At 39.3% G+C, this 576,716-nt stretch overlaps 5 protein-coding genes and 1 long non-coding RNA gene across 9 annotated transcripts; all 6 read right to left on the bottom strand.

The window, feature by feature from the left end:
• Positions 1–86,839: 86,839 nt before the first annotated feature.
• TMSB4X (thymosin beta 4 X-linked) lies at positions 86,840–89,060 on the bottom strand. The gene is made up of 3 exons (XM_063305096.1): positions 88,923–89,060; positions 87,605–87,718; positions 86,840–87,303 (listed from the first exon to the last, which is right to left on the bottom strand). The coding sequence occupies exons 2-3, from the start codon at positions 87,702–87,704 to the stop codon at positions 87,269–87,271; spliced, it is 135 nt and encodes a 44-aa protein (XP_063161166.1). The 5' UTR covers positions 87,705–87,718; positions 88,923–89,060; the 3' UTR covers positions 86,840–87,268.
• Positions 89,061–115,175: 26,115 nt separating this feature from the next.
• Positions 115,176–119,501, bottom strand: TLR7 (toll like receptor 7). Its single transcript, XM_063304322.1, has 2 exons — positions 119,472–119,501; positions 115,176–118,556 (listed from the first exon to the last, which is right to left on the bottom strand). The coding sequence occupies exons 1-2, from the start codon at positions 119,499–119,501 to the stop codon at positions 115,404–115,406; spliced, it is 3,183 nt and encodes a 1,060-aa protein (XP_063160392.1). The 3' UTR covers positions 115,176–115,403.
• Positions 119,502–125,763: 6,262 nt separating this feature from the next.
• On the bottom strand, positions 125,764–128,847 carry LOC134498302 (uncharacterized). Its single transcript, XR_010068019.1, has 3 exons — positions 128,635–128,847; positions 127,414–127,522; positions 125,764–125,903 (listed from the first exon to the last, which is right to left on the bottom strand). It is a non-coding gene; the product is annotated as an uncharacterized LOC134498302 (long non-coding RNA).
• Positions 128,848–134,016: 5,169 nt separating this feature from the next.
• Positions 134,017–157,774, bottom strand: PRPS2 (phosphoribosyl pyrophosphate synthetase 2). 2 transcript variants are annotated; one of them, XM_063305091.1, is made up of 8 exons: positions 157,567–157,774; positions 148,281–148,464; positions 145,146–145,160; positions 142,720–142,818; positions 141,333–141,457; positions 138,870–139,043; positions 137,960–138,119; positions 134,017–136,142 (listed from the first exon to the last, which is right to left on the bottom strand). In XM_063305091.1, exons 1-8 carry the CDS (start codon positions 157,686–157,688, stop codon positions 136,050–136,052), a joined length of 972 nt encoding a protein of 323 aa, XP_063161161.1. In that variant the 5' UTR covers positions 157,689–157,774; the 3' UTR covers positions 134,017–136,049. The 2 variants fall into 2 exon arrangements, with proteins under 2 accessions (XP_063161161.1, XP_063161162.1); XM_063305092.1 differs by lacking the exon at positions 145,146–145,160 and having other exon boundaries at positions 157,567–157,772.
• A 13,504-nt stretch (positions 157,775–171,278) lies between these two features.
• On the bottom strand, positions 171,279–414,633 carry FRMPD4 (FERM and PDZ domain containing 4). The gene is made up of 18 exons (XM_063305095.1): positions 414,407–414,633; positions 282,213–282,329; positions 255,136–255,296; positions 254,334–254,436; positions 219,316–219,365; positions 218,230–218,231; positions 210,194–210,298; positions 208,684–208,791; positions 200,524–200,655; positions 188,810–188,929; positions 188,146–188,282; positions 184,872–184,998; positions 183,109–183,198; positions 182,569–182,751; positions 180,785–180,923; positions 178,937–179,992; positions 177,367–178,626; positions 171,279–172,765 (listed from the first exon to the last, which is right to left on the bottom strand). The coding sequence occupies exons 1-18, from the start codon at positions 414,445–414,447 to the stop codon at positions 171,450–171,452; spliced, it is 5,247 nt and encodes a 1,748-aa protein (XP_063161165.1). The 5' UTR covers positions 414,448–414,633; the 3' UTR covers positions 171,279–171,449.
• Positions 414,634–522,537: 107,904 nt separating this feature from the next.
• Positions 522,538–543,024, bottom strand: MSL3 (MSL complex subunit 3). Of its 3 annotated transcripts, none has more exons than XM_063305087.1 (13): positions 542,870–543,023; positions 540,168–540,250; positions 539,085–539,180; positions 538,708–538,805; positions 535,065–535,156; positions 533,559–533,681; positions 531,645–531,805; positions 530,294–530,452; positions 529,787–530,049; positions 528,330–528,439; positions 527,725–527,824; positions 527,168–527,252; positions 522,538–523,564 (listed from the first exon to the last, which is right to left on the bottom strand). In XM_063305087.1, the coding sequence occupies exons 1-13, from the start codon at positions 542,966–542,968 to the stop codon at positions 523,465–523,467; spliced, it is 1,569 nt and encodes a 522-aa protein (XP_063161157.1). In that variant the 5' UTR covers positions 542,969–543,023; the 3' UTR covers positions 522,538–523,464. The 3 variants fall into 3 exon arrangements, with proteins under 3 accessions (XP_063161157.1, XP_063161159.1, XP_063161158.1); XM_063305089.1 differs by lacking the exon at positions 542,870–543,023 and adding an exon at positions 542,573–542,640 and having other exon boundaries at positions 522,541–523,564; XM_063305088.1 differs by lacking the exon at positions 527,168–527,252 and having other exon boundaries at positions 523,467–523,564; positions 542,870–543,024.
• Positions 543,025–576,716: the final 33,692 nt, after the last annotated feature.

Genomic DNA, 576,716 nt, shown 5'->3' with positions numbered 1-576,716 from the left:
CTCTCTTTAATTTTCTAAGTATAATACATATATTTGACACCAATAATTGTTGGTTGACATAACTGACTTCTCTGCCCTGCAAATCTCTAGTATTCATCTTCTCTCTCAAAATAACATTCTATAAATAATCATTTGAGAATTCAGTATTGTTGATGGCTCAAGAACAAAAGGACACAGTTGAGACCTCTTTGTAAATTTAATACTTAAAAGTCTGAGTTTGTCTATAATCCCTGAGACATACAGTATTTTTAAAATTCAACCCTGCCATCAAGATTTATTTATTTATCCATTCATTCATTCAACTTACTAAAATGTCTTTGCTACTAAATTCCCATTGGTACTAAGCATCTTACAGAATGCCAGGATTTAAGGTTAAAAACATCCAACACATAAAAAATTGCTCACAAACTCTCACGGAGTTGCAACCAAAGTATGAGAAATCTTGCTTTGAGGCTATCAGTGATACCACCAATATTGTCCAAGTTCCTGCCTACTACTCCTTCTGCTCTTTCCCCTACTTATTGTCATAGTGGTCACATAAGATCGTCTCTTCCTTTCTCAGTATGTTCAGCCCAATGTGGGAATATATATATATGTTTCTTCTCATCAGGCCTGGGAATTCTGCCCATTGTAGAGAACCCCATGGTACATACAGAGCCTATGAGGATACATTTGTATGTGCGTTTATTCTGTGCTGATTTGGGGCTGAACATGTTGGAATTAGGACGGTGGGCAAAAGACATATTCTAGTCCACCCCAAGATATTTATCACCAACATTTCAGTAGCCAATGGCATCTCCTCCTACAGCATCTTGCTTAACTTGGCAGCAAGAATGTAAGGACAGAAAAGTATGGAGAGTTACACTGAATTCTGTTGATGTAAGTTTGGTGTAGTGGTTAAGGCACCAGCTAGAAAATGGGAAACTGTGAGTTCTAGTCCTGCCTTAGGCACAGAGCCATCTGGGTGACCTTGGGCCTGTCATTTTCTCTCAGCTCTAGGAAGAAGAAGGCAATAGCAAACCACTTCCAAGATCTTGCCAAGACAACTGCAGGGACTAATCCAGGCATTGCCAGGAGTCAACACTGACTTGAAGGCACCCAAAAATATTGAGAGCCAGTTTGGTGTAGTGGTTAAGGCACCAGGCTAGAAAATGGGAGACTGTGAGTTCTAGTCCTGCCTTAGGCATGAAGCCAGCTGGGTCACCTTGGGCCAGTCACTCACTCTGAGCATTACAAGGAAGGCAATGGCAAACCACTTCCAAAAAACCTTGCCAAGAAAACTTCAAGGACTGGTCCAGGTAGTTGCCAGGAGTCAAAAGTGACTTGAAGGCATAACAAACAAACAAATAAGGAAACAAACAACATCCCATCAACTAAATTTTAGTTGGATTTCCTTTATCTCCTACCTTTAATTTCTTTTGCTCACCATTTCTAAACCTTTTCCGCACTATGAACGTATAACATTGCTTAATCTGAAAGGGGATAGTGTGATGGGTGTGTAAGCATACATGTATGTATTCTTCACTCTCATGTACTTACAATGCTGCAGCCAAGGAACAGCTACCTTTCTGTTTCATATCTTTGGACTGTTAACAACATGCACTTAATATGATCTTAGCTGAATCATATCCTAGGAATATTTGATAATTATTAGACAACAAAGAAAAATAGAAATCATATAAATTATGATGTACCATTCATGCTGTTGTTTTCACTTCTGTATAGACTATTCTTTATTTTTATTATTTTACATTATTATAAAATTTATGACAAATTTTATTATTTTTAAAAATATTAAAATTATGAACATAGGAAAATAGAAATGAACTGTATAAGAAAAAAGAATGCCTTTCTATGTTCAAGGGATATAAAGAAGTCCTAAAAGTTAATATTGATTCTGCTCCTTCCCATCTATACTGTACGAGCCTGAATGTCTGTGTGTATGTGTGTCTAGGTGCATATGTTGGCCATGTGTAATAGTATAATACAGGTTAAGCAATTCTGAAGGTATTTTGGGATTATATAGATTAAGGAATGATCTAATGGTCTTACTCAAAATTTTGCAAATTATTTATGAACTTTCCATAGACCTAATAAGGATATTGCCTAAAAATAAATTTTGGATTGTTTCCCCTCATTGCTAGCAAGCCTGCTTTTTGCTTTTTTATCTTTCTGTCTCTAGAATGCAGAGGGATGCCTTCTCTATGGGAGGCTTTTATACTCCAGATGTGCAAACCTCTGTGTCCTGCTTTTCGTACTCTCCCCCACCTGGCACCTTTCAGCCAACTTTGCCTTACGTGAGTTTCTCTAATTACAGCCATGCTTTGTTGCATGTTATTATCTTCAAAATATATTACTGGGTTGCCAAGAGGCTTCAGTTTGATCAGATCCCTGATGAAGAGGCCTGGCTGCCCAGAAGCAGAGAGAAGTAATAGCTTTTATCTCAAACAGCAAATTAAAACAGGATGTAAGGAGTGGGTGTGATGAGAAATTGTGGCAAGGAGGACAAAGGTGGCACTGATAGCAGCTGAATAACTCTACAGGGAGAAAGCAGCCCAGCTGTATACACACTCTAGAAAGAGAGAGAGAGAGAAAGAGAGAGAGAGAGAGAAAGAACATGTACATGTACTGTATATGTCTGTGTATGTGTGTATGTTTTCGTCTCTGGACTACAGCATTGCATTGGACCCTACTTCCAATTTCTAAGCAACACCACTCTGCTGATATTTCTTTCCAATGCAGTTTCATTAGATGGATGCTATTTATGTATACAGTGCATTCAAGTGCTGTGTTTAAAAGACACCCAAGTATTATGCAGCAATACGTGACATTCTAGTTATGAAGGAAGCAGATGTGGTTGGAAATGTCATTTTAATTTCCCACATGGGATCATATGCTGCTAGCCACCGCAAGATGAAGTCACACAGTCTTTTCAGGGTGCTTTCTGGCAACTTTGAGCTCTGCTCTGTAGCCCTGCAGGAGAATAGGTTGTTTCAGACAGATAGTTAAGGCTCTGTTGAATCCAGCAAAGTCCTTGTACAGCTTCATTGGCTGTAGTTAGGTTTTTCTTCCGTAAGTCTGAGAACTACATATATAGCTGCTGAGGGATGAAATCTAAAATGGAAGACTGTGGGATTATTGACAACTGGTGCAGCGTGAAAAGTATCCTCCAAAAATACATCAGTAACAGCAGCCATGAATTTTCCACCTGCAAATCTGTTCCCCTTGTCTGAGGCAAAAGGAGAAGCTGTGAATATGCTGCAAAACAAGTTAAACAGCTTTAAAACTTTTCTTACTGCTGCTAGATTAGCACCCATATGACTCAATACTATGGGAAAACTGTCACAGTCCAGCCCTGAAAAGCTGGGCTGTTCTTCTGCGCTAAAAGTCCAAGGAAGGGTGTCCAAACAGCACACACATGTCCCTTTCTGTAGAAGGGGGCAAGGCCTCAAGAATGGTAACTCAAGTGGTGTGTTCAAACCCAGGTTGAAGCCACAATATTTCTTGACCAAAACCTACAAATGGCACCTTTATATCAACTGAACTCAAGGTGCATGGTACCGGTGGGCAGGATGCCCACAAGCAGTTCTTTCCATTCTCGGCAAGTAAATATGCAATACTACAGTTCAAATAGTTCCCAATCCTCTGACTTTCTGGGACCCTAAAAATCTCCTGCTTGTGTCACTCAGCTTAATAGTATGGCCAGCCGTCATGAATACCAATGTTATTTTAAATAGCTCCCCTCTACCTCTGCCCAACCTCTTCATGAGAGAAAATACCAAATGTATTTAAGAGGGATGTTTGCTAGAAAATAAGGATTGCCCTGAGCAGAGGAAGAACACTGAAACATAGATAGGCCGTTGTGTGTTAGGAAAAGGAGGTCAGGCCATTGATTGTTTCAGCAGACAGAGTAAAAGAAAAAAAAGACTTGAGTTTCATCTTTGAAGGGGAAGGGTTAAAAAAAGATCTCTTGTCTAGCCAGAAAGATAGTTGGACAGCTCAGGCATTAAGGTATTGGCCAAGAAAAGTCCAACACTGAAAGCCTGTTGTGAGGATAAGTACACGAAAGACCATACCTACTCAGCCTTCTTTATATCGCTTGTTCAGATAGGGATGTAGCATCACCACTTTTTTTGCACCCCATGTGGCCTGAAGACTTCCTTCTAGTATGTGGGCAGGACTGAAATAAAAACTAAATTTGATTTAATTAATGGGAAAATAATTGACAGTTAAGTGGAAGCGAGAAATTAGAGTATTTCCCATGTATTCAGGGGTGTGAGTAGAGCTCTTTGGGCCCCAATGGAGACCTCTCATATTGGGCCTCCTCTCCCAATATTAGTTATCAGCTAAACATCTAGGGTTGCCTTCAAGGGAACAGACCTGTTCTGGTGCCCTAGGCTCACATGTAGAAATTGCTCTTGGGAAGGAATAGCAGGCAGTCATACTGTATCAGTGCTTGCAGTGGTAGGATTATCAGATCTGGGCTGTAGAAGCCTAGACCACCATTAGGTGGCAGCAACAAGTTAGTTCTCTCTTTGCTGCTCTCTAGTGATCACCCTGATCAGCAAACATTGAGGCGGTCTGCTTTTCTTACTTGCCTGCTTCTCTGTTTCAACCTATAGGGCCCATCTTACACAACTACCTATGTTCCTCGGTGGGTCACACACCAGCCCTGCAACAGAAGACAGTCAGGTTTAGATTTTTTAAAGACAGGTTTCCTGTAACTCTGGGGCCCAGTGGGTGACCACTCTTGGCTTTATTTACACCACTGCATATATAAAAAATATATTATATAGCAGAACTTACTGGTATGGGGAAGTTTGTTCACATTACCTTGCATCTGCAAATAATGTGGCCCTATATTATCAATTGGCCAGGTTGTATTGGCAGCACTGAAATGAGTTCTAGTTTATATAAATGATGAGCAGTGCAACTAAAGGTACACTGTAATTGTTTTGTTTTTAATTTAAATTCTTTGAAAAAGTATGTCTCCTGTATTACAAATCAGCTAGTTAGAGTAAAATGTGACGACTGTATACAGTAGACTAAAAATAACTTAGATATTGATGTGGAGTATTTATCTTTAACACATGTAACAGGATATGTGAGCTTTGTGGTAACATCTAGACAATTATATTTGCTCATTAATAACTGAGATGATGCAGAAATTGAAAATAAATGCACCTGTCATTTGTGTGTACTATTTATCCAGAGAAGTTTCTTTTTTCTGTGGAGTGTCCCAGAAAGAGAATCTCTTGAAATTCTCTCTGCTGAGTTTCCAATTACTGGCTTGTTTTTTACTTGTCACAGAGTTGAATAAACCAGCATAACCTCTGAACTAAGGGACATATATTAAATGGGTCTGGACAAGAGCATTGCAGCAAGGAATTGTGTTGGCCTGTGTTATCATGTTTCGTCCAATAAGTAGGGCATGGGACGTAGCCTTTCAGATCAAACTGTTAACTATTAACTTAGTTCTCTTACTGCCAAATAAAAGCAAGTAGCATAACAAAATAGGTTTCATGGTACTTTACAGTAATAAACTTAGAGTAATAAGCATATAGGTAGTCCTCTGGGTTACGACGGTAAGCAGGACTGCCAGGATTGCTGTTGCTAAGTGATGCAGTCATGTGATGTTGTGGTGGGTAAGTGCCATGGGCTGGCGCTACTGAGCACAGGTGGGCTGGTGGTGGCTGCAGGTGGGTACTACTAAGCGTGGGTGGGCCAGCAGGTGCTGTGTGCAGGCTGGTAGTGGCCATGGGTGGGCTCTACAGAGTGCAGGCAGGCCGATGGGGGCTGCTACGGAGCATGGGCAGGCAGTAGGGTACTACAGAATATGATATCCCTTGGACCTCATACTCTGTAGTGAGGCTTCTTGGGAGAAAAAGAGGCAGGAGCAACTTACAGGAGTGACTTGCAACCTTCTCTGCCAACTTCCTCATTGACTTTGCTTGTGGGAAGCCAGCAGAGAAGGTCGCAAATGGTGACCATATGACCACAGTGTGCTGCAACGTTGTAATTGTGAGCTGGGAACCCAAGCACTTGGATCATGATCATGTGACTACAGGGATGCTGCAACAGCCACAACTTCATGGACTGGTCATAAGTCCCGCTCATTCCGTGCTGTTGTAACTTTGAATGGTTGCTAAACTAGTGGTCGTAACCTGAGGACTACCTATACTGTGAAAAGATGTTTGTCTGTACCTTGTATGCTTCTGAAACAGCCTTTTTTAAAAAAAATAAAGCAGAAATTATAAGTTGTCATTTGATAAGAAGGAGTTTCTTTTTTCACCTTTCCCATTTGTTTGAAATAAATGAAAAGGCCCAATCACCCATGCACTACCTAATATGGATTAGGATTATTCATAATGTCATTGGGGGATTTATATTTGCAATCATAGGCATACTTAACTGGAAGAGTTTCAGTCCTACATGTCTGCTCAGGTGTAAATCCCTGAGAGTTCAGTGGGACATTTTCTTAGCCTGTAATCCAGTACATATCTGCTAGGAACCACCATTCAACAAAGTGACATTCAATGAACAAGCATGCAGAGGAATGAACTGCTCTGTAGCTGAAGTTGGGGTAATGGAAATTCTGCTTTACTTTGATGTATGATAATAGCACAAAATATATTCATCTTCTTTTTTGCCGTTGACACTCAGTGCAAAGTGCCTCAAAGGATGCAGCAAAGAGAGTTAATGCTATAGGTGTTTTTAACATAATGCATTAAAACATTAGAGATGTCTAAAGCTATACAGGTAGTCCTTGTTCAGCAACCATTCAAAGTTACAACAGCACTGAACAAGGAGACGCACAAACAGTCCTCATAGTTGTGGCCATCCCAGCATCCCGTGGTCACATGATCGCCTTTTGCGACCTTCACTGCCAGCTTTCAACGAGCAAAGTCAATAGGAAAACTGGCAGGAAGTTGCAAATGGCAATCACATGACATTGTGTCTAACGACCGTGCTGTAAGGATTGCCTACTCTAATAGACTCAGACTCACAAGCAGGAACTTAATGATATCTGATTTATTAAAGAATAGTATGCAAATACAGAGAAAGCTGAGAATGAGCAAAAGCGCGCCAAATACAAACTAAAAACCCTCGGCTCAAACGTAATCCCTCCCCTCGCCTGCCATTGCAAATGCCCCCCCCCCCAGGTGCTGGTAACCATTTCTGCTGATGTCCTGGGAAAGGAACCTTGAACACACAAGATAACCCAAACACATTCCAATCCAGCTGCTAACATATAACAATCCCACGAGATGGAATCCTCCTCCCCTCCCAGACGAAACACGCATCAGCCAAATGACATGCGAAACGTTACGATGTACCGGCAACTTTGGAACGGTGAACATGACACGTGCAGGATTCACCTAACAATGGCTGCTGGAACTGCCGTCATAAGTCAATGCAGTCACGTGACATTGTGCTTTTAACAATTACTGTTGTTAACCAAGGACTACCTGCAGTTAAAGTGCCAGACAGTGAAAAAAGTGGGGGACATGAGCTAAGTCTGACAAATTCCCGCACTGGTGGTCCCATCTTGACAGAATGGTCAATTGGTTATATTAGAAAATATAGTACTTATGCAAAATTGAAGGCAGGGGCATTTGGAGGAGATTCTCTTTCATTCTCCAGAACAGCTTACGAGATTTAGCTCTTAACAGCTAGATTTTATCTTTTGAAAAATGGGGAACTGACCATAGTTTGCTGTTCTGTTTGTCCCCAGCAAGTCCTATGACTGCCTTTCATGCAATTTTCCAATCCTTCTGTCCCTACCAAAGCTAGGGTTGCCATATCTGGGTTACAAAACTCCAGGAAAAATAGTGTGGCAACAAAGAGCAGCTTAGATATAATAGCCATAAATGAGATTCCCTTTTGAATGTGTTCGGACATCTACAATATTCTATGAAGTCTGTAACTTGGTTCAGACCTAACTTATGTAAATGTTGGACACGTCTTATTAATATATTATCACTTGTTGAGATGGGTGGCTATAGAAATCAAATAATAAAAAATAAAAAATATTGTTTTAGTTACATTTATTGGCCACCAGTTCTTCCTACCCCCATCCTCAATTTTAAGCAGCTGACATGATGAAAATTATTAACACAACTTCTCAGTCTTTCCCCCACTTCCATGCACACTGGGAAGAAGCACACAACTAAACTCCATATTTAGTATCCTTCATAAAGGAAGAGAGCCACTGCTTTCTCTGAACTTTTATACAGTGAAAGTGGAAGAATCTTGGCAGTCTTGTAAATGTGGCTGGGAAAACAATAGCCAGAGAAGCTCAAGGCCAAAGATACAAAGCCACCCAAAGACTCCCTTTCCAAGTTGCTGTATTTTCCTCCCATTTCCTAAGCGGTGACGGATATGTTGACCACAATAAACCAGCATTCAAAGGAAATTTTCCAAATGCTGTATAAATTATGGCACAGAAAAATAAAATGTAATAATAATAATAATGCCAATAATAAAGGAGGGAGTGGACAGAATATAGAATTAACATTAAACTGCTTATTAATACAATAAAAGCCTTTTCAAACACAAGAAGTACACTAAAACAAACCCAAAAAAGAGGTCTAATAATAATTTAGCCGTCACTCAGCTGTACCTGAGGCTCATATTTAGACCATAGTAAACATCAGATGGTTGACATGAACTCACATGCGCAGATAAACCATGTATCTAAGTCATCTGTACAACCCCCCTAAACTAAGTTAACTGTAATGTGAGAGCCAACAGTTCTCAGGGCTGAAATGACTGTTTTGTCAACAATCAGCAGCTACTTGGCTTCAAGGCCGTGAAGCACAGGGTGATGAATTTGTTCAAACATGGGACTGCAGAAAGAAGAAGCAATAGAGTTAAATTGCAGTGGGTATAAGCATAGGCATCAGCAGGAAAAACAAAGGGCGATAAGTGATGAAATGTACATCATGAGGTCACAGAGCAAGTCCAGGACAGTAAGTACAATGTTGGAAGGCAAGTGCAAATGTATATGAAGTCACTGTGCACATATTTTCATTTCTTTGCATTGTGGCTACCTACTTATACACATAAGATGGCACTGCATTGTGGCTTCATTCTAGTGTGCAATAAAGATTCTTCTCCAGCTTGCTGTGCTGTGTGTCGGAGGGATTCAGTTGATTCTAAGTCTAGCAGCTAAATTAAGCCATGTGAGACTGGGGGACTAAGATGTATTGCTGAGTCCTGGGCCAGGAGGCCTGACAGTAACACCAAGTGTTCAGGAACAGAAAGGAGCCTGCATAAAACAATGGGCTCTTACTGCGTTCCCCCTACATAATTGGCAGAAAAATAATCCAGAATTCAGTTTTGCTTTAGAAGATGTCTAGTCTGCTGCTCTTCAGCAAAGGATCGTTACCTTGTCGTGGTGCTGGAGCTTGAGCACCTCAATGATGCCATGAGCTAAACCGTGAAGGGCCACCCAAGACGGGAAGGTCATGACAGAGAGGTCAGACTAAATGCGATCCCTGGGGAAGGTAATGGCAACCCACCCCAGTATTCTTGCCGTGAAAACTAAATGGATCAGTACAACCAGAGATATGTCGGTATACCATCGGAAGGTGAGACCCCCAGGTCGGAAGATGGTCAAAATGCTACTGGGGAGGAACAGAGGATGAGCTCAACTAGCCCCAGACGTGATGACGCAGCTAGCTCAAAGCCGAAAGGACGGCTAGCGGCCGACGGTGCTGGTGGTGAACGGCGAATCCGATGTTCTAAGGATCAACACACCATTGGAACTTGGAATGTAAGATCTATGAGCCAGGGCAAATTGGATGTGGTTATTGGTGAGATGTCAAGATTAAAGATAGACATTCTGGGCGTCAGTGAACTGAAATGGACTGGAATGGGCCACTTCACATCAAATGACCACCAGATCTACTACTGTGGACAAGAGGACCACAGAAGAAATGGAGTAGCCTTCATAATTAATAGTAAAGTGGCTAAAGCAGTGCTTGGATACAACCCAAAAAATGACAGAATGATCTCAATTCGAATTCAGGGCAAGCCATCTAACATCACAGTGATCCAAATATACGCCCCAACCACAAATGCTGAAGAAGCTGAAGTAGAGCAGTTCTATGAGGATCTGCAGCACCTACTGGACAACACGCCTAAAAGAGATGTTATTTTCATCACAGGAGACTGGAATGCTAAGGTGGGCAGTCAAATGACACCTCGAATTACAGGTAAGTATGGCCTGGGAGAACAAAATGAAGCAGGACATAGGCTGATAGAATTTTGCCAAGACAATTCACTCTGCATAATAAACACTCTCTTCCAACAACCTAAGAGACGGCTTTATACATGGACTTCACCAGATGGACAACACCGAAATCAGATTGATTACATCCTTTGCAGCCAAAGGTGGCGGACATCTGTACAGTCGGTAAAAACAAGGCCTGGAGCTGACTGTAGTTCAGATCATGAACTTCTTCTTGCACAATTTAGGATCAGACTAAAGAGATTAGGGAAGACCCACAGATCAGCTAGATATGAGCTCACTAATATTCCTAAGGAATATGCAGTGGAGGTGAAGAATAGATTTAAGGGACTGGACTTAGTAGATAGGGTCCCGGAAGAACTCTGGACAGAAGTTGGCAGCATTGTTCAGGAGGCGGCAACAAAATACATCCCAAAGAAAGAGAAAACCAAGAAGGCAAAATGGCTGTCTGCTGAGACACTAGAAGTAGCCCAAGAAAGAAGGAAAGGAAAAGGCAACAGTGATAGGGGGAGATATGCCCAATTAAATGCAAAATTCCAGAGGTTAGCCAGAAGAGATAAGGAATTATTTTTAAACAAGCAATGCGCGGAAGTGGAAGAAGACAATAGAATAGGAAGGACAAGAGACCTCTTCCAGAAAATTAGAAACATTGGAGGTAAATTCCAAGCAAAAATGGGTATGATCAAAAACAAAGATGGCAAGGACCTAACAGAAGAAGAAGAGATCAAGAAAAGGTGGCAAGAATATACAGAAGACCTGTATAGGAAGGATAACAATATCGGGGATAGCTTTGACGGTGTGGTCAGTGAGCTAGAGCCAGACATCCTGAAGAGTGAGGTTGAATGGGCCTTAAGAAGCATTGCTAATAACAAGGCAACAGGAGATGACGGCATCCCAGCTGAACTGTTCAAAATCTTGCAAGATGATGCTGTCAAGGTAATGCATGCTATATGCCAGCAAATTTGGAAAACACAAGAATGGCCATCAGACTGGAAAAAATAAACTTATATCCCCATGCCAAAAAAGGGAAACACTAAAGAATGTTCAAACTATCGAACAGTGGCACTCATTTCACATGCCAGTAAGGTAATGCTCAAGATCCTGCAAGGTAGACTTCAGCAGTTCATGGAGCAAGAATTGCCAGATGTACAAGCTGGGTTTAGAAAAGGCAGAGGAACTAGAGACCAAATTGCCAATATCCGCTGGATAATGGAAAAAGCCAGGGAGTTTCAGAAAAACATCTATTTCTGTTTTATTGACTATTCTAAAGCCTTCGACTGTGTGGACCATAACAAATTGTGGCAAGTTCTTAGTGGTATGGGGATACCAAGTCATCTTGTCTGCCTCCTGAAGAATCTGTATAACGACCAAGTAGCAACAGTAAGAACAGATCACGGAACAACAGACTGGTTTACGATTGGGAAAGGAGTACGGCAGGGCTGTATCCTCTCACCCTACCTATTCAACTTGTATGCAGAACACATCATGCGACAAGCTGGCCTTGAGGAATCCAAGGCTGGAGTTAAAATCTCTGGAAGAAACATTAACAATCTCAGATATGCAGATGATACCACTTTGATGGCTGAAAGCGAAGAGGAACTGAGGAGCCTTATGATGAAGGTGAAAGAAGAAAGTGCAAAAGCTGGTTTGCAGCTAAACCTCAAAAAAACCAAGATTATGGCAACCAGCTTGATTGATAACTGGCAAATAGAGGGAGAAAATGTAGAAGCAGTGAAAGACTTTGTATTCCTAGGTGCGAAGATTACTGCAGATGCTGACTGCAGTCAGGAAATCAGAAGACGCTTAATCCTTGGAAGAAGAGCAATGACAAATCTCGATAAAATAGTTAAGACCAGAGACATCACACTGACAACAAAGGCCCGCATAGTTAAAGCAATGGTGTTCCCCGTAGTAACATATGGCTGCGAGAGCTGGACCATAAGGAAGGCTGAGCGAAGGAAGATCGATGCTTTTGAACTGTGGTGTTGGAGGAAAATTCTGAGAGTGCCTTGGACTGCACGAAGATCAAACCAGTCCATCCTCCAGGAAATAAAGCCAGACTGCTCACTTGAGGGAATGATATTCAAGGCCAAACTGAAATACTTTGGCCACATAATGAGAAGACAGGACACCCTGGAGAAGATGCTGATGCTCGGGAGAGTGGAGGGCAAAAGGAAGAGGGGCCGACCAAGGGCAAGGTGGATGGATGATATTCTAGAGGTGACGGACCCGTCCCTGAGGGAGCTGGGGGTGTTGACGACCGACAGGAAGCTCTGGCGTGGGCTGGTCCATGAAGTCACGAAGAGTCGGAAGCGACTAAACGAATAAACAACAACAAGTCTGCTGCTTTGTGTCAGTCAGAAATTACAGTATAAAAACAAGTCTACACAATATAGTCCACGTTTTCTAGTTGCTTGTTTACCAACTGAGTAGACTTTATTTTAAACCACCATTCCTGGTTCATATATATAATAATGATAATCCAGGGATCTTCTATAGCCTGGCTAAATTTTGGCTTATCCTACATCATGGCCATATGAGAGAAGAGGGCTGTGGGCCTGACAATTTACTCATCCCTTCTGTTCATGTAAGTGTATGTGTGCCTTAGAGTCAGTGCTGATTCCTGGTGACTACCTGAACTAGTCTCTGCAGTTTTCTTGGCAAGATTTCAGAAGTGGTTTGCCCTTGCCTCCTTCCTAAGGCTGAGAGAGAGTGACTGGCCCAAGGTCACCCAGCTGGCTTTGTGCCTAAGGTGGGACTAGAATTTTCACATCTCCCAGTTTCTAGCCTGATGCCTTAACCACTAGACCAAACTGGCTCTCATGTATGTAGCATTCAACAAGGATTAATACGAATTAAGTATGCAAGATTTTAAGTATGAATAAAGTATGAATTAAGTATGCGAGCAACATAAAAGCATCAAATTCCCATTTGTTCCATTAGTGTTCATGATTTAGTTCAGGCTAGTAAGAACAAAAGGTAACTGTTTTAAAAGACACAATGTTTCATACTAGACTGTAATAATAATGTATAATTTGAGCATCTGCAAAGTGAACATATTACAGAACTTGACAACAATCTGCATGGGGGAACTATCCTAATCCAGATTCGCATTCAGATTTTCTACAGTTCAATTTGAATGTGGAAATTAATTCTTTTGGTAAGATTATTTGCTGCTTGTGTGTTAAGGAATCTTGTTCTCCTTTCATATTTGTTTATTTTTACGTGACAGCTGGTTTGCATTCTCAGTGCCTGAATATAGTTTTTTGTAATATATTTTGTCAGGCTATTTCGGGGGGTGGGCAAAATTTTTAGCAGAAAAATGACAACCACCACCACCATTATAGAATAACTGTATTTTTAAAGATATTTGAATGTATTTATAAGGTTATTTCTGTAATCTAGAGCATTGCAGCTCTAACAAGCCCCCCTAGCAGATTGAAAATCAAAAGCTGTTTATATCCCAATAAAAACAATATAAATACACAGACAAGATTACACGAATTAAACCCCTTGACCTCCAATTTCAAAAAAAACAAGAAATGTTAAATTTTGCAGCCTGTCCAAAAGTCAGCATGGGTTGGATTATACTAGACTAATACCTCTTGAGAAGGAATACTGTAACGGCGGCTCTGACATATACAGATCCCTGCCTCTTGTTCTCTGTTGATGGTGGGAAAATGATCTTACTTCACAGGCAATATTATATAGAAAGATGTGGTCTTTCAGATAATTCTGCAGCACTGCTGCAACTTTGCTAAGGTCAAATATCATGAATGGGGCCTGGGAACAGTGAAAGCCATTACAATTGATTTGCAATATGGTCTGGAAAATAGGCACCAAAAGGCAGGCCCATTTTGTACCACTTGTAATTTTCAAACAACAAGGGCTGTTTCAAACACAGAGCATGCAAAAATCTAGTTGCAATTCCAGACTATTTTGTTGCTCAGGTTATCTGATTTCTTAATGAAAAGCAGGGTTTGAGGTGGCTGCTGTGATTATTTATGTTAACCATAGTTCTACAGAAAAGGGAAGACAGGCAATCGCCGCATACCTTTCCTGGCAGCTGGCCTGTAAAGAGCAAAACACAACCCCCTTCTCCCTCTGAAAATAAGTAAAAATAGCTGTTGGGGCACTTACTGGTGTGGCAACTTGCAAAACTGTATCCTGGCTATTTTGTCCCCTTTGTCAGTCTTGATTTCCTGCTGCCAGGCTGGGACACTAGGAAAATTATAGAGATGGAAATAGAGACAGAGATGGAGGGAGAGATGCCATGAAACTGCTTTTTTCTATGTCATCAAAAATGTGGAAAGAGGATCAGTCCGAGTGATTTATCCTGAGTCCTTCTTTATGCATTGCCGTGGAAAGCTCAGAAAGGAGATCTATGAATTAGAGTACTGCCATTTCCCATCTGATTTTTTTTTCATAACTTGTATCAGCATTTTGAGATCATAGTAACACTGGCACATTATTATGGTATTTTAAAATAATGTGCAACAGTGACACATAGTTTATTGGATGTTCATACACGTATCGTTCACTACTGTTTTTGTTACACATTATTTAACAAATCCGAAGCCTACAGATTGTGAGAAACTGAAAGGTCAGGACTGTCTGTGGCAAATGGTTTCTATAGGCAAAATCTTGGTTTACATTGCCCAGTGAGATCTGTCCTATATTGATTGTTCAAAAATTACTCCTGAGAGGATTAAATTATGGCTGGAGAGTTGACAGACAAAGGGGTGGACTGAAGAAGGCTGGTCTGTGTGGTCTGCTGAGTACTACTACATAAAGAACTCACTGTTCCAACAGACTGAAAGTCGTTCAAACTACATGCTATTTAGCAGCTGTTTCTGCTGCCATTCCCTGAGTGCATTAGAGCTTTTAAAGCATTTTCACAAATATTCTCTGCATATGTTATGGTGGTTTTTGGTATGAGCAGGAGTTGCCAGGCACTTCCTAAGCAATTGCTAATCTTGGTCGATGGTCCTTTGCTCTACAGTTGGAAGCATCCTCACATTGTCCTGGAAATGAAATGTTTTTCAAAGGAAGGAGTAGATTAGAACAAGAAGGAAGACCTGAAAGAAATAAAATTGAGGAGAGAGTATAAAAAAGAAGACTGAGGAAGAAACAGAGATTTTAATAGGGTCTCAGAAAAGGAACAGGAAAACAATGGCAACCAAGCAATAAATGACTGAGGTAGCTGTTGGTCCATTATGTGGGCACTGTTGGGAAAGCCCAGGAGTAGCCAAGCTCTGAAATTTTGTAAAAGCAATACAGGTCAACAACAATACAAAATTAATGGTGGGGGAGATGGGAGAAGCACACCAAAGCTTTATTTGTCATAAGGCTTGCTGTCTCTACCTAGTGTTGGCCCAGCCTTGTCTCTACACAACCTTGTTATTAGAATGCCCCAAGACCAAGATTTCATTATATGATTCTCAATGCTCCTCTTGAAAGCATTTTACTATAAAAAGACTAATTTACTCTCACAATAATGGCATGTTCATTTGACAAAGAATTAGAAATTGTTATCCTTAAGTGGCTGTCTCTAACCAAGGGTATAATCAGTTCTCAAGTGCTTCCACTTTACTTTATTGTTGAATATTTTGAATAATTAACAACAATCTCAACATTATATAATTTCCAAAATAAAAGACAAATGAATCAAGAGTGTTGGGCATTGCCAGGGAATTAACTTAAATCTACTACTTATCCCCTTGACTTGGACACAAACCCAGAAGTTGATCTGGGTTGACAATCGAATGAAACTAGAATCTAGGAAGATTAAGGTTAACAATTAAAATGAAGACAATAAATGGGTAACAAAATATTTCCATGTTCACCAGGGTAGGATGGATGACATTCAACATAACTTCAATTTACTGGAAGATATGAGGGGACAAAATCTCATAAAAATACCCAGGTGTCAGTCTTTCAAGGGAGGCCAGGTTGGGAAACAGATTACTCAAGAATGACTGGAACTCTATTGAGATCAGCTGCAGGAACAGAATCTTGAAAGCCTGACCATGTTTTCCCTTCCCCTTACACCCCAGGGAGTCAAGGTGGAGCCAGTCTGAATTTCTTTCTAGTGTTTTCTTCATTTCTAATATTTTCTTCATTTCTGAGGCTTAAAACATGTTTTTGTAACTTCTTCTACATAGTTCTCTAAGATTATCTCAACCCAATGGCCTCCACATGTGCTAGGCTTTGATTTCTACCATTCCATGATGGAACAGCCATATTGTCTTATTGATTGGAAGGATTAGAGTTACAGTCTTCTGAAGAGTGCCAGGTTGACTAACCCTGTAAGCAAATACATATTTCCACAGTAATGGGTTTTAAGACGGACTCAGTTGAACTGCATATATTTTTCAATAATCCCAAATGGAGTTTTCAGCTGTTATTTATTTATTTTCTATCCCACCTTTATTATTTTTATAAATAATTCAAGGTGGTGAACATACATAATACTCCTTGCTCCTCCTATTTTCCCCACAACAACCACCCTGTGAGGTGAGTTGGGCTGAGAGAGACTGGCTGAGAGTCACCCAGCCGGCTTTCATGCCTAAGGCGGGACTAGAACTCTCAGTCTCCTGGTTTCTAGCCCAGCACCTTAACCACTAGACCAAACTGGCTCATCTTATTACCCATCTTATTGATCTGGGAAGAATAAAGAAAACATTTCCCCGTCTTTATCAAATGAAGGCATGTAATTTATGTGCTTTATACTTCGGAAAACAGCACAATAGTTTAATAACAAACTACTTAGCAAGTCCATTGTTGCTGCACACAGCTGCTTTAAGATATGAACAATACGGTTTGTGATGGATAAAGTCCTAAATCATATTTTGCTTTGTTCACTGCTTACAGGATAATCAGAAAACCATTTACATGGAAAATAAACTGTATTATATAATCTGACTATACATACATACATACACACACACATACATTCAGATTAAAGAATGGGAGGCTCATAAGCTCCTTTTTAAGTGTCCTCTATAAAATGCTCCCCAACTGGAAAAGGGAACATAAATATCTTTTAACCTAGTTTTACAGTGAGTTGTGAGTGGGTTCCCCCTTTCTTTCCAAGTGTACATCCAAGTCATTTGGAACAGACAGCAAATGCTTCTTCTACCATGACAAGAAGCTTGAAAACCATCTCGGGACAAATGGTGTTATACATCCTTGCCTTGTGAAGTGCTCCCATATTTTTAACTCACTAATCAGCCCAACACTTATGAATATGGGTAGTTGTTTTTTTTTTTAGTTTTTTCAGTTTGCTTTGCCTTCCTTAGTTTAGCAACTATAACCTATGAAGCATTTGTATAAAAGCAGTTGTACTTCAAAAATACTTAATTTCCCATTAAAACAAAGGTGGACGCATGACTTCACCCCCTGTCCTAGAAGAATCTGTATACAATTAAGCACAAATACCTGAATAATAAAGCCCTTTAATAAGAACACAGGGTTACAATCTATTTTTCTCAGGTCTTATAAATTCAGCACGTGCTGATGAGTGCTCACTAGTTCTGAGTCTGAAAAGAGCCCTGGCATTTTTTTAAACCAGCCTCTCACACTTAGGGATATGTATAGAGGGTTACAGTGTTCTTTGATGTCAGGATTGGGATCCCAAAAGGGCAAGCATGAAATGGATAAATTTATTGTTATTGTTTGGCTTCCCTGAAACAAGCAGGACTCACAACTGGCTTGATCTCATGCCACAGAAACTGACATGATTTCTTTCTTCATTTCTTAGAACTTCTATTGCTTTTTCTAGAACAAAGATTGCATAATATCCCAACCTAGAGGGTTTTGTTTTAATTTTGGTACTTCGATGAAGCTGGCAAAAGTAATATAATGAAACAGTTACTTTTCAAGTCTCTTTAATTCAGCATACATTTATTTGGGAAGCCAGCTGTATCATTAACCTCTCTATATGTCACATAGTTGTCATATATCTATTAAAATAAACATGGGATTTTTACATTCTTTATTTAATTCTTTATTTATTGTAGATGGCATTCCCATTACTACGGATTGGAGGCTTTGTATATATCACTTGTCATCCCAACTTTGTGATTGCTAAGGAACCCCTCCCATATTTGTAATATCAGGATCATTCTTGCTCTATTCTTCTTTTCTTCATTTAAATGACAAGCCTGTGTGTATTCTGTTTCTTCATCATATGTAAGAAGCTCATGGAGATTTTCTGGCTGAAGAATGGGGCAAAAATGCTTTAAATAAACGCATAAATGGAATAACAATAAAATTCCATATCAGCAAGTAATAATAATAATTATACAGTGTATAATTCCAGCACTGTGTTGACTGCTTTTCCCCAAATCAATATCCTCCACAAATGCTACTCGGTAACTCTCAGTGTGGGTGTTTTATTCTAATACATGAACTTGGAGATGATTGAGTTATGCTGTCTGGATGACAAGAAGAGAGGGACAGAGAGAGAGAGAATTAGAGATGTTGCATCAATGGAATTTCACAAACTTGTTGATTATATGTTGGTGAGGGTCGGTGTAACATACTGATGTATATAATGTAATATAATGGTGTTGCACCAGTACACTCATTCTACACCAGTGACATTTCAAATAGAAGAAGCAAAAATGTGTAGAATTCCTGCCATGGCAGAATAAAGTTGGGTTCACATTGGTTTAGAAGTCTGTACTAACTTTACAAATTGGGAAAAAAATGCTACAATAAAACTGGCACAAATTAAAACTTTCTTTCCAAGGCAATGAAATGTGCAGGATGATGTTCTCCACTCAACCAATGAGTTAACAGGATAGAAAAAAGGTAGGATAGCACTTAAATTTTGCAATCTCCTCCCACCCCCAAAATATTATTATGGCTGCCCAACTAATACATGGTGACTCCAGGTGACTTACAAAACTAAACTCCACAGCATAAAAAAATCCATCAACCCATTTTTATTTTAATATCATCATCATCATCATCATCATCATCATCATCATCATCATCATCATCATGTTTATTACAGCTCTAAGGCCAGACACAATAAAACTATACAATAGCAACAATCTTACATTAATACATACATACATACATACATATTTATAAACAAAAGCAATTAATATACTACAATCCAAAATAAATTAAGAATGAAAATACTAAAATGAATTGAAATAAAAGTTAATTATGTTGCCTATAGGTTTAGCGCCATTAATATTTAGAGATCACTTTAAGTCATCTTGGCTTAAAAAAAAAGCCCTAGGCAAAATTAAATTGTTGGGCTTCTCTATGGAAAGTCTGTGCTCATTAGGATTTGATAATGCTAGAACTGCCCTGAAATGACAAATCTGGGATATAGATCTCCAAACAAATTTAAGTAAGGTGCTACACCCCAATATCTGTCATTTCCTTCCGGAAGTGTTCGTTCCAGCTTCTTATCTATCATCTATCACAATTTTGAAATTTTGTGAAGCTTTCACTTTAGCCAGGCTGGAAGCTCTGCCCTCAGCAGTCCTTTTTGGACGTTCTAAGGGTACTCCTATGCACCTTCGACTACGTGCATGTGGTGACGGCTCAATAGAAATCCTAAGCCATATGTTGTTATATTGTTCCCTATATAAGGATTCTAGACAGATCCTTATATATCCATTATTGAAGAAATTTCCAGGCAGGAACAGTGACTTCTATCTAACGTTACTTCTTTCGGACAAGGACCCAAAAATATCCTCCCAGGTTGCCCAGTTTGGTGCTACCATCTGCACAATACGCCACACCATCACTTAGATTTCGAATTTCTTAACATAGTATTTTATTTCAATTCATTTTAGTATTTTCATTCTTAATTAATGATGAGTTTATTTTAATATAAAATAGATAGGAAAAGTTAATGCTCCAAAGCAAAGGGCCAGATTCAAGCATCATCCTTTGTTTTTTCCTCAGTCATGCCTTTAAGCTCCATAGGAATCCCACTTGGATGCTAGGTTGCCTTCTAAAAAAAATAGGTATTTTCTGCCTCACCATGTCTATGATGGCAACCATTTTCTGAATGAAGAAATTATCCATAGCAGCCGTTTTGTGTATCTTTATTATGTGTTTTCATAATTCCAAATATGCTTCTGACCCAAAAAAGAAACGCGGTGGCGCTGCGGGTTAAACCGCTGAGCTGTCGATCGGAAGGTCGGCGGTTCGAAACCGCGCGGCGGGGTGAGCTCCCGTTGCTCGTCCCAGCTCCTGCTCACCTAGCAGTTCGAAAACATGCAAATGTGAGTAGATCAATAGGTACTGCTTCGGCGGGAAGGTAACGGCGTTCCGAGTCGTCATGCTGGCCACATGACCCGGAAGTGTCTATGACAACGCCGGCTCCAAGGCTTAGAAACGGAGATGAGCACCGCCCCCTAGAGTCGGACACGACTGGACTTTACGTCAAGGGAAACCTTTACCTTTTATTATGTGTTTTCATAATTCCAAATATGCTTCTGACCCAAAAAAGGCAGCTTGCCATTGGAATTTAATTTTAAAAAGAATCCCTCTTGTGTGCTATATGGATGGAAGCATTCTCATGTAAGTGGCCAGGAATAAAGGACATGCCATGGCTCAGCTCTTGGCTTTACAACTTGGACTTCCATATATTGGCATGGGCATTTGACTGCTGCAATATTATTTGTCAGCCTTCTTGAATACTCAAAAACTAGGGTATAAATCAAGTAATCAGCTGCATACTGAAGTTCCCAATTGCCCAAGTGCATGGGAGCCTGTAGAAAGCCACTGTCAGAAGCATACGCAGAATCCAATGGTTTCATCAGTTGGCCCATGGAGCAGATTCTGGCTGCTTCCTCCTTGAAAATGTCAGCAACAGGACCAGGAGGCTCTGCTCACAGTCACTCATGCCCTCATGATCTCCTGTCTGGATTACTGCAATGTGCGCTACATGGGGCTGCCCTTGAAGAGCGTTCAGAAGCTTCAACTGGTGCAAAATGCAGCTGCACAGGTAGTAAGTGGTGTTGGATATTCAACACATGTAACACCACTACTTCATGAGCTGCATTGGTTGCCGATGTGTTTCTGGGTGCAATTCAAAGTGCTGGTTGTCACCTTGAAAGCCCTTCATGGCTTGGGACTGAGTTACCTTAGGGACCGTCTTCTCCCAGTTGTTTCTACCCATCCAATTCAGTCCAGCAAGATGGGCGTGCTCCGGGTCCTGTCAGCCAAGGAATGTCAGCTGGTGGGGACTAGGAGGCCCCTGCCCTCTGGAACATTCAGAGATTAGGATGGCCCCAACCCTGTTGGCCTTTCATAAGGCCTTGAAGACCTGGTTGTATGCCTGGGCCTGGGATCCCAAGTGTGTTAGGAGCCCTGTTTCTTGGTTCTTTTTTCCCCCTATTTTGATTACTTTAAGCTGTTAAGGAACCCATTGCATTCTCTAACTCCTGCCTCAAATTAGGTTGGCAAAAAATGGCCTTTTTAAAGTGTGGCCTTCGGTGGACTTGCGAGAAGGCTAAAAAGTTCTGGAATCAAATATGTATTACTATTCAAAAGATTCTTAAAGTAAATATACAAAAAAAAACAGAACTTTTTCTTCTGGGGTTGATGGAGAAGGATTTAGAGAAACAACATGGGTTTTGCTGTTATACTGTGTATGATTACGGCTGCAAGACTGTTATATGCACAACGATGGAAAGACCCACAAATACCTACGGTTGAAGATTGGATTGTTAAATTAATGGATTTGGCTCAAATGGCTCAATTAACAGTTTTAATAAGAGAACATTCTGTTTCTGGATTTATATCTACTTGGCAACCACTTTTAGAGTACTTGCTTGTAATAGAAAAAAATAATGTTTTGACTTTGGGTTTTAGTGATTAAATGGTTTGTTGTAATAGAAATAATGTTATGACAGGTTAATTAATTGTAAGAGATTAGATTTGTACATTTATCTATATCTGTACTGGAGAAAGTCGGAAGTCACTTTCCGTTTCTGTTTTCTCTCTATTGACATTTTTATAGTTTTTTCTTTTTCTTTTAGCTCTGCTTTCTATCTATTCTATTCTATTCTCTCTCTTTCTTTTTTGTATCTTAACTATACCCTGAAAATAATAAAGTCTTATTAAAAAAAATAAAGTGCGGCCTTCAATATACTACACAAAGCCTCGTGTGGCCTCAAACCACCTGTAGCTGCACACCTTCATTTGTACTGTACTGTAAGCAAACTTTTCATTTTGTAAATATTCTCAGATATTTCAGCACTCCACAGGACTTCAGTGATGTTCCTCTAGTACATCTTGTGTCTCAGAAAAATGGGCTGAGAATAATTATATTATGCGGTTTATGATGTAATGCATATAATGCCACTGTAAATGGCAAGACTCCCATAAATCAGAATGGGAATAGGTTGGGAATATTTTCAAACTGTATAAAGTAAATACACTATAAATCTTCCTTTTATACTTCTTTTCAGTTAACACAGGCCAGCCTCTTAGATTATTCCTGTTTATTAGTGGGCATCTGTGACAAATATAATTGAACATTTTTCTTGAGATAAAACAAAATGAGGACAATAACAAAAAGAGCTGTATATCTTTCAAGATCTGTACAACTTTTTTGTCTGATTGTCTCCCCTCTTGTCTCTCCAACACACATCTTTGACCAAAAAAATAAAAAGGAATTGATAGCAATTTCAGCAAAGAAAGGCAGTGGGGAAAGAGGAAAGAGTAAACAAAAAGATATTTCATGACCTTGGAAAAGCTGATGAATTCCTGGGAAAGGGTTGCTTAATTTTGTTTTTGCTGAAGAAGGATCACAAAAGCTCTTAAAACAGTGGAGCATGTTAATTCCTCTATATTCAGCCAGATCAAGAATAGATGATGGGCATTACTTTTTACTGGACTGTTTGGTTTCTATTGTAATATATCTTATGTGTACAGTCTATAGGCAGAATTCCATACTGTAGTTCTTTCAGCTACAGGCATTCAACTTCAGAAACTTCCAAGTCCTAGCAGTTCTTCTATTTATTTTGCATGAGCTGTCAACAGCCCTGAGCCCTGATCAGATCAGATTGCAGACTATGCAAATTCACTTGGGAGCAAGCTCTGAATGGAGCTTACATCTGTATTTTTTAGGTATAGGATGACATGGGCAAAGGAGCAATTTGGGATATGCAGTAATCAGATGGGAGCCTAGAAAAAAAAACATTTTCAAAATAGTTGAAAAAATGACTTTCCTGTGAATATTTAGGATTGATGTAAAATTCAAATACAGGAAAGTATAATTTAATAGAATCAAGATGAGGCAAAGAGGTCTGGTTTCTTAGCCCCTGAGCAGTAAATTACTCAACTATTTTATTGGTTTATATGGTATTTCTTTAAAACCATCATTTTATTAAAGGACCTGGCTGTTTCAAGAAATGCTTGCTTTATTTGTGATTGCAGTGACCCAAGGGTTTTGTAATCTTGAGTATAATGATTCATTCTCAGAAATACAGAGACTGCTTATGAAATCATTTGGCAGTTATGATGTAAAACTTAACAAAAATATATGATCAGTGACCATTGATGGCTTGATTAAGTAGAGAGATGGAAAACCTGCATCTTAGAGCCATATCTTGCCTTGACCTGGACGTGTCCCTAAGTCCTTTTTTCTGCAGCAATGGGATGCAACTTTCCAGAATTTGGGGTGAGTGCATTAAACCTCAGGTAGATTTAAAGCACTTAGAGAAACTAAGTATCTTCTTTCCAATACCTTAAGCTTTCATACCCAAAGATATGTCTGCTGCATATATGTGCATATGTAACCAATTGAATATGATAGTGGAGAAATACAGTTTTTGCTAGCATCACCACTATTCAAAACCAATGTGGTTTCATGATTAAATTGTGGGAAGAGAAGTGAGGTGACTCAGCCATGGAAGTTCACTGGGTGACTTTGGGCCAATCACTCTCTCCCACCCCAATCTACCTCAAAGGGTTGTTGGGGTGGAGGAGGGAATAGGAGGAGGGAGTTCTATATATGCCTTAAGCTCCTGAAAGAAAGGTAATATAATTAATAAATAAATAAACAAACAAACAAATAAATAAATAAATAAATAAATGTTGTGAGAGTCAGTTTGGTGTAGTGTTTAAGGCACAAGGCTAGAAATCGGGAGACCATGAGTTCTGGTCCCTCCTTAGGCACAAAGCCAGCTGGGTGACCTTGGGCCAGACTTTCTCACACTGCTAGGAAGAAGTCATTGGTGACCACTTCTGAAAACTGCAGGATTTATCCATGTGGTCACCAGGAGTCAAGACTGATCTGAAGCACCCAAAGAAAAAAGAAAAAGAAAAGAAGTTGCATTCTGTTTTGTTTGCTGTGGTTGTATTGTCATTTTTGTTTAGTTGTAAAAGCAACTTTTAATTAATTCAATTTCTGAAATGCTTATACCTAAGTTTAAATTCTCACTTTTGTATAATCAAGAAAAGTCTTGCAAATATTGCCTATTCAATGCACTATGTACAATACAGATATGATTAGTCAATAATTCTCACGTAATCATGCATTCTTCACAGTTCCTTCTCAGCTTTCAGGGAGAATTATTATCCACAACATATCCACAAATTATTATCCACAACATATTGAATAGTCAAGTGCTGGAAGTCATTAGAACTTAATTTATATATCTGATATAATAAATGCAAAATGTGCATTGTAAAATTTTGGAAAGGTGCCTATAAAAGTTTGGATGCTTATCAAAAGAGCTTGAATTACAGAAGTCTGTGATTACAGAAGTATCCTGCAGAGTTAACAAGGTATCATTACATCTGAGACATTACTAGCATAGTGTCAACAAATTAGTAGCAAAAAGTTTTCCTTCAAAAAATGGAAGTTTTTCCCAACTTCCATAAAAGAAATTAAGAAAGCACAAAGGAATGGGGGGGAAGGTGGATTGTGTCAACCATGCAATTTTTTTTTATGTCGGTAGCAAGAAACCAGCTAGGAAGGTGTTAGGTGATAATGGTGCTAGGGATACTAAAAGAAGGCAAGACTGTTGCAGGGAAGTTTGGTGTCAATTATTTGTATCTGTTTCCAGAGCTGAAGACACAGGACATATATCTGATGCTGAATTTTTATTTTCAGGACTAGAGTCACAGAGACATTTAATGTGGCAAAACAAAATTATATGCCTTATTGACAAGATAAAAGCACACAAGTCACCAGATTCAGACTTCATGCAATCAACAGTTTGTAGACAATTCAAATCCGAACAAAAATCTAAGAATAATATTTTCATCCAAGATAAGTATGGCCCAGCATGAATTTTTAGAACAGAATCCAGAGTTGAAATCACAGTTTGGTTAATAGGCAAATACAGTTAAACTGTTAATGAACTGGGGTTAAACTGGTTAATAGGCAAATACAGTTAAACTGTTAAACTGGTTAATAGGCAAATGCAGTTTGACTGTATTTGTAATTGGCAAATACAGTTAGGATGATACAGCGAATAGCAGCTGTTGAAGAAGAATCAACACAGCTACTGCAAGGTACAGGAACTAACTGCAATTCTACACAATCTCATCACTTCCAGTTCTAGTTCCAGTTCCTCAAAAGCCATTTGAAGCTGACCTGCAATTTGATGAGATCAACAACAACTAATCTAGACGAGGAGGAGGAAGAGGAGGAGCAGAAGTTAATCAGTGCCCTTTCCTCATTCACATCTTAATTTCAGAGTTTATGCATTTGTCCAGTGAATTCTAAACATAACTGGAGAAGTGGACAGGAGACAGAGAAGGACTATCGGTACAATCTCCCTTTGCTGCATTTGAAAGAGCTGTGGAACACTAATTTTTTGGCAAGATGCTTTGTCAGTTAATGCTTTGCTAGTTGATGCTATACAAGGAGAAGCTATGGTACCCCAGGAGTTGTGGGATAGGCTGAAGTGAGAGTTCCTGCCCATAGGAAACTGGCCTATCCACAAGATCTCCAGAGCTTCAGCATAAGAAAAGGGAAATTGTATCGTGTAATTTGTGATGCACCACAACTAAAGCAGTTTCTTAGCAGACAAAGATGACAAAGAACCCCAAAAAGATTTCTCCAACTTGGAGGAAATGGCAACTATCCACTTAGATCTAAATGCAGATTCATCTTGTATCACTTAGACTGCATTCACATCTTACAGTTTATATTGACATGGCTGGTCACATTGTGTTCTCAAATCTTCATGCATCTTATGGCGTAGTTGTAGTCTGAGATACAATTAACTCCCTTTGGATCTTAGGGCACTCACTATGGGTTGACATAGTTACCTAAAAAATAGTTATATGGTGATGTCCACGGTCACTTTAATACCAGAATGTGTGAAATTTGCAGCCTCCATAATTATCTAATATCCCCTCTGGCAAATTCATAAAATTTAGAGCAAGCAAAGGCAAGAGATAAGTAAATAAATGCATAATAAGCTGTACACTATACAGCTAAACTCTGGCCTACCAGACAGTTCAAAGACACTCTCCACCCATAATTATAACGTTCAAATGGAATCTAACTTCTGGGTAAACACACATTGCTGTCTTCTTTCTCCGTCTCGATACTTATTGCATGCTTTAGGCTATGTGGTTGCAGTTCCCTCTCTCTGTACCTGAAAGCCTAAAGATAGAAGCATCCTTGCCCATCCCTGCACCCTATCAGAAGAAATTATGTTCATGAACGTTAATGTAGCATAAATTGAGGTGCCCTCTCTTCTTCCTAATCAATATTGATTACCTAAGAAAAGTATATGAGGAAATATAATTGCAAATGCTAGATCATATATTAATCTCAAATGTAAGTGCAATAAATGGATAGATAGAATGAAAGTGACTAAAAAGAAGATTTTCAGACAAACAGGAACATATTTTGCATCCCAAAAGACTGGCAGGAAATTCAATATGTCCTTGAAAGAAAACATTGTACATCTGTTACATTCTCCATTCAGCCATCTAACAATGGGCTGGGATTGTGTGTGGGTGGGTGGGTGTGTTTTGGGAAGCCACTCTTAAACCCTGAGAGGAGAAGAGGACAAGGGTGAGGATGCAAAGTGGATGGGAGCCATATCATACCTCCTTCCTTTCTTTTCAGTGCTTGGTGCTAAGGGTTGAGTATGTATTTGAGTTTCTCTCAACCCTTTTTCTTATTTACCTCATTCACAGTATACCAGACAGTTTTTTAAATTTTACCAAGTCTTAAGGTTGGCATATGAAGAACAGCTCTGATCCTACTGAAAAGGGATTTCACCAGCTTAGTTCCTGCACCCAGAAAGTTGTTTTATATGACTTTGGGGTATCTGGCTAATAACAATGTGGGAGTTCATGAGGATGCAAGAGAAGGTAATTATTATAGCATGAAGCTATATTTGAAGTATACTTTTGGTGTTACTTTGTTCATGTGAGACACATATTACTTCAGAAGGGCAGTAAATTAAAGGAAGCAGAGGAGTTTCTGTGTGCAGACCACAACAAAAATGGCAAGTGCTACTTTTTGCTAAATAAGACTTTTGCTTCAATTAAATGGAGGCTGTTTTATTACACTCCATTTTCAGGGGTGTCCCCATGGAGGGGATAAAAAAAAGTCAAGATGGTAGCCACAACCATGTGATCAAGGCCCTGCCCCCTTTTAATGTGCATCACAACACTCCATTATTTGTTGATAAGCTGCTGTTCAGGCTGAACCAGGGACCAGTTTGAAGATCTGTAGGTACAGGGGAAGAGGCTGGTTGAACGAACCAGATCCTTCCACTACTAAAACTAGTTGGCCTTGGAAGGCAGTGCCCAGGGCCCAAGAGGAAGTGACCAATAGGTCCTCCTAGGCTCTCTAATTGAAAAAGGAACTGAATGGTCAATAACGTGCACCCATGGCAAAACTGTTAAAGCCTGTTATGCACCTAAAGGAAAAAAAAATTGTTTACCACTGCAACAGCTAAGGTATCTCTCAGATATGAAATGAAGGCAACAATGTGAATGCATGGCAGAAAAAAGAGGTTGCTGGAGCATGTTCATGCTATGATAAGGTGCTACAGGTGAGAAAGGCTCTAATCCTGCATGAATGAGAATCTCACAATATATTTATCATCAACTGAATAGTCCTCTCAGTTTTGTTTTAAAACAGCAACCTGCAGACTTCAAAATGCCCTTGGGAACAACATCCCCCTTGCTGTTCTTTAGCAAAGTCTCAAAGGTCTGGTTTTTGATGCTGATTTTGGTTGTGGCTCTCTGATGTCTTATAGATTATATGATTGCTATGCTATTCCCCAACATGGGCTTTTGTTATTCCTTGACTGGTTTTTTTTTTAACTGCTATGTGAAATTTACATTTACTACAGCGTTGTATGCTACCTACTTGCTATACCAAGAGGCAACTTGTAAAATTATGAACTAATTTTTTAAAAAATATTGTTGGACCTCAGTTTTGATCACACTCAGCCAGCAAGACCCATAGTTAGGTATGACAGAAATTGGACCACAGCAACTTCAGGAGAACTGTAGCTACCCATTTAGAAAATATAAGAATCTTGTTGGGACGATGTGCTATATCCATTACATTTTATCAACAAAGATTATACATGGATAATAGGAGTCTGTATGATAGAAGAAGAATAAAAACAGCTCAGGGATTTATCTAAACTTAACCTTTGATATAGCAAGTATGCACACACGAACACACAGAGAGAAACAGGTATCACCCTTAATTGTATGAAGGCCTTTAGGATAGCTCAGAAGGGGCAAGGTACAAGGAAAAATATTCCATCTTTAGATTATCTAATCAGGCAGGCAGTGACTCACCAAGTTACATCCTCATGGAGGTAAGAAATAGCCCAGAAAGGACATGATTAATACCAAGAAACAAGAATGGGAGAAGGAAGCATAATGTTGCTCTTATTACAAGAGGTTTTTTTTTTAATGAAACAGTCTAGTTTTTCAAGACAAGGACATGCATTTCTTAAACTGACCACCTTTATGGGTTCTTTCCCCACCATTATATACCCAAGTCTGTAACATGTGAATGCAACAAAGGAAACCATAATATAGGTCAAGCAGCTAAATTGCCTATAGTCCCTGATAAGTACGTATATAAATAGAAAGCATACAGACATTAAACGACACTTAAGAGACTTGTCAGCAGCTATGCTGTCTCAAGTGTCAGTAGAAATTCATATTCCTCAAATCCTACAATCACCAGCAATTCATTTTACATGAAATTACTTACAACTGCATTAGAATTATGGATTGCAGCTTTCCATGGATTAGACTATCAGGCTATACGTAGGAAATAACCTATCTGGACATTTTATTACCTCTCACCCCCATGTTTTACACAGAAAGCCAGCATATATCCCTACTGTTGTAATTTTCTGTATGAAGGAAATTTTGGTGGATAATATTTAGGCATGTGACCTCCTATCATAGCACCTCCCTATTGTCTCTCTAACTAATATAGTTCAAGAATATACATGACATATTTCTACCAAAAGGACAAAGCAATGTCACATGCAAACTATTCCTAACACCCCTATGTGAAAGGTGAAAGGTCCCCTGTTCAAGCACTGAGTCATGTCTGACCCTTTGGGGGAACGTCACTTTCGCGACGTTTTCTTGGCAGACTATAGTGGGGTGGTTTGCCATTGCCTTCCCCATTTGTCACCTTCCCCAGCAAGCTGGGTACTCATTTTACCGACCACAGAAGGATGGAAGGCTGAGTCGACCTGAGCCTGCTACCTGAGAATCCAGCTTCCACTGGGATCGAACTCAGATCATGGGGAGGGTTTCGGTTGCAATACTGCCGCCTACCACTCTGTGCCACACAAGGCTTATAACACCCCTATAGTAGACAAGAAATACTGGTTTCAGTTTCAAGAAACAATCGCCAATGAGTCTTGCAAGTTTAATACATCAGTCAGAAAATACCTGTTTGGGTGATACCCTAACAATGGAAGGCATTGTTTTATTCCTTGAAGAAGTTGCAATCAGATTGAAATGAAATCCTTCTTCCAAGCAGAAAGTTGGATAATGATGACTTTCTAGCAACTTCACCCTTACTTGTGGACCAGCCCATCATCAACTGAAGAACTTCTGCTTTATTTCAAGCCAAGATACAGAGTAAATGAAATGTATTTGTTTCCTTTTCCCTCTAAATATACTCTATGGAGTCTGTTGAAACAACTTTTGTCAATATAATTAACTTACCTCTGTGATAGTCTTGGAGTCTATTACAAGAGAATACAATGAACTTGTTTATATTTTGGTTTGGTTTGATTTCTTAACAAGAAGGGTGGAAGGTTGTTTCCCCTCAGAACATAATTGGCTGGATTGAAAACAGAAATGTGCTGAGAAGGATTTACAGGACGACTGCACAGGCTGCATTTATCCATCTAAGCATTGAATATGCTTCACACTCTTACTATACTGATATTTACTGGATTTCTTTTAGCAGTTTGGTTGTGGGGGAGTTACAAGTTGCACAAGTTTCACCAGGAATACATTTTGTGCCTTTTTATAAGGAAGTCCAGCCAATGTAAAATTGACTGAAAGTGGAACTACGTTGTTCCCTAATTCACAGTATCCTCTAACAAGAATCACACTGAGTCCCATGCATCGTATTATCACACAAGCATGCAGCCATCCCACCATCAGCACAATTAGGTGCCACACACAAAACCATTTCTCAGGGGAAGATGACTTTCAGCAAATAACTGGTATTTAACTTCTATCAGAAGATTTAATATGAGGAATTTGGTGGTAATTTTAGGCAACTACTCTTTTGAATGAGGGAATATTACAGAAAAGATGATGGTGAGAAGATAGCCAACTTCAAATATTTAAGGACTATAAAAAAAAAGAAGTAGCAGATGTTTTCAACTGTTTGAGAGGGCAGCATGTAAACCAGTGGATGCCAATTGCAAAAAACAATAAGTGTGGAAGCAGGTAAGTAAGAAAACAAGTTCCTTGAGGTCTGGACAGATAGCCTTGGTGTTTCCTCACATGCACGTAGTTGGCCTCATGCAGAGCCATTGTGGAATCCTCAGTAAAGGCAGGGGAATCATTTCACACACATGCAAGTAACTGGAAGCAGGTGTACACCTGCAACAAATTATCCTATGTGTCATAGGAAAATGAAGCCTACCATCATGCAAAATTACGGTTTGCCACAAGCAGAGAGCAAAGGCAAGAGACCAAGGTGCCCCAATACCAGATGTTGCCCCATAAGACAAATAGTCTTTTCATTATGGTTGAAGACACTAGTTACAGAAGGCTGTTAGATCTGGCCCTTGGTGTCTGAATATGCAAAGCAAGCTCAGGCTGCGGCTCAAGTTGTGTCAAGCACAAGTACAGGCCAACTGTAGGAATGAATCACAGTGAACACAAATACACTGAAAGTGAACTAATTTGATGTGAGAAGGTAGCATGCTTTATTTTTCAAAATGGAAATTTGAATCTGGTTATCAAATGATCCCTTCCCCTTCTACTAGTCTGGGAAGTCATTAGAGGAAGAGATTGGTCTGTACAGCCCATGTTTTGATTTTGAACTTTTCAGTCAACAGTTTCAATGATTTAAAACAGTATTTTGAGCAAATAAGTTTTGTTTTATTTTCAGGAAAATCTTGGGATATTTGTTTAGATACATTAGAGACCACCAAGATAGCCAAGGAAACAGCAGAAAGTAGAATTATGATACAAAGTCTTCAGTGGAGTGAGATTTTGATGCTTCAGCTGGAAGTATCATGTGAAATACCAAAGCTGGTGAAAAAAGATGGCAACAGCAAACAGATGTAAAATGGTCTAGTAAAACAGCTATCGGGCCTTGGTCAAAGTCACACACAAGTGACTATTGGGGGTCTAGCTTTAGCCCAAGCACACTGAGGTCCAAAAGATCAGAAGCGAATGATACAATCAAGGACAAGTTGAAAGTATTTCCAGATACAGGAGATAAAGACTAAAAGTAGATGTGCTCATTCATACTAGGCAGCGAAAGAAGGAAGATGCAGAAAAATCTGCATTACAACTCAGTAGAACAAATTGCTCACTAGGATGCTGAGCTCAGAGCATTTGTTCTGTAGATCTAATTGGTGCATCAAATCATCTGTCTGGTTGAGTTGATACCCTCAGCACCTTCCCTGAAATACGTGTGCCTAAAAGTGACTTCAAGGATTTGAAAACACTATATTTATTTATTAAATTTCTTACACTGCTGATCGTTAAAATGATCCATTGGTTCAATGCTACTCTATAGCCAAGAAAAAAGGATTTCTTTCTCCTTTAAATGCTCCTCTTCCCAACCACTGAAAAAATTCCCAACTCTTTTATTGCACTTACCTAGAGATAAGACCTGAACTTTCTCTTATGCTTATATGTTGCAAAACAGCTGGGATCCTTTTCTGGTGGTAACAGCCCTCTTTTAACAATTAGCCAGTTGTGAGGGTGCCTCTATCTGTTGTAATGTCTTGCAGATTGTATCATTAATAAGCCTTATGGAAGCATATGGAAATTAATACAAGGCCCTGGGTCTTTTAGGACAAATGAAATTACAGCTGCTATTTTGTATGGTTATTTCTTTGCTCTTTGGGATTAGAAACAATGTAAAATTGGGAGCAGCACAGTTCCTTTGAAGAGACCCAAAGCCTCTTCATCCTTTGAGACAAGAAATCTTTTTTGGGAAAGAAAGGAAATAGCAGCATTAGTAGATTTCCTTAAATTAACTAAAGCAATACTGAAGCCTAGACTGTTAGGGCACACTAGGGTAATTTCTCTTCCTTTACACTGATGCAAGCACAGAAAATGATCCAGAAAAATTTAGCAGTAATCACGTGGGGTGGGGGGAGGAAGAGGTTTTTAGAGACAGCTTGTGAACCGGCTCTTCAGGAGATGGTGAAGGGCCTTCTAAGGCAAAGTCTGCCTGAAAGAGCAGCTTTTTCTTTGGCAGCAGAAGTTATAAAAGTTACACAAGAACATATTGGTGATCAGTTAGAATGATGAATGTGGGCCATTTATTTATTCTGAGACAATGATACTATGCCAATAAATTGTTTTTTGGAGGAGAGAGACAAAATAAGGAGACTTTTGTGCCTCCCCATTTCAACGCTCCAGTCCCTCCAAATTGTTTTGAAGCTCATCAAGCTGTTTGTCTTCACTCCTGTCACCTTTGGAATGCTGAGAAGAAAGCCGTGGGCCAATCAGTGCTTCCTCCAGCTGATCAACAGGAAATGGCAAAAAATCGTAATTCAGTTCACTGCCAGCTGGACAATGGGAGTCCCTGGAAAGATCCCACTCAATCCAGAAGACAGGAGAAGAGAGAAAGAGAGAGAGGGAGAAATGCTCCCTATGGCTTTGCCATGTTTTCAATACCTTTGTCCAGCATTTTGCAAAAAACAAATGAAACCAACCAACCAAACAAAAAAAATGATTTGCATTTGTGGAAATTTGACTAACTGTCAAGGCATCATTGTTCCTATATATATATCCACACTGAAGGCTGTAATGATAGTGTGACATCATAATTTTGCTACCAGATACTTTTCCAGCTGCTGCAACTATGCTTATACAGGTAGTTCTCGTTTAGTACTGACTCATTTACTGACTGTTCACAGTTACAACAGTGATGAAAATGTGACTTGGCAACCAATCCTCACATTTATGGCCTTTGCAGGTCTGTAAAGCAAAGGAAAGTTGAAGATCATAAGCACAGTCAAAGTTTCATTTAGTGACCACTTTGTTTAACAACTGAGTTGCCGGTCCCAATTGTGGTCACTATATGAGGACTCCCTGTAGAATGCAGTATACAGCCCCTGGAGGTGAGGGAATGGCTTGCTTGAGCCAAGGAGCTACAGTGAGAGCTGAAACAAGAATATGGTACATGGGGAACTTCTGGTGGGGACAATGGCAGCTTGAGCTGGGTTTTTTTCTGCTGTCTTTGGACTGACCTGTCAGAGTGGCTTTTTTTCTTGGGCTCAAGCAGGCTTCCTTGGAGCCCAGAAGCATTCTCCGGAATAAGGAGAACCCCAGGAATCACTCCATCTGTTCTCCAGACGGCTGGTCACAGCCAGAAGACTGCAAAATGGCATTTTGCCATCGACTGGTAAGCAATAAGCTGAGAGGCAGGGGCGTCATCTTCTTCCCAAGCCACTCTGAAGCCATAATGGACCTTAAAGCTGCCCACCCCATTTCTACAGCACTAGGTTGTTTTTGTTTGAATTTCACCAAAGAGAGGCTTTCTACAACAAAGAATGGGGAATCCCTTAGTGACTCTCATTATTTTTGAAAATTATTAACTTGGTAATTTGGCTTTTTGTATATAATTTATTCTCCAGCAAGGGGTTGTTACCTTGTCGTGGTGCTGGAGCTTGAGCAACTCAATGATGCCATGAGCTAAACCATGAAGGGCCACCCAAGACGGGAAGGTCATGACAGAGAGGTCAGACTAAATGCGATCCCTGGGGAAGGTAATGGCAGCCCACCCCAGTATTCTTGCCGTGAAAACTAAATGGATCAGTACAACCAGAGTTATGTCGGTATACCATCGGAAGATGAGACCCCCAGGTCGGAAGATGGTCAAAATGCTACTGGGGAGGAACAGAGGATGAGTTCAACTAGCCCCAGACATGATGACGCAGCTAGCTCAAAGCCGAAAGGATGGCTAGCAGCCGACAGTGCTGATGGTGAACGGCAAATCTGATGTTCTAAGGATCAACACACCATTGGAACCTGGAATGTAAGATCTATGAGCCAGGCCAAATTGGATGTGGTTATTGGTGAGATGTCAAGATTAAAGATAGACATTCTGGGCGTCAGTGAACTGAAATGGACTGGTATGGGCCACTTCACATCAAATGACCACCAGATCTACTACTGTGGACAAGAGGACCACAGAAGAAATGGAGCAGCCTTCATAATTAATAGTAAAGTGGCTAAAGCAGTGCTTGGATACAATCCAAAAAACAATAGAATGATCTCAATTCGAATTCAGGGCAAGCCATCTAACATCACAGTGATCCAAATATACGCCCCAACCACAGATGCTGAAGAAGCTGAAGTAGAGCAGTTCTATCAGGAACTGCAGCACCTACTGGACAACACACCTAAAAGAGATGTCATTTTCATCACAGGAGACTGGAATGCTAAGGTGGTCAGTCAAATGACACCTGGAATTACAGGTAAGCATGTCCTGGGAGAACAAAACGAAGCAGGACATAGGCTGATAGAATTTTGCCAAGACAACTCACTCTGCATAACTAACACTCTCTTCCAACAACCTAAGAGACGGCTTTATACATGGACTTCACCAGATGGGCAACACCGAAATCAGATTGACTACATCCTTTGCAGCCAAAGGTGGCAGACATCTATACAGAGGGTAAAAACAAGACCTGGAGCTGACTGTAGTTCAGATCACGAACTTCTTATTGCACAATTTAGGATCAGACTAAAGAGATTAGGGAAGACCCACAGATCAGCTAGATATGAGCTCACTAATATTCCTAAGGAATATGCAGTGGAGGTGAAGAATAGATTTAAGGGACTGGACTTAGTAGATAGGGTCCCGGAAGAACTCTGGACAGAAGTTTGCAACATTGTTCAGGAGGCGGCAACAAAATACATCCCAAAGAAATAGAAAACCAAGAAGGCAACATGGCTGTCTGCTGAGACACTAGAAGTAGCCCAAGAAAGAAGGAAAGCAAAAGGCAGGAGTGATAGGGGGAGATATGCCCAATTAAATGCAAAATTCCAGAGGTTAGCCAGAAGAGATAAGGAATTATTTTTAAACAAGCGATGTGCGGAAGTGGAAGGAGACAATAGAATAGGAAGGACAAGAGACCTCTTCCAGAAAATTAGAAACATTGGAGGTAAATTCCAGGCCAAAATGGGTATGATCAAAAAGAAAGATTGCAAGGACCTAACAGAAGAAGAAGAGATCAAGAAAAGGTGGCAAGAATATACAGAAGACCTGTATAGGAAGGATAACAATATCGGGGATAGCTTTGATGATGTGGTCAGTGAGCTAGAGCCAGACATCCTGAAGAGTGAGGTTGAATGGGCCTTAAGAAGCATTGCTAATAACAAGGCAGCAGGAGACAACGGCATCCCAGCTGAACTGTTCAAAATCTTGCAAGATGATGCTGTCAAGGTAATGCATGCTATATGCCAGCAAATTTGGAAAACACAAGAATGGCCATCAGACTGGAAAAAATCAACTTATATCCCCATGCCAAAAAAGGGAAACACTAAAGAATGTTCAAACTATCGAACAGTGGCACTCATTTCACATGCCAGTAAGGTAATGCTCAAGATCCTGCAAGGTAGACTTCAGCAATTCATGGAGCGAGAATTGCCAGATGTACATGCTGGGTTTAGAAAAGGCAGAGGAACTAGGGACCAAATTGCCAATATCCGCTGGATAATGGAAAAAGCCAGGGAGGTTCAGAAAAACATCTATTTCTGTTTTATTGACTATTCTAAAGCCTTTGACTGTGTGGACCATAACAAATTGTGGCAAGTTCTTAGCGGTATGGGGATACCAAGTCATCTTGTCTGCCTCCTGAAGAATCTGTATAACGACCAAGTAGCAACAGTAAGTACAGACCACGGAACAACGGACTGGTTTAAGATTGGGAAAGGAGTACGGCAGGGCTGTATACTCTCACCCTACCTATTCAACTTGTACACAGAACACATTATGCGACATGCTGAGCTTGAGGAATCCAAGGCTGGAGTTAAAATCGCTGGAGGAAACATTAACAATCTCAGATATGCAGATGATAGCACTTTGATGGCTGAAAGCAAAGAGGAACTGAGGAGCCTTATGATGAAGATGAAAGAAGAAAGTGCAAAAGCTGCCTTGCAGCTGAACCTCAAAAAAACCAAGATTATGGCAACCAGGTTGATTGATAACTGGCAAATAGAGGGAGAAAACGTAGAGGCAGTGAAAGACTTTGTATTTCTAGGTGCGAAGATTACTGCAGATGCTGACTGCAGTCAGGAAATCAGAACACGCTTAATGCTTGGGAGAAGAGCAATGACAAATCTCGATAAAATAGTTAAGACCAGAGACATCACACTGACAACAAAGGTCCGCATAGTTAAAGCAATGGTGTTCCCCGTAGTAACATATGGCTGCGAGAGCTGGACCATAAGGAAGGCTGAGCAAAGGAAGATCGATGCTTTTGAACTGTGGTGTTGGAGGAAAATTCTGAGAGTGCCTTGGACTGCAAGAAGATCAAACCAGTCTATCCTCCAGGAAGTAAAGCCAGACTGCTCACTTGAGGGAATGATATTAAAGGCAAAACTGAAATACTTTGGCCACATAATGAGAAGACAGGACACCCTGGAGAAGATGCTGATGCTAGGGAGAGTGGAAGGCAAAAGGAAGAGGGGCCGACCAAGGGCAAGATGGATGGATGATATTCTAGAGGTGACGAACTCGTCCCTGGGGGAGCTGGGGGTGTTGACGACCGACAGGAAGCTCTGGCATGGGCTGGTCCATGAAGTCACGAAGAGTCAGAAGCGACTCAACGAATAAACAACAACAATGTATCATTGTTAAACTGAGATTTAAAGAATATTGTTTTTATTGCTTTTTTATTAAAGTGATTTTTGAGGAATATAAAACTTTCTCTTCTTCGCTGAATCTGCGGATTGGAGTTCTGATCTATTTGCTTCCACTTTCCCATGGGAATGCTGTTTGTTATTACTTTTTATTTTCCTGATTGGCCACACCAGAGATGAAAAGGCTGGAGAGAGAGCTCAGTTACAGCGTTAATGACTTTACCTTCCTGAGGCACTAGAGGGCCTCAGGAAGGTAAAGGCATAAACTATCTTACTCTTAAGAAATATGGAGGAAATGAGTTTGATATTTAAAGATCTCTACAATGCAATATTTAAAGATCTCTACAATTCAAGTCTTGGAGCCTTTCTCAGAATTTGTGGAGTCCAAATTGTCACAAGAATTGAGAGAAACAGATAAGGCTGAAAACTGCCTTAAGAGTAAAGTGGTTTGTCCAAAGAAGAAGGTGAGAATTGGTGACTTACATTTAAATAGTCAAAGGATGATTGAGTTGTCAAAAGTTGAAGATAAGAAGACAGTGTTGCCACCACACCATGAAAAAGAAAGAATTAAACTCTACAGGCTGGAAGATTTTGGACAAATATTTGGGCTTTTTAAATCAGGTTGTAGAATTTGAAATTGACAAGAAGGAAGCTTTGTACATAATACTGAGACATGTAAATGCCTTGGTTTGCTTTGAAGTGGGATAGTTGTCTAAATGTGTTTATCAGGATGGTTTCTTAAAGGTTATGCTGTTTTGAAAATTCTTACATTTTTGGTAAATGCTTAGGTTATTGTTTAAATGTGGTTATCTGGATGGTTTTTTAAGGATTTAGATAAATGTTTATGCTGTTTGGAGAATTTTTATATTTTTGGGTAATGTTAGTTTAGTTGGCAGATGTCATGAGTAAGGATGGCGAGCAGGGGGCTCCCATCCAGACTGTCAAGCGCATGCGTAGCACTGATGAATTGTTCAGCCATTCAAAGAGACACAGATCGGGACCGCCTTAACCCTTGGGGGTTATATGTCTGGGTTTTCCCACGCTTCTTCAGTTTGTTAGGATTCCTGTTAAGTACTAGCAATAAATATTAGAGACCAGTTCCATGTCTCAGTGTGTTTCCTGGTTGTTAGGACAGCAGATAGGAACAAATTATAGTGAAGAAAGGTAGTGTTTGTTACTATATTAGGTTCCAAATTATGTTTGAAGGGTTTTTATGTTTTTCTTTAGTTGGAAGGGTAATTTTGTTTTAGGAGGGAATGTAACAATGAAAATCTAAATGCTTTATAGAAATAATGTTTACTATAATATGAATTGGAGTAAGAGATTGATATTGATTTATGTATATCATTGTTGTAGAAGGTCAGAAGTCACTTCGTAGTAGTTTGTTTTGTGTTTTTTCACACCTTTTTAGTTCTGTTTCTTTTTCTTTGTAGGCTTCTTTGTTTCAGTCTTTTTAGTTTTTATGTACTGTATATTTTGAAAATGCTTTAATAAAGTTTTCCAAAAAAAAAAAAAGGAATATGGTACATGCTACTTTGATAGGCAGGAAAAGCATTTGTTTTTATAGAGATTGTGAAACTATTTACAAATTGACAAAAACTCCCATGAAAGGGAAAATGGTCCACCCATAACCCCATGAAGCTTCAGTGGAGCCTCAGCTATTATTAGGAACAGGGGTGGGGAGGTCTAGATGGCATCTTGTCCAGAGCAACATCAAATCTGGCAGCACAATTAGTAATGATTCTAATGCAGTTTGCAAGATAAATTACCTTGTGGTTTCAATACTTTTTTTAAAAAGTTGTAAGGGGCATTTTCAATTATAACTTAGCAGTTATAATGAAATAACTATATTTATTCCTTATTCTATCAAAAAGCAAGAATCAGAACTGCATTTGAAAAGAGGATGTGGAGGATGTGGTGCTAGTTAAGCAAAAGCAGGATTAGTTGCAATGTAAGTGTCAAGTTTTTTTTTTCAAAACACCAAACAATATAAATTTGGTTACTCTGATATGTTTATTATTACATTCCATCTTAAAGTCTATTCTTTCATTTCCCAGATATTACAGTTCTATATGGTATGTCGGTTCAGCAGATTAAAATTCCCACCAGGCAGAGATTGGGCTCCTGAACTTTCTTAACTGAACTGCTACATTTATCTAGACAGGAAAGAGACATTTAAATACAAAACTTACCTCTTTTGGTTAGAAGGTGGAGCCTGGCTAGAGCTGACTAATAATATTCATACTGTCAAACTGTAAGCCAAAAATATAACTAACCCTACCCTTAGCCATTGAAGCTCCCTAGGTGACTTTGGATCAGTCTCTCTCAGCTCAGCAGGCTCCTTGCTGCTGTGAGGATAAGGCGAAGAGAGATCCCCATATCAGCTGCCTTCAGCTTTTGGAGGAATGGCAGGATATAAATCCTCCAAATATATAACCACTTCCAACATCTTAGTTTTCTGTTGTAGAATCAGCTGGTCTAAAAAGTAGTTCTATTTATGACTGCTTGGATGCAAGAAAAAGCTTTTATATGATCAGTAATAATGTTTTCTCACTGCTGTAAATAGGTGGCCATATAAATTTCTTTAAAAAGCAAACATTTTTTCTGGGTTTATGATAACCTGCATTCAAGCAATAAGAAGATGACTCAACCTTTTCCATCAACAAACTTGTATAGGCACCTTAAACCATTGATACTTCCTCCGAACAAGCTGAATAATTGCTTAGTGTTAATGTAGTGGCTCTGTTCAGATTTGAGGCCCATGAAGGTTATAGTATCTATGTGGTCATGAAGAGTTAACACCAACTTGATGATATATAATCAATCAATCAATCAATCAATCAATCATACAGCATATCTCCTCTGCCCTGCTTGCCTATTTCCAATCTTAGTAACCATGCCTTGGTCGGTGAAGTATCTCTAGGGCCCAGTTCGTGGAGAATGGTTGTCATATTGGTCATAAAAATTAGCATTTATACCTTGATATTGGCTGCATCTGTTCATAACAATCATGTTCTCACTTCCTAAAATATGATGCTATGATCATCAAGAAGACAAAAACAGTTGTTTCATCAAGGCATTTTTGCAGAGAGAATGCTTTTAATTTGGATTGAGAAGATTTGGATTCAATCCTTGCTCAGCCTTGATTGTGGGCTATCATTTCACTCGTCATAAACTATTTAGCTGGGCAACTATGACACAGGAAATGCCATATGCTGAAATAAGTTGTGCGTAGGATTATTTTTCTGGTGAGATCCATTCAAGTCCTTTCTGCTCCGTACCACAAAAATAAATCATGTTTTGCAGCCTGCAAAACTGCTCCCATTTCAAGAAAGGGGAAAGGGGAACTCTTTTTCCCATGTGCTATAAGGATGTGCCTGATGAGGCATTTCTCAGTACAGAGACTAGCTCACCTCCTATGTAACCACATGCTGCAGATATGTAGCCATGTCTCCACCTGCCTGGGTGCAATGTAGTGTTACAATTTAGCCAAGAGGCATCTGAATTCTTCAGCTGCAGTCAGAATGGTTGCATGCAAGAAGAAAACTCCACAGAGTCCCCTGTTTCATACTATTTCCTCAACATAAATAAAAGTCTGCAACAAAATTACTTGAGTGAAGGAACTGCATGGAGTGAGAAGAAAAGAAGACGCTGTTTCCCACATGTGTTCATTAGGATATAATAAATGGGTTTGCATAAGAAAGGAAAGATGAGGTCACCGTCTTCTTTTTTTAGCATATCGGTGCAGCTGTTAAAACAATTGCATATATTGCCTAAAACTAGATCTCAAAACCTCTGGATAGTTGATTGCTCTCTGCATACAGTTGCTAAAGATATCCCCTGCAACCTAAGCCAGCTTTTTTTTCCCCTAGGAAAAGATTGAAGATTGCTTCTATCTCTGATAAGGTCCTATTCACACATATCCCTTTTGAGCATAATGGCATACAAGGGGAATTCAGCTCTATAGATCAAGAAGCACTTGATTTTTGAATGACCTACATAGGGTCATAATCCAAAAAGTGGACAGAGCAAGGATGAAAATCATTTTTGATTAATTTCATTTAAAGGTAATCATAATCAGATGAAATGCCATTAATATGACTAAAGTAAGCATAAAGATGAACACAGTCATGGAATGATTAGTATCTACATATGTAATAACTTTCCTCCTTGGCCACATGAGAGATTGCAATCTGACTGCAGTGTAGAGATTTGGGTTGCTTCATTCAAGTGTTTGAGATGAATACGCTTATACCCCTAGTATAGCAGTATTGATTCATTGATTTTGGGGGAGGTAGCCTTCCCCTCTTTTCCTTACTGTATAAGATAGTCTTTGATTGGACTTGGTGTGTGTGTGGTGTGCACAGGTATGTGCATGTGCACCTGTGGGTGTTTTGTGAAGATTTTTTCAGTGTAAGGGTTTTCCCAGCAGTGCTGCAGAACTGCCTGCCTGTGGAGATTTCTTTAAACAAGCAACTTTGACAGTCACTTATGATGCATTCAGCATAATCTTTCAGCCACGCAGGAGGTAAAAGTTCCCAGAAATATTGTGAATATCATAAAGATTAACTAATCAATAGTATATGTCACTGTATTCAACAGCTCATCTGTTTCAGCTGCAACTGTATTTGCACACTAAGGGCCAGACTCCTAAAATATGACATCCCAAATATAATTTCAAGAGAAAATAATCAAAAGCATGCATGAAGGTCAAAATAAAAATGCTTAGAGTATACATGCCTCAAATAATACAATCCTCTTGTTTACGAATTTCTATTATATAACCTTATCATGTTATGACCCAGGACTTCCTGATCCCGTTGCAACTTCATCTGTCATAAAAAGTAGGAAGCTGACTTGTAGGCCAAGTAGTAATGAACCTCTAGTATGACTGGCCGAGGTTTCCAAAGTGGTTCATAAATTTTGAATTATACAACTCTATTCTTTAATAGTGGATGTTTGAAAATAAGTGTTAAAGAGGAAGAAAGAATTAGAAACCCTTCATGAAGGTAAATTCAGTTAGAACTTGTGCCTTATGTGAAGGACCTCAAGTTATACAGAGGCTTGTTGAAACTGAAAGTTAAAAACTGAGAAGTTCTCCCAACCCCGGTATAAGGATAATAATGGGGGAATGGCCATGACTCGATGGTAGAACCAGAACACGTGCTTCATGCATCAAGGGTATCCTGTTCAATCCCTTTAATCATTAGGTAAGTCTGAAAAAGACTCTTGGCTGAAACCATGGAGAAAAACTCACCATGAAGACAATGCTGAGCTAGATCAAAATCAATGGTCTGACTCAATATAAAGCAGCTTCCTGTGTTCCAAAAGCTGTATCTGCTAAATGTCAAAGCATCAAGCAGCTGATGTGAAAGGTATGGAAGCAAACCAGGCCAGTAAATGCACTGGCAAAAGTACCTGTGGTAGAACTATATGGATAATCTCTCACACTTCCCGCCTCTGAATTAATGAGATCGTAGTGCTTAGTTTCTAGCAAATCATACATTTTGTATCTGTTGGGGAGGGGTCCTTTCTTCCCATGGAAAAGGAAGGAAGGAAGGAAGGAAGGAAGGAAGGAAGGAAGGAAGGAAGGAAGGAAGGAAGGAAGGAAGGAAGGAAGGAAGGAAGGAACTTTGTCCTGTATAATTTGGCGACTGCTTAATTGTGCTGAAGATTAGCTGTGGTGCAGAGTGTCTTCATTCAGAAGCTGGAAACCTTGATTTTCAAATAACTATTTCACTCTCACAATTTCACTTCCCCTCTATACTGGTCAGAAGAGATCAAAACGTTTAGTCAGGAGGGGGTAGAAGAGAGATTTCAAGCTTTGTTTTGGAAGGCAGCCAAAGTGTTCTCATTACTCAAGAATCTGAGATTGTAAAAAGGAAGCGGCAAATTGAAATGCAGATCATGGCAAAGTCAGAGAAATCCACTGCTTATAACTATGAATACTACCATAGCAGTATTCTGAAAAACCAGAGGGAAAAGGGAACTATATTTTCCTGCTTTGAAGATACCAATACTCCTGAGCAGCTGCTTCCCTTTGCTTTAATTCCACATATGACAGGCTCAGTCTGGGAAGAAAGCCACTAACGCATTGTCTTCTCATTTTGCAAAGCAAATGAATACCTACCATTGTCAAGCAAGAACACAGAGTACAGCTTACACTGTGACTGCAAAAGTGAAAGTTCTGATAAAATCATTTTTACATTGAGCATGCAAAAAATATTGTGAGGGGATAAAGTTCCTTGCCTTTAGGAAGTATCATGAGATGATACTGTGATCTTGCTTTTGGGAGTTTAAGATGTAGTACCACCTTTTCTGCAAGAAAATCAGGGCAAGGCCTGTGTTTTTCTTCCTTCCGGTTTATTCCTTACCACAGTCTGTAAGGAATACAGTCTCTATTAGACTGTAAAATACATGCATGAATGCACATATCCGAATACTTTGACAGCATGAGGTACAAAAAACCCCACACCAAATGATCAAGAAGTTCTGATGACATTATGAAAACAGGGGACAATCTTTGAAGACTTTTAGCCTATAGAACAGGGGAGAGGCATATAAAATAATATCTTGTGTGTAGCAGGAAAAGCAGGAAGGGAGAAGTTTTCATTCTCTTCTTGTAAGCATATGGATGATTCCAGGCAGATACAGGGAATTACCTTTTGACATAGCACATATTAAACCATGACTTGGTTATTTTACCCTGAAGTGATGGCCACTCACTTGGGCGGACTTTAAAGGTAATTAAGCCAATGATCTGAGGATAAGACAGTCAATGGCTCTTCATATAATAGCTATAATCATTAGTTGTGGAGGCAGCAAGCCTCTGAGTGCTGGGGACAGACACAGGAGTACAAATGCCGCTCTCTTGCTTTGCCTATAGGCCTTTCACAAGTATATGGTTGGCTGCTATGGAAACAAAAGGCTGAGCTATATGGGCCCTGTATCTCTTCTATTGCAGCCTTAAACATATAGAAGGGGTCTGTGAACGAATATACAGAGGGGAGGATGTATCCACTGGACCAGATATGCCAAAGCTGCCATTTTAAGTATACTTACAGAGATAGAGCACCACTGACCTCCAAAAAACTTACAGTAGCCTATGATTGTACGATGAACTGAATAGAATGCATCCTTGCTAGAATTAAGCACCATATTGTTTAGGGGGGATGACTAATGTTATTGTCCAGGTTCCTTACACCTGAAGTTCCATAGGGCAAAGCCTCTGCCAACGTAGCCCAACTGCTCAACATTTGGCAGTGTGATATTTTTCCCTTCACTTTTTTGTCATTGGCTTTCCCAAGCTTTCAGCATTCTTCTTCTACATGGAGGCATCATGAAGTGAATTGTCAGCAAGACCACGGTATATGTATCACTTGCAATCCCATCCCATTTTATTTTCTTAGCCACTAATCCTTCAAAGAGTGACATTAATGGAATGGCAGGCAAGTAAGTGGTTTCACAGTTGTTGTTTATTCATTTAGTCACTTCCGACTCTTCGTGACTTCATGGACCAGCCCACTCCAGAGCTTCCTGTCGGTCGTCAACACCCCCAGCTCCCCCAGGGATGAATCCATCACCTCTAGAATATCATTCACAGTTGTACTCATCCATTTTACTACTTCTGCATATAGACACAATAGCAGTTAACTTGCCCTTATAGGTAAGATTAAAGAACTGTGTGTGTGTGTGTGTAGGAAGGGGGGTGGGAATTCACAATTTCTCTTTTCTACCTCCCCATCAATCAACTGTATTAGCATTAGTCATTGCTTGTCCTTGAGCTGATCATTGTAGACTACAGCAGATTGGGAAAAAGGGGAAAGATGATATACACCTTTGATAGGAATGATTACACTTAATAAATGGTACATATAAACTATATTTATAAAGCAATAAATTAATCAGCAATGTGTGCATGTGTACAGTACAGACCCCGAAAAATAAGATCATACTCTAGCTTCATATTACTATTTTTAAATATATATATATACACACACACACACACTATATACACACACACACACACACTATATATATATATATATACACACACTATATACACACACACACACACACAATTTATGTATGTATGTATATTGTGAACACCCTCCACGGCAATTTGCAGTTGTCAAATATATACCAGTCTAAAATAAAATTCTTTCCATACTTTTTTTTCCCCCCAGAAATACTTTTGGAAATCTCCATTAGCAGAAAATGCAGCAGTTAAGCTACTAAATGGATTTGTTATACGAAATGCATCTTACCAGTAATTAATAGCCAGCCTCTGGTCCATTTCCAGACACTAAGAACTTAAAATGATAATCGTCTACCCGATGAAAATGCTCCAATACTGCCTATCATCACATCAGCTTTTTTCCAGATTGGTCCTTTCTGAACTAAATGAAATTAGGTAGGTGGTGACTGAAGAGATCCTTCCTGGTTGGGGAACACTGTTCCCACAGAAGATTGCCTGCTTCCAACTGTGATGCCAATTCTACGCAAAGATTTTCATGCCAGACAGTCTAGCACATGGCAAGAATTACAATTAAGGATAGTTTTTCACTACTGTGATTCATTTGAACACTTAATTTCCCTACCAGGCAAAGGTTCTGCATCTTGTTTCAACTACAATATTATAGTGATGTGTGTTTTTAATTTTTGTGTGTGTGTCTGTGCGTGCGCACACACTTTCCCAATGCTCTTACTAAAGAAAAGCTGAAATACCTTGTACAGCCCAAACCTCTGCCATTTTCAGAGATAAATTTGACTGATTAAATAGACCCACTCCTACATAAGTGAATATACTGTAAAGGTGCATCCTCAAATATATAATGTGTTCTTTTCTCAACCCCTTCTCTTCTCACTGCCCTATCTCTGATCCCAGTCAATAAGATACAGGGATAATATTTATTCTAATAAAACCTATATGTTTCCTTGCCATCTGAGAGAAGACTAGGTAAGTAGTAGGAAGGGATCAGCTGGACTTGCCTTTAGCAATACTGACTGCCTATATAACTCATCCATCTAATAATCCTGCCCAATCAACCCAGCAACAAAATGTTGCTATAGCTTTATTAAGAATTTTCGCAGACTATGGTAGTAAATAAAATCCAGTTTCAGATCAGGAATCTGCCAGAATGACATGTTTTATCCTTAGCTCTGTAGTGACATGTATAGATAAATGAATCACTAAAATGTGTTCAGTAAGGAGCTGTGAATTCTCTTCTTCCTATCATCACTCATGTGTCACACAGACAGGGGTCACAGGATCATCATGATTTTCTAGAATGACTCAAAATAAAAAGGAACTGAGCAGAATTTTGCATTCTGAAATAGCCTTACAATGACCTGTAGCTGAATGAGAAAAGAGGAATCAGGGAACAGTGAGAAGAACTTAGGTTATAATAGTGTATTTTCAAAACATATAAATGCCAATATACTTAATTACTTCTAATTACTTCTTGGGCTTGTTTTTTAGTGCAAATTCCTACATAGGTGGCTTTGTGAAACACAACTGCCTGTATAATGACTTACATGGAAAGAAAGGTGGATGGAGGTATATGAGTGATCATTCCGGCACGTACAGAAGTTGCTACATAAGTGATCCCAAAGAGAAATTACAATGGTTACCCCTCGCACAACATAAGCATGGGGGGAACAAGTCTCTAGTACCATTTCTCCTACTTCCTCTGCAAAAACTTCAGTGTACTTGAGACCAGAGGACAAAGACACTATTTTTAAATCTCTTACAGCATCTGTAATTCTAGTAAAAACCAACAAGTATGTTTATGTTGCTACAATAGGAATAAAAAATCACAAAGATTGAAAGAAGGTTCCTTAATACTGCGGCACTAATGTAAAACAACAACAACAGCCCTAAAATGTGCAATGCATCCTTGTAATCCCATCATGTATTTTATTTCAGCTCTTTTAGTTACAGAATAGTTTAAAAAAAAAATTTTTTTTCTGACATCATGTTTGCTATGTGGGGTGTGTCCCTGGCACTTCATCCACTTGGATTTTCACTGTTATTGAAACTTTCCATTTGAGTCTTGCTAATTATACCCAGGTCATGTTTAAGCATAGTTAAAAAGGAAAAAAAAGAGGAGGAGCGTTTTAATTGGGATTATAACCAAATATATGCATTTATTGCCCTATGTTTCTCTGCACATGGACTTCTTCTTCAGAGATTAATCATCTGTTTCATCCTGGCATTTGAGCCCCAGAAAGGATAATATTCATGGTTATGTGAATCAAAAGGAATGCTGCATTTCAGATGATCAAATTATACAGGAAATTAAACTTTTCATTGTTTTTTTATGGCATAGTTCATAACGGCTGTTCATTTCTAGCTTGAACATTTCCAAAATCTCATACACTCCAGTATTTCAGTGAGCTGGTCCTATCTGTAGAGAGTTCAGCATTTCAATAATTCCTTCTTTTGAATGGCAGTAGTGGATCCTCAGGAACGGTCTTGCCAGACGTACGTCTCATTCACTTCAGTGCTCTTCTTAGGCCAGAAGCTGGTAGCTGCAGCTGCAGCAGGCGCTGGCAACCAGCCCAAGGGAGGAGTTCTTCCCTGCAACGTGTGCGGTATCCTGTAACAGCCCCATTTACTCCTCCAAGAACACAGGCAACCACACCAAACTCTGCCGTTAGGCAAGAATATGTAAGATCTGATTGAGGGCTTTAGTCTGTGGAGAATTACAGTCATTTCCTTCAGTATACCAGAGTTTCACAAGTATTCAAAGCAACCAAAACCTAAACTGGCCTTTTCACAAAATGTCATTGACTGCGATTCTAACCATGACTTCAGAGCTTCCTAGCTGGCCATAGCCATTTACTGTTTCTGCCTTTGCCAACTTGCAGCCCTCCAGATGGCTAGAGCTACATCTATGACCAGTGTGGAACACAGGCTGTGGATGATGTAATGTATATTACATCACTTCTAGAAGTTGGACGGGTCAGGAAAGTTACTCTAGTCATTTGCTATAGCTGCCCTACCCCCAGAATGGACTAGGGTCAACTGATTGTAACCAAATGCTGTCAATAAATGATCAGGCCATTTAAGTGAAAGTGTCAGGGTATACTCAATGTACAAGGAATTTTACTGTGTGAATGAGATAATGCCAAGGCTGTTGTATGGCTGAGAGCACTAAGTAATTAGCGTGGAAAGATCACAAGATGTGATTGCCAGCACCTGTAAAGTGACTCAGCACCTAACATTGTATATGTAAGTAGTATGGATGAACAGTACTGTGCTGGGGACAGTGTCAAGTGGTGTTGAGTGTTATTGTGTGAAGGAACTTGCCGTGTATGAATTAGCTTGTATATTGCTGTATATAGTGAAGACTGTAAATAGTTACAGAACCAGTCTCAAGCTGATTTCTTCCAGCTCCACTCAAAGATTGCGGTGCAGGCACAGCTCTGGCAGAAAGGAAGTGGGTCACTGGATCATGCCATGTTCTGTTCCCCTTCTTCTCAAATAATTCAGAGCTGGCTCTCAGCATCCCAATAGTTAGACAATAACAGTTTTGGGGACTTTCCTCCCAAAAGTTTTTGAATGCTTTTCTAAATGTATTGTGTTTGTAATGTATTTTACAGCTTGGATGCACAATATGAATTCATGATTTTTCACCATGAAATAAGATAATGAATTTGCCTGCTTTTAATAATACCATATGAATTTTTTGTACAATATCTTTCAAGTATTTAATGGATTGCTGAATAAATAGTTCACAACAGACACTTCTCCCACAAGTCATAAATCTATCTCCAAAACCTATAAAAACACAGCTTACGCATAATGTTAATTCATAATGTGACTAATTTATTTTGAGTTCAGTGTGATTTGTGAACCACGCTTGCAAGAAAAATTATAGTTTGCAAGCTACAGCAGATTGGTCAGCACATCATACTAAGCACTCCTCAAAACAAATCCTATTATGGGATTAAAATAATAAGCATAATAATAAGCAGACCTTTATAAGGTAGATTTGCACCTTCAGTTTCAGATCTGCCTCATTAATCAGGGACCTTTCCTTTATGTTATTCTGCCTTAGTATCAACTTTTATCAGCATCTAATATTCTTGATGGTTTCCACCACAATGTTCCACTGCTTCCATGAATGCTAGAACAAAGGTTATATTAGAAAAGTAAGCAAAGATTGCATAAGTGTCCAGTTTAGAGTCTGAAGTAAACGCCCTGCCTAAGAGAAGAGATTTAGAGTCATAGAAAACCAAGGGAAAAAAATAATCAAGAGCCTTGTTGTAGCACCTTCAAGAAGAACAAATTTGTCACGCTCTAAACTTTTACAGACTACTCCAGGAAGCGGGTGACAACTTCACAGTGTCACCAATGTGTTTGCTACTTTGGCTACAACAGATAAACTTGGCTTAAGCTCTGGATACTAAACTGAGCTGAGAGGCTACTTAGAAACTGTCAAACTGCCAAAGAGCATTTAACCAATAGGGAAGAGAATCAGCTTTATTTTCAGCTTGCTGATTTTTAAGGCATCTTCACGTGTCTTTAAGTTCACACCACTTAAAAGACACTTGACAAGTTCGAATGATCCTTCTAGCAGCTTTTCCAGGTTTCTGGAGCTACAGTTAAATATGGTAGGAGATGAGATCCAGGAGATTTAATAATTCAAGCAGTCAAAACAGAAATATTACTAGCTAGTCTTAAGCGAGTAGTGGGTAGTAAGCAATCTTACTTTCCTCCTGATAGCTCAGGACTTTGCAGTCCTCAGAAGGTTTTGAAACACTGTAGCAAGGTCATAACAGGAAGTGCAATCAAGAGTGAGTAACCAGAGCTTTTCCTTCCGTTTCCACCGTTTTCAAAACTTCCTCCTTCTGTTTCAAATCATCTTAGAGTTACTGCTCTCCAAGGTATGGGAGAACAGAAAATTGGGAAAGGGCTTGCACATATGCGTTTCTTTAGCAGGACCTACCCATCATTAGTTTCTCCTTTCTTGCATCCTTCTTTATCATTTCTGCAAATAACAGTTTGTCTTTTTCTGCAAAGCATGCGTAGCTTCATAAAAGATACTCATTTGCACGTGCCTGCTTTTCGTTTGATTGTTTGCTTTAAAGCCAATTGGCTGGATGCCCTCTTTTTGAGATCTTACGGGAACTACCAGGATTTGGTTGCTGATAAGAAAAAGGGATGGGGAAGTGGGGGAAGGGAGGCATGACTTTCTTTTTAATGAATTGAAGAGAAACCGAGAGATGACTCTTTGCAACCTAATTGACTGCACAGTGCAATATGTTCTAGAGGCAAATGTGCTATAAAATCTCATCTACTTACTTATCCTATTTTTCATGAAAAACAAGCTGTCAGAGAAGAAATGTCATAAGTTAATTTGCCTGTGAAAACGGCCTCCAATTCATTGGCCAAAGGTCAAAAAACAAATCTATCTATATCTATCTATCTATCTATATCGCTATCATCTTGCACAGTGTGAACTCATGCTGAAACTCTTCAGTTCCTTATATGTAGCAACCAAAGTGGAAGCATGTCCCCTGTGAAATGTCTTTCTAGCTTTTTAAATGGAATGTATCAACTTGTAAAAGAGAATAAGCATGCATTGGTGTATTGCATATTTGCAATACCAGCACTGCTGTTCTGCCAGACTTAGATGATTTCCAAGCCATCTGTAGGAGCACATAGAACGTATTGAAGAACAGCAAATTTGGTGGCATCTTACCCCATAAGAAAAATCATAATATGTCTCTATAAGTTTTCAAAATAATGGAGCTAGTGTGTAAAGATTTGTAATTATAGCCCATTTTGGATTACTTGAATCAAGTCTTTACAGGCATACATGCATTCTAAATCACTCTCATGGTTTTATTTTCCCCAGAATTGTGGCATTGCAATAAAAGCACCAAATCTGATCCTATCGTCTCTCATTTTCTCACCAGAAGAAGCTCTCTTGGAAGACTTTGGAAGTGGGGCATTACCATATCTCTGACTAGATGGACAAGGGTCCTGGCATAATTCCCAGATAGTTGAAATCCGCATCCCTGGAGTGCTACCATCTTAGGGAAGAGAAGGATAGACTTTCAATCTGGTGAATTAATTTGGAATTACAGGCTGCCACCAGATGGGTGGACTTTGTCCATCAGCAAAACAGCTGCCATGACATGGGTGGCCAAATAAAAAAAAATTAAAAGGTTACACTCTTTTACCCTCTCTACCTCCCTGGGGTGCTTTATACTATTACAGATTAACTTTCTCTTTTATGTGCAGGTAGAAGGCAAATAACTGGGTTGAAAATACCTGTCAATTTTATTTTTTAAGAATTATTACATAGAATGCAGAAACTTTTTTGTAAGTATACAATATGTTACAGGTTGGCATTTTGCAGTATTCTAGCTTCCCATTCTTTTTAAATTAAAAGAAACATTAAGCATCTTTTTAAAGCCAATGGAATGAGGAATCTTCCTAAGACAGGTCTTAGAATCTACAGTTTTATTTCCCCCCAGCCTCACATGATCCATTTCACAAATGGGCCAAGCTGTTCTGACAGTAATAGATTATAGCAGACTGTATCTTTACCAAAATGCCTTGCTTTGACATTGAAAGATTAACACATAACATCGTAGGAGCTTTTTTTGGTCTAAGACTACTTCCAGATAAAGGTAGTCAGTCCAAATTTTGGTGCAGAATGAACTCCCATTAATCATATGATTTTGTGAATAGGGATTGCAATCTCTGATATATCCCCATTGTTTCTCTGGACAGGGAAATTGTCTTTCAAGGCATTGTTCTCTTCCAAGCTGATAAGCTGGGGGGTGGGGGGTGAGGAGGGGACCCAGATCATCTGGTGCAGCTAGTCTATTGCTTATTAACAAGGAAGGGAAGGCAGGGAATAGACTTGCAAACTATTCAGAGAACTAGGATGAACCTCAGTTTCATTTTATCTAGAATCAGAGATTTGGAAAGCAGAAGGGCTAGCTCTCTGGGAGTAATCTGAGTCCAGTTCCCAGAATGTCCTTTTCTTTCAAGCTTACCTCCATCAGTATTTTATTACCAGAATGAGAAGAAATTAGCCTTAGTTGGACTTTCCTCCTCATTTTCCCATTTCTTTGTAAATTCTCACTTTGCATGGTTGGGATTAAAATTAGGATAATTTACCAGTCTAATGGCATCCAGGTTTGAAGGCAAAGCCAATAATGGTTTCTTATTCCTCATTTTGATAAAATACATTCATTTGAAGCTGAAGCTTCTAATCTCATTCCTGACCCAAGGCAGGAAGCTCCTGGGAAAAACAGGAGAAGGAATTTATTTATTTATTTATGTTCCCAGATCAATAAAGAGAAAGAAGTATGTTACCTCAAGGGTCGTTTATACACATTCTTGTAACAGCGATTGGTCATTTTGTCTGCTCTAAGCCAATAAATCTTGATACGTTCTTTCGACTTGATGCAGTACACAACAATACAGCTAAAGGGCTGCAGATGGGAATCCCATGCAAGGAACACTGAAATGTTTAAACGCAATATGGGATAGAGCTATAAAAGTTCAGCAAAATATGTCAGTGATCTATAACATTTCTTTCAAACTTCCCCAAGTGTAAAAAGATACTTGACAATTCACATTATTTATTTGTTTGCATGTACTTTTGCATACCTTATTTTGTCTGTGAGATAATATGGGAGATTGTTAGTGTCTATGCCTGACATTGCTTCTTAAATTCTGAACAGTTTACAAAGCATGGGGAGGATAATAGTTAAATGAAGTATCAGATGAGATGGTTGCAGGTTAGCCATATGCCACTGTTAGGGAGCAATCTGTAGCAAATGGGTTATCTCTTCTCTTCAGAGCCTTTGTATAGCCTAGATTATTATCATTTCAGAAGCTGCCATCAAAATGGTCAGAATGGATCTATCACATTATAGCAAAACAGCTGTTGCATATTTATGATATTTGGTGGTTACCACCTGGTCATGACAGTCATGGCAGAAAGCTATTTATAAAAAAATAGTTATGTGGGAATGATATTAGGCCTCTGCGAGCTGGCTTTGATTTAATCAATGAAGCCCTTCAGTGTTATAAAGATGACACTTTGCAGCTTGTTGAGGGAGCAGATAGCATGACCTGCCTCAATAAAGCATTTCTCATCACTTGACAGACTCCCTTTAATATCCAGAGGAGGTTCTGGAGCATAGCAAAATGAAGCAATATGGCTGCTTTGCTCTATTTTTAGAAGGGAGGAGCAGGGTTGCTCCACAAGCCAAAACCTAGATCATAGACACTTCTAGGTCATATTGTTCACAATTTGAGTATGATTTTCAGTTTTATACTGTAGCTAATGTTTTTAGACTTCTAACTCCTACAGCTGGCTCCTTAATGGTGATTACACACAGAAATTTGATCATTATTACTCAACAAATTATACTCCTTTCTCTGTATCCTAGTCTGCATAGGTTTGGGTCTCTTCTCCTCAGCAAAGGGTAGAGCGACAGGAATTTTAACATGAAAAGCTGGCAAGTCTAGCTATAGTTTTACCCACAATTTCCATTGCAAACCATTTAGATCAGAGATAGCCTATCAGGTGTTTTGGAGTATAACTTCCACAATCTCATACTTGTAATGGCTGGGGCTAATGGGAATTGAAGTCTAAAAAATCATTAAGTTACCAAGTTTCCTACCCCTCTTCCAGATATTAGCTAATCTGTAAACACAGTATTTCCTGGATTGTTATCACCCAATATAAAATTCACAATGCATCCTGTAAAACAAGAGGTTAAATGGCATGGAAGAGGATTTGTTAGTAAACCAAATGGATCAGCTGTGGGCTTCCTGCTATTCACAGGGCCTCTTCTGGAGAGGTCAGGAGCTGTGAATTCATTCAGTACTGAGTTATACTCAAGATATGACCTTAAGTTCCAAAGAAAAAGAATAAATACACAAAATCAGACAAAACAACAAGGCCAGCACATGCTACCATCTGTTCATATAAACAGATGACAGAGATTACAGTTATGTACTATGTCTTACATTGTGTGGGTGGTTAAGGTCTTGGACTAAAAAAGGGGAGATATAGGTTCTAATCCACCTCATCCATAGGATCTCATTGGGTGACTTTGGGCCAGCCCTTTTCTCTTTGCCCAACCTATCTCATAAGGCTGCTGTTGTGGAGAGAAATGGGAGGAGGAAGTGTTGTGTATGTTGCCATGAGCACCAAGAGAAAGGGGTATAGAAATTTAATAATAATAATAATAATAATAATAATAATAATAATAATAGCTGAGCTGATGATTTTTGTGATTCTTCAAAGCAACTTCAGCACAGTCTCTGACAAAAAATACTTTTCTACACAGCCTGCTTGAGGGCCAACCACACATTTTATATGCAGTCATATGAGCCATGTTACCAACAACCTAAAATTAGCAGGTATTAGTAATCTTTCCTGTCATTAACATTTAAATGTTACATGGAATAAAACATCATTAGCAGGAATGTGATGTTAATTGGGAGCTTTTCATATAAAATATGGGAGATGTTATTGCTGGGAGGGCAAACAGGTAAAGACAGGATTGTCATTACCTAGACTCAACTTTTGTATTTTGGAAGATAGCAGCTACTGTACTTTTTTTGCACAACTGACCAATTTATGCTACATTTATTAGTTTTTAATCATCTGTTCTGATGTTGATACAATTGACTAAGGTCTTTGACTAAGGTCTCCAGCCCTTTGCGATTGACTTTTTGTATAATACTGGTGGCTCTTCCTCACAACCACATTAAAATGCTTTTCTCCAGGCCTTAAAGTGGCAGAAAAGAATGTCCACATATTCTGCACTGTTTTGATTGCTGAGCTCCATTTGGCCTCAGTGGGAAGTTCTGCTGCCCTGGCAGGTGCACTGTAGGACAAGTTAAGGTGAGCAGTTGGTGGGTATCCCTGGCTTTGCTTGTACTTCCACTAAACATCCTCAATCAAAAGGGAGAATATTCTTCAGTTAATCTCTTTAACAAGGGGTGGGGCTGGAGTTAGGAAGGAGGCAAGTGTTGACAAGTGTCTAGAATGGGGGCTTAACCATCTGTCATAATTTCAAAAGACAACAAGATTAGGAGGATGTCAGTGGCTCAAGAACTACAGGTTGGAGTCAGGGTTGATCATGGAGCTTCTGCATGTTCATCCATTGGTGTATTATGTGCAAAAACCCAAATATGAGAAGAGCATCAGTACTTTTCATTTTGCTGTCCCTAAGGGTTGAATGGGCACCATCAGCATCTAGAGCAAAATATCAATAGCAAAATATCCTTGGTCAGCAATATATTGAATTGGAACAAAGAAATGCAGCTTACCAGCCTTTTGCAAAATGATGATTCCAAGTAAAGTCTAAAAAAATCACTCACTGGTTTCCTTACCGATTCACATATACTTATTCTAAATTTAATGCAAGTAAACCCAGTACAAGTCATTTATTATTTTTATAAAAGTCCTCACCACCCTTTTTGATAAATTTTGACTTTTGCAGGTATTAGAGTATTGTGTTTGAACTCCTTTGTTATTCTGTTTCTTGAAGCAGCTTCACAAAGTGATGGGGTTCCCTTGTTTCTAAAAGCACAGTGCAGTGGTTCCATTGCTTCACTTCATTTGCTTTGTTTATCTTCTGACAGCCTCCTCTGGCATTTATAACACGAGGAAGAGGTTTTCTTCTCCCATCACTTCACAACTGTGCCCCCCACACTCATCCCTTGTTCTTGTCAGCTAATTTTCGGACTACTCAGAATCACAGGTTTAGCATTGTTCTGGAATAGTGCTAAATCCATTGAACTCATCTCCCCAAAATTGGGTAAAATCACTTAATGCCTGAATCCACTCTGAGTCCATCTTGCATTTTCTGATCCTTTCATCAAACTGGCCTTTGAAAACCAAGTGAGAAACTATTTAATAGTTATTTGAAATCTTTAGATGGTTTACTGAAAGAGCTTTCTTGCTGAAAAATGGAAAAAATAGTTAGAAAAAAATAACTGATAATATAAAACCCATTTTACAAATTACTGAATTTGTTGCTTCTTTGAATGTGCCAACATGAAAAGGTGATTTTTCTCTCCTCCTCCACAGTACATACACATGCCAACACACTTCAAATAGCAATGGGATATTAAGGGAAATAATGGTGTGGTTCCTTGGTAAGACAGTATGCCAAGAATGAAGCATTATGAAAAGAAGAGAAATAAGCAGGTAATTAAAAAGGCACAATGAAACAACTTGGGATTTGAAATGAACAGTTCTTCCTCCTTTCATATTTTTTCACAGCACTTGCTAATATCTCTAAATGGTATTGATGTTGGGGTTGCAAGTAACAATTAGCACACTGGATGTCTTCAACCAGGTGAGTCTAAAGCAGACCACTTATGTTCAGTTGCTATACCAGAAGGCACTGTGTAAACTCATATAACCTTTCAATGCTGTGGTAAAAATTTAATTTCTCTGGTGATTAATTTGACTTGCTAATCCCTTTGTGATTGCTCAACAAGGACAAACTTTTGCATTAAAATTTACCTTGTGGCAATGCAACCTCCCTGTCATGTCTGTGGTTGGCATTGTTTTTGGTCTAGCCCCATAGCCTTGAGGAAGACCCAGGATTACTCACCCCTGGCAATTGTGCTTAATAGAAACATCTTTCTGAATAGCACTGTGACTTCGGAATATGTATCAAGGTTGTACATACTATGCTGGGGGCCAAACCAGAGTTTCATGTCATTTTCTGTCTGAAGGTATAATGAACTGAAACTGAACCCTCTCAAGATAGAAAGGGAAAGCAAAAAAGGGTTCCAGCTGTTTCTTTTGTTACTGACTTTCTGAAGTTGGGCACCTAAACCAGAAAAACCTCTTTCTCTCCCTACTCTTCCATTTGCACACCAGTCAAACTTCTCCAACCTCTCCCAGGTTTTTTGATAATATAGAGAAAAACAGCTGTAGCACGTTCAGAGTGCACTAAATTTTGTGGGGACATATACAGACCTTATTCTGATTGCTTTATCTCCTTTATCATAAATCTCTTCGCTATCAGTTGTCTTTTTTATTATTTCAGATGTGTCCATAAATCTAACCACATTCAGAATGCAGTTCCCCGACAGGACATGCAGCCTCCTAAATTTGTCTTCAACAGTAGGAAAATGTTTATTGTTGGAAGATAATAATATGAGTCCAAATGATAAAAGTAAAAATTGTTAGTTAACAAACAGAAGGCCTATTCAGACATTCCAAATGACACGTGCATGAGAAAAGTGTAGGACTAAACCAGCTGCTTTCTGCCCACCCATCTTCCTGCATCGTGCAGCCTGTTGTACTTATACAAAGCTTCTTGCAAGATTCAGAACCTGATCATGCTGAATTGAAAAGGGCAAAGCACAGATTGCATTCAATATACAAGAGATAGCCAAGCTTGATTTTGGTTTGTTTGTTTTAATTAGAGGAACAGCATTTTTATGGTTGGGAGAGGGAGATATCTATCTGTCTGCCTCTCTATCTCTTGCTCTATCTATTGGCCATGGCAGAGGATGTGATGTTGCCAGACTGGGTGGGGCCAAATGTTTGGCCTGCTGAAGGAATCTTGGTGTATTTGGGAGAATTAAAGCAATAAAAGCTTTTGTGAGGCTGATGGTAACCATTTCAATACTTGGTTTTGAAAAAAACAAAGCCTGCTAGGGAAAGAATTGCAGGAGAGTGTGATGGAACAAAATGGGTGCCTGAAATATGACATAACAAAAAGTTGCATTGTATTTTTGCAACCCAATTACAGCAGCACGATTTTGGAATAATCTGGAGGCTGCAAATGGATGCTCTGACTGCCTGTGGTCCATGATCTGCCCACATCTGTAATTACAGGAGATTCCTGGGTATCTGATTTGAATCAGGATCAGCACACAGCTGTTTCAGTTCTGAATACGTCTCTCTCTCTCTGCACAAGAGTTAAGAAAGAAAAAGCAAAATGAAGCCCCTCACCAACCTATGTGCAATGTTCCAGCAAAGGGTTTCCAGCAGAAACCTTTATCACTGCCTCTCATTTTCATAAAAACAGAAAGGACTGTTGCGCCCTAAATGTTTGATATAATTGTGCTTGTCCCTAAATCTTGCAAGAGGATAATAAAAAGCTCACTGCATTAAATCTCTTTTCCCATTGCATCCGGCTGATGATAGGAATAGCTGACAATAGCTGAATAGGGTCAAAATGCAGGTTAAGCAGTGTGGTGGCCACAAGTTTACCTATAGCCAGGTGACCATGAGTTCTAGTCCAACCTTAGGTATGAAAGTGGCTGGGTGACTTTGGGCCAGTCAACCTCTCTCCACCAAACCCACCTCACAGAGTTGTTGTTGTGGGAAAAATAGGAGGTGGAAGTATTAGGTATGTATGCCACTTTGAGCTGACCAAAAATAAAGATAGGATAAAAATTGAATAAAAATAAAATAAAATAAAAACTATACAGCTTCCTTTGTATCAAACTCTTGCTACATCTTTTTGCATTTTTTATATTCTTGACAAAGTAAATCGACAAATAAGAAGTGGACATGCTGAATACAGAACTAGGCCTCTTACGTAATCTTTATCTACAAAAATGCTTGTGTCCTACGTAGGCCTCATTGACATGTTTTGAAAATCAAACGGATGGTGACTATAGAATGCCAACATGCCTGGAAAGGAAGGGAAAGGTCAGCTGCAACAGCAACAGACAGCTTCCCCACTTCCCGCCCCATGGAAGCCATTTTGAAAACACATCCTCAAGCAGGCATTCAAAATTCCAGATATGTCTGCTTGCTCCAAAATTTATCTAGTGCACCCAGGGAAAAGACATAGCCCATGGAGTTAGTTCCCCCACCCCTTTAAAAACAAGCTGAAACAACCCTTAGTCCTAGGAACACCGAGGTTTATTCTCTACTTGGTCTACTACTGTGGAAATCACAACATTTGGCTCTGAACTTGCCTGCTGAACTTTTTTGGAATTCAGAAAATGTAAGCAGGAAGCTTAATAAGTTCCTTAGGGCCAATTTGTTCCAGAATCGTGCAACGATTTCTTCCACTTTAGGAAAAAGCTGAAGGGGCTCTACAAGTAAAAAGCAATTTTTTTGTGCATTATGCAAAGGCTTTGCAATCATATGCATGTTAGATTTTATAGACTTTAAACCAGTACAGCTAAGGTTGACTTAATCCTGTCTCACTTTGGTCTGGGAATTAGATAAGAAGTAGTCATGGGCACATTGCAAGGTTTGTTTACACTATGATTAGGTGTCAGTGGAAGAAGACCCACTGTCAAAGCTATTGCCAATCCAGTACTGAATTCAGCTATACTGTATCTTAACCTTAATCATGCTGACTTGAAATTTCTTCAAGCAAACAAACTTGGAACAGTTTGCAAGTACAAAGCATTTCACACTTACATTAGCCTGCTATGGCAATAAATAACATGACACCAAAACAATGACCTACTGATTGTCCAACTGATTAATACAGGAGGAAAAAACACCTTGAAAATAGGATTATTATAAAGCAGCCTTGCCGTTTGCCAATCTGGAGCGAGAATGAAAGAGGCAGGAGCAAAAGAAAGCATTTGTAGTTACTCTGAGATAAAGTGGTAGGTGCTGTTTTTTCAGAAAGGAGTGGCAATGTCTACTGCTTTGGATTTTATCTCAGCTTGGAACTGTCTGGGTGGCTTTAGGCCACTCCTGCTTTTCCTTTGCCTTCTCTGCACTCAAATGAAGTGAAAAATAAAAATGCTTGCCTGTAGTGCAGTAGGACAAAGATTATTAATGTAGTAGGTGGGCAAAATGCTTTGAACACTCAAAAATACTATAGACATGGTAATGATTTAGCATCACTGCAAGTATACTGGCTTTGATGGCTATTGTACGTACAATTAACTGGCCTTAAAGTCCCCAGTCACCATTTTGGATTGGTGAGATTACTTGCAAACATACTGATCATTTGTTGGGGAAGAATGGTAAATGGGGTATTAAACCAAGTACCTCATTATCACCAATTAGTGGATCAAAACTAATCTTCTATAGCCCTGTTTCCTGAACAGAGCTTTGTTATGTCATGTATTCATTTACATGCAGTGCTTTTACTCTAACAAGAGATTCATACTGTTTTTATTGTATTTTAATCTTTTTTTTAGCTTTACTGTAAACCGCCCAGAATCCCTCTTTTGAGGGAGATGAGTGGTGATTAAATTTGATAGATAGATAAATAAATAAATAAACTATTCTGTATACTAGTCAGTTTGTTGGTCTGTCTTACATATAGTCTGACCACCCAAATGCCAAAGATAATAATGTGTTCTCATCTGGGTATTGTCATAGCTGGGAGTACTGTATAGTGACAAGTGATATTCTTGCTGATGGTGACTCATAACTATGAGCCCAGCACATGCGATCCATTCCCATCGGAATGCTTTTTTAAATCAAATTTATATAGCTGCCCATCTCACATGAAGTGACTCTGGGAAGCATACAACAATAAAATAAAACAATAAATATATAAAAACAATCATTGCTAAAAATATTAAACAGTCATTCTTAAAAATACAAACCCTCAGGTACAGGAGTGAGTAAATTAATAATAGAGCCACCTTAGAATATCCTCGGTCCCCTGGGACCCCCCAGGCCTGATTTCAAAGCCAGGTCTTAAGGGACTTATGCAATATTAACAGGGATGGAGCTAACCTCACTTTGGGGAGTGGGGGAGAATGTTCCATAAGGTGGGCGCCACGGCAGAAAAGGCCTCCTGGGACCCACCAAGTGTAAGTCTGTAGCTGATGGGACCAAAGCATGCCCTCTCTGCCAGGTTATATGTTTTCCAGATCGTATGTATCAGCCCAAAACTGGATTATATACTATATGCATATTGACCTTTAAGATGCAATACAGTAGTAATGGTCTATTCTGTTTAAGCGGAAGGGAAGAAATCTTGCTTATATATTAGGGGTTTTAAAAATCAGATATTTCAGTTATGAATTGCTTATTGAATCAAAGGTTTGAGTTGGTCAACCAACTCTAAGCTAGATAACTCTTGGCTATGACCAATATAACCACAAAAGCATTAAGAGGAGCAGTGGACTGATTTACTCTTTCCAGTGTTTGTTTTTTTAGCCAGTTATGTGAAAGTGCAGTCTTCTAGGAAAATAGCCATTTTCTGACTGGGTTTAGGAAGGAAAGCAGAAGCTACGAATGAAACCTATAATGAAGCTTTTTTCTCCTAACAAAACAAACTAGGTTTCATATTTTATATGTACAATTAAATGAAAATGTCATATCTGCATATATGATGGCATATGTGCATTTTACTGTGCAATGGATTCTGTTTTTATACATAAAGATTTTTTTTGTAAATTTAAGATATTTGTAGAAAAGTTCAATAATTAATGAGACATACAACACACTCTCCATCCTGTTCCTAGGCTGTTTTTTCCCCACACTGTCTTTACAATAGTCATTTGAGATGATGGCAATGTCCATGCTGTACTGAGAAAAAAAATGGTTTTTATCTTGTGATAGTGTAACTTTTCCTAGTAGAAATGCTTTCAGAGTCTGGTTGCACTGATGAGCAGAGGGGCAGAAACCATCAGCCTATCAATTTGGAGGTGGAGCTGAGAGAGTGAAAGAGCAGGAAGATGTTGAATGGCAAAGAAGCAAAGAAATCCCTTCACTCAGAAAAACTGGCACCAAAAAAGGGTTGATTTTTTTTTAGGTTGCTAGAAAGCTACCCTCTGTGCACCTAACTCTCCTTGAATGGTAGGGGGTGGAAAGCACTTTACTGATTTTTAAAAAGGGCTATTCCACTATGAACATATGATAAGGTGAAATTGTGCACAATTATGCCATTAAATATTACACTTCGTACCTGTGCAGATTAGCGATTACTGGACTTTAAAAATAAGCACAGCAGCAACTAGAGCCTACAGCTGTGATGCTATAGGTGGTAAAAGGTTTGAAGTGCCTCATTTTTCTTCCATAATTACAGTATGCATTGAGGTGTGCCTCATGCTTATATTTTCAATACAATGAATAATGCACTGTATTCATTGCAATGCGCCCTCTGAATAATAGTTATATTTGGAACAAACATTGCTTCAACGGTGCCTCAGCACAAAAATGGCTTTACTGTAGGCCCATCAGCAGTACCAAAAAAGGATTACTTTTTCCTTTGCCTTCTGTTTCTTATGTTTCTTAAAATTTTGCTTTACCAATCCTCTAGATCAGATTTTGAGGCTGTGCAACAGACTGCCAAAAGAAGCAAGAAAAAGAGGAAGTCTGCCCACATACCGTTGGGTTTCATTCTTTTGTTCTGTAGCCTTACAGCTCAGAATAACTATATATGTATGTTATGGCTACTTTTTACAAGGAGGAAGAAAGCAAGTATAAATGAACCTGATTATTGGAAAGTAAAATATAGTCATCATAAAGAATGTAATTCATGGAAGAAAAGCAGCTGGATGGATATAATATCATCTATGAAGGCACCTAAAAATCAAGACACTTACCTGATCTTGAGAAACTTGAATTTGTTCATTCATTCCTTCAAAGAGAACAAGACAGAGGAGTTTCATTTCTCTAGCCATAGTTACTTTGGTAGTAGCAAACCAAAAAAGGAACTTTGCTGTCTATAAAAGAACAGGAGATGTCTGCATTTTTAAGGTTAAGAAGCATAATTAAGATACTTAATTAGAATGTGCAAGTTTAAGCCATTTCCTCCCAGCAACCACTCTAGAACTTAACATTCCCATGATAGATTATACAAGACATCAAACTCATCATATTTTATCCAGAGAATAAGCACAAATGAATATGGATTGTTGAAATGTGAGGATGTTACGTGACATACCATTCTCTAATCATTTTATATTGTATCATGTGCTATGGTTACTGAACACATAGATAATTTTCCAGATTGCTAATCAGCTAAAGACCTCCAGGTTTTCCCTAAGATCAGCACACCAGGCTTATGTATATAATATGCAATTTCAGACCCCTTCCCTGAAATCTTGCCATCTAGTGGGACCTCAGAAGTGTGCCTTTTCTGTGGCTGCCCCTACCTTTTGAAACATCCTCCCCCTGGTAATTTGGCAGGCCCCTACCCTTTTAGCCTTTCAAAAGGTCATCAAGACCTGGCTTTTTGCCTAAGTGTTGGGATAGAGTGAGGATATCTGGAGCTGGTTGGGGGGTATCTCAAGGGGATGACTGAGGCTCCAGGTTTTTGTTTTATAGTTTATGATTTTATAGTTATTGGTTTTATTGTTGTGACCTGCCCAGAACTGTGTTTAAGATAGGCAGCCATACAAATCTTTTAAATAAATAAATAAATAAATAAATAAGAAAGATACCCTATGTTGTTAAGGTAAATAACACTCAATGCAACAAGAAATTACTACTTTTGAACTCATTGATATAAAAGCAGACAGTTTTAAATAATCCTCAGGAGTTGTAAGACATCAATTACTACAAGGTTGTCACAAAAAGTGTGAAATATAGATAGTATGAATAAGGAATGCATTACAGATCCAATAGCAATGTGATCTCTGAATACAGAAAGATGAAAACCCAATAGCTTCCATTTTGGGTTTTGTTTTTTGTTTTGTTCGTGCTGTTGAGTTAACACTGTTCCTTAGTTACTAGAAACTAAATGATAGAAAAGCACAGTTAAATTGTTTTAGTACATTACAAAATTAATAATAGCTGCAAAGTAATTCTTGGCTAAGAGGCAAGCAAATAGATGACTGAATGAATTTACAGTGCCAGGCATATTGGGAGCATCAATTATTTTTAATAACCACAATCTCTCAGCAGAAACATAATAAACATGGGGAAAGGGATTGTTAAAATATATTTAACAAAGAATTTAAGTATTATCAAAAAGACAGAAATACTTAATTTGAGAGAAGCCCAGTTTCAGTATTTATACACAGATTTCATTATAAGTCTTAGATGTTGAAAATGTATTCACCTGCTCCTGTAATCTGAGCAATATTCTTAATCTTGGGTGTCTGCTGAGATTATAATTTGTCAGTATCTTCACCCAGCCTTGTTTTGAAAGATTTTATACACTATCCTAAAATATTATCTTAAATGAGGTGGAATATTCAGCAGAATGCTTTACTGTAAAAGTGCAAAGGTACAAATTACCCCATGGTGAAATAAAGTATGTGGAAACAAACTCAGTAATTTTTATACAAGTCTTCCCAAATTTGGTGTGTCTTCCACAAAATACCCTAGACTAGGATTTTCATTATCTCCAGCCAGCACACCCAAAGATCTTGCAATTGGCAATTATTGGAGTTGTGGTCCAATATATCTTGAGGTTGGGGAAGAAATGGCCAGTAATAGCAATTTTGTTAGGGTAAAGGTAAAGGTTTCCCTTGACATTAAGTCCAGTCGTGTCCGACTCTAGGGGGTGGTGCTCATCTCCGTTTCAAGCCAAAGAGCTGGCGTTTGTCCGAAGACCCTTCCATGGTCATGTGGCCGGCATGACTAAACGGAACGCCGTTACCTGCCTGCCGAAGCGGTACCTATTAATCTACTCACATTTGCATGTTTTTGAACTGCTAGGTTGACAGCAATTTTGTTACAGGCCTATAATTACTCAATTGGGCCACTTCATTGGGCTAGTACTACCTTGACAAGTTTAATCAGCCAGGAAAGCAAGAGTTAAGTAAACAGGGAGTGATACAGGAGTTAGGAATGATAGTGTCAACTTCCTTAACCCAAGCTCTCTCTCTGCATTCCATATATTGTGCAAGCTTTCAACAGTATCATCGGCCAATGAGGCAGGAAAAAATATCTTAAGCACATTCAGGAAACTATTCAGATCCATTAATTGCTTAGGATGAACCATTTAAAACACTCTCCTGTCATACTAACAGATACTCTAATAGTTTAAGGCTAATTAGAGAATCTCTGACCATGACAATGTTCTGCTGCCTTAGTCCATGGTTGCTATGGCAGATATAAGACGCTGAGATACTCTCCAGTAATGTTGAAATACCTCTGAACAATAAACCTGGAATAAATTAGTATCAACTACAAAATTACCCAAGTTTCATCAAGAAAAGAAACCTATTGGCAGCAGGCTAGTGTAGCAACAAAAGCTTTATGTAGTCCTAGCCATTCAATTACAGCAAAGGTAGGCAATCTGCAATCCCCAGCACCTCATTTGTGCCTTCCCCCAGCCACAAATGAGATGCATGATGCTGAAATTTGGCAATGCAGAATGATTTTTTTTGCTTGTTTTTGTGTGTTTAAATGTCCTATACTTACTAAGTTTTGGGAGAAAGTAGTAGACTATATATATATGACTGTGAAATAAAAGCTAAAATTTTCAGGGGACAATATTCTCTTGAATTACATACCTATTACATGGAATTTGACAACTGGGCAACATAAATGGATTCTCCATGTCATTACTATGGCCAAAAGACTAATATTGCAGCATTGGAAAGATAAATGTATGGCCCCATTTACTTAATTGACTGAAAACCTGATTACACTTGCCATCTATGAGTGGATTGCCTATAGACGTAACCTTTGTATGCAAGTATAATGAAATATGGAACTCATTTATACCAAATACAGTAGATTAAAAAAGAATGATAGTTATATAAGTGTATTAGAAATAAGTGCATATACATTTATTTCTAATACACTTATATAACTATCATTCTTTTTTAATACTTACATTAGATAAGTATACATAGAATTGTAACTGTTAACTGTTATAATAATATATTACACGTCGTTTCTTTTTTTCCCTTTTTTTAAAGCACAATTATGCATTGTTTTTTTTCTTGAGAATATATGTATTTGCATCATAATTTTTTTGTGTTTTGTTCTTTTTCTTTTTCTGTTGCTATTCAATTTAAAATTTAAAAATTAATTTTAAAAAAGGAAGAATGACATCCTGACTGTGAGAGCTATTAAGTAGTGGAACAACTTGGCTCCTGGAGTTGTGAGTGCGCCATCACTGGAAGTTTTCAATCATAGGTTGGACAGCCATTTCTCTGAGAAGATATGATTCCTGTTCTGGGCAGGATGTTGCAATACAAAACCTCCGTATTCCCTTTCAATACTTCAATGGTTCTGTGATTCTATTCTATTGCAGATATGTGGCTGCCACCAAAAACAAGGTAGATTCAAAGGTGGGAGAGTGAACAGTTATCTTCAGGTAATTTCCAACTTGCCCATTCCTGGTGATTTCTTAAAGTTCTTGAACAAATTTTAAAAATGAAAAGAGGGTTCCTGCTTCTGGTAGGAATCTATATCTGATGAGTCATAAAACAGCCCTCCTTTTTACAGTTGCTATATGTCATTAATTTTTCTTTTGTTTTAGCTGCTCTGTACTGAAATTCAATTCACTCTTGTTTCATCTTAACATAGGTGCAGAAATGAAGAACGATGGGTGAGATAAGAATGTGCCAATGCAACAGAGTACACTGTATAGGCCTATGTTTTTTCAGTTGGACTCCAATAGCATTTAGCTATGAAGTAACTCTTCTGGTTTCCCTGGTTTAGGAAGTTTATTAAAAAGGAATTTTCTCCCTGCAGAGAAAAGCACACATGTTTTCTTAACAGGAAGAATTGTTCATGTCATTTCGCAACCATGGACCCAACAAATGCTGTTCTGAAAACATGTTATATCCTGTAGTTTGACTAATGTCTAAGACTGTATATTCTCTTTCTCCTCTCCCTAGCAAATCTTGTTTTATCAGAAAAAGAATCTCTGAAAGGCAGGATGTCTGGACAAAGATTTTCCCCATTCTTCACCAGTTTCCAGTCTAAACATATTTTTATGTCAGGCTTTTTATAATATATAGGTTATTTCAAATATTTAATTTTTTTTTAATGAGACCTTCATTTAAGAAAATACACGCCTGAATTTTAAAGTTTGCTAAAGTCCTTCTTTTTAATCTATAAATATAAAGCAATATTAATATAGCCTCAAAACAATGTAACCAAATTGGGCCATCTACAGTGGGGATGTAAAAAGTCAAGAGAGTGATTGTGGTCATGCAATCATAATCCTATATATATGCACAAATGCCATTGCAGCTGCCATCTTGACTTTTTTAACCCCCTCCCCCCCAGCCAAATCAAGATAAGTTTTGCCAAGATGTCATTGTTTTCAACTCTTATTGAAGCTGAATTTCTTTGCTCCAATAAATATTATTTTTTTCCTAGCTACCACTATTATTTTGAAAGATGTAATCTGCTTCACAGATTATGCTAAAACATGACTTATTGAAAGTACCATTGATTATTGAATGTACCAAATGTACTAAATTCATAAGAGTCATGTGCTAATCCTAAACCAAACTAATCATGATATGGATCAGCATGATATATGAACTAGTCTATCTACACTTTCATGAAAGTAGCCATCATTCATAACACACTTCTGTAATGTATAGCCAAGCAGTGCATTACAATTACATCTATTTTGTCTATCAAGATTGTGATATACATGTAATCATGATAAATATGTGATGCTTTTAGACAAGTATATCTAATCTAAGGTATGATTCTAAAACGGCAGAAAATCTTCTGAAAAAGATGGATGTGCATAAATAGCAACTATTATGGCACTAGATACATAAGGAAAGTGTATCTTGATGGTCAACTATACTTCTCAGCCAGAACTCAGAATCCTGAGCTGAACTGTGGCATCTACAGTGTGTCTGTGCTTCTGTACCACTGTGTAAATACTATCTCACATTAACATGCCTCAATTAATTTTGAGGAAAAGTATGAAGTAAATCTATGATAAGGAAACATAACATTAAAAAAGAGTGAATGAATGAATGTTTCATTGTCCCCAGACTTTTTAATCAGTCTTTAGAGTAGACATCCTCTTAAAATAATATTTTAATAGAAATTTAATAGTACGTAATTCAAGTGTGGATAAGCATAAATATTCCAGTGAGAAAAACTATATATGTTCTGTTAACCAAAATACACAATATTATATGCAGCCTAAGTTCTACTTTAGCATCTGTGAAGTCAACAGCATGCTCATTCAATAAAATTATTTAAGCTTTTAAAATGAAAATTTTTGTTTTCAAACTTTTTCTAAAGAAAATATAAAAGCTAACAAGGCTATCATCAAATAAATGGCTTATACAGTTACCAAGTACAGAAAGGTCCAAGAAATCCATACTAAGCCTGGGACAAAGGAAGAACACAATTAAGTACCCTATTAAATACTGAAAGCAGAAATGTATGTATAAATTCAGCAAATACTTTTTTCTCTTATCAAGATGCAAGGTGATGACGATATGATCTCGTATGCTTCTTCTAAACTGCCATTCATAGTTTTACTTGACTGACACCACCAGCCAAGTGGTCAGAAATGTTCCTTAAACCTCAGCAAATGTTCAGTATGTTCCTTATTAGAGCTAAGCCTTAGTTATCTATTTAGCCAGTTTCTTTCACATGTTAATTGAAGGGCACTTGGTAAATGTAGCAGACCTCTAGATAACAGATGATACATAGCTCCAGCAGCTCTCACCATTAGCTAATCTGGCTGGGAATGCTAGTAATTGTAGTTAGTAATATTTGGAGAACCAGAGGGTAAATATATAGCAATATTGGCAAATATAGCAAGTACTTTTCTTTTGTAAATTCATCAGCATGCCATTGGTCCTACATGAATGTCGTAGCTTAGAATTGTTTCCACACAGAAGTAAAAGAAGCAGTTCATGTCCAACTGAGGCCTACATGTACTTCAATCACACCATTTGGTTAAATCAATATCGCTATCATTGTAGTTTTCCCTCCAAAGAAGTTGGTTTGTTGCCTCTTGTGCCCTGCTGTTCTACCCATCTGAAAGACTCAGAACTGCTTATGATATATCAACAGCCCATGATGATACAAGTTAGCTTGTGTTTATTTCAGATATTTTTATGCTTTCAATTATAATGTTTTACAACATGTGGCAAAACCAGCAATTAAAGGCCTGGAAGAAGCCAAAGATCATGCAGAAGGAATGAGATGAGCAGTCTAGAATAAAAAATCGACTGCATGACTAAAAAGCAGCATGATAAAATTGAAGGCTCATTTGTTGCCATAAGTGCAATTATGTGCATATTTATTCAGCAGTAAGTTCTGTTGTATTAAGCATGGTCTACTCCCTATTAATTATGGGCCCTTCCACATAACCCTGAGCCTTCAAAAGCAGTTTTGGCCACCGCTCACCCCATGGCATCTTACCCCCTCTATGAAGCCCTGTGGTGGTATTGGACATCATTATGGGGTTCTGGATCCTCAGAAATGGGCTGCAGTGGGTAGGAACAGGCATGAAATCTTCATTCCACAAACAGAAATTAATTTGTGTTTTTCAAGCTTCAGCTCACAAGTTTTAAAAAACTTAGAAGATGGCAATAGGATAAATGAAATAGAATGAATATAAAATAGCTTGATGGATCAAACCAAATTCAGGTCTAGTCCATTTACATAAACCGATGTACCCTTAGGTCAGAAACAGGGCAGAAGGTGCAAACCCACTTTAATGGTTTTTCCTTACCAATTAGTATTTAATTGGCATGATGTCCTTAAAGCTGTCAGAAGTAGAATAATTCCTGTAACTAAGTTGGTCAGTCCTTTGCACATTTAATTAGTATCTGTGAATGCCTTTTATGAATGTAATTAGTATCTTTTTAAAACCATAAAAATTGAAAAGCACCACTGTATCTATGGCAGTAAATGCCATCATTTGATCATGTATCATATAAATAAGGACTTTTTAATCAAATCCAGAGCTTTTAGTTTCAATGGATCTCCATAAATTCTAAAGCTATGAAGGGTGGAGGGAATTTCTAACCTCATTTTTTATTCAATGCATCATATAATTCTATCTTATCTCTTTCCTCAGTCATTTATTTCTGAGTAAGTGGAAACACTACTCCCTTTCCCTACAGAACTCCTTTAGTCCTTAAATAATTTTGGTTATTCTGCACCTTTTCTACTTTTTACGCTGTCGTCCTAAAGCACTGTTCTTCTATTTGAGAGATTTTCAGAATCAGAGCTGCCTTGCTTATCTCAGTATTTATTTAAAGCATTTATGTATTACCTTTTAAGGAAAAAAAATCTTCCCAAAGCCTTTTAAATTGCTGTAAGGTAAGGATTGGCAGGACTGATGTTTATTTTTTTTTAAGAATAGATAGATTATGGGCCAGAAGTACAGTTGTAAGGGAGACTGTTTTGTTATCTTTATTAAAATATCATTATGGTACACATACTCTAGTTCTGGGGTTATTTTCAGTCTTTGCAAACAAAGAAACAATCTAGTTGATTAACAAACATGTCATTTTTTCCAAGTAGCTTTCAAAAGATAAAGTTGCTAAGACATCATATCATTAGTAGAAGTGAGTCATTATATTATTGGTCAAGCACAGATTGTTGAGTAAATATCATACCTATGTCAACCCCGCTCACACCTTATAAAACAAAAGCAATTATGTGATTGCACTTCTAGGACTACTGTTCAATCATACAATGTACATATGAGATACTTTCAACTCATATAGGGGTGTGTGAAATACACACAGGGTCAAGATTAGGCATTTCCAGGGTCTTAAAATAGCAGAGACCCACTGCTCCAACCATGCTTTCATTTCTATTTTATGCAAAGCATCCAAGAAAATCAGATGGAACTTAAACAAAATTTCACTTTGCATGTCCAGCACACCCTTGCCTTACAGGCCCCCAAATCCTAAATTAAACGCAGTGGCGTTCCCCAATTTTTGCTATATTATTAAAAAACTGACTATGTTGTGTTATTTGCATAAAAAAATACAGGAGTTCTAACCTGACTTCTCCGCACTTTGTTGCTAGCTTGTTAGGGAACTATAACCTACTCACCACTTCTAGTACAGTAATGGTCATCAGATAGTCTTGCTCTCCATCCTCTGTCGCAAAAGCTCTTTTTTTTTTGGTATGATCTGATATTGTCATGAGTAAGGATGGCGAGCAGGGGGCTCCCACCCAGACTGTCAAGCGCATGCGTAGCACTGAGGAACTGTTCAGCCATTCAAAGAGACACAGATCGGGACCGCCTTGACCCTTGGGGTTTATATGGCTGGGTTTTCCCTCGCTTTCTCAGTTTGTTAGGATTCTTGTTAAGTACTACTAATAAATATTAGAGACCAAGTCCTCGCCTCAGTGTGTTTCCTGGTAATCAGGACAGATATTCCCCAACAGCAAGTAGGACAGAGCACTTGAAGAGAGCACTTTATTTGAACTGTGAACAATCTCATGAGAAACTGTTAATGTAAACAGCCTGCAATAATCTAATTTCTGCATATCCAAATACGTTTTGTCTAACTTTACAACTGCATGAATTGCTGGTGCACATAAAGCCTAACAATAATATGCATATAAAGTGAGTTTTATTAGAATAAGATAGAATAAAACTCAGAAAGGAATATCCCTAACTTATCAGACTGTAAAAAGAGACAGTGGAAGATTTGTACTTTCAGACTTGCAAGATTCTGTTAATGTAGCCTTACAGTGAAGTAGAATTAGCTCATCTGGTCATGTTTCCTGTTTGGTTTACCTGGGAAGGCTGACAATTACCCTCAAAACTGTAAATTATATTACCGATCGAAGCGATAGAAAGACCTAGGAATTTGAATTTTCTTTTAATTCATACATAAAGTCATAGAACAGTTGTAGTGAAAGTCTGGTGTTGCTATGAGTACAGAAGAAGTTACTATGTAGTTACTATGAGTACAGAAGAAGAATTCCAATCTGATTAACCAGAGTGAAATAAAATATTCTTGCCCATATATGTACCTGTAGATAGAATTCTAATCCCCAACACAGTCTAGTCAGTTACTCAGAGGATTTTTTTTAGCATTTGCTGGGAGAATGGGGAGAATAGGGAAAGTGACCTTGATCAAAGAATGTTGTACGCCACCAATCTTTGCCAGAACAAATATTATTTATGCAAGAAGAACCAATGATTGTGTTATACTCTTGTCTGATAAAATATATGTTGAGTAGGCTAAATATGAAGAGAATCCTATTTTTCTTGTAAAATGGGATAAACACAGCATACTGCTAGAAATTAGTGTATTGCTAGGTAACAGATATCATACATGCCACCAAGGTGGTTCAAGAAATCTATAAGAAACAAAATTAATGTCATGTCGCTTGTGTGAGAATGTGATTAAATTTAATGATGGTTCCAGCATCAAAAATGCAAACCAGAGAGGTAGATGATAAATAATCCAGTTTTCTGGAGAACAAAGAAAAGATGCTCTAAAACAGAGAAGAAGCAAAGCTAAATTCATACGAGAAATGCTGCAAGCGTTCTCAGTAGCTGAAATCCTTTGACTATGTCTTCTGCACAAAACCTCCTGAAAGCAAATGGGGCTTGCAAAAGAGCCTAGATGCACTATTGTGACAATCCTATTTGGAGCAGATCCTGATTCACTGCACTCAATTTACTGGGTTTTTTCTCCCTAGTACTTCTCTGCTCAGCCTTTGGCAGGATGTGCCAGACAGCTTGCTTAGAAAGAAGCCCATCCCTGTAAAAAAAAAAAAAATCCATTGATGCCAGTACAAAAGCAGTGGACCCTAAAGAATAGGCCGAGTGCCACCCCCCACTGCCCAGAAAGCCAAGCCAGAGGATGGTGATCTCCCACTGTGGGAAATCTAAGTGCACTGGTCCTGCCAGCTGCACTTCTCATTTGGTGGCTTGGCGAGCCTCATTCTTCACCTGCTCAGGAGCCACATTGTTCAGATAACACCCTTTAACAAAAGGGTGCTTTTATAAAGCTACCACATTTCACCTATTAATCTGTCCTGTTCAATCATTTTGCTACCATATAAATGTCTTCACTAGTGGAATGTTTTACTGGCATATCTGGGAATTCAGTTTCCTTATCTGGTATGCCACCAGCTCAGTGTGTACTTTGCTGTTGACAAAGGAGAAGGAAGAAAATAATCATGCAGGTTTTTTTCCTTTTTCCAGCAGTTGAAAAGGCAACTGTGTTGGTCTAAAACTTCTGCTGTTATATTTGGTGGCATGGTTGGAGGGCAGGAGACATTTGAACCCAGAGGTTTCAAAGTATTCCCTGATTCTGCCATGCCATGCCATGCCATGCCATGCCCTCATCCTCTTCTTTTTCTGATGGGGAAGGAGCACTGAGAAGGAACTACAGTTCTGGAAAAGCTCCAAAAACATCCATGCCACAACACTCATTCAGTATGCATTTCCCTTCTAGTGTAAAAGAAGAAAAACTGAACTTCCTCAATATGAAGTCTTGATCTGAAGTCACATGATGACAGCATAAATCTAACCTAGAACATGTTTCCAGTGGGTACAGTCCAGACTGCTAAAAGTTTCAGTGCAGGGACTTTTCTCTCAGAAAATTTGAGGAGGCAAATTTTAATCTTAATCATATTATAAGAAATGAATTAAGAGTGTTTTCACACCATGCTGTGGCTGCTCTCCTTGCTTCCTCTAAGCTGTTCCTACAAGCAAGCATTGTAATAAAAGTGGAGCGTTATAGTGCAAAATCCTGTAGCTTTTTGCTCATGGGAAAGGCCCATGGAGTTCAGCTGAACTTACTCTCAAGACTGTAGGAATAAGACTGCAGGCAGCCTAAAAGAAAAAGGAGATGAAAATGGCACCCACTGTGGAGCTATTGTGATGAAATCGTTCTTCCTACTTTGTCAAAATTAATCTTGTAAAAAAGGGTTTAGTCATTCTTTTCATTACATACTGCTCTGCTTTCTTTTCTTGTGATTGAAAGTACAGCAGGAGAAGGAGGGGCTTTTTCAGTTGGATCAGCTTCCTTCCCTTGTTTTTCTGAAGAAAAAATGGTGTGGGAGGAATGAAGCTTTTAGCTGAAGGAACATCACATGCAATGCCACGTGATTAAGGAACTCCTTGCTAAAATGTTGCCCCTGCCTCACTGCTGAAGATAATTTTCAAACAGAGATCAACCCTAATATGTATCTGATTGCCTATGTACCTTGATTCCCATCATATGCTTAATATGGGGTTTTCTGACATTCCAGATTCTCCAAAATCTCTGCGGCATTTTGAACATTTCCCAGAATATTCACATTAGTCCAGCTCAGTATATCTCAAAGTAAACAGCAGTAGCAGCAGCAGCAGCAACAACATACTGCATTATTGAAATGAGTGGGCATCAGTATCCTGAATATTTGGAGTAGAATGTATAGTATGCTATTTATATATCTAATGGCACAGCTTGCCTTCTTTTTATTTATTAAGTTCATTTCCTCAATTTTCTTTTCCCATAGACCATGATATTTGTATCAGCTACTGGAAAACTCAGAAGAAGGAGAATAAGAACAACACCAACCTTTCCATTATTCTTTTTTTCTTCATTGCTTAGCCCTGGTTTATGAGATATCAACCTAAAGATGAAAGTTCTCCATTGGATTAAATCTTGCTGAATAAAAATTACTCACTGTTCAACTGAATCTTGGCAATGAATTTTGCAAAAACCCATCTTAAATACAGTAAACTGTAATGTGAAATGAATTTGTTGTTCTTTAGGTCACATTATGTCAGAACAAAACAAAGGTCCTTGGCCCTGAAAAGTTCAGGAGTCATTTGTAATTGCTATTAAAATTAATGAGATGTTAAATGTAAATTAATGAAATGTTCTTAAAATAAGCTAGACTGATTTTCACAGAACTTGTGCATCTCAGCAGTCATATTTTTTCCTGCAGACTGGAAGTCAAGCTGTGGTGGATACAGTTCTATGTACTAGGGCATGAGAAAGTTTCTTTTTATCTCTCCTAGCCTGCTAGCTGAAGGGGCCATCAAAAATGAGGACGCAAACACATTTGTACAATACGAATTTTTAAAAACCTTCCTGCGCTAATTCTATTACTAAGCTGTCTAAAAATGAAATAAAGGCAACCTTACCAACGCTTCTCTGAAATTCTCATCTCTTAAGAAACTGGAGGATAGGGTAGACCTATGTTCTCAAGAAGTTCCTCCTTTACTGCTGAAGACAAGTGACTTTCAGCACAGATCAAATAGAAAACATCTGAATAGAGTTAAAATTATTTTAATGAGTATTTATAAAGGAGCTGAGTTATGTTGTGGACATGTAAATAATTATTCTAATAGGTATGTGAATATTATCAGGGAACATACCAAGGAGCTGAAGTTTCATGTAGAGATTAACTACCAGCACAGCTGATTTCTTGCTAATCTAGAACAGGAAACTGTTGGCAATAGAAAAGAAAAGGAAAATAAAATCTTGCAAGGATGATGCTAGACAACCATAGATCAAATAACTATCACCCTTTCAGCCATTACTTATGAATATATAAATCAGCCTCTCTAGTTTGTTGCCCTTGTTATATGTTAACATTACAGTGGCTGTCCTACTTTTGATGAAAACATCCAGCTGGTACTGGTCTCGTATCATCACCATATTATGTTTTCTATTTTTTAAAAACAATAGTGTATTTCATTTTTTACTCATAATGTTTCCTTTGGATTTTAATTACTGTCACAGAGGAGTGGGTAACCTTTTTTTAGGTTCAGAGGATCTCAAAGAGAATGGGATTACATCAAACATATGTGTGGAGCTGGATTGAGGGTTGGGATTTTTTCTTTGCTTTTTTACTGCAATATGGTTATTTAGAGTTTACTCCACAGTTTCCATGTGTTTCTCACTTCAGAGTGATGGGAAACTGTTTTCAGTTTTGATAGCGAGAACAGTGTTGAGGTTCCCCTGCACTTATACACAAAAGGAATTGGGTACTACAGGCTTGTTTATCCCTGCTTTAATGAATTTGAGCTGTCCTAAGACATGTCTTAGGGTCAAACTAGGGATATTTGCCCCTTGTGATTTTTTTTTTAAGAAACCTGGTCTAGGGAAAGGAACCAAGTTAGATTAAGATATTAGTGTGACAGAAATGGAACTGAATTCTTTGTCACCACTGTGATCATGATTAAATTCTGCCACATTTGCTATTTTCAAAAGAGTGAAACCTGCCTTTACAACCAATAATACCTTAATTCGCACTGTGAATAGACTGTGTAAAAGGGACTATTTAATGACCTCCTCCTTTGATGCCATAGCTCCCACTGTCACAGCTACTTAAAGTAAAATAATGATAGACACCATTATTAATTTAATCCTTAAACTCTGTTGCAGAAGTTCCTGATTAATAAATATAAATGTCCTTTCCACTGAATAAATATAAATAAATTAGTTCTCCAAGAGTCACATTAGGACAGCATGCCAGATACTGCACTTGGTGATGCCAGATGAGCACTGCTGGGAGGATGTTAAGGGAGAACCTTAGGGCTGTACTTGGTGAGCACAAAGATACCCACATGCAGCACCCAGTGTAGATATTTACTAACTATGCCACTGATGGGCTGATCCATGAAGTCACGAAGAGTCGGAAGTGCTTGAACGAATAAACAACAAAATACCACTGATAACTATGACTTACTATAGTCCTCTACAATTTCAGAACTGATAATCATGATGTAATAATTGAACTCTATACAGTAGTCTGTTCATTTCCCTTCTTTTAAGACATTAATATAAAGGTGAACAGGAAAGGAAGACAAAGTCATTTTTGAAAGGATGTAAATGGACTGTTTTCTTACTGAAAGTCTATGCCTTGGTGATGACTATATAGGCAACTGAGGAAGAGAAGTTCAGTTACTATTTTGAAAACTGAAAGCAAAGCAGAGAAGCCAATCCAAGCATATCAGAACTAGCCCACTCCTTGAAAACTGATTTTGATTCTGTTTTGAATCTACACTTCCTACAAGCCTAGCCTGTATTCAGCAAAAGCAAACAAACTTGAAGTACACTCAGCTGTTTCTTAAAAACGCCACCCTTGTGTCAACAGGTTCAAATGTGGATGAAGGCTTTACCCAGGCTACTATCCGATGTTCAATACAACCACCTTAGGTCCTGTAGATTTCAAGAAAACATACAGGTCATGGTATCAGTGTCATAAGAATCAAATATAAACAATCTACACATTTATCTCTGCCTATTGTTACCTTGCAAACATATGAGAGAAGGAATGAGAAAGCCCAATTCCCATATCTACTCTGAGGGTCGTGGGATGCTCAAGGACAAACATGTAATATAGTGATTAAAACTACTACTGCTATTAACAATGTAGAAGAATAGTAAAATAAGTTAGTAATCTAGCTATATGATCTAAATTAACTGCATATCAGAGAGAAGCAAATATGCATAAACTGTCATGGAATTTAGAAGCCTGTGAGAGAATATTTGTGTTGAAGATCTAATGAAATGAAAGGATAGTTTAAGTTTCATATAAATCCTGCATAAATATTGGATGTAAATAAAAGAAGACTTTTTTAGAGATAGTTCATAGATGGATAATTATTCTCTACTATAATTATTTCCACTATTTTGCAACATGATATTTCTAACAATACACAGTTAAATATGCCAGGAATCAATCCCTAAATGTAATCAGAAAGGAACAGTGTGAAGGTTTGAAAATATACATTGAATATGCAATGAAAAAAAAGACTGAAATAAATACATGTCCCATTACAGGCCTGAGGGTTATAGCATTGAAGTGCAGTGATTAATGGCTTACCTTAAGTCTATTGAAGTATATTTGTGGCTGATACTGGAACCCAGGACTTTTTGACACACGCCTCCCATTAGCATTTCACAGACATTCCAATAAATTGTTCCTAGCCCCAGCTTAAGTATCACAGTCCTAACACATTTTAGGATGGAGGTTTCAGATTGGGGTAGGTTGTACTTGACCACCTCAAGCACAGTTTATAGTCAATTTAATTATCTTAGCTAAACCTCAAAATGCTACCTGAAAGTGTGTTGTGGTGCAGATCTTTCATCATGTGACAAAGTCATGATCATTATCAGTTATAAAGAGACTTTGATCAAGGAAAGAGAAGGCAATGATCCTGAAAACTGTTTGCAAGAGGTCTACATTTTTCTCCATTCTGTAAATTGTTCCAAACATATAAAACTTGTTTTGGTAGATTCATTTCATTAGATCTTCAACACAAATATTTCATTTCTGTCTATAGGTAGTCCTTGCTTAACAACCATTCATTTAGTGATGGTTTGGACTTACGACAGAGCTGAAAAAACTGATTTACAACCAGTCCTCACACTTACAACTGTCGCAGCATCCCCATGGTCATGTGATCACGATTTGGGTGCTTGGCAACTGGTTCCATTTATGACTGTCACGGTGTCCCATGGTCATGTGATCACCATTTTTGACCTTCCCAGCTGGCTTCTGTCAAGCAATATCAATGGGGAACTGCATGATTTGCTTAACAACCACATGGTTCACTTAATGACTGAGGCAAAAAAGACCATAAAATCAGGTTGGATTCACTTAATGACTGCTTTGCTTAGCAACTGAAATTCTGGTCCCAAGTGTGGTCATTAAATGAGGACTACTTGTATCATATTGCTGGTTACCCAAAATTGTATGTCCTGTAGAGAGAACTCTCTCTTGGAATCACATTCTCTAGCTTGAAATTTGGAGGGAAATGAAAGTTGACTCATGCCTTGGGGGATCTTTAACCCATTATCTTTAAGTAGATTTTTGTATTTCCAGATAGACTTTTTTGTTTGTGAATTCTCCTAAAAAACAATCCTGTATATCTCTCTGATGGTCACCTTATCCTTAACTAGATGCAGCAGAGCAATTTGAATGTTTATTCTTCATTTCCTGCCAAAATAATGTGGGAATATTTGGGTTTTGCTGATAAAATCTCAACTAAGGCATCTGTCTTGGTTCTGATGCAGCTATTAGGTATAAAATATTTCATTACATTTGGCTTTACTCATAATTGGTGCTTGTAGACTATCAAGGAGCCTTAATAAAGTCCTATGGAATTTCAGTGGGATTGATAAAAATCCATACTGATTTCAACAAGATGAAGCCTAATTTCTGTTGTAGTTTACATGATGTGTAATATGATGGGCTTTTGGATCTTCACAAATAGCAGCCAAGGTGTCAAGAGGATTTCCAACAATAGTTTGCACCCAATAGCTATTTGCATTGACCCTTTGTGGTGAAAATAGAATTTAGGGTATAAATTGTGTTGTTGGTATTGCTTCATCATAAACACAAGACAGTCTCCAAGCGTTTTCACTGAGGTTTGGCATTGTGGCATCTTAGTTGAATTGTGTGCCTGGGGAAATAAATAAAGAAAAATAAAGGAGAAGATGGCAACAGGCATGTTCACAATGCAAATTTAAGAAAAAAAATCCAATGTGAATGTAGAACTGGAAAGTTGCAAATACAGTAAAGGTAAAGGTAAAGATTCCCATTTAGTCGTGTCTAATGACACACAAGGGGGCAATGCTCATCTCCATTTCCATGGCTGAAGAACCAGTGTTGTCTAAGGACACTTCCACGTCATGTGGCCAGCACGACAATCATAGAAATGCTGTTACCTTCCCGCCAAAGTGGTATGTATTTATCTACTTGCATTTGCATGCTTTCAAATTGCTAGATTGGCAAGAGCTGGGGAGAGTGCTGAAGCTCACTCCACCGCGCAGCACTCAGATCTTGAACCACCGAACTTACAACCTTCCATTCAACAAGCCTAGCGTCTGAACCACTGAGCCACCATATCATCAATAAATTAATCTTTTTTTTAAAGTGTTTTTAGTCTTATGAAAAACAGTTATACACAGTTATACCCACTAAGTTCAGCAAAGAGACTCTTAAATTATCTCATTATTTAACATCTTCATGTTAAAAAATTCACTCACATAAAAAGTAACAGATACATTTATCCAGCAGGCCTATACAATATAGTTTAACAACAGGGTCCTATGATAGTATTTGAAATACTATCTGCATGTCAATTTCATGAGGATTTCTAATAATTATTATGTGATGGTAGTTATATGTTTATGTTGAAGAATCACTCTTCTGTCTATAAATCTGTAGGTAATTGGAAAACTCCAAATTTCTACCATTTTAATAATTATGCCAACATGTACCAATGCTACAGATAAGAAACCTACTGCATATGTTTTCAGACAGATGCTCCTAGGTCAGAAAAAATATAACTTTTTGAAAGAGAATAAGCATAATTGGTGCTTGGTCTATCATATTGTAACAGTCCTTATAAAAGCTTAGGCAACCTATCATCTGATTCCTTAAGAACCATTTATAATCTGACCTGTTCCCACAAAGAGCACCAAGAGCATGCTGCTTTTAATTAGAAAAATATTTACATTTATTTTTGTGTTATTTAGTCAGCTCTACAAGAATTTTGGGGACAGAAACAAAAGTAAACATTGTTCCTAAGACAACATAGACCCCATATGCTACAGGGCATTTCAATGCTAAGCAAGACACAGCTTTGATGGGTAAGGGAATTACATTTATTTGGGTTTAGTGTTGAGTAAACTGTTATTTATAGCATGCCTTTGACAAAAAATTCCTCTTTCCTTCACCCTCAAGAGAAAAGAGTCAGTTCTATTTCCTCATTGCATGTTGAAAGAGGTTAGTGCAGAGCTAGCAAATCTTACAGGCAATAAAGCAGTCTGATTCTGCAGTCACCTTCTGCATACAGGGGAGGCACAGCACACGAGCGGGTATATCATAACAGCATCTTATTGCATATAGGAAACTCAAGGGATCTCTTGTTCTGCCTTTTGTAGGTGGAAATTTGCATTTGTCCCCCGACTTCCCCCATGCAGGGATAATAAAACTTTTGTGAGATCTGCCTCAAGTATGATTTGAGGTATACCTCCTCAGAGACGTGTCCCAATGTATACATGTGTATCTCTTGCACAGTACCTACGGTAAGATGGTTTAATTTCAATTACTTCATTGCCCAGTATTTGTTTCTGTTTTTGCTTTTCAACTTCCCCATTTGCTTTGATAATTTTCCTTGCTGGAATTTCTTTGAATTTCTCACTATTAACACACTGATTTTCCTCTAGTACAACACCTAGTATAATAACAGATCCTCTAGAAAAGTTTGTTTCTGTTGTTGCAATATATGATAAATATATTTCTATATTCTATGTCCAAGTTATCTTTTATATCTATGTAGTCATTAAAACTAATTGCTTGAATTATCATGCCCTTTTTGCCTCTTCAAAACATTTATCTGGCACAGTTTCATATCAATTAAATAAGAGAGACAAAATCTCTTCTTTGCTGTTAAGTTCTACGGTGTCACTAAGGAAGTGAACGGTTTCCAAGGAAATCACATCGTAGCACAACATTCAGGTTTTCACAGAAGTAGAATTACGAAGTCAAAATGTATATGCATAATAGGAAATGCACTTGAATGGGTTTAGCCTGAACAAATGAACATTGTTTGAAACTGCAGCAATAAATAAATACATCGAATAAAGAGGGCATGCTAACTGTACATGGAAAGCTACTTGTGCCTTCAATATGCGGAAGCCACAGCTGAAGCTTTCATAACATCAGAAGGTTAACCCGAGAGCTACTTTTTGAGTAGAGATGTATAATACGGTTCATAAGAACTTCCAGTGCTGAGAATCATGAGGGGAAAAAAAGCTGTTTTATGATCTGCTTTTTTATAGTCACCCAAGCATCTGTTGCTTCTAATATGCTGTATCTGAAGCAGTGCTGTTGAATACTGTCCCTTCTACTGCTATACTGTAATAAATACCCATTATTGCAGGAAATAGCTTGGAGTAATGTAGATACTTACGCACATTCAAAACACACTGGAAAACATGTCCAAAACAATTTGGGGAAGAAATAGTGAAATAAAGTCGGGTCCACTAAAAGTGGAGCCAATGACTGCAGCAGAATGAAGAGCCGGCGAGTAGACCAGCTCTTTATAATTCCTCTCTAGACAAGGAGAGGACTTGAGATGGCCCACAAGTGCTTCAAACAGTTGCTCCTTGTGAGGAAACCTCAAGACAGTGGTCTCTGGTGGGTTTAGAGCTCTAGGAGATGAGGAAATAGCCATCTTGCTCAAACCACGGTTGGCGCCTTCAAAAGGACCCTGGGTTTGCAAACTTCCTTTTCTAACCACTTTTGGAAATTGCTTCTTAACTGCATTTCAGCTATTAGGAACCTTTGGATTAACAAGTCTGAAAACACAGGGTGAGTTTCCTTCAATCCTTAGCTGAAGAAATTTTAAATGCAAATTTAAGGACTTAAAAAAAAGTTGTTGGTTTTTTAAAAGGTGATTAGAACTTTGATTTTGGAAAGTTACAAATGGACTAAGGGTCTGGAGGATTTGAAATAAGATTTTGGAATTAGAAGAATCCTTCCCACGGGAAGATGCTTTTGTTTTGAATTCTTTAAAAAAAACATAATAGGATGGGACTTTGAAGGTTGGACACTAGAGGGAACTAGAAGGAACTAAAGATTACGATTAAAGGAGAAGAACCTTTAAATTTGACTTACTAATACAGAATGGAGCAAAATATTTTAAAACTGAACATACTGAAGGATATTTTTGAACAATGGACCCAGAAGTTAATTTTAAGAGTGCCTGCCTCTATAGATAGTGTTTAAAAGATGTGGAAGAGAAACAAGTTTTACCTGACAAGGCTGAGACTGATCTGAAAGTGGATTTAAAAATGACAGGCTACAAGAATGATATGGGAAAAGATGCTACACCGGACATACAAAAGAAACCGGCTGATGACTTAATAATTAAAAGGGATATATAAACAACAAACCAAGAGAATGACCTGGATAATCTTCCTATATTGGATTTTAAAAAGAGGCTTGTTAAAGCTTTGAAGAATTTTGTGAGAAAGGACAAAAGAAAAATGAAATCAAATTCTAGGACATAATTTGAAGAGACTAAAGATCAAGATTGTTAAAAGTTTTTAATTTTTATAGCCTCTTGGATTTTATATTTATTTATATTGTATTTTATATCTGTAATTTGCTTTATTTTTATAGGATTTTAATCATTTATTATTATAGTGTTACTTTTATTGTAAACCGCCCAGAGCCCCTCTTTTGGGGGAGATGGGCTATAGCAAAATTTGAAAAATAAATACGTACATACAAACATACATACATGTAAAAGGAAGGAACATAAAGTTGGGGTATTTTAGCAAGGTTAAAATAGATATGTTATCATCTCTGGTATCCCATAATGGACTTTTGCTGATCAGGACTCAAATGACGAGGCTTTAAGGATTTGTTTATAGATAAGAGATGGGATATGGGAAGAAGAGATCATTTGTTGTATTTTAAGAAGGTGGTAAGTTACTAAAATGGTTTATGCTTATGATGAAGGGGGAAGTCATTTCTTTATATATTCCTTTTTCTTTACAATATATATTTTCTTTTTCTTTTCTCTTTTCTGCACCTTCTACTTTTTCTTTTCATTCTTTAATTTTTTTTAGTTTGTATTAATTTTTTTTATCATTGTAATTGTAATTTTTAATAAAATTACTATAAAAAATAAAAAAGGAAAACATGTCCAAAACAGCTATTCTTTTTCCAAAAGGCAACCATAAATTTGCTTACCGTACTAAAGTTAGTAAATAGGGATCAAGTCCAAACTTTTAAAATAATGTTGCTTATGTTTGTTTATTTCATCATCTGAAGTTGACAATTGCAACACGATTTTTAAGCAACTTCAATAGCTAAAAAGGAAGCTTGTCTGGGAGGCAGTTAAAATATTCTCTGTCTGCACACAAAAACATGTTTTTTGGAAATATATGTGATGCTTACTGGGACAGTTCTTTTAAGCCCATAGGACACGTAATGAGTTACAATATGGTTTGACCCTTATGGATATACAGTATGCCATCTCTGAATGACAAAATAGCAATCAAAAGTTTTGAAGATGCCCTTCATTTCCTAAACTACATAACATTTGGTTCTTCAGATTCCAGGATATGCTAAAGACTATTATGGTACTTACCTGTGCACTGGGCTTGGATATAGGGCACTATGTTTTAACTGATTACAGTGGTATAATATTGATACTAGGATTGAGTTTCTTCAGAACACTGTTGGCAAGGTAGACAGACAGACATGTATCTTACACAGAGTAATAGTACTAGCACATATGAGTCAAGTTCATAAGTAAGGTTTAAAGTTACACAATAGTCTCATACCTTGTAAGTCAATAAACTATGTTGGCTGGCAATAATAGAGTTGTAGTCTCAAGCACCTGAGCAGCATCCAATTAGGGAAAGCTGTCTTAAATGCTGTGGCTGGGTGTGCTAAGCCATGTCTGGGGTTTAGTATAGTGGGCATTGTGATTTGTAACTACTGCTTATGGTTCAGCATATTATGTGAATCCAACTGCTGTAGTTTATTCAATGCGCAGTGGCTGAAAGGAACCATGGCTTAATGTTTGAAGCCAATCAATATAATGTCAACTCAGTAGACAAACAAAACTGAACAGCATAACCTTGCATTTGGTTATCTGCAGCCAAATATGGGCAATTCCCTTGCAAATGGTCCTCAGTGCCTAAGGGAAAAAAATGCTTGGCTGCTTTGTTCAAAAGATATAGCCATCTATTGTAATTACAGGTCACTGCAGTCTCCACTTCTCACACCCATTCTTATTGGTGAATTCACTGTAGATTTTATTTTTGAGTCATCGAGCCCTACTACATCCTGTGCTTTCTGATTAAGATCACTACTACGTAGGTGGCTCTTTTTTCTTAGCCTCAGCAAAATGGTTTCCTGTGCAACCCATAGGTAGAGCAAAAGCAAATACAACCTCCACTACAGCTAGATTTGTCAATTGCCTTTTAACTTTTTTTTTAATTTTAAAGCAAATTCTTCCTACTCTTTAGAGTTCTATTCTGGTTCTTGAAACACAAGTTCTGTTGCCTGAACACAAATGATATGTAGGCAGTGCAGAAATACATTTACCCAAAAAAGACGTCCATCCAAACAGGATTAAGTAGAATTTAAGTCTCCTAGAATTTATGTCTTGAACTGCTCACTCACCTTCTACATGTCACAAATGGTTTCCAAAATTCATTTATCACACATGCACTTAAGGGTTTGCTCTGTTTAATATGTAAACCTACAGTTGGTCTTCACATTGTTCATGGTTTAGGTCTCTAATGATTCTCAAGAGAATTAAATTAGATACAAAACTAGGCTAGTTGTGTGTTCAAAATAGGCATATTTATGCCCACTCAAGCCAATACGCTACTACATCCAACTGAGTCAACTGAAGTATCAGAAATGGTAAGGAATCTGTAGCTTATTGTATGTTGAACTTTCCTAATAATCCTACTGGCTATGTTGGGTGGGGCTGACAGAACTGCAGACATCAAAAAGATCACATGCTTTCCATACATGGACTAGATTCAATTGCTGAACAGAACCAATTTTGAGAGGTAAAATTACAATTCATAACCTACATCAAGCCATAACCATCAGGTAAGCAGGTGAACAGCTTAATAGCAGAATCAAGCAAAACAAATAGCTTCAATGTAATCATGTAGATTCGAGTAATGCCATTTGACTCAATTCTACTTTGAAAATGGGAAATCTGCCATTGAGATCTTACTGCAATGATAATATAGCCTTTGAATTAACATTAAAAAAAATATAAATCATGCTTTCGTTAAGATACACATCCAATGGAAACTTCAGCAGATCGCAAGTGCCATAGACAATACCCACCTCTGAATCCAATAACCCACTATCGGTGGAAGAAAATCCTGAAAGTTTTAACATACGTGCGCATCAGGGAAAATGCCATAGAATCCCATTGCTCTTAACATGGGCGGTTCCTTCCAGTGCTCCAATATATTCCTACCTGTGCTAAACTCCTAACAAATGTAGCATGCCCAAGAGTTGTACTGATAAAACAAGGACAGATTAGATTTGGAAACATCAGATCCACCAGCACTAAGGTGTGTTTTTCTAAAGAATAATAAAGCATTTTTTTTTCAAAAAAGAAAAAAAAACGAAGCTTGATTCTAGTCTCAAACTGATGTAAGAATTCCAGGATTCCTCCATGATAGCATTTAATTCCACATGAGCACAGGCATTTATGCTTCTTCGTTAGGTAATATTATCCAAAAGAACAGATAGCATAGCAAAGTAATCCAGGTTTTAAAACATTTTATTTGCATATTAAAAAAATTGTGCATTCCAATAATTAAAATTATTTGAACAAAAAAATGGCACTCGATTAAAATGCATTTTACAGCTCGCAGGACCCTGGTACAGCTTTGCGTATAATCATGTGTTATTAGATTACTGTAGTCCCTCCTAGAATCTTCTTTCAAGAAACATGCAAGCTTTCGTGCCACCGGACCAGAAGCTGGACAGGCAGATGGAAAGGAAAGCGCCTTCGTTCAGCATCAGTAGTTTGCTCTGTTCACTTTTTCTTTTGGATGTGAAAGGGGCAGTACAGTCATTTAAACTTTATCCAACTCTTTGCATCTTACAAAGTTAAAACAGCTAAAAGAAGTAAAATAAGAAGGCAATGCTTGTGGAATGTACAGTGCATAATTTGGAAGGGCCCATTTCATTACGATTCACCCGCTTGCTTCTCCTGTTCAATTGCTACAAAATAAAAAGGGAGGATGGGTGGGGAAGGGGAAAGAACAGAAAGAAAAAAAAATGTGAATTGTACAATAGGCATCCAAAATGCAAATTTTAAAATGCCAATCTGTTAAAATTTGGACTTTGCTACACAAAGTGTTTTTAATTTCATGCATATATAAAAATTTATGTACAGAAATGTATACTACTTATTAATGAAACCCCCAGCAACATTAAGAAGTTGGTAAGAAAGAGCATATGGAAGATGGTCTGACTTCTTTGTCTCTGTGGCCCACGCCCTCTTTTCTAAGATTTCACCTACTTTCTTTTGAAGGCAGTGGGTTTTTCTCTTGTGTTTCTGTCTTCTTCAACTTAGACTTGTCAAATTTCTCAATTTCAGCCATATCTGGTTTGTCAGACATAGTTGTTGCTTGATCTGTGCACAAAAGGATTAAAAAAAAAAATATTGTTATAGTACACCACCCTTCCTTCAGAGACAGTTCCTTGATTTCACACCAGACCTCTCAGCTTCTGCATATTGCTTTAATACCACATGAGACCGCTTATTTTTAAATCCTGTTTTATATCTTTGCCATGTATTCAGGGTTAACCATTCATCTATTTCTTTTTTTCAAGGAAAAAAAAAAATCTAACTGCCGCACACCCACGTGGCAGGATTTCTGACGAAGCCGTTGGGGGAGGGGGGAGTGATGCATTAGATTAAAAAAAAGCATTAGAAGTGAAAATCATGTTGGAAATGAAAATTAATCCGCTTTCTCCCCTTAAATAAACTAAACCTCATCGCGGGGGAGGGCGTGGCTGGATAGCAATCTCGCGCGCGCTCTCTGCAGCCAGCTTGTGCATGTGTGGCGTTTAGAGAAAATCAAATAAAGGCAAATTTGTTGCGAGGACGCGAAAGAAAGCCCAGATGAGGATCGCAGGCGATGCTAAGCACAGCCTCCATCTTGGGCGTCTGGCTCCGCAGTTCAGACGACGGGCGCCCTGCGTTCTCCACAAAGAGAAGCCCCAACCACCGCCCTTTTCCTCGTTGCCGCACTTCCTCCTCCTCAGCGCCCTCGGGTTCACAATGCCGCGCACAGTTAGACAAAGACGAGCCCTTCCCAACTAACCAGGCGGGCGACAGACGGGGCGCTAAGGCGCAACCACTGCCACCTTCCAATTAACCCATCGCGCCCGAAGCTCAAGCGCTCTGCCTTCTTCTTCCCGGAGGCTCAAGACGTCCGCGAACGCCCAGGGCACTGCACAGCCAAGGCGGAGAGCGCGAGGGGCACGTGCACCTCCCCCCCGCATTTCCCTTCCCGAGAAATCCCGGAGGAACAGCAACGAGGTTCGGCTACAGAATGTAATCCGACCAGGAACCTCCTCCCGCTATTGTACTGCGTCTCTCCACGTTCTCCCATTTGCAGCGCCACAAACCCCGAGCTGTTCCACGCAACTCCACCGCCGATGGAGGCGTCAGGGATCGGTTTCTCCGCGCCCCCGTTCAACATAGCGCCGTTCCATCCCCTCGGAAATCGGATCTAGCTCGGACGCCACCCCAAGATTTTGTCCCAGCAAAAAGGGGAGCTGAAAAACACAGAAACATGCAAAGCGCGCTCGAGTTTAAGCTGCACCCTCACCAGTGAGACCGTCCCAATAGATGCAGCCCGAAGCCTTCCTGCAGCCGCTCTGAACCGTAATATAAAAGGAGCGTCTTGCTGCGTGACCAGTTATAGCTCCACTTTTATGCAAATTGCAGTGATGTCATCCCGAATATGCTTAACTGTTTCACCGCCATTGCAAAACTCGACTTCCCCTTAAAAAAATCATTAAGACAATGTTCAGGCATGAAATGGAAAACCCCTCCAATTAACCCGCCCCTGAACAAGAAGGAACGATTTGTCCAGGTTTCGGTTCTCCCGAAGCAAGAAATGTTACATGGGCTGGGTTTTCAACAAGCGCATTTGCTAGCAAAAAGGGAAGGGCTGCCTTTCTTTAGACACGGCTTTTATTCCCGGTCCGAGAAATGATTTCACCATGAGGCTGCAGACCAATAACGCGCGCAGGAGGCCTACTTTGGTGCGAGGGTTTGAAATTACGACGCAGTTTTATGTGTTCACGTTATCCTGTATCCCTTCGGCCAGAATTGCGTGGTGGGGGAGGGGTATCCCCATGCAGCTTTGGAATTTAGTTGTACTGCTGGGGATTCCGAAAGCGCAAACAATGGCTGCTGACGGAGGAACCCGTAGTAGGCAACGCCTAAATTCAATTTTTTATAGAAAAACCATCGATGGCTATTTTTAAACTGGTTAGCTAGTTCCAAACCTGGGGGAGCGTTTTTATTGATGTACACTAAGTATTAGAGGTGAAAAAGCAAACATTCTTATTCCGGATACCTTTACAATGCCGTAATATTTTTCAGAGCTTAATTCAGATCTTCACTGAGGACAAAGAATCGCAGGATTATGAGCTAATTGAGAGTATAAATATGGCGTGAAGGTAACCAGAAGAAAGGATTATTTCTCAACAGGCATTCCTTCACATTTGCAGGAAGTTGTGTGTCAGAGTTGTGATAGGATACACACAACCAGAAACATCTTGTAAAGTTAAGTGTAAGGAGCGTAATCGCTGATTTCTCTATGCCTGTTTCCACGAGGGGTTTTGTGGCTCAGATTATTGCACAGCCTGATATTTTGGAGATCCGTCTCTGCTGTTATTAAGCAATATCTTCTGCTTAATCAGATCACGCGGATTTCCTCATTTGTAGCGTCCCCTCCTCCCCATTTCCTTCAGAGCGAGAAAGGGGGGATTCTGACTGGCCGCCAACTTTTCCAATTTCTTCTGCAGTCCCTGGAAAATCTCACGTGCCATGCTTTCTTCGAGGTTCAACAGACAATAGCTCTAGTGTAAGGAGCTTCCCATTCCCCTCACCCCACACCCCACCCCCGTTGTTATAAACCATGCGTTCTTGCATGCTTCTGTCTGAAGAAGCACAATTTAAGAATATATTGTAGAAGTAGAGAGGGAAGATTTTTGAAAGAGGCACCACTTAGGTGAGAAAGGGCTAGAAAAATTGCAGGTTTACTCAAGAATTCCAAGGTGACACATCTGAGAGATTAAACGTTTGTTATGAGAGTCATAAAGTCTGGACAATATTGAGACAGACCTCTTTAGAAACATGGAGGAGAAAGATAGGAAGAAAATACAATCAGAAAACATTGTAATGTTTACATTGGTTGGATTGTTAATCAGAAACATGAAAGGAAAGACATCTACAAGATATTATGAAATTAAGTTTTTATATTAATTTTCCTTGAGGTGATTGCTTCATCTTTCACATTTCCCAGATTATTTGTTTGCATTTGTTAGTTTATACAATCATGAAAACTTGCCGATTGATCATCAACTCAGATTATGACGAAATCCTGATTTATGGCAACAAAACCAACAAGCTAACCATAGAAGTGCCTTCTGCAGTTTTATAAGCATTTGAATAGGGAACTCAAACTTCTTCCTCTCCTAACAAACCGCAGGATGTTCGGTTCTGCTGCTAGACAAACCAAGTGTGGGTGTATGAGCTCATTCATTGTCATTATGTGGCCATTTGGGAATGGGGTTGGCGGGTGCCATATGTTACAAGAAGGTCTCTGTATGTAAATACCATAGGTACATAAATATATGGAACTGCTGTCTGGGAGAAGAACATAATGTGGTCAGTTGTAAACGATTGGCATGCAGGAACATCTGGATTCAATTCCTCATCCCATCATGTAGGGCTAGAAAAGACTCCTACTTGAAATCCAGAAGAAACACAGTCCTGCTAGGACAGATAACTTATAACCAGATGGACCAATTGGTCTGATTCAATATAAGGCAGCTTTCTGTGCTATTCAGAATGGAAATACCCTGTGAGATCCTGAGTGAGTCTTGACATCTCCTATTAATGTTCAAGAATTGTCAACCTCTAATTTTACAGAGACTTCAATGACAGAACCTTGCACTAGATCCATCTCCAGCCTGGTGAGCTTTGGAACAACCTCTGCTGTGGGGTTTGGTTTATATTTGTGCAAATGTGTACAGTAACTCAGTTCATGTAAGTTATGCTCATAATTCATGATGAGGGGAAAAGAATGCCTATCCTTCCTGATACTAACATTTTACAAGAGATGCTGTTTTTGAAAGGACACACCTAACTATTCCTACCTCAGTGGAAATAGCTACATTCCAGAATTAGCCAGACCAGATCTATCAACCATAGAATGGGAAAAAAGCTACATCCTACTGATAAATCTAACTTTGCAGGCTCCCATCAATAAAGTAGCTACAACCTAAAGCTCAAGAATTAGTGTAATCAAATTGATTATGCAGAGAACAGGTTTTTGGATTGTCCCACTTGAGTTTGCAGCAGAAGGCATGTCTGAATACTCTCTTGGGAAAATAAATCTCTGTGGGCCAAGAACACTGTGTATATTTGCAGAAGATACAGTCAGGCAATTTACCCCTTGAGCTTGATGTGGTATAGGTTAAGAACAATTTTATAGCAATTTGTAGTTTCTGCAAAGCAATTTTCTCCCTGTGCTTGATTACAATGTGCAGAATGCTCAGCTGGGAATTCAGGAAACTATAGTCCAATGCATGTATTTTATGTTATTTTATATTTCATTTTATTTTATTTTATATCCCGCCTTTATTATTTTTATAAATAACTCAAGGTGGCAAACATACCTAATACTCCTTCCTCCTCCTATTTTCCCCACAACAACCCTGTGAGGTGAGTTGGGCTGAGAGAGAGTGACTGGCCCAAGGTCACCCAGCCAGCTTTCATGCCTAAGGCAGGACTAGAACTCTCAGTCTCCTGGTTTCTAGCCCGTTGCCTTAACCACTGGGCCAAACTGGCAGTGTGCTAGGCTTGGGGGATGCTGCTGTAGATCGTTGTGTCACTGGAAAGATACCCAGAACAATCTGTGGATTCCAGTGTTGGTTCAAAGGTTCATTGAAAAGTAATGGTCTTAAGCACCTTCCAAAATATCAGAAGGATAGGACCTTGCCTACTTCCCAGAGCAACTGTTACACAATTATGGTGGTTACTGCAGAAAAGGACCACCTTCTGGTTGATACTTCTTAATTCCCCTTGAGGTAGAACCTTCAGCAAGACCTCTCTAGATGACTGGTCAGACATATGCAGAGCAAAGCAATCCCTAATATAACCCAAAGCTGCAGTGTATAGGGTTTTCTAGGTGGTGGTGAGTACTTCTGAACTGGGGTGCTTCTAAAATGGGTGTAACTCTACTTATGTACCAAAAAAGTAGCATGGTAGCTACTGATTGCATGACTGATGCATCTAGCTATAATTCTTAAATATATATTCGTATTAACAAGTACAGCTAAAACCAGGCAAGCCACAGAGGTGTTTTCTCACCAAAATTGCCAAAGAAAACAGCTCTGGTTGTTTATATATAACTAGAGCAAATATTCAATTAATCTGCACTATTGGACTGCATAGATGGCCCACAAAAATTAGTATTTCATGACTTGGCTTCCCACCTATAAAATGTTGCTGTAATTTTAATAAATGAAGAGTTTAAAGGTCAAGTTATAGTATTTGGTACAGAAGTAAAATATACTAATAATGACATGAAATAAAATTAGATATTTTATGATAGATGCTTAATTTAATAGTCTTGAATGTGGAATCTATACTGAAATTGGTGGAAGGAGAAAAAGCGAAACCCATCTGCTTTTGAAACTGTTATCTTTAAAAGGCACAGAGCCCACACTTTTTCAGTAAAATAGGGAGAGTTGGAGTACATTTAATAAATTTAATTAAGGGTCCTTATATGTCTCTAAATAATGTGTATGATATTTATTTATGTGAGGGTTTTCCCACCCTTTGCTATAGTCCTGGCTCAGCTTCATGTAGTCAGATTTGCTTATTCCACTTGTTTAGAAAAACCATTAAGCCAGTTTTCTAAACATCATGAGACTAATTTAAAAGTTGCCATTAGGATTGTTGGCTTATTGAATTTATAAATAGCTTTATAATAATGTTCTACAATTTTGTATACTCCACAGTATCTGTTGTAGTAAATAATACTTTTATCAGGGCCAATGAAAATGACACTGAGTGTTACTTTGTCCAGAATGCTAAGTGAAACCAATTCATGTGTCAGTAACAAAATGCATTTCGTATACAATCTTCATCTTGAAACTAACTTTGGGCTGCAGAATGCCTCCTGGTCATACCAGGTGCAGGGTTGTCCACAGGTGTGATAAAAGAGTGCACAATCACAAAACATGTGAAAAAGGGGTGGGACTTCTATTATACAGTATACCATTCTGCCTATTTTGAACCCCACCCCCAACACACACCTTGACCAGGAGATTTAATTTTTGAATTCTCTTGCTTCTTCCCCAACTCTTGATTTGTGCAAAATCTGCTCAGTGAAGAACACTGCAGAAGTAAGAAGCTTGCACACTCTTTGTCATTTTGATGTAAGCATATCCAGCAATGGGTTTTGGATTTTTGTCTGATGGACAAATGCAATATGATTGTTTTTTGTATTTTTTTCTATGCCTTCAAGTTCTCTTCCATTTAATTAAGATTTAAAAGATTACAAAATATAAGCTGTTTCTTTTTTTAATTGTGTCTTGCAAAAACCCTAAAACCACAAGGCTTGCACTTCTCACAAGAGGTGGGAGCTCAGCTAGCGAGCAGGTCTCTCTAATTTCTTTCTTTTGCTTTACTTCTCACTTGTAGCAGGCAGTTTGCATATTGGGAGAAGAATTATGAAAGGACAGTGTGTGGATCATGGCCAAGCCTGTCACCTTTTATGGATGGTGGGGTAGCATTAGAGATGGATGGATGGAAGGAAGGAAAAAGGGAAAGAGGGAAAGAAAAAAGCAAGTCCAGGGCATTACAACTCTACTTGATGTATAGCTTTGAATGCTGAATGATCCCCAGATGAAGATGTATTTCATTTGCTCTTATGTGTATTTTTATTCTCCTTTTCTAATTTTGTAATGGTGGTTTTATTAATTTTATTGCATGAAAACAAAAGGACAACATCCTTTTGAAACACTCTTCCTTTTTATTCTCTCAGGATGTTGACAAAGCAGACAAAACGTAGCAAGGTGACCATCACAGAAGTTAAAGCCTTGCCAAAGTTATAACAGAAGGAGACCACTCTTTTTTGAAAAGCAGTAGAAGTCTAGACAGGTCTGTCCTCTTTGGCAGGAGTCTTTGGGAGGTCAGATGGGCTTATTCTCAGCAAAGGGCTTCAGGATTGCAGCTGAGTGATCCAGGCATTCATATTTCAGATAGAACCATATTGTCATGAGCAATATTTCCTACATTTGCTGCATGACTCATCATGATCTCTACTTTTTTAATATTCTGCTTCCATATACCGCAAATGTAGCTTCATTAAAGCCAGGTTAGCATGGATTTCTTCAGTGCCTGGATGTGAAACCGTACAATCTCCTGGGAAATATTGGCAGCAGTAATAGGCAGGTTTTTATCTGGAGGAGTTTGCTGCTTCTGAGATTCTCCTTAAGGAACTCTTATTAAACTGCTGAGGGACACTATCTGGAAATAGCTAATCTTTAGAAAGAATACATACAAAATCTGCATCCCCATTTTCAATCTCCACTTCCCACTTTCAAAATACTCTCATGGTTGAAAACACATTTCTACTGAACCAGGAATGTCTGTTCCTATTTGATGATACCAACAAAAAGCTGCATACAGGTCACCATGCCACTTTACGATTGAATTCAATTGCTTCAGTTCAATATTGGCTTAAATTCAGCATAAAAATAGGTTGACCCAAGTAAGGGCAGATTTGGCAGGATATCAATATCCAGATTTACTTAATCCAATACTCAGTTTGCAATGTCTGTTAAGTACCATAATGACTGAAATTCAGCCTGAAAATGCACTACTGACCATTTTCAGGTTTGTTATGCAATGCTAGCATTGCTCAACAGGCAACTTCCTAACTGCCAAGAAAGCTGATCATTTCACCATTGCCTTTCTTGACTTAGTGCCCTGCAGAGTGCTGTATTTTGACTCCAAAAGTGCCAACCAGCCAGAGTCAGATTTTTTCTTTTTGAAATTAACAAGTGAAAAATATTAACACTGAATTAGCAAAGAAACCCTCAAACTGACTATCAGGACACACCCATGCAGTTTTCTTGGCAGTAGTACTGAGTGGTTTGCCCTTGCTTTCTTCTAAGATGCTTTTAAAATTCCCAGACTAGCCTATAGCCCTGGGATTGAATTTGCTGAGTGGCTCCCATCCAAGTACTGACCAGATTTGACTGTCCTCAGCCCAAGCAATATTAACCATATTCTACTGTCATCTGCAGGGACAAGGTAATGCTTCCTCAAGCCAAATGTAACTCCTGGAAATTTCATGGACTTGTCCATGCAGGGGTCTTGGCAACAGTATAAAAGTGGTTTGTCAACGTTGCTGTCTGGAAAAGAAGATGGATGGATGGATGGATGGATGGATGGATGGCCTATTGCCACAGAATTTCCTGGGTGGTCTCTCAACCTTCCCTAAATTGATGTCTTCCAGACATGAAAGTGAAATCTCTAGAGTGGTGTTTTTCAGCCTCAGCAACTTTAAGATGTGTATATTTCAACTCATGGCTGGGGAATTCTGGGAGTTGAAGTCCACACATCTTAAAGTTGTTGAGGTTGAGAAACACTGCTCTAGAGTGAAGTCTCATGAAGTAAAAGATTCTAAAATGTTTGATTGGTGGTTAAAGGAAGCCAAACAGAAGGGGGTTTTTACAGGTTGCCAGAAAAAAAAAGAAAAAGTGAATCATAGATAGACTTTGTAACTATCAGTTTATTTCATCTGCCTTTGGCATTATTTTACTTCTTTGGAGAAAGCAAAACCACACTACATCTTTCTTAAGGGCTAGCTGTCAAGATAGGTACAAAAGTTAGAGTTTTCCAGTGGTGAGAGTTTCATGCTGTAGTAAATTACAGTTTGCTTATTCACAAACATTCAGTTTGTCTAGATAAGGTGAGTCAAAATCAGGTGTGCGTTGCCTGTGAACATTTTGCCACCAGTAATCTCTCCAATATTTGGGGTATGGTCTTCCAAATCCTCTCCAAAAATAGCTGCTGAATTGTATATTTTTATGTGAAAGAAGGGGAAAATGATAAAATGGATGTGGAGTAATTATAGTCAGTGTATCTAATTGATTTAATTTAATCATATCTGGGTTTTGTCCTGACCCTATCGCTCTAGGTAAACCTACCAGCCTTACCAAGGCCAAATGTCAACCTCTGGAAAAACATGTGCAGACTTGTTCTAAATAATTCCTTGGAGTCAACTTTATTCCTTAAGTAGAATGGAACTCTATAAAGTCTATAATCCTTTTCGTACTTCTCTGAGCAGAAACAAAGCTGCTCTTGATGGCTTTTTAGAAGTGTTATGTTGTTGTATTCTTTGGATTTGATTTGTTGGGACTTTTAAGTTTTTGATTGTTTTTAATCCAGCCTGCGAATCTGTTTTCAAAATCAGTCTTTTAAATACAATAAATAATATATAATACCCTTGCAGTAGGATCTGGCTTCTCATTTCATTAGGGTTGCTTATCTGTGAACAGGGCCAGTGGATTTTCTGATTAGCCACTTCATATTTCTTAGAATAAAATTATTCAGGGAAATGCCTCATAGACTTGCAGTCTCTTTTTAAAATACACTCATGCCTGACCTATTTCTCTTCCCAGGTACTGTAATAACTGTTAAACGTGCTGGGTTTTCATACTTTAATGGAGAGCAGTATGATTTATTGTTGGCTCCCCTCTGTCCTCTTTTGCTGTGAATTGCAACGATCCTCTCTGTTATTTATGAGTTGGGAGGGTGATACCTCCAAAACCTCACTGGCAAGCTTCTTTTTCCAAGAGTCTGTAAGAATGGAACGTAAAAAACCTTGTGCCAATCTGAAATGCCGGTAGTCTAGCACATGGAGAAGAGTTCAGTGAGCAATTCCATTGTTAAACCAATAAGCCAAATCCCTCATTATAGAAAGGAACTTATTTGTTAGATTTTGCCAACCCTTCACTATGGGCCAGGTTAAGAAAGAGGTATGGCAGGGATTCCTGGAATGATCGTTATTTTAGAAGGTAGAGTAACAAACAGAATCTGGAGAACTGTCCATGTTTTCTCAAGAGAGAAACAAAATCAAAGTGGGGCTGTTTTGAGTTTCTTCCCTCTTTCTGAATAATCGCTTCTGAGACCCCTGAATGGTTTTCTCCTTCCTTCCCCATGGTCAGTTCTACATTCCTTTACAGATTATATCATTTGTCAGAAGCAGCGGTCAAAACAAATAAATTGATTGATTGATTGATTGATAGATATCCTGCCTTTCTTCTAAAAGCACAAGACAGTAGCATTCCCTCCCATTTTTCCACACAACAGTAAACCTGGGAAGTTGGTTAGACTGAGAGATCACAATGGACAAAGACATCCAGAGCTTCCAAGAAGTGGAGTTGAACCTATGTCTTTCTAACCCCTGCCCAATTCCATAAACATAACACCAGATTGGTTCTTCAGGAAGGTGGAACAGGAAAGGAAGGCAACAATCCCATACTTAAAAATTAACATAGCAAGCCTAGGCAGTTACTTATTACTACATCCCTGAATAAGCTCATGGATTTTTAGGACATGTTCAGAATTCATTGCAGAGAGGAGGGTTGGAGAGAGAAAGTCTGGACTTACAGCCTGGAAGTTGTTAGGTTCTTCTGTTCTGAGAATTCAATTTTATAGAATACTGATGATGAATGACAACCATTCTCCTTGGGAAGACTGACCTTGGTTTTGCCCAATCAAGCTTTTTTTTACTACTATGTCAGGGGTCTAACCAGCAAATCAGAAAATTATCTAGTGGTTGATCCCACCTTTCTAATGAATCTAGTTTAGATGATAAAGGTACAAATTGGTATTCGCCAACTGCACAACTGTATAAAAATAATTTATATGGAAGAGGCCTTTTTTTTAAAGGTTGTTTCTGTTTTTACCTTTCAACATAGAGTGAGCTTAACCAGATGTTTTAGATGGTACTGTTGTGTCATTCCAAAAACTAGGAATATGCCTTCCCTTCCAAAAGTGAACTTAATTTAGGAATAACACTGACTATATAGGGATGCACTTTATAAATACAAAGCACAATGTAAATATTACTGTTGTATTTTTAATAGAATAAAGTGCATTCTAGGTTCAGTTCATGGCATCTTCAAAGGCTTTACGTAGGTAATATGAAAGTTCTGTTTATGGGATCCTGGACAGCTGTTCCTAGTTACAGAATAGAGATTTTTTTTAGATCAGAGTGACGTACTTAATGTCCCTCCCAGCACACTGACCATGCTTGCTGAGGCTCCTGGAAGTTGTAGGATAGTGATACTGGAAGGGATACATGTTCCCACACTTAGACTAGATTAGTGTTTCTCAACCTTGGCAACTTTAAGATGTCTGGACTTCAACTCCCAGAATTCCCCAGCCAGCCATCTTAAAGTTACCAAGGTTGAGAAACACTGGGCTAGTAGATGAGTAATATAAAGCCATTTCTAGTGTTCCTGTGGCATAGTGTTACTGAATGACCTTTGAAAAGATTAATATAACTTGTGCTTACAAAAATTTCTGAGATCTCCATGTAAGATAGGAAAACCCTTTTTCAGCTTGGAGAGCCATTACACATGACATATTGAACAAAATGATCCATAGTTTAATGGGCTAAAATAATACAAGCAGTGAAATCTTTCTGTTGCCTTTCAACAGTCACAAAGTAACAAGTGCTTGTTAAATATATACAATGATGAACACTTTTACATATTTCCCATCTGAACAGGTTATATTTTAAGCAAACAGGCCATCATAAGTTTTGGTATAGCCAATGCACTTGTCACACTTCGTTCTCATAATGATAAATCATGCAAATGCAGTCAGTGTGAGATGTGTCTTTAGTTGTGGTACTCATGCTGGAAAATGCAGGCCAAGAAGCAACACTTTAAAATAATAGAGTTGATTTCCTTGAACATTGGAGCATTAGGGAGGACTTCTGAGCTGATGCTTAATATGAGATACTAGTCTGCAGGGACAGCACAAAACAGGCTATGTCTACTAGTCTCTATGTCTCTTCATGATTTTTATACTGTGAAAGGGGGCATGTGAATAGTCACCTGCTTTGTCCCAAGGAAAGAGGTAGTTCTCAAAAAAGTATCTGAGAAGCTGAGCTCCCAAATCTCCTTTCCTCTTTTGCTACAAATACAGAAACCACGTGGTCATGCATTTCTAGAGGCCTGATAGGGGCCTGACTCTCCATCTGCAGACTAAATAAGTATCTCCTCCTGTGCTCCTCCTTGAGTATAAACAGAACTCATTACTTTAAAGGGAAATCCACTATAAATACCCAATTTATATAAGGAGAAGAATAGCTCATTATTATTACTATATTTAGTTCAGTATCTTTAAAAAATAAAGTCAATGTTGTTTTAGTCTGAGTGGTCAGTTCACATACCAGACTTATGAAGAAGAGTTTCCAAAAGTGATCAGGAACAAAAGAAGAAGAAGAAGAGGATAAGAACGCTCTCTTTCAACAGCCCTCCTAAAATGGGAAAAAGAACCCCTGGGCAGCTCCAGATGTCATCTCCTCCTCTGAAGATCTTTCAGAGTCACTTTATTTTGTGATGGCTTCTCCATAACTTAGCAATGCTAAAGTAAACCCATGCATTTCATCATAAGGCTCTTCTTTGACCACACATCTACAGTAGGTGTTTTATATTTTTGATGAAGGCATCCCTCCAATTCCATTCTTCCCCATATAACTATTTTGGTAATGGCTTGGATATGTTTGCTTTCAAAGCACATGTTCCCCTGCTGTTCACGTTCTTTGAGATGAGGTTTTGTGATGACAAAAGGAAGATAAATGGCTTTTGGGGGGATTTTCAAATTTCTCAACTACTCCAAACTGGCCCTCTAGATAGCATTCAACTAATATTTAATACTGCAAAAGTTAAAGATGAGAGGTGACCTATGAGGAAACAAGATTCAGAATTATAGCACTGCTGCAAATTCATTAGAAGTTAAATTCACTAAAAATTACTATGTTTTCAGCCTTAGTTTCTCAGTTACAATAAAATAATTTTAACAGTAGTCTATCTTGCAGTGATGTTATAAGGCAATAATATTATTGAAAATTTATGAAACTGTAAAAAAAAAAGGAGGGGAAGAAATAGGTGCTTGTATACACTGTGGATTTCTTTTCCCTGTCAATTGGCCACGTCTACAGTTAGCCTAGTTATTTGAATTCATAGAATAAACTGAACCATAAATTACAGTCTAGGTTCACTGCTGATCATTTATGCTGTCCTTGGTTGCCTTTATGTATGTATGTATGTATGTATGTATGTATCCATGTAGGTGCGTCCGTGTGTGCGTGTGTGTATATTCTCATTGTTTAGTTGTATTTGAGTTTTTAACCCTATGTTAGCCACCCAGAGGTGCTGTTATGAGATGGGCAGCCATATACATTGATTACAATATATACACTAGACTAAAATGTTCACAAGTTTGTCACTGAATATATCATGTGAACCCAAGTGGGATATGGAATCTGATGAGGACCATTGGAGATTTCGTACCAAGGACCCCTGTGTTTTCAGTGCTAATAATATGCATGGATACAACCCATTATTGAGCAGGTCATTAACATATAAGGATGTTCAGAGTTCATGCCAGATATGTTTTGAAATTGAGTTTCACATCCAAGACAAGACAAGCCGCCAAAGCAGACTGAGACCCACTGCTGCCCGTGAGCCTATGGCAAGTAATGTTCAGCCACCTCCACCATGCTAGGCCTAAAATATCAGAGTATTACATGGTGCAGGTGTAGGCAACAAGGTGCTTATAAGAAGCAATGTACTAATGATCAGCTGCCTTGGTACCCACCAGTCTCCATACCCCATTTGACTTTAATTTTTTAAAAATTATTTTACTTAAATAAATCAGAAGCAAAGCACTTCCTTCTAGTACCACCTTTCTTTGCAATGGGGTGCCAGCAATGGTTGACTAGACAAAATGCATGCACAAGATTCCAACACATAGCCAACTCATCAAGGAGTGATGTAAGGCGAACCCAACATACTGTAAGCTCTTGTTTCCCTGCCCTGCTGATCTCAGCACTTAGGACATTAGATCTGACCCTTGAGGTATATATCCGATGACAGGAAGCTGTTTCTGTGCTTGATGGGGCAACAATGTCTGCTGTCCATTTTGAATTGAATGGCTACCAAGAAACAGGCTGTCTCAAGCTTTTGGGACACTATTGTGAGAGCACTACTTTTGAGTTAAAAATTTAAAATAGTTCCATGTCTTTTCCTGTCCTGAGGTTTTTAAGTTATCATCTTATACGAATAATCTGTTCCACCTTCAAATAATTTCTGCCTTTCTATGTTTCAAAAGGAATTCCTCCTCATGTAGCATACAAATTGTGATATTTGACCCTGGGCATAGCCGAAGTTTTAAAAACTGACTGTTTAATTAATTAATTCATCATATTTATATAGTCACCCATCTCACAAAACATGACTGAGTAGCATACAATTAAAAAAAACCCTATAAAACAGAGATACAAAAACAAGAAAAGAATATTAAAAGTATAATTAAAAGGCAAGGAGAGGGCAACAGAAATTGGCAGCAATGGAGCCATCTCAGTAACTCAGCATTCCGTTGGGGCCCCCAGGCCTGATGACATAACCAAATTTTGAAGTACTTATGGAAAATTAACAGGAGTAGAGCCAACCTCTTGGCTTTTTATTATCAAACTTTCAAACTGCAAAGTGTGATTCCCACTGCATCTTGGCAGCTGCATATTCTATTTCCTCCCTTTTAAATTACTTAATCATTTCTTTGATTGATGTTCTGTTTTTCCTCCAGAAACTGAAGAAGATGTACTTAACACTCTTTCCTCCAAAATTACCTGGCGAGCTTCTGTGATTCCCTAACCCAGCATCTTAATCATGTTTACAGGTGGTCCTCACTTAAGAACCACTCGTTCAGCGACCATTCGGACTTACAATGTGCTGAACGAATGGTACTTACAACTGGTCCTCAAAGTTCCAGCCATCGCAGCATCCTGCAGTCATTTGGTCACCTTCTTTGCCTGCTTCCTACAAGCCAAGTCAATGGGAAAGCTGGGAGGAAGTCACAAATGACGACCATGCGATGTCCTTGCTTACTGATGGTGTGAGATTCGCTTAATGATGGCAACTGGAAGTGCTGGAACTGCTGTTGCTAAGTGGCGCGGTCATGTGACATCGTAATTTATGATCACATCGCTTAGCAATGAAAATTCCAGTCCCAATTGCCATTTTTAACTGAGGACTACCTGTATATGTTTTTGTTTCAAAAATTAGGCCAATTTCAAAACCATTGCTGTCAATGAATGGATTGTATTTGCATGTCCCCTTCAATTCAACACCTCCTCACATGCCATTAAACCAATGTTTTCCATGATTTTTTGGTCTGGAGATATATGCTAATAATATGGTAATTAGGGTGCAATGAGTGTGGTTCCAGGGGCAGTAAACAACTGTAAGTAGAAAGGGCTATCTCCTGGACTCTTCTTATCACTCTATAAACATTAAGAGAATGTATCGTGTTTATGTTTAGGGAGAGTGAGCTAAGTAAGGTGCAATTTTCCTACATTTTGCTCTTAAAATTTAACCTCCAAAAGCCTTTCTTATTGACAATTTTCTGTTGTTGAACAAACACTTCCCAGTTGGATTACTGCAATGTGCTCTATGTGGAGCTGCCCTTGAAAAACATTCAGAAGCTTCAGTTGGTCCAGAATGCAGTGGTGGGCACACTGAGGTCTACCCATATGTCACCAGCGTTGTGTCTGTTGCATTGGCTCACAGTATGTTTCCAGATTCAGTTTAAGGCACTGGTCATCATCTTTAAAGCCCTGCATGGCCCAGGACCAGGTTATTTGTGGGATCTCCTGTTTCCAGTGGTCTATGCCTGTCACATAAATCTAACAGGGTGGCATGCTCTGGGACCCTTTTTTAAACAATGTCATCTAGTGGGGCCCAGGAGATGTCCCTTGTTTGTCATGGGATCTGCTGTATGGAATAGCCTCCCCACTGAGACCTTGGTCTTCTGTAAAACCACAAAAACTGGGCTTTCCCCCCAGGTGTTAGGGCCAGGATGCTTATGGGCCTAATATGTGTGTTCTTGTGCTGTGATTTAGTTGTTGTACCATGTATTTTTCATTTTAAAGGGTTTTAGCATATTGTTTATTCTTGTGTATTGGTTGTTAGCCTGTCAGAGTTACTTATTTAAGACAGGTGGCCATATACATTTTCTAAATACATAAATACATAATCCAAGCAAGCAGTTATACTACATTGCAAACGTAAAATCTTTATCACTTCAGATTTTGTCAAGCCAATTTCCTCTCACATCCAAATAGATTTTTATATTCTGGCCCTGATTAAAGGCACATAGACACTAAATTTAGAAAAAGAGAGACCAAATATATACACAATGCTTTATGTGTAATTTAAGAAATCCAATTTCAGGAACAACCATTTGCTGCCACCTACAGACTAGTATATGAATGACCATCTCTTTATTTAAATATACCTGCACATTTTAAAACTTTTCTTAATAAGAATTTTATTAAGTTTAAGCAAAGATAAAAGCTACAGAAAAAACAAAAACTACAAAGAAGAAAAAAATTAAAAAAATAAAAAAGTGTAGAAACGCAAGAGAAAATTTTTGAAAATTACAAAAAGAGGTGACTTCTGATTGTTAACAGCAAGGATATACAACAATATTCCATAATCAATCCCTTACTCTATATTAAACCAAAATCACATTATTTCTATAAATCATTCTATTGGCACATTATAAAAATCACTAAATACAGTTGCTCCATCCCCTTATATATGTACACCTCCTAATCAACTTGCCCCCCAAAGATAACATTTATTTATTTCCTTCCTACTACTATTCTGTACATTCCTGTCTACTATAATGAAGATCAAACTAAAAAACATATAACTTGTCTGCCATTGTACTTGATAATACAACAATTTTAATAATATTAATCATATTAAACCCAAAACCAGACATTTATTATTTTTTAATTATACCTTACTTAACTTATATGCTTATTTAACTTATATGCTTATTTAACTTATATGCAGAGTACATGATGAGAAATGCTGGGCTGGATGAATCACAAGCTGGAATTAAGATTGTCGGAAGAAATATCAACAACCTCAGATATGCAGACGATACCACCCTAATGGCAGAAAGTGAAGAGGAACTAAAGAGCCTCTTGATGAGGGTGAAAGAGGAGAGTGCAAAAGTTGGCTTGAAACTCAACATTAAAAAAACTAAGATCATGGCATCTGGCCCCATCACTTCCTGGCAAATAGAAGTGGAAGCAGTGATAGATTTTATTTTCTTGGGCTGCATGATCATCGCAGACAGTGACTGCAGCCATGAAATTAAAAGGTGCCTGCTCCTTGGGAGGAAAGCTATGGCAAACCTAGACAGCATATTAAAAAGCAAAGACATCACCTTGCTGACAAAGGTCGTATAATCAAAGCTATGGTTTTCCCAGTAGTGATGTATGGCAGTGAGAGTTGAATCATAAGGAAGGCTGAGTGCTGAAGAATTGATGGTTTTGAACTGTGGTGCTGGAGAAGACTCTTGAGAGTCCCTTGGACTGCAAGGAGATCAAATCAGGCAATCCTAAAGGAAATCAACCCTGACTGTTCATTGGAAAGACAGATACTGAAGCTGAAGCTCAAATACTTTGGCCACCTAATGCGAAAAGAGGACTCACTGGAAAAGACCCTGGGAAAGACTGAAGGCAAAAGGAGAAGGGGATGGCAGAGGATGAAATGGTTAGAGAGCATCACTGAATTTGAGTAAACTCTGGGAGACAGTGGAATACCGGAAGGCCTGGTGTGCTATGGTCCATGGGGTCACGAAGGGTCAGACACAACTCAACGACTGAACAACAGCAAAATTATACCTTAATAATCTTAATCCAAATCATTAAAGATAAATGAAATCAGCCAAACCCTAAAAGCAATCCAGATAAATATTCTTCAACCCTTATCCCATTTCAGAATAAACTGGAGCATTTACATATCTCCACAATGCGCAGAGCTTTTTTCTTAAAAAAGTCAAACAGCCCAACTGCCCCTCCTCAAAATCTCTGACTTCTCTTCAGGAAACCTCCCATACATAATAACCCCTTCTTTTCCATGGCGTTCCATCAGAAGATCAATTTCACTTATGGCTTGCAACTCAATCTCTCCCTTTAATTTCTTCAACTCAACTATCCAATCTTCATCCAGCATTTCAACAGAAGTCCCAATCTCACTCTTAGAAGAGACATTTCTGTCACTGTTAAATTCCTCAGTTTCATCCACGACATCCCCAACCAGATGACACATTTTATACCTCATATTTTCTACAATATCCTGAATGCCTTGCATAAAAACTTGGTAGAAATCAGAAAGAATCTATTTAAGAACTTGTTGGAAGTCAGAAAAAATCTGTTTGAAATCCTCCATGTCTCACACAGTAGATTATGGCGCCCCCTAGGAGCTTAACCAGTGAAAATCGAACATATGAAAGAATTCCAAAATGTGTTTACACAAGTGAAAGTGAGATATGCAGACAGTTCCCCAGGGAAAGTAGAAGCAGAAAACTAAAAGTTCAAAACAGCCAATTCAACATGTAAGAAAATGCTAATATCTTCAAATTTAGTACAAAAATAATAACAGGGAGACAATTATTTACTCTCAATCCTCCTTAATATTTGAATAGAAAACAAAGTCCAAAACTTTAAGTCCAGCAGTTTGGGATCAATTTAAAAGATTAATCCCAAAAATAACAATAAGCACCAAGAGAACCCACTTCTCCTTGCTGTAGAAAGCCTCTCTTAGGGTATGCGTACTTAAAAGAAATATAAATTGGGTGATTTAGAAATGGGGTGGGTGGTCTTAGTGTTCCTTTAAGGCTACAGTGTGGCCTGGAAATGGTGACGTCCCAGCCTCCCTGCTAGCTCTTACCAGTCGAGCACAAATGCTGTTTGTGATCTTCTGGCTGCAAGCAGCTGTCTGGAGGACAGATGGGGTGATTCCAGGTGTTTTCCTTTTTTAGGAAAAACACTCCTGGGCTTCAGGAAAAACCTGCCTGAGCCCCAAAAAACTGCCGTGTTAGTTCTGCCCACTGAACCCACGGGCACAGCTGTTCAGTCCACCATGTCCCCACTGGAAGTCCCTGCTCATTTTAAAACTTTGAGACGTAAGCTTCAACATTTTAAAATCCATAACTAATCATCCAGTGATGAGACCAGTTTTCTTGCTCTTCAAATTCCTATTGGTAAGCTTGTAGCTATTAAGCTGGCATCACCTCTCTCTTTTATTTTGGAATGGTGAAGTTGGCTTCTTCCTGTTTTGTTTTGTTTTTCACTCTTACTGTCTTCAAAGTGCCATGTGGAATTACACTGGTGAGAAGTATGAATAAAATGCTGATAGATCAGTCAAACCATACTGCTTCCTTTTGGGTAAACAATGGCAAGCAAAGTACAGAAAAAACAATATAAGTAGTAAGCAAAACAGAGGCAAGAGGTAAGAGAAAAGAAAAGGAAATCTTACCAAATCTAGTCTACACCAACACTATTCCCTAACCTCATCATACCTTTTTGTTCTTATAAATCCTCTTTCCTTCCACTACAATTATACTAGTTCATACATTGTTCTTTAAACTTGTCACCACAAGTACTCCTTACAAAGAACATTTATCCATAAATACATTAAACAGCTAAGAAGACATCATCTATCTCCAATAGAAGAGAACATATGTGGCTCGGGGTTGAAATGTGGGTCCTTGGTGCTCTCTGAGCTTGGTTGTTGGCTTGTAGACATTCTATTACCCTCCTAGGTAACATCATCAGTGGGAGCGAGTGTGGAGTTTGCCCCCTGTTTGTGTACAGTAGCATGCCCTGCCAGTGTTGCTGGGGGTGTGGCTTCCTCCTTGGTAGTTCCTTGATTAGGGTATTGTTTTCTGTTTGTTTGTTTGATCACTTGTTGTTTATTCGTTTAGTCGCTTCCGACCCTTCGTGACTTCATGGACCAGCCCACGCCAGAGCTTCCTGTCGGTTGTCAACACCCCCAGCTCGCCCAGGGATGAGTCCGTCACCTCTAGAATATCATCCATCCATCTTGCCCTTGGTCGGCCCCTCTTCCTTTTGCCTTCCACTCGTCCTAGCATCAGCATCTTCTCCAGGGTGTCCTGTCTTCTCATTATGTGGCCAAAGTATTTCAGTTTTGCCTTTAATATCATTCCCTCAAGTGAGCAGTCTGGCTTTATTTCCTGGAGGATGGACTGGTTGGATCTTCTTGCAGTCCAAGGCACTCTCAGAATTTTCCTCCAACACCACAGTTCCAAAGCATCGATCTTCCTTCGCTCAGCCTTCCTTATGGTCCAGCTCTCGCAGCCATATGTTACTACGGGAAACACCATTGCTTTAACTATGCGGACCTTTGTTGTCAGTGTAATGTCTCTGCTCTTAACTATTTTATCGAGATTTGTCATTGCTCTTCTCCCAAGGATTAAGTGTCTTCTGATTTCCTGACTGCAGTCAGCATCTGCAGTAATCTTCGCACCTAGAAATACAAAGTTTTTCACTGCCTCTACGTTTTCTCCCTCTATTTGCCAGTTATCAATCAAGCTGGTTGCCATAATCTTGGTTTTTTTGAGGTTTAGCTGCAAGCCAGCTTTTGCACTTTCTTCTTTCACCTTCCTCATAAGGCTCCTCAGTTCCTCTTCGCTTTCAGCCATCAAAGTAGTATCATCTGCATAACTGAGATTGTTAATGTTTCTTCCAGCGATTTTAACTCCAGCCTTGGATTCCTCAAGCCCAGCATGTCGCATGATGTGTTCTGCATACAAGTTGAATAGGTAGGGTGAGAGTATACAGCCCTGCCGTACTCCTTTCCCAATCTTAAACCAGTCCGTTGTTCCGTGGTCTGTTCTTACTGTTGCTACTAGGTCGTTATACAGATTCTTCAGGAGGCAGACAAGATGACTTGGTATCGCCATACCACTAAGAACTTGCCACAATTTGTTATGGTCCACACAGTCAAAGGCTTTAGAATAGTCAATAAAACAGAAATAGATGTTTTTCTGAAACTCCCTGGCTTCTTCCATTATCCAGTGGATATTGGCAATTTGGTCCCTAGTTCCTCTGCCTTTTCTAAACCCAGCTTGTACATCTGGCAATTCTCGCTCCATGAATTGCTGAAGTCTACCTTGCAGGATCTTGAGCATTACCTTACTGGCATGTGAAATGAGTGCCACTGTTCGATAGTTTGAACATTCTTTAGTGTTCCCCTTTTTTGGTATGGGGATATAAGTTGATTTTTTCCAAATTTGCTGGCATATAGCATGTATTACCTTTATAGCATCATCTCACAAGATTTTGAACAATTCAGCTGGGATACCATCGTCTCCTGCTGCCTTGTTATTAGCAATGCTTCTCCAGGCCCATTCAACCTCACTTTTCAGGATGTCTGGCTCTAACTCACTGACCACATCATCAAAGCTATCCCTGATATTGTTATCCTTCCTATACAGGCCTTCCATATATTCTTGCCACCTTTTCTTGATCTCTTCTTCTTCTGTTAGGTCCTTGCCATCTTTGTTTTTGATCATACCCATTTTTGCCAGGAATTTACCTCCGATGTTTCTAATGTTCTGGAAGAGGTCTCTTGTCCTTCCTATTTTATTGTCTTCTTCCACTTCTGCGCATTGCTAGTTTAAAAATAATTCCTTGTCTCTTCTGGCTAACCTCTGGAATTTTGCATTTAACTGGGCATATCTCCCCCTATCACTCCTGCCTTTTGCTTTCCTTCTTTCTTGGGCTACTTCTAGTGTCTCAGCAGACAGCCATTTTGCCTTCTTGGTTTTCTCTTTCTTTGGGATGTATTTTGTTGCCGCCTCCTGAACAATGTTGCGAACTTCTGTCCAGAGTTCTTCCAGTCCCTTAAATCTATTCTTCACCTCCACTGCATATTCCTTAGGAATATTAGTGAGCTCATATCTAGCTGATCTGTGGGTCTTCCCTAATCTCTTTAGTCTGATCCTAAATTGTGCAAGAAGAAGTTCGTGATCGGAACTACAGTCAGCTCCAGGTGTTGTTTTTACCAACTCTATAGATGTCCGCCACTTTTGGCTGCAAAGGATGTAGTCAATCTGATTTTGGTGTTGTCCATCTGGTGAAGTCCATGTATAAAGCCGTCTCTTAGGTTGTTGGAAGAGAGTGTTTGTTATGCAGAGTGAGTTGTCTTGGCAAAATTCTATCAGCCTATGTCCTGCTTCGTTTTGTTCTCCCAGGCCATACTTACCTGTCATTCGAGGTGTCATTTGACTGCCCACCTTAGCATTCCAGTCTCCTGTGATGAAAATAACATCTCTTTTAGGCGTGTTGTCCAGTAGGTGCTGCAGATCCTCATAGAACTGCTCTACTTCAGCTTCTTCAGCATCTGTGGTTGGGGCGTATATTTGGATCACTGTGATGTTAGATGGCTTGCCCTGAATTCGAATTGAGATCATTCTATTGTTTTTTGGATTGTATCCAAGCACTGCTTTAGCCACTTTACTATTAATTATGAAGGCTACTCCATTTCTTCTGTGGTCCTCTTGTCCACAGTAGTAGATCTGGTGGTCATTTGATGTGAAGTGACCCATTCCAGTCCATTTCAGTTCACTGACGCCCAAAATGTCTATCTTTAATCTTGACATCTCACCAATAACCACATCCAATTTGCCCTGGCTCATAGATCTTACATTCCAGGTTCCAATGGTGTGTTGATCCTTAGAACATCGGATTCGCCATTCACCACCAGCACCATCGGCTGCTAGCTGTCCTTTCGGCTTTGAGCTAGCTGCGTCATCACGTCTGGGGCTAGTTGAAGTCATCCTCTGTTCCTCCCCAGTAGCATTTTGACCATTTCCGACCTGGGGTCTCATCTTCCGATGGTATACCAACATATCTCTGGTTGTACTGATCCATTTAGTTTTCATGGCAATAATACTGGGGTGGGTTGCCATTACCTTCCCCAGGGATCGCATTTAGTCTGACCTCTCTGTCATGACCTTCCCATCTTGGGTGGCTCTTCACAGTTTAGCTCATGGCATTATTGAGGTGTTCAAGCTCCAGCACCACGACAAGGTAACAATCCTTTGCTGAAGGTTTGATCACTTGCCTGGTGTTAATCCCTGCTTATCTGGGTGTTGGCTGCTGGAGAACATGTGTTCTGATATTTTCATTTCTTTTTTAGTTTTTTATTCTCTCTTTTGAATAGTGTGTAAATGTGGTTTATCTGTGAGCATCCTAGACCAAGCTAAATCCAAAGAAATAGGGAATTCCTGGAAGCTTGGCATTCAGACAAATCAGCCAGCAATAGACACATAGAGATAATCCACATTTACTAGGACTTCCCTAGTGTTTCATAATTCAAGCCTATCTGTTTTATCACATGCTTTCTCTAAATAAACTAATTCATAGGAAGCTCCCCCGCACCCCAAATCCATACATTTCTCAGTAACTTACCAGAGTCCAAACATCTGTTCTGTACACCCCCTGGGTGACATAAAATTGTGCTGTATTTTTCAAAGTTTGTTCGCTGTCTCCATTCCTTCCAATCATCATCCTTCCAAGTAGATGTAGAGGGAGGAGGGAATGGCCTTAAGGGACAGGAGGAAGAGCCGCTACGAAGGCAATGGTCAGATAAAAGAGGGCTGAGTCCAGGGAAGAATGTAATGTAATGTTAAAAGGCTAAGATTATGGAAACTGCTGTGTAATATAGATAGTGCAGTGCAGCATAGATAGTGTGATATAAATGTTAACAAATAAAATTATGGAATAATAGTTAAAACTAAACACAGCTACTGTAACATGAGGAAGTAAATCAATATATATAATTAAAATCTGCCAGAAAATTTATAATATTAATGTTGCAACTATGAGAACTGTAAAACTGTGTAATATAAAATAATGTGGTACATAGAAATCAAATGCAGTAAAACTAAAGGGCTAAACAATTACAAATAAACCAGCAGAATACAAATTTATGGGCATGGTTTCATCTTTGTCAGTGTTACAGCTCTAATGGCTGTGAATGAGTGACTGAATTATTTTAGTGTGGTTGTAGACTATGACATAATAAAATAAGTACCTAAACTACATCACTGACTATTGTTGTTCATCTGTTAGAAGAGTTTACGTATGATATAACAGAATTTTGCTACATCTAGGGAAGTACAGTTATCATTGCTGACTAATAAGTAGCATAAATAAAACATATCAGAGTGCTTTGAAGATTTGGATAAGAGGATGTTCAGCTGAAGATGAAAAGGGGACATGGGCTGTGGTTTTTATGGCATCCATGCCAGAAGGAAGGCATTGTGCTGCAAAGGGCTTTTTTTTTTCCTTCTCCAAAATTGCTGTGGAAGAACATTAAAATGGGCCAGAGATAGAGTTCTTCTAAATTTAGGGATTAAAATGAAATATAAATAAGACTTGAAGAATCAGAATAGATACATAAATGAATGGGTATAATGTTTTTGACTCATTGTTTCATTGGATTCTCTTTATCTAGTTTTAGGATTTGAGTGGAGAGCAACAGTTCATGTTTTAGGTCACATTTATGCAAAAATATTGAAAATTCAAAAGGGGTCACCAACTTTTAAGCACCACTGTATTTCTTTTACCTTTCAGCTGTTTAACCATTGCTGCCATATTAGCACTGTTACTTGAGCTTGTCCATGTTATCTACTAATGCCTTTGTGACATCAATAACTAATACTCCAGTTTCAAAATCCAGATAATCACTGGCAGCAAGGAAATATAAACTCTAACTCAGTTCTGCATCTGGGGACCATCTGAATTTTCGCATCCCAGATCTAGTAACTCTCTATTTGCCTCTGCCTTTGGGCATGTTGCTAGGAAAACAAAGAGATTTGTTCTTGATGGTGGTGAAATAACAGCTTATGTCAGAAAAGTCCTGGCTCCTCTGAAGGTCCTCATGTGAGACAATGTATTGAAACATTTACTGAAAGTTAGTCTTTTAGAGGATGTATGGTGAGGGGTAGTTCTGTTCTCTTTCAGATTCCCATTCCAAAGAACACTACTGGAAACATTTCTCTCAATCCTAGGAAGAAAGTGGTATTGGCAAACCACTTCTGAAAATCTTGCTAAGCCAACTGAATCAACTTGTCCAGGAGTCAAGTTGATACCTATTTAGAAATGTTTAGTACTCCACTGTAATAACCATATTTTTAATATGAATATGTATGTAGAAGCACTTGACATAAATTATCTCAAAATCCCTTTAAGGTAGACTAGTATTAAAAATTCCAAATTACCTGTACAGACAAACAAACAAACTGTGGCTGTGATGGATTCTCTAAAGTCACCAACTAAGTCCATAAAACATACGGAAGTACACTATCATATATTAGTCTGGGAGCAGGCTTGCAAGGTCTGTCAGACCAGAGTTCGTTAGCATCTCTCTTTATAAATATTATAATCTGAAAAAGGACATAAGTAGCAGTTATATATGAAGAAATCATTTACCATGGGGAATATGCTGCTGGAAAATTTATATTAACAAAACGGATTAAATTACAAATTGGTTTCTTGATATATTCCATGTAAATTAAGTTACAAACAAAGGCTCTTATGTGAAGAAAAGTTATAAATGACATAATGCAGGGGTTTTTGTACAGATCTTTTTAGAAATAACCTTGATGGACTAGAACAGTAGTGTCAAATTCAAATAGAAATGGCAGTCTCTGAAGGATCCCTATGGGCCATATATTGACTTAGAAAACCACACATTTATACATATTTCTTTTTTTATTAATACATCAACACATTAAAATCAGATAGGAACTAGATATAACCAATACATTAAAAAAGAAATGTATTATTGTTACAAATTTGACCATTTGCTTTCAATATTTATGAGTATTCATATATATTTGTGTGTGTGTCTGTGTGTGTATTTATTTCCCCAACACCCTACTCTGAGCTCCTCCCGGCTACCAACAAATTATTGCACAAAGCACCTCCTACTCCCACTTACCATCTCCCTGCAATGTTCCCTCTGATTTCTCTTGTGCTGTATGTGGGAAAAAATTGTTTCGTGCAGCTTTTCCCAAACCAAATACAAATTTGTGTGCCACAATATGAGAATATACATATATTCAGTATGTAATAGTAACATGTTAAGATATTTACATATTTCATAGTTGAAGTATAGAAACTAGAAAGTATAATACTGTAGTATGTTCCAATAGAAGAGAATATATGTAGCTCAGGGTTGTACTACATCAAAAACATCTCAGAAACCACTAACAGACTGTTACAACCACACAGCATTACCATAGCACACAAACCAACTAAAGCCCTCCGAAACATCTTAAGCAACCCAAAAGACCCAGTAGCCCAAGAAGAAAAAACAGTCATCTACAACTTACAGTGTAAGGACTGTAACAGCCACTAGGTAGGACAGACAGGCAGAAGACTAGCAGAGCACATCCATGAACACCAACTAAGGTAAAGGTAAAGGTTTCCCTTGACGTAAAGTCCAGTCGTGTCTGACTCTAGGGGGCGGTGCTCATCTCCGTTTCTAAGCCTTAGAGCCGGCGTTGTCCGCAGACACTTCCGGGTCATGTGGCCAGCATGACGACATGGAACGCCGTTACCTTCCCGCCAAAGCGGTACCTATTGATCTACTCACATTTGCATGTTTTCGAACTGCTAGGTGAGCAGGAGCTGGGACTAGCAACGGGAGCTCACCCCGCCGCGCGGTTTCGAACCGCCGACCTTCTGATCGGCAGCTCAGCGGTTTAACCCGCAGCGCCACCGCGTCCCATTGAACACCAACTAGCAGTCAGAAAACATGATGAAAACTCCTGAGATGAAAGTCTCACAACACATGGACAGACCAGGCCTAGTTTCAACTGGGAAACTCAGCATCCTAGACCAAGCTAAATACAAAAACGCTAGGGAATTCCTGGAAGCTTGGCAGTCAGACAAAGCAGTCATCAATAGACACATAGACATCAACCACATTTACACACCATTCAGAGACAATAAAAAAAGCTACAAAGGAAACAAAAAGACCAGGACACATCCTCTCCAGCATCCAACACCCAGATAAGCATGGATTAACACCAGACAAACAAGCAGAAAAGAATGCCCTAATCAAGGACCTACCAAGGAGAAAACCACACCCCCATCAGCACATTTAGTTAATTGGTAACTAAATGTATTATTATTTAGTTTTAAAATGTAATATTATCTGGGTTTAATTGTGTTTCTATTTTATTTTGTTAAATATTTCCCGATTGCATTTTAATCTGATTTGGGCCACACTCAGCAGTGTTGTGGGCTGTATGCAGCCCTCCTATTTGACATCTCTGGACTAGAATACTGGATTTAACTGATCTGCACATCCCCATTATGTCACAATTCCCATATTTTTATTGTATCATTACATGCTTTAAAGTTTTTTTCCTCATCATATTAATAGTTAAATTAGTCCGCAAGTTCAAAAGTATCTGATTTTCAAAGATATTGCAGTTCATGCTAAAGATTATATAAAAATTGATGTTTATTTTCATTCTCTTTCTAAGTTGTATAGAATATTGGGAAGAGAACATGTATGTATAGGAAAACTCATAAATACTTGCTGTGAAAGTTTGTAACTGAAATCTGTCTCTTCTGTTTCTCTTTTCCTGTTTAGATTCATAAAAATCTTCCAAAAGCTCAACACATCTCAATCGTTACTAAATGGAAAACTGGGTTATTGAACTAAACTTCCTGTGCACCTTTCCTCAAAAGTTTTTTTCCTTCAGAAGGAGCATCTGGTGGTTAATGAGGTGCTACTCCCTGGTTCTACCAACACTTTAACGCCTCCTCAATATGTACTAGATATTGAGATACAGCTTCATTCCATGCAGCTGCTATGGTTTCCAGAATGCTATCTGAGCATGCAACTGAGCATTATACCATTTCTTTAAAAAGCTTGTTATAACTGAACTCATTATTTGCTGCTAATGAGCTTCTAAGACAATGCCAGAAATGAGCCTGGGACTGAGGATTGGCTGGCCATTCAAGACAAGATCTACTACACAATCTCTTCCGGAAACGGAGACACTTTGACATTTGCAGAAGCTTCTCAAGGAATATAAGGATAATTACATCTACTTTTTCATCCATAAGGCGCTGATGTGCCATATAAAAGGCTGTTTTGAAGTTGCCACTTGCGATGTAGCTGTTTGTCAGCACAAATATTGTTTTTCTACTCATTTGTATGCTGTCGTTAAGGTTTTCCACGAGTGGGTGCCCTGGTAGCCAGTCCCTTTCTTCCAAACATATATTGAATTTTTTCTCTCTCTGATCCTCCAGTTTTTCAGTGAGTTCTTTCAGGACCCATTCAGTCACAGCTGCATCTTTATTATCATAAGCAACAAAAGCATCATACTTAACTTCAGATGAAAGGAGACGTTCGTAACCTTTTAAGTTGGCAGTGCAGAAATGATAAATATACCAGACATCCCAAAAATATAGGTGGCTTATAACTGTAAGTATCATGAGAAATATGACGAATGAAGCTGACAAAAAAAAGAGGATCTGAGAGAAGTCCGACTCACAAGTATACAAATCTAATAAAACCAAAATTTTATCTTTCCATACACTTGGCCCTGCACAAGTCACATCTGTTGCTAGGAAAGGAATTTTCACATCTGTCTCATTGATCCACTGAACAAGCCACACAATATCACAATTACACTTGAAAGGATTACCATTTAAGAGTAATGTTGTTAGTCTGCTAATAACATTTTTTGGGAAGCTAGAGTTCCTGATTGTTTTGATCTTGTTAAAACTAAGATCTAAATGCTTCAGGAAGAAAGCATCTTTGAGAAAATTATCTGTCAGCTTTCTGATCTTATTGTTTTGCACTATGAACTTCTGAAGTTTCTTAGTACAGTTGGACAGTTCACGGGGAACTGTAGTCAACTGATTGTTGCTAAGATCCAAGACTTCTAAGTTCTTTAGAGCCTGAAGGCACCCCCAATTAAAGGTCTTCAGTTGATTACTGGTCAGCTTAAATACTCTGAGTTTTGGAGGCAGATTGTAGAATACGCCAGGAAGTAAGGAAGTCAGAAAGTTCTCAGAAATGTCAAGACTGTCCAGGTTGGTCAAGTTCTTGAAGAATGCAAAATATTCACTATTCCCTTCCTTCCATAAAATATCTAAGCGATTCCGTCTAAATTCTAATGTTTTGATGGAATCGCTTGCCATCCCTTCATCAGTGGACACAGAAATCTCGTTGCCATTCATGATCAGTATTTTCAGATTAACCAGGGATTTGGTAAAGCCCAACATAAGTGTAACTCCTTCTGCCTTAAAATAATAACTATTATCACTAAGGTTTAGAACTTCCAGTTCTTTCAGATGTTGAAAAGCATTCATGTGTAGCAAATCAATCCGATTGTTAGATAAATCCAAGTATTTCAAGCTGGATAGATAAAAAAATTCACTTCCATTGAAAGCTTGGCTCATAGCATTACTGGAGATGTTAAGGCATTTAAGGTCTCTAAATTGGTAAAAATCAGAAGATTTGATAAAAAAAATATTGTTTCTGCTTAAATCAAGTGTTTTTCCATAGTTGCTACATGAAGACTCATTGACAAAAGGCAAAGAATTGGCATGCTCTATATCTTTAGATTTGCAGCTTCGAGCATATTCATCATATATGAAATACTGCGTATCTTTCAGTACAATGTCATTATACTGATCATTTGATGAGTTGAGAACAGAATAAAGCCTGCTATTTGGCTCACTTGAAAAAAGAGATATTTTATTAAAAGAAAGAATGATTCTTTTAAGACTGTGGAATTCTTTAAACATAGCAAAGTCAACATTCCTGATAAAATTAGTTCCAAAATCCAGGACACTAAGTTTTTTAAGAGGAATCAAATTGCGTATAGTCTGTTGATTTAGTTCCTTGAAAACAAATCCCCTTATTCTTAAGGACTGCAGATTGGACAGGGTGGAAAATGTTTTTGGGAGAGTAAGATTTAATGAGTATGATCCCAGGTCATAATTGAAAGATAAATCAAGTTTCACAAGGTTAGGAAGAGAGCTTAGAAAATGGGCTTGCTGAATTTCATTAGCCAAATAATTTTGTGAAAGATCAAGCACTTCAAGGTTTCTAGTATTTTTAAACCAGAGGTCATTCACTTGACGAAGGGAGGTGCTGTGCAGCCTCAGCACCTTTAAATGCTTTAATGAGTCAAAGGCTCTGGGTTGGATGAAAATACTTGCCTTTCCTGGGCATTCAACACAATGATATCGCGCATTGTGACAACGAGGGCAGTTTCCACTTAAATCAAGTATTTCCAGATTATTCAGAGAGGACAAATCATGGTCGGTAATAGTTCGAATAACGTTATTATAAAGGTAGAGTTCTCTTAACTTTGATGGTAGATTCTGTGGAACACTTGATAAGTTATTAGCTTTCAAGGACAACACTTTTAAACTTCTGAGAGGCTGAAAGGCTGCTTCACTAATGTCAAAATAAGTATTGCAGGGATTGCGATAATAACAATTCTGCCCTAGATAGAGTTCTTCTAGGTTTTGAAGTCCTGACAAATTTTCTTTCTTGATAGAAAAAATGGAGTTAGCTTCAAGACTCAAAAGACGTAGGTTAGGTGGCAGATGCTGAGGGATTGCTGAGAGCTGGTTGCCATCTAAATAAAGTGATTTTAATCTGGAGAGTTTGGAGAAACTGTGAGCTTGGATTTTCAGACCCTGGGTGCAAATCTTGTCTTTAGGTCCCACCCTCTTTGGCACACAGTTGCATTTGAAATTAATTTCTAGAAGCTCCTTCAGGTCCTTAAAGTGGCTTTTGGAAATCTTTGTAATGTGATTAATGGCAAGTGTCAGGTTGGTAACATTGGTAGGAATGTCCTTTGGAAATTGTTTGAGTTTACGGTCACTGCAGTCGGCTTGCACATACTTTTCGGAAGTATCAGTCACATTATTCACATCACAAATCAAAGTTTTATGAAATGGCGTTACTATAATCTCTTTCAAAGCCAGTGAAATAACAAAGAAAATCAATCGGCTTCCAAGCCAGAGATGAACAGTCTAGAGAGAAAAGGAAAAAAAGCAATGTCACACCAACTAAATATAAAAGTATTCTCTTAAACAATTAAATACTGAAAATTCTTAAATAATTTTAGATTGAGAAGAAGTGCTTGAAGCTCTACCAGAATAATATATATACTGCACTTCTCCAGTTGAGCTTTTCTTCACTTGCCCTTACTGCATCACAGATATGCTCCAGAAATCTCTCTCCCCCTTTCCTCCTACTGGTTTCCTACTGGTTTCCAGATTGCTCCTCTTGTTATCCCACTCCACAGATCTTGGCTGCTGTCTTTCTGAGCTTATCAAGCTTACTCAAAGGTCCTCCCTCCCTCCCTCTGCTCTCTAGTAGGCAATGCATATCCACCTGCATCTGAAGCATCCTTCATTTCCTTTCCTTTTCTTATATCAGCCCCAAGACATGTTGGGCATGAGGAAATTGTTTTTTTTTAAATCACTTTTTTAAAAATCAGGAGTTACAGGGCTTTTGATGGCTATCAGGGGGTATGCCCAGAGGTGCAGGTAGGTCAGCAAAAGAGCCAGTAGGAACTTTTTTGATGATCCAGGTATACTGAAGAAATTACTGGCATGATATTATTTGAACTTCCATATTACCACCAGATATTTAGAGCAAGTGTCATTTTGTATGAAAAGCTGCATTAGAAGACCCTCATCTCAAATCATGCTTACAGGGGAGAGAAGTGACATTTTATTTATTTTATTTATTTATTTATTAAATTTATCCCCACCCATCTCCTCCCATCAGAGAAACTCTGGGTGTTTTATAATAAAATAGTCAATTAAAACAACAAGCATAAAATATAAGTATAATATATAAATATATAATTACCCTTAATAAAAAAAATATAAAAATAGGAACAAAATCCAAGTGGCAGGGGGGTCTAATACAGTCCATACATGGGAGGAGCGCTCTAAGATACCAGCCATCCCGATGTGGAGCTACTCCCCTCTCTACCCTAAATGAGGTGGCAGGTTTCTCTGGAAAGTCAGGAGCAATGGGGTTAACCTCACCTCCAGGGACAGCATATTCCACAGGGTGGGAGCTACTGTGGAGAAGGCCTGCTTCCTGGATCCCGCCAAATGAAATTCTCTTGTAGACGGGGTCCGCAACATGCCATCTCTTCATGATTGGGTGGGACAGGCTTATGTAATGGGGAAGAGGCAGTCCAACAGGTAACCTGGCCCCATGCCATGTAGGGCTTTAAAGGTGATAACCACCACCTTGAATTGGACCCAGAAGCAAATGGGTACCCAATGCAGCCTTCAGCAAAGGATTGCTACCTTGTTGTGGTGCTGGAGCTTGAGCACCTGAATGACTCCATGAGCTAAACCGTGAAGGGCCACCCAAGACGGGAAGGTCATGACAGAGAGGTCAGACTAAATGCGATCCTGGGGAAGGTAATAGCAACTCACCCCAGTATTATTGCCATGAAAACTAAATGGATCAGTACAACCAGAGATATGTCGGTATACCATCAGAAGATGAGACTCCCAGGTCTGAAGATGGTCAAAATGCTACTGGGGAGGAACAGAGGATGACTTCAACTAGCCCCAGACGTGATGACGCAGCTAGCTCAAAGCCGAAAGGACGGCTAGCGGCCAACAGTGCTGGTGGTGAACGGCGAATCCAATGTTCCAAGGATCAACACACCATTGGAACCTGGAATGTAAGATCTATGAGCCAGGGCAAATTGGATGTGGTTATTGGTGAGATGTCAAGATTAAAGATAGACATTTTGGGCGTCAGTGAACTGAATTGGACTGGAATGGGTCACTTCACATCAGATGACCACCAGATCTACCACTGTGGACAAGAGGACCACAGAAGAAATGGAGTAGCCTTCATAATTAATAGTAAAGTGGCTAAAGCAGTGCTTGGATACAATCCAAAAAACAATAGAATGATCTCAATTCGAATTCAGGGCAAGCCATCTAACATCACAGTGATCCAAATATATGCCCCAACCACAGATGCTGAAGAAGCTGAAGTAGAGCAGTACTATGAGGATCTGCAGCACCTACTGGACAACACGCCTAAAAGAGATGTTGTTCTCATCACGGGAGACTGGAACGCTAAGGTGGGCAGTCAAATGACACCTGGAATTACAGGTAAGCATGGCCTGTGAGAACAAAACGAAGCAGGACATAGGCTGATAGAATTTTGCCAAGACAACTCACTCTGCATAACAAACACTCTCTTCCAACAACCTAAGAGACGGCTTTATACATGGACTTCACCAGATGGATGGCACCAAAATCAGATTGACTACATCCTTTGCAGCCAAAGGTGGTGGATGTCTATACAGTCGGTAAAAACAAGACCTGGAGCTGACTGTAGTTCAGATCACGAACTTCTTATTGCACAATTTAGGATCAGACTAAAGAGATTAGGGAAGACCCACAGATCAGCTAGATATGAGCTCACTAATATTCCTAAGGAATATGCAGTGGAGGTGAAGAATAGATTTAAGGGACTGGACTTAGTAGATAGGGTCCCGGAAGAACTCTGGACAGAAGTTCGCAACATTGTTCAGGAGGCGGCAACAAAATACATCCCAAAGAAATAGAAAACCAAGAAGGCAAAATGGCTGTCTGCTGAGACACTGGAAGTAGCCCAAGAAAGAAGGAAAGCAAAAGGCAGGAGTGATAGGGGGAGATATGCCCAATTAAATGCAAAATTCCAGAGGTTAGCCAGAAGAGACAAGGAATTATTTTTAAACTAGCAATGCGCAGAAGTGGAAGAAGACAATAGAATAGGAAGGACAAGAGACCTCTTCCAGAACATTAGAAACATCGGAGGCAAATTCCTGGCAAAAATGGATATGATCAAAAACAAAGATGGCAAGGACCTAACAGAAGAAGAAGAGATCAAGAAAAGGTGGCAAGAATATATGGAAGGCCTGTATAGGAAGGATAACAATATCAGGGATAGCTTTGATGATGTGGTCAGTGAGTTAGAGCCAGACATCCTGAAAAGTGAGGTTGAATGGGCCTGGAGAAGCATTGCTAATAAAAAGGCAGCAGGAGATGATGGTATCCCAGCTGAATTGTTCAAAATCTTGTGAGATGATGCTATAAAGGTAATACATGCTATATGCCAGCAAATTTGGAAAAAATCAACTTATATCCCCATACCAAAAAAGGGGAACACTAAAGAATGTTCAAACTATCGAACAGTGGCACTCATTTCACATGCCAGTAAGGTAATGCTCAAGATCCTGCAAGGTAGACTTCAGCAATTCATGGAGCGAGAATTGCCAGATGTACAAGCTGGGTTTAGAAAAGGCAGAGGAACTAGGGACCAAATTGCCAATATCTGATGGATAATGGAAAAAGCCAGGGAGTTTCAGAAAAACATCTATTTCTGTTTTATTGACTATTCTAAAGCCTTTGACTGTGTGGACCATAACAAATTGTGGCAAGTTCTTAGTGGTATGGCGATACCAAGTCATCTTGTCTGCCTCCTGAAGAATCTGTATAACGACCTAGTAGCAACAGTAAGAACAGACCACGAAACAACGGACTGGTTTAAGATTGGGAAAGGAGTATGGCAGGGCTGTATACTCTCACCCTACCTATTCAACTTGTATGCAGAACACATCATGCGACATGCTGGGCTTGAGGAATCCAAGGCTGGAGTTAAAATCTCTGGAAGAAACATTAACAATCTCAGTTATGCAGATGATACCACTTCGATGGCTGAAAGCGAAGAGGAACTGAGGAGCCTTATGATGAAGGTGAAAGAAGAAAGTGCAAAAGCTGGCTTGCAGCTAAACCTCAAAAAAACCAAGATTATGGCAACCAGCTTGATTGATAACTGGCAAATAGAAAACGTAGAGGCAGTGAAAGACTTTGTATTTCTAGGTGCGAAGATTACTGCAGATGCTGACTGCAGTCAGGAAATCAGAAGACACTTAATCCTTGGGAGAAGAGCAATGACAAATCTCGATAAAATAGTTAAGACCAGAGACATTACACTGACAACAAAGGTCCGCATAGTTAAAGCAATGGTGTTTCCCATAGTAACATATGGCTGCGAGAGCTGGACCATAAGGAAGGCTGAGAGAAGGAAGATAGATGCTTTGGAACTGTGGTGTTGGAGGAAAATTCTGAGAGTGCCTTGGACTGCAAGAAGATCCAACCAGTCCATCCTCCAGGAAATAAAGCCAGACTGCTCACTTGAGGGAATGATATTAAAGGCAAAACTGAAATACTTTGGCCACATCATGAGAAGACAGGACACCCTGGAGAAGATGCTGATGCTAGGGAGAGTGGAAGGCAAAAGGAAGAGGGGCCAACCAAGGGCAAGATGGATAGATGATATTCTAGAGGTGACTCATCCCTGGGCAAGCTGGGGGTGTTGACGACCGACAGGAAGCTCTGGCGTGGGCTGGTCCATGAAGTGACAAAGAGTCGGAAGTGACTGAACGAATAAACAACAACACCCAATGCAGCTCGTGTAACAGCGGTGTTACATGCGCCCTTCTAGGGGCACGAAAACATCCCATGCGGCTGCATACTGGACCAGCTGAAGCTTCCGGATACTCTTCAAGGGTAGCCCCATGTAGAGCGCATTGCAATAGTCTATGTGGGAGATAACAAGGGCATGAGTGACTGTCCGAAGGGCCTCCTGATCCAGGAAAGGGTGTAACTGGTGCACAACAGGAAGCTGCGCAAAGGGTCTCCTGGCCACAGCTGCCAAGTGTTCTTTGAGTAGGAGCCGTGAGTCCAGGAGGATGCCCAGATTACACACTGGGTCTGTTTGGGGCAGTGCAACCCCATCCAGAACCAAAGATGACAAAGTCCCAGATATGGAAGACCCATTAACCCACAGCCACTCCATCTTACCAGGGTTCAGCTGAAGCCTATTGTTCCCCATCCAGATTCTATAGCTCCCAGGCAGTGAGAGAGGGCAGTTACGGCATCACTTACTTCACCCGGGATGGAGATGTGTAATTGTGTATCATCCGCATATTGATGATACCTCACCCCGTGGTGACAGATAATCTCACCCAGCAGTTTCATGTAGATGTTGAAAAGGAGTGGAGAGAGAACCAAACCCTGTGGCATGTTCAGAGTGCTGGAAAGTGTTTGGCCCGAGAGATCAGAAAAAACACACACCAGGCATTTCTATAAATATAAGTGTATTTATAAAAAGCATAAAACATAAAAAGAGCCCTGGATAGGCACAAAAGAGCTTTTTACATAGACATATTTTATAAGCTCATACACACGCACACGTGCTTTGAGCAGAACAAGCTGCTGGAAGGGAGGCTGCAAAAACAAAAACTGAAACCTTCTGGTGGCAAGTTCCTCCAGGCAATCAGCAGCTTTACCTTATATGGTCATCCTTTTCACACCCCAACCTGAGAACAATTAAGTCTGACCTTCTCACCCTGCCAAAGTGATTTGTTACCATAGTAACTTCTCTGCAGGTAAAATTTCTTGCAGAAAACACCACATACCAACACGGTACCCCACAAAGGGGGGGGGGGGTGAGGGTCGGCTCTTGCTCCCTATCACCACCGATTGGGACCAGCCCTGGAAGAAGGAGGTGAACCAGCACAGAACCACACTGCCCACCCCCAACTCCCTGAGCTGCCCCAAAAGGATACCATGGTTGATGGTATCAAAAGCCACTGAGAGGTCAAGAAGAGCAAGGATGGATGTACTGTCCCTATCCCACTCCCACCAGAGATCATCCATAAGTGCAACCAATGCTGTTTCTGTCCCATAATGAGACCTGAAACCTGACTGAAAGGGGTCTAGATAATCTGTTTCCTCCAGAATTCTCTGGAGCTGCAAAGCCACCACTTTCTCAACCACTTTCCCCAAGAAGGGGAAGTGAGAGACTTGATGAAATTGTCCAGTACAGTAGGGTCCAGCAATTGTTTCTTGAGGAGAGGTTGCACCAATGCCTCTTTAAAGGCAGACATTTGTCTTCCTTTCTGGCTCACAGCCCTGTAATCCAGTTTTCTGCAGCCTGGGAGGGAGAATATTGCTTTGAACAAGGATGGGCAACCAGTGGGTCCAGCATGTACTTGATGCTTGCTCCACAGAGCCTTCCATAGTTGAGGAAGAAGACCAGGAGGCGCCTTCCCCAAAATCAGACTTTATTGTCAAGCCAGGAACTAACGCCTCTCCCTGCCCTGGACCCAGCAGAGATTGGCCCAGACCAGTCCTCCTTTGTTCCCCCTTCAGCAGCTGAAGGACACCAGAAGCCGAAGAGGAAGCAAAACAAGACAGAGAAGCAAAGGAGGCTTGGCTACATTAAGGGACAGGTGGACTTGGTGGGGCTACTTAGGAGTCACTTGCTGAAGTGATATACAGCTTGTGAAGGCCAGTGGTACTTCCGTAGGGTCAGAGGCTAGTGAGCAACTGGGACTTGGGAAAGTTGCTTGAACAATGTTGCCCTGTGAAGGTCTTGTGAATTCCTGCCTTAAAAACACCTAGTTACTAAGACATACCCCTGGAAATCTTGACTATGTCTTTGGATTCTCTTGGTTGTTTCCATGTACAGCATCTGTTGGTAAATCTTTCTAGATGTCTGTGACTGGATTTATAACCTTGAGGTAAGCCTATTGTGTCCATTACTATTTGCAGACAGTTAAGTGTTTCTGTTTGTGAGTTCAGACAGCATATTAAACTAAATCTTTCAAGGTAATCTTGGTTAAGAATGAAATGATCCCAGCTTTCTGTCCATGCACATGTGCTTTGTCTGAACGTTCTGAAGCATTTCTTTGGAAGGATTTGCACAGTTTTAGCAGGAACCCTGTGAACTGTATGTACCACATCAAAAACTATCATCCGGTAGTGGAGTGTGTTTTATTACAGGACCATCTGGGGTCAAAGAGATGGAGGGACCCTGTCACCCTTAATAAATTGTGAGCTCATTTATTTTGGCAATATTTTACAGATACCAAATTGTGTGTTTTTCCCTTTATAACCCCATTTTAAACGAGGCCACCTCTTAGATGATTTACATTTTATTTAAGCACCCATAATACAATTCTTGTGCAATTTTCTTTTAAAATTGAATTTTTTTGAAGTAAATGGAGATCAGTAACTAACCGAAAAGCCTTAATCTTATACCTCTACTGATATCATTTCCAACCCTCTTGCCAAACTGCTGCATGCCAATGATTTCTACTGCAAAAGTAACTAATGGCATGATGAAGTGCGTGTTAAGAAATACAACTGCTCAATTAGACAACTAATTGTGCTGAAAGATAGATGCTTACCCTGATGCTCAAGGGAACGCAGAAATATTTCTTCCCTCTCTTCATGGTCCTGGAACATGAATAACTGTTTGTAGTGAAATACTACCTGCTAAATTGAAGGGAGAGTAGGGTAAGGGAAATGAAACTGCTGATGCTGGATAAAGCAATATGTTGAACAAGAATGGAGCCTCTTTTCTGCATATTCTTCTGTGCACTGTTCCTCAAATGCACCTCTTTTTTTGCTAACCATTTTCTTCTAATAAATACATTTATATGTTCCAATTTCTTCATACATTTTTGTTCTACATGTTGATGAACTATAATGCTATGTCCAGAAAGTACAGTACAGATTTTATCCTGTGAGCAGTTTCTGACCCAGGCATACATTGGAATAGGCAAAGTTGTGAAATTTGTAGTGAAATGCAGGCCAAACACATTGTCCCCTCTCTCTGCTGAGCAGTCTGGGCTTGGCATCACAAAGAAGTGGTTTGAATAGACAAGGATTTCTGGATAAACACAGACATATCTGTTGAAGGAATTCTTGTACCATACGCTATAAAATCCACCAACTTCTAATATGCATCACAGTGTCATAGGTGTTTTTTAATTTGATGGTTAACACAAAATGTGAGATTCCCCCTGTGCATGAGAAAACTGGTCAAATATATAACCTTATGATTTTTAAAAAGTAAGGATACCAAACAGTTAACTTGTATTGCATTTCATTCATCTGTCATTGATATAAAAAGTCAATCAGGAGTTATTTATTAACACCAAATGCAGAACATATCATGAGAAAATTTAAAATAGATGGTGTCTGCTTGAACAGTTAAAATTGCTGTTTAGAAGTTCACTAGATTAAAAGTATAACCTAATAATAGAATTATTAATTGTATTAGTAATGAATAATATAATATGCCCTATCATTTTAGTCTTTGTTAAAATTATCTATCTATCTATATACATATATATATATAACAGAATCAACTAAAATGTAGAAATAATGAATACTTGCACCTCTAAAAACAATTTCTTTTTATGAATAAAATGGCAGGTTAATGGAAGAAAATATGTGGAGAGAATGTCATATGCTGTAAGAAAAGAATAAAGCAATTGATATAAATTAGAACCGGAGGGACTGAAATATATTTACTAGCAAGATGGAGGAAAAGGGAACTGCATGGAAAGTTGGAGTTGGTTAGTAGAAGAATTTATTTTCATATAACATGCTGCTGCTTCTAATGAGAATAGCGTGCCACCTTCTCATTTTCTGCTTTCATTGACCTGATGAATTAGATTCCTCTGAGAGCTAAAGGCTAGTGAGATTTGCACCTTGGTTTCTGTACTTCTGCTGTAACACACAACTTCATTCATGAGAATGTGACAATGAAACTGTTCCCCCCCCCCAAAAAAAAATACAGACCCCACTTCTTTCCCATTTACAAGGAAGGAAGGGAGGGAGGGAGGATGGATCATCGTTTTCCATAGATGTACATTTTTCAGAAAGGACATCTTCATATTCCCATAGCCCGTTCTCATAGCATCTTTCTTTCCTCTGCAGAGAAAGCAGGGGACTGAAAAGTGAATAAAAAGTTGAAGAGAAAGGATCATTTTCAAACTGGACTAAGGGTCTGTGTTGTGAAGTTAATGGATGCTTCCAGAGAAATTGCTCCTGGTGTTTTCTGTCAAAATATACTGCAGCTACTCCATCCTTCATTAACGAATCTTCTGTGGTAAAGGGGGGAAAAAAGGAACATGTGCATATCTCTGTGTTTGTGCGTGTGTGGCGCACATGAAAGAATTGGAAATCTGAATACCCTCCCCCCATTTATATGTTATTTTCCCCCAAAAAAACTTGTCAAGTAACATCTGAATAGAATGAGGAAGAGAACTGACAACAAATAGGGTTATAATCTATGTAACAATCAAGTTTTTTTTAAATTAACAATTGCCCTTAACCACTGCTTGATCTACAGTTAATAGTGGGTGATAGTGGTGATTTCCGTAAATGTTTTTACTTCTACTTTTCCACCCCCAAATCAAGCAATTAAAATGTTCTAGGGTGAACTGAGCAGAGACTTGAAAACATGTGGGAAATGCTGATACTTAAAAGAAAGAGGAATGAAGTGAGAGAAAAAGATGTATGAATGGTTTCATGACAGATCAAATTGGTCAGACACATCAGCTGAATTTCATATCAGCTAGAGTTAAAACATCAGGCTGCATTCCTCTAACCTCTAGGTTTTGACCTCACTGTGAAACTGTATATCTTTATAAAAATAGCTAAAAAGCCTATTCATTTTACCGGCAAAGTTGTAAAACCCCTAAGAAGCTAAAATATCACTCTCAATACCTATACTAATTCTTCTTAGGATAATCTTTTCAGGATAAACATTTTTTTTATATGCAAGCAGCTGTGTTAGTAACAGAAATCCTGTCCCAGTACACAGGTTTCTGTGAAACCAGAACTTTAGGCTTAAAGACAAATATTTCAGACATAATTTTGGCTATGTTTGTCAGAACCAAGGCTACAAACTAAACCCTTCTTATGAATTTATTGAGATTTTTATATTTTCTGCATGAATGAGTGTGAAGTTCAGGCTTATAATATAAAGTAGGCATACTAATAAAAGCCAGTTTTTAAGGCGAATAAACCCGTTCATTACCTCTTTTCTGCAAATATCATTCATTAACTTTTTAGAAAATAAGAGTTTTAGTAGATTCAGTATAAATAAATTTAAAAAAGAACAATGAAGTCTTGGAAAGAATGCTTAGACACAAAATCAGTTCCCAATAAAATTATTTTTTGAAAGAAATGGAAAGATTTTTAATGAACCTACCATTCTATGTGTTCCTCTACAGCATTAAGAAGACTTGTCCTTCAGGAAGACATTAGTGGTAGGAGGGACCCCTGAAAGAAGCCCTACAGTTTCAAATCAAGTAGAAGGGTACAAAGCAGGCTTGCTCAACTGGAACCCCTCCTTCATCCACATAGTTGTTGCAAAAGAAGCAACTTACAACATAAATAGCACATGAGACAGGTGCCATCAGTACTCACTTCCTCAAAAGATTGCATTTGAAATGTGCAACTGCCACTTCTTATTCTTCTCTGGTTAAAAATAGTTAGGTCTGTTGTACAATCCTTTGTCCTCTGAACCATGAGTCCAGAGGAACCACTAATGTAGCAGTTCATAGGCTTAATTCTCAATAAATTGGTAAACCAGTTTTTGGATGAAATATGCCACTTCAGAATGCAAGACGCTTTTCATACATGCCTGTTGATGGCAGAGAAATAGTCCCCATAACTATTTTTGAAAGAAGAGACTGATATAAGCCTTCTTGTGCATTTTGAAGCAAAACAGTTGTGATACAGGTTTGCTACTTCAGTAAAAGCTGGGCCATAATATTATATACATCAGTTTGTGAAAAACAGATTCCAGTTTAGTCCTGTCAAAATTCCCAGGCACTGTGCTAGATACAATACTCTTCCACTTCCTTGATTTTAACAAGTATCAGGGACTCTTCAAATCAACTGCATTACCATTATCAAGAAACAGTAAAATATCCACAATCATAGAAACTTTATCAGACATTCCAAACCTCTGTAAACCCCAGATTGGCAACGTGGCAACTGTGGGAGGCTGTGAAAATGCCCTCAAAGCTCTTGGCTATAGGCCAGGCTTTGTCAAACCAGGGGCCACCCAATAATTTATTTTATAAAGTGCAAGGTGCATATTTTCCTGTTTGATTTTATGAGACTCAGAATTCCAATTTTGACAGCCCAGGCTTCCTTAACCTGATCAAAGTTGCCATCTTCACACTCCTGACAAATACCCCAGCTTGACAAAGCCTTTTTGCTAGTTTGTAACACTGCTGACAGTCCAAGAATTCCCATGGAAAATCAGACTAGACTTATTAAGGCCTTATTTTCTTCCACTTAGAGGGAGTTTGGAGAAAGGGCACGTGCTATCTATCAACCAGCACCTTAGTTTCAATTCACAGTAAAACGAAAGTTTGCAGAGAAATTCACAAGCAAGGCTTTTTTTTTCATGCAGTAGTCATTCAAGTATGACATCTTGTATAGAAATCTAAAAATGGTATTTTCTAACAAGAAGAAGAATATGGCTTCAGAAGGATAGTAGAAGAATTTTGCTGAGTTCCACTTTACAAAACCAGTAATATGATTGAGGAAATCTGTGATGCGCAGCTTCTCCCCAACGAGGCGCAGACTCGAACTTAGACTGGCTAAGGAAATCTGGTTTATTGGGAAGGATACGGTCACGAGAGAAAGACGGGAATGAGCACGTGTTGGGCTCATTCCCTTTATATACATGTGTGTCGGCTTTGCCCCTTTCCGCCCCCCCCCCTTGTCCGTGTGTCCGTTCCCGGCCCTCTTGATGGGTGATCCTGGCGAGACAATAGCCTTGATGGGCGATTAGGGCAGGTGCCGCCCTACTGTCATTATCCTCCTTCTGTGTGCGGCCCAGGCGAGAACCCTGGGGCCCTGTGGAGTGGCCGGTGATTATGTTGATGGCCGCCTGGCCTTGGGTGAGCCACCCTTGCAATTTGTTCTTGAGGGGATAAACCTATGCATACTTCCTACCCCTCCCTTCCAACAGGAAGGCATGATCATGTTGTGAGGCATGCATGCCTTAGAACGGGGCATGACAAAATCATTGATTAATTCTTATTGATAAAACTTTTTGTACGTATGGATTAAATGATTGTGAGGCAATTAAAAATATGAATGTATTTGCAATAAAAGCTAAATAGAGGGACATGTTTGTCATCCATTAAAATGAGCATTAGCTCAGTAGAATTTTGATTTAGTCCCAACCTGCCCGATGTAAAAGATGCTAGTCAAAATGTCATGTAAATAATATTCAGGTTTTTTTCCCCCATTGCTGATAACAATAAATTGCAGGTTCAAAAACATCCAATAAAGATCCAAAACCCTTTGCAAACAGAATTTTGGAAGCCACAATAACATTAAAAAGCTTTAAAATACAAATACTTAATTTGAATAAACTGCCAAGAAGTTCTCTGAAGCAAACCAAATTCAACATTTTTTCCAAATAGGAATTGATCCAAACTTGTAAAATTATAGGATACCCGGTTTACCCAGTGAATGGCATTATGAACTCCTGTCCTCTTAAGTTTTCATGGGTCAAAGCTGATGCTTGTGATATTTTCCAAATATACCCTTTGGCAGATAGTGAGCTGGATCCCCAACCAAGGATACTAGTGCTTGCGGTGAGTCAACAACTCTCAAGCTGCATCCAAAGGCGAACAGGTTATTGAGACAAAGTACACTTTCAATTGACTACAATTTTCATTCTGGATCCAGCAGGCCTAGAAGTGTTTCCTATCTCTGTGCAATTCATGCTTTTTTTTTTCATAGTGATAGTCAAAACAATTCACCTGAAATAGAAGTTAACAAAAAACCCTGTATTTCTCAAATGCTTCAGATATTACACTTTGGTTATAGAGTTAGCCCAGCTGTCCCCACTGTTTTCCAATGTGATCAAAGGATGGGGAACTGGGCAGTTGCAGTTTGGGCAAATAGCAACTACTACTGTTGGTAAGCTGAAAAAAAGAACATCCAGGTGCTGCTGCCACCAACTCATGCTCTAGAAAAAGGATGCCACATGCCAGAGAAAATAGTATGTATGCATACTCACCAGACTATTCCTTTGTTGGATAAGCAGTATTATGCTAAACACAGCAAGTTATTCTACGTTTTCTAATACTACCATCAATTCATCCAATGAAAGCAAATGCAAAGAAGTTAAATGTAAGTTAAACTGGCATTTCTTTCCATAAGATATGGTGGTCACTGTCAACTAGGATGGCTTTTAGAAGTGACTTGGCAGATCCATGTAGAGTAAGGTAATCCATGGATACAAGCCCTGTCTATGTTTTTTATTAGCACTGTATTATTGAACAATAGCTTGGGGGTGGGGATAGTGGGAGGAAGCTATTTATGCCTTGTGGCTGGCTTTTTAAAATAATAATTCCCTATTATATTGTTATACTTCTTGATACATTGTATTGTTTCAATACAGTGATGTTTATACGTTATGATTAGAGATTATTAACATTCTATTATTTAGATAGCTTGAAGTATTGACAAATAAAGGAAAGAAAAAATTCTATAAGTGTTAATTATAATTTAGGATGTTAGTATTAGAAGCACAGAATTATTTGGCTTTTTCATCCAAAGTTAAATATAACATTTAAAAAAAAACCTGCTGCAACGCACATCTAAGTATTGGTTGCATAATGGTTTTGATCTTAAGCTAATTACTGAATATTAAAATCTCCATTGTATCGTTTATATACAGATAGGTAGACAGAGGGAAAAAAGGATAGATGAAGCAAATTTAAGAAGTTAAAATGCCTAAACAGTTTTTAAAAAGAGGAAAATAATTTTAACTATTGGTTTCCAACTCACTGCTGCATTATGGCCAATTTGTTGGCTTCCCAGATGGCCACTTTGGGGTGGTTACTGACTAGATAGGCATCTGGTCTGACCCAATAGGCCTTTTGTTACAATCATTGATGTGAGCTCCAGAGGAGCTAGTGGATCGACAGTGACAGGCTGTGACCAAAGAAGTTATGAAGTCTAAAGAAGGGGATGAAGGTGGGGGAGAAGGGGTAGCTTTGCTTCCCCTTTTTCTCCCTCTGGAGCACCAAGCAACCCACCAGAGACACACTCATCCAGAAGATACTGCAAGAAGCATCCAGTTATGACCACAACTGTAACTAGCCACAGGAGAAAGAGATGGCAGAGCCATTGCCAGATATACTGCTACAAAAGGACTGGGACCTGAGCAATAATAGAACAGAGTTAGAGTGATAAAGATTAAATAAGGCTAAGATTGAAAATGTGATATTGATAAAGAAAAGAATGAATTAGTACAGAGATGATAAGCCAAATTGAAAAAAAGTTGCTGTTGGATAAGGATGAAATAAGGATAGAAAATTAAGTATTGAAGTAGAAAATAAAAGTAAGATAGATAAAACTGAAGTGGTTAAAGATCAGGTTAAAATCACTGCAAAGGTCTAAGCATGGAGCTGGAATATAAGGTAGAGAATTGACAAGTAAGGGTAGAATGAAGATGTAACAGGCCTTGCAAAGTATGGTAACCCGAAGGTATAGCACTAAGCTCTAGAAAATGTTAAATCAATTAGGATAAATGAAAGTAAGTGTATAGAAACAGTGTAACAGTAAAAGGTCCAGTAAATTAAAAAAGGCCTCCTGCTCAGTTAATAAGCCAAGTTTATTTCTGAGGTGCACATTGATAACAAGCTCTTGTTTTTTAGCTCCCAATGGGAGTTGTTCTCATGTTCTGCCTGGGTTTGTCTCCTGAACCCATGACAGTAAACTTAGTAATTATGTCTGAGTTGTGACCACCCTAACAGTAGCAGCCAAAAGTTCAGCAAACAGGGAATGGCATGGGACAATTAACTAAGAGATAAATGTAACACTCATGATTATGTTATATATTTTAAACCCTTTAAGTAATTGAGAGCTGGCAGAAGATACTCATTCTACTATATGCACAGTGTAACATACAAAACAAATATACACCAGTGCTACCTTGCCACCTAAATCTGAGACACTGCACATTCATGCAGCTCCTTGATCTATACGTGTTCACAAACTTTAACTGTATCAAAGGGCTTTTGTGATTCAATGAAAAACGTTACATGGTCCATTTACATCATATTTAGGCTCAAATGATCTGTATCCATAGCATACTTACCCCAGTGAGTCACTAACAAATATCTCATTGCTGGTGATTCTGGCAATACACAAATGAAACTAACTGGATCAAAAATCACTTGTTGGAATAGAGGCTTTTTCTTGGTAACATCTGGGATCACTAATCCCTTCCCCATTGGTCAGGGAGATGAGTACTAGGGAAATGAGTACTAGGAAGTTGTATTCTGCACTGCGGGGTCTTGGCTCTTAGTACAGTAAAAGAGAGGTTCACTTTTCTTGTTGCTTTTTTTCTTGGATGACTAGGTAGGCAAAATGGGTCAACTGAGTGGTCTTGATATCCCAACATGTCCAACACTTTAACTCTTTGCAAGTCCGGATCAGGTTCAGGCTATATCTAAACCCAAGGGAATTGGCAGAGTCAATTTTTTTAGTCTGGAATTGTCCTTGTCCTTCCTCAAATGAACTAAATATCACCACCAATCAATCAGAATAATGTTGTTTTAAGATTTATTGAGACATTTTGAAACAATGAACAGACTTTCTGATAGCACTTGAAAAGGAGACTTGATTTATAACTTAACACGTTAACAAACTTTGGCTCAGCTTTCTTAGGATCACACTAAAAGACAAATAGAGATACAAAGAACGAATGCTATATCAAATATTACATTAGGGTAACAAAAATAGTTTGGGCAATGCAACACTTTGTATACTACTTTAGGATTAAACTTAAGAAACATTGCAACTTTTCTCTGTCAAGAATTTCATGCTTTAGATGATATTGTACTGCAACTTCGCTTACTTTACAGGTAGGAATACCAATTTAGGGAACTGTTGTGGAAAATACTGAGCGATCTTTAAAAAAAAGGTAACTGCTTAAAATGTATTATAAAAATACAGGCTGTTTTGGCATATCCAACTTACTACTAGAAGAGAAGAAAGCTCATGTGAATAGCTTTAAATAATCAAGAGTTCCCAATGTTGCAAGCATGAATTGTGAAAGTCTGTGTGGCCTCCTTTTTTAATAGGGATGTAGCATGGACTAGGCCTTGAGGATGTAAATGACCAAAATACAAGCTATGGAGAAGTATTACGTAGGCCTGCGTTAGTAAATGGGTTGGAGCAACAATGTTCTGGCCTAACAGGACTGATGTTGTTTCTGTAGCATGATTCTTCTTCATCATCATCATCATCGAATAGGTAAGGGTGACCCAATATTGACCCAGAAATTCTCAAACTCATGGTGCCTTCTAAAATGATATATGCATTCATGTGACACTCCCACAAATAAAATTAATGATTTTGTGTGGGTTAGGGATGGTCAAGAAAATAAATATATTGTTTACTTTTAATAATTAAATTTTAATATATCTCAAATATCAAATATACTGATAGAATTTTTATAAAATAAATTCTTTTAATTGGAAATAAAGAATAAAACAATCAAACTTAAAATCATATTTTTAATAGGAAGGATAAGCTTGCATGCTTGGGATAATTCCTGAAACCTGGCATTTCTTTTTAAGGCAGACACTCTTATTTCTCATTCTGCATTTAATTTGGATTGATGCATGCTATTTATAGTAGCAACTGTAGAAAATACTAACTTTGTTGCTGGCTTGCTTGTCAAGGAGTAACTACTGCCAGCAATCCAGCTTGCACCCCCAAAACTGGAGCCCTCTCAGAATTCACTCTTGGCTTTGCTTAACAAGCTGGCTGCCAATTTGTCCAAACACCATAGAAGCAAGTTCATGTGATCCACTTTTATACATGTAAGGCTACAGTGCAGGTGGGAATGAGTTTTGATAGTAATCCAGTTTTGATGGAACAAGCCACTAGAATTGTGTAATTAGCTTAAATATTAATTATAGATGTGTTTATAGTTTGAAAGAACTGCACATTTTTCAATCTTAAAAAAGTCACTTAACAAAGCACATGATATAGTTGGACCTTCATTTAATTGTAACAGAAAGATTTGCAATGTTAAACATAAGTCAGTAACTTGAGATGAACGATGCTGTATACTGAGATCCTACTCTTTCAAACAAACATTTGAAGCAGAAGATTCTTTGGATGAGAAGAAATGGAGTTAATAATTACCCCAAGACTAATTTCAAGACCAGCAAAATGATTACCACCTTCCTATAAAAAATCTGTAGCCTGGATCACTTGTCCCCCAGAAAGGGATCAACCTGAACATTTTATCTAAATGTCTGAAGACTATAAACAGATATAGCATTATGTTGTAAATGCAAACTCCTTAGGCAACTGTGGCTTTTGAAAATGTCATGTTATTTTTCATGTGATATTTACTCATCTAAATAAATCATGGCAACTACTACTTTTAATGCACAAAGTGTGTAAATTTGCAATCAATGAAAATGATGTTGCCATTTTACTTATTGTCCATAGTAGAAGTAGGAAATGCAGAGTCAACCTAAAGCTTTCCAAGATATTAATTATCTTAATATTGAGTTGGGTTCTTCGTTGTAGGGCTCCTAAATGTAGAACAATGTTGACTTGAAATTATAGGGGGACATGGCTGAACAGGTAGGACACAGATTCACCATTGTGTGTTCTTCTGATTGCCTCAGCCAGAATCATAGAAATATCAATAACCTAGAAGAAAAGGCAACAGCTTATTATAAATCCCATAATCCACACATAAGGGTTCATTCCTACCTGATTGCTACATCAAAAAACAGTAACAAGCAGTCTCATGTGACAAGGAAAGAAAGCCAAAGAATCATGAGTGAGAAAAAAGTAGCCTATTTGTGTGTAAAATATTAAGCAAGCTTTATATAGTATGTGCATAAATCACTTGGCACTGATCACCCTTATGGCAAGACCAAGACAGAGGTGGTACAAATTTCCTGGTCCTGCCTGAACTCTCAGCTGCCTCCAATACTATCAATTATAGTGTTCTTTTGGACCATCTCTGGGGTTGGGAGTAGAATGCATTGTTTTGCAGTGGTTCTCCTCCTTCCTCTGGGGCTGGTTCCAATTAATGCTGGTAGGTGGGGAGAGATTTGGCATAACACCTTTGCTTTGTGGGCTCCCACGGGGCTTGGCATGCTCCCCACTTTTATTCAATGTTTACATGAGGCTGCTGAGCAAGGTAATCCATCGGCATGGGTCAGGTATCATCAGTATGCTGATGATACCAGCTTTACATCTCGACCCTTGGTTGAACAAGCAATGCTGTGGAGGTCCTTATCCCAGTGCCTGGAGGCTGTAAGGGGCTGGATGGGAAAGAAGCCTTAGCAAGACTGAGTGGTTTGAAGGACCTACTGGTCACTGTGATTTATCATCTGTAGTTCTTGAAAGGATGGCAGTGCCCCAAGTACAATTTGTTTGTAATTCGGAGGCCCTCTTGGACTCCTAGCTCCTGTGCAACAAGCAGGTGGCAGCCTTTGCCAGGTGGGCCTTTGTGTAAAACCATCCTGTGTGCCAATTGTGTTCCTGTCTGGATCAGGAGACCCTATTCACAGGCACTCATGCTTTGGTAACCTCTCATTTGGATTACTGCAATGTGCTCTACATAAGGCTACCCTTGAAGATCGCTCAGAAGCTACAACTGGTCCAAAATTCAGCCACATGTTATGTGGTAGTTATGGGCATTTATATCTTTGCCCACCACAGGTCCATGAGCTGCAATGATTACTGGTGAGCTTCCGGGTACAATTCAAGGTGTTGGTTGCCACCTAATGTGCCCTCTGAGATCCACATGGGCAAAGCTGGAAACAAGTTTACAAATAAATTAAGAGGTAAATATTTAACTTGCATGTGTCTGCACCAGCTCTTATAAAATATATACTGTGAGCAGAAAACACCTTTCAGTGCAAACTATTTTACAGAGTGAAAACTGTCTTTAACACAAGAGGAAAAAATGCATAAAAGCAAAGACCCAGCCAGGCCACTAGAGGGCAGCAGAATGCTACTTTCTTATGACACCAAAAGCTATTTTCCCAAAATCCCCTTACTGTATTTCACTGAACTAACCCTGTGCCATTAATTCTTTTAAGCAAGTTGTCATTTACTGATATATTTTTTATTTAAGAATATTGTTTTATTGTATTTTAATTACTAGTTATTCTTGAAAATATTTCCAAGGCCTTACATGAGTAAGATCATTAGTTTGTTTTGGTCTGCAACCTTTTATTGGATACTGCTTCAAGATATTTTCAAGAAAAAATAATAACTGCCACTGCCACTGTGTTAACAAAGGTGCTCCTCATACCGAACATTAAATGTGGCAGTTCCTATTTTTTCAGGTAAAAGCCACAGAAGGTGTGTGGTTCACATCCTCTTGTCTTGCTGTAAAGCATCTTTAGCCTAACGTCAGTAAATAGAATTCCCAATCAGTAGCTTTCTCCTGTGTGCTGTGAAGTTCAAATGAAACTGCATACAAGGTAGTAAAAGGATATGGTAAATACCTGGATCTTAGGACAATGTTTCATTTTTTCTTCCTGTGGAATTGTGTTAGTTACAACAACAGCTTCAAATGCAGCATTATTGATCCGAGAAATAGCAGGGCCAGAGAAGATCCCATGAGTGAGAATTGCATAAACTTTAGTTGCCCCTGCGGAAACCAGCCTGTTAAACACATAGGATAGGAAAAAGTGTTTCTACAAACATCAGCCAATTGTTAGATTTCAGGCAATGGCAAATTTAATTACCTCCAATATTTACCAGAAAAAATTAAGGTAGTAAAAAACATGCACGCTTTTGTTCTGGCAGATAGAACCACCAGATAGAACATTCCTTTAGGGACTTGGAAGCGTTGAAAGGCAGTCTATACTATGCTCCCCACTGCCATACATATTCAAGTGAACATTAAAGCTGTTGTATTAGTATGAAATAAAGTGAAGGACCCTTAATAAACCATGGTCCATACTCTTCTTTTATATTCTGTTCTTATATTTGGAGCCTTCTTGAAAAGTGGTCCCTATACTGGAGCATCTTCAGAGTCACTAAAAGTTCTCAATATACTTCATGAAAATAATTTCACTGCGTGACTATGTGGGCATTGCAAAGGTGTGATGACCCTATGCAGTGACAGACTATCACATGGCTTGACAAGTCAAAGTTGATTTTCACCTGGGAAAGCTCAATTTTACGAAGATTCTATAATTATTTTGTTCTATGAGTTGCCTTAACTTTTTGGAAGCATCCTTTTGATGGACAGAAAAAAATCAAAATGCACATCTAAAATTTTGTGCACACACAATCCACTTTTCCTAAATTAGAACTCATTGTCCTTTTACAAGAAACCCTTTCACTATATTTGCTTTCTTTTGCCCATCATCTTCAGAAAATAATCTAAACTCCTCAGGATTTACTTACTTGTCAGCTGCATGACATATTGTGCCACAGGTGTCGGCCATATCATCCACAAGAATTGCTACACGATCAGTCACATCTCCAACCAAGACCATTCGGTCTACCTCATTGGCTTTCTTCCTTTCTTTGTGAATTAGGGCAAATTCAACATTAAGCCTGTCTGCAATTGAGGTGACCCTATAGTGTGTTAGAGAGAAAAAGATGAGAGAACAAATAGTTTTAAATATTGCATGTAACCAACGTCTGAAAGTAATACTAGAGTTCTCTAAATTCTTTATACACTAAATGCCTAGTATGTGTGCTGGATGCTCATATTTCAGTTATTTGTTCAGTCCCATTGACACATCAGAATAAACTGCCTCACTTTTAAAATTTTACATCCTGACAAGTCATAGTTATTTTATAATTGCCAAAAGTCTCTAAACAAATCAGTGGATATTTTTAAGTAAACATTTTTGTTTTCAAGTGCTTTTTAAACAAATCTTTTCTGTGCTTCTGTGCATGTGTGTCTATCCATATACACAAAATTAAAAACAGTGACCTCTGGTAATTATCTACCTACCTATCACCACCACCATGCTTAACTGTAGGCAGTGTTCTTTTCAGCGTACTAAACACAGAAGGTTTCCATACCAGAACTCCAAGAAGTACACCAGTATTGACCCAAAAGCACAAGAAAAGTCGGCTCCGATATGCTCAAAATCGTATCAATAAGCCACAGAAGTTTTGGGATTCTGTTCTGTGGAGCAATGAAATAAAACTGGAACTCTTCAGTCCGATGGATCAGTGGTATGTCTGGAGGAAGAAGAATGAAGCATACACTGAAAGGAACACTCTGCCAACAGTTAAGCATGGTGGTGGTTCGGTGATGCTCTGGGGCTGCTTTGCATCCTCTGACACTGGAAACCTGCAGCGTGTGGACGCAAGATGGATTCACTTAAGTATCAGGGAATCCTAGGAGAAAACGTCATGCCGTCTGTAAGGAAATTGAGCTTGGGCATCACTGGACCTTCCAACGGGACAATGATCCCAAGCATACCTCCAATTCCACCAAGGCTTGGATGCAGAAGTCCTGGAAGGTTCTACAGTTGCCATCATAGTCACCTGATTTGAACCCCATAGAAAATCTCTGGTGGGATTTGAAGAAGGCGGTTGCAGCATGCACACCCAAGAAGTTTACTGAACTGGAGGCCATTGCTCATGAGGAATTGCTACGATTCCTCAGGAACGCTGCCAGAAGCTGGTGTCTGGCTATGCATCTTGTTTGCAGCAGGTCATAACAGCAAAAGGGTGCTCTACTAAGTACTGAAGATGCTTGCCATGAAGGGGTTGAATAATTTTGAGACTGGGGAAGTCATGATGAGTTGCATTTTCAGTTGACTTTGGGGACACCACTTGAAGCATTTGTTGGGTTGAGCTATTTCAATTGCTTTTGTTTGATTTATTCATTGCAAACAGCTGAAAGTCTGCACATTTTAACAATCAACCTGATTTGCAATGGGGGTTGAATAATTTCGATTACAACTATATGTCCATGACTAATATTTTGCAAGTTTGCTATTTCTGTCTGACCCTCTTGTTTTACCTATTTAGCATAATGACGACAATCTTGATTTAAAAATCCAGCCCTGAGGAAACATATAATTCTAAGGCAAGGAAACTCTACTTTTACACTCCCTACATAGTGGCATAACACAATATTTCAAATTTGAAACATCTCTTCTGATCTTACCAGAAGTGTTTCAAACCCAGAACAGATTGGTTCAAGCTTAGAGCACTACCAGTAGGGTCAGAATGATTCCATTTTGAATTGGAAATTTTTTATACAGACAGAAATGGGAATGCTTTTGTAAGAAAGAAGGTCTTAACCCCATGGCAAAAGAATGAACAGAGGGAGTGCCAACTTGGCCTTCCAAGGTACCAAGTTCCAGAGTTAAATATACCCCCGAAAAGGCTCTCAGTGTTATGTATCAGAAAAATAATCCCCTTTTTTCCCCCAAAGGACTTAACTAGTAAGGTCAAAGTGAAGAGTTCAAATAATCTTTATAGCTTAAAGCTTTCCAAAGTTGCCAGTCTAGTGCTCAAGACTGCTTTCTGAAACACAAGGCAAAATATAGATATACTATGCAACCCGTTGGCTTCCAAGACAAAAAGGTGCTTTGGAATGAATGGGGGTATCAATGTAGCATCTAATGTAGCATTTAAAATCACACACATCTTTTTCTGGCATTGTGCTGCAACCACCAAAGGCAGACAAACAAATATGATGTAGCTACTTTAGGAGTTGCAGAGAGGTGTCAGGTGAGCACCCATATTACTGCAAAGCACCTTTTTGCCCTGGAATCCAAAGTACCCTGAGCCTCATCACATACAGTTTGTTTGCTACAACTCAGTCAAACACTGAAAGCCAAAACATTTTCTCCGTTTTAGAACGAATGCTTATAAACACACAATAACTGCAGTGACCTTTTTGCTCCACCTGCATCAGGAGACACAATGACACAGTTTCTCCAGTCCACAATATTTTCTTTGATCCACTGCAACACAGCTGGTTCTGCGTACAGGTTGTCCACAGGGATATCAAAGAAGCCCTAGATATTACAAGAACAGAAGCAGTCATATTTTGAATTATGTGAACAGCTATCTTCATCTGGCCTCATTAAAAGATCAAGCAGAAGAAAGAGAGGATGATGTACACTTTCCTGTAGTGTTTTCTAGGCAACATGCAGGGCAAGATGTAGCTTTGCCTTTTTTTAGTTTTTCAAAAAGTAAGCTTTTAGACATATGTGCAAAGGTGTGTTAAATCATTGCTACAATGATGACTGAAATGTAACATCTAACTAGTTGTGCCCAATCATTTAAGGAAATGAAACAAGCACACAGATCTTCCACAGAGATACATTTTACAACAAAAAGGTTTAAAAGGAAATACCAATTTACTGGTACTAAGTACTGACCTACAATCTATTTCAGCTGAGCTAAGAGATTATAGGTAAGGGGCTCTGCTTTGTAAGTGTTCGTTCTCCAGGGCTATTTTGTGATTTGGCCCCTGTGTTTATTTTTTAACACAGCATCCCTTTTCTTTTATCTTGCATTTTATGGATCATCCAGTTTGCCCACTGAAACTGTCCCAACACGGGGAATTTATTTTATATGCTCCCTAAATTCTTGGGACTTTATCCTTATTAGAAGGCAGCATTTGCAGAATAGTAGTATGAAGAACTGTGGGAAGGAGGCACAGGAGTTCAGAGAGTAGAGAAGAGGGCAGCATGGCCAGATGTGGGGACCCTGCAAAGGAAAGGTTTTGAAGAGACTCCAATTTCATTTGCTTGCTATACGTTTACCTGGGAATGCATTTGCCGTTTTCAAGATTATATTTTTACCCCTGATTAGCACTGAAAGCTTTCTGAAATTCATGTGCTTTTCAATTCTTGGGTTTCCTAGCTACGCGGGGCTTGACACTTGCCCACCATCCGCATCCTGATTCTTAGGCAAATGCTTTTCTTGTCCATCCTGTCAATTGTATGGAAGGTCTGTAGTCTGTTCATATTTCTTCTTTGGTCACTCTGATATTTGTCTTGCTCCAGTTATTTCTCTTTATGTGTTATTTAAAGGACACTACAGAAACATTGAATTTCTTTTGGCTTGCTTTGCTTCCTTTTGCTGGTTCTGTTCATTAGTGTCCTAATATCCAATTTGTTTTTCTGTTGAGAATGACAATGTCCTGCAGTGCCATGTGTCTTCTTTCTATAATCTTTGTGGTATATAGTATATCATAACACTGAAAACTACATGAAGATGTCCATGAGGTACATACGTATAAGTGTTCCCTCCCTGTCTCAGACTCAATTACCTGTATCTGGGAAGCATGCAAATCCATGGTGATAATGTGGTCTGCTCCAGCAACTGATAACATGTTGGCAACAAGTTTTGCAGAAATGGGAGCTCTGCTCTGAAGAAAGAAAATACAGATTTTATGAACTTTGAAAAGAATTCTTGAAGTCTACATTTATAATTGTTTTTATACAGAACAAGTAGGAGTTGCATCAAAAGTTGTTCCATTCTTTCCAAACAGTAATGCTCCCATTCAAGTTGCAACTCAATAGCCATGCTTCTTCTGGGATATTATTTTCTCATGGTATTGGCCCTAACAAGCTATATAACTTCCTGTCCCTCCCACCTCTGTTCTCCCTTGTTCTTGTTTTAATGACACTTAGCAAGGGCCAGTGGAACTGGGCAGTGCTTCAAGGCAAAAAAAAAAAAAAAAGCGCTTCAAAGCATGATGGAACACTCATGTGATATCTGTCTGCACCTTAAAACAGCCACATATTTTCCCAGAATAGCTATTCTGCGATCCCTTAAAAAGATGGTTTATGGAGTTGTGGACATGTGCTACATTAATTAGAAGGGAGGCAGAACTCTGTGAACTACACAATCCAACCAGACACTGCAGTGTACAATTCCTTTGATTTGTGAACAATCTACGCAAAAATCTCACAGTGAAAGGAACAGTGACAGCCCACCAAACAGGAATACATAACAAAACTGCAAGATTTCAAGCACTAATTTAAACAGTAAAAAGCCATGAAGCAGAAGACTTTACATGAATTTCATTTCAGCAAGCAAAAGACAAAAATAATTAATCATTCAGACAAGATGCAGCACAGTTAAAAACGAGAAGACTTACTAGCTATGTTATTACATTAACAGCTGTATGGTAAAATTCAACTTAAGGCTTAGTCCTGGACTCAGGCCTTAAAGACCTATAAACGGTTATAGGAGCAACAGTAGACAACTGAAAGAACAGTGATCATTTCAAAGTAATGCTTGAGCCTGATCCTCAGAGAAGATGAAGACAATTAGATATAAAGATCAGTCAGGTTTATTAGGCAAATACTGTACATGTTTACTGACGAGAGGACAACTCTGAGAATAGGGCTTCAACTAGTTTCTGGTTTAAGGAGTATCCTGCTGCCACAAAGCCCAAAGAAAGGGCAGTAAATTTTAATTTGAAGACAGTTAATATGCTTTATACAAATACTGGATAGGGGATTAACTTTATACAGGAATCCTCAGGACCTAAGCCCTAAAAATATCCACATCTTTTAAAATTACAATTTGTTTCAGAGAGCAGGTGTGGCTAAAATGCACCATCCCAAAAGGTGCCCAAAAGTAGCAAGAAGGGGATTTTCTTGTTTTACAAAAAGCTAAAGATGCCATCAGTCACACCATTCTTGGTGATGACATGGGCATATCTATGTAGATTTCTTGGCAGCAATAACATTTGTTTGCCATTGACTTCTTCCAACATGTCTTTTCAACTTTCTAATCTACAGTCCTGGAATTCCTGGTGGTCCCACATCAAACTAATAAGAAGGCTGTTAACAACTCAAACTGAGTCATTCTGAACCAAAGAGGCAACAGATCATGCACTCCAAATGCTTCATCCACATATTTACATTTTGTAACAAATTCTGTGAAAGAAATGTCCCCTTGACATTCATTGCACCTTGAACTTTCAAGAATTCAAATCCAGTTTTGATATTACACAAACATTTGAGTAGTTATATTTTTCTCTATGTGAAAATTTTATTTTAAAGAACAGCTAGGTATTCCTAGTAACAAATATCTAAAGAGCAAGCCATGAAGCCATTATAAAAATTCTAATATGTAACATGAACATACAACTTTTTATGATAACACTGATTCAGAAAAGCTGCTCAATCTTACCCAGCAGTTGGGCTCAGGCAGGTGAATTTGTCTACCACACTTTTTGACTTACACTTTTCTAGAATGCTATGAGCTCGAATGAGATGATCTCACTTCTAATGCCTATGCAACCAAGTGATCAATTTTCTCTCTCATAATGTGCAAAGATGTCAACTTCTGATACTTCTCCAATAATATAGGAACATACTTTACCTGTATATCTCATGTACAAACACACAAGATTTGAACAAATAGGCAGATTTAAAGTTTTAGTTTGTTAAAGTGCCAAGTATTAAAGATATCGTTTCAGCTAACGTATTTACTCTAGAAAAAGTCTGATATTGATTTCAGTATGAACTTTGTCACATTAGCAAAAAATTACAAATTTATTTGTAATGGCAAAAGTCCCAGGCTCTTGCTTTTACAAAGTTTAAGGCTAGAGTAAAGTTTGCTCCAATAGTAATTAAATATTATGCAGTGAGATTCAAGTTGAGATTAAAATGGGTGTGCTGAGATTCTAATAATCCATGGTACATTTTAGATTTAAGATAGCTGCAAGGTACCACTTACCCATCTACCTTGGTCCTATATAGGAAAACACAATAAAAGTAAATTAATGAAATGTGCAAATCCTCATATGCAAGAACAGGATAAATTTAAAAACCATTTCAGTCAAATTAATCAAAATCCCAAGTGACTTCTCATTTACAAAAATGTAATATTGTAAACAAAATATTATGGAGTTAACTAAGAAACAGTTAGATTTATTCATTCATTGAAAGATGGATGTTGCGTAAGATTTGAAGAAATAAACAGGTAAATTACATTTGAAACATCTAGAGTTTCAATATTTTCAGTTAAGAATCTATGTAAGTCAGAAATGGGACTTTAAGATCGTATGTCTGCATACAGAACTTACATATAGTGTTCAAGGAGAATAAAAAAACATTGTAACAAATAAAAGGCATCTTTGACGTAGAAATAATTTTAAAATCCATTTAGGAAAAAGTATCAGTTGTCTAATATTAGCATCTGAATGGAATAAGGGGCTTGAAGACTCTTCTTCCAGGCCTTTAGCAAGCGTGAGTGAAGCCCCTTGGATTGTGTGGGCCTGTTCCTATTTTCCATTCTGTCTGGTTTCTATTATATTTGCTATCTTTTATTCTTTATGTTTGTTTCTAATTGTATATTTAAAAAAATGTTTTTACTTGTGAGCTGTCCAGAGTTGTTGGGAGGTATACAAATTTAATAAATAAAATAAAATACCTAAAGATAACTGTGAGATGTATACCAGTATAATTGAAGAGAAAGAAAACTGCCATAGTGACTATTGAGTACAAGTTATAATGGTAATAACTACTGGAGATTATTATTCACATAAATGGTAGACTTCCTTTATTATACAAAACATTTCAGTAAAAATGGAAATGGCTATTCCGCTGAGTTCCAAGACTATCTTACTTGATTATCTAAGCACAAGTTTCTGACTGATGTGCTCACAGTTGCAAAAATTGTGGTAGCCAAACACTGAAACCCAGGAAAATATATAATCAAAAACAGATTACTAAAGTACGGCCAGCAGCAGAATTAACAGAATTAAATCAAATAATTAAACACAGCATGGAAAAATCTCTAGAAGTTAGCATATTTTTCTTTTTTGAAACAACAGTTTTACAGGAATATAGGCAATTGTCACTACTTTGATGCTAGAAACAAATAATTCACTTTGTATAGAGGATTATAATATTCTATGTTATAATCTGAATTAGAATAATCTTGCCATTAATACATTTAAACTTGGTTTTTTATTGCTTTGGTCACAGTACCTGGCCAGCTTGTCACCAGTTGCACAAAATATCGAGACAAATAATGTAGAGCCCAGAGGCGCATGGGGGTATTACAATGGAAGGAAGGATTCTCCTTACATTTCAGCTATTTCTCAATGGGATGGAAGCTATGGCCTTCTAGATATTGCTAGCTCCATCAGCCATGCTGATGGGGTTACTGGGAATTGTTGTTCAACACTAGAAAGTTCACAAATTCCACAGTGCACTGCAGCAGTTCTTTTTTGTTCCACTAACATGGACACACATATAACATATATCTGTAAAAATGTTTTAGTAAACTATATTTTAAAAATAAAGACTTGAGTTTCTCCTCTTCCTCCTCTTCATGGTAGTGACTTTATAAAACAGACTTTTCTTGTCTAAGGTAACTGCTGGAGCAGGGTTTCTCAGGCAGGATTCCATGGAACCCTAGAGTTCCTCGAGAGATCACCAGGAGTTCCCTGGGAGATCATGATTTATTTAACAAATTATTTCAAATTTGGGCAACTTCACATTAAAGAGGTAAATTTCATTCTTTAGTTTTAGTTTAAGAACACTGTTAATGAATATATTCAGGCCTACCCATGAAACCAATATAATAATTTTGTAACTTCTGGCCTATATTTGAACCTGAATATACAGGGGTTCCCCTAGGCCTGAAAAATATTTCAAGGGTTCTTCCAGGGTCAAAAAGTTGAGAAAGACTGTGCTGGAGGAAGGAGGAAACTTGTTCCAAGATAAGGACATTATTCCTAACTTTCTTTCTCCGATCTTGTACTTGGCTCAGACATTAAGTGCAGACCTAGTTTATATCTACCTAAGGAAACTATTATATGAAAAAAAAATGGGCATTCTACTTTTATGGCTCTGAATGAGCAATTAATCTTAGTCTGGGCCAGAACCTCTGAATTTCTCTGTAGTGATACCATATTTCCTGGCAACAGAAAAGCATGTATAGGTCACATATGTTAAGCTACTGTAATTTTAAAGGCAAATTTAAGTCATGCAACATGACTATCACTAGTCATATAATTTAATGATAAACAAGCATGGTTAACATTATGCAACTTCCTTACCAGATGGAAGATGCTGAAAAAACTGAGGTCATAATATAGCAGCAACCCAGACTGGGTTTAAGAATTCTTTAGCACTGCCTACTACAGACTAAAAGTTTGCAGCCCCATGGTCTGAAGAAGACTACAGGAAATGCATTGCCAATTTCTCTTAATACTTCAGTAAATTTTAAAATTACTTTTAAATGGAAAAAAATTACAACTACTAGTACAGTAAGCTTTTTGCAGTGGTCTGGATGCTCAGTAAGTTTAATTTCCTAACCAGTTTTAAGAACTTTTAACAACTGTTTTTAATATTTTAAAACAGAAACTTTTTTTTTTGCTATTATTTCTGAAGTAAAGATTCCTGGTTCTGAGCATCTTAAGATAATATGGCCAAATTCTTCTGTAGCTCATGTACCAGTTTCAGCCCCTTCCCTGCCATGGAGAAAGAAAAACTTGGCTTGTACCTAACCAGACAGGCCAAATAGTTGTCTTATAAGAACTTTCTCACTTTTTTTCCATTTTAAATGATATCACAATAGCAAAAGGCAGATTTGTAATCCTAAAAAACTTTGGCTTCTGACACATCATCATATTTCTGTATTTTGTGCAACAACAACAATGTGGGCTCTTTCCTACCTTCCAGAACTCCTGATGGGGCAGGAGTTGAGGAATGTAGCTACACTTCACAAAATGTGGCATCAAAAAGATCAGTTATAGAAAAAGTGGTTTACCTGCAATTAAGTTCTATTTCAGGGCAGCATTAGCTTAATAAGAAATTTCATAATTTGGCAAATGGAGAAGAATTTCCACCCCTCACTTACCTTATCTTTCTTATCTTGCCTAGCATAAGGAAAACATGGGATTACTGCTGTCACACGGGAAGATGATGCAATCTTGCAAGCGTTGATCATGATGAGAAGCTCCATCAAGTTGTCATTTATTTCTCCACAACCACTTTGGACAATGTATACATCTTCCCCTCTAACACTTTCACCAATCTCTACACTGAAAGAAAGATGAAAACAGGTACTATGACAGCGATGACCCTAAGCATCTTACAGACCACTTATATTTTGCATTCATAATTGGCTTCTTCCATTTTCCAACTCAGCTCTCCTCAGAAATCTGGTTATGTTCTGAGTCCAAGGGTTTGCACCCCTTTGCCAAATGAAGGCCTCAATTCATGTATGGACTTATTTATGTCCAGTCATATATTCACATGCTTACCTTCATCATGGGATTAATTTATTCCTTTATACTATTTAGAGCTGCCCAATTCCACAAGACTGTATCTGGCTTACAACTTTAACAGGTAATAATAAAATAACTTAGGTCATAGAATTGAGAAAAAAACACTCAATAACATAGAGGTCTCTACAAGGGGTCAGCATCCACCCTATCCCAAGGGCTGGGAAAATAGTCAGATTTTTCAACAGCTTTCTGAACATCATCAGGGTGAGAACCATACAGACCTCAGGGGACATTTTTGGAAGGGTCGGAATCAGTGTGTGAAAGGTGAAAGGTCCCCTGTGCAAGCACCGAGTCATGCCTGACCCTTTGGGGGAACGCCACTTTTGCGATGTTTTCTTGGCAGACTATAGCGGAGTGGTTTGCCATTGCTTTCCCCAGTAGCAATATGCAAAAAATAAAGGTTTGTTCTAGATTTCCTTATGGAGACAATTACTGTACTCTTTAAAAGCAGCTGCAGGAAAGCTAGATACCTCATGTGCACACAAACATGAGTCTTCTCTCAAGCCTACACCCTGAGAGCAGTGTAGGTTTGCTATTGTTCATTGGCTATGTTGAAGTATATCCATGTATGTTTAATTCAGTGCTTCCCAGACCTGGGTAAATTACCCAAAATTGGGTAAAAGTGGACTTGCTTTGGTAATGACACATGAACCCATTAAATTAACTTAAACTGTTTTACCTACATTGGGTAAAAGGACTTTCTGGTAAGTGGTTTTGTGTAATGAAGGAAAAAGTTTGGGAAGCACTGTTTTAATTTTTTTTTAAGTCATCCCATTCTGCAGATTGGGCAGTCAACAGCATTCAGCCTGAACTACTGCACCTCTTAAAACAAAAAATGAGGGAGAAGGGATTTTTGAGGTCCACTATTTTTGTTGTAGAACTTATTTTTAAAGATAACAAATATCCATAACAAATAATGGAAGCAACAGTTCAGCAAATGTATGTAGCTTCACTGCACAAAGAGCAACAGAACTGAACCTAGGAAAGAAACAATAGCAGTGGAGTCACTTCAATCCAGCCCATGAGTAAGAGTGAAAATACATTTTTATGCCTACTCCGAAGGACACACTTTTTTCATTTGACAACCTGAAAACTCAGCACTATATCTGAAATACACATGGAACAATACTTTACTTTGCATTTGGCTCCCTGCTTAGAAAAAAAACCCTGCACCTGTTTTATAGATGAATGCGCTCAAAATCACCTCAACATGGAGGAATGTAGTAGCATGTCAATTTGAGCTTGAGCTCCCACACGTACTCCAACTTCCTAATTGCTACACTATATATTTTATAATGTACGAAACAGCCCTAAAATTACAATAAATTGGCAGAACATACAATACATGATTCAGCCAGAATTAAGTGAATATGGAAGTCTTAAAGACATTCCTTCTCTTCTATTGAACTTAAAAAGGGCCTAATTTTTGCATCAGATGGTTACAAACATTCACTTTATTCCACATGTATCAAGGACAAAATTACTAATTAACTAATTGTCCTCCCATCCTCCCCCCCCCAAGTTTAAACAATCTTCAGCAGTGACGATATAGATGAAAGGGCATTAAAGTAAGATTTTTTTTTCTCAACAGGACATCTATGTTTGTTTTATGCAACTTATTACATTTGGTGGTTCAGAACTTTCAGTTCAAATTCTCAATTAAAAATGCCAAACCAGTAGTTAAGAAATGAGATGAAAAGGATATGTAAACTTGCACGATCTGATCCTGAAAGTAAATCTTCTGGAATTGGAGGTGGCTGCTTTTTTGGGAATAATAATCATACTGCCTTTCTATTTTGTCAAGCATTTGGTCAATGCAATTAAAAAAATTTAAAAGAAGACTAAAACTGATAAAATAATCAATAAACCATCACACAACTATAACATAACACATTGGAAGCTATACAATTTTTATTGAACATTTTAATAATTTTTTAAAAAAACAATATAAAATAACATTAATAATAAAATGCTAAGTAAACAATAGTGTTGAACTTAAAGCTTTCCACTACCTGATTTTACTATAAAGTAGTCTGTAAATATTCTTAGAAAATAGAAATGGTGAATGGCTGCAGCTGTTTACTTGCCTTAGAACTACCAGTCCAGAAATATAAGATAAGAACAATACACAGCTTTTGTGGCACTTGAGAAGAGTAGAGGCAATTACACCAGTTTGCCTTCTGGGCAATGGTCATTTTGTGACTGGCCATGCCAACAATGGAAACCATTTTGTAAACAGTCAATCTCACAATAGCAGCCATTTTGTGAGAAATCCATGACTGCCCTTACAATTCTGAATTTGATTACCTTGCTAACCTTCCTTTAGGGAGACAAGCCAATTCAGATCCCTATTTTAACTATACAACTCTACTGTCAGTGCAACAGAATGCATCACTTATGAATACAGTTCATATCCCAATCCATTTCATTGAATTTCTGTGCAACCATTTATATGCACTGAAAGTTGAATAGCTAATACAAGTTTCACTTATGAAACTGGCTTTAGCTTATGACTAAGGTTCCTTTCCTACCCAGAAGAGATGTTTTAAGATACAAGGCTAGTTCTCTGCAGTTATACGTCTTTTGCAAAACATTGTGACTCTATATTACAAGTATATTTTTCTAAAGGGCAGCATTTTCAACCACTGTAAAACAGTTTTATTTATTTATTTATGTATATGGCCACCTCTCTCACAGCAGTGACTCTGGACAGTGTACAAAGATTAAAAATTAAATAGAAGACTGACACATGCAACTGGGTTCACAGCTCTACCACTCAGTCCACAGCAGTTGATAAACAATTGCTTAGGTCCGATGGGTTAAAATGACTGCAAGACCTTCCCAAAATGACAAACACACTGACAAAACCATTGGTAGACTAGGGATGGAAAAATAAGGACATAATAGGTCCACCCCCTTTTGAATTGGGGTAGGTAGCTCTCATATTTAATGTGTAGCTTTCGAATTCAAAGGTAAAAAGGTGCTTTGGAGCATGCAGGGGGCTCAAACATAGCACTTGTCTTCAACTTTTTAAAGCTTCTGTGACTTTTCCCAGGACCAGGAAAGGGTGACTGAGTAGTCTTTATCTCAAATCTAGACCTTCAATCATCTTGAAATAGGTTCAGATAACCTATAACATCAAAGAACTTATTAATTTTGGTATTACTACCCGAAATCTGTATTATGTTCAGGAGCAATGTTAAATTACAGACAGTTCTTTTGGGAAGCACCGTAAACAAAATTATGTTGTAAGCTAATATTTTAAGAACCTTTGTCAGGCTACCTGTTTGGTAATACTGCCACATGAACTGTTAATTCAGGTATCACAAAAGTATAGGATGAGCTATTAATTATGTGTTTACATCCCATCCTTCAGTGGAATCCCCGGGGAATAAATACAATTAAGAATACAAATTAAAATACATTGTCTATGCTTAAATGTATCATGGTATGTGTGTGTTTCATTTAAACAAAAAAACAGGGTCATTCCCCCAGCCAATCAACCTTAAGGGTAGTAGATTTAGCCCCTCGCTATCTCAGACCTGTTGAGGTAAATCAAACCCCTCCCCTATATACCATATTTTATGAACAGTTCACAAGGAATGTGTGATAGTAACAATCCTTTCCCATCCATCTCTGGGGCTGTTTCAGTTTTCACTGCCTGTGGCTACATGGGTGTGAAAAAAGGTGACTTGTTCAGGCATAATTTTTTTAGGAAAGAAGTGAGAAAGAAAGCAAAAATTTCCCAGTCTGCTTTGCACTGACTGAAGGAGTTTAAAAGTGGTCAGAGGATGACTATCCAGGGCCTAACTGGATACAGAGATAAATCTTTTGGACAGGGAGGAGAATGCCAGTCCACACTGTTGTGAGGACACAGCTATATTATCTAATGTGTGTATCAGTGCATTAAAAATGACAATAATATACGATCTCAGAGAACAGATAAAGCTAATTAAGACTGAGCAGCATAAAAGATTAACATTGTAGTTCTATGTAAGGCCACTTTCAAACAAATCTCAATAAAACTTCAAGAGGATTTATTTATAATACTTGTGCACAGCAGAAATGGAGAACTAGTGGCCCTCCAGCTCCTATTCAGGAATGCTTCCTGAACATTAGCCATGATGGGTAGATCTGATGGGAGCTAATTTCTACATCATCTAGAGGGCCATCTGTCAGCCACCTCAGTGCAGAGGAATGAAATCTTGCCAGGCTAGAAGTTAACTGTTTTATTTTAATATAACCATAGGTCAATCTCAAGTCAGGTAATGCCTTTCAATATTATAACCTGTTAAAACAGACACTAACAAGTGCCAAAAAACAATAATTTTGGAAGAGATTGGTAAAAGGGGTTGAACATGCTGACCAGATGTTGACTCTGGAATTCATTCCCTCAACTGGTCCAAAAGAACAAAAGTTTGTTGACCCACAGGGCAAGTCTTATCAATGTACACAGACACTTTCCTTGGGCTTGTGTGGAAATAGCCTGAATTTCAGGAAGAGGATTAGTAGTATTTTAATACTGAGCCAATTGGTTAATGTTCACTTCTACTAATGCGCACTGCTAAACAGCCACTCATGTAATAGTGTTCTGATAAGAACAGAACAAATGCAGTCAGCAAGACCTTCCTTAGACTGAAGGGGCTGCAGAACTGAATTCAGTCTGGCCAACTATCAGCCATGTTATAAGAGAATTATGAAAGCTGCAGTTTTAACACAATTGGAGGGGGCCAGTTTGGAAAAGGCTAGGCTAGAAATACAAATTGAGATGGTCTAATAATATTTTACCCATCAGCTTGAGTGAGGAGAGCCGAGAAGCGTGCGATAGAAAAAGAAGCGTGACTGTCTGGTAAGGGAAAACAGTGCGAAAAGGAGCAAATAAAAAGGCAAGCACGCCAAGAGCAAGCTGCCAGAGACAACCACTCCTTTGAGCTCACAGCACCTGTGGAAGAATCCTTACCAGCATTGGAAGCCTTGCCTGTAGCCAGCGTGGAACCAGCGCCAGCACCTCTTGCCTTTGCGGAACCGCCTTCTGTACAGCTCACCTCAGTAGAGCCTCTCTCTGCCGCCCCTGTTGAGCACAGTCTCGCGTTCAACTCCAAGCCTTGTTGCTTCGTTCCAATGCGATCCAGGTGTGCCTCCAGATCTCAGCCTTGCCTAAGCGCTCCAGCCAAGTCTAGCCTTGTCTCCATGTTCAAGCCTTGCCTAGACACTCCAGTTCAGTCCAGCCTTGTCTCCAGATCCAAGCCTTGCCTAGCCACTCCAGCCAAGTCCAGTCTTGTCTCCAGATCCAAGCCCTGCCCAGATACTCCAGCCAAGCCTTGTCTAGCCTCTGTGTGCCAGCCTGATCTAGCCTGTTGTGCCATGGCACCTATCCAAGTATTCAGCTGCTCCTTTGCCATGCACCCTAGCTCCTACCAGCCTTGCAGATTCAATCAGAGAAGTGGCCAAGTTTTGCCTTGTTGCTCTGCCACAGTCTGACTCTGCAGTGTTGCTTGGGTGTCCTTTGCCACCTGGGTGGACTTGATTGAATTACATGCTCTAATCTATTGCAAGAACTTGCTATCATAAAGTTTATTCAATAAAGAATTTTATTAGTAACTCTGCCTGGCTGTCTCCTAGTCTGAACAGGACACTTCTGGGGGTAGCTTATTCCAGATGGTGGGGGCAGTGGCAGAGAAGGCCCTCTTCCTGGACCCTGCCAATCATGGACAGGGCGCGTAATATGCCCTCTGCCTGACCGGGTGGGACGGATCAATGTAATGGGGGTGAGGCGGTCCCTCAGGTACCCTGGCCCCATACCACGTAGGACTTTAAAGGTGATAACCAACACTTTGAATTGGACCCGAAAGCAGACTGGCACCCAATGCAGCTTGCGCAGCAAAGATGTTATATGGGCCATCTTTGAGGCTCCCAAAACTGCTCATGCGGCTGCATTCTGGACCAGCTGTAGCTTCTGGATACTCTTCAAGGGTAGCCCCATGTGGAGTGCATTGCAACAGTCTATGTGGGAAAAATGCCTAGGGCATGAGTGACTGACCGGAGGGACTCCCAATCCAGGAAGGGGCGTAGCTGGCTCACAACACCAAGTTGGGCAAAGGCTCCCTGGCCATGGCTGCCACCTGCTCTTCGAGCAGGACTTGTGAGTCCAGGAGAACCCCCAGGTTCCGCATCGGATCTGTCTGGGGCAGTGCAACCCCATCCAGAACTAAAAATGGAAGATTCCTGGATGCCAAGGAGTCCCCAACCCACAGCCACTCCATCTTATCAGGGTTCAGCTGAAGCCTGTTGTTCCCTATGCAGACCCCTAAAACCTCCAGGCACTGAGAGAGGGTGGCCACAGTATTTCCTATTAATAGTCACATTTTTGCACTGGATTGCTTAAATATCTGAAGTTAACTCAAGGATGGTGAGATGAGCTTGGATATAGGAAATCCAGCTCCAGATAGTAATCTTCACAGTAGGATAAGCAAGTTGCTGACTGTCTCTCAGGCTGCACCGTAGAACTGCTCTAATGACAAAAGATGACTGCATGCTTTTGTAAGAAGGGGTTGAACACAGAATCAGATTTTAAAACAACTGTGTTTATAAGCCACATTGGGGGGGGGGGGGAATTGAAGATAAAAAGGTAAATCGCCATCAAGAGAATTTTCTTGGTAACAATACAGGGTTTGCCATTATCTTCTTCCAGGATGGTTGTCCCCCCCTCCAGACCTTCTAGTTTACTCTACGGCCCTGGTTATTCTCCAACTCAAGTACTAACTAGATCCAATTCTACTTAACTTTTTGAGCTCTGCCAAAGTTGGCTAGCATTCACATTAAGCATAAATGAAAAAAGCATTATCGAATAGACTAATGTAGTGTAACATAGTGAATTTGCAATGAAAGTAAAAAGAAGACCACAAACATGCACTCAAAAATAAAGAGGAATTTAATGTAAAATAGTCACATGGAGGCAGAAAAACTAAAGTGCCAAACAGATAAAAAGCAATTGGCAAGCAAGGACTAAAAGTGAAACTGACAGAACATTAGAGCTTTATGCTACTTTAGCTGCCCAAGAATTACAGAAAGAAAAGACACCAAATACAACTCTGTTCTTAAAAGTTTTATTGTCTATTAAATATTCTTCAACCTCCTGTTCCCTTTACAATAGTACAGTAATGGGTATGTTTAGCTTAAGGAAGAGACAACTGAGGGGAAATATGATACCTGATTCTGCACTGATTATTCAGTGTTCAACTCCTAGTGAAGGCTAGATGTGAGGAGGAGCTTTTTGACTGTACACTGTACAGTGTCAGCCAACTTAATGTGACTGACAGTACAACAAATGAATATATTGATTAAAGTAAGAAAAATAAGCCTATTATGCATGCACGTTAATTTAATTAAACAGCTTTATATATTATTTGCTTTTACAACAACTACTATACCATTTAGAAGAACCACTGTTACTCATTCTTGATTGTTTTATGTGTAGAGAAACATAAGCAATAAGCTTTCTTTGTTTACATTATTATTAGTGAACCACAGCGCATTTCTGAGCTCAAAGCTAGGTCACAGGGTGGAGACATACTGGGGGCCTGAGCAAGTAAAAGTAATCTTTTTCCCTTGAGTTAATTTAGGACAGTTTAAGGAGAAAATGCTAAGCACATTTATTTGAAAATGAAGTACTAAAGTTCCAGTCCCTGTGCTTAGAAACACTATATAATAAATCCAGTGAATTTTAAACCATTTTCAGATACTGTTCTATGCATATTCTCTTAATCTCAGAATATAAATGCAACATTTCCAAGTGAAATTAGTTCAGAAGAAAATTAACTTTCACTTTATTTGTAGTTTTGAATGACTCAACTAAACCTTTTTCCTAGTCACGTGATCAGTGGAAAACAGATCATTTGCTGAAAAGCAGCAAGAAGGTTATGTAATCATGAAATCAACAGTGCTTTTTAAACATTATTCAGTCCTTTTCATAAACAGGACTGTCACCACGAAGAGAAAAAAACAGTTTAAAGCTAGAAATAGTTTTACAGTACAGGTAAAGCAAAGTGAGCAGAGGGAAGCATCAATCTGGATGGTCTTTGTTAGTTATTACTTACAAATTATGACCAAAACAGAACTCTGTAAGAATACCTTGGAAATCCTACACAACACGTATTCTGAGTTTATGACAATAATTGGAGTATTTTTAAACCCAGAACTAATTTGCGCATAATCCTTTTGGATGATTACCCAGAGACTTTGTGTATCAACATGACCATATTAAAAGACAGGTATCATACTGGCAATACTTTTAGGAAATGAGTTAATGTTCCAGATAGTATACCAGAGGCTACAATTTGTGGCCAACCAGGTTTGTTGATCTCTCACGTAGACAGCAGCTTCCAGACTAAACACACTGGTGTACACAGGAAGCAAAAGGATTAAAAAGGCCTACAGCAGGAACTTAATTTTTTAAAATGCCAGCAAACACAGCGGGAGCAGTGTTCCTCGTGACACACGCAAGATCTCTTTCATAAAGTCCTCCTTGATCGTTTATTTAGCAGCACGCACACCCCCAGCCAGAAGGATCGCAAGTGACACTAATAGTAGTCCTCCATCTGAGACCCGTCGTAGGAACTGGGCGAGACTGGCTTACACGCGACTGGAGGCAGGCTGCGAAATTCCAGAGATCCTTGACCCGGTGCCCAAGCGAGTGCCTTCACCTACGGGTTTACACCCACCCTCCTTTCATCAGCCCCCCAACTTCCACCATTCTCGGTGCAAAAGAGGAACCTCCATCGGAGTACGGGGCTGTCTTCCCCGGGATAACCTCCAGGGAGACACAAACACACGCCGTCCCCTCCCCCTTATGCTCACCTGGTCTCCTGGTTGCTGAACTTCTTCGTCACCACCTTCCCCAGATCCAGCCCCAAGCGATCAGCCACGCGCTGGGAGAGGTCCTGGTGGGAGCTCCCGCTGAAAAGCACGATGTTGGGCATGGCTGGGCACGGAGGGCCGAGACGAGCCGGAGCCGGGGAGCACTGGGGGGACGACGCCACGCGAGGAAGAGAAAGAGGGAGCAAGCGTGCGCCACAGGCCGACCAAATAGCCGCGGCCACGGCCCCGCCCCCTCCTTCGCGGAAAGCGCGCAAGAAGGCCGCCCTCCCCTCTGCCCGCCCCCATCACTCTTCGGAGCCGCCGAGGCAACGGGACGGAGTGGGCGGGGCCAGACCCGGGGGAAGTTCTAGAAGGGCGGGATTCGGAAGGGGAAGGAAAGGTCGCGTGGGGGAACAAAGGTAGGAATAGAAAAGGTATAAAGTATACAGTCTAATAATCCCAGTTTAAACCTTCTGCGTCGATGTTCGTGCTTGAAGAACTTGGGGTAGGAGGGTTGTCCTTGGCCGAAAGGCCATGAGACATTTCATTCAAATCATGTGGAAATTTTCGTTGGGAAGTGTGCTGCTTAGGACTGCAGCGCTCTTCCATTTTTTATCTCTATGACGAGTGGAAGGCATTATGGATGGAAAGGCAGGGATGACGGGAAGCAAGTTTATGGGAAGGAAGTCGAGGTGGATAGAAAAGGGATACTGAGAAGGGAGGGCGCAGTTTCGGTTTAACCGTGGTGTCCTGCTGTGTTACTGAGAATTTGTTCCATGCTAACCGCGCTCTCACATTTCTGTTATTGTTAAGGTGCTGATTATGCAGGAATTCTGTGCAGTTAAAGTCTGCAACTAATAGGGCAAGCTATCAGATCTGATCTACAAAACCTGGAGGACCTCTAGATCAGTATTTCTCAACCTTGGCAACTTTAAGTTGTATGGACTTCAACTCCCAGTATTCCCCCAGCCAGCAGGAATTCTGGGAGTTGAAGTCCACACACCTTTAAGTCGCCAAAGTTGAAAAACACTGATCTAGATGGCTGCAAACGGTCTCTCCTGGTTTTTGGAGACCAGCTTTGGTAGCCGTATTTTTACATTTTTATTTACTTTTTATTTATTTACATAATTTTTATGCCATCCAAGTCCACATCACTTAGGAGTATTCTTCAGAGTGTGAACCTTTGCTTTGGCTGAACTAAGGAACCAGAAGTTATTGATTGTATATATTGACTTCATACAGAGACCCTGGAGACTCAGGCACAACTCACCTGATGGTTGTTCTTGGTATTTCCTATAGTGTTCTATCAGTTGCTTAACTTGTCCCTCTGCTACTTGTGATTTCAATTATGCTCTATATTAATTCTTGTTATTTCCTTATTTGTATATTGCTCAAATATATATTGAGATATTTGTAAAATACATCCAAGTACTGCTTAAGTAATAAAATATTGATGAAGCTACTGACCTGGGTTGCAAATGGACTTGAACAGATATACTGTAAACCCACTATTATGCATAGGAGAAGGATCCCCCCTTGCCCCCATCCTGTTGGATCTCTCAGTGGATTTTGATACTACCAGCCACGGTGTTTTTCCATGGCATGCAAGGGCTGGGGGAACGGCGACATTGTGTTACAGTGATTCTTCCTGAACAGGTAATTCCAGTAGATTGGTGGCAGAAACTACCCCTGGGCGTGGCCTTCTCCCCCTTGTTTAATATCGACATAAAACCTCTCAAGAATTATTTGCCACCATGGAATGAACTAAGTATGCTGATGATTCCCAGTTGTGTATGTACGCCCTGGATTAAACAGGAGATGCAGCTGAAGTCTTGACTCAGTGCCTGGAGGCTTTCAGTACCTGGACAGGGAGAAACAGGCTCAGACTTAACCCCAGTCAGACAGAATGACTGTTGATTCAAACTTCTTTAGATTGTAGAGAAATCCCAACTCTGACTCTAGATGAAGTTACTCACCCAGGAGAGAGCAGGCTCTGCAATCTGGGGCTTTTTCTGGAAACAGACCTCTTGCTCAGGACTGGTTTTAGGCCTAGGCAACCCAGGCAGCCATCTAGGGTGCCAAATTTTAGAGGGCGCCAAAATTGAAAAACTTCTGAAATACATCATATGAGTATAAAATCTGATAATCTTTCTTCGTTGGTTTATAACTTCTTCTTTTCTATGCTTTTCGAAAACACTGAAAAAGTCAGTCGAGTGGTAATGAACTGTGTGCTAGCCAGACATTGCAAGTCATGCAAAAGAAATTATTGTTACAGCTATGGATCTCAGGCAGCTTTTAATATTACCGAAGCAGGACAAAAGTTTGATAAGAAGGTACTGAGCAAGTGAGTCACTTGACTATCAGCTTATCAAAGTTATACCCGGAAAAGTAGTAATGACGTACTTTGTGCGCCAGGATGTTGCTTGAGGGTTAAATATAATTTTGCAGAATTGTTGCCATGTGGCAACAATGGGTGCTGATGTAATTAAAATTGTTTACTGTAATTCACCATGAATAGGATGAAAATGTCTGAGAAAAGGGAAAAAATGGCTGGCAGTGAAAATTGTAAATATAAAGCTCAAAAACTTGAAGGAAAAAAAGAAACAAGGCACCTGTTTGAAATTCTTAACAAATCAGAAGATGAGCCAAACCATAAGGGATGCCAGAATATGACTTTTCCTAGGGTGACAAAATGTCTGTGCAGCTGTGCAGCCAGAAATTCAGCAGAACTGTGGAGGTTATCCAATGTACTGTACCAAGTGTTGTATGTTTGATTATCTCCCTGCAGGCAGAAGTCATGGTGCAATGAACCCCTGGCTCTCCTGAGCAAAAATCCCTTAAGACTGAGGTAGTTGAACAGAAGAAGCCGAGAGAGAAGTTAATAACAGAAGCCTTCAAGGATGAAACAGAGGCATCCCATTCCAATTGCAATGTTTCAGCAGTCATGGAGAATGAAGCTTTCAGGGTTCAAGGACATTTCTCAAAATAAGAAGAAAAAAAATTCTTAGAAGGAACTTTGATCTTGGAGGATGAACAGATATTCTTGTGACCAAGAATATACTTCTAGTTGGAGGGGACTAGCAGTAATAGTAATGGGGCATTCAATTACTAGAGACAGACAGATTGGTGTGCCAACTGCCTGGTAGCTTACCTTTCTGGTTTGAAGATTGTGGACGTCACACGCCATCTAGATAATTGGTTAAGTAGGGCAGAGGACGTCTGTGTTCAGGATATACACTGGTAATGGTGATATGAGGAAAAGTAGTTAGGCACTTTTATAAACCAAATTTAGGTTAGGTAGAATGTTGAAATTCAGGACCACCAAGGTTGCATGGACAATTAGGCCAATTTAAGTAATCTCCATGCATAAATGATAGTGCTGGGAGGAGGTAATTAGATTTGCGAGGCCCTATTGTAACTTTGGGGAAAGCCTGTTCTGCATTTGAGCCAGGAGTGTACCTAAGCCACAGACCTTGGACATAAAAATTGGCTCAAAAGTAAATTGCCAAATATTATTTTAAAATGTCCACAAAGTTACTGCATTCTGGGCAACTCTTCTATATATTTGGTCAAAATATTTATCTTATGCCATCTATTTTGGCAGCAACTTTGCAGAGCCCAATTCTTCCCTACCACCTACCTCATTTTTTTTAACTGATGATGTTGCATATAGAACATAGAATTGTCTGCATAAAAAACTACCGTCTTCCCAATGCTAAATTATTCTTTTTAATGGGACAGTATGAGGGAATCCTTGGGCAAAAAGACAGGGCATTCAAATATTGTTTTGGGATGTCTCTTTTCTAATCGTACTGAACACATCAACCCAATTTTAGACAAGTTTTTTTTAAGAATGCAATATATTCCCAAATAAGTAATTAGGCTGAATCAGTTAAAAATATTTGGGAGTAACAAGGAAGGAGCATAATATTATAATTTCTTAATTGTTGCTTCAAATGTTTACTTCTATACCTTAGGGCAGGGTTAGTAATATATTCTTCTATATTTTACAAGATCCTGAATGGTAAATGAGTAAAGCCGAAGTAAGCAACTTAGTGCCCTTGTGGGTTTTTTGCTCCTGCAATCCCTTTCCACTGTTTATGTTTCTGGAGGTTGGGAATTGAAGTCCAAAATACATGAAGACCTATCCTTGGAATAAAATAGTCATCTTTATTGTAATTTTTATCTGTCTCCAGCTGGGATGGATAACTGTTACTCACTTAGCTTTATACTAAAGTTGTACTAACATTAGGAATTGTTTGTATTACTATATTAGTACAATGTCTGTACCTTGGTAGAATGTTTATCCATAGATGGAAAAATAGATGGGGAAATTTTAAGATATGCTAATACTAGTAGAAAGGCAATGAGTAGAATGTGGTCTGCTGCCAGGAATGAATGTTTTTCAAAAGAAATAAAATTGGGAATTCATAAGAATGTGTGCTTTAGCACACAATGTGATATGGAATTGGAATTGGGTATGTCAGAAAAAAACTTGAGTTACAGATTGTCCTTGTTTAACAACCACTCATTCAGTGACCATTTGAAGTTACGACAGTGCTGAACAAGTGGGATTTATGACTGGTCCTCATAGTTGTGGCCTTTTAAGCATCCCCTGGTCATGTGATAGCAATTCATGTGCTTGGCATCTGGCTCACAATTACAAAATCGTAGCATCCCACGGTCATATGATTGCCATTTGAGACCTTTGCTGCTGCCTTCCAACAAGCAAAGGCAATGGGGAAGCTGGCAGGAGGTTGCAAATGGCTATCATGTGACTGTGGGACACTGCAGCTGCATGGGATTCACCTAACAATGGCAACTGGGACTGCTGGCACTGCCGTCATTAAGTCAGTGCGGTCATGTGACGTCATGCTTTATGATCACATCACTTAGCAATGGAGTTCCCAGTCCCAATTACATTGGTAAGTGAGGACTACCTGTATGTTGAATACAGTGGGAATGGCTCACACATACAGGATCAGAATGTGAATCAGTGATCAGTAGGGTGAGGATTTCTATGACATGTCATATTTTTTCTGGAACCTCTATTTGAATTTATGAGTAAGTTAAAACATGTTTGAGAGTAATCTGGTGAGAATTAGATGCTTTTTATTTTGCCTGAAAAGTCATATTTTGACTTTTTAAAGGTGTTATGTCATATTTCTGCTTAATTTTGTAACAAACATCATATTTTGGTCATATTTTGGTCATTGGCAACCCTCCTGATAAGCCAGCAAGTTTGAGCCAGAAAAGAAAGTGAAAATTTGCCTTTTTTTTTTTTTCTTATTCGCTCCCCAACTCAGGGAGGGATGTGTGTGTGTGTGTGTGAGAGAGAGAGAGAGAGAGAGAGAGAGAGGTGGGAACAAAGGCTTCTCCCCTGACCAGGCCTGAAAAAAATGGTGAGAATTTGTCTGTTTTGTTTTCTTTTTCTTATTTGCTGCCCAACTCAGGGCTCTGTGTGTGTGTGTGTGTGTGTAAGAGAGGAGAGAAACCTTTTTAAAAATGACTTCAGCAAGCAGAGGCTTCTCCCCTGACCAGGCCTGAAAAAAAGAGTGAGAATTTGCCTATTTTTTTTTTTACTTTTTCTCATTTGCTCCCCAACTCAGGTGTGTGTGTGTTTGAGGTGGTGGAATCACGTGAGAGCTGCAATCTGATTTCATCATGCCTAAACGTAGATGCTCAGCGAGTGTGAAATTACAGTGTCTTGTTCAAGAATTTGGGGAGCAGATTTTCAGTAGCAATGGTGATACTTTGTTTTGTAAATTGTGTGAAGTTAAGGTATCGGCCCAAAAGCGTTTTAATATTCAACAACATTGTGACACCGCAAAACACAAGAGTTGTTTCGCAAGATTTACCTTCACTGAAAACAGGCAACATCTCCTTTTTGAAAGAGCTTCTTCAACTGCAGTTTCATCAAATAGCCAGTCAGAATTTTGTAAGGATCTCTGTACAATGACGGTTATTTCAAATATTCCCTTAAGAAAATTAGGTAGTGGTAGCCTCAGGCATTTTTTGAAGAAGTACACCAGTCAGCATTCCAAATGAATCAACTGTAAGGAAAAATTACATCTCTGCCTGCTATGAAGATGTGTTAGCAAAGATAAGATCTGCTGTTGACAACAATAAGATATGGATTTCAATAGATGAAACAAGTGATGTAAACAGAAGATATGTAGCCAATGTTATTACTGGCACTCTGAAATGTGACAAGCCTGGTGAAGTATTTCTTCTAACATGTGAAACTCTACAAAAAGTAAACAATTCCACTATTGCTATGCTCTTTGACGATTCTATGAAACTACTCTGGCTGGCTGGTGTAAAAAGGGGAAATATCCTTCTCTTTGTAACAGATGCCACTCCATACATGACTAAAGCAGCCAAGGGACTTAAAATTTATTTATCCAAAAATCATCCATATCACGTGCCTTGCACATGGTTTACACAGAGTGGCTGAAGAGATTCAAAGCAACTATCCTGATGTAGATAATTTTGAATGGGAAAAAAATGTTCATTAAAGATCCACTTTGAGTACAAAAGTTCAAAGAAATTGCTCCTACTTTGGCTGTTGGGGGACTTGGCTGGATGCGGCTATGTATTATTTCACTAATTATGCTTCCTTGCAGTGGATAGTTAAAGAATTTCACTGTTGTGAATCTTCCTCCATCAAGATTGTGCAAGATTCCTTTTCTGAAACCTTGGCTGGAAACTTAGCATATATAGGATCTCACTTCAGTGGATTATCAAGAGCAATCACCTGCCTTGAAACTGTAGAAATGGAACTTAGTGATGCACTGAACATTATAAAACAAACTGAGAGTGACTTAAAGCAAGCAAAGGGGAAAGTGGCTGAAAAAATTAGTGAAAAATTGCAGAGTGCTGCAATATAATCTGGGTTATTCAACACTTTGCAAAATAAGTAACGTTCTAAATGGACTCAAAGCAAAATTTGAAGATTTCGAGCCAGAATTTTCTCCAGATGAGTTTGCTTTTTTCAAATGTGTTCCTGTAACCTCTTGTGATGTCAAATGGAGTTTCTCCAGATACAAGAACATACTGGTGGACAACAGGAGTTTTGAGTTTGATAACCTCAAGATGCATGTGGTCATCCAATGCAATTCTGCTGTTAATGAAAATCCAAGGATGGCCATTTTACTCTCAAAATGTTCATTTGAGTCCTTCAATACTAACACTTCTGCACTGGAAGTGAAGAATAAACCTTTTAATTTGTGTGCGTGTGTGTGTGTAAGCACAGATTTTTAAAAATTGGGTGCTAATTTCAGAAAAATTGTCAAGTCATATTTTTGCTTTAAAAGTCATGTTTTTGGTTTAATTGGTCATATTTAAACGGTTTTAAGGTCATAAATGCTTGCATATTTCTAACATTTTTAGTTTATAGATATCCTCGCCCTAGTGATCAGTATATAAGTAGTACACTGGGGTTGTTTGATTATATTGAGAAAATGAGGATCAAATTATGAAACCGGTATCAGCTCAGCTGCCCAACACTACTGACACTGGGAGATCAGAAACCTGTAATTGTTTCTAAACCAGTGTGGAACCCATATATGGAAGCTGTGCAGTAGCTGCACAAAGACTAATGAAAGCTTATGCTCCATGCATTAGACTTTAAAATATAGAAGACACTTGGTGCCACCAACTTTACCATTTTCCATTTCCAATTTCTAGTAGTTCTCAATGCAGCTTAAGTAAACCCACACTGTCCTCATCCCTTGCAGATCTCATCCATTTCCAGAATAGTGTAGTGTATATTCTTATGAGCTTGAACTTGCAGAGGACACCTCCAGCCAACCATTGTTCAACCCAGACAGACACAAGATGAATTTCTTTGAAATCAAATTTCATACTGTATATTTCTGAAGTAAAGGAGAAAGTGTAAAAAATTGTTATGGAGGTGCCAACAAATTGGAAGTTTTGGGAATCTGCATTTCATCACTGTCTTTATAGATGTATTATGTGATTGTTGGCATTGTATGCAACCTAAGAGGTATGGGTGGGGTGGGAGAATCCAGTGTCCAGTAATACTTTCTATTTTCAATGTCTGTATTTCAATACTGGATCATCAAAACACATCTCTTCCATTTGGGGTGGAAAGATGCATCAGTCATCCACAATGTATCAGCTTGTAAGCAACTGTGACCTCACCATTATAAAGAAATGAAATGCTTCATATATCAAGTTCATGGAGCCATGTGAAAGATATTGCAACTTGGACCTACTTCTCTTTTATTTTTAAATGATTTTCTATGTACACAAAGAGCTAGGTGATAGCTTGATAGAAGATTTCAGCATAATCAATGAACACAGACCTCAAGGTAATTGAGTTCTATACTTCTTGTTTTTTATTTTATGCATCATGTTGCACATTATTACTTTTATAACCCTTTGATATAGCCTCATTTAATCCTTTCTATATTTTGAGACAACAGTAAACTAGTAAGAAGGATAATGGCAGAATGAAACTCCTGTGACAAGCATGAATTCATCAGAATTTCTTATTCACTGAAGAAATTCAATATAAAGTGAAATGTTTCTGCAAGAAGTTATTGATCTAGCTTTAATATTTATTTAAACTAGTTTTCCTCAATGTGGAGCCTTCCAGATGTCTTGTACTGCAATCCCCATCACCCTAATGAGTACATTGTCTGAACTGGTGAGAGTGATAGGCATTATAGTACAACACACATGGAAGGTATGAGGAAATCTAATAGAATCAATATAAATAACTGGAAAAACAAGAAAAACATGCATTACAGCATGGCAACAGCCACTTTTGTACAGTATTGTTATTTTTGTCAGCATTCTTTATAGAACAGAAGCTTAAATATATGATTAGTGGTTCAGATTAAATTTAAATGATACGAATTTGAATTCTGAATACTGAATTAACAAACCTGTATTATAAAATTTACCCCTTTTCCCTGTTTTGTTAATGAAATAAAAAATTATAAAAGTAAATATTGTATGCACCTCCAATATGTTATTCCATAAAAATCTCAGTCTTATTTAGAAGAAAGATCCACAAGACTGTGGACTCCCTCCTTATTCTAAAGGGATGCAATAGGCTATACAACATGATTTTCCTAAAGAGAAACTTTCTCAATTTAATGTTGAGAAGTGTCTTTCCCGGTGATAAACAGATCTTGTCGTATTTGAGTAATGCTCATACGTTCCTTATTTATTCAAGAACTGGAATAAAGCTTTCTTTGTAATCTACAGGAATTAAGCCATGCTATTGTAGGCATTTCCTTCCTACAGTAGCCTGATCCGTCTTGTGGTCCAGGCAGTAGCTGAACCCAACCCTCTTACAATGCTGGAACATTATTCAGGAAAGCTATAGTTCTGCCTTCCCATGGCTGAATTGGGAAAATTATAAACAGGTTTATGTACCTATGATTTCATCAGAATGGGATGAAAATGGTAGGAGAGTTAGACACAGAATGAAATGTTCCAAATTTCCTAGAAACTAGTGTACAGGTTTTCAAGTTTAAAGTTTTTTTGGCCATAACTCAGTTCCTGTAATCTTGAAATATGCTTGGCTATATTATAAATCAACCTGCTGTAAGAAAGGTAAAGCTACCACCAATCTTTGGCCAGAGCAGTTTTGACTATCATTCCTACACCTCTGTTCACAGTCTTTTTGGTTTTATTGCCTAACATACAAACACACACACACACACAGTGTTGAAGTGGAATATGTATGATGGCTGGCTGGCTGGGGAATTCTGGGAGTTGAAGTCCACCCATCTTAAAGTTGCCAAGGTTGAGAAACACTGATATAAACCAAGAAATGGGATGGCGAAGAGAAATGAAGAGGGATATAAACCGAAGGAGCCACAAACAAGAATGAGGTTTGTTTATATATACAGTATATACTTTATATACTCTCTCTATACACACACACACACACACACACACACTCTCTGAGTATAATCATATACTCATAAAATCAGTGCAGCTATCCATAATAAAACATCCCTGGCAAATTCTTGTTTAGCATCTGCCTGAATACATCTAATGGTACACCACTGCCCTGTATAAAAGCTTATACTGCCAAACTGCTCTTTTGTTAAGAAGGGATTTTTGTTAACATATAATCAGGTATGCTTTTCTATAACATAAAATCGATTACTCCCCATGCCACATGCTGGGTTGATACAGACCAGGTCTTAACCTTCTATATGACATAGTGTGCCCTGATGTTGTTTCAAGTATTTGAAGAGTGCTATCAGATCCTCCCCCACCCCACCCCCGCCGGACTTTTCTCTTCAACATTCCCAATTCCTACATTCTTTCATCATAGTTTCTACTTCGATCATTCTAATTGTCCACCTTTCAACCAGATCATCTGTCTGAATCCTTCTTAAAGTGTGGTGCCCTGATTTGGATACTAATGGGTTCGAGCAAATAGAACAAAGTGAAACACTTACTTCCTGTGATTTTGAAAGTATGTGGCTGTTGATGCTTGGGGCATCACCTGGCATCTTTAGAGAGGCTCTTATTCATCCATACCTTGAAATTGTGGTCACAGTGACAGTGATATACTTTCCCACATGTATGGCTTATTATTTCACCTTCTTTTTACCTCCACCCCAGCTTTTAGCTCTCCATTCAGACCTGTTTACAACATGTAGCCTTTTTCTTTGTATGGGAGTCCCGACAATAGGTTACCATAACAACTATTCTTAGAATATTATTTTTCACAAGTCAGTAATGGTTGTTTGCATAGAGTGCCTCCTCACACACAATTACACGAAAAAGATCTTAGGAGCACTACGGTATGATTTCAGCAACAGCAAATATTTATCAGTATATCCAAAAGATAGAGTGACTGACTGCAAGAGCTACTTAGATATAAGGATAGCCTTTATTGAGCCTCAATCCAATATTCCCTTTCCCTGTTGTATTATTACAGTATGTGAACAAGAGTTTAACTTGTAATTTTCAAAAAATCATCTCCTTTTTGGTGCCTAGTACAATGTTCTGCCCTTTGCAGCACACAGGAGTGGAGCTCCATGGAAGAGCTTGAATCAAAAAGGCCGAGTTAAACACCTCTGTCTCACCTCATTAAATTAAAATCAGCCCGAATTACCTCATTCCACTGTGGTTCAGGCGTCCAGTGAGACAGAGCATAGCCCAATTTCTTAGACCAAAAGAGTTATTTGTTTTTGGAGATATTACCAAGACTCCACACCAATTTTATCCCTAGATGCTGTGATCATTTAAGACTATGTGTACTAGTAGTGTTTCTAGGATGTTTCCAAAGAATGATTTCAGGTGTCTTGTAGCATCATCTTTCTATAGCTGCTTTAACCTAGAATTTGGAAAGAAACAGAAAACCCATTGCCATTTACCATGAGATGGCAACTACAATTATCACCCTGATCAGTTCAGGTTTTATCTCACAGAAATAGAATAAAATATGTTAATATGTAACTTGGAAAGAAAAACATACCTTTGTTAAACTCTTACATGTAGAAAAACAAATTCTGCTGAAATCAATGAAACATCTTCAATAAAATTGTCCTTGTCTTATTAAAAGCCATCTACAGGCTCCTTCACATTTATCTCCAGTAGTAGATAGAACTATACCTGCAAACAAATGCTCTATGTATTTCCTAAACCTTCTTAAAAGCTAAGATAGTAATTTAACCCTATTATATGCATAGTGCTGAACAGCTCTTGAGAAAACAATAGCTGAAATTTGTCTCACATACTTCATTTCTTGACGAAGTGCTGATTGATGTAATTGTAACAGCTGGTTGAGCAATATTGTACACATAGCTGGATCATAATTTATGTTTGGGCTCCAAGTAGAAAAGATGCTGATGCTACTTACAGTAGTTATGTTTCTGTACTGAATACTGACTGAAAAATGTATGAATATTGATAAATTGATATATTTATCTAAACCAAAATATGTTTCATTTGATTTTGATAGCAAGTTGTGTGACCCAAGCTATTTTGATTTGTAAACTATAGTTTATAGATAACAGTGTTCAGCAAATACAGGCAATTCTGGTTTATTCAATAAACCACAGTTGAACAAAACTTGGTTACATATCAAATTATGGTCAGCAACTGGCAGCATTATAGTGATTTTTTGTATTCATCTGAAGTTCTAGTAACCACATTTTGTGGTGGACTCCCAATTTCTCATGAGTACTATAATAATAGAAGAATAGCTGTCAGCCATATAATTACCCAACTCAACTATAAAGCCCTTGGGACAGTTCCTCATACTGAGCCTAAGCTTTGTTCCAATACAAGGGGGAAATTATTTTGCCATCTTGAGCTCTCTGGAGAAAACAGACTAAAATAACACATAAATAAACCTTATGTAAGTCCAGATGCACAAGTTGTACCACAAATATCCCTAGCTGTCTTGAATCTAATCAATTATTTCATAATACAGTATATCAACTGTCATGGTCTCTGGCTTCAGAAATTTACATGACCCCAAGGCTCCACCCAGGAGGGACCCTCAAGTACATTGCCTCAAATCTGCTGGTATGCTTCTTCCATCATCCACAAAAGATGAGTTCCTAATAAGCACACCATTTTCCTTACCTTGCAGAAGAGAAGAGACAAAATTAGTCAAGGACCCTTTAAATAGGCATCCACCCTCTCTAAGGAAGCATGGCCAACTATTGTATGGACTTTGTCAGCCTACCTATGGCTTCAGCTCTTTGCTGAGTCAACGTCTCTTTATAGAAGAGATGGGGAATTTTGGTGTTCAGAAGTGCTGGACTACAGTTCACAGCAGCCCCAGCCTGCATGGTCATTCTTCTGTGTCAAATAAAACAGTGTTCACACACCAACTGTTATGGCCCACTACTGCAATGCCACATGCTATTCGAAATAATTTTGAGCAGCTGCTTCAAGCATTGTCAAAAGAGCCAGGGAATAAAACAATATGGAAATATGGCTGCAAAACAAGCCAGAACTTGCCAACTAGAAAAAAAGTGGGAGGAGAGTCTTGACACCCCACATGTTTTGCATTTCTACCTGTTCCATATCATCTCTTGATAGGGATCCAGATCAGGAAGAAAGACTGACTGTCCAAAGGGCAATGACCTTCTGGAACAAAGGTTTACTTCTTGCCTGTTTTGATACTGTGGAGAGGCTGTTTTAAGCATGAGAAGGATTTGGATGCAATTTTGTTCTATAGATGTTCCTGAAATATTGCTATCTTAAACGTCTGTAAATTGTATTTTATTGTTTGAATTTTGGGTCTGTGTTAATGTTCGCAAACAATCTTTTAGGACTTTAAAAAAAAATTAATCCAAAGGCAACATACAAATAAATTGTAACATTACAGATGCATCAGGCAAGCAATATGAACAAAAGATTTATTGTATCTCTGTGTTGGTATGTGTTTATGTGTGGCTGATTTCTAACAAATCATAATAGTCTCTGGAGTTTAAAATGTATTTTACTATTAAAAATTATACTTCAAACATTAAATACTGCTATATACATTATGATTCCATTTTTTTAGTTCTAACTGTAAATGGTGTGGTTTCCAAGTATAAACCTGGAAAGTAAAAGGAAGTAATTACTTTAGGATTGCAGTTATTAGATATTAAGATTAAGCAACTGTAGATTTGACTGAAAAAGCCAAACTCCAAATGCTGTTTTTATGCATATATATATATATATATATATATAATAAAAACAGGAGGATATAAATGGCCAGAAGTTTATCAGTTTATAGATATTTTTAAGTCACATCTATTTCATATAAAATAACAAAATATATATAGAGAGATGTTTGTTAATTTTAGTTCTTACATAGATAGTAAATAAAAGAGTTTTTAAATGTATGGCTTTGCAAAGATAGATTATGAAGTGACTTCTGTTTATTTATTTAAAAGCATTTTAAGAGAACGTGTTAGTGTGCTTACAATAGTAGTCATGGTGGTCGAATGACGAGCCAAAAGTTTGATGCTAGAGTCACTTGAACTCTTTCCAGACACTGCTTCTGCAGCCTTTAGAAGAGAAATGTAGTTGATTACAACCTCATCTACTTTTGCTACAATCTCTTCCTGCTGTGCTTCAGAGTTCATTATTTTAACTAAACGCATGCAGGCTTCTGTTAAGCAACAGAGAACTTGAAAGCTTGACGTCATTGCTACAAGCATTTCTTCTGGGCTTTTTTCAGCCATGGCCATTTTCCTGCAGGCACTTCCCAACTGTTGTGATTCTACAGATAACAGTTGTTTGTACTGAGAGAGTTTAAGGTCATATGTTTCTGGATGATCCCCCTTCTTCCCCACACTTGACCGAACCAAACAGAGTAGCTCATTGGCATCCTTTTGTGCTGCAAGAAACCCATTAGGCACTGCATAATTCTTCTCTTTCATGACACCGAGCCTCGCAATTTGTGCATCAAAGGACATGTTGCTGAGATCTGGTTGACTTCTGCTTCTGCACTCTTGATTGCTTCCTGCTTCTCTGAGGGCCTCTACACCTTTCCCCTTCTTTTCCTCATTCTCAGTGGAAGAAGTCTGAGTAGTTAATTCTTCTATGGTGCACCGTATCTCTGGATGACAGAGGCAGGAGAGCTGAGCGCTGCCTGCATATTCAATTTCATCATCGTCTTCAGTATTCCCTGTCATTAGGAAACAAGAGCTAAAAGGGCTGCGGCATTTCCAGTTGCTAGCATCTCGTTTTCGTAATGGCAATGTTCTGTATTGCTTGGGCTCCTTTTGGACAGCATTCAGGAGGAAAGGTCTTCTACTGTTCATGCTGATGTTCACAGAACTTTGAGAATAACTTTTTGATAGCTTTTTGCCCAGAGGAAGTTCTCCTCTTTTTTCAGATTTTGAGTCATATGTTTCAGAAATGTCTGAATGTAATACACTGACTGCAGCTTTCTCCTTCCCAAGAAACATCTCAATGCCTGTAGTTTCTGCAGTGACACTGCTGCTGCGTCGCAAAACCTTTTTCTTGTGTGGTATTCTGAGGCTTCCTCCCATTGTATCATATGGCCATAAACTGACTGCTACCCCACCTGACAGGTTGACTTTGGGAACATCAAAAGAGTCTTGGTTTTGACTTGGCACCTTTGATTCTGAGTGAATGTAGGATGATAGCAGGATGGAACCAGCTCTGGGCTGTTTAGGAAAAGCTGAAGGCATGCCTCCTTGTCTTTCACTCACAGGCTCTGTGAAAGCTACACTAGGGGTAGTAGAAGAACAGAGAGAATAATTAAGAATCTAAAAAACAATAATTTAATGTCTAAACACTTCAGTCTTATAGTATTTATTTTATTAAGGCTTAATAATATGCATACATTTTATACTATAAGCATGATTGATTCTGTGTAACAAACACATTTAATTATGGCTCTTTTAGAAGAGATCGTTAGAACAACCAAAACGGTTAAATCAGGCTTGTTGCTTAAGACAGTGAAAGTGTGAAAGGTGACAGGTCCCCTGTGCAAGCACCGAGTCATGTCTGACCCTTTGGGAGGACGCTGCTTTCGCGACGTTTTCTTGGCAGACTATATCGGGGTGGTTTGCCATTGCCCTCCCCAGTCGTCCCCTTCCCCAGCAAGCTGGGTGATCATTTTACCAACCTTGGAAGGATGGAAGGCTGAGTAGGCCTGATACGCCTACCTGAGAATCCAGCTTCCTCTGGGATTGAACTCGGGTTGTGGGAAGAGTTTTGGTTGCAATACTGCCGCCTACCACTCTGCGCCACACGAGGCTCAATTGCTTAAGACAGGCATAATATAAAAACTGGACTTTTTCTTGGCTTTGGAATTTGAATAGTGTATCTATTCTATTGCTGTTGAATGGCATGCATATTCTATTTGGTATCATCATGCCACCCTATGGCCCTTGCTCCCTTCTCACTAAATGCAGCTTTACTCAACACAAGATTTCTCATCCTTGATATTACAAATAACCAGTTAGATACCATTTCCTTTCTGCCATCTCCAAATAGTCATGCATCAGCATTATTATTATTTCTCTTTAAGTCAGAGACCCAAAGCCTATTTGCACAACATTCTGAAGATGGCCTTGACCTCCACAATAACATAGTATTCTATCATTTCTTTAACAACTTTTATCTACCTCTTTCTAAAAGTGTTTGGCTTGCTTTCAGGAGTTCATAGAAGCTCTATTGGCCATGAATGGGACTTCTACACACAAGAAAGTCTACTGTTGAATCACAAATGCTTGAGATGACCATTAGGAAAGGATTTTTGTTTTGTGTTCAGATTGTGAGCTTTTCAGAGACAGCAAGGTGATACATTATTTGAAATGCAATGCTAAAGACCAAAGGCTTTTGATCTTATTCAGGAAAGCAATTCTAAAATTCTGATAAGTAAGTGGACTTTTATCCAGATACTAAATATATCAGGCAGCTAGTAGCTTGCAAGTCCCTTGCAGCCCTTTTTGTGTGGGCTTTTGCACAGCACTACCCAAATTAGTTGGAAAATGATGAAATTTGGTTATGATTTTTTCCAATTTGTCTTACCTTCTAAAATCAAAACCTCCACTTTCAAAAAAGCACCAAAGGGCCACAAATATCAGTCTCACCCCTCTGCTTACTGTTCTGTCCCCGTAAGCTTTGAAGATTGAACTGAACAAAAAGAATGCACCTCTCTGCCATAAACAGCTGGCCCAACCCTCTTCTAGAACATCACTCAGTGATGTAAATATGGTCAAGGTGGGCTGGCAGCCACCTTGGGGACTGCAGGCAGTGGGTGCCAGTTGATCTTCAATTAAAAAAAGTAAACAACTGTTCATAAATCATAGGTATGCATTCAGATTTGTACAAAAATGCCATGTTTAACTTTGAACCATGTAAAGGGTGTATCAGCTTCTGTCAGTTGGGGATTAACTGAAAAATACAATTTGACCCAGGGTGCCTCAACTTTTACATGCAACCATATGTATTCAGGGTCAACTTCACATGGCTTTAACATCCATTTTCATTCCTTTGTACATCAGGTAGTTTGCTCAACAGGGGAGTGGGCCAACCCATTTAGTGTGCTTTTTGTTTTAAGAGGCCAATAATGTATTTGGTATGTGCATGGTGGACACTTCTAAAGTAATATAGCACTACGCTGACTACACTGGGATCTTCTTAGTCAGTATGCTTGCAGTGAGAGGTTAGTATTCTCTTTTCAGCCCATTGTCTCCTATGGATGAATCTTCCATTATGTTTTGGTGAACTATTTGACCTATGGGTATAATTTTTGCCATGTCATACATAGCATCCGTAGCCTTGTAAATATAAAATCAGTGTTTCCAACCCAGATAACTTCCAGATGTGTGGACCAACTCCCACAATTTTCATCAGTGGCTATGTGGCTGAAGAATTGGTTCACACTTCAAGAGGATGGCCAAATTGGGACACTAATATAAATGGAAAAAAAAAATGTTTCTGTTGTCATTTAGTGCACTAGGATCACTAGGGCTAACAGGTGAATCATGATTAATTAAACTTTAACCCTATTACAAATTCAGAATGATTAATCATATATTTATTCTGAATTAGTTTTTTCATATTTTCATATTTCTATGATTTAGATGACATACTGTATGTATTTGCTTGTTCCTTTAAAAACATGCTGGAAAATCTGACCTTCCTCTTTAATAACAGAAAAGTTCTAATTGTTTTGTTTTTATCAGTATAATCTACAAAAAGTTTGTTTCCTAAAATGTGCTTCAAATATCGTCATCATCAGATTTTTACAAAATATGTTAACTATATATATTAGTGATGCAGTTAGCTTTATGTTAATTAATCAATTTGAAAAATGTATATGTTGCTGTAGTGAATGGGCAACCTGTATTCAATCTCAAATTTGCCACCTGCAGTTAAACTGCAAAAGTCACTGTGGATAGCCAATTCCCAAATTCTCTGCAGATAGCCAATGTACAAACCTATCATACAGAAAATAATCACCTTTGCTTTTTAAGTAGAACATCTTTTATTGCATTTGATCTTTGATTGTTTTTAGTAATTGTCTCTAGTAATGTTTGTATCTAAAGTTTATTGTGCAAATCAAAGTCAGTTGTTTGTCAGTTTCTTACATCTTCAACTCTTGGTAGATCCCACCTGTTGTGGATCCACACCTGTCCCCCCACAGCATTTTATAGGACATTGATTCTAAAAGGCTGTTTGGGGTTTTATCATCACTCAGTGCCTTATTTCATCCACTTATGATTGTTCTGGTCATTTGAGTATCTATATATCAACGCATTTGAGTACAGTATCTTAGTTCCTTTTTCTTATCTTTAATAAAATTGATTTTAAACTGATACTGTATCCTTTTGTTCTACCTCCTCAAAAAGATGGATTTTTTTTTCTGACACCATGCCACAAAGCTACCAGGAGCAGGAGGTAACACTACAGAGTTCTGTAATTGTTGTTGTTGTTATTATTATTAATATTCTCAGTTACTGGCAAGTAAGTATTCAAATTTTGGGTCCCTATCCATGCCATATACTGGCTTAAGTGGGAGGGTGCCAGTAAAGGCATCCCCTCAGCAGATAGGTGATGGTAGTTCTAATCTATCAAGCAGCTGCACCAGGATGGGCCAATGTATATAAAACCCCAAGGATTCCTGGGACAGGAAGACAGAGAACCCTCACCTTTCACTCTCTAAATCCAGCCTTTAGGTGCTACAGTTGTGTACTCCCATTAGTGCTTCTAGATGGCATATACAACAAATGAGAGTGCAATTCAAACTGCAGTTACACATCAAGAGAGATAGCATGGGTGTGTGTGACTGTGCAAAAGTCATTTTAAACACAGATAAAATTATATAAAATAACTGCTTAGAAGAGTTTTCCCACACATTTCAATGAACTTACATGAGGAATTCCATTGGTTTACTTCACTTCAAGCCACATTAATGCCTACAATAGTCATTTACGCTCCAGCAGTTATGTAATCTGATGATTAGGCTATGATTATACAGATGAACTTGTAAAGCTCCTCCATGTAAATGAGAACCCCCAAAAGCAAAAGCCAAGGAAAGTTCCTGCCATTTTAGAGGTGCTCCATACATGTACTTCTGTCTGTACATAAGGCAAAGATACAAGTATTGGGAGATATTAGCCCAGAAGGGGCATGGCTAGCCATATAATCCAGCTGTTACATGGTCACTGAATGTATGTTGGAGATAGTCTCTAAATTTTATCTATTTACACCAATATATTGGGTACATTGTTTTAAAATGTCTAGTTTGCAATTATTATTTCAAGTCCGTTTGTGTATATTTTCTCTCCAAAGTTCCAGTACCTCATCCCGTTTAATGTACAGATTGAGGGGTTTTTTTATTACTGTATGTATGAAATAGTCTTAATAACATTTTAACAACAAGGATACAGGTAGACCTCGCTTAATGACTGTCCTGTTTAGCGACTGTTCAAAGTTATGATGGCACTGAAAAAGTACCTTTATGACCAGTTCTCACATTTATGACCATTGCAGCGTCCCCGCAGTCATGTGATTACCATTGTTGCACTTCACAACCAGCTTCCAACAAGCAGAGTCAACGGAAAAGCCGGCAGTAAAATTGCAAGTTGTGGTCATGTGATGTGTCGTTTAACGATCAAATGGGAAGTGATATCATAAGTCTGTTGTGGTCATGTGATGTTTCACTTAGCAACCATGACACTTAGCAACAAAGTTGACAGTTCTGATTGTTGTCACTAAACGAGGACCACCTGTACTCGTTTACTTCAATAGTTTTAGACAGTGCCCTTGTCTTATGAGCATAATCAGATTAATGGTTTCATGCTACCGTACCTGTAGTTTCTTTAATCTTGGGAATCCTGTGACATCCATCTTTTAAAGTCCCAAATAAAGGGTCAGCAGAATTAACCGCAGAATGCATAGCAGGGACAACCATTCTGTGGCATACGGTTTCAGACTGCTGATGCAGCTCCTTATATGTTGCTCCATGGTTGGGATGCATGGCAGCTCTGTCTTCTACTGGAATATAACTGATGCTTTTTCCTGTCATTTCAGGCATAATGTGCTTAACATCAGAGGTACAAAGAGGAGATTCAACAGGAGTTCCACATGTACTGCTTCCTGTACTGCATCCTGCATCCACCGAAGAGCACTGTGAGCTTTGCAGGGAAAAGTGGCCTTCACTCTGCAAGGAGGACATGCGTTTAGCTAAGTGATACTCGCACAATCCAGTCATACTGTGTTCTGCTTCTGGAAGCTTTGAAAGATGATCATCTGCAGATAAATTAGTATCTTCAGAATCATTTCGGTCTTTGGGTAAAGGCAAAGTAGTTGCACCAGGCACAAGATGTTCATCCAGCCCACGTCCTAAAACACTACTGTGATCAATCTCAGGACGCATTTCATCTTTACAGTTCATATCTGCTTTCCCAAGACTGGAAACTCTTGGAATACTCTTCCCATTCATTGTTTCCAGGTCTGTTTTCTCTACTGCCCCTTCATCTAAAACAGCATACCATCTTTGACTGTCCTTGCGAAAGGCAGTTCTCTCTGCATTAAAAGTGCTTATACGTTGACCCTCCCTTGAGGACAGAGTTTTACCCTTTTGCTCATCAGTCCCTGTTTTTTTCATAACAGCACTGCCATCAAGAATAGCTTTCCCTTCCCCATCAATCCCCTTACTTCTACGTTTAGTAGTGCAAGAATATACTGCAGACCCCATATGCAGCTTGCTAAAATATTCAGTAACAGATTTTGTTTCCATGGTTTCGGGTTCCATCTCCATGTTATCTGAATGAAGAATCTGCTTTGAAGGCACAACTTTTGACTGCAGCTCTGTAGCTTGCTGATTAGCTGATGACTGTACAGATTTCATTAGCAGCCCTCCTGCCTGATTCTTGGTAATGGAGAATTCAGCTTGTGATTCCACCAGTGGTTGGTAACCTTCATTAGTGGATAAAAACATACGTGTGGAATTTTCAGTCAGTTTCTGTGCAGTGGCCAATTCAGAATTTTCAGTCATTTCGGAAGAGTTAGTCTCATTGCCAGAATCTGATGATGATTCAGGACTATATGCTCTCAAGATAGCTACACCTGTATGCCACAAAACACAAGAGCCAATTAATGAAGTCATATCAGGCACTTCAATATACCGATAAGAATAAGGGTTTTATAAGCTTAAAAATGGTTCTGAAATACCGAATCACCTATTGCATTGTTTCCAAGTAAGGCAACTTAATGTAATGATAGTTCTATTATATGGTATGTGTAGGTGATGGTCAACAAGTAACAACACAATAACAAAATGTTTTCAAAAGGGCTAATTCTGAAAAGCCTAAATGGGGAAAAGGGATGAAATGATATGATTTCTTTCAATGAATAAAGGTAACAGTGGTGAAAGAACCTGAATTTTCATTCATCTGATGTTCCTCAGAAGCAGATAAGGCCTCCAGTGCTTGAAGTGTGGAAACTACAACATTATTCAGTCCTTTTTCACATTTCTCTTCAGTATTAGTAGGGACAGCATCAATAAGTGACACTGGAATATCACCACTTGCAACATTAGTTTCCTCCTTGTCTGCCCTGTACTGTGCTGTGTGGTTCTGAGAATCTTCTTCATCAGAGCTATCCCTGAATCCTGGTGGAGGAGCAGCAATGGCCATATTTAGAGAATGCAACAGGAAGTCATCTTCATTATCATCACCTTCCGGAGGTGGGAGTGATGTTAAGTCTATGATATCATCACTAGAACCTGAAAGGCTGAGAAGAGCAGGCCTATTGATTTCTCCAACCATGATGTCTTCCTCACAACTGACATCATCTTCATCTTCAGCATCATCTGTGTTCTCGGCATAGCAAATATCGTGCAGCAGAGGCTCTTCTATCCCTTCTGCACCTTCAAATATTTTGCCATCATGTAAGCCTGAATAAACAGAATTAGCAGCAAAATGAAAACTTTCAGCATCTGGGGACAACTCCAAACTCTTAATGTCATTGGCGTGGCTTATATAAAGAGCTTTCTGTTTATCTAACGCTTCTGGACTTTCATCCAATAGTCTTTCATAGCCAAGAGTTTGAGGATTCACACCATCCAGATCATGATCTCCAAAAATAAAAGAGACTTTTGCAGCTCTTGGAGATCCTTGAGTTTTGTTGCTTGATTCCAGTCCTCCTGAAAAAGTCAGCATGGGTTGCTGGTTTGAATTTTCATTATCTTCGGCTTCTGCAAAATCATTTTGTTTAGCCAGCTGTTGATCAAGTCCACTTGAATTATAAACATTCTCTATGTATAGGTGCCTATGTTCTTTTGGATATAAGGCACTATCAGAGACATCTGCAGTTTTTTGTTGATTATCAGCAAACATATGGGCTTCCTGCTCAGCTGCTGAGAATGTAGTCATTTTAGTTACACAGTTCCACTCAGATCCATGATAATTAAGCTTCCCTTTTGTTTCAATCCCTAAAAGAATGGTACATAAGAGGTGGAAAATGTGAGTTATCAAAATAGTTTATGCAGTGTTTGAATATTTCAGATTAAATTATTTGTAATTCCTAGACATTTATTTCTTTATTTAATTTCTCTGCCACCCATCTTGTGTACAACGACTCGTCGTCTAATACTTTGCAGTTTGTTCTGTTTATATGACCTTGGAATGTACCTCTAAAACCTATCCATTCTGAGCTGCTCTTGATGAGTTCTTTGGATGTCATGGATAACTTATAGGGATTTACAATAAAAAAAAATCAAAAATTAAATCCATTTTGACTGCCTAATCTAAAAAAGTACCATGAGCAATTCTATTTGGACACAATCAGATAAGGAAGCTGACTTGAATCAAAAGTTCAAGTTCAAGAATGTCACCTTTAAAATAGAAATCACATGTCATGAGTTCTGATGGTGAGCAGGAAGGGGCCACTATCCAGGGGCAAAAACACATGCGTAGTTTACAGACTTTGAGCTGTCATTCAAAGAGACACAGAACAGACCCGCCTTGACTTTTGGGGGTTTATCTGTCTGGGTTTTCCCCACACTTCTTCAGTTTGGTAGGATTTTCTGTCTACTACAGCAGTAATAAAGCACTAGAGACTTCTTCGTCTCGGCATGGTTCTTGCTTAGTCAGGACATCACGTTTGTAAAAATAAATGCTTTAAAAGCAAAATTTCCCACTGAATGAAACAGAACTTACTTGAAAAATCAACAAATACATTCTTTTGCATATTTCATTGTTCACTGCATTGTAATATTAATTACCTGTTTCACAGGTTCCACAGTTTTTCTTGTTGGCCATGTTAAATATTGATCGCCTGGAATCAACTAGGAGTCTATAGTATCCAGCTGTTAAGCATGCAAGATTCATGGCATCTGATGATTCCATCAGCAATGTGATTGGCTAAGCATAAAAAAAACCACCCATATTACCATGAAGCAACTAAATATCACCAGATTTGGAAAATAAAACATATTATATTATAATATAAATATATTATAATATACACATATTTTAACTGTATTTATACTGACATAATGATCTTAAGCATGTTTATCTTATGAGGTTCTATGGATTTCCATGAATTTGTCAGATATAAATAGGGGAAATAACAGCTTTTTAAAACCATTATCTTATCTAGCATATGCAATAAATTGCTGACCATCATATCAATGAAACAGGTTGCTACCAAACATTACACATTTCAAATAACTGTTTAAAAACATACTGAGAATTGCAACAAAATAAAGTGTATTCAGTAATCCCTTCACAAATTGGAGGGATTCAAACATTTTCAAGAAAAAATTGAAAGAGGACTGTTATATCCGGTTAGGTTTAGCTCTGAAGAATTATGTAGGTCAGTTTGAAACTGGTTTTAGGGTATAGCATAGCTGAGTTGTGGGATCCCACAAATGTGGAACTGTGCTTGCCCTTCGTTTCCTAGCTGGTAGGTTGTATCTTATGATCAAGACGTCCACTTCTACAAAGCAATGGCAGTAGAAGCTGCAGTAATGGTCTGGACAGAATACACAAGTATTCTGGAGAGGACAGCTGAAATGACAGTCATTCATCCTTCTGGAAAGAGCTCTCTGTGTGAGTAAAACAAGTATTTCCTTTGACAGACTTGGATGGGGGCTATCATGGCTCTCCCATATTTGACTGGGCTATTCTGATCAAAATGAGCATTTTTCAAAAGTTGGATGAGCAAAATGCCTAAGCTGTCATCACTACAATTTATCATTTAATATAAGGATTCAGTCAGGTTTCTGTTTTTTTTAATCAAAATGGTAATTTTGAAATCTTGTAAACCAAAAATAATAATCAATTTCTTCTTGGCTCAGTGTCATCAACAATAGTAAACATGTTAAATGAAGAACAGATTCGTCATTTCTGTTGTTTGAGAGGAGTTAGGCAGTATACAAAATTATAAGAGCTGCTATATAATGCCACCAAATTTCTTCACAGCAATACAAGGAAAAATCAGTGCATGTTAAGAAAATGTGACTCAATCTTAGCTTGATTCTAGAAAGGACAACCATGCATTTTAGTTGAAAATAAATAAAAGGTTGTGTGACTGCATTTTCTGAAGTATGTATAATTTCCAAAATTATATTTCTTTTTTTATAGTAAATTTTATTAGGTTTCAAGAGAAGATAAAATTATATTTCAAATAGTTCTTCAGATATTTTCAAAATCTCCAAATACTTTCAAAATTCCTATTTGGATCTTTTATGAATAAATTTTTGTTCTTCATTTCTTCTACAATAGTATTATTATCTGAAAATAAGCATTAAGAAGTAAATAAATATTTTACTCAAATATTAACTGAATTTGTCACAGTAATTTTATTTTCAAAGAAAACTCAGAAGCAGCTTTTTCACAGTGAGTTTTCAAATGCCTATACACTATTGTAATGTACATATAGAATTAACTCTAAAGCTGAATAAATGGACCACCAAAATTGAATAATTGATTGAAGTCCTTTTGTTAATATTCCTACAATAAACATCTCTTTGTTGTTGTTAATACCAATCAACAATCAACTTACTTTTACGTCTAACACATGCAGCTCAACTCTGACAGTAGTTACATCTTCTGTAAACATCTCAATTCTGTTCACGTGGCTAAAATCTGCCAGTAGGGCTACGAGATTTGTTTTAGTGTTTATTACATGGCTGATGCCATACCGTGGTCCCACCAATAAGGTTACCTCAGAACGTTTTTCTCCCTGCTACAACACAAGAAATAAAAAGGACAGTGCTTTATATACTGCAGTTATGCATATAGATATAAATCAGCCTTATTTCACTGAATGTATTTCAGTTAATTCCTATTATTAATAGGCTATAGATAAAATACTACTTGAAGAAAGTATTTTTGAAGGCTTTCCTAAACTTACTGTATATACTTGGCCTTATGGGAAAGGCTAATATAAATAATATAAGTAATATTCTGTAAAGTAATACTAAAGACATTGTACAGTTTGGTTCAATATTATTTATCATGCAATTATTTAATTATCCCATAATTATCAATCTTCAGTTTACTTGACAAAAACTAAAAAGAATGTCAGGAGAAACATGCCCACCATTAATGTTGCCTTGAATACGCGACCTCCATATAGTCGCAGATCACTGAGAAACTTGAGATAGTGAACCTTGGCTTGCAGAGCAGAGAGCTGAAGGTAAGGAAAAAAAGTAAAAAATTACTGAAAAGATAAAACACCAGGCTGCTCATTGTTAATTATATGAATTAGACTTCGACTGTACCTCCTAAGACTACAAACCTATCCATAAGTAAATATTTTTTGGCAATAGCAGACATTTTTAGATCTTGGAATTTCCTGACAGTAAGAGCTTTTGACCAGTAGAATAGGTTGCCTTATTCAAGGCTACTTTCCCCTTCTGTTTGTGTTTGTATGTTCAAACAAAGGGTTGATAGCTAACTGTTCAAACTCTTGTAGTACAGTAGACGATAACGTTTTAGATCCTTTGGAATTCTATGGTTCTATTAATAACAAGCCTATGATAAATACATCTGAACTCTTATCTTAACCATAAACCATCTGTTCTCTGGAGGGAAATGAAGATCGCACCATCTATTGTAATTGTTCCACCTGATGCTTTTCTTCTCCATGATATGCCCCTTCCCAATCCCAATAAGTAGCCAAGCAGCAGCAGGCATAAGGTCTGAGGCATTCAGATATTAAAGCTGGAGAAGTGGTTACAGAATCCACCACAATCTTAATTTATCAGTATACTTCTCGATCCTTATGTGGCTCAAAGAGATTCTGAGGAAATGAAGAAAGCAATGGCTATAGCATCAACCAACAATCTTTACAATGAGATTGGAGTCTAATAAATTATTTGTTTTTAAAATAATGCAAGTGATCCGCAGCAGGTTCAGTGAGAAGTCTGCTTGACCATGCTATGCTGCAAATGTCAGGAAGGCTTATGGAGAATTGACTTCCTCTTTTTTGAAATTTTAATCTCAACTTTTGATAGCTTCAAAACTTAAGACATTATCTAGATTACTAGGGCTGGGCATGCTTTGCAAATGATTCAGAAGAATTAATTCAGATTTCATTCTAGTGTGAGCACAGCATCTTCCTAACCACTTTCTTCAGGCCTGCGTGTGCTGTTTCAATTAACAACAGAAAGATGCTATGCAGAAGGTACACAATGCTTCTTCCAAATCATTTACAAAGGTGCAAAACCCTACTAGTTAAGTCATTACAAGTCTAGACTATTTCAGGAAAAGAAAGCTAAATACATCCTTGCTTTACAGATTGCCGTGAAATTAATGGAATTCAGGAAAGGTTACCTTAACTCAATAGTGCCTTTCAATATATGAAGCATATTTCAGATATATCCAATATGCTGTGAGTCTCAAGAAACCAGAGCCCTATATTCTTTAATGTCAAAAGTTAATAATTGGATCAGAATATTTCACTTGACAGTATAGAAAAAAATCAAGGGATTACATGATGAGAAAGATACGTGGCTTTGGAAGATTCCTCAGATACAGGCAATTTAGAGCAGAGAGAGGAATTTTCAAGCACTTTTGTTAGGCAATGCAGAGCAAACTGAATATATGTAGAAAGAAAAGGCATGTTCTTGTGACTAACAATTCCCAGGACTTTCAATATTCAAAAAAATTGTTTTGATAAATTAATTTTTTTCATTGTTCTTTAAACATACTAATAAGCACTATACACTGTAGACCTGGGCAATCTCTAAAAAAATACCTTGGTCATTTTTTGTCTCTGAAAGGCTTCTTTTAAATTCTCTCCTTTGGATTCTGCTCTCTTTATTATGAAAATGTATTTCTATTAAGATGCAAATATATTACCTTTTTACCTGGAGGAACTAGATTTTGATTTGCTTTGACAAGGTGTGAAAGTGCTTTCTTTATGTTCTTTTCTTTCATGCTCTGCAGTACAGCAGATGGAATAAAAGTCTCCAGTCCCCATTCTTTTCTGCAATTTAAAACATATCATTAATTCACATTTCTATGAGAATTACCTATGTTAATTAGAATCCAAGAAATCTGGGAGAACAGTTATATGGTCAAGCCTGTTTGGTGCAAATGTGAGTTGTTTATCTGTACATGCTGGAACAATTGTCAGAGCAATAAAATGTAGAGAGAGAGTTCTCTCTCTTTTAAAAAAAAATTAAAAAGCTATTCTTCTAGTTTGTAGTTTATTCTAGTCATGACTCATGGCCGTATCTATAAATGCCTGGAAACTAATTGTTAGTATATGCATGAAGACATGGAGATGGCATGAATAAAAGCCAGAGTAGTCCAGGGGTTAAGATGTTGGATTAGGACTAGTAAGACCCAGGTTCAAGTCCACTGCCAGCTATGGAAGCTAACTGGGCAACTCAGCACCAGCCATTATCTCACAACCCAACTCCAGGGTAGTAGATGTAGGAAAAATGTGAGTACAATGCATACCTGTTGAACTCCTCGGGAAAAGGTAGGATATAAGTCTAACAAATAAATAAAATATGGACAAACAATGAAAGCAGAATTGCAGACGAGGGTAAAACTGCAATCTGCAGAAAGCAAAAAAAAAAAAAAAGAGGGGGGATTATGAGAAGATTCTCCAACAATTGCTTTGCCTCTAAACAATATCATATTGAATGATGGTATATATTTATCCATACAGCTAAAGCAACTAAATGGTTGGGAGAAAAAAAATCTAGTCATAATTCCCAAATGGTCTGTTCTGACCAATAGTATGAGCATGCTATATCAAATGATGTACTCTATGTGTGTAGCCTACTACAGCTGATTGTAAACAGAAAGTACATTAACACACATGTTGTGACAACGCATAGCTTTACAGATGCTGAATCAGGTTATAGTCTGAAAAAGAATCTCAACCTCTCCTTATCTCAGATTCTCTACAATTTAGTTTTATTGAGGAAATATACATACAGAAAAACCTCAATTTAACAGACCAATTTACCAAAGGACTGGGGGGTACACCAGTTCTTCGGAACCTCTCCAGATAAGATAAGGAGAGGACGAGATCGCTCACATGTGCTCTGGACGGCTGCTCAGGTTTGAGCACTGGGAGCATGGCAGACTACCTCAGGTTTGAGCACTGGGAGACAAAGGGATTAGCTGTCTTGTTTGCAACCATGGTGGAGCCTTTTAAAGGACATTAAGTTCCCAAGCCTCACTTTCTAATCACTTTTAGAAATTGCCTATTGACCATCTTAAAGCTATTAGAACCCTTTGGAACAACAAGTTTGAAGTCGCCGGGTGAGTTTTGCTTCAACTCTAAACAAAAGAAAATTAATTACAAGCTTAAAAACTTAAGGAATTTGAAGTAAACAGCAAAAAGCTAAATATGATTTTGATCTAAGAAAGTTACAAATAGATTAAGGGTCCAGTTAAATTTGGAATATTGACTTTTCCTCTAAGATTTTGGAATTAACTATAAAAAATAAATAGCTTCTTGTGGGAACCAGAGTTATTTTGGCTATCTTGGTTCATAACAAAGATAAGCAACTTTATGATTTTAGAAACTGGACACCAGAGGAGACTAAAGATTCTACGCAGAAGGAAAAAAATACAAGCCAACTTTTGGTGTTGGTTAATTGGGACTTACAAAATGACACAAAACATCATAACATTGGAAATATTAAAGGAAATCTTTGAGAAATGGAGCCAGAAATTAATAGCTATAATACCAACAGTGTCAGTAATGATGTCTGCTTCTATGGATAGAGTACGTATAAAAGATGTTAATTAAGGACCGACAGATGTGGATAAAATTTGGTCTGACAAGACAGAGAAAGTACCGAAAGTGGAACTACACATGGCAGACCAAGAGAATGATTTGGAAAAGGAAGCTTTATTGGATATACAAAAGAAACTGGCTGAAGTTTTAAAAATTAAAGGGGAAATACAAGTGACAAACCAAGAGAATGACCTGGAAAACGTTTTCTTATTGGATCTACAAAAGAGGCTTGTTAAACGCTTGAAGAAGTCTGTGCAATGGGATAAAGAAGAATTGAAGAGATATCAAATCCTAAAACAGTATTTGAATGAACTAAAAATTTAAGACTTTTAGAAGTAAAAGGAAGGAATATAAAGATGGTTTATTTGATCAAGGTTAAAATAAGAAATTTATTTGCAAAGTTCTGGCAACCCTTTATGGACTTTTAGCTGACACCAGGATTGAAAAGTTTTATGGATTTGCTTATAGATAATGGATGGGATATGGGATGAACATATATCTGTTTGTAACCTTATAAGGAGTGAAAAGTTACTAAATTTGTCTATCCTTGTTGTAATGTAGGTTGGAAATCATTTCTTTATATATTTATTTTTTCTTTTTTATCATATTCTTTTCTCTTTCTTCTTTTTTTATTACATTTATTCTTTCTTACTATTCTTTTTTCTTTCTTTAACTTTAGTTTGTATTCATTTTTACTCTTGTAATCAAAATCCTTAATAAAAATTATATACAAATAAAGCAATACCATTTCAAGAGTCAGTCAGGACATAATGGCATCCAAACGGATACAAGTTAAAATAATTTCTGTTCAGAAGGTTTTTTTTTCCTGTTGTACAGATGTAGTATCTTACCTGTTCTGTTATATGGAGTCTCTGCACTATATATTAACCCTTTTTCATTCTACTACAAGAATAGTTATTGACTACTGTGGGGTATGAATATATCTATGGTCTTCTTGGCCTGCTACTGAGGAATGGTGCTTTTACTAGCATTATATGTAGACTGGCCTTTAGCTCTCCCAAATATTTTTTTATTTAGGTCCCTTAATTTGTTGCTTGATTTGTGGATTATTTAGGAAACAGAGGACAATGGCATTGTTTCAACATCACAGGTAAATTAAACAGTAAATAGGAAATTATGTTGGTGAGGAAGTTCCAGTGTTATAAGGTAAGTTGATTTGACAACCATCTCCAAGTACAAAACATAGGTTAACTTTTAATGTTAATTCTCATATTAACATTAAGGTTCTTAAGAGATTTTTCCAAATAAAGTCATTACATTTTACTGGTCATTTACAGTGGAATCCATTTCAGCCACTGCAAACTTCATACAACTCTAATAAATGTTATGAAACTTGCATTCTATACTTACTCAATGTATTTCAGAGAGATTTTTTGAGTGTGTTTTGTGGTCACTGTTGCAATATACATTTGTAATGCAGCCAGTCTCAATGCTATATCATATTTTAGCTCAGATCCAAACCTCTCCTGAACCACATCATTACAGCTCTGTCAAAAAACCAGCAGAGGGAGTATCAGGCTTAAGCATCTCTTTTAAATACTGCATTATGACTATCTCTTCTCCAAAAGGCAAGCTCATAATTAACAGGAACTATGACTGCCAGATGAACTATCCATAAATAACTAGAGATAAAAAGAAGGACAAATGTTGGTATACTGTTGATTAAGTTGGAGTTACCAGAATAACACTTTTATTTATATGTTCACAGTGCGAAGATCAGTCTATCCCAACACAACCCAGTACCTTCCAGATTCATTGGAACTGTAAATGCCAGAAAATGTAGATAAAAACAACAACAACAACCCACAGTGAATTCTAGATCTTCTGTATTTCAAAATCACCAGCAGCAATCCCAGAATCCCTTGTGCTGGGTTTTTTTTTAATATATATTCCCATTGTAATCAAAATATTTAAAAATAATTTCATTTTAACTGCAAGGAAGCTTAATAAAAAAGAACCATTGCAAGTAGGTCTACTGACATTTCATCATGCTGTGTTCAATTCTGTAACATACCTGTACATAGAGATATTCAAAGGCAACCACATCCCGCCGTAAAAGGTCAATAGGATCCTTTGGGACAAAACTGATCCTGAACAGACATCTCATTTTATGGGAGCTTGGTCTCTGGGTCACCTAGAGAAACAAAATCCTTAGGTTACAGTTCAGAGGACCTGAGGTTGTATTCTTTCTAAAATAAAACAGGAACCCTGAGATGACTGAAGGGAAATTTAAATGAAGAAATTAGCCCCAAAACTTGTGCAAAAAAACCTGGGAATTTTCTGTATTTTTCCATACCACTTTATAGTTAGTAGTCAAGGCAATGTTAGAGTGTATTTAAAAGGCTTAAACAAATTTAAGAAAAAGGATGGCGACTTCAGGGACGGATGCCTACAGTATAAACTGCATGACAAAGGAACCAAAATAATGTTTCTTTGAGCTTGGAAAAGCAGCTGTGCAAGTGACTGAGTGCCCATTCTCAATATCAGATATGCTTTTAAACATGCAGATATTCTTCACAGTCTTCCTTCTTTTAAGTATCTTATGAATAAGGGGAAAAGACATGCTCTATCTTGTCCAACATCATTGAATACACCATCAGGGAAAAAAAAGAAAACAGTGCTCTTCCCAGGACTTCCAAAGCAAAAGGACTTCAGTTTGATTAAACTGATCCTGCCATCAGCTTAGAAATTCCAAGTGTCCAAGGATTTACTATTTAATCCTGCTGCAGTCTCAGTTGTAGTTCCTGCTATTCCCAGTGGGAGAAAAGGCCTTATTGCCACCTCTGTGAGCATTCTATCCATTGTGAATAGTAGGAAGAATGAGGTAGAAATCTAAGCTTTGAAACATGGCAGAATCAAACCCTTCCCTTCCCTATCTTGCTATTTCTCCTGACCTAACTTGTAAATTATGTAACCAGTGAGATAGCAGAAGGTTTTTCCTAGAGGCCTATTGGATATTTCAGATATGCAAGCTTGGGATCTGCCCTTTAATATTTCAACACACCAGGATGCTTAAAGAATGCAACTTGAGAGTTCAGATAAACTGCCTCTTAGCAGCAATATTATTCATATTTATTTATTACAAAAATGTATACACAGCCCCATCCAGTTGTTTCTGGGTGGTTATTGGTGCTCAGTGTTATTTATTAATATATAATAAATTCTATAGTTGATTCTATAGATCAACTTCCCCCAATCTGGTGTCCCACACATATGTTGAGACAATAATTCTTTTGACAATATTGGAATTTCTCCGATCCCCAGGAGACTCCACTATCTGCTGAGCACCTCACAGCAGAGTTGCTGCAACACCAGCAGCAGGTAGATGCACAGGTGACCAATTTGCAGAATGCCATGATACAACTAATACAATAGCTGGAGCAGAATTTGCCTCAACCTGCAGCAGCATAACAACTTGCAACTCAGCTAGTGCTACTGCATTCCCATGGGAGCTTGCGGGAGAACCTCGGTGGGGACCAGGATCGATTCCAGACATTGACAACTCAATGTTAAATGTTTATGGTAGGCAGGCCAGTGGAGTTTCCTACTGATCACACGAAAGTGACTTTTGTGCTAAGTTTGCTGAAGGAAGCAGCAGCTAAGTGGATGATACCATTCATTAAGAGAATCAATCCAGTGCTGGACAACTATCAGGATTTAATGTGTAAACTCAGAGGACACTTTGGGGATTCCATATGATGAATCACCACTAGTTGAAAGATCCAAAAGCTCAAGCCAGGGACAAAGGAGAGTAAGATCATATATTCTGGACTTTAAGTTACTTGCTGGAGATGTAGACTTAGCCCTGATTGACCACTCCAGAAAAGGGCTGGCCAAAGATTTTAGAGATGAACTGGTGCGGCAAGGCACCCCAAATACCCTGGAATAGCTATATCAACATTGTGTAATAATAGATGCTTGACTGGAGGAGTTAAGACACAGAAGGAATGGTAAAGGGAAAAGAATCTACAGCATGTCTTCCCCCATACCCTCCCTCCCAAAGACCTCCTTGGAATTCAGTGTGGAAGAACCCATGCAAATTGGAGCAACCAAGAGATCCCTATCATCAGGAGAGAAGCAAAGAAGAAGGGATCAGGGACTGTGCTTTTACTGCAGGGCCCCAGGCACATAGCCAGATCATGCGCAGTAAAAGCTCAAGTATCTGACACATCAACAAAATGCAGAACTTGTAAATCAACAGAACATGTAACCAGAAAGTGCCCAGCTCACTTAGAAGCAGCATACCAGGGAAACTTCACCAATCCCCTCTCCCAGGAGCTCCAAAAGGGTCCCTCAACCATTTAAGGAGAGCTCAGACAGCCAACAGCAGACAAGCATACCTAATTACTCCTGTTCTTGTTACTCTATTATTCTAGATTCCAGAGAAAAGGTGGAACTGTCTGCTCTTGTAGACTTTGGGGCAACCACTAATTTCATAGATGTAGAAACAATACAGAAACTAAAGTTGTCTACTCAACCTCTAGAAAGCCCAATGATAGTCGAGACAATTGATGGACAGCCACTAAGAGCAGGGCCGATTTTACAGCACATGGCCCCTTTGCAGTTGACAATCAAAAATCACACACAGTTCATAACGCTCTACGTATGTGATATTTCCTTGCAAGTGCTCACCATCTTAGGAATAGAGTGGCTTCAGCTACATGATCCAGATGTAAGTTGGACACAAGAGACACTCTCATTCCCCTTCCCTAAATGCCAGCAGTATTGCTTACAAGCAGTGCAAGCATACCCCCCCCCCCACAACTCCAATGCAGAACAAAGGAGGATCAGCCTACCAGAAAAATATTCAGACTTTGCAGGTGTGTTTGGGGAAAAAAAGGTAGCTGTGTTACCCACTCACCCCAATCGAGCATGTGATTGCACCATCAATTTGAAGCCAGGAGCCCAGTTCCCAGCAAAGAGACAATACCCCATGTCTACTTGCAAGTTAGCTATCCTCAAGGAATATTTAGATATCAATGTCAAAAAAGGGTTCATTTGCCCTTCCTCATTAGCATCAGCACCAACACTTTTTGTACCCAAAAAACAAGAAGGAAAGGCATCAGCCATTCTGAAGGGAAAAGAGGGAACCCCATGTGTACTGTTCATGACTACAAAGACCTGAACAGAGTGATTAGAGAACATTATCCACTTCCACTTATCTCAGATCTACTAGACCAATACAAAAGGCACACATCTTTACAAACTAGACTTGAGAAGTGCTTACAACCTAATCAGAATAAAAGAAGGACATGAATATTTGACAGCCTTCGATACAAGATACAGCAAGTTCGAATACACAGTGATACCTTTCAGCCTGATTAACTGTGAAGCTGTTATTTCTAGATTCACAAACAAAATATTTCAGACATTTTAGACAAATATGTGGTGGTATACTTAGATTATATCTTGGTCTATTCCAAAGATCCCTCCTTGCATGTCACCCATGTCAGAAATGTGTTGCAAAAACTACGGGACAACAGGCTTTTTGCCTAGCTAGAAAAATGTGCATTTGACCTGTCTCAATTAGACTATTTGGGGTACAGAATCTCAAAAGAAGGCACACATTGCACCCCCACCCCCCAGTAATATGAAAGTCATGCAACGTTTTCTGGGCTTTGCTAACTTCTACTGGAAATTCATCCCTAATTTTGCTGACCATATAAAACTGCTGGCTCAAATCTTAAGAAAGAGTCAGTGATTATCCTGGTTGACTCAAGAGCAAGCAGTGTTTGAAGAGTGAAAACTTTGCTTCTCACCCCCTCCTCTGCCACCTTGACACCCCCTGCCCCTTTGTGGTACAGATGGATACTTCCAAACAGAAAAGGAGGGCGGGGCAGATCTACTACCATGTGCCTTTTAATCCAGTGTTCCTCCCAGAAGAAAGGAACTATGAGGAGTTGGTGGTAAAAACTGCCTTTCAGCAATAGAGACACCTGCTGGAAGTAACTGCCCAGGCTACACAAATCCATACAGGTCATAAGGATTTAGAGGTTCTGCAGAATGCACAATCTCTCACACATCAGCAAATCAGTATTTCTCTGCTCTTATTGCATCCACAGAATGCCAACCAGCGACCCTGTTTAAGGTCACATGATCCCTCCTGGGGAAGGGGGGGGGGTCCAGTGACCTATCTTCAGGGCTGTGCTGAGGAGTTTTTTGAACATCTGCTGATTCCAAATATGAGGCAGTCTGTGGAAATGCTGAGGGAACGGACTTACCCTGTTATCTGGGAGCAGTTTGATCCTGTTGGGCCTGAGGAAGTGGACAGGATCCTCCAGACTGTAAACGCCACCACCTGTCAACTAGATCCACGTGCCTCCTGGCTAGTGAAAGCAGCCAGGGAGGTGACATGTGGTTGGGTCCAAGCGATGGTGAATGCATCTTTGAGAAAGGGGGGGTTTCCAGCAGCCTTTAAGGAAGCGCTGGTGCACCCCCTCCTCAAAAAACCATCACCGGACCCTACTGTTTTGGACAACTTTCATCCAGTTTCCCACCTCCCTTTTTGGGAAGGTGGTTGAGAAGGTGGTGGCATTGCAGCTCCAGAGGATCCTGGATGAAATGGATTATCTAGACCGCTTTCAGTCAGGTTTCAGGCCCAGATATGGGACAGAAACACCATTGGTTGCTCTTATGGATGATCTCTGGTGGGAGCGGGATGGAGGCAGTGCATCCATCCTTGCTCTTCTTGACTTCTCAGCGGCTTTCGATACCTTCGACCATGGTATCCTTTTGGGGCAGCTCAGGGAGTTGGGGGTGGGTGGAGTAGTTCAGCACTGGTTCACCTCCTTCCTCCAGGGCAGGTCCCAATCAGTGTTGATAGGGACCGAGAGATCTGGCCCACAACCCTTCCTCTGTGGGGTTCCACAGGGCCCAGTACTCTTTCCGCTCCTTTTTAACATCTACATGAAACTGCTGGGTGAGATCATCCATCATCATGGGATGAGGTATCATCAACATGCTGATAATACTCAATTATACACCTCTATCCCGGGTGAAGTAAGTGATGCTGTGACTGTCCTCTCCAGGTGCCTGGAGGCTGTAGGGATCTGGATGGGGAACAACAGGCTTCAACTGAACCCTGGTAAGATGGAGTGGCTGTGGGTGGGGAACTCCTTGGTATCCAGGAATTTAACATATTTAGTTCTGGATCGGGTTGCACTGCCCCAGAAAGACCCAGTGTGGAACTTGGGGGTCCTACTGGACTCACGACTCCTGCTCGAAGAGCAGGTGGCAGTCGTGGCCAGGGGGGCCTTTGCACAACTTCATGTTGTGTGCCAGTTATGCCCTTTCCTGAACCGGGAGGCCCTTCGCATGGTCACTCATGCCCTGGTCATCTCCCATATAGACTACTGCAATGTGCTGTACATGGGTCTACCCTTGAAGAGTATCCGGAAGCTACACTGGTCCAAAATGCAGCTGTGCGAGCAATTTTTGGTGCCCCTAGATCGGCACATATTACACCATTGCTTTGAGAGCTGCATTGGGTACCCGTCTGCTTCTGGGTGTAATTCAAGGTGTTGGTTATTACCTTTAAAGCCCTTTATGGCATGGGGCCAGGGTACCTGAGGGACCATCTCATCCTCATTACATCTACCCATCCCACCCGAACATGCAGAGAGGACATGTACGGACCCTGTGTGTAAGAGAATTCCATCCGGCAGGGTCCAGGAAGTGGCTGCAGTGGCTCCTGCTCTCTGGAACATCCTTCCCCAGAGATAAGACAGATATAATCTCTTGTGGCCTTCTGAAAACAACTAAAAACCTGGTTCTGCCACCTCACTTGGGGTGGGAGGGGGAGTAATCACCACTGGAGATGGTTAGCACCCTATAAGGGCCTCTTAGATATACATGAGTGATTCCAACTAGTACTGTTATCTGGATTTTATCTGGTATTTATCTTTAATATTACATTTGTATTTATATTTATTTATGGTATGTTAATACTTTTATCCCTGTTGTACACCACCCAGATTCCCCTCTTTGTGGGGAGATGGGCAGTGGCAAAATTTAATAAATAAATAAATAAAAATCAGGTGGCACAATTTTTCTCCCACTTTGATTTTTCCATGTACTACCTTCTACGTTCCCAAAACAAACTTCCAGACTCCTGCTCAGATAAACCGGATTACAATGTGCCACAGTTACCCTTTCCTGCAATGATGCTCCAGCCATGTTGATCTATCAGATCAGATTAGGGCACAGCAACAGCGGGATGCATATGTCAGGGCCTGGATGGATGATCTCCAGGGAACTCAACAAGGTAATTTTGCACCTTTCACAGTGGAAGAAGGGCAGGTATTCCACAGTGGACATTTATATGTTCCTCTTTCCCTAAGGGAGGAGATACTACAGCTGTGCCATGACAACAAAACAGCAGGACACAGGAGGGGAGGATTTTTAAATCTAACAAAGAGCCCTCAGAGAGTTCTGGTGGCCACACCTCCATGCAGATGTTTAGGATTATGTTTCCTTTTGTCATGTCTGTCATAGAGCAAAACCAATTCCTGGCAAACCAGCTGGATTATTGCAGCTGCTACAGACCCTATTACAGCCCTGGGACATTGTTTCTCTAGATTTTATCACCAATCTTCCCCCAGTGCAGGGATATATAAGCATACTGGCAGTGGTGGATATATTTACCAAACTGGCTCATTTTATTCCTTGAAAAGGCCTCCCAACAGCCCAGGATCCAATTTAGCTCTTTTTGGACCATGACTTTAAATATAGAGGATTGGTCAATCATGTGATTTCAGACAGAGGAAGTCAGTTCACTTCCAAATTCTGGAAGGCCCTCTTGCATTATTGAATACTAAAAATCATTTCTCTTCCTCACATCATCCAGCCTCCAATGGAGAATTTGAAAAGGTTAACTAACTGTTGCAGCAATATTTAAAATGCTATATTTCATATCAGCAAGACACCTGGACAGACCTCATACCTCTTGCTGAATTTGCTTACAACAATGCAGCACATTCCTCTATTGATATGTACCCATTCCAGGCAACCTGTGGATTCCATCCATTGTCTTGCCAACAACCAGGCAAGAAAGCATTGTTCTTCCTGCCACAGATTTCCTGCAGAAGAGGCTAGCGGCCCAAAGCCTCTTAAAGGAACAGCTAGGGCTCGCAAAAGCTGCCTACAAAAAAGCAGCATATGCATGCAGACAAGAGGGAGCTAGAATTGCAGAAGGATTTGGCGTGGCTTTCTACAAAGTTTTTGACTTCCATGAGGCCTTCCAAGAAATTAGACTCAAAATTTATTGGCCCCTTCCCAGTGATTAAGCAAATAAACCCAGTAGCATTCTAGTTGCAATTGCCAGCATCAATGAAGGTTCACCCTGTATTCCATCAGGCTTTGCTAGTGAAAGAGGCACTCCCCTGCACTCTGCATTCACAGGTAGCACCCCTGCTCCTATTCTGGTAAATGGGGAGGAAGAATACGAGGTAGAGGCAGTGTTAGACTCTAGATGCAGAGGGAAGCAGGTTGAGTACCTGATTCACTGGAGAATCTACCCAGGGTCAGGAAATTGTAAAAAGTTTGTATCTTTTTATACACTGATTTTGTAATGAGATAATTACAATAAATTATTGTAAATATCAACACTTCGCATCTTTTTGAAGAAAAAAATGAGTGATTTTAATCAATCCCATTGGTTTTTGGATAAGCCCTGTTATCTGCAATAAAGAGATTACATTAAGTGCAATAATCAGACAGAAAACAAATAGTGATCCATCTATCTAAATAATGTAAAAACTTGAAAGAAAACTACATAAATAAGTAGTCATATATGGAATTATGTAAAAAAGCTAAAAAATAAAAATATAAAGGTTAAGGTATAGAAAATTGTAATAGATAAATACAAATCTTCGCTGTGAAACTCTGATGTTAACTAGTGCATAGCCCATGTTAAGATGGCACTGAGACTGCAATGCCAAAACCTTCTGGATGCTCTCAGACAGCAACTTCTATAATTCCAAGACAGCAAGACCAAGAACTAGGAAATTTGGGAATTGCAATATCAACATTTCAAGAAGGGAATTGTACTTTAGGACAATGCTTGCAATCCATATTTGTAGTTATGCAAATACAAATGCTGCCACAGTACTTGCTGCACTTTCCCAGGTTTGATCCTCTCACTCATTCTGTCTCCTGTCAGTTGTGGAGCAACATTAAGATCTCACTTGGGTCAGTATAAAAAAGGATGATACTACCGAAAACGTGGAATACACTGACAGATACTACACAAGTTTTGTCCTTTCCTTTAGTGGTGTTGTTCAAGGTATTGATACTATGTAGATACAATCTAGATGTAAAGGAAGACTCCAAGAGCCTAAAGAAACTAGCAGAATTACGATGCTTGTCGTGACCTGAATGGTCTTACAATATTTCTGTTTGAAAATGATAGCACTAGCATTCAACCTAAAGTGTAATAATAACCTTCCTCTTTTTGGACAGTACATTGCAACTTTTGTGATTCACTATATCGTTTTGTTTTATATACTTTTCTACAAAGTATTTCAGAATTATCAAAGGCAGACACCAAAGGTAGAAACACATTCTGTTGGTGAGCTCCTAAAACCAATCCTTTCCAAAAGAAGTAACAGTGGTTTACTTGGTTATTTACCAAGTAAATAACAGTGGATCGTATTGGTAAGTGACCTCAGAATTTCATACTGCTGCATCTAGAATATTTCCTATTTCTTAATGATATAATAAATGAAAACACCCAGAACCTTTGTCTGCAGCATCACTTATCAAAAGAGATGGACGTGGTTTCCAGAATAAGGTATCAGATTTTCTTTAAAGAGATTCAGGACAACTAGAGATGTGCACAAAATGGAAAAAAAATGTTTTGTTTTGATCTTGGAACAAGATAATCCATTCTGGAAGTTCTCCCAGACTGGGTCAGCCACAATTTGACAGAAACAAGGCCCAGACTGTTTTGGTTGTCCTGAGTTTTGGATGAAAGAATATCTGGACAGTGTGAGTAAGGTGAAGCTGTGGAGTGTCCCCCTCTTCCTCCTCTCAGCAGCTGCACTAGCCACATCTAATCTTCCCAGCACCTGACTTTCCTCCCTAACCTTAATCCTCAACTGACCTTACTGCTATCACCCATGTCTTAGCAGAGCACCCACTTGCCCACGTGTGCTTGAATTTAAGATTCCAAATAAAAGTTCATAAATGGTGTATTCCTAAATGTTGAAGCTAGAATTTATTAGAGTGCTGTGAATATGAATGCACTTCTACACCTAGGTAAGGACTTAGGACATCCATTCATCCCATATAAATGAGCATTTAAGAATAATATATGATGGAGACAGGTTTCTCCATCTTCCTTCTTTCCCATATTGATGGGAAAGGTTTGTGAGAGTACAAATATGTTCAAGTGAATGCAGTCATAAGCCCTCATGGAAGCCTGCACCCTCTTCCTTCCTTCCTTCCTTCCTTCCTTCCTTCCTTCCTTCCTTCCTTCCTTCCTTCCTTCCTTCCTTCCTTCCTTCCTTGTCAATAGTTCTGCTGCATCTTGTACCATGTGCAAAGCTTGAAGACTGAGACAAACCTCTGCTAGACTGTCCCTAAACTGGTCAGATCTATGAAACAGAACCCACCAGTAACTGCAAATGACCTGCTGAAAAGTTTAGCTGGCACTGGAATAATCACTCATAATCTGCATGAGAAATTTGTCAGAAGGAAACTTCTTCTCAACCCCAACACAAAAGTCATCTTGAAAGTATGCAAACTAAAACCATGATAAGCCTGAAGTGTTTTGGAACAAAGTGCTTTAGATGAAACAAAACTGTTCAGCCACAAGACACATTTGGAAAAGGATTTGAAGAAAAGAATATACTGCTCATCATCAAGTATGGGGAAAGCTCTATTCTCTTTTGGGGTTGTACGGCACCAGTGACCCAGGAAATCTTGTGTGAATGGAAGGAGGAATGGTTTCAACTAAATATCAGCATACCCTAGGAACTGATGTTCCATAGTCAGTGAAGAAACTAAAGGTGAAAAGAGACTAGATATTTCAGTAAGCACTAATCTAAAACATACCTCTAAATCAATTATGAAGTACTTAAGGGAAGAAATATAAAAGTTTTAGAATAACCAACACAGTCGCCAGAGTTCAATATTATTGAAAAATCTGTAAGGAAATCTCAAACATGCAATGCATGCAAATAAGAATTATTCTGAACTAGAAGAATTCTGAGGAAAGAGAAGAGGCGGACAACCAGCAGCAAGGTGGATGAACTCAGTTACAGTGGCAATAGGTGCACCATTGGAAGACCTTAAAGACCAGACCAGTGACAGAACATCATGGAGAAAATCTATCTATATGGTCACTAGGAGTCGACAATGACTTGATGGTACATAATCAATCAATCAATTAATCAATCAGAAGAATTCTGCAAAGAAGAATGAGGAAAAATTCAAAAGCAAGAATAGGAAAGCTTTTAGCTAGCTACAGGAAACATTTGGAATCTGTTACTTCTGACAAAGGGGATGTTACAAAATACTGACTGGAAGGGTATCCATATTTCTGCTTCTGCCATACTCCCAATCTGTCTTATTTTCAGTTTGTAAACAACTACACAGAAATAGCAAATATGCATTCAGATTTGAAGAAAGGTATTTAATTTAGTATTTTTCATGAAGTTTAATTTTCCACATGTAAAAGTTGTGTCAGCTTCTTTCCCTTAGGGATTAATTGAAGCATATAATATTCCCAGGGATGTCTCAACTTTTGCATAGTTGCCTGTGCATAAAGATTTATCTTTCTCAGTAGTCATAAAGTATCCCACTTATTTTGAAATATACTTGCCTCCAATTCTGAGGGAAAGTTATCCTATTTTTCTAATGATGGTGTGTTTTGGTCTATATGTATGCCAAATTCTAACATTTTAGTGGACTCAGAAACAGTAAGATTCAACATTTTATTTTATTTTAATTTATTGGGATTTATATGCTGCTCCAATCCAATAGGACTCTGAGTGGCTTACTTTCCCTTTTACAGTACAAGGATTAAAATGCAATGGCATAATAAAATGAAGCAATTAGGCAAAATAATAACAAGGAAAAAATGCTAAAAAAGAAACTAAAGATCACTGGGAACAAAATATCCAACCATAGGCCAGGGTGGGGGTTCTAACATCCTAGATTCCCTCCCTGGGCTTTCTTTAAAAGGCTGAAATATAACTGGACAGGAGCTAGGCTGATGTTTATGTATGGAAGACACTTCACATGAATGATGCATTCATACAACTTGGTCACAATACAGTTGAAATCTTGCAAGACAATCAAGTACATCTCCACTCAAAAGAAACTTCTAATATATTCTTCAAGGAACACATTAGATCCATTGCCCACTAGAACAATCCTATATTCACTTTATTTCAAGGCTGGAAATTTGCCAGCAGAATGAGCACCAGATCCAATGCAGTTTGTAGAACCTTCATCAAATACTGCTGTTGGGCTTTTTTTCTGTTGAGACTATTTCTACTTATAGGATTATCCATAAACAACTTTAATTCATGATATTCTTGCTTAATATAAATTCTGCCTCTTGCAAGACATTTAAGAGGAAGAAATAATATCAATAACAATATTGTACTCTAAACATTATTTTAAAGGTTCATTTTTTTAATGAACTACATCTTAAAAAGCCACATCTATTGAAGGTCAATGTGCAATTTCTTATTATACATAGAATTGAATTATTAAACAAACCTGAGTTAGTGTCTCTTGTTCATGGAGCAAGAGAAGTTTGGTTCCAGACCCATCTGTCTTCTGCTCCAGCATCAGAGAAAAATGTTCAATACACTTAATTGAGAGTTTTTCTTGAAGGGTTAAGATGACATCCTTTATGACACAAGATTAAAATAAAAAAAGCAGAGAGGAGATAAAAATACAGACCTAGAATTTATCATTTTGCAGCTGAAATTCTCCATTGAGTGCAAACAACTGCTATATAGTATGTGAACTGTTAATTTTCCATTGGAGAACCATATATTCATTTTTTAAAGTCATCTCTATATGTTCTTCATTGTGACCTTTTATAATTAGAACTTGCTCCCACATAATGACCTCAACCTCAGGCTTTTAACCAGTGGTGCAATGCCCCAGGTGAATATGCAGATTTCTGTTAAATTCAACATGGCTTACTTTCCAGTAAACATAGGGTAGCAGCCTTAGGTTTCAACTGGAACGGAAATTTCACTCATGTTCTGAGCAGATGTGCATCAGATTTATTTTATGCTTCATCAAAAATACTGGGATTTAAATTCATTCTGTCTAACATTTTCTATAGTTGCAGACCACATCTTATGCATATATGCTCAGTAAGTTCAATAGGTTCAAGAATAAAAATCTTTTAGTACAATTCTGTGTATATTCTCTGTATTGAGAAGTATGTTTCACTTAATTTCATTGGTTATTTCCAGGTAAGTTACTGGGAATGACATTGATCACATTGAATATTAAGTGCATTGATATTTGTTATTTTCTCAATTTCAAATGTGTGTTTGCTGTTTAGCTTTCCCCCTTTACTCTGCGTTTGCAGACTGAGAACTGCATTTCCCATCCACTCAAAATAAAAGAGGCCATTCTCTAAGACAGTGTTTCTCAACCATGGCAACTTTATGATGTGTGGATTTCAACCCCCAGAATTCCTCAACCAGACATGCTGGCTAGGGAATCCTGGCAGTTGAAGTCCACACATCTTGAAGTTGCCAAGGTTGAGGAACACTGCTCAAAGACATGGAAACACCACTATTCTACATTTCTCAGCTCCAGTGTCCTCATAAATCCACTTTACCACAACAGATAGGGAGAAAAGAAAAAGAAAAGACCTATACTGACTTAATTGCACTGCACTGGACTTAGCAGGCTACCTATACTGTGCTTCAGCATGTTATACCCATTGATGAAATAACGATTTTGCAAAGTAGAAGCCAAACTCTATATTTTATATTTTAATGCATAGTGGCAGTCAAACATAGGAACATATTGTCATGTTCCCGTTCCGATGTTTATGGTTCCTCGTAACGTTTCACATGTCATATCTGCAGTTGCGTGCCTGCCTGGCCACGCTGGTAAATTTCCTTTGTGCTGACTTGTGATCTTCTGGAATGTATGTTTGGGTTATCTCTGCTGTTCAAGATTACTTTCTCAGGCCGATTCTAACGGTTGCTAGCATCTGGGGTGGGTGGTTGCTATGCTAGCCTGAGGGGAGGGTTCGCAACGGGAGCAAGGCTTTTTAAGTTTGCATTTGGCGCGCTTTTGCTCATTCTCAGCTTTCTTCGTACTTTGCATACTATTCATTCAATAAATTAGTTTTCTCTAGTAATTACTGATGAGACTCCTTTTATTGGAATAGGCAATCATTACATAAAGCTGAGAATCTTTAATATCAGTCTGCTAGCATCCATCCAGTTTCCTGTGAGGAGTTTAATTAGCGATGACTGAAACTGCCCCAACCTCAACCACCGGCTCGGGGGAAAGTCAGCTCTCCAGAGGTGGGGAACAAGAGCCCATGGGACTGCGGAGAGAGGGGACTCTCACGCCAGGGTCGGATGACCTCTCCGAGGCAACGGATTCCAGTTGCGATACGGAGAAGGCAGTGAAGTCAGTGGTAGTCAAGAAGACGGAGGGACCCTTGTATGGGTCGCCACCAGCCCCAGCCAAGCCGGTGTATTCCTCGCTGTTTCCGACCATGCAGATCACCAAAAGGACAAGAGCAGTGACACCAACGGAGATGGAGACGGAGAAATCCCAGCAGCTGGAGGCGAGGATGAAATCCATAGAGGATTTGTTGGCAAAGTTAATCTTTACCAGGGACACTCAGAAAAAGGAAAAGATGGGAGGTGAAGAAGGTAGTGACTCTCCTGACACCTCCGCGTCCCCAACCCCCCCTCCCCCCGTAGACAAACAGGGAAAGCAACGGAAATATTGGGGGGGAGGGCCCCCGCCGAGCAGGCCTCCAAAGAAAGCCTCCTTACCTTCCCCAAGTAGGGAGCAGAAGGAGAGAGGACGGAGCCGGGAGGGGGGGAGACGTGTGAAACTTTGACTGGCAGAGGCTCAAGAAATAGCGCCAGAGGTGCAGGAGGAAGAGCCACCACAGCCACGAAAGGCTAAGCACAAAAAGAGACACGATAGCCCAACCCGGGTCCGATATCGAGACTTTAATGTGAAGTTTAATGGGGATCCCACAAAGCTGTCATTTTTTTTGACGAATGCACACAGCTATATGGAAGAGTTTGGGAGCGTGTTTCGTTCTGAGCGGGCTAAGATTAATGCTGTCGCGACCCAATTAGAGGAGAGGGCAGCAGACTGGTTCGTGAGACTGGTTGACATGGACGCTTTGGAGTTGGATTGCTTTGATGATTTCATGTGGGCAATGAAAATGCATTTTGGTGATCCTCTAGCTGAGGAAAAAGCAAAGGTAGCCTAAGGGAGTTGGTTCAAGGCTCCAGATCAGTCTCGGATTATGCGCTGGAGTTTCAAGCACTCTCCGGCAAAGTAGAGGATTGGTCTGCCACCACCCTTGTAGAGATGTTCAAAGATGGACTAAGACCAGATATACTACGATGGGCAGTTGTACAGGACGACCCAGCAACGCTGTATGAGTGGATACAATTGGCTGCGAAGGTTGAGCAAGCCCAAGCTAAGTATACTCAAACTAAAAGAGGTCCCAAACAACAAGCGATGGGGAAACCTACAAGGCCAGCAGCTACTGCTAGCAAACCAGTGAGACGGTCGTGGCAAGAAGAAAAAGAAAGCCGTTTTGCCAAAGGATTGTGCCTGCGGTGTGGTAAGGAGGGGCACCTGGCAGCTGCATGTCCCCGCAGGAAGCCAGAGGAACGGAGAGACAGACGGAGAGACAGATCGGGGGGGAAATCACCAGTGGCACCGAGGAAGCTGAAAGCGACAGTAGCAGAGCTGGTGGAGGATGTGGACTTGTTTTATGGTGGGCAAGACGAAAAAGAAGCCTCCCAACCGGCGGAAAACTCCAGCCACCTGCTCTAAAAAGCGCCAAAGAGCAGGTGGAAGAAGAGGGGCGCAATCATGTCTCGGTGAGTGGAAATTTCCCAACGTTAACCGTGAGACTTAAGCTCGGTTCCCCTACAAAAACTGTGGAACTATGGGCTATGATTGATTCTGGATGCTCACGTTCCTTAATGCATCCTGATGTAGTAGCTGCTCTGGAGTTACCCACCTTCCCGTTGAAACGTCCCATGATTTTCACCCAATTGGATGGATCTATATCGGGGGGAAAACCAGTCACCCAGTCTACAGCGTTAGTGGCTTTGCAACTGGGTAGCCACTGGGAAAAGTTGCCCTTTGTAGTTGCACCGGTGGGTGGTCCCTTGGTCATTCTGGGGATGCCTTGGTTTGTTCAACAGAACCCTAGTATAAACTGGGTACACCGAACTGTTACTTTTGCAGATGGGTTCTATAAAGCCCCTCCTGGGGATGATGAGGAGGAGGATACCAATGTGGGGAGGGCAGCACTGTCAACACTGCATACCCTCGCTGTACCATTGGAAGGGCTACCGGACCAATACCAGGACTTTGCCGATGTGTTTGGGGAGAAGGAGGCAGATCGGCTGCCGCCTCATCGGAAAACTGACTGTGCCATTGAAATTCTTCCCAATGCCAAGTTGCCCAGACCAAAGGTATATGCAATGACCCCAAAGGAATTGGCTACTCTTCGTGAATTCATAGACAAAAACTTACAGCGGGGCTTCATAGAACCAGCCAATTCACCAGTGGGTGCTCCAGTACTCTTTAGATCAAAGAAAGACGGAACTTTAAGACTATGCACGGATTTCCGTGGGTTAAATGCAGTCTCCCTATTAAACAAATCTCCCCTCCCGGTCATCAAGGAAATGTTAGCCCACTTGGCGGGGGGGGGGGGGAAATCTTCTCTAAATTGGACTTAAGGGAGGCGTATTATCGCATTCGCATTCGGGAGGGGGATGAATGGAAAACAGCTTTTAATTGTGCATTTGGGGCTTTTCAGTATAAAGTGTTACCGTTTGGATTGGCTGGGGCACCTGGGGTTTTTATGCAGTTGATAAATGAGGTCTTGCACGACCACTTGTTCAATGGGGTTTTGGTTTATTTAGATGATGTGTTAATATATTCAAAAACCATGAGGGAACATGTGCAATTGGTTAGGCAAGTGTTAACCAAATTGAGAAAGGCTGACTTGTATGCCAAGCTATCGAAATGTGCATTTCATCAAACACAAATTGATTATTTGGGGTATAGGATTTCAGATAAAGGCACTGAAATGGATCCTGCCAAAATTGAGGCTATTTTAGTATGGGAGCCCCCACGCACACGCAAACAACTACAATCGTTCCTTGGATTTGCAAATTTTTATCGTCCATTTTTGGAAAATTTGCTGAGATTGCCTTACCCCTAACCGAATTACTCAAAACAAAGGGTGTGGGAGACACCCGCAAATCAAAGAATCCAGGGGCACTCCTAAAATGGACGCCTGCTTGTCAACAGGCGTTTGACCAACTCAAGCGACTGTTTACCTCTGAACCAATCTTGCAACACCCTGATCCTGACAAACCATTTGTGGTGCAAGTCGATGCCTCAGACTTTTCTATTGGTGCCCTCTTATTGCAAGGCGATGAGCAAGGACAATTAAAGCCTTGTGCTTATCTGTCACGTAAATTCTCTGAGACAGAGAGACACTGGCATGTTTGGGAGAAGGAGGCTTTTGCGGTGAAAGCCGCTTTGGAGAATTGGAGGCATCTATTGGAGGGGGCGGCACACCCTTTTGAAGTGTGGACTGATCATAAAAACTTGGAGTCCCTTACTGCCTCTCGTAAGCTCAGCCCTAAGCAAGTGCGATGGGCTCAGTACTTCAGCCGCTTTGATTTTAAACTCAGATTCATTCCGGGAAAGAAAAACTTTTTAGCTGATGCACTGTCGCGCCAACCCCAGGATTCAGGAACAGCCCCAGATGTGGTGGGAACCCTCTGGACAGATTCCCAAATGGCACTAGCAGCAGTCACTCGCAGTCAGACGCGAGCGCAGCAACCTGACACCCCTGCCGGTCCTAACGTGATACATGTATCCGTTCCTGCAGATTTGCAACAAAGGTTTCTGGCAGAGTTGAAATCGGATACTTGGTTGCAAAACAATCAGAGCGAGGTTACTTTGAAGCAAGGTTTGGCATGGAAAGATGATCGCCTCTATGTGCCTGTAACCTTGCGCAAAACCGTGCTATTCAGGTCTCATGACGATAAAACAGCTGGGCATTTTGGCTTTACAAAAACTATTCATCTAGTGCGCCGACAGTTCTGGTGGCCAACCCTCCGGCGAGATGTAAAAGCCTATGTCAAGTCTTGCCCTGTCTGTGCTACTGCAAAACGAAAAGGGGGGAAACCCCAGGGCTTTGTGCAGCCAGTGGCCAATCCCTCCCACCCCTGGGAGGAAATCTCTATGGATTTTATTGTGGATCTACCTCCTAGCCAGAGAAAGACTGTCATTTGGGTTGTTAAGGATTTTTTCTCGAAGCAAGCTCATTTCGTCCCTTGTGCGTCTCTACCATCTGCACAACAGCTGGCATGCCTCTTTCTAGTTCACGTGTACAGATTACACGGTAGCCCCGCCCGCTTGGTGACCGACAGAGGAACACAATTTACTTCACGCTTTTGGCGGGAATTTATGAAACTATTGGGCACTAAACAGGCGCTATCCACGGCTTTTCATCCCCAAACGGATGGGAATACTGAGGCGGTTAATGCCACGTTGGAGCAATATTTACGTGCTTTTGTTAATTATCAACAAGACAACTGGGTAGACCTCCTGCCATTTGCTGAAGTTGCTTACAATAATGCTGTGCATCAAAGTACTGGGGCGGTGCCCTTTCGTACTGTAATCGGCCATGACTTTGTCCCTATTCCTGAATTGCCTCCACCGTCTACTTCGCCCACCTCCCCGACCGATTGGGCCTCACAACTGGCAGATTCCTGGCCAAAACTACAGCAAGCTTTAGCCGATGCTCAAGCCACTTATCAACGACATGCCAACGAAAAAAGGGCACCACAACCTCTTTTTCAAATAGGGGATAAGGTATACCTTTCCACCAAATACATCAAATCCCCTCAACCATCCAAAAAACTGGCGCCCAAGTTCATAGGTCCATTTCCTATTGTTGCTCAGATTAATCCTGTTACCTTTAAGTTGGACTTACCTCACAATCTCAAGCGCTTACACCCTGTTTTTCATTGCAGTTTGCTTAAACCATTCGTGGAGTCTACCCATTGGCATCCTGAGCCGCCTGCACCTCCCCCCATAATGATTGATGGTCAACAACATTTCGAAGTCAAGGAAATACTAGACTCTAGACGTTTCCATTCCACTCTGCAATATCTGATTCGCTGGAAGCATTTCTCTCATCCAGAGTGGGTCCCTGCACAACATGTGCGCTCTCCCCACTTGGTTGCTCAGTTTCATGCTGCTTACCCTGATAAACCTGCACCTTAACAATTAAGTTTTTTCTTTGTGGGGGGGCGGTATGTTATGTTCCCGTTCCGATGTTTATGGTTCCTCGTAACGTTTCACATGTCATATCTGCAGTTGCGTGCCTGCCTGGCCACGCTGGTAAATTTCCTTTGTGCTGACTTGTGATCTTCTGGAATGTATGTTTGGGTTATCTCTGCTGTTCAAGGTTACTTTCTCAGGCCGATTCTAACGGTTGCTAGCATCTGGGGTGGGTGGTTGCTATGCTAGCCTGAGGGGAGGGTTCGCAACGGGAGCAAGGCTTTTTAAGTTTGCATTTGGCGCGCTTTTGCTCATTCTCAGCTTTCTTCGTACTTTGCATACTATTCATTCAATAAATTAGTTTTCTCTAGTAATTACTGATGAGACTCCTTTTATTGGAATAGGCAATCATTACACATATTGAAAATGGCTAATCTTGGCAGACCTGGCCTTAGCTTCAGCACTGGGAGTTCGACTTTATCTCTGAATCAAAGATCATGTGGAAAGCGGATGCTTTTATAGAGGGAAAAGATAAATTAAGGGCCTCTGAAGTCTACCCTAAAGCCAGGTAATTCCAGGGCTGTTGCCAAACCAGAGAAGTTTGAAAAATAGCCCAGAATGAGGCAATAGCAACCTCCTTCTATAATTGGATAGATGCAGTCACAAGAAGTCAAACTGAACTTCAAGGTGGATATCTTTTATTGCAACTGTTCAGCAGTTCTCCCCCCATCTCCCTTTACCTTGTACATGATACCGCAAAAGTGAACATTTTGTCAAATGTGTGACAAAACATTGGACGGCATAAGAACCAATGATAGATATCAAAGAGCAGCGCAGATTGCACCAACTTCTCTGGCAATTTTATATAGTAGATAATGTAGGAAATTGCAGATTGGATACATATTTGTGTGGTCTTTTCATGTCATTAAATATGTATTTCCATTTCATCATGTTATTTACACAAAAGAAAATAAATGAAAGAATCAAGGAACAAGGATTAAAAAAAAATCACAGTTGGGATGGATTGATAGATTCATTCAGCCAGCATGCTGGCAAACCGTACTGACCTTTGGCAGCATTTCAGAAGTTCTTACAGAGGCCTACATAAGTTTCAATGAAGCTGCAGTCATTAAAATGATCCATATTACTGAATTATGAATGCTACATTAGATTTTATGGGCATGAAAACAATTCAAATCTTCTTATGTCTTTAATTCACATTCCACAAACTTGGAACCCTGTAATACGGGTTTGGATTCTATACATGGGAGTTTTATTGTAAACATTTAAGTTGATTTTCTTATTTAAAAAATATTATAGAGACTTTGCAGAGTTTTGAAATAGCAGCATATGATAATGTTTATGAGAAAAAGAGCTTACCTTTATAGAAGTATTGCAATCAAAGCGAAAAGATTTGGTTTGCCCATTTTCAAGATATACTTTCAAAACATTTGGCATAAAAAGAAGTGAATTATCTTTAACTGTTTCCTGTTAAAAGAATAGTAATTGTGATTAAAATTATCATATTGTAAGTCTTAAAAATTAGACTAAATCTTATAGAAAACCATAATATGAAGCAACAAAAACCTTACTTAGATTGAACTTTAAATATATTGAATCCTACAAAACAAATAATTCCTTCTGTTTTAATCTTAATATTGAACTGTAATCTTCACATAAAGGCTTGACTTACAAGCTATCCTTCAAGATGGTAAAACTCTAATACTCCAATTATTCTTTAGGTAAATAGTGAACTAGAAGCTTGGATGGAATTTGTTTTCATAAAGCTGGATTTTCTTCAGCAACAGTATCTCCTATGCAGTGTGATGCTGTAAGAAGCACTTTTTAAAAATAGAAACAATGTGTTCATGGAATAAAAATAATGAGAATGAAAAATCCTAGCACATTTGCAGCTTATATGCTGTTCTTTCCTTCTAGACATTCTAAGTTCACTATTGACAGTGCTCCAGAGGGTTCAGCCATTGCAGTGATCCAGCAGGGCAACTGTCTCCTTTTAAAAGAATTCTTCACAACGCATGAGAGGCACCATTGCAATGATCCATTTAACGAGAAGCAAGGGAAGAAGAACTGTTCATGTATTTGTATTTTTCACAGGAATGAGCAAGGGCAAAAGTGAGGAGCTGAAATCCAAAGATATCAGATATGAAACAGCAAAGCATGTATAACTCCTGTACCAGTCGATGATTCCTATGAAATATTTATAGTGAGCTGTTGTTTACTTTGTCAAGAACCAAATACTTCATTGTGCCCTTGGTTTCATAACGGATTCCCTTAAATTATTAAAATGTCTCAGCCAACAAAAACCTTTCTGCTGTACTTTCTGAAATATTTTATTACTCCAGAAAGTCCACCTTGAAGACTGTGCATGCCCCCAGAGAATTTCTGAAACAATAAATAAATCACAATCACTGTGATTGATTTTAACCACTGTGCTGATTACATGGTAGAGTCCTCTCAGATGTTGATTCAATAGCTTAATAGCTATTAATTTGCTTCTTTGAAAATACAATGATATATGTTATCAAAAAGGATATTTAAAAAATTACACATCATACGAACAATGTATTTATGATCATACTGATTAACTCTCCAGCATATAACATTTTCACATTAAATGTGTGTGATTTAACATGAGGTTCATTTAAGCAAGCAGTCTTATAACATACATAAAGGTAGTGATGACTATATCTTGTCTCTGACTTCGCACATTTGAATGTCTTTATGTCTTTCATGGTTGTGCAGTGTGACTTTCATGCCAGTAATAAATATACTGCTCATATACAATACACCTACTTAAATGTTGCAGATGACCTTTCAATGGCTTTCATTTTTCCCTAGTTAAAAAAAAAGACTTAAAAATTACACTCACTGAAACTTGGCCATTAATAATGACCTCTTCTGAGAATCGAACCTTGACAGGATTGGACTTCAACCTGGCCTTTTTTGCAGCACTGATAAATGCTGATTTAGGAGACTGGAAAAAGAGGAACGAGAAAAGAAAAAGATCATTTGACTGGTACTTCACTATCAACCCTTTCTATAGTAAAGCTGATCAAGAATAGTTTACTCACATTTTCCATAAACCTTAATGCTTTTCAGTGGGCTATTATGTGAAGAAGAAAACAATCCATGTTTTCCTCTTCGAAATATGGGATATAAATAAATACATACATAAAAGCTGATCAAACTTGGACAAACAAATATGCTGGAAGTCACTGTGTATTTTACATAATGTTAATTAGAGATGCAAAAAATGCAGCCTAGGACTTTTGCTGATGGAAGACAACTTTTGGATACATTTTGTTTTGTGGCATCCAGATGGCTATTTTCCATATGTGTAAAGCTCTAAGGGAAAAAAATGGGAAACTTAACTCATATGGAAGTTTAAGGCACCATTTCAGCTGTTAAAAAGGCTTGACCTCAAACTGGGATCCTGGCCTCACCGACTTTTGGAATGTGGCCCAGAGCATGCCATGCCAATGAAAGTTGGGTATCATGGATTAAAGTAATACTGTTACATGTCTTTTTGCAGTGAAATTCCTGATTGGTAACCAGTCACTTGGAATTCTCAAGTCAGGGCTAGAATGAGAAAGGTTTGCATAGACACCTGTCCTAGAAAATGTTTAAGCAACACACACACACATGTGTATGTGCTCACACATTCACACAATTTCTCTACCCATATTCTGAGTTGCAATAAAAATTAACAAATTACTAAACAGATAACTCTTCAAACGTATAAATATGCCAAAAATATAAAGGATTGTATTTATATATTAGTAGAAAAAACTGTTTGTAGTACTACTTGCAAACATACTTCTAAAAACATAGTTGATACAGGCTTACAGGGCAGAGTTATCTCCATTGCTGGAGAATCTTGGTGCCTCTGCATAGACACAGGATATACAATGATTGGCTACATCTAATGCCAACTTCACTTCATAAAAAGTACATTTCTCATCTGCTGCTAGACATGTAGCCTGGAGAACCTGGCAGAAAGGCCACGTGGTCTCCGAATCTGGCTGCCAATTGTACTGAATGCTAGTGTTTTTGCATTCACTATACTCATATATTCACTATATTCATAGCATCACCGATGCAATGAACATGAATCTGAGTAAACTCTGGGAGCCAGTGGAGGGCAGGGAGGCCTGGTGTGCTGTGGTCCACGGGTCACGACGGGTCGGACACGACTCAATGACTGAACAACAACAAGAAGTGTTTTTGCTTGAAAACTTATTTTAGGATTTTTCTTTTTCATTTTAGCAAAACAACATTTAATATTCTCTTTATGTTCAACGGTTCACATGCCCAAATTAAACAATACCAGTCATAAAAGCCAAATGGATTGGTAAAAGCAATTTTCGTTTTAATTCCTTTGTATTTGCAGTGTGAGTATAAGAGTGACTAAAAATTCATAGACTGACTGTAATTTATTTATTTATTTTATTTATTTATCTAATTTGTCCCCGTCCATCTCCTCCTGTCAGGGGACTCTGGGCGGTTTACAACAATCGATTAAAAACAACAACCATAAAATACACAGTATAAAAATACAGTAATAAATAATATAAATAAGAGTAAAAAATAAAAAAGTCCAAGTGGCCAAAGAATCTAAAACAGTCCAAGTGTGGGAGGAGTAGTCTATAGCAGCTATCCCCATGTAGATCTATTCCCCTCTCCACCCCAAGCGAGGCGGCAGAACCAGGTCTTGAGATTCCTCCGAAAGGCCAGGAGTGATGGGGCCAATCTCACCTCTGAGGGCAGCATGTTCCACAGGACAGGAGCTACTGCAGAGAAGGCCCGCTTCCTGGACCCTGCCAGATAAAATTCTCTTACAGATGGGGTCCGCAGCATGCCCTCTCTGCACGATTGGGTGGGATGGGTTGATGTAATGGGGAAAAGGCGGTCCCTCAGGTAACCTGGCCCCATGCCATGTAGGGCTTTAAAGGTGATAACCAACACCTTGGATTGGACCCGGAAGCAAACTGGTACCCAATGCAGCTCGCGCTGCAGTGGTGTTACATGTGACATTCTGGCGGCACCAAAAACAGCTCGCGCGGCTGCATTCTGGACCAGCTGGAGCTTCCGGATACTTTTCAAGGGTAGCCCCATGTAGAGTGCATTGCAATAGTCTATATGAGAGATAACAAGAGTATGAGTGACTGTTTGAAGGGCCTCCAGATCCAGGAAGGGGTGTAACTGGAGCACAGCACGTAGCTGCACAAAGGCTCTCCTGGCCATGGCTGCCACCTGCTCTTCGAGCAGGAGCCGTGAGTCCAGGAGGACCCCCAAGTTACGCACCGGGTCTGTCTGGGGCAGTGCAACCCCATCCAGAACCAGAGATGTTAATGTCCGGATACAGAAGAACCATTAACCCACAGCCACTCGGTCTTACCAGGGTTCAGTTGAAGCCTGTTGTTCCCCATCCAGGCCCGCACAGCCCCCAGACAATTGAGTATCATACTGATGATACCTCATCCCATGGTGACGGATGATCTCGCCCAGCGGTTTCATGTAGATGTTGAAAAGTAGAGGGGAGAGTACTGATCCCTGTGGCACCCCACAAAGAAGGGGCTGTGGGGCCGAACTCTCCTCCCCTATCAACACTGACTGGGATCAGCCATGGAGGAAGGAGGTGAACTAGTGTAAAACTACACCACCCACCCCCAACTCCCTGAGCTGCCCCAAAAGGATACCATGGTCGATGGTATCAAAAGCTGCTGAGAGATCAAGGAGAGTGAGGATGGATGCACTGCCTCCATCCCTCTCCTGCCAGAGACCATCCATAAGTGCAACCAATGCCGTTTCCATCCCATAACCGGGCCTGAAACCTGACTGAAAGGGGTCTAGATAATCCGTTTCCTCCAGGACCCTTTGGAGCTGCAAAGCCACCACTTTCTCAACCACCTTCCCCAAAAAGGGAAGGTGGGAGACTGAACGAAAATTATCCAGAACAGTAGGGTCCAGCGATGGCTTCTTGAGGAGGGGGTGCACCAACGCCTCTTTAAAGGTAGCTGGAAACACCCCCTCACTCAAGGATGTATTTACCATCGCTTGGACCCAACCACATGTCACCTCCTGGGCTGATTCCTTACCAAAGGATTTTAGCCAAACAGACTATATTATTCTCCGTTAATGACCTAAGGAGGAGTTATTTATTTCTGCAATGTATTTATGAAGAGTATTTATATAATCTAGAATATTTATATAATCCAGAATATTTATATAGTCCATAAGATATAGTATGTAATAAAAACAGCAAAATGATTTGTTGTTATGAGCAAAAAGGAAGCAAAAGCACAAATAGCCTACTCTACCCTATGCCAGAAAAAAATACTTCTGACTGACCTGTGATGTCTTTCCCTAATATGGAAGCAAATTCTCAATACAATATGAACATAATGTCAAGTAAAAGAAGTACTGTATATCACTGATTAAATCACTGCGAGGAACTCATGCTTTATATGTATGGTGTATAAACTTCACACTACCAAATCTACCATAGTTTGCTTAATCATGACCGATATACCTAAAACCAATATACAGATGAATCAGTCTGTCTTCTACTTCCTTTTGCCTTCTTCTTTCTTGCCTTGGGAAAAAAAACCCTCATGTTCTTTCTATGTCATATTTGAAGATATTTGTGATTTTTTTAAAAAATCTTCTATGAAAAAAATCAAAAAACAAAAATTCTTACCCTCTTCTAGTTGCATCATGAAAACCAGAAACTGAATAATAGAAGATCTGCAGGATTTCCCAACATAACTTGGGCAAGTAAGCACTCCATCACTGAGCAGATCAAATCAGATCAAGAAGTCCATCATTCACTCCCATATATGGAAACAGCATTAGCACAGGTAACATGCAACTGTGCCACTATCTCATCCTAACCTATGCTGACAGACTCTATGCAATCAATCACATTAAGGTTAAACAATGTCTCCTTATTTGCCACTGTAGCTATCTCCCTGTAGGAGAGTGATGTTATTTTATTTTATTTATTTATATATACATACACACACACACACATATACATACACACATACACATACATACAGTATATACACACACACACACACACACACACACACACATATACACATAAACATATACATATACACATACAGTTGCAATCGAAATTATTCAACCCCCATTGAAAATCAGGTTGATTGTCAAAATGTACAGACTTTCAGCTGTTTGCAAATCAAACAAAAGCAATTGAAATAGCTCAACACAGTGAATGCTTCAAGTGGTGTCCCCAAAGTCAACTGAAAATGCAACTCATCATGACTTCTCCAGTCTCAAAATTATTCAACCCCCCTGAATAGAATCCATCACAACAACACTCATACAGTATGCAAAACAGGTGTTTTCTCAAGCACACCCAATGCAACTAATCAAGGGCTTCATTGGGTGAAGCTTGAGCTGGTACACATGAAATACCTGAATTGGCTAGGGGTTTGTTGAGTGTCACGTCTGACTGCATGATAGAAATACAGTATGGCTAAGTCAAAAGAATGGTCCAAAAAGGTAAGAGAAGAGATCATAGCCCTCCACAAACAAGGAACAGGATACAAAAAGATAGTGAAGGCACTGAATGTTCCTAGAGACACCGTTGGAAGCATAGTTCACAAGTTCAAAGTTAAAGGAACAGTGGTTACACTACCTGGAGGGGGCAGAAAAAGGAAGCTGTCAGGTGCTGCAGCCAGATTCCTGAGAAGGCGGGGGGAGAGAAACCTCGAGTGACTGCAAAAGACCTGCAGCAAGGCTTGGTGGCAATAGGCACTGAGGTTTCAGTGAGCACAGTAAGGCGCGTACTAAGCACAGAAGGTTCCCATGCCAAAACTCCAGGATGTACACCACTACTGACCCAAAAGCACAAGAAAAGTCAGCTCCAATATGCCCAATATCATATAAATAAGCCACAGAAGTTTGGGGATTCTGTTCTGTGGAGCCATGAAACAAAACTGGAACCTTTGGGCCCAATGGATCAGTGGTATGTCTGGAGGAAGAAGAATGAAGCATACGCTGAAAAGAACACTCTGCCTACAGTTAAGCATGGTGGTGGCTCGGTGATGCTCTGGGGCTGCTTTGCATCCTCTGACACTGGAAATCTGCACCGTGTGGACGCAAGATGGATTCATTGAAGCATCAGGAAATCCTAGGAGAAAACGTCATGCTGTCTGTAAGGAAGCTGAAGCTTGGGTGTCACAGGACCTTCCAACAGGACAATGATCCCAAGCATACCTCAGATTTCCACTAAGGCTTGGATGCAGAAGAAGTCCTGGAAGATTCTACAGTGGCCATCACAGTCACCTGACTTGAACCTCATAGAAAATCTCTGGTGGGACTTGAAGAAGGCGGTTGTAGCACGCAAACCCAAGAATATTACTGAACTGGAGGCCATTGCTCATGAGGAATGGGCTAAGATTCCTCAGGAACACTGCCAGAAGCTGTGTCTGGCTATGCATCTTGTTTGCAGCAGGTCATAACAGCAAAAGGGTGCTCTACTAAGTACTGAAGATGCTTGCCATGAAGGGGTTGAATAATAGTTCAAATTTATAGCCGAATTGAAATACACAGCAGAATAGATAAATTATCTGATTGGCAATATTCTTAAACTTAAAAAAAAAAAAGCCATTGCAGTTGTAACCTATTTACAAAACAATTGTTTGTAATAATCAAAGAAACTCCCAGAAAAGTGAAGTTTTAAACTGCTTCAAATGATTACACTTTTAACACATTTTCTTATTAGTACAGATGGCATTCAAATTAACTGGGAATGATTTATTGGGTATACAAGAACCACAAAAGAGGAATATTTGGCTTTGCTTGTAATTAAACTGAAAATGAATGAACTTAAGCAAAACTAATCTAATAGACAGTAAATGAATTGTGTTCAATGTACAGCTAGTATGCTTTAATGCTGTTTACTTCCACCTAGTTTTAACAATGTATAAACCCAAGCATTTATGTAATACTCCATTTTGTCAAAGCAGAGTATACCATTCCTCCAGTTCCTTATCTACAGTATATTCCCTATTTTTTTGCTTTATAACTCACTTTATAGAACAAACCAGAGGATTATACTTTAATTAATATTATATCTTAAAGAAAAAGTTTGGTACGGTCTTCAGTTTAGACCAGAGAAGCTCCTAATGATGCTGTTTTAGAACTGAAATATCAAGTGTTATATTGGTGACAATAGCTTGTCCCTCTCACCATCCTTTTTCTTATTCTTTTTCTCCCCACTACAATCCTGATACTGTTAGCTGACATGCCATAGTATACTAGCACTGCTTAGCATGCTAAGGTGGGATCTGGTTGGGTCACTTGTGCATCTACTTCAATTAGCACTCCTAAAAGCTAAATGCTTCTAGCTCCTTCATATGTAGTTGCTGAGCTAGTCATCTTAGATATTTGTTTCTGTCTATAAATACAGGTACGTGTACAGATACATATACAGTATCTATATACATATGGATATACAGTATATCTATACACACACACACACAGAGAGAGATCCCATCAATCCATTAGCCAAATACTGTGGTATACAGAGTTACTTGGGAATGTTCTCTCCCTTATCTAAGCTGCTGTCTGCCCATATAATTCCAATATATTGGGTGCTATTTTTTGCTAATTGACCAGATACCATATTTGATACTTTCATCTGAATCTTCCATGGCTAGTTCCACTGTCTGACTCAGCATATTTTGGGGTTGGTCTGTTTTTTATTTCATTCTTAACAGAAGCACCATGCTTCCCCCCATCAAAAGTAAAAATGGAGGCATAACATGGAACCCCACTATATATTGAATGTCTCCTAATCCTTACTGGCGCTGGTAGAGCATCTATATTATTCAATTCAATAAGAAATACATAGACTAAAAGGTAATCTGGAACCATGTCCTACTTTTTCTGTTCCAACAGAAGAGTCATTGGATCGGGCAAACAGATGGGATTCACTAAACTTTTGTTTTAGCCAGACTACCAGATAGGGACTAAAACAGAGACAGAGTTTATCAACGATCTAAAATTGAATTAGGTCACAAAAGGATTCGGATAAGGTTCAAGAGAAGAACAGTGTCAGGGTAAATCCAGGTCTGGGTCCAATGAGCAATTATTTCATAGCCTTTTTGAACAGATTCTTTTAACAGGCTGCTAAAAAGTCCTGTGCCCATTTATGATTACTTGAAAAGGTTTAGAACGGGACAAATCAGAATGTAATAATCAAGTTATTCTTCCTGGCACACACTAATCTAGCTTTTTTATCCAGCCTGGCAACCTATATCCCAGATGCTGAAAAAATTGAGGATCTTATTACTGCTTTTACCATATTTTGCAAATGACTTGTATCAAAGAAAATCTCAGTACAGTAAGTTGGATGTTTAAACATCTTATGCCACCACACAGAACTGATTTCGCTAATGCATCAAGCACCTCAGAGCAGTGACTGATGTTAATATAATAAATATCTCCTGGCAACATACGAAAACCCAATTAGATACTTTGCTTTGTACACAGTGAAATATCTTAGCCTTTAAGAGCAAATAAGAGGTCACTTTGAGCAGTGTGTCAGCATTCTACATCTCTGAAGCAAAAATATGTCATAAGAAAAAAAATGCTATCCAATCAGAGGGAGCATGGCCTTAGGCCAAGAATCAAATGTATAACGTTCTCCTCTCTGATTGAATTTAGCAATATAAGCAGGTCTTCAAGCAGCACACAGCTGTTGTTTCTTAGTAATAAAATATGGAATAAAGCTTCTGATATGAACATAATATTAATTTAATTCTAATGCCTGCTAATTTTAATCTTCAGATGGATCTTCACTTGTATTTTAATTATTAACTGAATTATTTGGCTTCCATAGAAAATAAAGGAACAAGTCATATCCACGCCTCAAACAGATCTGTCCTTGCATAGTGATTCAATGCATACATGATTTATTTTCTCCTGCTGGCCTTAGCTACCTGGGAAAGATAAATACAGAAGGATGTTTCATTTATATTTAAATAGTGTGATGATGGTGGACTGGCTAAGCATGAAGGACACCACCTACTCAGGAAAAATTTGCATAATCAGATCTGTGGTCCAAGTTTCTTTTGATCTTTTGCTTATTGTGTTAAAAACTACTCATTTTTCACTGTGTAGCTTAATTACCATATAGAAAAAAAATATGTCGAGCAATTAAAGGCAGTAAAGCTAAAGAGTCTAAGACAAATCCAACATCTTATTTCATGATCAGCAGTGACAGCGCACTGAACAGAATCACAGAGCAGTAAACAGAATCACAAAGCAGTGAACAGGTGCCCGTATTGCAGCTTGGGCAGATCTGATGTTCTGAAAATTGAAACGGATATATATCCAGACATTTAGCCTTGCGCAGCGCTCTCACAAGCTTCCATTCCATGCTCTTTTATGTAAATAGAGGAAACCTCTAAAAATCTTCTATTTTGTTACGGACCACCTGCCTGCAGATAAACAGGCCAGGCCACAAATTGCCGTATCACTTTTGCTCTATTTCTTATTAAAAATTTTAGCTAGGACTTTAGTCTCCTGGAGCTTGCTCAGAGGAGCCTGTTGCCCCAAAAATCTTATAATTTAAAACTAACCAAAAAAGAATGTAATAGAGGTTTCTTTATCATAATACATATTATAATGGCAAATATTATAATAATTGAAACAAAAAGGGGAAACGACTGGTTTATAACTTTGACAGTTAAAAAAAATCTTGGAACAATATTCAGTATCCTCCTGTCCTCAAGACATACTCTTCATGCATGTTGGAAAATATCCATTTTTTTCAATTACTAATACACTTCCACTTTTTTCTAGAATAGTATATTATCATTTGATTTATCTCAGAAAACACAGCTCATATTTCACTTGTGCTCTTGGTTATGCAGATAAGGAAAAGCAAGACTAAGCAGACAAAAGCAGTAAATGTTGCTAGGAAACTAATCTTTTAAAAAATGGTGCTACTTACAGGGTAAGGCTGGATAACTGTAAGGAGAATTGATTCTTTGCAGCTCCTGTAAAGAGAACAGATGAGAATGACTTCGTATTTCATGTTCCTGAGATAACATGGTTTCATTTCCAGATGAGAAAATTAGTATTTCACAACAGCATGTTTATTGCAACACAAGAGTTTTGAAAACACACCTTTCACTGATTTTCACCTTTAAAACAGGGTGCCAATTTGCCAGTAAGAATGAGGGCAATGCTGATCAAGTAAACATAGTCTTCATCCTTAACTGGCTTTCAGTGAACTTTAAAAAAAAAATAAAAAAAATAAATCCATTCAATCGTGTCTTATTCTCGGAGACTGCCTGGACAAGTCCCTGCAGTTTTCTTGGCAAGGTTTTTCAGAAGTGGTTTGCCATTGCCTCCTTCCTAGGATTGAGAGAGAGTGACTGGCCCAAGGTCACCCAGTTCTAGTCCCCCCTAAGGCAGGACTAGAACTCATGGTCTCCTGGTTTTTAGCCTGGTGCCTTAACCACTACACCAAACTGACTTTCTTAATGAACTTACCTAAAGCAAATATCCAAAATAGAGCTGAGACATTCCATGTGTTACATGAAATACCACTAGCTAGGTACCGCTCATGTGGACCCCAGAAACTTCATCTTACAAGTCAGTTTGAGTGTGTAGATCGTAAGGAATTGGACAGTATCCTGCACAATATTAGCTGTGGCACCTGTAAATCAATTCTCTGCCCTACCTTTCTACAGGGAGGTGACAGAAGGAAGTACAGACAGTAGTTAATGGGGGTTCCATTGACTTTAAAAAGGTGGGAGTATGCCTAATAGTCAAGAAGCCTCACGCATTCTGGCTATTCTGGATAATTGTCCACCTGTTATCAATGTTCTCTTTTTAGAGATTACAGTTAAGGAGCCCTAGACAAAGTGGATTATCTTGAACCTTTTCAGTCAGCATTTGGACCTGGGTATGGGATGGAAACTGTATTTGTTAGTCTTGTGGATGACCTTGATGAAACCTGGATATAGAGAGTGTGACTCTTCCTGGTACTGCTGGATCTCTCAGCTGCATTCAGTACCATTTATCATGGAATCTTTCTGGGCAAGAGTTAAGAATGGGGGGCATTGTGCTGCAGTAGTTCTCCTCATTCCTGAATGGCTGGTTGCATTCCCGAATGGCTGGTCAGTGGTAGTGGTCAGAGGTCAAGCCCTCGGATGCCCTTTCATAGGGTGCTGCAGGGTTTGGTACTGGGTCCCATGTACATGAAGCCTAAGAGAAGTTATCTATCAGCACTAGATGAGGAATAATAAATATGCTGATGATATCCAGTTATACATCACCATTCTGGCCAGACAGAAGACGTAGTACAGATCCTGTCTGTCATGAGTAAGGATGGCGAGCAGGGGGCTCCCATCCAGACTGTCAAGCGCATGCGTAGCACTGAGGAATTGGTCAGCCATTCAAAGAGACACAGATCGGGACCGCCTTAACCTTTGGGGTTTATATGTCTGGGTTTTCCCACGCTTCTTCAGTTTGTTAGGATTCCTGTTATGTACTAGCAATAAACATTAGAGACCAGTTCCTTGTCTCAGCATGTTTCCTGGCTGTTAGGACACTGTCTTGGTGTCTGGGGGCTATTAGGAGAAAGCAAGCTTAGACCAAACTGCAACAGGATTGAGTGGCTACAGATTTGGAAGCCAACTGTTTTCATAATAGTTCATATTTAGCTCTAGATGGGGATGGCTCCTGATTAGCTTCCAGGTGCAAGTCAGTGTGGTTGTTGCCTTTAGAGACATAATTTGGTTTAGCCCCTGCTCTAGGTAGGATCTGCCTATCCAGGAAATCACAAAGAGTCCTGCCACTGAAGGAATGTCATTTTCAGGGACCTTGCTGTTGAGTCAGTAATAGCTCCTCTGAAAAACCTCCCTGTATATATGGGTTGCCCTTCTTATTTTTTAAAAAAGCCTTGGAAACTTATCTGCTCCAGAAGGCCTTTGGTGAAGGGACAGAAGGTTCCCCTACATTCAAGGTGTGGGTGCATTAATGTGATGTTATAGGATAATGTCTTCTAATTGAAGTTGACTTTTTTAACCCTATTACTGAAAACACAGTTTTGTAAGCTGCTTAGTCTTCCAAATGGAAGCCTGAGCAAATAAGTAACCAAGAGAAGAAAAGAATGAATAAAGATAAAACATTTCTGTATTTTAGACTTTATCATGTACAATTTCAAATCCTTGCTACATATCTCATAGTCCATAAATTAAAATGGATGAATATGTGATAATACTCTTGCTTCAGAATTTAAAATACAAATGATGAACACTAAAAATAATAACAGAGTTAATAATCTTCTACTGTATTAAATTCAAATGAATTGAGTTACAATGGACAGCTTTATACCGTAAGCATCATGTAAGCTACTGAACATCAGTGGCTCCACATGCTAATATGCTGCCTGCTGATACTTCCGTAGTCAGTGCACAAATTGTAATCCACTATGTTCACTTTCACAGATGCAATCTACTTTCAACATAGTATCACTTATATAGATAGAAATGTTCTGTTAAAGTGCAAAAGGCATACTTATGTGGCTCTGTTAACACTCTCAGATTACTTCACTCAGATGTTCATGTGTTTGCTGCAAAAAAAATGCCAAACTTATTTATCATATTAGGTATGAAGCTGCCCTTCAAAAATGTATTTATATGCCAAGTTTAACTTTCCAGCTTTAGGTCACAGTGAAAAGTATAAATTCAGCTATTTAAAGAATTAATATATTAATATAGTCAGACATTTTTAACCAGTAAATTGGATATGTGGATAGTCCAGTGGGACACAGAGAGCAGTAAAGGTTTTGCTGGGCTACAAAGTATTTCATAATATCAAGTGATTCAGAAACATGTGGATAAATGCATGTTTATTTGCCATGTAACTTTCTCAAAGCCAATATTTGTTTTATTACATTGATGGGATGTTTTTCTTTTATAAATTGGGGAAAGGTTAGTTGCCACTTGACTGTGATGAACTTGATTTTCTGTTGGCACCCCTAATTTCCAGTGCAATTAATTGTCTACTTCTGAGAATTATTGCCTGGCTGAGTGAAGTGTAACTAATTTGCATGCTGTGCTGTTCAGTTACAAAAACAAATCACCAAGCCTGCATCAGCCAGAATGAATGTGAAATTCCAAACAATTATTCATGAATAATCCAACTGAAACAAGTGAGAACTCATGGTAAGTACTTCCACGTTTGCAACTTATTTTATTGGGCCTTAAAACTATTTATCTCTGCACTCCATCTTGCCTTAAACAATTCTGCAAAAATTAATAGGATGCAAAGAACAATTGTAGCAGTTCCTTACAGAATATAGCTGCCTTTCTACATTCCCACCCCAAGTACTGTACCAGGATACCACATGTCTCTACTATTACTTTCTAATAATAGGGAAAAGAAAAGCAGGATGTACACTTGATTTGCCACAGATATAGAAATCCAAATCAGCAACTCTGTGGATAGTACTCTGAAAAGAGGGATATTTGCAGTGTGACAGAGTCAGGACAAAACATTGTTCAAGTTGTTCTTGTTGGTAGAGGTGGTAGCAAAGTGGAGGCTGTATGCATGAGGTGAATAATTTTGTTATGGAATGGCTTTTTGTACGTCTTTGTACAAACAGAAAGCAGCTCCCATTATTTAGGGCTGTTATCCTTTGGTATTTAGATGATTGTTTTAGGTTGTGGTCCATGGAATCTGATGTACATATGGTATAATAGCCTGTCAAATTCCCTAAGAATTTTTATAATATCAGGTCTCAGGATCATTAGCCATCATACAATTTTGTCAAGTTATTATGATATATTGTACAGACAATTGAACTCAAAACAAAAACTGCTGCAGGTTTATTGATGAACTCATATGTCATCTCCAGAAGCACCACCAGTATTCATAGGCAACTAGTACTATACTAGGTACAGAACACAAAAACCATGATATAAATAGGTAGCTACACAATCTTCATCTTTCTTTCTTTCTTCTTTCTTTTGAACTAGTATATCTTCTTAACTGAATTAGGCTTGAGAAATAAAAGACAGCATCCCTTACTCCAAGGTCTGGAAACTATTTTGTAGTCAGAAGCTCCACTTTTTAATTTTTCTTTTTCACTGGTCAATGGTTTAAAGGGGAAAGGAATAATATAGTCAGTGTTGTATTATTACTTTTTAAGGCAAAAATACAACAAATATGCTGGACCTATCGGAGCCTGCAAAGACTTACTTTGGTTTCTTGACATCACCATTATTTGGCAATATGCTACCAAATTTCTGAGACACAGTCCTGTGGGAGGTCTCCAAAGGCTTTTTAAAAAAAAGCTTGGGAACTCCAGGTTGCTCACCCTTCTTTAGTCAGTCAAGTTAGTGCTCCTCCCAGCATATGTTATTAAAATATCTTAAAACCACAAATATTATTTCAACACTAAAGCTTCAAAGCCTAATAAGTCTCTATAGATTGAGACAAATGCACCTCATATGTCATACATTCCTGACCAAAGACAAATTAAGTACAACAATCACCTCAGAATATAGTACACAGGCAGCAATAACCTTAGTTGGCATATCCTTTGCTAAGGTCAATACCTAAATTTCCTTGATTTTGCAACAATTAATTCTGGGTTAACAATAAGCCATATAAAAATTATTTAAAGATTATGGGGATGTCAGTGTCACTATGAGTATGTTTAATAGGCCCACCTATATCATGCTGGAAATGCAGGATATAGAACATGAGTAGAAAGGTGAATAGAAAGATCACATTATAGAACTTTATCAAGGTCAAAACAATATTACTAAATACAACCTTTCTTAGTCTGCATGAAACATAGAAATTTTAATATGGGTTTTGCCATTGGCTGTGAACTATAAACATTTTTTTACTTAATGTAAAAATAGATCTTGAGGTGATTCCCTTGCATGGAACCAAACCATGAGACAATTGGCCCCCAATCCCATTCTGATGACAGAGTAGGAAGCAGTTGTGGGGGAGAGCGGGGGAGGAGAGAGCAAAAGAACTAAATCAAACCATAGACACTCATGAAATAAACTCAGGTAAAGATGGATAGACTTATTGGAGTAGGGGGGCACACTGTCTCTTTGGGGACCAGCACACATCCACTCCTCACACAAAACGTTTCTTATTCTTTCCCAACCACCCCAACTGTCAGGACTGTTGTTTTCATACACCCTTAACAGCAATGAGGAAACAGTGATCTCATATACAGTACTGTGCAAAAGTTTTAGGCAGGTGTGAAAAAATGCTGTAAAGTAAGAATGCTTTCAAAAATATATATTGTAATTGTTTATGTTTATCAATTTACAAAATGCAAAGTGAGTGAACAGAAGAGAAATCCAAATCAAATCAATATTTGGTGTGACCACCCTTTGCCTTCAAACAGCATCAATTCTTCTAGGTACGTTTGCACACAGTTTTTGAAGGAACTCGGCAGGTAGGTTGTTCCAAACTTCTTGGAGAACTAACCACAGATCTCCTGTGGATGTCGGCTGCCTCAAATCATTCTGTCTCTTCATGTAATCCCAGACAGACTCGATGATGTGGAGATCAGGGCTCTGTGGGGGCCAAACCATCACTTCCAGGACTCTTTGTTCTTCTTTATGCTGAAGATAGTTCTTAATGACATTGGCTGTATGTTTGGGGTCATTGTCCTGCTGCAAAATAAATTTGGGGCCAATCACACACCTCCATGATGGATAAGTATCTACCTGTATTTTTCAGCATTGAGGACACCATTGATCCTGACCAAATCTTCATTTGCAGAAACGCAGCCCCAGACTTGCAAGGTACCTCCACCATGCTTCACTGTTGCCTGCAGACACTCATTATTGTACCACTCTCCAGCCCTTTGGCGAACAAACTGCCTCCTGCGACAGCCAAATATTTCAAAGTTTGACTCATCAGTCCAGAGCACCTGCTGAAATTTTTCTGCATCCCAGTTCCTACATTTTCGTGCATAGTTGAGTCGCTTAGCCTTGTTTCCACGTTGGAGGTATGGCTTTTTGGCCGCAAGTCTTCCATGAAGACCACTTCTGGCCAGACTTCTCCGGACAGTAGATGGGTGTACCAGGTCCCACTGATCTCCACCAGTTCTGTGCTGATGGCACTGCTGGACATCTTCCGATGTTGAAGGGAAGTAAGCATGATGTGTCTTTCATCTGCTGCATTATGTTTCCTTGGCCAACCACTGTGTCTACGGTCCTCAACATTGCCCGTTTCTTTGTGCTTTTTCAAAAGAGCTTGAACAGCACATCTTGAAACCCCAGTCTGCTTTGAAATTTTTGCCTGGGAGAGACCTTGCTGATGCAGTATAACTACCTGTTGCTGTGCTCAGTCTTGCCATGGTGTGTGGCCTGTAACATGAAACTGTCTTCCACAACCTCACCTTAGTAGCAGAGTTTGGCTGTTCCTCACCCAGTTTTAAGCCTCCTACACAGCTGTTTCTGTTTCAGTTAATGACTGTGTTTCAACCTACATATGAAATTGATGATCATTAGCACCTGCTTGGTATAATTTGTTAATCATACACCTGACTCTAATCCTACAAGATCCCTGACTTTGTGCAAGTGTACACGTGTAAGAATTTATGCTGTTTTGAAGCCAAAGGGTGGTCACACCAAATATTGATTTGATTTAGATTTCTCTTCTGTTCGCTCGCTTTGCATTTTGTAAATTGATAAGCATAAACAATTACAATATATATTTTTGAAAGCATTCTTACTTTACAGCATTTTTTCATTGTGCCGAAAGAGCTTTTTGGTTGCTAATAGCAGTGGAGCAACAAACCTTGAGATGAATTCATGACAAGGAGAAATACACTTCATTCTCTCTCAGCCTCATCCCTAAAGGTTGTATTGAGAAAGTGGGTAAATAGAGATGACTCTCATTGTACATCCACTTCTTCCAATGGCTCACCAAATATTTAGGGCAGCATGGGGAGGGGAATCATCTGTAGGTTGAGTCATGGCAACTGGATTTCTTTCTTTTGGTTGAAACATTTCGCTGCTTGGACAAGGCTTCAAAACAGCATCAATTCTTACACGTGCATACTTTGTATGCTTTGTATAGACAATTCCACCTGGATGACTAAGAATCTTCATCGACAGGGGGAGGGGAACTGCAGCTTAGGAATCTGGAAAGAGCTACATGTGAGCCTTCTGAATGCTAACTTGCACTTGGCTATCTGATGAGCACTGATCGATAAAACTATTATAGGAGAACAATTCAATTTTTAAGAGGTGAGAAAGGTAAAAGATACATTCTGTAAAGGGTAGGAAAGGAAACTTTAAGGAGAAAAAATGAAGGAGATACAAATTGAGAATACAAAAACATTTCCTCAAAAATCTTGAAACCTTAAAGAAAACTTAGATACAGCACAAAGAGAAAAATACATTTTAATGAAGGAAAACCCAATCATTCTATAAATTTTCTAAGAAATGCAGCTCCAACGTACATATCTCCTCTTAACAGTACAAAGTATTGTCATGAGTAATGGCAGAATTCAGGAATGAACTTCTTTCAGCTCCAGGTAATTCATTCAGTTACCTAGATATCTTAAATTCTGTATTTTTCTGGTTAAAACAGATAAGGGTGGATCAATTTTTAAAGAACCCAGGCTAAGAAATCTGTTAACTATGTGAGTCTTTGTACACTGAATTTCAGATCGAAATATGAAAATTATATCCCTTTCATATTTTCTTTTTACAGCATTCCATTCATTATATTCAATTAATGTTGCCTCTTTTAAAATAAGCTATCATTGCCACCACTACTACAGTAAAGTCCACTGCTCTAATTAATTCTGAACAATCTGAATAACATGGTTGTAGATGCTATAAAACAAAATCAGATGTTTAAATGAAGGATCATATAGACCAGTGTTTCTTAACCTTGGCAACTTTAAGATGTGTGGACTTCAACTCCCATGCTGGCTAGGGAATTCTGGGAGTTGAAGTCCACACATCTTAAAGTTGCCAAGGTTCAGGAACACTGATACAGACCAGTAACAAGGGAGATACAGTCGTTGTTGTTAGTTGCTGTCGAGTCATTTACAACTCATGGCGACCCTACGTATAACGGAACAAAATGCTGCTTGGTCCTGCGCCATATGCCTGACTGTTCCAATGTTTGCATCCATTGTTGCTGTAATTTTATCAATCCATCACATAGAAGACACCACATACTTGGGATGTGGGCAAGCTTTTCTGATGCCTGAAAAATAATAACTCTACTACCTATTTGTAGGAGCAATGTTGCACTTATAATTCAGTTCTAACTGTAAAGAACAAGATACTTCTAGAAGCATTTATTCCTAACAGTCAGGAATCTTTAACAAAGCCCTTTTCTGCAGTCTTACAGGAGTGGCTGCTGGATTTCGTGGGCAGTGATGGTAACCTTAAGCATAATAAGCCTCACAGAATGATGAATTAGTGCTGGATAGTGGGAGCCACTATTTAATTACTCACAACTCCTTTGTTTACAAACATATAAAAAGAGCATAGGTGAAGACAGATAGCTGGCATTCCTGCAAGGCTGCAGACATCACACTCTAGACCAGGTCTCTACTGGAGGACCTTTATTCTTACTGGATTTCTGAAGTTCAGAGTGACTGTCAACCAAGACATGCTACATTTACATCTGAATATATGCCTGTAGCTGAACTTTCTATAAGTTCATGTAACTATTTGATGTGATTTAGCTTCTCTTTTGGGGGGAGGGGTATTTATTGGAGGGTGAACAGTTGCAAATTTGTCCTAATTTAAGTTTGCTAGTGGTTTAAAAGTCATAAATTCAGCAAGACCAAAAATACATGCCAGTCCAATTTAATTTCAAAGAGAAGAGACAGGGGTGTCTGCATGAGAGAAAAAGTCAAGAGGGGGCTTCATTTTCATGGTCACAGCTTCAACTTGACTTTTTTGACTTGCACATATCATGGACACTCCTAGGAACTGAGTTCCAAATGGTAGCCAAACTTCACAGAGCAAGCCAATGTTCATCATCAGACACAAGCAGGGGTTGAAGTTTTTCGAAAGTTTCACAGGAAAAGCTAGTTACGATGAAAGCCAGCTACGGTTTAAAGTAAAATACAAGGCACACTGCATTGCACTGTCATGGAAAGTATTTCTAGCCCCAGTTAATATTGTATTTAAGGACCTTAAATATAGGAAATTTTCAGCTTTAATATAGCTAATTAGCCTGAATATAGCTAATAAGGATCAATCCTATTTCCAGCTCCAGGCTGCTCCTGAACAGACTTGTCTGTGCCGGATACTTCTTGCATAACCAGATAGTCCTTGGCCTCTTCACATATTTTTATGGGTACGGTGTTCTTCTTGTTCAAGGCCTGAATCACAAGGGCTAGGACTAGTGAGGCTCAACGCCAGCATATCACTGATGCTAAGACTAAAAACTTCTGGGTCTAATATTGTTTGCTTTGCCTTGATCTTCTCATCTGAGGATTGTTTTTCAGCTAGAGGCATGAAATCATTATACTGAAACAGAAGAGGTCTGTCAGTGTATCAAAACAATCAAAAATTATCCTAGCAATGTAAGCAACAATACATGGATTGGTGGATCACATCATTATATGAATATATTCATGATCATTTAAAAGGATGAAATGAAGGAAGCGATTAACTTATTTTCTGTATTGTCAGTCTGGAAACCTTCCAGCTCAGAATATATTACAGCATTTTATTTAAAAAACCTGCCCCACAGACAGAGTTCATTGTATCAGATTGGGTTTTATAAATTGCGTCAGAGTCAGATTTATAAATTATAACCGTCAAATTATGGAAAGGCAGAATGATCTGTAACATTAAGGAAGCTGCTCATTTTGAAAGAATGAGCAAGTTTTTCAGCTGTCAACTTATTTGAAAAATACTGTCCTATAGCGTGCTAGGAATTTTTCAAAGAGTTATGCCTTCCTACATTTCCATTGCTGAATATATTTCTTGATAGCTCTCAGAAGACTCAAAGATCAGCTGAAGGAGAAAAACTCTCAAAATCTCAGCTATCCATGGAACTGCAAGGGGGAAAAAAAAGTAATAAAATGTATCTATTCCTCATCTTCAGGAAATCTCTACATAAATCCATAGGCCAGCTGTTGAGAACATTTAGAACTTAACTTATTGCATAGCCAATAAATGACTGTTCCAGATTTCTTTAGCTCAGTATCTTCATACTAATATAAAGGCGGGGTGGGGGGTGGGGAATACATGGCTTGACATTAGTGTATTCAATATTTCCTTGTTCCTATATTAGCATATCCAGCAGAATTGGTTTGAAGCAGTAGAGAAATGTTAAAATAGTATCACATCACATGTTTCTTTTTAAAACATTATTAAGATGTGGGGTTAGCAGGAGTTCGCAGCAGGTATCTACTTAGTTCAAAGCTTCAACTAAGAGTCACATATGTGAGATGGGTGGCTATATAAATTGAACAAATAAATAATCTAACTAAATAATAATTTTTCATTAAAAAATATCAATCCTGGGGAAATAAGATGCCAACAAATACAAGCTGGTCAGCCTTGAACAGAACGATTTCAGGCTAATTTGACCCTTACCAGTCCCCACTGGCTTCATCAAAAGAATGAAGAGATACAGCAAAAAAAGTTAATAGAGGCTTCTTAAGAATTATCCTGGACAAAACCTGTGCATGAGAAAAAGTGATAAATAGTTTCACCCTTTCCTTAACTTCTCCTACTCAATACTCCTATATCTGGAAACTATTGCCAGTCCTGCCTCTGTCATTTCACCTGCACTTCTTTTATCCTTTCTCTGATCAAGTTCTGCTATTCCAGTAGGCATCTGACAAAGGCCTAGGACACATCAGGGGTGTCGTCAGGAGGAGGTCAAATAAGTCACGATGGTGGCTCTGACTGTGTGATTTGTGACACTAGTAAAAAAGGGATAAGGCTTTGATTATGCAGTTATGGCCATCATTTTGACTTGTTTGACCTCCCCCTGTGGATACCACCGAGACATATATACTTGCCTGGAGCCAACCTGTGCATGTTTTGGTGTTTTCATTTTCCTCCTAGTTCGCACTAATTAACTCATCCCACCCCCCGCTGGTATTAATTCAAACTAAATCTTCTGACAAGCAGATAATCAGTTTATTTAATTTCTTCTCTTAAAAAGAGAATAATCATACATCTATTTTGCTGTGAATCTTCCTGCTTCAGATTTGCTAGTTACCAAAACTAAGGCTACTTTAAAAATAATAGGGGACTTGGGCTACTTTATATGGGCTGCAAAATCTGGACAACCACTAAGTGGCAGCAAAGAGGTACAAAAACGTTTGCTTCTGCTGCCATCTAGCAGTCATCTGTCTTTTGCAGTCCAGGTACTGCAGTCTTTTAGGGTACATACAGGTTTTGGGATGCCTAGTGACAATTCCAGCTAAACTTTCCAGTTCTCACTATTTGACCCAAGATATTGGTCAAATCTGAAACTATGATAGAAAGTAGAGGATATATTCCCCAAAATTATATATATCCAGTGTTATAGAAAAGGCCATAAGAAAGCTAACCAACAAAAGTATTTAATTTATTTGGTAAATACCCAAATCAGATGTATCTGATTTAGCATTATATGAACAAGCCTAGAAGAATCTCAGGAATGTTGTGTGGTTCCTGGCATATCTATAAAGAGGAAATTGGAAACTTTGAATTGTAGAGGCTGTTTTTTTTAAAACTGACCTGCAGCTTACTGTGATAGTCTGGGCTCAGACTAACTGAGATTAAGATACCCTTAATTCATAACTCATCAGTTTTTTAAACAAACCATACTCCACATTAAACATATTTTTTGGTTCTTTATGTAATGCTCAGCTAATCAGTGGTGGATGTTCTGAATCCCTTGCAGCAACTTTATGGGAAAAGGGGATACAAACACGAGACAGGGCTTCCTGTGCCTTCTTGCCATTACTGCAGGTGTTGATTATTTTTACATCTAAACTGAAGAAAAGTGTGCTGTAGTTCCCTCCCCACAAACAGGTCCACCCAGTGAAAAAAAATTATAAACAGCACCCTCCCAAATGTCATAAAATACAAGGAAAAATGTCATAGACTTTTCTGAGTAGACAGTATTCATGTATTTATACAGTAAGCAGTGTCTGTATCTGTATCTGTACAGTATCTGTATCTCTGTGTGTGTTTGTGTGTGTTTGTGTGTGTATGTGTGTGTGTGTGTGTGTATACATATATACACACACACACACACACACACACTTACACACACACATACATACTGTATAAATAAATAAAAAGAGGTAAGGAATGCACATCAGGAATTGGAGAATATTCTGGCCATTAAATGATCAGTGTTTGAGTTGTCAGAAATGTACTAAGTATAAGAACTCTCTAACAAGGAATAAAAATGGCTGGTATCTTAGTTTATATTTTTCTGTGTGTGCATTTTCTAACCCAAACACTTCAGTGTTATGATTGTTTAATATATTCTAATCCACTTTTTTGTAATCCACTCAGTCTCGTCCAATTCTCGGAGACTGCCTGAACAAGTCCCTGCAGTTTTCTTGGCAAGATTTTCAGAAGTGGTTTGCCATTGCCTTCTTCCTAGGGCTGAGACTGGCCCAAGGTCATTCTACTGGCTTTGTGCCTAAGGCAGGACTTGAACTCTCAGTCTCCCAGTTTCTAGCCTAGTGCCTTAACCACTACACAACACTGGCTTTCAAAGCTATTTAAGAGTTACTAAAACATTGAATACTGTCCAGAGAAATAATAACTTTTAATGCATCTTGAAACCATAAACACAATTAGTGTAAAATGTATTCATGCTAATGATTAAAATGTAGACTGAAAATTTTTAAAGTGTTTGTGGGAAAATGGAATGAACTATGAGTACATATGCAACATCATCAACATCACACAATTTTACTTAGGGACTTCTAGGGGAGGCATGACGAACTAAAGATGTCTCTGCGAAAGCAGAGCGATGACCACGGCAAAGGTTCAGAACCTCTCCAGATAAGAAGTGGATGGGAGATCACCCACATGTGCTCTGGATGGCTGCTCCTTGTGAAGAGACCGCAGGATAGCAGACTACCTCAGGTTTGAGCACAAAGGGATTAGCCATCTTGTTTGCAACCACGGTGGAGCCTTTTAAAGCAGGGGTCCCCAACCCCCTGGCTGCAGACCGGTACCAGTTCATGGCCTGTTAGGAACCATGCCTCACAGCAGGAGGTGAGCGATGGGTAAGCAAGTGAATTTACAGCCTGAGTATTTACAGCCACTCCTCATCGCTCGCATGACCGCCTGAGCTCCACCTCCTTGTCAGAGAAAGCAAGCCCATTGGCTGCTATCTCCAAACAGCATGAAGAAAAAAGAATAAAAGGTCAGGAAAAAGAGGAAGTGCTTGAATCATCCTGAAACCATCCCCCGCCCCCCAGTCCGTGGAAAAATTGTCTTCCACGAAACTGGTCCCTGGTGCCAAAAAGGTTGGGAACCACTGTTTTAAAGGACACTAAATTCCCAAGCCTCACTTTCTAATTGCTTTTAGAAATTGCCTATTGACCATCTTAAAGCTATTAGAACCCTTTGGAACAACAAGTTTGAAGTTGCCGGGTGAGTTTTGCTTCAACTCTAAACAAAAGAAAATTAATTACAAGCTTAAGAACTTAAAGAATTTGAAATAAACAGCAAAAAGCTAAATACAATTTTGATCTAAGAAAGTTACAAATGGATTAAGGGTCCAGTTAAATTTGGAATATTGACTTTTACTCTTAGATTTTGGAATTAACTATAAAAAATAAATAGCTTCTTGTGGGAACCAGAGTTATTTTGGCTATCTTGGTTCATAACAAAGATAAGCAACTTTATGATTTTAGAAACTGGACACCAGAGGAGACTAAAGATTCTACGCAGAAGGAAAAAAATACAAGCCAACTTTTGGTGTTGGTTAATTGGGACTTACAAAATGACAAAAACATCATAACATTGGAAATATTAAAGGAAATCTTTGAGAAATGGAGCCAGAAATTAATAGCTATAATATCAACAGTGTCAGTAATGATGTCTGCTTCTATGGATAGAGTACGTATAAAAGATGTTAATTAAGGACCGACAGATGTGGATAAAATTTGGTCTGACAAGACAGAGAAAGTACCGAAAGTGGAACTACACATGGCAGACCAAGAGAATGGTTTGGAAAAGGAAGCTTTATTGGATATACAAAAGAAACTGGCTGAAGTTTTAAAAATTAAAGGGGAAATACAAGTGACAAACCAAGAGAATGACCTGGAAAACATTTTCTTATTGGATCTACAAAAGAGGCTTGTTAAATCCTTGAAGAAGTCTGTGCAATGGGATAAAGAAGAATTGAAGAGATATCAAATCCTAAAACAGTATTTGAATAAGTTAACGTTAAGACTGTTAGAAGAAAAAGGAATATAAAGTTGATTTATTTGATCAAGGTTAAAATAAGACATTGATCTGCAATGTTCTGACAACCCTTTACGGACTTTTTGCTGACATCAAGATTGAAAAGTTGATGTTTTATTGATTTGGTTATACGTAGATAAAGGATGGGATATGGGATGAAGAGATATCTGTTTGTAACCTTATACTGTAGGGAGTGAAAGTTACTAAATTTGTCTATCCTTGTTGTAATGAAGGTTGGAAGTCACTCCTTTATATATTTCTTTTTTTCTTTATCATATTCTTTCTTTTTCTTTATCATATTTTTATTGTAAACTGCCCAGAGTCCCTCCTTTGTGGGGGAGATGGGCGGTGATAAAAATTTGATAAATAAATAAATAAATAAATAAAATATTCTTTATTTTCTCTTTCTTCTTTCTTCTTTCCTGCATTTCTTCTTTCTTACTATTCTTTCTTCTTTCTTTCAGTTTAGTTTGTATTAGTTTTTACTATTGTAATCAAAATCCTTCATTCAATACTATTTACAAAATGACAAACACTGCAAAATGGGAAAATGTTTTAGAACAATAAATTCAGTTAGAACCTTTCACTTTATTATTCAAACTATAAAACAAGAGGAACAAACATCCTTCGAGAACTTAGAAAGCTGGAATTAGGGATGCTAGTATAAGAAGACAGTGTCTCTTCCTCATTGTTGCTCAGGCAATACTCAGGTGGAAGGAAGTAGTTGGTCATTGCTCTTCCTGAATTCAGGCAGCATTCAGAAAAGGAGTGTTCTTCCATTTATTATCTCTGGCAAATGATATACTCTTAGGGCAAATTGTTTGCCCAAATTTAACTAAGAGAAACAATGACTACAGTAAATTACAGGTAGTCTTCAGTTAACAACAGCAGTTGGGTCTGGAATTGCTGTCACTAAGCAACACAATCATAACATGCGGCCTTATGTGACTGAGCTGCTTAGCGACAGCAGTTCTGGGAATCCTGGTTGCTGTCATTACGTGAGCACCACACATCATTAAGCAAGGACCTTATGTGACCACGACTTCCTGCCAACTTCCTGCCACCTTCCCCATTGACTTTGCTTGTAGGAAGTTGACAGGGAATGTCAGAAATCACGATCATGTGACCACAGCTTGCTGCAATGCCATAATTGCATGCTAGGTGCCAAGCGCCGAGATCACAATCATGTGACTGAGTGGACACTGTTACAGGCAAAACTCTGAGGTCCGGTCGTAAGTACCACTTGTTCAGTGCCATCACAAGTTCAAGGAGTTGCTGAACAAATGAATGTAAGCCAAGGACTACCTGTAGTCAGTGAGGAATTTCTTTAGTTATAGATTTATACTAGGGTATGCAGTTCATCACACTATATGACTTGTGGGGTATGATATGGCTTTGCCAGCAAGTTTGAAGAAGAGCTGGACTTATATTTTCTGGAATAAAGACTTTATATTGCAATGATGTGAGAATAAGCATTACAACTGTGTGGGAAAACGACCTATGTGTAGAGGCTGCTCGGCCAAACAAACAGAATCAGCTTCAGGTAAAACTCAGCAAAACTGTTTATGTTCCTTAAGGTGCTATTATGTTCTAAAGGGGAAAATCGAACAGCCTGAATGCAACAAGACAGTTTGTGGCATATTGGTAAAGACATGATGACCTGGAAAAAGTACAGTGATTTAAAGAACTAGAACACAATGTCACATAAAGCAAAGAGATGTTTGCCACCTGCTGCTTTATCCAACATAGTGACATACAAATGCTACTTGTAACTCTCTAAAATCTTCAGCCTATGAAGCACAGCACTATTGTGATTGGTTGATCTGGGAAAAATTTACATTTTAGGTCAGGTCTTCCCAGTTCAGTGCTCTTTAATGTCTGCCTTTTTAAAAAATCCCTTCTAGTCAGTCTTGACTCATGGCAACTGCCTGGACAAGTCCCTGCAGTTTTCTTGGCAAGGTTTTTCGGAAGTGATTTGCCATTGCCTGCTTCCTAGGGCTGAGAGGGAGGGACTGGCCCAAGGTCACCCAGCTGGCTTCATGCCCAAGGCAGGACTAGAATTCCTAGTTTCCCCGTTTCTAGGCTGATGTCTTAACCACTACACAAAACTGGCTCTTAATGTCTGTACTTCCCATAATTCTCAGCAAAAATGGCCTTTAGTCATCATGACTTACGTAGGATTATAGGAATTATAGCAGGACATTTGGAAGAGGAATTGTTCTGAGCAAGGCTGCTTCTCAATAAAGATACAATTTTCTTGGAGAATCCACATAACCACTGTGGGGGACAAATATTCTGTCCTTACCTACATGGTGCTGAACTGCATATTAGGCACAGCAAGCAAACTGAAACCACCTAATAACCCTGAAGGGGAAGGAGCCAAGTAACAAAAAAGAGGTTGTTGTCTTTTCTGTGGTGTGAAGGGCATCACAATATGGATACAAGAAAGAAAGTTGTTTATGTTAGAAGGTGCTAGCATGAATAGAAAGAATGGGCTTGGAGTCTCCTCAGAAGAGCAGCATTGGTTTTGGTTCCTTATTTAAGTGGGCATTCGTCCCACAATAGCATAATAACTAATGTCTTGACTTTTGGAGTATACATTTCTAAATGTAACACCTGCCACATAACACATTTCTAGACCCCTTAATCAAACAATATCTCAGTTGGCCATTCTTTGTAAATTCATTATTTGCACAGTAGACTTCTAGAATATTTTGAGTTCTTAATTATAAAGCACAAATAGTACAGTATTTGGATTTTAAAATTGCTGTCACTTCTTCCAAAGAACATGTCATTTTCTCATTGGGGAAAAGTAAAAAGCCTAATCTGGCTGGATCAAAACCATAAAAAAAAACTGGTACAAAAGTTTAGCATATATTTTGAGTGACTATAGCAAGATACCTATATCTAGCTACCTAGCTACCTGCCTACCTGATTGGAAATTACTTGTTTTATTTTATTTGACTTAAGCACCGCCCATCTCCAATCAACAACAAATCTATAAAAAACATATAACAATAACAAGATGGCAGAATCAGTCAACAAGACAAAATGTCATATACCCACTTCAACTGCTGTAGTCCAATGCCTGGGAGAAACGTCTCTACATGGTTTACTTATTTATTTATAAATAAATAAGGCAACCCCAGAAAGAAAAAAAGAGAAAATAAATCAGAAAAGGCTTGTTTGGGTGCAGGACCTTGATGACCTTGGTAACTCTAAAAAAGCTAAGCATTGTTGGTCTTGGTTAGCACTTGGATGAAATATACCAGAGCTATAGGTTAAACTGGGATTAAAAATAAATATATCCCAGAAGACAGAAATGGTTAACTATTTCCATACTGTTGCCAAGAAAAGAAGCAAGGTTGTATCCATAAAAACACCAGGAATTGAGCTCAACAACTCGAAGGAGATTTTACCTTTAACTAGACAGAAAAAATGGTAAAATCATCCATCCATCCTTTTGCACTATGTATATTCCTGACTTGTCTACCTAAGATTGTCAGCTGCACCTAAAACCAACCTTAGATTCATCTCTCTCCCCCCCTCTCTCTCTCTCGCTCCCTCACACACACACACACAAACAAATAAAATGTGCCATGGGGCACATTTCCAGTTAGAGCTATTCTAGTATTTATTACTTTGGAAGGGTGGAATAAAAAAGTCTAGACTTTAAACCCTGAAGCACAGATAGATAAGTGTATGATTTTTATGAATTGGAGTAGCCAATAAATTGTTGTGGGTGATGGTTCATTTTGGCCTACAATAAAGATTCTAATCTAGCCAGGCATGTCTGATAGACTTTGGCCAAGTTTAGCAGAAGTTTAACGCAATTTAACGGTTAAGAGCCTGGAGGCCTGGGATCTACTGTGGAGCCTGTATGTGAGGCTTGACAATATATATGTTTACATAAATGTACAGTAGATATGAATACACACTGACTAGAGGACACATTCCAAAAAATTGTAAGACGTAAATTGGATTAACATTAATGCTTCACTTTAATTCCTCTTAAAATAAGGTACTCCATTTGTGACATTAATTGATCCTCCAGCTAGATGTACAAATGCAAACCATTTTTTTCACAAGCAAAAAATACTGTCATATTCATTTGTGGTCATGCACACACATGCACGGACCAGTAACCACTCAGATACATTGATACACCCTTATGTAGCAAGCAACTGAAAAGTGCAAGCTGGAATGGAGAGGGGAAGAAGATACCAGTGGTTGACCAGTAACCACTCAGATATATACACCCTTATGTAGCAAGCAACTGAAAAGTGCAAGCTGGAATGGAGAGGGGAAGAAGATACCAGTGGTTGGCAAGCAGCATGAAATGAAGTTGGAGAACAGCCAGAGAAGAATGTTTATAGATGGAAGCCATGCCCACCATCTACCTACTTTGTGAAACTGCCCTTCCCTATTGAACCCAGAAAGCTCCCAGCCTCAGCGCTTAGAAGATGTCAGCTAATTCTGGAAAATACTGCAGAAGCAGTCATTTGCATCTTTCCCATCTCTGAGCCAAACTTTGGTTTTCTTGGTGAGAGAGAATTAGAGAAACAGCTCCTCCATTCCTCCTGCCTCCATCCCAGCCCTTGCTTTTGTTATTTGCAGAGCTATTGCAAAGACTCATCAGGCAAATACAATTCCCCTTTACCTATTTGCTGCCTATGGAATGAACTGATGCCTGCCCTAAACAGGTTACTCAACACCTTCTCTGTATTAGATGAACAACACCCTCACAGATCTAAAACACACTTTCTTGCAGGAAAAACTACATCAAGCCCTGACAAACACTTGACCAATAGATTCATGTTAATGGACCAGTTTCTCCATGTAGGAATGAAAAGTTCTTTAAGAAAACATTTAAGACCTACATTACTTCAGAACTACATTCTGCAGAGAAACCTGAACCTGGTATGAGCTTTGGGCTATGTCGGTATCTGCCTCACACTGAGAATTGAAAGTAATGAATAGGTCAGTACCACAATTACTGAACATGCTGATCTCCCCAACCAAGCAATTTGTCCTTGCAGTGCCTCTGGCTTCTTTTCATCGACATATTTCTATTACTTGCTTTGCTGACAATCAAACTCCTGATTATTTAACACTAAGAAATCTCACAAGAAGCACATGTCTAGTTTTCAAAACCATAAACGTTTTAAATAAAAATAATGACAGATAAGCTGAAAGTACCTTTACGTTCTGTTAAATTCAAAATGGGCCCTTTTCTGGAGACAATGCAGGCACTTCAACTAGTACAGATTTTGACCAACCATCTGTTAAGCTTCTTTAGGTGTGTGGATGTAACACACACACACACACACACACATAGAGACAGACAGACAGGCAGACAAGGGTGGGGGACAAAGCCAATGTGCAGGTGTTACAATTTCAACAGAAATTATGTGAATCCCAGGAAAAAAATATCACAATCCAGCAAATAGATACTTAGTGCATTACTAAAAGTGTCTTCAGTATTGCTGTTGTTTTAAAGACTGAAGTCTGTGCAAGCAAGCAGCAACCTTTCCAAAACTGAGCCATTTAGACAGAAAGTACATTTGTAATTTAAGTGCCTTAGATTAAAAAACGCTTTAACTAATCTGAATGGAATTATTATTATTTTAAGGGAGAAGTCATTTCATTCTGAATCTTGGTGACACAAACTTTCTGCAGTTCAGGCTCTACTTTTTATGTATAATTTAGCAATAGACTACTGGAAATAATAATACTATGGTGTGTAGGGATCACGAAACTCATGCTGCATGGGTGCAAATTCCACAATACAGTGTGATTAATTCTGAGATACCCAAATGTGCAGCGCTAGTATAATAAAATGATCAGCAGCTGTTGGTCCCAAGCAACACAGCCAACTCTTTAAATAGACCTCATCTGTTTGCCTTGCATGTTATCCATGTTCCTTCTGTATTTTAATAATAAAGTTAAAATTAACCTTGGGGTTTTTTTGCTGTGAATTTTTTTTTTCTAAGCCTATTTTACAAATATTGATATAACCATGTTTTTTTTTCTTTTTGCAGAATGACTCTCAAGTTATGTCCTTTGCCTGAAAATACTCAGCACAGAATATGAGGAGAAAAGCATTATAAAAATGTACAAATAATGAACGATTAAGTTATGAAAACTCTACTAGAGTACTACTAGAGTAACTGACTTCAAAAAGTGATTGGTACTCTAATTAAGCCCAATGAGCAAAAGAGGAGCCCAGTAAAATGAAAGATGGGAATGAATCAAAGGTCATTATTTTACAGTGATTATACTTTGTAGTCTTCCTACATTTCTCTTCAATTTTTTAGAGTAGCAGTTCTCCTGCAAGGAGGCTAGACAAGAGACAACACAGCCCAGAACTGGACCATGGGAAGAGAAAGAGATTGTCATGTTTGCCGTTTCAATGCCTCCGAGCCATCGTAACGTTTCTCATGTCATTAATGGGTTGCGTGTTTCATCTCTCATGGGAGGATGGTACTGCTTATCTCTTGGCTTCGCTTTGGAATGTTTCCCTATTATCTGTTATGTTCAAGGTTGCTTTCCCAGGCTAGCACGTCTGACGTTTGCTAGCACCTGGACCGGGCGGGGCTGATGTAACGGGGGCGGGATACGTGTGCACTGGAGGAGTTTTAAGTTTGTATTTGGCGCGCTTTTGCTCATTCTCAGCTTTCTCTGTATTTGCCTTTAGTTCCTTAATAAATCAGATTTCACACAGCAGCCTCTTGTGAGTCTGAGTATTTGGGCTAGGGCAATCATTACATAAAGCTGAGAATCTAAGATCCCAACTCCGCTGGCCCCTGTCCAGGAAAAGACAAGTTGTCTAGCCCTGTGAGGGAGAGCGCCAGCGATGACCGAACCAGACATCGTGATGATGGAAGAAGGAGAACCGGACTCGACCGTGAGGCGGCCCGACCGACCGTCCCAGGGGGGAGAGCTGTCAGCCATCCTAGAAGAGGCGAGCTCCGAGTCGGAGGGTGAAGCCAAGGGTCTGAAAACCGCCCCGGAGACTACCGTAAATTCTCCGGGCGAGCTGGTCACCTGGGATGAGACCCAAGGGGATGTCACGGTGGCAGGGGGCCCATCCTGGAGGCAGAGATACCCATTATCCCCCACCGTGGTGCAGGTGCAGCCAACGGAGGGCTCCCCCACCCCGGATCGTATCCGAGTACTGGAGTCAAAAATGGACTCGTTAGAAACTATACTGAAGCAGCTGAGCCTAGATGTGACCTCGTTGAGAGAAACCCGGGAAGGATCGAGCCAGCGGCATTCAACCCCTTCGTCCCAAGGGCGGTCCCCGGAGCAACGGCGGCCGGCGCGGAGGCGCGAGGGGGACCAGTCGGTCCAGATGGAAATCGCAGCATCGCCGGCGCGGCCGCCCCCGGGCCCCGCGCCGCCGCGAGCCCGGGAGGTACCAACCTCCGCAGCCCCGGTGGCGGGGCGCAGCCCGGCGGGGGGGCGGGATGAGAGACTTCCCTGTCAAGTTTGATGGGGATCCAACCAAACTCTCATTTTTCCTGACAAATGCTAAAGCCTACATGGAGGAATGGGGGGCGCTTTTTCAATCGGAAAAGGCAAAAATCCTCACCATTGCCACCAAGCTGAAAGGGAGGGCGGCAGACTGGTATGTCCAGATGTGCCAGTCGGAAGCGCCTGAACTGGAGAAATTCGATGAGTTCCTCTGGGCATTGAGACAACACTTCGAGGATCCCTTGGCGAAAGAGAGGGCAAAGCGAGCTCTGAAGGAACTTAAGCAGGGGTCAAGATCCGTGGCTGATTATGCACTGGAGTTTAAAGCGCTGGCTGGGAAGGTGGATGACTGGTCCCAAGCCACCATCATCGAGCTATTCAAGGATGGCCTGAATACAGAGGTGCTGCGCTGGTCCTTGGGGAGGGACAACCCATATACGCTTTACGAATGGATCCAACTGGCGGGGAGGGCTGAGCATGCCCATGAGATCTTCGCCCATCGAAAGACCGCCAAATCGGGGCGGGAGGTGAAGCCCAGCCGCCCATCGAGCACCGGGGGGAGACCAGGACAACGACCCTGGGATGAGGAGCGAGAGAAGCGGTATGCGAACGGCCTGTGTCTGAGATGTGGTAAAGAGGGGCATCGAGTGGCGGCGTGCCCGAAGGCAAAGGGAGAGGAACGGCTCGGCAAGCCGCCGACAAAGTCCCCTGCCCTGCCAAGGAAGCAGAAAGCCGCGGTGGCTGAAACTGTGGGAGACGATGCGATGTTCTACGAGGAGGAGGGTGAGCCCGAAATCCTGCAGCCGGCGGGAAACGCCAGCCACCTGCTTTAAAGGGCGCCGCAGGGCAGGTGGTGGAAGAAGGGCGCGAGCCTTCATCGGTGAGTGGCAGTTACCGCATTCTCACGGTGAAGTTGAAGTTGGGCTCCCAATCCAAGACTATAGAAGTATGGGCCATGATTGATTCGGGATGTTCCCGGTGTCTAATGCACCCTGATGTGGTAGCGGCTCTGGAGCTACCCACTTTCCCTTTACAACGACCCATCGCCTTTACACAGCTGGATGGGTCCATGGCAGGGTGCAAACCGGTCACCCATTTCACAGGGCGGGTGTCCTTGCAGCTGGGCAGCCACCAGGAAGGTTTGTCTTTTGTCGTGGCCCCAGTAGGGGGTCCCTTGGTGGTGTTGGGGGTGCCTTGGTTGGTTCAGCAAAATCCCCAAATAAACTGGGTTTACCGGACTATCACGTTTAGGGATGGGTTCTACCAAGCGACTGAGGGGAAGGGTGCCCCAGAGGAGATGGTGGGGGTTGCGGCAGCTGCGACTCCGCATGTCCCGGCCCCTCCTCTGGAAGGCTTGCCGGCAGAGTACAGGACGTTTGCGGATGTGTTTGGCGAAAAGGAAGCCGACCAGCTACCCCCCCATAGAAAGACGGACTGTGCCATTGAACTGGTGCCCAACACCCAATTGCCCAAGCCAAAGATTTATTCCATGACACAAAAGGAACTGACTCTGTTACGAGACTTTGTGGACAAAAATTTGGCGCGCGGATTCATCGAGCCGGCGAATTCACCAGTGGGGGCGCCGGTTCTCTTTCGCCCAAAAAAGGATGGGACATTGAGACTTTGTACCGATTTCCGGGGATTAAATGCCGTCTCAATTTCCAATAAATATCCCTTGCCATTGATCAAGGACATGCTGTCACATCTGGCTAAGGGAAAGATCTTCTCTAAACTTGATTTAAGAGAAGCCTACTATCGTGTACGAATCAAGGAGGGCGATGAGTGGAAAACTGCTTTCAATTGCCCGTTGGGAGCGTTCCAGTATAAGGTGTTACCTTTTGGTTTGGCTGGGGCCCCTGGGGTATTTATGCAACTGATCAATGAAGTACTGCATGAACATCTGTTTAAAGGGGTATTGGTGTATTTGGATGATGTATTGATTTATACTGAAACCATGGAAGAGCATGTGTCTCTGGTAAAAAAAGTGCTGAGTAAACTCAGATCAGCAGAATTGTATGCCAAACTATCTAAATGTGCATTTCACCAGAGACAAATTGACTATTTGGGGTATAGAATCTCAGATAAAGGCATAGAAATGGACCCTGCCAAGGTGCAGGCTATTATGGACTGGGAAAGCCCCCGCACCCGCAGGCAACTTCAAAGTTTCCTGGGGTTCAGCAACTACTACAGATTATTCATAAGGGGGTTCGCTGAAATTGCCTTGCCACTGACGGAACTGCTCCAAACTAAGGGTGTGGGAGATACTCGGAGAGTAAAGAATCCAGGGGCGCTGCTGCGCTGGATGCCTGCTTGTCAAACGGCGTTTGAGCGCCTGAAAGCAGCTTTCATCAAAGAGCCCATTTTGCAACATCCTGATCCCTCCAAACCTTTTGTGGTACAGGCGGATGCCTCCGATTATTCCATTGGGGCATTGTTGATGCAACAAGACGGGACAGGATGCCTCAAGCCATGTGCCTACTTGTCCCGCAAGTTCTCCGAGACTGAGCGACGGTGGCATGTATGGGAAAAGGAGGCATTCGCAGTAAAAGCCGCGTTGGAAGCTTGGCGGCATCTGTTAGAAGGGGCAAATCACCCCTTTGAGGTGTGGACTGACCATAAAAATTTGGAGGCTCTTAGCACCCCTCGAAAACTGAGCCCGAAACAAGTCCGTTGGGCTCAATTTTTTAATCGGTTCAATTTTCATTTAAAGTTTATTCCGGGGAAAAAGAATTTCCTGGCTGATGCGTTGTCAAGGCAACCGCAGGATTCGGGGGCAGCGCCAGAAGTGGTTAGCACCCTGTGGACAGCGCCCCAATTGGGTATGCAGGCTGTGACGCGTAGCCAAACGCGCGCGCAGCAGCCACCCGCGGTGGACGCCGCCCAGCCGAGCGCTTTGTCAATTCCTTCCCAGTTGCAACAAAAGTTTCTAAAAGAACTGAAAACAGATACTTGGTTGCTTGCAAATAAAAACAATGTTACTTTTGACCGTGGCTTCGCTTGGAAATCCGACCGCCTCTACGTCCCTGAAAGCCTCAGAAAAGAGGTGTTACTACGTTCACACGATGACAAACTGGCAGGTCACTTCGGGTTTGTAAAAACCTTGCACCTTGTTAGGAGGCAGTTCTGGTGGCCCACATTACGTAAGGATGTCAAAGACTATGTTGCCTCCTGCACTGTTTGTGCGATGTCTAAGCGCAAGGTGGGGAAGCCCCAAGGACTGCTGCAGCCGGTGGCTGCCCCTTCTTGCCCCTGGGATGAAATCTCCATGGACTTTATTGTTGAATTACCACCCAGTCAACGCAAAACGGTCATTTGGGTGGTCAAAGACTATTTCTCAAAACAAGCCCACTTCATCCCTTGCGTGTCCATTCCGTCGGCACGTCAATTGGCCCGCCTGTTTCTGATACACGTGTACAGGCTACACGGATGCCCCTCCCGCTTAATTTCGGACAGGGGCACACAATTTACCTCACAATTTTGGCAGGCGTTCCTCAAATTGTTGGGAACGAAGCAAGCTCTGTCCACGGCTTGGCACCCCCAGACGGATGGGGCCACGGAGGTTTTAAATTCTACTCTGGAGCAATACCTTCGAACTTTTGTGAATTATCAACAGGACAATTGGGTGGACCTTCTCCCCTTCGCTGAAGTTGCTTACAACAATGCGGTCCACCAAAGCACGGGCCAAACCCCATTTCGCGTGGCTCAAGGCAGAGACTTCGTACCCATCCCGGATTTGCCCCAACCCCCTGCCGGATCTACCTCACCCTCTACTGGATCTACCTCACCGGGAGATTGGGCCACGCAACTGTCAGACTCATGGCCAGTGATTCAAAAAGCTCTAGCTGATGCCCAATTGGATTACAAACAATTTGCTGACAGAAAACGTGCCCCTCAGCCGGACTTTCAAGTTGGTGACTTGGTTTACCTATCCACTAAGTTTATCAAGTCATCACAGCCTTCTAAGAAATTGGCACCTAAGTTTGTGGGTCCCTTCCCTATTCTCGCTCAAATTAACCCTGTGACTTTTAAACTTGATTTGCCACATTATCTAAAACGCTTACACCCTGTTTTTCATTGCAGTTTGCTCAAACCGACTATTCGTTCTGACCGCTGGCATGACCAACCCCCACCTCCAACCCCCATCATGATTGATGGGCAACAACACTTTGAAGTTAAGGAAATTTTAGATTCCAGACGCCTTCGCAATACGTTGCAGTATTTGGTTCGTTGGAAGCATTTTCCTCACCCAGAATGGGTCGCAGCACCAGATGTGGCTTCTCCTATCCTCGTTGCCCGTTTTCACTCTGCTTATCCCACGAAACCGGGGCCCTGATTTTCTTTTGGGGGGGCGGTATGTCATGTTCGCCGTTTCAATGCCTCCGAGCCATCGTAACGTTTCTCATGTCATTAATGGGTTGCGTGTTTCATCTCTCATGGGAGGATGGTACTGCTTATCTCTTGGCTTCGCTTTGGAATGTTTCCCTATTATCTGTTATGTTCAAGGTTGCTTTCCCAGACTAGCACGTCTGACGTTTGCTAGCACCTGGACCGGGCGGGGCTGATGTAACGGGGGCGGGATACGTGTGCACTGGAGGAGTTTTAAGTTTGTATTTGGCGCGCTTTTGCTCATTCTCAGCTTTCTCTGTATTTGCCTTTAGTTCCTTAATAAATCAGATTTCACACAGCAGCCTCTTGTGAGTCTGAGTATTTGGGCTAGGGCAATCATTACAGAGATTCAGAATAGCAACGCCCCAGAGTCGCCCAGGTTATATCCTATAGATTAGAGTAGTATAGGTTTAGTTTGGCAAGATTCTGTCTACATGGTGTAAGCAAATAATGAACTGAAATTTGGCTGGATTGCTTCCCTGTCATTCTTGGGCTAGACCTGACACATTTTTTCACTGTGCTCTTTGACTTTTAGTACTAGGGCTTGCAGAGCCTTTGCATTTTTGACTATAAGCACAGCGTCATCAGCATAGTGCAAATTATTGATGTTTCTTCCTCCAGTTTTAAAACCATGCTCATCTTCTTCCAATACAGCTTTCCCTAATATATATTCAGCATATGCATTGAATAAATAAGGGGAGGGCATGCAGCCTTGCCCAGAACTCCCTTCCACACAAAGACACATATATCAGGTTCTGCATAAAACAGAATTTAAGATAAAGCTGGCTAATAATAAGAGGCAGGAGAGTGCCAACCTGGAGTCAGTCTGTTTCACCATGTTCTGTCTATACTGTGGCTTCCTGACCTATATATAAGGTTTTCATGAGGATGATGAGATATTCTGGGATTCCCATTTTTCTGAGCACATTCCAAAGCTTGACATGATTGACACAATCAAAGGCTTTTCTATAAATGATGAAGCACATCGTGACTATTTTTTGGTATTCTTTTGCTTTCTCAATTATCCAGTGTGCGTTGACAATAATGTCTCATGTTCCTTGGCCTTTCCTAAAGCCAGCTTGAACATCTGGCATCTTTTTTTCCATGTAGAGCTCTAATCTGCATTGGATGATCCTAAGCAATATTTTGCTAGCATGTGAAATTAAGGTTATTATACAATAGTTTGCACACTCTGTTAAGTCTCCTTTTTTTTGGTATTGGTATGTAGACTGACCTCTCCCAATCAGTTGACCATTGTGTCATTCTCCACATTTGCTGGCACAGCTTGGTTAGAACCTTGACTGATACTTCTGTTGCTTGCTATATTTCAGTGGGTATTACATCAGTTCCTGTAGCTTTCCAACTTGATAATGAAGTCCTGATCCAACTTCATCTTCTAGTACTAGATGTTCTTGTAAGTAGGGAATAGGTTCTAAGGTATCTTGGATGTTTTCACCTCTACTGTATAGTGTTTCAGCACACTCCTTCCATCTTCTTTGATCTCCTTTGAATTGGTTACTATTGTCCATTGGCATCCTTTAGCATACCAGTTCGAGGCTGGAATTCCTTCTGAGTTCAGAGATCTTCTGAAAGACTTTCCTTGTTTTTCCATGTTTGTTTCCATGTTCAAAGTCTTTACAGATGTTGTTGTAATACTGCTTCTTGTCTCTTCTAACAGCTCTCTGAAACTCTTTATTAAATTCCTTTATGAGATTTTTGTCTTTCTTGGCTTTGGCTCCTCTTCTCTTCTTGGCAATCCAGTTTGACAGCCAGTTTGCTTTCTTCTCTTCTTCATTTTTGGCAGTCACTTCTCACATTCATCCTTAACAACTTCTTAAAGTTCATTCCTCTGGTTCTTTATCATTAGGTTCAGGACTTCAGAGTGATTCATGGTTTTCTCCTTGAAAATGGTGGGTATATGTTCAAAATCATATCATGGAAACTGGCTTTCTTCTTCTTCTTTAGCTTAACTTGGAGATTGCACATGAGCAGCTCATGATCTGTTCCACAAACAGCACCTGGCCACAACTTTGATGCTATAATTGAGATCCTCCACCTCCATTTAGCAATAGTATAGTCAATTTGATTTCTATATACTCCATCTGGTACTGTCCATGTATACAGGCATCATTTTGGTTGTTTAAAGACAGTTAGCTATGAAGAAACCACTGGAGTGGCAGAAATTGATAAGTCACTCTCCTGCCTCTTATTATTAGCCAGCTTTACCTTAAATTCTGTTTTATGCAGAACCTGATATATGTGTCTTTGTGTGGAAGGGAGTTCTTCATATGCATGAAATTTTTGGACCACAGAAGAGGTGGAGAAGTACAGACACAGGATCACCACCTCATTTTTTTTTGTTTTTGTTTTACCAGAGTTTTCAGCATGTTCCAAATTAAAAATAAGCATGATAATTACAAATTCATATATTTAAGTTCAAATCTGCCCCAGTTACACAGAGCAGGGTACGGACATCTGACTTAGCACTCCTTTGCCCCACTTTTTTCTATCTCTTTTCTACCAATTGGGGGGTAAAGGGAAGCAGTTAGGGCAAAAACACTTTCGCCGCTGCCCTTGCAAGGTTGCAGGCATATGATTTATCCTTGAATACAGTGGAATGTGATATTCACATTTAATCTGGAAAGCACAGGTGGCTATACTGTGTGTCTGCAAATATGCGGGCTGCAAACAAAGACTGCAATTATAATTATATCAGTTGCAAAAGTTGACGAACAGTCAGGGGGTTGTAAAATAATCAGGGGCTGTGAGTATTTACTGTCCAGAAATACAATAGTGAATAATCTTCCTATTGTTGTTTATTCGTTTACTCTTTGTGACTTCATGGACCAGCCCACGCCAGAGCTTCCTGTCGGTCGTCAACACCCCCAGCTCCCCCAGGGACAAGTCTGTCACCTCTAGAATTTCATCCATCCATCTTGCCCTTGGTCGGCCCCTCTTCCTTTTGCCTTCCACTCTCCCTAGCATCTGCATCTTCTCCAGGCTGTCCTGTCTTCTCATTATGTGGCCAAAGTATTTCAGTTTTGCCTTTAATATCATTCCCTCAAGTGAGCAGTCTGGCCTCATTTCCTGGAGGATGGACTGGTTTGATCTTCTTGCAGTCCAAGGCACTCTCAGAATTTTCCTCCAACACCACAGTTCAAAAGCATCGATCTTCCTTCTCTCAGCCTTCCTTATGGTCCAGCTCTCGCAGCCATATGTTACTATGGGGAACACCATTGCTTTAACTATGCGGACCTTTGTTGTCAGTGTGATGTCTCTGCTCTTAACTATTTGATCGAGATTTGTCATTGCTCTTCTCCCAAGGATTAAGCGTATTCTGATTTCCTGACTGCAGTCAGCATCTGCAGTAATCTTTGCACCTAGAAATACAAAGTCTTTCACTGCTTCTACATTTTCTCCCTCTATTTGCCAGTTATCAGTCAAGCTGGTTGCCATAATCTTGGTTTTTTTGAGGTTTAGCGGCAAGCCAGCTTTTGCACTTTCTTCTTTCACCTTCATCATAAGGCTCCTCAGTTCCTCTTCACTTTCAGCCATCAAAGTGGTGTCATCTGCATATATGAGATTGTTAATGTTTCTTCCAGAGATTTTAACTCCAGCCTTGGATTCCTCAAGCCCAGCATCTCATATGATGTGTTCTGCATACAAGTTGAATAGGTAGGGTGAGAGTATACAGCCCTGCCGTACTCCTTTCCCAATCTTAAACCAGTCCGTTGTTCCGTGGTCTGTTCTTACTGTTGCTACTTGGTCGCTATACAGGTTCTTCAGGAGGCAGACAAGATGATTTGGTATCCCCATACCACTAAGAACTTGCCACAATTTGTTATGGTCCACACAGTCAAAGGCTTTAGAATAGTCAATAAAACAGAAATAGATGTTTTTCTGAAACTGCCTGGCTTTTTCCATTATCCATCGGATATTGGCAATTTGGTCCCTAGTTCCTCTGCCTTTTCTAAACCCAGCTTGTACATCTGGCAATTCTCGCTCCATGAACTGCTGAAGTCTACCTTGCAGGATCTTGAGCATTACCTTACTGGCATGTGAAATGAGTGCCACTGTTCGATAGTTTGAACATTCTTTAGTGTTCCCCTTTTTTGGCATGGGGATATAAGTGGATTTTTTCCAATCTGATGGCCATTCTTGTGTTTTCCAAATTTGCTGGCATATAGCATTCATTACCTTGACAGCATCATCTTGCAAGATTTTGAACAGTTCAGCTGGGATGTCGTTGTCTCCTGCTGCCTTGTTATTAGCAATGCTTCTTAAGGCCCACTCAACCTCACTCTTCAGGATGTCTGGCTCTAGCTCACTGACCACACCGTCAAAGCTATCCCCGATATTGTTATCCTTCCTATACAGGTCTTCTGTATATTCTTGCCACCTTTTCTTGATCTCTTCTTCTTCTGTTAGGTCCTTGCCATCTTTGTTTCTGATCATGCCCATTTTTGCCTGGAATTTACCTCCAATGCTTCTAATTTTCTGGAAGAGGTCTCTTGTCCTTCCTATTCTATTGTCTTCTTCCACTTCCGCGCATTGCTTGTTTAAAAATAATTCCTTATCTCTTCTGGCTAACCTCTGGAATTTTGCATTTAATTGGGCATATCTCCCCCTATCACTCCTGCCTTTTGCTTTCCTTCTTTCTTGGACTACTTCTAGTGTCTCAGCAGACAGCCATTTTGCCTTCTTGGTTTTCTCTTTCTTTGGGACGTATTTTGTTGCCGCCTCCTGAACAATGCTGCGAACTTCTGTCCATAGTTCTTCCGGGACCCTATCTACTAAGTCCAGTCCCTTAAATCGATTCTTTACCTCCACTGCATATTCCTTAGGAATATTAGTGAGCTCACTAGCTGATCTGTGGGTCTTCCCTAATCTCTTTAGTCTGATCCTAAATTGTGCAAGAAGAAGTTCGTGATCTGAAGTCAGCTCCAGGTCTTGTTTTTACTGACTGTACAGATATCCGCCACCTTTGGCTGCAAAGGATGTAGTCAGTCTGATTTCAGTGTTGTCCATCTGGTGAAGTCCATGTATAAAGCCATCTCTTAGGTTGTTGGAAGAGAGTGTTTGTTATGCAGAGGGAGTTGTCTTGGCAAAATTCTATCAGCCTATGCCCTGCTTCATTTTGTTCTCCCAGGCCATACTTACCTGTAATTCGAGGTGTCATTTGACTGCCCACCTTAGCATTCCAGTCTCCTGTGATGAAAATAACATCTCTTTTAGGCGTGTTGTCCAGTAGGTGCTGCAGATCCTCATAGAACTGCTCTACTTCAGCTTCTTCAGCATTTGTGGTTGGGGCATATATTTGGATCACTGTGATGTTAGATGGCTTGCCCTGAATTCAAATTGAGATCATTCTGTCGTTTTTTGGATTGTATCCAAGCACTGCTTTAGCCACTTTACGATTAATTATGAAGGCTACTCCATTTCTTCTGTGGTCCTCTTGTCCACAGTAGTAGATCTGGTGGTCATTTGATGTGAAGTGGCCCATTCCAGTCCATTTCAGTTCACTGACGCCCAAAATGTCTATCTTTAATCTTGACAACTCACCAATAACCACATCCAATTTGCCCTGGCTCATAGATCTTACATTCCAGGTTCCAATCGTGTGTTGATCCTTAGAACATCGGATTCGCCGTTCACCACCAGCACCGTCGGCTGCTAGCCGTCCTTTTGGCTTTGAGCTAGCTGCGTCATCACGTCTGGGGCTAGTTGAACTCATCCTCTGTTCCTCCCCAGTAGCATTTTGACCATCTTCCGACCTGGGGGTCTCATCTTCCGATGGTATACTGACATATCTCTGGTTGTACTGATCCATTTAGTTTTCATGGCAAGAATACTGGGGTGGGTTGCCATTACCTTCCCCAGGGATCACAGTTAGTCTGACCTCTCTGTCATGACCTTCCCATCTTGGGTGGCCCTTCACGGTTTAGCTCATGGCATCATTGAGGTGCTCAAGCTCCAGCACCATGACAAGGTAACGATCCTTTGCTGAAGAATCTTCCTATTACTCAGGGTCATATGTAGAGCTCTCTGAACCCCAAGGCAACCTCTCAGGTAGGGCTTTCCAGGGATGTGAAAGTGTGACCCCTTCAGTGAGGGGTCAGGGGCTACATACTCCTCTACCAGGGTGTGGCAGATGACAACAGGTGAGGACAAAAAAGAAAAGGAGGAGAGTCCCATGATTGCCTCTTCCCATTGCCACCACAGCATGAGGGTTCCCTCTCATTTCCTCAGTCACCTCAAAGCATCCTTTCCAGCTGAGGAGAATAGGGTGGTAGTGCTGCTACTGCTGCTGTTGACTAAGGTGACAGCTGACTTGGGAGCAGCAGAAGAGAAAGAGGAAATGCTATAGCAGCAGTGATGGTGGTGGCTCCTCCCTCACAATTCCATACTTCCTCTCTCCACTTCTCTGCTATGTTCCTTGTGGCAGCCTTTTTTTTTTAAGACTGGCAAAAGGAATCAGTGAAACAAGGCTGATCCTGGGATCCCTTGTACCTGCATGCCCCAGGAGAGTTATCTCCACTGTTGGTGCTATTTGTATAACCCGGCCAGATGATAGCAGAAGCTCTTATTGCATTTAAACCTTCCTGTGAGCCCAGGAAAAGACCTATTTTTGAATAGATCTAGTTTTAGTAGCTTCCTTTCCACCTGTTCTAAGGTAGCTGACATAAGTTTCTTGGTCACAACACTCAGAAAAACATTGTCACTATGAATTTGGCACTCTTACATCACTCTTGTCTCCTCAGCGATGACAATATATGTGGTTGCTAAGGATGTAGTCACCAAGAGGATGTGGTTACTAAGAGTCAACATTGATTTAATGGCACATGATCAATAAATAAAATAGGTATCACACTCAGAGACAAAATTGTCTTTAGCATTTTAGTTTCCACTTGCTTTGCCTTCCTGTGGTGTGAATGTGTCATCTCCCTTCTTGCTTTAGGTAAGCTCATCCCTTGAGGCTGTGTAGCCAACATTTAGTTTTTATAGACTGCATATGGTGCTTATTTGCTAACCTAATGTTACTTGTTTACTCTCTTTGCAAAGTTTAATATAATATTTTATTTTTCAGAACAGTTAATATTTGTGGGCAAAACAGATACGTAACTGGCTGACATTGTAGTGCTATATAATATCATCAGTACATACCAAAAATATGTAATTTAACAGTGAATTTTTATTGGCAGGGCTCCTGGCAAGTTATTTTCCCCAGAGCTCTCCACTACTCTAAATGTAGTCCTCTCAGATTTCTACCCATGAAGATAAATCTGGAAAAATCAGACCACTGAGGAGGTGGGGTGGTGAGGAAAGCTTTATTCTTCTCTCCTTCGCAACATTCTGCATATGAGTGGTCAGTGAACAGATATTAATGTTTATATTTATTTTACTTTTTTATTTTAAAAGTTACTATGAATGGATATTTATGGGATGAAGAATTAGAGAAGAACTAATATATTTTCCTTCACTGTTAGTTTAATGATTTTGTACAGGAAACCCAAATCCTGAAATTTTAAAACTGAAACACAAAAACTTTAGAAAATGATAGATTTTATGCATGGTAAAATAAACATGATTTCTAAGTGCAAGCAAGTAAACCAGACCAAGTGAGAGAAACAGACAGTCAGGAAGACAGATAAGAGTTAATTTGCTGTAGATAATCAATACTTTGCTGTGATGGCACAGTGAATTATTTTTATCATGCTTTGGCAGTTGTATTGGATTTGTTTTAATTATTGAGAAACTAACACTGGAGTGTTCTCCTGAGAATTTGGCATCACTTACAGGATCCACTTACAATTGCCTGACTAAATTGCTACCAGAGAAATATGAGAAGAATCAATCTTGAAAACTTACAGCTAATTAATGAGTAAGAAAATGGAGTTTCTTGAACAAACTACTATCATATCCTGAATCACCGTATCAAAAATCAGGATATAAAATAGCATATACTGCATTTTACTGTAGCAAAAGAAGAACCTGGTACAGGAAAGAATTATGACTCCTGACAATATTTTATTTATTTTCATTCAATAAACTGCATGTTTCTAGTTATTAATGGATGCAAGTGAAAGTGAAGAAGTCATAAGGGAATAAAGTACAAATCCCATGCACTATAAAACACATATTCCTTTCCTTATAGCCATATTCTCTTCTCTACAAGGATATACACTCCTTCTATTTATTCTTAATTGCACTTATTCTTATAGTCTTTTCAAAGATAATCCTGATACAGGAACCCCTATAACCGGCTCTCAGTTTCACCTGTCAGATTTCTCACTAGGAAATGAGAAATGTTCAAGCTGACATCTTTCAGTTTTGCCAGAATCATTCACTTGAATCAATCATTCAATCATTCATTAACCTATAGAAAATTCCTCCTTGCCACACTAGTTATAGGGAAAAGAAGAAACACATATTTAAACTGTGGATAACAATATTCTTGCTTCTGTTCACTGTAGTTACAAAAACATTTTTTGCATTTTATCTTGCCTAAGCATTGCTGTCAGTCATAAACGTAAGCATATTTCTTTTCAACCAGCCCTAAATAACACCACAGTGTAATAATTGGCCATCCAATTTTATACTAGATTCAGTGATGATTTTGTAAACACTGGAACCATTGCTTTAATGTAGAAAAAGCAATGACTTTAAATAAAATAATAAGAAGGCAGCCACTACCTGACAAGGTCAATGACTCTCTCCCTTGGGGCAGTGTTAACTGGCTCATCATTAATCATTATGATTTGGTCTCCTGGTATAAGTCTTCCCTCTGAAGGACCACCTGGAAATACAAGCACAGATTATACTTCATTGTATAATGATTTGTTATGAAGATATGACTTAGTCATTACATACTGTAACATTGGAGGTACTAAGAAACATTTTCCTGTACAGAAACATGCACTTGTAATGCATCTCTGTGCATGTTTATAAAATCAAATTAAAAATAAAATGGAACCAACAATGGCTGTGGCTTTAGTTGTGGTTTTGCTCTTTAGTCTTGAGCAGCACTCATTGGATGTGCTAATGAGTGGCTACAGAGGCCCTCAATAGTACAACAATGCAAGAAGAAACTAAGCAAACTCCAGAACCATGTGGGAAGGTTCTGGGAGAAGTAGTTCGTTTGTATTCTTCTTCACTGTTAATACTACAGCTTACTAAGCTACAGGTGTGGCTCAAACCAAAGGATTTTGAGTACAGAGGCTGCCTTATAGTGTTGTCTCCTTCTGCAACAAAACAGCATAGAATAATGTGTGGCAACCTTCTCCAGTCTAGTGTCTTCCAAATGTATTTGGATAGAGTTTCCAGACACTATTGCCATAGGCTTCTAGTAAATCTAGTCCCAACACCTGGAGAATACAAGGCTGGAACACATTAACTTATGGAATCCTATTGGCAGAAGAGCCATCATAAAGTAGGAACCAATATAATGGTTAGATTAATTTTCTTGTTAGCTGAAACTATACCATAGGAGTCATACCTGGTGTTACTGAGCGCACAACAACAGGTTTTTCACTGCCAGCCACAAAACCAAATCCCAAAACTGGGTCTCTTCTCATTTCTACTTTCCGAGGTGCTGGAGGTGTGGTTTGGCAACTGTCTATTCGAGGATCATCAAAAGGAGCAGTCTGTATCATGTGACTAAGGGAAAAGAAGATAGGCAATTTTACATCTAGATAGGCTACAAACATCAACATAAATATTTTGTTATGTTTTGAAATAATTACCTTCAAGAAAGGAGAAATATAAGGCCAGTTCTATATAAAGCACTAGAAACTCTTTATAAAATACTATAGGTATTTTTACTACACCAGCATGATACTCATATTAATGAATTAAGTTCATCCTACAGTCTGGTATGTATGTTATATAGAAAGGCCCATTCAATGTGCTCCCAAGATGTTGTACTGTTGGTGTTATAGTTATTCTGCAATTAAAGGTAGGTAGACACTTCCACTTGACACATATCATGTGACTGGATTAGTAAGTGTTGGTAAAAGCAATATTAAATTTCATTTCATAAGCCAGAGTTGTCAAACTTAAATTTTGACTACCTAGGGATCAAATATGAGAGAGGTTACACTTGCTCCTGCTTTGCCTGGCCAATCAGCTTCAGCCTGTGCAAGCAGTAGGGATCACTAGATCACTAGCAGAATTCATGGCACAATGGTGGCTGAGAGATTTACCATTCATGCACCCCCCATTGTTAGTCCACTAGTCCAGCCTTTCTCATTTTATCTGCCACTTATCACCTGTATACTTTGCTCCAGAAGGTTTCTTCCACCCGCTCTGGCTGGAGTAGGAAGGACAGTGTGGCCATCCCCTCTGCCCCACAGCTGTTAGCGCATGAGAAAGCGACCAGTTCTAGAAAGGGAAGCCATGGCAGGAAGCAATAGTAGAAATGTCTCTCAGCAAATCCTGGTGAACTTGGCTGGGAGAGGAAAAGAGTGGGATGCCCTCCCTTCCTGGCCAAAGATGCACTCTTGGCACAGTATCTGGCAGCCAGGTCCAACCCACTAGGATTTCAACTCAGGGAAGGAGCTGCTCTGTTCTCTGAAGAGCTCTCTCACCAGGGCTGCTCCTTGCCCACCACCCAGCAGCTGCTCCTGGATGGCACAGCACTGGTCTCTCCCCTTTCCAGTGCCATGTATCTGGTTCTAGTTTCTGCCCCAGGCTGGCTACTTTCTTTCTGCAACAGCCCTATGAAGTAGGTGGATGGGCCAGGGCCCCCAGAAATTTTCATGACTGTCCTAAGATTTAATGGTGATGCTTGAGGGGAATCTGGGTTGGCTAAAAGAATTGATGGATAGCAGAAGAAGCCATAGATGTGCCTGGTGCTCTCACTGTCCAAGCCGACAAAGTTTGCCCTCTGCTGGAGAAGCTGTGCACCATCTCTGTCAGCCTGATGATACACTTGTGCATGGTTCATTGCTATTTTGTGTCAGGTGCTAGACTTATATACATGGGTACATTATGACTCATGTACAAAAGGGGTGCAAATTCCTTTAATCTTTTATCTCCCCCCATAGACACCAATAAGCTGATCAGCATATTGAGGTGATGGAGATTTTGAGCAACCTGGTCTACCCATTCAATAATGCAGCTATTCAGTAAATCATGCTGAGGGGATATTCAGGGCACCTGTCCACCCATAGGCTAACATGACTGTGTTAGCTAACAGGTATATTGGTCCAAACAGATCAATAGTAGGATTTTACAGCATGATGACTTTTATATTCAATATAGTCTTTAAAGATACAACTTTAATTTTAGTTCAGATCCTGTGGGTCTTCCATTCTAATACATACTGTAGTTTTAATATCTCAGTTTGCATTCTAGTCTTGAGGGGAGAGTTTCCAAACTTGGTGTTGGCCCCTGAATTCCTTAAATAGCCCTGTAAATAGACCCTGGGATACTTGTAAAAAGAATGAGGCAATGAGGCATCCATAGATTGTGCCTCTCTTTTTATATAACTGCCCTGTAATCCTTAAAGTTTGGGAACCAAGAGGTAATTTAGCTGAACAAAGTTTATCAATTATCAGTGAAATGTAATATGGTATAATGAAAACTACTGATGGTAAAATTATTCACTCACATTCATACATATATACCTATGCTGAATGTTGCAAAACTTAATTCAAAAGGACAGAATACATGCCCACTGTATCTAAACTATTATCCCTCTCACAGACACTGGTTAATTCTTTTAAAAACCTATAGAATTTTGAGTATAATCCATTATGAAGTTCTTTTGCACCAATTACAATGAAATAAGTATGTGTCTTAGTGGATTTGCAACTGTATATGAATATTTGCTCAAAAGTAACTGTCACTGAATTTAATCAATTTTATATCCTACTAAGTATGCTGAAGACTAGTTTTAATGATAAAAGTATATTCTTACTGTTTAAATAATATTAATATTCTTTTCAAAGTCAACTAAAAACTTCCTGGAAAATGATTACAATCAGGATGATAAAATAAAGTACTTGAGGAGTCCATTTATTGTCTGTTTACTGCACTAAAGATTAAGCTGTACAGTGATAAAATGGCAGCCAGCAGTCAAATAAGTATATTTTACAATCTTTGATCTTGAAAGGAAAAACATATTTGATACAAAGGAAAACAGACGTCAATCAATATATTTAAGTGATTTTTTTAAAGTAAATGAACTACACTCTTTAAGTTCAAATAGTTCAAAATGAGATTTATTTCTAAAATTTTAGGTACATGAATTCTGCATTTTTCTGCATTTTCACCAAGAAACTGAGTACATTTTATTGCTTGTCTATTTTTCCTTTGTTAACATACAGTAAAAATTCTGGGTGGATTACAGAGACAGAGATTAATAAAAGCAGTAAAATAGAGTAAGCAAAATTAATATGTAAAAGTTACCACCTCAGTATCCTATTGCAAATATGTTACATTTCAAAATGAAACTGTTAAAATATAACATAAATTTAGGCAATATCTGGAATTCTGGTCTGCTAAGCAAGCAATAAATAAGCTAGATATTGACAAGACCCAGGATCCTATGCCTTCTGATCCTATGCTTGGTTCTGCAGTTATTTCTTACTATAAACATTCAAATAGTGCTTTACCCACACTAGTATTCTCTAGATGTGCTACACATTGGTCCCCATAAAGTGTTGGTTAAGGCAATGGATTGGCACTGGAAGACTTAAGTTTATCTCTGCTCTCAGCTAGAGAAACTCACTAGGTGACTTCGTTACTCACTCTTAACCCAACCTACCACACAGGGTTGTGAATAAAAAGGAGAGAAGGCAGTTATGTATACTGTCTTGAGCTCCTGAACAAAAGACAGGATACAAATCAGTCAAACAAACAGTCCATGGGTGGAGAGCACCAGGCAAGGGAAAGCAATATTAACAGGTGAGAGCTGGGCTGTGGGATTTAGTCACATCAACTAATTAGAACCATTTTCCCACAAAGGTGTGTATAAGTGTGTGTGTGTCTAAGTATGCCTTATTTTACAACTAAATATGAATTCTATTTGTCCATAAGTTCTCCATCACTGATTAAATCCTCTAAAGTAACGTTATTTTATAGTGCCATATAAGTAGGAGCCATCTGGATGAGCATATGGCAGGAATGTAATTAAAAAAATAAAGATTATCATACACAAACATTACATGTATAAATCCACATACCAAGAGAGAGGGAAATAGAAACAAATCTACAAGTACAAGCAAATAAATAGTGCTTATAGCTGATAATACTGGGGGGAGTGAGGGGCACGATAACAACAATAGAATTAAAGACTGTAATTTTAATTCACAGAGAGAGAAAGAGAGAAGAGAGCTATCCGGGTTATAATCCTAATTCATTTCCCAAACATGAATTGAATAGAATTTGGAGATCCACCAGAAAGCTCAAATTACCTATGAACTAAGAAACTGACATTTAACAGTTTAGTCTCGAAAAGAATATGTGTAGCTATATATTCTTTTAGTGTATAACCTTGATTAATTGTACAACTGTTCTAGGGGGGCAGGGGCGGCAGTTGGTTTTATCTAACTGTAAATAAAACTAATTAAATTGTCTGAGTTGCTCTTTCTCATACTTATTATCTGTTTAATCTAAATAAAGATTATCAGATGAGGGAATGTTTGTACTAAATGCTCTGCAAATGAATTCATTTTAATAAAGTTCAAAGTTCAAATATTCATTTTACTTTGACAATTATACAAAATAAAGTATAATTGGGAATGCTGAACAGTATTAATAGAAGTTCTGCAAACAATTTTTTCTCAAACATCCTTCAGCTGTAACTATACATTAACTATATTGTCTGTACTTGATCCCATGTACTACAATGATTTGCTTCTTCCACATTATTGTGTGTGTGTGCATTTTATCTGTCATATTATCAACAAACTTGTGCTATAAAAGTGAACTAAACTAAGAAAGCCTTTTCAATCTCATAAACATGCATCAGTAAACCCTTTGAAACTGTGAAATACAGTTAACCAGATACTGTATAACTAGGGCAAAATGGGCAAAGGGGAAAATATATGGTGGGCTCTTCAAAAATGTTTAAAAAGGGATGGACATCAGATTTTGATTTGTAAGAAATTTGAAAGCTCTTTAACTCATATGATCTGTTCTTCTCCAGCTGTAAACTTATTTTGGTTTCAAATCACCGTCTATGTCAATGCAATTTTGGGAATACATATTATATTTAAGGGTTTTCATGCAATGTTGAAGTATATTTCTAAAACATGAAATTTATCACCTCATAAAAAGGTTTAGCTCTGTTGAGCATGGTAAATAGTATAATTTCACATAATTGGAAATAAACTATTCCTGATTTAAAGGAATGGCTCCAGGATATGAGTTTGTTACCTATTTTTCAAAAGTCTTTATATTCTGAAAATAGAAAATGAAGCAGTATATTTCTATGTCATTAAGATTATTATTATTATTATTATTATTATTATTATTATTATTTGGTCTGGATGTAATAATAAATTTGAATGAATTTTATATCATCTTAATTACTATATTTATCTTTTTTCTCTTTTTTCCTGTTAATTGGGTTTTTTAAAATAATGTTTAGCTTATTTTAATTGCTGTAATATATCTAGTTTTTATTTTGTTTCACTGCATAATCACTACCTACCTTTCTTTTCCTGTTGATGTTATAATTTTTTTTAAATTTCACCATTAAATAAAAAATAAAATGTAGAAATAATTTTAAAAGGACTAAAAATATCTGGAATGAACCCTTCTTGTTAATTCCTTCACTAACAGATTTTAAGAAAAATTATAGTAATATTTTTGCTATAATACAGTCTAGATCTAAATACTAAGCCTTGCATGCTTTCAAATGCTGTTGTGCATTTTTCCTTCCCAAGGTCCCAGTTGATCCATCAGAAAAGTTAACAAGCACAAAAATATTAAGGAAGAAAAAATATGCATATAAAAGGTTAGACACAGTTAATTTCTAGGACAAAGGAATAACTGATATTCTTCTGAAATCCAGCTTGGATTTACATGGAAATCCAGCTTGGATTTACATGGCACTAGATGCAAAGAATCAATGTGATCCAAAGTTTTGTGGCAATACAAAGAAGTGACTGCAATCTTTGACACGTTTACTCACTAATCTATACAATACTCATGATTACAGGAACATGAAAAATAAGATTCCAATTTAGAGGTTTAGATTGCTACCAACTGAAAATCCATAATGAATGGCCTAGCAATAAAGCTTTCACTTTTTGTGCCATTCCACATATTCCATTCATAACATTGGGGGGAAAAAAAAAAACCCTTCTCACCCCTATGGGTAGTATGTGTCTTCCACAATCTCAGGTCCTCTAACAGAGGCCTGGGAGTTTGAGGGTTAAATAAAATTGGACTCAAGCAACTTTAGCAAGATATGCCAGTATTCCTCTATTGTGCAGAAAAGGAACAGACTATCAAAGGGTAAGCAAATTTTGCATTATGCTTCTATCGATAGAACCAATTTCTTTGATGGAACAGTCATGAACTACTGTTTTATATTTTATAGGCACTTTTTATGTTCTTACCATCTGTGAAATCAGTGCTTCTTGCCTGTGGCATGACCCAGGAAGGGACTGTTATTTAGTTGAAAAACAAAAACTAATTATCATACAACCATATAATAAATAAAAATGATTAATTTTGGTCATAAACCAGCACAAGTCAATAGAAACTTGTATAATTAACAATTAGAACTACTAACACAGATGTCTAATAGTATTAAAAATTAATACTAAGAAAATATAGAAGATGATGCAACATAAAATATTAAATATATTTATTTATTTATTTATTAAATGTATACACCACCTAACGCTTACTGATTAATAATAAGTTAAGAATAAATATAAAAATAAATATTAATAGGAGTGTAAGATAATTTTAAAAAGTAGTACTGGATAGAACCTATCTAAGCTGTAATATATAGAATACAGTTAAAAGGTAGCATCACTAACACAAAACAATGGACATTATAAGTCTGAAAACTACCTGCAGGAATAATAATAAGATTAAGATTCGTATCAGCCATGATATACCAAAGACTGAATTTAATGAATAATTTAATAAAAATTAAAACATAGATAACTTAGATAAGGGCACACAGACATGAACATAAATAACAGGCATAGTCTCCCTCTGATTTACTGTTCTACCATCTCTTACTGGCTGTTAGTGGTGGTCAATTCCTAGTGGATTTTACATGCTACCACAGAAAACACAGCAAGTTTATATGTAGTAGAGGGATTACTGTGAATAACAGACCCAAAACCTTTCAAATAGTGGGGAGGAAATGTTTCAATAGAATGAACACTGAAGAAGGACTGAAGAAGTTCAAATATAGTCTCCCTCTTCTAGAATGGAAAAAAATAGAGGATCCCAGGAATTTTCGATCATAAGCCTAACATTGATACCTGGAAAAACGTTAGACCAGATAATAAAGCAGGCCATTTGTAAGCATCTTGAAGACACTGCTGGGATTTCTAAGAGTCTAGCCTGCTTTCTCAAAAATAAGTCATGTGAGAAAAATCTCATATCTTTCTTTGATAAGGACACTACTTTAGGGAATGCTGTAGATACAATTTATCTCATTTTTGGTAAAGCTTTTGATAAGGTTCCACATTCTCATTTACAAATTGTTAAACAATATGGCTCAGATGGTACCACATTAAGGTGAGTCCACACCTGGCTGGTTAAGTACACTCAGAGAGTCAGCATTAATGGCTGTGTACCGAGTTGGAGAGCAGTAACCAGCAGTTCTGCAGGGATCTGCCGTGGGGACACTTTTAGTCAACGTTTTTATTAATGACCTGCATAATGGAATTGATGAGCTGCTTATCAAATTTGTGTCTGTGCAATGCTTAGGATGACAGAACAAGATTGCAGTATTATCTGGAAAGATTAGAAGACTAGGCTTAAGATGTCCTTAACCAGGGAAAATGCAAGGGGAAAAGGGAAAAAATACAGTTGCAATTGAAATTATTCAACCCCATTGCAAATCAGGTTGATTGTCAAAATGTACAGATTTTCAGCTGTTTGCAATGAACAAATCAAACAAAAGCAATTGAAATAGCTCAACACAACGAATGCTTCAAGTGGTGTCCCCAAAGTCAGCTGAAAATGAAACTTATCACGTCTCAAAATTATTCAACCCCTTCATGGCAAAACATCTTCAGTACTTAGTAGAGCACCCTTTTGCTGTTATGACCTGCTGCAAACAAGATGCATAGCCAGACACCAGCTTCTGGCAGTGTTCCTGAGGAATCTTAGCCCATTCCTCATGAGCAATGGCCTCCAGTTCAGTAATATTCTTGGGTTTGCGTGCTGCAACCGCCTTCTTCAAATCCCACCAGAGATTTTCTATGGGGTTCAAGTCAGGTAACTGTGATGGCCACTGTAAAATCTTCCAGGACTTCTTCTGCATTCAAGCCTTAGTGGAATTTGAGGTATGCTTGGGATCATTGTCTTGCTGGAAGGTCCAATGACACCCAAGCTTCAGCTTCCTTACAGACAACATGACGTTTTCTCCTAGGATTTCCTGATACTTCAGTGAATTCATCTTGCCATCCATACACTGCAGGTTTCCAGTGCCAGAGGATGCAAAGCAGCCCCAGGGCATCACAGAGCCACCACCATGCTTAACTGTAGGCAGAGTGTTCTTTTCAGCGTATGCTTCATTCTTCCTCCTCCAGACATACCGCTGATCCATCAGGCCGAAAAGTTCCAGCTTTGTTTCGTTGCTCCACAGAACAGAATCCCAAAACTTCTGTGGCTTATCGATATGATTTTGAGCATATTGGAGCAGACTTTTCTTGTGCTCTTCGGTCAGAAGTGGTGTCCGTCTTGGAGTTCTGGCATGAGAACCTTCTGTGTTTATTACGCACCTTACTGTGCTCACTGAAACCTCAGTGCCTGTTGTCACCAAGTCTTGCTGCAGATCTTTTGCAGTCACTCGAGGTTTCTCTCCCCCTGCCTTCTCAGAAATCTGGTTGCAGCCATTGACAGCTTCCTTTTTCTGCCCCTTCCAGGTAGTGTAACCACTGTTCCTTTAACTGTGAACTTGCAAACTATGCTTCCAACAGTGCCTTCGCTATCTTTTTGTATCCTGTTCCTTGTTTGTGAAGGGCGATGATCTCTTCTCTTACCGTTTTGAACCATTCTTTTGACTTAGCCATACTGTATTTCTAACATGCAGTCAAACGTGACACTCAACAAACCCCTAGCCAGTTAAGGTATTTCATGTGTTCCAGCTCAAGCTTCACCTAATGAAGCCCTTGATTAGTTGCATCAGGTATGCTTGAGACAACACCTGTTTTGCATACTGTATGTGTGCTGTTGTGATGGCTTCTATTCAGGGGGTTGAATAATTTTGAGACTGGAGAAGTCATGATAAGTTACATTTTCAGTTGACTTTGGGGACACCACTTGAAGCATTCATTGTGTTGAGCTATTTCAATTGCTTTTGTTTGATTTGTTCATTGCAAACAGCTGGAAGTCTGTACATTTTGACAATCAACCTGATTTGCAATGGGGTAGAGTAATTTCAATTACAACTCTATGTAGGACACAATTGCAGGATGGGGAATTCATGGTTTGGAAGCTGTACATTGGAGAAGGACTTGAGTGAGGTCACTGTCATGAATACTGATGGTGAGCAGGAGGGGGCCCCTATCCAGGGGGGAAAACGCATGCGTAGTACTGAGGAGTTAAGCAGCCATTCAAAGAGACACAGATCAGACCCACCTTAACTTTTGCAGTTTATCTGTCTGGGTTTTTCCCACGCTTCTTCAGTTTGTTAGGATTTTCTGTCTAATGTAACAGTAATAAAACACTAGAGACCTATTGCTTGTCTCAGCATGGTTCCTGACTGTTAGGACAGCAATCCTAACAAACTCAACTAGTCCCATTGAAAGAGGGAGGAACAAAAAAAAAAAAGGAACAGACATTTGGAAAAATGTCTTCAGAAAACCAGGAAATTCGGCAAGCCATCCAACAACTGGCAGCAGCATTGCAACAACATCAACAACAAGCAGATCTCCAGATCAACACATTACAAACAGCCATACTACAGCAGTTACAACAACCAGCTCTGATTAATCCACAACTGGTGCCAGCAGCAGCAGCAGCAGCTCCGCCAGTAGTCTTGAGATCCCAGGGCAGTCTACCAGAGAAGTTTGGAGGAGAAGCAGGACAGTTGAGAACCTTTCTCACACAGTGCACAATGTTTTTCGACAGCAGACCGGCAGAGTTTCCCACAGACAGAACCAGAGTCACCTTCATTTTAAGTCTGCTAAAGGGCCCAGCAGCCAAATGGGCTATTCCCATGGTGGAGAACAACGACCCAATTCTCAATGACTACCAGAATTTTCTGGCAGGGTTCCGAGCACACTTTGATGACCCGATCAGAGAGGTCACTGCCAGCCGGGAAATTCGGAAGCTCAAGCAAGGCAACAAGAGGGTGGGAATTTACATTGCTGATTTCAAGCTGTTAGCAGGAGATCTGGACTGGAATGAGAGTGCCTAGAAAGACCAATTCAAACAGGGGCTGGATGAAGAAATTAAAAATGAGTTAGTGCGCCAGGGAACACCAGCTACCCTAGAAGGTTTATATCAACTAGAAGAGCTCAGACAGATGCAGCCGGGGAGAAACAGGGGCCTCAGAGCGCTTCCAGGATTTCCAGCTCTCTCCGCAGCATCTCTTTACTCAGGACCAGAGGAGCCGATGCAGATCGGGGCGAGCAGGAGGCTTATTTCCGAGGCTGAGAGACAGAGAAGGAGAGAGAGAGCTCTCTGTTTCTACTGCGAAGTCCAGGAGCACATGGTTAGAGCTTGCCCAGCAAGAAGCCAAGCAAATTCCGTAAGAGCCCCAGGGCAAGCAGCAGAACCAAGAGCCACCTCCACCTCGACTTCCAACCAGGGAAACTCCATCGGTCTCTCTCCACAGAGCTCAGCAGGGAGACCATCAATCAATTAAGAAGGGCTCATTCCGAGGATTCCAGGCAACCCTTTTACTACTTACCAGTCATAATGCATGTATACCTAAAACCCCAGGTCAAGGTAGAGGTCCTTGTGGATTCCGCAGCTTCAACCAATTTTATTGATGAGCAGACCGTACAAGACTTCAACATCCCGACCATAGAATTGCCATGCCCCATAGAAGTGGAGACCATTGATGGCCAGCCCCTCAAGGCAGGGCCGATTAGAAGGTTCACAGAACCTTTGCAACTAACAACGGGAGACCACACTGAGTGGATCCAGCTTTATGTTACTGCATCACTTAATGTGCCTATAGTCCTGGGCACACCTTGGCTGAAGATCCACAACCCATTGTTGAAATGGACTATGGGAGCAATCTCCTTCCCAGCTAAGGAATGCCAGCACCACAAGATTCAAGCCACTCTCCTCTCTCCAGCAACCAACGCAGTCACGGAAGCAGGGGGGGTCCAGTTGCCAGCCAAGTATGCAGATTTTGCAGACGTTTTCAGCGAACAAGAGGCCACAGCACTACCCCCCCCCCCCAATAGGGACTGTGATTGCACCATTGAGTTGATACCAGGAGCCAAGATTCCAGCAAGGAAACAATATCCCATGTCCCCCAAGGAACTAACCACCTTAAAGGATTACTTGAATGCTAATCTCCAAAAAGGTTTCATCTGACCATCTACTTCCCCAGCGTCTGCTCCTACCTTCTTCGTACCAAAGAAGCCTGACCCATTGGCACCGGCAAACCAGGAGGCACCCATGAGAGTGGTGCATGATTTCAGTTCCCTCAATAAAGTCACAGTCAAGGAAAATTACCCACTCCCCCTAATATCTGATCTGCTGGATCGCTTACAGAAAGCACGCATTTTTACTAGGTTGGACCTCAGGAATGCGTACAATCTGATCCAGATGAAAGAGGGGCATGAATATCTAACTGCCTTCGATACCAGATTTGGTAAATTTGAGTACCTTGTTTTGCCCTTTGGCTTGTCTAATGCAGGAGCCATATTTTCCCAATTTATGAATCAAATTTTCTCTGATTTACTAGATAAGTGTCTGGTCATTTATCTAGATGACCTATTAATATTCTCTGAGGATGCTACAACTCATGTAACCCATGTACGTCATGTCTTATAAAGACTGAGAGAGAACAAGCTGTTCGCCAAGCTAGAGAAGTATGCCTTCGATTTAACTGAATTACGTTTCCTGGGCTATAAAATATCAACAGAAGGCATATCCATGGATCCTTCTAAGGTCCAGGCAATTCTCTCTTGGCAACCCCCCCGAAATCTGAAACAGGTACAAAAATGTCTAGGATTCTGCAATTTTTACAGGAGATTCATAAATAAATTTAGTGACAGGGCTAAACCCCTCGCACACAGCTTTTGAAGAAAGGATCAAAATTCATTTGGGGGGAGAGGGAGCAAGCAGCCTTCCAAGAATTTAAGCAGCTCTTTGCATCCCAGCCGCTTTTGAAGCATCCTGATCCCACAAAGCAATGCATAATGCATTCAGATGCTTCAGATTTTGCTATTGCTGCTGTTTTATTGCAACATACTAACAAAACAGAGAATACATGGCTACTTTGTGCATTTTTCTCCTGCACGCTCTCACCAGCAGAGAGAAACTATGATGTTTTTAACAAGGAGTTGCTAGCAATTAAAGCAGCATTTCAAGGGTGGAGGCACTGGCTAGAAGGTGCAACCTTGCCTGTGAAAGTTTGCACCGATCACAAGAATTTACAGCTTCTACAAAATACCAGATCCCTCACCCCACGCCAAATCAGATGGAGCCAGTTTTTCTCCCGTTTCAATTTTGTTATTTCTTATGTGCCCGGGGCGCAGAACCGTTTGGCAGATGCCCTGTCTTGATCCATTCAGGCAATCCCTGCTACTCACCAGGAGGTACAGGCTACTATATTACAACCTCACAACTTTCAGCAGTCTATGAGGGGGAACCAAACAGAGATTTTAGCAGCAGGCAGACAAGCAGAGGATCTATTTACAAGAGTCAGAGCTCAGCAGCAACAGGACCTGTATGCCAGGGCCAGGATAGATGACCTCCAGAGGAGCCAGCAAGACACTGCCTCGCCATTTAATGTGGAGGCAGGAATCCTCTGGCATAGTGGGTGATTATACATTCCCCCCTCGTTGAGGGAAGAAGTACTGAGACTTTGCCATGACCATCAAACGGCAGGCCACGGAGGTGCTTTCAAAACTCTCCATAGAGCTGTGAGAGACTACTGGTGGCCTAAGATGACTGCAGACATTAAGGGTTATGTTGCTTCTTGTCATACCTGTAGACGAGCCAAGCCTCTCCCAGGGAAGCCCACAGGACTCTTGCAACCCCTACCCACCCCCAGTAGGCCTTGGGATACAATCTCCATGGATTTCATCACTGATTTACCCCCGGTCCAGGGGCTGACTTCCATACTAGTGGTGGTGGACCTTTTCACTAAAATGGTGCATTTTATCCCTTGCAAGGGCCTCCCATCTGTGCAAGCCACAGCGCAGTTGTTCATGGACCATGTTTCTAGGTATAGAGGCATGGTGAATCACTTGGTGAGTGACAGAGGCCCACAGTTCACTTCCAGGTTCTGGAGGGCCCTTTTCCAGTCATTAGGGGTCCAGATCCACCTGTCATCAGCGCATCATCCTGCTAGTAATGGGCAAGCTGAGAAAATTAACCAATGGTTACAGGAGTATCTCAGGTGTTACACCACATCCGCAAGACAATTGGCCAGCCCTGCTCCCCATGGCAGAATTTACTTATAGCAACTCTGTGCAATCCTTCACCAAGATGTCTCCTTTCCAAGCACTCTATGGGGTTAACCCTCGGGTGTTGCCCACCTCCTCCCAGCAGGGAACTGTTCCAGCCATGGCTGATTTTCTTAAAGAGCAACAAGCCACACAGGAGTTGTTAAAGGAGCAGCTGAACAGGGCAAAGAGTGCTTACAAGACAGCTGCAGATGCTCACAGACAAGAGGGGCCAGCGATTGCAGTAGGAGAAAACGTGTGGCTCTCTACCAAGTTTTTGACTTCTACCAGGCCCTCCAAGAAGTTGGACTCTAAGTTTGTGGGCCGTTTCACTGTGGTACAGCAGATAAATCCAGTGGCTTATCGCTTAAAGCTGCCAGCATCCATGAAAATCCATCCAGTCTTTCACAGAGCCTTGCTAGCCAAAGACCCTCCCCCAAGTGCCTTACGATTGCAAATGCCCCCCACCTCCAGTAATTGTGGAGGGGGAGGAGGAATATGAAGTTGAGGAAATTCTGGACTCTAGGAGGAGGGGAAGGGGCATCCAATATTTAATACACTGGAAAGGGTACCCTGAGGAAGAGCGCACATGGGAAAATGCCAGAGATGTGCATGCACCAACGCTGGTTCAACGATTCCATCAGCTTTTCCCTCACAAACCCAAGCCTCACACTCTACCAGAGATTCCTCACTTGACTGAGCAAGCAGAGGAATCCCAAGCAGAGGAGTTTGTAAGTTGGCAACCTCCACCCCTGCCAGAGGCTCTGAGGCCAGAGAGAGAAGAGGAGGGGGAGCTGCAGCCCTCCACCTCCTGCTTGTATTTCCCAAGGGGGAGATGGGAAGAATCTTCTAATTATCTAGCTATTTTCCAGAAGCAGCCACCTGGGCCAGAAGCATTATCAGACCTGGAGAACAGCACTGATTCGTCCTTGGAGGAGTTTTCCTTTGAAGTATTTCCATCATTGCCCAGTTCCCATGGGAGCTTGGAGGGGGAGATGGACTCTCATGAGACCCTGGAGGGAGGAAGGAACTCTGGAAGGGAGGGGGCTAAAATGGAATGGGAATCTGGAGGGGTGGGTGATGTCATGAGTACTGGTGGTGAGCAGGAGGGGGCCCCTATCCAGGGGGGAAAATGCATGCGTAGTACTGAGGAGTTAAGGAGCCATTCAAAGAGACACAGATCAGACCCGTCTTAACTTTTGGGGTTTATCTGTCTGGGTTTTTCCCACACTTCTTCAGTTTGTTAGGATTTTCTGTCTAATGTAACAGTAATAAAACACTAGAACCTATTCCTTGTCTCAGCGTGGTTCCTGACTGTTAGGACAGTCACTGACTACAAGCTGGCTGTGACCCAGCAGTATGAGACAGCTATTGAAAGGACTAACATTGTTCTGGGCTGTATTATAAATGAAACATTCTGTTAATGGACACCCCATTGCAGGATTTTTGTGGGTTAGAAGTAGTTTAAAGGAGGCTAATAAAGACATGAGGGACATGAGGACATGCTCTGTGAGGATAGGCTGATGGGACTTGGGAGACTCAATCAGAGGAAAAAAAGACACGATATCACTGTTTAGGTGTAGAAATGGATGCCCATATGGTCAGGAATTCCTTTCCACTGCCACAAAAACTAGGATCAGAAATGATGGAGATAAATTGCAGTTATCTAAGTTTGTTTAAATATAAGAAAAATTTCCTGAAAACATGAAAAATATCCTCCCTTGGGATCTGCATGATCTTGCCCATCTTTAAACTCTAGCTTTTGTAGCAGGCCTTGGGTTTGATGGATAGATGGGCTTCAGGAGTTTGGACTTTTTTTTTTTGCTCTCTGAATGGACAGGGCTTTTATAGTCTGTTGCTGTTTTAATTCTGTAAGCCACCCAGAGTTGTCTGGAATGGGATGGCCTGTAAGTTCAACAAAGAAACAAATAAATAAAACTGCACAATATTCTGGTAGTCCCTTCCAACTCCTGTAGAGGGCAGAGGGAATGGCCTTGAGGAACAGGAGGAAGGGCCACTACCAAGTCCATGTTCAGATAAAAGAGGGCAGTAATGCAACCTCAGCAAACATCTCAGACAAGCCCGTCCCTAGTTTTCACAAAGATAAAGAGGGTGGGCGAAGAACATTCAGACTTGCAAGATTCTGTTACTATAGCTTTACAGTAAAAGTAGTATTGACCTATATGACATTAGATTCCTAGTCTGATCTACCTCGGAGGGTTGACAACTCCACAGTTCTATGATTCTATGATTTACCAGATCCAACCTCTCCAGACTAGTAGAGACATTAACATTTCAGGAAGAATATCTTCCTACCACTTCCTTCCAAAACAGCTAAAAAGAGGGCATTGCACCATGTAAGAGTAAAGGCTCTTCTTTGTTTGTTTACTACTAATCCCATAAGTTAAGCTTCAGGAGCTATTGAATATTGCTGGCTGTCAATAATAGGGAGGTTTGGAGCCCTGTTTAAAACATCCTGACATTCTATATTCAACAGCTACTGTAGCCTGATCAAATCTTGAAGAAAGTAAATTGGAAACCTAATTTCACCACTAGGACTCACTTCCAAGCAGATTGCAATCTGTCTTCCAAAGACAGAGGGGTTACGCTTTCACCACATCAGTCTCTAGATGCAGATCAGCATTTGTGACACACAGGAGGATTCAGAATTCAGCTTTTAAAAATTTGGATTGGATTGGTTCCAGCGGGCCGAAGTCATGATATCGATCTGTGCTGGTGTTTTTGCTTTAAATAATTTGAGGGTAATAGGTATGCTATTGTTTCCCTCTGTTTGTAAGAATTTAAGGATGGCCAATGCAGTCCTTTGAATACTTGAAACAATAGAGGAGGCATGAGATGTCCTACTACTGGAATGAAAAACCATCCAATTTCTCTCTTGGCTTCAGAGGGTGAAGGTCTACACCTGTAACCTACGAAGTCATTTATGCAGAAATTAAACAATAATGGGGTAGGGATGTGGTCCTCCTCAACTCTCTTTTTTGTTGGTATAGAGAATGTTAAATGACTGTGAGGGTTTTATCTGACCTTCAGCTTTACATCTTCATGAAGAATACAAAATATATGCAGATGAACATAGCCATGCATGCAAAAATAGCTTGCTGGACTTTGTATAAATGGCTACATAGATACCCTAAAAATGTCGTGATGTTCTTTTGGACAAAGCTGCTTTGTAGAATTCCAGCTATATAAATTTATTATTCCTACAATTATAGTTTAGTAGGACAATGCATTTCAAGTCACTGGACTGGATCTGGTCTAAATCATACCTAGAGAAGATCCAAAGAAATAAATGTGGCAAGTTGGATGAACATGTCATTGGTTTCAGTGAATTTCTGTTCTGTCGTTTTCTTTCTTTCTTAAATTTATGTCCCACTGCACTCCAAACTGTCACATATTATGTACATTAGCAAAGCAGTCACATATTAGCAAGGTATAGATGCAAATCCCCATTGGTATCATGATACATATCCAAATCCAATTGTATTAATATTTAGGGTCTTGTCACCTCGTTACTTTTTCTTTGCTTTTAAACAAAAGTTATGTATTTTGCAATCGTACAAATGAACATGAAAGACAAAATGAGGCATTGTGGTATTCTACTTGGATATGGGTCAGCATGCTATCACCCTCTGTTCACAGATCTATGACTCAGATAAGTGAGTTCAGATACACATCAAAATCAGAAGTTCCTTATAAGATTCAGACACAGCTAAATATACATGTTTCCCCCAGTCACCTGATTATGCTACAGTGAACTGGAGTGTTATGTACACTCAGTCCGTCCTCCCAACCTGCTTCTGTTCTGTTTGTCTTCCAAACTCTTTCTTCCATATTCCTTCAGGCCATTTCAACAATGCTAGTGTAATCCTCAGTAAAACAAGAATTGTGCCAGCCCTGCTGAAAGTACTTAATTTGCTTTTTAAATCATGATGCAAATGCTTCTGCCCCCTGCCTGGGGCTCAGAGGAGCGAGGCAAGGAGAAAAGCAGAAGGAAGAACAATTAATCCTTTCTGTCAGTATACGAGAGTGCAGCAATGTTTTGATCAGACTGTTAGAAGCACAAAGTTAAAGGAGTCTTTATGATTCATAGCAGGCAACTTCTCTGCAGCAAAATTAGCCATTCATATCCATTCTTTTATATATAAAGGAGAAAACAGGTTTTAGCTGAACTACATGCCTCTACTGTCTGTTTAATCATTCTGAATTCTGGACTACATTGAGAACACACACACAACAGCAAAGCAGTATCTATCATACTCTGCTGTAACAATAAAATGAATAGATTCCTTTAAAGAAATAACATCAGAGCGACGTATTTGTGATTCTGTTATGGCTGCATTTTTCAGATTTCATTGTTTATAGTTGTAATTATGACATGCTGCAGTATCTTCAAAGCTAAGCAAGCAACCTATTTTAAGATGGCACCTGTTAAGGATTCTGAATGCAATTCTTTTCAAGTTATTTTAGTATCCCACCCAACAATAATTTGATACCATTGGCATTCAATGATCCTTCATTTTTTATTTCTTGGCCAATTGCTTGTACTTCATTAATCAGAAGATCCTCATACTCTCCAGAGTGCTATAATTCTTGATATTGGTTTAATATAGATTGTACTGCTGTTCTGGGAGAAACATGCATTCCCAGCAGGCACATGTATCTTTTGCCAAGTTGAATCACTTCAGACTTTGGATGGACAATTTTAGTTTGAATGTCTGATTGGAATTCAAAGTCCACCATTTTAAGTGAAGCATATACATGTACAGGCAACTCCATCTTCAATTTCTACTTTGGGACAATATTATAGAGAAAGTGGTAGGGAAGCAGTTACAAAAGGCCCTGCACAGTTCCTTCCAGTCTGGGTAAGGTCTGGACATGGAAAAAAAATCACATTGGTCACTATGTGGCAGAAATTAGATGGAGGGAATGCACACTTCCTTGTCTTGCAAGATCTCTCAGCAGCATTCAGGACCATCAACCATGGTATTCTTGCTTATGAGGATTAGGGATCAGCAGTTTAATTCAATGGTTCCTTCCTTCCTTCCTTCCTTCCTTCCTTCCTTCCTTCCTTCCTTCCTTCCTTCCTTCCTTCCTTCCTCCAATCAGAGTTGCAGGAGAAATTGAGCTGTTGGGCATGCCCATATGGAATGCCACAAGCACATTCCAAGGAGGTGGAGGAGATAAGTGGAGGCACAGTCCAGGAGGCAATGGTGGGAAAATGAAGAGGTAGCCCTGCCCTAGAGTCTCCTGGGTTATTTCCCCCTAGGTTAGGTAGAGTAGCTTTAGTCTGGCAAGGTTCTGTCTATACCGTGTGAACAAATAAAGAACTGGAGTTTGAATGGACTGACTCTTCATTGTTCTTGGGCTGGACCTGACATTGTTCCACTTTAGATCATGCCTTGATCCTATGGCTTCTTCTTGGAAAGTTTAGCTGCAAAAATAACTCTGCGCTATATCTATATATTATAGATCTCAAATCATCCTTCCATTCAATATCTAGACCAATCCTTTGGGAAAAGTTGACAAGTATGGTCAGGTGTGTCCATTCCTAATTCAACAACTTTATAATAACATCTCTGTTAGAATTAGATGCAACCCTCAAGGCATTTTGTCCACAGATATAAAATTCCAAACAGAGTTCAGCCATATAACAGCCACATTAAAGCTTGTACAACTCATTCCAGAATGGAACTGGGCAGATATCTAACTACTTTAGTCTTGCCTGCCAAACAAAGATCCTTTCTCAGTGTTAGTCTTGATATTTTACCCTCCTCTGTTCTTAATGGGAGATTCACTAAAGTCCCCATACGTTTGAGAACCTGTCCATGCAGCACAAAAACTACTGAAACCACCACATATGCTCCTTTTATCACCGTGATCAAGAAACTTTTATTCTTCCTTTATTAACACATTTTATAGACCATAATGAAAGTTTTCTTTTTGATTTTCTCCTCTCAGATAGAAACCATTCATTGCATATAATGTCGTGAGGTTCTGCTTGGTAGCAATTAAGATCCATAGACAGATCACTAAGGGCAGAGGGTGTGAGTAAACTGAAAATCCCTCTATTGTTTAAAAATTATCTTTACTTTTTATATCCTTTTTATGACCTTCAGAGGTCCCCTCCTTTTCAGTTAATAGTATTAATATAAAAATATTATAGACAGAATTTAATATTTTAATGCCATGTTAGCAATCCTAGTTTTTCGTTATCTTCTATCTCCCATAAGCATAGTGTAATTACTGAAGTGGCTATATTTTTTCTTGATTGTACCTTATGCTGGTCTATGACTGTAATAAAGATTTGACCTGACTTGATTTTAAAACATATTCACTATAGTTAAAATGTTGGCCAGAATCCATAGGTCAGCACTTATTTTATCTGGACACAGGCTGAAGAAGCCAATGTGCAAGGATGGGTAAGCTAACTAATCTGTTATTTCTGTAATTGTGTAAATTTCCCAAATGCCAGTAAAATATTGCTGATACATGGAACTTCTTGCCCATACATTTATAGCTCCTTGATGCTTTTAGTTTAATAAGATTGCAGGTGTGAGCACTTTTTTTTTTTTTACAAAAGAGAACTGTTAGGAGTTTTTACTTGACAATTTCTTCCCATAAATAAACGAGAAATAGCATTTCTGCAACTGCCTTCCAATGGTGGTAAAATGGCTTTTTGGCAGAGCAGTCATCCATCATAGTAACACTATGCATTTAGCAACTCCTTTTTATAGTGTGTCTGATGCCAAAGCAGTTTTTCAAAGCTTATACTATCATGAGCATCATACTGCACAAATCCATTGCTTCAAGTGTAATTATGTAATTATCCTATATTCAAATAATCAGGCCCTTGCAAAGGAATGCTCATAGAGTTACATTTTCTGAGAAACAAAATATTATTCATTTAAGATTCTAGGATATGGAAACAGAACCATGCAAAACTCTACCTGTTGTAGAGCTGACTCTGCCAATGTTTAAATTCTAATTGCTTTTTATACAATGAAGGCCTTCTGTGATAAATAAGAACTTTAGTTACTCTAAAAAGAAAAAGTATCTTCAACTCTAAAGTGCTGACAAATTTCATTTCAGGTGGTCAGTTATGGCCATTCAGATGTTGCTAAAGACCAATGCACCTCACCCCTGGCCATGATGGCAGGAGCACATCCATCCATCCATCCATCCATCCATCTATCAATCAATCAATCATATTTTTATCACCGCCCATCTCCCTCATACGGGGGACTCTGGGCGGTTCACAATAAAGCAGTTTAAAATTCAATAAAATCATAAATAGTATCATTCATCCATAAATATCAATATCAATAAATAAATATAAAATGTAATGAGATCCAAGTAATGTCAGATCTAATACCACCCAAAAGGAACCAGAACTGGTTCCGGCAGGACTAGGGAACCAACCAGCCCCTAGAGTGGCTCTTTCTCTCCCCACTCCAGGCATGGTGACAAAACCAGGTCTTCATTCGTTTCCTGAAGTCCAGAAGAGAGGAGAGGGTGTTCCAAAGGGCGTTCCAAAGAACATTTAAATGCATAATACATAGAGATCCACCCCACCAAATGATAACATCCAACAGAATGTTCTTCCTCCAGACTAGTAGTATCCAAAGTTCAAGATTATGACATACCTATATTTTCCCTCACTCTGTCTCCCACAGATCTCAGAGAAGCACATCAGTGCAGCTTTCCTCATCTACGTAGGTGCCTCCCTACATAGAAGAAGTGGATCTCCCAGAATTCTGGGATAATATTAATACGTGGCCATGCATGTCAGGAATTCTTTGATTTTCAATATTACAACCTCTGCAAATTGCCATGTGGGGAAAGGCAGTATCTTTTTCTTTAAAACTATACATTTTAAGTTGCTGCTAAAAGTACACGAAATTTCTCTTTTCACAACCTGCTTATTTCTCATCTTCCATGCTAATTTTTTCTGCTATGATAAAATAAAAATAAAAATAAAAGGATTAACTTCATATCTTAAAATAAATGAATATGTCATTTTTTTCAAACATTATAAAGCATCTTTTTCAAAACATTATAAAGACATAGTCATATGTACATAAAGTATTGAAAACGCAATGGGCAAGCTTTATTCTGTGTCAGTGAACATGCCCTAGTTTTTATTGTGCATATAGTACATAGAGCTGCAAACATACAGTCATCAAGTGTGCACACAAAATTTTTCACCAATAATTCAGCTGTGTGCAAAATGTCTACCAAACACATTTAAAAAAAAGGTCCTACAAAACAATTATTAAAAACCAAAAACATGAGGAAAAAAGTAATACTATTTTATCGAAATGTCACACCTACTGTACTGATTAGAATCGTCATTAAATCCCTCTGTCCAAGGAGAAATGAGAAGTTTAGTGTGTTGTAGCCCTTGTACTGGAGCTCCCACATGGACTATTGCTCTTTCATAGGCTACTTCTCAAAGGTACTGAATTTCTTCCTGGCACCCATCTACCTCAAAACCATTTGGGTGACTGGTTCACAAAACTTCTCAGTTTTTTAACTCACTACACAGAACCTGGAGTCATTTACCTGATGTAGTAATGCCATATCTTCTTTCCAATTATTATTATTGTTGTTTGCATAAATGCCATTAGAATAGAGGGATCATCTTCTTCTCCATTTTTACATGTGCATAGAATCCACTTCCTAGTTTTTAGGTCTTCAGCCCAAGATGAATAATGAATTGTGATGGCTACCAAGATGATAAAAAATATCAGTGGCAGATTGATAGCTTTTTCCTCTACTGGGAGGTTCTACATATAATTCATTTTTTAAATTCAACTTGCTAGAATTATACCTTTCTCCCTAAACCTCCCGATAAAGAATGAGTTCACAAGCATAATCCTAGCATTTTGAAAAGCACACTCAGATGCTTAAGTGATTCAGTGTAATTCCTCACAATGTGGTCTGACAGGAAACTGCTTTTGCTTTGACTTTGCAAGCAAATCAATCAAAACTTGATGAAGAACTGCAACGTTGGCTTATGGTGTCTCTAGCAGAGGCAACACATTTGTTCAGCAGATGCCATAGCTGCCTCCAGTGATTTCAGAACACAAATGCCCCCTTGTCCATTTAAGCTATTCAAGGAAGAAGAATCCATAAGCAATGAAATAGTAGGATGATTACATCTGCAACTTCAGTTGGCATCTCTCTTTAACAGAAGTTTGCATTCTCATGTTTTGCATGTTATGCACTTATTCCTTTCATTTCAGTTAAGGGTTATAATCACTCACAGCCACTTTTCTTTACAAGACTGAATGTATAGAAATATACATCTGAAAGGGATGTATATTTATTCTTCAAAAAATGTTCCTCGCATCACATATCTATACCATTCAACAGTTCATAGCTTATGTGTCATGTTCATCGTTTCAATGTTACAGTGCATCGTAACGTTTCGCATGTCATTTGGCTGATGCGTGTTTCGGTTGGGAGGGGAGGAGGACTCTGTCCCCTGGGATGTTATCTGTTTTCAGCAGGATTGGAATGTGTTTGGGTTATCTTGTGTGTTCAAGGTTTTCTTCCCAGGACATCAGCAGAAATTGTTACCAGCACCTGGGGTGGGGAATTTGAAACGGTTGGGCAAGGGGAGGGATTACGTTTGTGCCGAGGGTTTTTAGCTTGTATTTGGCACGCTTTTCCTCATTCTCAGCTTTCTTTGTATTTGCATACTATTATTTAATAAATCAGATATCATTAAGCTTCTACTCGTGAGTCTGGTTTTGTTAGGGTAGGCAATCATTACAATGTATGAATTGGGTCTACTGAAAAATATTACAAGGTGGTATGAGGAATCGCTCAAAACATAATGACTTGTCATGGACAGCTTCCCACCATTTTTTAAAAAAGGGATCTTCCTTTGATCCTACCAAGTATTTTCCAAGGTACGACAGTGCTGAATGAGGGGACTTATGACTGTTTCTCATAGTTGCAGCTGTTGCAGTATTCCTGTGGTCATGTGATTGCAATCTGGTCACTTGGTAATTATGATGGCTGCAGCATCCCGCAGTCATGTATTCACCATTTGCAACTTTCACTGCCAGATTCTGACAAGCAAAGCCAATGGGGAAGCTGGCAGGAAATCACAGTCACGTGACCACACAGGATTCACCTAATGACTGCAACTGGAAGTACTGCAGCTGCCGTTGTAAGTCACTGTGGTCATGTGATGTCGTACTTTATGATAGTTAAGTGAGGACTACCTATATTCTTCCAAAAAGCTCATGTTCTCTGCCTATGTAAACAATGCTCATAGAAAATGATCAATTGGGATCACAATCCTTAATTAGTGTGAACAAATATCTGATTACCTAAACAAACCCAAAAATAGTCAAGGGCAGCAAAAAGACTTTAAAATATTAGGTTAATATATAAATTTGGAACAGTAGGAAGGTGAAAGGTGAAAGGTCCCTGTGCAAGCACCGAGTCACATCTGACCCTTTGGGGGGACACCACTTTTGCGACGTTTTCTTGGCAGACTATATTGGGGTGGTTTGCCATTGCCAGAAACCTACAGAAAATATGAAACAGGGAACAGATAGAATATGGAAACTGTAAATAAATGGGAGTCAAACATTTTGGCCTTCTGATTTGATCATTATTGATTTGAAACAAAAACTGATGAGTATGTTTGTGAGCTTCAGTGTCGAATACTGTTGGTATTATTAGCTGTTAGGGAACAGCGCCTATTTGTGACATGTCATTAATAATATAAATGATAAGCTTGCTCTCTCAGAACTATGACAGCTGCATTTGCAAGAAAGTAAAGCAAATACAAAATTCATTGAGATGAGACTTGGGTCGTTGCATGGTTTCCTCAAAATACAGAAACACAAAAGGAGCTAAACAATTGGATTACTTTGTTATAAATCAGTCACTGGGAAATACTACGAATCTACCATACAGTGTACCTATACTCCTTCAAAGGGGATCTCAGTGCAGAGAACAGCAGAAGCATGATATAGAAGCTTCTGTGCACTTCTTCGTGCAACACTAGAAAATTAATCCAACATTCAGATTCATATGAAATATAGAGATATTGATCACAAGCCATTGTATACTCTGGTTTTGGATCCACTGATTTCTTTCAAGTGGGTTTCTATGAATACAAGGACCTTGATCTAGCAGAAATACTCTGTAATGGAACAGAAGGCTATGCAAAGCTTTTAAGAGGTGCTTCAATTTGACAAAAGTTTGATTGAATCCCTCCATCAAAGCAGATTTGCGAATCAAAGCAAGGACCTCTTTAAAGCAACAAATTGAATGAGGTGGCTTTGAAGATTCACTTTACGGATTCACTTATTTTTGGCTGCAATGGGGGTTTTTACAGACAAAATACAATGCTGTAATTTCATGTCCATACATGGAAAATATTGAGAAGTCAGAATGTTCTGACCTTGCTTAGCTCTCTGCCTTTCACAACCTATCAGGGCTCTTTTGGGGTGGCAAGGCTAACACTGCTTTTGGTTTTATTCACTTTTTTAATTCTCACATGTTTAATGTGTATGTCAGCCACAGCCTTTTCTCTCTCTCATCCTACTGAAATGTTACATCCACGCTGGTCCTGCCAGAACAAGTGAAATCAACTCTCAGTACCCTGAATATGGATTCAAGGAGACTAGTTTTGTAGTGGTGATGGGTCAAACATTATTTTCAACATTATTTTAATGTTAAACCTGCATTAGGCAGGTTTAAATTCCTGGCAAATTCAACACTGAACAACCAAACTCTGCCAACGATGAGGACATCCAGTTCTTTTAAGGCACCCCACAAAATCCAGTGATCAAATGCAACAAAGCTACACCACCCCACAAGGACAAGCCAATGGTTTTTTTTCTGAGTCCTGTCTTGAAGAGGTCAACCTTTGCCAGGATATCCTGCTAACCAGACATCCCACCAAAGCCAGCAATGAGCAGGTCCTTGCTAGGAAATGCCAAACTTGTCAACCAGCAGTGACACGGTATAGCATATTCAACATATGTCATGTGTTGTTGTTCATCTGAGGTTGTATTTACCTAATTTTAAGACCTGCTAAGGACCAGATGATTTTTATTATTCCTGATACGTAAAACCATAGAACTCAGAGAGAGTGTACTTTCTTTTTCCCATGACTGTATGTGAATAGGGATAAAAAATTATCATAGGGAAACTCTTATAAATACCCCACTGTTACCCAGTAGGATTCATGTTCTTTAAAAGAAGCACTATTCCTGCTATTTTCAGCACATTTTCAAAAGCAAAAAAAGCAACTGCAGGGGTTTTGATACTCCTCCATTACAAACTCTACCTCTTTGTTAAAAAATTAATCATGAACTGGCTCAAATCAAATCTCAGATCAGCCATTCAGGTTAAGGTTGATTTGTACAGACAGTAAGTAATAGTATGGAAAACATTTCTAATATCAATCAAAGAGAGTATCTGTAGCTCAGGGTTAAACTGTGGAGGCCTCGGTGCTCTCTGAGCCTTGTTTTCTTGCAGACGTTATGATAACGAACTGACTACTGCATTAGACTGAAAGCACATTCCACATTCAGATTACATGGATCACATACTGTTACAAAAATATGAATGATCATTTGGGGGGAAAGTGGGAATGATGCCTACATCTGGGAATGCTCTGTGTTTAGATACTCAGATCTTTCTAGTTACATCTCATTTTGTCCCAGAACTAAGAACTTGCTGTTGTAGGACAGGAACATGAGTGAAAAAAAGAGTTTCACTTTTGAGATTATCTACTGGCATCATTTGGCTTTTGATAATCCTAAGAGGACAAAAGAACAAAAGGACACATATCACTCAGGCAGCCTTCTACAACAGAAGTCTTGAAAAAGAGGTGATGTAACATGTATTTTCCCTTTCATTCCATCCTGGCCATCACCTCACTCATTTTCTCTGCTGCTTTTATCTTTGTGCTTTAGTAGAGATTTGTTTTATATTAAAGTGCTGAATGAAAGAGCCTTGGCAGTTCACTGTTTTTCAGACAATAACTCTAAAACCCTAGTTCTTCAAATCAGAGACATTTATTTGGAAATAAGCAGCAACCCCCCACCCCCCACATTTAACCTATTACTTTATATTTGAATGCAACAAGGTCTCCACCATCTTGTTTGATGCCATTCCTGAATATTGAGAAAAATATGCCAGAAAACCTTTGTTAATTCTTTTTTAAAAAGGGTAGCCTTAGGGGAGAAATAATCTGCAAATAAAAAGCAATCCTTTTTATTATAGCAAATGAAAGAAATAACCATGGTATGCAAATTGCATTTGCTATGTTATTTTTTTTTATCCATTCAATCATGTACAACTTTTGGAGAGAGCCTGGACACATCCCTGCAGTTTTCTTGGCAAGGTTTTTTGGAATTGGTTTGCCATTACCTTCTTCCTAGGACTAAGAGAAAGTGACTGGCTTTGTGCCTAAGGCTGGACTAGAATTCAGGGTTTCCCAGTTTCTAGCCTGGTGCCTTTAACCACTACATCAAACTAGCTGTCTGCTATGTTATAGACAGGAGTAAAAAGTTAAAAAATATGTAAGTTTGATATTAGTGTCACTTTGATACATGTTAGGTGTTTCTTTATTATTAAATGTATATCCTTCCACTCTAAATATCAGACAAATGTACATACTACCTTTGGCCCAGTGGAATAACCTGACTGGGGAGCAAACAGAAGACTAGTACATATTCATGCTGGGCCTTGAGCTCTTGAGCACAAAATTCATCAAATTGGTGGGCAACCTTACTTGATGTAGTAGTCTCTCCCATCCCTGTTTGCCATCATTTCCCATCCATAGGAAGTTCCCTGGTTCAAGGTCCAGGTTCCTGAAGGAGGAGGCCAGCCTGAAGACTTGGTCCTGTGGCTAAAAAAGGAAATTCATTAGAATATAATATCAACCATTTAATCCAGTATTAGGTTTTGTGTAGCAATCCAGCCTTGGCTCACAAACTAAACTTAATATACTACAATATGTTAAGCTATAAATATATTTAACCCACTCCATCAGATCCTCTGCTTTTAAATGTCTTTAAGATGCTTCCAGACAGAGGAGTTTTACCATTAGTAACCCAAAGGTATTGCACAGCTATTTTTTCCTTCTTCAACGTATATTTTCTAGAACAAGTAGGTGATAGAAAACAGCAGACTGATTACAAATCAGATATGATGATTTCTGGACCCCTATCACATTCTGAGAATGAGGTCAAGCAATTATCAAGGAAGCACCCTTACTGTTTAAAAATTAAATTCCATTTTCCAAGCAGCTTCTTCCTATGTCCTTAAGAAAGGCTACTTCAAGAAAGCTCTGTAGGGAGATCCACATCACTCCCACCACACTTTGAATGGTGTGAAAGGTCCAGGAGGAATCCTGATGGGTTGTGGCGAACAGTGAATTTCTTCACAATACATGATAACTGCATTCATTATTATAGGAAGAAAGGGAAGTATATAAATCCTTATGTCTTTTCAACAACACAGAGGAACATGTGAAGCATTACTGTGTTGTTGCCATATTTTGAAAAATAGCCCTAAATTCAATTTGAAGAGATACATAATGAAAACTTGTAAAGTTTCTTTCCTAGTATCTTTCCACTGAATTAAGATACTTTCTTGGTGTCTTATTCAGTAGTTTTAAGCTTTCTAGATATTAGTCATTTCTACCATTACATGAATAATAAAAATTTGGGTAAAGTCTTCATGTACCTATTTCCTTTTAAATAAAGGTGTCACTGGTATTGACCCACTAATATAAGCTCCTAAAATATATTTAATAAAATCTTCACTACTAATATAATATAGATATGCACAAGAACTGAAAAAAGACAATATGTGAGAATTAATTAAATATCCCCCCATCATCTAATTTTTTTTAAAAAGTCACAGTCTCTTGAAACACTATTTTTTTTCCTATTCTTCATCTAGATAAATTAGTAAACCATTTAAAGGCATTTATATTCATTGTTTTCCTAGACATGGTAGGATTGTTACCATCTCCTTAAAATCAATGCTTAGGATACCACTGTAGATATGTCTAAAATGCTGTTAAATATATATACAGTAACATTCCACTTTATATTCCAGTGTTTATGTCAAACTTGACTGAAGTGTAACGTTTTCATGTAATACTTTAACAAAGCTAATCTATTCAAGATGAAACCAGATTTTTTTTTAAGACTTACAGATGTACAATTAGAAAGGACTCATGGACAATTGGTTTTATATATGGTAACTGCAGCAAGGCAACAAAGATGGGAAAATACAGAAGTACTCACAATGGACAAGTTGACTATAAAGATGGCAGAACTTGCAGAGATGGCAAAACTGACCTTTTTGATTAGGGACAAAACAACAAGTACTTTTATAAAAGGTCAGAAATCTTTTATGGATTATTTGCTGAAAAAGGATAAAAATGAACTGGTGATATCTGGGTGTAACTGCTGTAAATAAGATCAGAACCTGCTTCTTTAATTTTTCTTTTTCCTCTTTCTCTGTTTCTAGCACTTTTTTCTTTTATACATTTGTTCTTGTTTATCTTTTAATTATGTAAAAGCTCTCTCTCTCTCTCTCTCTCACACACACACACACACACCCCTAATCTATTCAAGCCAATGTGGATAGAAATTGTGATATATAAAAACTGACCTGTTTCTAATTATGCATGTCAATGTACTATATAACATGAATGTCCAGTCCCTCCATTCTGAACCTATACAAATTTAAGGTAGCATTATCCTCTGTAGGAACATAATCATATACTAAGCAATATACCAGAGGATCAATGTTTCTTTGTTTGTTGTTGTTTATTCGTTCAGTCACTTCCGACTCTTCATGACTTCATGGACCAGCCCACGCCAGAGCTTCCTGTCGGTCGTCAACACCCCCAGCTCCCCAGGGACGAGTCCGTCACCTCTAGAATATCAATCCCAGTAGCATTTTGACCATCTTCTGACCTGGGGGTCTCATCTTCCGATGGTATACCGACATATCTCTGGTTGTACTGATCCATTTAGTTTTCACGGCAAGAATACTGGGGTGGGTTGCCATTACCTTCCTCAGGGATCGCATTTAGTCTGACCTCTCTGTCATGACCTTCCCGACTTGGGTGGCCCTTCACAATTTAGCTCATGGCATCATTGAGGTGCTCAAGCTCCAGCACCACGACAAGGTAACGATCCTTTGCTGAAGAACGATCCTTTGCTGAAGCAATGTTTCTTAGTATTACCCTTTCCTGTAGTATCTCCACTTCTGCTTTTTTTAGCTTCCACATTATTTCCTTTTCCTTCCTTAGTAACTGTTTGGAGTCCCAGAGCACAATTACCAGGAAAGATCCAGTTCCCTTCTAAAATAAATGTCCACGCTGGGTATGACAATAAAGAAGACTAGTCTAGGACTGTGTACTGCCATTGGGGTACAATATTGAGACCAAAAGAGATTGCCTAGGAAGAAATATTACTTTTATTCTTTAATGTGGTTTAAGTTTTCTTAGACTTCCTCTGCAGCTTTGAATGCATAACTCTACAGCCTGAAGAGGAATGCACTTCCTTCTTCCCCATGGTTTACTGCCAGTGGTACTTCAACCAGCATTCTGGAGTTGGTGGAATTCCTGGCTTCTCATAGAAAGGTGTCTTTGATGAACACAGGTATCAGGCTCTGGTCTGGTACAATGAGATTGATTCTCTCTTCAGCTTCAGGATCATGATCAAGGCTGTCCCTTACCGGGTAAGTATGGATCAAAATACTGGCTCCTCCTACTTCATCTCTGAGCTTTGGCAGTTGTTTGAAACTTAGTTTATGATAGAAACAGTGCATACTTGAATAAACACATAAATATTTGAGAGCATTTTTTAAATGCCATTCTTCCTGTTTCAGCTTGTGCCTTTAAAAATGGGGCAATTGCAAACTTCTTAGTAGATGCTGAGACTGAATCTAAAAAACCTTAAATTTTCAGGAAGAAGTGTTTAGTGCTATAAAACACTGCTGTTCTGCTAAAAACTACAAATGGAATTAAGGTTGCTGTTAGCCCTGCAAGGTAGTCCAGACAAAAAGCAAAACTAGGAGCACTGGCTCTACCTTTATTGTAAGGTTACATTAACAGAATCTTGCAGGACTGAAAGTATTTCTCCCCTCCTTTCCTTTTACTCTCCGGAAAACTAGGGAGGGTCCCTTCTGAGACATTTCCCACGCCCTCCTTCCTTCTGTGGGCTGAGATACCTTTTACACACTGGTTGTCCAGTTCGCGGCTCTCCCTCCTGTCTCCCAAGGTCATTCTTACACACCATTACAGGAGCAGGACTGTCTTAGTTCTTTCCAACATACCTCAAGGTCAGAATACACACCATTCTTCTTAAAGTTTGTAGCACCTTTATTTCTAAGTAAATATCTTTATGATCGAATAGTAACTCTACTGATAGATCTGCAAATGTCTGTTTCATTACGTATACACTGAGTTGAGGTGAGGACAGCTTTTTTTTTATTTGTTCATTTTTAAAATATTCAGGCCAAATAGATATGGCTTCTTTGTCACTTTCACACACCCTTTCCCACTACATATAGCTAAACATCTTCTTAGAGCAAAGATGTCAAGTCAGGCAATGCATCCAATGGACTGAGAATTTTTTCACTCTCTTCTGTCAGTGAAACTTTTTCTTGGCTTCTTCTCTTACGCAAATATTCTGGGAAAAAAAACAGAAAGTTTCCTTGCTGCAATAACAAATGTTCTTTGAAATTAAATGGCTAAGTAAGTATGCAGCAGTGAAAAAGGAAGAAAATAATTATGCCTAGCCCTAAAGGAAGGCAGAAAAGTAAAGCTAAAACAGTTTACACTATGTTGTTGTTGTTTATTCATTCAGTCACTTCCGACTCTTCGTGACTTCCTGGACCAGACCACGCCAGAGCTTCCTGTTGGTCGTCAACACCTCCAGCTCCCCCAGGGATGAGTCCGTCACCTCTAGAATATCATCTATCCATCTTGCCCTTGGTCGGCCCCTCTTCCTTTTGCCTTCCACTCTCCCTAGCATCAGCATTCTCTCCAGGATGTCCTTTCTTCTCATTATGCGGCCAAAGTACTTCAGTTTTGCCTTTAATATCATTCCCTCAAGTGAGCAGTCTGGCTTTATTTCCTGGAGGATGGACTGGTTTGATCTTCTTGCAGTCCAAGGCACTCTCAGAATTTTCCTCCAACACCACAGTTCCAAAGCATCTATCTTCCTTCGCTCAGTCTTCCTTATGGTCCAGCTCTCGCAGCCGTATGTTACTATGGGGAATACCATTGCTTTAACTATGCGGACCTTTGTTGTCAGTGTGACGTCTCTGCTCTTAACTATTTTATTGAGATTTGTCATTGCTCTTCTCCCAAGGATTAAGCATCTTCTGATTTCCTGACTGCAGTCAGCATCTGCAGTAATCTTTGCACCTGGAAATACAAAGTCTTTCACTGCCTCTACGTTTTCTCCCTCTATTTGCCAGTTATCAATCAAGCTGGTTGCCATAATTGGTTTTTTTGAGGTTTAGCTGCAGGCCAGCTTTTGCACTTTCTTCTTTCACCTTCATCATAAGGCTCCTCAGTTCCTCTTCGCTTTCAGCCATCAAAGTGCTATCATCTGCATATCTGAGATTGTTAATGTTTCCTCCAGTGATCTTAACTCCAGCCTTGGATTCCTCAAGCCCAGCATGTCGCATGATGTGTTCTGCGTACAAGTTGAATAGGTAGGGTGAGAGTATACAGCCCTGCCGTACTCCTTTCCCAATCTTAAACCAGTCCGTTGTTCCGTGGTCTGTTCTTACTGTTGCTACTTGGTCGCTATACAGATTCTTCAGGAGGCAGAGAAGATGACTTGGTATCCCCATACCACTAAGAACTTGCCACAATTTGTTATGATCCACACAGTCAAAGGCTTTAGAATAGTCAATAAAACAGAAATAGATGTTTTTCTGAAACTCCCTGGCTTCTTCCATTATCCAGTGGATATTGGCAATTTGGTCCCTACTTCCTCTGCCTTTTCTAACCCCAGCTTGTACATCTGGCAATTCTCGCTCCATGAATTGCTGAAGTCTACCTTGCAGGATCTTGGGCATTACCTTACTGGCATGTGAAATGAGTGCCACTGTTCGATAGTTTGAACATTCTTTAGTGTTCCCCTTTTTTGGCATGGGGATATAAATTGATTTTTTCCAATCTGATGGCCATTCTTGTGTTTTCCAAATTTGCTGGCATATAGCATGCATTACCTTGACAGCATCATCTCGCAAGATTTTGAACAGTTCAGCTGAGATGCTGTCGTCTCCTGCTGCCTTGTTATTAGCAATGCTTCTCAAGGCCCATTCAACCTCACTTTTCAGGATGTCTGGCTCTAACTCACTGACCACATTTTCAAAGCTATCCCCGATATTGTTATCCTTCCTATACAGGTCTTCTGTATATTCTTGCCACCTTTTCTTGATCTCTTCTTCTTCTGTTAGGTCCTTGCCATCTTTGTTTTTGATCATACCCATTTTTGCCTGTTGCCTTTTGCTTTCCTTCTTTCTTGGGCTATTTCTAGTGTCTCAGCAGACAGCCATTTTGCCTTCTTGGTTTTCTCTTTCTTTGGGATGTATTTTGTTGCCGCCTCCTGAACAATGTTGCAAACGTCTGTCCATAGTTCTTCCGGGACCCTATCTACTAAGTCCAGTCCCTTGAATCGAATCTTCACTTCCACTGCATATTCCTTAGGAATATTAGTGAGCTCATATCTAGCTTATCTGTGGGTCTTCCCTAATCTCTTTAGTCTGATCCTAAATTGTGCAATAAGAAGTTCGTGATCGGAACTACAGTCAGCTCCAGGTCTTGTTTTTACCGACTGTATAGATGTCCGCCACCTTTGGCTGCAAAGGATGTAGTCAATCTGATTTCGGTGTTGTCCATCTGGTGAAGTCCATGTATAAAGCCGTCTCTTAGGTTGTTGGAAGAGAGTGTTTGTTATGCAGAGGGAGTTGTCTTGGCAAAATTCTATCAGCCTATGTCCTGCTTCATTTTGTTCTCCCAGGCCATGCTTACCTGTAATTCCAGGTGTCATCTGACTGCCCACCTTAGCATTCCAATCTCCTGTGATGAAAATAAATATAGTTTACACTATACAGATTCTAAACTGCTGCTCTTCTATTCTTTTACTATGGATCCTTTTTCTGATATTCTGAAGTTCTTCCTAAAATGGATTTCAACAAAAAAGAACATCTGAAGACAATATTATGCACATCAATAAAAATGAATATATCTATTTTTAAAAATTTGCAAAATAATTAAGCTATCCATAATAGTACAATTCCACAATTCCAATTTTTACCAGTTAAAGAAGTCCTGCACCACAGAGCAAAAGGTGTACTGTTCCCTTGATTTTGTTTCATTTCCAGTCTACTCAACCTAATCTTAACTTGGTGTGGTCAATTTCAATCACCTGTACTCTCTTTTAGATGTGTCAACCTCTAATTCTATGTTGTCTAATGCTGCTGCATTTATAAGTATATACAATCACCACATATGTGCAACAAAACTTTCTAGATGTCAGAAAGAGCAGGAAAAAAACAAATGAATTTCTGTTTCCCATTTAACACATATACTGCCTTTAACTTTAACTGCATCATATTAACTTCTCCTAGGACAAGATGTCCTCCACCTTATAAAATATAATAAAACCATAACAGCAAGAAGAGAAGTTATATCACAAAAAAAACCACCTCTTCTATTAACTACTGTTCAGTGTGCAAATGAAAATAGCCAAATGGTCTAATGTTATCATCTATGCACCAGGAGATTCCTTAACTTTCACTTCTATAATTTATTTATAATTATACTATATTCCCTAAAAAGCTTCAAAAAACATATGCTTAGTGTCTACTGTGATCAATATCTCTGAACAAAGTTTTACTTAAGTATAGTAGTATCAGTTCTTTCTTGTTTTCTGCCTCTGATCTACACCACCAGCAGTCTTGAAAACAGAAAACACTACTGGAAGAGAACAGGCTAATGATTAGGCCCTGTAAGTGTACGCTAAATTACTTCTGGGTGTTTTAGGTATTCCCAAGATACTCAAATCTCTGAAAGAGACATAAAGATAGGTAGCATGATATCTGTTGGCATCAATGAAATAACCAAACCTCACCCTATGTCTCCAAAGTGTTCTGTTGGTATTTGTCATTTTTAAATATAAAAATATACATGTGTGATATTCTTTCTCAAAGAAAGGACGTTCACTGTCCAGAAATCTTGGTCTCCTGGATGGTAAGACATACTTGTATTTTCAGGCCTGGTATTTAAAGCATACCATTGCCCCCAAATCTTCCTTTCCTACTAGTGGTTCTGTTCAGTTCTCTCCAAGAAGGTTACACTAGCAAACCTAAATCATTTTCTCCCTATAGCTATACTTTTGTGGTCTACACAACATTAAATAAGGCTTATTCTGAAGTATCTATGGGGACATTTTTACAACAAATTTTAATTACTGATTCTACAGTTCCTTGCATATATATTTACAATTTCTTTACCAGAAATTAGAATTATCTGGAAATACATTGGACATATGTTCACATTTTAAAAAATACAACCATGCTAAACTGACTTAATAATAAATAGTCCAGCAGTACAGTGATAATGTATCATATTAGCTAGTGCTACATTGAATTATACTAGAGTAACCTTATCCAGTCAGCTCACACCTCCAGTCCAAAGAATAGTGAGCAATTGTGCCAAGAAGATGTTTGTAAAATTTCATCTGGTTCATTCGTCACAACCATTCATGGATCAGCACACCCTTATCACAGTCACTCATGCCTTTATCACCTCTTGGATGGATTACAGCGATGTGCTCTCTACATTGTACTGCTCTTTTTAAAAAAAAAAGAATTTTATTAAGTTTAAAACAAAGATAAAAACTACAGAAAAACAAAAAACTACAAAGAGAAAAAGAAACTAAAAAAGTGAAACACAAAGAAAAAGAATTTTAAAGATTACATACAAAGGTGACTTCCAACTTTCAACAGCAAGAATATACAGCAATTTCCATAGTCAAACCCTTACTCTTTATCAAACCAAGATCACATTATTTCTATACATCCTTCCACTGACACATACAAATCACTAATACTATTGCTCCTTCCCTTATATAAATGAAAGGAAGTGTGTGTGTGTGTGTGTATATATATATATAATTATATTTCTATTTCTATTTCTAAATCAACTTCCCTCCCTCTTAAAACAACATCCATCTAACTATTTCCTTCCTACCACTATTCTATATATTTCTATCCACTATAATAAAAATCAAATTATAAAAACATATAAGTTGTCTGCTTTTATAATTAATACCACTACAATAGACTTAACCCTATTAAGTTTAAAAATCCAAATAAAATATTATGTCTTATCAATATTTTTTAAATCATACAAATCAAAAATCCCATAAATCTTAGTCCAAATCATTAAGAAAATGAAATCATAATAACCTCATTATCAATCCAGTTACACATTCTTAATTTTTTACCCCTCTTTGAAATATACCAGGGGATTTACATATCTCCCTATTACACATAAGGCATTTTTTTTTACAAAAATCAAACGGCCCCACTGCCCCCCTCAAGAACTCAGACTTCTCAGCAAGGAAAAACTTCCCACCAAACCTATTCTCTTCTTTCCCATAACACTGATTCAGATAGTCATAACATCTCCCCAGCAAAGCAACTCCCTGTACAAACTTAAACTCAGGCTGTTGCTTTAACCCCTGCAGCACCAAACTATAATCTTCCCCTGGCATTACTTTAATCTCACTAACAGTAGAAAAATCCCCATCTTTTCCAAAATCTTCATTTTCAGCCAGATGATACACTTTAGCAGCAATCTCTTCTCCAATGTCCCATATACTCTGCAGAATAGCTTGACAACACTCTGAGAAAAGTTATTTAAAAGTCTGCTTAAGCTTACAACATAGCTCTGTGAAGTCTTCTTTGAAATCTTCCATGCGCCAGACAGCAGATTATGGCACCCCCTAGTGACTTGACTTGCACAGAAAGGAGTTAATGAGTTAATAAAAAACTTGCATCTAAAATCAGCAAGAGAAAGTATATTGGCAAACAAATCCCAAAGAAAATGAACAGAAAACTGAAGATTTAAAACAGCAAACCCAACATGTATGAAAATATTCCATCCTTCAAATTCAGTACCAAAAATAGTAACAGGAAGGCAATTATATATTCTCAAGAATCGTTACACTTTAAATGGGAAAACAAGCCAAAATTAAAAAAAATAAAAATATAATCTGGAAATAATGATAGGCACCAAGAGATTCCTCTTCTTCTTACTGTAGAAAGCTTCTCTTAGGGTACATAACTTAAAAATAAATAAATTGGGTGTTTTAGAAATGGGAAGGCAGGAATTACTGTCCCTTTAAGGGCTGCAACGTGGCTCGGAAAAGATGAAACCCTGGCCTCCCAGTGAAGTCTTGCCAGTCAATGTCATGATCGCTATTGCGATGTTTGTGACATCGCAACGGCTTGCATGACAATACAAGAATATGGGTCCCTGGCTGATAAGGCAAGGGCAATAGAGAAACACAAAAAGCAGTAATGGGTCTAAAGAAACAATGTAACGACCGAGGCCGGCAGCCCAGGAAGCAACAATAAAAGGAAACTGACATGAAATTGAATAACAACCGAACAGGAGAGGTTCGGAAGGGCGCGCCTGGGCTTTCGAGGAATTAGAAGCCTGATTGCCCGGCAATGGATCATCACCGCACAGGAAGGCGAACGAGGCGATGCCTGGGGCGCAGGGGGCTGGACGACCTCTCACCTGGCAAGGACGAACTGTTGGGACTCGTGGGGCGCACCTGGGGTAAGGTGGGGTGGAGCGCTGACCGGCGTGGGCTATTTAAATCCCGTTCCGGCGCGCTCCCCTCACTCTCAGCTTGCTAAGGGCATGCATTCTATTCCCAAATAAAACCAGAACCTAAAGCCTACTCTAGCATCTGTGTTTTTATTGGGTCTCAGGCAGAGCCTGACAGTCGATCATGCACACTGTCCACGGTCTCCTGGCTGCGACTTGCCATCTGGAGGACAAATGGGTCAATTCCCAGCATTTTCCTTGCCTTTGAAAACACTCTGAGCTACAGGAAAAGCCAGCCTGTGCCCCACAAAAACTGTCACGATGCCAGGTCTGCCCACAGGCACAGCTGCTCAGTCTGCCATTTCCCACTGGAAGCCTACATTGTACTGCTCTTGAAGACCACCTGGAAGCTATAACTGGTCCAGAATGCAGCAGGTCGAGTAGTTAAAGTGCTTCTTGTTCACCCATGTCTCACCACTACTGTGAGAGCTGCCATGGTCAGTTGGCTTTTGGGTGCAATTCAAGATCTTGTCTATGACCTTTAAAGCTTAAATAGCTAAAGAGGTATGTTTGGAAATGTATTAGCATATCCAATAATTTGTGAAAGGGAAGGCTCACTAGTCTGAGAGAGTGTTGCCACCAGGGGCCATGGGATTGGGACTTTTCTGTCCCTGCCCCATCCTCTGAAACAGCATTCTCCTTCTTTGAAACAACATTAGATTGGTACTAATCAGTGGCCCATTATACTGTAGGCAAATTGGGCATTTGTCTAGGGCCCCCCAAAAAGAGGGGCCCCAAAATCATATTTTTGAAAAACTGGTTCTGCTATTCCAGCAGCACACATGCCTCTGGCTGGCATCTCCAGCTTTCCTGAATCGACAGGAATTTCCAGAAGCAACTTCTGAGACTTCAGGGTAGCATGGCCTCTGTGTGCATGTGCCAATTCTGCCCTCCTATGTTCCACAGTTATTATTTGAATTTTTAACAGCCTGATGACCAATAGAAGATCTACCTGCACACATGATCAGACCGTACCATTTTGTGCATAGAAGAAGGGAGTCTAAACACAAAACCACACTGGTGTATGTATGTAGGAAATATTAAATATCTATGAATGTAAATTATATTTTTCCATGATTTAATCGTGTCTTCTTTCATCATGTAAGTACATAGTTTTTTTTAATATAAACGGTACTGTTTGTAAAGATATTAACAATTTATTATTAACAACAAGATGTGCAATTAACAGGTAGACAATCATTTGTTGTAAAGTGTTTAAGTATTATTTGTGATACATTATTAGCGGAAATTAATGAACTTTGGGGACCCTAAATTTTATGTTGCCTAAGGCCCCATGCAGGCATAACATGCCACTGTGTCATGAGTAAGGATGGCGAGCAGGGGGCTCCCTTCCAGACTGTCAAGCGCATGCATAGCACTGAGGAATTGGTGAGCCATTCCAAGAGGCACAGATTGGGACCGCCTTAACCTGCGGGGTTTATATGGCTGGGTTTGTTCAGTTTGTTAGGATTACTGTTATGTATTAGCAATAAAACATTAGAGACCAGTTCCCTGTCTCAGAGTGTTTCCTGGGAGTCAGGACATCAATCCTAACAAACTCCTACTCCCATCGAAAGAGGGAGGAACAAGGAAATAAGGAGAGGTTTTTAGAAATGTCTGCAGAAAACCAAGAAATGCGGCTCGCCATCCAGCAATTGGCAGCAGCCCTACAACAACACCAACAACAAGTAGATCTCCAGATCAACACATTACAAGCTGCCATGCTACAGCAGTTACAACAACCAGCTCCGATTAACCCACAACCAGCAGCAGCAGCAGCAGCAGCAGCAGCTCCACCAGTAATGTTGAGATCCCAGGGCAGTCTACCAGAGAAATTTGGAGGAGAAGCAGGACAGCTGAGAATCTTTCTCACACAGTGTACTATGTTCTTCGATAGCAGAACCGCAGAGTTTCCCACAGACAGAACCAGAGTCACCTTCATTTTAAGTCTGCTAAAGGGCCCAGCAGCCAAATGGGCTATTCCCATGGTGGAGAACAACGACCCAATTCTCAACAACTACCAGAACTTTTGGCAGGGTTCCGAGCACACTTTGACGACCCCATCAGAGAAGCCACGGCCAGCCGGGAAATTCGGAAGCTCAAGCAAGGTAACAAGAGGGTGGGAATCTACATTGCGGATTTCAAGTTATTAGCAGGAGATCTGGACTGGAATGAGAGTGCATTAAAAGACCAATTCAAACAGGGGCTGAAGAGATTAAGAATGAATTAGTGCGCCAGGGAACACCAGCTACGTTAGAAGCCCTATATCAGTTATCAGTGGTCATAGATGCCAGACTAGAGGAGCTTAGGCAGATGCAACCGGGGAGAAACAGAACCCTCAGAGTGTTTTCAGGATTTCCAACTCTCCTCGTAGCAGCCGCTCACTCAACACAAGAGGAGCCAATGCAGATTGGGGCAAGCAGGAGACTGATTTCCGAAGCTGAGAGGCAGAGAAGGAGAGAGAGAGCCCTTTGTTTCTACTGCAGAGCCCAGGGGCACATGGTGAGAGCTTGCCCAGCAAGAGGCCAAGCAGCCTTAGTAAGACCCCCAGGGCAGGCAGCTGAAACAAGACCCATCCCCACCTCTGTTTCCAATCAGGGAAACTCCATCGGTCTCCCTCCACAGAGCTCAGAAGGGAGACCATCAATCAATTAAGAAGGGCTCATTCCGAGGATTCCAGACAAGCCTTTTACTACTTATCAGTAATAATCCATGTCAACCCAGAGCACCAGGTCAAGCTAGAGGCCCTCGTGGATTCTGGAGCTTCAACTAATTTTATTGATGAGCAGACCGTACAAGACTGCAACATCCCGACCAGAGAATTACCATGCCCCATAGAAGTGGAGACCATTGACGGCCAGCCCCTCAAGGCAGGGCCCATTAGAAGGCTCACAGAACCGGTGCAACTGACAACGGGAGACCACACTGAGTGGATCCAGCTTTATGTTACTGCATTGCTTAATGTGCCGGTAATCCTAGGCACACCTTGGCTGAGGATCCACAACCCCTTGCTGAACTGGACTACAGGAGCAATCTCCTTCCCAGCTGAGGAATGCCAGCACCACAAGATTCAAGCTGCCCCACGCTCTCCAGCAACCAACACAGTCACTGAAGCAGGGGGGGTCCAGTTGCCAACCAAGTATGCGGATTTTGCAGACGTTTTCAGCAAACAGGAGGCCACAGCACTACCCCCCCATAGGGACTGTGACTGTACCATTGAGTTACTACCAGGAGCCAGAGTTCCAGCAAAGAAACAATATTCCATGTCTCCCAGGGAACTCGCCACCTTAAAGGATTACTTAGACTCTAATCTCCAAAAGGGATTTATCCGACCATCTACTTCCCCAGCGTCTGCTCCAACCTTCTTCGTACCAAAGAAGCCTGACCCATTGGCACCTGCACCCCAGGAGACACCCATGAGAGTAGTATATGATTTCAGTCCCCTCAATAAGGTAATAAAAAGAGAATCCTATCCTCTGCCATTAATCTCGGATCTGCTAGATCGCTTACAGAGGGCACGCATTTTTACCAAGTTGGATCTCAGGAGTGCGTACAATCTCATCTGGGTGAAAGAGGGCCACGAATACCTGACTGCCTTCGACACCAGGTTTGGCAAATTTGAGTACCTTGTTTTGCCCTTTGGCTTGTCTAATGCAGGAGCCATATTTTCCAGATTTATGAATCACGTTTTTGCTGATTTATTAGATAAGTATCTGGTCGTTTATCTAGATGACATATTAATTTTCTCTGAGGATGCCACAACTCACGTAACCCATGTACATAATGTTTTGCAAAGGCTGAGAGAGAACAGGTTGTTTGCCAAGCTAGAGAAGTGTGCCTTTGATTTAACTGAAGTACATTTCCTGGGCTATATAGTATCAACAGAAGGAATATCCATGGATCCTGCTAAGGTCCAGGCAATTCTCTCTTGGCCACCTCCCCGAAATGTCAAAGAGGTCCAAAGGTCGTTAGGGTTCTGTAATTTTTATCACCGTTTCATAAAAAATTACAGCGACCGTACTAGACCCCTCACACAGCTTTTGAAGAAAGGCTCAAAATTCATCTGGGGGGAGAGACAGCAAGCAGCCTTCCAGGAATTTAAGCAGCTCTTTGCATCCCAGCTGCTCTTAAGGCACCCTGATCCCACGAAGCAATTCATAATGTATTCAGATGCTTCAGATATTGCCATTGGGGCAGTGTTATTGCAATATACAAACAAAGCCGAGAATACATTGCTGCCTTGTGCCTTTTTTTCACGCCTGCTCTTACCAGCAGAGAGAAACTATGATGTTTTCAACAAGGAGTTGCTGGCAATTAAAGCAGCATTCCAAGAGTGGAGGCACTGGCTAGAAGGGGCGACCTTTCCTGTGAAAGTTTGTACTGATCACAAAAATTTACAGCTTCTACAAAACACCACATCCCTCACCCCACGCCAAATCAGATGGAGCCAGTTTTTCTCCCATTTCAATTTTGTTATTTCTTATGTGCCCGGGTCGCAAAACTCCTTGGCAGACGCCCTGTCTCGATCCTTTCAGGCAAGCCCCACCGCTCACCAGGAGGTACAGGCTACTATATTACAACCTCACAACTTTGATCAGTCTATGAGGGGGAGCCAGACAGAGATTTTAGCAGCAGGCAGACAAGCAGAGGACCTATTTACAAGAGCCAGAGCTCAGCAGCAACAGGACCCATACGCCAGGGCCCGGATGGATGACCTCCAGAGGGCCCCGCAAGACAATGCCTCACCATTCAATGTGGAGGCAGGAATACTCTGGCATAGTGGGCGGTTGTATATCCCCCCTTCATTAAGGGAAGAAGTACTAAGACTTTGCCATGACCACCAAATGGCCAGCCATGGAGGGATTTTCAAGACTCTCCATAGAGCTCTGAGAGACTACTGGTGGCCCAAGATGGTTGCAGACATAAAGGGTTATGTTGCCTCTTGTCACACTTCCAGACAAGCCAAACCTCTCCCAGGGAGGCCCACAGGCCTGTTGCAACCCCTACCCACCCCCAGTCAGCCTTGGGATACTGTCTCCATGGATTTCATCACTGATTTACCACCGGTCCAAGGGCTGACTTCCATACTGGTGGTAGTGGACCTTTTCACAAAGATGGCACATTTTATTCCTTGCAAGGGCCTCCCGTCTGCACCAGCCACAGCACAGTTGTTTATGGACCATGTCTTCAGGTATAGAGGCATGGTTAATCATGTGGTGAGCGACCGAGGCCCACAGTTCTCTTCCAGGTTCTGGAGGGCCCTTTTCCAGTCATTAGGGGTCCAGATCCACCTGTCATCAGCGCATCATCCTGCCAGTAATGGGCAAGCAGAGAAAATTAACCAATGGTTACAGCAGTATCTCAGGTGTTACACCACTTATCGGCAAGACAATTGGCCAGCCCTGCTACCCATGGCAGAATTTACTTATAACAACTCTGTACAGTCATCTACCCAGATGTCTCCGTTCCAAGCACTCTACGGGGTTAACCCTCGGGTGTTGCCCACCTCCTCCCAGCAGGGAACTGTCCCAGCCGCGGCTGATTTTCTTAAAGAGCAACAAGCCGCACAGGAGTTGTTAAAGGAGCAGCTGAACAGGGCAAAGAGTGTTTACAAGAGAACTGCAGATGCTCACAGACAGGAAGGGCCAGCGATTGCGGTAGGAGACAAGGTGTGGCTCTCTACCAAATTTTTGAAATCTACCAGACCATCCAAGAAATTGGACTCTAAGTTTGTGGGGCCTTTCACTGTACTACAGCAGATAAATCCAGTGGCTTATCGTTTACAGCTGCCAGCATCCATGAAAGTCCATCCAGTCTTTCACAGATCATTGCTAGCCCAGGACCCTCCTGCAAGTGCCTTACGATCGCAACTGCCCCCCCCACCAGTAATTGTGCAGGGGGAGGAAGAATACGAGGTTGAGGACATTCTGGACTCTAGGAGGAGGGGAAGGGGCATCCAATATTTCATACACTGGAAAGGGTACCCTGAGGAAGAGCGCACATGGGAGAATGCCAGGGATGTACATGCTCCAGCACTGGTTCATCGATTCCATCAGCTTTTCCCTCACAAACCCAAGCCTCGCACTCTACCAGAGATTCCTCTTTCACCTGAGCAGGCCGAAGAAGCCGAAGCTGAGAAGTTTGTGAGTGTGTATTCCCCCCCCCCCCCCGCCTGAAGCCTTGACTCCAGTTACAGAGGAGGTGGGGGAACCACAGACCTCCACCTCGGGCTTACAGTTCCCAGGGGGGAGGGGAGCTGACCTTTCTAACTCTCTAGATGTTTTCCAGCAGCAGCCACCTGGCCCAGAGGCATTATCAGACCTGGAGAGCAGCACTGCTTCGTCCTTGGAGGAGTTTTCCTTTGAAGACTTTCCATCGTTGCCCAGTTCCCATGGGACTTTAGAAGCAGACGGCGAATCTTATCAAGACTCTGGAGGGGAGGGGGCTGAAATGGAATGTGCATCTGGAGGGGAGGGTGATGTCATGAGTAAGGATGGTGAGCAGGGGGCTCCCATCCAGACTGTCAAGCGCATGCGTAGCACTGAGGAATTGGTCAGCCATTCAAAGAGACACAGATCGGGACCGCCTTAACCCTTGGGGTTTATATGTCTGGGTTTTCCCACGCTTCTTCAGTTTGTTAGGATTCCTGTTATGTAATTAGCAATAAAACATTAGAGACCAGTTCCCTGTCTCAGAGTGTTTCCTGGGAGTCAGGACACACTGGCACTAATCTTGTTAGTTTTAAGGAAAACCACTAATCCCAGGTTATTCCAGAAGTACAGTGGGAAAATGGAATATAAATTGATTAAACTGAGAGCCAGTTTGGTCTAGCGGTTAAGGGATGGGGCTGGAAACCAGGAATCTGTGAGTTCTAGTCCCGCATTAGACCTGAAAGCCAGCTGTGTGACCTTAGGCCTGTCACTCTCTCTCAGCCCATCTCACCTCACAGGGTTGTTGTTGTAGGGAAAATAAGAGGAGGAAGGAGTACTAGGTATGTTTGCCGCCTTGAGTTATTTATAAAAATAATAAATAAATAAAAGACACATGAACATGAGAAAGCCAACACAGTGAAAGATGAAATGAATCAGCTATACACTGACATCTTAGTCATCAGCTTATTATCTTTCAGTTAAAAGATCATACTGTTTACTTCTAGGGTCAGGAAAAACAAAGAAAAAACACTGCTTTTATAGTCAGGAAGCAAACAGCAAAGATAGTAATTGGATACAATGTACTCAATGACCGAATAATATCAATTAAATTTTGCAGACAACTCTTTAATAACACAGTTAACAAGTTTATGCTCCAACAACTGATACTGAGGAAAAGGAGTTAATGAGTTTATGGCCAAGTTCAATCTGAAATCGTCAGAACCTGCAAACAAGATGTGCTACGTGTGGTTGGAGACTGGAACACCAATACTGGAAATATTAAGGAAGAAAATGTAGTTGAAATGTATGGCACAGAAATGGAACAGAAGAATGGTTCCTGCCAAACCAATGATTTCCTCATTGTTAATACAGTCTTCAAACAACCAAAACAATGCCTATATACATGGACATCACCAGATGGAGTTCACAAGTCAATTATATAAGTGATAACCAGGAAGTGGAAGAACTCATTTATAACAAATATGTGGCCATAGCTGTGGAACAGATCACAAACTGCTCATGTGCAAGTTCTAAGTTAGGCAAAAGTGGAATAACAAAATCAACTAGTTTCCACAATATGACCTTGACCCTATACTCACCATTTTCAAGGAGAACATCAGAAATCACTTTGAGATACTGAACTTCATTGCTAAGAAACCAAAGGAACTGTGGAATAAAATCAAACAAGTTATTAAAGAAGAATGTAAAAAGAGAATGCCAAAGATCAAGAAACAAATTTGATGCCAGGACAAACAATGGAAATTGCCAAAAGAAGAGAAGCCAAAGCCAAGAAAGGCAAAGATCTCAGGAAAGAACAAGAATTGCAGAAAGCTGTTAGAAGAGACAAGAAGCAATATTACAACAGCATCTGAAATGCAGTAAAGATGGAAACAGACATGGAAAAATAAGTCTTCCAAAAGATTTCCAAACTTAAAGGAGGTTCCAACCTCCAATTGGTATGCTAAAGGATATCATTGAACAGATAGTAACTGATTCAAGGAAGATCAAAGATGGACAAACTATACCGGAATTCTGTACAGAAGGAATATCAATACCTGAGATACCCTAGAAGATACTTCATTCTTACAAGAACCTCTAGTACTATAAGATGAAATTATATCACAACTCTGATCATTACCAAGTTGGAAGGCTGTATTATGTTGCTTGCTACATAAATATGGCACGTAACAGACATAGAATAATTACAAGTTCTAAGCAAACTATGCCAGCAAATTTGGAGAATGACACAATGGCCAACAGATTGGAAAAGGACAGTCTACATCCCAATAAGAAAGGAGTTTAACAGAGTGTGCAAACTATCATACAAATATATTAATTTCATATGCTAGCAAAATAATGCTTAGGGTCATCCAACACAGATTAGTGTTCTATATGGAAAAGGAAATTCCAGATGTTTAAACTGGTTTTAGAAAAGGCTAAGAACAAGAAATATTACTATTGAAGCATACTGGACAATTGAGAAAGCCAACAAGTATTCCCAAAAAGTCAGGATGTACTTTATTGATTATAGAAAGCCCTTCAGTTATGTCAACCATGTCAAACTGTGGAACATGTCTAGGAAAATGGGAGTCTCACAACATCTCATTGTCCTGATGTAGAACTTACACACAAGACAGGAAACCACAGTCTTGAAAGAACATAGTGAAAGAGACTGGCTTCAGATCAGCAAACAAATGAGGCAAGGTAGTATACTTTCCCCTTGTTTATTCAACCTACATGCAGAATATATATTGAGGGAGTCCAAATTGGAAGAAGATGAATGTGGTTTTCAAACTGGAGGAAGAAATATCAGTAACCTGAGCTATGTTGATAAGACTACTTGAAAAACTGAAATCACAAATAACGTGGAAGCCCTTGTAATGAAAGTAAAGGAGCACAGTAAAATAATAATGGGATTTGTTGTTGTTGTTTATTCATTTAGTCACTTCTGACTCTTCGTGACTTCATGGACCAGCCCACGCCAGAGCTTCCTGTCGGTCGTCAACACCCCCAGCTCGCCCAGGGACAAATCCATCACCTCTAGAATATCATCTATCCATCTTGCCCTTGGTCGGCCCCTCTTCCTTTTGCCTTCCACTCTCCCTAGCATCAGCATCTTCTCCAGGCTGTCCTGTCTTCTCATTATGTGGCCAAAGTATTTCAGTTTTGCCTTTAATATCATTCCCTCAAGTGAGCAGTCTGGCCTCATTTCCTGGAGGATGGACTGGTTTGATCTTCTTGCAGTCCAAGGCACTCTCAGAATTTTCCTCCAACACCACAGTTCAAAAGCATCGATCTTCCTTCTCTCAGCCTTCCTTATGGTCCAGCTCTCGCAGCCCTATGTTACTACAGGGAACACCATTGCTTTAACTATGTGGACCTTTGTTGTCAGTGTGATGTCTCTGCTCTTAACTATTTTATTGAGATTTGTCATTGCTCTTCTCCCAAGGATTAAGCGTCTTCTGATTTCCTGACTGCAGTCAGCATCTGCAGTAATCTTTGCACCTAGAAATACAAAGTCTTTCACTGCCTCTACGTTTTCTCCCTCTATTTGCCAGTTATCAATCAAGCTGGTTGCCATAATTGGTTTTTTTGAGGTTTAGCTGCAGGCCAGCTTTTGCACTTTCTTCTTTCACCTTCATCATAAGGCTCCTCAGTTCCTCTTCGCTTTCAGCCATCAAAGTGGTATCATCTGCATATCTGAGATTGTTAATGTTTCCTCCAGCAATTTTAACTCCAGCCTTGGATTCCTCAAGCCCAGTATCTCACATGATGTGTTCTACGTACAAGTTGAATAGGTAGGGTGAGAGTATACAGCCCTGCCGTACTCCTTTCCCAATCTTAAACCAGTCCGTTGTTCCGTGGTCTGTTCTTACTGTTGTTACTTGGTCGTTATACAGATTCTTCAGGAGGCAGACAAGATGACTTGGTATCCCCATACCACTAAGAACTTGCCACAATTTGTTATGGTCCACACAGTCAAAGGCTTTAGAATAGTCAATAAAACAGAAATAGATGTTTTTCTGAAACTCCCTGGCTTCTTCCATTGGATATTGGCAATTTGGTCCCTAGTTCCTCTGCCTTTTCTAAACCCAGCTTGTACATCTGGCAATTCTCGCTCCATGAACTGCTGAAGTCTATCTTGCAGCATTACCTTACTGGCATGTGAAATGAGTGCCACTGTTCGATAGTTTGAACATTCTTTAGTGTTTCCCTTTTTTGGCATGGGGATATAAGTTGATTTTTTCCAATCTGATGGCCATTCTTGTGTTTTCCAAATTTGCTGGCATATAGCATGCATTACCTTGACAGCATCATCTCGCAAGATTTTGAACAGTTCAGCTGAGATGCTGTCGTCTCCTGCTGCCTTGTTATTAGCAATGCTTCTTAAGGCCCACTCAACCTCACTCTTCAGGATGTCTGGCTCTAGCTCACTGACCACATTGTCAAAGCTATCCCTGATATTGTTATCCTTCCTATACAGGTCTTCTGTATATTCTTGCCACCTTTTCTTGATCTCTTCTTCTTCTGTTAGGTCCTTGCCATCTTTGTTTTTGATCATACCCATTTTTGCCTGGAATTTACCTCCAACGTTTCTAATGTTCTGGAAGAGGTCTCTTGTCCTTCCTATTCTATTGACTTCTTCCACTTCCTCATATTGCTTGCTTAAAAATAATTCCTTATCTCTTCTGGCTAACCTCTGGAATTTTGCATTTAATTGGGCATATCTCCCCCTATCACTGTTGCCTTTTGCTTTCCTTCTTTCTTGGGCTACTTCTAGTGTTTCAGCAGATAGTCATTTTGCCTTTTTGGTTTTTTCTTTCTTTGGGATGTATTTTGTTGCCGCCTCCTGAACAATGTTGCGAACCTCTGTCCATAGTTCTTCCGGGACCCTATCTACTAAGTTCAGTCCCTTAAATCGATTCTTCACCTCCACTGCATATTCCTTAGGAATATTAGTGAGCTCATATCTAGCTGATCTGTGGGTCTTCCCTAATCTCTTGAGTCTGATCCTAAATTGTGCAATAAGAAGTTCGTGATCGGAACTACAGTCAGCTCCAGGTCTTGTTTTACCGACTGTATAGATGTCCGCCACCTTTGGCTGCAAAGGATGTAGTCAATCTGATTTCGGTGTTGTCCAACTCATGAAGTCCATGTATAAAGCCGTCTCTGAGGTTGTTGGAAGAGAGTGTTTGTTATGCAGAGGGAGTTGTCTTGGCAAAATTCTATCAGCCTATGTCCTGCTTTGTTTTGTTCTCCCAGGCCATGCTTACCTGTAATTCCAGGTGTCATCTGACTGCCCACCTTAGCATTCCAGTCTCCTGTGATGAAAATAACATCTCTTTAGGCGTGTTGTCCAGTAGGTGCTGCAGAACCTCATAGAACTGCTCTACTTCAGCTTCTTCAGCATCTGTGGTTGGGGTGTATATTTGGATCACTGTGATATTAGATGGCTTGCCCTGAATTCGAATTGAGATCATTCTATCGTTTTTTGGATTGTATCCAAGCATTGCTTTAACCACTCTACTATTAATTATGAAGGCTACTCCATTTCTTCTGTGGTCCTCTTGTCCACAGTAGTAGATCTGGTGGTCATTTGATGTGAAGTGGCCCATTCCAGTCCATTTCAGTTCACTGACACCCAAAATGTCTATCTTTAATCTTGACATCTCACCAATAGCCACATCCAATTTGCCCTGGCTCATAGATCTTACATTCCAGGTTCTAATGGTGTGTTTATCCTTAGAACATCGGATTCGCCATTCACCACCAGCACCGTTGGCCGCTAGCCATCCTTTTGGCTTTGAGCTAGCTGCGTCATCACCTCTGGGGCTAGTTGAACTCATCCTCTGTTCCTCCCCAGTAGCATTTTGACCATCTTCCGACCTGAGGGTCTCATCTTCCGATGGTATACCGACATATCTCTGGTTGTCCTGATCCATTTAGTTTTCACGGCAAGAATACTGGGGGGGGGGTTGCCATTACCTTCCCCAGGGATCGCATTTAGTCTGACCTCTCTGTCATGACCTTCCCGTCTTGGGTGGCCCTTCACGGTTTAGCTCATGGCATCATTGAGTTGTTCAAGCTCCAGCACCACGACAAGGTAATGATTCTTTGTTGAAGAATAATGGGATTAAGATTAAATATAAAAAAGACCAAACTAATGGGAAGATGTATAGCAACCAGCTTTAGAATTATTAATGAAGATACTGAAATAGTAGATGGTTGTCTACTTTTTAGGATTAACCTTCCCCAATAAGGGAGTCAAGATATACATCACAGATTAACACTTGGTAGGATAGCAATAAAGGCCTTGGAAATGATTTTCAGATGCTGGGTCTTATCTGTACCTACAAATATAGTACCTACAAATATAAGTATTGTACAATTATTAGGTGACTCAGCCATTCAAAACTATGTTTGAAAATGAAATGCTCAATACTATTACAAGAGTATAAGCACAGAAGAAGAGATAAATAATTGGCTGAAAACTATAATATAGCTGGGTATAATCAAATGCATTAAAACACTCTTTTACAAAAGTTTTTTTCTTCTTGCTTAGCATCACATTCTGAGTCAGTATTTCAAACACAGATGGTTTTAAAAACAGACACCCCACCCACTTTGTAAAGAAAGAAAAACAAACAGCATGACAACAATTCCAATGTTCAGTTCAGCATCATGCACAGCAGGGTGTAAACTACTGTATTTTATACTTCCTCACATTTTAGTGGATTTAGTTTGTTTCCCAGAGCTTAGACCTCTCCTAAGAATCAAAAGATTGATTTTCTATTGAAAATGTATATGGCAATGCTTTAGGGAGGAAAAAAAATGTGCTTGTTCTGCTAGAAAGGTAGTCATTACACTCTGTAATGGAGGACTATTAATGCGCTCCCCTTGAATGAAAGTCTGTCACTGGAACAATTTGGTTTAAATATTGAGTGCTCTGCCATGGCAATGGAAAAAACCTTCAAATAGTTTGTTTTTTCTGAGAATACCATGGGCACAATTAAATAGGAAGGTCCCATTTCAATAGCAAAAATGAATAACTGTAGTTCATACAGATAGAAGGCATGCATTGTTTAATTCCAGTTAGGTCAAGTCAAATCCCATTTCAATATCAAAACTGAATAATCAAGTTTGGTTCATAGAGACAGAGGCATGCATAATTTAATTAGTGATGTATCTTTTTTCAGCTCAGTTGGCACGAGTCTTGGCTACGGTATCCAAGTATAAAGCCTTATGACCAGCATCCTCAGATTCATATAGTCTGCCTTGAAACTGTCATGGTGGGCTCAGATTCAGAGTCAGAATCTTCAGACAAAGAAGAGCAGCCAGCTCCAGAAGTGGCCTTAGATAATGAGCAGTCGGCCCAGGGTCACCAGATGAATGGCTGCCTGAGCAGGCAGAGGAGGAGGGGCTAGCCAGCATTCAACAGAGGCAGCTGCCGCTGCTCTCTGAAGATGAGGGCACGGAATTACCACCCCCTTCCAACGCAAGAGCCCAGCGAGCAGAAAAAAGAGCAGAGCAAAGGAATTCAGTGAGGTTACTTGCTAGGAAGCAGCCTCGCCCTCCTAAATGAGCCACACTGGGACTGCTCTTTTTAAGAAGAGCTATGAGCTCAAGCCTCTTGTTGGAAATAACAGTTGACAAAGCCAGACTCTATGTGCCTTACCTTTGGACTCAAACCAGTGTGATTGTGACTCTGAACCCAGACTGGCTGACAACCTCGCTAATGCTTTTGACCCCTGGATTTGCCTAACTACTCTTGTGCCTGCTCTTTGGATTTTGGACTATTCCTTTAAGCAAGTTTACCAGACTTATGGGGACTTGGTCTCTTTTGTGTGCATGTGTGCATTTGCACATAACCTTCCCTTGCCGTTTGCTATTGCTTAAAAACTCACCTAGTAAAAGTTTGCAACTACCTCTTTGTGTACTTGTGTGTGCTTGGCCTGAGACAGGACAGAAACCATAGTAAGAGTTTTGGGGAAGGAATGGCAAACTGGCACATCTCCAAATGTGCGGAGAGGATGGCCATGGCAAAGACTGAAGAACTGGCAAGTAGACCGGTTCTATGGAACCTCTTTGGGTAAGGAGAGGATAGGAGATTACCCACATGTGCTCCGGAAGGCTGTTCCTTGCAAGGAGACTACAGGAAAGCAGTTTCCACGTATTTCAGTGCTAGGAGATGAAGGAAAGCCACCATGCTCTCAACTGCAGTGGAACCTTTTAGAGGACACTGGGTTTGCTAACCTCTCTTTCTAAGCACTTTTGGAAATTACCTATTTAACTATCTTAAGGCTAATACCTTCAAAATGACAAATTTGAAAAGCCACCTGGTGATTTTACCTTCATTCTTTTTCTTAAATTTTCAACATAGAGATAAAATACAAAAAGAGAGAAGAAGATTAAAGAGAGAATAAAGAAAAGAGACAAACTAAAAAGTGCAGAGAGAAATAGAAATACAGCAAAAAGAATGACTTCTGACCTTCTCCAGCTCAGATACAAATAAAAAATACATTAACCTCTTACTCTAATTTTAAGATTTTACCTTCATTCTTGAATAAAAGAAAAATTAACTATAAGTGTAAGAATTTAAAGAATTGGAAATAAATGGCAAGATGCTAAATATGACTCTGATCCAAGAAAGTTATAAACGAATTAAGGGACCAGACAAGTTTGGAATATTAGGACATTTACTGTAAGATTTTGGAAATAATTATATAAATAAACAGCCTTTCATGGGAACTAAATTGTTTTGTCTATCCTAAGTCATAACAAACATTTGACACGTTGATCTCAGACACTGGACACTATAGAGGACTAAAGATTCTAAGCAGAAAAGGCAAAGGAAAAAAAGTGAAAGCTTGCCTTTTGTTTTTGGTTAGTACTGGAATTACAAAATGACACAAAATTATGTTATTCGAAATACTCCAGGAGATTTTTGAAGAATAGGGTCAAAAACTAGCAGCTACAATGTCAGAATGATGTCCGCTTCTATGGATAGGCTATGTCCAAAAGATGTTAATGAAGTAATGGCAGATGTGGAAGAGAATATTTTGAGAGATTTACAGGATAAAGAGATGAAGCAAATTTTGTCTGATGTAAAAATATTAGAACCAGAAATATTGGAAAATAAAAAAGCGGGGATTGTAAGACAGAGAAGACAGCTAAAGTAGAACTACAAATTACAAGCCAAGAGAATGACTTGGATAAGGACTTTCTAAGAAATTTACAAAAGAAGTTGGTTAAAGTATCAAAAATTAAAGTGGAAATACAAATAAATCAAAAGAATGACCTGGACAATGACTTTTTTATTGGAATTACAAAAGGGGTTTGCTAAAGTGTTGAAGAAGCCTTTGGGATGCGCAAAAGAAAAATTAAAGAGAGATCAAACCCTACAACAACATCTGAATGAATTAAAGATCAATATTGTTAGAAGTCAAAGGAAGGAATATAAAATTAGTTTGTTTGACCCAGGTTGAAATAAGACATGTTTCTATAAAGCTCTGGTAACCCTTTATTGACTTTTTGCTGACACCAGGACTGAAAAGTTGATGATTTATGGATTTGCATATGGATACATGATGAGTTATGGGAAGAAGAGGTTTTTGTTTGTAACCTTATAGGGGGTGCAGAGTTATTAAGTTTGTTTGTACTTGTGATTTAAGATTGGAAATAACTTTTCTTTTTCTTTCCTTGCACTTTCCTCACATTCCTTCTCTCTCTTTTTCTGAGTTTAATTTGTATTTGCTTTTGCTATTGTAATCAACATTTTCATTAAAAATCATTTTAAAAAAAGAAACCATAGTGAGATTTTTCAGCTCCATTTTAAGCCCAGACATACTTGACTATCTCTTCCTAATATTGATTGCCTTCCTACATGGTTCATGATTGAAACATCAACCATAGTTATGATCATATCAAAAAAAATCATATTTATATTAATCTATGTTCATAGTTCCTTTGACATTTTGACAAAGGTAAAAGAGTGCCCACAGGGATTGTGTACGGGTGGGGAGGGATTGTTAATGTACAAAAATGCTACCAAAAATGTCAAAAGCTCTTAAGTACATTAGTGAAAGATATTCATAGTATAATCCTTTACATGTTGAGTTTAATGGGGCTTATTTGGTAAATGAAAATAGGATTTCAAGGCAAATGGATTTATAATAAATAAATAGAAAAAATAAGTGTTAAATTAAAAAAGCCACCTACAGTGAAAAATTACTTAATGCACTGTCTGGGATGCAATTATTTATTTTTTAATCAAAATATGTTATAATGATTTGTGTCTAATTTAAAACAGAAAAATTGTTTGGCAACTGGATGTTGGTATTACTGCTCTATATACAAAGACTATGACGTAACATGGAACAAAACAAATTCTCTGATCTTTAAACACAAGATTTGTGTGATACTAATTACATACTACAGGCAATTACACTGATACAGCCAGGACCAGAATTGCAGTTTTGGAAAAGAAAAATTTGGAATAAAAAAGCTAGAATGGGAAGGAAAGATCCTTAATTCCTATCGATAAGAGAAAAATAACTCTTTTGAACAGCATTTTTTCTTGAGTTTCCAAATAATATTTGCTTTTGAAAATACAAACCATGGCTTTTCTACCTGCAACCTTTCTATGCCAACTTCTCTCTTCCCACCCCTAAACTGTCTTAAACTATCTTACTTTCATTTGCCTATTATGTTCCATTGGGAGAATCCTCCACCAGTAGTTGAAGACTTTGATTACTGATAAACTTTAAGTGGAATGGGTGCCTGTTTCAGCTCTTACTGCTGCTGCGGGTGGATTTCTGTCGGTCCCCAGGATGGTTCTTAAAAAGCATGCTAGATTTTGTTCGAGTAAGGAAGCCTTTGATAGGCCCCACAGTTCGGCACCGTCCGTTAGCACTAGTACAATTTTTGCCTTGTGGACTTTCAAAATGGAGATCAGAGAGCTTGGGTGGTTGTAACTAAGTAGTTTGATTAGCGTTTTAGAACTTGCGGTGGCCTTTGTAGAACTTTGCTCGTAATGATTGACCCAGGGTTCTGTATCTGTAAAAACCACCCCTAAATATGAGAAAGAATCTATTTGTTTTATAGGCTCCCCATCCAAGTGCCAATATTATTTGGCCTGTCTTTTCCCAAAAACCACCACTTTGGATTTGGACTTGTTAATATTCAAAACGTTTGAGGCGCAGTAAGCACCAAATTTCCCCATCTATCTTCTCAGGCCTATTTGGGAATGTGCCATAAAAACCATGTCATCTGCATACAAGAGGATATTGATATGTCTGTTAAGGATCTTTGGCATGTGAACATCCATAGAACGGAGGAATCCTGAAATGTCATTAACATAGAGATTAAGCAACATCAGGGCCAAGATACATCCTTGACTGACACCTTTATAGGTGGGTATGCTCTGTGTAAGAAAACCATTGACTCCAGTATGGACTTCAGGCATGTATTTGTATAGACGGCCATTATCAAGTATAAAAGTCTGGGTTCCATGTTTAACTTGGCCAGCTTCTTCCATAAGATATCTCTATTTATGGAATCAAATGCTGCGCTAAGGTCAATAAAAGATGTAAACAAGTGTCTTCCCTCAGTTGTATATTTAGTGATAAGATGGTATAAGTCAGAGCAATTATCTATTGTGGAGTGCCCATGTCTAAACCCAGCCTGTTCTTCCACTAGGATATTTTTCTCGATTGCCCAGTCCTCTATTTTTCTCAGGAGATGTTTTGCATACATCTTAGCTGTTATATCAATAAGGCTTATGGGTCTGTAATTTTTAGGGTCTTCCTTGTCTCCATTTTGTGTATGGGAACTATGATGGAGAGTTCCCATCCTGCTGGAATAAGGCCAGTGTTGTCTATGTATGTAAAGAGTCCTGCCAGAAGTGGAACCCACCAGTCAGTGTGGGTCCTGAAAAGTTCTGGTGGTAGGAAGTCTTCTCCAGGTGCCTTATTGGGTTTCAGTGATTGAATAATGTGTTTAATTTCTGTCACTGTCACTGGTGACCAAGGAGGAAGATTATCAAGGGTCAGAGGCTCAGTAGTTATCTTTTCTGGATAGTCCTGCTTGGAATTGGCAAATAAGAGTATAAAAATCCTCCCAGACTGAAGCTGAAATGGGGATATCAAGTAGGTTTAAAAATAGAAGATGAGATCATGGTGTCATTTGATGTTACAACTCTCTTCATGCCCATAGAGCCAGCACTAGCAAAATAATCCATGGCCACAGTTCTGCTCAACACACCCAACCTAGCCAAATACACCAACATAGAAATACCCAGGATAATGGACCTCATCAACCTCTGCCTTACAACCTACATTCAGTTTGATGGACAAATATACCAACAGATCAAGGAACACCTGTGGGATCACCTATTTCAGGACTTATAGCAGAGACTGCAATACAGCGTCTAGAAAGAATAGCACTCCCACACATACAACGCAAAGTATGGATCCGGTACGTAGATGACACTTTCGTCATAATACAAAAGAAACAACTGGAAGAAACTTATGAAACCATTAGCAACATCTTTAATGGAATAAAATTCACAAGGGAGGAAGAAAACAACATACTATCATTCCTGGACATCCGCATCAGTAGAGGAAATGATGGCAAGTTAGAAACACAAGTCTACAGGAAAGCTATCCACACCAACCAAGTGCTCCATTACCGAAGTAACAATCCAACCTCCCACAAGAGAAGCTGTGTAAGAACATTATTCAGACGAGCGCTTACACACTGCAGCAACCCAGAACACCAGAAAAAAGAAAAAGATCATCTGTACAGCATCTTCCAGCAAAATGGATACCTTCTCAACTTTATCAAAAAATGCCTCACCACCCAACTCACTACAACCCAACCAACAGAAGCTGTGAAAAGGTTAACACTGCCATAGATCAGAAACATCTCAGAAACTACCAACAGACTGTTACACCCACATGGCATCACCGTAGCACATAAACCAACTAAAACTCTTCAAAACATATTAAGTAACCCAAAAGACCCAATAGCCCAAGAAGAAAAAAAAACAGGAGTTATTTACAACAGTGCAAAGACTGTAACAGCCACTATGTAGGACAGACAGGCAGAAGACTAGCAATGCAAAGACTGTAACAGCCACTATGTAGGACAGACAGGCAGAAGAGTAGCAGAGTGCATCCATGAACACCAACTAGCAGTCAAAAGACACAATTAAAACTTAAGCTCACAACACATGGTCAGACTCAACCATAGTTTCAACAGGGAAACTGTGAGCATCCTAAACCAAGGCAAATCCAAAAATGCCAGAGAATTCCTGGAAGCCTGGCACTCAGACAAAGCAGCCATCAACAGACACATAGAGGTAAACAACATTTACATACCATTCAAAAGAGACAATAGAAAAGCCAAAAGACCAGTACACCTTCTCGCCAGCAATCAATACCCAGATATGCAAAAATCAACACGAGGATTAACACCAGAGGAACAATCAAACAGCACAATACAACCTAATCAAGGAACTATTAACTCAGTCAATCAACCAAGCAGCAAACAACAGCCCAATCAAAGAACTCCCAAGGACAGAACAACACCCCACCAACACAAGCAGGGCAAGCCACTGTATATAAACAGAGAGCAAGGCTGTTCGCTGTTCGAGCTGTTTGCACTGAAGATGTTGCCTAGTCTGGCAATGAAACGTCTGCAAGAAAATAGCAAGGCTCAGAGAGCACCCAGGACTCCACAGATTAACTTGTTAGAAGCACCTGAGAAGGTGTTTTGAAGAATTCTGACTGAAAGGGTAAAAGAGGAGATGATAAACAAGTCCAGCTTTATACAGGGTATGCTGTGTACATACCAGATTTTTGCATCTCAACAGGTCACCAAGAAAAGTATAAAAATGAGAAAGTGTACATTAGCTGATTCAGAGAAAACATGTGATAGAGGCTTGAATTATGGAATGTATTGCATGGATATGGAGCATGAAGTTGATGGCAGAATGAGATAAAACTGGTATGAAATGGAAGTAAAGCATTTGTGAGAATAAATGGAATGTTTATAAATGACTCTTTAGTAAAGAGAACGTAAGATAGGGGTGTATGATAAAATAATGGATAAATGTATAAGAATGGCTTTGGTGATATTAAAGGCATGTTGATTTGGAGGTAAGTGTACAAGTAATTTAATGTAATACAAGGAGGAGAATGGATCTGAAAATTAATGTAGTAAGGACCAAGGTAGCTGTGTTTGACAGGGAAAGTGGACTGAAAAATTACAAGTAATACAAGCAAGAAACTAAAGCAAGAAGACGAATTTGGTAACTGGGCTGCATGGCTTTTGGAAAGGACAAATGAGAGGTCACTTTGGTCACTGCAGGGCATGGGGGAGAGGAGGAAGGGATTGATTTCTTATCCCATGGAGGCGTAGATATCTTGTCTTCTTCCCCCTGAGCTGGCTGGCTTGCTTTTGGGCCAGGGGGAGAAAGTATCCAGGTGGGAATAATTTGCATTCAATCTGAATTGCTTCTCCGAAATTCAGACCTTTACCGACTTATTCCATTTGATCAAGGGTTTTCACCAAATAATTTTAAGAAGTAAAGCTTTTATTATGATACTGTAAATACTATATAAATACAATAAAAGCCAGAATTGTTAAGTTTAAATCACTAAAAAAGTCTTAAATCTAATTGGATCCCTAGTTTTAGTATTTCCCTGAGAAAGGGAATGAACGATACAGTTTATTTTTCAGGGGCCAAAGCACTTTTTAACCTTTAATCAATTGTCACTGTAAAGAAATGGAATATTATTACTTACAGAGTTATTGCACTCTTTTTATAAATGCCACTAAAATCATGTTTCACTTAAGAGTCAAGTCTATTGACACTTGGTTTTTAATGGAAAGTCATATTGAGACTGGAATAAATACAGCGAGGGCAGAGAGAAGGGAATTACTAGATGACATATAACCACTGTAGGAATTGCCGTATTTTCTACCTGAAGAAAAAAGCTTTGAATGATGTACTATACGGAGTATTAATTTTAAGCAGTCCATTCTATTTCCCTTTAAGGGAAAAGTAAAGTAGGGACACTTTTTCCCCCACTTTTGATGACACAAATGACAAGATGAAATATTGCTTTAGGAGGTAGACAATCATTTTACTGTTACCAAACTGAATGATTTACTGTACCAAGTTGTGACTAGGTTTGTTCTGTTCATTTCTCCAGGATTAAAATAATGCAGGATGTGAAGAAAGAAGAAAGTAGAAGGTCCTAAATAACTGGATTTTTAACATGAAAAATCCCTTGTCAATAAAGATAAGAGAATGAATAAAGTGGGACATGTTCATAAAAAAAAGTTTAAAACTAACAAAAAAGAACTTTATAATAAATTCTGAGAAAAAATAATATTGGGTTTCAGAATTGGCAGTGTCCTTCTCCTTTAGAAATTTTGCTTTAAACAAAACAACTGCACTTAATCAGTGCATAACCACTTTATATTAATAGTGAATATTAATTACTTCTGATCCCAAACTGAGAAGTATATGTACATCAAACTTTCTGAAACCTCTACCACAAAACTTCACTTTAATAGACCCCCCATTTAGCAAACTTTGGATGCAACAGAACAGATTTCTATCTAGACATTCCTCTGTTCAAAACAACAAATTCCACTGCATCTGAAGTACTATGGACAAGGCATTTAATTTTATGACATCCACAGCAATTTATGTCGTTTATCTAATGATAATACATTACAGAAATGTATTTTATGTAATGTATAAAATTACATAATCCAAAGTGCAATGTATACATATAATACATACAATACATACATTAAGGCAAATAATATAATTCATGTCATTTAGCTAATGACATCATAATAGATATGATGTAAATTGCTGCAATAACATATTTTTGTATTCAATGGGCACTTCAGAGTTACAGACACCACTTTCCACTCAAATGGTCTGTTAAATTGAGTTTCCTTGTAGTAAACATTATTAGTCTATTTAGAAGTTATAACATTCTTGTGTGGTGTTTAAAGTGGTTCATCATGCAGATCTGCATTTCTCAATCTGGCTCCTTTTGGATATGTTGTACTGTAATTCCCTAAATTTCTAGCAACTATGACTTCAGTCCAAAATATTTGGTGAGTGCCAGGTTGGGGTGACCTGATATATCATAAACACCTACATTATTTTCCAAAAATAGATTAGAACAATTTTCTTATAGGCAACATTATTGTTCACGTAATATACATGCAAGACAACCATGACCAAGGACCAATTTAAGCAGGCATTATATACAGTAGCTCACTTTGGTGCGCTATACTACAGCTGCTTGGTTCATAGGCAAATTCTAGATCCTTCTCTCTTGTGACAAAGGGGGAATAGGATTTTTTCTTTGTTTTGTTTTTTCAGTTTCAAAACAGGAAACTTTTCAGCGGTTTCTCACTAAAACATATTTCACAGTATTTGCAGATCAGAAGCTAATGTGAAAATAGTATTAGCAGAACATAAATTATGAAACATAATTATGCAAAACAACATAAATCATGCAAAATGCAAGCAAGAATCAATATATTGACTACAAAACTTGTCAGCCTGGAATATAAATTAGAACGTATATAGTAAGAGACTTACAGAAAATAAAATGAAGTGCAACATAGCATGATTATATGTCCATCCTCCTCTATAAACAAATCTGTATATTTAGTATATTGATTTTTTTGCCAGATGATTTCCATTTTCCAGTGACAGGAATTTTTTTTTCTCTAAGCAACTCTGTTGTTTTGAATTTGCAGTTGGTTGTTCATAAGATACACAGAAATTCTATGGTTTTACATTTTACTTAATTTAACTATTATTTCATTTTACTACACCTGTCCAATGACAATATTTTAGCCATATTTAACTATTTTATTTTATTTTATTATAGCTAAAAATATAGTTTTATTCTTAGTGATAATAAAATAAAATATAGTACTGAAACAGTAGATAATAAATAATGTCAAAGTTTCTTTCTGTATTATTTATGATTCAGTAATGTTTTTTGACAGAGTTGTTTTAAAAAGCAGGCACCTTTTTACATAAAGAAAGAAAATGGACTTGTTTCATGAAATACAAAATACAAACATGAGAAAAGCAGAGAATCAATTCTCTTACCTTCTCCTCTCTTATCCCTGAGACATTTTGGCTATGCTGCTATAGAAGGAAGCTTAAGAAAAAATGGTTGGACAGAGTCAGCTATGCACGTGTATATATGGGTGGCTGGATAGGAGAATGTATGTGCATAAGGAGAACTTACATCACTAATTCACACCTAAATGGGAAAGACAGCATGCCCATGAGCCAAGACATATAATTTGGCCTTCCAATCAATTCTAATATTATGATATATTTTTGGGTTTTACAAAAATATATAATTTATATTTAATTTAAATTACATTAAATTAAATTTTCCATTTTAATTTCCCTTTCTTGAACAAATCATTGCACTATAAAAATTTCTATAGTGATGCAGATGAATAATTGTTGAAAAGAATAAAATTAAATGATAATTCTAACATTGCCATCTTATTTAAGATCTTATCTAACTGTGCAGGTTGTGTCCATCAAAGCAGAATCAATATGGAAAGTTGTAGTAAGTGCATATAGCAGACAGGAAATAATAAATACACATTCCAGTCATATTGCTACTCCATTTACTTAATCTGCCAGTAGACTATATTCACATAGCACAATGTCTAAAGACTATTACTGAAATATGAAAAATTGAACTTTTATGCAATTGCAGCAGGAAAAAAAAATGAGCTGGCAGGCATGGCTATATATTATTGCAGTCTGCAGAACAGCAATACACACATTTTGGGAGGAAGGCTGAAGTAGTAACTATAAAAATAGGTGCAGAGTTTTTCCACTAAACACTACAAGTCTTACCAATATTTGCCAAAAGCTCTAGCAAAAAAAGCTAATTAAAGTTGATGAAATCCGTATGAGTTGCAAAAGCACTTGCATATAGATTGTACTTTGGCTTGCATAAACGTTAAAATACTTAATACTTAAGATAAAATGTTTCCACACATTCTATGGTATAACAACATTGGATGCTATCTAGCATGCACATATTACCCAGTTCTGAAAATAATGAAACATCTATTCAAAGTACTTCTTGAGAGAAAGAATATGATTTGAAGGAGCAATAATGTAAAGCTTAGCCAAGTAGATGAAGGCTCAGGGCCCCTTCCTGTCACTCTAAACCCAGCATGGAGACTGAGTTCATTTTCTTTAAAAATAAAACAAGGAACAGTGAAGTTTTTTCCATGGTGCAATGTTTATTGCAATAGAAGCATACTAACATTTATTCGAAAGAAAATATCAACCATTGTCAAACAGGCTTATAGTATATACTGTAAATTGGGCCCCATTTCTCTTTCCAAAATTCTGTCAGGAAACATTTTCAGTCAAGATCAAGCTATGTCTTCTATTTCCTACTGAACTCACCTTCAAAATCTTAGAGAGAGATAGCAGAAGCCAGCATTAATAATGCAGTAGCATAAATAAATGAAAAATTAATAGCTAGTCTACAATTCCAGAGTATCTACTTAAAGATCTGGAACAAACCCACAGTATCATCACAATTTCAAAGTGTACAAAGTAATTTATTTGTGATGCAAGTAACACACAGCTGATTTATAGCTGGGAGTGTTTAAAACTATAGGTTTAGAAGCCCAGTCTGGTTGATCTCCTATGTACACTACTGTTAAGTGCTTCTCTTTCTGAGAGGATTGCTTTAGTAGAATAAAGGCCAATGGAAGAACATCCCCATGTGTGAGATGGTGAGGAGAGTATACGGTGGTTGAGTTGATGTGAAAACTGAAAAAAAGCTCACTACTTACTAATATGTGTATATGTCATGACTGAGGATGGCGAGCAGGGGGCTCCCATCCAGGCTGTAAAGCGCATGCGTAGTACTGAGGAATTAGGTGGCCACTCAAAGAGACACAGATCGGGCCCGCCTTAGTCTTTGGGGTTTATATGTCTGGGTTTTCCCACGCTTCTTCAGTTTGTTAGGATTCTCTGTTATGTAGCAGTAAATAAACACTAGAGACCTATTCCTTGTCTCAGCGTGGTTCCTGGCTGTTAGGACATCAATCCTAACAAATTCCTACTCCCATCGAAAGAGGGAGGAACAAAGAATTTAAAGGGGAAACATTTGGAAATGTCTTCAAAAAACCAAGAAATTTGGCTCGCCATCCAACAATTGGCAGCAGCCCTGCAGCAACACCAACAACAGGTAGATCTACAGGTCAACACATTACAAGCTGCCATGCTACAGCAGTTACAACAACCAGCCCTGATTAACCCACAACAGGCGCCAGCAGCAGGAGCAGCAGCTCCGCCAGTAGTCTTGAGATCCCAGGGCAGTCTACCAGAGAAGTTTGGAGGAGAAGCAGGACAGTTGAGAACCTTCCTCACACAGTGCACAATGTTTTTCGACAGCAGAACGGCAGAGTTTCCACAGACAGAACCAGAGTCACCTTCATCCTAAGTCTGCTAAAGGGACCAGCAGCCAAATGGGCTATTCCCATGGTGGAGAACAACGACCCAATTCTCAACAACTACCAGAACTTTTTGGCAAGTTTCCGAGCACACTTTGACGACCCGATCAGAGAGGTCACTGCCAGCCAGGAAATTCGGAAGCTCAAGCAAGGTAACAAGAGGGTGGGAATCTACATTGCTGATTTCAAGTTGTTAGCAGGAGATCTGGACTGGAAAGAGAGTGCATTAAAAGACCAATTCAAACAGGGGCTGGATGAAGAAATTAAGAATGCATTAGTGCGCAAGGGAACACCAGCTACCCTAGAAGCCTTATATCAGTTATCAGTGGTCATAGATGCCAGGCTAGAAGAGCTCAGACAGATGCAGCCGGGGAGAAACAGGGCCCTCAGAGCGCTTCCAGGATTTCCAGCTCTCTCCGTGGCATCCACTCACTCAGGACCAGAGGAGCCGATGCAGATCGGGGCGAGCAGGAGGCTTATTTCCGAGGCTGAGAGGCAGAGAAGGAGAGAGAGAGCCCTCTGTTTTTACTGCGGAGCCCAGGGGCACATGGTGAGAGCTTGCCCAGCGAGAAGCCAAGCAACTTCAGTAAGACCCCCAGGGCAAGCAGCTGAAACAAGAGCCATCTCCGCCTCTGCTTCCAACCAGGGAAACTCCGTCGGTCTCCCTCCACAGAGCTCAGCAGGGAGACCATCAATCAATTAAGGAGGGCTCATTCTGAGGATTCCAGGCAATCCTTTTACTACTTACCAGTAATAATGCATGTCAACCCAGAGCACCAGATCAAGCTAGAGGCCCTCGTGGATTCCGGAGCTTCAACCAATTTTATTGATGAGCAGACTATACAAGACTGCAACATCCTGACCATAGAATTGCCATGTCCCATAGAAGTGGAGACCATTGACGGCCAGCCCCTCAAGGCAGGGCCGATTAGAAGGTTCACAGAACCGGTGCAACTGACTATGGGAGACCACACTGAGTGGATCCAGCTTTATGTTACTGCATCGCTTAATGTGCCTGTAATCCTAGGCACACCTTGGCTGAGGATCCACAACCCATTGCTAAACTGGGCTATGGGAGCAATCTCCTTCCCAGCTAAGGAATGCCAGCACCACAAGATTCAAGCTGCTCTCCTCTCTCCAGCAACCAACGCAGTCACGGAAGCAGGGGGGGGGGTCCAGTTGCCAGCCAAGTATGCAGATTTCACAGACGTTTTCAGCGAACAAGAGGCCACAGCACTACCCCCCCGTAGGGACTGTGATTGCACCATTGAGTTGATACTAGGAGCCAGGATTCCAGCAAGGAAACAATATCCCATGTCTCCCAAAGAACTAGCCACCTTAAAGGATTGCTTGGATTCTAATCTCCAAAAGGGGTTCATCCGACCATCTACTTCCCCAGCGTCTGCTCCTACCTTCTTCGTACCAAAGAAGCCTGGTCCACGATTTCAGTTTTTTAAATAAACAAACAAAAAAAGAAACTTATCCACTGCCTTTAATCTCTGATTTGCTGGATTGTTTACAGAAAGCATGCATTTTTACCAGGTTGGATCTCAGGAATGCGTACAATCTGATCCGGATGAAAGAGGGGCACGAATATCTAACTGCCTTTGACACCAGGTTTGGTAAATTTGAGTACCTTGTTTTGCCCTTTGGCTTGTCTAATGCAGGAGCCATATTTTCCCAATTTATGAATCAAATTTTCTCCGATTTACTAGATAAGTATCTGGTCATTTATCTAGATGACATATTAATTTTATCTGAGGATGCCACAACTCACGTAACCCATGTACGTAATGTTTTGCAAAGACTGAGAGAGAACAAGCTATTCGCCAAGCTAGAGAAGTGTGCCTTTGATTTAACTGAATTACATTTCCTGGGCTATAAAGTCTCAACAGAAGGCATATCCATGGATCCTTCTAAGGTCCAGGCAATTCCCTCTTGGCCACCTCCCCGAAATGTTAAAGAAGTACAAAGATATCTAGGATTTTGCAATTTCTACAGGCGGTTCATAAAAAACTTTAGTGACAGGGCTAGACCCCTCACACAGCTTTTGAAGAAAGGATCAAAATTCATTTGGGGGGAGAGAGAGCAAGCAGCCTTCCAAGAATTTAAGCAACACTTTGCATCCCAGCCGCTGTTAAGACACCCTGATCCCACGAAGCAATTCATAATGCATTCAGATGCTTCCGATATTGCCATTGGGGCAGTGTTATTGCAATATACAAACAAAACCGAGAATACATTGCTTCCGTGTGCCTTTTTTTCACGCATGCTCTCACCAGCAGAGAGAAATTATGATGTTTTTAACAAGGAGTTGCTGGCAATTAAAGCAGCATTCCAAGAGTGGAGGCACTGGCTAGAAGGTGCAGCCTTTCCTGTGAAAGTTTGCACCGATCACAAGAATTTACAGCTTCTACAAAACACCAGATCCCTCACCCCACACCAAATCAGATGGAACCAGTTTTTCTCCATTTCAATTTTGTTATTTCTTATGTGCCCGGGGCGCAAAACTGCTTGGCAGATGCCCTGTCTCGATCCTTTCAGGCAAACCCCGCCACGCACCAGGAGGTACAGGCTACTATATTACAACCTCACAACTTTCAGCAGTCTATGAGGGGGAACCAAACAGAGATTTTAGCAGCAGGCAGATAAGCAGAGGACCTATTTACAAGAGTCAGAGCTCAGCAGCAACAGGACTCGTATGCCAGGGCCAGGATGGATGACCTCCAGAGGGACCCGCAAGACACTGCCCCCCCCATTCAATGTGGAGGCAGGAATCCTCTGGCATAGTGGGCGATTATATATTCCCCCTTCATTGAGGGAAGAAGTACTGAGACTTTGCCATGACCATCAAACGGCAGGCCACGGAGGTGTTTTCAAATCTTTCCATAGAGCTCTGAGAGACTACTGGTGGCCTAAGATGACTGCAGACATAAAGGGTTACGTTGCTTCTTGTCACACCTGCAGACGAGCCAAGCCTCTCCCAGGGAAGCCCACAGGACTCTTGCAACCCCTACCCGCCCCCAGTAGGCCTTGGGATACAATCTCCATGGATTTCATCACTGATTTACCCCCGGTCCAGGGGCTGACGTCCATACTAGTGGTGGTGGACCTTTTCACAAAAATGGCGCATTTTATTCCTTGCAAGGGCCTCCCATCTGCACCAGCCACAGCACAGTTGTTCATGGACCATGTTTTTAGGTATAGAGGCATGGTGAATCACTTGGTGAGTGACAGAGGCCCACAGTTCACTTCCAGGTTCTGGAGGGCCCTTTTCCAGTCATTAGGGGTCCAGATTCACCTGTCATCAGCGCATCATCCTGTTAGTAACGGGCAAGCAGAGAAAATTAACCAATGGTTACAGCAGTATCTCAGCTGTTACACCACTTATCAGCAAGACAATTGGCCAGCCCTGCTCCCCATGGCAGAATTTACTTATAACAACTCTGTGCAGGCCTCTACCAAGATGCCCCCTTTCCAGGCACTCTACGGGGTTAACCCTCGGGTGTTGCCCACCTCCTCCCAACAGGGAACGGTTCCAGCCGCGGCTGATTTTCTTAAAGAGCAACAAGCCGCACAGGAGTTGTTAAAGGAGCAGCTGAACAGGGCAAAGAGTGCTTACAAGACAGCTGCAGATGCTCACAGTGTGGCTCTCTACCAAGTTTTTGAACTCTACCAGACCCTCCAAGAAATTGGACTCTACGTTTGTGGGCCCTTTCACTGTGGTACAGCAGATAAATCCAGTGGCTTATCATTTACAGCTACCAGCATTCATGAAAGTCCATCCAGTGTTTCACAGAGCCTTGCTAGCCAAAGACCCTCCCCCAAGTGCCTTGCGATCGCAACTGCCCCCCCCCACCTCCAGTAATTGTGGAGGGGGAGGAGGAATACGAAGTTGAGGAAATTCTGGACTCTAGGAGGAGGGGAAGGGGCATCCAATATTTCATACACTGGAAAGGGTACCCTGAGGAAGAGCGCACGTGGGAGAATGCCAGAGATGTACATGCTCCAGCACTGGTTCATCGATTCCATCAGCTTTTCCCTCACAAACCCAAGCCTTGCACTCTACCAGAGATTCCTCACATGGATGAGCAGGCAGAGGAATTCGTAAGTTTGCACCTTCCACCCCTGCCTGAAGCCTTGACTCCAGTTACAGAAGGGGGGGGGCCCGCAGCCCTCCACCTCAGGTGTGCATTTCCCAGGGGGGAAGGGGGACGACTCTTCTAATTATCTAGCTATTTTCCAGCTGTGGCCACCTGGGCCAGACACATTATCAGACCTGGAGAGCAGCACTGATTCGTCCCTGGAGGCGTTTTCCTTTGAAGACTTTCCATCGTTGCCCAGTTCCCATGGGAGCTTGGAGGGGGAGATGGACTCTCATGAGACTCTGGAGGGAGGAAGGAACTCTGGAAGGGAGGGGGCTGAAATGGAATGTAAATCTGGAGGGGAGGGTGATGTCATGAGTGAGGATGGCGAGCAGGGGGCTCCCATCCAGGCTGTAAAGTGCATGCGTAGTACTGAGGAATTAGGTGGCCATTCAAAGAGACACAGATCGGGCCCCCCTTAGTCTTTGGGGTTTATATGTCTGGGTTTTTCTCACGCTTCTTCAGTTTGTTAGGATTCTCTGTTATGTAGCAGTAAATAAACACTAGAGACCTATTCCTTGTCTCAGCGTGGTTCCTGGCTGTTAAGGTAAAAGTAAAGGTTTCCCTTGACATTAAGTCCAGTCGTGTCCGACTCTAGGGGGCAGTGCTCATCTCCATTTCAAAGCCGAAGAGCTGGCGTTTGTTCGCAGACACTTCCGTGGTCATGTGGCCGGCATGACTACATGGAATGCCGTTACCTGCCCGCTGAAGCGGTACCTATTAATCTACTCACATTGGCATGTTTTCGAACTGCTAGGTTGGCTGGAGCTGGGACTAGCAACGGGAGCTCACCCCGTCACGCAGATTCGAACCGCCAACCTTCTGATCGGCAAGCTCAGCAGCTCAGCGGTTTAACCCGCAGCGCCACCGCGTCCCCGATTCCTGGCTGTTAGGACAGTATATATACTTTGCACACAGTTAAATGTTCAATGCAGAGTAGTGTATTTATATACAATCAATTGAGGATTAATATAAAGGCCCAGACTGTAGTAATTTTTTATAAGAATTTAATAAGTTTAAATCAAAGATAAAAACTACAAAACCCCCCAAAAAACTACAAAAAGGGGAAAAAACTAAAAAACTGTGAAACACAAGAAAATATTTTGAAGATTACATAAAGAAATGACTTCTGACTTTCAACACCAAGAATATAGAGCAATTTCTATAATCAATCCCTTACTCTATATCAGACCAAGATCACATTATTTCTATAAATCAATCTAGCACATTGTAAAAATCACCAAAAACTATTGTTCCTTCCCCTTATATTAATAAAAAAGAAATATATAAACCTCCAAATAACTCTCCCCAAAACATTTATTTAATTATTTCCTTCCTACCGCTGTTCTATATATTTCTGTCCACTATAATAAAAATCAAATAATACTACAACAATCCGAACCCTATTAAACCTAAAACCAGACTATTATTATTATACCTTATAAATCTTAAAAATCAAACAAACCTTAAAAGCAATCCAGTAAATCTTAATCCAAATCATTAAAGAAAAATGGAATCATGCAAGCCTTAAAATCAATCCAGATAAACATTCTTCATTCTTTACCCTGCTTCGAAATATACCAAATCATGTACATATCTCCTTAATACATACAAGGTATTTTTCATACAGAAATCAAACAGCCCAACTGTCCCCCTTAGGAACTCAGATTTCTCCGCAAGAAACCTCCCACAAAGCAGAGCCTCTTCTTTCCCATAACACTCCATCAGAAAAACAACTCCATTTGCAATTTGCAGTTCAGACTTGGCCTTTAACCCCTTTGACATCAGAATATAGTCATCTCCTGGCATTTTATCAAAAGCATCAATTTCGCTGTCAGTAGTAAAATCTTCAACTTCTTCCACATCTTCAGCCAGATGACACATTTTAAAGCTGATATCTTCCACAATGTCCCAAATATCTTGCAAAATAGCTTGACAGGAATCAGAGGTCTGCTTAAGCTCAGAACAAAACTCTGAGAAAGTTTCCTTGAAATCCTCCATGTTTCAGGCAGTAGATTATGGCACCCCCTAGATACTTGACTAGCAAAAGTAGGAGTTAATGAGTTAATAGAAGATTTTGGAAAGATGTTGACACAAGAGGAAGTATGCTAACAAGCAGCTCCCAGAGAAAGTGGGAACAGAAAAGTGAAGATACAAAGCAGCAGATTCAACATGTAGGAAAATATTAAACCCTTCAAATTCAATAGAAGAATAATAACAGGGAGGCAGTGATTTATTCTCAGTCTTCCTTAGTAGTTAAATGAGAAAACAAGCCAAAGCTTAAAAAGATTTAAAAATTAATCCAGAAACAATAGGCACCAAGAGAGATTGCTTCTCCTTGCTGTAGAAAGCCTCTCTTGGGGTACATAAACTTAAAAAAATATAAATTGGGTGATTTAGAAATGGGGTGGTTCAACTTAATATCTCTTTAAGGCTGCAGCACAGCCTGGAAATGATGACATCCCAGCCTCCTGGTGTCTCTTACCCGATCGGCATGAATACTGTTTGCAATTCTCAGGCTGCAAGTCGCCATGCAGAGGACAAATGGGTCGATTCCGAGCATTTTCCTTACTCCGGAAAAAACGCTCATGGGCTTCGGGAGAAACCAGCCTGAGCCCAGGAAAAAAAAACAAAAAAACACCTGCCACAATGCCAGTTCTGTCCGGGGAGCCCGCAGACACAGCCGCTCAGTCATCTATATTCCCACCAGAAGTTCCAGCCCAGACTGTAGTAATAACAACATGAAACGGGCTTGTAAATGTGTAAGGTGAATCTTTTAATAAATTTACAAATTAGCACAAGATTATTCTGTAGAAATCAATGTTTTGCCAGTATATATAACCAGCTTTCTTCTACACCAGCCTTTCTCAACCTTTTGACCCTGGAACAACCCTTGAAATATTTTTCAGGCCTTGGGGAACCCCTGCACATTCAGGCTCAAATATAGGCCAGAAGTTACAAAATTATTATATTTGTTTCATGGGTAAGCCTGTATTACAGGCATTCACCATGTTCTTAAACTAACAATAAAGAATGAAACTTGCCTCTTTAATATAAAGTTGCCTGAATTTGAAATAATTTTTTAAATAAATCATGATCTCCCAGGGAACCACTAGTGACCTCTTGCGGAACCCTAGGACACCACGGAACCCTGGTTGAGAAACTCTGTTCTAAGCTGTTGCTGTAAAAATGGATTCTGATTTTATATACCGAATAATATCAACTATCAAAATAAGAGTCCAAGAATTTCTCAAAAATAATTTCTCAGTTTCAAGCGACCGAAAGAAACTCAGTGTATGATTTTGATGTAAAGTACAGTCAAATTTCTAATACAATTACATGTTGTTGTTTTTACCAGCTGAACCAGCTATCTTGGAAGGAAGAATAGTAATGCCACCCACTATAGAGAAGGAAACTGGAATCGCCTCCTTCCCTCCCTATTTAGGCAATGCTGGGGCGCAACAATAAGCCAGCCGTTTCCAATTAGGTCCTAGAAGGCTGAGGTCACATATCTGAATACCACAAGAATGCACGGAAATATTGCATACACTGTATTTTTCAGAAATTGGTAAAACATTTCTTAATTTACTCAAGAAGCCCAGCTCCCCCTGAGTAAAATAAGCAGTAAAATAAAATTACATTTTAAAGCTTCAGTAACAAAACTTTAACAACTATTACAAATAATAAAAATCTATAGACAGACACACATTCAGAAATGAAGTAACTTTTTGGACAATACTCATTATGCAAATTGTACGTACAACTTTGGATAGTTCTGCAAAATTATTGGGATAGTAAATCATGGAAAGAACTTTTGCTTTCATATTTAACTTATCATGCAAGCTCACGCTTGCTGACTACCACCAGATCAAAAGGAAAAGGGCTGAACTATAAACAGGTTACCACACAGCTGTGATTTCTGGTTCTTGACTGTATAATAAACACTTTTATCTGTTTTAAGACGAATGGCTTATGGCTTTTAAAAACTATTTTGCTCTTGTTAGATATTTCAATACTTTGTATCACGTTTTACTTTGTACATTTTAAAACCAGCAAAAGATAGATGAGATTATGGTGCTATGTTATTATCACCTGAAGTCAGTGTTCCTCAATCTTGGCAACTTTAAGATGTGTGGACTTCAACTCCCAGAATTCCCCAGCCAGCCAGGCTGGCTGGGGAATTCTGGGAGTTGAAGTCCACACATCTTAAGTTCCCAAGGCTGAGAAACACTGCCTGGAGTTGTTTATCTTGATTTAACAATGTGATTTTGTTGATTTCCTTGTTCCCGTCTGTCCTTTTTTTTAAAAAAAGCTTTTATACTGACTGTGTGCAATAGGCGAACTGCAGCACCTTGTTACATTTGTTTCTCTGTAAACACACTATTTTATTATTAGACCATTGTACTACATTAATGCCTTTGTATAATTTCTTATTAATAATTGTTAATGCAGTTGGGAAACTCTGAAGTTTTGTGTTAAAGGCAGCTTTTATTCAGAAAGCCAAGACAATGACAAGATGTATGGAGAGTAATAACATTTCTCTTTCCTGATCATATTATCCTTGTTGGTTGAATTAATAGGATGGCTTGAATTAAATGATTTCCTACTTAGCTGCTTATCTTTTCCCAACATTGGGTACCACATGATATGGTAAAAAAGAGGAGTCAGTGGGGCTCTGAAGTCTCCTTTTTTAGGTGCTGACAAAATCTGCAAAGTGACCATGAGTTCCATAAAAGCAGAATCGGCTGCTTCCAACCTTGGAAAGATTGAAGCAAAGTAGGACTTGGAAGATGGGCTGCTGGTAAAATTGAAATTCTCAGGTGGTTTGTAATATGGGCATTTTATAGAATGACACATCAACCAGATCGGCAGCAAAATGCTGTAACATGGAGATCTTCTACATTTCCTAAATATAGTGATTCCCACTGGATATAACTGAGTTACATTCTTGTTAGCAGTCAGGTCACCTCCTTTGCCATGCTTTTCCTTAAACTTAGAAAATTTTTAAACCCTCAATTGTCATATTGGTTACTTCCTAAGGCAATTCTTTCAAATGCTGTCTTCTTCTTTGAGTAGCAGACCACAGACAGATTAAACAGCCAAGGGGATTCATACATCCTTGTTTTACTCCCTGCTCTATGTTGAACCATTCACTTTGCATGATTTACTTCCATCATATGCTTTCATCACATTCAGCAACTAACCTTCAAGTCCATATTCATGCAAAATATTCCATATTTCAAGCCTGTTCACTTCACTACATGCTTTCTCTAAATTATTTCTATTAAAATTATTCTGCTTCTTTACATCTTAACAATTCCTTACTATTTCTGATTTGAAAACCATTAGAAGTTGATCCTGATTACAGTGGAATATAAAGTAAGTAAATATGCACTATATTTGTTTTGTCCTCATTTTTGTAGCAATCATTCTCTTATGCTCATTTTTTTCCTCTGTTTCATTTCATCATTACACAAAGCATCCTTTTCAACACTTTCCATTACCATAACTAATCTGGCACTCTGATTCTTTTCACTTTGTTCAAAACAGCTTCCACATCCTCTTATGTCCATTTTGATTCTTCTGTGTTGACCAAAAATATGTTTTTGTTTTTATTTAATGACTAACATTTTCAGAACTGAATTGTTGCTGTTAAATATGCTTCTCTTACTTTAGATTCAAGAGAAGAAACAAGCTGAATTAAAGATTACGCCTAATATGCAATGGGATTCTTTTTTAAGAGTTTTAGTGCTTCACAAAAACATGCAGTAGAAAACAAACTGATTTCATCAAGTGTTGCTTTACTTTAATATGGATACGGGTTACTGAAAATAAATGAAGAGAAAAACACTTATAAATTATCTATTGTGCCATTTAATTTTATATTATGTCAGGCTTTTCAATATATTTATGTGTCATGATCACCGTTGCGATGCTTGTGACATCGCAACGGCTCGCATGACAATGCAGGGAAATGGGTCCCGGGCGGATTAAGGGAAAAGGCAACTAGCTAACAAAAGAGAGCAACAGGTGCTGGCAACAAAGTATCAACTCTAGCCGGAGGCGCAGAAGAGAGAGATACAATGTTGCAAAGAAGGTAATTGATAAGACCAGACCACAAGGCGCGCCCGAGCTGTCAAAGAGATTATGAACCTGATCACCCGGCAATGAACCATCACCAGCCAGGGAAGCAATCAAGGAAACGCCCGGAGCACAGGAGGGGCTCCACGACCCCTCACCTACTGGCAACGGAACCAACGGGGCTCGGGGCGCACCCGAAGTAAGAAGAGGTGGAGCGCTGACCGGCGCGGGCTATTTAAATCCCGTTCCGGCGCGCTCCACTCTCAGCTTTTCTTAAAGGGCACGCATACTGTTACTCAAATAAAACCAGAACCTAAGCCTACACTAGCGTCTGTGTTTTTACTGGGTAGCAGGCAGAGCCTGACATTATGTCTGTGAGCCTCCAATCTGGTAAGTATTTTGCAAAGTTATAAATTATGAACTTTATATTATATTTTTAATATTCCATTCAAGGCAATTTTATAGAGTCCTGGGATATAAATATAATGTATTAATATTAAACTGGTTCCTGTGTATTGATTACTCTTGCTGAGTGGTGGTGTAAGCATACGATAATGATCAGTCTGATATACCAGTTCCCAGCTCAAAACATTTCACAAGCAACACAAGAAATATCTTAGGGAAATGTAAGGTCTCTTATATTTCTGTTCATTTTTCCTTTACATCCTCAATCTCCTCCTTGTAATCCACATAACAATGCTACGGAATTCCATTTCTTATGATGCACAATCTTCACCCTTACTGCTCTCCTTTAAATGCAATCTGAAAACCGTTTTCTATAAGCTGGCATTTCTTTTCTGATGTACACTTTGATATTTATTTATGGCTATTTTTAAAATGTGCTATCCACTTTTATTTATGGATTGGTTTCCTTAACTAAAGTTTTGTTGTTAACTAATAATGTAAAATGCCATGAGTGTGTTAGTATAAATTTGATAAATAAATTGATACAAGAGGTCCACCAGGAGTTATTATAAGAGAAATATATTTTATATTATGTCAGACTTTTCAATATATTTATGTCTGTGAGCCTAAATACACTTACCTTAAACTGAGCTACACTGAACCTAATTGGAATTACCTCCAATTAGACATGCATAGAATTGTAAGGTTAATGTATTTTGTATTATTTTACTTTTTAATGTTTCATGGCCATATTTCACTTCTGTATCTTGTTTCTGTAGAACCATCTTAGAAGCTATGTAGAAGGGTAGTATAAAAAAATAAATTGTTAAATATATCAAATTCCTAAAACAATTGCTGTGAGAAAACATCTTTTTCATAAGGTAACAACACTGAAAAAATAGGGGCTTAAAAACAGATTTATGGTTGTTACAAGTTATACGGCGGACTGGGGTTTTGAGGCACCAATGAACAATGAGCGATAAAGCAAGCCAGGCAGTCTTGAGAACTTCGAGATAGAGACTATAGCAAATTAACTGACCATCCCTTCCTAACCGTCCCAGGATATAATTAGGCTATTAGGGATCCCTAAATGGTGAATGGTGGGCCCCCTCAGGTGTGAGAGATGTGAGAGGGTGCCCAGGTTTGGATGGCTGGTGTGAGAACACTCACTTTCATGAGTGAGAGGCAAGAGGTGAGGAGTAGTGGTCGGGTAGCCCCCCTGCTGACTAGTGAGAGAAGCCGAGGGGGGGCACAGTGTGTGAGTGTGGGTGGTGGTTGGGCTCTACTAGTGCCAAGAGCGTGAGCTGGTGCACTGGGGGGGGGGCGCCATCGCCCTGTGATTGAGTTGAAGTGTGGTTGTGTGAATGAATGGAGAGGTCCCTATCCTTAACCAGTGATCTTAGGAGTCCAGGAGTGGGGGCTAATGGACCTCAAGATCCCGGGGGTTGTAGGGCAGAGTAGGTGAGTGAGGTGGTGATGGGTAGGGGACGATATGATGGGAGCCAGAGGGTGGGTCATCATAGAGGAAGATGCCCCCAGTGCTTGTTACCTGTGGTGTGTTCTGGCCCTCTGTGCTCGAACCCAGGTCCTGGACAGCAGACTTGTGGTTGTCCTGACTTTTGGCTGCTGCTCTGTAATGCCAGGTCAATAAACAACAAGGCCCCACTCATATGTGATTTGATCACAGAAGAGGGGGCAGACCTGGTGTGTATTACTGAAACCTGGCTGGGCGTGGAAGGAGGTGTTGCTCTTTCGGAGATATGCCTGGCTGGGTTTCAAGTCTGGCATCAGCCGTGACCTCAGGGCAGGGGAGGAGGGGTGGTTGTTGTCATCCAAGAATCCCTAGTGGCTGTCAGGGGCCCTGCTCCACAAGTGGCCAGGTGTGAGACCCTGTTCTTCAAGCTGGGTTCCCGAGAACAGTTGGGAGTGTTGCTACTGAACCAGCCTCCCTGCTGCATAGCAACCTCCCTGCCTGAGCTGCTGGAGGCCGTCTCAAGTTTGGCAGTGGAGTTCCCCAGGCTTATGGTGTTGGGGAACTTCAATCTGCCTTGCCTGGGGCGGGCCTCGGAAGCAGCCAGAGAGTTCATGGCTACCATGGCAGCCATGGGTCTGTTCCAGATTATTCAGGACCTGACTGGAGACAGTGGCCTCACCCCAGACCTAGTTTTCTTGTCAGAGCAGTGGCAAGATGATCTGAAGGGAGAATTACAGCTTTCCCCTTTGTCATGGTCAGATCATGCCCTGGTGGCCCAGAGATTCTCTCATGCTGCCCCCCTCCGCAGGGAGGCAGGACCCATTCGATTGGTCTGCTCCCAGCAACTGATGGACCCAGCTGGATTTCAAAGGGAGCTGGGGGTTATACCTGAGTCTCTCCTGCACGGTCCAATGGAGGACCTGGCTGCTGCCTGGAATAGGGAGGCGGTCAGAGCCTTGGACAGGATCGTGCCTGTGCGGCCTCTCTTGCCCACCCAAACCCAGCACTCCCCATGGTTTACAGAGGAGCTGAGAGTTTTGAAGAGGGTTAAGAGATGCCTAGAGCGCCGCTGGAGGAAGACAAAAACTGAACCCGACCAAACAAAAAAACCAAACCTGGCGGTAAGAGCAGCAAAGCGCCAGTACTTCTCTGCTCTTATTGAGTCCACAGAATGCTACCCCGCAGCCCTGTTTAACATTACCCGATCCCTTCTAGGGAAAGGGGAGACAGAAATCCATCTACAGGGCCGTGCAGAGGAATTTTCGGGGCACCTGCAGGATAAAATCTCTCGGATCCAGACCGAGTTGGACTCCAAGCATGAGACAGAGTCAGAGGAGATACCCAGGGAACCTACTTACTAGGTTATCTGGGATCAGTTCGATCCTGTTGAACGTGAGGAAGTGGACAGGATCCTTCGGACTGTAAATGCTACCATGTGTCAATTAGACCCATGCCCCTCCTGGCTGGTGAAAGCAGCGCGGGAGGTGACATGTGGCTGGGTCCAGGCGATGGTAAACACATCCTTGAGAGAGGGGGTGTTCCTGTCCTAACAGCCAGAAACCATGCTGAGACAAGGAATAGGTCTCTAGTGTTTTATTACTGCTACATAACAGAAAATCCTAACAAACTGAAGAAGCGTGGGAAAAACCCAGACATATAAACCCCAAAGACTAAGGCGAGCCCGATCTGTGTCTCTTTGAATGGCTACCTAATTCCTCAGTACTACGCATGGCCTTTCCAGCCTGGATGGGAGCCCCCTGCTCGCCATCCTTACTCATGACAGTTCCCAGCAGCCTTTAAGGAAGCACTGGTGCGCCCCCTCCTCAAGAAACCATCGCTGGATCCTACTATACTGGACAATTTTTGCCCAGTCTCCCACCTCCCCTTTTTGGGGAAGGTGGTTGAGAAAGTGGTGACTTTGCAGCTCCAGAGGATTCTGGATGAAACGGATTATCTAGACCCCTTTCAGTTAGGTTACAGGCCCGGTTATGGGATGGAAACAGCATTGGTCACACTTATGGATGACCTCTGGTGGGAGCAAGATGGAGGCAGTGCATCCATCCTTGCTCTTCTTGACCTCTCAGCAGCTTTTGATACCATTGACCATGCTATCCTTCTGGACCGACTTAGGGAGTTGGGGGTGGGCGGTGTGGTTCTGCACTGGTTCACCTCCTTCCTCCAGGGTGAGTCCCTGTCGGTGTTGATAGGGAGCAAGAGGTCCAGCCCGCAGAACCTCCTTTGTGGGGTGCCGCAGGGTTCGGCACTCTCTCCGCTCCTTTTTAACATCTACATGAAACCACTGGGTGAAATCATCCATCACCATAGGGTGAGTTATCATCAATATGTAGATGATACCCAATTACACATCTCCATCTTGGGTGAAGTAAGTGATGCTGTGGCCACCCTTTCCGACTGCCTGGGAGCTGTAGGGGCCTGGATAGGGGACAACAGGTTGCGGCTGAACCCGAGGAAAACGGAGTGGCTGTGGATTAATGGCTCCTCGATTTCTGGGAAATTGTCATCTTTAGTTCTGGATGGGGTTGCACTGCCCCAGAAAGACCTGGTGCATCTTGGGGGTCCTCCTGGACTCACGGCTCCCGCTCAAAGAGCAGATAGCAGCCGTGGCTAGGAGGGCCTCTGTGCAACTTCATGTTGTGTGCCAGTATGCCCCTTCCTGGAGCGAGAGGCCCTTCGATCACTCATGCCCTGGTTATCTCCCATATAGACTACTGCAATGTGCTCTACATGGGGCTACCCTTGAAGAGTATCCAGAAGCTACAGCTGGTGCAAAATGCAACCACGCAGGTGATCTTGGGTTTCCCAAGATCAGCACATGTCACCCCTTTGCTCTGCGAGCTGCATTGGTTACCAGTATGCTTCCGGGTCCAATTCAAGGTCTTGGTTATCACCTTTAAAGCCCTATATGGCACGGATACAGGTTACCTATGGGACCATCTCCTCCCCATCACATCAACCTGTCCCACCCGGTCGTGCAGAGAGGGCATGCTGCAGTCCCCAACTGCAAGAGAATTCCATCTGGCGGGGTCTGGGATGCAGGCCTTCTCTGCATTAGCCCCTACCCTTTGGAATATCCTTTCCCCAGAAGTGAGATTGGTTCCCTCCCTCCTGGACTTTAGGAAACAGCTAAAGACCCGGTTCTGTAATTATGCCTGGGGCGGGAGAGAGAGTAGCCATTCCTGGGGATGGTTAGTTTTTTAGAAGGACCCTGCTCTGCCTGCAAATCATAAAGAACTTCCAGCCATCAGGGTTTTTATTATATTTATTTTATTATTTATTATAGTGTTTTACAGTTTTATATTTTTATTTATGTTTTATTGTAAACCGCCCAGAGTCCCTTTTGGGAGATGGGCGGTGATAAATTTGATAAATAAATAAATAATAAATAAATAAGTGATTTATAATATTTGACAGCCAAAAGGAACCAAGGAAACATAATTGGACCTTGGTTTCTGCAATTAATACATTAAAATTTCTCATTAAAGCTTATATGTAAAGTCACCGTATGTGAAGCTAAGATCCTTTTTATCCTTCACTTTCATCTGTCATGAGCACTGATGGTGAGCAGGAGGGGGCCCCTATCCAGGGGGAAAAACGCATGCATAGTTTAGAGACTTTGAGCTGTCATTTAAAGAAACCCAGAACAGACCCGCCTTGACTTTTGGGGTTTATCTGTCTGGGTTTTCCCACACTTCTTCAGTTTGGTAGGATTTTCTGTCTACAATAGCAGTAATAAAACACTAGAAACTTCTTCCTTGTCTTGGCGTGGTCCTTGCTTAGTCAGGATGCATCACAGTTAAATATTTTTTTTCTTTGTTGAGGTTTTGAAGATGTCATGAAGTCCACTTTATAGGATTTTTATTATTCTCTTTACTCTCTCATTAATTTGAAACATACAGTCTGGTTTTTATGCTTCTTGAAAACTATTAGTGCCTTTCACCCTAAGGATAATAAAGAGATTTATATGATACCAATCAATGTCTGGCTAATGACTTAATTCTGACCTTTTACGAACATTTAAAGGACCAACTTGTTTTTATTATAAATATAATCAGTTTTGCAATACGCAATCATCATAACTTTTATGATTGGCCATAAGACCTTGTATGTGGTGGGTGATTCAGAACTATTGCTATAAATTGCTATTAAGGAGTCACAAGAACTAGTTTCTAGAGGGACAGCATTGTGAAAGATTTCTGCATAGGTACAAATATAAATAATAAAAATATATAGAATAAAAATATATAGATCCATTATGTCAGCTCATCCTTTAGATTTCAGACTTTCTTTTGCCTGTAGAAGAACAAGGTTGGATCCAGCTATAAGAATGTTTAGAAAAAAAAGAGTAGCACAAGGTAAAAATTACTTCCATCGGCAAAAAAGACTGCCATCTTGACATCTAACTCTCTTTGTTGAGACCCTAACATCTGAGCACCCAGTTCAAAATCCTGTCAAACTGTAAGGACTTCTTGACTTCCAAAAAGATTTGTTTATTCTTCCAAAAACTTATTTTATTTAAATTGATGGGGGGGGGGGGAATTAATCATTCATGTCTTACTGCAAATAAATGTGATTAATGACGCAAGTAGAGGTGACCAAAAATATAGCATGCAGGTATTAACTATTCTTCAGTGACAAATATTAAGATATATTGGCTCAAGATATGAATATTTTATGAACAAATGTACAATACATTGTGAATTGGTTTTATGACAGGATATTTTATATTTAGCCACAAATTTCTGCCAGTGGCAGAGGTTAGCTAATGCCTGTAGTACAGTATAAAATCCAAACTTACACTTTTTAAAAAAAAATCGTTTGTAATTTTGGTACTTGCTACTATAATTACTGTGACAGAAAAAAATACTAAGGTAAATCTTACCAAATGGAAGCTGATAAGAAGGAAAAGTGGAAGTAGATGCTTTTACATTTTGCTTGACAATTTCCCAATGATATTAGCTTGGCCACTGTGAGAGATAGGATCCCAGTCTAAATAGCCACCAGTATGATCTTGCTTTGGAAGTACTCATGTTCACAATGGAAACTTTGAACTAGCAGTAATTTACACACAACTGCCAGTGAAAGCAGTGGAAATATTTTTGTCCAATAATATAAAGGCTCCTAAAATCCCATCTTGCCAACCACATATGAAATCTACAACATCTCTAAACTAATTGTTCTCCTGCTATCATCTCAACTTTGCAATCATTTTTCCCTCTTTGTAATGCAATAGATCTTTAAAACCACAACTCATAAAAAAGCCCCAAAAAGATAGAAAAGAGATTTATGAACTATGTAAATCTTTGAAGGAACATTCAATTAATACTGCTTATAAAAGTGATCAAACCCATTAATAAAGTTAAGTCACAAAATAGCCATTATGATTCCTAAGTCAGAATAAAAAATTAAATTAAAAAAAATTGAGAAGAGTACATTGTATTGTACATTTGTTCATAAAATATTCATATCTTGAGCCAATATATCTTAATATTTGTCACTGAAGAATAGTTAATACCTGCATGCTATATTTTTGGTTTCTATCTAATCTAAAAACATCTGTTCTTATTTAACAAGTCAGGCAAGAGCTAGTATTAAAACTTTATGTTAGGAGAAACATAGCATTGACATTGATTCATATGTGTCAGGGTCAGTCTCGCTTCGCAATAAGGCACGGACTCACTTAATAGGTATTAAGGATTTCCGGTTTATTGGAATGGTGGCTGACAGAACGAAAAACGGGAACGGGGGGTGCTTGGTGAGGTGCCCTGTTTATACCCTCTTGCGGGGTCTCGTGCTCCCCCACCCTTCATTGTCCCCAGTCCCCTTGATGGGTCCCTTGATGGCTGTGTGGGTGTTTTCCCGGTTGCTGTTCCTGTCCTCTGGGTTCAGGTGTGCCTTCCAGGGCACCAGGTGCAGTTTATCTCTGCTTATCCGAAGTCCTTCTATTCAGCTGCATATGCTCCCACGGGTGTGGTTACTTTGGGTGCTTGCTTTCAGCTCTGATTTAATTATCTCCTTCCTCTTTTCCTTAATGATCATGATCCACGTTGTGAGGCTCTTTGTGCCTTGCAACGGGGTCATGACATATGCCATAGTTAAGTTCATCATTATTCTTTAAATGGAACTATATGGAATTTACAGTAAAAGGCATAAAGTATCCTGTCAGCTCTTATCATATACAGAACCAACTCCATATACTTTGTAGGAACATAAGGTTTAATTATGTTTAAAGAAAAAAAGCTGGCAGAAAAGAGAATTCCACATTTAATATTTGTTTCATCCTATAATAGATCATCTTCCAGAATTATTGAGCTTTATAACTTTGCCACCAAATATGAAACATCACAATCTGATGTTTACAATCAATCTGGGTGTACCCTGGTATTGGTATGACTGAGTCATTTCCAGGATGAAGGTATAGTCATCTTTCATTCATTCCCATCAAAAACCATACCCAGAATATAATTCACCCAAAACCATGTATAGGTAGTGCTCCTACAAGTATAGCCAGTTCTAACAAAAATTAAGTACAGAATCTCTTCAAGTGAGCCCATTCTGGTTCAATTGCCTCATCCAAAATCATTGTGGATTCCATAATTATGGAATAGTGTTAATATGAAATGGTTCAAAGATGCAATTGGTACTGTATGTGAAAATTGAAAAAGAGAAAGAGAGAGAGAGAGAGAGAGAGAAAGAAAGAGAGGCAGAATATGGTTAATTTACTGAAGATTCTCTTGTCTCAATGGTCTGAAGCTTCTTATCTTTTTCATTTTTTTTGTGGCAGAAAAAAATATTGGGACAGTGCCACATATTAGTGGTTGATGTGACCACAGCTTCATAGATTTGGAAGAGTCCATGTAGGATGCTGAGTCCAGCCATTTGCTCACTACAGGAATCCAAACTTAAAGCACCTCTGAGACAGACAGCAGAAGTTCATATGGATGACATATAGGCTCCAACACCTTATTTGTACCACTCAGTATCCTAAAATCTGAAAAAAATGGCGTTTTGAGCTGTTAGAGGGGCTCCCTTTCCCATTCTCACACTTAAAATCACAGAGAAACATAAACTGCCAAAAACCTTCCTGTGATGTTACCATCCTTCCAGTAATGTCATCTGCAGTCTTCTAGCTGGTCAGGAGAGCAGCTGTGCCCCTGACATACAGGTCAATAAATATTAATAAACAATTAATAGTGCCATCTTCCTTCTCAATTCAATTGAGGAAATAATTTTCAAAGATGATATTTCTGGAACATTGTTCCTGTCCTAACAGTCAGGAATCACGCTGAGACGAGGAGTAGGTCTCTAGTGTTTATTACTGCTACATAAGACAGAAAATCCTAACAAACTGAAGAAGCGTGGGAAAAACCCAGACAGATAAACCCCGAAAGTTAAGGCGGGTCTGATCTGTGCCTCTCTGAATGGCTGCTTAATTCCTCAGTACTACGCATGCGTTTTCCCCCCTGGATAGAGGCCCCCTCCTGCTCGCCATCAGTACTCATGACAGTTCCTCTAATTTTAATCAGAAGAAAAATGTTCCTCAGAATAAATATAATCAAAATTTGTTGCAAATCAATAAACAAAGAAATCCTAGCAAATAAAGATCCTCCACCATTATCCTCGAAACAGTTAGTTACATACAGTACGTGGAAACAACTACCCTTCAGGGTAGTTGACAATGGGGGACAAGAAAGGGAAAGGACCACTCAGCAATTTTAACATGACAGCTCAATTTCTTAATGTCTATTTAATGTACATATGCAACAATGTAACATTTTGCCATAAAAGACAGCAACATAAATGTAGCTATTGGAATAGATGCATTATATCATGCTTGTCTTTGAACCTATGAAAGCTATGAGCTTTTTAACCTTGTGATTTGTATTGCAGGGAAGTTCCTATGATATTGCAGCTAGTTTGTTTGTTTTTCTCTTTATTAATTAGCCTCATCTATTCACTGGGCACATACTACTCTACAACAGTATGTTATATCATTGACAAAACACTGGTTTAATTTGCGAGTAGTTCTTATATCTGGCTAAATGAGGTTCATCCTGTAATGATAAGGATTCCAAATCTCCTAAATGGCTTGTATACTTTAGGGCCACTGTTGTATCCAGTGTTGTCACTGAAGGCCCCAAGTGGCAGGATGGCAGAACGCCTTTTATCCATAACAGTGACCCTCCCTGGACAACGGCCCTGCCACAATTACTTACACTCTAGTAGCTTCCCACTTGATCTCTTTGAAAATGTTTCAAAAACTTTAATTAGACCAAAGGAGAGAAGCCAGAGCGTTAACCAGTGATGTGATCAATTATGTCAGTACTTTGCCATCAGCACTGGCGCCAGTCCATTTGCAGTCCAATTCCAAGTGGAGGCATTAACTCATAAAGCTACTGAGTGCTATCTGAATGGGATGGTTACCAGAGAAAGGAAATTTGGCATGATGGTGCATTGTGCTTGATAACAAAGTACAGTAAATTGAAACTTCATACACTTTTCAACAGAACCTAATTTATGTATAAAACACCACTGAAAGCCACCAAATGCTAAACAATATTTCTTTGGATTCATAAAATTCTTGCTTTGCCCATATCCATCCATAACAAGTTATCACCGAACACTTTCAACGGAAAGTTTTCCTATTTGCAGCCAATTGGACTTATACTTTTTTTTTTTGCATTCTAGGACTTGACTGCTCTTAAGAAAGCTTAAGGTCAGGCCTGGTTAACACCTGAATGCCAGGAAATCCCAGAGTTCAGAATTAGACTGGAGTTGGGGGGGGGGGGCGGGGAACACCCTGGCAGAATACAGTAAATAACTTCTACACCCTTGTCAAGAAAACAGCATGGATGTGTCCATGGATGTGTCACCTGGACTCAAGCTTTATTCATGTGAGATTTTACCTTTTTATCCAATGCATATGTAAGCTGTTGCCTGAGGATAACCGGAGAAGAAAGCATGAATATATTCCCAAATGTCATAGGAAATCACAAAAGGTAATTGAATTTTATTGTTATACTTTCTAGTGTATTAGAATAATTAAACATTTCAACCAGTAAAAAAAGTATCTTTCACTGATTTAATCAGCTCATTTGGGATTACTGCTCAACTAAAAGTATTCTGTTGTGTCAGCTATGGAGTGTTTTATTTAAGTAATAGGTTTCATTGAAGTTCAGAGTTAAAGTCACTACTAAATACTATAAAATAATCTATGATACATGTATTTTGCTGCCCACCTTTGACATTAATATATGTCCTTTTCATATGCTATCTTGCACCACAGAAATAGTTATGAACTATTTTGCAAACCAAGAAGTTATTTAGGGGAAAACATATAAGAAAATATAAAATTTATATGTGCCCACCAACAAGCAAACAACATAATATAATACTTAGGAAGAAAAAAAAAAGGTAGCTTGAGTCTTTGCTTCAATTTTTTCAACCACAGCTTTACCATATATCATTCATAAGCTTATGCTAATATAATGCATAATTCAATGGTTCATGAATGCTTCTCACAGAAGTATTACTGATTTCTGTTGTCAGATAATTCAGCTGTCATTCATTAATTTTGTCTGGGGGTGAGGGGAAATATCTACAAACTAAAAAAAAATATCTATTTGTGCTTATTTATCCAACAATGATGTATCAAGTCTAAACTCCAACACGTATACTCTGAAAAATACTGGAAAAAAAGAGGGTAGTAGAGGATGATTATGAGCTGTTACCTGTCTTAAACACCAACTATAAAAGAATCTTGTTTGTGAGTTTGCAGGAAAGAAAACTTTTATTTTGTAAGTTTCAGAGCAATGATATTTTCAACATTCTTCTAGAAAGTCATAGCCTTGAAATTTAATACAGCTACATTAAATGGTTATCTTTAGGAATGCTAGCCCTGCTGAACTCAACAAAACAGAGAGGATGCTTATATAGAAAATTATTGTTTGCAGCTGCATAGCACTGCTTGCCTGTTTAGAACAAACTGTCAATCTGAAGTTCATGCAAAAGAACCCATGCTTATGGAAAATACAGTTTAGCTTGTAAAATCAAGATGGACTATTCTGTTCTCTACTTGAATTGTGCAGAGATCCAGATTTCAAGGGCAAAATGTGATTTGCAGCATGCATGAATACACACATACCATCTATCAGGAACATCTTAAAAGCATATTTTTCCAGGATTGTGCATTGGCTGGAGTGGGCAGCTGCAGGAGCCCTGGAAAATATGGGCTTTGAGGTGTCCCCAACAGGTACTATGTGTATCCATGTCCCTTCCAAATCACATTTTACCTTCAATTCTGGGTCTCTGCACAACCTGATTCTCTGAATACAAATGACTCACTAGAAACCTAATGCCATGAAGTTCTTAGCCTCAAACTATATTTTGAGTCAGTATATGAATATTTCAGTATATGAATATCTATTAACAAAGATTAATGTGAACTCTTCCCGCTTAAAAAGTAAGCTTTATTTTGTAAAAAGAAGCTTCACTGAACACTGTACAGTATGCCATATTAATGCATTTCTGAACTTGCTGTTTTGATACTATAATGAGAATATCAGACAGCTTGTCCAGCATTTAAATCAAGTGGCAGGTTATCTACTAATCTGAAAAGTAAAGCTAATTCCTTAAATTATTATTGCTTTTAGGTAGCATGGACTGGAAAAGAGAAATTCACTGATAAGAAATTAATATATACCTCAACAATACATAAATTCCATATGTGCCATTTAGAAATAAGATGCACAAAATCCAGGGAAGCAGGAATATAATTACAAGAGGACAGTTTCTGTATTTTGTAGTGAGAAATTCCAAGCAACTATGGATGGTTTTTTTTTCCTGAACCCTCTCCACTTTCCTCTGTCCTCTGTCTTGAATTGCATAAATACAATTGCAATTCAGCAGACAGGAAATGGAAGATATAATCATTTACCGTATAATCGGCTTTGTGCACTGAGTATTGTCATCTTACACACAAATCACTTCATCCACTTTACATCAGAGAAGTAAAGCATATAATTGTTGAGTATTAATCAGTTTCCAAATCATTTCCACATAAGTAACATGCAAGATGAAAAAGCACTGCTTTGAAAAGTAGCCAGATTTGGAATTATGCTTCCCCTTCTGAGTTTAAATGAATCAAATAAGTACTCAGAAGGTGCACATTTATTCTGAGAGGTGACAACTTTATGGACCCCATACGGACATGGTGGTAATAAACACATACAAGGAGGAGGGAAGAAATGTCACTGATAATTTGTAAGGAGATAGACCGACAGACAGACAGACAGACAAAAAACCATGTCATAATTCTTTTTCAAGTTCACTGTTACATAGCCTTCCCCAACCTATAATTTGCAGAATTCAGCGAACATGATCAATGTTCATGATGATTTAAACATTTTGGGAATTGTAGTCCCAACACATCTTGAGAGCACCATCTTTGGGAAAGTTACTGCACATATAAAAATGAACATGTCTTGCCAAACGCATCATAAGTAAAATAGCAAATAAAAAATGTATAATGATCAACGTGCTACTTATTTTTAACTCATGAAAAGTACTTCCTACAAAAAACCACAAATATTCCTCAAAAAAAAACCCTAAGCAATAACACGGTTGTGACTTCTATATTAATTATGACTTACTCCCATTTCCATTACTGTAGCATGGTAAACAATGGTATTTCCTGCTGCTGTACTTTGTTTATTGCATTTTATACAATCCAAAACAAGTCTTCCAACTGCTGTCTTTTCTTGAAGGGGTATGAGTAATTGTAGGTAGTTTCTGGAAGCATCTTTTTTATCTGCTACATTTGTGTGTCAAAGAAGGGTGGAATGAATGATTACCACTAAGAATAGGAAAAACAGATGTCAAGTTCATCCTTCCCTAGATACTGCTCATTTCTCTATGAAGGCTTTCTATAATTTATCTTTAATGCTATGTATGCATATTTATTTACATTAGAAATTCAAGCTATCAATGAATAATGGTTTATTTATTGTTTTATTTAAGGACTGTGGGAACTTACAATAACTTAGAGCTTGGCATAGAGCTCTCTCTCTCTCTCTCTCTCTCTCTCATCTGGACAGAGACAGACAATGCACTGGCCACATTGTTGGATGACCAACTTTAGGATTTGGGTGGGAAGAGTTTTCTCCTCCTCTTCCTGTTAGATCTTTCCGCATCATTCAATACCATCAATCATTGCATCTTGGGTGATTCCTGTCAGGGATCATGGGACAGGACAGGTTGGTCATTCCAAAGTAGGGAGCAGCAAGGTTCTTATTTTTCATCTGCTGTTCAAAACGTACATGATACATAATATGAAATCTGCCTTGACTGCAATTGCATACAGATATCAAAATTCTCTGGATCTAAATATGTACTATTTTGACTTCCTCTTCAATCACATGCAGATGTGTGGTTAAAATATTGGGTCTGCCTAGTTTTAAATTACCCACCTTTTTTTTTTAGGAGTACAATGGTAATGACTACAAAACCATGGGAATCAGGCTATACATAAACAAGAAATGAAAATTAGGCCACTATAGTTTATTTAATAAAATATGAAAATCTTTCTTAACAGAGTGCAAACCACATCGAAAACAGTTATTTTTTCATATCCTGAAATGTATTCCCCATAATCAGTAATAACTCTAACTTGGCTAGAATCTGCTTCTGTTTATTCTGCAATATCTATTCCCTTGTCATGATGCTGAAGTCCCAGCTCACAGGAAGGTGAAATTTAGTTGAGTATTATCAGCATATTGATGACGGCTAGTTTCTAACCTAAAAAAGATCCACTTTTGATTGTTGAATGATATGAAATATAAGATATAACCCTTCCAGAACAGAACCTAAGAGGTCAAGCAGAAGTTTACCAATGTCATTTTCTGTAGTACCAGAGAGGTAGAGTTGGAACCACTCCAAAGTTGTGCCTTATACATCAGTTCCCAGAAGCCTTCCAATCAGATAAAAAAGTCAATGGTAACAAATGAAGAAATCCCAGAGAATCAACAGAGTCACAATCCTCCTTCCCTTCCTCAGTACAGATAATCTCTCAGGATGAATAGAGCTATCAATGTGCCACATTTGGGTCTCAATCTAAACTGGAAAGGATCAAGATAATTTCTCTCTTCTAAACGTTTTTGGACCTGCAGGATCACTGCCTTCTTCACCAGCTTGGATAAATTATTAAAACTGATTGGATCCACCAACAGTTTTTTAAGGAAGGGCTTTATTAACTAAAGGAAAAGACAATTCTCCCTGCAAATCAGAAGTATTAAAGAGCTAAATAATTTTTGGGGAACAGAGTTCATAGAGGCCGTGAAAGAGTTCTAATATACAAATAGTGCTTGTCAGGGGATAAGCAACAAAATTGATTCAGACAGATAACAGCAGACAGTGAAGTACAGTGAACACTCTAAGTATGGCATTGCCCAAAGTGACATCATGCTTGGCATGAATCCAAACAATCTTATGTGTAAAGAACTACCTGAGCTGAATACAGTGCAGCTCATACTCTATTAGGATGCAACCAAAATCTTTGAAGTTTGAATATCTACCTGGTAGCCCTGAAGAGTCTCCTTTGGCAACTGTCCACTGTTGTAATCAAGGACAAAATCCATATTAGGATGGAAATTACATAAGATTGATTTTATTTTTAATAAGATTACTCAGAATAATCAATGTGCTGAATGAATATGGATTGAGACAAAAGTGAGTAACAGTAAGAAATAAGTACTGTTGAGATGATTTAATCATGTTGATAGAATGAATGAGATCAAAATGCAAAACAAACACAGGAAGTAAGAGTATAGACTGACAGGAAGGGGAAGATCAAGAAAGTCATATTTTGATGGAAATTAAGAGATCCTGGAAAAGAGAAAGGTGAAAACTTTAAGGAACAAAAAGCAATTTGTTGAAGCAGGGTATAGATGGAATGGAAACAAGGATAAAATGTATGGAGAAGTATAGTGAATGACACTGGATTTGGTTGGATTTCCTTTTCTAACCTTTTATCTGCTGCCTTTAATTTCTTTGGTTTGCATAATACTGATCACTCCGTGCTGCAGTGGATATGTATGAATATATAAACTGTACTAGTTTAACAGCACAATCCACATTAAGTATTGTAGATGGTAAATAAGGGAACTGAAATAGGAACTGTCCAGTTGATAAAGTTGTTGCTAACATTTGTGTGAAAGCAGAATTGTCAATCGTGAGTTCACTTAAAAACTATATATGTTTCAACAATAATGATTAAAAGTATAACTTATTTTATAGAAATATAATACAAGTGGAACTCAGCCACTTGTCAGGCTATAAGGTAGACCAGACTAAGAAATAGATATTGTGTAGACCTAATGCTACTTTTATTAAAATAGCTATAGAAACAGAGTCTTGCAAGTCTAAATATGCTTCCCTTCTTCTCTCTTTTATTTTCATGTGAATCTGAGTCATTTTCGAACTCTCTTGGTCTGGGCTCAAGCCTCGTTTATCTGATCATTGCCTTGGCAAAGGATTGTCTCTCTGCCCTCCAAGGCCATCCTCTATACTCATTATACTCTTTCAGAGATGTCCAGGTATAAATACTCTTTATATTACCTATCCTAGAAATTGAAAACCTGCTGTGTTGCTCAATATTATAATAGTAGCCATGTGACTATACATACTATGGGATCGGCAGCGAACCAGGTTAAACAATTCATGAAAAGGGTAAAAATAGAACAGAAAAACATATTTGTGTTGTGAAAATGCTGCCTTGACACAGTTAACTCTCTGCTCTGCAAAGGAACCCCTTCTGTGATTCAATGCTCTGTCTCATTTTCTAGCTACCCTCTGTCACCTTCTCAGCTTCACTAAAGTAATTGTTGCCCACCCGTTATCCATTATCATAATCTTCTGAAATTTAATCTGTCACCGAGTCCTTGGGAAATGGAACAGAACACAGTGATTAATTGTTGTTTTTATAGCAATATCATCATCTCCTCCTCATTTTATTCTTTAGATGAGGCTTAGATAGTTGTCTATGCATAAGTTAAAAGATTCAAGGGCAGTTTTGAACACAAAGTGCTGCCAGTTCCATTTCTTTGCATGAATAATGCTTTCAATCTATTTTGAAAATAATTTTATGATTTTAAATGATAAATATAAGGTCATGTTAATTGTGTAACATAAACAATTAGTTTATATTAATTTAGTTCAAAAGTATCTGTTGGATAATTTCCTATAAAATTGTACACATGCTTTCTATTTATTATTTTAGCTGTCTTTTTATTTATATACAAAAAAATTATAAATTTATTTTTTTCCTGATCTCTGGCTCTGTTTTGTTACCATGGAGGTATATTTCTTTTTCAACTGTAATATTAGTATTAAAGGCTGAATCTGCAACAAAGGTGAAGGTTGATGATGGCCACACAAGGAACATTTGCTTCTTCTTCTTTGATCCTGCCTTTCTCTTGGTTTCCCCAGAAACAAAACTGAAATCCTCATTTAACATCCTTGTTAAGGAACCGTTGGTATCTTTTTCAATTTTGCTCATATAGTCTTAAGTAGCAGCATTCTTCACTGATTTTATGCTAGTATACAGAGTGAATGTAAAACTGATATTGGAAATGTCATATACCAGGAAATCACTGAAAAGCAACCTGAAAGAGGTATTCTTGATACTGGCACCCTGCCTGTTAAATTCCCATCCAGTTCATCAGAGGCTGGTGCCAAGCTGTCTCAACTGTTGCTTCCAAGTAAGATTAGTTTCAGCTCCTGTAATTTTTATATATGTTTTATTATAGCTTTGGGATTATTTTTATTGAAACCTAGGATATAATTCTATAATAACACAAAACAGTCTAGCATATGCTACTCTGCAGACAAGATTAAATCTTTGGTATTATTTTTATTGAAAACAAAATAGTACAGAATATTGGTAATGCTACTTTGCAGGCAAGATCAGATAATTCCAAAACACCAAATTTGCCCTTATGGCTGTAATGAGAGTTTGACTTTATTTGAAACTTAAAGAAATTCAGATTTAAGATGTATACCTGTTTTTGAAGTTGTAGCCTTAAAGGAACCTATTAAAGTGGATAACAATAGAAACAACAGAAGTAAAGGGGAAGATAACAGAAATGTAAAAACAGATAATATTTCAAAGTTATGTTGGCCTACTTACGATGTTTTTCTCTCCTCATTTATCAACCCCCCTTTTTATGGGGTGGGGTTATACTTCAGTTTGCTTTGGACAGTTATTTAACCATTTAACGGCTAGAGTTAAAAGGAGAAATAAATTCTCTTAGAACAGTGCTCCTTAAACTTTTTTCTCTCAGGACTCCTTCCCATTTTTAAAAATTATGGAAGACCCCCAAAAGCTTGTGTTTGTATGGGTTATGTTTATTGATAGTTACCATATTAAAAATTAAAATTGTTGCATTCACTGCTGCTACTGCTTCTGAAGATTGTTTGATGGAATTTTAATACTGTATTATTTTTCAACATAGGCTGGCAAATAATTCTAATTTTGTGGAACCCTGAGAGGATCTTGGGGGACTCCAGAGGTCCTAGGACCTCACTTTAAGAAACACTGACTTAGAAGATAAAGTTTTGCAGATGGATAGGCTAGTAATTCTCAAAGAGTGATCCACAGAAACCACTACAGTGATCTGCCAAAGCTTCCCACATTCATGGGCCAAAGTTCACTGGCTCATGCATGCTGATCATTTCAATCCTCCCTCCCTGTGAGCATTACCAGTAACCTTGTTTATAAGAATGAATATCTAGCTAAAAACTGATTCACTGAAATGTACAAGTGATAATATAAACTAGTACATGAGAATTAAAATCTAGAAAAGTGACAGGTGATGAAGAAACCTACTGTGAATCCACATGTGCTGAGCTATGCAGAACTGGGTTCTCACCCAAGCAACATGGATAGAAAAGTAGGAACAGGAAATACAAGATAAATATTTAAAAATAGGATTTACCAAGTCAAGAGATCCACTGGACCTTAGATTTTTGTATTCAGACATTTCTACTAAAAAACATTCTTAACCAGCAAGTTATTAATTTTATATGACATCAGGTACACAACCTAAATCAAATGGTACATAAATACTTAATTTGGGATTCATGTTTTGGTACAAAATATAATTTTAAAAGACCATTTACATGGAAGGGATAGGAAGTCATACACATTTACAAGTATAATCATGTTATTCACCACAAAAAGTGAATTCCAATTATCTCAAATACAAGAATGTACGGAAAATGTGTTAATTTAAATGAGTGTGATCTCTACAGTTTTTGGATATTTATTTAGTGGTGCACAATTGCAAAAAATCTGATCAACATTCAAATATAATAAACACACCTATAATTCTCTTATACCACCCCCTCTGCAGGGAGGCAGGATCCATTAGATTGGTCCGCCCCTGGCGACTGATGGACCCAGTAGGGTTTCAGAGGGAGCTGGGGGATATACCCGGGGATCTGCTGCATGGTCCAGCGGAGGCCCTGGCTGCCACCTGGAATAGGGAGGCGGCTGGGGCCTTGGACAGGATCGCACCTGTGCGACCTCTCTTGTCTCATCACACTCGATGCTCCCCATGGTTTACGGAGGAGCTGAGGGTTTTGAAGAGGACTAAGAGACGTCTAGAGCACTGCTGGAGGAAGACAAAGACCGAATCCAACCGAACATTGGTTAGAGCCACTATTAAGGCCTACCTGGTGGCGATAAAAGTGGCGAAGCATCAATACTTCTCCGCTCTTATTGAGTCTGCAGAATGCCGCCCAACGGCCCTATTTAAAATCACTCAATCCCTTTTGGGGAAGGTGGGTGCAGTGACCCACCTATAGGGCCGTGCAGAGGAGTACTCGGAGCATCTGCAAGACAAAATCGCTCGGATCCGCTCTACGCTAGGCTCCAAGCATGAGGCAGGGTCTGTGGAGATACCAAGGGAGCATACTTACCATGATATCTGGGAACCGTTTGATCCTGTTGGACCCAAGGAAGTGGACAGGATCCTCCAGACAGTAAATGCCACCACTTGCCAGATCCATGTCCCTCCTGGCTGGTGAAAGCAGCTCGGGAGGTGACATGTGGTTGGGTCCAGGCGATGCTTAATACATCCTTGAGGGAGGGGGTGTCTCCAGCTGCCTTTAGGGAGGCACTGGTACAACCCCTCCTCAAGAAACCATTGTTGGATCCTACTGTACTGGATAATTTTCATCCAGTCTCCCACCTTCCCTTTTTGGGGAAAGTGGTTGAGAAAATGGTGGCATTACAACTCCAGAGGATTCTGGAGGAAACAGATTATCTAGACCCCTTTCAGTCAGGTTTCAGGCCAGGATATGGGACAGAAATGGTATTGGTCACACTTATGATCTCTGGCGGGAGCGGGATGGGGGTAGTGCATCCATCCTCGCTCTTCTTAACCTCTCAGTGGCTTTCGATACCATCGACCATGGTATCCTTTTGGGTCACTCAGGGAGTTGGGGGTAGGTGGCGTAGTTTTGCACTGGTTCACCTCCTTCCTCCAGGGCCGGTCCCAGTCGGTGGTTGTCATGTTCACTGTTTCAATGTACAGTATACATCGTAACGTTTCACATGCCATGGTGCTAACGCGCATTTCTGTTTGGGAGGGAGCTGCTGTGTAACCTTGTACCAAGCTCTGTATCTGTGTTCATTACAATGGAATGTGTTTGGGTTATGTTCTCTGTTCAAAGACTTTTCCCACAGATCATCAGAAACCGTTAGGAGCACCTGGGATTGTGAACTTGGGAAGATTCTATGGGGGGAGGGATTTCATTTGCACTGAGGGTTTTTAGTTTGTATTTGGCACATTTTTATCATTCTCAGCTTTCTCTGTGATCCTGCATACTATTCTTTAATAAATCAGATATCTTTGAATTCCTGCTCATGAGTCTGATAGTGTTTTAGAATAGGCAACCATTACAGTGGTGATGGGGGGGAGAGATCCGACCCTCGACCTCTCCTTTGTGGGGTGCCCTAGGGCTCGGTCCTCTCTTGTCTCCTATTTAACATCTACATGAAACCGCTGGGTGAGATCATCCGTCACCACGGAATGAAGTCTCATCAGTATGCCGATGATACTCAATTGTATATCTCCATCCCGGGTGAGGTAAGTGATGCTGTGACTGCCCTCTCTCGGTGCCTGGGGGCTGTAGGGGTCTGGATGGGGAACAATAGACTTCAGCTGAACCCTGATAAGACAGAGTGGCTGTGGGTTAAGGGTTTCTCCGTATCCGTGACTTTGTCATCTTTAGTTCTGGATGGGGTTGCACTGCCCCAGACAGACCCGGTGCATAACCTGGGGGTCCTCATGGACTCACAGCTCCTTCTGGAAGAGCAGGTGGCAGCCGTGGCCAGAAGGACCTTTGCACAGCTTTGTGTTGTGCACCAGTTGCACCGTTTCCTGGATCAGGAAGCCCTTTGGACGGTCACTCATGCCCTTGTTATCTCCCATATAGACTACTGCAATGCGCTCTACATGGGGCTACCCTTGAAGAGTATCTGGAAGCTTCAGCTGATCCAGAATGCGGCTGCGCGGGCTATTTTTGGGCGCACATAACACCTTTGCTACGTGAGCTGCACTGGATACCAGTTTGCTTCTGGGTCCAATTCAAGGTGTTGGTTATCACCTTTAAAGCCCTACATGGTATGGGACTGGGTTACCTGAGGGACCGCCTCTTCCCCGTATCATCAGCCCGTCCCACCCGCTCACTCAGAGAGGGCATGCTGCAGACCCCGTCAATAAGAGAATTCCATCTGGCAGGGTCCAGGAGGCGGGCCTTCTCAGCAGTAGCGCCCGCCCTTTGGAACATCTTGCCCCCGGAGGTAAGATTAGTTCCATTGCTTTTAGCCTTCTGGAGGAAGTTGAAGACCTGGCTCTGCCACCAGGCTTGGGACAGGAAGGAGAATCGACTTACTTGGGGTTGGTTGGTGCCTTGAAGTGCCCCTCCTACATGATGGTTGAAGAGATCATAGCCATCTGGTTTTTATGAGCTGGGTTAGTCAAGAAATTGTTTTGGTTTTTAATGGGATTTTATTGGAATTTTATTGTGTTTTTATTTGAATTTTTATTGTATATTTATTGTGTTGTAAACCACCCAGAGTCCCTCCGGTCGGAGGATATGGGCGGTGACAAATTTGATAAATAAATAAATAAAATTAATTAATTAATCAGCTGAAAAGTACGATCTTATAGTCACTGATACATTTCACATTATTTTTCATTGACCAAAATATTGCTTATTAGTATAATATTTTGGTTAAGATTAAACATAAGATAAAAGAAGACACAAGTAGTATATTTATCTTTTATGGTACAAGTAGAGAATATGAGACATTAAGGTTGTAATTCTATACATTTCTATATTTAATGAGATTTCCTTCCATATAAGTGCATTCTACAACACAGACTAGTGGTCTTATTTTTATTTCATTTATATTTAGCCCAGATTTATTTATTTAAAAATCTCAGGTTTCTATCCATTATGCTTTTATCAATTTGCACCAAGCAAGTATTTTTTTTAAAAAGTCCATATACACACACAGACATACAGACATTTCAGTGGTGGGGAGGGTAGAGTTAATGTTTTGTGATGAAGAACTATCTGCCTCAGAGCCTACAGACTCTACCTCAAGAGAAAATAATGAAACTTAAAAAACAAAAGATGATACCCAAAATATTACATTTCACATATTTTTGTATATTATTCTTTGAATTCATTACACAGCAGCAGATGATACAAACTCATGGCAGTCCAATCCTATTCTGTCATCAGTGACTAAAGCTTGCTGCAAGGAAAAGGGAGAAGGAAGTGCATCAAAAAGAAAATGAGACAAAGAATACAGACAGGTGCCAAAAAATAAAAAAGGAGAAGCTTAAAAAAGGCTGTGTGTAAAGGCACTCTTTGTTCTGGATCTTTCCAATGATTGCTTCAGCTCCACCAACTACACAACCCTTAACATATTACTACTTGGGCAGTGGCTGCTACAACAAAAGCTAAAGCCAGCACACCAGAAATTTAGTCCTATGCAAAATGACTAAAGCAGCAATAACCGGGGAGTGGAATCTGCTACCAAAATGGAATCCCTGGAATTACACTGTCGACACCACTCGGCAGAATCCTCTGTTTTAATAATAATGCCAATCAGAATGCTGCAACAATAGAAAAGTAGTCCTGAAATTATCCTATCCAATAACACAACAGCATGCTGTCTCCCTAAGTATTTTTCTGTGCAACAAACACAGTTTTTATAAGAAAGGTGGAGCACAACTCAGAAAATAATGGAAGCCAAACAATAAATTCCTAAGAATGACCACTGTGTATGATAGCTTAGTTGAAAGAATCCACAGACTGAATCTATGTTCCACTGTCAGAGCTCATGACATATATTGCTACCAAAATGTTGCCTTCTACTGTATTATCACTTAAGCTGGAATGATTGGGCAGTTATCTGGGGTTGTCAATTAAGACTGAAAAAGCCTTTTTACCTTCCACTACTTTACATAACAGGGAGTCATGGCTCTTATAGAAATCAATGTAGTTTCTCTCCTGCAAGGAATGTCTGCAGGAAAGCTGACATCAGTGAATGCTAAATGTTATTAAGGCAAGGGCTTATCTGGAACATTATACCTAAATGGAATTATTGAGAACAGAGAATTCTAGCTAACTTCAATTCATAGCCTCTCATGCTAACCACTCAGTTTTCCAAATGATGGTGTTTCTCAGTTGAAAAATTGTATTATCCAACAATGTCATTATGGCTTTTCGATGTTAGACACATGTGTTTTAGATTTAGGACAAAGGGACTTGAGCAGACAGACACTGGAACAGGAACACATTTTAAGTCGAGCAAACTTGACTCTTTTTCCATCTTTGCCCTATATAAATTCTACAGTGAAGCATGTTTGATCTACATGTAGTCCTCGTTTAGCAACCACAATTGGGACCAGCAACTTTGTCATTAAGCAAAGTGGTTGCTAAGTAGGAAATCATGTGACTATGACTGTGCTTTCCTTTTCCCCACTCCCCCGCCCTTTGGAATGCTCACCCTGGTACTGGTATAATTAGCAAGAATACTAACATGTACTGACTGTAGGGCAATCATATGACCGAGGGGCGCTGCAAAGGTTGTAAATGTGGTCATTGGTCGTAATGTTGTTTTTTCAGCACCATCGTAATTTCAAACGGTTGCCGTACAAGGCAGTCGGTAAGCGAGGGTTACCTGTACAAATTACCATACCAGAATATTAGAAGAAATTCTGCTTCAGTTTTTATTAGTTAACAACCTATATTAAACTGATTACTCATAGAAAATGTGAAATGATTCATGGTAAGAAATAATTTGCAAGCCTCAAAGGGGCAGATTTTGTTGGACATATATTGCCTATTATATTAAATGTTTAGACTGGTCAGTTTATAAGAGCATAATGTCCAGATTTACAGTAGATAGACGTTTTAAAATCTCACTCCAGTCCACAGCAGCAAAAGGAGATGGGAAACCATGTTGGTCTTTTAGCTTTTTTTTTTTTTTTTTAAACCAACTCCTTTGGGCACTTCCCTCCATTGTCACCTAGAAGTTACTATTAACCTGCAGTAGAAGATGGGAAGCAAAACTATTCCAACACCTCTAATGAAATGTTAGCATTATTGGTCTCTTTATCTCATTGAGTTGCTAGCACATCTGCTGAATATTATACCAACATAAAGTTGTAAAAGTTGGCATGTGAGTTTGCTTTTCTCCACTTTTGGTCCCAGCCCTTTTTCTTTTTTTAGCATTATCTTTAAGTCTACGGTCTTGTTTTATTCATCATATGAAAACAGGCTTATTGACTGAAAAGCAGAATAATTGTAAAATAAAGAGACAAACTATTTCCTATTTCCTATTTCCTATTACCTTAGCTAATGGCAAAAATAATTTCACTTCTATTCAAGAGTCAAAGAAATTGTCTATGGTGGAAAAACTGATCAATGAGACTGAACATACTTATGAAAATATCGTACTATTTCCATACTATACTATTCCATACTATTTAATAACATTAGAAGCAGCAAAGCTGTCTATTATAAATAAAGAATATTTCAAAAAAGCAAGAAGCACCCCACAAGAGAATGACACTTACAGATTACATGTCAGGGATTTCATTTACATTATACTTGTTCAGAATGTGTATTAATGATGAAATTTCTACCAACATTTTTTCCAGGGCCTTTCCAGGGTCCTGAAAGGAAAATTACAAAGAGATATAACCTAGGAAAATTCAATGCACTGTTAAACTGAATTTATTTCAGTGGAAGAAGTTTAGACAAGCCATTAATTATTCTACTGTTAACAGTAGGACTCAAGAATGCTTAATTCTGATTTGACTGGGTCCATTCTAAATTATTGCAAATAGTATATAGTTAATCATAAATAAATGACATATACTTGTTAACTATAATAGTATATAGTTAATTATAAATAAATGACATATACTTATCTATCCTACCATGTTACCTTGTTCAGCTATGCAAGAACAGTATCTCCTCACCAGAAAACTCCTTCAAAAATTCCGTAATTATCCTATCACTTTTCCATGCATAATCATAACAATTAAAAACATCTTTTCCCCTGCTTTCATTACATAAAAAGAATGAGTAGAATATTTAGGCACCAATATTAGTTCATTTCAGACATGCCTTTCTATTCTTATTGGACCTTCCTTTTGAATGTGAAGAAACTCATTCAAAAGAATCTAATTTCATTCAAAATCACTATCCAGACTAAAAAGTCCTAAAATTCACAGTTCTTCATCATCTAGAAAATAATAGCTCACTCTAAAAATATCCTCAGACATTTATTTAGAACTCCAGAATGCTCTGTTGGATTAGAATTTATGAACCTTAAACACAACTGATAATATGCATAACATACATTTTGCCCAGGTTTTTATTTAAACTGAAATATTAGTCAAATAATTTAATGCCTATTTTAATTCAAGATAAGAAAAACAATTTTATCATTTGAATCATATGAACAGCAAAAAAGCATTATGATTCTATAAAACCCTCTTTGCTTCTGAGAACCTTAATGCCATGTCTGGGAGGAATGTAAATATAAAATCAAAGCTTATTGACATCATATATCTCAAATATATAGTCACTTCCAAATAAATTATTTGTTACACAACAGAGCCTAGTAAGTTTACAAAACAGATATGCCTGAAAACATTAACAAAACATTAATTATCTCCCATACTCTGAAATAACCAACCAAGGTGCATGATGATATTCTACCCCATAAGAAACATCTGATTCTACTTCAGCAAAGCATTCTATAAAATAATAGAAGAAAAGATCTGGGACAGCCACTGTCTGCACTGAAGTTAAACACTAAGTATGCTCAGAGCAAAGTATGCCTTCAAAGGGGTTCATTATGAAAACAATGTTAATTTAGAGTAGACAAACAAGTCCCTTTCATTTATTTTAGTACTAAAACAATGAAAAGATAGAGCTAACAATCACTGCAGTGCTGTTACAATTTTAAGGAAAAGAATAAATAGAAACTTAGAAGGAACTTTGCATCTTCTCTGTCTGCTGAAACAACACCATCTATTAAAGAGAATGCTACAAACAAGTGATACGATATTTAACACAACTTGGTAAAACAGACTTGGCTTAAATGTGTCCAGAGCTGTGCTAGGCAGCAATGTATAATCTTGCCAATAGTTCTTTGAGGAATGCCTTCTGCATGCACACAGAACAACAAATAAACATCCAATAAATGACAGTATGTAGCTGAGAACACGACCTTTTTTTTTGAAAAAATAAACACTGAGATAACCAGACTGTTCTCCGCTCAAGATGCTTCTCTTACGAACATTCAGTTTGAATGAGCCAGGGCAAATGCACTGTTCATCTTCTCATGAGGCCAGAATGCATTTGTGTGAAACATGAGAAGCATGCCTAATACCGAAACATACTCTCTGAATCTTCAATAAGGTTTCATTACAGGCTCTCTTTCACTTCACTGGCACACAGAATGGTGCAAATAAACCATATCCTTCTTTCTAGCTCACTATAAAAAAGCAGGAAAATTCAACTTACACATACTTCAACATTTAAAGATGTGCTCTTATTTCAAAGCTGGAGCAGGATCCATATAAAGAAATATATGTCCATACATTAACTTGATGCTAAATATATTTGGATTCTAATATCCTATTAATTCTATTCCATACGTAGGAAGTCAACAGTCAACATGTATAAATGTTAGAACTGACCGAACAAGGGGAAAGGAAAAACTAGCAAAACCCGATTGGCTTTCGTACTCTAGCAATATGATTGCAGTTGACGAACATCATTCTGCAAGGTTAGGGCATCAAGAATATATTGAAATTAAATCCTGAAATTAAACAAGACAATCAATATTTTAAAATTAATTCATATACTGTATTTTTGATCAGCTTATGACTACATACTTCTCATACTAAGTATATGCAACAATCAAGAGATTTTATAGAAAGACCTTTGCACACATACACATACAGTACCCTCCCCTCCTCCTTACTGCCTTTGTCCAATTTTCCAAGATCTGATAGACCAGGGTTCCTCAACCTTGGCAACTCTAAGCTGTGCAGACTTCAACTCCCAGAATTCCCCAGCCAGCTTTGCTTTGCTGGCTGGGGAATTCTGGGAGTTGAAGTCCACACAACTTAGAGTTGCCAAGGTTGAAGAACCCTGTGATACAGGACAGAACTCTTGTATTTAGTGGATACTGATGTACTGAGTGGATTTATACCCCACCTTTCTACTCGAACTGATACTCAAGAAAGCTAACAATTCTTTTAGAAACACAAGAAGTTAACTATACATTAAAATTAATAGTAAGATTAACAGTTCATCAAAATGTGACATTAAATCCATGTTCACAGATCTCCCAATTGCCAATATATTGGGCCAAACACAACTCCTGAGGGAATGTATTGCAATGCAGAAAAAAGTTATTTCTTGTGCCAGATAAGCAATCCTGTATTGACTTGCTGTTCAGACTTTCATGCAGATCTTAAAGAGTAGGTTCTTATCATGAAAGATGGTCCCTCAGAAAGCCTGGTCCTAAATTATTTAGCCACTTTAAGTGTTAATACCTTGAACTGTACCTCAGAAACAACTGGAAACTAGTGCCAATCTTCCATTCAGTCTGTGTGTGTTGAACCTGCCTAACTGCTACATTTTGCACCAACTGCAACTTTCAATTCGCTTTTCCAATTAGACGAATACAGAGCACAAGGCAAGCAAGATGGCATGAAACCAAGGTGTGGATAACTGTAGCCCAAAATGACCAGCTGAGGAAATGTAGCAACTGAGGCACTAGCTTTGATTATAAAAATGTGCTCCTCACCAGCTCCTCAATTATCAACTTTGTATCTTTCTAGTACTTATTAAACAAGTAAAAGAATAAAATCATGGCCAAGCAAAAGACACACACAAACCATCAATAAGTGATATAACGTGCTTACTTTAATAATGTTCTGTTGGCTCTTGGGTAATTCCTGGCTATCTAAAACAAATACTGAAAAATAATCTAACTGTGTGGATTATGAATGCAAATACAAAATGCAGTGGAGGAAAAATATAAGATTCACAAATTGCATACAGTGTTACCCAAATTAAACACTGGAAGGTTTAATGCCAATTCAGAAGAAATTTACTACAGTGTATATTATGCTAATGTTATCTGAAATTAGGAAAAAAAGTGTTCAATATGTGAATAATTTCAACAGCACTATTAACATAGTTTAGACTTTGGATCTGGTTGAAATAAGGCTGCAGCTTGCCTGTTTTCTTCCTCCCCTTTCATCCTTCATAAGGCCATGTGAAAATACAAGCTTTTTCTTCTGTTTTTTTTTTCATTAAATACAATTCAGCATGGTACCAATATCCTAAATTCTGATTGCTACAAATATGGAAGCATAGTCTCTCTCTCTGTTTTATTTTTGACAGAGAAACCACTCAGTTTTAATCCAGGTACACATACAGTATTCTGTGGATAAAACATAAAGCAAATTATATTCACCTAAAATGGTTTGAAACAATGTATATAATCACATACTCTTTAGCAATGTTATCATATTAAGTTATTGTTATTTAATTCTTAATATATTGAATTTAGAATTATTTTTTTAAAGAACCCTAAATGTTGAATGACTGCTTTTCTGTTTCCAAAAACTCCTTTACAAATTTCTCTGTGATGCTGAGATATGGAATATAGTGTTCAGGAATGTAAAAACATGGAGAAAATATTTGGTAGATTCACTCTACCATTATTTACACAGCAAGTACTAAAAATTACACAGCATGGCAATAATGATGAAATATACTTTTAAAAAGCAATGAACAGAATCCAACACCACCCTATGTTACTGATGTTAGTATATACCAAAAGCACATTAAACATATAAAGGATTGTACTAACAAAATATATTTTGTAAGTCATTAAACTGAGAAACAAGAGCACATTCACCATGGTGACCCCATTTGCTGATGGAGAACAAAAATAATGGCTTTTTATATTACATTACCCTGAAAATTCATTTTTGGTAATAAAACTAATAATGGGGGACAAAAGGAGTAGAGTTCAGCTTCTTGTGGTTTTTTTTAGTTAGATATAAATATATTTCAGTCTCTAAAATATATAGAATTTCTAGAAAGTCAATGAAATACAGTGCAACTACCATGTGACTCTTTTTGTTGATATAGCATTAAATAACCTTTTAAATGAAATGAAATTGAATAAGCAACATAAATCAACCTACCTTCGTAATGTTTCTATTCTTAGCCTCAATCTTTTCCTCTGATTTGATTGAGGTAATGAAAGTCATAAAAGCACCAAAACTACACCTGACTCACTGCATGCATAATTTTTCTATACATTCCTTTTCTCTGTAACATATCTTATATATCTTTAAACATTTTAACATGCACAATAAAATATTTCTGTTTCTTCTTGTTTCACACATCATTCATACTAAAATTTAATGTGGCCTGAAACAACCAAAATCACTTCTTTCCATTCCACTCTTTTTAAACTTTCCAATACACTTTCTATAATTGGATGCATTATTTCTTAATTTCTTAGATGTATGTAGTGAAAATGTATGAGCTGAACAATTTTGTTTTATGAAACAAACCTAACCTAACATTTTTTTCTCTAGCTGCTTTGTTCAAGGACCTAAAACTGACAGTCTGGTTCCAAGTTTATAAACCCTGCCTGCTACATGTTATTATCTTGGTTGCTGTGTATAAAGCAAGTAGTTTGAAGATGTCTGTCAGTGAAATGGAGTGCATATCGATAAGCAGTTAGGAAGGAAGGAATTAAGCAAGCAACTGAAGTTAAAATGCTGCATCTCGGCAGCAAACACTACAACTTCATACTCACTTCCAGCTGAGACCAAAACAAAAAACAAAAAACCCCATCTGATACATATGTGCAGCCCCTGGGTCATAGCAAGACTCTTCCAGGACTCTGTAACCTAAATTATGGTTACATTTGATCACCCATATGTATGAAATTGGTGGCCACCATTCTTGCATGTTTTTCTATAATCTCAGATTTACATCAAGACGTATTTAAGGTAGGGACAGCCTATATTAATTTTTTAAAGCATGTACTATTTTTTTTAAAAAAATTAAAAATAATTTCTTAAAAGTGCTTTAATAAATTGTTAATTTCTTAAATTACTTCATTTGATGTGGTGCTTCTTTTTCTCTAGCAACCTTCATCAACCTGGTAATTCCTTTTTTAGCCAGGCCGGATGGGAACTCTAGAAGCTGAAGTCCTAGCACAGCTGAAGGTTTCTATTCCTTTTCTGCTGCTGCTGACTGCATGACCTGTATGTCTTCTAATAAACATTTAATACTGACCTAAAGCCTTGCAAATGTGTCATGTTCATCACAGAGATGTGGCATCCATCTCTGCATCATGTGGATGCCACACTTTGCTTCAGTGCAGTGCTTCTCAAATTTGGCAACTTGAAGATTGGCTGGCTGGGGAATTCTAGGAGTTGAAGTCCACACAAGTTGCCAAGTTTGAGAAACACTGTTTAATGTGCCCAGGGAGTCTATGCTACAGTTGAGCAGATAGCATAGTCTCTCAAACATTCAGATTTACTGCCTTTCAGTTTGAGGCCATTTGAGGGTTTTAACCCTTCAAATAGATTTTACTCTACCTTACATGCTCATTGGTTCAGTGAAGGTCAAATCTGAACTAGCTAGTTCTGAGATTTTTCATTATGTTGGAAGAAATGCTTGTAGTAACCAAAAGTATACTCACAGGAACATAGTGGATGGGTTGAATTCATAATCTGATTCATCAAGGCAGTCCCTTTAAATTCCAGGTCACAAGAATGACAGAGCCTCAATAGCAAGCCAACAACTTGATTATTATTCTTTATTGCACAGTCCCAACAGATTTTAGTTCTGCTTCAATGTTGCCATTCTTTGAGTCACTTCTTCACTTCTCCAATGTCTGAACTACATTTCCTAAAACTGCATGCTCATCTAACCCTTCCAATTATTTTCTTTCTCTGTGCTAGAATGGCCCAGAGAAGTACTGTTACCTTACAGATGTTTTGAAATAAAAATAAATAAATCAATGCCTAATCGTCAACATGCCTTTGGGTAACCACATATTCATCATCATGGAAAAACCATCAGGAGGCTAGCATCCATCTATCTAATCAATTATTTTTGCTTAGAGCATAACTGTTGTGGTGTTTTGTTTTTAAGTCTTGACCTTCTGCAGAACAGAATTTTGCTCCATGAACTAAGGCACCATAATCATTACACAACAATAGACTTCAAATAACTTTAGCAATGACATTCCAGGTGATATTTCTTGTTTACTTTCACAATAAAAGAAGCAGGCATTTGAAGACTTTTTTTTTACACAAAACCTCACATCTGCTCATAGCAGATGGCTCAGTTTTCAACTTGTTTCATATACATGTTGTATTTTTTTCTGACTTTAAATGTTGCATAGATAAAAGCTCCTTGTGATATTGAAAAGTGACTTTCAAAACGTATGCATGTAGGGTGGGGGGTAAAATTTACACCAAATTCTAACTTTAGAAGAGATTATCACTGATTTAATTGGAATAGGTTTGCACAGAATAAATACATTATCTTTTTCTAACGTACCTGGCAAGAAGTCACATTCCATCTAACCAGCTTTAGGAGAATCCAGGATTGTAGAGCAATGGCCTATAAATTTCCATGAATATTTCCACCTTCAGTTAATCCTTTGCTTTGCCCTAGCTTTAGAAATGGGTCTCTGAACTCCATTTAAAAACATTGGAGCTGTTCTGTTGGCATCAAGAGGTGCTACTCTGTAGAGAGCAGAGAGCTTGTTGTACATCTGCCAGAGGGGCCAATTGGGTTTTCAACTCGTATACCATTTCCCCTGTTGCACAGTAGGATCTCTGACAGGGCTGCTCAGCCTGACTGATGATGTGGCAGTGGAATTTCCCTGCTGGTAATGTTGCAGGACTTCAACTACTGTACCTTCCTCTGGGAAGGGGTATGGAGCCATCATGACAACCATGGACCTGACCAAAATTTTGTCTCAAGACAGATATGGAAGTGGTGAGGATTAAACTTTTTCCCTTGCCATGGGTAGACCACTCTCTGATTGCTATGGAGCTCTGTGGTACAACCTCTTCTACATTAGGGAAGGCAGTATTAAATTGGTTCACACAGGTAGTCCTCACATAACAACCATTCGTTTAGTGATGGTTTGGACTTCTGATGATACAATGCTGAAAAAGCTGACTTATGGATGATCCTCACACTTACAACCATCACAGCATCTGCAGTCCCAGTTGTGTTCATTGAGCAAGGACTACCTGTACCAAGTTCCTAACAGTTCTTGGGACATTTCCAGGGATCTGGTAGGCAGCTCAGTTGACTCTGATTGCCCACTGGAATAAAGAGATGTCCAGGGCACTGGAGTAGCATCTCCCTATTCATAGATCCACTGCAGTCCCATGATTTATTGAGGAGTTAAGGGAGATGAAGCAACAGAGGAAATACCTAGAGCACTGCTGGAGGAAAGCATGAGTTTGACTGAAAACTCATGTTCAAGGCAGATTCATTAAAACTTTGAGGTGGGCCATTTGTACAAATCCCTTGACCTTTCAAGGGAAGTCAGACACAACTAATTTAAATGAAACTAAAAAGTGATATGTCCATGAAAACAGGGTGACTCTCACTTGATTAACCACAGGTTCACTTCCAATCCATACTATTTGAAAAACCAGAACAAAAATATATCCCACAACAGATGTTAGACTCTGATGGTTCTCCTAATGACCATAAAGTCCAGAGCTTATAAAAATGGTTGTTACTCAGATATAGGAGAGGCAACATAGCCCTTGGAATTTTACTTTCAGACTTTGTCTTTGTATTAACATTTTTAACTACAATATGGTTGTGTAATAATAGTGCAACATGTAATATTGTAATAATTGTAATAACAATTATTGTAATAATTGTAATAACAACATGCAATATATAGCTCAGGGCTGAATTGTTGGGTTCTTGGTGTTCTCTGAGATTCCTTTTTTTTTAACCGATGTTTCATTATCAAGCTAGTAGCATCTGCAGCATGGGGAAGTTTACTGGCTGTTTACTGTATATGATTTTTAAAACATTTTAGTTACAATGCAATGACAAATAAAAAAAGCTGTGCTATATAAATACAGTTCATCGCCACCAATAGCATCAGAAGTAGTAATCTATTAGTATCTAATGCAGTGAAGTTGAGACAAAATTGATGGAGTACCTTTGAAAGTGACTGGCAACTTTAAAAATCAACTACAATTCATTTTCTAAAACTAAACAACAGCTAACAATCAAGATTGCTGTTTCACCTAGAAAAGATTGTAAAACAGCATAAATATTCACGTACATCCTCATGTTGTGAAGTTGTACTTTGTATAATGAATAATACATGTATTTTTACTCTAAATTATCCCCTGCTTGGTTATTTTAATGTATGGCAAAAAATGGTCAAAAGAAACATTTTACATTAGTATGCATCAGTGACAGTGCCATGAAAGACTTAGCATGGTTTCTTTCCTCATTTTCCTAATTGAACCAAGGAAGGAAGCTTCAATTTGGCAAATAAAATGGCTGCCTAAGAGCCAAACAAACTTCTGTTTCCAAAAGGAAGAGGTTTGAAATATTAACAACTGCCAAAGTTTGTTCAGCTTCCCAATATATGAAAATCAATTGAATTGAAAAGATATAGCAGTTATAAAAAACTGCATGATTGAACTTGAAGGCTTTTAACACACTGTATGTTTTATCATAAAGTATTTATTTCATCCTATATACTTATTATAATCCTTTTAAAAACTACATATTTCTCTGAGTGATAGCATGTTCTTTAAATCTAATGAGCCACATTATTTCTTAATTCTAAGCACTGCTATTCTAGGAAACAGCATGAACTCTGTAGACATGACAGATGGTTTAATTACTACAGATCTGATAGATACTCAAAACGGAAACTTATCATAAAGCTAGATTTGAAAAGAATGGAGTAAGAACATAAAGTATGGTCTGGCTCTGCTATGCTGGCAAGGCTCCCCTTCTGTTGTCAGTAAAGAGAAATACTTTTGGACCTGTAAGCCCATATGTTGTTGAAAATAACACCCAGCTAATCTGGTATTCAGCCATAACCAAGAGTTCTGCAACTGGTCAGAAGGCAATTGCACCTTCTGTTCAAGACCTCACAAACCACAGGAAGAACAATGATTTGCGTTTCTAGCTCCCAGATGTGATTTATGGTGCTTGTCCCTTGGGAAAAGTTGAGGAAACTCACTTGAGAGTTCTCCCATATGAACATAAATTCAGTCTTTCTCCTAGTTAGTTTTCAAGATATGAACAGGACTTTTAGGTCAGGACTTTGACTTCACCATTCCAAAACATTAACTTTCTTCTCCTTTAACCATTATTTGGTTGTATGACTTGTGTATTTTGGGTCTTTGTCTTGCTGCATGACCACTTTCTCTTGAGCGTCAGTTCATGGACAGATACCCTAACATTTTCCTGTAGAATTTGCTCATACAATTTAGAACATAAATTCCATCAATGATGGCAAGCCATCCTGGTCCAGAGGAAGCAAAGCAGGCCAAACCATGATATTGTCACCACCATGTTTCACAGATGGGATAAAGTTCTCATGCTGGAATGCAGGGTTTGCTTTCACCAAACATAACACTTTTCATTCAAGCCAAAAAGTTATATTTTGGTCTCTTCCATCCACAGAACATTCTTCCAATAACCTTTTGGCTTATCCACATGGCCTTTTGCACACTGTAGATGGTCAGCAATGTTCTTTTTTGGAGAGTAGCAGCTTTCTCCTTGCAACCCTGCCATGCACACCATTGTTGTTCAGTGTTCTCCTGATGTTGGTCTCATGAACACTGATATTCTCCAATGCAAGAGGCCTTTAGTTCCTTACACGTTACCCAGGGCTTCTTTGAAATCTCCCAGAGTATTACACACCGTGCTCTTGGTGTGATCTTGGTTGGTTGACCACTCCTGGGGAGAGTAACAATGCTGTGGAACTGCCTCCATGTGTATATGACCTGCCTGACAATGGATCGGTGGAATCCAAGCATTTTGGAAATAGTTTTGTAACCTTTTCCAACCTGGTGAGTATCAACAACTGTTTTTCAGAGGTCCTCTGAAATCTCTTTAGTTCAAGCCATGACACACTTCCACATACTGTAGGTCCCCTAGGCTCCTCCCTAAAGGATGGGGATATGTGGCATATGGGTTTTGTGGCCAGCTGTCTGCTGTTTGTGCTGGCATGAGTCAGCAAAAGGAGAGAGGAAAAAAATGGGAAGAAGAGGCCCAGGTATGTCTCTGGAGTGCACCTGTGTTGTCACAGGGGCAGATGAGCTGCCCTGGATGCTAGCCAGGACTGTTGTGGGGCAGATGAAGGTAGCAAAACAATTTTATATTTATTGAGTAAGGCTATTTCTTTTTAACCAAATTTTACAGGATATTATGTATCTGAATTCTGATCTACTCATCCTACCCTGATATTTAAACTGAAATTCTATATTAAATACATTATACATCACAAATTCCATTTGCTCAATGCCAGATAATTGCCCAATCACAAACGTTCATTCCAATAACTTCCATGTAGGTAAGAGAAAAAGACTATGTGAGGAAGTTATTAGAATGAATGTTGTAAAATAGTTTTAATAAGTTATAATCTAAAGACATTAAATGTAGAAGAAAAATATAAAGCAAGTGATCCTATCCTATCCTATCCTAATATTCAGCTCTGAATATTCTTTACTATGAAAACATACTATGTTAGCACACGAGACTTCATATTTTTGTTTATACATAAAAGCTCCTGTAATTTTCTGTGTAGTCCTTCAATTCATGTAGGAAAATAGTGTCAAAGCTGCTATTACTACCAAGCAGCTTTTCACACCAATTTCACTGCATTCAGTCTTCTCTCTTGATGGCTGTTTCAAAGGTATGCATTACAGCAGCTAAAATAGATAGAAAGATCAGGTCATAATAACTTGGGTCACATGCTATAAACAACAAATGCATATATATCTGCACTCCATCAGTAACTGGAGCATTATGCTTCAGTAAAACAGAAAAGAATTATAGTTGACTATGTACCTCTAAACTTATTACTCTACTTTTCAGTCTATTGTTTTTCTATGTCTCCTGTTTAGTTTTATGGCCTACCCAATACGTGATCCATAAAAATGTTCTGAAGTCTTTACTATTTGTACTGTTATATACAATTGTTTAAAATTATTAAATCACATACATTTTTTAGAATATTGACCTGAAGATTTTCTATTTTGTGTATACCTTCTTCAGTATAGCTATTGACTATAAATATTTAAAATTCTGTTTGAATTCTGTAAAGGTTTCATACAATATATATATATATATATATATATATATATATTTATTGCACTTGTACACAGCTGTATTCCTATAAAACCCACCCACGCAAACAAACACCCCACCCCCAGTTCTTTTGCATTTTCCTTTTAACACTTTTTTATTTGCTGTGGTATGACTTGCTTGTGACATGGGCTATAAAAAGCAACATCATACAGTAAACTGTATTTTATATATAAGGATATGGTTACTTCCCATTTTTATTACAAAGATGTTGTAAAACCTTAGTACAATCCGTACATTATACGTGCATATTGTGAGGGCAAGGGGAGCTCCTCAATATACTGTCCATGGCCACTGCAGTATCCTAGACACTCTACTTAGTGCTCAGCCTTTACACCCTGTAAAGCAAAATGCCACCTTCCAACACTGTTTTTAATGATAAAAACTTTTCTGTGCTCCAATAGTTCATCATGTGTCTTCTTAGAAATTACAAAAGGAAGATAATTGCAGCCTGGTGTTTTGTCTGGAAATGTAGCTACCTACTAATAAAATAGGTAAGTAGGTAGCGACCCTCTAGGCCAGCGTTTCCCAAATTGTGAGATGTATCTTCCTTGGGGAGGTGCAGACAGAGTCCAGGGGAGGTATGAAGAACCTTTTAGTAGTACACTGTTACAATAAGCCCACCTTCCCCAAAGTTTCACTGTATTGCTTTCATTGTTCAGTGGTGCTCATTTTGGTGCTTGGATTTTTAGGCATGGTGTGTATATTAAGATTACAGTAAAGGAAGATATGACAGCAAAAAGTTTAGGGACCCCTGCTCTATGTAAAAAAGATGCCACCGCTCTAAGATATCCTGTATCTCAACCACTTATTATGCTAGTTATATATTGTTTTAAGGTTTAATTTTTAGTCTTTATTGTAGATTGATTTGAGGCATCTTTTTCTTGGTAAGGAATCTGGTCTATAAATGTATTAAATAATAAATATACAAGTCCTATTTTAATAAAGCTTTTAATCCTTACGTCCTCCATCAATCTATGATTTGCAACAAAATATGTCCAAAGGAAACCAAGACTTTCTTGTAACTTTACTATTTTATTGCTCCACAAGGTTTACATTGAAATGGGTTTGTTTTCAAAACAGAAAAATGTTTAAGGATATGATTTTGAAACAAATTTCTAAAGATAATGACATGTTAGACTACTGATAAAGTAAGATCACAGATGCTGCAGGATTTCTCATCACATAAGCTATGCATCACACCATACAATTATACAGTTAATACCCTAAATTAAATTTCTGCCAACAAACTGCACACCATTAATACAATGTTTACTGTCACATATGTAACAGTTATAGAGTGACAGCCACACTAGCTTGTACCTGACCTGAAGGCTGAGCAATGGTTCAAAATAACTATTCTATCATTTTCTGTGGCTTCCTTTTTACAATCTGTTTACACTGATCTCTGTTCATAGTTCCATTGATCTGTTAGCAACATCCCACCTTTCTTGCATCTCCCATATAGCCGTACAGTCTTTCAGAAACCTATATTCAGTCATTTAATATTTTTAATAATACAGTATTACTGAAGGAAAGAATACAGAATACAGTGTTCTAAAGTGATCTAGTATACTGTACCTCATTCCGGGTTTAAATCTTAATATGGATAAACTATCAAAATTAGTTCTGATTGATAGCCTTTATTTGGTGGAATAAATAAAGAATGTCTTTCTCAACAGTAGTTCCAGAAGATTCTTCTTCGGAAGAATCACACTAAAAATTGATCTGGCCACCCTCTCTTTACATTCATTAGATCTGAAGATGGAAAAGAGATGAAATAAAGCAAGAGCTCTGAGTACATTTTAGTTGATCCACATTTACAGAGAATTTCTTGGCTCAGAATCAATATCCAAAATATCTATGTACCAGCCAGAATTGTAGATATTGATCATCATAGCTCTAAGTAAGTTAGGATTTATTATTTTAATCTTTTCCCATTATTTGTTTGGCTTTGTGAAAGCATTGTGAAAGCTTCTGGTAATCTAGGAATGTTTGAGAGTGTTGAACTGGGCAGGGATAATAATTCCTCTAAATTATTACTCACATTTTTCAGTTTCATTTCAATTAAACTGACCAGTTAACACTGTGTCATGACTTAGTTCTCCAACTCCCCATTCCTACATGAAAAGGTCATATATAACAGAATATTAGTTCAGTTCTGAATATCATAATCATTTCAAGAATTCTAGCATTAAACTAGCTTGTGATGCCATTGCCTCTCTAGCTGAAAATATATATATTCTTTATGGTGGAATTTTAAATAATCATTGTTTTGTACAAGAGCTGGGGTTGTAATATTGATGAATAACATGATAGAATATATCAGAAGCAGCAAAGCAAAATATTAACTTCAGTTAAAATTGAATCTATATGAGGACTAAGAAGATAAATGGACAGTGTTCCTTCTAGTTCCAATCCTAACGAAGGTGATCCAGTGTTATTTATTAGATTTGTATTCTGTCTTTTTTCCACGATCTCAAGGGGTATGCATTGTGCTCTTTTCTCCTCCTTTTCCCTACAACCACACCCCTGTAAGATACATTGAGCTGAGAAAGAATGACTGGCACAAAGTCATTCAGGGATCTCCTGTGGCTGACAATGGACTAAGACTGAAGTTTCCCTGGTGTCAATTTTAAGCACTACAATACCTCTCTTATGTGACATGTGCCTGAAACAGTGGATAAAAATTAGACTTTCTGACTGCTGTTGATAATACTAGCTTTAGTCACTGATGGTGATGATCTTTATGATAGTATATAGATTTTTTGCCTATGTTAAGAAAAGCAGAATCTTAATTCGTGTTTTAATTTTAATTCTTTCCATGATTAATATCCACCTTTCAATCCTTACGACTTTTGTAATCTAAGACCTGTGAGTTCTCATTAATTCCTTCCTACTTTTACTCCCTCCTCTTTCTTTCTCATACATGCATCCTTACTTTGACAAATAAAGCAGCCAGGATAAATCCACTCAAACTTTGGAAGAGCTGCATAGCAAGTAGTAACATATGACTCATGTCTATTCTTTCCAGGCTATTAACAGATTCTCTACCCCTCTTCATATATACACTAGATGAGAGAGAAAGAAAGACTATCATATATATTCTCATAACTGCACACTAGAAGTTATTTTACCCATTTAATCTACTAGATTGTATTTTCTTTTCTTAATTGAGTAATTTGAATGTATTCTAACTGGCAATTCTTATCCCTACTACTTTGTCTATGCTTTAGAAATCCTAATAGAAAAAATATTATTACTTCTCCTTTGAACTCAGAATCAACAACAAAATATCCTATCAGCAACTCCATATACTAATATTCAAATACCGGATTCTGAACTATCAAAGGTGAATGTCTTATACAGTACCTGAGTGCTTTTCTGCTTTTCTACCTTATTCTTCCTGAATGGCTATATTAGCATGCTCAAGGGCTGAAGTATTGAAGGTTGGCCACAATGCTAATTAAAATGCAGGTTTATAGCCAATTATATTAGCCATATCCTAAATAGTCAGTGTGGTATAGTGGTTAAGGTGCTGAACTAGAAGTGGAGAGGTCCAGGTTCTAGTTTATCCTTATCCATAGAATCTAACTGGGTAACTTTGGACTAGTTACTCTCTCTCAATCCTAGACTGGGAAAATGAAAAGCATCTATCTACCAAACTGCACTGGATCAGCATAGTAGATTATAGCCCATAGCATTCATTGAAGAGGTCTTCATCCTGCAGTTTATTGATTCAGACTGATTATACACACATGCACACTCACATACTTATTATTCTGTTTGTCCAAATAAATATCACAGTCTAATCAACTAATTGTGACTCCAATGATTTGGATCCTGGCCAAAGACCTTAACAGTCCCGGAAGTATTGCTGTAAAATGCATGCGGTTCCAAGTAGGGTAGTCTTTTACAAAGTAGTGTTATCAGGTCCAGTAAGTTTAAAATAGAAAAACTGAATTTTCTACATAAATTCCAATGGAGAATTTTTGCAAGAGACTCAATGTCAGCTTTTAATTTAACAAACAGTTTTAGATCATCCATAAATAGCAAATGGTTTATTCCTAGCTTTGTTTTGTAACTCGATATTAACTATTTTAATCAGGACACTTGAGTAGAATTGTTACCAATACAAAGAGTAATGGTGACAATGAATATCCTAGCAATATGCCTTCTTTTATTTTTATATCCCCAAAGTCTTCCCCATTTACCATAAGGTTGATTTTCCATGAAGCCACTGATATTTCCAGGAATCCTCTAATAGTTCTGTTTATTCCAAAAATTTCTCAGCATTTTGAAATTCCAGCAATGGGAATATCCAGTCAAATGCCCTTTATGCCTCTCCTGGATATAAAAAGGTTCATTTTTCTTTTCTTTTAGTTTTTTAGTTTTTGTCAATCAGGAAGTGGTCTTTTGTGCCACCTGAATTTTTGCAATTCCACTAGGAAAATTGCATTTTCTTTCACTTAAACGTATTTGCTATAAACCCAGTTCTGAGCAGGCAAGTTATAATACCATAGTTATAAAGTTCTGTTTCTTTTCCCTTGCTTTCTCCACAAAAATAATTCTACTTCTAGATGTTATCACTCTATTTTTTGTTGTTTGCAGATCATTCAGCTGGGTTGCTAGCCTGCAGTCAGATCTTTGAGCCCAAAGCCATGTACTTCATCTTTTCCACGGGCAATTCAGTTTTTAATCTTTTTGATTCAAGGTTCTCTGCATATCTCTGAAGTGTATGAATCTGAGTACTTTATATCTTGTTCCCTGAATTACTGAAATATAAAAAGCCAAGTTCATTCTACTATAATGAAAGAGTATGCATTTTCTTCACTGAGTACAATTTCAACTCTATTATGAACACTCCAGGTGTTCACAAGGGGCATATCTAGATATTTCTAATTCTTTTTTTTTTGGTTTTTTACTTAGAAAACATTTAAGAAACTGATCATTTAATAGTAATTTGTTAATTTTCTTTCCTAATATATCTGTTTATCTGCTACATGCTTTTGAAACAAGATAATTTCATTTTGAACATTACAGAGAAATTCTCAGAACAAAGATGAATCACTTCCACCTTCTTCCTCTCCCCACATTCCACAATACGTAGCCAAAGTATCCTTAGCAATAAGAGGAAAAAGGAGTAGAGTGGGAGAACTCTCCAAAACCCAGTCATTAGTTTGGAAAAGAACCAGAAAATATTGCTCTGAGTGAGCAACACCTCCACATTGAGTGGTTATTAATTAGTCTATTGCAGAGCTACAGAAGCCAGATGGTCAAATGGCAGAAGCTTTACAAAGATTTGGGAGTAAATTTGATGCATGTCTCCAATTGGCATTTTAAGTTAAAATTGGTCAGAGAAAATAAAGCTCTGAAGCAGTCATCCTTTTATTTTTTTTTCTCTCTTGAATTTAGGACATAAACGTTTAGGATGTGTCATAATTATTGTGGGTTTCTTTTTAAGCTTTATAAATAGTTTATATTTTCCAAGGCTATAATTGAGGAAACACGAAAGACAGATCCATAGCTAGCATTGCTCTTCGTGCTCTAACTTATCCTGGGAAGTCATACATGTTTAAGTATGTTTTATGGAACCCAAGAGAACAGTGCAGAAAAACTAATATGGGAAAATGAAAAAAAATAAAGTTGACCATCTGTACTTCTTTCAAAACATAGCACAGCCCATAGCATAATGTCATTTCACGCTGCACTCATGTGATACACACAAATAGGAATGGATTCAAACAAAGTCACTGAGAAACACCAAATAAATCCCAATATTCTCAAGGTTTGAAGAATGACAAATTTTAAAAAAATGAAATGCACTTGTTGGATTAGGGTTTGCCCTGCTTAGCTGCAGGGCCTGCCTGTTTTGCACTGAGCTTGCCTAGTTCTTATGCAGAGCTATCAAGGTGTGATGCTACAAGAGATTTGATTTCAGCTGGCTTGTGGCAGAGGCTGATGCCAATCTGACTGCTAAAAATTAAATCTAAGAGGCTATCCCTCTCCACATCAAAGTGGCCTAATAAGGACCAAACACATTCAACAGAATGTTAAGAACAAGTTGGAATGAAGCAAACCATACTAGGGCTGGAAACATACTGTTATTTCTATTGATATAAAGAATACTTGGAACTATGATTATGCAAAATTTCAATGGTACTTCACTTTGACAATACTTCAAATAAAATATTATTCCAAGCTGCATCTCAAAGCATCATGGTCTCCTACTTTCAAAATCAACCAAAGCTGCTTTGGTTGCATTGCTTCTGAGACCTTCTTCAGTACATCCGGTAGCCAGAACGGCAGAAAACGTCCTGGAGAAGTGATGCAAAGTGTCTTAGAGAGGTAAAATTATGTCATCAAGAAGAACTGTAACGGTTCAGTCAATATGAATCATAGCACAGAATCTGCTGTAACAAAACATAATTCAGCACTAAAAATTACTTTAAAAGCAACATGTTTGCAAAGAGTGCAGGAGGATTATATTGTCTAAATGATACCTTTTCTATCTATCTATGAAATATAGCCTCTCTCTCAAAGCTAAGCTGGTTTTTATCTAATAGCGGTTGAATATCTTCTTCAAAGCCATCTCTCTACTCTTCCAAAGCTAGGTTATTTTGTGGTTTGTTGACTTTGGCTTGATGTAAACCAAGTTACAATGGTTTCTAAATATGATTTGTATCTTATGTGTGAATAAATCCATTGTTTGTTTCTCATGGTTAAACTATGGTTAAAGCAATCCTTACTATCAATCCATCCATAAAAAGGGCCAGCGTGTATGCTTATTCTGCTGGTGGTAGCTCAGCTTGTTTTTCCCTCCTGAATTATACCTTACTGGTGACAAACAGATCATATTAATCTCTTTTACAATTTTGCCCATTTGGTATAAATAGATTTTGGTTCCCATGTATCAACTTCCACTGGGGAGAACTGGAGTCTTTAGGAAATGCATAAACTTTCCTAGGATCTTCCTCTCTTTCTCTTACAGGATCCACTGTATTTTATTTTTAGTACCTAACATTCTTACAGTTTCCCTTAGGAAGAGAAGTAAAATACTTCTTTCTGGATATTACTATTATTATTATGCCACCCACTTGCCATGCAATTCGGGCAGCTTACAAAAGGTTAAAATTAACAAAGGACAAGGAACATCAATAATGCAATAGGATTTGGGATTAAGGATGGTACAAGTCCTCTAGGAGTACAGTAACTGATTGCAATAATATTTTTGTTTATATGGTAAAAAAAATTAAATTCTCCGTGAATTTAATAGAGTAATTATATAAAATGTGTAAAAGGTGTTTTAAACAATTTGTAATGGATACACATTTAATTAGATACCTTCATTTTAAAAATAGACAATACATTATATCCTTTACTTTTTGGAAGAATCAGTAAAAAGATATCTTAACTGCATCTTCCTGCTGACTTACTGAATTGCAAGCCTATGTTTTTACTTTAAATTAAAAACTTAAGTGGATGAGGTTTATTTATTAAATAGCTTAGTGGTTTAGAGTCTTCTTTGCTTATCTTTGTTTTATTTATTTTCTATCCCCCCTTTATTTTTATAAATAACTCAAGATGGGGAACATACCTAATACTCCTTCCTCCTCCTATTTTCCCCACAACCACCACCCTGTGAGGTGAGTTGGGCTGAGAGTGAGTGACTGGCCCAAGGTCACCCAGCCGGCTTTCATGCCTAAGGCGGGACTAGAACTCACAGACTCCTGTTTCTAGCCAAGCACCTTAACCACTAGACCAAACTGGCTCACTTATCTTCTTATAAGACATGCTTTAAATTCTTCATATATTCAAGCACTTGGTTATGCTTCCATTATTTCATTTAGTTACTTATAAGATTTCTATAACCACTATAATGGAAAACATTCTAAGCAAAGTAAATCATCCATTATAACAAATACATCACATTCCTTTGCATATAAATTGTCATTACATTGTTTTCACAAATGCAAAGATGAGTACCTTCTCAAACATAAACTGATTTAACCTCACATTTTTTATTGATTCAGACAATTCTCTATTTACTATTAACTGCATTTCAGCAGACTTCATCAGTTAAATATCTACTACCATACCTTGTTCTCACAGGATTTGTATATTAAATGTCACTTGATAAAATAAGTATACATTTTATGGATTTCATGAAGAGCATTTCTTCACTATGAGAGCTCTCATGCTCAGTAAGGAGCATTATGGTATATTGAAAAAAGTATTGCTATTTAGAAAAATAAAGCAGTCTACTGAGGTTTATCTAAACTGCATTTAGCATTAAGATTTTAAGGGACTGTAAGCGCATGTAGGCTTATTTTTTTCCATAATATGGGAAAAGTTAGTAAGTGCATGGAGGAACTGGGACTATGGCAATGTTTAGAACAAGGATATGCATGTGTACTCCATCTTTTAGCCCTTTTAAAGAAAAATCTGTCCAAATATCTGACTAAAATAATTTTGTTTTATTTAAGTTACTGATTGTGGATTGTGTGAATAAAGGGTTCACCAGAAACTGCTGAGGAGGATACAAGGAAAGAAGCACCTGCATCATTCTAGAAAAATGCCCATCTGTTTCCCCCATTTTAAGGCTTTGTCATATAAGGCAAATATACATATGTGTACATGGTAGTCCTTATGTAATGAACACTCATTCAGTGACTGTTCAAACTCACAATGGTGCTCACTGAATGGTACTTATAACCGGTCCTCAAAGTTCTGGCCATTGCAGCTTGAACATCTTGCTGTCTCTATTCTTCCTCTTAAAACACATACATGTTTTCAATGAAACACAGTCGTATATTACATGTACAGTCATTTATTTTTGCTCCTCAGATTTTCTCCTCTCCCTTTTTTTAGCTGAAAAAATCTTTGTGTTCCTTCTAATTAGCTTGCTAGGATCCACCAGGAAAATCACAGAATCAGTAAAGAAGAGCAGAGGCTGAGGACCAGAGGCACATTTTCAGTTCTTTTTTCCCCTGCCCTACATTCTGTCCTTTCTCACTTGGACCTATCCTTGGTCCTGCAGTGACTTTTATACCATTTCCTGGTTCTCCTTCTAAACTGGAAATTATGAAAAAAAACTGTACCTGGGGGGGGGGGTTATGATGTAATAACCACAGTAAGTAACAGGTTTCATCTGGCATGTGGCCAGATTTTTTGTTGCTTTATAATTCATGTGTATTTCGTTTTACATGGTTCTGGGAATATAAAAGTCTTGCCAAATAAGACCAAAAATTATTTTGTTTCTCTAGTAGCCACTAGATACTCAACGATGTCTGAAAGCAGAATATATATGTAACAGAACTTGTGACAGATATTGAAAAATATACTGCCACTATGAATATTCACAAGGCTTTACTAATGTTATCACACTCCGTCATTGAGCCATAATCCACAAATCACCAGTTTTTATTTTTAAAACATGTTAATCCCTTGTCCTTCTCAAGCAGTGAAAAAAAGTCTGTTCCTTCTTTTCAGCCTTTCGTCTGTAGATGAACACTCTTAATGACTGACATGCACACTCCCTGTAGAAGTAATTTTTAAAATATTTCTTGGTGGGAAGTCTATGCAAACTTCTATTTTTTTTTCAGAAATCCCTCCTTTTGTTGTAGCTATGAGTATGAAGGTAACGTTTACACACACACACAAAGTTGGAGCATAGATAAATTATAATTAATCTAATACAGACCTTTAAACAGTTGTGATTTTTCTGACACATGTTTAAAAGTTTTTCTGACACATGCCAATAAAAGTAGACAAAGTCCATCAATGCTTTAAAATCATTATTCTGCCATGCCTTGGGCCCTAATCAATTGATCATAAGCATTCCATTTTAATATGTATGCTTTGCTCAGTTTATCTTTTGTTTTTGTTTTTCTTGCTTTGTTATACATTGCCCAGAGCCTCACAATCAGAGTGGCCTAAAAAAAATGGGCAATAAATAAATGTAATAAATAAGTGGCTAAGAAGAAAGTGAGTTATGTTAGCCTTGCAAGTTAACCCAGTAGTATGCCCATTTACAGGCAAAGGGAAATGCCCTGCAGAATAGTTCAATGTTTGTTATTCAATCTCTTAAGGTGAAATCTAATGGAAAAATCTAATATGTCTACAAAGTTGATTGTAGTAGCAATGCCATTTAGTAAGGGAAAGATACCGTTCTGGTTATGTATGTACTGTATTAAGGCTGCATGTTTTCCATTCTCTTATTTCTCCTCCTTTTTTAACACTGATACATTTTGCATATTAATGCTTAAAAGTTAATGTTTTCTCACACTATTCTAAAAATCTAGTCTCTTGGGTATTATGTTCAGAGTAGAATTTAGAAGCAGGCTGTAGCTTGATTAAGAGCAATTACATAATTGAAGGAATCCCAAAAAAATATTCATTTATTCATTAGACATATATATTCTATTTCTCACCAAAATAGTGCTCAAGACAGTAATTCCTTGATCTGTCTGTGTAATCTGGATTAAAAATGAATTTGTTTTATCATCTACTCCACGAATCCTGTCAAGCACTGTTATAAAAACAGAACAGCTTCCTTGAATTTCAACCTTCAGGGTTTTGAACAAGGTATAAAGATATTTTCTGGAGCCTAGATTACTTAGAAAGAAAAAAAAGACCCATACCTATAGACCAGGTTCTCATAGTCAGGACCATCTATTTAGGCAGACCACTGCACAGGCTTCCATATGTTGTAAACTGGTTAACTGACAGCATCAGGCATTAGTATTATATATGCAGCCAGGCCAAAATCTTCAGTTTCAAGTACAAACATACAGTTTCCATAATATTTGTGTAATATAAAATCCAAGTAATGCAAAATTATATTATGTTCACTGATTAAAAAATGGTTGATTAATAGTATGATAATACAATAAGCTGTAAACTAGTCAAGTATATTAATTTATCTCCCTCTCCATATAAAACACATTCCTTAGACTACTTTCTAGAAAATTCTCACTGCTCTTCCAAATGAAAAGAACAGTTGAAGTTCAGTGTAGAGCCTCTGTTTCATATGGAGAAGAGTCCAGATTTAATTTCTCCAGGTATGTCTTGGAAAAACTCCAGTTTAAAACCAGGTAAGCTAATGCCAGGTGGAGGGTCCAGGGTCTGATTTGGTTTATGGTAACTTCTGATCTTATTGCGGAATAAGGGACCCTTTCCCTGATAAACCATGGAAAGTGACAAATTTATACAAAAGCAGTTGCCAAAAAATATCCAATAACCAATTTACAAGAAAATGGAAAGGTATGTTGGAGCAGTGCCTATTATGCAAATAAATTACAGTAATATTTTAGTTTGCTGCTTTGCTACCCTTGGGAAAAAGCAATATGTGAATGTCTGGAGAAAATTACAACATATCAGAAGTATACCAGAATTCTCAAGACTTTACCCAGCTGATATGACTGGGACAAATTAAACATGTTCACAAGAATTCAAGAACTCCTGATACATAATCTTTACTGAAGAAAGATTAGAAAACCGTACCCAAAGAATTTTAGTAACTGCTATGTTTCAAGAGCAAGCCCCAAAATACAGAAACAATATTCAGATTTCCATCTATTTCTTTTTTCTACAACCTTCAGATTTCTTACCATGTTGCTTTTTGCTGCCTGACTGAGAACCCCTACAACAATCACAATAAATAGACACCCAAACTTGTTGCTTGTAAGGCTTGCTATTATCTGGTTATGAATCCATATTTTAATTAGGCACTGAGTGATGTAGTACTTGCTTTTTTCCTTCCTAAACCTCTTGTCTCTGTAGCTTCATTTAAGGAACCATGCATCCATTTATGAAAATGGAAGTATTTTTCCTTACTGATTTAGTTACTGATTATACAATTATATCCAATATATACAAAAGGTATATATTTATATCCTAACTACAATTTCAAATATGGCTGTAAACAGATTAGTCAACAGAATGCCACTTGGATTCAAGTACAAAAATCACAGATGTTTTATTTTGAGGAGTCTTAGAAGACAACAACATTACATCTTCAATTTCATTTCAATATTACAAAAATATAGTGCAATTGTAAAATGACTTCTTGACTTTTAACTATGGGCATTTCATGCTTCAAAAAACTATCAAAATAAAATATATTACTCAAATATGAGAATTCCTAGATACTAAAATTTTCTGAACTTAAAATTATTTATATATTTTTCCCTTTAAAAAAATAAAATACAATCAGATTAATCAATTTTTAATTTAGTTCACCAAGGCAAGGGAATTTTAAGGTATTTTTATGAATAGCTGTTTCCCATAATGCAACATATATGCATTAAGAAGACGCTTAATCCTTGGGAGAAGAGCAATGACAAATCTCGATAAAATAGTTAAGAGCAGAGACATCACACTGACAACAAAGGTCCACATAGTTAAAACAATGGTGTTCCCCGTAGTAACATATGGCTGCGAGAGCTGGACCATAAGGAAGACTGAGCGAAGGAAGATAGATGCTTTTGAACTGTGGTGTTGGAGGAAAATTCTGAGAGTGCCTTGGACTGCAAGAAGATCAAACCAGTCCATACTCCAGGAAATAAAGTCAGACTGCTCACTTGAGGGAATGTTATTAAAGGCAAAACTGAAATAATTTGGCCCCATAATGAGAAGACAGGACACCCTGGAGAAGAAGATGATGCTAGGGAGAGTGGAAGGCAAAAGGAAGAGGGGCCGACCAAGGGCAAGATGGATGGATGATATTCTAGAGGTGACAGACTCATCCCTGGGGGAGCTGGGGGTGTTGGCAACCGACAGGAAGCTCTGGCGTGGGCTGGTCCATGAAGTCATGAAGAGTCGGAAGCGACTAAACAAATAAACAACAACAAACATATATGCCTTTGAAGCTTTTCCTTATTACCTTTGATATCCTATAAATATTATATAGTTCCTGGAAATCTCCTGTCCTTTATTGATTGTTGCATTTATAACTTACCTTTAAAAGCTTAAAAGCTTGAGGCAGCCTCTCTAAAAACATTAGCTCAATACAGTTTTGTTACAGCTATTTTGTATTCCATACAAACATAAGAACATACAGTGCTGAGCTATTGTGTAGATCCCTTACTTAATATGAAATCACCTAATAAAAGTTATAAAATGTTTATCAAGCCAGAAATTGTATACAAGACATTGTTCAGAACAGTTATATAGATGTCAGTTTCATTGTATAAGTTTAGTCTCACACCACTCTTATTTCTGATTTTGTTAAAAGAATTATATTGGCATTTAATAGAATGTACTTTTAATTATACAGCATATGGAACAAACTACCCCCAAGGCAAGAATGGTCCCTACTCTTATGGCCTGTGGAGAATAGTTAAAATCTGGCTTTTCCAGATTTTTGGTGAGTAAGTAGCTAAAGGAAAATCTGTGTCACTACTATTCATTACTGCTTGCAGTTGTTACAGTTTATTTTTATTTTATTGCATTTGATTTTGTGCACTGCCTAGAGCCTTTGGAGTAAAGTGATTTATAAATCTTATAAATGGATGGATGGATGGATAATAAATGGTGCTTTTTTTTAAAAAAAATCACAAAATACATTAGTAAAAAAATGTCAGTGTAAAACAAAAAGAATATTGTTAAACATCCAGCTTCTTTTTCTTTTCTTTTTTCTTTTCCACTGTAAAGTAAAGTTTGATTCCACTTGCTGTCCTGAATGACTTCATACAGAAGTCTGCTAACATGGCTACCAAAAGGTTTCAGCACGATTCTGGACAATATGAGGATAATATCTGCTAGATTAAATACATCCAATAAGACAGAGATATAGAAGTGGTGTCCTCCAATTGTTCTAGCCTACAAAGCTATTCAGTATGACCAATAATTTTGAGATTGGTGAAATTGCATCCAAGGTATCTGGTTACTTGTAATAACCTTGCAGGTGCCAAGTTTAATAATAACAAAACAAGTGTTTTACATTTATATCAAGCTTTATCAGTAATTAGATTAAGTGCTGCCAATACAAATATCCATAAAAATATTTTCTTCACAGGAACCAATTTTCTACTTTTCATTTTGGAAAAGAAAAGAACTGACCTAGTATATATAGTTCAGGTAAGAGAAGAGGACAGTGGACATCAGAAAGAATGACTGTTAGTTTCTCCTCTACATTTATATGGTTGCTAGTTTGTCCTAGAGATTATAAATTCCATTGAGAATTATTGCAAATATTTCATTCCCAGCAGGACACAAGAATATTGAACTTCATTTACACACTGATGAAGGTGGCTAGAAGGAATCTTCAGTTTTCTTTAGCATTTAATATACCCTGCACATCCAAAACAGAGAGTCTCTTTAGAGAATGCTAGTCATTTCAGAAAGCACTGCAGGAAATGCAGTATGCACAAAGTGGTCCACACAGCTGTAAGGAAAGTAGACTATTTGAAAAACAAACAAAAGCCCTCAGCCCAGATAGCACCTTAATAAGTCAAGTAAGTCAAACCCAACCACCTAACGCAAGCATGGCAACATTTTTTCCTGATGATCTAGCAGTTTGTGCTGGGGGGAACACTGTAGTCTTGAGGGTGCATCACAATGCAGGGACATCAACAGAAGGAGTGCAACTAAAAAAAAACCTAACAAGAAAAATGGATGTACTTAGCAGACGTTTAATGTGCATATTTTGAATGTAATTTGTTAAACAAGATACATCATTTCAATTTGATGTCATGATTTTAGAGGGATCCAGGGGACACGAAGAATTAGTTGGGGCAAGCCACAATTGTTAAAAGCAGCTTATGTGTCAACTCATACAATTTACTGATTATTTAAGAATCATGTACAACTAATGCAGCACGTCATCTTAATTGCTGGGGAGAGGTTTCCTAATAACTTTAAGAATTTAACTAACTCTAGTTTATCGTCTTATTATCTTACAAGTGATGAATCATACATAATTTTAGATTCTGTTAGTGGTAAAAAGCATGTCAGCCCAACTATAGCAACTTTCTTAATTAATAATATTAATTTATTAAACTTGTATGCTACCCAACTCTCAGTGACTCATCAGCCCAAAAACCAAAGCCACAAAGCAACGACTGTATAAGATATTCTTTTAAGCATTTATTAATGAGAAAATTCCATTGTTCCTGAAACCCGTTCCTATATCCACCACAGATGTAAAGTGGAAAGGTAACATCTGAGGATGAGATTTTCCACTTTGGACTTGCAGTGGGAGATTGGCAACTTGAGACATGTCTCCGCGAGCTCTGTAGTTGACCCGGCAATATGGATTTCTTTTTCAGGCAGGATTTCCTGGAGCCCAGAAGTGTTTTCTGGATTAAGGAGAACCCCAGGAATCTCATTTGTCCTCCAGATGGCTGAAAGCAGCCAGAAGACCACAAAATAGTGTTTCACAATCGACCGGTAAACTAGCAGCTGGGAGACAGGGATTACCATTATTTCCTAAGCTATGCTGAAGCCTTAAATGGACTCAAAAGCTGCCTACCCCATTTCTAAAACACCATTTTTCTTCTTTTTAAATTATTATTAAGGAAAGTCTCTTTGCAACAAAGAAATGCAGAATCTCTTGGTGGTTTTCATTACTTTTGGAAGTTATTAATTTGTTAATTGGCTTTTTTGCCCTAAATATATTTTTTCCTCTTTTTTGTTTTTAAATTGTACTGTTGGATTTAAAGACTTTTGCCTCTTTACTATTACTGTTTTCAAAATCTGAAGGATTACAAAAGAATTACCCACTTCATTGAATTTGTGAAGCTGAGCTTTGATCTATCTGCTTTGTTTACCTTTATTTTTCCACCCCCGCTGATTGATTCTTTCTGAAAGAGAGCCCTTTATCTAATATCCTGATGCACTAGAGGGTACCGCAACGTTCTGTGGAGGGATATGGAAGATTTTAAAGATATTTTTAAGGAGCTGTACCTCAAGGTTACTTATGCTTTGGACCATCTCTTAGAAAGTTATTTGCAAAATAAGGTCCCAGTCTCAAAGAAAAAAATGAGAAGTAACGTCCCAAAGCCAAAAAGGGAAGAAGATTCACCTCTAGAATGTTAATTTTGAAGGAAAAGCTTTGGGCGTAAAAGGAATGGAAATGGCTGCATTTTTGGAATATCAAGATCAAAGACAAGATTTAAGCCTCAAGGGACGGAAGGTCCTTGAAGATGAGTTGTAAAGTCCAAACTCCTTGTAGGCAAGTCGAGGATTGCAAGGAGAAAGCCTTGTGTGTAACAGTGAGATATATAAATCCCTTAGTTTACTTTGAAGTGGATTAATTGTTTAATTTTGTTTATTAGGATGCTCTTTTAAAGGTTTAGACAGAAGTTTTTGCTTTTGGGGTAATGAATTTACCTTGGGTAAAAGGATATTAATAAGGTTATTGTTTAAATATGTAATGAAATAGGATAATATGTTTAACTATATAAATGTTTTGGTTAGAAGTAAAATTGTTAATGAGGAAGAATAATATTTGTTTATCTGTCTATTAAGGGGGGATTTTTTTATGTTACAATTTTTTTTTTAGTATATATATATCCATCTCAAGGGAAAATAGTGTTTTAGAGGAAATGTTATATTGAGAATGGAACTGTTTTATAGAAGTAATACTCATTCTAGTTTGAACTAGAGTAAGAGACTGATATTGACTTATTTATATTTGTTGTAGAAAGTTGGAAGTTAGTATGTATGTATTATGTAGTATGTAGTAGTCTTTTTTGTATTTTCACACTTTTTAGTTCCTTTTGTAGTACACTTTATTTCTTTTCTTGTAGTTTTATGTATTTGTTGAAAAACTTAATAAAGCTTTATTTAAAAAAAAAGAGATTTTCCACTTTGGAAAAGAATAAGACAATAGATAAATGGGAGTAGATCAATGGTATTTCAGTTCTGCCTAATCTTCTGGCAACAAATATAGCCAGAAACATGAACAAGAAACATTATAATTTAAATTTCTCATGAGGGCTTTTGATCATATATACGATCAATGCAACAACTGAGTAAAAACACATGAATTCTAAAGTTCTTCCCTGCTAAATTATCACTGAGAACATTAACTGGCCAACTGTGCTTTAATTAACCATAAATCGTTCATCTCTCCCCTCTAGAATACCACTAATTTTAATGGTATTCGATTACAATATTTATGTATGAATTTAGTATTCATGGATAATATTTATTATAATATTATAGTAATATTTATAATTTAACTCTAAAGGGTTTTTAGAGAGTCATACAAAGCAGTTTTCAACCACTCAATCCAATTAAACCATAAAAGAGAAGTATGATTGTATCAGAAATATATCATCCAAATCAGACAAGCTTAATGAGCTTCCAATAAGAATCTCTTAATATGTATGACATTAATCAACTGGTTCTGAGATAAGCATTCAGTGGAACAGGTCAACTACTTTAAGCATCTAGGGGTAATTTTTCATGCTTCTAGAGACCAAATGGCACACATCAAATATGCCACTTCTGTAGCCCAGAAAAGTATGGCAGCCATTTTAAGATTCAGGGTGGGTATTTTTTACCTGGAGCTACTAAATTCTCTGTTGTGAAAACAGTGAAACAGCCCTGTATAAACTTTCATTTATATGAAAGAATTCCACTGTGTTTTCTGAGAGCCATATTTTATATGCCAAGATGGGTCCCTAATGCTTTCCTTAGACTGGGGGCCAGACTATGTAGTTGCCTTCTCCATAACATGCTTCAATGCCCTTTCCTCTGCAAGCATGGATGGTAGATACAATCAGGCGCTCTTTTCATATAGAAATTCCTCTGAGCCTCTGAGGAAATTGAAACCTTAGACAATGTTTTCCTTAGGTGTAGATTTTACAAGGAATTGCTTTCCCAACTAATTCAGCCCTTAATACATAGACTGCCTAACTGTACAGACCAATTTTATTTAGAATTCTTAATGGTAAGAACCCTGCAATCACCCTCACAATAGAGGTAATCCTCACTTAACAACAGTAATTGGGACCAGAAATTCCATTGCTAAGTTATATGATCACAAAGTGCAACATCATGTGACCATATCACTTAGCGATGACAATCCTGGCATTCCTGTTGCTGTCATTAAGCGAGGATTGCGGGTTGCTAAGCAAGGACCTTCTTGCAACTTCCTGCTGGCTTCCAACAAGCAAAGTCAATGGGAAGCCGGCAGGAAGTTGCAAGTCCCAGGAAGTTGCAAGTCCCAGGTGGCTCCAAGCAGGCCAGCAAGCAGGTAAGTGGCTGCTGCCAGGTGGGGAAGGGTGTATAGGTAGCCAGCAAGGTATGGCACAAGTGAGGCTGGGCTGGGGGTGGCTTCTGCTTGGTGGGGGAGGGTGCGACTCACCAGAGCACCTTAAAACCTTCCCTGCTGGCTTGCCAATTGACTCTGCTTGGTGATCACGTGACCGCAGGATGCTGCAACATTGGAATTGTGAGTCAGTTGCCAAGCACCCAGATTGCAATCACATGTCAGCAGGGGTGCTGGGACAGCTGGAACTTCAAGGACCAGTTGTAAGTATCATTCATTCAACACCATCATACAGTCGCTGAACAAGTGGTCATTAACCAAGAATTACCTGTAGCTAAATTCTGTGCCCAACCTTTACTATGTTCATATCCAACAACCGAACTAAGTGATTTACTTTATTAATCAGATTTTATTGGATTTTAAACTATATTCAGTTGTTTTAACTTTTATGATCTGGTCTTGAACTGTAATAATAAATGTTTGTTGTTCCTTCTTCCTGTATGACTATCATGTCCACAACTGTTTAGTCTGTGTCCTAATTAAATAAATGTGCCTATGGGATCAAAACCTGTGCTCCCAAGCAGGCACTGCTTTTACAAGGTTCCTAGTAGCCTTAAATAAAGAGATTAATCATTAATAATAGTAAAATAAAAAAGTAAATCCTTTGTTCATGTAACCAGATTTTAAAAGTCATTTAGCAACAGATACTCATAAAGCATCTCAAAAATTAATATAGCAGGAAGTCCAAGGTAGCAGAGCCCTACCATTAAATATTAATTTCCCTTTGAAAATCTAGAAGTTTTCCTATCTAGTCAACTGATATTTATGTTGCGTTCCCTTACTTGTGTAAAACTGCAGGTACTGTATTAGAATAATCAAATATCAAAAGAACCTAAAGGATAATGCGAAGTACGTATCTAAGTACAATCATTATGGAAGACTACCTTAAAATGCTAACAAGATTATCAAGAGATAATCATCTGTTTTAACGTCTGTTTCTGTCTTGTTCTTGTTGTTTTTAACTGTGTTAATCTATTTTGTGGAAAGGAACTGTGCCCCTTCAGAGCATCTTCCTGGCAGTTTAGTCCAGCATAACCAGTGATAAACAACAACAAAAATGTTGTATGCATGTTTAGTTGTTACAGCATTCTGGACCTAAACACATTTCCTACATTCTGCCACCTGAACAAATGTCCATTTCAGTGTGCCTTGTTTTCAATCTATGAAGCTTTTAGATCAGTTTGATGGTATTTATTACAACTAATTAAAAATGAAAACTTAGCTGGGTTTACCTATCATGCTAAATCATAGAACTACATGATTTCTGGAGCTACAATTGTATTCATACAACATGCTAAACCAGAAACAAATTTTATTATGATTTAACCCAATGTATTAATACATATTAATACATATGTCATTTATTTAAATATTCAGCATTTTTCCGTGTTTCTAGTTTTAAGCAACAAAACATAAACAGAATTAATATTAGATTATATCATGTTGAAGTTTAATATGTCCAAATCCATCCCATAAAGCAAACCATAGTTTGTTACAAGCAAGAAACCCACTCCATGAAACACTGGTTAGATGCTGGTTTCTGACTCTGGCGGACCCACACTATGGCCAGCTTTTCCTAATGATTTACAATATTTGAAAAGGATTAGAAAACTCTTGTTTACTTTAAATTGGAAATAATCCTTAGGCTTTAAACTCTTATTTTGCAAATGACGCTGAAGTTTTATTTACCTGAGCAGACTAGGTATTTTATATATTTAATCTGTTTTTCCAGGAATTTATTTTATTTTTATTCCACCCAACTGGTAAATGCCCTCAGGGTAGTTTTCATATATAAAAACTAAGACAATCATTCATCTGAAATAAATGCTATGCAAAAAACATGTACAAAACTACACTTTAGTGCAAAGCAGATCTCCTAAATATGTTTGTATTAACTTGTTGATGTCATAAATTCCAAAAGCAGTTAAAATCTATGCTATAGTGTTTGGCAGTAGTACACTATGCGTTTTACATATAGTAAACTAGACAGTGAATTATAAAAATTGTTTGGTGGGTTTTCATCTTTGAATTGTTTATTCCCTTGTTGGTCAATTGCCCCTAAACAATGAAGCATATTATATAACAACATCCAGTATTAATTCTATTGCCAGTTTTTTACTACTTGCTGACTAATTTCTATACGCTCACTTGTCCTTCGATTTTCACTTCTTCATTTCAGACAATCTATCTGGCATCCTGAATGGTCCTACTTTGCTGTTGCTATGCTCAGCACCCACAACAGAAGGACTATCAACTAGTAATTTAAGAGTCTGATTACCATGACGCTACCCTTGCTATCTAGAGCTAATTTCAATTTTTCTTGTTCCAAAACAAAGCAACTGCCATTCTAATCACTAGATATCCAGAATTAAGGCCATAATTACTCCTTCTATTGGTCTGACAACATTATATTTTTTTAAGTAATGGATTTTCCGATCATGCAGTATCATTTAAAATGTTCCTGGAAGAGAACTAATACACAGAAATTGCTGGAAGATAATTGGATATCTTCTCACTTGTTATATAAATGATTTTCATTGTATGCACATGTATACTTTGTCTTGTTTGGACTCTAACATTTTTTTTTCTGTGCTCATATACCTTTGGGCAATGGACTATAGGAATTAATCATCATCATCCACTGTTACTACTGTATTTGTATTTTTTTTTTCAGGCAGTGATATACAACATAACAGATACAATGCCAGAAGAGCCATATTCGTGTCATATTTTATTCCCCAGTATGCCTCAGCTCCAATTCTAAATCTCAGCAGAAGGAGCAGTGATCACCAAACTCTGCCCCAGAGAGCTGGACCCCATTAGCCACACTTCTGTAGAAGGATTTCTAGAACAACTAAGAATAGTAATATAAACAAATAGATACATTTGCAATGCTATGATAGATATTATAATATGGCAGTTCTCAAAGACATATCAGAACGATAACTTGGGGCAATGCCATAACCTGGCCTCTTACTCTAGCAGAGAAATTAATGTGCACATGGTTTATTTTGCAGTTGCAACAATTCTGCAACTTTACTGTATTATTAACCAGGGAACTGTGAAAATGACACTTTTTACCTTTGGCAGTAATTCACAATATTATTCAGCATGAAACTTCAACGTGATAGAACAGAACATTGCCTCATTTTACCACTGAAACAGGTAAGGTGAAGATTTATGTGATTTGATCAAATGACCTATACTTCTTCAGTAATTTGCAATTAAGCATAATGAGATCATTTTGGGGCTGTTCCACACAGCAACAGTAAAGTGCTATTATCCAATATATGAGCTGGACCAAAAGCATACTGGCTCAAAAGTTTTGCTGATCATTTTGGATCCCTTCTCTGCTTTGGCAATGTGGCAGAACAGACTGCCCAGGTGAGATGTGCAGTGGGCAGTACCTTCCTTGGCTAGTAGATATCCATGGGACATTTGTTGTCAGTTACTCAGTCATGGGTAGAATTGGAGACTGGCACCAAAGCAGCCATTCTGTGCCACTTACCTCCTTGCTACTGCTTTTCTTCTCTGCTTCTCTTGTCAACTATGGCAAGAAAAGGAAGAGGAAGAAAAAAGACCCAGTCTATCACATCTTTCCTGCAGCTTCTCTTGCCACAGGTGGAAGTCAAAATGGGGGAAGAAAGAAGGGGAAGGTTTTGTCACCCTCTCCCACAAGAATGCAGGCAGCTGAATTAGGCTGCCTAAAGGCATATGGCCCTCAGTAGTCAAGAATCACTGGGATGTGTGTGTCTACAGTCAACTTTAGGTGCCAATAACAGTAGGACAAGCCCCCTTCCCCTGGAACTACTTTTCTAGTATACTGATTGCTTGGCATAATTTATACCAAAACACCACTTCTGAAGAAAGCACAGAAATATGATCCAAGGCTGTCTGATGTATGGGTTGAGGACAATGTAGTATATTCATGTCCTCAACCTAAGGTTAATATGGCACCTTTATACTAGGGTAAGCAGAATGTGCAAATAGCCTTATTAAGATATATTGCCATCAAACTCAGTAAGACTGGAAGGAATGATGGATTGCACACAGAAGGGAGAAACACTCATAGATGTCAGAACCCCAAAGTCAAATTCCCTGTGCAATGTAATAAATCATATTCTTGTTCATGTCCTCAGAAGCATGCTTGAATGAGTATTTCAAAGCAGCATTCAGGTATATATGACTGAGTGTATCTGTAATTTCACAATAAAATTGGAAATTGCTACTTTTGGACAAATCTGTTCTTTATTTATTTGGCTAAATAAAGCTTATAAGAAAAGAAAGAGGAATTTAAGCTTAGTACAGTAAGTCAGAAAAATTAAAGTGTATAATGGAATGAAATTTAACAGAGAGAAATTCAAAATTTAATTACATATGGAAAATAAATCCACAAATATAAGATAGGACTACAGTGAATCTGAAAAAGAATATGAAGTTATAGTTGATCACAAGCTGCATGTGAAAGTTGATTCACACAGTGTTAAGAGAGCTAGCAACCACTTCTATAACCATTTGAAGCTACAGGTTTCCCTTCCTTCTCAAAAGTAACAAATAACCTCTCTTTTCATCAGATACAAGGAAAAGATACTGTAGCTGCTTTGAATAATTGCATATGTACAGATTAATCACTTAAAAGTAAATTACTTGCCCAAACCTAACCTTTTCTTAATAAGTAATTTTACTAATCTGATCTCAGATAACACCTATTCATTGTACTGATCATTTCCAATCCTGACTTTTGTTAGTGAATCAGTCCAGCATATGTATCAGCTGTGTCTGCAGAAAAGCTAAACGCTTTTCAGGACACATCAACAGAACTCTAGTTTCCAAATTGTGGCGATACTTCCATGCTGTTCTATGATCAGACTACAGCTAATGGTATCCAGTTCTATTATATAAAACAGAATATTCTGTTGAATAAAGTTCAAAGAAATTTCAACAAAGATTATAAGAGCCTGGGAACTATGTCATATAAAAGAGATTTTAGGAACTTAGCATGTAAGTCTTGAGAAGGAAATGTTGAAGTTGGGGAAACAAGGCTTATCACAAGAGTTACATAGAAAAAGGCAACAAATGTTTTGAATTGTTCTAGGATTTAGAATATTATATGGACTAATAAACAAGAGAGCTAGTTTGGTGTAGTGGTTAAGGCATCAGGTTAGAAACAGGGAGACTGTGAGTTCCAGTCTGCCTTAGACACAAAGCCAGCTGGGTGACCTTGGGCTAGTCACTCTCTTTCAACCCTAGGAAGCAGGCAATGACAACCCACTTCCAAAATCTTGCCAAGAAAACCACAGAGCCTTGTCTAGGCAGTTGTCAGAAGCCAAGACTGACTTGAAGGCACCAAAACACTCACACACACAAACACACATAATTTTTCATAACAGTTTTTACCTTTTACAAAGGCAAAACTCAAAACAGAGTATTTCCCATATATAAACCCCATACAATGCTTTGAGGATTGATGCTTGGGGTCATACGCATTTATTTCTGAAGATCTGGTCTTAACCACTTTGTCTAAGATCAAGTGCAATATGTATAGTACACTGTTAAGTCTTGCTGCTTCATGTCAATGAAATGTTATTTGCTAGTTCAGTATCTTTCTGCTTCAGCGAAGGCCTCATGGGAATATAAAGTACCCTGTTATTGCAATACAGTTTGGGCTAGTCTTTTGCTCTTTTCATTTCAGCATGCTAAAGCAGCCAATACTTCTGCTGTAAAATTTTATTGGAAGAGTTTTAATTCTAAAATGTGCTTGAATCCTGTATCTGGAAAAACTCTACTTAATGCACATCATTATTGATCTTCAACTAATGGGTGGGAATCAAGAACTCAATACTTGATTACAGAATGACTTGCTGTAGGTTAGTAAAGGTAAAGGTTTCCCTTGACGTAAAGTCCAGTCGTGTCCAACTCTAGGGGGCGGTGCTCATCTCCGTTTCAAAGCCTTGGAGCCGGCGTTGTCCATAGGACACTTCCGGGTCATGTGGCCAGCATGACTCACGGAACGCCGTTACCTTCCCGCCGATGTGGTACAAATTAATCTACTCACATTTGCATGTTTTCGAACTGCTTGGTGTGCAGGAGCTGGGACGAGCAACGGGAGCTCACCCCGCCGCGCGGTTTCGAACCGCCGACCTTCCGATCGACAGCTCAGCGGTTGTAATGCCAGCATACACAATACACAGGATATTGTGGATTGGGTCCTCTGGATCTACAACCTTTCTGCATTTTCCCATAATTCCTGTGGAGACTCCATTCAGTATTTCTGACATTAGCTACCTCTAATGTTCCATTTACCTGGGAAAAGGCAAAGTTGCAACTCCTTTCTCTCTTTTTCCTTCCATAGTCTATCCAAACAGGAACAAAGTGTGTGGTATGGCTAGATTCCTTTCTGAAATAAGAGCTCATAACTCATTAAGAATTCAATTTTTTATTATATATAAACAAGGGTAAAGAACTATAGCGTATAGCAAAAAACAAAAGAAGAAAGGGGAAAATGAAGAATTGTACACTACTGAATTCCAAATTCTACCTCTGAGAAGGCTGATTTCAGTCAACTGTGTGCTCTCTTTTTCTCTTTTGTATACACACACATACCAATAGAAAACAAAATCCCAACAACTCGGATCTATCTATAAAATAAACATCAAATCTATGTTGTGTCTAGCTCTACAGATGCTTAACTATATAGTTTCCTGATCTCTAACCTAAATGTTAGGGTGGGGTATCTTTTTTTATCTAGTATTAGCCAGCCACAGGGAAATACTCCTACAGGAACCAAGGGCCATATAAATTAAAACTGAACTAGCACCCTTCTTCTCTTGATTCTACAATTCAGTAAGACTGAAGTTGTGTTGGCAATCTGAAAAGATACTTTTACTGCCAGATAGCATCTATTTTAGTGTCATTAAAATGTACATAGTCATTCATGTTTCCTAATTTTTTTAATCAACTACTGTTTCTGCGAAGAGACCCAATTTGGTGTAGTGGTTAAGGCATCAGGCTAAAACCCTGGAGTCTGTGACTTCTAGTCCCACCTTAGGCACGAAGCCAACTGGGTGACCTAGGGCCAGTCACTCTGTCATTCCTTAGGAAGAAGACAATGGCAAACCACTTAGGAAATCTCGCCAAAAAAACTGCAGGAACTTACTCTGGCAGTTACCAGGAGCCAACCTGACTAGAAGGCGCACATGTGCACAGACACACACACACACAAAACACTATTTAGTGAGAAATTTTGTCGAAATCTAAGTATACTGAATTAAAACTTTTCATTCTTCAACTTTGATTTAATTCTGTAATCTATAACTTAAGCATTTAGTAGCAAAATCAACCGATCTATCCTTTGGGGAGTTTAGGATTATTTTAGCACTGACCTGCAAGCAACTAAACATGTTATTCTTTTGGCTTCTCAGCCAGCAATTCTCCTGACAAGTATGATGTTAGTAATATTTTAAAGTCTCCTTAATGACAATCAGTTTACTGTTCCATAGACATTACTGATAGATGAACTGTTTTTTGCCAGAAGCTAATAGCCCTCAAATGGAAATAATTTTGATATCTTTTCTATTATTAATTAATCATCAGTTATGTTTTCTAATATACTTTCAGTAAACAGTGACAATCTATATTTGTTATCTGCATCAACTTAAGCATAAACCCTGGAGGGTAAAATTGTTCACCTTCTTACTTTTCAATTATGATTTTATCCTTCACTAGAATTCTATTTTCAGGAATGTTAAGTTTTCCTGTATTAAAGTCATTTTAAATCCTTTGGTAAAAACTGTCAAATATTTTGACAGCTACGTTCTTTAGTGTACTGATGGATTTAGAATTGCAAGCATTTTGTTTGGCTTTGCCCTCTGAAGTGTGAAAAAATCTTACCAATTTCAGTATACTCAGAAACATATTTTAGCAGCTGATGGACTACTGTGTCAGATCATGGGAAAGAAAGACTCACATATTGCTTCATAAAACACTAAGCACAATCTGGAATAAGAGAATAAGAAGTTGGCCATACAGTGTTTATCATATCATCGTATGTCTGAGAAGAGAATGGTTGGGATAAAAGGGGCTCCCTCTGTTCAAATCCTTGATACAGTGAGAATTAATACGCCAAAAGGTCTTATAAAAACATTAGGAAGAGAGGTTTGCCTCACGCCACAGGAGGAGGTCAGGGAATAACATTCCTCTGACATTCCTTGAGATGTGTCTCCTTTGTTTAAGGACAAAGCTGTACTGTCATGCAGGTTACCTGTTCCCTCATGAACTCACACTACTGCTCTCAGAAATAATGAGAGATGACACCCAAGTCTTGGGCTGAAATAAGATTCTCCTGTCAATTTGCTTCTGTCTGTGGAGACTGGGGGTTACCGACAACTCGGGCAATCCTTGAATAAGGATGCTGATAATTTCTTGCAGAGATATATTTCACTTATGTAGATATTCTAAAACTTTTGTTTTGTCATGAACAAACAAATTTTTCCAGGAGCAATCATTTTTACTTTTTAAAAATAGGTGATACTATCTGCCAAGTAATGAAAGCATTAATACACACTAATGTTAAATTTAATAGTACTCTGCCAACATAAGAAACTTCATATGCCAAGATTCCCCAATCATTTACTTTCTTAGAGATTAAAAAGTTAAGTTGCTAACACACAACTTCTCCCTTACTAACATTTCTTAATCTGGTACCCACGGAATGCACTAGACTTCTACGTCTGTAATGCCTACCCAGCATGGTCACTGACATGATGGCTAAAGGGTTGTAAGAGTTGAAATCCAACTTATCAGGAGTGTACTGGGTTTGGAAAAGCTATGTTCTGTTATGAAGAATGATAAAAGAGTTCAGTATCATAGCAAAAGTAAAGTCTGGGATTAGAGATCAAAGTATACATGATGGCCAGTCATCTGTGATTTGCTTCTTCCTATCCAAAAAATAAAAAACAAATGCTACTTTGAAAACTGGAAACAGGAAAAAAAATACACATACCTAGCATGGATAAAAATTCTAAAAGATACCATAGTTTTTATACTGAAAAGTATTTCCTTATTTGCTTTTAAAAAAAAATAGTTAATTTTTTTGTGTGTGCTGAAAAACTCAGCAAAAGAAACTATTAAGAAATCCTAAGCTTCAAGTCAAGGTTCCTTTTCTCCACTTTTGTTTACAATCTCTACAACTGCAAATTATTCTGAACAGAACACTGTTCAGAGTAAGCCACACAAAATTCAGCATTATGTGTACCTCCACCTGAAAAATCTCTGCAATGAACTTTTGGAGATGACCCCCTAGCTAAGAATACATTTTGCTAATAGAATGCATCGCCAAGATGCCTTAATAAGAAAATATGACTTTTTTTAATGATACCAATATTATATTAATGATATTTCCTTATATTGTAATCTGGGCTGCTTTGGGTAAATGTTTTGAGGAAAGCTAATTATTAAGCCTTCTAAACAAATTCCAGTTTCTGCTAATATGGCAGTCACCATGAACTACCAATCTAACTTTACCTGGAAGAATAAAGCTGTTTGAAAATAAGACAGGCCTTATGGAAAAAAATCAATCACCTAGATGTGCTAGAAGAAGTTAAAGAAATTTTTAAAATGCTATTTGTTCAGAAGAAATGAGATACTTCTTATTTGTTTTGCATACAGTAAATGTACAGCTGTTACGCCTTTCTTCAAAAGTAGCACACCACAAAATCAAATTATGTAATTTATATTCTGGAACAGAACTTGACAGCCATTGACATGTATTTGTCATATGGAATTCAACTATCCAAGAATCTGAAGACCTATTTGGCTGAATCACGTGTAACATTCTGATTTTAACCCTCTTGAGATCTTGTTCTTATTTATCTTTAATTATTTAATATTTTTAAGTTATTTTTATCATAAGTTTTAATTGTTGGTTTTATTGTACGCCACTCAGAGTCATCCTGTGTGAGATGGGCAGCTGTATAAATTTGATAAATAAATAAATATTGTGACTAAACAAATTAAAATAAGTAACACAATTTCCTTCAGCAAAGGATCGTTACCTTGTTGTGGTGCTGGAGCTTGAGCACCTCAATGATGCCATGAGCTAAACCGTGAAGGGCCACCCAAGACAGGAAGGTCATGACAGAGAGGTCAGACTAAATGCGATCCCTGGGGAAGGTAATGGCAACCCACCCCAATATTCTTGCCGTGAAAACTAAATGGATCAGGACAACCAGAGTTATGTCGGTATACCATCGGAAGATGAGACCCCCAGGTCGGAAGATGGTCAAAATGCTACTGGGGAGGAACAGAGGATGAGTTCAACTAGCCCCAGATGTGATGACGCAGCTAGCTCAAAGCCGAAAGGATGGCTAGCGGCCAACGCTGCTGGTGGTGAATGGCGAATCCGATGTTCTAAGGATCAACACACCATTGGAACCTGGAATGTAAGATCTATGAGCCAGGGCAAATTGGATGTTGTCATGAGTGCCGTTGAGCTAAAGTCATCAGCGCAATGGCACACATGACAATGGCAAGGAAATAGGTGAAGGGGTACAAGATAAGTAGCCATCAACCCACAACGACTAACGGCCAACAAACAATAACTAAACGGATCACGGAGCACACCCAAGCCATCAGCGCCAATACAACGGGGATCGCCCAGCTGAAAGCAATCAGCAGAGGAATGGAAAACCTGATGATGGGCGATCCCGGAAACCCTCACCCACCGGCAGGGCAACGTATTGGACAAAGGGGGGTGACGTGACCGCGAGCGAGGGGGCGCTGACCGGCGCGGGGTATTTAAACCCCGCACCGGCGCACTCCTGTCACTCTCAGCTTTTTTCTACCAACGCTGTACCTGCCCTGCAAATAAATCAGAGCCTGATCCACGAACCAGTGTCTGAGTGTTATTCAGAGGCAGGCAGCGCATGACAGATGTGGTTATTGGTGAGATGTCAAGATTAAAGATAGACATTTTGGGCATCGGTGAACTGAAACGGACGGGAATGGGCCACTTCACATCAGATGACCACCAGATCTACTACTGTGGACAAGAGGACCACAGAAGAAATGGAGTAGCCTTCATAATTAATAGTAAAGTGGCTAAAGCAGTGCTTGGATACAATCCAAAAAATTATAGAATGATCTCAATTCGAATTCAGGGCAAGCCATCTAACATCACAGTGATCCAAATATACGCCCCAACCACAGATGCTGAAGAAGCTGAAGTAGAGCAGTTCTATGAGGATCTGCAGCACCTACTGGACAACACGCCTAAAAGAGATGTTATTTTCATCACGGAAGACTGGAATGCTAAGGTGGGCAGTCAAATGGCACCTGGATTGCAGGTAAGCATGGCCTGGGAGAAAAAAACAAAGCAGGACATAGGCTAATAGAATTTTGCCAAGACAACTCACTCTGCATAACAAACACTCTCTTCCAACAACCTAAGAGATGGCTTCATACATGGACTTCACCAGATGGACAACACCAAAATCAGATTGACTACATCCTTTGCAGCCAAAGGTGGCAGACATCTATACAGTGGGTAAAAACAAGACCTGGAGCTGACTGTAGTTCCAATCACGAACTTCTTATTGCACAATTTAGGATCAGACTAAAGAGATTAGGGAAGACCCACAGATCAGCTAGATATGAGCTCACTAATATTCCTAAGGAATATGCAGTGGAGGTGAAGAATCGATTTAAGGGACTGGACTTAGATAGGGTCCTGGAAGAACTCTGGACAGAAGTTCGCAACATTGTTCAGGAGGCGGCAACAAAATACTTCCCAAAGAAAGAGAAAACCAGGAAGGCAAAATGGCTGTCTGCTGAGACACTAGAAGTAGCCCAAGAAAGAAGGAAAGCAAAAGGCAGGAGTGATAGGGGGAGATATGCCCAGTTAAATGCAAAATTCCAGAGGTTAGCCAGAAGAGATAAGGAATTATTTTTAAACAAGCAATGCGTGGAAGTGGAAGAAGACAATAGAATAGGAAGGACAAGAGACCTCTTCCAGAAAATTAGAAACATTGGAGGTAAATTCCAGGTAAAAATGGGCATGATCAAAAACAAAGATGGCAAGGACCTAACAGAAGAAGAAGAGATCAAGAAAAGGTGGCAAGAATATACAGAAGACCTGTATAGGAAGGATAACAATATCAGGGATAGCTTTGATGGTGTGGTCAGTGAGCTAGAGCCAGACATCCTGAAGAGTGAGGTTGAATGGGCCTTAAGAAGCATTGCTAATAACAAGGCAGCAGGAGACGATGGCATCCCAGCTGAACTGTTCAAAATCTTGCAAGATAATGCTGTCAAGGTAATGCATGCTATGTGCCAGCAAATTGGGAAAACACAAGAATGGCCATCAGATTGGAAAAAATCAACTTATATCCCCATACCAAAAAAGGGAAACACTAAAGGATGTTCAAACTATCGAACAGTGGCACTCATTTCACATGCCAGTAAGGTAATGGTCAAGATCCTGCAAGGTAGACTTCAGCAATTCATGGAGCGAGAATTGCCAGATGCACAAGCTGGGTTTAGAAAAGGCAGAGGAACTAGGGACCAAATTGCCAATATCCGATGGATAATGGAAAAAGCCAGGGAGGTTCAGAAAAACATCTATTTCTGTTTTATTGACTATTCTAAAGCCTTTGACTGTGTGGACCATAACAAATTGTGGCAAGTTCTTAGTGGTATGGGGATGCCAAGTCATGTTGTATGCCTCCTGAAGAATCTCTATAACGACCAAGTAGCAACAGTAAGAACAGACCACGGAACAACGGACTGGTTTAAGATTGGGAAAGGAGTGCGGCAGGGCTGTATACTCTCACCCTACCTATTCAACTTGTACGCAGAACACATCATGCGACATGCTGGGCTTGAGGAATCCAAGGCTAGAGTTAAAATCGCTGGAAGAAACATTAACAATCTCAGATATGCAGATGGATACCACTTTGATGGCTGAAAGCGAAGAGGAACTGAGGAGCCTTATGATGAAGGTGAAAGAAGAAAGTGCAAAAGCTGGCTTGCAGCTAAACCTCAAAAAAACCAAGATTATGGCAACCAGCTTGATTGATAACTGGCAAATAGAGGGAGAAAATGTAGAAGCAGTGAAAGACTTCGTATTTCTAGGTGCGAAGATTACTGCAGATGCTGACTGCAGTCAGGAAATCAGAAGACGCTTAATCCTTGGGAGAAGAGCAATGACAGATCTCGATAAAATAGTTAAGAGCAGAGACATCACACTGACAACAAAGGTCCACATAGTTAAAGCAATGGTGTTCCCCATAGTAAGATATGGCTGCGAGAGCTGGACCATAAGGAAGGCTGAGAGAAGGAGGATAGATGCTTTTGAACTGTGGTGTTGGAGGAAAATTCTGAGAGTGCCTTGGACTGCAAGAAGATCAAGCCAGTCCATCCTCCAGGAAATGAGGCCAGACTGCTCACTTGAGGGAATGATATTAAAGGCAAAACTGAAATACTTTGGCCACATAATGAGAAGACAGGACACCCTGGAGAAGATGCTGATGCTAGGGAGAGTGGAAGGCAAAAGGAAGAGGGGCCGACCAAAGGCAAGATGGATGGATGATATTCTAGAGGTGACGGACTCGTCCCTGGGGGAGCTGGGGGTGTTGACGACCAACAGGAAGCTCTGGCGTGGGCTGGTCCATGAAGTCACGAAGAGTCAGGAGCGACTAAACGAATAAACAACAAACACAATTTCAGCTTTCCATGCCCATGCCCGTTTCTGATTATCTTGTTTTATTATTGGCAATGTAACCATTGATAGATTACGATGGATAGACAGACAGACAGACTCATAAGTGACCCTTATTAAATTCAATGGGAATTTAAGTATGTATAGGAATAAAATTCTTTTAAGAAATTCAGAATATGTATATCATCCTTAAAACATGGAACGTGTTTAAAAAAGCAGTAGCATAGAAGCACATTAAAATTTACCAAAAATAAATCAGCACTGACCAGAGAAGGCATTTGTCTGAATAGTCAGAAACCATAATCAAGAAAATCTGCTAGAATTACCCACAGACATTTTCTGGTCACAACAGTAAAAGCAGGACATCTAAGGTTTTTCTGGGCTGTTTAGATCAAGATGTTAAACATCTGTCTATCGTAACACACAGCTCTGAGGGTCCATTCAGCTTGGCAGGACACAAAGGCAAGCTTTTCAAAAACTGCAGTGGATTTTTTTTAAAAAAAATTCTAGCTCAGTTATAAATATTACTGTTCCACTTTCCAGTTTAAAAATATTTCATTCTATTCATGTAAAAATATCACCTTATCTTTGACATAAATAAAACAGGTTTCTTTTATGAAAAAGTATATTACTGAGGGAGAAAGTAACAGTGAGATCAATCCCAACAACATTTAAAAGATCAATCCCAACATCATTGAAATAAAATCCTAAAATCAAAAGGTGAAGAACACACATAAATTCACATATGAACTAAACTAAGTAGACATTACTGATAATTTTAAAATAGGTATGCCTCAGAATTATTTTAAATTATATGCTACTTTTATTTTTCTTTTCATAGGCAAGTCAGCTTCCTCTTTTCTCACCACTATGTCAGAAAGTGTGGCTATATGTTAGCATCCTCCACAATTTTTTTGCTCTCAGTACTGGCAGTAATAGTGAGGGTGTGAGATATTTTTAAATGCAAGATACGAATCATTGTAAACAGTACAAGAATGACAGTAGCATCACCAAATCCAATCTAGCCACTGATTCTTTCAAGAATCATTTATTTACTCATGTAAAAGGGTAAAAGGTCAGACAGCTTGTAAGGAGATTTTTCAAGAATTGTTTAATCTGTTGAAGAGTCCATATAAAGCTGAAGATTATCACATAATCATAAAGGCACCACATTTTTCCAGAATTCAGTTTAGTATTTATATAACTTAGGATAAATTTTCCCAAGCTTCTTGTGCTCCAGATGATGATGATGATGATGATGATGATGATGTTGCTCAACTCTGGGAGGTTTACAAATTGTTTAAACATTAAAAACAGGAAATATAAACAAGCACCCACCCTTTGGAACATCAGTCCCCCCCCCCCGGTGAGATTGGCCCCAACCCTATTGGCCTTCCAGAATTCCCTGAAGACATGGCTTTGCCATCATGCCTGGGGATCCCATGGAAGTGTGGAGTTTGTTAAATGGCTGCACTGTGTATAAGTTTAGAATGCACTCTCCCCTGTCTTTTTGTTATTATAGTTTATTAACTGAATTATAACTGGTTTTTAATTGTGTTTAAATTATGTTGCTTGCTTAGCTCTGTGTTTTGTGTACACTGCCCAGAGTCACATGTGTGAGATGGGCAGTTATATAAGTTCAATAAATAAACAGAAAAATAAAATTTGGGGCTGTATCTCTCTCTAATATATTTTTACATGGCTAATTTATCCATAAGTTGTATTCTTCTATTTAGTCTTTAAATTTTCAAAAATATAACGTGCTATTGGAAAGTAATTTGGGGAAATCCTGTCATGTGTTTTCTTTCAATTTACACTTATCAAAGATGTGTTTAGTTTTCTACTGTTAAGGTTACACCACAAGACACACTGTCTTTCTGTTAGCCCTTTGAGGTAGGCCAGACTAGAAAACCAAAGTTTATTTATTTTATTTATTTATTAATCAAATTTATCACCGCCCATCTCCCCCCAAGGAGGGACTTGATATAAGATATACACAGATAAAACAATGTTGGAAACACACCCACTGTGTATTAGTTACACAAAGATCTGAAGAAGGTTCCTCTCTATGTTGAAGATACATTTCATCACTGGGAGTCTTAGAAATAGAAAGTTATGAATGCTAAAACTATTTCTATTATATGGTTAAAGTAACAGAATCTTGCAGTACTGATACTGTAAGAACACTCTTCCCTGTCCCTCTCTTTTTCTTCATGAGAACTAGGGAAGGTCAAGTATGAGATGTTTTCTCAAATTACATTTCTGCTTTGGACTTAAATTTCTTTTATCTGATCATGATCTTGGTTGTGGCTCTTCTCCTGTTCCTCAAGGTTACTCTTAGATCCCATTACACTTTCTTAAGATAACAATCCTCAACTTGCCTTCACTGACCATCCTGGTATTGGTATATTTGATACTGGTTTTAAGTTGGAAAGTGTAATGGTCCAGTGATATTGGTGAATAAAAAATGTCCTCTGTTTCTAGCTACTCAGTCAGTGTGCATTCACTAACATGCCAGGTCTGATTTGATCCTTATGATTGTGCTAAATTAACAATAAGGAGAAATTTGATCTTGAAAATATAAAGGCAATTCTTTTCCTGGAGAACATGAGTGGAATGCAGAATATATACCTTAGGCCAATTAATAGGCTCTGATAATGATTGTTTGATGTTTGAGGAACTGCAAGTATACATATCATTTGCCCAAAAGATATGGGCCAATCTCTAAATAAGGCCCAGCAATTCTAGGCACCTCAGAATCCCTGCTAGCATTGGAAGATTTGCTTTTATTTACAAAATATTAAACTAAGAACAATTTTTCAATCATTACTAGAATTCACTAAATTACATGTTCAAGGGTATAAGGTGGCATGGAAAAAAGAAGAGAGATATTCATTACCCAGTTGTCAATGGAAAACCATTTCATTATCTAAATATCACATTCCAATGGATTTAAATTATTTATTTAATAAAAAGGATTGTTCCGTGTTCCTACACATTCCTTTAAGGAAAAAGGAACAGATGATTGTTGAACATGTGCTCAGAATTCAATAATGGACCATATGATATGGTTGTGTGCTATAATGGCTCCCTTTTGGAAGATGTTTGTTTCTATAAAGTATATAAAGTATTTGATTGTTTTTTAGATTCCCTGGTTCTTTTGACTTCTTGGAAACTAACAGGACAACTATTATGATACTATTTAATGATATATACAGATAAAACAATGTTGGAAACACCCCCACTGTGTATTAGTTACACAAAGAACTGAAGAAGGTTCCTCTCTAGGTTGAAGATACATTTCATCACTGGGAGTCTTAGAAATGTATATGCTTAATTTCACACCTCCATTGTTATTGTTATGAATTCTGATTTAAATGTTAATAATTCAGTTGTATAATATGACATTAATTCATAAGTAATAGTGCTGTATGCAGATTTCAAAAATAATTCTGCTTTAAACTTAAAGTGCTTCACACAAGAACAGTGCTTTACTGCTATTAAAGCACTTGTTTGTACTAAAATTGGAACGATACTGCTATTAAATCCAAAAAGACATTGCTGCTTTAAGAATCACATTAAAGACACACTGCTTTAATGATTTAATTAATGATTGCAGCAGCAATTTTTTCAGACTCGCAAAAGACTGGAACAGATGGGTGTGCTTTACAAACAGAAAAAAGGTGTTGGGCAAGGTCCAAAGCTGTTCTTCCAAATCATTTGACCACCATGCACAGCCCCTACATATAAAATTAGTTTTCCTCAGTCTATGAAACAAGTATTGTCTTACAGGGCTTTTTCCCCCTTTCCCCTTCTTCTTTTCTTTTTGCAAGTAAATTAAAAGAAAAAGAAATAAATAAACATGCCATGGATAATTCTCGAAATTATTTCTTAATAAAAGTGTAGTCCAGGTTATAAACACAAAGAAGAAAAACAGAACTAGCGTTATAAAAAATGCCATACACAAAATTTAGTGAAACCAGAAATAACTTTTCCAGTGACTTGTGACTCATGCCTTCTCAGCCCTACTTTGATTCATTTTGTACAAAAATTGCAATTAAGGTTTCCTACTATGTATATGATGCTGAAGTTTTTTATCCAGAGATTTTTTTAAAAAATATATTCAATACAATCTCTGCAGTCTCATTTGGAGAGGATTCCAGTAATTTCTACTGAGACAAAAAGAGGTATTTCCTTAAATTTGTGGGTAGGTAATAGATGCATTTAAACATATAACTCTTTTCTCCAAGAATTTCCTTGTTTGGTCCTACTCTAGCTTTTCTCTGATTTTATAAGAACAGATTAATAGTTCAGACAACTTTACTACTGAAAGGGAAAAAAAATATTTTTATATTTATCTTTGCAGCTGGCAACATAATTATTCTCTTCAATTCCTCCCTGTTACGCATAACAACATAATGCTGAATAAAATATGTTTATACAGCATCTAATTCTTCCCTTTATAAAACTTTAAATAAAGAAGAAATCTTTTATAATCTGTATTAGTCATGTCAACATAATCAAGACTCTTCTTTACATAATGTGGATGTGTATTCACTACCCTATTCTTGCCAGTATTTAAATTTAGAACAGGTTTTTGTTTAATGTCCATTGGAGTTAATAAATTCAAATAAATAAAAAATAATTAATTAATTAAAATGAAAATAGTTATAAAAAGATGCCTTCCTTTTATCTTGGTAGCAAAATCAACGTTTTGAAAAAGAGTATCTTAAAAACTATTTTTAAAAGAAGAAATTCACAAAAATTAATCTGTGATTAATATCAGCAAATAAGAAAGAGAAGAAAAATGCATGGATCTGAAGGTTACCCATACAGGAGAAAATGTGTGTTTAAAAATTGAACATTTACTGCTGGCTATATATTCAACAGCAACCTTCCTCAGTGGGATGCTTCTTAGTGTCTAGGGGCTACCAGCTGGGAAATTTTCAGTTTCCATCCCAACACATATAAAAGATGCCAGGTTGAAAAATGTAGGAAAAATAGAATATATTCAACTTCTAAAAATAACCCTAATAGAATCCAAAGCATATTCATTTAGTAGTAGCTCAAATTTAAAAGGGATTATTTTGTAAAGAAGCATATTTAAAATAGCAGCCATAACGTAAAAGAGGCGTTGCAAAAATTCAGAACCTTAACTTCTTCCAGAATGTTACATTCCAAGTAGACTGGATTCACACTTTGCACTAAGCATATCTTGGTTGATTTGGTTTGTCTTAATATATTGCATGATCCTAGCCCACTGTGCTTTATTCTCTGAACTATGGTCAAGCAAACCATGGCTTGGGTAATAAACCAATAATTAACAAGTATATACTCTGAATGTTCCCCATCTGTAAATTTGTAACTGATAATTAGTAAAATATTTGATTAATTTTTAATTTTAATTATTATCTTGTATTAAGTTTTTCTGAATTAAATGTGGGTTTGGTTTATTATCATGGATGTATTATTTTATCACATGGTTTACTGTTGCAAGTGGCTGGAAGAATTCAACACATAGAAATTTAATAAATAATTGTTAAATATTACATGTATATGTTTATACTGTATGCTCAGTACAGTGGATTCACTACAGGAAATTGAGCCATTCAGCTCAAAGTTTATCCCACTGTTTTGCTGCTGAACCTATGTAGTGTAAGAAGGTACAGTTTTCAACTGTCCCCAGCTCCACAGTAAAGGTGAATGGCTCTATTGGTTAAATACAGAAGAAAAGCTGATTAAATTTGATTAAAGGAGTTTCTTTAAAATCTAACTATAAAGAGCACCCAAGATACCTTATAATATAAAAACCACAGTAAGAACAGAAGATAAAAATGCAGAGAATTAAAAACCAGAGCTATATCAAAAGCCATTTGTAACATTAAAAGAATCCAAAAGTCTATAGAAATAATAATGGTTTAACCGTCCATCTGGAGAGTTAAGATAATACACTTACGGTATAAGATTTGGTTTGGGGAGAATCAGGTTCAAATCTCTACCATTCATTCTAGTCACTAATTCTCTCTCGTCATTTTCTCTCCACATTATAGGGTTGTTGTGGAAATATAATTAGGTGAGACCCTTACATTATTCTCTTTCATCATCATGTTTATTACAGCCCTAAGGCCAGTTAAAATCAAAATATATAATAGTAACAATCTTACACACACACACACACACACACAGAAACATTATCCTCTTTTAGATTTCAGAGAAGAAGATGGGATATCAAGTCAATAAATAAATATGATAGAGAAAGCCACCTGAGTGTACAAAAGAGGGACATCCCACAACTTTGACACAACTCAAAAGTTCCTATCTCTTACCCCAAAGCAATCTATCTCCCAAGAAAAAAAATCGGCTATGGCAAAAGTTACGGAGACTTCTCCTATGTTGGCCATTTAAATAATACCACTTATAGAATTATAAGTAAAGCACAAATTAGATATCTGTATATGTTCCATTAACGCTAGAGTAATATGCTCCATTAAGTGAAACCAATATTCTGCATGAGGCATTCTTCCTCTGACTGAAGTTTCCCAACATTTTTAAAGATAGGCTCACAAAGCTATTGTGAAGTAATCCAACCTGAATATGACAAAGTTTGTAGCCATATTTATTTCCCTTAGGAAAAAAAGCAGTAAGCTTACTAGTCAAAGCTATGCAAAGGTAAAGAGAAGAAAGGAAAAAAAAACTAAGCAAAGGTTCTGTGGCTCATACATATTTAAATATTCATTTATTGGACTCTGTTGTAATAGTTACCTATGTTATTCTAAAGCAATCACATGTAAGAGCAGAAAGTACCTTAATAATTATGTGTCATCAAGTTGGTGTGATTCTTAGCAACCACATAGACAGATTTTCTCTAGAACAAACTGTTCCCAACCTGATCCTTCAGATCTTGCAAAGGCTTACCAATTACCATTGTAGTCCATCCGCCTTACTGCTGGTCATTCTTTTTTTCCCTTTCCTTCTATTTTTCCAAGTGTTATATACCTCTCATGAGAGCTAGGTCTTCACATAATGTGTGTAACGTATGATAATTTTAGCCTGGTTATTTGAGCCTCAAGTGAGCTATGGATTAATTTGTTTTATGATCCACTTGTTTATTTTCTTGGCTGTCCATGATATTCTCATGAGTCTTCTCCAACACCAACTTTCAAAGGCATCAATACTCCTTTTATCCTGTTTCTTCAAAATCTAACTTTCACTAGATTATCAAAGGGAAAAACATTGTCTCATGGTTCTTATCTTCATAGGTATAGACATATCACAGCACTGGAATATCTTTTCCAGAGCCTTCATGGCTATTCTTCCAAGTGCTAGTCTGTAGCATATATCTTGACTGTTTGTTCCTGTAGAGTGAATTGCAATAATCCAGTCTTGAGAAGATGAAGGTCTGAACAAATGCAACACCTCCTAGTCATGGAAGACTTGCAACTGATGCACAGGATTCAGTTGTACAAAACTTCTTATGGCCATGACCTTTATCTGCTGCTTGAGCAGGAGTCATTACTCCAGGACAATTCCTAACAGTCTCCAGACACAGACAGTGCCCATACTAATATTGGATAAGGGGGCCAACCTTGCATGCATTACTGAGATCTGGCTTGGCGTGGGGAGAGGGCGTATACCTCTCTAAAATATACCTGGTCAGGTCTCAGGTTTGGCACCAGCCACAGTCTCATGGCCAGGGCAGTAGAATACTATTGTATTTTGGGATAACTCTGAGGGTTGTCAGGGGTCCCGCTCTGCAGATAACTGGGTGTGAGATCTTACTTGTGAGGCTGAGCCTTGGGGATCAGTTGGGATTGTTGCTACTGTACCAGCCTCTCTCATACATAACAGCTTCTCTCCCTGTGTTGCTCAATGCCATCTCTGGGCTGGCAGTGAAGAGCCTCAGGCTTATGGATGTGCCCTCTTCCTGGGAGCAGACACAGAGGGAACTCAGCGATGCCTCCTTGAGGGAGGGGATGAAAAAGGCAAAACCATCACTAGTTCCCACAGATCTGGACACTTTCTATACAGTCTCAAACCTTCCCTTTTTGAAGAAATTTGTTGAGAAGGTGATCAGCCCACATGGAGAGGGCCACTCATGGAGGAAGCAGATTATCTAGACTATTTTCAGCCTGGTTTCAGCCTGGAATATGTTACTGAAACAGCTTTGGATCACTTGTTAATGACCTCTGGTAGCTCAGGATGGGAGTAGTGAATCCATCTTAGCCCTCCTCAGTATCTTGGCAGCCTTAAATATCATCAACTATGGTATCCTTCTGGACCAGCTTAGAGGGAAGGGAGTAGGAGTCACTGTTCTGCAGTGGTTCTTCTCCTTCCTCTGGGGCAAGTCAGTGTTTGTGCAGGATTGCATAGTCCAAGACCCCTGGTTTATGTGATTCCTAGGGACTCCATTCTCCCTCTCTTCTCAGTATGCTGATGATACTCAATTGTACATCTCTGTCCCCCACTATCCAAGTAAAACTGTCATAGTTCACTCCGTGTCTGGAGCCATACGGGTCTACATGCATAAGAACAGGCTTCAGCTTAGCCAATCAAAGCCCAGGTGGCGGGGCAGGGGTAGAACCCATAGATCTAGGAACTGGAAAGATATCCTTTAATCGGGATAGGATCACTCAGCTTCAGTACAGTTCACAATCTGGGGGTCCTCCTGGACTCACAGCTCCTGCTGAAAGAGTAGGTGGCAGCTATGACTGGGGGCCATTTGCATCTTAACTTTCACTTGGTCCATTCATGGATTATGGGGCCCTGCTCACAGTCATTTATTTATTTTATATATTTTAGATTTTTTTATCTCACCTTTATTATTTTTATAAATAACTCAAGCAGCAAACATACCTAATACTCCTTCATCCTCCCTTTTTCCCCACAACAAAAACCCTGTGAGGTGAGTTGGGCTGACTGGCCCAAAGTCACCCAGCTTAGTTACCTCCCAATTAGATTATATCAATGCTTACCTGGCAGGGGAGATACCATGATCATATCAATGCATTCTACATGGCACTAACCTTGGAGGCCACCCAAAAGCTTCAAAGGATCCCAAATCTGGCAGTGCAGGTAGTTATGGGCATCCCATGTTACACCCATATAATACCTCTACTGTGTCAGCTGCACTGGCTTCCTCTATCACCTGCAAAGCCCTACGTGGCATAGAGCCAGGTTATCACCTGCTTCCAAGGTTATCTATCTATCGCACGTGCTCCAACAAAGACCAGGCCTTCTGGATCTCTTCATCAAAGTAATGTATTTTTATGTCAGCCCTCCAAGGTAGACCAGGCTAGGAAACCTAAGTCATGCATGCTAATACCACTTTTATATTATAAGGTTATAGTATCAAAATCTTACAAATCTGAATGCTCTTCCCCTCCCTCTCTTTATCTTCGTGAGAACTAGGGAAGGTCTTGCCTGAGACACTTATTCAGGTTACAGTTCTGGCCCAGACTCAGATTTCTTTTATCTGACCACTGCCTTGGTTGTGGCTCTTTCTCCTGTTCCTGAAGGTTATTCCTTCTTCCCATTACATCCTATGGGACCCAGAAGCTACATCTTCTCTGTACTTGCCCCTGCCCTTTTTCTTCCCTCAACATACAGTTGGCTCTAACCTGACAGACCTTTAGGGAGGTGGTTAAGACCTAGGTATTTCCCTGGCTCTTGGAGTCAGGATAACCTCAGTCCCCAATTGTTGAGATTTCAGTACTGATCACCATTTAACCATTTCAATATGTTCTAATGAAATACGTTATTTTTGTGTTGATTGATTATAGTTTTATCCTCTTATTTTCTGTACGCCACCCATGGTTCGAGCTGGCTGTCAATATAAATGTTTTAACAAAATAAAAATTAATAAATAAGTGTTTCACCATTCATACATCTAACCTGGGGTGGTGATGTATAACTAGGTATTGTCCACACATTAATATCTCATCCCACGCTGACATATGATCTTCCCAGCAGCTTCATATAATTATTACAGGAGAAATATCCAAGCCCTACTATACCTATAATAGAACTGTGAGCTCAACTTCTCTGCATTCACCACCACCAACTGGAACCAACCATTCAGGAAAGAGAACCACAGCAATTTATATCATAAAATTTAACAAATGTCGTGCAATCCTTTTGTTCTTTACCAAATAGGTGCTATTATCTAGAATAACCTTAATTGTCATGCCATGCCTAAACGAATTGACATTCACAGCAGGCAGTAAACAATTCCAGTAAATTCAAAATTGCTGGTCAAATATGTTTCCTTTTACCTTTAGATAAGATCTGCTGTTTGCAGCTAATCAATGTAACATGGAAATTAAAGAAAGCTTCATTGATGAAGGTCTTGTCTAGATGTATCACACTGCAAAAGCTCTATCTTAAATGCTATTAATCTTCTAGAAAAGTGATCCCTGTTATCCAAAATCCACAGGGGTTATGCTTGTAGCTTTATATTATAAGTACACATTTAAGGATTCAGGCTGAATATAGGTGAAGCAAATTACAGAGTACCAATCTACTATTTTCAAACATATCACCTGTTTCTGTAGAGAGCAAGGGAGGTGACCTTGACAGAAATATGTAAAAACCATTATCTAGGCAAGGATGACTGAAACATTCTTTAAGTCCTGGGATGCAAGATAATATTCAGAAGCAGTTCAGGTAAATGCCTCCCTAAATTACTGGGGTATAAGAAAGAGGGGAGGGATAGCACAATCAGACTTGCAAGATTCTGTTATTATAGTCTATCTCAGTAAAGTATAATTATAGTCTTCCTGGGGAGTTGATCTGGCCTGGTCTTTTTAGTGCAGCTGACATGAGCTAACACATATTCTCACTTCATTCACTGTATTAGATGGCTTTGGGGTGCCACTCCACAGATTGCTGAGTGTGAGGTCTTGTTTGTGAAATTGGGCTGTAGGGATCAGGCTACTGCACAGCAGCCTCCCTGCCAGAACTGCTGAAGTCTGAGGCCAGATTGGTGGTGGAGTTTCCCAGACTTATAATTTGGGGGACTTCAATCTGCTGCCCTTGGGTGTGGACTCAGAGGCAGTTCAGGAGTTCATGACCACCATGGCAGCCATGGACTTGATCCAAGTCATCTCTGGCCTGACTCATAGCAGAGGCCAAACATTAGACCTAGTTCTATCTCAGGGCAGTGGCAAGGTGATCTGGAGTTGGAAGATGTTACCATCAGCCCTTTGTCATGGCCGGATAATTCCCTGATGGCTCTGGAATGCTCTAGTATCACATCTCCTCGTAGGGAAGCAGGAGCTATACTAACAGTCTATCCTGAGTTGTTGTTGTTGTTGTTGTTATTATTATTATTATTATTATTGTAGTTCCCCTCCTGGGACTGGTTCCAATCAATGTTGGTATGGGGCAGAAGTTGAGCCCAAGGTGATTTGTGAGGTGCCTCGGGGCTCTACCCTTTCCCATTTCTATTTGACATCTACATGAAGCCACTGGGTAAGGTCATCTGTCAGCATGGGGTGTGGTATTATCAGTATGCTGATGATACCCAGTTGTACATCTCTACACTGGGGCAACCAAGGATTCGAGAGGTCCTTTCCCAATACCTGGAGGCTGTGAGGATCTGGATGGGGGAGAACAGTTTTGCTCAACCCTGGCAAGACTGAGTCACCATGGCTTTTAAGGGTATGCAGTCCTGGAGATTGTCTATCTTTAACTCTGGCTGGGGATGTACCTCTACAATCAGAGTCCGTGTGCAATTTTGGGATCCTCCTGGATTCATAGCTCCTGCTCAAAGATGACTCATGCCTTAGTCACTTCCCATTTGGATTACTTTACCATGCTCTTCATGGGGCACTTGGAAGCTGCAGCTGGTCCAGAATGCAGCGATGCAGTCCCTTTCTGGCATTTCTCATTATTCCCATATAACACCTCTGCTTTGCAAACTGCACTGGCTCCTAGGTGCAATTCAAGGTGCTAGTTATCACATATAACATATATCCTTGCTATTTGCAGGACTGCTTATCTCCCACTGTCTCCACTTGACTTACCAGATCTAGCAGAGAGAGCATACTAATAGACTCTTCCATTAAACAATGTCATCCTGTTGGAAACCAGAGCCATGTCTTTATGACAGCACCTACCCTATGGAGCAGCATCCCCCAGCTCTATAGGCATTCTAAAAAATAATCCAGTGCATTGTTTAGAAGTGTTCCTGCTCAAAACAAATACAAAAATTAATTGGGGTGTGGTGGAGTTACAGACTATTGGTTTTTCTTCTGATAAATGGATACTTTGTGACCAGCACTCCCACATTAGATTACCTTACACAAATACAGAGAATTACAAAATTATATTATCTACAAACTTAATTGTAGAAAACATAAATTGCTCTTATCTACTGAAAAATTATACCAGATGTAAAGATATACTCTTTTAAAGTATTAAATAATTAATACAACTTCAGGTAGTCCTTGGTTGATGACCACTCATTGAGCAACTGTTCAAAGTTATGACAGTGCTAAGTGACGGGTACTTACAATCAGCCCTCAAAGTTCTGGCCAGCCCAGCACCCCCACAGTCACGTGATCGCAATCCAGGCACTTGGCAACCAGCTCATGCTTATGACCATAGTAGCATCCACTGTCATGTGATCACCATTTGCGACCTTCCCTGCTGGCTTCCCACAAGCAGTCAGTGGAGAAGGGAAAGTTGCAAATTGCTCCTAGTCACTCCCCCTCCTGCGGCTTTTTCTCCCAAAGAGTCTGGCTATGGAGTATGAGATCCCTCCATAGCACGCACGCACCTGCAGCACAGTCCCCAAACTATGGAGCACATGGCACTGCAACAGCTACTGGCACACCCTCCCTCACCAGCAGCAGCCCCCTCAGCCCCGCTATACTTGTGCCACACCATGACAGCCACCAGCGCACACGCCCCCACCCAGTGGCCACCTTCTGCCCAGCTACAATCGCGCTGTGCCGCAGCAGCAACCCGCCAGCCAGCTTGCCAGGGACTTAGGGCTTCCTGGTGGCTTCCCCATTGTGTTTGCTTGTTGGAAGCTGGCAGAAGGTTGTGAGGAGATCCTTGCTGAACAACCCACAATCCTTGCGAAATGACATCAGCGAGGACTGCCAGGAATGCCTTAACTAACCAATGCAGACACATGATGTCATGCTTTATGACTGCATCGCTTAGCAACAGAAATTGCAGTCCCAATTATTTTTGTTAGAAGACTAACAAAAGACTACCTAACGTAAACACTTTTCTTGTTTAATCAATGAAAACTTCTAACTGGGCTACAAAAAGGCCCAGTCTAAAAGACTAAATCTGTATAAATCCAAAGGCCCAAAATTATTCAGGGTACTCAGGAGTACACATATAGGACCTGCCTGCAACACTTTAAACCAAGCTTGTCTCTTTTTCAGTCTTTCAGTGTAGCTGTGCAACTGCACAATCCTGAGAAAAGAAACAGCTATTTTAAGAAACTGCAGGCAGGCATGTTATCAGCCCTGTGCACTCTGAAGCACATTTTTGCTTCTAAACATGAAGCAATGCACAGCTATAATGTAGACTACTTTGAGATATATTACCCAATGATCTGATTTCTTCTGTTCCTATGATTGCATGTCATATGTAGCGGAATACAAAGCAATCACTACAATTGCTATAAGGAATTTCCTTCTTGTTCATAAAATCAAAGAATATCCTGGGGCAGGATATCAGAAAAAAATTAGGGACTGATGCTGCTGCTAAATGTGAAAAACTAATTGAAATCAACTGATTTGAATTCCAGGAATCCCAATGTCAGACCCAATCTGTATTTCATGCCAACAAGGCTACTTACAAAATTGCTTTTTTGTTTTGTTTTTGCTAATGTATGTTGAGCTAAACTGATACCTACTAACCAGTTCATACCAAAGCTGTCTTCTTTTCTGATAGAGCTTGCTTGCATGTGACTCAGACTCTGTCCATGGTAGCTAAGCATTTAACCAAGAATAAAACAAGAACACTTTTAAGTTAACATTAAAGTGATTGCATGAATAGAAGGAGAGTTTTCAAAACAGTTGATCCTTTACAATCTTCCTCAAACTTTACACAGAATCCAGATCAGCTTTATAAATTGTCTGTGTGTGTGTGTGTGTGCATGCGCGTGTGTGTATGGAAAGAGAAAATTATAAACAATTTTAAATAAAAATGATTGACAGTAGAATTCTGCATAAATCTATTTAGACAAGTAATTTCCACTGAGTTATTTGAACTTGTTACCAAGTAAGAGTATTAGACTATAACCCAAAAATAACATACAATGTATTTCATTAGCAAGATGCCCACCAAATCGTGGAAATATGTATGGAAGTGCAAACATAAAAATGAATAATTCCTGGACAAGCATGCAAATGTCACTTTACACACATCCTGATTCTCCCCATGTTTGCTCTTGGCTACTGCTGCTTCTCAGTTAATAATAACTGCTTCTTCTCAGTTATAAATCCTTTATTTCATTCTTCTTTGTAGCTTACCACTGCTATGTTCTTCACAATTGCAAATATCTCAGTAATGTCTTCTACCCTGCCCTGATTTTTCTTCTCTAAATGTTTTTATTTTCCTTTTATGCAATTGTCCCTAATGGTTAAAAAAAAATCACACACTGAATAGGAAGTATTTTAAGGCCTCATTTGTATTGCCCTCTTTCCTTATGTTTTATTTATCCCTATCAGTGATGCCCAGGAGAACCAGACAAGTCTTAAACTAATTTGACCCCTTTAAGAACATTAGGAATTACAAGTCCCAGAATTTCCAGTCAAAATTAATTTTGATTGCAGGGGACTGTGGGAACTGAAGTTCTAGCATCTCAAAGGAGTTCCAACTGCCTTAAGCTGTGCCTGGCAATTTACAGATACAGGAACAACATTGATATGGGCAAAGGAAAGCACCTGGACAAATATACTAGCACAAATAAAGTCTTAGGAGGAATAACAGCCAATTCCTTATTTCCAGAATAGTAGTAGTAAACCAGTATAAACAGTAACCATCACTTAAGAATTTGGTAGCATAAAATTATTATAATCCATTCCCAAAATAACAATGATAACAAGACTGTTTTAGAAATTAAGGTGGAACTAACAAGGTAGCTATCATTCATCACAAGGATGCATCTTAAGTGCAATATATTAACTCTCCTTCAGAAAGCCAAACTGCACACAAGGATTTTCTAAAACGTCAACCACTAACTAAAATGTTAGTATTGTTACACATTACCACTTATTTCTATGAAGAACTAACAGTGATCACCTCTAACAAAAGTATTAAGATAAGTTATGCCAAAGGTGATGGGGAAAAATGGCAGGGCTAAAGCTGAAGAGGTAGAAACCAATAGATCCTAGGCTAGAAGTAACTGTTATATAAGTATGTAACAGCTGCTTTACAAAGTGAACTGTTTGATAACTTAGAAAAGGGTCAGGAAAAAGCCAAGAGTATGAGAAAAAAGCGACTTGGTAGAATAGGTTGTTGCAGGTAAATCATCTACATGTACCTGGTTCTATTCTTGTCTGTAATAATATACTGTAGATAATATAGCAGAGTATTGTATAAGTGTCTTCTGCTGAATAACCCAATTCTTGAATAAGAGGTTAAGTGTCTGAAGAGCTGTGATGTAACATTGTCAAATGGAAGTACACGATTTCACACCTGTGGTATTTTTTAATGTTAATATACTTGTACTATATAAAACTATCAATTTAATAGGTATATAACTCATAAGAACCCAAAACATATATTTACTTTATTTACTCAGCAAGTGTTTTCTCTGGGACTATACCCCATTTCAGTGACTGAAGAACAGGGAAATATATGTTTTGTCCAGTATATTCTGAAAATGGAATATGCTTCTTATTCAATCAAAAGTTGATTTTTGATACTTCTTACAAAAAGTCCTGGAGATGAAGCCCTTTCATTGTTTACTATTTCTTAGAACTACCTTTTGGGATACAAATCATACCCAAGTATATTACAAATAATATCACGACCATCACAATAATTAATATTTTAAAAAACAAAAAGAACAAATACAGCCATTTGCCTCCAGGAACCCTCTCCACAAAGCAATTATGGAGGTAGACCTAATGTGGGAAAGGCAGTGGAGAGCACCTAGAGCAGATCATTAAGAGGTCTGTACCATCCTTCTTTGAGAATGTGTAGATTCTCATAACACGTGCCTCCAATGAATTGTCTGAACTACACTGAAATAAATCTCAATAGCCTCAATCTAATCATTAACATTTCTGTGCAGTCTGAGGCCTAACTTTTCTCTAAATCGGTTTCTTTTCTGCTATTTACAGTAAATCTGTATTGTGACGAAAGTAAGAGTAGGTAAGGCTCTCATACAATGAATAGCTGCATTTCACCTATGCTTCGCTAAACCAAAATAGAATCATACTCTGGCACTGATGGCAAAGTTTGGGGAATGTCACACTTCCTCTAAAAATATTTGCGATCCAGTTCTAACTTCAAATAACACAAGGAATGCAACTAGATAAGATGTGCTGCCGTAACTCCAGCAAAATCAAAGATGGGTGTTTGGGCAAGCTTCTGAGCTGGGGGAACATGTTTTCTTTAAAAAAAAATCACACATAAAAAGCTGTGAAGCATTTCCAAGTATACCTTTTTTCCCATAAAGCTGGAAGTTCACCCCAGAGAATTTAGATCCAAGGGACTGGGAAACCATGGCTGGGGGACCTTCCTCCGCCTAAGTTCACTCTACCAACGCGCTGAAAATCGCCCACAAGGAAGTTCATCCCCAGGGGCATAAGCACGGTGCAGCACCAGCGCCAGAGTTCTGGAAGCAGCGCTCTTTGCCCGGAAGAGAGGGAACCCAACCTATTTCACCATGAACCGCCCTCCCCCGCCCCCCAGGCCGAAAACCCCTCGGATGTACCCGGAACAAATCGCCGGCTCCATGCCCCGACCCAGGAGAAGGTGCCATCAGTTGGGCAACGAAGACCTTGACTCGAGCGGTAAGGAAGTTGGATTAACGACTCACCTCTGAATTCCTTCCATTTCTTTACCGCCCCCAGCACTACAGAGCACAGCACCGGAACTGACAAGATAATCGGTATAGGCGGCGGCGGCGGCGGCGGCAGGAATTTCGGGGGAAAAAATCTACGAAAAAGGACTCAGGAGGAGGAGAAGCAGCAGCAGCACCTACCCGGAGAGCTTAGCAATCTTGACAAAGCTAAACACATCCATCCAGGGAGCCGCCTCAGCAATGCCTCACTTGTGCACTCGCTTGTTCATTCCAGCAGCAGCTCCGTGCCAGGAAGAAGGTTCTGCATGATTGTTTTCCTTCTCCAGCAACAGCAGCTATCCTTGCCGAGGAAATCGCCGGCGACGGCTCCTGCTACCCCCCTCCGGCCGGGAGCTAGGCGTGCAGCATCTCCCAGCACCTTTGAGATTTTGGAGAAAGCGCGCGCGCGCGCGCACCCTCCCTGCTTAGCTCGCTGAGGCGTTCGCTGGCGAAGTGAGCGCGCGCCCCCCCGCGCTTGCGCAGAGGTTTGCGTTGCGCGCAGCGAGGGGCCCGGGTGAAAGCAGTAGGGGCGAGTGCGTCGTGGAGCGCGAGCGGCTGGGGTCCGGAGGGGGCGAATGGAGGCGCAACCTGGTCCCACAGCTAAGAAAGCGGCAGATGCCGAGAAGGTCGCAGGTTGAAGACCAAGCTCACCTTTGAGTGTCTATTATTTTTACTTGAAGCTGAGCTCGTTGTAATTCTTTCACTGTGATGGAAAGTTAGAGCAGCAGGTATCTCGTTAGTTCAGCATTTTGTCCTCCCACCAAACGGGTAAAGCCTATACGGTCTTTTTAAAGCAACTGAAAACTTGGGACAGGGAAGGGTCTGGACAAATCGCACACCTCCCATATAAGATTAAGGAACAGTAATATTTCATTGGTTCATTAGTGCAAAAGGATCAGAATCATGCAAGGCATGGTATTCCCTGTGACACTCTTTGGAAGTGTAAGTTGGACTTTGAAGAAGCAGGATAGGAAGTGTACTGATGCCTTTAAACTTTGATGTTGGATGAATACCATGGACAGCCAAGAAAACAAACAAATGGATCATCAAATAAATAAGTCCGAAGTTCTCACTCGAGGTACAAATGACCAGGCTCAAATTGTGGGGCCTATGTGAAGGCCTAGCTCTCTGGAAAAGGCTCTAATGCTGAGAAAAGCGGAAGGAAGGAAAGAGGAGAAAAGGACGACCAGCAGGAAGGTGGATGGACTCAGTTACCGTGGCGATGAATGCACCATTAGAAGACGTGAAAGATCAGGTTAGGAACAGATTATCATGGAGAAAACATCTATGTGGTTGCTAAGAGTTGACAATGACTTGATGGCATATACTCAAGCAGTCATTAGTGCAGACAGGTCCCAAGGAATAAATGCCAGAAAGCTCCTTCTCTCCTTCAGCTCTGTGAAAGGAAATCAAATGGTGTTCTCACAGCTGATTGGGTTAACAGACCCATAGTTTACTGAACTAACCCAGTTCCCTGGGTTCAACACAATGTACTGAGCCACAAACTAGCCAACCACATTTTAGCCTCTGTTATGCTATGCAGCTCTATTCCAAAGATGGACACATTTCTGAAAAGATGTTAACCTTCACCTGGCACACCCTGCTTTCCTTCAACTGAATGATGGAAATTATTTTTGCTCTACATAGAAAAACTGCAATCTAAAGCAGTATGAATGGCTGTTTTGCCCTCCCCCCAAAAGTATTTTTGAACCCTTGGGTCAAATCAGCTTGATGACTTTGGGCCAGACAGTCTTTCTCAGTGCAACTGACCTAACACAGGAAAATAAGGAGGCAGGAATATTGTGTATGCAACCTTAAGTTGTACAAAATAAAGGCAGGACATAAGTACTATAATTAATTCTGGCTCTACTTCTACAATATGTAGTTTCACTTAAGCCCTAAGACAAAAAATATGCATTTCTAATGAACATGAACATGGTTGTCCTCAAAGGATATTTGTTGTATTAGTTTGTTCATAGAAAATAGTACAAAAAGGAAGAATTTATACAGCTAGTCCTCAGCTTACAACCACAATGGAGACTGAAACTTCTGTTGCTAAGTGAGGCAATCATTTAGTGAGTCACGCCCAATTTTATGACCTTTTTTGTTGTGGTCATTAAGTAAATCATGTGGTCTTTAAGTGAATCCGACTTCCCCCACTGACTTTGCTTGTTGGAAGCCAGCTGGGAAGGTTGCAAATGGTAATCACATGACCCCAGGATGCTGCAAACGTTACAAATATGTTCTGTTTGCCAAGCATCTGAATTTTGATCATGCAACCACAGGAGCGCCACGACGGTCATAACTGCGAAGAGGGGTTGTAAGTCACTTTTTCCAGTGCCATTGTAACTTTGAATGGTCACTGAATGAATGGTTGTAAGTCAAGGACTACCTGTACACATATTCAATATGCTGGTGGATTAATGCAGTTCTCTAAAGAAATTTTCTAAAAAAGGCTGTTTACTTGACTTGCAAGAGCACCAGTTCATTCAGTTCAGACTTATTCATCTTACAGATGTATCACTGGTAATTAAGTTATAGAGCGTTAACGTTTGTGTTTGTGCTAAGAATCTAAAAACTTCAGTTAAATTCTTCCTGTATCAGTTTGTAATTAAAATTATAGCAAATTTGATTTGAACTGCAGAATTTGTGCATGTCCCTGAAGTTGATTCACAGTCAACAGAAGCTGCATTTGCTCAAGGCACTTAGCCAATGATTAATTTAACCACTTTTGGAGATTCATATGATAGTGATTTAACAACTAATAATGTGCGCTCACAACATGCTAGACTAAAATATGATTGCCTAATTTGGGGTTCAGAATGAACACAGAAATTCATATTTTTTAGGTTTAGTTACATGCATGCCTTTTCTAAAGTGATTGCGATATCATAGTGTATATCCTATTAGTACATACAGCATACATTTTGCAAACAAATATCCAGGCTGCTTTAAAAAGCTTTTCCTTCTCTTAAGTTTTATGGTAGAGAATTCTGGTTGTTTATATAAATGTTAGCAAAGCATAAGCCTAATTTTCTACATGTATTTGTATGACAACACTGCAACCTTGACATGTCTTGTATTGACTGTCTCAAGCAAAAGAGAATATTAGCACTTAACAATCTGCACTCAGGTTAGATCTTTTCATTAGAAATACTTTTTTTCTGGGATACAAAATAGCTATGCACTAGTTATGCACAAGTAATATCATTAAATTGTTTTCTAGTATGTGAATAAATGTAGTGTATTATAGCAATTCTTACTAATGATCTGTAGGTAATTAAATTATATCTATATCTATATCTATATATATAATTATTACATATTAATAATATGTAATTTTATAATGTATTTTATATATTTATTGTTTTACTGAATATTTTGTTGTAAACCACCCAGAGTCCCTCCAGTGGGAAGAGATGGGCGGTGACAAATTTGATAAATAAATAAATAAATATTTTAATTGATGACACCAAAAATTCTAGCTGTTGAAAAATAGTAATTGCTGATGGCAATAAACTTGCACCAGTTTGCCTTTAAACTTATCGTGCTTTAACTGGAATTGTCCAGCAGTCATACTTGAGAATTATTCCCCTATAGGAAAGCTTCAGAGACCTTAGGGTGCTCATTTGCAGTAACCTAGCATTAGTGAAAGATAAATGGAAGTATTACTTCCATGGCGTTATTTTTCAGGAAGACTGAATTATAGCCCTGCTAACAATTATTAGTATTTTTTTTAGTTTAGTTTTAGGTGCCATGAGATCCTGCTTTTAATAATAAAAGAAATAGAACTTGAAGCAAGAAACCAGGATGCCATGAGTATTCCCATGTTTTTAATGGTAGCTGCTGTCTAATACATTCATTGCCATCTTTGTTCCTAATATCTGCATAGTAACATAAATGAACTCAGCAGTGGAGCAGCAAATACTTATATGTGAGCCTGTGGATTTAACAATTTCAAGTACAATTCCCTGGGAGAACTCCTACTTCCTACTCCCATAATATACTGAGATTTGCTGGGAGCTCTCAGACAATAGTGTGATAAACATCTTTATTGTTGTAGTAAATACCTAGCAAATACTTAAAATTTCTTATGACCTTAGTTAAGCCCCAATATCCTTAATCAAGTCTAATGGAAGGAAGGAAGCCTCCTTGGGAGATAGCCCTGATCAGTTTTTATTAATTACACCCTAATATCTATAGGCAAGAAGGTCATATAGTCAGCATAATACAGCAGGAAATGCCAAATTGTATGTTTTAGAAAGCAAAAGATCCCCTATAAAACTATCCTTTTGACGTCCTCCTCGGAAATCTGAAACTCCTAACTATTTTGTAACTTTGCAATGTAAGCAAAGTAATAAAAGCTCAAGCATTGGGTAGGAGTATTTCATCTTTGGGACAGATCCAACAATTGTTAGTTGTAATCTCTCTAAATACATTATTTGTTGGAATTGTTTATCATTGTCTTAAAAAATATTTTCCACAACACTAAATGGAACTTCTTGGCCTGACATTGACTCCTAACTGTTTTCTCAGAAAACCCTCCTTGTTAATTTCTCATATACTTAGCCGTGATTCGTTACAATCTTGACAAATTGTTAAGTTATAAATAGCCAAGTTAATAGATTTGGCTACAAGTATATCTTCATCAAAGGATCGTTACCTTGTTGTGGTGCTGGAGCTTGAGCACCTCAATGATGCCATGAGCTAAACCATGAAGGGCCACCCAAGACGGGAAGGTCGTGACAGAGAGGTCAGACTAAATGCGATCCCTGGGGAAGGTAATGGCAACCCACCCCAGTATTATTGCCATGAAAACTAAATGGATCAATACAACCAGAGATATGTCGGTATACCATCGGAAGATGAGACAACCAGGTCGGAAGATGGTCAAAATGCTACTGGGGAGGAACAGAGGATGAGTTCAACTAGCCCCAGATGTGATGACGCAGCTAGCTCAAAGCCGAAAGGACAGCTAGCGGCCAACGGTGCTGGTGGTGAACGGCGAATCCGATGTTCTAAGGATCAACACACCATTGGAACCTGGAATGTAAGATCTATGAGCCAGGGCAAATTGGATGTGGCTATTGGTGAGATGTCAAGATTAAAGATAGACATGTTGGGTGTCAGTGAACTGAAATGGACTGGAATGGGCCACTTCACATCAAATGACCACCAGATCTACTACTGTGGACAAGAGGACCACAGAAGAAATGGAGTAGCCTTCATAATTAATAGTAGAGTGGCTAAAGCAGTGCTTGGATACAATCCAAAAAACGACAGAATGATCTCAATTCAAATTCAGGCCATCTAACATCACAGTGATCCAAATATACGCCCCAACCACAGATGCTGAAGAAGCTGAAGTAGAGCAGTTCTATGAGGATCTGGAACACCTACTGGACAACATGCCTAAAACAGATGTTATTTTCATCCCGGGAGACTGGAATGCTAAGGTGGGCAGTCAAATGACACCTGGATTGCAGGTAAGCATGGCCTGGGAGAAAAAAACAAAGCAGGACATAGGCTAATAGAATTTTGCCCAGACAACTCACTCTGCATAACAAACACACCAGCCACCTAAGAGACAGCTTTAGACATGGACTTCACCAGATGGACAACACCGAAATCAGATTGACTACATCCTTTGCAGCCAAAGGTGGCAGACATCTATACAGTGGGTAAAAACAAGACCTGGAGCTGACTGTAGTTCCGATCACGAACTTCTTATTGCACAATTTAGGATCAGACTAAAGAGATTAGGGAAGACCCACAGATCAGCTAGATATGAGCTCACTAATATTCCTAAGGAATATGCAGTGGAGGTGAAGAATAGATTTAAGGGACTGGAGTTAGTAGATAGGGTCCCGGAAGAACTATGGACAGAAGTTCGCAACATTGTTCAGGAGGCGGCAACAAAATACATCCCAAAGAAAGAGAAAACCAAGAAGGCAAAATGGCTGTCTGCTGAGACACTAGAAGTAGCCCAAGAAAGAAGGAAAGCAAAAGGCAGAAGTGATAGGGGGAGATATGCCCAGTTAAATGCAAAATTCCAGAGGTTAGCCAGAAGGGATAAGGAATTACTTTTAAACAAGCAATGCGCAGAAGTGGAAGAAGACAATAGAATAGGAAGGACAAGAGACTTCTTCCAGAACATTAGAAACATTGGAGGTAAATTCCAGGTAAAAATGGGCATGATCAAAAACAAAGATGGCAAGGACCTAACAGAAGAAGAAGAGATCAAGAAAAGGTGGCAAGAATATACAGAAGACCTGTATAGGAAGGATAACAATATCGGGGATAGCTTTGACGGTGTGGTCAGTGAGCTAGAGCTAGACATCCTGAAGAGTGAGGTTGAATGGGCCTTAAGAAGCATTGCTAATAACAAGGCAGCAGGAGATGACGGCATCCCAGCTGAACTGTTCAAAATCTTGCAAGATGATGCTGTCAAGGTAATGCATGCTATATGCCAGCAAATTTGGAAAACACAGGAATGGCCATCAGATTGGAAAAAATCAACTTATATCCCCATACCAAAAAAGGGAAACACTAAAGAATGTTCAAACTATCGGCACTCATTTCACGTGCCAGTAAGGTAATGCTCAAGATCCTGAAGTCACGAAGAGTCGGAAGCGACTAAACGAATAAACAACAACAACAAAACAAGTATATACATGTGTAATGTTTGTTGTAGATGTGTATACAACAACTAGAGCTGAGCACTTATATACCAAATCTGTATAATTCTAAATAAAGAACATAGTTTAACAAAACTATTTAGCACCAATGATGCTGAAATTGCAATAGAACAGCTTATCTCTAATTGTAAGGAAGCTGGATGTGTTTGCTCTTATCAGTTAAAAGAGGCTAAAATAATAAATTAAATAACTCATTTCATTCATGCTTATTTCTAACATACGAAATTTAATTGTGTTGTTGAGTTCCTTGTACAGCTGAAATTATGTCCCGCTAGTCAGTACTTCCTAATTAACACCTGTTTTAAAAAAACTTGCTCAATGGTATACTTAATGAAACAAAATAAAAGACTTGTTTATGAAAATGAGCTTTTAATTATTTCATTGGTACTAAAGGAGTTTGAATGTTATGAAAATGTCATGTTCATGTTCAAACTGATATAATTAGTTTTCATGTGTTGTAGAGTTACAATAGAATGATCATTTAAAAAATGATAAAGCTACATTGATCAGACATGTGGGTGACCTTTGAAAGGACTGGGTTCAGAGGAGTACAACCCTACTGGTTCTCATTAACAACAACAACAACAATTTTATTTATTTATTTATTTATTTATTTATTTATTTGATTGATTGATTGATTGATTGATTGATTGATTGATTGATTTATGTGCCGCATAACTCTGGGCAGTTTACAAATTGTTTAAAATGTTAAGAACAAGAAAACAACAAGAGACAAACAGGAGGAGTAAAGATAGCAAGAATGACAAAACCAGATGGGAACAAAAAACAAAACAAAACCACACAATCTAAAGGTGGCTTCACTTCCCCTTGCCAAAGGCCTGGGCAAAGACCCAGCTCTTCAAGGCCCTTTGAAACATCAGTAGGGTGGAGGTGTTCCAAATTTCAAACATAGGGTGTTCAACTCCCTCATACGGGATATAGGCAGTGATAAAAATATGATAAATAAATAAATACTTGGAAATGCTTCACAGCTTTTTATGTGTGTTTTTTTTTTAAAGAAAACATGTTCCCCCAGCTCAGAAGCTTGCCCAAACACCCATCTTTGATTTTGCTGGAGTTACGGCAGCACATCTTATCTAGTTGCATTCCTTGTGTTATTTGAAGTTAGAACTGGATCGCAAATATTTTTAGAGGAAGTGTGACATTCCCCAAACTTTGCCATCAGTGCCAGAGTATGATTCTATTTTGGTTTAGCGAAGCATAGGTGAAATGCAGCTATTCATTGTATGAGAGCCTTACCTACTCTTACTTTCGTCACAATACAGATTTACTGTAAATAGCAGAAAAGAAACCGATTTAGAGAAAAGTTAGGCCTCAGACTGCACAGAAATGTTAATGATTAGATTGAGGCTATTGAGATTTATTTCAGTGTAGTTCAGACAATTCATTGGAGGCACGTGTTATGAGAATCTACACATTCTCAAAGAAGGATGGTACAGACCTCTTAATGATCTGCTCTAGGTGCTCTCCACTGCCTTTCCCACATTAGGTCTACTTCCAGTGTGTGAGTTTGCTATTACAATCTGTAATGCTTGTAATTTGCCTTCCTGCCTCAAAACAACCTGATATTATTGCCAGCAACAGCAAATTTGCAGTTGTGCTTGGAGAAGTTTAGTAGATTGGAGTGGTCACTCTTCAGTGCATAAAACAGAATAAAGATTTATTAGGTTAAAAAACAGAGTCACTGCAATAGGACCTGATAGAGGAAACAATGATCTAGAAGAAACAACAAAGGAGTAAAGCCAGGACAAAAGAGACAACCAGAATAGATGTACAGTAGAAGATATTCTGAACCACTGAAATTCAAGAATAGCTTTGAGGATCTTGTAAAAAAGCAGGATCCAAGTTTTTAGGAAAACAAAAAGAGACAGTGTTGAACAGAATGTTTGAAGAGTAGAGGGATGGAAAAGAAGAAGGGGAGGTGAGTAGCTAGCAATGTACTACTATGACTAACAGAAAGAAATGTGTTCAATGGACCATTAGCTCAGGAAGCATATTTCTGCCAGGAGGTATATTGGGGTATAACAGAACAAATTACGTTCGCTGACAATTATCCATTCTTGCTCATCCACGTAGAGACAAATGATACTCCCCAAAGCAGGTGAGAACATACTACTATGTTGTTTGAATATCTAAAAAGGAAACATAAGAATCTGGACCCTCAGATTCAGTCTATTAGTGAGGACTGTAAAAGGAAACAAGAGTATTGACTGGATTTCAAAATGAGGTTGGTAGATTTGGCTTTTGGAACCATGCTCTGAGTTAACTTGATTGACAGCTAGCACTGGATGGGGTGCAATAAAAAGACTGGCAAAGTAATACATTAAGCAAGCTTGATTAGCAGGATTTTAAATCAAATTGAGGTTGCTGGAGGTAAAAAGGAAGTAGGAGTGTTGCTGTTGTGGACCTATTGAACCAGTCACTGAATAATGCAAAAGAAAACTGTTGCATGAAATTCAAGCTGAAAGTATGGAAAATAAGATGAGCTTGAACTCTTGTGACAGAAAGACAAATATGACATAACAGGTATAACAAAACTTGTGAGATGGTTCCCATGACTATAATAGAGCATTATTCCAATCATAGACAGTTCAAAAGCCAAAGAGGTAATAAAAAGATAGGAGGACTTGTACTGTATTTTAAAAACATCAACTGCTCATAAATCTAACTGAATCAGTTTGACAATACTACCAAGAGTATATAAGTTAAAATTCATTGATGATTCAAGGACTAGAAAAATGGAAACCAGAAGAATGAAGTTGCACAAAACGCTTACTCTGAAAAGATCTGAAATAACATACTTTACCAAAATTGGAAAAGGGACAGGTTACCAAGGAAGAGTACACAGAGATAATCTGGAATTAAAGGGATGGTGTCAAAAGACTAAATCTCAGAATGATTGGAAGTTGTCAAGGAATGCTAAATTTAAAAACTACTTGTGTTGAAATTAACTGATAAAGTAAAGGCAGAACTGCTGAACTCATATTTTGGCTGAGATTCTTCCAGAAGAAGTAAATATTCTACCAAACAATTACAAAGACCATGATGAACAGGCCAGATTCAAATCTGAAATTCCTGAAAGGTGATCAGGGAATACTTATTTACGTAAACAGTTCAGACTTCCAGGGGCAAAAGGAATTTGCTGAAGGTCTGGCCAAAACTTTATGTACTTTCATTGAGAAATTCTGATAAACTGGTGAAATGACAATGAATGACATACTACACACACATAACTTCTAACAGTAGGAGTAGCTCAACAATCAGGTAGAGAGTGGTGGGCTCCCTTTTAGAGACTGGGCAGCTCATAGAAAAGTATGAGCAGAGACTGGGCAGCCACCTATCAGGTGTCTTTAATTGTAGTATTTCGGTACCAAAAAAGGACTTAGATTTGATGACCTAAATAGTTGTTATAACTCTATGATTGTATTATTCTAATATATAGTGTAGATCTCATCTTGGATCCAATTATAGGGAAATAGTTCTTGTCTACAACATTCTTGATGCACACTTGTATTCTACACAAGCAGCTGTCATAAATGCATTTTGTTGTTGTTTATTCGTTTAGTCGCTTCCGACTCTTCGTGACTTCATGGACCAGCCCACGCCAGAGCTTCCTGTCGGTCGTCAACACCCCCAGCTCCCAGGGACAAGTCCGTCACCTCTAGAATATCATCCATCCACCTTGCCCTTGGTCGGCCCCTCTTCCTTTTGCCTTCCACTCTCCCTAGCATCAACATCTTCTCCAGGGTGTCCTGTCTTCTCATTATGTGGCCAAAGTATTTCAGTTTTGCCTTTAATGTCATTCCCTCAAGTGAGCAGTCTGGCTTTATTTCCTGGAGGATGGACTGGTTTGATCTTCTTGCAGTCCAAGGCACTCTCAGAATTTTCCTCCAACACCACAGTTCAAAAGCATTGATCTTCCTTCTCTCAGCCTTCCTTATGGTCCAGCTCTCGCAGCCATATGTTACTATGGGGAACACCATTGCTTTAACTATGCGGACCTTTGTTGTCAGTGTGATGTCTCTGCTCTTAACTATTTGATCGAGATTTGTCATTGCTCTTCTCCCAAGGATTAAGTGTCTTCTGATTTCCTGACTGCAGTCAGCATCTGCAGTAATCTTCGCATCTAGGAATACAAAGTCTTTCACTGCTTCTACATTTTCTCCCTCTATTTGCCAGTTATCAGTCAAGCTGGTTGCCATAATCTTGGTTTTTTTGAGGTTTAGTGGCAAGCCAGCTTTTGCACTTTCTTCTTTCACCTTCATCATAAGGCTCCTCAGTTCCTCTTCGCTTTCAGCCATCAAAGTGCTATCATCTGCATATCTGAGATTGTTAATGTTTCTTCCAGAGATTTTAACTCCAGCCTTGGATTCCTCAAGCCCAGCATGTCGCATGATGTGTTCTGCATACAAGTTGAATAGGTAGGGTGAGAGTATACAGCCCTGCCGTACTCCTTTCCCAATCTTAAACCAGTCCGTTGTTCCGTGGTCTGTTCTTACTGTTGCTACTTGGTCGCTATACAGATTCTTCAAGAGGCAGACAAGATGACTTGGTATCCCCATACCACTAAGAACTTGCCACAATTTGTTATGGTCCACACAGTCAAAGGCTTTAGAATAGTCAATAAAACACAAATAGATGTTTTTCTGAAACTCCCTGGCTTTTTCCATTATCCATCGGATATTGGCAATTTGGTCTCTAGTTCCTCTGCCTTTTCTAAACCCAGCTTGTACATCTGGCAATTCTCGCTCCATGAACTGCTGAAGTCTACCTTGCAGGATCTTGAGCATTACCTTACTGGCATGTGAAATGAGTGCCACTGTTCGATAGTTTGAACATCCTTTAGTGTTCCCCTTTTTTGGTATGGGGATATAAGTTGATTTTTTCCAATCTGACGGCCATTCTTGTGTTTTCCAAATTTGCTGGCATATAGCATGCATTACCTTGACAGCATCATCTTGCAAGATTTTGAACAGTTCAGCTGGGATGCCGTCGTCTCCTGCTGCCTTGTTATTAGCAATGCTTCTTAAGGCCCATTCAACCTCACTCTTCAGGATGTCTGGCTCTAGCTCACTGACCACACCATCAAAGCTATCCCCGATATTGTTATCCTTCCTATACAGGTCTTCTGTATATTCTTGCCACCTTTTCTTGATCTCTTCTTCTTCTGTTAGGTCCTTGCCATCTTTGTTTTTGATCATACCCATTTTTGCCTGGAATTTACCTCCAATGTTTCTAATTTTCTGGAAGAGGTCTCTTGTTCTTCCTATTCTATTGTCTTCTTCCACTTCCGCGCATTGCTTGTTTAAAAATAATTCCTTATCTCTTCTGGCTAACCTCTGGAATTTTGCATTTAATTGGGCATATCTCCCCCTATCACTCCTGCCTTTTGCTTTCCTTCTTTCTTGGGCTACTTCTAGTGTCTCAGCAGACAGCCATTTTGCCTTCTTGGTTTTCTCTTTCTTTGGGAAGTATTTTGTTGCCGCCTCCTGAAAAATGCTGCCAACTTCTGTCCATAGTTCTTCTGGGACCCTATCTACTAAGTTCAGTCCCTTAAATCTATTCTTCAACTCCACTGCATATTCCTTAGGAATATTAGTGAGCTCATATCTAGCTGATCTGTGGGTCTTCCCTAATCTCTTTAGTCTGATCCTAAATTGTGCAAGAAGAAGTTCGTGATCTGAACTACAGTCAGCTCCAGGCCTTGTTTTTACCGACTGTACAGATGTCCGCCACCTTTGGCTGCAAAGGATGTAGTCAATCTGATTTCGGTGTTGTCCATCTGGTGAAGTCCATGTATGAAGCCATCTCTTAGGTTGTTGGAAGAGAGTGTTTGTTATGCAGAGTGAATTGTCTGGGCAAAATTCTATCAGCCTATTTCCTGCTTCATTTTGTTCTCCCAGGCCATACTTACCTGTAATTCGAGGTGTCATTTGACTGCCCACCTTAGCATTCCAGTCTCCTGTGATGAAAATAACATCTCTTTTAGGCGTGTTGTCCAGTAGGTGCTGCAGATCCTCATAGAACTGCTCTACTTCAGCTTCTTCAGCATTTGTGGTTGGGGCGTATATTTGGATCATTGTGATGTTAGATGGCTTGCCCTGAATTCGAATTGAGATCATTCTGTCATTTTTTGGGTTGTATCCAGGCACTGCTTTAGCCACTTTACTATTAATTATGAAGGCTACTCCATTTCTTCTGTGGTCCTCTTGTCCACAGTAGTAGATCTGGTGGTCATTTGATGTGAAGTGGCCCATTCCAGTCCATTTCAGTTCACTGACGCCCAAAATGTCTATCTTTAATCTTGACATCTCACCAATAACCACATCCAATTTGCCCTGGCTCATAGATCTTACATTCCAGGTTCCAATGGTGTGTTGATCCTTAGAACATCGGATTCGCCGTTCACCACCAGCACCGTCGGCCGCTAGCCGTCCTTTCGGCTTTGAGCTAGCTGCGTCATCATGTCTGGGGCTAGTTGAGCTCATCCTCTGTTCCTCCCCAGTAGCATTTTGACCATCTTCCGACCTGGGGGTCTCATCTTCCGATGGTATACCGACATATCTCTGGTTGTACTGATCCATTTAGTTTTCACGGCAAGAATACTGGGGTGGGTTTCCATTACCTTCCCCAGGGATCGCATTTAGTCTGACCTCTCTGTCATGACCTTCCCGTCTTGGGTGGCCCTTCACGGTTTAGCTCATGGCATCATTGAGGTGCTCAAGCTCCAGCACCACGACAAGGTAACGATCCTTTGCTGAAGTAAATGCATCTACTTTGAGCAAAAAACTCTCATGATATTATACAAGCTTGTTCCCCCCTCCCCCCCAATGTTTGCTTTAAGTATCAGAAGACTCAAGTTAAAAGTACTTGTGCTGGTTGAGATGAAGTCAAGTACTACATCAATTTTATTCTTTTGTCATGCTTCCAATTGCTCTGTATTTTCCTTAACATATTTAAGTATATTATATAATTATATACAGAATAGGCAATTTCTTTCATCTATGAATAGAAGATTGGCTGTGTAACAATTCAGCTAATGCACTATTTTGTGTTTTGTTTCAGTTTGGTCAAGAAGAATGGAACCAAGAAATAATACAACATTTGACCCCCCAAAACAAGCATATACCCATCAGTTTTCAAGAATGTTTGATTAAAATGACTAATTCTGGGAATGGTAGTTTGCAAGTATCTAAGTATCTTTGAGAGCTAATAGTGGTAATGCTGTTGAGCAGAGATAGCTACCTTATTTATTTCCCAGGGTCACTGCATGCAAATGACAAGATAAGTAAGATAAAAGAACCATAAGAGAATGTATAACCTCTCAAACAAACAATGTTAAACAAAGTTGAATGAAGCTAACTGAAAGAAGCTTTTTAAAATTATTTTCTAGGAACAGACTAAACATTCTCACCACAAACATATACACTTGTTTTTGCACTGACTGATAGTTTGATTTTTATTTAGTTTTAAGTCCAAACTAGATATTACATATAAATTTGTGTAGCATTTAATCAATTTGGTTATTAAGAAAAAATAAGGAGTTTCAGCAGAGGACGTATTGAAGGAATAGGAGATTTATGTTTAACCCTTTCCTTGGAAATCATAGATAGTGATATTAATGCATAAGTAGTATCAATATCATACCATATATGTAAACAACTCAATAGTTAATAATTAAAATTGTATGGATAAAATTCCATTTTTGTTTAGTCAAGTTTTCTTTGTATGAATTTAGTACAAAACATTTACAAGACAACAATGCTATATATAAATTTAGGTTTGTGGGTGTATGTGATGTGTTGTGTACAGTATCTTTTCCAATAGAGCTTAGAATTAGAGCTTATAAAATATTTAGAATGCAGTAGGAAATTACTGTGTTGTGAAAAAGAAAGGAAAAAGTTAATGAAAACTGCTTTTCAGATATAAAATCACTTTCATCTTAACATACAAAACTAATTGTTGAATTGTGTTATCTCATAATTTATTGGGTAAAGCAAATTATTAATTCAGTATGTTTCAGCATAAAATGTTAGTAGCTGATATTACTATCTGACTTCATTTCATGCCACTTTAGTAACATAACAAAACAATGAAATTAGAAAGAACAGAGAGCTCTCACAGATAGCCCAACACCAATATCACAGGACTATATCTCCCTTTTCCATTTATTCATGATATGGCACGTCAAACAGTCCTCCATTCCATATGGGCTGTATTCAGATGACATATTTACCTTAACCATGCATGATGAGATGTTTAGATCCTGAGAAAGATTTGAATTTGTTAAGCCTGAACAGTCCTCTGTCAGTTAAAGGAATGGATCTTTACCAGTTTATGTAAACTCTGGTTAAAAGGCTGGTAAATAAAATGATTTTTGAAAGTGAAACAACCTAATTGTTGAGATTTCTGTAATCTGATCGCTTTTCCCTTTCACTATATCTGGTTAAAGAAACCTATATAAGAATCATGCTTTTGGGTTTTATTGGCAGTTACAAGCTTGACACGATGGTTTCCTTAGTACAAAAATATTTGTACTAAAGCAGCACACTAAACCACAAACTAACCATACAGGCTGGGGTCATACAACAAGTTAAAAGTAAAATATGATTACCTCCCTCCCACCTGAGTAGTTAGGGTGGGTCCTTCCTAAGTTTCTTTCTCTGGCCATTACTCTGTTGTGGGCTCCTTTCTCTTTTATCTGATCATTCCCTAGGTGGCATCTCTTCCACCTTGTCTTCCAAAGCATTCCTCGCATTCCATCACAACTGGTTCCTTGGAACCTCTCTGGATAAGGAGAGCATGGGAGATTGCCTGCCCACGTGTGTTCCAGACAACTGCTCCCCACGAGGAGGCCACAGGACAGTGGGGGGGGACATGTGAGTGCTGGGATGCATTGGCGAGTGCTGGGAGATGACAGGAATAATCATCTTGCTCACAACTGCAGTCAGCGCCTTTTAAAGAACACTAAGTTCCCTAACTTTCCTTTTAGTCATTTTTGGAAATTGCTTTTAAGTACTTTTAAGCTATTAGGGACCTTCAGAATTACAAGTCTGAAAACACTAGGTGAGTTTGCCTTCAATCCTGAATGAAAGAAAATTGTAATCATAAGCTTAAGAAGGTAAAGAATTTGAAATAAACAGCAAAAAGCTCAATAAGATTTTGATCTTAGAAAGTTTTAAATAGACTAAGGGTCCAGATAAATTTGGAATATAGAAACTTTTACAATAAGATTTTGGAATTAATTATAAAGAACAAACAGCTTCTCATGGGAAATAGATCTGTTTTGGTTTTTGCAAGACATAACAATGATAAGTAATTTTATGATTTTAAAAACAACACTAGAGGGGACTAAAAATCCTAGGCAGAGGGAAAAACACACAAGCCTACTTTTTGTGTTAATTAATGGATCTACAAAATGATGCAAAACATTATAACATTGAAAATATTAAAGGAGACTTTTGAAGAATGGAACCAGAAATTAGTAGCCACAATATCAACATTGTCAGTCATGACTGCCTCTATCGATAGAGAAGGGAAAGGATGTTTCATGGGATATACAAAAGAAACTGGCTGATGTTTTAAAAATCAAAAGGGAAATACAAATGATAAACCAAGAAAGTGATCTGGATAATGTTTTCTTATTGGATTTACAAAAGAGGCTTGTTAAAGACCTGAAAAATTCTGTGCAGCAGGATAAAGAAGAAATGAAGAGAAATCAAATCCTATGACAATATTTAAATGAACTAAAGATTAAGACAGTTAGAAGTAAAAGGATGGAATATAAAGTTGGTTTATTTGATCAAGGTTAAAACAAGATATGTTGTTACTTCTGGCTACCCTTTATGGACTTTCTGTTGACAACAGGACTGAAAAGATTATGTTCTATGGATTTGTTTATAGATAAGAGAAGAGATATGGGATGAAGAGATAAATGTCTGCAACCTTAGAAATCACTAATTTGTTTATGCTTGTGATGAAGTTTGGAAGTCACTTCTTTACGTATTTGCTTTCTCTTTCTTTATATTCTTACTTTTTTCTTTCTTTGCTTTTTCTTTTTTCCTTGCACTTTTTACTCTTTCTTTCTCTTCTCTTCCTTTAAGTTTAGTTTGTATTAGGTTTTACTATTATAATCAAAATTCTTAACAATTATTATATATGAAAAGTGTTTCCATGTTATTTCATGGATCACAAGAATACTTCAGTTACTGAATGCTTTAACCCAAATCAGTTTAATGTGGCTTAATTTCAATTAAAGCTACTGGTGTTCCCTGTGCCATCCATTTTCCAAATGTGTATACAGTAGTCCTCCATATGACAACTTCTGTAGATCAACCATTCAGGAAGTTAGCAGGAAGAAATTGTTGGGCTATTTAAGGCAAGCAATCAGTTATGTTTGAGCAATTCCACTGAAATCATCAAGATTATTCTGAAATAATCAGTTTGTGATTGCAGGTTCAGTATCTGGGGAACTGCATCCTTAACCAAAGGATCTTGACATCAAAACAGGTTCACAAAAGTATGAATGACAAATCTGCTGGAATGGAACTCTCAGTTCACCCATATATCTATCATCAGCCATATCAGGGAAAGCCTGAGTATTTTTGAAGTTTATTTGGCCCAGCGCTTAGTGGCAGGAAATTAGTTCTTATGTTTTAATTAACATTTTACAGAGGAGTTCAATTTTTATTAAATAAGCTATGTAAGTGTGTATGTATTAAGTGAGCTATCTACCTTCTAGGCATGATTGTTTGTGAAAGGGTATGAACAGGCTGGTGCTTAATTAATCCCCCCCCCAACTGATTTTTTAAAGTAATTATTATTTCAGTGCATGTTCATGTCATTGTTAATGTAAAAAACAAACAGGCATGCTGCATAGTAATGAACACAGTACTAAGTGCCTGAATTTCAAAAGCACACATTTCCCCCCATGGGGAAGTAAATATATATAAAAAAATAGTTCTGCAGGTTTCATTTCTAAAATTTTGTTTTGTGACAGCTTTTTTTTTTATCATTTTCTATTGTGGCAGCTTATTAAGAAAGCAATTGAAACCATGGACATTTTATTATTTTCCACTGTCTCTAGAATTGTATGAAAATAGCAAGATGGATGTTTCACTGCAGATCTCTTTCAGGCCAGAGCAATTTAAAGGGCACTCACATATACACAAAACCTTAAACTGTATTTCAGATTCTAGGAGTTGAGATAATAAGATAATATTAATATTCACTGGGTTATTGGAATGTCAAAAGCATAATAAAAAATAATAGATAATAGGAAGGATCTGTTTAGATTAGAAGAATGTATTATGTCAATCAGGGAATATTAGTCTCTTGCTGAAGAACCATTATGATTGTAGATAGCTACTGAAAATGTTGGACCTATGAGCCAATCATCATTCAATCAAGAAATTCAATAATTCTGGCTTGAAGATTTGAACTCTTGCCTCCCATTTTTTTCATTCCCCTGAATGTCTTGTCTTTCTAGATTACAAGTCCGAGAGCAAGATCTGCCTGGCTTTTTAAAAATTCATGCAAGGTTCTTTGGATGTAAATAACCATCTGAAAAATAAGCTAAAGACACAATAAATGAACAACTTCAGTAGGCAATTGTAGGTCTGGAGTGTGCAATATCCTTTAGCCCAAGGGCGACACTAGGATTGGTGCAGCATGTCAAGGACAAAATGTTGGCCTGAATCCTTTGTAAAGAAGACGCCTTTTGCTCCTTAAACTATAAATCAAACAATCTGTGCCCTAAAAAACAAAAAAGGGCCAAAAGTGATGGCCCCCACCTACTCTGGAAGGCTTGGGGATCACAAAATGCATACTGGCAACTGCATATAGCTCTTGGCCTGAACATTTTGACATTCTTTTATAAGTCATGCAGGGTAACACTATGGTCTATTGTGACAAATCTGTAGATAATCAACCCTAGAAATACAAATTGCTTAGGAGGTAAGACATCAGTTAGGTAAAATAAGCTATGTTAAGGCACAACCCAATAGCCTGAACTTGAGAGTTGTTGGATACATTTCTTTCAGAGTCAGGCACCCAGTCTTATTAGCTTGGAAAACAGCAATGGAAGCAAATATTTGTAGCTCAGGGTTGAACTGTGGAGTCCTTGGTACTTTCTGAGCCTTGTTGTCTTCTTGCGGATGTTTCATTGCCAGACTAGGCAACATCTCCAGTGAGAAAAGGGAGTGGGCCTTGCTCTCTGTTTATATACTGTGGATTGTCCTACTTGTGTTGGTGGAGGTGTTGTTCTCTCCTTGGGAGTTCCTTGATTGGGCTGTTGTTTGCTGCTTGGTTGATTGATTAGGGTATATTGTGCTGTTCGATTGTTCCTCTGGTGTTAATCTTTTCATATGTGGGTGTTGATTGCTGGCGAGGAGGTGTTCTGGTCTTTTTGGCTTTTCTATTGTCTCTTTTGAATGGTATGTAAATATTGTTAATCTTAGGTTTACACTACATTCAGTGAAAATATTTCTATAGTGTTATGCTGAAGTTGTGGTTAATGTTAGGCTGTTTTGAGGGGGTGTTTTTAAATCTAGCATGACAGCTTTTACACTTAGTAGTCTTAAATTTGTATTTACTGTTGGGAGTGAGTGCTGGAATAAGGTTAAGATAAAATATTTGCATGGGTGTTACTGTGAAGTTAGAATTACATTTAAGGTCTACAGCTAAAAGTTGTCAAAATTAGCATTAAGGTGAGCTGTTATGGTTGGTATGAGTCTTACATTTATGTTACACTTGCAGATGAGTGCTGTTGTTGGGTGTTATGGTGAAATTAGTGTTAGTCTTATGTTTCCCTGAGATGTATACTTAAATTTAGCGTGAAGTTAGCATTAGGGAGAGTATTGATTTTCATTAGTAAGCATAGGTTTATATTATGGTTGAGACTGACTGGTGGCATAAGACTTGGAGTACATATTTGTATTGGCATTAGGGTGAGGTAAGGGATCAAAGTAGTTTTCCTTGAAGCTTATAGTAAATTGAGTGTTAACACCGGGATGGGTTTTTACGATCATCAGTACTGACGTGATACATGTAATGTTGATTTCTCCATCACCTCCTCTGTAGTCCCCCATGTTAATGATAAATAAGCCATATTCTTAAATTTTAGTTAGTATCCCTCCTTGCTAGCTTCTTGCCTTTGCTATCATATTATAAATTAGATCTCTATCTTAGTATTCCCAAACAAGGTTACAGAAATCATTTTAGTCTGAAATTTACTAGACATATTCCATTTTGTAATCTAATTCAAATAATATTCAGATGCCAGTAACCATCTTGCTTTATGCTTGGACTTCTGATACTAATGAAAAGTTAGGGTAGAAAATTTGAAATTCTGTATATGCATGGAGAACTTCACCCTTTTTAAAATCATCACAGTGAACCTCAAGGAAAAGACAGAAATGTTTGCAAGGCAGTGCTAAGAAAAGCCTTTCTTCAATTTCTGCATTCTTAACTTGCGAAGGCGTTCAGTACTCAGGAAAGTAGCATAGGACCTTGCTCTAAGTGCAAAGAACTATAAATCAGCTAGTCAGGTAAGAAAACGGGACAGAGATTAATCCTGTCCCAAACACTGAATAATATATTTATGTCATAGAAATCTCCTTTTTTTTACAGTAGCATTTAACTTCACTTGCCATTGCACACATCAGCTATTTCAACCTGCTGGAGATTTAAGATATCCTACTATCCAGAATAGTAATGTAGGCCTAAAATGAGGTGTTCTATCTTGCTCTATTTAATTCTGTTTGGCTGGACACTTGCATAACTTACCTGGGCCAATTTCCTCATTGTACATGTGTTTGCTAGTATAAACAATGCAACCTTATTAGCTTAGATTTAGATGTCTTTAAAACAGAAATAGAAAAGTTAAATTCATCAGATTATGTACATGTATTTTCCCCATGAAACAAACAAGTATAGAGAGAGTTTTGATTTGGGTGTAAAATTCCTCTATACCACTGTTATAAATTGGTATTTCAGGGGAGGGCAGTCTTAGATACATACTGTTAAGATTTATAATGAGTTAGTCAAGATAATCCTAAAGGATGAATTTTTGTTCTATACAGGTGGATTCTACAGTTTCTGTAATTTCTGTAATTTCAGCCTACAGAATGGGTGCTCTGAGGCACTGTTTTTAAAACCTGACAATTGGTAATGATTTGAAAATAACCCTCCAATGTGTTTGTTATCTTATTTAAGACTGAAGGCCAATGTCATATAGTAGTGAAGATGTTAGATTAGGATGGAGACATCCAGGTTCAAGCCTACCCTTAGTCATGGAACCTGACCAGGTGACTTTGAAGTACAGTAGCCACTCTATGTCAGCCTAACCTACTTTTAGGGTTGTTGTTGCTGGAATGAAGTTGTGGAGGAAAGGTAGAAACTAAATCTAACAAAAAAGAAATAAAGCTAGGAAAAAGCAGTGGCAAAGCAGTAGTATATTACTGTCAAAATAACTCTAAGGATTTGACTATGAAGCCACCAGGACTCAAGCTGGACTCAGGTTTTATCTTTTTAAGGGAAAGTTGTAGGAAATCCAGATATGCTACAACTGAACCTGGATGGATGAGAAGAAATGACTTTGTTCTGCTAGAAAATCCCAAGGCAACATTGATTCCTGTAGAAATTGGACCGGAACAAAAATGGTTGGAATGGTAATGCTATAAACCAAACTTTAGCTCAACCTGTAGCTTAAACTTTGCATCCAGAAGTATCTTATGGCCATTACTTTCACACAGTGACTGGGTTGGTGCAAACCAGATCTGAACTTCCATGATTGGAAGAGTTTGAAAATGCTGAGGTAATTTATTCCTTCACTGCTACAGACAGTTGCAGATTGTCCTCAAACCACTGTTGAACAGGGAGAATACAAATGGTGATGTGGTAGAAATGGTCTATAGATAAGATTTAAAAAATAGTTCTGGCTGTATCATTTAGTCACAATGAGACAGCTACCTCAAGTGTCAGATTAATTTTCCAGATAATTCCTGATTGCAAGACAAAGTTTCATACATCATACAACCCACTGTGGGCCCCTAAACTATCCTATTACAAGTCCCTTGGAGAATCCTCAATACTGAAATACATTTCAACTGTGAAGCCAATCCATTTCTGGGTCTGGTGTTAAGCAGCTCACAGCAAGACACAAAGGAGGAGGCAAGAATTATACAGATCTCTATAAAGTGTTTTTAATGTCAGGATTAGAGCCACAGAAGCTTGGAAACTGCAATAGGATTTCCAGTCCTCATTTCTTAGTGAAATGTCTTCTCATTAGGTATTTTGCAGCCTGGACTGATGGGCAAAGGAACAAATTCCTTCTCTATCTCTTGGTTGTTTATGCCCAGTATTGCTCCAGTGACTTTCCCAGCCTTCCCATAAACTGTCAAATACGGAATGGGGAAGGAGCACCATCTTTTCATTCGTCCTCAACAGCAAAAGATCCTGGATCAGCCCTGCATGATGTCTGTTTAATTTAAAGATACATATTTAAGTGCACTTACGAAGATTTTTTTTTAATCCATTCAGTTGTGTCCAATTCTCAGAGACTGACTGGATAAGTCCTGGCAATTTTCTTGGCAAGGTTGTTCAGAAGTGGTTTGCCATTGCCTCCTTCCTAGGGCTAAGAGAGAGTGACTGGCCCAAGATCACCCAACTGGCTTTGTGCTTAAACCTATATCCCAGTTTCTAGCCTGATGCCTTAACCACTACATCAAACTGGCTCTCTATCAGGAAATAAGCTCTCTTAAACTCAGTTGGACTAATTTCTAAGAAGACATGTATCGGATTGTGCTGTATGTGGAGTATTTTCATCTGAAAATGAATTTGGTGCTCTTAACATTTACAGCCCTAGAATATTTGAAATCTAAACAGTAGCAAAAGTTTTGTTGCATAGTTTAATATTACAAGCTCTTCAGCCAGCAAAGCTAAATTGGAGTAATAACTCTTTCCTTAAAATTGAATCTTTAGTCTATTTTACAGGGACTGCTACAAGCAGTGACTGCAGTTTATCAGGAAGTATAGTGTTTCTATTGATGCTTTTTGTTCTTTCATTGCTTTAATGAATCTAATAAAATTATCTATCCATTGAAAGGACTTTTCAAATGGGATGAAATAAAATATAAATTGGAATGAAACATTCCATATATTTTGTCAGTACTGTACTATCACATCCTTCTTTTCAAACCAGGTAATAAGCAGCTGAATCTATAAAGAATTGAATTAATACATTGTTTCTTTTAGTGTAGAAAGTGGTTAAAAATTTCACATTTTAAAATGTGACTATGGATTAAAATCTCTTAAGGGTTTTATTTTACAGTGTATGTAACAAAAGAGGTAAATAATAAGTCTAATTGAACTGAAAAAAAATTCAATTTTAATTAATGCAGCCCCTTGCAGAAAAAAAAGGGGGGGGGAGGTAAATCACGCCCAGTGACACAAACCACTAGAATTGTTCGATGGATAATCAAGACTCCTTCCCTCCCTTAAAGACTCTTTCACAAGTGGCATCTTGAAATATTTGTCCAGTGTGAAGTATTAAAATAAGCTCAGTGGACTGAAAAATATCTGACCCTAAGTCATAAGACACATCATTTGACTTATCATGATATAAGAACCCATCCAAAGACAGAAACTATAGTTTCTAAACCACAGTGAATGGGTTTGCAAATCCATTCTATGCCAAAACTACAAAAAACATACAGTGGCTTAATGTTGTATATGAATTTCTATTTAAATTCTAGTAGCAAAAGAAAGATGCAGATCTGGTTTCATGAAACAGCTTAATTCTATAATATTATACCATATTTTTCTAACTATTACCATATGCCTAATTTTACAACTGACCAGTTTCTGTCATTGATTGGGGAACTTAGGTCACACCTGTCAGATATTCCCATCTGACAGACATTTTTTTTTAAAAAAGTTAATTTTTTTAAATTTAAATTTTAGTTTTTATTATTTTTATTATTTTTTATTTTATGCTGCCCAAAGTCACGATCTGTGAGATGGGCAGCTATGTAAATATGATAGATAGACAGGCAGGCAGGCAGGCAGGCAGGCAGGCAGGCAGGCAGGCAGGCAGATAGATAGATAGATAGATAGATAGATATGAAAGAATATCTCTTGAGATCTCATTCAGCCTTCTAATAACTGGGCTAAGTGACTGTTCCACATTCTGTCTATACACTTTTGGCCAAAAGATCACTATTTAGAGTATCATAAAGAAATGTGACTGGCCTGATTCTGAGATTATATTCCTGTGCAAATTTACCTGGAAGAACCCTAATGATCTAAGCAGGACTTTGAATAATAGCTTTTGGGGGTGGGAGTATATAATTTGAAGGTGTTTTCATCTTCAAAGTGCAATATATGAGAAGAAAGTCCATGTTTGCACAATCATAATCAGCTGAGGTAGCCACTTACCACCATGCATCAACAGTGCATGATTGCAAATACCTAGGTGAAATGGAAAGCAACCATCATAGACATCTTCCTACTTGATGCAAAAATTTGGCCTGGTGTGGTAAAATATAAAATGAGTAGCAAGATATCATTTCTAGGCAATCCTGTTCCTTTATGGTTGTTCTAAGCTTTTGTCTCTGTCAATAGCTCTCTTGTGTCTGATTGCACAACGTCTGAAAGAAGTTAGCTGAAAACTAATTTCCTCTAATTTCCCAGGTGACTGGGTTTAGCTATTTGCATGTTAGACTCCTCCCCTCCAATCCAATTAAATGTATTATGTGAACAGGCCAATGGAAACAAGAACGCTGCGGTCAAATTCATATGTTATATAGAATGCAAAGTGTGGCATGCAGGCTAGTGGTGTAGTATGTAATGATATCAGTGGCATACATTGGTTATCAGAGTTCTCAAATGTAAGTGCTGACATGTTTGAAAATATATTTGTGTTGATCTGAATGTGCCCTAACTTAAGAAACAAATATGGAAACATGGAAAATAGCACACCAAATTCTATGGACAAAGACTGCAAGATCTTTCATGCAGAAGTGGCATAGATATTTTGTATCTGATATATACACCTAACAGAAGAAAGATCTTAGGATTTGTATGTTCAGGACAGTTAAACTGATTTATTGGATGTGATTATTTACTACTTTGATTTTTTTAGCCAGGTGCTATTACTGCTATATAGATTATTTATTATTATTCATAGGATATATTTTAGAGGTTTTTCTTTGCCAAACTCCAATTTTCTCTTCTATTTTTATTGCCACTAAAATGAGTTGAACTTTGCCTAATAATGTCTGGGTTTACAAATCAGTCTAATGCAGTTTTTTAATCTGGTCCAATAGGGTACGATTGGCTGATTATTCTGCTAAGTCATAAACCACGGCTAATAAGCCAAAATGGCTAGGTATATACCACTGGTCAGAAAGCAGGACTATTTTAATTTTTGAAATTTTTATATTAAATGTTTTTAAAGATAATTGGACCATTCACCTTCCAATCTTGCAATTCTGGCAACTATAGAAGTTGCTCATATAACTCTGAAAGTTTTCCTGAATAAAGACTTTGAAGAATTAAATTTGCAGTTTCACTTAATGTTTCCTATTAATTGGCAATATTATGGTACAGCTGAAAATTGGAGAAAATGTACATAATGCTCAATGATTTTGAAGAATTCTTGTATTACAATTCTGGTTTACAACCAATTTATGTGACTGATAGAGTTACCTAATCTCTAAAGTGCTCAATTTAAAAAGGTGATGTTTTCTCTCTTCTCTTGACCAACAGAGCATGCCTAAACATACTGTATTTGCCAATGCAAATTCTATGGAGTATGATATGGAATATTGTGTAATTTCCAGTTAAGCAGCTGGAATTAAAATATAGTGATTTTAAAAAATAATCTTAATGAAATCACAGTTTTATTAAGAATTAAATGGGATGTCCAAAAATAATGTTCTTATTACAAAAATGCTTTTGAAATGTATGTATTTATGTATTTAACATGGCATGTATGCTGCTTCAATCATTGCTGACCTTAAGCAACGTATATATGTGATATTTATAACTGAGTTTAACAGAATAAAATAAGACGAATGTAACAAATAACAAACAAGACACCAGGGAACGGTTAAAATTCCACTGCAAGAATTAACTTATTTATCCCAGGGCCTGCAGAGCTAGCCAGATTTTTTAATGGCTTTCCTGAATTCTAGCAGGGCTGTGGCCAGTCAGATGTCGGGGGAATGCTATTCCAGAGAAAAGAGGCAACTGTTGAGAAGGGCCACCTATTTCTTCCTTATCAATGGCACTGCCAGAGAGAGATGCTCAAAAAAGCCCACTCTTCCTGATCTTACTGGGCTAGCAGATTCCGTTGGAATAGGTGGTCCCAAAGATATCCAGATCCTGAGCCTTGGAGGGCCTTAAAGATCACAAATAACACCTTAAATTGCATCCAGAAGCCAACTGCTAACCAGTGCAACTCTCAAAGTAGAGGTTTTATGTGGGAAAACTAAGGTGTGCCCACAACTGCTTGAGCTGTTGAATTCTGGACCAGCTGAAACTTCTGAATGGTGTTCAAAAAAAGCATCACGTAAATGGTGCAGTAGTCCAAACTGTTGATAAAGGGAGAGAAAGAAGGATATCTATGTTGAGAAACTGCTGTGATGCTATCCAATATTATACAATAACGAGGTAGAAATGGACTGTAGCATTAAGACTTTGATTTAATACCATGCTTAACTCTATCTAACAAATCACTTTAATTTTTTAATCAGTGTTCAGAAGAGTGAAAATATTTAATAAGGTCCTTGAACGTATTAATATCCATAAATATTCATTCTCTTTAAATATGAAATATAAAAAAATTATCTTACAGAACTGCAGTAATATTTCCAATAGATTATCATTAAATTCTATTAAATTTAACGTAGATTGCTGCAAACATCAGGAAAAGCTACTATTCAAAACAGCAGTTTTTCTTCACAGTTCACGATTGTCTGGATTCTTCTAGTTCCCATTCCCATATGGAATTGATCACAGTACTGTGTGTATGTTATTTGTAGCTTAAAATTAAAAAATAACTGATGCCTGCTAGTCAGAGGAATGTTATTTTGTCGCACACATTTGCATGTCTCTGTCAAGAGAGCAGACAGATTGGAAGAATCAATGCAACATAAAGTGCTGAGTGCTGTCAGTGCTAGGTTCTAAAGAGAAAAATTGAAAACATTTAGATTTCCCTGGCAACTTGCAGTCTGATTCATCCAAATGCATGCCTATGTGTTGTACTCCTTTGACTAGAACACTTAGAAAAAGCATTTTTTCCCCTATGGATTTCTACAGAAAGCCAGTGAGTATTTCTATTAATATATTATTGTTGATTGCACAGTCAGCCAGATGTTTAGAATGGATTTAGGCGAACTAAATCAGGAGCATTGACATGGCAGGCAGACACCCATTCAGGATGAGGAAAGTGTTTCCATCGGACCAGATACTGGAGGGTGCCTTGAAGCTTGCAAGATTCAACAACCTCCTTGACCTCAAAGTGCTGTTGGCTGTCAATCATGATCGGAGCAGGAGGAGGAGGTTGAGGATGCCAGTGGGAGGAATGTGGACAGGTTTGAGCAAGCTGCAATGAAAAACAGGGTGCAAGCATTTCAAATTGTGAGGCAGGTCCAATTTAACAGTAACTGGATTGATAAGACCAACAATAGGGAAAGGACCAATGAACTTGGGAGCAAGTTTTTTAGAGGGTTGTGGGGACTTGATGAATTTGGTAGATAGATACACCTGATCCCCAAACTTGAAGTCGTGTTGCAAGGAACGATGCTTATCGGCTTGAAACTTGTAAGCAGCCTGGGCATCAGCCAAAGCTTGTTGAATTACCGGCCAGGAATCAGACAGCTTAACAGCCCAGTCAGATGCAGAAAATGTTTGGGAAGGGGGTTGTGGCAGTTCAGGGATGGGAACAAAGTCGTGACCAGAAACCACACAAAAAGGGGTTTGCCCGGTACTTTGATGGACAGCATTGTTGTAAACCACTTCAGCAAAAGGTAGTAATTCCACCCAATCGTCTGGATGGTAGTTAATGTATGCTCTAAGAAACTGTTCAAGGGTGAGTTCAAAATCTCAGTAGAACCATCAGTCTCAGGATGGGAAGACGTGGACAGTGCTTGTTGGGTGCCAATCAATTTTAAAAATGATTTCCAAAATTGGGAAGTAAACTGTGTCCCGCGGTCACTGACCAAATGGGAGGGGCTACTGTGGAGGCGGTAGATGTGGATGAGAAATAGGCACGCCAATTGCGGGGCTGACAGGATGGATGCACATGGAATGAAATGTGCTTGTTTGGAGAAAAAATCTTTTACAACCCAAATGACAGTTTTCTTCTGACTGGGAGGAAGATCCACAATAAAATCCATAGAAATCTCATCCCAGGGACGGGACAGGCTGGCCACTGGCTGTAGAAGTCCCTGTGGTTTCCCCCCCTTACGTTTTGACATGGCACAAACAGGACAGGAAGCAACATAGTCTTTGACATCACGTCTCAAGGTAGGCCACCAGAATTGCCGACGAACCAAATGCAATGTTTTGACAAAACCAAAGTGTCCAGCAAGTTTATCATCATGGGAATGCTGAAAAATCTCAGCTCTTAAAGTTTCAGGCACATAAAGGCAGTGTTCCACCCATGCCAGACCGTTTTCAAAAGAAACAGCATCTTTATTAGCTAACAACCAAGTGTCAGATTTCAGTGCCTGGAGAAAGTCCTTCTGTAACTGACAAGGAACTTGCACTTTCCACTTCCCAGACTGGGCTGGGGGCAGGGTTCCCTGTGCACGGGTCTGGCTCCGAGTGACAGCAACCAAACCCAGTTGTGGTTCAGTGAGAACAGTCCCAACCACATCTGCCCCCTGGTCAAAATCCTGAGGTAAACGTGACAAAGCATTGGCCAGAAAGTTTTTCTTTCCTGGGATATATTTTAACTGGAAGTTGAAACAACTGAAAAACTGAGCCCAGCGAATTTGTTTAGAACTGAGATACTGGGGGGTGCGGAGGGCTTCCAAATTCCTGTGATCAGTCCAAACCTCGAAAGGGCATTTAGCGCCTTCCAGGAGTTGACGCCAGGCTTCCAAAGTGGCTTTAACAGCAAACGCCTCCTTTTCCCAAACATGCCACTGGCATTCGGTTTCAGAAAATTTCCTGGACAGATAAACGCAGGGTTTTAAGTGATGTTCAGAAGCTCTCTGCAACAAAATAGCTCCAACTGAAGAGTCAGAAGCATCAACTTGGACCACAAAAGGGCATTCAGGATCGGGGTGCTGTAGAATAGGCTCAGCAGTGAAAAGGGTTTTTAATTTCAGAAATGCTGCCTGGCATTTAGACGTCCAATTCATCACTGCTGCAGGGTTTTTTACTTTGCGTGTCTCCCCCAAGCCCTTGATATGGAGTAAATCAGTGAGGGGCAAGGCAATCTCAACAAACCTCTGGATAAATTGGCGATAGTAATTACTGAACCTGAGGAAACTTTGCAATTGCCTCTGGGTGCGGGGACGTTCCCAACTTAAAATCGCCTGAATTTTTCCAGGGTCCATTTCTATACCCTGGTCAGACACTCGATAGCCCAGATAGTCAAGTTGGGTCTTGTGGAATTCACATTTGGAAAGTTTGGCATAGAGTTTGGCATTTCTAAGCTTGCATAACACCTGTTTGAGGAGGCGTTCGTGTTCCTCCTCGGTGTCAGTATAAATGAGAACATCATCTAAATAAACCAGGACCCCTTTAAACAAATGATCATGTAATACTTCATTAATCAATTTCATGAAGACTCCGGGCGCCCCTGCCAACCCAAAAGGGAGGACTTTGTACTGAAATGAACCCAGTAGGCAATTAAAAGCAGTTTTCCATTCATCTCCAGCTCGTATGCAGATGCAGAAATAGGCTTCATGAAGATCAAGCTTGGAGAAAATCTTGCCCTTAGACAAATGAGCTAACGTCCTTCATGAGCGGAAGAGGGTACTTGTTGAAAAATTGAGACGGAATTTAACCCTCGATAGTCTGTACAGAGTAGAAGTGTGCCATCTTTCTTTTCTCGGAATAGCACAGGGGCCCCAACTGGGGAATTTGCAGGTTCAATAAACCCCCTTGACAGATTTTTGTCAATAAAGTCCCATAATGCCTCAAGCAACTTCTGAGTCATTGGATAAATTTTTGGTTTGGGCAATTGAGCATTGGGAACCAACTCTATTGCAGTCAGTTTTCTGATGGGGAGGTAGTTGATCTGCTTCCATTTCCCCAAAAACATCTGCAAAGTCTTGGTATCAATCAGGCAAGCCTTCTAAATGTGCCAAGTTAGGGCGCAGTGTGGCGGTCGCAGCCCTTCCAACCCCTGCACGTGTAGCTCTCTCTGCTGTAGGAGCTTGGTAAAACCCATCTTTAAAAATCACAGTTCGGTGTTCCCAGTTTATATACAGGCTTCAATAGGTCAACCAGGGGACCCCCAGAATTACCAAGGGATTGCCAACAGGTGCTACTATGAATTTTTAAGTCTCACAATGTCTGCCCATTTGCATTGCAACAGTTCCAGTGAAATGGATTGCCACACACACACACCCCGCCGTTGAACCATCCAACTGTGTGAAGATCAAAGGCTGCTGGAGGGGGAAGCTAGGCAGGTCCAAAGCAGCAACCAGATCAGGGTGAATTAAACACCTGGAAACCCAGAGTCAACCAAAGCCCAGACCTCTGCAGTTTTCTTGAGGGAGCCCAATTTCACTTTTACTGTTAAAGTGGGACAGTCAGCACTCACCATAGCATCCTTGTGCCCATCCTCCTCCACCTGCCCACAGGCGCTCTTCATGGCAGGTGGCTGGTGTTTCCCGCCGGCTCCTTAGAGTCGTCTTCAGCCTCTCCTGAGAAGTAGAATACTTCCTCAACATTGGCTGCACCCTTGACTGCTGTCATCCACTGCAGGGGGGGGGGGCGATTTGGCCGGAGGCTTGCCCGTTCGATCTCCAGCCTTGGCTTTTGGGCAATCAGCTGCTCGATGCCCTTCCTTTCTGCATCGGAGACACTGACCCCTTGCGTAGCACCGATTTCTCTCCTCATCCCAGGCTCTATAGCCCGGCCGGGAAACAGTCGCAGCACTTCGGGGTCCCCTCATGGTGGCTGGTGGTTTTTCAGGTCTTCTGGTTTGCATGAAGGTATGCTGAGCGTGCTCAGCCTTGCCCGCCAGACAGATCCATTTGTCCAATGACTCTGGGTCATCCCTACACAACGCCCACCGTAGGATGTCCCGGTTGAGTCCCTCTTTAAACCGTTCTATTAAGGTTGACTGAGACCAGTTGGGGATTTTCCCAGCTAGAGCCTTAAACTCTAGCTTTAGAGTTTAGAAGGGCAGTAATTACAAAATATGAGGAATTTTGGATTCAGCTTTACTTTTTTTAAAAACAGAAGCCGCAACACTGTTGAGAATTCACCATTCAGTTCCATTTAATCTCAGTCTAATCAATCTCTTACACTGTCTCAGTTTTGCAACTTTGAACCTATGGGTTCTATCATGCCTTCAATAGTGAACAGATTTTTTTATGGACAGTGTTTTTTTGTGCAACTGCATTAGCAATGATGCTAAATTCATTGCACATCTGTGACTTTTCAGCCACCGATTCTTGAATTAGTTTGTGTCAGAAACATTTCTTAAGAAATCACCAGACTAAATCAGTGGGAAAAAATTATACTTGATTTACGGTTTTGATGATTAGATCGGATGGATTATAGAAAGAAGTTGTGATGCAACTTTAGAGAAAGAGGTAAATTTATAATCGTACTTATAACTGCTATAAAAAAGATCAGAAGCCACTTCTTTGTATCTTTTGTCTTTTCTTCTTTTGTTTACTTTTTCTTTTTTGGACCTTTAGCTCTTTCTTTGATTTCTTTTTCTTTTTTTTCCTTACTCCATATTAGTTTGCATTAGTTTTTATCTTTGTTTTTAAAATGTTTAATAAAATTATATATTAAAAAATTATACTTTAGGACCTGACATTGCTAGCTTGCTGCTTTAGAAGGGACTTATATTCATATTTGTAAGTGGCTGCAACCATTTAATCTCAGTTATAGAACATAATTCAGAATTCACAGCTGTGTCAAAATAATGTGACAGTACCAGTGTCAGCACCTGATCATTCAAGCATTCACACAATCACAGTCAGGAGGCTGGGATTCCTTTAACTGTTTTAATGAAGCGTAATGAACGGTACAGAAGGCAAGCTGTGAATAAAGATTTCCCACTCATACCTAACTTAAAAACTACATTCTCTTAGTTAGTCCCCTTTCCCATGAAACCATGTCACTCCCCCTCCCATCCAGATAGTATTCCTGGAATATCTCAACCCCGTGTCCTTGATGTCCTCCATAGTCATAATAAACCACTTCACACTCCAACCTCACACCCCCTCCCATCTGGCAACACGGAGAAGGAAGTGATGGGAGATGCTCCAATAAGGGTTTCTGTGAAACCTTTGATCGGGGGGATCTGACAACCAGCATAAAGGGATTGATGAAGCTTGGTCCAGACAAAAGAGTATGCAGATGCAGGTGATATCTTACAGGTCCATGAGAAAGCAACAAGTGAAGCAGTAGAACACTTTATCTGTAACCAATTATACTAATTCTATGAAAACTATTAAAAACTTGTTTGATGTCAGCTTAAAATACATATGTTTTGTTTCAGTGACAGTCTCTGTGTGCGCAGCTACATTTAAAATTTTCCAGCTAATGAGTTGCGTGTATATACAGAATGAGTATTACACCTGGGCTGCAAAAATCATTACAGCTACTAGATGGCAGCAAAGATCTAGGTTTTCTATATGGGTGTCCAGACTTTTATAGCCCAGATGTGATAGCCCCAAGTATAATAATAATTTTATTTGATATCAAGCCCATGGCAAATGATAGAAGACTAGGCTTGCACATGGGAAAATAAGGCAAAATGTCATTCAAATCAGATCATGAGATAATTATAACCATATAACTATAACCAGCCTATAGTTCAAGGTGTCATGTGAACCCAAAATATTAGTTTGAGTTAAGCTTGGTTTCACGCCACATTAACACTACAGATGTGTCACTAACTACTCGTACTTAGAGGTCCTGTTGTAGTTATGCATGCTGAACTCCTAGATGGATAAGGGTCCATGGGGATCTTTCTCTCTGTTGATTATTTATTTATTATTCCAATTTATATATTCCCATCTCAAGCGTGTGACTCTGGGTGGCTCACAAACAGTTAAAAAATATAAAGAACATCAAAACAATATAACTTAAAAACAATAAACATGATATAAAAACTGTATGACAAAATTCACAGCCAAAGTAACCACATCAGTTAATAACAGCCAGTGTATCTACTGCACTGGCTCTACCACATTCTTGGGTCTCCAAGCCTGTTGGCAAAACCATTATTTTAAGGGTCTTGTGAAAAGTTAGCAGGTTGGGGCCAATCAGATCTCTAAGGGAATGAGCTCCATAGGCAGGAACTGTGACAGAAAAGGCCCTTCTCCAGGGTCCTGCCAGGCAACACTCCCTAGCTGATGGGACCCAGAGCATGCCCTTCCTGCTGGATCTGGGACTGGTAGATGTAATTGGAGAGAGGCAGTCCCTCAAATATCCTAGTCCCATGTCATGAAGAGCTTTATAGATCATCACCGGCACCTTGAATTGAACCTGAAAGCAAGCTGGCAGTGAATGCAGCTCGCGGAACAGAAGTATAACATCATCTGATCTAGGAGTTCACATAACTGCCTGTGCAGCTGCATTCTGCACCAGTTGAAGCTGCCAAATACTTTTCAAGGGCAGCCCCATGTAGAGCACATTGCAGTAACCCATATGAGATTACATTAGTAATGGAACATACCTTGGCATCTCCATCTAAAAGGACTATAGTTATATAATGAAAAAAGGCTTCTGCCTTGAAAGTTGTAGGGCATTGTGAAAATCTTGTGCTCTTCCAGATGTTTTAGGGCTACAATTAATTCCTCTTATAGCAACAGTGGCTTTTAGTTGGTTCTGTTCCTGTTTGTATTCTTGTAACTGACTTGTAGTACTTCACCCCATTTGGGTCAACATTCATTGTTTTATAGATTGTATGAGCTGCCTTAGGAACTCTAATTCTCCACAGTAGGCTGGATCTACTAATTAACACCATTAGTTCAACTGAGTACATTATTTAATTGGTATTTATTAATTTATAGTCTCACACAGATTCTGTTCAGAGTATTAAAATAAATATTCACTAGATACAGATAAGTAGATAGATACTTCAGTTAAGGTAACAGAACAGAGACAGAAATTCTTTATTTAGAAGATCTTTCCTATGGGTAACTAATAGTAATATACATTGCAAAAAACATTCCCACCTAAATTAACTGGTACCAGTTAATGACTGTGTGATTCTGTGTGTGCTTTAGTCCAAGCAGACAGTGAAATCAGACTAATTGTCATCATTCTGCTTTATGGTGTAATTAGTTTCTGATTCTCATTTGGGAGTGAAGTGTGAAGGTATTTACTTTTTTGGTATAACAAGGAAATGTTAATCCAGTATTGTGTTTCTTAAAGGCCTTGATTATCTTTTCTGGTTTTAATATAGAAAATACTTCTAGATCAATTTAAGGGTTTTTGTTTATAATTTATGAATAATTTTGTTGTTGTTTATTCATTTAGTCGCTTCCGACTCTTTGTGACTTCATGGACCAGCCCACGCCAGAGCTTCCTGTTGGTCGTCAACACCCCCAGCTCCCCCAGGGACGAGTCCATCACCTCTAGAATATCATCCATCCATCTTGCCCTTGGTCAGCCCCTCTTCCTTTTGCCTTCCACTCTCCCTAGCATCAGCATCTTCTCCAGGCTGTCCTGTCTTCTCATGATGTGGCCAAAGTATTTCAGTTTTGCCTTTAATATCATTCCCTCAAGTGAGCAGTCTGGCCTCATTTCCTGGAGGATGGACTGGTTTGATCTTCTTGCAATCCAAGGCACTCTCAGAATTTTCCTCCAACACCACAGTTCAAAAGCATCGATCTTCCTTCTCTCAGCCTTCCTTATGGTCCAGCTCTCGCAGCCATATGTTACTACGGGGAACACCATTGCTTTAACTATGCGGACCTTTGTTGTCAGTGTGATGTCTCTGCTCTTAACTATTTTATCGAGATTGGTCATTGCTCTTCTCCCAAGGATTAAGCGTCTTCTGATTTCCTGACTACAGTCAGCATCTGCAGGAATCTTCGCACCTAGAAATACAAAGTCTTTCACTGCTTCTACATTTTCTCCCTCTATTTGCCAGTTATCAATCAAGCTGGTTGCCATAATCTTGGTTTTTTTGAGGTTTAGCTGCAAGCCAGCTTTTGCACTTTCTTCTTTCACCTTCATCATAAGGCTCCTCAGTTCCTCTTCGCTTTCAGCCATCAAAGTGCTATCATCTGCATATCTGAGATTGTTAATGTTTCCTCCAGCGATTTTAACTCCAGCCTTGAATTCCTCAAGCCCAGCATGTCGCATGATGTGCTCTGCATACAAGTTGAATAGATAGGGTGAGAGAATACAGCCCTGCAGTACTCCTTTCCCAATCTTAAACCAGTCCGTTGTTCCGTGGTCTGTTCTTACTGTTGCTACTTGGTCATTATACAGATTCTTCAGGGGGCAGACAAGATGACTTGGTATCCCCATACCACTAAGAACTTGCCACAATTTGTTATGGCCCACACAGTCAAAGGCTTTAGAATAGTCAATAAAACAGAAATAGATGTTTTTCTGAAACTCCCTGGCTTTTTCCATTATCCAGCGGATATTGGCAATTTGGTCCCTAGTTCCTCTGCCTTTTCTAAACCCAGCTTGTACATCTGGCAATTCTCGCTCCATGAATTGCTGAAGTCTACCTTGCAGGATCTTGAGCATTACCTTACTGGCATGTGAAATGAGTGCCACTGTTCGATAGTTTGAACATCCTTTAGTGTTTCCCGCTTTTGGTATGAGGATATAAGTTGATTTTTTCCAATCTGATGGCCATTCTTGTGTTTTCCAAATTTGCTGGCATAGAGCATGCATTACCTTGACAGCATCATCTTGCAAGATTTTGAACAGTTCAGCTGGGATGCTGTCGTCTCCTGCTGCCTTGTTAGTAGCAATGCTTCTTAAGGCCCATTCAACCTCACTCTTCAGGATGTCTAGCTCTAGCTCACTGACCACACCGTCAAAGCTATCCCCGATATTGTTATCCTTCCTATACAGGTCTTCTGTATATTCTTGCCACCTTTTCTTGATCTCTTCTTCTTCTGTTAGGTCCTTGCCATCTTTGTTTTTGATCATACCCATTTTTGCCTGGAATGAATAATTTTAGGATGTTTCTTTTTAAAAAATTCAATTCTGGTTCTGACTTTGTGAGCTACTGTAGACTTCATTACAATGGTAACAATTCCAAGTAAATTGCAGGTAAGCTTTGTAATTTCCTACTTGAATCCTTTTCCACAGACGATCTTCTGCCAGAAATCCTTATGGTGACATACTCAGATCCTGGCCATATTTCAAGCTGCTGATCACCAGACATAGGTTTAAAGAAAAATTTAGGAGGTTTTTTTAAAGAAATGCAATTTGTAAGCATTGACTTTTATAAATGTAAAATTAAAAATAGCAGCTTTTGGTATATTCTCTGTTTAATGTTATAGAAAAATTATATATACAAATTAATGCTAGTCAGTTACGGAATCAAAATATTCAAGCTTCACTAAAAAAGATGCGGTACATCCTGGATATAGTGTTGTACTATTATACTCCTTCATAATTAGCCTGATTATTCAAGTAGGTCAGTACCCCACTGAGAACTGGAACAATTAAGAAGCTGACTTGTTTTGAAAACTGGCTGTCTGTTTTGATGGTGCATGCTTTCAAAACACAGCCTTCCCTTTTCATCTTAGCTTTAACTGTACATGTGTAAAATTCCCTGAGTTATCTTTCTCCTTATAGTCTTGAAGGACATTTTGTATAGCTAGAAAAAGCAGAAAATTTAAAAAAAAACCATATTTGTCATGAATCTGTCAGGCAGAGATCCTGGATTTGTTTCCTACATCACAGTCTCTTGATCATTCAGCATCTCTCTGATCTGCTGGCTCTGCTCAACCTCACAGCATATAAATAGAAGCATTCATCAATTCCAGCACATACACATCTTGCAAAACCAACCCCAGTTTTGAATGTTAACTTGCAGAATGGCTAACATAGTTCTTATTCTTCACCTGCATCTTGGAAACATCTCAGTGCTAATTAAATGAAAAGAAGGATGGGCTGTAGTACCTTGGACTAGTGGGGAAGAGCATGCCTGAATGATGCAGAGGTCTGACTCACAGCTGAAAAGCAGGATTCTTTTATATGGATGTGTTTCCTGCGGCTTAGAAGAACTCCAGAGGCCAGGCTTGGGAGGTTATCTCATTTTAACATCACAACGAGACAGAGCTGACAATGCAAAGGAAGTAAAACCATTCAGTAAAGTTGAACATTTTCATATAGTTAATTCAAATAATGGGTAGCCACAAGACACACTTTATTACTTAATAACAGTGGATTGTTATTTTGAGCTTCTTCAGAATCTAAATGTTTTTGAAGAAAGGAAAACCAAAAAGCTTTTCTGTCCTTTCTACCCTATTAAAAAAAAGCAGATTCTTCTAGTGCTTTGGGGACTGGTAAAGATATATTGAAATAGCAGGCGAAATCCAATTAGGTTTTAAATTGAATTATTTTTGTCTCTTATTCCAAAGAATCAGGTTTGTATTTTCAGATTATTAAAAGAATGTTCCTCTCTACCACTGTTTTTGCTTCATTACCTTTCATTTGCACTTCACACTTTCAAGAGGGAAAGATTCAGTCTGTGTACCAAAGTTCAACCACAATTGCAAGATTCATGCTATATGTGAGTGAATTTTTCACTTTAAGTAATCTTTGTCTGCAAATAATTACTTACAATAACTATTGTACCTTTAATGTGTAAAATAAATTCCTCAGATCTAAAAAGAAAAAGTTAATGTCTCCAGCCTTGACAGAATGGAACAGCTAAGCACTGCATGCTATCCTGTCAGGTGATCTCCCAGACACACAAGATGTACTTGAGGCTCACTATAGGAAAATAGCAAGATTGTCACTCATGTTCAGAGTTCCTTATGCTGCAGGAAGAGGAAGCTGAAATGGGCTGATGAGCTAGAGTTATGGAGATAGAAATGAAGATGATGGCTGGCAAATTAAATTGAGTTTATGTAGTTTTAGTTGTCAGAGTTGCCTATTCCAAATGGACCAAAGATCACCAAAAAGTTCCTGGGTAATGGAAAAGGCATTGAAGATGGATGAGGACCAGACTTCAAGGGAACATGTTTATCTGACTAGAGAGGAAGAAGAGGATCCAAAGGAGATCCTGTAATGGTATGTGAGAAGGACCTTGAGAAATGGGGTGATGCTGCCTAGGAAATGGTCAGGTAAGAGAGGGCATATCCTGCAGCTGCATAATGGGCAGAGAAAGAGGCTCAGAAAGGACCCTCCCTAACTTCTCAGGCTGTAAAGGACATGGCAGGAGATTTGTATTTTCAGACTTGCAAGGTGTAGCATTACAAAAAAGTAGAATTAGCTCATCTGGTTGTGTTTCCTGTCTGGTCTACCTGGGAAGGCTGAAACAGGACTAGCATTCTTATAGCTCTAATTAATGTCCTTGATTGACTTTAAGGGAAGACATTAGCCAAATCTACACAACAAGCTACATTTTAGAATAAACCCACTCATGTAGGTAGTAAAAATATTACTTTTACAGGTAGGGACAGCTTGGAAGGGTGGTAATTAAGCTAAAAATCAAGTTGCTGCACTCCAATCCTCTACTAAAGTCTTTTCAGCAGAGAGGGAAGTATGGATGATCTGTTTCTTTGCTTAAGTTACATGCCACTTAACCCTTGATTACCCTTGCATAGTTGAAAGAAAAACTTATGCCTTCTAACTTGGATTATTTCAAATTAAAAACAAAACAAAACAAGAGATCTTTGTGTACTGACATTTGTCTGGTTGACTCCTAAGAACCTCCCCACCCAGATGGGGAGGAATTTCCTTAATCCATACTTCTAGTAGCCCTCAGGTTGATGACAAATTTAAAATGAAAACACTTTGAAATTAATAGATTTATTTATTTATTAATCAAATTTATCACCGCCCATCTCCCAAAAGGGACTCTGAGCGGTTTACAATAAAAGATAGATAAAAATATAAAACTATAAAACCCTATAATACAGATACAATAAATATAATAAAAACCTCGATGGTTAAAAGTTCTTTATGATTTGCAAGCAGAACTGGGTCCTTCTAAGAAACTAACCATCCCCAGAAATGGCTACTCTCCCTCCCGCCCCAGGCATAATTAGGTCTTTAGCTGTTTCCTAAAGTCCAGAAGGGAGGGGAAATTGTCCAGTATAGTAGGGTCCAGCCATTGTTTCTTGAGGAGGGGGTGCACCAGCGCTTCCTTAAAGGCTGCTGGGAACACCCTCTCTCTCAAGGATGTGTTTACCATCACCTGGACCCAGCCACATGTCACCTCCCGTACTGCTTTCACCAGCCAGGAGTGGCATGGATCTAATTGGCACATGGTAGCATTTATAATCCGAAGGATCCTGTCCACTTCCTCGGGTTCAACAGGATCGAACTGGTCCCAGATAACCTGGTAAGTACGTTCCCTGGGTATCTCCTCAGATTCTGTCTCATGCTTGGAGTCTAACTCGGTCCGGATCCGAGTGATTTTATCCTGCAGGTGCCACGAAAATTCCTCCACACGGCCCTGTAGATGGAAGTCTGACTCCCCTTTCCCTAAAAGGGATCGGGTAATCTTAAACAGGCCCACCGGGCAGCAATCTGTGGATGCAATAAGAGCAGAGAAGTACTGGCGCTTCGCCACTCTTACCACCACAAGGTAGGCCTTAATCACGGCTCTAGCTCGTGTTCAGTCGGGTTTGGTGTTTGTCTTCCTCCAGCGGCACTCTAGGCATCTCTTAACCCTCTTCAAAACCCTGAGCTCTTCCGTAAACCACGGGGAGTGCTGGGTTTGAGTGGGCAAGAGAGGCCACACAGGCATGATCCTGTCCAAGGCCCCAGCTGCCTCCCTATTCCAGGCAGCAGCCAGGGCCTCTGCTGGACCATGCAGGAGAGACTCAGGTATAACCCCCAGCTCCCTCTGAAACCCAGCCGGGTCCATCAGTCACCGGGGGCGGACCAATCGAATGGGTCCTGCCTCCCTGCGGAGGGGGGCAGCACGAGAGAATCTCAAGGGCACCAGGGCATGATCCAACCATGACAAAGGGGAAAGCTGTAATTCTCTCCTCAGATCATCTTGCCACTGCTCCGACAAGAAAACTAGGTCCGAGGTGAGGCCACTGTCTCTAGTCGGGTCCTGAATAATCTGGAACAGGCCCATGGCTGCCATGGTAGCCATGAACTCCCAGGCTGCTTCCGAGGCCCACCCCAAGGAGGGCAGATTGAAGTCCCCCAACACCATAAGCCTGGGGAACTCCACTGCCAAACCTGAGACGAACTCCAGCAGCTCACGCAGGGAGGTCGCTACGCAATTAGATGTATAATTCTAAAAGCTAAGTACTTTTAATTCATACAATCACCAAAGTGAGGAATACTTAACTTTAGTAGAGCTCACTCATCCTGTTTTTCTGCAGGTATCACATTTCTGTGTCTGAGTCCTAATCAGTGGAAAGCAGGCCTATACATTGTCCTAATCAAGTCAGGTTGCAGGTGAAATGCCCTCAAAGAATATCATCAGCCTTCTATTGATTCTTCTTCTGAGGATGAAACAATATCTTATCTGCAAAAGTTGTAGACCACAGTTTTCAATGCCTTTCATTACAACCAGCAACAGTTAGTGTGGTGATTGCTATGCAAATTTTCTGGCAGACACTTCTATGATGATCAAGAAAGAATGGAATTCTTATCCTTGTGTTCCTGTCCCAGACAGCCCATAGGTTGACTAGATAATCACTGCTGCTGGTATAATCAGCTCTTTCTCATGCCAGGGACAGAGATTAGGTGCATACATCATGCAAAAAAGGAGTATATTTAAGCATGATTTGTTGAATAATTACAATTTCCTGGGTTCACACAACATGTTAAGACAAAGTCAAAGCTCATCATGGTTTTATGCTCTAATGTCAATGTCTCAGTCTTGCAGAAATTATATTTCACCATATTTTCATAAATTTAAAAGAGAATCTCAGAGTTGTTGGAAGGAAAACAGTGTAAGATGTTTTCTTTTTAAAAGGAGGAATCTAATATTTAGTTTTCAGTATTGGTAATGGGTAATGGTGGCATTGGAATCTGAGCAAAAATAGGAACGAAACCAGACACAGACGGACACAGCTAACAAGTGAGTTACAGTGATGGTTGCTATTATATAAGCTTAGTGCACACTCTATTTATAAGAATTCTAGTGATCAGGCTAGAAACTGGGAGACCGTGAGTTCTAGTCCCACCTTAGGCACAAAGTCAGCTGGTGACCTTGGGCCAGTTACTTTTTCTCAGTCCTAGGAAGGAGACAATAGCAAACCACTTCTGAAAATATTGCCAAGAAAACTGCAGGGACTTGTCCAGGCAGTCTCTGAAAATTGGACACAATTGAACAGAATATATATACACATACACATACACATACACCTCTTAAGTGTATATGTAAATATGTACACTAACAAGATTTTAATTAAATGATTCAAAACTCCAGTCCTTTATAATACAAGATACATAGCAGCTAGTTTCTTCCTTCCTCCCACACTTACTTATCTACAGGCTTAGGAATCCTAACAACTTTGCCCACCTGCCTGTAACTATATGGAAGTCTACTATTCTCACTCCCTCTTACCCAGTTTTCCAGCAGCTGAACAACCTGGTGTTCGCTCTGCCACCATCAGCGCTTTTCCTTTCTGACATCTCCTTGCAGTTTCCTTCTCTGGCTTCAATTGCCTCGGGCTTCTTCCTGGCCTGCTCTTTTCCTTGGCCATGGATTGTGTGGTTCCTGGCTCTCTCAGCTGCTACTTGCTAGCTCCCTCTTCCAGCAGCATGTCCTGCCAAACCCCTCCCTTTTTTTCCCCACCTGCTCTGGCTTCTTTGAGAACCTGCAGCACAGGCCACAATGACTCTAAGGAGTTCAAACTTGTTCGCCTTTTCTCTGTCACTGCCTATATGCCTAAATGGGGTACATGGTGGTCAGGACACCAAAGAGGAAAAAAACATTGACCTTGACAGTTGCATGTAACATTTATTGTTGTTGTTTCAGGGCCATTCACAGGTGGCAAAGATACCGCTCTGAATTTTTATGGGATTTATGTTATACTGCTTCTGATAACATAAAATAGCCACCACAAGCCAATTGCTATGCTTTCCTGGCCACAAGTGTCCCTAATATACCAGAAAACTTTACTTCTGAAAAATATTTACAGAATAAAATAGTCTTTTGTCTGATAAACATAAGCAGACGGGAAGGAGCATTTAAAATAATTTATTTTCACATGTCTTCTGCTCAGCCATCTGGAAATAAATTCTCCCTACTGAAATGACTGGTTTTAAAAGCCTTTTTTTTTGCTAGTAATGTACAACTAGATATATAGGTCATGTACAAACCTATTATAGTGAGATTTCTTATTCTGCTAAACATTCCATCTTTTGTTGGAGCTTTTTCACCAATAGTTTAGAAAATACTTTTCCGTGTTTACTCCAATATAGATTTTCAGTAAGCAGACCCTTTGCAGACTGACTCGTCTTGTACATCTCCAGATACTGATATGGCAAAGCCTATCTGAAACCCTGCAGTCCTTCCGTCAACTAGCATAGATTGCCCAACCTGGGTACCATCTTGTGGCTCTCCAAAGGCTTTTCTGAGCAAGAATTCTGTGATTTATAGACCTAACACATCTAAAGGTCACCCAGCTGGGAAAAAACAGTGTAAACAATAGGTCAGCAAAAGACAGCTTCCTAAGGAGGAACTTCAGCACAAAATCAATGATTGACAGAGGTCGGGTTACTAGATATGGGCTGCAAAATCCAGACCACTCCTAGAGGGCAGAAAAGAGATACATAAAATCCTAATTCCATGGTTATGTGTATTCCTGTGGTCCAAATCTGATAGTCCTAATCAAAAGAAAATAGATGTCCATTTGCCCTTGAAATATGAACTGATCTAGTTTGGACTTCCCAACCTCATGCCATGCAGTAGTTCTCTTGGCATTATAATTCCTGAAATTCCCAACCAATGGCCATGATGGCTGCATCAGCCCTTTGTGGCTGGCAAAGCCAAGAGGCAGAGGCAACAGGGATTCTGAGAATGCTTTCTATTGTTGTAAGGGAGAATGACAGAATCTTAAAAGTCTGACATAATTTTTCTGTACTATCTTATACCAAACAAAATCAAGATAGGTTTTTTTTTATTTTGAGTTTCTCAGAATTGAGTAACCTTTGTGATCCCTTAATGATTCCTTGCTCCTTCTCTTTCCCAAGGCTAGATCTACAGGCAGGAATTCTGGAATATGAAATCCTAGTACATTGGGAGAGGTGAGGAAGGCTGGTCTGGCCTCAGATTGGCAGTTTATCTTTGGGAAAAAAAATAAGCTGCAAGAATATTTTGATTTGCTCAATGTTTGCCGTCCCTCTACTCTCTGAGGGTCAGGTTGGTCATGACCATGTTCTTTTTGGACAGGTCTCAATCTCTTTGTCTTGTCATGAGCACATCAAACTACTAGGTGCTCATGAGAACTGCAGCATGAATAGGAAAAAGAAAAAGAAGGAATCAAAAAAGGATTTTTCAATTGACAGTATAGTCTGTAGCAGAATCATAGTTTGGTAGCATCAATCAGTTCAGCAGGAAACTCATGCTTTGGGTATATACAGTACTTGTCACTTAAAATTTCAAAAAAGCATTACAGAAAGGTAATGGCAAATCTTACAGAATGTTAACAAGCAAAGAATGTCAAAGCCACCAGTGGTCCAGAACAATAATCTTAACTCTGCCATGTCACCCAAAAGCAGAAACAGCCTGGTCCACCACGGCATGAGAAGGGTCCCTGTTTTAGGCCTGAGCTCTTGCAAAGAGGGATTCTTGCCATGGGACAGTTTATTATTATAGTCCAGAATATCAAAATAGCTTGACCAGTTATGGTAAACAGTATAATTATAAACAGACTCAGATAACTTAATTTGTTCTTGCTGTGAGTTTGAAGGAGAAGGATAGATTAAAGTATTTTCTAATTTTGCTGCATGGCCATTAAGCTTTTGTTTGATACAAAGAACTTTTGTAACTTTGAAACTTCCTAGAACTTTCAAATACAAAACTATAAGCCTATGAACTATAGCTGAACCCCCTGTCTCTGATAGATTTTGGAATATTAATTCTTTTTCATGCGCTTTGAAAAGCCACAAAGGTTTTTTTTTTTCAATTGAATATACTGTACCAGCAGTATGAACATCATCAACATCTAAGGTCATCATAACTTTCTAAGAAGAAATATATCAAGTGCTCTGTTAATCACCGCTTTTTTACAACTCTAATATACTTTTTAAAAATATATATTTCTATCAACATTTTATGACCATCAATACATGATTTAGTGGAAAACATATATAAGTAATAAGAAAAATCATGAACAACCTTTATATTTCTCATGGCCATTGAAGAATTTATTTCTATACAGAGCATTTTGTTTGTTTGTTTATTAAGTCCCTGTAATGGTTGCCTATCCCAAACACTCAGACTCACAAGAGGTTACTTAAATGAAATCTGATTTATTAGGGAAATTATGGCAGATACAGAGAAAGCTGAGAATGACTAAAAGCGCACCAAATACAAACTAAAAACCCTCGGCTCCAAACGTAATCTCTCCCCCCTACCAGCCATAGCAACCACCCCCCTCCCAGGTGCTGGTAACCGTTTTCCACACATCCTGGGAAAGCAACCTTGAACACATGAGATAACCCAAACACATTCCAACCCAGCAGCCAACAGATAACAACTCCCTGATGAGGAATCTTCCTCCCTCCCGAGATCAAACACATATCAGGCAAATGACATGCGAAACGTTACGATGTACCAAGCACATTGAAACGGTGAACATGACATACTGCCCCCCCCAAAAAAAATAAATTTATGGACCCGGTTTGGAGGGGTAAGCATTATGGAATTGACAAACAAGAATAGGGGAAGCCACATCGTGAGCGGCCACCCATTCTGGGTGGGGGAAATGCTTCCAGCGAACTAAGTACTGCAGTGTGTTGCGAAGCCGGCGAGAGTCAAGAATTTCTTTTACTTCAAAGTGTTGTTGCCCTTCAATCATGATGGGAGGAGGCGGCAGAGGTTGATCATGCCAGCGGTCAGAGCGAGTAAGGGGTTTGAGCAAACTGCAATGAAAGACAGGGTGTAAGCGTTTCAAATTATGCGGCAAATCAAGTTTAAAAGTCACTGGGTTAATTTGTGCCACAATAGGAAATGGACCCACAAATTTAGGAGCTAATTTTTTCGATGGTTGAGAGGACTTGATGAATTTGGTAGACAGGTACACCATGTCACCCACTTGAAATGAAGGGTGAGGGGCACGCTTTTTATCAGCGTGCTGTTTGTAAGCAGACTGTGCGTCCGCTAGTGCCTGCTGGATGACCGGCCAAGAGTCCGCCAGCTGTGTTGCCCATTCGGATGGTGAAGCAGGCGGGATAGATGGCTGCGGCAAGTCAGGGATTGGGACAAAATCCCTGCCGTGAACGGTGCGAAAAGGGGTTTGACCGGTGCTTTGATGAATGGCGTTGTTGTAGGCAACCTCAGCAAAGGGAAGAAGGTCAACCCAGTCGTCTTGCTGATAATTCATGAAAGCACGCAAATATTGTTCCAGTGTTGAATTTAGCACCTCTGTGGCCCCGTCAGTCTCAGGATGCCACGCCGTGGACAATGCCTGTTTAGTTTTAAAAATGCCCGCCAAAATTGAGAGGTGCATTGTGTGCCCCTGTCAGAAATTAAGCGGGAGGGACATCCATGTAACCTGTACACGTGTACAAGGAATAGGCGGGCCAATTGTCGTGCTGAAGGAATGGAGACGCATGGGATAAAATGAGCTTGCTTGGAGAAATAGTCTTTTACTACCCAAATAACAGTTTTTCGTTGGCTGGGAGACAACTCCACTATGAAATCCATGGAAACCTCCTCCCAGGGGCAAGTGGGACTGGCCACTGGTTGCAACAAGCCTTGAGGCTTTCCCACCTTATGTTTAGACATAGCACAAACAGAACAAGACGCCACATAATCCTTCACATCTTTGCGCAATATAGGCCACCAAAACTGTCTGCGAACCAGGTGCAAAGTTTTTACAAAGCCAAAATGCCCAGCAACCTTATCATCGTGCGAACGGAGTAAAACCTCCTTTCGCAAGCTGTCAGGGACATAGAGACGATTGGATTTCCAAGCGAATCCCCGGTCAAAAGTAACACTGTCTCTATTGGCTAGCAACCAAGTGTCCGTTTTTTGCTCCTTTAGAAACTTTTGTTGCAATTGAGATGAAATGGACAAGGTGCCTTGCGGAGCGGAATCACTGCCGGCAGGCTGCTGCGCACGGGCTTGGCTGCGGGTCACAGCTGGCATTCCCAGTTGTGGCTGTGTCCACAGCGTGCTGACCACCTCTGGCACTGAGCTGGAGTCCTGGGGTTGCCTGGACAGTGCGTCTGCTAAGAAGTTCTTTTTCCCTGGGATAAACTTCAGTTTGAAGTTGAATCGGTTAAAGAACTGAGCCCAACGAACTTGTTTAGGGCTCTGCTTGCGAGGAGTACTAAGGGCTTCCAAGTTCTTATGGTCAGTCCACACCTCAAATGGATGATTAGCCCCTTCCAGCAAGTGGTGCCAAGAGTCCAAAGCCGCTTTGACTGCAAAAGCCTCCTTTTCCCACACATGCCAACGTCTCTCCGTCTCAGAGAATTTGCGGGACAGGTAGGCACATGGCTTTAAACAACCCGCCCCATCTGCTTGCAACAACAGGGCTCCAATAGAATAATCAGAGGCATCCACCTGAACAACAAAAGGCTTGGAGGGGTCAGGGTGTTGTAAAATAGGCTCCTGTGTAAAAGACTCCTTCAGCTTATCGAACGCCACCTGACAAGCCGGAGTCCATCTAAGCAGCGCGCCTGGGTTTTTTACCCAGCGGGTTTCTCCCACCCCCTTCGTCCGAAGCAAATCTGTCAGGGGCAAAGTTATTTCTGCGAACCCCTTTATGAACAACCTGTAGTAATTGCTGAACCCCAGGAAACTTTGAAGTTGCCTGCGGGTGCAGGGTCTCTCCCATTCTAAGATGGCCTGGATTTTAGCAGGATCCATCTCTATGCCTTTATCTGAGATCCTGTACCCCAGATAATCAATTTGTGTTTGATGGAATGCACATTTGGACAGTTTGGCATACAACTCAGCTTTCCTTAGCTTGCGAAGCACCTGCTTAACCAACTGTACATGTTCTTCCAGAGTTTCAGTATAAATCAATACATCATCCAAGTAGACCAATACCCCTTTAAACAGATGTTCATATAATACTTCATTGATCAATTGCATAAACACCCCAGGGGCCCCAGCCAAACCAAACGGTAAAATCTTATATTGAAAAGCTCCCAACGGGCAATTGAATGCCGTTTTCCATTCATCCCCCTCCCGGATCCTCACACGGTAATAGGCTTCCCTTAAATCCAGTTTCGAGAAGATTTTCCCCTTAGCCAGATGTGATAACATATCTTTTATCAAAGGCAAGGGGTATTTATTTGATATTGAGACTGCATTGAGCCCACGGAAATTGGTACAGAGTCTTAATGTCCCATCTTTCTTCGGGCGGAAGAGAACCGGTGCCCCCATTGGCGAGCTAGCTGGTTCAATGAACCCTCTTGCCAAGTTTTTGTCCACAAACTCCCGTAACAAAGTTAGTTCCTTCTGAGTCATTGAGTAAATCTTTGGCTTAGGCAATTGGGTGTTAGGCACAGCTCAATGGCACAGTCAGTTTTCCGATGGGGGGGAAATTGATCCGCTTCTTTCTCCTCAAACACATCAGCAAATGCCTGGTATTCCTCCGGTAGACCCTCAAGAGGAGGGGTTGGGTACTGCGGAGTCGCAGCTGCCGCTACCCCCACCACCTCCTCTGGGGCTTCGTTTCCCTCTGGTGCTTGATAAAATCCGTCCCTAAAGGTTACAGTTCGATAGACCCAATTTATCTGAGGATTTTGTTGGACCAACCATGGGACACCCAAAACCACCAAAGGACCCCCCACTGGAGCCATTACAAATGACAACCCTTCCCGGTGGCTACCCATTTGCAAGGCTACCATACCGGTGAAATGCGTGACCAGTTTGCCCCCTGCCATGGATCCGTCCAATTGGGTGAAAGCTATGGGTCGTTGCAATGGAAAGGTGGGCAACTCCAAGGCAGCTACCACGTCGGGATGCATTAAGCACCGTGAGCACCCAGAATCGATCATCGCCCACACTTCTATCGTCTTCGAGCGGGATCCCAACTTTACTTTCACAGTGAGAATGCGATAGTTGCCACTCACCGACACAGGCTCGCGCCCCTCCTCTACCACCTGCCCTGCGGCGCCCTTTAGAGCAGGTGGCTGGCGTTTCCCGCCGGCTGCAGCAATTCCGGTTCACCCTCGTCCCCGTAGAACGGCACGCTTTCCAGCTCGCTGTCAGCCACTGCTGCTTTCATTTTCCTCGGCAGAGAAGGGGACTTCGCAGTCAACTTTCCCTGCCGGTCCTCGCCCTTCACCCTTGGGCACGCTGCCGCACGGTGCCCCTCCTTGCCGCAGCGCAGGCACTGCCCCTTCGCGTAACGGCGCTCCTTCTCCTCTTCCCACGAACGTTGTCCGGATCTTCCAAAGGAGCCCGAAGGGCGGGTGGGTTTTCCATCTTGCCCCGACTTCGTCGCCCGTCTCTGCGCAAACACCTCGTGGGCATGCTCAGCCTTTCCAGTGATCTGGATCCACCCGTACAAGCTGTCAGGATCATCTCGCCCCAGCAACCAGTGCAGCACTTCGGTGTTTAAACCATCCTTGAACAACTCTATTACAGTTGCCTGAGACCAGTCTTCCACCTTCCCCGCTAGCGCTTTAAACTCCAGCACGTAGTCAGCCACGGTTCTCGATCCCTGCTTGAGTTCTTTCAAGGCACACTTTGCCTGCTCCTTAGCTAGTGGATCTTCGAAATGGTGCTGCAGGGCCCAGAGGAATTCGTCAAATTTCTCCAGTTCAGGGGCTTCCGACTGGCACATCTGTACATACCAGTCCACTGCCCTCCCCTTAAGCTTGGTGGCAATGGTGATGATTTTCGCTTTTTCCGAGCGAAAGAGTGACCCCCACTCTTCCATGTACGCCTTGGCATTCGTCAGGAAGAACGAGTTTTGTCGGGTCTCCATCGAACTTGACAGAGAAGTCCCTCAGTCCTCCGCCCGGTGGGCCGCGCCCCCCCACTGGCAGTTCAGCTGCTTTGACAGCTCCCAGCTGCCTCCGCTCAGGGACAGGCGGCGACACTAGTTCCACCCTAGGAGCCCAGTCCCCCTCTCTCGGGTGAGCTCCCCTTCTCCATTCTGGGGACTGTGCCTGGGAGGAAGGGGTCGAATGCCGCTGGCTTGACCCCTCCCGCACCTCTTTCAGCGAACTCAGGTCCATGCTCATTTTATGCAGAATGAGCTCCAGAGAGTCCATCTTCGACTCTAGCACCCAAATTCGGTCTGGAGTGGGGGAGTCCCCCCTCAGCGGCACCTGTACCACCGTTGGGGACAGCGGGTATCTCTGCCTCCAGGACGAGCCCCTCGCCTCCGAGAAGTCCCCACGACTGTCGTCCCAGGTGACCAGTTCGCCCGGGGTCGTGACCGTGGTCTCTGGCGCGGTCTTCATGCCCGTAGCTTCGCCTTCAGACCCCGAACTCGCCTCCTCCCGAATCACTGAGAGTTCTCCCAGGGGGGCTCTGTCGGGGCGCATCATGGTAGAGTCGGGCTCTCCCTCACTCGACCCATCACTCTCCACGAGTAGCACATTTGGATCGGTCATTGCCAGCACTCTCCCTCACAGGATCGAAAGAACCTGTCTTTTCCTGGATAGGGGCCAGCGGGATTTGAAGTTTTGAATTCTCAGCTTTATGTAATGGTTGCCTACCCCAAACACTCAGACTCACAAGAGGTTACTTAAATGAAATCTGATTTATTAGGGAAATTATGGCAGATACAGAGAAAGCTGAGAATGACTAAAAGCGCGCCAAATACAAACTAAAAACCCTCGGCTCCAAACGTAATCCCTCCCCCCTATCAGCCATAGCAACCACCCCCCTCCCCAGTGCTGGTAACCATTTTCCACACATCCTGGGAAAGCAACCTTGAACACATGAGATAACCCAAACACATTCCAACCCAGCAGCCAACAGATAACAACTCCCTGATGAGGAATCTTCCTCCCTCCCGAGATCAAACACGTATCAGGCAAATGACATGCGAAACGTTACGATGTACCAAGCACATTGAAACGGTGAACATGACAGTCCCTGCTAATGTACCGGTGTACTGTGGGAATGTCTATCACAATTTAGCTTCTTAATGTAAGGCAGTATGAACTACTGTGTTCTGTTTTTAATTTTATCCCTGATTTATTTCTTATATTGTAAAGCTATGGCAGACAGATATTTTCTGCTCCCATCTTACTTTGTTATGATTCTTGAAGTTCTCCAGCAAAGTTGTTAAGAAATGAATAAAAAATGGATGTTTTAATTAGAAACAATGATTAAGGTGGCAAGTTTTCTACAACATTTGGTGCACATATAATCAAAACTATGAGTTACAGTATGTATTTTAATCAAGAGAAATATGTACGAACATGTGAAAAGACAGATTTTTTATTATGTGCAATCATAAATCTCATGGAAGGATAACAAAGTAGAAGGGAAAGCATTCAGGAAAACAAGCATTTTGAAAAGGGACTGTGAATTAATTTCTTGACATAACACTTGCAGAGCCCAGTGGGATGTTAATGTATATGCTATTCCTTTGGCATATAAAGTGAGTCTGTTTAATCTTTCATAATTAATCATCATAAAAAATGAGTTAGAAGAAGAAGAAAGGAGGAAAAATGCTCATCAATCTTGCAGATAGAATATCATGCAGCTTCCTTCTAACAAGTAGAAATATTATCCATGTGTTCTCATTTATCCTCTCCTCCGTTGCTGGGTTTAAGCAACAATTTAGGTACACACTATAACAGCAATCTGGCTACTACCAAAATGAATCTGTTCTCAAACAAACAAACAAACAAACAAATAAATAAATTTTCTGAGTACTATTTGAGTGATGTATTTTTTTTGTGTAGAGACTACTACATTTACCCATCTCTTAAAGCCTGAGAAATTTGCTGCATATTGTTAGTACAGAGTTCTTAACGGAAAAGTAGGATTCAACCAGAGACAGCTTGCTAACATTTGCAGGTAGAGGCTTTTAATATTTTATTAACAGTTAATAATAGCTACAATTCACCTAATGCTTCTTCCATTACCAAAGCTTTTCTCACTATCACTCTCTTCCCTCAATAGTTCAGAGGGAACTATTCTTCCCTGTTCAGAGCATTAGGGGAAATTGCTTTTAGAAAAGTCTCAACGGTGGCATCAGTAGCTAGGATAGCCTTAAAAATAATTGTACAAACATGATGGATATGAAGCAAAGTGATTCTGTGAATTAGGAAATAGCTCCTTTGTGTAGCAAGGAGAACTATTGGAAGTCTGTTGAACCTGATGTCTTCCCAATGCATTAACATTCAATTTCCACAATCCTTTGCTATTGACCATGCATTTGGAGCTGATGGGCATTGGTCCAAAATATCCAGAGGCACCCAATTACCTACTTTTGGGCTATGAACTAGGTTTCTTTGGTCTAACCCAATATTATACTTCCTTGACCCATCCTGTAAAAGAGGCATAAAATGGAAGACCTTTGCAATCCCAAGGAGGGAAAGAATCAGTAGGTTGGCTGATCAGTATTGCTTAGTTAAAAATACAATTATAAAGATGATTGCATAAATGTTATGATTGATTGATTAGGAACCATCAAGTTGGTGTTGACTCTAAGAGGATCTGTTCCCAACCTGGTCCTTCAGGTCTTCCAGTGGTACACCCATTGGTGCTATCTACCTCGGTGCTGGTCGTCCTCTTCTCTCTTTTCTTCTATCTTCCCAGCATTAAGACTTCTCCAGAGAGCTAGTTTTTTGCATAATGTATATTAAGGACAATTTCAGTCTGGTAGTGTTATGATATGTCTTTTCATAAACATGTTCATCTTTAACTGCCTATACTACAAGAAGAATTCTCAGCCAGTGGAGAAGCTCTTAATAAAGAATAAAACTCAGACACACAGAGAAGGACAGCAAACTTCATCATGGGCAGATCTAACCCCCTTCATTGGTGTCCATCCATTGGGTGTTGTACAACTGTGGCTACCATTGTGGGAAGCACCACGAGAAGATGAATATTCCCTGTGTGTAAAAGGACACTAAATCTGTAAAATCTATTCCAAAGCGGAATCTGCTCCATTTCTTTGGGGGGACAATAAATCTTGCTTATATGATATTCTTTCTGGATTCAAATTTGAACTTTAAGGCTTTATGTCTGTTAGACCTTTCCTCTGCAGCCTCTCCCATACACCACCAAGATGGATAAAGCAGGAACATTGCAATGCATTTTTTGAACAGATAACTAATTATAGCAAATTAGGTCTGTGTTTTTGACCTATTGGTGAGGGCTACTAAATGGAAAGTCCATGTGTGGTAGCAGTGTACTTTAGATAATCATATATTGGGACAATTTGCCTGCACACTTCCCCAACATTCATGGAGACTGAATATTGAATTAGGCCTAGCCTGAGCAGTAAATACAGGTATCACAAACAATCTCACCAAACAAGGCAACATTTGCTGCAGGATACACAGAAATGCTATCATTAATGCATGAACGCAAACTTCAACTTTGAAAAAGCAAACACAAATAATCTTTCTCATATTGATATTGATATATCAGCTTTCAATAATATATTCTGTATCCATTTCATGAAGGTTATAATTTCTATTTCTTGAATTTTTCTATAAGGCAGTGCTACATATCAAGATGATTCTCTCCTGGACTGCAAACTGTCTGACAATCATGTGCTTTTATATAACTTTGTGTAAGAGGCTGATTTAAGTTAACAAAGCATGTGTACTACTGAAAATGGAATTTTATGACTACTTTCTCTAATATTAAAATACTTTGATATTGCCACTTCAGACAAATTCAAAATTTTTGACCACAACATGGGAACAGTAATATGTGAGAGATTTCTAATTCTGTTCAAGAAATTAAGAAGGATGTTGCTAAAATAGTATGCTAGCTCTGCTCCATCTGTCTAGAAAAAAATGCTATTATTAAAAAAAAACTTAGCAGTATCCATGCTATAGATGTGTACTCTGAGACTATAGTTTATAAGGCATTACTTTTTATCCTACTCTGGACATATAATGTGAAGACCCAGCTTTCTGAAAAAGTCTGGGAAAGGTGAAAGGGAAGGGAAGAAGAGATTGACCAGCAGCAAGGTGATTGGACACAGTTACAATGGCGGTGAGTGCATGGCTGGGAGACCTGAAAGAACAGGTTAGGGATAGATCATCATGAATAAAATCTATCTATGTGGTTGCTAGGAGTTGAAAATGACTTGATGGCACATAATCAATCAGTCAGTCAGTCAATCTTTACTGTTTAAAGCTTTTTAGCCTACTCTTAGCCAAAAAGGGAGGTTGATATGGCTTTAATAAATTCAGTAAGACAATTCCTGCATTCAAATTTACAGGATCTCTGTGGCATTCAGGGACATTTGTGGAAATAAGGTTGTTTCTGGGGTCTGGTGCTTTGTTTTACAGGATTCTAGTTTCATTTTTAATTGTGTTTAAAGTTAAAATATTTTTTTATTTAATAATAGGGATTTGCAGTTCCTAGAGATAGCCATTACATAAATATATTGCAGCCCCTGCCTCCCAAGACCATCAAGTGACCTGCCAAGTATATATTAATTCAGAAGGGCAGGAAGGAAGAAGCCTGGAGTTTAAACCCTAGGGCAGAGATATACATTGCTGAGACCTTTGCAATGAAGTGGGGAACCAGGTGTTCTTCTCTAGGCTTCACTGTTGTCTGCAATAAAGATTCTAATGTAGCTGAGACATGTCTGAAAGTCTTTTTCCAAGCCTAGCTGAAAGATGAATTAAGGGTTAAGTGTCTGGAGAGCTGTGTGAAGCCTGACAAGTATCATACATTTCAGGTTATAAACTTTATATACACTTTTTAAAAAATCATGTGCTGCAACATCTGAAATTGTAGAATGCTGCTAAAGGGCTTAGGAACATATTGCCAAATGCAAACTGTTTATATCCATTTTCTTTATAGTAAACACTGAAACTACAATATCATTCAGACTAAATTGTGCAGTATAATACTTAAAGCATTGAGTTTCATTGAAATGAGCTTTTTAATCCTGTCATTTACTCTCCTCTTTGTAGCCATTTCCCCTCTGCACCACTTCTTGCCAGTTCTGACAAACCTAAAAATCAAGATAGATTGTTCTTTGGGTACCCTCGGGCATAAACAAATATGGATTGAGCATCACCAATGAACTATTGGGAATGTAAGGAATGTGCGTCGAATGTAGTTATTCTCCTAATGCAGGCAAACTACAGACTCAATTGCTGTTTTTGTCTCCTCATTTTGCAGGGAAATAATAAGAGTGGAGAGCTACAATACATATGTAGATAAAAGCTAAGAGCTGTACCAACTTCACTGAAATAAGCAGCAGGGATATATGGCCAACTCCCTGTCCTGCTTCTATAGCTTTCAATTCAAATAATTGCAATCATCTGGCTTCCCCCTAAATTAACGAAGTCTAGCAGATTTTATACCCTTATTAATGCTGGAATAAGGGGGGAAATACTTTAGTACAGCTTAGGCCTGTCATATTCATAAGCAATGTGATAGGGAAACAGCAGGGGAAAAAATATGTTGCAAGGGAATTTTGACTACTACAGTCACCCATAGCTCTCTAGCATCCTCACATATACGAACCAAACAGACACATTATTCTTTTTAGCTGATAAGTAAGAAGCTGAGTATAAAGACAGATAGTATAGGTTCTCTCAGCTTTCTCATAGGCAATACTTTCCCATAAGAAATGAGGCTATTGCTGAGTGGCCAAAAGTGTTTTGGGAAACAGCAAAGGGGAGATAGAGGTGTAATGGCTGGCAAACCAAGACATATACAGACAACATTGGCTACTGAAGGTTTGATGTTGGTTTGAGCAGAGGCTGGAAAAAGACTCTTAGAAGCAGAACAGTGAAGCCTGGGAAAAGACCCACTGAAGAAAAGGGACCACTGTGGGACCAAATAATTATGCATTAACAGTGTTTTTAAGCTAAAAATAAAGAATGAAACTGGCCTCTTTAATATGAAGTTGCCCAAATTTGAAATAATTTTTAAAATAAATTGTGATCTCCCAGGGAATACCTAGTGACCTCTCATGGAATCCTAGGGTTCCACAGAACCTTGGTTGAGAAACCCTGCTCTAGACCAGTATTTCTCAACCTTAGCATCTTTAAGATGTGTGGACTTCAACTCCCAGAATTCCACAGCCAGCCATGCTGACTGGGGAATTCTGGGAGTTGAAGTGCGCACATCTTAAAGTTGTCACGATTGAGAAACACTGCTCTAGACCATGGAGCTGGAAACTTTCTTTGCCAGTGGAGAATGAACTCACTTTCAAGTGTCTGGGTGGTGGTGACATTTAACTCAGGCTGCTGAAGAGATGCAGGGGAGCAAGGAGAAAGAAATGCTGCCTAAAGCTGAAACTAAAGTCTTATGTTGCTTTGTTTGCTCAGTAAAAAGAGAAAGACATTCACACAGTGTATTCCACATACTGTGTCTTAGATCAAAATCGCAAGAACCCACAAAAGACCCTGACAAGTAGGTTTGTACAATAATTTGATGCAAGAGGGAATGGCATCTAATCAAAAGCAGGGAAATGGCTCTCGGCTGCTCTTAGCCATTTATTCACCATGCAGGTTTTGATCTCCTACTTTGCAGTTAATATAAAAGAATACAGATCAGGGCCTCATATCAAGGTGTACCATTGACCGAATTAACATTGAGCACTCTTGACTTTCCAGAATTTCAGGCAAGACTCTGTCTGGATCCTTTTGCTTGCTAACAGATCCATTACTAAAAATGTGTAGCTTCTATCCCAGTACGAATGATTCTGTTTTGTCTTCCCTTTAAAGTCACTTTAGATATGTCCCTCTCTGATTGCATCTCTGTTTCAGTGCTATTCTTCCTCTCACTCACTGGAAACTCTCATTTCTTGGGTTGTCAAGGAGTTTCCAGATATTTCTCAGTCATTGGTTAGCAGCATCTGAGTGAGATGCTCTAGAAGTAACAGAAGTTTGGGGAATGAATCCAAGTTATTTAGAGTTTTCAGTATTGGTTTTATAATCCCAGAAATGTTAATACACATATGATTTTTAAAATCTCAACTATACTTATAGGACTTATTCACTCATGGTATTAAAAAAAACCCTCCATATTTCAGGCATAGCCAGATGGCTATGTTAAAATACAATACACCAGTCCCTGACCTAGCAGAAAAGTATGCCAGTATAAAATGGTCTGGCCTGAAAGCAGAGCCCTATTCTGTCCCAGTAATGAGGGAAGGGTATAGTGTTGTCCTTAGAGTTTTACTGCAGGACAAGCTAGGGAAAGTGATGAGTGGATTACCCTGGCTTTGTTTCCCCTGTCTCTAAGCATCATCTGCTGGCAGAAAAAGAATCACCAATTGTTTTCCTTAACATATGGTGGGTGGAGTTCTTTGAATGGCAGCTTTAGCCACATGTCAAGTTGCCTTACTAACAGCAGGCACAAGAGTTTAGTGCTCTTTCAAAAGCACACTACACCATATTGAGGAATAGCCTGATCGATGGGTCACAGGTCCAGAGGAGGTGTTGTGAAGAGCACTGGGTGCTCCCTCCAAATCCATGCCTGGAAGAGGGCACCCAGGTAGGAATGGAACATCAATAACAAGTGATCTTAATCCTTGCAAAGGAATAGTTGCTGCATTGAATAGTCATGGCTAGAAGCATCAGGAAATGGCCTATGATAAATACAATTGTGTAGCCACTTGCATCAAATTAATAAAAACAATTAAAAATTGGCCACCCAAAATGCCTTGTTAGCAAAAGCCACAGATAATCTGTAATGGGCTTATTGGTGATGGAACCAGCAGTACAACCAGTTCTCTTTCATAATTTAAATGAATCTGCTGGAATTGGAGGGAGAGCTTGCCTATAGCTGTCTTAAGTAGCCAGATGGAGCTGGACAGATCCCAGCCCCTGATCATATCACCACCACCTCACTGAAAAAGCATGCTATATTGCTACCTTGCATCCATGGCAAAAACTGTGACAGGAATACTTTAAAACTTGAACAGGAAAAGATCTCAGGCTTCAGCCTTGGGCTGGGGATGAGATGAATGCAATGTCATGAGGACAAGTCATAAACAATGGTTACCCAAGCATATTTATGCTGTAGTTAGAGGAATTTGAGTATAAGCTTTTTATTATATTCATCTATTGTACATTGTACCTAAGGTCTTTTCCACACGTCTCTGTACTGAAGTGCTTTCTACCCGTCCTTGAGTTGCCAGAAAATTATACTGGCATGAAATGGTCTGTTTCCACTGCTAATCCCCATCTTGCTACTATTGCCTGTTTCTGGATACTGCTTGTCAGCTGACTTCCTTCCAAGGTAATGGAGGACAAAGGCTAGCAAGTTTTGCACAATTTAAGACTGTCCTTGGACAGAAAAAGCAGGAAAACATCACTTTAACACCAATATAACTAAGGATGATTTAATTCTGACTCACATATGGGCTGAGAATGAGATGAGCATAGCATGGGGACAGAGCAGGAAAAAAAAAGATTTTGCCAGAGCAGGTTTGTGCCATGACAAAAGAGTCTAAAGATTCTTCAGTCCTATACTTGAGAAGATTTAACATCTTAAGTGGCAAGGAGGCATTAAGAAAATATTTCCAGATGCTTTTAATGCTAATCTTCTATGCAACTTAAGAACCGTAGCTTTGAGCAATCTAAGCACATAGAGTAATTTTTATAGTGATAACCATTTTAACGTTTATTTTTAAAAATTAATCTTTTGAATGCTTTTAAAAATAAACAGTGGGACAAAATAAAATAAATTATTGCTAAAGCATGTATATGGTGATTAAAAAAAATAAAGCAGTGAAGTAACAGTTAATTTTTTAAAAAAAATCATAGTGCATATCTCAGTGTACTATGCAAGATTGAAAATACAATAAGCACATCTGCAGTCACACTCATTTCAGAAGAATGATTCATTCATTCATCTTATTTTTTTATCTGCTCCGATCGAGAGGATCTTGTGGGTTACAATCATACCACTAAAGCAACATTGTGAGGTGAAAGGTCCCCTGTGCCAGCACCAAGTCACATCTGACCCTCTGGGGGGACGCCGCTTTTGTGAAGTTTTCTTGGCAGACTGTACAGCAGGGTGGTTTGCCACTGCCTTTCCCATTCGTCACCTTTCCCAGCAAGCTGGGTACCCATTTTACCGACCTCGGAAGGGTGGAAAGCAATACAAATTAAGTAAACAAATATAAAAAAAGTAAAAAGTAAAACCATAAAGTAAAAAATATAAAAATAATCAACCAAAGAACAAACATGACATCATTTAAGATTCAAAGGCCCTCTTAAACAATTCTACTTTAAGTAGTTTTCTAATGCTTAATAAGGTAGATAATGATTGAATTTAATGGGTTACTAAAAAAAAAACCCCATGTTCTCTTCAATCACTTTAAAATTAACACTACAATTTCAGTGTTATATTCCCCATAATACTATACTTACAAATATTTCTAACTACTTCCACATACAACTTTAATTGAGAAGTTATTTTTTCTTCAAATGTTTGGTAACATTTCATATTTAATTTTAGCAGCTTTCCAATTTCTTAGACAATCTATCTTTGTGTAAGCAAAATGACACAAAAATAAACAAAGCATAAGCTTGAAGAAATGAAGTATTACAAAAATGCAAGTAATAGTTTTGCAGGGGAAATATTCTTATGGGGTGGGACTGAAAGCAAGTGTGCTGTCTGTCACAAACGGGCATGTGAGAGACATGGAATGCTGTATCCCAGGAGACAGCATGATTGATTGGAAACCAGCTGACTCACCAGATTGTCCCACTGAAGTGACTTACTCTCAGACTGTTTTCCAGTTCAGAATTCCCTGGAAATTTATTTAAGAACAGAAGGGAACAGTCAAGGTGAACAGTGCTCTCTGACATCATAACTAAACTTCCTTGGGTGCAGGAGAATGTTGGCATACTTGGTGCTCAAACACTTAGGTTCCACAGGACACAATAAAGCTCAGCATTGGTGCATTCACTAAATTTAGTAAATTTGCATCCAAATCTCTTCAGAGAATCTTGTAGAATAGCCAGTAGTGTCTGCAGGAGGGGGACAAGGGGGTTGATTAACATCAGCAATGCCATGTTGGAATCCCTGCCTCTATTCTATATGGGCCATGATGTCTCATGCATGCCCCAAGGGGGGGATTTTGTAGTGCAGTATCTGCTTTCATCCTTCTGATGAAAATGATGAGCTTCTGTGGATGCCCCTAGCAGTATCCCAAAGTCTTTGAAATGTGTTCCAGGGTTCCTTGGGAATGCTGTCCATATGAGAATGTTTCCCTGAAGAAAACCAGAAAACCACAGGGCCACAGCTTTGAAGGGTTTGGGTGCTACAGCTACATATGCAATGCTGTATCAGTTTTTTAAGCAAGAAACTTCCCCCACTTCCTCCCTCAGTTCTTTATGTAATTTAAACATCAGTTGAGACTTTCTATTTTAAAATATGGGTCTTCATGGAATTCTACTGTTTCAGGGCCCATTGACTTTAGGCTATTGCTCTCAGTCTGAAATAACAATGGAGATGACATTCACAGTAGGGAAAACAAAACCCAGCAGACAGATATTTTACAAGGTAGCTCTAGACAGACAGACAGAGATAGATCTCCAATAAATCTTTCACGGAATGAAGTGAACATATGGCGTTTGACATAATTCTCAGTTGCAAATCTTGCTGGTAGGACCCTGTCTCTCCAACACATAGTAAACTACTTGCAAAAATTGTGCACACTTGAATGTTGCACATATGTATATTAATTTATCTTCTTCCTATGAAATTATGAACCTTAATCTACTTTCTATGATTTGCTGTGCTTGATTAATGCTATTTAACAAGTAACAGTCTTTACTGCCTTGTGCTGGAAAAATTTTGATTTTGGTTGTTAAAATACACCTTAAAGTTGATTAGATAATTGTTATACTTCAAAGATTTAAAATGCTTTATTTTGCACTGATCTTCTTACAGGAAAATTGATTTCTGATCTAATTTTACTTGTGAGAATCCTTTCTATATAATATATCAAGTTATAACTTGATAGTGGCTTTTATGTATCTTTGTTCCAGTCATTGTATCTTTTCCAGCACTGGATTCTCATATAATAATTAGCTGTGCATTAAGCAGGTGTTTTTTTTAACCGTTTAATCACGTCCAATTCTTGGAGACTGCCTGGACAAGTCCCTGCAGTTTTTTTGGCAAGGTTTTTCAGAAGTGGTTTGCCACTGCCTACTTCCTAGGGCTGAGAGAAGTGACTGGCCCAAGGTCACCCAGCTGGCTTTGTGCCTAAGGCAGAACTAGAACTTGTGGTCTCCTGGTTTCTAGCCTGCTGCCTTAACCACTACACCAAACTGGCTCTCATAAGCAGGTTTATACACAATGCTAAATCATAACACCTAGTTTACAAACCATAATATTCAATTCACATATCACACCATATTTGGCTTAGTGAAAAGTGTGAACTCAAATATATCTATATTACACACACTAACACACATTCTCTTGTATTTTTGTGATGAATACATGTTAAACTTGATCCAAGAGAACATCATTTGACCAAGAAATTGCTTTTAAATTAAACTGCATGTTTTCCTTGTTCTCCCAGCATTTCACCTGCAAACAGCTATAATGGATAAATGCGTATGTAGCCCTTTGCATGGTGCTGCAGATGCAAATTGTAAAAGGAGCGCTGAGCAGCATCCAGCCAAAGTCAAACATATTAAATTCCACCGATTGCAATGAGAGGTGTTTTAAGTATGTACATAACTTTCCCATTAAACTAAATTGCCTGATCTTGAAAAGAAAATATATTCTTGCTATCAAGTTTAAATGGTTTTTCTGGAAGATAGTTTGTTAAAATGGAGTGAGATTCAGAGAATGAATCAGAAAGCTCATGTGTCTGTTCAATATCAGTGCATAAAGGGGAAAAATGCAGTCCTATTGGGACAAAAACTTAAACCAGTGAATGGTAGAGTACTGGATCAGATATTTCCTGAGAACTAATTGAAAATACATCAGCACAGGGAAGCAACTATTTGTTAAATGAGAAACTTTATAGAGGCTTCTTGTGCTATATGCTAGATCAGTGCTTGGTAAATCTGGCCTGGAGAATTTTTTTTTAACCTTTAATATCAAACTCTAAACAAGCATTTAATAATTCATCTTTACCAAAAGTACTAGATTTTAATCCTAATTGCTGATAATCCTCTGCTCTGTCATAGGCATCCCTGAAGCTGATCAAGTGACAGCAATTTAGTAGAACTAAGTAGACTTGGAGGGTTTGTGATATACAACAGACTCTAGGAACACAGTAATTTAGCTTGCCAAAGCCAAATCAGATGGTAATTTGTACATATAATACTCTGCTTCGCACTATTTTTGTTTTACTCTAAAATTAATTGATTATTGCAAAGAAAGTATTTCTATTTAGTCATTTACTGATTGAGTTAATATACCATCAGTTCAACATGACTGAAGTCAAAGGTGTGATGGCAATTTAAAAAAACATTCAGGAGTAAAATGTATGCATACTTGTGTGGGAGGTGGTATAAAAATTAGGCCAGTTTAGAGATAAAGCACTTAAATATTTAAAAAGGAACAGTAAGGAAAACACTTTTGCAAAGCTATAAACCAAGCTACAGCTTGGCATTCCAAGCTGAACGCCAATGCAAAAGCAATGGTTGGATTGCTATTCTCTTAATGTTGTCAAATAATGCTTGGATGTGTTTCTCCAAGGGAGTTCCCCTATGTTAAGGCCCTCACTAATTTCATACATCTCCATTGCTACTGCATACATCCTCAAATAAAAGTTCTATGTTGTATTGCTACCATATTATTTGAACTTTTTGGCACCTGTATTCTAGCCTACTTTGTTTTCACTTCACATACCTCAACTTCTTGGAGAATACGAAAGGAGTCTTAGAGTAGAAAAGGAAATAGTCGAAGTTACTCTGTTCCAGAATTATTCAGTCAAGTAATTCATATAATAGGTAGAGTGTACAGCCAAGACGTTCAAGTGCCTCAGCTAGTAAAAGAATTCAACAGAAAGTTTCCAGCAAAACCAAAATGGGGGGGGAGGGCCTCTCTTCAGGGGGACAGAATGTCATGAATAGACCCTGGCCAGGTGCTATTCTGACATGGCGCCAGTGGAGAATGATTTGTGAAACAACCCATATACAGCAACAACCAGCGGAGGTGCAGACAGGAGCTGATGGCGATTCAGCACCTTGGACCAATGGCTTGCCAGAGAGTGAAGTCGGACAGGGGAGGTGCAAGATGAGAGGTGCCACCAGATGAAAGGAACTTTTGGGAGGAGGAGGAAATGAATATATTTATGCTGACAATTAGAAACTGTGATCATTCGGATCTTTAGCTTGCTTTGGATTACTGCTCAATAAAATCCTTCTATCTATTCCTAACCAGTCTGGGTCAGAAGTGCTGATTATTGGCAAGGGATAAGGGCCATGACAACTATCAGCTTCTTCTAAGGAAAAAACAAACAACCCTTGGAAACTGGTAAGGAAATTTTCATAAGAAAAAGTAGGATGACCACTCATAAAAATATCCAATACAGGTAGTCCTTACTGACTGACTGCCTCGTTCAGCGACAGTTCAAAGTTATGATGCACTGACAAAGTAGGTTTATGACTGAACCTTCAATTTGTGATGGTCACATGATAGCAATTTGGGCACTTTGCAACTAGTATGCATTTACAATGTTTGCAGCATCCTGCAGTCACATGATCACCATTTGCAAACTTCACAGCCAGCTTCCAACAAGCAAAGTCAGTGGGGAAGCCAACAGGAAGTTGCAAGTCAATATGACCCATAGTAATTCACTTAATGACCTCAGCAGAACTGATGTCGTAAGTCCGGCATGGTCACCTGATGTTTCACTTAATGACCACACTGCTTAGTGACAGAGTTGCTGGTCCCAAATGCAGTCAGTAAGTGAGGACTACCTGTAAAGAAGTAAAACAAACACAAAATGCATTACCATGCTTTAGACTAAAGGTTGGTTCAATGTACTGCTGCAATAGGTTTGGGTTGGAATATATTGTGACTTAGTCACAATGATGTGGTACTGAGGTGCAGCCTTGTGTTCATTTGTTACTGGTTACTTTGTTTTTATCTTTTTAATCCCATGTTTGCAGTGCAGAGGCATTATGCACACGTTAGGCAACCATACAAATAATTTAACAATAAACAAACAAGGAAATCTTTATTGGAAGGCTCACTTCACTTATACTGGTATAAACCAAGTACAGTGAAGAACAACTCTATCTAACAGTTAGAAATTTGGCAAAGGGGAGAGATGTTTAGCTTACCACAGTATCTAGCCCGAAGGCTCAAAGTGTGGAGCCATCAAAGTACCATGGTTGAGGGTGGATTGAACTTGGATCTCCCCAGTTGTAGTTCAGATTCCTAACCATGACATCACACTGCCTCTCAACTGTTAACAAGAAGAACTTAATCGTTGTCATGAGTGCCGTTGAGCTAAAGTCATCAGCGCAATGGCACACATGACAATGACAAGGAAATAGGTGAAGGGGTACAAGATAAGTAGCCATCAACCCACAACGACTAACGGCCAACAAACAATAGCTAAACGGATCACGGAGCCACCCAAGCCATCAGCGGCAATACAACGGGGATCGCCCAGCTGAAAGCAATCAGCAGAGGAATGGGAAACCTGATGATGGGCGATCCCGGAAACCCTCACCCACCGGCAGGGCAACGTATTGGACAAAGGGGGGTGACGTGACCGTGAGCGAGGGGGCGCTGACCGGCGCGGGGTATTTAAACCCCGCACCGGCGCGCTCCTGTCACTCTCAGCTTTTTTCTACCAACGCTGTACCTGCCCTGCAAATAAACCAGAGCCTGATCCGCGAACCAGTGTCTGAGTGTTATTCAGAGGTAGGCAGCGCATGACATAAAGCTGAGAGTCATAAACTCAGCCTCGCCGAGCCCCACCGGACGACAACGAGCCGCGGGAGGAGTAGACGGCGAGAAGACCAGCAAGATGAGGCCGGAGCGGCGCAGGCAAGGAGGGCGAGCCGCGCGGCAAGAGACAGAGGAGGACCGACCAAGGCCAGAGGCACCGCGGACTCCCGGAGCCATGGACGCCCACCCCACCCGACCCGAGCCTCAGCTCCAACCCCAAGGGGAGATGGCGACGGAGGCAACCCGACCGCGGGAGGGAGCAGCACGACTTCCGAAACCAGCGGAGGACCCCGCGCCCCACATCGCACCCCAGCAACGGGCGTGGAGCGACAGCCCCACGGCGGCCAACACGGAGGAGGACGACGGAGACACCCATCAGACGGCGGAGGAAGCGGACCCGCGGCAGAGGGACGATGAACCCCGCCGGCAACCCACCTCCGAGGACGCGCCAACGGAACCGGCCCCAGCGGCGGCGCGGGCTGTGGACGAGGAGGCACGAGCTGAACTCGCGGCCATGCGGGCTCAACTGACGGAACTCCGGACCATGCTCCAGGCGCTTATGCCCCCCGCGCCACCCAACGACGTCCCCGCACAGGCCCACACCCCGAGCGAAGCACCGAACCCACACGGGCCAGCGGAGGGTCAGCAGACGGCACAGGCGGGCGACACCACACCCCGGGAAGCGAGAGGCGGGGCCGCACAAAACGCCCGGGCCCCAAAGGACTTCCCCATCTTCTTCGATGGGACCCCCACAAAACTCTCGTTTTTCGTGACCAACGCTAGGGAGTTCATGGGGAGGCACGGACACTCCTATGACTCCGAGGCCGACAAGATCGCCGCCGTGGCGATCAAACTCCAAGACAGGGCGGCGGACTGGTACGTCCAACTGTACGAGTCCAGCTCCCCCGCCCTCGCCACCTTCCCTGCTTTCATCAATGAGATGAAAAACTACTTCGAAGACCCCCTAGCCAAAGTAAGGGCGAAAAGCGCACTCCAAAGACTTAAACAGGGCACACGCACGGTCCCTGACTACGCCCTGGAGTTCAAAGCCCTCGCGGGGAAGGTCAGCGACTGGTCCGAGACCACCCTGCTGGAAATGTTCAAAAGGGGGCTCAACCGCGACGTTCTCCAATGGGCCCTCTACCGCGACGACCCAGAAACGTTACACGGGTGGATCCACCTCGCGGGGAAAGCCGAACATGCGCACCGCACCTTCCTCATGACAACCACGGAAGACACAAACTATGCCGGGAAAAAGGTACCCGCACCACACGGGGGGATGGCCGGCCCCATATACCCAAAAAAGAAGTTCAACCGGGAGCCCTGCGGGAGGTGTGGCAAATTAGGGCACAAGACGGCGGATTGCTTCGCCAACCGACCGCCGACCAGCGCGCCCAAACCCACTCCGAAAATTAGCCCCAAACCACCCAACCCGGGGCCGCCCCCTCACCGCCGAATGACCGTGGCCACAGCGACACCAGAAGAGGGCTGGGACGCTTACTGGGGGGAAGAGGACAATACAGACCCCGACCAGCCAGCGGGAAATGCTCCCCGCTTGCCCTGAGACGCGTGGCGAGGCAGGCGGTGGGACAGCAACGCGGACCACCTCAACGAAACGACGAAAGCCCCGTAATATTGGCAGCAATTCAACTCTCTGCCGGCAACGGAGCCACCACGGCCGCGGCACTAGTGGACTCTGGGTGCTCAAAAAACCTCATCCACCCCGACCTAGTCGCCAAACTCGACCTCCGCTGCTTCCCCCTCCCCACGCCGCTGGCATTCCACCAGCTGGACGGCTCTACAGCGGGAGGGAAACCAGCCACGCTACAAACCGAGCCGGTCACCCTGCAAATGGGCACTCACACCGAGCGCACATCGTTCGTAGTCACGCACATCGGACGGCCCATTGCAGTCCTGGGGATGCCATGGCTCGCGACAAACAACCCGCGGATCAACTGGGAGACCCGCACCTTCACATTCGGCGACGGCGAGTATCGAGCACCAGTTCCAGCGGGCAGAAGCAACCCCACGGTAGGACGAGCGGAGGCGACCACACAAGACAACGCCGCTACCACAGCAGACCTACCAGAACAATACGCCGACTTCTCCGAGGTCTTCGGAGAGGCAGAAGCTGACCAACTACCCCCCCACCGCAAGACGGATTGCCGGATCGACCTACTGCCCGACGTCCCCTTACCTAGACCAAAGATCTATTCGATGACCCCGAAGGAGATGGCAACCCTCCGGGAGTTCATCGATAAAAACCTAGACAGGGGATTCATAGAGCCAGCATGCTCACCGGTCGGAGCCCCCGTCTTATTCCGGGAGAAGAAAGACGGGACCCTACGGCTCTGCACCGACTACCGGGGCCTAAACGCGGCTTCCCTGTCCAACAAATACCCCTTACCCCTGGTGAAGGACATGCTCGCCCACCTGTCCACGGGCAAAGTCTTTTCCAAATTGGACCTTCGCGAGGCGTACTATCGCATCCGAATCAGGGAGGGGGACGAATGGAAGACGGCGTTTAACTGCCCCCTAGGCGCTTTCCAGTACAAGGTACTGCCCTTCGGACTCGCGGGGGCCCCTGGGGTGTTCATGCAGCTCATCAATGAGGTACTGCATGAACATCTGTTCAAAGGGGTCCTGGTCTACATCGACGACGTCCTTATTTACACAAAAACGCACGAGGAACATGTAACCCTAGTCAGGCAAGTCCTCGACAAGCTCAGAAGGGCGCAGCTCTATGCAAAGCCTACAAAGTGCGAGTTTCACAAAGAGCGCCTAGACTATCTGGGGTACCGAATCTCCGGGGACGGCATCGAAATGGACCCCGCAAAAGTCGAAGCGGTGCTAAACTGGGAGCGGCCCCGCAACAGACGGCAACTACAGAGCTTCCTCGGATTCGCGAATTTCTACAGGTCATTCGCCCGGGGGTTCGCTGAGATAGCCCTACCCTTAACGGACCTCCTCAAAACCAAAGGGGTGGGGGACACCCGACGCGCCAAGAACCCAGGCACAGTGCTGAATTGGACTCCCGCGTGCCAGACCGCATTCAACAAGCTGAAAGTGCTGTTCACTACGGAGCCAATCCTCGCGCACCCGGACCCAGAACGGCCGTTCGTGGTCCAAGCCGACGCCTCAGACTTCTCCCTGGGAGCCATCCTGCTACAGAAAGACCCCACGGGACTCCTGAAACCATGAGCCTACCTGTCAAGGAAGTTCTCCGAGACAGAGAGGCGATGGCACGTCTGGGAGAAAGAAGCCTTCGCGGTGAAATCGGCACTAGAGACATGGCGACACCTACTCGAGGGAGCCACCCAACCATTCGAGGTCTGGACTGACCACCGGAACCTCGAGGCCCTACGAACGCCTAGACGCCTTAGCCCAAAACAGGTCCGATGGGCCCAATTCTTCAGCCGCTTTGATTTCCAGCTGAAGTTCATGCCGGGCAAGAAGAACTTCCTGGCCGACGCCCTCTCCCGACTGCCCCAAGACGAAGAGCCCGCCCCAGACACCATTGGGACGGTCCTATCCGCCTCGCAACTGGGGATGGCCGTGACCACCCAAAGCGGCGCACGGAGGCAGCTCGACTCTACGGCGCAGCCGACGGCGGGACAACCGGCGACTGAAAGAAGCCAACCGCAACTACCAGGGGGAATGCGCACGGACCTCGCCGCCACCCTCAAAACCGACCCCTGGTTCCTGGCAAACCCCGACAAGGTAACGATGGTACAAGACCTGGCATGGGGGGAAGGCAGAATCTACGTCCCGGACTCGCAACGCCAGGCGATCTTGCATAGGTCACACGACGCCAAGCAAGCGGGACACTTTGGGTTCCTCAAGACCCTACACCTAACACGGCGTCAATTCTGGTGGCCCGCGCTCAGGCGAGACGTAAAAACCTACGTGGCGTCCTGCCCAACGTGCGCTAGGGCCAAACGGGCACCAGGCAAACCCGCGGGGCTATTGCAACGGGTGGCAGAACCCTCCCGCCCATGGGAGGAAATCTCTATGGATTTTATAGTGGACCTCCCACCCAGCCAGAAGAAAACGGCCATTTGGGTGGTGAAGGACTACTTCTCAAAGCAGGCCCACTTCATCCCCTGCACGTCGGTCCCATCCTCACAACAGCTAGCCAAACTCTTCCTCATCCACGTGTACAGGCTACACGGATGTCCCGCACGTGTGGTGACCGACAGGGGCACACAGTTCACCTCCAAATTCTGGCGGGCCTTCCTGAAGCTGACGGGGACCCAACAGGCCCTATCTACGGCTTGGCACCCTCAGACGGACGGAGCCACTGAGGTTCTTAATGCCACCTTAGAGCAATTTATACGATCATATACTAACTACCACCAAGACGACTGGGCTGAACTGCTCCCGTTCGCCGAAGTCGCATACAACAACGCCGTCCACACGAGCACGGGGAAAACTCCGTTCGAAGTAGTCTCGGGGCGCGACTTCATCCCCATACCGGAGCTACCTCAACCCCCGGAACCCCAGGTGGACGCTAGCGACTGGGGATGGAAGATCGCGGAAGCATGGCCAGTAATCACGGCGGCGCTGAAGGATGCACAGGCTGCCTACAAAGAGCAGGCCGACAAGCACCGGCGCCAACAACCGACGTTCCAGGCGGGGGATATGGCCTATCTATCCACCAAGTTCCTAAAGTCAACCCAACCCTCGAAAAAACTGGGGCCTAAGTACATCGGGCCGTTCCGAGTCACGCAAATAGTGAACCCGGTAGCAATACGCTTGGACCTGCCACACAACCTCCGGAGACTCCACCCGGTGTTCCACACCAGCCTCCTGAAACCGGCAACCACCTCCCGATGGCACCCAAGCACGCCACAGCCCGCACCGGTGATGATCGACGGGCAACACCACTTCGAGATAAGGGACATTCTCGACTCCCGCAAGCAACGAGGAACTCTACACTATCTGGTCAGGTGGAAACACTTCCCCCACCCGGAATGGGTGGCGGCGCACAACGTTAACGCGCCTGACCTGACCAGAGCATTTCACCGGGCATACCCCGACAAACCGCAACCAAGGTCAGCAAAACCAAAACCCCCCCCGCAGGCCCCCCCCGCCTCCCGTGCCCCAAGGGAAAGGGCCCCCCCAAGCCCGCGACTTGGGTGGACCTTCCCCCCCCCGGGACTCACTCCCCCCGCCCCGGGCCCACGGGGTGGTGACAAACGTTCGCCAGCACCCTCCCCCCGCCCCCCCGGCCGCGGGGGAGTGGCAAGCAAGTCAACAGGGCAACCTGGGGGCAACGCCCAGGAGACACAACAAAGGCGACGCACTTTAAATAAGAAAAAGAAGGGCCCTACCTGGAGCTGAGAAGCACCCGACCAGCCACGCCTCTCTCCTCGCCGAACTGAGCCAAACAAACAGGGTGGGGCTGGAGCATGCGCACGCCAGGTCAGGACCCGAGCATGCGTACCATGGACACACCCTGGGAAGGCACGTGGTAGAGGGAGGAGCAAAGGGAGGGGCGACAACTACTCCGGCGGGAACTTTGAAAAAAAAAAAAAAATGTGGCGTTTTGACAGCTCCACGGGGAAAACCCAGAAAACCGGGGGAGAACACTATTCGAAAAGGGGGCAGTATGTCATGAGTGCCGTTGAGCTAAAGTCATCAGCGCAATGGCACACATGACAATGACAAGGAAATAGGTGAAGGGGTACAAGATAAGTAGCCATCAACCCACAACGACTAACGGCCAACAAACAATAGCTAAACGGATCATGGAGCCACCCAAGCCATCAGCGGCAATACAACGGGGATCGCCCAGCTGAAAGCAATCAGCAGAGGAATGGGAAACCTGATGATGGGCGATCCCGGAAACCCTCACCCACCGGCAGGGCAACGTATTGGACAAAGGGGGGTGACGTGACCGTGAGCGAGGGGGCGCTGACCGGCGCGGGGTATTTAAACCCCGCACCGGCGCGCTCCTGTCACTCTCAGCTTTTTTCTACCAACGCTGTACCTGCCCTGCAAATAAACCAGAGCCTGATCCGCGAACCAGTGTCTGAGTGTTATTCAGAGGTAGGCAGCGCATGACAATCGTAATGGTTTCATAATCTTTAACTTTATTAACTTTACCCAGTATTGTTAAGGGCTGTGCAAAATTCCAATTGGGAGATGGTAAGTCATTATTTTCTGGATTTTAATTAGTATTTTGTATTTTTAATATTCTCCTTGTATCCCTTCACCTTGTATCCAGTCCTCTCTGGTCCTTGACTGTGAAAAAACTGAAAAACATCCTTTAGTCACCAAGAAGTAGCCAACCTCTGTCTTATGAGGTGGCAGGTCAGGCATTATCAAGTCTCCAAGAAGAATTCAGTAGTGACACAGTTTGTAGACTCTGCTTGTTTTCTAAGAGCAATAAATCATTTCTAGATGGACCTCTATCCTTCACACAATCCTCTCTTGTGTGGTCCTAGACCTTCTGTTTCAGAACTGACCTTTACCTATCACTCAAAATGGCAATAATCAGGTCCATTCTCATTCAATGTAGTCTGGTAAGCCAGAATGAATTTTTTTCTCCATCTGGGACCTGATTTGGTAAGTAGAAGTGGAATATGGTATTGGGATGGGCAGAGAAATTGGGTAGAATAAACAGAGGTTTAGAAAAGATGTGAAATAAGTAGAGCTGAGATAGTATTGTGGATGCTAAGATATTGCGTCCCAGTCCTCAGTTACTAGATTAATATTGTCAACAGGTGCAGCAATCAGGATCTGGTACATCTTATGAACTTCTACAATCCAAGTCAATTTTGTATGAAAAGAAGCTCAAAGACTTTATTTGTCAAGTTACCACCCTTCCTTATTTGTTGCTCTAAATTTGAAACCAAGCCCATTTGCCTATGGTCCTTTGGATCACCATTTTCCTCCTCTGGAACTAGAAGCCCAGCTGTTGCCTATTTCTGAATTTCCTAAGGCCTGACAAATAATGATTTCTATATGACAAGTGAACTCCCACTTTTAAAAAATTTGTACCTATATTTACAAGAAAGCATATGCAAAATATATTAAAATGTTCAAATGTTTCAATTTTGCATTTAATCAATCGAATACAATCAAACTGGGTTAAATAATTACCAAACTTCACACTCCAGCCACCTAAGCATTTACTACTACCACACTATTAGTCTTACCAAATGTGCATTTATTTTAAGATGGGGAAATATAGTAACATATAGCAAGTAGACAGTTTGAAAAGCTAAAAGACTGCTTTCTGAATGAATATTCAACTCTTAATAGCAGTCAGATTCCTTTTTCAAATACATCATTTTCTGAATTTTATCTTGTGCAATTTTACGCATCACAAAGCATTGAAAGAGTTCTGACAGGGTATGTATTGTAGATAGAGCCATGTGTCAATGGCAGACTGATATATAGACTGAGAAATAAGACTTTAAACATTTTCTTTGGCTATTTACAATCAAATGAAAAATGTTATAATTCTGCTCCCTGTATGTTTACTGAAAGGCACTTCATCAACTCAAATACAAAAAATCCAGACTGCGTACCATCTAAAGACAGAAGAAATGAAGATCCATGAGGATAAGGTGCTGGGAAAGGTCACAACTTTGTTTTTAGAATAATCAAATGAGTGGACACTGTATTGTATATTGTGTGAACCCAGCTCCCTTAGACTTCAACAAAGCTCAGTTAAAGCAAACCATAGTTTAGCATAATGTGCTAATCCATGCTTATTCAAAACCATAATAATGGTAGTTCGAAGAAACCAGAACCTCAAAAAAATAAATGCCAGAAAAATAGTAATATTTAGAATCAAGAAACTATAAAAGATAACCTTCTTTAAAATGGGAAGATATGTCTGCATGGAAGACACACACACACCAAATATATATCAGTAAATAAAACAAGACAGTGGAAGGAAGTGAACAGTATTATGCCATAAATATTAAAATTGTGATCAGTTCTATATATCTCATTGATGTTTCCTCCTTAATAAACATATGTATGGTAGCACCAATGTAACACAATAATTAAGATATTGGACTGGAGTAGGGAGACTAAGGTTCAACTCGACCACAGAATTTAGGGGTGACTTTGGGGCATTCACTCTCAATAAAATCTATCTCACTTTTGTTTGCAGGAATAAACCAGGGGAAACTCCCATGTATGATGCTGCCCTGATATTCCAAAGAAAAGAGGGATTAGAAATGCAACTAATACAATATATAAATATTGAACTATACAATGAACAAGTAAAAATAACTTTTTAAAGCTAGATATAAAACAGAAACCCAGTTAGCAGTGTTGTTAGATAATTACAAGACAGAGGAGTAAAAGTGATATTGATATAACACTACATCTGAAGAATGTTATGGCCCTTTGTTTCATAACAGCAAATGCCTATATCTCTACTACTTTTTCCAAACAGGTCCTGGGCTAACTTAAGACAGTTGTAGTTCTAGGGTAACTTGACAAATTAAAAATTAACAAATCATCAAATGTATAAACAATATACATTGTTTATATTTTTACTACATTTTCCATGAGTGAACTTGAGGAAATATACACAAGACAGCAGATGGTTGCTGATCCAAGCCCTGACCTGATCCCGATTGTTGTGACATGTGAGTTCATTGTTACATGCTGTACATAGTATATAGCCAAGATTCTTGAAAGAACTCAGATGTACAATTGTTGCTCTTTCAGCAAAAGGATGCAATTGATCTCTAAAATCAGCTTCTGTAGGATTAGAAAATAGCCATATAACCCCAACTTTTAAAAAGGATATAGGGAATACAGAGAAATTAACCTACCATCTGCCCTGGGTAAATGGGCAGGAAAAAAGATGATTAAAAGCCAGACCTAAATACCATGTAGAAGTACAAGCTTCAACAAAAGAAAATTCTGCCTAACAAACTTTTTAGAATCCTCTGAGGCTATTAACCTCTCCACAGGAACAGCAGATGTCAACTAGTAAAAGATGTAGAGTGAATAGCTGATGCCACGTGTGCACATCTGTGCAAACATAATGAATTTAATATGTATTGCATGGCAAATATAATACCAGTGGGTTGCATTCTTTGATGTCACTGCTTTCTTGAAACTTCTTTGTAATTCAACAAACGTGTCCAGTTGCAGTAGTGGGAGAGCCATTTTCCCATCGCACCTACAGAAATCTGTTCCACAATACTGAGAGATTCTTAGGAACACTGCAAGGAGTCTCCAGAGAGAACTCATGAAAGCCACCTCTCCCACCTTCATAAATGGAGACCTTCCACAAATGGAAAAATGCTATTCGAGGCGATATGATATATGACTATGATAGTTGAATGAAAAGTAATGCCTGCAATTATATAAGTTGCCAACAGATAGCAGTACTGATGTGCTAAAAGCTCTGACATGTTTTTTAGCATTTGTGCTTTTACTTCAGTTGGTGGGAAGTTGCTGTGAGAAAAGGTTGTGTTGCTATTGTTCATGAAGTGAAAACCTGCAGTGAATACTCACCAGTGTCCTTCAAACAATTTTGACTGCTGAAGGAGTCTCCAGTTGAAATTCACTGCCAAATGCAAATTGTTTTTGGTAATTACTGCATTGATTATGATTATAGCAATAGTATACAGTATGAAATATAAACAGTTAAACATGCAATGCTTCTCATTTGGAGTAAAAGGGAAAAATTCATTCTCAAATAATTTCTTGAAGAATGAGCAATTGTGCAATGTACCTTAGGCATTTTACTAAACATACCTTTTGAAAAAAATAGATAACCATATGTTGTAAGTATAGCATGAAAACAGTCTTATGTAACATCACAAATGAAAGTAAATCTCAGCATCTGAGCTGTGGGGGAGTGTAGCTGAGGATTTAGTAGTGAGTTTCAGTAGCACAGCTACATTTACAGTTGGCTTTGATGAACAGGTGGGCAGAAAATATGCCAAGAAATACGCACAGTGTTAAAAGGAAAGGAACATGTAATGCACACTACTGCATCTTCACTTCAAGAAATGAGCTGAGGTTACATATTCCAGGCTTCTGCAGGTAAGCAACCAGGTTGCAGTTGATCGTTTGCTGTCATGTTAAATAAAATCTTTAGTAATTATATAGTTGTTGCTGAGAATGATTCTTGATCCAAACCAAAATTATAGAAGGTTGTTTCAGAAAAAAATATTTTAAAAAATAAGGTGCTGAGATTGGCTTTAGATGGCATTAGAAGCATTAAATAGCATGCAGAACACCTTTATCCTTCGCATATCTACTTTAATCTTCCAATTCATGCAAGGATCAGCATATATTTGAGTTCCCCAAGCAAAGGAAAACAAAATATCCTGCTTCTTCGAAGTCCAACTTTTACTTCCATAGAGCGTCAAAGGGAGAACCATGGCTTGCATAATTCTGATCTTTGTAGGTATAAACAAATCATGGCATTTGACTATCTTCCAAGGCCTTCACGGCTGCTCTACCAAGCACTAGTCTGTGGTGCATTTCTTGACTGCTTGTTCCTGTACAGTTGATGGTTGATCCTAAAAGGCAGACGCTACCCACCACTTCATTATCTTCATTTTCACTTCTAAGGCTGGTTGTTCTGCCTGTTGTCATTAGTTTGGTCTTCTTTATTTTTAATTTTAATCCCATTTTTTCACTGTGTTTCTTGACCTTCATTACTAGTGCTTGCAGATTCCTTGCATTTTCAGCTATCAGGATAGTGTCATCAGCACAGCATATGTTATCGATGTTTCTTCTTCAAGTTTTAAAGCTGTGCTCATCTTCTTCCAATCCATCTTTCTTTAATATATATTCAGCACATAAATTGAATAAATAAGGGGAGAGTATACAGCCTTGTCACACTCCTTTGTCAACCTGGATCTAGTCTGTTTAACCATGTTCAGTCTGTACTGGAGCTTCCTGACTTGTATATAAATTTCTCATGAGGATGATGAGATATTCTGGGATTCCAATTTTTCTGAACACATTCCAAAGCTTGATATGATCAACACAATTTAAGGCCTTTCTGTAATGAATGAAGCACATAGTGACTACTTTTTGGTATTCTTTTGCTTTCTCAATTGTCCAGCATGGATCAGCAATAATGCCTCATGTTCCTTGGCCTTTTCTAAAGCCAGCTTGAACATTTGATAGCATTTTTTCCATGTAGGGCTCTAATCTGAGTTGGACAATCCTAAGCATTATTTTGCTAGCATGTGAAATTAAGGATATTGTACAATAGTTTGCATATTCTGTTAAGTCTCCTTTTTTTTGGTATTGGAATGTAGATTGACCTCTTCCAATTGGTTGGCCACTGTGTCATTCTCCAGAACTGCTGGCATAGCTTGGTTAGAACCCTGACTGATTCTTCTTCTGTTTCTTGCCATATTTCAGTGGGTATTGCATCAGTTCCTATGGCCTTCCTACTAGGTAATGGCCTAAGTGCAGATCTAACTTTGTCTTTTTGTGCTAGAGGTTCTTGTAAGCAGTGAATATCTTCTAAGGTATCTCAGATGTTGATATCTCTACTGTGCAGTGTTTCAATATACTCCTTCCATCTTCCTCTGATCTCCTTTGAATCAGTTGCTATCCGTCCACTGGCAGTTCTCTCTGTTCATTCCTCTGGTTCTCTATCAGTGAGGTTCAGCACTTCAAAGCAATTCCTGATGTTCTCCTTGAATGTGGTGGGTTCAAGATCATATCATGGAAACTGACTGGCTTTCTTTTTCTTTAGCTTAACGTGGAACTTGCACATGAGCAGTTTGTGATCTGTTCCACAGACGGCACCTGGCCATGTCTTTGATGCTATAATGAGCTCCTCTACTACCTTTTAGCAATAATACAGTCAATTTGATTTCTATGCACTCCATATGGTGCAGCTGAACAGTGCTGGACATTTTGATGAATAAATCCAATGAAAGAAGAAAGGAAAAAATTAGTTGTCCTGTGAGACTGTATAGGTAGTTTTGCTGTGCTCCTTCATGCATTTGACAGAAAGCTCTCCTAGATGAGCAACTTAATCCAAATCTGACCTAAATATCCCAGTTTCAAAGGCTACCCTCTGGCTACTATTCCATTTTCCCCACATTAACATTTTGTATGCGTAAGAAACAAGATGGAAGAAGCCATGTGCAAATCAAGACAAACAGGGAAAAATGTCCTGGACCTTTCATAAACCTGTGAAGGAGACAAGGTTATTATCTAAGTAAACCTTGACAGAAAATTTCCAAATCTCTCTTCATTTACAACTCTTCCACTCCTCCTGCCTTTTTTCTGTAAGCCAGAAAATCTGTTAAGAGAAAGCAGGAACAGCTGCAGAATCTCTTCAGACAGAAAATATTAGTAACTTTCCATCTGGAAGCATCTAGAGTGAGATCGCAGAATAAGACTTTTTGATACCCTTACCTCTATTAACAAGAGAACCAGAATTATTTAAAAATTCTGCAGGGCACTAAGGGGAAAACAAGTCTCCATAAGGGACTAAGGAGGGGGGAAAAAATCCACAGTTTTTTCCCCAAAACCATCCCACCAGTTCCACCAGATGGGCGTGCTCCAAGTCCCTTTTGTGAAACATGTCATCTTATGAGGCCTAAGAGGTGTTTGTTCTGTGTCATAGCACCTGAGATTTGGATGACTCTGACTCTGTTGGCCTTTTGGGAGGCCTTAAAAAGTTGGTTTTTACTTCAAACCTTAGGGCCAGGTTGTTCATTGAGCCTGATTTGTATGTTTTGTCCTGGGTTGATTCAGGAGTTGAGTATTTTGTCTGGCATCTTTTATTGTTGTTTTTATATTTATATTTGAATACTTTTGTTAGTCACCCAGAATTATTTGATTGTATAAATTTGCAGAAGGAATGAATGAAAACCCAGGTTAGTTAAAATGTAAAAATTTAAAAAGGATGTTAGAAGATTAAATAATAAGGCTAAAAACGGAGAGCACAATATCAAGCTGCACATTTGTCGGCATCTTTTCTCCTCCCCCTCAAAACCCAGGTTGAAAAACTCTGAAATAGAGGGTCCAATGTGGGGATATTTTCTTAGCAAACAGTAAATGGGGTGTTTTCATGTTGCACTAAACTGTCTGAATGATGGATCCAAAGTTATTGTCACCCAGAAGCATTTAGAGATTTTAAAAAATAGCCTTTCCCGGCTTCGTAAGAGCTAATTATCTTTATTTTCAATTACTCTGACAATAGTTTAGAGCAGACTTTCTCAAACTTGGCAACTTTAAGATGTATGCACTTCAGTTGGGGAATTCTGGGAGCTGAAATCCACACATCTTACAGTTACCAAGTTTGTGGAACACTGGCTTAGAAGATCCCATTGTTGTTGAAAATAGACAAAACAGTCACAACCTGGGAGATTAAAGGAACAGAATATTTGCTCATGTCTGGAATTTTGTTTGGATAATTGTAGGCCTAGTGAGTCAATTACTTTTTGGGCCCTTTTTAACACCATTACTGTAAAAAGATAAAAATAAAAAAATAGGCCTGAGTCAACTAGAACAATGTCCACACTTTTGCACTTTCTTCTTCTGAATATAAACAACTGCACAAAATTAATAAGTATGCATTCAAATTTGAGAATGATGTCATGTTTAATTTTGTACCATGTAGAGATTGTGTCAGCTTCTAGTCACTTAAGGATCCACTGAAACACACAATTTCTCAACACATGCACATTCATCCACATTCCCTTTATCTCCTTCTCTCAGTAAACTAGCCTACAATCTCACCTTCCTCAATGATTTGATGGACCGTTGGGAAGGCTAATACTAATTCGAAATAGCACTCTCTGGCAGCCCTCCAATCAGCTGGTTAGTGGGCTTCTGGAAAGCAATTCCCATGGCACAAGAAGCCACACAAGAAGTCATGGAAACCCACTGCAGGCAGGTGACACTTGGTGGGAAAGGAAACTATGGTGAGGAATCCATTATTCACCTTCCTTAATATGTTTCACCGCAAAACTATAAGGACAGCACCACTTGCTCGTCTGGTTACAAAGGCAGATTGGAGTTTGGATATCACAGCAGCGCAGCTGATGTTGAAATATTTTGCTGTCATTTCAGTGATGGAAGGAATGAACATAAATCTTGTTATGACAATGAGCCCCGAGGCTCCTTCCAGAAGGATGTCTCCTAGCATTAAAAATTAACTGGCGCCATGCACCCTTTATTTCTCTTTTCTGCTAAGTCATTGGAAAAAATGGAAGCACTACAGAGATCACCTGGACTGTTCAAAGATTCCTCTGACAAGATGTGACATGATGACTGTACAAATTAAAGCTTTGTTCTGACCCACCCCAAATCTCTTTGGGTTACAGTAATTAACTACAAGCAGGATTAATCACTTCAATCAAAATCTGTGTCCAGAGAGCATGAACAAATACATGGAGCCCACAGGTAGGAAATTGCAAGGCCTTTGGGTTGAGAGAGATTGAGTTACAGCTGCCTTTCTAGTCAAGATAAATGATCTATTAAATTACAGGCATGCCCAGCTTTTAGTTCCTGCTCTCTGGGAGGATTGCATTCAATTCACTCAGCAATTATCTGTAATGTGAGATAAAAATCTTTACTTCAGAGGCAAGCCCTAAAAGGTCAAAATGTAATCTCTGTCTTCAGAAAGACTTTCCAGGGTATGCTTGGTGTAATAAAGAAAGCAAAGCACACTCAACTTCTATGCCTGCACTGCCCAACTTAAAATGTTTGTCAGATGCATGGGAAAAGCAGGGATAGAAATCTTTAATACGGATGAATATTTGGATTGCCACAATTATTTGTCTGCAAAATTACTGATTTGTGTACAAGTAAGTGTGTGTGTGTGTGTGTGTGTGTGTGAACTTTATGTTTCATAACAGGGAGGACAAAATGGAGCACCAAGAATGCAACAATGCAGCAATGGTGAAACTAACAGAATATATACATAACAAAACTTTTAAGCAAGAATGGCTTCCATATATATTATGCATTATGCAGCAAGGTAAATACAAGCCCTTTGAGTATGGATTCTAAAGTCTATACCAATAGGTACTGCCCAAGCTGGTTGGAGCGTAAAGAAGGGGCAAATCAGAAATTATTTTTTTATTATTTATTTATTCAATTTATATAGCCGCCCATCTCAGACCAGCAACTCTGGGCGGCTAACAGTAATAAAAACAATCAGACAATAAAAACAATACAAAAAATTAAATATAAATACAGCCGAGAGATCTTAAAAACCATTGGTGTCAGCACAACCATGAAATGGGCCCTTCGCACACTTGGGTCCCAGGCCCAGGCACAAAGCCAGGTCTTCAAGGCCTTCCAAAAAGCGAAAAGGGTCAGGGCCAGCCTAATTTCAGGAGGATGTTCCAGAGGGCAGGTGCCACAGCAGAAAAGGCACGTCTCCTGGTCCCCGCCAGCTGACATTCCTTGGCTGACAGGGCCCACAGCATACCCAACCTACTAGATTGGATTGGATGGGCAGAAACAACTGGGAGAAGGCAGTCCCTCAGGTAACCCGGTTCCAAGCCATGAAGGGCTTTAAAGGTGACAACCAGCACCTTGAATTGCACCCAGAAACACACCGGCAACCAATGCAGCTCCCGAAGCAGTGGTGTTACATGTGCCGGGTAGCCGACAATATTTACAACCCAGGCAGCTGCCTTCTGTACCAGCTGAAGCTTCCGAATACTCTTTGAGGGCAGCCCCATGTAGAGTGCATTGCAATAGTCCAAATGGGAGTCATGAGGGCATGAGTGACAGTGAGTAGAGTCTCCCGGTCCAGGAATGGGTACAACTGGCGCACAACCCGAAGGTGTGCAAAGGCCTTCTTAGCCATGGCTTTGGGTTGAGCCAAGGCCCATTGCACCCAATCCAAGCTCCTAGAGCCTCCAGGCACTGAGATAGGACATCCACAGCATCAACTCAGACAGCCCAGGGAACAGATATAAAGCTGGGTATCATCAGCATATTGATGATACCTCACCCCAAACCATTGGATCACCTCACCCAGTGGCCTTATGTAGAAGGGCGAGAGGACTGGGCCCTGTGGCACCCCACACAGTAGGGGCTATGGACTGGACCTGTCCCCTCCCACCAACATCAACTGGAACCAACCCCAGAGGAAGGAGGAAAACCAGTGCAACAGAGTGCCACCCACCCCCAACTCTCAAAGCTGGTCCAGAAGGATACCATCATGGATAGTATCGAAGGCTGCCAAGAGGTCAAGAAAAGCAAGGATGGAAACACTGCCTGTTGGCAGAGTGCTAGAAAGCATTTGGCCCAGGAGTCACACACCAGGCATTTCTATAAAAATAATTTTATTTACAGAAAACAAACATACTTAAAGGCTATTTGCTGAGAGGAGATATTTCTCTCAGCTGCGTATTCTCTGCAAGCCTACACAGAAGGTAAACTGAAACTAAAACAAGTTCAGGCAAGTTCTTCCCTTAGGCAATGTAACCATTAACACATGAAAAGGGGACAATTAAATTCAACCTCTTCACCTGGCCAAAATGATTAGTTACCATAGTAACCTTAATCTGTAGTAGAAAACATATTAACACTGCCCACATCCTGCTCCTGCCAGAGGTCATCCAAGAGCACAATCAATGCTGTCTCAGTCCCATATCCGGGCCTGAATCCTGACTGAAAGGGGTCCAGATAATCCTCTTCATCCAGAGCTCTTTGAAGCTGCCGTGTGACTACTTTCTCAATTAGATATTTACCTAAGTTATTTATAGGGGTGTTTTGTTGTTGTTGTTATTTTAACATTTATAAATAATAATATAGTGGAGATTTTGGCATTAAGCTCAAAAATATATGCTTCTTTTTTATATCATGAAACAACTGAGTGTACTCTGGTATCCTTTATTAATGTTATATTGAGCATTGATTGTATGACTTCAGTAATTATCTGTCGATTTGTAGATAGTATCTTCTTTGAAAATAGATTTTTAAATAAAAAAAATTAAAAATGAAACACTAATGAATAAGAGGTCATGCCTACAATTCAACTGGAAATTAAAATTTATTTTTATGGTTAAACTATAGAACTATGACTATTATTTAGCCATAAGCTATGGCTTCTGCATAACTATATTTCATGTTTAAAGAAATATAGAAACATTTCTTTAATCTGTTGAAAAATTTGCAAATTCAAATTATGGAAGCTGGGTTAATTAAAATTTCTTAATGTGGTGTGTTACCTTCTTAGGAAAAGCAAGTATGCCCATACTGGATATGTTTGCACAATATATTCATCCTTGGTTTACTTAATTATGGTGCAATTAACTTATTGACTTAGTTCATGAAGTATACTGAAACATAAACTACCTAACCATGTCTTAACCAGCCTGTTGTGTAAACCCATCTGCTGGGGGGGGGGGGGGGGTTTCTAGCATTTTTCCTGCATCTGCTGGTTTTTAATAATAAATAATGGTTTTTATGGTGATAAAATTAGATAGGAAGGGATTTGACTTAGAAAAGGTACACAGCGAGATTTGTGTACATTTACTTAATAGGTTAGTTACCTTGAACTGCAAAGCAATTTTAATTTAAGATCATCCCAAGATCCAATCTAGGAAAATGACTACCACCATTTAATTTCAAAAGATACATTCTGTTGACTCTATGGCAATAGACACCCAGCTCAATTGAGTTAACCTTTGACATTTACATTTTGGAATGCAACATCATCTAAGTCTGGTATAAGCATGACATGCCTGAAAACTATAGATCACTGAGAAAGAAAGTTGTTAGAGACCAAGCCACTTATTTTCACTGAAACTAAAGCATTAATCGTACCATTCTGGTTATGTCTACTTGACTTATTCAAAGATACATGTGAGCTAGGCTGCACCCTAATCATATTACAAACAGAATGTCATATTTTCTTTGGAAAGGATCCTTGTAGCAAATTCAGAATAATGTGGTAAAGCTAAATTATTCCTCCCATACTTTTTATTGCAATTGATTGTAAATGGAAAAACATGGTTTAGATGTGCTAAACCACAAAATATAAAGACCTGCAAATAGAAGTAGAATGACTATGGCAAAAGAAAGCAAAGATAGTATCAATAGGTGCAATTCCAAAACATCTGGAGCACCACTTGAACACCATTGGCTTTGACAAAATCACCATCAGTCAATTGTAAAAGGCAGCTTTACTTGGAACAGCTTACATCTTGCGATGATATCTTTAATATTATTAAACAATAACATCTGCCTATCCCAGGTCCTTGGGAAGGACTCGATAGGTGGACAAAAATGCCAAATCCAGTCTAAACATCTGGCTAACTGTACAACCAACCATAATAATAGCTCCAGCATCTGCAGCCAGGCTGGGAAAATGGGTGTTGAAATTTGCCCACATGTGGAGAATGCTGCACTGAGGAAGCTGGTGTAGACTGTTTCTTAGGGTTTCTTCTTCCTCAGTACTACAATTTTGCATGGAAACTGCTAGCCACAGCTAGATGCATCTTCTGTAACCAAGAATAAATTGCTTTACTGCCCAGTTATAGGTAGCCACTACTGCTAAAGAATCATTCACAATATCAATCAAATCTTTATTTCTATTCCCTTTTGGCATACAAGACAGGGTTGGCATGCAAGAGACACAATAAACTTAGCTGGCAACACAGGGAAAATTTGTGAAAAACTCCTAACCAGTGAGCAAAAAGAGGTATAGATGGTGTCTTACTTATGGCTTTCATTAAAAAAACCAATTTTACAGTAACAGATAAGGAAAAGCTGTGCAGTGAAAATAGAGTGCAGCCCTGAAAAGAAACCAGGCTTTGCATAACTGACTGGCAATTGGGCTGAGGGCAACAAGTCCTTGGCATCCGCTGGGGAGATTTAGGTCCATATCTGTGCCTGAGCCATCAAATTCACTCAGTGACTTGGGATCAGTTAATAATTCTTCATTTGCTGTAATTAAGGTCCGTGAATGGATATGGTTGGGAAATAGCATGCATGCCTTTGGAGGAATGTGATAAAATGTAATAAATAAAAAAGTAAGGTGTTAGATATTGTTAGATATTAAGTTGGCCCTTGTAACTTGCTTTCCCTGAAATTTTGCCAATGAGAGAAGATTTCTTAATTAAGATGAATAGTGATGGTATCAAAATCCGAAGGAACAAATACATTACAGCCACCGTATATAAACAAGACCATTCTATTTAAAACACACATCCATTTATATCTGATGTTCTGATGCTTGGTTTTTACAAATCAATCTTGTCTATGCATTTGTTAAGCATTTTCTACAGATATAAAGAGCAATTAATATTGACTTTTTAAAAGCAGCATTGCTCTTTTAAAAAAGCCCCACAAAATAATGAAAGTATAATAGGTAAAGAAAACTTAACATCAAAATTATTCTGCTCTGTGAGTCTACTACCCTCTCAGCTTTTCTGTTTGCTATTATATTAACTATGTGCATCCTGGCAATACTGGAACAAGTATAAAGATTCTTCCTGTGAGCTGGACTTGAAGACAAATATACATATCTGACAATAAACAGTTTGAAATAAAAATATGAAGAGATTTGAAATAAAAATATGAATAGTTTGAAATAAAAATATGAAGAGATAAAAATATAAATACTGCCATGCAAGCACTGCTACTGTTGAACTTGTCTGCAACCAGTTTTTCTTTTTCTCATTCTTAATAATGTATATATGGGGTATACATTGTATATTCAGGTATACAAATGGAAGCAGCCATCATTTTGGACAAGGAGATATTATCTCTAATATTCATCAGACTTATTTCAAAGGATGCTATTTTATGTTGTAGTTCAAATTGATTATGCTCTAAAGGAGCATGCGAGGTAACAAAGCAAAATTAGATATCTTTACTCACGGACAACATTGCTCTTCTTCAGGATCACTAACTTCGCCAAGGTCCCACGAAAGGCAAAGTGGCTGCTGAATTTCTTCTCCAGTGAAGTTTCTCTCCATGATTTTTAGAGGATTTTGAGGAAATTTTGTCAGTACACTGGAATCTTTAAAGACAATGTGCAAGTATGAAGATGACGACACACTGACGGAAAAGTAGAGGCAATAAATGTTTGAGACCAGCCATATTTCATTATTCTGCTGGGTAGAAACAAGATACTCTTACAACAGCATGCACTAAGAGTACTTAAAAAAGCAAAAACTGCAATAAACCACAATAATCTTCTACCCTGCCCCCACCCAGTCTTAACAGAAATATGGTTTTCCACTGATATTCCGATCTGACGTTCAGACTGATACACTTCTATCAAAACAGCTGGGGCAGAATTAAAGTGCTGAGCTACTTAAAATAGATAGTTTAAAAGATAGTTTAAAACCATTGTATCATCTAGCAATCCTTTAGGTTCTAAAACTGTAAGAAGAGCTCTGGAACTAAGATTCTAATATGGCTACCAGATAATGAAACCTACTGAATGAAAGCAATTTGTTAAAGAAGGAAGGTGTCCTGGGGGCACTTCAAGGAGCCCTCTCATGAAGGGCATCAATGCAGTTCAGCTATATAGCAAATTAAGGGATGCTTTCAATATTCGTACAGTATGGACTTATACTGTAACACACTGGTTCTTGACTTTTTTTTTTTTTGCTGATGACATCTTTAACTTATATATTGTATTCAGTGGCAGCCTGCTCCATTTTCTACCAGTACAGTAGCCTGAAGAACTCATACTGGAGTCTTGAGATGCATTATGGAGACAGTAGAGATTGTAAAGAAAGCTAAGCCTAAAGAAAATGTTTATTTTCTGAAGGCACTGTGTTGCAATTGCAGGTTTTATAAGCTGTTACAAATAAATTAGCAGCCTCCAAAATTGTTTAATTATTATGCATGCTTGCATTACCAATATATTTCCAATATTAAATTACTATGGAATAATTGAAACTGACCTAAATTTAAATTTTTATTTTCTCTGATATTGAGCTTGATGAGATTTACATAGCCTTTTGATATTGGTGGAGTGCTGTATAAATACACTCTCATATATCTTTCAACCATTTGTAATCTATTACTTTTTCCAGTTTTTATATTCTTGAGTGCAGAAAATCCCAACTCACAAAAGCAAAATGTTAAATTTGCATGAAGATTCCCAGAACTTTTTTTTTTTGCAGTCAGGATATTCATTCTTCATCTGTACCACAAATTTATCAAGAGCCACCTCCACATGCTTTAATTTCAAATTGGAATCATTCCATATATTCCACTAATTATTATTCTTCTGTCAGCCTAAACTAGGATTGGTTTGATTTTGCTTCAGTAAAGGGGTTTCACAACCAACCTAGTTTTTAATGGATATATTTACAAATAGTACTGAATTTTCCCGTACTCCAAAATGCTCAGCAGTTAGGGGTATGACCACATTATTGCTTCTTGCAGCAACGTTTGGGAATATCAACATATTCTTCTTTCACCTTCATAGTGCAAATTCTCTCTCAGAACATTAATTTTGTCTGAAAACAGCTTTGCTTTAGCTTTGCCTTGCATGCTGCCGTTTTAACAATTAAGCTTTACGGGTTTAACATTTAAACTTTAACATGCTAGAGTTCTAAATATTTAAAACTGAAACCTTTAAAGATACTCCCTAACTGAGGTAATTTAGCAGACCAAGTAGTGTCTGTCAGCGACTCACAAAATTTTTGTTGCTCAAGAGAAAAGAAAGTTAAAGCCCTTTTCTTGACCCATTATAGAAGCACTATATGTACTAATTCCTCCACAGATTTTCCAGGACAAACGAACAGATTCAAAGTAAGTAATGGCAGTGAAAATGTCTTGGCCTGTTGCTGTTTCTATAAATTCTTCACTACACAAACACTGTTCTACCATTTTACAATCATAAATATGACCAAAGAATGTCAGTAATTGAATTTTTCCTCCAATATCCTGTTGATTCATCTACCGCATCACTTTAATAACTGAGGTGCAGACAATTCCTTCAGAGACAGCTGACAATCCATGAATCCGTCTACTTACAGTACTGTCAGAGAAAGGAACTTTTTTTTACTTCTTGTTCTACTTTACTCCCAAATGCTATCTTTAATATGGCATGGCAAGTAGGAAGAATCAGTGTCTCTGCAATTGTATGAGGTTTTGTAGTTTTAGCATCAATTTATCTATTAAATACGTGAATTACTGAGTCCATCTGACACTCAGACTGTTTTAGCAAATTCCAAGCTGTTTTTTAGAATTTAAAAGTCACTCGAAGTAGGATTGAGGTTTGTCAGCCAGAGGACTTGTAATTTAGCAAGAAATGCCTATTTAAGTTGCTGATAGCACTGCTTCGCTGGCCAATTGATTACCACAAAGAGCACATTCTGGGATAGGATTAAATTCAACACCACACTAGGCAAATGGCTAGGTAATGGCACTGATAGGTAATGACAAAAGTAACAGTTTTAATTTGTTTTTGTAATAATTTTAGGCCTGCTGATTGTGGGATATTTTCTTCTTCATACATACTTCCATCTTCATCTGTCACTTTGTCCTTACACTCCCGTGTTCATATTTTCTCTTCTTATTGACATACAGTACATCATGATTTTTAGGCTAGATTACTTCCAGACACCATCTACGCTGTCCAATGGAACCACTATCACAACTCTTTATTGATCAATCAAATGACATTCTTCCAGTTGCCAGCTAGGGTATAATTATCCCTTCTTTCAGTTACTTGACAGTAATTTCATACATGGACAGCTTTCCAACATTCTGACATTTTAAACCAATGCTTAGCTTGTCTGGTAAGATGTCTCAGGATACTTAAAATGCAATAACAAGTTCATATCTCTAACACAGCCTGGGTTAGTCCTGGCATCATTTACAGTATACAAGAATGAATTGTTATGCACAAAGAAAACCAAATTTCTGCTGTAATTGTAATTGTTTTGTAAATAATTTATGACCTTGTTGTAAGAGTTTAAAATAAATCATTTGTTGTGCCCCAGGAGATATCTGTGGCATTCTGGGTAGGAAGCACTGCTCTAATGCCTTGAAACACTTGCCTTAGAGCTAAGGGAATACCCTCCTCCATAATATTTTAAAAATTGGATGAATTAAAATAAATAATATGTCTTAGAAGTAATATAAGTTTGCCAATTAACTATAGATTTTAAACTAATAGGAAGAGGAAAATTAAAAAAAAAAAAAAAACCAAAATCCCACTTTATGTTGCAACGTACATAAAAAATGGGTGGACTTTCAATCACACCATCATGGCTGCCGTCTTGACTTTTTTGACCATACCCTGCAGATACCCTTGGCAAAGAAACCAGGCTGTGACAGTCTGTGGTATAAACCCCACATTTGGATCTCCAAATTGCCATGGAGTGAACTTTCACTGCTCAGTAACTGAGCTTTATAGTCTAGTGTTTTGTTTAAGCATAGCCTCAGTTGGGACTGTACATTAATGTGACCCACAGATTATTTTAACTTTGCTTTGTTGCAAAACTGGTAATGACCTTTTTCACATAGCTCTAATCCTTAAACCAAAATAACAAAATATGCTGAGCTAAAACCCAATCACTCACATTATAACTTAATGTAAAATATAGAGTCAGCCAGTTCATAAAAACCCACTCTCTTTTTCATGTTGCAATGAAAGATGTATTTATTCCAATTCCCAAAGAATAATAACAACAACCACAACAACAAAATCTTGGGATTGAGCCATGTACACTTAAAAGAAAAGCACCCTAATAAATACTCAAAGATCTTAGGATGGCTCTGAATGCCAGCAATCTTCCCAAATAGGTGTTTACATGATTAGTAAATGCTCAGTAACAGGCACTTCAGAGATCTCCCTATAACAATTTGAAGTGACAGCATAATCTTGTATGGAAACACTAAGAGCTCTCATCATGATTTGATTTTCAATGTACTGTTTTATTTATGAGAATCATAAAATATTCAAAATAAATCAATGTTGGGAGAAAGCCATCTGCTATACCTGGAATGAACTATATTTTTCCCAGCCCGATACTAGCTTGTGTGGCACTGAAATCCAAAGGAAAAATTGTAGCTGCTGTTTCATCCAGTTTGACAACAAGGTTTGGATGATACAATTGGTTTGTAGTTAAAATAATTCAAAATACAAATAAATAAATAAGCAAGCTAGCTAGCTTAAATAGCAGAGCGTGATTAATGCATTTCTTAACTATAGTGCCTTGATCCAAATAAAACTCTCAGACTCAAAATCACAATTCAGGTTCTGGGTTTATTTAGAAAAGAGTGCAAACAGGTAAAAAGCTGAGAATGAGAAAAGCGCGCCTAAACTCAAACTAAATATCATCGTTTCAAACATCAGCCCACCCCCTCCTTCGCATACAGTACAACCCCACATTCCCAGGTGCTCCTAACGAGCTCTGCTGATCAACGGGTAAAAAGACCTTGACATTTAAGAGATATCCCAAACACATTCCTCCCTGGCACAGTCCAGCACGTCTTGAGTACAAGGCTCTCAGCAGCACCCTCCCAGTACACGTATCAGCACCTTGGCAAGTAAACCGTTACGATGCATAAACACCACAATGGTGAACATGACATATAGTGTGACCCATAGTCTGGGCTTGGGTGACACACTAAACCAAATTATAATAGTGCTTTGGGTACCATATGATCAGTTCTAAGAGCCAGTCTGGTGTAGTGGTTAAGGCATCAGGCTAGTAACCAGGAGACTGTGAGTTCTAGTCCCACCTTAGGCACAAGGCCAGCTGGGTTACCTTGGCCCAGTCACTCTCTCTCATCCTAGGAAGGAGGCAGTGGCAAACCACTTCCAAATCCTTGCCAAGAAAACTGCAGGGACTAGTCCAGGCAGTCGCCAGAAGTCAACACTGACTTGAAGGCAAGAAAAGAAAAGAAAAATATGAGTTCTGGTTGGGTTCACATATTTTCTGAAACTACAGTTTTTAAACATAGTTTCTTGACAAGTCATGTTGGGTCCTCAAATTATACTAAATCAATTTTTTTAACCCCATTTAACACCCACAAGGCAGTCTAGTGTGATGTGACAGAGTCATCTGTAGGCAGAGAAGCTGATGAGGGATCAGGGAAGAAGTACAATGCTTAGTCTAGGAAAAAGTGATAAAGAAGGCACTTTATGGTTCTGTCCATGTCCCTGCAGATTTCAGAATCAGACATGGTAGAATGTGAATTAAACAATTGATGAAGCTAGCAGATTGTAGGTGCTTAGTTCCAAAGTCTCCTCTGAAGAACGCAGTATTATGGGGAGAATATTTCTTTCAAGCTCTTCTGTGCTTTACATGGTTCTTTCGTCAATCACCATTGACTTTATTTCAAGAGGAAATTGATCTAAGCAATTAAAGAGGCAAATTGAGCAGGCTGATCTACATTAAAAAGGAAATAATTAACACATTTCAACTTTTAATTAATCTATCAAAAATTCAGTATGCCGTGGTACTGAAGTAGGAAGATAAATGAGCTTTTTCTGAAATAAAAGCAATTATGGTTGCTTTTCTTCTCTTTTTATGACATTGATTTTCATCCCTTTCCCTGGAAAATATTGATTTTTAAAGCTTCTTCTAAAGTATTATGCCTTTTTTTCTTATTGTAGCATTCAGATGCTGAAAACTTAATTTATATGGTATATTTTATTTTCCCAAGAGACCAGGCCCGCAACTAGGGTCTGTGTCACCCGGGGCAAACATGGATTCTGCGCCCCCCCTTCAATATTCAAATACTATTTTGTCATTTGGGTGACCCCCCAGTGGCATGGCACCTGGGGCATATGCCCCGCTTGCCCCCCCTCCCAGTTGCAGCCCTACAAGAGACTATAAAACAAGCACTGGAGTGCAGAACCTTAAAACAGTCCACATCCAATGATGAAAGAAACAAAGGATTTTAAAAAGTCCATTTTGTCTTAAAGCAAACTTTCTCAACCAATGGCTGACTGGTTGGATGGGAATTATGGGACTTAAAACATCTGGATTTATGGGACTTGAAATATCTTGGTAATACCATATTGGGACAAAAGATATAAACCTTAATGTTTGTCTCCTGTAAAAATAACACTTTGTATAACCCATTATTTTTATTTTCTAACTGTCCACAAAAAATATATACAAAGTCCAATTGTATTATTTTATTATATAATTATTTCAAATATGATTGTTTAGAGCTACCAGTTATGAGCCACAACAATCTAGATGACCACTAGATGACAGCTAAGCATTTTCTGTACAGTATCACTTTTCTACTGTCTAGTTGTGATGGAATTTTCTGAACCTGTGAATGAAAATGGATGTTTCCAAAAGAATAAATAATGACACTCACAGCTGCCCCATTAAACCAAGATTCAATGCAAAGGAATCTATATCTGAGCTTGGGAATGGGAAAGGAATGGGCAAGAGGAAACTTTGAAAAGTTTACAGGTAGTTCTTGCTTATGGACTGCCTAATTTGGTGTCCATTCAATGTTACAACAGTGTAAAAATCCAATAGCCTTGGGACCAATCCTTGAATTTATGACCCTTGCAGCATCCTGGGCTCACGTGATTGCCATTTGGGCACTTTGCAACTGGCACACATTTACAACCGTCAAAGTAAAGCAGAGTTAATAGAGAAGGCAGAAGTTAAATCGTAAGCCATGGTCATGTGATGTTTCGCTTAGCGACTGCAGCGCTTAGCGATGGAGTTGCCCATTCCAATTGTGGTTACTAAGTGAGGACTACCTGTACCACTCCTAAGAAAGAGGAGAGCCAGTTTGGTGTAGTGGTTAAGGCACCAGACTAGAAACCAGGAGACCACAAGTTCTAGTCCCGCCTTAGGCACAAAGCCAGCTGGGTGACTTTGGGCCAGTGGTCCTCTCTCAGCCCTAGGAAGGAGGCAATGGCAAACCACTTCTGAAAAACCTTGCCAAGAAAACTGCAGGGACTTGTCCAGGCAGTTGCCAGGAGTCAATGGTGGCTCAAAGGCACCAAAAAAGAAGAAGGAAGGAAGGAAGGAAGGAAGGAAGGAAGGAAGGAAGGAAGGAAGGAAGGAAGGAAGGAAGGAAGGAAGGAAGGAAGGAAGGAAGGAAGGGGAAAGCAGGAGAAATAAACTCAAAATAATCCTTCCTTGATTCTGCTTAGTATAAAATGAGGCGGGAACTTTCACAGGCTTTCAAAATTCTGTTATTTCTGGAATCCCTGCCACTCCCATTTCTGGACCTTGCCTGTGTCAAAGCACTGACATTCAGAAAGAAGATCTTAGGCAATAGGTAGGCCCCACCTTAACACTGTCACTGATGAATGATGGCCAAGATACAAATATCCATTCTCCAATCAATGACAACATTATCTTTCTCACTGCAATAAACCTGCCTACTCTGAATCCCTGAGAATAGCACTTTCTCATCAGTGAACTGCTATGAAGGACTGGACCCTAGTCAATGCTCAAGCAGTCTTCTCAATCATCCGGTCCATTAAAAAAATACTGCAAGTGAATGACTGGCTGCTCAAATGATGTTGATGAGAGAGATTTTGTTTTGGGATTATGGTGTCAGTTACCAGGATGAAAGAATGCTAGCATGAGATGGTCTACAATTCAGAAGGAATAGTGAAAATATGTTGAGCCAAAGTATGGCGGACTAGGCTTTATAAACTGAATATTGTGGGGTGGGAGAGGAAAATTTGCAACAAGCAGTGGGAATGTTGCTTTAAGCCACTGTTCTTCAAACTTGGCAACTTTAAAACTGTGGGCTTAATCTCCCAGAATTCCCCAGCCAGCATTGTTTATAGGAATGAATTTATAGGAATGAAGGGAAACTATTATTTTTCTTGTTCTGAAAAAATCTGCACTGGTTCTCTTCAATTCTCTTATTTTTTTTAACTTACCAAGGTAATTTTGAATTTTATTTCTGTCTTTGGTATTAGCTATCCCACCCAATTTTACATTATCTGCACATTTGTCAAGAATTCCCTACATTTCTTTCTCTAAGTCCTTAATAAAAATATTAATAGCCAATACTGAATACTGTGGTATCCAACTGTCTCCAGTTTCATAACAAACGATTGTTGAGTGTTCTTTGAGTATCATTTTGTAGTTCCCTATGATCTACCTAATATCCAGCACACACTTACCTAGGTTACCAATTATAATGTCATGAGATATTTTGTCAAATGATTTGCTGAAATTAAGATTTTTAGCCATACAACATTCCCACAACCTACTACAGTAGGCTTTGCTTAGCGACCACAATTGGGACCGGCAACTGGATCACTAAAAGCTGAGGACACCAAGCAGAAATTCATGTGACCGCAATGGGCTTATGACCTCAATTCCCCTTCAGTTGTTAAGCAAAGTGCTGCAGTTTCTAAGTGAAACATCACATGACCACAACTTACAATTTTACTTCTGCCTTCTATTAACTCTGTTTGTCACAAGCCAGTAGCAAAGCATGTAAATGGTGATCACAAGACCTTGCTGCAATGGTCATAAATGCAAGGACTGGTTGCAAAGGTATATTTTTACACCGTTGTTAACTTTGAACAGTCACTAAACAAGGCAGCTGGTAAGCAAGAACTACCTGTAAAGAAGAGATACCGAATTTTTAAAAGTAGATAAGGTTGGCTTAGAAATACTTCTCTTAATAAATTCACATTTGCTAGGCCTGATGATAGGTGGAGTCCAATAATATCTTGACTCTAGAGGTCCACACATCCCTGCCCTAGTACTCTGAGTTCAGCCCACTATATGCAATAAAATACTGCACAGTGATGTTGGAGATAGGAACATCATTTCCCCCTTGCTGTCCTGAAATCTATCCCTAGAAACACTGAACTGTAAGCTCAATCACATATTTGTTTTAGTAGACACAATTTGATACCGATGCTTATTAAGATAGAGTTGTGTTTAATTTCACAGTCTAACAGCTAAAGATGAAGCAGAGAAGAACTAAAAGAAACATATTCTGCAGTTGACAAGTTATGGCAAATTTGAATTCTGAGTATGTTCATTTAGTGAGGCATTGAAAAATCTCATCAGTATGAAGACAGGGTTATCCACCCCCTCTTTTACTCTTTAAAATACAGCAAATTTCTTTACTCAGCTGAATATAATTAGATACTAAAAGATTTTCAGGCTTCATTATAGATAATATGTATATGAAAAATAATCAAACATGATATGGTTATGTTCAGGATATAAATGGAGTTAAAAACCTAAAATGAAATGTGGTTGGTTGCTGATATTTGAGCAAGTCTATTAAGCCAAACATGAAAAATAGATGCTAACTCATCTACTGGTCTAAACTTTCCTAATGTTAGTCATGCTTAGGGAATACAAGACGAGGTCTGGATCTAGCTTTATATTTTAAGAACATATTTTACATCCCATTTTTGAAATAGTTTTTTTATATAGAATTATTCACAGAAATATTATTTTAAGAACATATTTTACATCCCATTTTTGAAATAGTTTTTTATATAGAATTATTCACAGAAATATAATATCTATCAGACTGGTAGGCATTTCTAAAATGTAGATCTAAGGATAAAAAAAATAATTCCATTTTTAGGCATTTAAACAGCTCATGGTCCATTTTAGTTCAGTGGTTTATTTTAAATGAGAAAAATATGAAAGCTAAAGAATTTTCAGATGACGACACTTGAAGTTTAAGAAGGATGGTTTTGGTCCTGATAGAGGCCAGATGAGCAAATTATGAGTTTGGCAGCATTAGGAGTATCCAACTACAGGAGCACTGTAGGAACACTACAGGAGATGCTGGCAAAACTTGGGGCTAGATGTCCTCCTCAGTGAAATGTAAATGTTATCTATTCTCCTCTCTGCTTATGTAAAATAACCATATTATTGCTATGGATTTTACACAGTTCATAAGTTTCTGGATTACCTTATAGAGCAATATTGTACCCTGAGAAAACATGGATGTTGCAATTTAGGCATTTGATTTATACTCCACCTTTTTAACTAATGAGTACTCAATGTACCTAACAAAACTTTTAAAAAGTAGAATATAAAAAGATTTTTAAAATTCAGATCAAAATTAACAAGAAAATAGGCACTGAATCGTTTAGTAACTATAAGCAAAGCGGCTTTATAGATTTTCTAAATGCTTTGACAGGGTCCCAAACACAACTCTCAAGCAATCTGGAGAAATACAGGAGAAGTCCTCCCCCATTAAGTCTCTGTATCCAAGTCCAGTTTTCTATTTAGGAACAGCCTCTCTGTCAAGCCTGGATTTTTCTGCTTCCTTCAGCCCATTCTTGAATTTAAGGAATCCTCAAAACTACCAGTTGCTTTCTTCGAATTGGGTGATAAAGCTCAACAGAGCTGGGTACCATCAGCAAACAGTTGGTCATCAGACATCCTACTCCAAAATTCTGGATGATCTTCCCCAGAAATTACCAGGGTTACCAGATAGATGAACAGGCAAAGGAGGAAACAGACAGTTGGAAAGGAGCACAAATGGGAAAAAGGAGTACACACTAATTTTTTAGCTTTCTTGGTATCTGTGACTTACAGTGAAGAACTGCAAAAAAAGTACTTAGCCCTACATATATAAGAAATTACTTTTTCCAGCATCAGACAGACTGATTTTTCAGTGGCAGGAATGTGTTAGAGCATGGATGTCCAACCTTTTGCCTTCCCTGGGCCACATGGAATGAAGAGGAATTGTCTTGGGCCACACATAAAATATATAAGCTGAGTTTGGGTTTGTTGTTTATTCATCTAGTTGCTTCCGACTCTCCATGACTTTATGGACCAGCCCATGCCAGAGCTTCCTGTCGGTCATCGCCACCTGCAGCTCCCCCAAGGTCGAGTCCGTCACCTCTAGAATGTCATCCATCCATCTTGCCCTTGTTCGGCCCCTCTTCCTTTTGCCTTCCACTTTTCCTCTCATCAGCATCTTCTCCAGGGTGTCCTGTCTTCTCATTATGTGGCCAGAGTATTTCAGTTTTGCCTTTTGCCTTTCAGTTTTGACATATAAGCCAGACCGTGCTTTTTAATCCACCCCCATACCCCCACCTTCTCCTGCCAACCTCAGCAGTGTCTCCAAAAAACGCTTGAGCCCCTGCCTCCCAATGCATGGGACTGCAGCTCTCACCATCCAGATGCAGCCCCCCACGTGCCCCACAAGCCACGCAGAGGGCAAAGGCCACCTCTCTCTGAGGACAGGGGTGCAGGGCGAGGTGGTGCAGTGTGGCAGGCCTGGGCTCAAGGGGCCATTGTTGCAGCCACGCGTGATCCCTCCTGGCAGCCAGGGATGGAAGGAGGGAGGGCGCAGGCACCTGGGCCAGCCTCCTGTGTACCCACCTTCCTCTTCCCTCCTCCATTCACTCAGTGGTGCCTTGTGCACAGAGGAGGAGGAGGAGGAGCAGCAGCATCTCTCCGCCGGGGAGAGGATGCTCATCTGTTCGCTGCCAGCTTTCCTTTCCCTCCTCTGCTCCCCCCAGGAAGTGGCTTCCTCTGCACTCTGCTCTCTTTGGATCTTGTTTTCGCTTTCTGCCCCTTTTTCCTTCCCTCTTTTCCTCCTCCTTTTCATTTTTTCTCCCACTTTTAGGCCGTGCTCTCACTCCCAAGCAGCAGCTGTGGGAGCAGCAACTCCAAAAATAAGCACCAGAGGTTTGAAAAAAAATGCAAAATAATGTTAAAAGTTTACGATTTTTTGGGGCCCCATTACTAGCCATTCATGGCTGCATGCGGCCCGTGGGCCACGGAGTGGACACACCTGTGTTAGAGCCCCTTAGGAGGCAAAAGCCTTCAGTATGCAACTGATTAAAGTTTTGTCAATTTCAGGCAGCAACCCAAGGTGGCCAGAGGGTACTAACCAATCTCACAGAGCAGAGCTTGTTAGCTTGCAGTTAGTCCTTATTAAGAAAGCACTGCACTGCGGAGAAAAGCTGCTCAGGAAGACATAGCTATTAGATACTCAAAAAGCTGGATTTTAAGGCTATATCTGCCGGACAGGGGACATGAGGACAAAAGGAGTACATGTCCTCTTTTCACGTTTGGTAACCCTAAGCATGGAGGACAAAATAGAACTGTGTGGATACCATCAGTCACCAAGTCCTCCATATCACTTTTTGGATTTGGCCTGAGAGGACTTGAACTACTCTAAAATGATGCCCCTGAAGTTTAGTCCCACCAGGCAATCCAGAAGGATTCTATGGTCTATTCCATCCAAACAGACAACCAAAGTGATCAAATTAGTACTATATCCCAGCTGGAATGGGAACAAATCATCAGGATCATCATCAGTGTCTGGAGGTGTGACACTAACAGTGTCTGGAGGTGTGACACTATCTTCTTTCCCAGAATTGGAATAGTCTTGCAATTTCTTGTTTATATTTTACATTATTTATAAACTAAACATAGTTTATAAACTAATAGAGTAATAAAAGAGAATCTGGGGAATGCAAAGCCTGCATCCCTTTTACCTCAGTGGAGAAGGATGCTTGATAGGCCCTCTGAAGGTTTGGGCCAGGTGGGCAGAATCATGCTTGGTAAAGTGGACTGTGAAGGGTTTTATAGGTGATACCAGGTACATTGAATTGGTCCCAGAAACATACTGGCAGCCAATGTAGGGAACTTAAAATAAGTGTAATACTAAGAAATGAATTGCCGTGACTAATAGTCTGGCTGCTGCATTTTGCACTAAGCAGTAGTTCTGAGCCACCTTCAAAGGCAGCTCCACAAAAAGCCAATTACCCTAGTTCAGCCACGAGGTGATCAAAGAATGAGTCATGATTACCAAGGCTTCTTAGTCCAGGTAGACCTGTAACTAATATACCAACTGAAGCCGGGCAAAGGTTCCTCAACTATCAGTCCAGCCTGACCAGACTGCAAAGCAGCTGCTTCAAGAGAAGCACAAGCCCATCAACTGCAATACTGGAACCAATGTTGTTGCATAGCAATGATGTTTACTGATCACTAGCAACTCACAGAGTCACATCCATGAGATGAATGGCTATATAAATTTGATAAACAAACAAACTCCATATTGGTATTCTGAGCTTGTTTTACCCCATCCTTTTCTAGCCTCTTGGCACTGCTTAAGACCTTAGCAGCTGCTTTGGCTCAGCCTGATGTATAGCTGGAGGTCACTGGTGTATTGATGGCACTTTCTTCCCAACTGAGGAATGACCTCTGCCTGCAGTTCCATAAATGTGTTAAATACCATGAGCAGAGAATCAAGCCCTACAGCACCCAATGCTGGAACAACCAAGGGCTTCACTTCTCACTCTCCATGACCACTAACCAGAGTAGGCAGCTCCAGTCAGTAGGAGCCAATCAACCATGAAATAGTGGCAGCCCATCATGATACCATAGACAATGGTTTTGAACAAATCTAGAAGGACCAGGAAGTTTTTCCAGCCAGCCAGAGGACAGAAGGGGCATGGAGGAGTTCATACTGCAGAGAACTATACCCATTTCCTAAGCTTCCACAAGCTCAAAAGAATCCCAGATTATATCACAAGGTGCTGCCTGCTTACCTGTTAGCTCTGCCCAACTAGCATCTAAACTGAAATGAACATAATCAATTTTATCTTCAAGGAAACCTGCAAACCTGTCTGGACAGCCTGCCAGCTCTTTATCCTGACCATCCTTCCTAAGTAGGGTCAAGGGTCATCCTAAACAGGGTCTTTGTGGATCAGGATTCCACAAAGTGACTGGAGAACAGGTACTTTGATGCTCTTATAGCCACTCAGTAGATCAATTGTAAGTTAATATTCATTCTCAGCTGTATTTACTTTTAGGTTTATGCTACAATCACTCCAGGCATCTTTTCAGTACTGCATTTTATTTTTGCTATACAGTTCTTATCTGAATCATCTTCCTTTTTTACAAAATTACTTTATTTTTGCAATTGGTCACATATGCTAGCAAAATATAAGATAAAAGAATAACACAGGATAACAATTAAGAGTCTTTTCATGACGTGGCCTATCTCAAAGGAATTACATCAATCTTGAAAGCCTCTCTACTCTCTCATCAGAAAGGCATCAAACCTTGCTTTTAGGCCTTAAATATAGTTGCAGATTCTCAAGGCATCCTACTGCCTGCAGGACAAGTTGCAGAGGCATTATTATAGCATCAACAACAGGAAGATATACAAAATAATAGGCCTGTGCCATGCCATAATTCAGCTTACCTTGGCCAAAAGCCACCTGACAAGTTGCTGCCCAAACAATATTGCTCCATTCTCCTGGAAGTCTACTAGAGAAGTTTGGGAGGGCTCACAATAAATTATGATTTCATGACATTGTTTTTGGTTGGCCGGGTAATGGAATTTCCTACAGCTTAGACTGAGATTGCCCCTTTTTGAGGACAATGATGAATATGGTGTAGTGGTAAGATGTTGGAAGGCATCTGAATAGCCTACCCAGCACTACCTAAATTATCCTGCTGTTGCCCTCAAGCTAAATGGAATGTATCTTAATATTCCCGGACTGAATCTTAATTGAATTGACATGGCACTCAACTTCTGTACATGAAACAAAATAAGCCAACATTTTGTCTTCTGTCTTATAAGTAGTAAAATATCTTGGGTGGTACTATAGGCAGGGCCGCAACTAGGGTCTGTGTCACCCGGGGCAAACATGGATTCCGTGGCCATTTTGGCATTCCCCCCAGCAGTCATTCTGCCCCCCCCCCCAGCACTCATTTAGGCTCCCAACCAGTGCGGCACCCGGGGCACATGCCCCGTTTCCCCCACCCCCACCCCTAGTTGCAGCCCTGACTATAGGCATGTTTATCAACATTTTTTAAAGCCAAACTCAGAATAGGAGTAATCCAATATGATATATTTTAGATGTCTAAATATGGGAAAAAATATTTCTCATTTATCAGAACAAAGGATTGGAAATTTCCTGCACAGTGCAGAGCTCTTCATGGATGTCAATCGAACTATATTTTGTAATGAAGATAAAAATGGCTGGCAGAATGCATGCCTGTGGATGCAAGCATTATTTATTAGTGTCTGTCAGAGGCAAGTACAATGGCAATAATAGAAAACAAAGGTTGATACCCAATGGAAAATGTGGCCGAAACAACAGCATACTAAGGTATAGATGTATTATTATGAAATTGTTGTTTATTCGTTTAGTCGCTTCCGACTCTTCGTGACTTCATGGACCAGCCCACACCAGAGCTTCCTGTTGGTTGTCAACACCCCCATTTCCCCCAGGGACGAGTCCGTCACCTCTAGAATATCATCCATCCATCTTGCCCTTGGTCGGCCCCTCTTCCTTTTGCCCTCCACTCTCCCTAGCATCAGCATCTTCTCCAGGGTGTCCTGTCTTCTCATTATGTGGCCAAAGTATTTCAGCTTTGCCTTTAATATCATTCCCTCAAGTGAGCAGTCTGGCTTTATTTCCTGGAGGATGGACTGGTTTGATATTCTTGCAGTCCAAGGCACTCTCAGAATTTTCCTCCAACACCACAGTTCAAAAGCATCGATCTTCCTTCTCTCAGTCTTCCTTATAGTCCAGCTCTCGCAGCCATATGTTACTACGGGGAACACCATTGCTTTAACTATGCGGACCTTTGTTGTCAGTGTGATGTCTCTGCTCTTAACTATTTTATCGAGATTGGTCATTGCTCTTCTTCCAAGGATTAAGTGTCTTCTGATTTCCTGACTGCAGTCAGCATCTGCAGTAATCTTCGCACCTAGAAAGACAAAGTCTTTCACTGCTTCTACATTTTCTCCCTCTATTTGCCAGTTATCAATCAAGCTGGTTGCCATAATCTTGGTTTTTTTGAGGTTTAGCTGCAAGCCAGCTTTTGCACTTTCTTCTTTCACCTTCATCATAAGGCTCCTCAGTTCCTCTTCGCTTTCAGCCATCAAAGTGCTATCATCTGCATAATTGAGATTGTTTCTTCCAGCGATTTTAACTCCAGCCTTCGATTCCTCAAGCCCAGCATGTCTCATGATGTGTTCTGCATACAAGTTGAATAGGTAGGGTGAGAGTATACAGCCCTGCCGTACTCCTTTCCCAATCGTAAACCAGTCCGTTGTTCCGTGATCTGTTCTTACTGTTGCTACTTGGTCGTTATACAGATTCTTCAGGAGGCAGACAAGATGACTTGGTATCCCCATACCGCTAAGAACTTGCCACAATTTGTTATGGCCCACACTGTCAAAGGCTTTGGAATAGTCAATAAAACAGAAATAGATATTTTCTGAAACTCCCTGGCTTTTTCCATTATCCAGCGGATATTGGCAATTTGGTCCCTAGTTCCTCTGCCTTTTCTGAACCCAGCTGGTGCATCTGGCAATTCTCGCTCCGTGAATTGCTGAAGTCTACCTTGCAGGATCTTGAGCATTACCTTACTGGCATGTGAAATGAGTGCCACTGTTCGATAGTTTGAACATTCTTTAGTGTTTCCCTTTTTTGGTATGGGGATGTAAGTTGATTTTTTCCAGTCTGATGGCCATTCCTGTGTTTTCCAAATTTGCTGGCATATAGCATGCATTACCTTGACAGCATCATCTTGCAAGATTTTGAACAGTTCAGCTGGGATGCCGTCGTCTCCTGCTGCCTTATTAGCAATGCTTCTTAAGGCCCATTCAACCTCACTCTTCAGGATGTCTGGCTCTAGCTCACTGACCACACCGTCAAAGCTATCCCCAATATTGTTATCCTTCCTATACAGGTCTTCTGTATATTCTTGCCATCTTTTCTTGATTTCTTCTTCTTCTGTTAGGTCCTTGCCATCTTTTTTCTAATCATACCCATTTTGGCCTGGAATTTACCTCCGACGTTTCTAATTTTCTGGAAGAGGTCTCTTGTCCTTCCTATTCTATTGTCTTCTTCCACTTCCGTGCATTGCTTGTTTAAAAGTAATTCCTTATCTCTTCTGGCTAACCTCTGGAATTTTGCATTTAACTGGGCATATCTCCCCCTGTCACTGTTGCCTTTTGCTTTCCTTCTTTCTTGGGCTACTTCTGGTGTCTCAGTAGACAGCCACTTTGCCTTCTTGGTTTTCTCTTTCTTTGGGATGTATTTTGTTGCTGCCTCCTGAACAATGTTGCGAATTAATGTCCATAGTTCTTCCGGGACCTTATCTACTAAGTTCAGTCCCTTAAATCTATTCTTCACCTCCACTGCATATCCCTTAGGGATATTAGTGAGCTCATATCTAGCTGATCTGTGGGTCTTCCCTAAGTCTGATCCTAAATTGTGCAATAAGAAGTTCATGATCTGAACTACAATCAGCTCCAGGTCTTGTTTTTACCAACTGTATAGATGTCCGCCACCTTTGGCTGCAAAGGATGTAGTCAATCTGAGTTCGGTGTTGTCCATCTGGGGAAGTCCATGTATAAAGCCATCTCTTAGGAGTGTTTGTTATGCAGAGTGAGTTGTCTTGGCAAAATTCTATCAGCCTATGTCCTGCTTCGTTTTGTTCTCCCAGGCCATGCTTACCTGTAATTCCAGGTGTCATTTGACTGACCACCTTAGCATTCCAGTCTCCCGTGATAAAAATAACATCTCTTTTAGGCGTGTTGTCCAGTAGGTGCTGCAGTTCCTCATAGAACTGCTCTACTTCAGCTTCTTCAGCATCTGTGGTTGGGGCGTATATTTGGATCACTGTGATGTTAGATGGCTTGTCCTGAATTCGAACTGAGATCATTCTACCGTTTTTTGGATTGTATCCAAGCACTCCTTTAGCCACTTTAATTATGAAGGCTACTCCATTTCTTCTGTGGTCCTCTTGTCCACAGTAGATCTGGTGGTCATTTGATGTGAAGTGGCCCATTCCAGTCCATTTCAGTTCACTGATGCCCAAAATGTCTATCTTTAATCTTGGCATCTCACCAATAACCACATCCAATTTGCCCTGGCTCATAAATCTTACATTCCAGGTTCCAATGGTGTGTTGATCCTTAGAACATCAGATTCGCCGTTCACCACCAGCACCGTCGGCCACTAGCCGTCCTTTCTGCTTTCAGCTAGCTGCGTCATCACGTCTGGGGCTAGTTGAAGTCATCCTCTGTTCCCCAGTAGCTTTTTGACCATCTTCCAACCTGGGGGTCTCATCCTCCGATGGTATACCGACATATCTCTGGTTGTACTGATCCATTTAGTTTTCACGGCAAGAATACTGGGTGGGTTGCCATTACCTTCCCCAGGGATCGCATTTAGTCTGACCTCTCTGTCATGACCTTCCCGTCTTGGGTGGCCCTTCACGGTTTAGCTCATGGCATCATTGAGGTGCTCAAGCTCCAGCACCACGACAAGGTAACGATCCTTTGCTGAAGATTATTATAATAATAATTTTTTAAAGGTAATAAAATTATCCATGTATTTCTTTTAGCAACTGTCATACCTTCAGATTAATAAAAAGGCACAGCAGGAATTCCAGGAATATTCTTTATTGTAGTATGGTAGAATAAGAATCGTGAAGGCTTGTCCAAGTTTCTGTTCGTCCCATCTTACACTAAACAAAACTGAGGCAGAATTATGTTGAGTTTCTTTCTCATACTTCCATCTTTCTCAGGGCTCATTCCTACCCTGTTCCAAGGCCAGTTCTACATTCTTTGTATCACCTCCCCTGTTGGAATTAGTTCCCTCTGGCACACAAAGACAGGCCAATTTGTCAAGGGCAACAGACACAGGATCACTCCACACACTCCCACCCCACCTGGAGATGGGCTCAACACTCACCAAGGTCGATAGACAAGTCTGGGCAGAGAAGAGTTACATGGATCTGGAAAATGCCCCCTCCAGTGCTGCTACACGACAACTGTCATTGGAGAATCTAACGTGGAAGTAAAGAAAACCCTTTGTCCTACAGTTCACTGTCTATAGATAGGGGTGGAAGGTCACAGGGATGGTGCTCATGTGTGAATTTCAGATGAACCTGGCAGACAAGGTGTGGTGCATGGACATCTATCTCTCTCCCACAACGTCTCCAATTCAGGATAGCCCTAGTCAGATAGCCAGCTTGAAGCATGATTGGTGGGGGAGAGAAAGCAATTAAAGAAGCCAGTTGTTGACCATTTGAGAATTGTATCAAAAGTTAGAATACTGTTATACTCTTTATTTCCTCTGAAGTATGTAATTACATTTCTACATTATTTGAATAATTCTATACATGAATGTATAAGAAACCTTATTGCTCTACCAAAACCAGGCATTTTAGACCTCTATTAAAAGCAGATGTTATCACCAGAAAGAAGCAAAACTTGAAAAATGAAGATGTAATAAAAATGACTCATGGATGAATTATTTATTACTCTGGTAATCTTGATGTCCATTAATAGCTGAGGGCCGGCAATGTATCTGAAACTATTCCATCTGACGGTCAGAGAAATTCTGTATTATTAGAAGTAGATCCATACTTTCAGACAGCAGTTATAAATTTAAAAAGGATATCTACCATCACAAGCACCAGGTTCTTCTAGAAAACCAATAAACGAAGCTTGCCTTGACCTATGAATGTATATTTCTAGTTGCCATTACCCAGTCCTTCGAACTGTATGATTGATGAAAAATAGGGAATGGAACAGCCTAATATTGTCAACATTTTCTATACCTGCCTCATACCGATTTCACCATAGGTGGAAAAAATAAATTTCCCCAATAACCGGTATATTTGGGGTGGGTGGGCTTCCAACGTTCAGGTGTTTTTTTTTTTTGCAAGTTTTACTATAACCTATCAAGATATAGGCTAGGTTCACATATCACATTAACCTATGTGGCTTGGCTTAGTGTGTTACTTGAATCTATATAGGCATTGCAGTTTGTAAATGACAAACAGGTTATTTAGATAACAAACCACAGTTAAAGAAAAACATAGCTTAGCACAAGCATTCTAGGGGGAAGAACAGCCCTGGTATTTCTTTAGTGGTCTCCCATCCAAGATCTAAACAGGTCTGGCTCTGCTTAGCTTTTCAAGATCAGCCAAGCTAGGGACTACTACTTAGCTGAACTATCTATTTATGTAGTGTGAACTATTTGCTTTTACTAGCCTCCTCATGGTGCACCCCGGGCAACGTGACTTGTCATGGCCAAATAGTTTACACATCTGGCTGCTGGACCTCACAAGGATTTCCCAGCAAGAAAAAGCAGCATGAACACCAAACTGCTATGCCATACAATTAAAAACAACAACAAAAAACTAAGAAATATGGTTTACCCATTAAAATAATTGTTCATAGTGTTGAAACTTTGAAGCACATAGCACTGATAAATTCCTGCTAGGTTTAGCAGAAACACATGATTATATTGCTATTTCCATTGTCTGAGATTATAGGATATGCTGGCTAGATTTAACAGAAACTAAAATCCAACATCATGATTATAAATGTTCAGACAAGATCTAACATGTGAAGGGGCTTTCATGCTTAAGCAATTATGTTTATTGTTGATGCTGGAATTGTGCCAATAGGAGGCCATCACAGCTAAACCCCCTAAGTTCCTGATATATAGGAGAAAGTCATATGTTGATTGCTTAAATCTGTGAAACAACCTTCAGATATACAGTATATTAGGAAAACATCACTTTGAATTGTGACAAACCCTTTGAGCACGGGACTTAGTTGCTCATAACAGACACAAAAAAAGGTGGTTAACTGTGGTTGACTCTTACTGGCAACTGTCCTTTAGGATTTTTGACCATTGCTATTAACTGAGGCCTAGCCAGGCCCCTGAAGCTTCAGTTAATCTCCAAAAAAAACTGTTGTCCAAAGGGGATGAAGTTAGGAGAAGATAAATCCAACAGAAATTACAAACATAAGCATACTTTTATAAGAGGTGTCTTGGGGTTGTGCTAGCCAACAAACCAGTCATTAGAACTCACATTGCACAGTTTCACCTCCTGGCAGTGAGTTCTTGAAAAGGGCTTGCACAATAGCTGGTCAGAGTTGGCTTTTCCAAATGATAGGTCTTTAGAACGGCTTGAGCACTCGAATAAAACAAGGTACTTGTCTTCCAACAATCATCCACTCCTCTTTGCTGCCCCCAGTAATCCATTCGTTATTATAAAAATGAATTCCATGCTTCAGATTCCTAACAGCTGCGGCTAAAATACCTAGTTTTCCACCAGAAAAGCCTGTCAAGATTCACACCACTCATGGTTGGAAAGCTCTGCATCCAATTCTTAGGGACTTTGCAGCACCACACGAGCAACTTACTAAACAAGTCTTCTGGTCTGCTATCGTCCACAGTCAGGCTTATCCTGGAAGAAATTGCTTATGCATCTACGTATATGCATTAGACTCCACATCTGCTGTGGAGAAAAAAAATATTTATGAAACATTTTCACAGTGCTACACAGGGTTATTTTTCAGTTGTTAAGTGGTCATCAATAGCAAATCTACATGCTTCTGAATCAAAAGACAGCCACTCATTTCATAGGGAAGCATAATAAAGCTGCTATTCCATGTTTTGTCATGGCCAATTTTTATTTTGGCCCTGGAGACAGTAGAAGGAGCTATCTATAAGCTGCTTTTTGCATTTATTCATTTTCAAGTCATTCTTGACACCTGGAATTACATGAACATTTTTGGAAATTGTTTGTGATTTTTTCCTAGGGCTGAGACTGACTGGCGCAAAAGTATCTATTTGGCTCCCATGCCTAAGGCAAAACTAGTACTCTCTCCCTGTTTGTAGTCCAGTACCTTTAACCAGTATACTAAACTGGCTCTCATTTTCTGTATTGAATTTATCTCATCTGGCAGCTGTTGCAGTGAGTCACAGTACAAAGTGCCAAGAGAGATGGTCTCCTTTAATTCTGTTAGCAAACAAGCCTGAAACGTATTTCCCTTCCAGGAATGATCCTAGGTCTTACACCTTCATTTTTACTTACTGCTTAGTACATTATAGGTGCTTCTTCACATTTGCTTCTTTTTTCAATTTTCCCAGGAGTCCCTTCCCCAAACAGCAGCAATTCACTTAAGGTCTATTTTCTGTACAGGCAGCAAAATAATTCACACATTTTACAGTTGTATACGTTTACATTTGAATACAAGAAAAATTGGAGGGGGAAACACCCAATTTGCCCATGACAAATTCTTAAGGGTAGTCTGGATCATATCCAATGTATTCAGAGTCTTGAAGAAGGCATGTAAACCATATGCTTATAATTGGAACACACTAATAAAAACAGGAAATGTGTATTGTTTTAAAATGTAAAAGTGCAGCGTGCTTACAGATTCATGGTGATCCAAGAAATATCATTGACTTTTGCGTTAAAACAGTAAGGACATTCTGTAGTCTCGTAGATTGTGCTAACTTGATGAACATCAACGCACCCACATTTTAGTGTTCCTAATCTTATCTGTAGGTTAGGGAACAAATTTTGATTAGATGCGTAAGTGTAATTCTTTCATATAAACTTCTATATTCTGAACTCCTAATTTTGGTATCTTCTCAAAAATTTAAATTAGATAGCAATTCTCTGCATACTGAAATACAAATAAAACTGATGCATTCAACTGAACTTCATTCTATTTATACATTCTAAATAAATTTTCCAAAAAAGCCAACCTGTGGAACAGACCGATCTTATGCATATTTATTCAAATGTGTCTCTTTTCTCTTGCTAATCCTGGCCTATTCTAATTATAACCCCTGCCTTAGGTATACTTTCTGCAGTTCTCTTGCCCAATGTTACTGTTACTAACATGCAGTATACTGTATGTATGCATGTGGATGCACACGTTCTAGATAGGCAGTGTAGGTGTCAGATAGATTTGACTACAATTGTTGTAATTCTTAGCTACCCTGTGATTTTACATCCTGTCCAAGGGGATTATTGCTAAAAGGACAAGGAAGTAATTGCAAGTAAGCTGTTAGCCAAGTATAATTGGAAGTGTCTCCAACCTACCTTATTTTTACATTGTTGTATCTCAGATCATTACATTTTTAGAAGTTTTTTTTAAAAAAAAACTAGGTTCAAGATGTCAAGTAGATCCATTCCTCCACTAAGGCTGAATAATAAAGTATCGCCATAAAGCTGTTATATTAGTATTTATTTTTGTGGTATGTTTAAATGCTTGAATAAATGACTATATGAATTAACATAAACATTAACGTAACAGCTTAATCAGAAAAGAAATCAGCCATTTCTGGCTATGATAAATCTTATCTCAATAAATATGTGGCATGGGGAGAATTTAATTACCACTGCATACTGTAGACATATGCAAGTGAGAGCACAACTAAGGAACATGAATATATTGAATATCCTGTAAAGAGGATGGACTGAAATCTTTTAAAGTGCCTACCTCACATAAAGTATGTTGTGTTCCTGTATATCCAAGTGTCTCCCCTTCTCCCCCCCCACGTAAAAGCAGCCATATAGGATTGTGTCAGTTCAGCTACTGTAGCCTGGTTTTATATTTCCATGCATTATTTGGATGCAGCAAAACACAGTATTTAGCATTCAAACATGCTGAAACAGAATGACAAAAAATATTATTCTATATTCATACACATTAAAATTTAATTATATCTTTAAAACAGTATTTTACACCAAACTTAATAAATGCTTCCCTCACTACGAAGCTGCAATCCGAAGACTAAATTTGTTTTAAGATTTAGGACTTGCGTCAGAAAAGCAGTGCATGCAATCAATCAACACATTTATCACTGAATTTAGCACCCAAAATAGCTTACAAATTACAGAGCTGGTCACAAATTTTTAACAGGTGACTATTCAACTATTATTTAAGGGCACCAAGATAATTGCACCCATTTATAAAAAATGTTCTCTCTATAATTGCAAGAACTCAGAATCCCAATGGCAAGCATTAGAAAGCATCACCTGAGTGTTGAAGACTAATGGGCAACAGTGTTTTTCCTACAATTTCTGTACCAAGATTTTTTCAAGATTTGACTATCCTGATTGGGGTTGTGGTTGTAGTCCACATCATCACAGGGATCACAATTGTTATTCCTGTTTTTAACAATTAGCTACTTGAGCTTATGCACTAAATTTCCAAAATTAAACAGTAGGGTACCGTTACATATTAGGGTTGCCTCACCAGGCTCAGTTATCCCAATGCTAGAGTAAAATATGAAGTATTCTAGTTAGCTTGTGTCATGCAAGCACATTAGATTTGTAATGTATCAGATGAGCTGACCATAATAATCCTAGTAAAATTAATGGGATTTTTCAAGCTCTGCCGCAGTAAGACCTGACTGCATGATAAATATTATCTTCATATTTCTCAACTTCTTCAAGTTTAGAAATCAGTTAACTTTTGTTAACACAAACAGAATATTTTGACTCTTCTGACATTTCCAGAAATAAGGCCTAGTTGATTTTATTTAAATAAAGTTAAATAAAATCTAGCAAGAACTACCAAATTAAAACAAAACAAGCAAGTCAAAGCATTTCTGGATCCAAACTTTGCCAAATGATTATCACTTCATCATTCTTTCTTCCAAAAATCATCAAGTACATCCTTTTCTTAAATACAAAAAGCCCTAACCCCGTAAAGCAATTCAAACAACGTCTGGGATTCATTAATTCCAGTCAAAGCTATTTAGTCACTGTGAAATGGACCTACCTAAGGGGAAAGAAAAACGCTTCCTTGAAAGTATTCCCAAGTCCATACCTCATGCTTAATCACTTGAGACAGAAAGGATACTAACACAGAAATTGTTAATTACAGATTCATATATAAAAAAATAATCCCAAATATGAAAAACCTGTACAATGCCACTCCGCATTCACTTTAAACAGAAATGATGAGAGTTCAATCTGAAGCAAGGTTATAATTAGAACATAGGATGATTAGTTCTTCTGAAGTCTGTTTCTAATGCACCTTTTCCTTTTTCTTACTTTATTTGTATGCAGTTCTATGCATTAACAGTCAATGCAGAGCTTCATTTATCTGGCAGTGAAGGTTATATAGTGCTAGAATGCAACATCAGCATAGCTCTAAATGAAATGAAATTTTCTTTATTTCAAAAGAACAACACTGTAGAAAGTCTTTGTGATATTATAATTATATATTCCAATTTTTCTTGACCTTGAAGTAATGAAGTAAAGTAGGACATGGAACGTGCAGAGTTTGTACATCTGACTGTATCTAGAGTTTTAGTAGATAGCACGTGGATTTTTGGTCGTATAATAGGCCTCACAGGCTGCTACATAAGCCGACTCTGGAAAGAAGTCGTCGTGATACTCAGCTAGAAACCTATAGAAGTAAAATATGTATATTTAAAATGCTTCTGAAAAACTGCCATATATTAACCATGTGCATATAACAGCATGCTATAAGTTTTATAAATGGTTAATTTATATATATTAACTTATATAATATATAAATTATATAAATTTTAATAATTCATAATTATTAATTTATAATGGTTCCCATTATACCCAATGGGACTTACTTTTGAGCTCTGGACAGTGCAAGTAAGTACTGAAAAACCTCTGGAAATGCTTTTATTAAAAAGTAATCATTATCTGAATAGATTTTACAGATTTTTTCTATTTTCCCTTTAACTCATTTGAAACTAAAATAATTAGATAACATTGTAATTTTATACTTGATGATTAAATGGTTTTTTTCCTGCACAAGAACTTTAAAATATACTCTAAAAATCCTAATCTAATACAGTTACAGCCTCTTGTTTGCTATAGCTAATATAGATTGGAACTGTATTACCTGCCTAGTTGTGCAGACTAGTGGTCACAGGCTATTACTGCAAGTTATATGACTTAAAAATATTCTTCCTACAAATAATATACCTGAATATTTTAATTAGAAGACTGATAAAAGTCAAACATTATGCAGTAATATGGCATTTCACAGAAGGATTAATTCAATGCTGCATAGTTAAGAGACATTAATCTTGAATGGCAAGTATATTGTTCTACATAGAAAAAAAATTATCAGATCAGCAATGGACCTACAGGATAATCACTGACAAAGTATGAACATTATATATGATTGTTATATGACATTATATATCGCTGACAGAGTATGAACAAGTTCATATTCTTTTGGTGCAAACACCTTCTTTTAAGCAACACAGGAAAAACAATCATTTTTCTGATCTATATGCAAATTCCTCATATACTGAAATATCACTTTAATTGTAAGTCTGGCATATCGTTTCTGTCAACTTCTTATACACAATACAGGTAGTCCTTGTACAGTGGCTGCCTTGGTTAGCGACCATTTGCAGTTACGACGGTGATGAAAAAGTAACTTTGCGACCAATGCCCACATTTGCAACCTTTGTAGCATCTCTCTCAGACATGTGTCCACAATTAGTTGTTTTTCTTCTCCCCTTGCAGAATGGAGAGATTGCTTAAACGAGCTATCTCTTCCTGGGCTTCCGGTGGGAATGGCGGACTGAACGGCTGCGTCCGCTAGATCGGCGGGTGGAGCGGACAGTGCGGTAGCTTTTTTTGGGCTCAGGCAGGTTTTTCCTGAAGCCCAGAAACATTCTCCAGATTAAGGACAATACCTGGAATCATCCCATCTGACCTCTGAACGCCTGCTTGCAGCCAGAGGATTGTAAACAGCATTTCACGGCTGGTAAGAGCGGGGGATGAGGGGATGCAAATGGGGGATGAGGACGTCACCATTTCCAAGCCGCACTGTAGCCTTAAAGGGACACTAAGAGCAGCCACCCCATTTCTAAATCACCTATTTTTTTTAAGTATACGTACCCCAAGAGAGGCTTTCTACAGCAGGAAGAAGCTGGCTGTCTTGGTGCTTAATGTTATTTTTGGGACTACTATTATTTTTTTCTTTTTAAGTTTTGGATTTCGTTTTCCTTCCAAAGGAAAGTTTAAGATTGAAAATAAATAATTGTCTTCCTGTTATTTTTTTGCATTAAACTTGAAGATATTAGCATTTTCCTACACGTTGAATTGGCTGATTTGAACTTTCAGCTTTCTGTTCACTTTCCCTTGAAAGCAGCCTGCTAATTACTCTCACTTCGTGTAAACAAATTTCTGTCCCATATCTTCGACCTTCATTGATTAAGCTCCTAGGGGGTGCCATAATCTACTGTGTAAGACATGGAGAAATTCAAGCAGATTCTTTCTGACCTTCACCATAACTTCAGAAAGATTTTTGACTTTAATCAAACTTTTATGCAAAATATCCAGGACATTATGGAAAATATGAGAGCTAAAATGTGTCATCAGGTTGAGGATGTGGTGGATGAAATCGAGGAATCTAAGAATGATAGAAAGGTTTCTTTTAAGACTGAGATTGGGATTTCTATGGATGAAATGCTGGATGAAAATTGGATAATGGAATTGGAGAAAGCAAAGGAAAGACTGATCTGCAAGCCATAAATAGAATTGATCTCCTGGTGGAATGCCATGAAAATAGCCTGGAATATTTGAGGGGGGCAGTTGGATTATATGATTTCTTTAAGAGGAAAGCTCTGGGTATATTTTCAGGATATGCAACTGCTCTGGTTTATTTTGAAGTGGGATAAGGATTGAAGAATGCTTATCTGGTTTGCTTTTAGGATCTGACTGATGTTATTTGCCTTTAAAGATTTGGATTATTGTATTGAATTGGCTTTGGTTTTTTAGTTTATTAGAATTTGGGTATATTAAGATTGCAATTATCAAAACTGTTACACCATTAAGTACAATAGCAGACAATTTATGTGCCTTTTAACTTGATTTTTATTATACTAGATAGAAATGTATGGAATAGTGATAGGAAGGGAATAAATAATTAAATATGTTTTATCCTTTGGAGGGGAGATAGATGTTTAGGAGGTTTATATGATTTTTTTTTTCATTTTAATATAAGGGGGAGGAGTAACTGTACTTAGTAATTTTTAATGTGTTAATGTAGAATGACTTATAGAAATAATGTGGTGTTTTGGTTTAATACAGAGTAAAGAGATTGATTATGAAAATTTTGTATATCCTTGCCGTTAAAAGTCAGAAACCATATCTTTCTGTAAATTTAATTTTTTTTTTCCTTTTGTGTTTCTGCAGTTGTTTTTTCGTTTCTTTGTAGGTTTTTGCTTTTTTGTAGTTTTTGTTCTTTTTCTGAAATTTAATAAAATTACCAAAAAAAAGCTATCTCTTCCTGAGCTGCTCTTTTCTGCAGCACAGCGCATCCCTAAGAAGTGCTAATCGCAAGTTAACAAGATCAGCTTTGTGACCTTCCTTAGTTGAGTAGAACCCTCCACCGGTTCCCACCTGCTGCCTGAAACAGACCATAATTAGTTTTCCACTGAAGGCTTTTGTTTGTTTGTGTATTCCCCATTGTGTGCCTGCATACTCTCTTGTAATCCCTTCCTCTCCAATGAATGCACAGTATATACAAACATTAATTCCCTTCTTGGTAATTATCCCAGCGCCGGGTGAGCATTCCAAAGGGTAGGGGAGTGGGGAAAAGGGCTATAAGGTTTACTCTTTTACTCAGCGTCCTTGTGAGCTGAGTTCCGGAAACCTTCCCTGCCATTTGGGCTCACCTGGCTGTTTGGGTTGTATCCTTCTGACACTGTAAAGCAAAGGAAACCTGAAGTAAAATTGTAAGCACAGTTGTGGTCATAAGATTTTTCACTTAGCGAATGCTAACCAAGTCGCTAGCCCTAATTGCAGTCACTAAATGAGGACTATCTGTAATATTGAAAGGAAGTACTTTTACAGAAGCTAAAACATCCTGGTTAGAATATTCTACTTTTTTCCTGTTGGCTGAACTACCTATCTAACATATAACTCCCCTACAGCTAAAATGTTTGCTCTGCAAGTTGCTAGGTGTTCTTGAATATTTAGGCTTCTAAATTTGCTGTCATCCATACGTTACCTTAGAAACAATTCAAAATGTTTTACTAAAGCTTTTAGATTTTTGTCAGGAAAGCTCATCTTCCCAAGTATCTCTGGAAGCTTTACTGTAAAAACAAAAAGGGAAAAAAAATCCACCTTTTCAATTTGTTTTCTTTCAATTAAAAGCAATTTACCATTGAGACCTTCTCTTATTTTTCAGTGTTAAATTCCACCTTTGTTTCAAGCATTCAAAACCTTCATCCAATTATTCCCCAAAATTATGCTATAAGGTAATTTGGGCTGAGAGTGAATAATTGGCCCAAGATCACCCATGCTTTACAGAAACCAATACGAAAAACAGAAAGTGAGTTAGATTGAAGTACAGTTCTGAATTTTTTTTAAAAAAAAATCCCTCTTAAGGGAAGCTTATCTCTCTTAATAGGTCAGGTTACTTACAAGTACTGCTGCATATATATACCTGAGTGAACTAAACCCTATTAGGAAAGCAGAATTAACTTACAATTTAAAATCTCCAATAAATACACTGCATGAATTGAAATTATAACAACAACCATTGTAGAAGTCCATATATATTACCAAACATGCGCAGCAAATGCTGAGATCCGTAAATGTAAGAAGGTGGTGGTGGCTGATCACCTGGGGGATAGCTTTCTGGCATGAGTTTCCATGACAACACCTAAATATAAAATTAGAATAATCTTTGTCTTGATCTACAAAAAAGTATCCCAGGAAATAATGCAATTTAAAATCATGTCAGGATTCCACCAAATATTGGTCAAAATCTTTTTCTTGGTAGTTTGGAATATATATCAAAATAACATAAAAATGTTTTCCTAATTTGCATAATTTTCTTCTGAGTCAGAACCATTTCCAGAACTGTTTTTTAAAGGCTATGAAATTTACAGAATTATGTACACAATTAATTAATCGTGAGTACAAATTGTAATACACAATAGAGTTCCTTTAAAACCTTAACCACAGCTCTAAATGTATCAAATGTAAAATATAAGGATTTGTAATTCAACATACTGAGAAGAGGTTAGTACATATTAAGCAGTAAGCTAAAATTATGCAAGTTGCATTTCAACAACGTTTGGAGGAATACAAGGTCCTCATTCCTAGTTCCAAGACATCTTGATTCACAGTACTAGTTTTCCAAGGTCTTGACAAAAAGGGCTTACCTCATTCAATTCATTATTTCTTCTGCCTTCAAATCCAGCAAATACTGCACTACCCTCTTTGCTAGGTGTCAGCGTAATAGGCGATGATGACCCGCTGTGGACAGGAGTTTCTTCAAGAAAAGAACAAGGCATTATTTTGTGCACAGATGTACAGGGACAGGAACTCTTATTCAACCATGAGAGATTTTCTACAGATGTTAATAAGTTCCTTTGACCTTTTTTGGGGGGGGGAGAGGGTGCGCTTTGAAACAGTTTTTGACTCCTGGCGACTGCCTGGATTAGTCCTTGCAGTTTTCTTGGCAAGATTTTCAGAACTGGTTTGCCATTGCCTTTTTCCTAGCTGAGAGAGAATGGCTCGCCCAAGGTCCCACAGCTGATTTTGTGTCTAAAGTGGAACTCAGTCTCCTGGTTCCTAGCCTGGAGCCTTAACCACTGCACCACATGGCTCCCTCCTTTGAATTAGGCACTCTTATTTTTATAAAATTACAGTAAATATAAATGCATGTGATGACATTAGTATCTTTGATCAATATCTAAAATAGATAAAAATATAATTTCTAATATGAACCTTTTTAATCCCCCAGTGTCACTACTCCTCACACATTAATATCCAGGAGCTAATAATTCTTTGCTTTGTTGTGTGCGCCTTCGAGTCAGTTTTGGACTCCTGGTGGCTGCCTGGACTAGTCCCTAATTTTCTTGGCAATATTTTCAGAAGTGGTTTGCCATTTCCTCCTTCTTAGGGCTGAGAGGAGTGACTGGCTCAAGGTTACCCAGCTGGCTTCATGTCTAAGGCAGACATTGCTAGTAGCGAGTAAATCAGACAAAGTATTTTGCTACAAAACAAACTGATAATGGATTCTGGCAAGTTATTAACATAAAGCAAGTCCTTTCTACTGCTTCTACAAAACAATCAGACTAGAACTGATGTTCCAAGACATGTGCCTGTTGCTAAAATAAAAAATCTCTAATAACTCTAATATCTGGTCATTCAGAATGCATGATGCAATATTGTTCTGCTTATAGTTTCTGGGTCATCTTCCTCAGGTGCCATCATTTGTTGCTAGAATTGTCACCATATGTAAGTGAAGACACTTGAAATGCATGTTATCATACTGCAAACTTGCTTTTTATAAACTGCAACTGTCTGCTATTATTACAACAAAAATCAGATCAGGAGACATCCAACATGGACTGAATGTAGCATAAATACATGTATGATTCACCCCGAAGCTAATCTTCAAAGGTCTATTTAAACAGAGTGATGTTGGCGATGGCAGCTTTATCACGGCAAGTACACATGCCGTGCCTTTGAAAAATGTCCATTATTAGCACTCAAATTTATCATGATCAAAATCTTATTGAGCTTGTTAAAAAACCACCAATAATCTGAAAACACTTTTCACACCTTTGTCCTTTTTTAGGTAATCAGTTATCCATCTTAACACAAAACGTACTTTTCTCAAGATGCAGAAACAATTTTGGCATTGAAGCAGGAGCCTCAATATTCCGTCTTTTTGGCTGTGGAGAAGCGCTACTTTCTGACAGCCTGTCACAGTTGGATGTGTGACGTGTAGAGCGCCTTAGAGACTGCAATATTTCAGGTTCAGTTTTTCTGCGTTTAGGTGTTGCAGGTTCTCCTGTTGCAGGCTGACTATCTGTGGATTGTGGAGTTGATGGATTCAGAAGAGGTGGGCTTGGAGAAAGCTCTTCTTGATTTCTGATCAAACAGAAAAATATGGTGTACTAGGATGTTATGTGGCTATTGCAGAACAATATACTAGGCAAATAAAGAACACTTTAAATAGTAACTATGTGACTTTCATATTTATTGAAATGTCTTCTTTCAGCTTGCTCTTGGCTAGCAGTAAAAATTATAGTTTTATGACTAAGGTTAAAAATAATGCCATAAGACCATTCTATTTCTTGAAAGGAATGCTAAGAGAAGAAAAGTACAAACCCACCTGTTAGAATTTGCTACACTTTCTTTTATTGGTAGAAAAAATTTGGAGGAGGTCACCTTCTTAAACTGTGCTTGCTCATAGGGATATAGCAGAATCAAGGGTAGAGTGAAGTCAAAGGTTATTCTTAGCCCATCCACCATTTCTTTACATAACTCAACACTAGAAAAATAAGATTACAGAAAAAATATTTTATATAACAAATAAGGTTTATGTTTATTTATTATGAAGAACAAAGTCATAATAATCGATATGTATCAGCTTCAGAGAAATAAACTTTAAATATCAACTGCTAGGGGTTACAAGATGCTACTGCATTCCTGTCTTGCATTTGGACTTTCACAAGTATCTGCTTGGAAAGTGTGGGAGCAAAATATTGGAAGAAACCCTTGAACTGTTCCCATATAATCGTATTGTACCATTTTAATATAAACTGCAAATGAAATGTTACAGAAGTGCTCTGCCAGACAAGTTTATTATGCACATGTGATTCTTCTCATACTGTTTTTGATATTACCCTCTTAGCTCAAGCATCCATTTGGGGTCAGAAGCACACAATTAGAAACAAGCAAAAATAATGCCTAGAAGGCTACAGTGGAATGGCTACTTATTTTTTATGTGTTTCTTCTACTGATTAAAGAATCGGAAGTTGCTCCCAACAATCTGTGTGTTAGTTAACCAGAGTACTATGTAATCCCTGTTTTTTTTCATACTAGTATCTACTTCTCCCTTCCATGGCCTGGGTTTTGCACCGGTTACTGAAATGGCTTTTTAAAAATGTTATAAAAGAAAACAAGTAACAGTTAAGATTAAAAGAGCAGAGAAAATGCATAATGATTTTGAAAATGAATGAAAAGGGCTAAGCAAGGAGCCTCCACCAGAATGAATGCAACTCAAAATAAAAGTGATGAAATGATTTAGGATGGAACTGAATAGAAGGAATAAAGTATTTTAGAGATTTGTATAGGAATGACAGTGATATGTTAAAGAGTGGAACATAAGAAATGCATGTTATGTCAGTAAAAAGATAATGAAAAGGAAGTCATACTGTAATGTTGGGAGAATGTTGAGAAACAGATAAATGGTGTAGCTGGAGAAAAGTTAAAATATGGATACAGTTGGCTTATTAAGTGGTTGCATGACTTATTTATCATATCTATGAAAACTGCATCCGCACCTGATAATGGAAGAACACCATTACTGTTCCTTTATACAAAATGAACTGAATGCAAATCTATGGGAAATAAATGTATTAAGCTTGCTAATACCTGATCAGCTGAACATACTTCACTTGAATTTAAGCCTTTCATTTTAAACCCTAGCTTAGACACAAAACTAAATAGCATTTACTTACTTTTTTTCTGGTGGGACATAATGAAGATTCAAGTTGGTGTGTGAAGTCATTTGATGGTGTCGTGATCTCTCATTGGCTGAAAAAGCTGCATTAATGGCAAAATGCTTCACGTATGATTCCAAGATGGTTATTATATTTGTCTGACATGGCAGTTTCACAAGCTAAATAAAATAGCAAATTAATTATCCAATCAAGTAATTTTTCCAACAACTTACACATTCTCTTATTTTCAAATAGACATGGTGCTGAATTAAAAAAATAATAAGTTGGATACCACCACCACCCTACTACCTTGCACTCAAACCCACTTCTCCTTTCTCTTCTTGTGATTGTCCAGACTATAAGCTAGTGAGCAAAGCAAACAAGAACAAATAAGTATGAAAGGAGTGCAGCGCATTTCCCTCACTAGCTTTCTTTTATTTTTCTTATTCCTTGACAAGCCTCATGTACCTGGCAAGACCAAGGAATCAAGAACAACACAGATTTCAATAGGTTATACTTAATGCTAGGCTTGGGTAAATACAGAATCTTGAAAACAATAATGGAAATTTTGAAGCTACATATACAGTGAATTAATTATGGCTGAGTGTCATTGGAGCAGTTTTTCCTCCCTCCCTCAATAGCTACACTTGAATTGCCTTTTCTGAGATAAACGTGCAACTGACTTGACCCTAACATTCCCACCCTCTCTCACACTGTTGCACCTACTTCTTGATCCCTAATTACTGGTTAAGGCTTTAAAGGAGCAATTGAATAAACTCATGGATAACAGATATATCAATGGTTATTCAAAGGAGCAATTGAATAAACTCATGGATAACAGATATATCAATGGTTATTAGTCTTGAAAAATCAATGATATTTCCAGGTTAGGGACAGCATGCCTTTAAATATCAGTTGCAGGGAAACCACAGCAGGAGAGGGATATGTCTTCAATTACTGCTTGTGAGCCGCCTACAGGTGGCTGGTAAGTCCCTTACCAGATGCCTGTAGAAACCAGAAACAAAATGCTAAAACGCCAGGTCCAGTAAGCCTAGTCTTAGGTTTTCTAGCATTAACACTCAGAGATCAGGAAGACAGAAAAGCTGCAGTAAAAATAAAAATAAAAGCGGGAGTTCATACATTTAGAATTAAGAAACAAGGTGCCTTTGTTTTCACTAAGGAAACTGTATTTACAATTTTCTCATATAAAAGTTATCAAGTATAAGTATTGAGTCCTCATTTTTCTTCAGTTTAGCAGCCTAATTTAAGGTATGAGTATGGTTTCATTGTTGTTATCACAGTAAGATGGATGGGTAAATGAATTAAATGCAAATAAAATAAGAAATTGCTTTAATGTATTTAATAACATTTTTTTTTCTTGGCAACACTCAAAAATCTTAATGTCCCAATGCTACCCCTATGCTACCTCAAGGCTAATATACTCTCAGACTACCTGTGGATTAGAAAAAGCAATCAAAAAGGAGAATCCTTCAGATTTCAACTTACAATTAATCTACTTCCTTCGAACTCTAGTAAAACAAATTACTATTAAATCATACTGTAGAACACTTTTTCACTAGTTTCCACATTTGCTTGCATAGGTTGTAAACTTGTATACACTTACCTGGCATCAAATCCTCATGAACTTAATCAGTCTTATATCTGACAAATCATGCATATGATTGCACTCTCAAATAATGTTAATTTTTGCATATAAGTGCTTAGCATTGCTTTATTTATTTATTATCCCACCTTTATTATTTTTAAAAATAACTCAAGGCGAACATACATAATACTCCTTCCTCCTCCTATTTTCCCCACAACCACAACCCTGTGAGGTGAGTTGGGCTGAGAGAGAGTGACTGGCCCAAGGTCACCCAGCCAGCTTTCATGCCTATCCAATTATTTTAATTTGCATAAAATGTTTCATACCCGCTTTCGCCTGTTAATATAGTAACAATCCTCTTCAAGTTTCTTTTTCAAGATTTCAGGAATTTCAATGTTTATTGCTCTTTCTTCCATATCCCTTTTAGCATGAGTCTCTTGCTCTTCTTTCTGTATGAATATAATCAACATTTTAAAAAAATTATACAGATTCACTTATGCTATATTAAATACAACTATTAGGTATACTGAAACTGTATAAAGAGGCATACATCAAAGCCTGATGAATCCTGAAACCACAATTAAAGACCTGTTGTGGACCAAGGCAAAGAGAAACACATCCAAAATAGCTTTATTCAAGATAAAAGTCCAATTCTGATCTGTATCTTGGTGCTTTGGGATGATGTAAATCTCAGTGCTTTTTACAAAATCTACTTTCCTTTCAGTCCCTTTCTTAATTATCCTTAGCATGGAATTTGCCTTTTTCACAGCTGGAGCTATGAGTCAACATCCTCACTGATCAATCCACTACAACTCCCAGTCTCTTTTTCCTGGTTAGTTACAGATAGTGGCAATCCACTAAAGGACAAGTCCTCTTATCCTGTGACTGCTAAATTTCCTGAAAGGCCTTTGACAAGAAACTTTATCAAAGGCTTGTTGCAAATCCAAGTATGCAATGGTCAGTCCCATCCAAACTAACAATCTAAAAAAACTCCAGAAGGTTAGTGAGGCAGGATACATTTACAAAATCCTAGCCAACTTTCTTTTCAGCAATTCTTGTGCTTCTATGCGTTTAGTGTCTTTTTAATTGCTGCTTTTACAATTTGCTCAGAAAAGACCATAAACTGATCGGAGTATAACTTCCCTATCTCCCTGCTCTTTTTAAAGACCTGGTTTCATTCTCCTATCCAAGACATAAATTATACAATATGTAAAATGCATACCACCTAGAGGCCCCTCTGAGTTTGTTTTTTTATTTGAGAATGGATACCAGTAGTCTGATCATCTCTTTTAAAGATTCTTATCTGGTTCTAGAGTCATAGATCGGAAAATCTATGGTTCATTCCAAAGCAAATTAGGATTTTCAAAAGCTCTGGATCCAGCCCCCAAATCAAAATTTGTGGTAAGTGCGCATACTCCACAGGGCAGACCTGAAGTGACGTTACACAATAAACACTTCCTTATGGGCAATGATTTTCATATACTTATAATTTCAAACTAAAATTACTAAGACATGTTAGTTCTGCTATTTTAACAGCTTAATATTACGTATTTACTTGGTTGCATATCTCACTACAGAAACCTGTATTTTTAACAATGTGTCTGTGAACTGAAAATGACTTATAAAATCATATTGTCTATTGAGACTCATTTCAAAAAATAAAGGTACTTTTTAACAGCTTTTTTTTTACCCAGCATCTGCACAGCTTAATCATACAATCCACTCTAAAATCAATATTCTCATTCTTTATACTTACATGGTTTTGACTGATGCTTCTAAAGTGTTTTGCGACATTTCTTATTTGTAAATATGTAAGGTTTTTATAAACATACCATTTCTATCTTTTCATCAATGTCACTTTCTTCACTCTTTAGTTCTTCATCTGTGCCTTCATCACTGTCATCAGAAGAAGAACTACTTATAGCTGTATAAGAAAAAATGAATTACCTTTCACATGTAACAGTTACCTATTTGACAAAGAGAAGTTAAATTTCAAAACCAAGGCAGCATATTAACTAGAAGTTATAGCAGAATTACAGCATTTAAACAAGCCACAAAAATGTTTAGGCTTTTTAACAAGTAGAACTTAAAATTCCTATTATTTATGTTTTTTTCAAACATAAATAATAGGAATTTGAAGTTCTACTTGTTCCAAGATTTAGAACCTTATAGAATTTAAATTGGTTTCATGTGAGTATTTTGTTGGGCACCATTTTACAGCGATTTTGAATTCTAATTTCTGAAGCATTAGACAGGTAGAGCAAATTACTTACATCTTGTAAGGTTATCTGAGATTCTTTTGAGTTTGTGGAGGAGGCAGAGGAAGCAGATGGACTCTTCTAGGGCATGAGCTCTGCTTCTTGCAAGCTGGATCCATGAATTGTGTGGATGGATTATATGTGGTTAATTTGGGAGATGGAATATTTCTCTGAAGACGGGGATGGTGCCATCAGTCTTGGAAAAAGGTGATTATGTACCCATTTCTAATTAGACCATCTCTTGATCCAACCAACTTATGCAACATACTGGTCAATCTCCCATCTTTTCAATAGGGTTTCAGACTTGACATGGAAACAGCACTATTACCCTTGTGGATGACAACAGTCTGTATTTGGAGGGAGGAGACTGCAGTCCTCCTGGTTTCATTGGGATTTGATATAAACATGGTATCCTTCCAGAGTGCCTACAGGGTTTGGGTGTTGCAAACACTTTTCTATTGGTTCCACTTCTTCTTTAGCAGGTAGTTTCAGTTAGCATGCATGGGGAAGGTAGTTGCTCCAATATCAAGTACTGCAACTTCTACCCCTTCCTCACACTACTCACCATCCACACAAAGCCACTACAAAAGTAATCCATTAGTTTGGGGTGAGGTGTCACCAGTATGTTGATATATTGTCACCCCAGGCCAAGCCAGAATGTTATGAAAAACCTGACCTGATACCTGGAAAGGCCAAAGCAAGTTCTCCAAGACAGAGTTGCTGTCTATTGTTAAGAAATTTGGCTTTATCCTGGCTTTGGTTTTAGCTCCTGATGGACATATTGCACCCCACCTTAAGGACCAGGTAATTGGATTACAGCTCCAACCAAAGCAGCAGGTGGAAGACACGGCCAGGGAGGTTTTCGCTAGCCCCGTTTAGTGTAGAGGGCATAGGCAACGGCTTTGAAGGACTGGAGGAAGAGTCACTACATAGGCAATGATCAGACAAGTGGGGCTTCAGTCCATTCCAAGAAACTAATTTGAGAAAATGACCTAAACAAGCCCCTCCCTACTTCCCATGAAAATAAAATTGGTGGGGGAGGCACATTCAGACTTTTAAGATTCTATTACTATAGGTGTTTCAATAAAAGTAGCTTTAGACCTATATGGCATTGGTTTCTTGGCCTGGTCAAGCAACCTTATAGGGTGAACACTTAGTGTACCAATTGAAGGTTTACTTGACTACAGTAAGTCATGCATTGTCACCTCAGTTCGTCTAGTACAACATTCTCTACATGATGCTACCTTTGAAGACAACCTAGAGGCAATATCTGGTCCAAACTGAAGCATCGTTTCTGCTAACTAAGGGTAGCAGATTTAGCGACTATTCTAAGCTTGCTACACTAGTTACTGATTTGTTTCCAGGACCAATTCAAAATTATGATTGTCATCTTTAAAGCCCTAACATGGTTTGGATTTTTGGATACCTACCAAAAATCAAAGAGGACAAACTCTCTTGTCAAGTTCTGACATGATCTTTGCATTCTTATAGGAAATGATTACTGTTACCTCGTGATTGTAGGAAATGATTACTGCTACCTTGTGATTACTACCACCAAGTAAAGTCAAGAGAGTGAGGGCCCAATAATATACCTCAACTGTAGCTGCCCCCATGCTGTGGAATATCTTGCCTCCTAATTCTACACATCCTTGCCTTTCTCAGCTGTATATCTCACCCCTGGCCAGACAAATAACACCATTCAGGTGCTTACCCAGTACCTGAAGGATGTGAGGGTCTAGATGGGGAAGAACTGGCTGTGATTTAGCCCTAACAAGATGGATTGGCTCTGGATTTTGGGGACCCTTGCATATGGAGAGTTGTTATTTTTAAACTCTTGACGGGGTAGCACTCCCCTGGAAAGCACTGGAGATTTGGGAGTCCTAAAGAATCAGGTAGTAGTTAAGACTAGGGAGCTTTTGCAAGAATCCATCTGGTGTGCCAATTGCACCCATTTTTTGGACTGGGAGGCCCTGCTCATTGTCCCCCATGCCTTAGTCATCTCCCAACTGGACTACTACAATGCCCTCTACATGGAGCTGCTCTTGAAGACCACCCAGAAGCTTCATATGGTCCAAAATTCAGTAATGCATGGAGTTCTGGGCACTCTTGAGCTTTGCCCATGTTACACCACTGCTGCACAAGCTGCACTGATTCCAAGTCTCCTTCTGGGTAGAATTCAAGGTGCTGGTTATCACTTTTAAAGCCCTGAATGGCACAAGGTCAGATTATCTGTGGGTCCACCTCCTCCCTGAGGGTATCTGCCTGGCCACCAGATTGGATAAGATGGGCACAGTCCAGGCCCCCTCTATCAAATGATGTCAATTTGTAATGGCATGTGGGAATGTCCTTGGGAGACAGGAGGAAGAGTCATAGACTGGACAACCGGCATGTAAAAGATATCTCAGTCCGGAGAAGGGACATGTGAAGAGTTTCAGAAGGGACCCTCCCTAGTTTTCCAGAGAGTAGAAGGAAAGGGGGGGTTTCCTGGTTTTTAGTTTTTACATGTTGTGGTTCAATTATTGCTGGCTGCTTAGGGTTATATTGTAAAAGATGGGCGGCCACATAACTTAACATAAATACATACATACATACATAGCTTAAGACCTGGCTGCTCTACCTAGTACTTGTGGCCTAATCACATGTGAGCTGTCTTTTAGATAAATTGTTATTGTTTGCTCCTGGTTTTTGTTACATGTATCCCCTTATTTTTGTAAGCCGACTTAATTGGTAGTGGGCTGTATATAAAACCATATAATAAAAAAATAATAAACCCGTTACTGTTATTTGTTGACAAAAGCCTACTTTTGTTGGACATTTTAGTGCTTTGATTCTTTTCCCGAGATACATTCATTTTCAAAACCTGAATTCTGAAACACTGTGGAACGATACATAAAATAACTGACCTAAAAAGAATCCCCAAATGTATATTTAATATGTTCTTTAATATTTTTAATGTACTGATTAAATTCAACTATCCAAGTAGAGACTAAAAAAAAAGAGAGAGAGAGAGAGAGAGAGAGAAAATAGTCAACAGGCCTACATTCAATGTATTTGGTTATACTCACTGTCTTCTCTATACTACAACTTCCTTAATCACCATGATTTCTTTTAGGTTGCAAACACCTGTGGAAAAGGAACTAATCTATTTTTCTGCTTATTAATTAGATATAGTAATATTTAATTAGGTAGCACAAGTATCCCCAGTATGTCAACTTACAGTTTTCACTACTCTTCTCATTCTCTTCAGTAGGAAGGATCTTCAGAACAGAATCAACACCAGGCAACCTGCAACGCCCTTTCTTTCCTTTTCTTCTCCTAAAGGAGATTGAAGAAAGGCTACCATTTAGCAAACTTCATGATTTTTTTACTTGCTTTAAAGCAGTAAAAATTAGCATTGAGAAAAGGGGGCATAATGTTTGTAGTTCTTTCTCTGAACATGAAAAACGTAATAGATTTTGAATACATAGGGGTCAACTCACACACTACAAACTACAGTAACATACTTCCTTTTCCCCTCCCTAAGGTCTACCATTTATAAGAGCCTAGTTTATCTGTATTTTATAATTTTATAATATAACCATATTTGATCCTTACATGCGAGCCACAGCTTTCCTTGCCAATTTGCGCTGTAATCTGCGGTTTTCATCAGTGTCACGAAGCACATGATCTTCAGCTGCCCATCTGTCCCAACTAAGTATTTGAAAAAAGCAAATTATAATAAAATAATTATTTGATCGTGGAGGAGGATGTCTACCTGACTGGATGCATTAGATAAAGCAGCAAATCAACTTGAATATTACTGTGCATACAGCTCCCAAGTTCCCAGTTGATCTTAAGTGTTGGCACTTTGTATTGAGCAGGTAAGACAAGACTGTAGATTCCATTAATAATCATTTTGAGAAAACTGAAAGAAGAGGTGGTGGATGTTATGTTGAGGATCCAGAATTTATCGTTTACAATAGACCAGCATTCAGACTGAGGTTATTTTGCCTGCAGAAGCTCAGCTGTTTATGATATACTGAGATAGTGAGGTCTTGATTGTGATCCGACAATGCTGGTACACTGGCATGGATAAATCAAGACAGCAAACCCTTATTTTAACAAGCCATTTTGGTGAAAGGGCAGTCCATTGCCCCCAAATGTATGTAATAGTGTATCATCATGGCAATCTCCATAATTTGCACTACATCAATATACAAATAATCAGTTACATTATTTGCATTAATTTGCACTAGTGTATGATATAAAATTACACACACACAAACATACATATTATCATTTGTACATTAATGTTATTACACAAATGGCATAAATTATCTGGGAGTCTGTAAAATTAAGGTAAAATTAACATAATTGCCTCATCCCAACTATGTAAGCCACTGTTTTAGGGGGGATGTTGAGATGGAAATTTGATTTGCACCTAAAATCTGCTGAATCAAGATTTAAAATTACTTAAAATTAAAGTCAGAAACAAAGTCAGGGCACTATGTAAACTAACTACCAAGGACTTAAAAGCATTTAGCAGCACTATATACCAGCAGAAGCTTCTGAACCATTTTTAAAGTCGATCTAGAATACATTACAGTCCACGTTTCATCTAGAGTATGGATTACATATGGATTACTAATTCTCTCCTAGTTGGGAATATTTGGCATTTTTATTTAAATATAAGCTCACCTTCTATTCCAACCATTAAAATGGATCAGATATTCTGGAATCTTTCTTCCTTTCTCATCCTTTCCAATAACAATATCAACGATCTAAAAGCAAACACGTGCATGCTTATGTAAACATTTCTATAGGCATGTACTCAAATTATTAAAAAAATGTTTTACAACTCATTATCGTATAACACAAAAACCTAAGCAAAGTAGTTAAGAATAAATTCAATAACTTATTTCAAAACACTTTTTAAATATCAAATAAGAGTAGTTAAGAGATTAAAATACAAAGTAGTTAAGAGATTAAAATACAGCATTTGGATGCAATGATATCCCTCTATTACAAAAAAACATTAAAGCACCTGGTATACTAGATTAAACTAGATCAATTGGCAACAGATACAAAATAACCAGAATGAGCCTTCATATTTGCTTTCTTTAGAAGCCAATAAGGGATGGGTGACTGAAGGGGGCAAACATGTGATGACATCACACATCATGACACAAGCACACAACAGTAACATTCACATGATGACATCACCGTATGTGTTGCCCTTTGGGCCTTATTGTGGTTTGCATCATATACTACTGTATAGAACTGGTCCAAGATTATCAACAGGCAATTACCTCAGAATATAAATTGCAAAGTAGCTGTGTTTTTAAGTTATGCATTTGTTCTGAATATGAATTACTAATTGCTAATTGTCACTTGGTTTTCAAAATTTGATTTCTTGCCCACTTAAGAATTCCATTAACCTCCCCCCCAAGTAGAAATGGTATCAATTTGTTTAAAAAACATACTGTTTATTTTGAAAACCGTTACACAGGATTGATACATCTACACTATTGGCTACGGGAGGCAATATGAAACTGAATCCTGTTGGGAAATCCAAATTATCCCTGCTTCATTCCATTTCCAAGCAAGTCAGAAGACAAGAGTCCAGTAAGGGAAGCATCATTCTTCTTCAAGCCCAACCCTCTTGGAGCCCTTTTTTTTATTCAGAAGGAAAAATAAAGGGACTTTGTCAATGTAAGATGAAGTAGGAATCAACTGCTTCCTCTTGGAATATTCTGGATATACTGGATGTTAAAACCTTGCTACATTTGGCCCATATGCAAGAGATTCCTGGAATTAAGGCATTACACTTTTGAGCAAATTCCGTACCAATTTGCTAATTACATTCAAATATGCACACGTGAACTTAGAGCACAGTAACATAATCACATATTTAGCATAGCAGTGTGTCAAGATGTTCCTTTCTTTCTTAGGGGCACTTTTGCACAAGGAAGCAAGCTCCATTACAATGGTCAAATTTTAATCAAATAACTGTCACCAGCCAACTAAACATCTGTTTTACAGAAATAGGAATATGTTAAACCATTACATTATTTTAAAGTATGCTTATCTCTACGTATGATATAGCATCAAAACCTAACAATAAAAATATCTTCTTGTGAAAAGGGGATGGTGGGTATCTGGTGTAGAGAACTGTATTTAGTATATTTATCATAAAGGTGAATCTTGTTTCATTGTAGACCCTCAAAGACTCTGTACTGGTGTGCATCATGCACTAAGTCACAATTGTAGTGTTGCATGCTATAGAAACCCAGGACACATATTGTGAGCTTTTTGTTTTCCAAGGGATTAAAAGTGGAAGGGGAATGTGGGAGGCAAATTAATTTTTACATCCAACTTAAAATCTACTCCTGAAGATCCAACATTGCACCACCAGAAAGACAACTATTTTGCCCTTGAAATTCATCCACAGAATCTTACGGAGCTGAAGTGCTGCACATAGCCCAAGGATTGTCTACCTGTTAGGTGAACCATGATTGAGCCAACTGTTAAGAATATTATACAAATATAGTCACTGGAAACCACAATACTTTGCAATGCAATTTCACTTCATTTAAAAAAAAAAGCCTAACCCTAAATAGTAAAAAACGCATTGCACTGAATTTTAAGGCAGTGTACAAAAATAAACAAACGCCAATTAACCAGAAAAGATAAAAACCTGGTATGCTATGTTTGAAAGCAGTGTTAATGTACACAACTGAATGAATAAGCATGAAATGCCAGTGACAGTTTAACTGTGTACAGTAAACTGGTACTGAATCGGTATTGTTCCATAATAGAAATACCTTATTACCAAATGTTTGCCTCTGATTAGGGACCCAAGGACCTGGTACTCCCACACTCACCAGAAAATAAAGGAATAATCAAATTGTTACCTGCACCCAGCGTTTTGCTTATGCTAACCAACCACTACCACAGTGTTACCCCTGCGGATCACACTAGTTTTAAATGCACATCCTAAGAAAACTGTCGGCCCTTCGGCAACAAATACCATTAGGTGCAGAGGGGGAGAGAGAGAAAGGAGAAGTTTGCTTCCTTTCATTCAGAGCCATCTCTTCCCTTACCCAACACCGTATATTTGCGTGCAGAAGCCGTTTCAGCGTAGAGGCACACGCAACGTTAACCGTTTAAAACAAATATCCCCCCCTTTTTTTTGCAAGAGGGAGAAACGGAAATAGAAAAGAGATGCTTCCTCTTTCCGAGCTCCTTGCAGAAGGCTCACAATAAGGGCCGACAGCCTCCTGCGCCCAACGACACAAACAACACCCGGAAGCGCCAGGGAGAAGGAGGCGCTTTCCGTTCAGAGGCGGCGGTTGGCGCGCGGGGAAAGAAGGATCGCGCGCTGGGCGGAGAAATCCCACCTTGGCATCATAAAGCACCTTCGCCTTGGTCGGGTCCGGCTCGAAGCAAAGAACTCTCTCGCCTTTGTGGAATTTAAATTTCATTCCCCGCGAGGTCATTTGCTCATCATGGCGAAAGGCAGAGCTAGCCACGCCCCACAGGGGAGCGGGGAGAGGGAGGCGCAGATTGGGCCGCCCCGCTCCTGCTAATCACGCCGCGAGGAAGACGTCCTGGGGGCGCGCGCTGGCGCGCGAGCGGCGGGACAGGGCCTTAGGCTCCTCTCTCTCCGCACCGCGTGGGGTGGGTTCCCTCGTCCGGAGGATACCGTGAAGTCGGTCAGCCCTGATTGCTTAGCTTGGGCCACGTGAAGCTCGGCTCTTCCCTCGGAAGCGCGCGTGATACTGCAGTCTTAGTCTGAATCCAAATTTAAAGCTGTGTAGGAAGCAGAGATCCCACCATTCTTGAAATAAAGGAAGAGGGCCAGTACCGTCTCCCTTTGAGTTCCTTGTCTGAAACAGATATGAATATAATGAAGAACGTGTGCAAAACAGTGTCTGAATTGTCAGCCTCAGTAGTTGTTAATACTGCTGTTCTAATATTTTTAATCCACTTACTTGATGGGTTAGTGGGTAATTTAAAGCATAGCAAAATCAAATAGATTAATAACGCAGGTAAAATGAAAGAATGAAAATGAAAGCCACTAATCAAATGTTAGTTACAATTTCTTCAGCTTTTAAAGCTTCCAAAAGTAAATTTGTAAGCATGGAAAATCCAGTTTTAATAGAATGATTAAAAGTTCTTGGTTTTATTATGTTGATAATATGGATAATATGTGGATTGTGTAATGAGGTAAAAGGTTATTTAATGATCTAGCTCTGTTAATTTTAAGAGTTTATCTGTCTTAGAAAAATTAGTTCTGATCAGAGTTCATTGCAATTGTACTGAATTTAACCTTTCCTCAAACAGTGACATTGCCATGATACTGGACATCAAGTCCCATAACTCCACAGGATATTGAACTAAAGTTCAGTATATCTCGAGGACACAGATTGGATAATGAATGCTTATTAAAGCATTTGTCACCCTGTGACTTTCAGAAACATGAAGTGAGTTTCCAGAATGCATCAGATACATATAGTACTGTATATCTTCTAAATAGCGGCTGTGTTTGCCCTATACGTTAAAATCACTTGGGAGATGTGGAAACTGGATTTTGTAAATTACAATAAACCTAGGATGCAAAATCCACTTTGGGCAAGACAGTAAACTATGATTCTCTAATAAAGTGGTATATGTTCTTTAACATGGTGCTACACTTATTAGTGAACTTTACAACTAATACACTGAGAAAACAGCTACTAACAGGCCATGGAAGATTCTGTAGCACGTAGGAGCCCTTCAGAGTGCAATGAGGGGGTTAAGTTGCAATTTTTTAAGATTGAAACCACAGTCAGCATCTGTTCTTGTGTTTGTTGACTGCACAGAACTACTCCATCTTTCCTGGCAGAATATATAGTAAATTTGATTTTGGTGCTGTCTGTCTATCCACTGATGGCCATGTGTAGAGTTGTCCAGATCAATGGAAGAAGATAAGAACACTGTTAGGGTATCTCCTGCTCAATGTCATGCAGGAAGCCAGACTTTTTCATTATTCCAGATGCTATTTTACAACTGTAGCATTTCAATCTCCTATAAACCTCATATAGTTTCTGCTGAACTATGTATTTTTCTCTGGCCCTTCCAAGGATCATCTGCAGAGCTAAATTTATTTATTATTTCATTAAATTTATTATAGCCACCCATTCCAACAGACTCTGGGCAGCTATAATAAATTTAATGAAATAAATAAAATTAAATCATCCAGAAACTGACAATCTTGTTAAGGTTCTGGAGAAATGGGAACCTGGTAAACATAATTCTCCTGATAGGAGTTGCTAGGGTTGTGGCTAAACCTTAGGAACCAAGAGGAAAGCATTTGTTCCATTTGGAAATGGTCTACAGTACCTTTAGGTTTCACCAATTCCCTCATTTCCAGCTGAAAACTAGCTTCAGAGCAATTCGTTCTGGCACTGGAGCTTAGCATTTCATCTATTGAAGAAAAACAATGGCCTGGGATTGCAGAGGTATGGAGTTGATCCAGAAGTGGCACAAAGAGCTTGGGTGGAAGTGCCCTGATGCACCAATACAGTAGTGATTGAGCCTTGGATGTTTTGCAAGCTTCTGAATTACATTTAAATCCACTTCTAAATTTTTAAATTTCAACAGAGGTCTGATTCATCTTATATAAGTCCATAGATAGAACATCGTCTTGATTCTTCAGAACATTTGTATAAACAGAGTCAGGTTATAAATTCAGTAATTTTTTAAAAAATGCAATCACTACTACATCAGTTTTCAGAGCCCCCTACCAAATTGTAAAGAAATCTGAAATTCTGAAGTTTTCATCTCACAATCCGAAGTATTTTCCTTAGTTATCACAGTCAGTTTTGTCTACTGATTGCTATAAAAGTTGAAACACAATCTAACAGGGCACAGATAAACAATCCTCTAGCTGACCATGGCTGAACTGAAAAGATAATCAGACCTGGTTAGTGTTTGGATGGGGGACTACCAGGAAATCCTGTGGGTTACATTGGGAAGCTGAGAAAAAAAATCATAAGGCAGTGGCAAAATACTTCCATATCATTGTCAAGAAAATACAGACTTGTCTATGAAGTCTCCAAAGGTTGAGCTCAAGTTGAAGAAGACTGTCTTTACAATGAAGCTAGCATAAGGTCCATTTTTTCCAATTTCCCACTAGATGGCCTAAAAACCTAACTTTTATTCAATAATAACAAGAAAAATATTTCAATAACTGTAGGTCAGACTAACTAAATGGATTACTGGAGCAATGGAACTGTTGAAAATGAATAACAGCTGTCTCTTATTTTTCCAAAGAAAAAAAATTCCCCAAGTTCTCAGAAGCAACATACTTGTTTTCTGTGAAAAAAAAATTGACCTTGTAAAAGCAAGATGATCATTTTAGTAGGCTATAGCTATTTGAAATCTTAGTAAATTTTAAAAAGGAGGGTAGCTAAATATTGATGGGCAGATCTAGAATAATATACAGTTGTAATCGAAATTATTCAACCCCCATTGCAAATCAAGTTGATTGTCAAAATGTACAGACTTTCAGCTATTTGCAGTGGACAAATCAAACAAAAGCAATTGAAATAGCTCAACACAACAAATGCTCCAAATGGTGTCCCGAAAGTCAACTGAAAATGCAACTCATCATGACTTCCCCAGTCTCAAAATTATTCAACCCCTTCATGGCAAGCATCTTTAATACTTAGTAGAGCACCCTTTTGCTGTTATGACCTGCTGCAAATGAGATGCATAGCCAGACACCAGCTTCTGGCAGTGTTCCTGAGGAATCTTAGCCTCCAGTGTTCCTGAGGAATCTTAGCCTCATGCTCCTCATGAGCAATGGCCTCCAGTTCAGTAATATTCTTGAGTTTGCGTGCTGTGACCACCTTCTTCAAGTCCCACCAGAGATTTTCTATGGGGTTCAAGTCAGGTGACTGTGATGGCCACTATAGAATCTTCCAGGACTTCTTCTGCATCCAAGCCTTAGTGGAATTTGAGGTATGCTTGGGATCATTGTCCTGTTGGAAGGTCCAGTGATGCCCAAGCTTCAGCTTCCTTACAGATAGCATGACGTTTTCTCCTAGGATTTCCTGATATTTCAATGCATTCATCTTGCTGTCCACACGCTGCAGGTTTCCAGTGCCAGAGAATGCAAAGCAGCCCCAGAGCATCACCGAGCCACAACCATGCTTAACTGTAGGCAGAGTGTTCTTTTCAGCGTATGCTTCATTCTTCCTCCTCCAGGCATACTGCTGATCCATTGGGCCGAAAAGTTCCAGTTTTGTTTCATGGCTCCACAGAACAGAATCCCCAAACTTCTGTGGCTTATTGATATGATTTTGAGCATATCAGAGCCGACTTTTCTTGTGCTTTTGGGTCAGTAGTGGTATATGTCTTGGAGTTTTGGCATGGGAACCTTCTGTGCTTAGTACGCGCCTTAGTGTGCTCACTGAAACCTCAGTGCCTGTTGCCACCAAGTCTTGCTGTAGGTCCTTTGCAGTCACTTGAGGGTTTCTCTCCCCCTGCCTTCTCAGGAATCTGGCTGCAGCACCTGACAGCTTCCTTTTTCTGCCCCCTCCAGGTAGTGTAACCACTGTTCCTTTAACTTTGAACTTGTGAACTATGCTTCCAACGGTGTCTCTAGGAACATTCAGTGCCTTCACTATCTTTTTGTATCCTGTTCCTTGTTTGTGAAGGGTGATGATCTCTTCTCTTACAGTTTTGGACCATTCTTTTGACTTAGCCATACTGTATTTCTAACATGCAGACAGACGTGACACTCAACAAACCCCTAGCCAATTCAGGTATTTCATGTGTACCAGCTCAAGCTTCACCCAATGAAGCTCTTGATTAGTTGCATTGGGTGTGCTTGAGACAACACCTGTTTTGCATACTGTATGTGTGTTGTTGTGACGGATTCTATTCAGGGGGTTGAATAATGTTGAGACTGGAGAAGTCATGATGAGTTGCATTTTCAGTTGACTTTGGGGACACCACTTGAAGCATTCATTGTGTTGAGCTATTTCAATTGCTTTTGTTTGATTTGTTCATTGCAAACAGCTGAAAGTCTGTACATTTTAACGATCAACCTTATTTGCAATGGGGGTTGAATAATTTTGATTGCAAGTGTACATCTTGTTTTCTAATAAGAAAAACAAAGCAAAATACACAGACCATATGCAAATTCTTAATCATTTGATGAGCATGATTAAAGAACAGTAAATCAGATACCATGTAAAGTAGAAAAGGCACTAACCCAAAATTCCTGATTATTCACATGCTTTTCTGTTTTGCATGTTAGTTATATATTATAGTAGCATTGTCTCAATGCTGAGCAATTGTGCATTTTGCAAATAATATGAAAAACATTCTTTCCTGCCCATAATTGCATATATTATTCAGTACATTTATGACCTGTTGTAACTGAATTGTAGCTGGTTTTCCTTAATCATTACCAATAATAAATAATCAGTATATTCATTCTTCATTTTAGCAATGGCTAATTGCAAGCTTTTGTAGAAAAATGTGGATTTATTCATATTCATATTTTGTGTTCCTTTGAATACAATTAGCATATCTTTTTCAAAGTGGAAGTGTTTTATTTACTATAGCTTTGACAATCTTACCAGTTTTTGTACTGGCACAGATTAAATTTCAATTAGTTTTTTATTACATGCAATACATTAAGCAGTCAGTGGGAGAAGGCATAGCCATTTCTTTTATTCATATCATTAATTTTGTTTATATATTTCAGAGCTACTATACAGTATGTATTATAATATGAGCATCTTTACCCTCTTTATTTGCTGCCACATCGTTGCAAACAAAAGTGCTGATCCACATGGATATGTTCTAGGAACTTTTTTCAAATTGGACTGCCTTACTTAATACTGTCTGCCCTGTATGGGGTATTCAGATATGCTCCTGTGTCATCCCCTCACTGGGGGGCAAGTTCATAAAAGGATTCCAAATTGTGATTGTTTTAAAAATTACTATCTTAAAAAAATCACATTCAGCACTGATGAAATTGCAGCAGCAGCAGTCTTTATTATGGTCATTAACCAGCACAAGGATCTGATGAAATTTGTAATCCAAACAAGCTTTCAACAGGATGCCTGCATGCTTGTGCCATCTCTCCACAATGGTAGTTTTATTCCAGTACATAGCTTTGGCACTAAACCTAAGCAAAAATCATACCTGGAAGCATATAGAAACATCATGTCTGTTCCAACACCTATCATGTTAGGAAGGCTTTCTATCTTCTACATCTAAGTCTAAAATGGTGCAGTACTGGAATTTTGGGGGTGAATATTTCAAAGTGATCTGCAAGATTTTCTTCTCAAATTGTGGGCTTCATCACACTTTTCTTATGGAGGGCTAGTGTTTGAGTTTATCCCCATTCAAGGTTCAGTGTGCACTTTGGCCCCACTGTCTTTCCCATTGGCATCCCTGTGTCTCTATCAGCCTCTACATATTCCTGAAGAGAACTCGAGCAATAGAAAAAAACAACTGCTCCTCAAAGGATAGTTTCTTATAACATGCAAAGCTGTAATGCAATTTTGTTTGGCTTACAGGGTTGTAGATACCCAGTCACTGTTGTTTAAAGTGGTTTAGAATGTTTTGGAAACCTAGCCTATGGTGTGTTATTCAGTAAATCACGGCTAAACAAATCCTGGCTTGGTATGTGATTTTGAATTGTCTCCAAATTTATAGAATGCAAGAATCCAGTTTTGCCTGGATTTGCACTGACAGATTACTGCTGAAATTTATAGTGTAACCAATCTAGTGCTGAATTGTCTGCACTTGATTGAAGTTCTTTGGTACTGTTTTTTTTCTGGAATCATCTGTCATAGTCTGCGATGTTTCTGTGTGATGCTTGATAAACACAGTTTATCAAGTTAAGCCAGAACAGAAAATAATATTTTCATCTCCTTAAGCAAAAATACAGCAAAATCCTAAGCATATTTTTTAATCCATTCAATTGTGCCTGATTCTCGGAGATTGCCTGGACAAGTCCCTGCAGTTTTCTTGGCAAGGTTTTTCACAAGTGGTTTGCCCTTGCCTCCTTCCTAGGGCTGAGAGAAAGTGACTGGCCCAAGGTCACCCAGCTGGCTTCGTGCCCAAGGTGGGACTAGAACCCACACCCGGTAGTCCCGGTTTCTAGCCCAGTGCCATAACCATTACACCAAAGTGGCTCTCATAAGCATATTTACTTTGATATAAGTAATGATGCGTAAAGCATTCCATTCAAAAACAGCCGCTTTGGATAGTCTGTGTCTGGACCAAAAGATTATGCTTGGGCTAGGCACAGACATATATGGTTTGGGCATGGATTCAGAACAAGTGTTTTAGGGTGGAGAGAACATGAACACAAATCACAGCTGTACACAGGCACTGAAAAGATTGGGAAAGGATTGGATATGCTGCATTTAAAGTCAAGGGCAGACCTGGCCTATTCCCATACCACATCTTCCCAAATTTCCCAACACCATTTCTGTTAATCTACCAAGATTCTCCCAGTCTTCCCCCACCTCCCCTTATCACCTTCACCCTGCCCCCCCCCCACATTACTGTTGTTGAATTCAAGCATGGTACATGCTAAATTCCAGGAAATGTCTGCATATTTAAGATTGCAATTATACTTTATATATACCTTCTTTAAAAATAGTAGCCTCCAAATGCTTTTATTATTTGTTAGATTTATATCCTGTCTTTCTTCCAGGAGCTTATGGCTGCACGCAAAGCATCCCATCCCAATTTTTCCACACAAAAGATTGTGTCTGAGGAAGACTGACTGGCCCAAAGTCACCCAGTGAACTTCTGTGAGTCTGGAGTCGAGGATAGACGTCACCTCGAAGTGTTGCTGGTTGTCAATCATGAGGGGAGGTGGAGGAGTGGGTTGTGGATGCCAACGGTCCGACGACAGGCAGGGTTTGAGTAAGCTACAATGGAAAACAGGATGTAAACGTTTAAGGTTGTGAGGCAAATCAAGTTTAAACGTAACAGGGTTGAGCTGAGCAACAATTGGAAAAGGACCGACAAATTTAGGACCAAGTTTCTTAGAGGGTTGTGGGGACTTGATAAACTTAGTTGATAAGTAGACTTTATCCCCGACCGCAAAGGATGGTTCTGGGGAACGCTTTGCATCGGCATGGCGTTTATAGGTAGCCTGGGCATGGCGGAGAGCGAGTAGAATATTAGACCATGAGTCTTTGAGAGAGTCTGCCCAGTCAGTGAGGGTGGCTGGTAGCGGTTGAGGATGAGGAAGTTCAGGAATCGGAACAAAGTCACGTCCAAAAACTTTTTTAAAGGGAACTTGACCAGTGGTTTGATGAATGGCATTGTTGTAAGCGACCTCAGCAAATGGGAGTAGATCGACCCAGTTGTCTTGCTGGTAGTTAACAAAAGCTCTGAGGTATTGTTCCAATGTAGAATTAACCGCCTCTGTAGATCCGTCCGTTTCCGGATGCCAGGCGGTAGAAAGTGACTGTTTCGTACCCAAAAGTTTCAAAAATGCCCGCCAAAATTGTGACGTAAATTGTGTGCCTCTGTCACTCACCAAACGGGCGGGGATACCGTGGAGGCGGTACACGTGGATGAGGAAGAGGCGTGCCAGTTGTTGTGCGGTGGGGATAGAAGCGCATGGGATAAAGTGAGCTTGTTTGGAGAAAAAGTCTTTGACGACCCAAATGACAGTTTTGCGTTGACTAGGGGGTAGATCAACGATAAAGTCCATGGAAATATCCTGCCAAGGGACAGATGGGGTGGCAACGGGTTGAAGGAGACCTTGGGGCTTGCCTGGTTTGCGCTTGATTGCCGCACATACAGGGCACGCAGTGACATACTCTTTCAAGTCTTTGAGTAAAGTTGGCCACCAGAATTGGCGGCGAACGAGGTGCAAAGTTTTTAAGTAGCCAAAATGTCCAGCTAGCTTGTCATCGTGGCAGCGCTGGAGTATGGTTTTTCGCATTGCTTCGGGTACATAGAGACGATCGTTGCGCCAGGCAAGATCATCGGTGAAAGTTAAAATGTGTCTATTGGTTTGTAACCAAGTATCTGTTTTAAGGTGGGAGAGCAACTGTTGTTGCAAATCGGAGGGAATTGACAAGGGCGGCGGGCGGCTGGAAGGCAGAGCGGCTGGAGGCGGAGTTGATTGCGCTCGGGTCTGGCTGCGAGTCACTGCTGCCAAACTTAATTGTTTGTCGGTCCAGACGGTGCCTTGGACCGTTGGCCCTGGGCCAGCATCTTGGGGTCTGCGCGAGAGTGCATCAGCTAAAAAATTTTTCTTGCCTGGTATAAATTTAAGAGTGAAGTCAAAGCGGCTGAAAAACTCCGCCCAGCGCAGCTGTTTGGGACTGAGTTTCCGACTGGTGCTTAAAGCTTCCAGGTTTTTATGGTCAGTCCAGACTTCAAAAGGGTTTGAAGTGCCTTCCAATAGGTGTCGCCAGGTCTCTAAAGCTATTTTTACAGCAAAAGCCTCTTTTTCCCAAACATGCCATCTTCTCTCTGTTTCCGTGAATTTGCGAGAGAGGTAGGCACAGGGTTTTAAAGCGCCAGATTGGTCAGATTGTAATAGAATTGCTCCTATGGAAAAATCAGAAGCATCGACTTGTACAACGAAGGGTTTAGAGGGGTTTGGATGCTGTAAAATTGGTTCTGTGGTAAAGATTTGTTTGAGCGCTTCGAACGCTTGCTGACAGGTTGGAGTCCATTTAAGGAGCGCGCCTGGGTTCTTTGAACGTCGCGTATCCCCCTGTCCTTTAGTTTTTAACAGTTCAGTAAGGGGGAGGGCGATTTCCGCAAAATTTTGGGCGAATGCCCGATAGAAATTAGAGAATCCAAGGAAACTCTGTAATTGTCTCCTGGTACGGGGAGGTTCCCATGCCACGATGGCTTCTACTTTTGCAGGGTCCATTTCAATGCCCTGAGCTGAAATCCGGTACCCTAGGTAATCAATTTGCGACTGATGAAAGGCACATTTTGACAGTTTTGCGTACAACTCTGCTTTTTTCAATTTAGCCAGTACCTGACGCACCAAGTGGATATGTTCTGACATGGTTTCAGTATAAATCAATACATCATCCAAGTATACCAGTACCCCCTTAAATAGGTGGTCATGCAAGACCTCATTGATCAGTTGCATAAAAACCCCAGGTGCCCCAGATAAACCGAATGGTAGGACTTTATATTGGAAAGCCCCAAGAGGACAGTTGAACGCTGTTTTCCACTCATCCCCTTCCCTTATGCGAATGCGAAAGTAGGCTTCTCTCAAATCCAGTTTTGAAAAGATTTTGCCTCTGGCCAGATGTGATAACATATCTTTGATCAGGGGCAAAGGATATTTATTTAATATTGAGACCGCATTGAGCCCGCGAAAATCGGTACAAAGCCTTAATGACCCATCCTTTTTTGGCCTGAATAGGACAGGAGCTCCTACCGGGGAATTTGCCGGCTCAATGAAACCCCTAGCCAGATTTTTGTCAATGAACTCCCTTAGCGTGGTAAGCTCTTTGGGAGACATGGGGTATATTTTTGGGTGAGGCAATTTTACATTTGGTAAAAACTCAATGGCACAGTCCGTTTTTCGGTGGGGTGGCAAGCGATCCGCTTCCTTTTCCCCAAATACTTCAGCAAAATCCTGGTACTGATTGGGTAGTCCCTCAAGAGGTTGAAGCGTTTGCACAGTGGTATACGCTACCCCTCCACCCTCCATGTCCTCCAGTAGGTCCTTTTCGGGTACTTTGTAAAATCCATCTGCAAACGTCACAGTTCTATGCAGCCAGTTGATAAAAGGGTTTTGTTGCACAAACCAAGGCATCCCCAAGATTACCAGAGGACCCCCCACTGGAGCTACCACAAATGGCAGCTTTTCCTGATGGGAGCCCATCTGCAAGGCGACCAGTCCCGTGGAAAGATTGACTGCTTTCCCTCCCGCCATAGTTCCATCCAATTGGGTGAAAATCATGGGTCTTGGCAACGGGAACGTGGGCAGTTCCAGAGCCGCTACGACATCAGGGTGCATCAGGGAACGGGAGCAACCCGAGTCTAGCATGGCCCACACTTCCACCGTTTTGGTTTTTGAGCTCAGTTTAACTTTAACAGTCAGTGTGGGGAAGTTTCCACTCACCGAATCATGGTTACGCCCGGTTTCTTCCACCTGCCCTAGGGCGCCCTTCAGGGCAGGTGGTAGGCTTTTCCCGCCGGCTGCTCGAATTGCAACTCTTCCTCCTCTTCTCCGAAGGGAAGGTCTGGGGGGTCCAGTTCCGCGAGGGCTGCCTTCAGTTTTCGCGGTGGAGCAGGAGCAGGTGTCTTTACCGTGGGTTTCGTCTGTCGTTCCTCTGGACGGCGTCTTGGGCACGACGTGGCTCGATGTCCTTCTTTCCCACATCTGAGGCACTGACCCTTGGAGAACCGTTGCTCCCTCTCTTCTTCCCAGGTTTTTGGTTTGGGGCGGCTGGCAAGTCCAGATGTGCGCGCTCCTCTAGCGAGACGTGTTTGTCTAAGCTCTTTGGTATGGGCATAGGTTCGTAGGGCATTTTCTGCGCTGCCCGCCAACTGAATCCACCCATATAGCGTTTTAGGATCATCTCTGCCCAGAGCCCATCGAAGGATTTCGGGTTCAAGCCCCTGCTTGAACAATTCGATGATTGTTGGCTCAGACCAGTCTTCCACTTTTCCTGCCAAAGCTTTAAACTCCAACGCATATTTGGCAACTGAGAGGGACCCTTGGTAGAGTTTCCGCAGGTCATTTTTTGCCGTTTCTTGAGCTAGGGGGTCTTCGAAATGCTCTTTAAGTGCCCACAAAAATTCATCGAAGTCCTCTAACTCAGTTGCCTCAGCTTGGCATAGTTGCACATACCAATCCGCTGCCTTTCCTCTCAGCTTGTTGGCAATGAAATTGACCTTGCCATGTTCAGACCGAAAATTTCGACCCCAATCTTCTATATAGTGCTTGGCATTAGTAATAAAGAAGGAGAGCGTTGTGGGATCCCCATCGAACTTCACTCCAAAGGGTGGGAAGGTTCTTGCCGGCTCAGCTGGCTGTGGCGGTGCCGCGAATGTCAGCGTGCGCCGAGCCCCCATGGGTGGTCGATCCCTAGGAGGTCTTGCCTCTCGCTCCCCCCCTTGACGGGCTGATCGAGACTTGCTTCTCCCCCGGGTCGACATGGTACTATGCCTGGGGTACTGTGATGGCTCTTCCTCCCAATCCTCCAGGATGGGCTCTGCCTCTCTGGGTAGATCCTCTTTGGGTAGATCCTTAAGGATCGTCACTATTAACTCCATTTTATCCTCTAATGCCCTCATTCGGGCCGGAGTGACTGGCTCCTCCGAGGGTTGGTTGGTTACCACCACCCTCGGTGACAAGGGGACTTCGTGCTCCCAGGTCAATTGTGGAGACCCCCTCCCCTGTGTTCTTTCCATAACGGTTCTATGATCACTCCTGAGACTCTCCTGCATGGATATCAGCAGCTCGTCCAATTGGATATCTCGCAACTCCCGACGTGCTGCTCTTTGCGCTCTCGAAGTTAGCACTGGCCGGCTTTTGGCCGCCTCCCGCTCTTCTTCGCTTCCCTCACTTGCGCGAAGTTGAGGTTCTGTCATCGCTAGCGTTCCCTCTTATCCAATGATTGGATGGGGCTAGCGGAAAATGGATGAAATGATTCTCAGCTTTATGTAACGATTGCCTAAACCCAAATACTCAGTCTCACAAGCTCGGGCTTAAAGATAACTGATTTATTAAAGGAATAGTATGCAAATACAGAGAAAGCTGAGAATGAGCAAAAGCGCGCCAAATACAAACTTAAAAGCCGTGCTTGTAAGCAGGTCCCGCCCCGTCGCCCGTCAGGACGCTCCCCCTCCCAGGTGCTGGAAGCCGTCGGACGCGCCTGGGAAAGTAACCTTGAACAGGAGCGCAAACCCAAACATGCATTCCAAGCCCTCAAAACAATGGAGGGCGAAAGAATGGAAAAACCCCGGGTAAAGGAACACGGAACAGAGAATGACATGTGAAACGTTACAATGTTAACCAGACATTAGAATGAGAACATGACACTAAGGGTAGACCTGGATCACCTTGTGCTTTTCCAACACTTCAATCACTGCATTAAATTATGTGTGGGGATAATTTTGTTTTAACATGATATTAAGTGTAATAGCATTCATTTAAGCATTAGTGGCAGCACCTAGACAATATTGGCTGATCTCAAAAAAAGCTAAGCAGAGTAGACCTGGTTACTATTTGTATGGGAGCCCATCATAAATCTCAGTTATGTGTGTGTTGTGTGTGTGTGTATCCAGAAGGCGGCAATAGAAAATCACTTCTGTACAGCTGCTAAATAATTACATGGCATGTCCATGTAGTCACTAGAATTGAGATTGAGTTGATGGGACCTTTAACTTTTAAAGTACATAAAAGTATGTACTTTAGTATGCATAAATAGAGATGTTTGATTATTGTATAGAGATTATTGTGGGGGGAGATGGGCGGTGATAAAAACTTGATAAAAATAAATAAATTATTGTATCATTGGAAGCATATTGCATTTTTGTTGAAGTTATAGGGAGAACAGGTATTCATAAGCTAGAACCCTAATTTATTTTTATTAATATCTGTTCCTCTATTAATGGCCTGTCAGCAACAAAGTAACTAGATAGGAACCTTATGTCTCTTCTCATGGTACAGTTCATGGTTGTTACCGATACAGTAGTACTAATTCCTCGTACTCCAGTTAGTGTTTTGAGTATCATTGATTGATCAAGCTCCACCCAGTACACATCAGGAAGTATTCAATTGTCCATGCATTCCTCAGACAATACTTGGGTCAGGAGTCTTATTTTTTCCTGAGAACAGTTGGGAAAAAAAAAGATAAAGAAAAAACCTATCTTATTGCAATCTACTCATGAGCCTTCAATATGCCTTGTAGTCCACTAGTCCAAAGCTCAACTATTTTTTTTCTTCTGTTACTTGGTAATTTACCCTTCTGTTGCTCCAGTAACAAGAGGGAGGAAGGAAAGTCATGCCTCTGACTGTAAAATATTTACTGTAGGGATTCCATCGAATTATAGTCATCAGAGATCAGAATGGTAAAAACAAGAAATCGAAAGCAAGCATCAATTAATAAAAGAGAAAGGATGCAGTTGGATTATAAACATAATGGTAGATTTCCCAGTGTAAAAACATCATCATTTTAAACTTAAGGGCCTGTTTTATATTATGCTAGGATATGAAATATGAGCTTTCATGTGACTAGCAGCCAGAATACACGTACTCATTGACCAGAGGTGAGATTTCTAACCTTGACCGTGCTTTGTCTTATACTAATGCCTGCATGTTTACTGACTGAGGTCAATGATTGCTTCCCACTATCCTCTTTGACATTAGCAATTCACCAACTCTATTTCAGATATCTTGTTTATTTTGTTTCCAGCTTCCTGTCTTATACCCAGGGGTTATACTTATTCCTAGATTAAGTTCTCTTCTGCAAATGTATGTGAACTATAATAGTTAATTTACAGCATATTCAAAAATAATAATCTTGATTTTCCATGGAACCCTTTTTTCAGAGTAAAATTAAAGTTATGTCCAGTGATGTACTGAAAAAAAAATCATAACAGTAAGTGGAAGACTACTCAGTCAAATTTCTGACAGCCCGAACATTTTTAGATAGGAATAAGAAAGTAACTGATACAAGACCTAGATAACATCAGAAGTATGTTCTCAGTTGTGAGAGACGGAATACGTGTGTTCTTTTAAAATAAGTACATCTTTTAAAATGCAAACATGTGTGGCAAGACTGCAATTAAAAGATTCCAGCTCTTAAGGACTAAATATGACCTTGTTTTTCCATTAGCTTTCACATTTTAAATGGTTTATGGGACAGATGCACTAGCAATAATAATAAAGATGAAGACATAGAACATCAGTTCAGCAGACAGCTGCTCTGGTGTCATAAGATGATGTATTCAAGAACCAATGACAGTTGCAACAAGCATAACACCCATCGAGCATTGCCAATTTTTCAGCCTCTGTAACTTTAACAGCAACTTAATAATGCAGACATCAAAGCCCATGGATATTTCTTTCCATATGGAAATTGTATAACTTTCTGGTTTCTGATCACAGTGCTTCCTAAAAGCTATTGATCACTGAAGACTATTGTTTGTTATTTCTTCAAGCCTTACATAACAATCCTATCTGCTAAATACTGGAATGGTTATCCTAACATTCTTCGTCTGGAAATAGCTGTCTTGAAAATCTCTCTAAAGGTTAAACCTAAATTATTTTGTGTTTTTTTTTAAATGCTTGTCTTTACCAATGCAAACATTCAGGTTAATTAATTAATGAATAGAAACAAAACAGTGTAACTATTAGAAGAATTTAAGGTGTAAAATAATAAAGAGGAAGACTGGACATATTAATTCAGCCCTGCCTGGTTTTGCACATTATTGCACCATCATATATTTAAGAGAATATCTTGATCCAAGTATAATGTATAATAAATAATGAGTCAGAGCCATCCAATCCATAGTTCCTCATATACCAGTTTTTCTGTCTATAGGCTCCTCAGTGTATTATTCTAGACCAGCCTTTCCCAAACTTTTGAACCTGGAGGAACCCTTGAAATATTTTTCAGGCCTCGGGGAACCCCTGCACATTCAGGCTCAAATATAGGCCAGAAGTTACAAAATTATTATATTCGTTTCATGTGCAGGCCTGCATATATGTATTAACAATTTTTATGGACATTGCTGATGAAGGAGAGGGGGACCCTCTCCTTCATCAGCAATGTCCATAACACAGTGTTCTTAAACTAAAAATAAAGAATGAAACTTACCTCTTTAATGTGAAGTTGCCTGAATTTGAAATAATTTTTAAAATAAATCATCATCTCCCAGGAAACCCCTAGTGACCTCTCACGGAATGTTAGGGTTCCATGGAATCCTAGCTGAGAAACCCTGTGCTAGACACAAGGCCTTTATTCAGGTATGGATTCTTTTATGGGTGTGGAGTCTTTGTGTGGAAAGAAATGCAGAGCTCTTTAGTGTGATTAAAGCATGGCCAGGAAAAAAAGTAAGATTAGTAAAACACATTCCCTATGTGATATACATGTTGGAGGTCCCAGCAAATCAGCATGCCTCATTAGCATGTGGATGAGTTTGCTCTAGGATGCAAATTCTCTATGTGCTTCTGGAGGAAGCTGTTTGTTGTCCCTCCCACATTCCTAATTCACTTCCTCTTTCTTCACCATTCTGGGAAGAAGCATGTGGCTGCAGTTCTTCCATCTTGGGCCATGCAATGAGCCTTGAATCAGGAGGTTCCCCCTTTCTCCATGCAGCCTTCAGCAGCAATGAGGGCTGAGGGTCAATTCAGTTTAGGGACAGAAAGAAGAACAAGAATCATAATTTTTCTTCTCAATGGATGTAACTGGACCAAATAAATCAGTAAGACTTCTATTTACTTTCTTTTTAAACTACTTTGTCTAAGTGTGTAATTCTTTATGCTTGGATGGGCTAAGTGTCTAAGATCAATAACCTATATTTCTCTAACTTTCTCATTAATGCTATTTAAGATACTATTCTTTTTCTGTGTGCATCTTTCACTGTTTTAAGCTCTGTTCCATTCAGTGGTCCTAGCTGTCCACTAATGGCTTCAATATATAAACACAGAAGATGTAAAAGAGCATTTGTATAGTAATTGCATAGTCCCACCTCACTTGGGGTGGGAGGGGCACCAGTTCATCTTGGGGGTGGCTATTATAGATCTCTCCCCAACAAAAAAGATCTTCACTGCTGGATTTTATATTTTCTACTGTATATTTATTTTATTTTATAGAGTATTTATATTGTAATTTATGTGTTTTAACTTTGATTGTAAACCGCCCAGAGTCCCCTTTTGGGGGAAGATGGGCAGTGATGGGAATTTGAAATATAAATAAATAAAAAATAAATAGAAATATTTTGTCCTTCCAAAAACAACAGCCTGCAGTGATTAGAAATTTGTATGCAGTGTGGCAGGGTGCTTTTACATGGAAATCTGCTTAAATTATATTAATAGACTTCACACTTAAGGAATCCTGAGACCAAACTTAGGCATAAGCATCAGGATAAAGTAAAAATCCCCCAGTATCAAAACTACATCCAGTGTAACTGCCCTAACAGCCAGGAACCATGCTGAGACAAGGAATAGGTCTCTAGTGTTTATTACTGCTACATAACAGAAAATCCTAACAAACTGAAGAAGCGTGGGAAAAACCCAGACATATAAACCCCAAAGACTAAGGCGGGCCCGATCTGTGTCTGTTTGAATGGCTACCTAATTCCTCAGTGCTATGCATGCGCTTTACAGCCTGGATGGGAGCCCCCTGCTCGCCATCCTTACTCATGACAGTAACTTACATTAATATTCCAACATTTACATGAGTAGTGACCAGTTTGCAGGACCTTAAAGTGTAAAAATGATGATGATGATGATGATGATGATGATAGCAATATCAACAACACATCAAATACGAAACTTGTCTAGAAATCATACCATTTCTCCTAGTAGCCCTCCTGCCCTGGAATCCTAGATGTGTGGAGCATGGAGCGAACAGTATTCTACATAGCTTTAAAGAATTTTGTTATCAAAGTCATCTCAACAAACAGGATAAGGTGTTCAGCCTCTGGTGAACATTATGGAATACTAGCAGGGGACAGCAAATTATTTTCTTTCAAATAAGAAGAATTCAAATAATTAAGCACTTGAATCCCAAAATGATTTTAGACTTCATTTTTCTCCTATGTCATCTGATAAATTGTTTCTACCAGACCTTTAGAAATAGAATATTGAAGGCGGCATGGAACAGTGAAAGCACACTTTTTATGGGCCTAAGTTACTGTTTAGATCAGTGTTTTTCTAACTTGGCGACTTTAAGATTTAAGAATTCTGGGAGTTGAAGTCCACATCTTAAAGTTGCCAAGTTTGAAAAACAGTGGTTTAGATCTTTGCCAATTTTTATTTATTTAAAAATGTTATCTTGTCTCCTTCATGAGATATGGTTGCCAGAATCATTTACAATCAAGTTAGTACAATATATTTTTTACTTTATGTGTTTATTTTGCATAGAAAAAGGCAACATGAAATATTCTTCCATCAGCTACTTCACAACAGCTTTGTGAGATCCAATACAATCACACTATCACACTGATTAGTTAAAATACACTTTAGATTTTCTCCTTCAAGCATCAAATATTCACACTATGTAATAATTTGTTATGAATTATATAATTTCAGAGTAAATTATGATAAAACAATATCACATATATTTTCTAATTTGCAGAGCATTTTTGTCATAGGTAAAATGAATGAATGCTCAGAAAATTTGAAAATACATGCAAATAACTATTTTGTATTAAGCCAAGAAACCTAGGCAACACAAAATGTTGGTTCCAAGCTGGACCACCAAATGAGATACTAAAGATAGCACTAAGACCAGAGCCAAATTAGTTTCTATTTTTAGACTCACCTCCAAAATAAAGAGCTAAACAAGCAAAAAAAGGAAAGGAATACATTTTAATTTTAGAAATCTTTAAAGCTTTAATGCTAAACAGAGTTACTTATAAAGCATAAAAGAATTTATTTGTGAGTGGATATGTATGCAATTATACTAAGTACGCAACTTTAAGTCCTTATATTTCAACTGCAATTCATTTCTTGGTCATTGCATAGTTGTTACTTACTATATGTTTATTAGATATTTATCAAATGGTGGGTTTAAAAATAGATCCTCAGAATGTGATTCAATAATGTTCAGGTTTGTTTGTCAAATGAAAGTATTTACAGGCCAAATCTTAATTTTAAAATTCTGGTATTAGAAGATAACAGTAATCATAAATGTGACTTGTTTGTTATTTTAAGGAACTACAGGATATGTACAGTACTGAACTGTGTCATAAACTGTTCTTGTTCTGTGTTCATGCTGGCTTGACTGTAACCTGGTTTAAGAAAATCCTGTCTGGACAGTAGCTTGCCAAGTATTGAGGCTACTCTGTCTTTCCATTGGACAAGTTCCCTGCTGGCCTTTAAGAACCACACTGGAAGATTTAAGTCCCAGCAGAAAAATAGATAGCTCAGGGAAAGCAATATAGGCTTTAAAAAATGATCCTGCATAGTTTCAAACTGCGAATATTCTGCAACTCAGGCAAGAGTTGTAATAATTAAGCCAGTGAGAAACACATGCAAGAACAGGAGCTGCAGCAGACTTTATTGAAGAAAATGAAGTGTGGGGGCATTCTACCTCAGGAAAGTAGCCAATGGAAGTGCAGGGGCTGGACTAGAAACTAAAGTGCATCAGACAAACTGGATAGCAGTGCTTAAGGTGGCAGAAGCTGGAAAACAATCCTGGTGGTTACATTCACAATGGGAGGGGGCTGAGTTAAAGATGATGTCACCCGTTCCTACCAAAAATGGCTGCTGGCCTGAAGTGGCAAGGAAACAACCTGGTAGTGTAGATAAGCTATGTTACATTGGGCTGCACAGAGGAGATTCAAACTCAAATGCAAAGCTGAGAGCAATTATTTTGGAAACCTACACCTCCTTGCAAATACTTATCATTTACAGCATGCCAACAGTTTATGTGGCTTATTTTAAAATCACAATGATTTCTAATGTACTTCAGACTTTTAAAAGCTAAAAAAAGTCAAAACTCCAACATTTCTTGTTATGTATTTCCACAAAGGATCTATACCAAATATAAAGCAAATTATGGCAAATGTATAAGTATTTATAGATTGAAGTCATATTATCCAGAATTTCAGTGTATGCCTCTTAAGTCCCTACGTGTGAATTATTAACGTATTATTTTATTATTATTATTACCTTAATAGAAAATTCATATTATAATTTTGTTTATAAAATGTATTCAGGGTAAGTTACTCCATCTAGAATGTATATATATTTTTTATTTTCCACAACCCTTTATTCATTTGTTTAAATACCTTTCAGAGTTACCTGTGGTATATTATAGCTATTGAGCAAATGGGGGTTTCTAGATTTTTGCCATCTCATTTTCTTAAAGCTATCAATAAATGTGAAACTATATCTCTAGTTCTTTTTTCCCAAATATCCACAAAGTGATGTCAAATTATCAAAACCAATAATTATGGAGATGTGTTGCAGAAGAGATCGGATTATTTTTCCATGGTTTTATTTCACAATGATACTACATAAACTGAGATGCATATATATAATTGGCTTTTTGTGTCTGAATGTTCTGTCTTCCAGGTTTAAAAGCAATACAGTATGAGGTATCAGATACATTTCGTTTAGATTTAGTTCAATTTATTACTAATTTTTTTAAAAGGTGCTTGTTTAATTACACTTGTTGCTTTGGGCATTTGAAGAGACACACAGTTGAAATATTAAATAATTCAACTCAGTAGAAATTGGTCTTTAGTCAAAAACTGTTAATTGTATTTATCTTGTAATTGCACAGTTCCCTTAGGGATCTGTTATCATTCTTTAGCTATATAAACCTTCAGTTAGATCTGAAATTCTGCAACCTATTTTTTAAGAATTAAAATAACTTCAAGTGCCTGTCTATAAATCAAATTGCTGCCATAATTCAATGAAGCTTAGTCAGGAAAAAAATTCTCAAATATGCAAGTCATGCTATCCTTATGAACTTGGGGCTTCTAACAGTACCAACTCTTTGACAAATACAACATTCTATTCTCAGTTGCATTTCCATCACTTTTATCATTCAGTGGTTGATGGCTCATATGTAAATGTTTGTAACTGATTCCAGTGAAAAGCAGTTGCACCTAATCATTGAATTAAGCAGATCATGTTTTTTGGTCTAGTGTCCCAGTCCCCACCACAATGCCTTTGGACAACTTCCTTGATGCCTGCATACATGGTATATCTGACTTGATTTAAGTGTTGTTTTAGATTTTAAATAAATAAATAGGTAGCATGATGCAAAATACCATATCAAGCATAACCTGCATTTTCAGCAATGTCCCTGTGACCATATAGCTGCCCAGAAAACAAATGTGATGGGTGATTGCAGCCCAATGCTTCATTTGGAAGTGTATCCAGCTGCTTAGAAAAAAATAGTAAGCTAAGGGGATAGAAAGCATCCTGAAAGGCTAAGAGAGATACTTGGAGAATAACTTTTTGTTTGCACTCTGTTTCTAGTACATGACAGGTCAACCCCACCATGCCAACTATCTTAAAATTCTAAACAAGCCCAGCAGCCTAAAAAAGCTGAGATGTTCTGGCTTAAGGCAATGTATGAGCCAAGGCCACTATGACTTGTTTAACGATCTGAAAATCTTGTCAGTGGTATTTAAATCAGTTACAGTTCTTTGGTACTGCCGTGTTAAAATCAACGTGTGTAAATTAGTCCTAGCAGACATTTAATAAGAATGTTATAACTGAGTACTGCCAAACTAAAAGAATACAGATCTAAATGTTGAACTTAAAAGAGTTTTTGTGTTTGGTGGGATTAATTCCACTTCTGCTGGCAGAGTTTTAATAGAACTCAGGGAAATGAATTCTGGTAAATTTCCTTCTCAGTGGGAAATGCTTGCTCACAACAAGAAGATAACCACTGCCTTTATTATGAACATCTGGGAATGCATAAAATTTCAACACCATGTGGTTAATATTTATGTGTAATTTTTCTAGAGCCAATACAGCTAGATAAGAATGAGTTTTTTAAAATACAGTGTGGCCTTCTTTTTCATTCAAATCCAGAATATAGTTACTTTACTTGTAATTAACCTAACTTGATCAGTGTGTAATAAGCCTTTTTTGAAAGGTGGAGCTTTGGAGTCGGTACCTTTCCTACTATGCAGAAATCCCAAGGTCATTTGTGCTTTGTTGATCCATTGGAGGAAGGGAGTCATCAGTGTGATATGCAATAATAAAAATCTTGCAACTAAATAAAGAATGATCAGTAATTAGTTTAATTTGTCATTCTGTGCAATAAGATTAATGTTGGCCACAACTAATGCATCTCTGTCTCTCCCTCCCTCCCTCTGTCTCCCTGCAAAAATTAAATATGGTATTCAGTAGATCCATGCATATATTATATTATATTTTTCTGATACATGAACAGACATTTAGCTAAATCATACAAGGAGTCAATAAACCCAACATGATGGAGTGGATAGTGGTTTAGCCTAATCACAATTCACCTTTAAGTGTTCAAAATAATATGCTACTTTAAACTTAGTACTCATGATACAGAAATTACAGCAATTCTAGATGTAAGGGAGACAATGGTTAATAAGATCAGAGTATGCATTTCCCACCTTGGCCACGGTCCTGATAAAATTCCTTCCACATGTTGAAATGGCAGATAATTGTTTCTGTTGACTAATTTCAATGTGAATCCTGACTGGAGAGAGAAGGATTAAATCTTCCCTCTCTGTGCACTATGCTCTAGCTAGAAGTTGAGAGAGGCTAGATCTAGGGTTAATGGAGGGTGGAACCCTAATTTGACCACAAGCATGTTAACAATGTAATGTAATTGTGTAAACATTTTCAAAAGTTATTGAAAATTTTAACCCTAAATTGAAGTCTTGCTTTGCTTCCTCTTTTTATTTCCTTCATTTTAAAGCAGAGAACAGAAGTGAGATATTTCAGGTAATAGCCTGTATTAATTTCACTCAGAGAACCCCTTGTTTGTTCTTTTTTTTTTCCTGCTTAACAATAGCTTCTACAATAAAATACCATTTGCAAAAAAATAATAATCCTTATTTGTTCTTCCACCATTGGTTGTAGATTCATGCCTTATGGGAAAGAATGGCATTTCCCTCCTATATTTCAAGGCCCCATTGTCATCAGTGGGGAAAGCCGTAAGGATAGAAAGAATCTTTTGGCAGAAAAACAACAGAAGAGAAAAACAGAAAGTCTACTTGCCCTCATCGTCTCTGACGTCCCTCGGTTCCAATTAAATACTACAGAGAGCTTTTTGCAAAAGTGGAAAGATGCATGGTAATTGGTTCATATAACATATCTCATGCGTAGGAACATATATTAGGTTAAGCTACTTGTACTTCTGGTTCAATACTGTCTCCTCCGAACAACAGCAGCTTCTAGACTAGATGGCTGCTTCATCTGCCATCCTCCAGATTTACAGGGAAACCTTTTTCCCATTCTCATTTCCAACCACCCAATCCTTTTAACATGAAATGTTCAGTGTCTTCTGCTTTGGTGGAAGCTTCCATGAGTGAATTTGATCAAAAGAGAAAGCAGTGTATTTAACCTAGTTACTGATTAGCCACATTTTTTATGTACCTTAAACTAGGAGTTCTGAAGAGAGGTTTTGGGACCACTTAAAATAATACATGAGTTTTGTGTAATTGCCCCTATGAATACTTCTTATTTAATTAAGTTATGTTGAAGAAGAAAATAATATCAAATAAACAATAACAGAATATTGAAACTTTCTAAAATGAAAACCTTTTAATTGGAAATAAACCATAACACAAATTAAATAATCTCCTTTAAATATGAATAATGGCATTGCTTAGTTTAGCTTAATTCAGGGATACTAAAAGCTAGGGGGGGTCACAAACCCCATGGGCTATGAAAAATTTGAGGGGGCTTGCACAAAAACTCACTGCTAGTCTGCCTGGACAAGGCAGTTGTCTGGTTAGAGCAGTGTTTCTCAACCGTAGCAACTTAAGATATCTGCATTTCAATTCCCAGAATTCTCTAGCCAGCCATGCTGGCTGGGGAATTCTGGGAAGTGAAGTCCAGACGTCTTAAAAGTTGCCAAAGTTGAGAAACACTGGGTTAGACGAAAGTCAGGAGCATGGTATGACAGGGCACGAGTTTTCTCTTCACCTGTGCATTTGGACAGGCAAGAGGCCCACCCATAGATTGCTAAATAGATCATCATCACCATTATCATCTAAAATTCAATACATTAAATGGTCCGTGATAATGAAAGACATTTAATACCACCCTGTATGCTAATCAAATGGGCCGGATTGTCACACACACAGTCCCAACAACCACAGTTAGACCTTATATGCAGCCACTAGGTCTTTTGCTGTCTTGTTAAGTATGACAAGTGTAACCTTTGTCATCTGTAATTTGGGCTTCCTGAAATTCACTGGACTGCCAATGTAGAATTTGAGATAAATACTGGGCACAGTAGCTTTACAGTTATGCCCACGCCTATTTTCATGTGGATTTACCATATTGATACTTTCCAAGACCAAACAAAGTAAAATATTAACAACACTTCCAGAGTTCTGGGCAACCCAGCAATCACTGTTTATGTGCAGAAGATTACCAAATGGAATATACAGTAAGATATATCAATGCATGTGAATTACACTGAGCACACAGAAAAATATAAATTTTGACTTCTCTAGTAAGAGATAGAGCCAGGAACTTTTTGTCCCATTGTTGCAGCTCTTTTTTTTTTTTTTTACTATCTGCTAGCATAATAATAATAGTAACTACTACTATTACATCCTTTTAACTAACTATCACTTCATCTGTTACATGTTGCCAAAGATTCACTCCAGGGATTTGCTGTACTACAAGCTATTTTACATCTACACTTTTGTCCGTGTTTTTAATCTTCCCCTTCCAACAACAATGAATGTCAAACTGGGATGCTGAAAAGTACATCTGTGAAAACAAATCTTTATTTTGCTAGATCAGTAATAACAGACTTATCTGGAATTTTCCCAAAAAGCATATAACTCTTGTCAATTATTTTGGGATTGCAGTATTCTAGCAAGGTTCTGATTCCTTTATACTGGATAGAAAAACATTTTCAAATAATATTTCAGGAGGTACATTCTGTGTAATTAGGTGAAACATGTAAAAAGGTGTTAAATTTTCTGTGCAGCTTTGTTACAAGAAATAAGAGAATAAGGCAGAAGAAAGTCAGAATACCATTGCAATCAATAATTTTTCATGTACTATAAAAGTCAGTTGTTGGATGCAATTGTTGATGTAGCTTTCTGTTGTCCACTGACCCAAAGACCAAGTGATGGAGAAGGCACTACTTTCTTATATGGACTTGTAGTGGAATCCCATAACTTTAGTGAAAGGTGGGATTGTACAGGTGATGACCAGATACATTTACAACTTTATGTATTTTGTCTATCCAACTGTCCTTGACAAGATTTTTTCTTCCCTGCCTATCCTACAACCTTAAGTGGTAGCTAGTAGTGGGGTTTATCAGGGAGATGCCACATACGATTACGAACTAGTTTCTTATTTGTTGGATCATCCATGCATTTCTTGCAATGAATAAGCAAGCAGTAAGTACATCAGGATAGTTGTTTGTTGCATCAAAAGAACAAGAGCTGGCTCCAGAGTGTTCTGATCTAATGCTCTGATTTCATGATCAAAAATTGCTTTGGAAAACTGACTCTATTACTGGTTCTGCTGATTTATTTGAAACAGTAGCAATGATGGTGTTTTCCTTTAAATCATGGCTCTGCAAAATTTGTCGGTCATTCATTTCCCCACTGGTTGGACCTCTTCCTTGTCCTGCCAGCTCCTGGGCTCAATTAATTTTCTCTCTTTCCTCCACCTCAGTTCAGGATTCTGTTCCTGAAGCCTGTCTCTATACACTGTTCATAACCTATTTCTGCATCATAACATGCAACCATGGTTAGAGGTGCTGGGAAAATGTCTTGCTGCAAAACTGCCAATAAGCTATCATTTTACCTTCGCAACTCACAGAAACTTTAAAATGCAACAGAGAATAGTGGCTTGGCACCCAATAAAGTTTTCTCAGAATGTCAGTACTTTTGTTGACATTTTTTGCAATTCAACCTGTGGCTACTCAGTTTTTCTTTTTTTCTTTTTTGGAAGCCACTAGACAAATACACTGAAATACATTTCATGCATGATGTCCTGAAACATGTTTGTCATTGGCTATGAAGATCTAAGTTCAATTTCAGTGGATAGCCTCAGCACAGAGACTGAATTTGTCTATGCAACTATCACTAAATTCTCTAAAACCATCCAAAACTGCCTCTCCCAGCACATGCAGTACATCAACAAGATCCCTGTTTCTCTTAGCCAATATGAGCTACAAAGCCTCCTGGAGAGACACATAGGCTGTATTAACACAACAAGCTTAATCAGCTTGGTGATAGACTTAGTGGCTGCATTTATACAAGCAAAGCTTGGTTATTTTTAATTATGGGGTTGGGCTCTGGGGGGAGGGTGTTAGTGTTTTATACAGGCTCAACCATTTGGTTAGTTTATGACTGTGTGTATTCTGTGATTGCAATATCATTGCTGCTGCATGTTGGTGTGCCTCTACCACCACAATATAGCAGCAGTTCCCTCCCTAGCAGCTGTCTACCTGCTTCCATTGAACTTCTTGACACCTGAAGCTGTTCTTAGAGATTTCCTCAGTGTTCTGTATTTCTCTAAAAAGCTGAAAGAATCCCTGACACTGTTGATTTGTGTTTCTTAACAAGACTTTCCAAGGAATTAAATATTGCTCCTTAAGAGAGTGTGTGTGTTCACACACACACAAACGCAGCCTTAACCAGTGAGTTTAAGTTCCTCTCCTGAGAATTGTATTTTTTCCCCCTGAAAATAAGCATCCAACAGTTCTTGCTTTAATTTGTTTGATTTTGACGTTAACCAGACAAATTCTCTGCTTAAGTGAGTCTCTCACTATGCCTATTACAGGTATTTTTTCTGCTGAAACATCATCTTCCAGCACATATAAGGAGCTTTGCCAACATTTGGGGATCTCTCCTTTTTCTGGTATTCTATCTCCTTGTTGGTATCATTGTTTTCCAGTTATCACTCTGATTTTTGTATGTCAATGGAATGAAATCTGAAAGGAATCACTGCACCCCATTCAATATATTTATCATCTTTTGAGTACTTCCTCTTGATTGCTCTTTTCATTCCCCAGATAATTGCTCCATGGTTGGTCTTGAGCTGGTTTCCTATTAAACCCTTTGACAGTTTCTTCCAAAGACCACCCCTGCTACTGCTATTTTCTCATACAAATACTGTTATTACAAACTGCACTTCTGGAACAAATAGTGGACAAGAGGAACCATTTTTTCAGCAGGATATTAGTGTCAGGGCTGTTTTCTCTCCAAACAAAGCCTACTTAAGCTTACTTATTTAAAAGCATGTTTATCATAATTCATATCCCGTTATATATAAAAATACTCCAAAGGCTGGAGAAGTGATCCTGTATCCTTGTTATTATGTGATAAGAGCTGGAAATGCCAGCACAGCTCTGAGAGTCAGTCCCTTATCATTTCTCTCTCTCCTGATGCAGACAGATGGAGAAAATCAGAGAAATGGCCTCATCCTTTTGACTGCCTATGACTTAATTATTTACCTTCAACAGTGGGAAGGGAGACATATTACATGCTTCTATAGCTACTAAGCCAAAATCATTTTACAGAAATCCTTGAACTGTCTTCCTTTTGGGGGACCCTCCAGATCTGGACTACCATCTCCATCATTCTCAGCCAGCTTAGACAACCATGCTATCTGAGGATGTTTGGAGGGGTCTATAATTTAATATATCTGTATGGCACTAAACTGGAGAAATCTATTCTGGGGATAGATGTGGAAGTCAAAAATACTTGTATGTTTTTCCCTGCAGTGAGAAACATTTCAGATTTCAAGGGAAAAACTGGATTGTGAACACATACAAATCTTTATTATGGGCAGTAAACATGGATTTCTTATCTGTGATTCATCCTTTTCCACTTGATATAGATCTACATTCATTCAAGGCTTACATGGGAATTGCCCAGCAGTTTCAATACAATGGGAAAGAAGAGTTAAGTTCTGCGCTTGATTAAATCCATGAATACAGTAGTTTTAATCAAGGGAACAAAAGTATTAACACAGTATAAGCAGAAGAATGCTTGCCACATTATTTATATTTGTAGCCCATAATAGGAAGAGAATGTGTTAAGGCAGCTGATCTGGCTCATATGTGGCCATGAACATACCTTGAAATAATATTTGGTTTTGAAGAGAGAGTAAATAGATTTTCTCTTACAAAGCAAATGACTTACAAAGCTCAGTTAAAGGAATTCAAACAATTTTATTTTTACATTAGAATAAGTAGATGCACCAAAAGGAGCAGCTTTCTTTTAAACTACAGCATATTAGGGTTTGTTGTTGTTGTTTATTCGTTTAGTCGCTTCCGACTCTTCGTGACTTCATGGACCAGCCCACGCCAGAGCTTCCTGTCGGTCGTCAACACCCCCAGCTCCCTCAGGGACGAGTCCGTCACCTCTAGAATATCATCCATCCACCTTGCCCTTGGTCGGCCCCTCTTCCTTTTGCCCTCCACTCTCCCGAGCATCAGCATCTTCTCCAAGGTGTCCTGTCTTCTCATTATGTGGCCAAAGTATTTCAGTTTGGCCTTTAATATCATTCCCTCAAGTGAGCAGTCTGGCTTTATTTCCTGGAGGATGGACTGGTTTGATCTTCGTGCAGTCCAAGGCACTCTCAGAATTTTCCTCCAACACCACAGTTCAAAAGCATCGATCTTCCTTCGCTCAGCCTTCCTTATGGTCCAGCTCTCGCAGCCATATGTTACTACAGGGAACACCATTGCTTTAACTATGCGGGCCTTTGTTGTCAGTGTGATGTCTCTGCTCTTAACTATTTTATCGAGATTTGTCATTGCTCTTCTTCCAAGGATTAAGCGTCTTCTGATTTCCTGACTGCAGTCAGCATCTGCAGTAATCTTCGCACCTAGGAATACAAAGTCTTTCACTGCTTCTACATTTTCTCCCTCTATTTGCCAGTTATCAATCAAGCTGGTTGCCATAATCTTGGTTTTTAGGTTTAGCTGCAAACCAGCTTTTGCACTTTCTTCTTTCACCTTCATCATAAGGCTCCTCAGTTCAAGAATCATTTTTCACTGGCACAGCAAATGGAATAACAATGGCAATGAGTAGAGGAAGGCAACAGGTAAAGAGAAAATTTTATTCAGCAACAATTGTTCGATCTGTCCCACAGTACATACAAGCACTGGGTTGGTTACAATACTTATAAGCATGCATAGCACAATGTGTCTATTTCTCATTGTGGTACGCTTTGTATGCTTTTTCTTTATATGATTAAACTTTAAATTTTTTGCATATCCAAGGCACTTTGTTCCCTGTATGGTCTTTTAAAATGTGACTGGTCACTTGCCTATCCTAGATTATTCTGAGACATATATTAATTTATCACCTTGGTTACTTGGTATGTGACCTGTCTGTTTAGAGATAATGGCTTCTATTTCTTCCTACATTTCTGCCACTTCTACTTCCTATGAAAAGTTAACACAGGTATCATCATCAACCTGGCCTGTTTGATAAAAGGTAGTAATAATGGCCATGGCCATGTTTGCAGTAGATGTTGCTTTAGTTTGGTATTGATTCTGAATTCCAGTCCTTCTATAACACCTGAGATAGTTGTATGCCTATAGATGCAGGTAAGGGAATGGGAAGGTGGTAACCCTGAAGCCCAAAATTTAGTTGGAGAGATGATTTCTGCAGTTGACCTGCATGAACACTCACTGGCCTTGCTGGGCCCTAATTGGAATTAGTACCAGAGAACAGGGTGCTTGTGCTTACAGACATCAACACTCTGCTTAACAGTAAGAGGGATGTTCATCATCAGTCAAGGCCAACTGGTTGAATGCTGGTGGTGAAATACCGGTTTCCACAGGGTGGCCCAAAAGAACTTCATGCAGAGTCAATCCAGTGATCCTGTTTGGATGGTTGTGCATGGACATTAGAGCAGGGAAGAACACTGGATTGGAATGTATACTGAAGTGAGGGATCATTCCTTTACCAACTTCTTTGCCATACTACCAATTTTGGCTTTCCTGCAAGGGCAACCTTCAGACTGTTAAAAATGCAAATAAGAACCAACATCCTAGGCAAAACGTTCGTCTTAATCACAGAAATTCTCCCCATAAGAGACAATTGTAGTTTTTTCCATCTTAACAAATCCTTTTTCACATCATTCCAAATTTTACCAGTTATTCTGAAACAACATACTATTTTTAGTTGACAAAATCACCACCAGATATCTAACACTTTTTTACAATCTTAAAACCCGTCTTACTGATTAGCAATTCTTGACTGGACAGGGTCATGTTTTTAATTAACATTTTTGGTTTTTGTTTATTTACTTTAAGCACAAGATTCCACAAAAATGACCGGAATGCTACTTTATTGATATAGGCTATAGCAACAGAATCTTTAAGCCCAATGATAGTCTCCCTCCCTCCTTCTTATACTCAAAAGAGTTAAGGTGGGACTAGTCTGAGCTGCTTTCTAATGTTTTTTTTTTCCTATCCTGAACTTAAATAATATTTTTCTAACTGGTACCACATAGTTTCTCCAAGGTTATCTCTAAGCATAATTAGTTTGGTCGGCTTTCAAGATTATGTTATGTTACCATACTAGCAATAAGAATCTTTTCAGAAATCCCAGTAGTTCTTGTTTCCTGAGCCTGCCAGCCTCACAGGGCTTGACAGCTGTAGACAGTTGTGGCAAGTTTGGATGACTTGCTGTAATATAGGTATGATCCAGGTGCCCAATATTTTTCAATTTCATTTCACATTATTCCCTTTGCCTGGGTTTCTATCTGAATGGGGAAAATGGGAAAGAGGAAAAAGGAAAGAGGAGTGGGCAAGGAAGTGACCATTTGGGACCTAAAGAGTTCCATGGGGATCAAGAAAGCACCTGAATTCAGTCCTTACATGCTAGGTCCACTTTCTGAGCAGACAACACAGAAGATAATGGAAGAAACAAGGAGCACCCTTTAGAGAAACCTCAGGAAACTGGAGTGCAGGATGTTTAGCACAAGAAATAGCAAGCTCATTGCTGACGAGGCTAATGAGAATGGCTTTTTAATGTAATGGCAGCAACAGCAGAGGGCAGAAGACTAGCATCAAGTAAAGGGGAAACAAAGCCAGCATCTGAATTGGAGAACCAAAGGATGTGGGAAACCCAGTTTCGCCAAAGTTGGCGCCACAGTTATGCGCAATGCCAAAACAATAGTAACTGTTAGTATAAAGATTAATAGGGAAACCAGAGGCTAAAAGGCAAGCACAGGTCACAGTGTATATAACACAGCAACTTGAACAGAGTTGGAAGGAGGCAGAGAACCAGATTCAACCCATTAAAAAAGAGTACCAACAACCCAGAGTCCCTCTTTTGGGGGGAGATGTGTGGTGGCAAAATTTGATAAATATCCAGAAACATTCCCATCAGGGATATAGTAAGAAAACCCATCAGTATAAAATTAAAAATCAGCATTTGCAGTAGGAATTTCCTGAATATCAGGACAAAGGCAATGTTTAGCTGCAGTTTAAAAGAAGATAATCATGACTGGAAAAACATTCAGCAAGAGGCAGCGTTGAAAGGGAGGAGGGTTCAAGGGAGGAAATATGGGTGACATTTGGAGAGTTCAGTAGTGTTCCTTCCAATTTGCTCAAATAATAGCACTGAAGTGTTGTATATTTTGAACTAAATATTATTAGACTGTACCTTCCTCCTTCTGGTGTGGCTTTTTAACACAAAGGTTGGAAATCTTATAGGGACTGCAAGTGTGTAACAAAATACCTTATTATCTTAGTTCAGTAAACTTAATTTAGGGAATTGCAAAATCACATTATGCAGGTCACAAGATGTGTATGGGACATGGGGTTTTAAATCTGACATCAGCACCCAAATCCTGATGCATGGGATACCAAGTCACCCAATCATCATCAGGATATTTCTGACAGGGACCATAGAGTTGGGTGAGACCAGCATCACACAAAGCTGGTGGTGCAGCAGGGATTGGGGAGGGGAGGTTCCATCAATAGTTCCTACTGAATAAGCTACTGGAGGTCGCCAAGTAGTAGAACTTAAAATGTCCTCTGGAGGGCAACATTTTATTGGATCATCTGCATCAATGGATAATTAAGGATACTGTACATGCGTCTCGGTGGCACTGGAGAAAGTACTGTCCAACAATATTCCTTCTTTGTTTTAATTACCTGTTTCTTTAATTTCTCATTAGTTTTCTGCAGGTCCTTATATGAGACCATTTCTTTTGCATGCTTCTTCTGCCCACCATTTATAGGTGAAAGGTGAAAGGTCCCCTGTGCAACCACCGAGTCATGTCTGACCCTTTGGGGGATGCCACTTTCGTGATGTTTCCTTGGCAGACTGTATAGCAGGGTGGTTTGCCATTGCCTTCCCCAGTCGTCGCCTTCTCCAGCAAGCTGGGTACGCATTTTACCGACCTCGGAAGGATGGAAGGCTGAGTCGACCTGAGCCAACTACCCGAGAATCCAGCTTCCACTGGGATTGAACTCGGGTCGTGGGGAGAGTTTCGGCTGCAATACTGCCACCTACCATCCTGCGCAACATGAGGCTTCCCACTGTTTATAACATCCCTGCAAATATTCATCCATTTTCCTAAAAATCCTTTTTTTTGTTGTTTATTCGTTTAGTCGCTTCCGACTCTTCGTGACTTCATGGACCAGCCCATGCCAGAGCTTCCTGTCGGTCGTCAACACCCCCAGCTCCCCCAGGGACGAGTCCGTCACCTCTAGAATATCATCCATCCATCTTGCCCTTGGTCGGCCCCTCTTCCTTTTGCCTTCCACTCTCCCTAGCATCAGCATCTTCTCCAGGCTGTCCTGTCTTCTCATGATGTGGCCAAAGTATTTCAGTTTTGCCTTTAATATCATTCCCTCAAGTGAGCAGTCTGGCTTTATTTCCTGGAGGATGGACTGGTTTGATCTTCTTGCAGTCCAAGGCACTCTCAGAATTTTCCTCCAACACCACAGTTCAAAAGCATCTATCTTCCTTCTCTCAGCCTTCCTTATGGTCCAGCTCTCGCAGCCATACGTTACTACGGGGAACACCATTGCTTTAACTATGCGGGCCTTTGTTGTCAGTGTGATGTCTCTGCTCTTAACTATTTTATCGAGATTTGTCATTGCTCTTCTCCCAAGGATTAAGTGTCTTCTGATTTCCTGACTGCAGTCAGCATCTGCAGTAATCTTTGCACCTAGGAATACAAAGTCTTTCACTGCTTCTACATTTTCTCCCTCTATTTGCCAGTTATCAATCAAGCTGGTTGCCATAATCTTGGTTTTTTTGAGGTTTAGCTGCAAACCAGCTTTTGCACTTAAAATCCTTTAAGATACAGATTTTTGCCAATATAAAGTTTCTTTATTAAGAAATTGCCCAGTTGGATCTTAATGCATCCATCCATTCCATTTAGATGAATTTTTTCATACTATGAGATCCATAAATTATTGCGTATATTGGGCTGGGCTCCTCTTGGAAAATCTGGAGCCGCCCAACCATGTGAGCTGGATCTACTGGCTCCCATGGGTTCCTCTCAGGGCCGCAACTAGGGGGGGCAACCGGGGCATGTGGCCCAGGTGCTGCGCTGGGGGGGTGCCAAAATAAGTGCTGGGGGGGCGCCAAAATGGGCGCAGAATCCATGTTTGCCCTGGGTGACACAGACCCTAGTTGCGGCCCTGGTTCCTCTCACTAACTCTCATGATTTGTAAAAGGGATGGGGTCTCTAGATCTCAGCCAGGACACTCACCTTCTTTACACAATTATTTTTAACAGGCTGGGCCTGGAATAGAGGTCAGGAAGGGCAAGGTGTTAAGACTGAAGTTGTTGAGTGGAACCAGATCCCGTTTCCCCAAGTACACCGTTTCGGATCCTACTGCTGATGCCAAATTGTTATGGAATAACCATTTCGCAACCAGTGAGTAAAGAAGGCCAATACGTAAACTTTATTTAGCAATGATTGTTTGATCTGTCCTACAGGAACTCATACAGCATTGGGAGGGTTGTGTACTAACAAAATTGCAAAGCACAGTGTATTCATTTCTCATTGGTTTAATGTATGATTCTGCTCTCTGTGGTTAAACTTTACATTTGTTTGCACATTCAAAGGCAGTTAGTTCCCTATAAGGTCTTTTAAAACATTGAAAAGCCATTTTCAAGTCCTAGAATATCATTAATGGATACTAAAATATTACCTTGGGTTCCTTGTTTGTGACCTGTCTGCTTAGAGGTAACAGAGAAGGCCCTTTATTCCTCCTTAGAAGAGATTGTCTTTGGAACATCTATAACAAACAAACAAAACCTTCAAAGCACGTGCAGAGCAGTTATCAGCAGTGAGGAAGTAAGTAAATCCTCCTCACACACCTATTTCTGAGGATGGAAGCCTGGCTTATTGAATGAAAATCG

This window comes from Candoia aspera, chromosome 5, assembly GCF_035149785.1.
Source record: "Candoia aspera isolate rCanAsp1 chromosome 5, rCanAsp1.hap2, whole genome shotgun sequence".
Classification (NCBI taxonomy): Eukaryota; Metazoa; Chordata; class Lepidosauria; order Squamata; family Boidae; genus Candoia; species Candoia aspera.
Note: the sequence above shows the minus strand (reverse complement) of the source record. Positions and strands in the feature narration are given on the sequence as shown.

Bases quoted from the DNA above. Each gene is read 5' to 3' on its own strand.
- TMSB4X (XM_063305096.1), bottom strand. From the start codon at position 87,704: ATGTCTGACAAACCAGATATGGCTGAAATTGAGAAATTTGACAAGTCT. The intron at 87,304-87,604 runs GTAGGTGAAATC...TTTATTTTGTAG, and splicing joins CCCACTGCCTTCAAAAGAAA to CAATTGAACAGGAGAAGCAA.
- TLR7 (XM_063304322.1), bottom strand. From the start codon at position 119,501: ATGGCTGGTATCTTAGAGCGCTCCTCCCAT. The intron at 118,557-119,471 runs GTATGGACTGTA...TTTTCTCTCTAG, and splicing joins TCTTAGAGCGCTCCTCCCAT to ACTGTTCATCTCTGGCTTGG.
- PRPS2 (XM_063305091.1), bottom strand. From the start codon at position 157,688: ATGCCCAACATCGTGCTTTTCAGCGGGAGCTCCCACCAGGACCTCTCC. The intron at 141,458-142,719 runs GTAATTGAGTCT...TGTAATATCTAG, and splicing joins TGCATGCTTCCCAGATACAG to GGCTTCTTTGATATCCCTGT. The intron at 136,143-137,959 runs GTATTTACCATA...CTTTTCTTCTAG, and splicing joins AACATTGTCCTAAGATCCAG to GTTATTGATATTTCTATGAT.
- FRMPD4 (XM_063305095.1), bottom strand. From the start codon at position 414,447: ATGGATGTGTTTAGCTTTGTCAAGATTGCTAAGCTCTCCGG. The intron at 188,283-188,809 runs GTATGTTACAGA...GTTTTTTGACAG, and splicing joins TTGAATATCTCTATGTACAG to AGCTGTAATGATGTGGTTCA. The intron at 172,766-177,366 runs GTACGGTAGCAT...CCCCTAGTGTAG, and splicing joins CAAGATTAAAGAAACTACAG to CTTTCACAGAGCCTGTGAGT.
- MSL3 (XM_063305087.1), bottom strand. From the start codon at position 542,968: ATGACCTCGCGGGGAATGAAATTTAAATTCCACAAAGGCGAGAGAGTT. The intron at 538,806-539,084 runs GTAAGGATCAAA...AATCTCCTTTAG, and splicing joins AGGAAAGCTGTGGCTCGCAT to GAGAAGAAAAGGAAAGAAAG. The intron at 523,565-527,167 runs GTAACGTATGGA...TTACTTCTATAG, and splicing joins CATTTTGAATTGTTTCTAAG to GTTTCTAGCTGAGTATCACG.